This window comes from Equus asinus, chromosome 10 (assembly GCF_041296235.1).
Source record: "Equus asinus isolate D_3611 breed Donkey chromosome 10, EquAss-T2T_v2, whole genome shotgun sequence".
Taxonomy (NCBI): Eukaryota; Metazoa; Chordata; class Mammalia; order Perissodactyla; family Equidae; genus Equus; species Equus asinus.
The window spans coordinates 43,798,415-44,216,327 of NC_091799.1; the positions used below are offsets into that span (position 1 = coordinate 43,798,415).

The window sequence follows — 417,913 nt, forward strand, 5'->3', positions numbered from 1 at the left end:
GCACACAGTAAGTGAATCCTCTTGTCCTTCTGGAGGTTCCATTATTACTACCCGTTTTGCAGAGGAGGAAAGTGAGGCACAGAGAAGTTAAGTAACTTGCCTAAGGATGGTACACCTTGATCTAGACCCAGTCAGTATGGAATTGATCGCTTACGAATCGTAGTCAAGGAGATACCTGCAGGGCAGGGCATCCATCTCCATCCTGGCCTGGTGGAACCCTCATGAGGTCCAAAGTCATGATACCTGGGTTTGAGTGCTGCTGACACCACTGAGGGCTGAGAGGGCAGACCAACTCTTCGCCAAGACTTTGGTTTTCCCATCTATAAAATGAAGGGAATAGCAGATGCGACCTGGCAGGCTGTGGGGAGAAGTAAATGAGGTAACAAGTGCTGGAGTGTGTTGTAAACTGTAAAGTGCCATGCACATGCTAGTTAGTGGCTTTATTCTCCAGGGACCCTGGCACCATGGTGGCAGAGGAAGAAACTCGGAGAACCGGGAAGTTGCAGTAGGTGGAACTTCGGGGTTGCCATGGGAACCGAAGCTCCGAGGCTGATTAAGGCAGGAAATACCATCTGGCTTTAAACACCAAAAAGCCTCCACTCACACCGGACTTATTTCTGTAAACAGCAGAATTAACATCATCCTATAGCAGCGACGTCAGCCCGGAGCGACCTGGAGACTGTCTTTGCCCTGATTTCCCTGGTCAGGGCTGCACAAAGCACCCCAGGAGCTCCTCATCCATCAGCTGTCACTCCCAGAGAAACGTGGACAAGTCACTTAGTAAATCTGAGTTTAGATGGAAAGAAAACAGGGCTTGAGACACCCTCTCAGTCCCACCCAGGCTTTGCAAGCACGGAGGGAAGGCTGGAGGTGGTGTCCAGGGACAGCGGGGACATGCCTAGAAGCCCAGTCAGAGCTGACGCTGGAAGGGTGTTTAGAGAGCATCTTCTTGTCTTCTTTCCTCCAAATTATGGGTGACAAAACAGGCCCAGAATGGGATGGTGCCTGCCCAAGGTCACACAGCAAATTGGTGACAAAAACTGAAATTAACATCTAAGTCTCTCGACTCTAATGCCGCTATTTTCCACTTCACCAGTCACGTCTTCCTTTGATATTTGCTCCAGCATCGTAGTGTTGCTTCCCAGGAAACACAGACTGGGGATTTCTCTGCTTCCCCATGGGCTCTGCAGACGAGAAGCAGAATGTTTCTTGAGTCCTATACCTCGCCGGCATTCAACGCAGGAGGCCATCGTTCCTTTGTTGTTTTCTTGGGAGAAACAAGATTTCTGAAAACCACAGGAGCCCAAATGAATCAAAGTGAAATTTTAAAAACAAGAGGGCTATGCCATTGAGTTTTCAAAATCTAGAGGAATACCCTGTTCCGTTGCAGCCCCCAGATCTGGCAGAGGTCTCGTGTGGATGAGGACTTCTGTCACGGGGGCTGCTAGGAATCGGTGGAGCAGAGAGCACCCTGGGCATTTGGGCCTAGGGTGGCTGCTGCTGTGCTGTGCAGCCTGGCTTGCCCTCTCTGAGCCTATTTTCCCATGTGCAACATAAGGCAGGGTCGATGTGACCTCCCGGCTCTGACGTTCTGTGACTTGATAACCATTTTCTAAGGAAGGAAAGGGGATCCATTGCTCCTAGGCCGCACGGATGCCTTGTTCATCAGCTGACACGAGCCTGAGCTGAGAGGCGTCGGCACTGGTGGGTCCTGGGAGTTTCATGTGAATGGGGCTTGGAGGGAAACCCTCTCTATCCACTCTCAAGGGAAGGGGGCATCTGAGACCACTGTCCCCAGTAACTGCCCCAAGACCCTTAGTCTAAGTTGGCAGGTCACGTCCAAGTGTGGCAATGACGGAGCACATGCCCATGGTTGTGTTTATACCAACTCACCCAGCACACCCGCGGGCACCCAGGCTCTGCCCTCCAGGTCCCCGATAACACGTGCACCCACTGGGCTATGGCAGCTTCTCTCCCCTGAGGGGGTGGGGGACGCTGGGGAGCTGGAAGAATCTCCCGGCCCCACAGAGCTGAAGGGGAGCCTCGTCCTGAGGGATGCCTGGGCCGGTCCTGGTCCTGTTACTGCATCTCCTGTGGCTCTCACTCACCTTCTGCCTCTGGGGGTAGGTGAGATGCTGCTGTCCCTTTTCTACTTGCCTGGAGCCATAGGAACCACTTCATAGCTGTCTCGAGGGAGCCCCCAAGCCTCAGCAGCCGGGTTTGGGCATCCCTAGGGCTTCCAGGGCTGCAAGAGTGCCGCACTGGCAGCGAGGAAAGGCTTGGACGGCGCCATCTGCAGTTTATTTCCAACCTGCTTCCCAAGGCAGGACAGTGCGGACTGTGGCTCTGTCACGCTTCCCAGGCGTTAGTGATTCAGTCGGGAAGAACTTAAGAAAGACCTGTTAGAACAACTAACCCCCCACACCAAATAGCCCCATGTTTCCAGTCCAGCTAAGGGCAGGGGCGTAGCAATCCTAGCTGTGTGAGCCTGGGGAACTGACTGAATCTCTCTGGGCCTCAGAATCTCTCAGTCTTCCCATCTGTAAACTGGGGATAATAAATTTCACTTCCTGTGGTGGTTGTGAGAATTAAATGGGAAAAAGTAACCCCAGTGCCTAGCACAATGTCGGTGCATAAAAAAATCTAGAAAAGTTGCAAAGGACTTGCATTTCCAGTCTCTGATGGAAGCTTCTCAGGAAAGGTCTACCTGGTAAATCTCGTTTTCCAGGTCAGAGTCAAACCGCAGCTCAAAGAAGTGTAGCAACTTGTGAAAAATCACAAAAAAGCACGTTAGACTGGGGTCTGACGTCTGACTCCAAAGCTCCTTCTGTCTCTCCACAGCCATGAAATGCATCACTTTCTGAACCCTTTAAAGAAATTATAGGGATGAAACGAATTGACACGTGTCTATGTCCTTGAGACTCGAGACCCCGGGAAAGCGAGAGCTGAGGCGCCGACTTCCAGCTTTTGAGTTACTTCCTTTCCTTGCTGTTTCCTGAGAAGGGCCCGGGTTGGAGACCGATTTTGTCCCATGCATTTCCCTTCACATTCCACCTTGCTCTTCCCAGCTGTGGTGCGGTTTGTGAAGGCACAGTCTGGTATGTTCTCCGGGAAGTTAACACCAGGAAAACAAAGCCTTTAGTGATGAATGCTCTGCCTGGGGAGGAGCGGAGGCCGTCTCCTTAAGACAGTGGCTGAGATTGGGCCTCGTAGATCTGGAGAAAGGCCACGTTCCTTCCTCTCTCTGCAGTTGTAGGTGACAGGATTGCAGTGCAGGAGAGTGACCCCAAGGCCACAGAGCCGTAAGTGGGGACAGACTTCTTAATTAGATGCAAAAGAGCCCTAAGGCTAATAATAATAAGAATAGATTCGACCACGTGAAAGTTAAAGACTTCTTTTTAAGTGAAGGTCACCAAGTTAACAGATAGGGAGAGGATATTAGCACTATCTAAATCTGACGGATTAATAGCCAGATTATAAAAGAAATCTTTGCAAACTGAGAAGAGGCAGTTTTAGAGAAGCAAACACTTGAATGGTTGACAAGTACATGAAGAGATGCTCAGCGGCAGCAGTAATTGAGAGAAATGCAAATTACAACAGCAAGAGTCCATTTTATACCCATGAATTCAAAAAATCAGAGGGGGCAGCCCTGTGGCCGAGTGATTCAAGTGCCTTGCACTCCACTTCAGCCGTCTGGGTTCGCAGGGTCGGATCCTGGGCACAGACCAACTCCACTTGTCAGCCATGCTGTGGAGGCATCCCACATGCAAAACAGAGGAAGAGTGGCAGCAGATGTTAGCTCAGGGTGAATCTTCCTCACCAAAAAAAAAAAAAAAAAAAAATTGGAAAGTTGGATAATGCTAAGTGTTGGCAAGCATATGGGCGTGTTAAACTGGCACAGCCATCTGGAGAGCAGCCTGGCAGATTTTAGTGACACTGGGGATGTGCTGCTGAGGTGCCAGCCCCAGGCTCATGTTCCCTAAGATCTGTGCTGCTTGTCCTTCTGCTCTGCTCTGTGTCATGGGGTCTGGTCCCTGAGGTTGCGTTTCCCAGGCTCCTCAGTGAGTGGACTTCCACCGAGAGGCACTGACGGGGGTTGGAGGGCAGAGGGAGGGAGAAGCCAGGCACCTCTCTTCCTCTCTCTCTGCCTCAGGTGGCATGTCCAAGCAGCATCTTCACCTCCTCCAGGGAGTCAGCTGTGGCTGGGCAGGTCACTTATGACTCCAGCTCTACCAGGTGACCCCTCCTCTCTTGGGCCCCCGAGCTGGGGAAGGTAGCAGTTCCTGCCTGTTGCTAATTTCAGACTGCCCTCCTGAACACAGCGTCCCCATGTGGCTTCTCCGCCCTTTCATTCCCTGAGTCAGCAGTTCCCTGCCTGTGAGCCCCTTGTTTTAACATGCGAGCAGTTCCTGTTTCGTGGTCAGACCACTTCACACCCTGTGCTCCCGCAGTCGCGGGCCTCGGTGAACTCGAGCGGCTCTCCTGCAGGTGCGCACGGAGAGGAGGACAAACCATCTACAGAGAGTTGTTTGTGAAAGCGGGGCGATGGAGGGAGCGCGGCCCCGCTGCCTCGGGAACAGGTGTTTCACAAGGACAGATAGTATGTGCCTGTGTCAGGCACGTTGCAGGAGTGGCCATGGTGGGGGTAGGGGGACAGGGATTAAAGATGAAGGGAAAAACCAAAACAGGAGAAGGCCTCTCATGGAACGGAGGCTGAGTGTGTCTCAAGCCGAGGAGGCGGGTAACTCACCATCTGCAGGTGAGGTTTAAAACAACGTACATTCTGTCCTGGAAGGATGAGTGGGAAAGAGAAGTGATAGTCCAGCCAGAGAGAACGACATAGGAAAGGGAACAGAGGCCTAAAAACAGGGAGCAGCCGGAAGTGGGCTGTGTCTGGGGCACGGGCCGTGCTCAGTACTGTGCCCGGTGGAGTCACCGACTGTCAGCTACCCCCTGAAAGATCTTAAAGGTCTGCTCACCTTTCATGGGGTAGATGGGGAGCCTGAGGTCCAGAGGGGGGCAGGGACTGGCCCAAGGTCACGCTGTGGCAAAGCTGGTCCAGAGCCCAGGTTTCTGGACCACTGTTGGAGAATTCCCTCGTGTTCCTGCTCCACTAAGTCCTTCGCTCTGTGTCGGGCACTGTGGTGGCTCTGGGGACACAGCCCCTGCCCTCCAGGGGTCCCCTCATGGGAGGGGGACAGACAGATTCACACAGCCCTGATGTGTGCTGTGGTGATCTGTGACACTGTGGCCCTGATCTCTCCTGCTATCCGTGATGTTTTGATCTTGAATCTAGGCTGGGTCTGTAACTTGCTTTCCAATAGAACGTGATGGAGGTGACACTGTGCCAATTTTGGGCACAGATCGTAAGAGGGCCTGGGGCTTCTGCTTTTGCCCTCTCAGAGTCCTGAGCTGCCACATAAAAACTCTGGCTACCCTGCTGGAGAGACCATGTGCAGAGGCCATATGGAAAGGGAGCAGCTGCCGGACGCACTGGAGAAATAGTGAATCTGAAACGGCCCAGCCTCCCCAGCTGAGCCCAACCTCTGGCTGAGCTGTCAACTGAATGCAGCCACATGAGTGACTACCGTCAACACCAGCAGAAGAACTGCCCAGCTGAGCCCAGCCCAGGTGACAGTTATAAGCAAAGTGGCTGCTGGAATAAGCTGCAGAATGTTGGAGCGGTTTGTGATGCCAGCAGTAGATTTCCCAAACATGTGGCGTCAAGTGAAGACAGAGAGAAGCTGAGAACGACAGAGACGTGGAGGCAGGAGTGGGGATGCATCTGACCCAGAGGATTCTGTGAGCTGAGAAACGATAGAAAGTGAAGGAGGTGAGTCTTGGGCATCCTCACTGCGTTTCAACAGATGTCTCTCTGAGGACCTACTACCTGCCAGGCCCTGGCGGCTGCTAAAGAGGAAACAGAGAAGGATGGACGCAGCCTGGTGGAGAGGCCACCCTGAGCGTCAGCAGGGATGGTGCGAGGCTGGCTGTGCCCAGTGCCCTGCAGGAGGTGGAGGCCAAGGGCTGAGTGTTCAGGAGACAGAAGCGTCATCTCCTTGGAGGGACGACCAGGGCTGGCCCCACGGAGAAAGTGGAATTTCCAGGTGGAGGGTTTTGCGTGTACAAAGGCACAAAGTTGGGATGTTTGAGCTAGTAGGGAGCTGGAAGTGGCCAGTACAAAAGTGGATCTGATCATCAGATGGGGGATGCTAGTCCTGCTCTCTGTGTTGGGTCAATCCCCCAAACACACATATGCAGAGAGATTTTAAAATTAAAGCAAGCCCTGGTAACACTCTGGTTAAGTGAGTTAGGGGGGCAATGACCCCTGAATGAGTGAGATTTCTCCCAACGTAGTTCACGTTATCCTCATAGGTTGGGAGACAAATAAATGCCTAGAATAGCCACAGAACATTAATTTCTCACTGATCATACTCTCATTTTCATGAACATTAAAAATATAGACTTTTGGCAAGAAGTAATTTTCATAAAAATAGAGAAAAGCGCTATTTGGAAGAGTGTGGCATCTCTTCTCACATCCCTTTGATCTCCTGCCATCATGGAGGGAGGGAGGCCTATCTGGTGTCACAGTGGGGGATAGGGTAACAGGGCAGAAGGCCCCGGAGGCCTTCAGACCCAGGTGAGAACCCCAGTTTTGCCCCTTTCTCGTTATAAATTGCTAAGAACAGGGTCAGACACATGCTAAGTGCTCGATACGTTTGTTAAAATTGCTCACGGTCATCAGCCATCCCATTTTAAAAAGAGGAAGCTACTGGGGGGCTTTGGGGAAAAGAAGAAGAAGAAGAAGAAAAAAATAAGATTGGTAACAGATGTTAGCTGAGGCGCCAATCAAAAAAAAAGAGGAAGCTGAAGCCAAAGGGCTTCCCAAGGGCCAGCATGTTGGGAACAGGACGCTGTTCCCATGTCTCTGCCCCTCCACCGTGTGCCCCACCTCCCTTCCTGGCCCCTAGAGGTTGTGCTGTCACATGCCGGGGTGCTGGCATGAGGACGATTGAACTGCAGGCCCTATGACTCCCTTCTGGGTTGTTCCTTGAGGACCTCCGAGGTGCCAGTAAGTCAAACGACCCCCTTGGAGACTCATACCCAGCGTAAGAAGAACATCCAGCCACAGGGGACCTCGCCAAAAGAAACGGCAAAGAAGACAGCATGAGGCATTGGGTACCCACTTCTGAGCAAGGGAACCAAAACAATATGAGAAGCTAGAAAATCGACAGTTTGCTAACCGTGAAGCCGTGGTGTGGTGGAAAAGACTGGCCCTGGGTCCAGAATTACAGCCCAAAGCTTGCCACTTTCGCTCTGCTGTCTTGGGCAAATCATTCTAACCTCTCTAAGACCCCGTTTTCTCTTCTGTAAAATGGGCACGAGAAGGCCTCACAGAATTGTTAATGAGATAATCAATGAGCTGATATATGTAAAGGGCATGGCGCACGAGATTGCATTGAACCAGGTGTTTGGGGGCCCCGCCCTAAAGCCGTGTCCGCGCCTTCCTCTGCAGAGGGCATCTGTTGCTCCCCCAGATTCTCTAACGGGTCCCTAACTCTCCCCAAATAAGTTTGTTTTTAGAGACATAAGGGTTATATTTTGTTTCTGTTACAAAATTAAATCTGATATTGAAAAAAATCCGATCATAGATAAAAAGAAAATTGAAACAGCAGAAGCAATAGTAAACGATAGAAACCACAAGTTGTGTGTTTTATTTTTTTTCATCTTTTTGTTGTTTTGTTGTTGGATTTTTTTTAATGAACTGAGTCATCCTCTGGCTAAACTTCCTAAAATCAAAATACAAGAGGGAGAAAAATAGAACCAAAAGCAATAACAAAACAAAGAGCAAAGTGATACAGGAAACTTTTTCTCTCTTTAATAAAAGGAATACATGCGCATGGTAGGAAAAGTTCCCACAGTCCCGAAGGATATAGGGTGAGAAATAAATCTGTTTGCACCCCTCCATTACTCCCACCCCTGGTCCTCTTAGCCAGAGGTCACGGATCTTAGAGCAAGAAACTTTTTATTTGTTGTTTTCACACTGCAAGTGATTCTTTTCATCTTTTGAAAGAGAATGGAATTTAGAAAATTCCCAGAGGCATCTAATTTGCTAAAAGATAATGAACATTGTGTAAAAGAATTAAGTGCTTTCCAAGATCCTGACAAAATAAAGATATCAATCAAAGAAGCTCCCCAAGGAAGTCCAGATGGCCGTGCCATTGAACTTTATCATGCTCATCGGCCTGGCAAGCTCCGCGTCCTTGAAACACCCAAGAAAACCATCCAACAGAAAGCAGCACCCGGTACATATAGTGAGTTCTTTATCAAACAGACCAAAATCTGGACAAGATTCCGTAAAATTGTTACCTTGTTCAGGGTCCCTAATGAACACAGGGGCCACTTCCTTCCACACCAAGTCTTTCAACCTAGACTCAGATCCACCCAAGGTCAGGGGGTCTCCGCCCACTTGTGCTCATATCACTTGGCGCAATATCACGAGAAGACAGTTCCATTAATCATATAAAGTGGGTCATGCCAAAGCCTCTAACAATGTGTGTTGTATTTCTAAATTTAAGAAGCATGTAAAAAGCAATAGAATATCCTGGATCTTACTAAAATCACCTATGAAATTTGAATGGCTGGAATATTAAGAAACGGGCAAAGAATAACATATCGCTGAAGTCAGATGCCAGCCTCTCTAGAGTGTCCTTTGTTGTTTAATAGAATATAGAGCTGGATGGGGGGAGGGGTAGAGGGATAAGAGGGTTGATTAAAAAAAGCAAATGAGAAGACTCGCTGTTCTTATTCAAAGAGGGATGCTTGGGATAAGATTGGGGGCATAGCATGTCCTGTGTCCTTCGTGGTGTGCTCCTGAAAACCAGGCATAAATCAGATCCTTGGAAAGCAAACCATGTTTACCTGATAGGAAGAATGTTGCAATTGAAGCTTGCTTTGCTGATCCAGCATTCGGCATTAAATTAATCCTTTGTACCTTTCTCCCCCCAAGCTATGCCAGCTGCAGGGAAGCGAGACCTCTGGGGCTGACTCCAGCCCTCCCCTACTGTCACCTGCTCTCAGCACCCCTGGAGGAAAGGGTAATCCCCTCCTCCTTGTGAGGAGGCTCCTGAAGAGCCACACTGAGAGGGCTTCCCTGTGCCACCTCCTTGCCCCACTGTAGAACACGTGCAGAAGGTGTCCAGGTAATAATGAATAATACACACCTATTCATTCAACAAACACATATTGTGTGCTCACACATGGAAAGGACTCAGAGGCATAGGGACCTGACCATACAATGCAGTGTGTCACCAAGAGTCTTTCGAGAACATGCTGAGATAAAAAATGAAGTATTTCACTAAATCTAACACAGCTTTATTATTATTATTTTTTTTGGTGAGGAAGATTTGCCGTGAGCTAACATCCATTGCCAATTTTTTGGGGTTTTTTTGGCTTGAGGAAGATTAGCTCTGAGCTAACATCTGCACCAATGTTCCTCTGTTTTGTATGTGGGATGCTTCCACAGTATGTCCGCACCAGGGATCCAAACTCGTAAACCTGGGCAGCTGAAGCAGAGCACACGGAACTTTAACCACTCAGCCATGGGGCCGGCCCCTAAGACAGCATTATTTTATATATCACTGAGAAAGAAAAAAAAATACTACCAAATATAAGATACCATCAATGATAAGGTGCATCCTGACTCCAGAGATGAATACAAATGTGTGTCTTAGCAGGGGTGAACCGTGGTAATTAGCTTTTAAAGAAGTGATAAGTGACATCTCTCAGCATGAGCCAAGCCTTCCTATGGGAGCTGAGAGAAGGTAGCAATTATTTCTGCTGGAGTGACTGGAGGAGACGTCCCAAGGGGAGGTGACATTTGATCTTGGTCTTGAAGGGTTTTGCCAGTGGGAGAAAGAGTAGGAAGAACATCCCAGGTTGAAGGAACGGCATGGGCAAAGGTATGGAGGCAGAAAAGGGCAGGATGTTTATGGACCGGCTAAGATGTTCTCGGTATTTAGAACATAGAAGGGGTGGGAGGGAGAGCTGGTTGCTGAGGCTGGAGACATCGAAGCCAGATTATAAGTAGCCTATATTCCTGGTGTTGGGAGTTTGGACCCCATAGATAACAGGGAGCTATAGAGTGTTTTGAGTGGGGAGAGGCTTGATTAGAGCTAAACCCTGGAAAGGTTAATCTGACAGGGTGGATGAAGGACGGGTCAGAGAAGAGTAAGACCAGAGGCAGGGATACAACCAGCCAGGGTGGAGATGTAGCGAGAAGACCAAGGGGCTGCACACGGCTCCATGTGAGGAAGTCAGATTGTAAAAGGCTGAGGGAACCATCCAGCTATAAGAACAGAAGGTCTGTAGCCACACACAACAATACGGATGCATCTCACAAACATAGTGTTGAGTGAGAGAAGCCAGACACAAAAGGGGACAGACGGTGATTCCATTTATATCGAGACCAAGAAAAGGCAAAACCAATCTACAGTGTGAGCCGTGAGGATGGTGGTTACCTCAATGGAGGGTAGTGACTGGCAGGGACCCAATGGGGGCTTGGAGGGGCCGGTAATGTTCTGGTTCTCGGTGCTGTCTACATGAGGGTGTTCACTTCATGGAAATTCATTGAGCTGTGCATTACGGTTTGTGCAATTTTCTGTATGTATGTTACAGTTCAATATCAGTAGTCCCTTTCCCCTAAAATTAGGGCCATGGAGAGAAACTGGAAATAGGGGTCTAGAATGTAGGGACCTGCCGGAACACGCAGGCACTCTATGCCAGAACGAGTCACGGGCCAGTCCAGAGGCTCCGTAGGCTGCGCTTGGAGCAAGCACGTGTGGGTCATGGAGAAAATGTAGAATTTTCTCACCTCTGGGCCTGTGACAGAGACGCACTAGATGTTCTAGTGGAGAGTGACCAGCAAACAGAAATAGTGAGCATAATTAAGAGGAAAATGAGAGATGGAGAGAATCTCAGAGGGGCCCTAGATGCTTTCGATGCGCCCACGTCTCCAGGTCTGTGAAGCATCTGTGAGGGCAGGGTGGGAAACTGGGTGGGCTCCAGAGAGAGCATCTAAGGATCTCCGGGAGGTGAGTGAAAGGAAGGGCTGGGTGGTGGGGGATGCAGCGGAGTTGTGATATTCTGAGACACTAACAGGGTGACTTCAGCAGAAGGGGATTTAGGTGTTGACCCTCAGCAACACTGGAGAAGAACTGATTATACAAATGATGTCTCATCACACGGAGAAGAGAGGAGTGGTCCCTCGGAGTGGGTGTGGGTTCACCAAGAACCAGCCCAGCCACCGCCGCCTGTATTTGTAGAGTTACTAGTCTGGCAGGTCAGAGAAATGAAGGAGACAGTGTGCATCGGGGTTTCAGCAAGGGCTCAGGCAAGGGTTCTCATGATATTTTGGAGTGCAAGATGGAGAACTGTGGGCTGCAGGATTTGGAAGTTGGAGGAATTTTCAGTGGATTTGGTCACAGGTCCAGAGGGGGAAGCTGACCCCCAGCGTGGGCAGTCACAAAACAGTGTCTTTGGGACTCTCCTATTTAGTATTTTGACCAATGCTTCCAGTTAGGAAAGAAAATCAGATTGTCTAATAACAATGGCACTAACTGAGAGAGACGGTGAATATGAGAGAAAAGAGATCCAAGATGCGGGATGCCCTCAACAGGCTGGAACCTCGGACGTAGCCACGGATGGAATGCTGCAATCCTGTTCATAGGCCCCGAATTAAACTGCTGATAAAGAGGATCAGAGAGATCTGGCTTGCTGTTCTTTTGAAACAGCACAACAACTCCACAGAAATGAAAACTTGGGCTCCGGGAGAACCACAAGCTTCCTATGAGCCAAAGAGGTGATGTGGCTGCTGGCAAAACGCAGGTAACTCTGGACGGCAAGGATAGCGGGACAGAGGCCCGAGCACAGGGGGTGGCCCTGCTGTTCTACGTGCTGCTTGGCCCGTGTGGAGGGTTTGTGGTCCGTTCTGGATATCACCTTTGAAGAGAGCCAGGAGCCGACTCAGGCCTTGAGGCCAGGGAAGGCGGAGGAATCTGAGGACACGTCTCCTGAGGAAGAGAAGGCTTGCTTGGGAGCGGGAGTGAGGGGTTGCTTGGGAGCGGTCGTGGGGAGGGGCTGCTGTGGGCGAGGGGAGTACCAAGCACTCCAGCAGAAGATCGGGATCCAGAGGGAAAGTCAGAGGACGGCTGGCTTCCGTGGAGCCTGAGAGATAAGGTACAAAACCCCCAGCGATCGAATAATGGAGCGGGAGCCTCAGGAAGCACTGATCTTGTCACCTTTGGTGGTATATTTATTATTATTATCATTATTATTATCATTATTGGTTGCATGCCTAATAGGTGCCTAGTACTGTGTTAAGTACTTTATAGACATTATCTTAATAAGGGAGTGAAATACATGAGAAATGCTTGAAACAGTGCCATGAGCACGTGTGAGTGCTCAATACTTATTATCTGTTGTGATGATTATTCAATCACCTTGTGAACGAGAAATCGTTTATTCCCTCTTCACAGAGGAGGAAGCTGAAGCGCAGGAGGGTGAGGATGACCTGAATTTGCACCACTAATAATTGGTAAGCCAGAATTTGAACCCAAGACTCCCTGACTCCAAAACGCAACCACTGTCCCTACGGTTTGGCGAGTGACTGGACCGGAGACTTCCCCATCTAAGGCCCAGTTCCTGAACTGTGTCTCTTGTCCATCTACCATCCCCTTTGTAAAAGGTCTCATGTTTTTGAAACCTCTAAGTGAGAGGGGCTTTGGGCCCCTTTGTCAGTCTGTGTCCTTCTGGAGGCGGTTCAGGTAGGAGCTAGATGTCCCGCCTGTGTCTGCTCAGGACCTGTCCAGCCGACGCGGAGCCAGGTGACTCCCCACCCTTCCACTGTCGTCAGACCATACGAGGAGCATGGACAGACGAGGAGGCTCCGGGCTCTGCTGCCCACGCCGGGCTGGGCATGGACTCCGGAAGGGTCTACTCACAGACGCTTTCCCTGATAACCTAGAAGGAGAGCTAGCTTCATCTAATTCAGCGGGGGACCCTGGCCAAGTCACTTGACCTGTTTCTGGTGTTGACCCTCAGCAGCATTCTTCACCTCTTGCAGACTGTTTCCTCCTCAGTCGTAGAAGGGCATCTCCAAGGAGAAGCGTGTGGAGTCGAGGCACGTGCAGGAGTCGGAGGTCAGCCAGACTGGGCTTGGGCCCCGTGGCTGCCCCTGCTGAGGACCACATGAGGCACGTCATTTAATCCGTCTGGCCCTCAGTCTCATAATTTGCAAAACTGGGACTCTAACATCTATTTTTCAGACAGTCTGAAGACGAAGCTGATGCATACTAAGGTGTCTGGCACAGAGTAAGTAGGTGTTTAATAAATGGTAGCTATTATTATTACTCGAACTGTGTCACCAGACCACATTTGATGCCTGAAACCCAATTTTACGGTTTAAAAAACATGCCTTGTGAAAAGGGAAAGCAACTTAGATTCATTCAGCTAATCTTTTTTGGAACCATCATTCATAACTTTTCCATTAAAAAAACGAAATGAAAACAAACAATGTACTTTAAAAAAACCAGCTGAGCCACTTGGTTGAAAGAAACATTTCAATGTAAACATGAGTAGGAAATACATGGGAGATGTTTGCAAAGAGGGCTTATGGTATTTTTTTTAAAGGAAAAAGTGAAAGACCTTCCTGGTGTTGGGGATTAGAGTGGAGGCAGGCATGGATGACAGGTCAGGCTGGGAAGAGGGGTTGGAAACTGGACCCAGTGCCTGGGAGGAGGCAGCTGGCACCAGTGTGGCGAGGGGTGTCCAGCCCAATATGGAAGGAGGTCAGATGGCGGAGGAGGCCTGGTTAGCCTCCCAGTGTCGGGATCCTGCTCAAAGGGATGGGTGTCCTGCTGGCAGGCAGCCAGATGAACCATGGAGCCCCCAGAATCCCCAGAAAGTGAATGGACGTCATCTTTCCAGGCAGCCCCAACCTCTAAGCTAGGGTTTGGAGACTGGCTTCTGGTTCTTGTGCGTAGGGAGAAGGTGGGGGAGATGGGACCTGCTAAGAAGGCAGGAAGTGGGGAAAAGGTGAGAATTCAAGCCATACAGACCTGGGCTGACATTCGTGTTTTATCGCCTTTTTGGGGTGTGACCCTGAGCACCTTGCTTTCTAAAGTCTCTGCGTCTATGTCTCTTGTAAGGTAGATGAGCCCATGGGAGTCCGTGTTTACCGCAGTCCTGAGCTTGGCATCTGCCAAGGCATTTTATTCCCGTTAATAATAAGAAGAACAATTATTACGCGAGCCACTTCTCACCACCTCCCCTCCTTGCACCCGGGTTCTTGGCACCGTATGTGGCTTATTGTAACACCCTCCTCACCCATCTCCCTGCTCCCACCCTTCCCCCCACCAGTGGTTCGTCATTTGGCAGCCCGAGTGATCCTGTTAAAATAGATCCAATCATGTCATTGCCTCACCCACCACCCTCCAGTGGTCCCCCACTTCGTCACGGGCAAGCCCAAGTCCTCACAATGCCTGAGTCCCATCTGATCCCACCCACCTGTGACCTTGAATCCTACTGCTTTTCCGCCTTCTCACTCCACTCCAGCCACAATGGCTTCCTGACTGTCCCTTGAACATGCCAGACACACTCCTGTCTTGGAGCCTCTGCCCTTGCCGTTCCGCCACCTGGAACACTATTTGCATGTCTTGCTTACTTACCTCCTTAAGCCTTTGCTGAAAACTCATCTCAGTGTGTCCTTCTGTGACCTCCCTATTTCGAATTGCAGCCCCACCCTGTCCATCTCCATCCTCCTTAGCACTTTTCCTAAACTGACATACTAAAATATCTTCTTCTTCTTATTTCTGTTTATTGTCTCTCTTGCTCTGCTAGACTGTCAATTTTATGAGAGCAGGGGTTTTAGTTTGGCTTGTTTATCTCTGCATCCTCAGCTCCTAGGACACTGCCCAGCACACAGTAGATGCTGCAAAACATTGGTTGAAGGAATGAATGATTATTATAACCAAGAGGCTAGACTCCAGCTCTAGAGGAACAGGAACTCAAGGCTGGTGACCGAGGCAGGAACCCAGTCCCAGGAAGCACGCCAGGGATCCGGTTACCCAAACTGGAACACAGGCCAGGGTAGGATATGGGGAGCAGAGGGCTGCCCAGGCGTCAGAAGTGGGGTATGAGATCAGAGACTGGCCTGGAGCCAGGCTGATGGAGAGTGAGGCTCCTGCTCCTCGGGTCAGGGCTGGTCCTAGGCCACGTGTCTCGGGCCAAGTCACCCCATTAGTGGAAACAGAGGGGCTGAAAGGCAGGTTGCCAAGCAGGGCCTTCAACCACTTAGTAAATGTCAAGCAAAGTTATCCCAGCTTTTGACTTATTCCCAGATGTAGGTGTTAGCGGATACTCCATATTGGCAGGGCTTACAAGGAAAACACAAATGACTAAGGGAAAAAAAGAAAAAAAGTGAAAATGTTCATTCAGAAACCTGAGCTGAGAGGTTGAGGAATGGCAGATACCAGAAGTCTGTGACTAGAGGAGGTCTGTGATGTCAAGTGAGACACCAGCTGAGTGAGCGTCTGGGGATTCCATCATCCTCTGGACCAGGTTTTTGGTGGAGATGCTCAGGTGAGCTCGGCCCATGCAAACCCTCTGGCTTCGGGCGAAGGAAATGCTCAGAGGAGCCGGGGATGTAGCTGGTGTCTGCAGAAGCCTAGAAAGAGGAGCTGGGGCAGGGCGAATTTGGCCTGGTTCCCCTGGAGCTGTCCAAGGTACTCTCCAGGAGTCGGGCTCAGCCTCCTCTGTCGGTCCACACGCTTCCTGACAACCTAGCCTGTCATACAGGGCTGCCCCTGCCTCAGCCCAGAAGAGCGAGTCTGTGGACATCATCTGTGAACTCCTTCACCACATGCCCAAGGGAATCGAGGTCCAGAACAATCGAGAGTTAGGGCAGTGCCCCTCCCGCAGGCGAAGCTCTTCCCCATCCAGGCTCCCACTGTACTCTACAGAGCTCCTGCTGGCTCTGGGTTCCAGTCCTCTCTTGGTAGCTCTGTGTACTTCGACAAGCTATGGAACCTCTCTGAGCCTCAGTGTATTCATCTGTAAAGGGAGGATGATAAACACAGTACTTAGTCATACGGCTGTGGTGAGGACTACATTATAAGGCACGTAGGAAGTGTTCAGTGAAGGTTTAACTCCCAACCTTGTTACAAGGTCGTCTATATGGCCCATAACGGTTGGTTCAGGCTCACGGCTATTTTCTGATTTGATGTCCTACTGTGTCCCCCTCAGTAATCATTCCTTGGAATTTTTCCAATTCCTACTCTTCAAGCACCGAGAGGCACACGGGGCCCAGCGGTCTAGGTTGGATCACAGGGCTGCTTTGCGTAAGGTTAGCAGTGCAGCCAGTGCGACCCGGCAGAGGGAGGGCCAAGTCGAGGGGAACACGGATCCGCTGTGGCCTGAGGACCGTGATCAGACCCGCGGGAGAATTCTAGGGCGGAGCCCTTGGGCGTGGGGACGTGGAGAGGTCAAATGCCTGGAGGGGGCGGTAGCACACGCGAGGTGAGGACCCCATGCTCCTCTGGGGTTGGCGAAGGGCGCTGCCCTTTGGGGAAGGGGAGCCGCTCTCAGCCTAGGCCCCAAGGGCTGGACACCCTAGCACCAAGGCGTGTTCCAGCGCAGGCGGCGTCTTGAGCTGCCCCTTTCGACCCGGTCAGGGTCCCCCGGGCCCGGCGCAGTGCAGGAGAGCATAGGCTGCAGGTGCCTCTAGGACGCCTCCGTGGCGCGCTCGCAGCCCAGACCTTCCCAGCCAGACCTCTGAGAAGCAGTCCCAAACCACCGTGCAGGTGCTACAGGAAGCGGTGGGCGAAGCGGCGGCGGCCACTGCGTGTGCCAGCACGCAGTCCTCTGTCCTCGGATCGCTGTCCCCAGGCGCTCAGGTCCCCGACGGTCGGCGGGCAGCGACAACCTGCGCGGCGGAGGGCCGGGGGCGCGTGTGTGCGTGTGCTGGGGAGGCGGCCCTCCCCGCGGCCGCCGCAGCGCCGGCGCCTCCCCCTCCCCCGGCGCGCACGGCCCGTCCCCGTCCCCGGAGGCGGCCCGAGCCGCCGCTGAGCAGCCTCGCCTTCGCCTCCCGCGTTTCCTGCCGCCCGCCCTCCCCCCGGCCAGGCTCTAGGGGCTGTCGCCGAGCAGCTCCGAGCGGGAGAGCGGCTCAGAGCGCGCACGGGGGCGGGCGGAGGCGGCCCGGTTCGAGGCGGCCGCGCCGGGGAGAGGCGCGCGCGGAGACGCCGGCCCCCCTCTCCGCGTTTGCTCGCTCGCTCCCCGCCTCCCGCACTCCGCTCGCTCCCACCCCTTCCCGGCGTGATTGATCCGTCACGGGCGCCGCCGCTGCCGCCGCCGCCGCGGCCGTTCTGAGCCGAGCAGGAGCCGGAGCCCGAGCCGGAGCCGGGGCCGGGGCCGGCGCCATTGCGCGGGCGCCGCGGGGAGAGCTTGGCGCGGGGCGGCGGGCCGGGCCAGGCCATGCGGGCCGAGTGAGCCGGCGCCCGCAGCCCGCGGCGCGGCATGGCTTCCCCGCGGAGCTCCGGGCAGCCCGGGCCGCCGCCGCCGCCGCCACCACCACCTGCGCGCCTGCTGCTGCTCCTGCTGCTGCCGCTGTTCCTGCCGCTGGCGCCCGGGGCCTGGGGCTGGGCGCGGGGCGCCCCCCGGCCGCCGCCCAGCAGCCCGCCGCTCTCCATCATGGGCCTCATGCCGCTCACCAAGGAGGTGGCCAAGGGCAGCATCGGGCGCGGCGTGCTCCCTGCCGTGGAACTGGCCATCGAGCAGATCCGCAACGAGTCGCTCCTGCGCCCCTACTTCCTAGACCTGCGGCTCTACGACACCGAGGTGAGCGTCCGGCTGCCCGCGCCGTCGGGGCTGTGGGGGGCGACGGGCGAGGGAGTGTTGGACAGAGGTAAGCCCTGATTGACCCGTCCGTGCCTGCCGAGGACACCGCGGGCTGGTACTCGGTGCTCACCCCCGGGGTCCCGCCAGGCTTAGCTAGCATAGCTGGTGCCAGGATTTGCTGAGCATCTCCCACCTCTGGGATTGTATGTGTGTAGGGTGTGGGATAGAAGACTAGGGTTTCATTTGATCAGAGGAGTGGAGACAGTGGGGACTGGAACCCCCAAAAGGCCTGCAGTGGTTGCCCCTGCCCAGGTCCCGCTGGTGGGGCTGTGGAGTGCTGAGTGGGAGGAACAGGCGCACTGACTGCAAACTGGGCCACCCGAGGCTACGGAGGCCACGGGCCTGTTCGCAGGCCCCCAGGAAAGCTCCGCCGCGCTTTGAGGTCCGGAGGGCTCTGGGACCCGAGGGGCCGGAGCGCGCAGCAGGGCTGGGCGCATGGTGCGCGCCAGCTGCTCGGAGCCGTACGGCGCGGGCAGGTGTGGGGCCGCCGGCTCTGCAGCGCTGCCGCCTGGATGTGCCCAGCGCTGCCTGTAGCCGGAGCAGCTTTGGGAGGAGACTCCCCCTCGGTTTAGTTGCTCAGAGAAGGACCTCAGCAGGTCTCGCCCCGGCCGCGCGGGGGTGTCCGGCCGCGCGGCTGCCGTGGGCCTTGCGGCTGCAGGCGCAATTTCTCCGGGCGCAGACTTGAAGCTCGGACTTGGAGCGCAGCCGCGGGGCTTGCCCTCCCGGCCTCCTTCTCTCAGGGGAGCCGAAGGGCCAAGAGCTTCCCATCTCAAGCCCCCTCCCCACACCCTCGGCTTGGGTTCGGGTTGAAGCCGCAGCGCGAGCCTCCTCCGCCAGCCCGGGGCTGGGGTGCGCCGAGGGGCCCTGGAGGAGCGAGCGCCGGCCGCGCGGGGTCGGGTTTGCGAGTTTTTCCGGACCGAGGGAGCCCCGACGCTCCGGCCGCAGCGTCTGCGACGCGGCCTGCAGGGGGCAGTGATTTCCTGTGCAGCACCCTCGGTTGGCGCCTCTTCCGAGGCGCTGGGCTTGACCCCGGCTTCCCGGGGCTCCCTGGGAGCTTCTGCTGGAGCCCAGGTGCAGACCCTCTCGGACAGGAGGGTCGCGCCGCCGCACTGATCCTGCAGCACGGCTTCCACTTCCGTCTCCGTCTGACCCTTTTTTCGTCCCCGGAGAGAGAGCAGAAATCTGGATTGCATCTGATTCCCCGCCTCCCCCCTTCCCTGATGAACGAGCCTCCTCTGCGCTGTAAATAAAAGGTGAAGGAACGGGTGGCATTGGTGGCAGTTCGCTCAGGCTGCTGCCAGCGAGAGGCTTCCTCTGCCCCGGGAGGATGCGAGCTGGTGGCTGTGCAGAGCTACCCCGGGTGTGGAACCGTTTCCGAATGACATTCTTATCGCCCTCATCTTTGCCCGAACGTTTCAAGTTCTTGGGGGCACTTGTCCAGCGCACAGGAATGGAGAGGGCAGGGCGGTGAGACATACCGCGGCGTGGCTTCTCGCTCCGTCCCTCTGTTGCTTCCGCACATACATATATTCTTTCCGAAGGGACGCGGAGAGCCGGTCTTTTGGAGACCTAACCGTTTGTAGACAGGGCAGCCCCGCTTGCATCATCACCAGATATTGTCAGCTGCACAATGTTTTCATCACCAGTTTATTCCCTTCAGAAAGCTTCTCTGAAAAAGATTTCACATGGGCTTGTTTGTGGCCGCACAAGGATGGGTGCATGGCTTCAGGGTGCCGGCTGAAGCTTTTACGTTTTATTTTCCAAGTGTGTCTTGATGACTTTCTGAGCGAGAGGGCCGGAAGTCGAGAGGATGAGGCCGGCAGAAGGCCCTTCAGTGGTGGGGATGTGTGGGGAGGGTGGGAAGGAGGCCCGAGCTCGGCCTCTCCAAACAGGGAAGCATCCTGGCCTTTGGAGGGGCTCAGAGCGTGCGCTTTGGGCCGGGTTGGATCGGGTTGGACCAGTTATCTTCTCCCTGGGTGACCTTGATGGAGGTGTGGAATCTCTCTAAGCCTAGATTTCCACGTCTGAAAAAGTGGGACTATTATATGTCCCCTGCAGGCCGGTGATGTGAGCTTAAGGGAGTTAGGCCAGAGTGGAAAATGCCTTGAGCTGGCCGGCTCAGCCACCAGTGCCCGGTCTGGCATGCTGTAAGTGCTTAATAAATGTTTCCTGCCTCCCTCCTTCCTTTTCCTCTGGCGTGGATTCACAAGACATTGTGACTTTGGAGGTGATAAAATGGTCACAAAAAAATATTAAGACTGCTCATTTGTTTTTCTTGCTTTTGAAGTCTCATGAAGAGTCAGTGAAGTTATCACCAGAAAAAAAGGAATTCTGGCTTACAATCCAATAAATGTGTTATCTCCTGCCATGAGATGTCGCGTTTGGGAGAAGGCCCAGGAGATATGATACTTGATTTTTTCAAGTGGCCTGTCTTTAGAGTGGAGGTGCGTTCTCTCTGAGCCGAGGTAAAAGCAAGATCAGTCTGGGTCACTGGAGCAAAATCCACCGTGACATGAGTGGGTCTGAGGCCTGGGCTGTCCTTGTGGGTTGTGTGGACTCCCTAACCACTTCTGGCTGTGTCACTTGTCTGCAGACTTGAAGACACAATGGACGTGGTGAATGGATTTGGGCTGACTTGCTGACGTTTGCTGTCAGTCAGTGGCCAGAAACTGTGACGAGCCAGTCAACACAGACTTGAAGGAGTGGAGATTTCACAAGGAATGGGTTAATCCGATCATTGGGACAGTCTGTCACAATAAGGGGTCTCCTGCATACATTTATCCAGACTGATCCTCTAGTGTAATTGGAATAGCGATAGATTGTTCAAAGGCCCACTGAGTGCCGTGTGTTTGTAAAAATGAAACATGCCAGCAGAGTACCTGCCAGCCAGGACCTCTTTTCTCTGGGGTACCTCAAATCACTTCAGCAAATACTTCTTTATGTATTTCAAGGAAGATTTGAGTATATAAAAATACAGGTACCATGACTGAAAATACAGAGAAAAGGAAGCATCAGAAACCATACAGAAGCGTGGAAGTTACTGTACCAAGAACCTGGGCTAAGGTGGTTCATGCATTTTTGAGTATTAAATTTTAGCTCTGAGCTTCCTGGCAGTCAAGGTAAAAGGGTAAAATTTGGATTACATTTTTTTTTTAAAGATTTTATTTTTTTCCTTTTTCTCCCCAAAGCCTCCCAGTACGTGGTTGTATTATATTCTTTGTTGTGGGTCCTTCTAGTTGTGGCATGTGGGACGCTGCCTCAGCGTGATTTGATGAGCAGTGCCATGTCCGTGCCCAGGATTCAAACCAACAAAACACTGGGCCACCTGCAGCGGAGCGCGCGAACTTAACCGCTCGACCACAGGGCCAGCCCCTGGATTACATTTTTGATTAAACTTACAAGTTTGATTAGAAGAATCTGAGAGACAATGTCTTTTTTACTAAAAAGTTTTGCAGGGGATTCAGAAATGTTCTCCATGTGGTTGTTTTTCATTCCTTGGTAGCCACATTAATAAAATTAAATCATAACCAAGGAATGAGTTTAAAAATAACGTTGGTTTTTCTGATTTGATTAAAGTAACGTTCATTTTCGAAAAATTGGAAACTATGGAGAAGCATGAAAAAAATAATAATTGCCCATCATCCACCTACACCAAGATAATAATTAGCATTGTTCCCTTCCCATTGCTGGTGTTTACTCTTTTATGTATTTGAGACCTTACTTTATGTGCCCTTTTATATTTACATTTGTCCCGTTCCTTTAACGTTGTGTCATGGGTTTTTCCCCACGTCCTCAAATCCTGTCTGCAAAGATGAGTTTTAGCAGCTGTAACTCTATCCCATAGGTGCACCGGACATGCTAAATCTTTCCCCTCTTGTTGGATTTATGTATTTTCTCAGTTGTTACTATTTTGAGTTATCCTGTAATAAACTTAGGAAAAGTTCAGGGAGCCAGTGGACACATTCCAGGTGTGCACCAGTCAGGAAGTCCACCCTGATGAGGGATCCAGCTGAGAAAACATGGGGCTCAGAGAGCACATCCTTCACTTGGGCGGCTTTGCCAAATATCTGTCCTCTCATTCACTGTGCCTTAGAAAGGACCCAGACGACGGCTGGATGGAGGCCGAGCTTTTCGAGGCGGTCTCAGTTCAGCTTAGCAGGCATTAATCGAGCGCCTGCTGCAGCTGCTGTGCTGCAGAAAGGAGGAAAAGCCAGCCCTGGGCTCAGGAGGGGCAGCTGGTGCGAGGGGGAGAACAGGGCAAGCACATGTTGGTCATTGTCAATGCAAGATAGAAAGTGCTTGCGGCGGCCACTTTAGTATATTCACAATCCTGTGATACACTAAAAAGCGTAGAATCGTACACTTTAAAAGAATGAATGTTATGGTCTGTGCATTATGTCTCAACACAGGGGTTCTTAGAACTAAAATGAGCTCTTTCAGGATGAGGTCTCATTTTCTTTGTGGTCATAGCCACACTGCCCAGCATGGTATCTGGCCTTTGGTAGGTGTATTGCTTAGAACTCTTGTTGCAAATGACAGAAACCCAACCTTTACTGGGTCACATGACTGAAAAATCGTGGAGATGGCTATCTTCAGGCATGGCTGAATCCAGGGACTCAAATGATGTCTTAAAAACTCTCTCTCTGTCTCTTGGCTCTCCTTTCCTCTGTGTTTGGCTTCACTCTGGCAGGTTCTCCCCAGGTGGCAGCACAGATGGCCCCTAACAGCTGCAAGTTTGCACACACCCTGTTTAGAAACTCCAGGAAGAAGAGTATTTCTTTCCCAACTGTTTCAGCAAAAATCTCAGTTTAGCTTTCATTGGCTTGAATTGGGTTGTGTGTCCATCCCTGAACCAATCACACGACACCGATGGGCCTGGGACATCCGCCATCCTTTCGGGGAGGGAGGGTTTGGTGAGGTCAGCCCCGCCCAGCCACATGAACACAGAGTGAAGACGGGACTCCTTGAAGGACATCAGAGGTGCTTAAAGGGGTGTGGATGCCAACTGGGTCTGATCACACATGTCCACAAAGGCAGGCTTTCGGGAAATGCTAAACTCAAGAAAGAAACACTAGATGCCAGGGGCATTAAGAGAAAGAGAAGATCATATCTAGGTCAAGAGAGGCCTTCTGGAGGAGGGGACGTCAAGATGGGCCTGGAAGGGTGAATATAGTGTTGATAGAGAGAGGCAGGGGCTCCGGGAGATGGAGGTGGATCCCAGGAAGGGTCCCCAAGATCAAAGGATGGAGGCAACAAAGTCTGAGGTGTGTCTGGGGAGCACTGACTTGTTCTGGTTTTACCTGAGTACTGGATTTGTGGAGGAAAGGGTAACCTGGTGGTGGGTGTGGTAGGCCTCGAATGTCGTGTCACAAAGGTTAGACTTTATTCTGGAGTCGTGAGGAGCCGTGGCAGGTCTTTGAACATGGATGTGACATGATTGGGGCCCGTAGGAATGTAGAGGGTGGATGGTAGACAGATGAGCCTGGAGGCCGAGAAGCCAGGAAGCTATTGTAGTAAGTTGAAGGGAGAGATGCTGAGGCCTGGGTAGAGACGGAGGGGCAGTAGGGGGTGATGTGGAGGAGAATGGGCTGCTCTGAGTCCTGACAGGGTGGGAGGAGCAACGGAGGGGAGCATGGGGGGCGGGGTGTCTGGTACGCAGAACGGTCACTGGGATCAGATGCAATGTAGGGGATGAGCAGAAAGCATCCCTGCAGGGGTGAGGCTGGGCACAGAATGGCGAGCTCCCTCTCCTTCAGCTCCCCGAACTCCTCACACCTCTTGGGTAGCCCCTCAACATGTCGGGAGACGTGGGTTTGTATCCCCGTTGGGTACCACTTACCTGCTTGGTGACCTTAGGCAGGCCACTTTGCCTCCATTTCTTCATCTGTAAAATAGGGTTAACATGCTGACTGCCTTCTAGGGGGACAAATGAGACCATCCAGGTAAAGTAATCCAATCAACGCTTGGTACGTGGTGAGCGCTCCGTAAATACTCGCTGCCATGTTGTCACCGTTGTCATTATTCCTGTTCTGTTTGGGGATAATTATGCTGACCTCACAGGGCTGGTATAAGGAATGACTGTCATGGATGTGGAACCTCAAAACGGTGTAAACGTAAAGCACCGTGATCTGTAATCTTGTTTTCCAACGCTTCGTTCCCGAGAGGGGTGTTGGAGAAGGAGGGTGGGAGCACTGAGATCTTTACTAATGTGCATCTCCCAGCACGTCTTCATTCTGTGTGTGTCCTGGCCATATTGTCTCTTCCCCCCCACTGGGCCGTAGCTTCGGGAGGGCAGGGCCCCTCTGATTCCCCCGTGTCTCACAGGGCCTGACGTGCAGTGGGCATCAGTGGATGTTTGCTGAGCTGGACTGTAAGCGAGTACATTAGAATCCACTTTCTGAATCAGCATCCCATAGAGTGAATGGCTTGTCTAGTTTCTCTTCGTTCTCCCCACTGCTCCATCACCATAGGGCTTAGGTGACCCCACATCTCAGGATTATGTTGACTTCTAAGCTGTAGCCGCCTTCTACGTGGTCCCGCCAGCACTGACCCCTAAGCTTCCCCAATATGAAGGCAATGACCTTGGCCATCCCAGCTCCCCACCAGTTCCTCAGACCTACTCAGGCACCCTTGGGGCGGTGGGTGGAACTAACACACTAGGGCCTATTTAGTGCCGGGTATGGGGCTCAGAGTTTTAGCTTGTTAACTTCATCTTTAAAGAGGTCTTCTTTGTGTGATTGGCCTCCCTTCCTGTGGGCACAGGGTAACATTCATGTTTTTGTGCAGAGAACTGAGCTCTCGGCAGGGAAACTAGCAAGCTGGATGAGTAGGAGAGTGGTGCATCTAGAAGTACTGAACGAAGGTGTATGTAGGGTATATGTCTTTTATTAGTCAGGGTGGACAAAGCTGTGCTGCATTAACAAGCAAATCCCCAAATCTCTGTTACTCAACACAGTAAACTTGATATATTGCTCACCCAAAGCCCAGTGTGTGTCAGAGGTCCTCCTGGGTGGCTCTCCTCCAAGCAAGAACACAGGGATCCAGGCTGCTTTTATGTTGTGACTCCCCTCTCTTGTGGCTTCAAGAGGAGGAGGGTAGGGAGGAGGCCAGGGGAGGGCACACTGGATTTTTAACCATCTTTACTTGGAAGTGACCTATATTATTTCCACTCATATTTCATTGACCAGAAATAGTCATTGGCCAACCTAACTTCAGAGGAGGCTGGGTTATAAAGAGGAGCATGTGGATGTCGTGGACACTTGTCATTTTGGTCCTTCAGGAAGTAAATGCAAGGTGGATGTACCAGTACAAGAACTCTTGGGGTTATACCTGTAGGTAGGGAGGTAGGGAACCCCTCCGACCACGATGCTGTTCAGATGCCTGTGGAAGGAGACGGAGAGGAAGGAGCGTTGGGTAGGAAGAGGCTCAGATTGGGATGCGGCTCTCGGAAAATCTTGGCTGGCCCATGGGGTGCTCCAGAGCAAAGACTGCCCATTACGGGGGCCCTGTATTGGATCGGAAGAGCCAGGCTCTAGAGTCCTTCCCCAACTCAGTCATTGGCTGCGGGCTGCCTGGGGAGGTTGTGTCCTTGGCTTAATTAAATGCTGTGACAGATCTTGAAGCTACAGCTGAGGGCCGTTAGCTGACTGCCCTCCTCCTGTAGTTCCCTCTTCAGAGGAGATCTGAGTGGCCCACCTAGACGGCTGCTACAGACAATGCCTGTTTCTGCTCCAACGCCCCAGTGCTGCATGCTCTGATTGAGAGAACTTTCTGTCAGGCCCTGTTCTGAGCTCTGGGATGTGACACAGAGCCCGCCCTTGAGGAGCTCACTGTCTGAACAGGTGGTGAAGACAGACAGGAACCATTACACGTAGCATGACCCAGCCACGGTGGGGGCAGCAGAGGATGCTGGGAAGGCATCCTCCACTGGAGACAGCTGCTTGGTCATTCTCCATGTGGTGTGGGAATGAAACATAAGTGACTTCTTATGGCTTACTTTTCTGGTTATTTACTTTGGTTCTAGGAAGGTGAGAAAATTAAATGGCATAGTTTACCCAGTGAGCATCTGCATTCGCCTGCTCCTTTATTCTATTCTTATTCGCTTTCCTTATGTAACCGTGTGCTGTGAGCCTGGCGAGAGGCCTTCCTCTCTGTCCTCTTCCAGGAAGCAGCAGGTGTGCCTGGGTGGACTGTGGGCGCAAGCCCCAGATGGGGTTGCCGTCTGTCCTGGAGCGAGGTTGGTTGCCGGGACCTCAGGAGGGCTTTGCTCCTCTCTCTGAAGTGCCGCTGGACTGAGGCTCCGTGCTCCCTTGTGAGCACCATGAGCGCAGGCGCTGGGTGTGTCTGGCTCCTTGGTGCCCCCTCCCCCCGCCCAGGCACTATCTCAGGGTCAGGCACAGAGCGGGAACTCAATAAATATTTACTGAACCAAGAAATAGATCGAAAAGCCTGGAACCCAGCTCTCCGGTTCTAAGAGGATTAATGGGCGTAGTTTTAACAAATTGACCAAGTGCTTTGTACGCCAAGCCATGTGGGGTGAGTTTCCTGCTTGCTCTTTAGAGCTTCTTTGGGGCTTTTGGGGGCCCAATAGTTGTGGAGTGCAAGGGGAAAGGAAACGTGTTGGATGTTCCCATGGAAGATGATGTGCAAAGCTGATGGCAGGCTCCTGTCCCCTGACAAACCTACACAGCATCCTCCGAGGGCCGTCAAAGCCTAGGAAAGAAATCCTGCTCAGTGTCTGAGAAGTATTATAGTTTCAGGAGATCAGTTCATTGGAGCAATACTCTAATCAGCAGTCGGCGGGCATAGGAATCGGGTTCTGATATCCCACTCCCCGCTCCAGGGAGCGTGAGAGCCAAGACAGGCTGGGCTGGGCTCTGGTCCTAGTGGGAACTGTGGGAACGAAGCCAAGTTGTCAGCCTCTGGGAGCCAGGTGATCTAGCGGCAGGTCTGGGTATAGGGAATAAAGAGGTGCCCTGGGCTACCCTGAACAGCAAGGTTTAGTCCAGGCTTCCTGCTCCAGGGCTGGAAGCTTCTGCTCTTTATCCTTCCATGGTCAGGACTGGCTCAGGAGCTGGATAATCTCAGCCTGGAGGTCAACATCGCCCTCCTCTGGTTTTGGTCTGGACCCCAAATCAGATAACCACATATATTAGAATTGTGTGCAAAGGAGGAGTAAATTGGTTATGAGCTGGAGTTTGAGGGTCTGAGAATTCTTGCTTGAGTTAAGGGCATGAATGTCGTGACACCTTTTGGGGCCAATTGGGGCATTCTTTTGCCAATTTTATACTTTTCCAGGCTTTTTGAACGGTCTGCATTGCTGGAAGGATGAAGTGTCATTGTCATCTAGAAAATTAGTGGTAGATCCAAAGTACTGGGTAAATGGATTCATCTGTCTTCATCAGTGCCCAAGTTCCACAGCTGCTGGCTGAGCGGACCCCTTCTCCTGCCATTTGGCAAGGATGTCATCAGTCACCGTTCAGATAAAATCCAGCCAAAGAAGGACTTCGTGGAGTGAGGCGTCACCACTGCTTTTGTGGCACAGGGTCAGGAGGTGGCCCAGAGAAAATGATATTTTCACACTCTGCTCATGATCCACTTGACTTTGTTCACAGGGAACTGATTTTGAACGCAACAGCCATCCTTATAATAATCACTGTATTATCCAAATCACTTTGTTTCTAGAACTGCCCGTTCACTGGAGCTTTTCTGAGAATGCCCAGAATTGTTTCAGGGGTTTAACTGGCAGCCGGGGACCCGGCAGCCCACTCCAGGGCACGTGATCGGAGCCCACGGCAGCACTCCCACCAGCCCAGCTCGCCACGCCTTGCCTTTGAAAGACGGAGAACTGGCTCGCCTGTCACTCCACAGGGTCCTCTGGGGCCTGACAGACCCTCCTCAGCTCCTTGCTGGGCTCTGTGAGTTCCAGAAATGTTGGGAAGCGCTTGAAGAGCTTCTGATCTTGTTGTCATAAAAAAAGGACAAGGGAGTGGAAACACTGAGTTGCAAGTGTGCAGGTGAAGAGAAGAGGATGCAGCACGGTGACAGTAACTCACCTTGTCCCGTGCTGAGCACGTGTCAGTCCCCGTGTCAAGTGCTTTGCCCTCATGCACTCATGTAATTCTCACAACAATCTCAGGCAGCGGGTACTATTATCATCTGCGTTTTACAGATGAGGCTGAGAGAGGTTAAGTGACGTATTTAACACCACAGCCAACCAAGTGGCGAGCAGGGATTTCAACCTGGGTGCTCTGACGTCGATCTCGGCTGCTGAAGCGCTGAGCGATCCCGCATCTTCATCTAGTAACTCACCTTCCTCCCATCAAAGCAAGTGGCAAGTTTTGTCAGTAGCTGATGCTTTTTTCTTTTTTTTGGTGAATTTCACCGAAGTGCTTGCCTCTCCCTCTGGTTCAGCCCCACCCTCCCCCATTTCCCTGTCCACCCACTCAGTCACACAGAGCCAGCGCTGTACTCTCTACTCACTTTAAGGTGTCTGTCTACACACCTGTCTCACACAGATCCGCTCTCTGCTCCCCGTGCACCTGCAGAACTTGTCGCTTCCTGCCGTGTCGACTCGGGCGTCAGTGTCTGTGTCTCTGGTTAGACTTGGATCATCTCGAGGGCAGCGGCAGTGCTTGCTTTATACACGTAGCTCGTGTTTGCTGAGCACCTCCTTGGTGCCAGGCCTGGCGCTGGTTATGGGACGTGAGGAGATGAGCCCGAAACAGCTGTGCTCCCAAAGGCCCAGGGAGGCGACCGGGATCATTGCCATGCAGCACGGGAAGCATGGTGGTGCAGCCTGGGGCGGGGCAGGGGCTGTCCCAAGGGCAGAGGACAGTTGGGAACACTGACGCAGCTGGTCAGGTGGCCTTCATGCTGGATGCCCTGTAGGGACTTACCGTTGTTCTGGGAATGGGAACGAATCTTCTCCCGCTGGCCTTGGAGGCCCTGCAGTCTGTCTGGCCCATTCCCCAGCTTTGTTGCTGAGCAACCCCCACCCCCCTGGGCCCAGACTCATGGTCCTTTCAGTTTCTTGGGTGAGTGTGTTCCCCCCGCACAGGGCCTTTGCACAAACTGTTCCCACTGCCTGGAAGGCTTCCACTAGCTCGCTTCATCTTTTAGATACCAGCTCAAGTGTGTTTCTCTGTCTTCTCTGATTGAGAAAAACCCTCTGTCACGTTTTCTCTAAGAACCATGAACCTTCCCTTTCTAGTGCTTATCACAGTGCCATTTTACATTTGTTGGATAATTTGATCAGTATTGGTCTTCCCCCCTCCTCCCAGGGGACTGTGAACTCTGTGAGACCATGGTGCCCAGCAGTCTCTAGCACATAGGAGGCACTTCATCAATATGTGTGGAATGAATGAATGAATGCTGAAGGGTTCATGAGGCTCATCTGGGTGTTTAGAATGGTTTGCTGTTGTCTAGTGGCCATGCAGTGTGAGGGAGACGGCTGCGCGCTGTGCATCGCGTTTGGACTCAGCCGCGCGTGCTGGCACTGCTCGCCCCCGTCCTCAGGGTCCTCACCTGTGGAATGGGGATGGCGCTTTCCCGGGGGCTTATTTTGAAGGTCGACATAGAACATTCTTGTAAAGCAGTGAGCATCTGGGGTCGCATTGAGTAAGCACCCACTAAACTTGATTGTTATTTTATTTTAAAGCATATGAAAATGTAAAATGCTATGTAGGCATATAAAAACTCGTTCTTATTTAAGTGGGGGACTGTGTGTTTGAGGCCAAGGAGAAGTGTGTGATCCATGTCTGAGCTCTGTTGGATGGATTTTCTAACTTAAGTGTTTTTTTTTTTCATTATTTTTATTTTCTTTTAAATTTTTTTTCTGCTTTATCTCCCCAAATCCCTCCTGGTACATAGTTGTATATCTTAGTTGCGGGTCCTTCTAGTTGTGGCATGTGGGACGCCGCCTCAACGTGGCCTGACAAGTGGTGCCATCTCCGCACCCAGGATCCAAACCAGCGAAACCCTGGGCCGCCGCAGCGGAGCGCACAAACTTAACCACTCGGCCACGGGGCGGGCCCCTAAGTGGTTGTTTCTAAGTCCTATTCATTTCCTAAAGAATCTGAGCTGAGGAATCCTATAAAATGGGAACAATAATAACGCCTGCCCTTCTTCTTCGTGGAGTTATTGTGGAGATCACTGATGAGAGAGAGAGAGAGGGAGAGAAATGAGTTAAAGTGAAAGGGCATTAAGAAGTTGTTAAGAGTCACAGATAGAAGACATGCCTGAAACTAGGCACAAGGAGTAATTAATTCTGGGTTGTTCTCTCAGGACCTTTGGAAGTTTCCAATAGCATCTTTATGAAAGACGCAGAGATGTTGTTCACGTGGGTGATTCATTCAACCTCTAATTAAGGAGGGCATAGTATTAGATTATAACACTGTGGAAGCGGATAGGCAGGGGCCTGAGGTTTTCTGATTCTAGCAGGCTGTCTTACAGAAGCATCTAGAACAAAAGGTAGTTAACATGTCTTCCTCTCAACCGTCAGATGTCTTTGGAAGCCAGCCATCCGTCTTTGGCAGGTGTCAGACCCAAGACCCTCCACAGCCACACTACTGAGTAAGGGTCCCAGGCGGAAGCTTGGGGGCGTGGGAGTCAGTGAGGGCTGTCTGTGGAAAGCAGTGATCCAGGCCAGAAGTGGGCGCCCAGCCCTCAAATCATGGTGGGTTCCTGGGTTTGGGGGCTGGGGCAAAACCTGGCCCACTGGCTTGAAATACGAAGTACCCAGGTGGGGCCGGTCCACAGCAGCCCAGCAGTGGGTGGCTGGGATGCCCGTGTGCTGATAGTGTATCTTTTCTCCAGAAGAGCGTTGGCACTCCCAGAGCAGATGTGCAAGTGTTGGGTTGAGACCTCAGAACTCTGGGCCAGCAGGGTGGGGACGATGAGTTTGGCTTGGGAGGTTTGGGGGTCCCACTTGCCCCCCAGCTACCACCTCCTCAGAAGAGCACCCACTGGGCTCCTGTGGATGCTGGGTTTTAGACCATCCTATTGGCTTTGCCCTGGCTGTTCATGATCCTCTGCAAGCTGTGGCCCTGGCAGGCCCTAATTCCAGCCTTGTGGCTCCACAGTGGAGAGTTAGCAAAGTGACTAGGCCTTTTTGAGGCCCTGCTATGCACTGGGCACTGTGCTGGGGCTTTGGAGCCAGAGAGGCCCAGGTTCAACTCAGCTCTGCTGGGTGACTTTGGGTGCTCACTTCTCTGGGGCCTCCCTTCCATGATGTGTAAACTGGAGGCTTGATAGCAGACAACCAGCCTGGTTTTGAGGACTAAATAAGATAAAAGCGTATGGATGGGGTGCATAGTGGATGTTCAGCAGATGCCACAGAGTGGGATACCCAGTGGGGATACAACACACTTCTCTTCTGGTGTGTGCTGGGACGAGAAAATTGTGGACCTGGCCTCTGAGCATTGCTGTGGGTTCTGGTTTCCGTGGATGAGCACCTCTGTTGTGTTTCAGTTTGAGTTACCTGGATGGCTGTTTCACCACATGCATATAAGTGCTTCCAGTTTGGGGAGGGGGGTATAAGTGGAAGAAGGCCCTGCTCTCCTAGGCTCTGTATTCAGACGACATTCTGGAAGCCCCTCTGTTACTGATAGGAAGCTTCGAGGTTGCTGGGGACCACTGGCCCCAGTGTCTAACGCATGCAGGGCCCTCTGGGAGGGAAAGGAAGGAGACTCCAACCCCCCAGCTCCGGGGTCTGAAATAGTTAGAACGTCTGAGGGGTGACATAGCCCTGAGGGGGCCCGCTGCAGGAAAGGGCAGAAGAGCTCCCAGGGGACCTTGCTTAGGGTGAGGGCCCAGGGCGTGGGGCGTCCAGGCAAGGCTGGTCTGGAGATGGGAGCTGCTCCCCCTGGCGCCGTGGAGAGGGCGGGGGTCCTGGGCTCGGCGGCTGTGTGTGTGAATGCAGACTCAGGGTGCTCCGTGTTGAGAACTATAACTCTCACTTTCTTTCCCTCTTGGCTTTGGCACCAGTTGCCACCTCGGTGGCCGCGTGGCAGCAGGGTGGAGCTGAAGGGAACCGAGACTGGCAGCTGGGCCTGGCTCAGAGGCTAGGCTCAGGGACACCTGGAGGGGTGCAGGTGAGGAAGACCCACCAACCTGTCGGCGTAGACCACCCGCGGGTCCTGGGAGCGCTGGGCCAGGAGTTGCGGGGGGACTGCCTGAACTGCCCTAGCCTCTCATCCTTGAACATTCAAAGAAATGTGGCCTTATTTGTACCCTGGTCTGATAAAGTGTGAAGTGTGGTCAGCTTCTCATTTCGTTCTGATCGTAACCTTGTTTAGTAGATATTCGCCTGACAATTAAACAATGAGAAGCACAGACTTTGTGCAGTGCTGGGGTTCACTATTTCTTCCCAATGCATCACCCAGTAACAACCTGGTAAGAGAGGAATTCCTCCGTCAGCCCCATTTATAGATGGGGGCTGGGACTCAGAGCGCTGAGCCCAGGCTGAGGCAGGAAGCCGAGACTTACGTCTGCGTCTGCCAGACTCTCAGCCCAGTGCCCTTTGCACGACCCACAGCTGCCAGTCACGCTCCGGTCTAGCCAGAGGGGGCCGTGGTTCTGTGCTCCTGTGGGGCTCACAGGGATCCAGCTAGAAGCCGGGCAGTCGTCCGTCATGGCTGTTCTGGAGCACCCTTCAGTCAAGCCCCAAAGAGGATGGGATGGTTACCGATGGTGGAGCTAGTGTATAGACGCCACTGGCTTTGTGGATGATACAGCGCTTCCTATTTCGTCCTCCCAAGCACCTCAGGAGGGATTACCAGAGGTGGCTGTCCACAGGAGGGAGGCCGGTGGCTCTCTGGGCATCCGTACTGCAGGCCACTGTCAGCTGGCCATGCTGGAGAGGTGACCTCATGCTGGACATTGAGGTCCTTTCAGGAACAAACATGGAGCACCTGCCGCACGCCAGGCTGTGGGCATCAAACGTGACCGGGACGTGACAGGACAGTGTGGGCGACGCGCACTCACGCAGGTGACCCTAACGTGGGCATGAGAGTGAGCACCGCTCTGGAGCAGGGCTGCCTTGCCACCACTTACCAGCCGTGTTAGTGTTGTTAAGCCACTTCATGCCCTGTGCCCCAGTGTTCCCATCTGTACAATGGGCGGTTAATAATAGCCCCGACTTCCCAGCATAGATATACAAATTGTTAAAATTTGCTAAAGACTTTGGCCACTGCCTGATAGACAGTAAGTGCCGTAAAAGTGTTTGTCAAATAAAATGAATGATATGAGGCCGATTTGAATATAGCCTTAGGGGAGGCATAGGTAAGGGCTCTAGGGGCATGGAGAGGAGGTGATGAGTTCTCATTGGGTGCAACCTGGGAGGGCTTCGCAGAGCAGGTGACCTTCGAGCTGGCCTTGAAGGACAGAGGTGGGAGATGTGGGAAGAACCCTGTGGGAAGAGGGAGCTGCGCTGGCAAAAGTTGGGACATGGGATCTGAGGGCATAATGCTGAGCCATCCAGATATTGCAGGCACGTAGGGACCGACCCAAGAGACATTGTGGAGAGAGGGCTGAAAGATCTGGAAAAACAGCCATCTTTGGGCGTGCAATGTCTGGAAGCATAGTTTTAATCAATCAGTGCTCAGTGGGGCCTCCTGCACATCCTGGCTTCCGGTACTTGCTGTCAGCGAAGAGGCTTCCTGTTGGCTAAAGCTGGAGGACACCCCCCTGCATCCCTTGGGAGCTGGACAAGGTCACCTCCAGGGACATCACAAAGACTGGGGCACAGGGAACAGAGGGTGCGTCAGGCAGATCTGGAGTTAAACACTGGCATTGTCACCTCCTGGGGTGTGGCCTTGGGCAAGCCCCTAACCCACTGGGCCTGTTTTTCCATCAGCACAATTGAGATGTGGGTACCTGCCTGGCAGGGTGGCCCGCAGGCCGGGGTGAGAGGGAGGACCCCTCAAAAGGTACAGCTGGGCTGCGCGCACCGTGGATGCCCGAGAACGTTGAATGGGAACGGGACCCAGCCTTGTTCACACCACTTGGATTCAGGAGTGAGTCTGCCAGGAGACGGTTCTAATTCTAACAATGGAAAAATGACTCAGGGCCTGAAGAGGGCCCAGGAGTGATGTCAAAGCTTACTCGAACTTGGGTCTGTAGGTGGACGTAATAGATGCAATCCGCTCTACCTTCCTCTTAATGGCTTTCTGGATGGAGGGAAGCAGAGAGGAGCAGCAATCTGGGCTGGAATGACTGTCGTGGAACTCCAGCAGCCAGCAGCTCAGTTGGCAGGCCCAGCCATGCGGCCTGAGGGCAGAAGACTGGTGCTGAAATCCCCAGGCCTGTCTGTTGGGCTGTCGGGCGGCCAGTCTGGCTGCACCCCTTTTGACATGGGTTGAGCTGCATACTGCTAGCCCTGGGGCACCTGTCTCTGAGTGTGGCAGGAAATCTGGCAAGGATTAGGGCCCCCCCCCCCATCTCCCAACAGGACAGGCTCTGGGTTTGGAGATAGAGAAGTTCCTGGGGGCTTTCCTTTTGAGCTCTGCCGGATTCCAGCCCTTTTACAGCCCACACATGGATCCCTCTTCTCTGAGCACTGACTGGCTGTTCCTAAAACCCATTTGAATGGAAGAGATTCTCAACAGAGCAATACAGTGGCTTTCTCACGTCCGCTGATAAAGAGATTGATGTGTAAAGACTCAATTGGATTTTTAACAAAAAGACTCAGTTCTGGGCCTAGAGAAAGAGCGCTGTAATGGCTTAGGGGGACCTGAAGGGAAGGGAAGGGATGTGTTCCGAAAACGGGCGTGATCTCGGAAGGCTTGACCCTGGGGTCTCTCTACGGGAACTGGGCTGTCTGAGCCTTGGTTTCTTTATCTGTAAAATGGGGCGGGCACCTGCTCTGACTACCCTCCCAGGGTGATTTTATGCTTAAGTCAGATAATGGCACTGGAAAGCCCTTGAGAAAAGTCAGGCTGGGAATAGCTGGGATTGTTAAGTGTTTCTGTGAGAGCCCTGCAGTGGCAGTTGTCTGAATACAAGAAGGAGGTCAGCAAAGCTACGGACAGAGCAGTGCTGTGAAATCGTGGGGACGAAAGTGGGTCTCATTTAGGCTTTCGGAAGAGACAGGGCAGTGGGTGTGAAGGTTGAGCTGTCCTTGAGTGTGACTCAGAATTTACTCTTCAAGGCAGAAATGGACAGTTGGACTCTTTCGTCCTGTGTAAGTTAGAAGTCAGAATGTCAGCGGAGATTTAAGGCCCAGAACAAACAAATAAATATATCCTGAAAAAATTTTCTTATGTGGTTTAGATGTGAGTAAGAAGCCGGTTTCAAAGCTTCCAGATCTTTGTATGGGGTAAATAGTCATAATTGGCATAACAGCGTCAGGAAGAGCACCACAGGCCTCAAGCCCGAGCGGCCTGACCCCTTTGGAGAGGAGCCAGGCCGGGGGACGTCTGGAATAGGGAATATTTTCGAGGACGTGCCGGCCACTCTGCTGGCCGCAGCGGTTTGTGTTCTCCAGTCCAGCCCTTCTTGTTCAGAGCTGTCCAAGGTCTCCAGAAACCTGGGAGGTGGGAATCCTGGTTTGCTGTCTGGGTGCCCTGGGAGCGGGCATGGCCTTGCCCAAGTGGAGCCACAGTGCCTCCCACCATCAGCACCACCAGCATCGTCAGAGTGAACGCACCCCGGGGGCTATCCTCTGTTCTGAGCGCTTTACGTAATAAATCATCTGCTTCTCCTCAAGGCCTTGTGAGGCAAGCATTCTTACTGCCCTCATTTTTCAGATGGGAAAACTGAGGCAGAGAGAGGCACAGAGCCTGTCTGAAGTTACATGGCTGGTAATTGACTGGTTTAGCCCAGGCAGTCTGGATCTGGGGCCCACATCCGTAACCACTGTGCACCCACTGTCTTTGTGTCTGGCTTTCGACGAGGCCTCAAAAGATCAAGCGATCTAGTCTCCTGCCTTCCCACAGATAGTCTTATTATTATCCCTATTTTACAGGTGAGAAAGCTGAGGCCCAGTGCTATAGACGGAATGTTTGTGTTCCCCCGTTCATGTGTTAAATCCTGACTCCCATGATGTGATGGTATTTGGAGTGGAGCCTTCGGGAGGTGGTTAGGGCATGCGGGCCAAGCTCTCAAGACTGGGATGAGCGCCCTTACGAAAGAGAACCCAGACAGCCCACTCACCTCGTCCATGGTGTGAGGCTAAAGGGAAAAGACGGCCCTCTAGGGACCAGGAAGCTGACTCCCACTGGACACTGGACCTGCTGGCACCTTGATCTGGGACTTCCCAGCCTCTAGAGCCATGAGACATAAATTTCTATTGTTTATGAGCCAGCTGGTCTATGGTATTCTGTCACAGCAGCTCAAACGGACTAAGACCCAGGAGAAGGAGGGAGCCTTGACTTGCTAAAGCCGCCTGGTGGATCGCAGGAGAGCTGGAACTGGAACCCGGCTCCCTGTCACAACAGTGAGCTCTCCGGAAGGGTTTGCCCTGCCCTTTGTGGGTCTATCCTGTTTCTGAGAGCGCGAGAGCACCATCAATGTCTGGCCTAGACTGGGCTCTTCCTTCTCATCCCCTTGTGCTTTCCTCTCTCCCCTTCTAGAACCAGCAGGTCCTCCTCTTGTGGCTCGGCTGATTCTTGCTGCCAGGACCCCCGCACGGCGTGCCCCTCCCAGCTGTCCACAGAGGGCTGCATGGGTGTTACATGTCGGTTGGCTGTGATTCCAATGTGGGTGCTCTGAGGGTGGGCTGAACAATTAGAAAAGGAAGCGGTGATCGCTGGGGGTCACTTGGAGTCCTCCAGGAACTTGCCCTGCTGGACTGAGCTTGCTGACTTTGTTGAGAAACTTACAAGACTGGCTAGGTCAGGGGAGTTGGGAACTTAGCAAATTGAACTCCATGACGGTGTCTGACAAAAGCTCCTGTAACTTTTCAACCAGGTAGAGAAGATGGTCCATTTGGTTGCATCTGTTAATTGTTTGAATCTCACCCCAAAAGGTATTAATCTGCAAGTAGTCTGTGGTGATTGTCCACAGGACTCTGTTCTTTGCCTGGACCTTTAAATTATCTATCTATCTATCTCTATATGTCTTTAAAAGAAGATATATATTCTTTCTTTAATCAGTGATTTGAATAAGGTCGTAGAAGTCATATTGGTCAAATTTTGCTGATGATGTCAAGCTAGGAGGAATAAGAAATATTTTAGATGACGGAGACAAAAGACAATTTCCTCTTGTTACATTCACCCCGTGGCTCTGGGATTCCAAGATTTCTTTTTAGGATTCACCGCACCATCTGGCCCTTAGGTTCGGAAAACTACCTGCTTCGTGACGGGACAAAGGGCATGAGGCTGAAAGGGAGCAGGTGTGAAAGGAGACGGAGGCCCTAGTTGACCATGACTCGTCATGATCTCTGGAGGGAGGGGGCAGCTGGGGTCTGCTGCTCAGCGTGTGTACTGACAACAATTCAGGCCCCCCTGGGTGGGCTGGAGTCCTTGGGCCCGCTGAGAATGGGCCTCCTTCAGGACACGTGCTGAGAAAGGCGATGCTAGTGAGACTGTAGAAGACGCCCACAGACCAGAGAAAAGCTCCTGTTGGTGACCTTGGCTTCGTCTCAGGTCACCTTCCCCCCATCCCCTCTCCCTTTCTCCTACAGATGCTTAGTAAGTAAGACCGCTGTGTGCCAGGCACGGCAGTGGGCGCTGGTGGGCAGTACCGACATGGTCCCTATCCTCATGGAGCTCCCGAGCCAGCGTCTTTCTGCAATATGTGTGTGGTTGGTGCCAGGGGTCTTTGTGGTGGTGCCACCAGGCTGGCCGTGGGAGAATCTGGTCATCCTGAGGTAGGTGGCCACGTGGTCAGAACCAAATGGAGGAGCCGGGAGTGGCGGCCCCTTCCGAGGAATAGTTCGTTCTGCCCGGGGCCGGGCAGCTGGGGAGGGGTGGCGATGCAGCACTGGGCTCGAGGAAGGCTCAGAATTATCCTTGGAGCAGAGAATTCAGGCAGAGGCCACTGCAGGGAGAAGTTTGAACTGGGCCGGGTTCACCTCTACCACAGACATCGTTTTCACTCAGTGGTTTTGAAAAATGTTCTTATAAAGTATTGCAAAATATATTTGGTTTTGGTCTTTTGAGATAGGTACATTATCTTGGAATCACAAGCCCCCTTTTCCAGAAGGAGGATAAATATCCCGAGGCATGAATGGATGTCATTGAGCACCGTGAACAGCGTCAGTTTGGGGCCTTTAGTGAGAATCAAGCCAATGGAGTCTGTCTCCACTGTTGGACTTTTCCCAGCTGCGAAGGGAAACGCATACTTACAAGATCATTTGCATCTTTTGAAAAACCGTCCTAACGACAAACTTTCATATTTGGAGAGTTTGCATTAAAACAACAAAAAAAGATAACTTGCAGTGTTTTTATCTTATTATAGAATCTATGTTTATTGTAGAAAAATTGGAAATTGCAAATAAAAAGAAGGAAATTAAAGTCACTCTTAACCCCCCTATCTAACTTAATCACTGCTGATGTGATGGGTGTATCATCACACTTTTCAAAAAGCAAAATTCTCAGGATCGGCTGCTTGTTACTTGCTCTTTTTTCCTCAACTCTGTACCATGAAGAGCTTTCTGGGCAATTTGAGAACCTCTACTCCATATTTTTAAGTGGCTTCCCAATCTTCCACTGGGCCATAGTTAATTTGGATGATGTTCTGTTATTGAATGTGTGGGTTGTTGCTAGTGTTTTGTGATTGTAAACGATGCTACAGCACACAGCCTTGACACAAAGTATGTGTGCTTCTCCATGATTAGTCCTGTAGATTCTAGCATTGGCTGAGCCAGAGGGTATGCAGAATTTTAGTATTTTAATATGTGAACACATCTGCCATTTCTGGAGGCAGACGTAGCATTTGGTCGGAGATTAAATAGAGGGAGAACGAGAGCCCGTGGTGTCGTGTTGTCCAGGCTGGCGAAGGCGCAGCTGTGGGGGCCCTGAGGCAGCTGGTCTGGGGAACCCAGGACCAGCGAGGAGGCCCCTGGCGCTGAGCAGCGTGTTGGAGTGCTATGGGGTCAAGCTGGCGAGGGGGAGACGGCTAGGTCCCATAGGGCTTTATGGCCGTGGGACATGCAAGGATTTTGTGCAGAGAAATGATGTGATTTGACTGGTATTTTAGGGCCATTCTCTAAACTCTGTCTTTGGGCATTTTGGGTTCATTTCTCAAATTTTTTTTTGGCAGAGCAGGCATAATTGGCTGAAAATGCAAGAGAGATAAAAAGATAGAAATAGTAGCCAACAGCCACCACAAAAACCAGAAAAAAATTCTGAAAAATTGCCAACAATCCTTGAATACCTATAAGATGTTGTAAGCCTGCCTCAGATGCCCTCAGGTGGTTAATATGGGAGAAGCCAATGAGTAGGACTCTTCGTTTTTGACCAGGTTGTCATCTGGTCAAGCCTTCCCCTGTCCTGAGGCTGGCCAGCGTGGCGTTTCCCAGGCACCTCCTTGGATCAGGAACACGGTCTGGAGGCATACACGGGGCTCAGACCCATCTTCTTAAGCTGAAAATAGCTGCCACAGATGGCAGGACTTGGGCAATCGTAGTCCATTAGGGCTTGAAATGGTGCAGTGGTCCTCTTGGCCACGTGACACGGTCATTTCCTCTTTAGTGCTGCCCCTACCGTCTCATAGGCCGAAGGCAGGAGAATTGGACTGAGGGCGTACGTTGAGTGAATGACCATCCAAGGGCCTGGGCCCCAATCCGGAAGCCTTTCCTTTGCATCCCAGGGGCCTCCTGTGCCCCCAGGCGCCTTGCCCACATCTGTACCATAGCATCTGTCCTGTAACAGTGTAAAGATTTACACTGTGTCTACATCTGTGTTTGTCCAGGTAAATTTGGACTTCTCTTAGGCAGTGTGTTTGGCTTACAGGTAAGCTGCTGTACAAAAGGACCCCCAAATACAGTGGCTTAAATAAATTAAAAATTTGGTTCTCCCTCGACCAACAGTCTGGCTGGGCCAGGCTGGTAGGGTCTCTCTTACCATCCCTGCTCCACAAGGTCATTCAGGGATCCCATTCCTGAACTTCTGTTGTCCCACCTCATTGGGACTTTCCTCATTGACGAGGGCCACTGTCACATCTGTGTTCCCATCCACCAGGACGGGGCAGGGGAAGAGAAGGTACAGAAGTCCAGAGCGAGCAGCTTGTCTTAAGGTTGATGGTCCAGAAGTTGTACACGTCACTTGGTTCAATCCCATCGTTAGAAATTAGTCACATAGCCACCACTAGCTGCGAGGGAGGACAGTTACATTTGCTCTCTAGCTGGATGGCCAAGCGTCCGTTTACACTTAACGATGTGGTGTATTAGCTTCTTCTTGCTGCTGTAACAAATTACCACAAACTCAGTGGCTTAAAACACAGATTTATTCTCTTACGGTTCTGCAGATTAGGAGTACAAAATGGGTCTGGCTAAAGTCAGGCTGTCAGCAGGCTGTTCCTTCTGGAGGCTCTGAGGGGAGAATCTGTTTCCTTGCCTTTTGCAGCTTCTAGAGGCCACCCGCATTCCTTAGCTCGTGGCTCCTCCCCTCGTCACATCACTCAAACTTCTCAATTCCGTGGTCACAGCTCCTCCTACTGACTCTGGTCTCCTGCCTCCCTCTGGTAAGGACCCTTGTGATGACCTCAGCGCACCTGGAGGATCCAGGACAGTCTTCCCATCTGAACATTCTTACTTAATCACCTCTGCAAAGTCCCTTTTCCCAAGTGAAGGAACATATTCACAGGTGTCTGCGATGAGGACCTGGCTATCTTCGGGGTGGGGAGGGGCGGGGAGCATTGTTCTGTCTACCACAGGTGGAAAATGGTTTTATTCCTAAAAGGAGCAAAGAGAGAAAGGCTCTCAGGGGACAGTGTGCTTAGTGCCTGGCACACCCTAGATGCCCAATGACCGTTGAGTGAAGGAGCACTTGGTGGCGTCTTATGTGCCGCTCCTTCCTGCCACCCTGAGGTTCACTGGTTCACCCAGTCTCTCTACAGAAAAGCAAAGGCTGTCCGGTGTCCTGTGCTGACCTTTAAGTGTGTCTACTCTAAGTTTGGGCAAGAGAAATGAGGAGGAAGCCCATGGGGCACATGAGTTGTCCACACCGGTAATTGTTAAGCTCTGGACCCTTCCTGGACTCCATTGCCCACGCCCCCTTCAGAGTGGTGGACATTCACACTGATGTCTCTTCCGCACACACATAGCTCTGCACAGCTAAAACTGAGCCCCTACCTGAGGCCACCAGGGTGGCTCCTTCTCCTGGTTTCCCTGGAATGTCCTCCTGGTCACACAGGCCAAGGGCCTTGGCTTCTTCTCTGACCCCCACTTTCTTGACGCTCCCTCTGTGTGAGCCCCCACAGTTTCAGATCTCCTGGTGTTCACTCCTGGCCTTTCCCAGTAGCCTCGCTGCTCAGGAAACTGGCCCAGGCCCTGTCCCTGTGGGTGGCACCCTCCCACACTTTTAATGGCCTCTCCTCCATCAGGCCTCTCCTGTCCACTGGCTCCTGCTCTGGTCTCACTGACCAGAGAGCCACTGCCCTCCTGCTGTGTTTGCTCAGCAATCCCACCGGGCTCCCAGTTCCTATCAGGTGAACACTCACCAGCTGTTAGTCTTCATGTGTGTGACCGGGGGGGACCAGAGAAGGCCCTGCTCTCAGAGTCGGAGTCCCCGGGGCAGGGTCTCATCTCAGCCATGGTCCCACTGGGAGGCCAGGGGCAGGATGCGGCTCACCTCTGAAGGTCAGTGTCCTCCTTTACAAGATGGGGGAGCCTGGCAGCCCAGCTGTCCTGAGACATGGAGGTCCCCTTCCCACCTAGTGCCCAGGACTCCTGCTGGCCGAAGCCTGGGGAGGTGGAGGAGAAGGGTGTCCGGAGGGAACCAAGGTGGCCTCACCACTGCCCATGCACGGCACCCCCACGGTCGCCTCCCTGGCTGTGAACTCTCCAGCCTAGGGTCTCCCCAGACCCTCTGGGACCTCCAGGAGGCAGGCACTGAGGCTCAGGGCCCCCACCCCCAGGGCCCCATCAGACATGAGGGTTTGGCTCTTCCAGGCCGTGCCGCTGCCTTGTCGCCTCTCTTCTTGCCTGTCTGTGATCGACTCTCCCGTGGAGGCATCTCTCTTCCATCCATCATGAGCGATGAGCCTGTACTCAGAGCGAGTGATGGGCCAGGGGCTGTGTCCTCCCCTAGACTGGATTTCCCTGCTCAGGGCTCTTCTCTTCCTCATCTCTGCTTCTCTCCCGGCCCCCAACCTCATCCCAGTGGCCCGGCGCCAGCCCTCGGGCATAAACCAGTGGGGAGCACTTTACAGCAGAAGCAGAAATGCAGGAGGAAGGATCCTGTGATGCCCCCAACCTTGATGTGGCTTCTGTAGCTTTCATGGTTGGGCTGCTCTTTCCCTTCAGAGGAAGGTCACGGAAATCCCCATGACTTCCGGGCTGTGTGATGGGTTTAACCAGTTTGCGAGCACAGGTGACGTCACTGAATCTGGACAGGGCGTGCTGTGGGGGGCCGGCTCTTCTTCCGTCCAAAGCAAATTACTGGGCTCCTTTCGTGGTCCAGGCACTGTCCTGCGCAGCGGAGGGGAGAACTGCTAAGCAGAGTTTATAAGGCCTCCCTGTTCCCTCCCAGAGGATGACAGAGACCAAAATGATGGGACAGGGAGCTGTGCCAGGCGCAGGCAGGGCTCGCCAGGGTCGTGTCCTCCCGGCCGGGAGCGTCTGACTGTTGAGGGAAGTTTGTAAACCTTTGCCCTTCCCCCGAGGATTGATGTGGGGGTGTGTGGAGGGCATTTGTAGCGACTTGTGGGCCCCAAAGGAGTCTTCCTCCTTACAGAAACCGTGCCCATGCACTCGGCCTCAGCGGGGCTCCGGGGACCTCAGAGACAGCCGCTCAGGAGTTAGCGCTGCACGCGGGGCAGCCCCGGGCTTGTTGGTGGCACCGGGCTTATGGCCCAGCCGGGGATCTGGCGCTTACGCTCTCGTTCCCGGGCTTGGTTGTGCCTGGCTTATCCAGAATCTTCAGGATGGGAATGGCACTTATTTTCCGAGAACCAAGGTTTCCATATTTAAACACCGGGAACTGTTTTCTTGTTAAATCTTGGACATTTTGTCTTTCTTTCTACAATATTGTTATTCCTTGTTTTTATAGCATTAGAATTTTTCTTATGTATGTTTATTGTACAAAAACCAACAAAATACTTAGAGGCAATAAGAACTTTCTCCCCTAACCTGCTCCTCACAGGGATGAGCACTGTCAATAGCCCAGCTTCTAAGATGCGATGCTGTTCATCTAATCCTTTATGGATGGTTGAAGACCTTCATCTCAGTCCTGCTTAGCTGTCTTCTGCTGTGCTCTGGGGAGTTCCCTGGGGCCTGTGGGATTTTTTGCCCCCGCACTATGATGCTTGAGTATAAAAAGTGCGGTATGTGGCTGTTATCTATTTTGCTGTGTTTTTCATCCTCTCGGTGCCCGACAGCACTTTCTGCTGCTGTACGTAAACCCACCTTATCTTCCTTTGCCACTCTCCATGCACCGTATCTTCTTGATTCCAAGGTGCACATCTTCCCTCGGCTTTTTAATGTTTCTGAAACCAGGACGTGTCTTGCCGGCGGGCAAAGGCGCACGTTCTGGGGAAGATTATCATCATCTGTGTGTGGGTGGGGTTTCGTCTATTTTCCACCTCAGTTGCTATGGTCACTTATTCCTTTGGAGACCTTACACTCACTTGAATTTTAACTTACGTTTGGATTCCTAAATTAGTGCTTATGATGTTCTAAAAGATTGCACTATAATGAAGGAGTAAAATTATTGTGAGTGCACAAGATTGCCTGTCACGTGCCAGGCGAGGTGATTAAAGGTGGCAGAGATTGCCCAATCTCTCAGAATAGATCATAGAATTTTCAGAGTTAAGGGAGGTAGATGCGAGCAACTTTTGTGTAATGGAGGAATACCAAGTGCCCCAAATTATTAAAAGCTTAAGACTGGTTTTCAAGAGAAACTGGTTAGTTTTCACCAATAGATAATTTAGTGAAAGAACAATGAAACTGCAAATAACCAAATAGGAAATTCAGATGAAAGCCCCTAATCCTTGGATTGCCTGAGAATTAACCTGGCAATTTGAAAGATGCTAAAGGGGTCAAGGTCATGAAGTTGGGCTCACAAACAGCAGGGTGTCAGCCTAATGCTATGCACGTCTGGCCAAGGCAAGCCCTGACTCAGAAGAATCTTGAGAATCTGAATCTGAAGAAGGCTCAGATAAAAACTTAGAGTTTGATGTTGAAGAAGAAAGCGGTTTGGATAAAGCTGTGCTTTTTGTTGGTCAGTGAAAAATATTTCTGTGTTTTCACTTAAAAAGGAAGGAAACCCACCCATCAGGTGCTACAAGGTGGATGAACCTTGAGGACATTGTGTTCAGTGAAAGAAGTCGGACACAGAAAGACACACCCTGTCCGAGGTGTCTGGAGCAGTCAAATTCGCAGAGACAGAAGTAGAACGCTGGCAGCCGGGGCCAGGGGGGCGCAGATGGGGAGCTGCCGTTTAATGGGCTTAGACTTCAGGTTTGTAAGATGAAAAACGTCTGGATATCACTTGCACAACAATGTGAATATACTTGACACAACTAAACTACACACTTACAAATGGTTATGATGGTATATGTTATGTTATGTGTATTTTATCACAATTATAAAAAGTATTTCTACGTTCTCTTGGTGAGGGCACCACCATCCACGCAGTTCTGTCAACCAGAAACCTTTGCCACCTCCCTTGTGCCCTCATCCAACGATGTCCAGACCTTGTAGATTTTATCTCCTGTTTCTCTAGCTGTCCCCTTCTTGCCATCTCTTCCATCGCAGGCCAACCTACCATCATTTTCCACAGAGCATGGCAATGGCCTCTTGACTGTAATCTCAGGGCCTTCTTTCTGTCCTCAGATCCTTTTTCCAGAGTGAACTGTTCAAAAGCCTGATTGTATCAGGCTCAGTTAAAAGCCTTCAATGATTAGGAAAATGCAAATCAAAACCACAGTGAGATGCCGCTTCACTCCCGGTACGATGGCTAGAATCAAAAAGTCAGCTAATAACAAGTCTCAGTGAGGATGTGGAGAAATTGCCACCCTCATACGCTGCTGATGGGAATGCAAAATGATGCCACCACTGTGGAAAGCAGTCTGGAAGTTCCTTAAATTGTTAAATGTAGGTTGCCGTATGACCCAGCAGTTTTATTCCTAGATATGTACCCAGAGAAATACAAACATATGTGTACACCAAAACACACACGAATGTTTACAGCAGCATTATTCATAATAGCTGATAAGGTGGAAAGAGCCAAAATGTCTATAAACTGAAAAACGGATAAAATAAAACTGTGGTATATCCATAAAATAGAATATTAAAAGGAATATCATTAAAAGGAATGATGAGGTACTAATACATGACATGGGTGAACCTTGAGAATATTGTGATAAGTGAAAGAAGAAGACCACATACCATAGGATTCCATTCACATGAAATATCTAGAACAGGCAAATCTGTAGGCAGACAGTAGATTAGTGGTTGCTTAGAGCTGGGGAAGGAGGGGGTGGTCTCCAGAGGGTATAGAGTTTCTTTTTAAGGTGATGCAGTGTCCTAAACTTGACCTTGGTGATGATTGCACATAGGTGTGAATATACTAAAAAACATTGAATTGTACACCTTGAGTGGGTGAATTGTATGGTATGTGAATTATATCTCAATATAGCTGTTTAAAAAAAGCCTTCAGTGGCCTCCTATTGCTCTTAGGAGAGAGTTCAGAATCCTTCAGTTGGCCCTTGGGGTCTCGCTTGCCTGGCCAGGACCGCCTTCCCTAGCTCCATCTCAGCTGGAGACTACCCACACACACATGCACACGCACACACGCTGCCTCTGCCTGGAGTGTGTCCCCCCACCACAGTCATCTGCTTAGTTCTCCTGGACGAGTGCTCCTAATTCTACCAGTTGGGATACCGGCTCAAAGATCGCCTCTTCAAGAAGGCCTTTCCTGACTCCTTGTACGAGGTTTCCGGGATGTGCACTTCCTGTTTCCTGCGTATCCGTGCTTAATGGGTTGTGTGTGCCAGCCCCCTCCCCCCGGGCCACTCTGTCTGTTCTGTATCGTCAGGTCCTAGCAATGCTCCATAGGTATGTGTGGAACAATGAGCCAATAACATCGTAGGCATGAAGATTTCTGGTATTAATGTTCTGCCTTGCTCCTAAAATGATTCAGAGCAGCTTAAAATGAAGCGAAACAAAATTGCAACTAATAAAATGACTTACAAAGCTCTATTAATTAAAACAGTGTGTTCTCAAACAAAAATGACAGACTTGTCTGTGGAGCAGAATAGAAACTCAGACGCATTCCCAAATAAATACAGTAATTTCGTATATGATAAATTTAGTATGTAAAATAATTGAGGAAAGCTGAGTTATTCAACAAAGAGTGTTGAAGAATGACGGGTTAATCACATTTTAAAAGTTAAAATGTTGAAACCCCTCAATTCAAAAATGGGCAACCACGAAGGAAAAGACTGATAAATTTGGATACAAACTTTAAAATGTCTGCCCATCAGAACTACCACTATGTCAAGTTGGGCTCCCAGGAAGAACACTCTGAGATGGAGAGGTGCCACATGAGGGTCAGCATGGAGGGCGCAGGAGGGCCGAGGCAGGAGCCCCCAGCACTTCAGGTTCAACTGACGCCTCGGCTGTTCCCACGGGGAGCCCTGGAGCTGGGAGGGCCCTTCAGGGCTGTCCCAAATTGAGGCGACAGGCCTGGGCCTTTGTTTCCATGCATCAGCCAGTCCCTGGCTGCGGCTGCCCCCTGGGATGAGGCGGTTCCCTGAGGCTGAGGGCAGGTTCCAGTAAGGGACTCGGTTGTGAGCCATCTACAGCAGATATTCCCAGCAGCCGAGGGACGGGCCTGTGGGCCAGCAAAGGGGAGCTGGGTGGAGCCCCCCAGGATCTGTGACAGCCATAAACAACGGCCAGGGCAAATATTGACAACAGAGATGTCTCAGGTCAGATTCCCCAGGAAACTGAGTCTGAGCAGAGGTCCGCATCACGGGGTTTCCGTTGCAGGGTCTTCTCTGGAACAGCGCCCCGTGAGGCAGTGAGGGGGGTGAGCTGGGGCAGGCGGAGGAGGTGAACTGCCATGTGGTTGCAGCTGATCCCATAGGGCGCTCTGAGGCTGGGACAGCCCTCTGGTGTGCCCTGAATCAAGGCAAGGGGGCCAAGCCTTTATACCCCCGTGTGGAACACTCACTAGATGTGGACTGTCCCTGGGGAAGGGCCGTAAGCTTGGGGAAGGCAGCTCGCTTTGGCCAGAGGCAGTTCCTGGGGAGAGCTGAGCTGCGAGGTCAGCGGCTGGCACTCCCTGCAGCTGGGGGAATGGGCGGCGGGGTCCTGAAGGGCAGGATCTGGGCAGCGCCCACAGCGTCTGCCCACCCAGTGCTTCCGCCACTCGCATTCAATTTCTTTGACTAGTAGGTTCATCCTGCTGGAGCCTCTTCTCCAAAATTCTGTGGTCTCTTTTCCTAGGAAACTTCCAAGAGAAAGTTAGTGGGACAAACTACCGCCGCTACCACTGTAGCCGGTCTTGGGGGACACCTGGTGCTTGTCATCTCTCTCCTTTGCCTTATTCTGGATACCCCAGCATCTCTGCTCATCTAGGGGGCTTCCTAGGTGGGTGAGCCTGAGGGCTCTGGGCCCCTGGCCACCATGTTCTTCTCAGGCCATGAGTGCTGCGCTGTCCCTTTGCTGTGACAATTGGGTGAAGGACCGCCAAGAGGTATCTCAGTGCTCACCCGGGGACATAATCACCGCGTCCTCTGTGGATCTAGTGGACTCATTGTCACTCGGGCCTGGGCCTGAACTCCTTTTATTGGCTCCTCCCCATAGAGTCCCATTCTAACGGGGGGACCATGATGATTCTTTGGGTCCCCAGATTTCAGTATCAACTGAGACCCTATATTTAATAATCCTCAAAATGTCTGAGTCTTTCTCTTTTCCAAGTTTATGATTATTGGGATAAATCCTGTGGGTCCCTCGGGGGAAAGACTGAGGGGATCATTATGACATAGACTTGCTGAGGGGTGACGGGGTCCTTCCTCTCGGGACTCCCTAGCAGCTCCTTCACACACAGGTTTTCAGGTCTGAAAAATGTCTCTGGTCCATACCCTGGGCCAGGGTTATGATTTGTTTAGTGGGACAGCTGCCTTCAGCGTCCCCCTCATCCATTCTTGACTTTTATTTTTTTTGGCGGTATAAAGTAAGCAATACTCTTGTTGGCTGCCCATCCGTCTTTGCCCTAGGAACACTTATTCTGTTGGCCCTCCTCCCAGACTTCTGGAGCAGACCCCTCTGACTGCCACTGTGACCTTGCGGCTGATTATGATAATTGCACCCACCTTGCTACTCACCGGTATGTGCTGCTGTCTGGACTCTCATTATTTGGGGTCCTGTCATCCCCATTGCTGTCAGGGAGTCCAGTCTGTAAGAGCATGTCCTGCCATCAGCTCTGGCCTAAAGGGGAGAGCCACCACGGAGCTCTGGACAATGCTGGTCCTCTCTGCCAGGGTCCGCCCCCAGCCCTGCAGAACATGATCTCCTGGTAGGTTTTCTGGCCTTGGTAGTGTATCCACTCTAGTATGCTCCCTGCTCTAAGCTTTTTGGTCCCTTCTTCCACTATCTTCATGAGAGTTCTGGCATTTCTGCTTCACTCAGTGTGGGCCAGGCTCCTAAGAGCCATTGTAATAGCACCTCTTAGGGTACTTGCCAGAGTCTTATATCCTGTATCATGGGAGGGTCCTTCCATATCGATAAACTTGTCCTTAACCAGCTCTATCCTCCATCCGCCTTTCTCCACCCCCCTCAGAATCCAGGCCCCGCGATAACCTCCTGGTTCCTGTGGTACGTGTTTGCTGGGTCCTGCAGCTCCTTTGGTGTAGGTCACCCGTCGTCCATCCCTTAGCTGGCTCAGGACTTCCCTGTCTGGGCCATGTTGTGATTTGGCTCTGGTGGTCAAGAAAGGAGATGGGGATGAATCCTGAGAGGGGGCATACGGCCATGGCGTCGTCCCCGCATCATCTTTAAGCAAGGGAGCAGCAGTAGCCTACCATAGGGAGCAGCGGGGCCCTACTGCAGGCCCACAGGGTTCAGGAGAATCTGAGGATTCGCATTTCCAGCGCATCGACCTGCCGTCTCCATTCCAAGTCTGATGGCCCCGTTCCCCAGTCAGAGCCCTGATACAGGCAGAGCGGACTGTCAGGGTTTGAGGATTCAGCCTTTTCTGGAGCTTCACCACCTTTCATAGAAGTCCTGGGTCTGGTCCTCAGCTCTCTCTGCCCTTCCCCTACAGGAGATGCAAGTTTCTTGAATGTTCCAAGGAGGGTCTCTGATTTTCACACTTCGCTTAAATTGGTGATTGATCTTTCTAAATCTCTCTTCCTCTTTCTCCAGCATATTGATTATCCAGCAACAGCCATCTGATTCTAGGTCCTCATAATTACTCCCCTTGAACCTCTCAAATGCCGGCGATCCTGCCCTTACCAATATCCCATTCCTTCACCGTGGTGGAAGTTGGACGGTTCACTGCTTCAGCAAGTCATGGGCCAGGAGTGCTCCCCGTGCAGCCAGTGATGGCGTTCTCAGTGCCAGCTCCAAAATCTCACGTTAGCTTCTGCTTCCTAGAACTGCGTCTGAAGCCAGCTCCTTGAGTTGGGTTCCGTGGGAAACTAAGACTTTGAGATTTGTGTACAGGAAGTTTTTTTGGCGAGTACACTCAGGAACAACACTGGAAGAGAGTGAGGGAGGCAATACTGGACAGAAAGAGAAGGTGAACTGCAGTGTAGCTGCACAGAAGCCTCAGTCAGTTCCCCAGGGAGCTCGGGAGCTGTCCCGAGTCAAGGCAAGGGGCCAGGCCTTGGTACTCCCACGTCGGATGCAGGCTGCTCCTGGGGAGGGGGCATCACCTGGGACAGCACAGCTTTCTTCAGCCCAGGGCAGTTTCTGGAGAGAGACTCATTTGTGAGCCCCCAGGAGCCAACCCTCTTAGCAGCTGGGCGAATGAGAGCCTTGGTCCTGAAGGGGTTCTCTGGGCGGTGCACCGTAGCATCTGCTATGACAGCCAACATATCTTAATGGACCAAGGAAAAATAAGAAAGAGATGACCACTCCAAGGAGCAGTGGGCCGAGGACCCACTGTGTAGGCTTAACACTGGCCCTCCCACAGAGGACCACAGCCTTATCGCTGGCACCTGTGAATGCTTCTGTGTACGGCAAAAGGGACTTTGAAATAACGTAATTAGCCAGGAATCTTGAGATGGGGAGAGTGTCCTGCCTCATCCAGGTGGGCCTGATGTGATCACAAACGTCCTTACAAGAAGGAGGCAGGAGACCAGAGTGAGTGGTAGGAGATGTAGCTATGGAATCAAGAAGTTGAGTGATGCTAGGAAGGGGCCACGAACCAAGGAATGTCGGTGGCTTCTCGAAGCTCAAAAAGGCAAGGAAACAGTTTCTCCCCTCAGAGCCTCCAGAAGGAACCAGCCCTGTAAGATTTTGGACTTCTGTCTCCAGAACTATAAGAGAATAAATCTGGGCTGTTTTAAACCACTAGGTTTTTGGTGGTTTGTTACAGCAGCCATAGGAAACGAACTCAGGCTTGAACAGAAAGTTCACCAAAGAATAAATACAATACCAATGCAGTGAAAAGTGTATGCGCTAGTTACAAATATATATCCTAGCTAGCAAAGAAATTCAAATTAAAGCAAAAAGATGCAACTTTTACTTATCACACTGGTAAAGATAAAAATGGTAATTCCCATTGTTGGTGAGGATTAAGGAATTAGGTATTTTCATACTGCTGGTGGGCATGTTGTGTAAGTTGATAGAACTTTTCCAGAGGATTATCTGAGAATATTTATCAAATGACTTAAAAATATGTATCTTCTTTGATCTAGAAATTCCATTTCTAGGACTTTATCCTAAGGTAATGGTTGGAGTAAAATCTGTAATAGTGGAAATAGGGAACTCAAATATTCAAGGAGAGAGGATTGGTTGAATAAATACTGATGTATCTAGACAATACTTTGTCTCCAGTTTTTTTTTGGTTTTTAAAGATTGGCACCTGAGCTAACTACTGTTGCCAATCTTCTTCTTCTTTTTTCTCCCCAAATCCCCCCAGCACATAGTTGTCTATTTTTTTTTTTTTTAGTTGTGGGTCCTCCTAGTTGTGGCATGTGGGATGCTGCCTCAACGTGGCCTGATGAGCGGTGCCATGTCTGCACCCAGGATGCGAACTGGCAAAACCCTGGGCCGTCGAATCAGAGCGCATGAGCTTAACCACTGGGCCACGGGGCCGGCCCTTCTGTCTCCAGTTTTGACATAGAAAATATTGATGACTTATTGTTAAATGAAAAAGGCAGGTCACAAAATAGTATGTATAATATAATTCATATTTCATTAAAATATGCATATAAAATGTCTTAGAGGATATGCACCATAATTTTATTAGTGGTTATTTCTGGTAAGTTATAGTTTAATATAGTTTTTAATCTATATTAGAAGTAACCAACTACAGCACTTTTTTTTAAGGCTGCAAGCTAAGAATGGTTTTTACATTTTTAAAAATGTTGCTAAAAAAAAAGAATATGCGACAGAGACTACATGGTGTGCAAATACTAAAATATTTACTATCTGGGCCTTTCCAGAAAAAGTTTACTGGCTCCTAATCTATATCTTCTAATTTTCTGCAGTAAATAAAACCCTTTTAAAAATGTAAAACAAACAAAAAAAAGATTTCTAAAAATTTCCATAGTGTAGTGGTTTAAAATAAATAGATCAATTGGAGAATTAAAAAAGACACTAAAGGGAGGATCATAAAATGAAGAGAGGAATAAAGTGAGTACAGAGAAATGCATGCAAAAGTTCTTGCACAATTGCTAAAAGTGAATCAGAAATTCAGAATCAGAAAGCCCTGAGCTTCCTAGTGGCCAAAGCAAGAATATATGCATGGTCTATAGTATCTAAAATACCCCAGCTACTTAAGAGAAGTGTAATAGTTTTTCTTGGCTGAGATAATAGCACCTCCGAAGCTTTCTAAAGTGAATTTTTGGTATGATCAGATTTGGAGTGTTTTTCCCAGAGGGAGAATAAATTGTCTCTAGATACATGGAAGAACAATTCTTGTGATGGAAAGTCTTAAATCTCAGGGCGTGACATCCCTTATGCTGCCTGGAGCCTTTGTTTCCTTTCTTTCTGTTTCCTGTTCCTTTCAAATACGGGTCTTCTGGGTGAGTGAGTTGGAGGTTCCACAACTTGTATGTATGTGACTTTTGATCACTATGAGCCACCACTGCTCCCATGTGGCACTTGTGGAGTCCCGTGCTGCCCTCCCTGTCCCCGAGCCGGGGTTTCTGGCTTCTGCTTTACTTGAACCAAGTGCTCTGCACGCATAACCCTGAAGGATCCTCTCACTGGTTCCTGGGAGGAACCATTTTTTAGGATACTACACTGAAGAAAGAACAGCTGCTTGTGCAACAGATGCTGATTCAGGCTTTGGAGGGTTGGCAGAGTGATGGATTGGAACAGGCTTGCAAGTGGAGGGGCTGCCACGGGGAGGCAGGTCCTGGTGACACCACCTAATGGGAGAAGTTAGCCTGTTTTCCTTGTGCTAGCCGGTTCACTCCTGCATTCATTCAACAATGAGGCGTTAACACAGTGGTTCTCCATTGTGTCATAGAGCACGTGGGGAGATTTATAAATAAATAGTGATGCCCAGACTCCACCCAGACTTTCTGAGTCTGAATCTTCTGGAGGTGGGGCCCCAGGTGTATCCATTTCTAAATATCTTCCTTGGTGATTCTGATGTTTGTCTCTAGTGGAAAAACCATTGGTGGTGGGCCTTGGGTATGGAGTATGAATCCTGATTTCTTTGCTTATTAGTCACGTGACTGTGGGTGAATGATTTAACCTCTCTGAGCCTCAGACTTCTCATCTGTAAAATGGGTTAAAAGGAAGACATGCAGAATACCTAGCATGGTGTAAGCAAAGGCTGCTGAGGCTGTCGTGGTCGGAACCATCGTTATAACTGGGTTGGCGAGTTGGCCCTCGCCCTGGATCCTGGTTCTAATAACTAAATGTCGATCTTTTTTGTGGCCAGGTCTTTTTCATATCTCTTTCCCCTAAAACTGGGTCCCTTCCGTAATCTGGGGATCTGCATCCTCAGCGCCTTGAGAGGTTGCAAACTCAAGAGCATGCAGGGGCCAACAGGCAGAGGCAGGTAATATAAATAAATCAGGAGGGCCGTGGTGAGAGAAATTGACACAGACACCTTTGTGAATTGCACCTGTGGGAACAGTTTTTAATTCTCTTAAGAAATATGCTCTATTTTTCTTGGAAACCTACCGTCTTCTTGGTTTATGTTTTGTTTTCCCACTTTCAATAGAGCCGTGTGTACAGAGAAATATTTCTTCACCATAGAAAAACAACATTGCAAGTCAGAGATAAATGTCAGCTGACACTATGGGGTAAAGATGGGGCGTCAGGGGACATGGTGGATGGGAGACCCCTGCCCATCTGAAGGACAGTGGCTGCTCAGCTTCAGCTGACTGTCACCACATGGGAATGTGGCCCAGTCTGGCCATATCTACTGATGTTTCAAGAGCTGCCAGAAATTTGGATTTTTAAAATGTTGGCTGAGTTTTTACCAATAGCACTGTGTGGGGCAAACAAAATATATTTCAAGGTTAAATATGGCCTAAGAGTCACCAGTTGGCAACCTCTGATCCAGAATCACAGGACTGTTTGCTCTTGCCAATACCCACTGCAACCTACTTGTTAACAGACCTCCCAACTGTTGACCGATTCTTGTCCGGCTCTCCTCATCATTCACGTTTCCACAGTCACTTCACAGTGCTCTGCCCTCCTCCCGGGACACCCTCATTCCTAAATGCATTCGGGAAATGTCCTTCCTCTGACAGGTTTTCTTAAGAATGGATGAAACGAGTTAAGGCATAACCAGTAATTGGCTCACCCTTCTTTGGCAATCGGGAAAGTATGCCTTGCCAATAATTTCTCTCAACACTTTTTCAGGCAAAGCAACATACGGGGTAATTATTTTTAGATCAGAAATAATTTGGGTGTTATAATGTCAGTGTACGTAAACCTGGTAAGATTATAGGAAGGTTTTAAAATGAGTTTTGAAACTAGTGACATATAAATTAAATGTTGAAGTACTTGCCCACTTATTACTCAAAATATCAGCCTGACTGTTTTTTTCTTTTCTTCGTAATAAGACGGCGACGCGGGGCTGGGCTTGGCCCAGTGATGGAGCCTGCGGGGTGGCATTGCAGCTCCTTGCCCTCTGCTCCCTGGTCCTCATGTCCTTCAGGCTGCCCCTTCCTCGTATATGGCTGCGCCATGCATCCGTTTCCACAAGCTGGAGCCTAGGGGTCATCCTCCACGCCCCTTCTTCCTCTCCACCCTATCCGTCCTAAATATCTCCTGGAGCCATTTGCTTCTCCTCATCTCTGCCACTACCCAGCTCGAGGCCACCATCATCCTGCTCTTTGGCGACTGCACTGAACTTCTGTCTCCCTGTCTCTACTTTGACCCCCTCTCGGTTCGTTGCCTACACTGCAGCAGATAAGATGTTCAGAAATGAAATCTGACATGTCACCCCCTTGCTTAGAACCCCCAGTGGCTCACATTGCCTTCTGGATAAAGACCAAAACCCTTAACATCACCCGTAAGGTCCTGCAGGGGCCGACCCCCACGTACATACTGCTCTTATCTCCTACTTTGGTCACCTAGCTCTCTGGGCTCCAGCCTCTGCACCTTGTTCCACGTCTTCATACGTGCTGTACGATTCTCTCTTCCTGGGCCACTCCCCACTGCCCATGGCCCCTTGTCTGGTGAACCCCAATACATCCTTCAGAGCATAGCTCTGGCCCAGCTTCCTCAAGGAGTCTTGCTTAACCCTTCGCACTGGGTCTTCCTCTTTTTGTCCTCAGTTCTCGAACACCCTGTGCTTTTTGGTAGCACTTGTCAGCTTGTAATTAGATGTGTGTTCATGGAACTCATAGGCCAGTCTCCATTTTCACCAGTAGTACGTAAGCTCCATGTTAGCACACTATTGAATCCCCCCGTCTGGCATGTAGAAAACACTCAGTAAACGTTTGTTCAGTGAATGAATGACAGTGTAGAGAATGCTACTTCTTCCTCTCCATCGTGGGTCCTCCAAGGAGCTCACCCGTGAGACAGATGCTTAGACAGACAGCTATGCTGGGGTGAGAGGGCGTGATGGAGCTGCGCCCCAGCTGCAGAGGGGCCCAGAGCTGGGGCGCCTGACTGTGTTCAGCTGTGTTTCCACGGTGCCTGGTGAGCAGTGAGCACCTGCAATTCCTTGTGCTATTCACGAGCACCCCTGCCTGCTCCGTAGCCCCGCTGCCTCTGTGGCTGTAGCTCTCTGTCTGTACACATTTTGCGTGGACATGTGAAAGGGATGGCTGTGGCTGCAAGGTGGAAAGACCTCTGAATGTAGAGTCTAAAAACCAGACTCTAAGTCCTGGGACAGTCACTGATAAGCTTTGTGACAAGCCAGTGCCTTGATCTCTCTGAGTCTCAGTTTCCTCGTGGCTGAAATGGGAACAGGGAGCCCATGTAAAGTGCTTAGACAGGACCTGGCACAGCACATGCATTCCAGAACGTTAGAACTCAGTTTCTCCGTGAGCCCAAAGAAGGCGCAGTGTGTGGGTCCCCCTTCCTTCTGATTAGAAAAGAAGATAGTTTTAGCTATTTGTGATGCCAAAGACTAGTTTTTTTCATGACCTCAACCCAGCTATTGAGACAAATAGAGGTTTGAGGGGTGTGTGTATGTGTGTGTGGGTGTGCTTGCACACGCTCCTCTCTGTAAACCTCTGGGAGCCCCTGTGCGCGTGGACGGGAGAGGCTGTGCTCACAGCCACCAGGCACAGAGGGACTTTTAAATTCATATCCAGAAAGAGACGTGAGAAGTTTCTCCTTTTAGAGCTGGGAAGGAGAAAGGCGGAGACGGTTGGAGATGCCTAATTCTACCTAGGAACCTCACAAGTTACATTTCTTTAAATCTTGCTCTAACTTAATTGGTTTTTTCAATCAATATTTACTGTGCACTCTATTCCTTAAAAAAAAGAAAGTCGGTAAAGAAAGCTAACTGGTTAGAGTGAAGGCTCCTGTTGTCTCTGAGGCTGTATCGGAAAGCCTGGCCGCACTCTGGAACAGCTGAGGAGTTTAAAAAGCGTGATGCCTGCGGCGGCCCCAGACCAATTAGGTCAGGATTCTGGAGGGACCCTGGCTCGTGTTTTTCAGACCCAGAGTAGAGAACCTCCACTCCTGGGAACCACGACTGCAAGGTTGGGCTGCTCAGACCTCAGAGCCACCCAGCGGCCACCTGGTACGGTCACCTGCTGCCAGCTCTTCTAACCGGCAGTGCCCAGGAGAGGACCAGCCACCTCAAAATGTAAACCTGGAACGGAGAGTGCAAATCCCCGCCCCCCCCCCCCCCCCCCGCACCCAGGGAAGCACTGGGGAGAGGCTGTGTTTAGCCTAACCGAGGGGGAGTGATAGGAAGCCGTCCTGGGTCACATTGAAGGAGAGCAGGGAAGAGGTGGGTGGGCATAAAGGCAAGCCTTCCTCTTTGGGAGCTGGAGAAGGGAGGCTGGTTGGAGAGGGGGAAAGAGGATGTCTCTGTAAGCGCAGATCCAGGCGTACACCCTGATTCTAGTGCTTGTTGGCATGAGCGAGTCGCTAAACTCTTGGGGACTTGGGTCCTCATCTATAAAACGAGGTTAATTCTGGTGAACAGTCTCTCCAACTGTGAGACTGTTTATTCCTCTAACACCTTAAATGGATGAGCAATAGGAAGAGCTGTGTTGGAGCTGAGAGTGCAGAGGTGAGATGAGAGGGAAGATCGCTGGCTTTCCATACTCCGTGGGTCTTGGGACCAGTTAGCTGGAATTGACCAGACTAAACTGAAAAGTAGCTACTGAACAGCAGTGATGTGCCAGGAACTCCACATGTTCTCAGTTTACCACTGAGAACAAAGATAATGCACATAGTGTAATGGCTCCTTCTCTAATGATAGTGAACTGTTTGACCTTTTTTTCTTTTTTTGTGGAGGAAGCTTTGCCCTGAGCTAACATCTGTGCCAGTCTTCCTCTAGTTTATATGTGGGACGCCACCACAGCATGGCTGCTGATGACTGGTGTGGGTCCACACCTGGGATCTGCACTCAGGCTGCCAAAGCTGAGCATGCCGAGCTTAACCACCAGACCGTGGGCCAGCCCCTGACCTTATTTTATGATGGAAACTTACCAACCTACAGTGCACAGAATAGTATAAGGCACCCCCACGGACCCAGCACCCTGCCTCAACAATTATCACTTCGTGACCAATCTTGTTTTGTGATTATCCCCATCCACTTCTTCCCCTCCCTTATTTTGAAGCGAATCTCACCTATTAAACCATTTCAATTGTAAATATTTTCGTTTGTATCTCTAAAAGATAAGGGCTTTTCAAAACCACTATCATACCTTAAAGAAAATCACCATTAATTCTTTAATATCATAAAATATTCAGTCAGGTTCAGATTTACAATTATGTAATAAATGCCATGAATTTTAAGGTTTATTTTGAATCAAGTCCACACATTGTGATTGGTTGATATATCTCTTAAGCATTAAAAAAATTGTGGTAAAATATACCTAACTTTAAATTTACCATTTTAGCCATTTTTAAGCATACCGTTCAGAGGCATTAAGTTCATTCATATTCATTGTAATACAACCATCACCACCGTCCATCTCTAGAACTTTTTCATCCTCCCAGAATGAAACTTTATACCCACTAAACAGCAGCTCCCCCCCTCCCCACTTCCCCCAGCGCTTGGCAGCCATCCTTCTACTTCCTGTCTATGAATTTGACCACTCCAGGTACTCATCTAAGTGGAGTCGTGTGGTATTTGTCTTTTTCTGTCTGGCTTATTTCACTTAGCATAATGTCCTCACGGTTCATCCATGTTGTAGCGTGTAACAGCATTTCATTTCTTTTTAAGGCTGAATAACGTTCCATTGTGTGTATGTGCCACATCTTGTTTATCCATTCATCCATCGATGGATGCTTGGGTTGCCTACACCTTTTGGCTGTTGTGGATAGTGCTGCTGTGAACACGAGTGTAAATAACTCTTAAGCATCTTTTAATCTATAGCTTCCCCCTTCATCTCCCTCCTTCTGTTCTCTCTTTTTTTCTTCTTGCAATTTATTTGTTGATGAAACTGGGTCATTTGTCCTGTAGTGTTCCCCGCTCTCTGGGACTTTGCTGATGACCTCATTAACTTTTGGGCTGGGGAAAGTATTTTAAAATTTGTCAATTATATTGTACTTATTCTGTGCCAGGCACAATTCTAAGTACTTAACATATATAAACTGAGTAACCCCGTGAGGTAAGCACTATTCTCTTAAGCTCTATTTTGAAGATAGGGAAACAGGTTAAGTAGGGGTTACATGACTCACCCTCGGTCACCCAGTGAGCAAGTGCAGAGCAGGCTTCTGTCCCCGGCGACCTGGTTGGATTATGCTACTCAAGCTAGAGGGTTAGTTAGTTAAAAGGAGATCATAATTTTGATACTTGGGGAGACAGGACCTAAACATGTGAAAAAATTAGAAATAAAAAATAGAGATGGAAATTCAAGTCAACGGAGGGAGTAGTACAGGACCACAGCTGGCTATCATCCAAACGAGTAAGGTGTACTGTGGATGTGAGGGCAGGGTCACGGAAGGAGGGGCCTCTCCCCAGCGATCCCCGAAGTTCGCGGAAAGCCCCAAAGATGACTCACCGCAGGGGGTTTTGTTAACGTGGCTGTGAACGCTTATTGTTGGAGAAAATATCCAAAATACACGGTCATGGTATTTAGCGGAAATAAAGCAAGGTGAGTGGCTACCTCTGTCTTCCTGATAGCCCCCGGATGCCTCTTTCCAAGAGCTTCGTATTTTTTTGTGGTTGTAAAGTTTATACTTATTTTTGAACCAACACCACGCTGTTTTGGAAAACGGAGATGAAAATCGCTAACCCCACCACTCCATCAGGTCTATTTTTCTGTAGGCGTAAATATATACACATTGTTTATGTATATTTTGGTTGCAGTGCTTTAAAAGGAGAGTCTTATTTCTAAGCGACTGAAACCTTCATCTCTGGGCTTGTGAATGGAGAGGAAAGCGTTTTTCTTCCTCGGCCGCCGTCTGCATCCCACTGCTCCAGTTAGTTTGGGGTGAGAGGAAAACCCAGGCGCTGTTGAGGGTTCTTTGGCGGCCGCGGGATTCCCGGGAAGGACTGTGAATCAGGTGGGAGGCCGTGGGGTGTGATGGGAAAGGCCCTGCCCTGGGGGCCGGAGCACTGTCCGCCCCCGGCCCTGCCACAAGCTCTCCGTGGGACCTTGGAAGTTCACCACCTCTTTGGGGCCTTAAGGGGTCAAACTGGGTGACTCCTAGGCCTTTCCAGCTTCAACATTCAAGGAAGCTTGGATGCTCATAAAAATCACAATTTTTTAACAAAGGAGAGAGCTACATTTGTCTCTGAGCTGTAAAGGAGGCTTTAAGGTTATATTTCTGAAAAAAGAGCACCTCTTTTTTAGGAGAAAAATTGGTCAAATTGAGTCCTCCTGACTGGAGAGTTGAATCGAATCCACCCCGCCCTGCCCTGTCGTCACCGGGACATGAATCGGGAGAAATCTACCTTTGAAACTGACCTGGATTCCGAGCCATCCTTCACTTTTTAATGGACCTTTAGGATGTGGACTTTCCTTTGGGCTCTGTGTTTTCTGTGGATGCCTGTGGATGAGGAAAAATGATAGCCAGCACGACCCGTTTAAAAAGAGGCTTATTTAGGAACACGGAAAATAACTCAGATGCCTAGAAATTGGGGAAGGAATAAAATCATTACCGGGTATCAGTTCTGTGGGGTCATCCAAAAGGTGGAATATCCACCTTGGAAGGAACGTGAAGATGGTCCAGTCCAGCTGGTCTGTGGCCGGGTGCTGGCCAGGCTGCATCTGAGTGCCCCGGCGCGGGGTGAGGTGTCTTGCTAAAAATTTGGATTCCCAGGCCCCACGCTCTAGAGGTGGGTCCAGGTGAGGCCTGATTATGATGCTAACTAAGCTGGGTTTGGTAACCCCTGATCTGGTCCAAACCCATCCCTTTGCAGAGGAGGAAACTGAGACCCAGAGGGATGCAAGGGGAGGAGTTACCTGCTGGCAGCACTGGGCCTGGAGGGGTGCTGTCAGGTACCATATCGTACCCCCTTAATGTGGCAAATCTGAAGTGGTGTTCAAACACGGAGATGTGTTTTCAAAATGCTCTTAAATGGTAGCAGTATATTCTGCATGATTATAAAGACATGAATAAGGATACAGTGAGGAAGGGGACCTAGAGAAATAGTCGTCTGTTTGGGTACCATGACTGTTGGCTGTTTCCTTTCCTGTTGCTGTAAACTTGCCTGGAGAAAAAAAGCATTGAAAGATAATTAACCTTTGAATCAACACGGTAAGAATGATCTTCATTCTTACATAAGAGAAGCCACGCCTGGGTAACTGGGATCTCCTTCTCCATGGCTAACCCCCATCCCGTGGCCGGCACCCAAGGTAATGAGGTCAAATATTTTAACATCATTTGGGTAAGAACTTTTACATTTATTTAACTTGTGAGCAAAAGATGGGATTGGAGACCTTATTACCCTCTTGTATTTCTTCTCAATGTAATTAACCTAATTCTCCCTCCTGTTGGTGGAGTGAGGGGGGGAAAGTAGGTGCCCTATTCATGAAACTGGCACATCCAGCACTCTGGGCCTCGAGGGGTGGGGCGCAGCTCGGATGATGCTCCCGCCAGGCAACAGGCACCGGGCCAGGTATGGATTGCGTGCAATCTCTCAGGCTCCTGTTATTCACAGACGAGGCAGCTGAGAGTCAGACGGCCTACAGCACGTGCCAGAATCCCAGAGCTAGCGTGAGGTAGAGCTGAGATCAAACTTGGGGGCCGTTTGTTTCCAAAACCTGCTATATCTTCTCTGCTGGCCGCCTGCACACTTCCTGGGCTGGGCTTTTCTGGAGGAGAACGGTTGAACAGAGAGGAAGACTTGGAGAAAGAATATAGCAGGCTTGAGAGATGTTTGTCTGGCATTATCAGACAAGTAACATAAAATTACCCCGTTCCAGTGTCAGGTGCCAGAAGGCAAGGATTCCCAAGAAGCAGCCACGTAGTCTCTATTTGACATTCCTGGTGATGGGGAGCTCAGTCACTTAAATAAAACCTTCTCCTGGATGTGCGCTCCATAGGACAGGGGCCGTGCCTGACTCTTCTAGCATCCCCAGCACATTACCTATATTTGTTTCATGCATTTGGGAGTATCCCCTATTACAGGAACACAGGAAGGGTGTTAGTCCTTATGTTGCGACAAAATCTTCTCCCTGCCCCTTCTAGTCATTGGCTTGGCAGTGCCTTCTGGGACAGATCATGAGGGATCCTGGAGGGGAAGTCAGGAGACCTAGGTTCTAGTCCTTGAGGAGGTCACACGACCATTCTGAGCCTCAGTTTCCCTGTAAGTAAGACAACTTGCTGGTATTCCTGATGGTGAGGGCCTGTCTCTGATGCTCTGCATGGCTGGGATGGGTGTGGGAGGTCCCTCTTGGAGATGGTCCTCTGAGAACTCTGCCAGCTGTGGGACCCTGTGCCAGCCAGTGCTGGACCACCTGCTTTCAGGCACATTGCAATACCAGGGAGAGAGTCTTACGTAACATATATGTAGGGGCCCCAGAGAAACGTCCCCCAAGACTGACGTTCTTCAGATGACTGGCGTCAGGTCTTTTGAGGATGTGTCAGGTCCCCGAGACCACACCAGCTTCGGTGATTCAGTAGGAGGACCTGCAGGACTCAGCATGGAGTGCTCACAACTATGGTTTATTTCAGTGAAAGGAGAAAAAGAAAAATCAGCAAAAGAAACAGGCTTCTGGGGTGAAGTCCAGAGGACGCAGGGTGCAGCTTCACGAGCTTCTGTGGGTGGCATCACACAGGATGCGCTCGGTTCCCCAGCAGCGAATTGAGATAGCAGATGCGGAATGTCTGCTGGGGAAGCTCCTTTGAGACTCGGGGCCCAGGGTTCTTACTGGCCGGGGGCTGGTCACCTAGGCACCCTCTGCGTAGCACATACTAGAATTCCGAGCCTCTCGGAAGATTGTTAGTGCAGTCAGGCACAGGGCGCCACTCTTATCAGGGACCATGGGAATCCTCCCAAAATCCAGGTTCCCAGAGGCCAGCCTGTGGCCAACCTCAGAAGCGGTCTGCCTGAAGATACAGGCGCAGGCCTGCTCCATCGGCCTTTCCTGCACAGAGGAAGTGTTACGGTGGCCCTCAGGGAGGACCCTGGAGCTGGACCGCCTGGCTTCACATCCTGGCCCGCCATTTGCTGGACAGATGATCTTGGGCAAGCTATGGAACCTTTCTGTGCCTCTGTTTCCTCATGTCCAGCATGATGATAGTCCCACCTCGCAGAGCTGGTGTGAGGACTGAGTGGGTTAGTTAGTCTGTGTGGAGTACTTGGACAGCGGTAGCCCGCGGGCAGCGCTAGGTGACGCTGGCTTAGCTGCTGCTGCTGTTCTGTGGGGTTCCCTGGTGCTAAGTACACGTGCTCGGTTGCAGGAAAGGAGCTTCCCAAAGGAACTGTGCTCACGGTGACTAGACATGTCCTGCCTGCCGTGTGCCTGGTCCTGGGCAGGGCTGGTGATCATGGCTTTTACAGACATAGGGGCACGCCGAGCCTTAGGGTGGGCTGGGGACCCAGTTTCTGCTGGTCTCCCGAGCTCTGGAGAATGTGCACTGGAGGAAATCCTCCTGTGGGGGTTGAGGCTGACGGCGCAGGGTGGCCCCCCAGCAGTCTGACCACATCATGGAATGAACTGGACCTTCTTGTGGCTTCTTCCCTGTGCACTGGGAAGAGCATCAGCCCAGCTTCTGGCTCCAGCCATGTTACCAGCTTGCTTAGTGACCTCGGGCCAGCACCTCCCACTGCTCAGGGCTGGCCACGATGTTCCCGAGTCCCCCAGCTCTGACAGTGCTTCTAGGGGCCTCACTGGAGCCGAATCTGGGTTAATATGCCAGCAAGTTCTGAGGTCCCCGTGTTAGAACCCAGGGCTCCTTTTAGACTGACCCGGGCAACTCAGACACACGTCCGCCTGGCCTCCTCTTCCACAGTCTCGTCCTTCCTGCTCTTTCCTGCCCATGCTCTGTATCTGTCACCATCTGCTGCATCTGTTTGGGAGGTCACAGTTGTGACAGGGCCGATGACCATGTCTGTGTCTGCCAGTGGCCGCGAGCTGCAGTGGCCCGGGAAATGTGCGGGGTGGCATTCCCACTCCTGCTCTCTCTAGATGCCTTTTTCCCTACTGAGTGCCAGCAGTGTCGAGGCGTGGGCGGGCCATGCGCTCCGTCCTCCAGGTGACTGTGCAGGGAGGGACCTAAGGCAGGCTGCCGTGGGTGGGATTCCGGCTTGCAAGTGACAGGATCTCGGTTCAAGCTGACTTTAGGGGGAAGAAGGAATCGATTGGGTGGGAGCAGAATCATTCAGAGGCTGTGAGGAAGGCCAGCTCCAGAGGCTCAGATGACGGCACTAGGACTTGGTCCCCCTTTTCGATTCTGTGTTGGCTCCGTTCTTTTGTAGATTTTCTCCTTTTGGTGGGAAGATGGCAGCCAGCAGCTCTCAGCAACACCAGCAAAAAAGTGGTTCATTTTGCTAACAGAGCAAACAGAAGTCCCCAGACTGAGCCTCAGGGGACCTGTTGGGGCAGTGCCCATCTCTGCCCAGCCACTGTGGCCACGGGGTGCAGCTGGCTCACGTGGACTGAGAGCAGAGGAAGGAAGTTCCCTGAGGAGTATATGGGCTCTGTTTCCAGGAAGGAGGGGGCACGGGTATTGAGCTAATATGGTCCCTCCCCTTGAGGAGCCCACGGTCTTGTTGGAGAAGCAGACACGAAACAGACATAGAAACATCGGGAGGGGCTCCAACTAAAATAAAGGCAGAAAATGGAGTCTCTGCTCATTAAGATCTTCATATCAGTGAATCTCAGAAACAAAGACAGAGGAAGGAATGTCCACTGCGCAAGTGGCACTATGACGCCTCTGTGTGTGTGTGTGTGTGTGTGTGTAGGATGGGCAGAGCATAAGGGCAGATTTCGCATAGGCAATGACTTTTCCCCATTGCTGTCGCTGCCCCTCCCATAGCCTCTGAGCACGCACTGTGCCCCTCCATGCTGCCATGACAGCCCCCATCTGCTGGGGTCTTCAACAGTGACTGACAGGAGTCGGTGGATGACTATCCCGGCTCCCTCGCTGCCAGCGTTCCCAGCGGATCGCTCCCATTTCCCACATCAGGAGCCTTCTCAACAGAGCACCCTCGATCGTTCCACTTCCTTTTCTGCTTCGTTTCTCCTTTCCTTACTGGTGCTTTTTGGGGTCACCTCCCAAATAAACATCCTCGTCTCAGGGTCTGCTTTTGGGAGAAGCCAGTTAAGACAGCTGGAAGAATGTGTAAGATTTAGATGGAGGGAGGTGGCCAGGGTGGGGGGAAGGAGGAAACAGGACAGGAGGAAGGAATCACTGAGGAGAAACGTGGAGATGGAGCTGTGAGACCGGAAGATAGAGAGGAAACCGTGAATTCCGTTTGGCCTGAATAGCACTTTTCAGATCTCTTCGACTGTGATCTATGGTAAGATGTGCATTTTACAGTGTGATACGGTACATTCACACCTACACACACATATCTAAAACAGAATTTTCACGAAATGGAAACTTCCTATGTGAGATGCACTCTGCTATTTCATATTCTGTTCTATTTTATTAAAAATGCCTTGTCGGGACCCGCTAAGTTAATCCAATGTTTCATTAAGATGGGGGGGGCCTGCAGTTCAAAACACCCCGGGCTGGAGGGAAGGGGGTAGGAAACAGAGTGGTGGGTGGAGGGGGAAAGGTAGGTCAGACCAGACGTCAGAGGAGCTTGAACGTCAGGCTGAGATATTTGCACTTGATTCTGGAGCCATGGGGAGCCATTGCCGGCTTTTGAGTAGAGGCGTAACAAGCTCCTAATATTGTGATGACAGTGTGGGGGATGGGCTGGAATAGTCAAGGAGACTGTGAGGAGCTTGTTGCTGTGGTCCAATTGAGAACCTACAGGGTCTGCATTGGGGCTGGGGCAGGGGGATGGAGAGGCGGGAGCAGATGGTGGAGGCAGTGGGCCTTGGTGGCTAATTGGATGTGAAGATGGAGAAAGGAGAGAAAGAGGCATTGGGGCCCCCGGCTGGCTCACTGGGAGGAGGGTGGGGCCCTTGCCTTCCTTGGTTCGTGATGAACTATTTATCAGGGCATGAAACTTTCATTAATATTATTCCGGTCTAAGAGTCTGAAAATGTCATAAAGAACTTGTTGAGTGGTCAAGCAGCTTGTACTTAATGTGCCCAGGAAGCAGAACTGTTCCCAGGGCTGCCGTAAGTGGCAAGTAGCCGTGCTGAAGGAGGCTTGCTTGTTGATGGATTTCATTCTTACGACTCCTCGCTGCGCCCCTCTTCCCCCCTTGGGTGAGGCCATTGGGGTCCCCGCAGCCCATCGACCTACTTACTGCACAATTAACATCAAGCCCGGCTGAGAGACCGCAGCAGGGGGCAAGGGGGTGCCGCGTTCTCAGAAAACACTTACCTGGCCAGGGGCCCCCTGGACACTGAGGATGCTAATTCGGTCCCTCCGCCCAAGGAGCTCATGGCCTTGTTGGTGGAAGTAGATGCAGACACACTGAAACATAAAAATGGCTCCAACTAAAACGAAGGCAGAGGAGTCTCTGTTTTGTTAAAACGAGTGCAATCAATGAATTTCAGGAGCAAAGATAGAGAAAGGCGGGGGATTAACTTTAGGAGCGCCAGCGATGTGTTAAGTGCGTGCTGGTTGCTTTATTTACATTGGAAAATTTAAGTCTTACAATAACTCAACTGGTGTTTTATGGATCCAAGGACCAATCAAAATTACCCCGGGGTGTGAGTGTGTGTGTGTGTGTGTGTCTGTGTGTGTGTATGTGTCTGTGTGTGTGTCTGTGTGTGTGTGTCTGTGTGTCTGTGTCTGTGTCTGTGTGTGTGTCTGTGTCTGTGTGTCTGTGTGTTACAGCACAGATCCCTGGATCCCCTCCCACACCTGAATCCCACTCCCTGTGTGTGTGGGAGTGGAGGGCGAGGGGCAGCCCAGGTGTCTGCGTTTCGGTCAGGCCTCCAGGCAGTTCTTATGAGCGCTAAGGTATGAGAATCACTGAGGAGGTAGACCTTGTTATCCCCATTTTACACATGAGGAAACTGAGGCTCCAAAAGTTTTAAGAACTCAGTCGAGCGCAGTCTGTTAATGTCTTACTCCAAATCCCAAGTGTCAGACCTACTGATCTGCTGGTGGTTCCCTCAGGCACCCTGCCCTCTCTCAGGACCTCTGAGCCTCCGCGCTGTGGTCCCTCCCACCTTGCATAGCCTGTACATCACCCACTCTGCTCATCTGGAACCTCCTCCAGAGAGTCTTCCAGGATGCCTTCCTGTCCTCCCCCTTCTCCAGTGGGTTAGACTTCTCCCTGCTCTGGGCTTCCAAAGCATGGCTCGCTTGAGCCCAGGATGGTCCTTATCTGTTTGTGGCACCTTCCCCCGAAGAGGGCACCTCTCCTACCCCTGGCATGCCCAAGGTCTGGAACGTGGCAGGATGGTTCAGTCTGTGGTCCCTCGGCATTGCTCGCAGAGTGATAGATTCTGATGGGTAGGAAGAGGGGCCGTCTGGGCCGATTCGTGGAGGAGGGAGTATTTGAGCTGAGCCTTGCAGGAGGAGGAGAAAACGGAGGTGACCTGCCCTTTATGCTGTGGGCAGTTAGTGCAGAGTGGATGGCAGGGCAGGCTGCATGGTGTCCTGACTCAGGGTGTTTGTGACGATCCCGAGGCTCGGGTGAGGCTGGGGGATGAAATTCAGATCAGCACGCAGGACTTGAGCACCCACTGGGAGCTGGAGGTGAAGCGGGTCTGACGGCCAATGAGGTCCTGGCTCTCCTCTCAGCAAGGGGACTTGTGGTTGTTTCGAGGAAGTTCCGGTTGAATTGTTTAAATGTTTTGTGTATACTTGTTGTATTTTCAAAGGTTTAAAACTTTAAAAATTATTCAAGTGAGATGGAAGTCTTAAATGTTGAAATTAGTGGAATTTAGCCAAGAATCCCCTTTAAATGCAAATGAAGTGACGTGGAGGAAAAGAGGTAAGAATTGAGGGAGGTGACGAGGAGGGCGTGTCCTGGCTGCCCCGAAGCCCCTCTTTTCTGCTGGGAGGGGGGCTGCAGGGTGGCGGCTCCTGGTCTTCCCCCAGGCGGGGCAGGGCAGGTCCCCATCAGCAGGGCGCCTCCTGAGGCAAGGCTGGTTTGAACGGGACCCCGGGACCCTCAGAGGGAGCAGCTGGCGGGGGAGGTGCTGATGTCACTCCTCTCCCCGGGAACAGGGCCCCTGGTCTCTCCGGGCAGCTGCCGTCTTCATGGGGGTGATGGTGCAGGTCAACCCAAATGTGCAGGGCGGTGACAGGTGTCAGCACACACGGATGATTTGGGTGACTGTGGCCTGTTTCTGTCGTGATTGCTGGGTGTCTGGGAGCGAGAGGCCCTGCCAGGGAAGGACACGGATTTGAGACACCATAGGCACAGGGTTTCCAGCGTCTCCATCGCTGCCCCGGGCAGAGGGACCTGCTTATCTTAGCTGCCCTTCGGCCATCACGGATTCTTCTGGGAGGAGGATAGGAAGAACAGGGCAAGGGGTGTGGAGGAACCAGCACTGGGTGGGAGTGGGCCCTGGGGTCCAGCCTGTCTCCGCTGGCCGCTCTGTCCCTTGGACAAGTCGCTTCCCCTCTTGGGGTCGGTCTCATTCTCCCCAACTTTGACATGGGTGGTTTGAACTAGATTGTGTCCAAGTACACGCTCATCTCGGACGTTTGAGTCTATGATTAGAACTGGACTGTAAGCGTTTCTCATTAATCTAGAACACCCTTTGGGTAACTGTAGAGTTATTATGTATTTTGTTCTGGGTCTTTCTTTCTAGGTCTTTTCATCTCTTTGTTCCCGTTTTGTATTCTTATTTTTAGCTGCTCTTTTTCCTCCCCACCCCTCTTCGTAAAGGGTTTTGGAGACAGACGGATCTGGGTTTGAATCCAAGCTCCACCGCTCTGTCTGTGTGACTCAGGCAGGCTGTGTAGCTGATCCGAGCTTCAGTTTACTCCTGTGTCAAACAGGAGTAACCATGACATCTGTCCCCTCACTGTTAGGTTATTAAATGAGATGCTACATATATACTCTTCAGTCTATTAACTGGCATAAAGTAAGTGTATTAGATTTCTATGGTGTCTGTCATATATTACCATAAATTTAGTGGCTTAAAACAACCCAGATTTTTTACCCTGCAGTTTTGGAGGTCAGAAGTCCACCGTGGGTCTCAGTGGAATAAAATCAAGGAGTCAGCTAAGAGGGCTGCCTTCCTTCTGGAGGCTCGGGGGGGGGGGGGGGGGCTCTGCTTCCTCGCCTGTCGCGACCGCCTGCGTTCCTCGGCTCCTGGCCGCCATTACAGTGAGTCCTTCTCACGCTGCCTCACTCTGACTGACGCTCACCCTCCTGCCTCCCTCTCTCACTTTTAAGGACCTGTGATTACAGTGGATCCACCCAAATAACCCAGGAGAATCTCCTATTTTAACGTCAGCTTATGAGCAACCTCATCCCCTCTTCTCCTGACCTGACATACTCACGGGCTCTGGGCATTCAGATGTGGGCATCCTTGGGGGGGCATTATTTCTGCTGACCACAGTGAGCATTCAATAAATGAGGTATTCACTGATCTCCATGCTGTCTCCTTCCCTTAGGGAGGAGGAGTGAGGGACACCAGAATAGGGGGCTCAGTTCTCGGTGCAGCCAGGCATGCCGCTCCTTGTCCCGCGAGTGTGCGCGGAGTCCGGGTCGTTCCTGTGTGTGTATCTTGCCTCCCCGCAGGCTGCCTGCAGCGGAAGGACTGGATTTGCCCCGAGGCAGTGCGGGGCCAGGAGCGGGGGCACTGGGCGTGGGAGGACGTTTTCAGTTCTGCATCAGACGCCCGTTTTTAATGGTTGCAGCTCCTCCAAGTTGGGCTGTGTCACCCTTGAAGGGAAGGAGCGCCCTGTCCTTGGAGGTGTGTAAGCAGAGGGCAGGTGGGCTAGATCAGGGTTTCCAAATGTCCCTCACCACCGGATTCCCGGGGCCCCACCCTAGTCCCACTGAACCAGAGTCTCCAGCGGAGGGCCTGGGACTCTGCATTTATGGGCAACTCTGAGCTAGTCCTTGACGGAGACATTTTGGCACTGGTTGGCCTGTTGGCCCAAAAGATCTTCTACCCCTGAGATGCTTTGTTCCTGAGATTCCGTTTTTTTGCTGTGGAGGATTCTCCCTGAGCTAACATCTTTGCCAGTCTTCTTCTGCTTTGTATGTGGGTCACCGCCACAGCATGGCTGACGAGTGGTGTAGGTCCCTACCCGGCATCCGCCCCACAAACCCAGGCCGCCAGAGTGGAGCATGCAGAACTCAACCACTATGCCATGGGGCTGGCCCTGAAATTCTTTTTTAATTCCAAAATTCTTTTTAGCTTTTCAAAAACAAAATGCAATGTCTCTTTAAATTCCCATGCCTCCTTCATGAGGGAATGACTTCTCTCCAAGGGCCTGCTTCAATTTCGTGGGAGGTTTTGGGCTGAACCCTCTTCCCCTGAAGGGACCTGAGGGCCTCTTTTTGCAAGGTCCAGGCGGCTCAGGGTGGGGAGAGGGCTGGGCAGACCCAACAGTCATTGCTCTGCCCAGAGGTAATTTCTGAAAAAGTCTTGGCCTTTGGTTTTCGCCAAGGACCTTGATGGAGAATTGAAATTGGTTTTCTTTCCCCAGTGCATCCTTTCATAGGAACCTCAAGTGCCGGTATGTCTGGCCTCACCTGACGTGTTGCCATGCCCCTCGCACCGTTTTTCATAATGAAGAAGGTGGGAAGACAGGCTGCTCCTGGGTGAGGGTACCACCTCCCGCCTCAGAGTCATTGCTGAGCACATTTCCGATGCAGCACTCCAGGCTCCACTCCCGCACATCGAGTCAGAATCAGGGGCATGAGGGGTGCAAGGGGGCTGGGGTGCCAGGGGCACAGTGCAGCAAGGCTGGGGTCTGCCTGGTGGGGACGCTGCACACGTGATCTCTGATGCACACTGAAGTTTAAGAGCCACCGTAAATGCTCAGTTTCATGGGAAAAAACAGCTAAAGAGAGGAAAGCTTGACCCCATCTAAGAAGGCCATCCTTCACCATCATTTTCCACTCTCATCTCCTCTGACAAACACACACCACTCCTCTACTCCAGCCGCACTAGACTTGTCATCATTCCCCAAACATGGCCTGAAGGTTCACACCGTCTTGCCTTTGCTCATTCCTTCTGCCTGGTCTGTCCCTTTTATTTTGGTTGTCACTTCTGACTTAATGCTGCAACCTGCAGACACCTCCTTCTGGAAGCCTGCCCTGATTCCACCTCAGGAGGCCGTCACACTCTTGTCTCTGTGTGTGCCTTCCCCTTTGTCTAAGCTAGAGTGTAAGGTTCGTGGAGATGGGTTGACAGTTCTAGGTAGCATTTCCGGCTCTGTCCCCCACAGTGTTGTTCTGGGGGTAACTTGAGGGCAGTTACTCTCATTCTCCTCCTCTAGTCTCCCTGCCCTCCCCTCAGCCTCCTTGTCCCCCTCACCCCCAGACTCTGGCTCCCAAGGGTCACTCTCTGGACGTGTGAAGGGACCACCCTTCCGGTCCTCACCCCCTAAACTTGGCCTGGCATGCCTGCCCAGCCTCAGTGGCTGTCCCCAAATGCCCTGTGGCTGCTGGAAGCTCAGGGTGCCAGTTCCGTGGCTCCCTGATGAAAATAGACAGAGCAGCATGCTAATCAGGGAAAGATTGTCTGTACAGAGTACAGCTGATAAGCTAATTTGCATATTGTTTCATTGTTGTATTTCGAGTAAGTTACATTTTTCCTTAAAGGAACTGGGGCCCAGTAGCCTGCAGGAAGGAGATTTGGTGGGAGATGCACTGTCGGGAGCAGACCGGTCGCAGAGCACAATGCTAGGCTGGGCGCTGGGGGTCTCCTGGGAGGCAGATATTTTAGGTCGGTGCAGGGAAGGGCTTTGACTGTTGGAGCTGCAGGAAATGAAGAGGCTTCCTCTTGAGGTGGTAAGTTCCCCGTCACTGGAGCTATTCAAGCAGAAGCTGAATGAGCTCTTGCCCAGAGGTTTGGCAGAGGCTGAGAGGCATAGCTCTCACGCGTTCCAATGCCAAGAGTCACTGATTCTCTGCTTGGGCTTTTCTTCTTCCGACTCTGTGATGTCTATACTCTGATGGGCACAGAATTATTAGTTCATTATTACTTTATTTTTACTAATTTACTATTTTATTTTTACTAATAATGGTTTGTTATGAGTTTATTAGTCTCTTAGTTTCCTAGGGCTGCCGTAGCAAGTGACCACAAACTGGGTGGGCTGAAACAGCAGCAATCTTGTTTCACAGTTCTGGGGGCTGGAAGTCCGAAATTAAGGTGTCAGTGGGGCCGTGCTGCAGGCTCCACCGGAGGGTCCTTCCTGCGTCCTCCAGCTTCTGGGGGCTCTGGCTTGCAGCCACCTCGCTCCCATCTCTGCCTCCACCTTCACGTGGCCTTCCTTGAGTGTCTCTGTCTTCTCTTCTTTTTGTTTTTAAAGGCACGCTTTTAGGTGAGGAAGGTGGGCCCTGAGCTAACATCTGTTGCCAATCTCCCTCTTTTTTTTCTCCCCAAAGCCCAAGTACATTGTTGTATATCCTAGTCGTAAGTCCTTCTGCTTCTTTTGTGGGACGCTGCCTCAGCATGGCCTCATGAGCCGTGTGTAGGACTGCGCCTGGGGTCCGAACTGGCGAGCCCGGGGCCATGGAAGCAGTGACGTGAACTTAACCACTCAGCCACGGGGCAGCCCACCCTCAATCCAGGATGATGTCCTCTCAAGATCCTTAACTGATTGCATCTGCAAAGACCCTATTTCCAAGTAAAGTCACATTTTGCGGTTCTAGGTGGACATGAATTTTGGGGGGACACTATTCAACTCACTGAAAATGGGTATAGAACATTGCCCCAGGGCAGCGTGCTCACCTTCTGACTCTGCGCCCCAGGAAGTTCCATATGCTTGTCGATCAGGCCTCCCATGTGTATTGACTGAAGTAGTGTGACTCATGTTTCTATCCAGGGTCCAGAGTGGGGGGCCCAGCTGGGAGGCAAGCTGAGGCATTTCGCCCTGCCCCACGTTCCCTGGGCAGCCCTGAGGCTAGCTGCTATCTTGTGCACGCTGGCGGGTCCCCCTCAAGGCCCGACAGCACCTCTCCCGTCTCTAGGCCACACGCCCGCCATGGCGGCTACGACAACATGCCTCTGCTGTCCCCAGCAGTGGCCACAGCTCCAGCGGCTGCCTCTGAAACCCGTCCCACTTCTTGTGCTGAGGCCGAGCTCCCCGTGGGCTGTGCTCAGCCGGCACAGATGTGAGTGGGGACGGTGGGGGGCTGGGGGGTGCGTCCAGTCCTGGGAGGCACAGGACTCCTCTGATGGATGCCTTGGGCACGAGGGCTCCCTGACGACCTTGCTGAGCACCCCCAGAACTGCACTGCAGTCTGACTCTGCCCCCCGCTTCCCGCTTGCTCTCTGCCCTGCACAAGGGGTCAGACATGCATGGTGCTCTGATGCCCGCCCCCCCCACCATCACTCCCACCCAGTTTCTCTCACAGGGGTTCCCCGCGGTACCCCTGGTGCACCTACTCCTGTCCTGGCGTCTGCTTCTCAGAGGACGCCAGCCAGCATGGCTAGATGCCTTAGCCTGCCTCTCTCGGAGGACACTTCTGAGGAGCATTCCCTCCCGTTCCTCAGCGCCCACAGCGGTGACCAGCTCAACAGCACGCCCTGTGTCCCCTTTTCCTCCTTGCCTCTGCCAGCCTCCCTGCTCCCTCCCCGATCCATCGCCTCTCTGCCCTCAAGCGAGCTCTGCTTTTTGGGAAACACATGCACGGGATGCCCCGTTAGCAGGAAGCCGAGGCTTCCCGCAGGCCACACTGTGTTTAAGATGTGGACCCATAGAGTCTCCTTCCACAGGGGGGACAGCATCCACCCTGGGGGGCCGCTGCACCCCTGACCCTTTTTCCCTTGAGGGGAGGGGTGAGGGTGGGGCTGCGTGGCTCTGGGCTTTCCCATTTTCTTTCATCTTTCAGGATTCTGGATCCCCTCTTGCTTCTTTTCTCCTTCACGGGGCGGCTGCAGAAGGCACCTCTCTTCTCCAAGAACCCTCTTCCTTGTCACCGGGCAGCGCCTTTCAAGGCTGCCCCCCCCCCCCATCCGTCCCTGCAGGAATGACCGCCTCCGCCGCCTCTGTCTCCAGGGTTCTTTCGCCCGCGTGGGGTGGCCTTTCTCTTTTGAGGGTGGTCCCAGACCAGCTCCTCTCTCCTCCACAGTTTTCCCCAAACCACACTTGTTCTGGGCGCTTGTCCCCTGAGGTTCAGAGTCTGCTTTTCTCCTCCCAGGTGGGGGGGGTGTGGGGGCCGGTGGCAGTCTCTGTCTTCTAGCTGTATTGAAGGTGCATGTTTATCTGTCCTTGTTCGTTATCGTGTCTTGGGAGCAATCTCAGGAGTTGTGGCCCTAAGTGGCCGCTGTCCTCTGGCCTGGAAGGCCCTGCCCCGACTCTCCTGTGGCCTTCTCCACGGCTCTTCCCACCGGGCAGAGGTCTCGCGGCCTTGCGTCCGCGGGCAGCTCATGTGGCTGCAAGAGCTGGTGTCTGTTCCAGGGACTTTCCCAGACTGGCCGGCGTCATGCAGGCAGCTTGAGGGCAGCAGTGAAGGAGTATTTGCGGGCCTTCCCCGTCCCCGGGTTTATTGAACACTTACCGGCTCGCCCCACTGTCTTCCTGAGCCCGTGGCCTCCCAGAGCCCCAGTGAGCTCTGAGTGAGTCAGTGATCCCTACGGCTGCTGTCCCAAGCTTGGTGGCGATGCAACCACATTTTATGGGGCCCAGGGGCCCTGAGGCTCAGGAAATCAGGGCTGAGCTTGGCTGAGACCGTGGACCGGAGTACTACACGCAGCCTCTCGCTGTGGCCAGGGTTTGGGAGGGAGCACCCTGAGATCCCAGGAGAGGATCAGGGAACAGCTGCGTGGCCTTTATGACCTGGTCTTAGAGCTCACATCACTCTCACAGACTGTTGATCAGAGCAGTCACACGTTCCTTAGATCCAAGAGGACAGGACATATACCTCACCTCCCGAGGGAAGGTATGTCTAAGAGTTTCCATGCCATGCTTTAAAACTGCCGCGCTGAGTAAGACAAGGAGCTACATTTATTGAGCGCCTACTATGCACCAGATCTCTATTTTTTCACAACTGCCTCCAAGGTATTATTATTTCCATTTTGCAGGTGAAGAAACAGCCCCAGAGAGGTTAAGGAGCCTGTCTAAAGTCACACAGCCGTAAGTCATTGTGACTCTTCCACCAGAACCTACTTCATTCATTTGTGGAGGGGGCTGTGATTTTTGTCAGGCTGGGCAGACAAGGATAAATAAGACCAACTCTTGCTTCGGAGAACACAGAACAAACTCATTCTGGCACACCTGCACGCCTGGGCATCCTAGCATCCAGCCAACTGTGGTTGGGTGTGAGCAGTCATTTCACTGCGCCTAAAAGTCAGTCAAGGCCACGTGCGCTGAAAATGCTGAGTAATTGCTCTTGTCCAGGCTAATTCAGCTTCATAACCTCGAGTCTGAAGTCGGTAGTGTGGAGTACTTTAAATTAGCTGTAAAATTTCAATCCAATTGCTAAACTGCCTAAATTATCAAGTTTGCTCATTGCTCGTTGAATGCATGCATAATTAATTCTTTCTAAAGTCTGGCTAAAAGCTGCTGAAATCAGACCTTTTTCCTGAATTAGATTCAAATATCACCGAGAAGTCTGGTTTGATGATGTAACTCCAAGCAGTGCCCAAGTTGAAAGAATTCTTGGTTGAGATCTATCTTTGGAGGGAGACAAGTTAGGGGGCCCAATTCTTTTAAAATTGAAATTATATTCCTACTAATTGAGAGATGAGTCTCCATTAACGACACACGTGCGTCATAGGCTTGCCGTGACTGTTAGTCTCATTATCAGGATGAGTAGGTGACCTTTGCTGAAACCTTTCAGACTGTAAGCTCCCGCAGGGCAGGGGTAGCCGTCTGTCCCGCCACCTGTGCTGTCCCCAGCGTGCAGAATAAATAGTTGCTGGCACATAGTAGACACTTTATAAATGTCAGCTGAATGAATACGTTGGCTAATGTCATCATACCGGCGTCCCTGTGGGAGAGAACTTTCATTATTCTTATTTAAAAAATGGGGAGACACGGTATACATTAGAAAGGTAACTTGTCTTCTCCAGGGCCACGCAGCCAGGAGGTGGGAGTCAGGGCTGGAGTCCAGATTCTTGGACTCCTTGTCTCGTGCTTCTGTGTGTGTAGACACCACGGAAGTTCATGATGTGTTTGTGCCTGAGAGGCCACGCCTTCTGATTTTGCTGGGTGTGGTCGGTAGTGTTTAGATTAGCATAGCCTTGAATGCTGGTCTTCACCCTACAGCAGCTCTGCGCAGTGGAACTTTCTGTGATGACAGGACTGTTCCGTATCTGCGTTGTCTGAGATGGTAGCTGCGACCACGCGTGGCTAGCAAGTACTTGAAATGGGACTAGTGCAGTTTTTAGTTTAATTTAATTTGAATTAATTTGAGTTTAAATAATAGTCACATGTAACTAGTGGCCACTGTGTTGGACAGCGCGGCTCTGTAGTTTAAAAGTGTTAGTGGCGGCCGGCCCCTTAAAGTGACCTCGCTCAACCTTCCTTTTTCTGAGCAGAGACTTGAGGCCCAGGAGGAGGGAGCCTCCCCAGGGGCTTGCTGTGGGTTAAGCGGAGACGTGGGCCGGGACCCCAGCTTCTGCTTCCTCACTGGCTCTTTCCCTTTACTGTGTGGACCTTGCGGGCTTGAAAATTTAGTTTCCCAACTCCTAGTATTCCCCCAATTTCCCAAACAAATTCCTTTTGCTTCTCTTTTCTCCCTTGGCTGTCTGTGTTTTGATCAGTTCTCTGTTGCTGCTGAGTTAAAGGAATAAAACTCAAAAGGAAGCGTTAATTAAGTCTGTCCTGTGGGCAGGTCGCTGGGCCCCTGCTCAAGCTGCTGCAGGCCCACTGTGCTCACACGGGTAACTGTGGCCCGGGGTCCACAGCCGGCCTCGGTGGGGATGAAAGCAGATTCTTGTGGTGAGCACCACGGTGGCAAGGAGCACTGGCTGCATGCCGGGCACAGCTCTTGTCGAGTGGTCTTGTCTGTTAGGTGATGTTATCCCCATTTTAGAGGTGCAGAAGTTGAGACCCAGAAAGCTTAGTGTTATGGGGATTGACGCCAACGCCTGGTGTCAACTTTGGGCTCATCTGCCTTCTTTGGGTGCTTCTCACCCGGCAGTCTTCACGTCCGTTGTCCCAGGATCTGGATACTCTTGGCTGCCAGTAAGAGAAAAGCCTCTCAGAGTGGCATAAACCCTAGGGAAATCCGTGAGCTCACGCTGAGCAGTCCAGAGTAGGGGGTATTCAGGGTCCGCTCAGTCCTGTAACAGGGCCGCCTTACCCACGAGGCACAGGAGGCCTAGGGCCCACGGTATACATTTTAATTTATTTTAAAATAAGAAGAAAAAGACTTTGACGTTGGAGAAGATGTGTTGATAGGTAATATTAATAATTCATCTTTCTACCAATGCACTCATAAGATGTAATTTTTAACGTGCACACACATTTATTTGTTTGTTTATTTTTGCTAAGAAGGCAAAAATACCAAGGCGCATTAAGTCATAATGGGGTCTTGTCCTCTAACCCCAGGAACCTCTTCTTCAGCGGTCACTGGCCCAGATTTTCCAAGCACGTTCCTGCAGGGAAGTGTGTGTTCTAGTCAGCTTACTCCTGCACCCATCACCTTCAAGGAAAATGGGCGGAACCACGATTGGTGTAGACTGATGGGCCAGGATCCCGCTCAGCATGGCTGCTACGCCGTGGGGGAGGGGTGCCACGTGAAAATGGGGGTCTGTTGGGGAGAGGGGGATGCATGCTCCATAGCAGACCACCGATGTCCACGAGATCCATTTTAAAATAATCGGTGGGCAGAGGATGTTGAAGCTCTTAAGGGTGTGAGGAAACGGGAGCCTCCCCTTTCCAGTTGGGTTCATATTATCTAGTCTCGAGGAAGAGAAATTTGCCTGTAATTCGAGGGAGCTCCTCACGGTACGTGTGCTTGCTCAGCTTGATATGGGCATCAGCTTAGGTGTAAATAAGAGCAAGCGGAAATTTTAGTCGCATCATCTGTTCCTTTCTAGCCTTTTCTGTGAAAATTATGATTCTTCATTAAAATAATAGCCTAAATGTGAGTAATCTCTATTTTCTCTTTGTAAAAAAGGCATACATAATTTTGGAACCCATTTGAAAATATAGAAATATCAACAACAAATGAATTGCCTCGCCCACTGAGCCTCAGCTCAGCCCCTGTGTAGACGAACGCTGGAACGCTGGTGTTTAGAAGCGGGTGTGTGTGGAGTTACCCCTTTCTCTGCCCAGAGTGTTTTCTTAGGATCTCATGCCTTGGGGATCTTGCGCTTGGTTCTGACTTAGACTCAGTTTCAGATGTGGCTACCAGTGTAACAGTGTTCAGAGGGAGGGCTCGGCCTGCCCTTGCACGTGTGTGTGCTCCAGGCTGCACAGCAGGACGCGGGACACCTGCAGGGAAGAGAAGTGCGCTGATGCGGAGCCCGCACCCTGTCGGACAGCAAGCCGTGCCCTTTCCTCTTAGGGAAAAATCCCTCCAGCGGGAGTTGGAGGTGCTGGAGGCAGGGCGGGCGCAGGCAGGGCCCATGTGCAGGCGTGGTTTGGGTCACACAGAGCAGAGGCATGATTGCTCCCAGGAAAAGGCAAGTATGGTGGCGGGGCTGATAGAAAGCTTTGAAATAGCAGTATGTGGACTTTTATATAAAGGGGAAAGAAAGAAAGAAAGGTATGGCCGCCTAAAGCGGGCAGTTTCGCAAGAAGCTCGTGTGTTTGGCGGCCGCGAGGTGCCCTGGAGCTGCTCGGACCCCGCAGACGCACAGAGAGAGCCCGGCTGCGGCATGCCATCCAGGGACAGTCACCCGGCAGGCCGCCGGGATAATTAGCTACCTTTCCCTTTAAAGCCTGTGTATCTCTTTGTAACATGTGGCTTTAGGACACCTGGGTGGTAGCAAAAGTCCTAGATTTGGTCAGCCCCGGCTTCTAGTTCTTTCTTCTCTCAATCTTTCCTGGTCTTCACCCTGCTTGTCTGTAAAATCGGGCTAAAATTGAAACAGTTTATTGTTGGGTCCAAGTGGGATCATTTTAAACACGTCAGTCGTTATTGCTGTAGCTCACATCTTATAACTTTTCAAAGCCTCTGTTCTGGTTGCTGCTGTTACTGGTGCTAAAGGAAAGCTACGTTTTTCTAAAATTCTCTGTTTGCGAAGCATCTTTATCTGATGAAAAGCCTTTTGGCTACAATGCGTGGAAACAAAAAATCTTGAAACAATTTTTTCAGCAGAAAGTCTGGCTGCCAATGTCCCACTTCAGGCCCAATTGAACACGCCAATTGAAGACCCCAGGCTCTCCCCCGAATAGCTGCCTGACCTTGGGCAAGTTAACTTCTCATCTGTGAAATCCGTTTTTTCCCCGGGTAAAATAGAGAGGCCGCACCAGATGGTCTCTGAGGTCCCTTCCAGCTCACTGGTTTGTGATTTTCGTAGTTGACTGAGCTTCAGGCTGGGGGTGCTGCTGAGAGGCTCAGAAGCCAAGGAGGACGGCTGGGGGACCTCGCAGATCATCAGCCGGCGCCTGCATCCTTGATGGGTGCTTGCCTGTCACCTGCCCTTGTGGATGCTTCCGTGTGACAGGGCGGTCGCTACTTCATCAGACAGCTTTTCCCTGTTCAGCTGCTCGAATTGTCGGTCAGGTATTCATAATGAGGCTAACAGACCCGCCGGTGGGCACAGCTTACAAGGTCCTCTGGAATGCAGTATTCCATATGATTGCTTTAGAGGGTTCTTGCATCAGGCAGAACAATGAACAGGACATTGGGGAACGGCTTATCCCCACTCTCTCATTCATGGCGCCTAAACCCTTGCATGGCTGCCTGTTTCTTGGGTGCGTTGTGACGCCTCTTCTGAGTCTCCGTCTCTGGGTCCCAGGGGCTTCGGGCGGTCCAGGCATCCTTCCCAGGGTGGGATGAGGCTGCTGAGGGGGAGGATGCTGACCGGTCCCAGCTGGTCGACTGCTCGGCCTCCAGTCTCAGTGGCTTCCTCAAGGAGGGAGCACAGGAGTCAAGGTGGGCTCAGAAGCGTCCTGTGGAATTGGGGCCGCCCTCCAAATCGGCCTGTCAGGGCCTGAGGCTAACCTGCCTGAAGCCAAGATTCCCACATCTCTTCGGCTCAGCTGCCCCGACTCATTCCAGAAGGGAGATTTCAGACCGAGGCATGTCAGTGTTCCAGGTCCTCCCTCCATGTTCCCAAGGTGAGATGATCTCAGTCGCCTCTTAGAATTCACATGCTCCTAACTTCTCTGCCGGTCCAGCTCTCCAGGGGAACCCAGAAAAGGTCCAGCCAGAGGCAAAATGAATGTTTGTTGACTGACTGAATGCTTGTTTCTCTTCCTCCAAAGAAAAAGCGTTTTAGGTCACTTCATGATGGAGGAACAAAGTAGGCAGCTTCACACAAATAACATGCAAGTTGGACTAAGGGCCTCCTGCTTGGCGTTTCTGCAGATAACAAAATAGCAGCAAGTACAGCCTTGAACTTATCATGAGCCAGGGCTTGTTAAGTACAGGCATTTTCATCATTGAAGTCAAACTTTATCATCCTAAGAGGTAAGTGTTGTTACCCATGTGGTACAGCCAGGGAAACGGAGACACAGAGAGGTTGAGTAACGTGTCCAAGATCACACAGATAGCAAGTAGGAGAGCAGGATACACCCAGGCTCGTAACTGCCTCACTGAGATTTCGCCTTGAGCTAACCCAGAGGTCAGACTCGCTTCTGTATCTTTTTTTAAATAAGAATTTTATTGAGATGCAATTTGCATATCATATGATTCACTCATTCAAAGGATATAATTCAGTGGCTGTTGGTATATTCACAGAGTCGCGTGACCATCACCATAAGCAACTGAAGGACATTTTAATCACCCTAAAAAGAAACCCTGTACCCATTAGTCGCTCCATTTCCCCGCAGTTCCCCTGGCCCTGGGAACCGCTGACCTGCTTTCGGCCCGTCTGAATTTGCCTGTTCGGGACCTTCTCTATAGGTGGAATCGTACGGTGCGTGGTCCTTTGTAACTGGCTCTTCCGCTCAGCCTGACGCCTTCCAGCTTCACTTCCAGAGCTTTGCCCAGGCTGGTCCTGCTGCCTGCGACGCCCCTTCTCTCTGGGCAGGGAATGCGCCCTCCACGCCGGCCCTGAGCTCGGCTTCCCTGGTTGTGGTGCATCCCCTGCTCAGGCCTCGGAGGAAGGTGGACGTGGTGTGAACGCAGATCCTCTGTCGTGTGCCCTTTGGCAAGCCACTTCAACCGCTCTGAGCCTCGGTGTCTTCGTCTGTGAAATGGGCACAAGCCCGTCTCTGCTCCTTGAGGTTGCTCTGAGGGTTAGAGGAGATGGTTGCATAGACGCGTTCCTCCACACTCTGACCGGCCATGGGGCCAGGAGAATATGGATCCGATTGGTCTTGCCTGTCTTAAAACTTCAGAGGCACCTCTGAGCCCACAGCTGGGTGTGAGTTGTCGGAGAGGAGTGACACAGCCATCACCGTCTCCGTGCAGAGCCCCGCAGTGGGCAGGACAGCCACCCTGTCATCTCTCGACTCTCTCAGCAGCCTGGTGACGGGGCCTCGCGGCCACCCCCAGGACAAGCCCACAACCTTCCCCAAGACCGTACTGGGGGACGTGACCGAGGGGGCTCCTTGCCAAGCCTGTGCTCTCTCTGCCGCACGGTCTTCCGGCTCAGGTCCTCAGGGCTGTGGGCTTTCTCCCCTCAGGGGCCCGTGTCACATGGGGTGTGAGGACAGGGAGGTGCTGGCAGGAGGGTCCACAGGAGGCAGTGTGGGCGGTGGGGTCTCCCAGGCGATCTGAAGCCCTGGGCCGGGTGTCTTTACCCGAGTAGGAGAGTGGGGATGAATGTGGGGTGGGCACAGGGACAGGTGGTGGCACCGAGAGAGCAGAAGTGTCCCTTTGGGTGGGTGTGCAGTGTGGCCACTGGCTGTGGGCTAGATTTCAGCCTCTCTATGGGGGCCTCAGCTGGGCCTTTGTGTGGGCCAGCAGTGTGTGCTGGCCTGGGTGCCAGGTCCCCAGCAGCATCCTGGTTGCACGAAGGGCAGCGCTTCGCGGGTGGAGGCAGCCGGCACAGCCTCAGAGACAGGAGGAGGCCTTCCCGGGAGGTGCGCCAGGCCAGGATGAAGGAGAGGTTGGGCGTTGCGGGGAGGGGGGCGGGGGGGGGGACCCCTCAGAGCATCCGGCTGGTCCCTCCTCTCTCTTATCTCCCAATACACATGGGGAAACTGAGGCCCGGAGAGAGAAAGGCCCTTGCTCAAGGTCCCACTGTAAATCGCTGCGGCTGCCCTCCTGCCCGCCCTTGGCTGGGCTCCTTGCCTGGCCTGCCATTCATTCTGCGTGCGTTTGCCCGTGCCCACCCTCCCCCGCTGGGCATTCTGTGCCCCTCCTCCGTCAGTCCGGCAGTCCGAGGCTGCCCCGCGCTCCGCACTGCCTCCTCCTCCCCGCCCTCCTCCCCGGCTCCCGCTCGCTCTGCCTCCCGCCCCAGCTCTCGCTGTCTTTATTGCCACCACTCGCCCACCTTTTGTTTAACGTCTCATTTCTTTCCTTCTAGAAGACAGTATTTGAACAATTAGGATAATTGAAGTTTTTCTTCTCTCACAATTCTGGCCAGAATATATCACCCTTTCACGGAACTGGGGTGGGACACAAGTGTCCGGGTGGGGCCAAGTTCAGGCTCCCTCTGGACCGCGCAGGCTGACAGGGTCCAGGTGTCTTTACTTCCTTTGCTCGGCCTGCATCCTCGTGGTGAGCTCTCGCCTCCTGAGACCTGTCAGCACGGCCTTGCTGCCGCCCGCTCGTCTTCCCCACGCCTGTGATGTCGGAAGGTGAGCCCGGCCCCTCCTGGGCTCCCCTCACCCTCGGGAGAGAGTCCAGCTCCTTCACAGCGCCCAGGGCTTCCGCTGTCTCACCGGCCTGCTCACCCGCTGCAGCTCTCGCTGGTTCCCGTCGTCCTCGCTCCGCAGCCGCGTGGCGTTACTGCAGGTCTGCGCACCTGCCGTGCTGTCCCACAGCATGGGGGAGGGCGAGGCCTCTGCCCTCAGAGGCTCGGCCACTTTCCCCTGAGGCCTGCGAAGTTACAGAACTGCTCCAGGCCTCAGGGTCCCCATCTCAGCGTAAGAGGACGACGGTGGCAGAGCCAGGGCCCCCCAAGATTTCCATGTCCTAATCCCGGAACCTGTGAATATGTTACCTTCCACGGCAAAAGGGACTTGGCAGATGTGATGAAGTTAAGGCTCTGGGGATGGGGAGATTATCCTGGACTATCTGGGCGGGTCCATTGTCAACGCAAGGGTCCTTAGAAGGGAGGTGGGAGAGCCCAGGTAGAGAAGGTGACGTGACAGCAAAAGTAGGGGCAGAGTCAGAGACTTGACGATGCTGCACTGCTGGCTTTGAGGATGGAGGAAGGGGCCATGAGCCAAGGGATGCAGGCGGCCTCGGGAAGCTGGAAAAGGCCAGGAACGGACTCTCGCCTGGAGCCTCAGAGGGAACAGCCCTGCCAGCACCTCAATTTTAGCCCCGTGAGACCCGTGTCAGACTTCTGACCTCCAGAACCATGAGATGATCATACGTTTGTGTTGTTTTAAGCCACTGAGTTTGTGGTGATTTGTCACAGCAGCAACAGGAACCTAACACAAGTCCCTACCTTGTAGGTTGTGGAGATTTGCTTGGTTCAGTCAGGCTTCGCAGACAGCCTGGTGCACAAGTGCTCAGGAAACAGCGTGGTCGTTGTTATTATTGCTGTCGTTGTTGTCACATCTCTTTAGAATGCTGTGCGTCCCACGGGAACACCCCCTCTGCTCTCTGCCTCCCACCTAGCTCCCAGCACTTGACGGGTCCTTTGCCCGTCCTGACATTGCTTGGCTATCACCTCCTCCAGGAAGCCACCTCCTGCCCCTCCTCCCCAGGGTGGAGCCAGACCCCTGCCCTCTCCGTATCTCTGTATCCCCACAGCCGCCCGTGCTGTGCCTCGCAGCTCCTGTCACCTTGTCTTGTACCTTTCTGTGTGGGTGGGTGTGCAGCGTGTCCCCCATGCTGGACCACTTGTTCCTTCAATGGGGTTATTACGTGCTTAGTATACACCAGGCACTGTTCTCAGTGTGGGGGACACATTTCACAAAACGGCCCCAAATCTCTGTCCTCGTGGAGTTTACATTCTACTCTGGGGAGGAGACAGACAAGCAAACCAGTAAATTATACAGTCAGCTAGGAGATGCGTGACGTGGAAGAAAAGAAAGCAGGCAGGTGGGGTGGGGAGCACTGGAGTGGTGGTGGGGTTGCAGTTGTCTGTAATGGAATCAGGAAGGTCTCACTGAGAAGGCTATTAGAGTGAAGACTTGGAGGATGGGGGGTGAACCATGTGGACACCTGGGGAAGAGCCTTCAATACAGAGAGAATGGCAAGTGCAAAGTCCCTGCGGCTTTGGTGTGGGTTGCATTCCTTCCCCCCAAAAGATATGTTGAAGTCCTAACTCCCAGTGTCTTTGAATGTGACCTTATTGGGAAAAGGGTCATTGCAGATGTAATTAGTTAAGATGAAGTCATGCTGGAGTTGGGTGTGCCCTCAATCCAGTATGACTGGTGTCCTCATAAGAAGAGGAGAAGAGACAGAGAGACAGAGACATATGGAGGGAGAGGACGATGCCATGTGATGACAGAGGCAGAGATTGAGGAGATGCATCTGCGAGCCAAGGAGCACCAGGGACTGCCAGCTGTCACCAGACGCTAAGAGAAAGGCATGGAACGGGTTCTCCCTGGAACCTTCTGAGAGAACACAGCCCTGCCAATAGCTTGGTTTCAGACTTCCAGCCTCCAGAACTGGGTGGGAACACGTTTCTCTTGTCTGAAGCCCCTCGGTTGTGGCAGAGTGTTACAGCAGCCCTGGGAGACTGACACAGCGTGTTCGAGGCGCAGTGACGAGGCCAGCGTGGCTGAAGATGAAGGAGGTGACACTAGGGAGCACCTGCCCCGGGGGAAGGTCACGTGGGGCGGGGCCACTGCAAGGACCTTGACGCCAAGGGAGTTGGGGCACCACGGGAAGATTTGTGCCGGAGGAGTGCTGAGGTCTGACGTGAGATTTCACTGTGAGCATCCTCGTTTCTCTAACAACTTGCACAGACCGTGGCATGCAGCCGACACCCAACGACCACTCACTCCCCTCCTGTCACGGCCGGGGGTTCTGGCTTCATGGTTATAAAGTGTGTGTGGTAGATGGGATGAAGGAAGAGAGATTAGATTCTTGGACCATGGAGTACGCTCTGATAGTGATAATATTTGGGTTGATAAAAGAATACACATTTTTACTTGTGATGCCGACAGGCTTTTTTTTCTTGGGTGCAGTTTTTGTCTTAAAAGCATCTAGTCAGTTGTTTTGTATTTTCATTAAAAAAATTGTGCATTTTTAATGCAAGCCCATAAGGTATTGATTTCCAGATTCTCGATGTGGCTGATGGATCCTATAGATAAGCTTCCATTCCTCCTCCACGAGGCTTTCAGCACCGGATGTCGCGGGCACGTCACTACGGAGCATTGATTTTTGCCTGGTACAATCTGCCTTCTCTTTGAGGAAATGAAAATCAAGACCAATGAAAGGCCATTTTTCAAAGTGACTTTGATTCCTGTTGTTTCTGATTCAAAAATGAGGCCTGGGAGAAGGGGCCCTAATAGTCTGTGCTAATTATTTGGTTCTGCACGTAAAGGAAAGCATGTCTACTGGAGGAGCGCTTAGTAGGCCCATAGATCTGATATTCCCTGTGGTCACTCCCATTCTCTGCCGTGCCCTGCGGGTCACAGCATGCTGCTCTGCTTGGCGTTTTAGAGCCCCAGCAGTCTGATGGGTAGAGGGTTCACATTCCACCTCCCGGATGGGGAACAGAGGCCCAGAGAGGCCATGTCTTTCCTGTGGTCACACAGACAGACGCACGGTCTGTCCAGATGTGACCAGACACTCAATGCACTGAAATAAAACAAGCTGTGTGTTCTCAAGGCACAAACGGATGGAGAGCCACATGATGCTGATGCCATGGGAACAGAACAAGAGCTCAGAACAGGAGGGCAGGACGCAGATTGGCCCCTCCGAGTCCTGGTTACCCTTGTGACCAGCTGGGTCACCTCAGCCAACTTGCTCAACTCCTCTGAGCCTCTGGATTCCTTCTCTAAAGTGGGGAAAATTGTCCCCACGCTGCCACCTCCCTAGACTGCATTCCATAGGAGATAATAGAGAAAGTGCTTCATGAATGTGAAGGGCTCTTCATAAGCCAAAGGTAATTGCTGTGCAGATAAGAGCTTTGATTGTAGAGTCAGTAATTTTTGGAGCATTAATAACTATAATAGCTTTTTTTTTTTTTTTTAGTGAGCCATTACTGTGGGCCCACTGTGCCTCGTGCTTCACATGAATTATGATGTTTAATTCTAATTATGAATTATGGCCCTATGAGGTAGGCTTGATGTTAGCACACCCATTTTGCAGACGAGGAAACTGAGGCTCAGAGACATAGGTGATTTGAGGGTGATGCTGAGTAACCCCGAGAGTGAAGGAGAATTCAGACTGGGCTCTGCGTGACTTTGCAAGCTCCTGAGCCTCAGCTCCCTGCGTCAGAGGGCTAACGGGCCCTGAGACGGGCGGGTGCAGATGGTGAGACGTCAGTGGGAAGGGAGCCTCAGGCCCGGGGTCACCTGGAGCCAGGGGCTCAGAGAGGATTCAAACCCAGTTCCAAGGGTTTCTTCTTGCCTCTTCTGTTCCCAAATTATCATCAGTTCTTTTGTCCCTGCTTGCTCTGGGGAATGTCTTTTTCCCATACCATATAAGCATGAGGATTGGCCAGAGAAATCGACAAGCAGATGTAATGTGTGAATTTTTTAAATTTGGAATTAAAATCATAAAAGACAGTTTGGGGACAGTTGGGAAGTTTTAAGGACAGATTTTGTTTTGCAGGTATGATGTGGTGAATGTCGCTTTCCTGGGTGGGTGGCAGGGATGCTGCTGTGTGGGAGAGTGCCTTTACCCTGAGGAGCTGCGTCCCGAAGGGTTGGGGGGGCATGGTCTTGTGTTCTCAACCTCCACCCAGATAATTCAGGGGAGAAACAGAGAAAGAGAGAGAAAAAGCAAATGTGGGAAAATATTAACAATTGGTGAACGAAAGATATGTGGGTGTTACTTGTACTATTCTTTCAACTTCACTGTAGATTTGAAAAGTTTTAAATAAAACGTAGCAGTGAAGGGAAAATAATGCAGGGGGTTGGGAGAGGATCACCACTTGCTGAACCCTTTTGTGTGCTGGGCTCCAGGCCAGACACTGGCATGAGCTGTCTCATTTGTTTCTCGCAGCCTCTCTATAAGAGGTGTTATTATCCCCTTTTGCAAATGACCTGACAAAGCTCAGAGAGGGTCAGTAGTCTGTACAAGTCACACAGCAGGCGAATGAGCTGCAGGTCTACCTGAAGCTTTTGAAGCTTTCCACACATGAACCCCCCCACCTCCCACCTTTGACTGCTCCTCTCCCGGCTTTTTCATGATGGGCATGCACACAGTAGAAATTACTTTTTATATCCCGACAGGAACCCTAGATGCTCAGTAAAAACACCCTACATCGTTAATCAGGACCCTCCATCAGAAGCAAGAAAAACAGGAACTCCAAGTATCAGAAGCTCCTTTTCCAACCGGAGTCCCCCCAGGAAAGAGAGTTCTGGAAAAATAAATGTTGACATTTGACACCATAGGAGCACCAATTTAAAAAGGCACTTTAAACCAAAATTGACTTCACAAAAATCAATATTGAAAAATCAGACTCGGATTCCGATGAAATATCAGTCTCTTGATGTTTATTGACTTGGGTAAATGTTGGCATTTACAGCCCAGAATTAGAATAGCAGAGTTTCAGAGCTAGACAGGGCCTCTCAGATCACCTGTGACCTGCTGATGTCTCTTTCTGGACTCTGCGTGGCTGGCCATTGTTTTTATGTGTTTAATTATCCCATCTTCAACTGTGTTTAATTTTATAAATCTCCCTCAAATCTTGGTCCCATGGACACAAGTTCTAATAAATATTTTCAAAAAGAAGAGCCAGGCTAGGCTTGAACTAAAGCTGTCACTTTATGGAGGAGGAAGCTGGCCTGATAAGGGGAGTGAGTGGCCCGAGGTCGCGGAGCTGGGGGCAGAGCTGGGGTTGGAAGCCTGGTGCTCACCACTGCACCCCACTTCCTCCTCCTTTCTCCTCTGCTGGATTCTGTGAGTCGTGTTGCGAGTAAAGGAGTGAGGAGCGGTCGGCAATGGCTTGTTCCCCAGGACACGGGGGTGAGTGGGAGCCATGTTGATGGGACGACCACTGGGGAGAGGTGAAAGGGATGGGGAGAGAGAGGGCGTCTTTTCCTTTGGATGGAAGCATCTTTCCCGTGGTTTTAGGATAAGATGCAGAACAAGCCATTAGATCAGAGGTACCATTGTTCATCCTCACATGCTTTCATCTGCCTAATTAAATACCGCACACAACCCCCGACTGTTGTGATCACACCGTCCCCACAAAGTCAAGATGACAAAGAGGGCAGGAGACTAGTAATTAGCTGAGTCTGGCTCTTCTTCTGAAGGCCCCTGTTATTAAGCTGCTTAGAGGGCTCTTGGAGAGTAAAGGTGGATGCCCTTCGTGAGGTGTGAACCAGAGAAGGGGTCACAGGATCAGTTTGCCTGACTGCCGTGGGGACACGGGTCTCTGATGTGAGTAAAAGACACATTTCTTAACGACGGCTAGAATAAAAATAACCACGACATTTTGGGAGCACGTTCTGTGTACCAGGCACTTCGCCAAGCTTTTTACGTACCTTTTTTCTCTCAGGCATTATAGACAACTTGACAGGATGGCTATCATCCCCCCACCTGTTTTTTTTGCTGAGGAAGATTAGCCTGAGCTAACATCTGTTGCCAATCTCCCGCTTTTTTTTTTGCTTGAGGAAGATTAGTCTTGAGATGACATCTGTGCCAATCCTCCTCTACTTTATATGTGAGTTGCTGCCACAGCATGGCTGATGAGTGCTATAGGTCTGTGCCTGGGATCTGAACCCGTGAACCTGGGCCACTGAAGCACAGTGCACCAAACTCAACCACTAGGCCGTGGGGCTGACCAAAATATCATCCCATTTATAAGCCTTCCAACTTTAAAACTTACCACAGAATATTTCAAATTTTTTGTTGTTCCTGCCGTGGAGTGGATTCCAACTTCCAGTGACCCTGTGGAGAGCAGAGGGGAGCCCTGCCTGGTCTTTCTGTGCCATCCTCTCACCTTCTGCTATATCAGACAATGCTCCATTGCTATTCTTATGGTTTCATGGTCAGTCTTTTGCATGTAGCTGGACAAGTCCTTCTAGTCTGTCCGAGTCTGGAAGCTCCGCTGAAACCTGACCACCATGGGTGACCCTGCTGGTATTTGAAATCCTGGTGGCATAGCTTTCAGCATCACAATAACACACAGCTGCCACAGTCTGACAACTGGCAGAAGGGTGGTGTGGTTCCCTGACCTGGAAATGAACCTGGGCCACATGGTAAGAACGCCAAATTTTAACCCATGGGCCACCGCACCAGAGTATTTCAAACATGTGGAAAGAAAAAAACAATATAGCTTACATCTACAACTCAGATTTGAAAAATGTGAATATTTTCCCTCTAGATCCCATTTTTCAAAGAGCTAAAGCACTGCACACGCGGCCAGAGCCCCCTGGTCACCGTCCTCATTCCCGCTGCCCTCCTGCTTCCTTCCGCAGAGATAACAACTGTCTGGAAGTTGGTTGCATTTTTCCCATCTCTATTTTTATATTTTACTACAGATGTACATGTCCATAAACAATATATAGTATTTTTTAAGCTTTATATCAACATCATGCTGTATATAACATTCTGCATCCCATTTTGTTATACTCATTTTAGTCTATCTTTTAATAGGTGGTTTTAATTGGCTTATATTTATTGTGATGGCTGACATGTTTCTGCCATCTTATTTTGGGTATTCCTTCTGCTATGCCCCTTTTTCCCTCTGCTGACGTAGTTATCCGCTTATCATTTTAGCACACATTCTAAATCGTACTTCTTTTTTCTCCTAAAATCTAAAGCTACTCAGTATCTTTCTCCTCTACTGAATCTGATAAGAAGTGTTACAATGTCTAATCACCCACTAACCTCCTGCTCTGTATTTCTTGTTGTTGTTTCCTAGAAATTTTGGTTCCACTAATTAAAAAAAGTTTTTAGTTATTATTTTTGTTTTTTGGTCATTCAGTTTGCCAACAAATGTTACCACTGCTTTGCTCACCATTGTTTTTGCATCGCGTTCCTTCTTCTGGGTTCACCCTTCTTCTTGCTGAGTTCAGTCTTAAGAGGTACTCGGTGCGTGTGGTGGGTATCAAGGGCGGTCACCTGTCTTAATACTTGGACGTCTTCAAATGTTTCTGTTTTCTTCTCATTCTTTGAATAATAGTTTAGCAGGGTATAGAATTCTGGGCAAACAGTTATTTACCTCCAGAACTTTGTTTTTTGGATCTCTTGTCTGCTGTCCACCTGTTGACCGAGTCGTAATAGACTTCTTTTTCTGGCAGCTCTTGGGGCCTATGCCTGGAACCAGCCGACTGTCATTTCCATTGTATTTTCTTGGCCAGGTCAAGTCACCAGGCCAGCCCAGATTCGAGAGGTCGAAAGTAGATTCCACCTTTTGATGACAGGAGCTGCAAACTCCTACTGTGAAGCCATGGGTGCAGGCAGGGCTGAATAATTCAGCCTGTCATTCTGTTCTGCTTCCTTATCTTTGGGCCCTGAGTGCGAGCAGCTTCGTGGGGCCTGCTGTGTCAGGCAGTGATGGTGGAGCTCTGTTCCAGCTTTTCTCTTGAGTAACGAGGCTGTTCCCTACCCGCTTTGCTTCCAACAGTGAGCTTGACGCTGGTTCCCCTTTGCACTGTGTGTGGCTCTGCCCTGCCTTTTCTGGGGGTGCTGTGTGTCTCTGTTGTCCCGGAGAATTCTCACTGCCAGTTCCTTTGGCCCTTTGCACCCAGAGCCCATTAAGCCTGCAGCTTCACCTCCACTTACCACATTGTGGAGTTTATTTTCCTTGAGGATTTTACTTTATTTTTGAGTAAAGTTATATCTTTAAATTTCCTATTTTTGTATTTCAGCTTTCATTGCTGTGTGTTTGGTATGGTGGGTAGGAGGGGACCTCCAAATGTGAACTTACTTTGCAACACCACTGTGGCTGGGATTCCTCTTGTGCTTTCGTCATAAAGCTGTGTTTGCCGCATTCTCCAGGAGACAGGTGAGGGTGGGCAAGCACATTAGAATGTACGTAATTGTGAAGTGAGAACAAAAGCGCAGACTCTCAGAGTGAGAAGGGGCCTTCCAGGGCTCTGCTCCCTCCCACACCTGTCCCACAGGTGGGCATCTCATGCCTGGACACCTCCCAGGATGGCTGGCCTGTCTCCTCTTCATGGCATCTCTGAATAGCCCTGGTTTTTACAAAGTTGTTCTTTTTTAGCTGATATCTGCCTCCTTATAGCCCCTTTACCACCCCCCCCCCATCCTAGTTCTGGTTTTTCCTTCTGGACCCAAATAGACTACGTTTGTGCTCCCTGCTTTCAAGAACCTGTCAGAGTGTGGAGGCCACGACTGTGCCACAAGTGAGCTGTTCTCCAGGCTGAACGCTCTAGGTTCTGCAGCCAGAACTCGTGGGGTGTGACGGCCCGTCCTCTCCCCACATGGCTGCCTCCATGACACTGCACATTTTGCCCTCTCTCATAGGCAGGATGGAGCCTCGAAGGTGGGTTTAGATGGATCACCCAGAAACCGAGCAGGTCTGTTCTGCACCTCCTTGATCCTGGGATCCCTTCTCCTATATGTGCATCTGTGAGCTACGCCATAAGGTGGATTCACGTGGCTCCTGGGTCAATCATGCATTCATTCATTCATTCATACCTTGGGTGCACCAGGGCTGCAGTGGTGAACAAGACTGCCATGAAACTTGGGGCCTAGTGTGGGAGACAGATGTATTGTGACCACGGCCGTGAGGACTAGGTACAAACAGTGTGAGTGCGTGAGCGTGTGTAACAGAGGCCCTCACTAGGTTGGGGGAGGTTTCCGTAAGGAAGTGATGTGTGCTCTGAGAGCACTTCCTCATTTTCTTAACATTTCCAAATCCAGATTCTCAAGAGAGGAAATCTCTGCTTTGCCCACTCATCGTTCCTCGACCTGCAAGGTTATAGATCAGCAGCTAGCCTATGGCTCGGGTTTACAAACCTTGTCCAATTAGCTGAGCCTACATCATTCATTCATTCATTCATTCACCCATCATGGATCCATTTCTAGAGTTCACCAGGTATGCCATGAAGGAGTCCATGACAATCTTCATTGCTGGGGAAGCTAAAATAGGAATTACATAGGTCAGGGGTGGAGTGGGAGTGACAGTAGGCATGGCAGCCCTGTGGCTGGAGGGAGCAAGGTGCATAAGAGGGATTGTGACTGGCACCTGGGGCATGAGGGCGAGCACGTGACCAGGTAGGCAGAGGAGGCGGCAGCGGCCAGACTGTGTGGGGCCTTGAGGCCATGGCAGGATTTTGTCTTTATTGTGATCTTCTTCCTAGATTGGGGGGTGGGGGGCGGCGTGAGAAAGATCAGTGTGGCTGCTGGGCGGAGCTGGTTGGGGACGGGATAGCCTAGGAGGCCGAGGGTGGACCGTGTTGGTGTTGGAGGAGATGGAGAGGAATGGCTGGATTTGAGAGAAACTTGAGAAAGAAGTGGAAGGCGCCAGGCAGGATCGCGTCAAGGATGCACCTGTATTGATTTCCAGGGGCTGCTGTACCAAGTACCACAGACCAGGGGCTTGAGACATGGAAATCTCTTCTCTCGGTTTTGGAGGCTGGAAGTCCAAGGTCGAGGTGTCGCCAGGGCCCTGCCCTCTCGGCAGGCTCTGAGGCTCTCTGCCTCTTCTTCTCCTGGAGGCTGTTGGCACTCCTTGACTTGTGGTCGCCTCACTCCCTTCTCTGCCTCTGCGGGCACTGTCTCCTTGCTTTCTGTCTGTCTCATCTTCCTCTGCCTCCCTCATGAGATTGAGGAGCCCCCTGGATATTCCAGGATAAGCATCTCCTCTCAAAATCCTTCACTTAAGCACATATCTTGCCATATAAGGTAATATTCATTCTTTTACCATATAAGTTAACATTCATGGGTTTCAGAAACTAGGACGTGGGCTTTCTTTTTGCGGCCACCGTGCAGCCCACTGTGGTGCTTAAGGACACTGTGTGCAGGCTGGCGCCTGCGTGGAGCTGACCGTGGGCTGGGCGCTGCAGCCTCGCAGCTCCAGGTGTACCGACTCATTTAGACCTTTTGGCAGCCCTTGAAGGAAGGCGCTGTCATCGCCTCTTTATACATGGGGAAACTGAGGCTCAGAGAGGTCAGACTTTCCCACTGTCACGTCCCACGAAGCCTCAGACCGGGGATTTGAACCCTGGCAGTGTGGCTCTCGAGCCCTTGCTCCTAACCCAAAGGCTGCAGTGTTCCCTGCGCTGGATGGATGGGAGGAGGGGGGCTGCGGCTGAGACGAGGCCCGGGGCGGCCAGGACAGGAGCTTGGCGTGGGACATGGGAGCTGCGGCCCCTGATGTCCACATCTCTGTCTCCTCCCTGTTGCTGGGTCTAGCCTCCCTGTCTGGGTTCTGAGCATCAGGACCCTGCCCACAGCTCCCCTGCCCTTTCAGCATGTGGACTAAGCCTCCCAGCCTGGGGGGCCCGCTTTCTTCAGAACCACCACCCCTGCTGTCCAGGCCGCTGGCCCTGAGGACTGGCTCTGGTGCCCTCGATGCCCACGCACACTTAGTGGGCAGCTGGGAGGACATCACAATGGTGGTGAGGACTGCAGAGCCCTGCTCCTGGCACCCGCAGAGCCAGTTCTGCCCCAGGCCAGTCCCAGCAGCCCTGCCCTCCTGAGGGGGTGGAACCGGGAGGCTGCAGCCAGCCTGCCTTCAGCACCATCCCCCCGCCCACTCTCTCCTCACTGCCAAACCCCCACCTTGGAGCCTGTCCATCAGCCCCTGTCTGGCGCCCTGCCTGCTTGGGGCTTAGGGCTCAGCCGTCCGGTTGGGTCATGGCTGGAAGGGGTGTGCGCTCTGCTATGTGAGGAAATCACCCAGTTAAAAGTCGGGAGCGCTGTTCCCACCCCACTTTCACTTGACACATGGGTAGGCTTCAGACTACGTGGTTGGAGGGGAAAGGGCGTTCCAGGTGCAAGACATTGGGGGGTAGGGGGCAGCAACGGCGGAGGTGGGAAGCGATGGTTCTGTTTGGGAAGTGACAGCTGCCAGTGGCTGTTATGGGGGGCCTGCAGCAGGTGGCGGAGGGGCTGGCAGGGCCAAATCCCAGGGTGTCCCGGATGCCAGTCTGGGAGGGACAGAACAATGATTTTGTGAGAAATGATTCTGTTTCAATTGCGTTCTCTGCTGGTGCATGTTGTCTGCACTTTTTTTTTTTCATGGAAAGTAGTAATAAAAGAAAAACAGTGATGGTGAGCACGTGATGCTTACGATGTGCAGGTGTCGTTCCGAGCAGTTTATATGTGTTTACTCATCTGATCCTCGCACCGGCTCCAGGAGGGTAGGGCCCATGGTCCCATTTACAGGTGAAGAAATGGGAGCTGGGAGGTTAAGTGATGTGCCCGGGGCTCATGGCTAGTCAGCTGTCACGTGGTTTGAAGCCCAAGTTAAGGGAGGATTTGAAAGTGGCAGGGCATCCTCGAGACGCCCCTCACCATGGCCGCAGATGGCAGCAGCGGTCTCTAGACCCCTGGAAGATAAATTAAGAAAAGCAGGGGACCTTTGGCTCCGAGGAATCATGGCGATTGCTGACCTTGTGATGACTGGCTTGTCCATGTGGGACTCACATCCATGTGGGCATTCCTCCAGCCCTGTAAGGCAGGTCACCGTAACCCTGGCAGGTGGCAGGGGCCGTAACCCTGAGGTGAGAAGGAAGCTGAGGCGCAGAGCAGTGACCAAGGCGCCACAGATCTGTAGAAAGACCCTGGAGACATGCCGCCTACCCCAGACCCCTCTGCTCCACCCTATGGAAAATGCCCTGTTCACGCTGAGATCCTGGCTTCCCGGGCCTCCTGCGCTCAGGGGCTCGCGGCAGCCGAGGCTGGCAGGCGGTGCAGTGAGATGCCGACCCGGGGACGGCAGTCTGGTGGCTCCCTGGCACTTCACCCCCTGCTCAGGCCCTGCTGCCCTGTCTTGTCTCACGGCAGGCCTGCCCTGTTCTGTCGTTCCTCGTCACCTTGCTGTGTACGTGTTTTGTCTCCTTGTTGACTACTGCTCCTGTGGTTCAGGGTGACAAGGCTGGGAGACCCAGAGGGCAGCGACCGTGAGGTCTCGGCTCTTCCGTCCCCAGCACCAGTGTGACGAATAGCACGAGGTGAGCACTCGATATTTTATCAGATCAGGGAAAGAATGATTGATTCCTGCGAGTCGGGAGGTCTGGACTGAGCACCGACCCTGCACCCAACAAGCCGTGGGTCCTCAGGATAGTCACTTAACCTCTCTGAGCCCGAGCTTCCATTTGTAAAGTGGGTATGATCATGTTTGTCCTGGCGGGTTTACAGGTGACTGTGACATGTCTTCGTAAACTGGAAAGGGCTTTATGTAAAGAATCTCTTCACTAACATTATTATTACAATTGTTATTGTCGGCACTAATTTTCAGTTAGCATTCAATAAATGCATATTTAAGGAACAACCTTCCAGTGAGCAGTTGCAATCCGTGAAGGTTTGCCAAGAGTTGGGCCATCCATAAGCAATTTCTGAGGGCCTGTCCTTTGCCCAGCCTTCTGCACGTTGCAGATGGAAGAGCGAAGCTTGGAAAACACGGTTGTTTGGAACAAAAGGAAATCACAGGAGCCCAAAGGGTGGCTGGCAGCCATTGCAGCGAGGGTAAGGGGGACGTTGGGCTACCCACCAAGACTCTGAGACCTTTGGAGAGGCTGTGCAGTCTTCGGGACCCCACGGAGCCCCACTGATGTCCGGTCCTGCAGAAATAGTTGCTCATAAATAAATGTGTGTTGGGGGTTCGGGGACCTGGGCAGGGTATTGAGTAAATCTCCTTGGCAAAAAAATGAGTTGGCATCTCAACCTTTGGTGCATATCCGGATCATCAAGGATGCTAATTAAAAATGGACCAGCCCTAGAGATTTCTATTTGGGGGTCTGGAATAAAGCTTGGGAAGCGGCACTTTAACGAGCCCCCCCAGGTGGTTCTGACGCAGTTGTCCACCGCCCTGTTCCTGAGTGGGCCTCCATGCCCCAGCTTCCAGTTGTCAAAACTCAGCGAAGCAGAGCTCCTCAAAGATGCACAGAACACAATGGGAGGGCGCCAACCTGAATCCGAGGTGTTATTTTCAAACGGAATGGGATGGTATCTCTGTACGCGTCGGTGAGAAGGTTCTTGGGGTTTCATGAAGGGAGTTGAGTCTGTTGCTCTAATTACGGTCCCTGAAGCTCCTAGTGGGAAGTAAAACTCAGAATATTCTTTCTGAAGATCTTGTGTGCTGCCCTGGAAGGTCTGTTTTGTAAAATTAATCAGCTCTGGGCCAGTTTCTCCTCCTGAGCCGTTTGGGATTTCGGAGCTGCAGTCAGAGGAAGCGTGGGCAGTGGAAGGATTTCTTCTTCTGCCCTTTGTCCCTAGTGCACGGGCTCAGGGCTGGGAGGCAGAATCGCAGACGTGGTCTCTGCCCTTGAGGGAGGACCGAAAAAGCAAACACCCAGCGGAACCGTGAAGAGGAGGAGAAGCAGCGTGGTTGGAAGGTTCAGGAAGGAGCTGGAGAGAATAATGCCAACCGAGGGGAAACCGGATGAGAAATCAATTACGAAATTTCCAGGAGAAAACTACTCCCTAAAAAGTAATTAGAAATATTAAATTCCTCCTCTCTCCAGCAGCGAACGTTGGCTGTTGAGGAAACACGGTGGAAAAGTTGTTCCAGACCAAATCCTTTGCTGGAGAAGGTCCACTCAGATCTGGGTTGCGGCACGCAAGGAGGCAGTTGCAGGAAGAATTATTTACAGCCTTGGGGTAGCTTGTCTATCTCCCTGAAACAGGGAATGGCTTGGCAAATGAAGTGAGATCTGCTGTATGAGACAGGCCAGGGAGAGTGGGCGGCGGACGGGGGGGTGTGTGCTTATTTATATGCACCCCATTTCTTTCTTAGCGCACACTTATTAGCCACAACGATAACAATCATTCTGGCAGAAATCCCTTGCATTTGCTCAGTCCTGGAGTTTCCAGACCCTTCCTGTGTCGTCCAGTGTCTTGGCTGTCCCTCCCTACAGCTCGAGGAGCAGGTAGACAAGGAGTCCCCGCACTTTGTGGGTGAGGATGCTCAGGCCCAGAGAGGCCTCTGGGCTGCACTGAGGGCCGTGCCTGTTCTGACTGTGGGGTCCTGGCCTCGCCACTGCAGATGGTGGCCCCCCACGCTGTGGAATCCAGCGGCTGTTTGGGGGTGTTTCAGGAAGGTGGAATCTGTAGTAGGTACAAAGTGGTTGCTAAGAACCAGAAGCCCAGGCTCTCTGAGACCCTCGGCTCCCTCTCCTCCAGGGCTCTCCTCTCCGCTGACTTAATTAACAATTGCGAATTGTTCCAAGTACTGGGGCCGGTGTGCTTGTGTTTTATTGTTATTGTGAGGAGTGTTTCTGGAGCAATATTGGAAAGAGCAGTTATTCAAGTAAAATCTTTCTAAAACCAACTCAGCAGCCCACCAGGGGCCTTCCCTGTGGCTGGACCTTTTGGTGAGGCCGTGTTACTGGAAATCACATTCCCAGGCAGCCGGGGAGCGGGGAGGCCCTGGGCGGCCGCGCCTGTGCGTCTGTTCATCCGTGAACACGAGGAGTATCTCCCAGCTCAGCCTCACCCTCAGGGGCTCACGGTCCCGCATGGGAGATGTGACAGCCCTGAGATGCTCACAGGGACCAGCCCTTGGCCCATACTGGCCTTGACAGCTTTTACAGACCGTTGTGACACGAGGAAAATAAGGATGAGTTTCTCCTAGAGCTGATGTTGGTACATTAAAGAGCATCCTTTACTCCGAGAGGATGCTCTTCCTTTTCTCCTCCTCTCCTTCCTTTGAAAAATTAAATCGTGGTGATGGAAGATGTTGGGATTTGTGTGTTCATTTCGTTTTATTCCTTAATGTCCTTGCTTGAGAAAATAAAACTTGACAACCTACACTAGGATTCTGGTTTTTTTGGAACTGTGGGTTTATGACAGCCAGGAGTCTGGGCACGGCCCTCACTGGTGATGGCATAGAGGTGTGTGTGAGGCACAGGGAGGATGTGGTCAGTCCTGTTTGCTGGCACCAGGGAGGATTTGGGGCAGAAAGGGATATCTGAGCTAGCCTTGGAAGCTGAGGTGAGAGGGTGCTCCCCAGGGAGTGGGCATTCCAGGAGGAGAGCTGGTGAGCCAAGGTGGGCGGAGCTGCGATGCTCATGAGAACACTGCCTGCCAGCCTGAGGGCAGAGTGCAGGCAGGGAGAGGTGAGGCCAGCCCAGTGTTGGGGGTGCCAATCCAGGAGGCCAGGTGAAGGAGTTTGAACTCAGTGCCTTTGGCGGTGGAGGGCCATGAAAGTCTTTGAGCAGGGTGACATGGTCAGCTTTTCATTTAGGGAGATCAGTCTGGAGGGATGGTGAACAGCAGAGGGCAGCGAGCAGGCCTGGGAGCAGAGAGACCTGCCTGCGGTCCAGGGGAGAGATGCTGAGGCCAGACAGGAGCACATGGCAGTGGGGGCAGGGGGGCTAGCACCGGTCCCCAGGCGCCCAGCAAGTAGAACCTTCAGGACTTGAGGCTGGCTGGGTCGAGGGGTCATGCAAAGCTGGAGTCCAGCTAGGAAGGCCCCCAATTTTCTGGGGGACCTGCAGAGAGGAACGTTAATACTAATACTGATGCAAATACCAACAACAATCATGGTGATGGCTGAGATTCCTGAGCTCTCGCCTGTACTGAGCACCTGCTGTGCGCCATCCCTGCACGGAAGGCTTCCAGACAGAAGGCAGTTTCCTAGGGTCTGAATCCAAAGCCGTCTCTTACCCATCACATCTGCATTCACCTTCTGGGACATGGACCAGGTTTGAGGGGAAGGTGGTGAGTCCAGATTTGGACTTCCCGAGAGGAGATGTGCAGCCTGGAGCTGAGGGCCGGCAGCAAGGATGGAGGTTGGGATCTAGCGTCATCACCTGCAGGGGTGGTTGATGCTGTAGAGGGGGAGAAACCACCCAGAGACACTGCCTGTGCCTTTACCCAGCAGAGCAGTGGGGCTGTCCTGCCTGCAGCCACGACGCCTCCTCTCTGAGCTGGATCTGGGCATCCACTCGTGTATTTCCTGCAGAAGCCCCTGGGATCCTTGAAGTGAAGAAGGGGGCACTTCAGGATCTGCTTGGCTCTTTCTTTCTCTTTTGTTTTTTCTTGAGCTTTCTTATTTTGGATGATTTCAGAAATAGATCGCAGTGGAAAGAGGGGGACAAGCAGCCTCTGTGAAGCCATCACCCAGCTTCAGCAGGTACCAGGCACCTGCCTGTGCCTTTCCCTGTTGACTTCCTAGCGCTCCCCCCACCCCCGGCATCCGGGCACAGTCTCCACCTTGGAGCCCCATCTCTGTCCATCTCTCCTGCTGTCTGCTTCAGCCAGGCCGGGCGCATCCTCGACGTGCTCATGGTCTGGTTGGTGTCCTGGGTTTATATCTGGGCGCATCCCAGTGTAACTGTGTCACCTGCACAGAGCCTGTCAGCACCCACTGTGCGCTGTGTGTTAGGGGTCTGGGGCCCCATGCTCTGTAGGACAGAGGTGGCACCTGTTATGGAATGCCTGGCATTCAAGGCACTCAGTCTGTAGCCTGGCTCTAGACTGAAGGCTTGTGTCCCCCCAAATTCGTATGTTGAAACCTCACTCCTAGTGTGATGGTGTGAGGAAGTGGGGGCTTGTGAGGTGGTTAGGTCATGGGGGAGCCCTCATGATTGAGATTAGTGCCCTTGTAAAAGACGCCCCAGGAGCCGGCCCGGTGGCAGAGTGGTTAAAGATCCATGTGCTCTGCTTTGGTCGCCTAGGTTTGCTGGTTCAGCCATGCTGTGGAGGCATCTCACATACAAAAAATGGAGGAAGACTGGCACAGATGTTAGCTTAGGGCTAATCTTCCTCAAGAAAAAAGAAAGAGGAAGATTGGCAGCAGATGTTAGCTCAGGGTGAATCTTCCTCACCAAAGAACCTACCAAAAGCACCCCAGAGAGCTCCGTCACCCCTTCTGCCATGTGAGGATGCAGCCAGAAGGCAGCCTCTAGGAACCAGGAAGCCGCCTCTCACCAGACACGGAATCCGCCGGTGCCTTGATGGTGGACTTTCCAGCCTCCAGAACTATGAGGAACAAACTGATGTTTAGGCTGCCCGGTCTGTGGTATTTGTTATGGCAGCCTGAATAGATGAGGATGCAGGCCATTCGTCATTCACACCCAGTCAGGTCCAGAGAAAACCCCAGCCCCTCACCCTGCGTTGAAACTCCAAGATTACACTTGTTTCCTGGAGGTTTTGTTGTCTTATTTTGTTCTATCGTCCGTTTGGCCAAACTGCCCGGACCTCTTTTAGGTCAGAGCTTTTCTGCCACAGAGGCCTAGAGCCCCAGTGACAGATGGGTCCCAGGCGGGGAGGACCCGGACTGATGGGGAGGGGCATGGTACCATGGCAGACCACCTCATCTGCCCTCGTCCTGGCTTCCACTCTTGCTGAGCTACAGAAACCTCTGTTCCCACAGAATGTTCTAGATGCCTGATGTGTAAAATCATCGGAAGGGAAGTCTGCTGGTCAAATGGTGGTGGGAACCCAGAGGCTGCCCACTGGGGTCCCACCATGTTTGTGCTTCCAGGGGCCTCCCGAGGAACTGAGTTTGCAATCCCTAAGTCGGAGCCCTCACCCTGAAGACCACCAAAGATGCCACCCAGGAGCGAAGCCTTCACATCGCTCGCCACCCATCCCACCACTGAGGGTTACTAGTTGTTGGGGTTATTACAGGCTGGCTAATAAAAGATGGAGTGATGCCCACGTGGAGGACACAGGGGCGTGCTGTGACCCGACAGAGAAAGGCCGTCTGTCCCACGTGGCCTCTGAGGCTGAGGCGGTATGGTGCTCCTCACAAGTAACTGCATCCGTGGTCCCTGGAGGAGCTGGGAGGCCCATGCCTCCACCAGCCGCGTGGAGAACATTCCTGACTCCTGATGGATGCCGGCTGTGTCCACGCCCCTGGCTGGGCCCTGCCACATCAGCCGAAAATGAGTGTCCCCACCTCCGCCGAGGTTGATCTGTTATACAGATGCTGGCGATGCACAAGTTTGGGGATTTTTTTTTCCTTCTTGCACATGCGAAGTTTTAGTTTTCTAGTAAACAGTAATTAAAACTAACGTACACAAAGAGACAACAATGCCACGTTTTAATTTATTTATTTCAGCCGACTGCTTCAGCCGCCTCCGGGTGAAACTCCGTCATCGTCTCCTCTCGTGCACCCTGCGAACAATCGCTCTCCCGGTGCAATTTGACCTTCCTTCTCTTCCTAGAGAGTGTGGAGGATTCCGTGTGGGGGTGCTGTCGGGGCGGAATACTGTGTGCTCTGTGCCCCTCAAGGAGGTGATGTGTTTCCTAAACTGTGCAAAACGCAGACAGTCTTGCCTTCCTTCCGAAATGAAGGCCGCCTCCTCCGAGAAGCCTCTCCACTCTCCCTAGTCCTGGGCACTGACCCCCCGCCCCTCCACCCCCAAGAAATCCTGAAGCAAGGTGGACGGATGTTGTAATCAAAGGGGCCCGGGCTCTTAGACTATTTATAAATGAGTTCTTTCCCCCTCTCCCTCAGTCATCGCCCTTCCCCCCACCTTGCACAGCTTCACTCTTCCTCACTTCTCTGAGCATATTGCTGGAAGTTTCCTTGTCTGTGCCATCACCCCAGTGACTCAGGGAGGCCACTTCATCCTTGGTCCCCCCCCCCACCCCGCCCAGGCCTCATGAGGTCGTGGGTAGGTCCAAGCCCAGCCCCTCTTCTGCTGTGCGTCCTTGAGTTGGTGATTTAAACTCTCTGAGCTTCTGTTTCCAAATCTGTAAGATGGGGACGCTGTGAACATTCTGTTTCTTGAGGTGATGTTTGTGAAGAGTTTAGGGTCTTGCCTGGCATGTAGCAAGCCTCAGGAGTTGAGAGCTATTATTATTATTTCTGTTGTTGTTATTGTCACCCTGTGGGGCACTGGGTCCATGTGTCTTGTCAGTGGCGTGTTGTTTGTGGTCGCAGAGTTCCCAGTTTAAAAAGAAAATTGTGTGCTCTGTTGTCATGCAGGAGTATCCAGCACATTCTTTCATCTGTTTCAGAGCCCTGTGAATGGAATTTGGTGGGGTGTTGGAATCCTGGGCCAGCAGGGGTGGGGGGCTGTGTGATCTCAGGCAAGCCGTGCCCCTTGGGTTCCCCCGCAGTAGAAACCAACACTCAGCTCAGACGACCTCTGGGAGCCCTTCCTGACCTGACATTTCCTGGAGACGGAGCAGCGCATGGGGTCGATCCTTGTCAGCTCCCGATCGGGGAAGGCGAGTCAGCCCGGGGTTTGGGGTTTCCTGGAAAGCCTCGCGAGGGGGCCACCCCGCCTCCTTCGTGCTTGCTTAAGCCCCGTTTCCGGCTCCGTGTCCATCACGAGCAGGATGCCTGGCTTGATGTCCAGCCTGCGCTGTTTGAGGGGAGGGTCTTGCCGGAACCTGTGGAAACGGCCCTGCAAGCTGGGAGGCGGCAGTGGAGGATGTGTTTGCAGGACGGGAGTGCGAGGGTGGGGACCCAGCGCAGGGTCAGGAAGCCTGGTTGTCATGTTAACAGATTGGCCTGAAATAGTGAGTGGCGGGTGGCCCTATGGTGCCTGTCGTGGCCACGCCCCTGCTCCTCCCGTGGCAGGCCTGGGGCTGGGCCAGGCTGCTAGAGGAGTGAAAGTGGGAGGACTTGTGAGGATGCCCCCACATTGCCCCAGGAGGGTCCAGACGAGGTGGGCACTGCCCTGGGGTCTCCGTTGCTGTTTCCTGCGAAGCCCGAGAGGGAACTCGTGCGCCAGTGGCTGCCCCGAGGACTCCCTTCGTCCCCATTGGGCCCGGCCGCTGGCCACAGAGGGCGCAGGGCTCCCGAGTGGGGAGCCGAAGAGCCAGCGGTGATGAGGCGGCGTGGGGTGCCGGCACTCTTCCTGACTCGTGAACCCTCCCAGCAAGTGTAGGCGTGGACGCTGTTCTTATCCCGGTTTATGGGGGAGGAAACAGAGGCTGAGGAAGTGGTCAAGGTCAATCGGCTGTTAAGCGGGAGGTTTGAACCCCGGCACCCGGCTCCTGGGTGGGACCCTTGACTGTTCTGAGCAGAGGTTCAGGATACAGCCCCGGTCCTTAGAAAGCGACCCTCCAGGGACTGCCCTGGGCCATTCTACCCGAGAGGGCGCTGGGTTAGCCCAGGAAAGCGCATCTCACCCAGTGAAGGCTTCCAGGAGGAAACACGATGCGATGGGCCAGGCTCCGAGGGCGTGGACGTGGCTGTCGTGGCAGAAGCCACATGCAGTCGAAGGAGCGGGAGCCTGTTGCTGGGCGAGGGAGCATGGGGTCTGCCCCCGCTGGCTCAGCCACCTGCTGCGTGCGCCAGCAGCGTTCTCCTCTCCTCTCCACTCTGGTTTCCTCGAGGATGGAGGGTGGAGGGGGCTGGGCACGAACCCGCGTCTGCCCTCCAGACGTGAGGCCATTTTGTGCTGCTGGGTGTTCGTGGTTTAGTTCCTTTTTGATTTCTGTTTAGTTTCTTTGTAAAGTGTCGTTTGAAGAACGCTTTCCTGGCCTGGCAGAGAGCAAAGGCTTGGGTCCTCTCTCCATGCCTGGGCTCAGAGAGTAAGGAGGAATGGGTTTCTCTCCCATTTTACAGATTAGGAAACTGAGGCCCAGGGAGGCCATGCGACCTGTCATGGGGAAGATATTACCTTCCTGCTTGGTTTTTCAAATTGTGGTAAAATATATATAACGTCAAGCTTACCATTTTAGCCATTTTTAGGCGTACAGAGCAATGCCATTAAGTACATTGACATTGTAGGACAACCACCACTATCGTCTCCAGAACTTTTTCATCTCCCCAAACTGAAACGCTGTCCCCACTAGACAGTAATGACTCCCATTCGTCCCTCCCCAGCCCCGGCAGCCACCCCTTGCTCTCTGTGTCCATGGATCTGACTGCCCTAGGCGGCTCGTCGAAGTGAATCACGTAATATTTATCATTTTGTCTCTGTGTTTGCCTTATTTCACTTCCTGTTTGTTTGTTTTTTTAATTTCAAGAAAAGCTGTATTCAAATAATTTTTCAAGGCTCAGGAAGGATCTGTTAAACCTAAAAAGAAGACAAAGTAACAATTTCACAGCAAGGTTGCTACTCAGGGAAAAAAATCATCATAATTTTTTCTGCCTGAAAAATGAATAAATCCTGAAAAAGCCTCCTATTCTGTTGGCAGGATTTATGAAGGTAATTTTTCTTTGCTTTCCCCTGGGAAAGGTCCCAGGAGGCTGTGACAGGTGTTCACGGAGCCGCGTCCTGGGGAGGCGGCCGTGTGGAGGCCCAGGCAATCTGGGCGGGGGTCCCCTCATGGATAGAAATGGGCCCAGTTTTGGGGTGTGGTTCTGGCAGGACCCACTCAGAGGCACCAATTACCGCATATGGGAAACCTCCCAGGGCCTGGGAGCTCGGAGAGCCCAGAGGCTGTCCTGGGACCAGGATCTTGAAGCCCAGAGACAGGAGGAGCCCAGTCCAAGGTCACCAGCAAACAGGGAACAAACGGGAGCCCTGGTCTTCGGTCCCAGGGCGGGCTCTGCCTGGAGTCTGGATAAGAACAGCAACAAGGGCTCCTCCATGTGCGTGTACCTCCAAGGCCACCAGGCGCATTTTGCCATCTAGCCTGATCTGCCCTCTGTCCTGTGAGGGGCAGAGGCTCATTGGATCTGTTTTGCAAGAAGCACAGGAGGTTGTTAGCTGCCCAGCATCACCAGCCCGGAGCTGGCAGAAGAGGATGGGGGTCGGGCCATGACGCCTGGTCCAGGCAGAGGCTCTGCTCTTGGTCCTCCAGGGCCTCGTTCCCCCGGGGCCTCAGTCAGAGACCTTTCCTTCCGTTCAGCGGTTGTCCCACCTGCGTTCCCATCGCCTCGTGTGTGCTGTTCTGCACCTGGCAGGTCTGCGTAGCCTGGGGCGAGGCCGTAGGGGCTCTCCATCCCTCCCATTCTGAGAGTTTCAGTGGGTGTTCCCACTAGCAAGGCTTGGATGCTTCTGGAATTGGGAGCTTTCCCAAATCATCACAGTCCTTAGTTGCTTTGACCTCAGGAACCATAGCAGTGGCTGTGGTTTAATAATAACTGTGACTACTGTTAGTAACTCCCCATGATGCTCTCAGGGTCTGACCCCCATGCCTCCTCCCCCACGGCTGCCCTCCCAGGCTTCCCCTCGCACTCTGGCCGGCCCAGCCTCGCCCGTTCTCTCCATTCCCCGTGCTCTCTCTGGGTGTCACTCATCGCTGAAAGGGAATGCAGAGCGCCTAGTTCCCTCCCTCCCTGGCACCAGTGCACACAGCCCGTCCCCCACATCCTTTTTCCTTTTAACATTCACACCATATAACACATTTTACTATCTGACGTTTCCTGACGTTTTACTTCTCCTACTTATTTGTTCTCTCTTTTCCCCACTGGAATGGAAGCTCCCTGAGGGGGGGGTACTTTGTTCCCTGCGGCGTCCCTGACCCCTGCCACACTGTCTGACACGGAGCAGGTGCTGAATAAATTCTTGTAGAATGAATGAATGAATGCTCTTCTCACTGTGGGCCATCCTCGTCCAGCCTTTGCATATGGCTGGTTTCTCCTTATGTATCAAGACTCAGCCTCACTGCCGCCTCCTGCAGAAAGCCTGCCCTGGTTCCCGGGACTGGCCCCACGCCGTCTGCTGCCCTTTTCTTGGCATACGGTCCTGTCCTGAGCTAGGATGGCTCGTGGGCTCCTCTCCTGTGCCCGCCGCCTATGAGCTCGTTGAGGATGGGCTCTGACTGGCCTCCTTCTGTCTGCCTGGCGCCTGGCGCAGAGCCTGGCTCGCAGGAATGCTGCTGCATCAAATTGGACAGACGACGTCAGCGGCTAACCGAGGGCTCTGGGTGTCGCCCCCCTTGGTCCCGTGAGTGCCCGAGGGTAAGGCCTTCCCAGCATTGCTTCCCTGTTTTACAAAGAAGGGGTCACCGATGTGTGAGCCCCCTGCCGGGGTTGGGGTGGACTGCCCTCTGAGGGTCTGCACCACCCCCTGGCCTTCCAGAGGCTGCGGCTCTTGGAGCTCTGCCGGTCACTGGTCAAGAGCCCCTGCAGAGGGCTTGCTCAGGGTGGATCGTACTCCCAAACGCACTGGTCTCAAACTGTGACCCTGGGCCCCACCCTCAAATGAATTCTCCTCCCGGAGCCTGCCCCAACCCCAACCAGCGCTGCCTCCCTGAGTCCCGCTCCTCAAAAGTATTCGTTCTCCTGGAGCCTGCCCGCTCCCCTCTCAACGCTTGGTGGCATCTGTTTTTGTGGTCTCTTTCTAGCTAGGCTTCAAGCTGAAACCCCTCTGCGTCCTTTTCGAGGCAGGGGCAGCCCCCGGCACAGTCTGGGTGGGCAGTGCCGTGGTGTCTTGGGGACCACTTAGCGGGGTCTCAGCTCTGGGGGCGGGGCAGGCAAGCGTCGGGTTCTGGGATATAGACCTGGGAAGGTGCGTTAGGACTTCAGACTTGGAGGAGCTGGGGTGTGGGGACAGGGTGTTGAGATGGGGACACAGTTGGGCCCAAGGCTGCCTGTGCCACTGGGACCCCTGAAGTCGACTTCCGGGAAGTCAGTACTGTGCCTGTGGCATCAGGCAGCTGTGGGGACGGGAGCTGGGGAGGCAGGCCCAGAGTCTTGGGGTGTTGCGGAAATGGCCTCTGAAGACAGGTGCCTGCAGCAGCTCGCGCTGCTGAGGGGGAGGATTGGTGACAGGACTGAGGAATTGGCAGGCCCCTGGAGTAGAGTCCCCTGGTCACGATGATGAGTGACAACAGCCCAGCCCTCATCCCTCAGCAGGGGAGTGACCAGCGTGTCCCCAGCTGGAGGACAAGAGAGGCACGTAATTAACTCCAGCTGAGCTGCTGCTGACGGAGGGCGGGCGCCTGAGTAATGAGCGTGGCCGTGGCGGTGGGGGCAATGATCCCATCCGAGCCTGCAGTCACCCTCCATCCCCGAGCAGGTGCCCAGGGAGTGTCTGAGCACAGGAATGATCTATGTCAGGCCCCAACCTCTGGGGGAGCCAAGGGGACAGCTCTGGCCCACATCCCAGGAGGGACTGTTGGGGTCAGGGATGTGGCTCCCCAGGAGAAGTGAGTGGAGCAGGCGGCCAGCCAGCGCCTCACCTGTGTCCGGTCCAGTGCTGAACTTGGCCCCATCCCCAGGTCCCCTCCTGGCCTCTCCACCTCAGTTCCTGGTGGCCCAGGACTCATAGGGCCCTGGAGGAAGCTAGGAGTGCCCTCCCCCTCTGAGGCTGCCCTTCCTCTTGTCTCGAATTTGACCCCTCTCTGTGCCCCTCTTGCTGCCCTGCCTTGGCTCCTGCCATCTCCCTCCGGACCCCTCCCCCTGCCCTGCCTCTCTTTCCTCTCATAATGCCCTTCAAGTGGTGGCCAGGGTTGTCCATCTCAACCTGATGGCGTCATCACCCTCTCAGCTCTGGTGATGTCACTGTTGGGTTTAAGCCCTTTTAAGAACTGCCCAGGGTTTCATAGGTGGAGAGCTTTTCTGTTTGGGATGATGAAGTAGTTCTGGAAATAGATAGTGGTGATGGTTACATAACATTTGTGTGCACTTGGTGCCACTGAATTGTACACTTAAAAATGGTTAAAAAAACAACCAAACCAAAAGAAAAGTTCCCCAGGGCCCCTGAAGTAGGGTGCAACCCCTTATTCCGGTGCTCAGCTGCCCCAACCTGCTGTCCGGTCCCACCTCTCATCTCTCCCGCTCACCCACCGCGTCTCCGGCTCAGAGAGCCCTCGCTGTCCCGAGACTTACCCCAGTTTTCCTGTCTCCCGACCTCTCCTGGAATTTCGGGATTAGAATCCATTGCTTTACTCGGTGAAATCCTCCTTTCTGCAGCATCCTCCTGCAGGCTTCTGACCGAACGCCCGCAGGGACAGGCCGCCCACTGCTCCTCAGGGCATCCTACCCGTCTACGGACCGCTCGGACTATGAGAGACAGAGTTGAGGTTTGGAGTGTGATGGGCCGGGTGCGAGTCCTGGCTTCGCGACTTACTAGTCGAGTGACCTTGAGCTTGTCAGTTAAGCTCTCTGAACTTGTGCTTCCCCCTCTGTTGAATGAGGGATAATGATGGCGTCTACCTCATAGGGTCTCAGTGGATATTAAATGAGATACATTATGAATAGTAAAGGAGAGCATGCATGTAAAGACTCTGCTGGCACATAGGTCAGTGCTGAAGGAATGTTGGCTTGATGTGTATAAATGGAGCCAGAATCTGGCCTGGAGCACAAACAAAACACCAACTGTCAGGGTGGGAAGGGGTCTCGGAGAGCAGCTGTGGCTGAGTACGTTCCCTGACACCTAGTTCCCCTCTCCTCTGGCCAAGTTGACCTTGGGTCCCGGTCCTTGGGTGGGGCCGGGTCTGGCCAGTGAGTTCCATTGAATCGCTGGTTGAACCTCTCCTGAGCCTTCTTTGTCCTTCTCCCTCGGCAACTGGTGGCATTCAAGATGGCGATTGTTCCATCTGCTTGGACCCCTGAGTGACTATAATGTGTCAAGATCTCCTTGCTGAGAGAGCAATCGACTTTTTCTGGGGTCTTCCACTGAGATTTGGCAGGTGTTTGTTGCCACAGTGGAGCCTAGCCTTTCCCGACTGATAAACCCGCTTGTGCACCTTCCTGTGTTGTAGGTGGAGCCCAGGTGAGGAGGAGGTTACAGGGCGTGGCAACCCCAGGCCCTGTGCCTGACACAGCTGGCTCTACCCTCTGTTTGTTCTCTTTCCTCATTGGTCTTCCCCATCCCCGAGCTCCGGTTAGGGAGGCTGTTGAGACTGACCCGTTTGACTGGGTCCCGTGGACATCACGCGCTGGTCAAACCCAAGCCTCAGAGCCCCTTAGTTCACGAGCCCCTGAGAGGTGAGCTCCGCTGTGAACACATGTCCTTCCCAGGGGTGCCGGGCCCGGTTGCTCATCAAGCCTCACACCTGGGCCGCTGCCCCCACCTCCCAGCTGGCCTCCTCCTTCCCCATCAGCCTCCCTCCTGTAACCAGCGGCCAGAGCATCTGCGTAAAGATGGCTTCCATCTTGGCCCTCCTCTGATCAAAGTTCTGCAGTGACTCCTGCTGCCTAAAGGAAAGAAACCACACCCTGCCTGGTGTTCAAGGTCCCTAGGGTTCTGGCTTGAGCCCGTCTGACCCCACCCATCCCTTCTCCTGCCACAGCCCTTCTCCACCCTGTGCTCCTGCCACAGAGGCAGACGCTCGTCTCTCCTCCCTGCCCTGCGCTTCCTGCCTCCCAGCCTTTGCTCACACTGGCCTCTCTGCTTGGTGTGCCCTCCTACCACCTCGGTCTCTTCCGCATCTTTCAAGGCTCAGCTCGAACGCCACCTCCTCCAAGGAGTATTGGCAGAATACCTCAGTGTGATTGCATATTCCTTCCTTTTTGCATGACTTGTGTTTCTTCCATAGTTCCCGCTCTTACCCTGCCTTATGTGATGGTTTTTTGTTTCAGTCTTCTCTTCCCCACTGCAGTGAGAGCTCCCTGATGGCCAGGACCGTACGTAACCTTCCCTGTGTCCCCAGCACCTGTGCAGGATCTGGCTCTTAATCCTGCCCTCATGAATGGTGATGGAATGAACATGTGTTTATAACACTGGATCCAAACCTCCATGACACCTCGTACCACATTTTACTCCATTATTTCTACGTCTCTCACCTCCTGTGGATTATAAGCCCCCTGAGGGCAGGGACCACGTGTCACCTGTCTCATACCCCTGTTCCTAGCCCAGCCCCTCGGCAATCGTTGAGCCAGTGCACCCTCTGAAGAGCACAACGTAGAGGCACATGTCAGGGAGAAAGGCATGGAGATGGCTCGGTGGCACGTAGCTGGAGTGCCGTCACTCCTCAGCGGGGGACCCAGGCCCCCGTCTCCAGGGGAAGGGATGACAACCTGCGATATTTGTGCAAGCCTGCAGAAGGGAGCCCCTGCACCCCCTGCCAACAGGCAGCTCGCACACGCTTTGCTTTTGTGACCCTGACTCTTAAAAATGTCACACTTGCATATGTGGGGGGACTCATTGACAGCTAATTAGGAAACGCAGTTTGTATCTACCAGTCTTTGACAAACATTTGATAAATTGGGGAGCTGGCTCTGCCGGTCAGAAGAAGAGAGGTGTGCTGTGGCTCCATCGTCCTCCGGTCACACAGTCTGCAGCTGCCAAGAATTCAGAGGAACAGCTTTGGGGAGAAGACAGAAATGCCAGTTGTCGTCAGTATCTGGGATGGACAGTCTGGCTCCCTGGAGACTTTTAGAAGCAGACGGTCTGTCCATCATGCTGGGGAGGGCGTGTGAAGAGCTCAAGATGGCTGCAGTTGAGCTCTCTGGGACAGAGCTATAGACAGGACTCCTTTTCTTTCCGGTTGTGGCCACCAGCGGGGCCTGCATCCACCATCAGCAGTAATTTCGTCCAGCCAATATGTATTAAACACCTGTCTGGAGCTGGGCCCTTCTCTGGGCACAGAGGGACTGAGGGGACTAAGACGGCTCAGGGCAGCAGATCTGAGCTGTCTCTGGTTATGGCCCTTGAATTCTGGTGTCACGTCAGTGTCTTGAATGATAGGGGGAAATTTTAAATGTATAGCATACTTTCTTTCTACCTTTTCCCATAATCTTTTTTGTCTCTCTTTAAATTCTTTTCGCCTTTCTCTAGTAGGTTCCCCAGGTGTGTTGATTTCTTATGTTTCAAAATTCTTACAGCAGGCGGTAAGAACGTTTGTAAAGTGTAGCCGATGCGGTCTGAGTGCAGGAGCAGACACCCCCATACGCCAGGGCTTAATGTAGGAAGGTGCTTGCTTGCTCATGTCACAGTCGAGTGCAGTTCGGAGGGCTGTGTTGGCCGGGTCCTCCCGGGAAGCAGGTGCCCAGACAGAGGTGCACCCGGACAAGTGCCTGTGAAAGAACGAGGGCAGAGGGAGCGGAGATGGGTGCGTCTTCAGGCTGTGGGCAGGGCTGACTCCTGGGAAGGGCGAGGGTGGAGGAAGAGGGTGGGGAGGAAGACACTCAGGCAGCAGCCCCGCTCTGAGACAGCCGCAGCCCAACCGAAGAGCCCAGGGTCCGCGCATGGCGGAGTCTCGTGCTGGCGAGAAGTGGGGAGCAGCTAGTTCACTGCCATGTGCAGTCAGGGGTCGGGATGCCGGAAGGAGCAAGGCGGATCCCCGGGCCAGGCCCCCGGAGCCTGTCGGCTTGTGAGGCGGCCCTCTTTGTGACGGCTTTTCTTGGTGGCCACAGGGACGTGGGGTTGGGGGAGCCGCATGGCTTCTAGGTCCTTGGAGGAGCACCGAGCGCCCGTGGATGGTTTTATAGTCCAATCCCAGGCATGGTGCACATCACCTTTGCTTGCATTCCATTGCCCAAAACTCAGTGGTCACACCTAATTGCAGGAGAGGCTGGGGGGTGGGAGGGGTATGCCCAGGCAGAAAAACAACCCAGACATCATGGAGCATGGATTCAGAGTCTGAATCCCAACTCTGCCTCTTGCATACTGTGTCAAATGTCGGGCAAATTACTCACTTCTCTGACCCTCAGTTTCTTCATCTATTAAATATGGATAATAATAATTGGATGTACTTCATAGGGCTGTTGTGAGGATTAAGTGGGTTAATAAATATGAAGAAATCAGAACAGCACCTACCACAAATAAATGCTATAGAAGGGCTTGCTGTCTTATTATTATTAGTCTTCTTATTTTCAAATTTAATATGTCAGTAAATGTTTCTTGAGTATCTACTCTGTTCAAGGAATTTTTATATGTCACTTATTTCTCCTGGCACTTAGGAGATGCTCAGAAAATGTCTGAATGGGTTAATTTCAATGGAAAAACAGTATAGTGTGTGTTTAATTCAGCTGGCCATGGTTTTGGGCTAATTTTTAACGTGATTTAGCAATTATACATGTAGAGTCCTGTGCTTTGGCTCAGAAAGTCAACCACAGAAGAACAGAAAGAGGGAGGTTTAAACGGTTGAGGAGGCATCCTGGGTGTGAAAAGGTGACCAGTGTGTCCTTGTGAAAGTCATATGTGCTTTAAAAAATTCAAGGAAACAAATAGGCACAAAGAAGAGAGTAAAAAATCACCCCAAATCTCCCCATTTTTAACGTGAGATGACTCTCATTCCAGACATCTCTGTGTGCATACGTTATAAGGAGAGAGACGGACAGAAATAATTTTATAAAATGAGGTCATTGCATGCTATTTAAATTGACGTTAGATTTCATTTATTTAAATGTAACAGGATAGGGGCTGGCCCCGTGGCCGAGTGGTTAAGTTCGCGCGCTCCGCTGCAGGCGGCCCAGTGTTTCGTTGGTTCGAATCCTGGGCGCGGACATGGCACTGCTCATCAGACCACGCTGAGGCAGCGTCCCATGTGCCACAACTAGAAGAACCCACAACGAAGAATATACAACTATGTACCGGGGGGCTTTGGGGAGAAAAAGGAAATAATAAAAAAAAATCTTTAAATGTAACAGGATAAAATAAGGAAAAGTAAAGCAGAACGAGCTGCTCAACATTAAACAATTTCGCCTTCATTACAGAAAATATTTGTTTCTAAAGTATCTAAGGGAATAAAAGAGTATGAAAAGCAGTGAGGTTAGAGTCCTGGCTTTTCAACGCCAGCTTTCAATTTCAGATGCTATCGATTAAAGTCTTTCTCTGGAAGAAGAGGAAATTAGCAATCTTTCAACTGCCTTTCCTGCTCCCACCTTCTGAGTTCTGTGTTGCATTATCATCTTCCCTTTGCTGGGGGCTCTGTGTGAAGTGGGTCCAGCTCTCACATCGCTCGTAGTATCACGAGCTCTCCATTCCTGAGACTATGTTTTGGTTCATCTTGTGGTTGGCTGCATTTTATCATCACGTAGTTTCTTTTTCTTTTTCTTCCCAGGAAAGCTTCATAGGTGTTCTGTTGTCGAGATTATGTGTGCTGATCTACTAGTTTTTACAAAGAGTAAGCTCTGTGTGGAGTAGGTGCAGGTAGAAAGACTGCATCTGAGGCTGCATTAATAAAGTCACGCCCAGAATGCGGGAGGTGATCTTTTCATTCAGTTTACATTGTGGCTAGATGTGCTCTGAGCACATCAGTAAGGAAAAGACAAACAACCCAGCAGAAAAATGGGCAAAGTTGCCAGTCTAAAAGAGGAAACAGAAACACCTATAAACATCTGAAAGGATGGTGTATCCTATCTAATCATCAGAAACATACAAATCAAAACGGCCCACAAGATGGACAAAAATTAGTCAGTAAGGATGTGGAGTAGTGAGATCTCACAAACACTGCTGGTGGGGGTGTAAGTGGATAAAACCACTTGGAGAAAATGTGGGAAATCCTGTGATTCCATGATTCCATTTCCAAGTTGACACCCAGGAGAAGCTCTGCCTGTGTGTGCCAGGAGGCACATAAAAATGTATAGAAGTGTTCAGCCGTCCTGCTTACAACAGCAACCAAACCAAACACTGGAAACAACCCAAGTGTCCATCAACTGGGGAATTACCAAACCGACCATGACATAGTCACACAATGGAATACTGCACAGCTCTGAAAATGGATGAACTACGGCTATGTTCAGCACAACAATCTCACAAACATAATGATTAGCCATCAAGGCAAGTTTCAGGCAAAACACAGAGCGTGATTCCACTTATATATACACTCAAAAACAAGTAAAATTAAGTGACAAAGTGTTTAGGAAACATATGCAAATAATAAAATAATAAAGAAAAGCAAAGAAGGATAAACACAAAATTCAGACAAGGGTCCCCCCGGGGGAAGGAGGCGTATGTCCAAGGTGGGCACACAGGGCCTTCAACATGAGCTGGGTGTTGGTTATACTGTATGTTCATGTGACTAACTTTCATACTTTATACGTTACACGTATATTCTTTTCTATGAGTGAAATATTTCATAATGACAAATTCTGATGTAAAGTAAAACAGTGCTCTGAAGTGACACTGCCTGGAATTGAATCCTTACCATCCACGTGACCTTGGGCAAGTTATGTAACTTTTATGGACCTCGGTTTCCTTCTCTGGATGGTGGAGCTATAACAGTGCCTACCTTATAATGACGTGAGGCGTGACTAGGGTAATTGACGGGAGGTTCTTGGCGCCGTGCCTACCGCGTCGTGAGCACACAGGCTGTGTTGGCTAGCGCTGCTTTTCTATGAGGGCAGGCGGAGGTACTCGGGGGTGTGTCCTGGAAACATCTATCCTCCAAAGCCTTCCCAGAGGACACTCACAGCTCACAGAGGAGGACAGTCTGAAACTGTGTCCTACACAGACTATTAGAAGAGCAGATTGGGGCCGGCCCAGTGGCTGAGTGGTTAAGTTCATGCTCTCTGCTTTGGGGCCCAGGGTTTCCCGGGTTCGGATCCTGGACATGGACATGGCACTGCTCGTCAGGCCATGTTGAGGCGGCGTCCCACATAGCAGAGCTATAAGGACCTACAACTAGAATATGCACCTATGCACTGGGGGGCTTTGGGGAGAAGGAAAAAAAGAAGATTAGCAACAGATGTTAGCTCAGGGCCAATCTTTAAAAAAAAATGAAGAGCTGAGGGTCGTTTGGCTGAAGGCGTCTTGTAGAGTCAGGCAGGCTGAGTTTAGGTGTCTGAAGGGCTCCCACGGGGAGGATGGTGTGTGTTCTGTGAGGTTCTGGAGCGGGGATGGGCACACTACGGCCCGTGACCCAAGTCTGACTGCCGCCTGTTTTGGTAAATAACATTTTTTTGGGTGCAGCCACGCTCATTCGTTTATGTATTGTCTGTGGCTGCTTTTGCACTGCGAAGGATTGAGAAGTTGCAGCAGAGTCCATATGGCCCACAAAGCCTAAAACATTTACTGCCGGGCCCTTTATGAGAAACATTTGCTGACCTTTGCTCTAGAATGAGAACTTGGAACAGAGACTACAGAAGGAGCATGATTTCAAGACCAAAATAAGCACTTTCCTAAGAAGCAGAGCTGACCAATGCCAAATTTGCTCCCTGGCGAGTAAGTGAGACCCCCAGCACTGGAGGCATTGAAGCAGATGCTGACTGCTCCTTGAGCAGGATGCACGGGGAGGACTTTGTACCGGGGGCAGGATGGACACATTAGCTTTTAAATTCGCCTTCGATTCTGAAATTCTGTACAGAGTAATTTCCGGTTTCAAATTGGTCGTTATTAACTCTGACATTTTCTTGACATTTTTACATTTTAACTCTCAGGAACATTTTCTTTGAAAGTTTTAAGTCAAAAAAGTATTTTAATTCTTTAAAGATGAGATTTAAATGAAAATGGATTTTATCCGAGAGTTCTACTTTTTCATTTAAAAAAATTGATTTTCATGGCTTTTGGATCTGTTCCCATTTATAGGTGCTGAATTTTAAGAGCCCATATGTGCCAATTAGAATTTCTCGGTGACAAGACTGTCCTTACAGGGAAGGAGAGCCATCGGGAGTGAGACAGTGGAGGGGAGTTTGGAGGTAGAGACTACGTTAAACGTGGAGTATTGAAAGGCAAGGAGGAAGAATGCTGGCGAGAAGAAGGGAGGGAGGGAGGTCAGCAGCTGTTGAGGGCCTACTATGTGTCAGAGCCCCATGGCCAAGGGGCGACACGGTGGGTGAGAGGCTGCAGCAGGTCCCTAAGCTTTGAACTACTGCCTGAGAAGGTGAACGGTGATGGGGTTACCTCCCCACCTGCCGTCAGATGTGGCCACCTGTCAAACCCCCTCTAGACATGAGTGAGGGGGAGTTCTTAGTGGGGGAGGTGGAGGGAGAAAGAGAACATGATAAAGCCGGTAGCTTTCTTCCAGGACACCAGAACCCTTACAGGGGCTCTGAGAACAATCCATCAAAAGACAAATTGCTCGAAGAGAACGTGCCATAAATAATTTCTCAGAATGATGGTTTTGCCTGGTGACCAGCTCACTAGAAGCCATCTGACAGACACCTTAAATGGGGGATAGAAAAGCTCCGGCGTTTCCCTGGCTCGTGCAGGGCCGGGCCCGACATCCACACGACAAGGACGGTCATGGGCAGGCGGTAGGGGAACACCGCCTGGCGCAGTGCTCAGGGAGGACTGCAGCGTGAGGTACGGGTGAACCTGACCTTCACCTGAGCCACAAGGACAAATCCTTGTGAGACGGCTGTGTGAAACGTCTGCAAGGAATCCCTCGGGAGACACAAGCTTGGAGGAGTTCCCCGGGATTTGACGCATTGACCACCAGGCAAACTGGGGGGCAGTGGGTTAATTTCAGCCAGTGGCCTGTGGTGTGTGCGCCCGTGACTGGCTCATCCGGCCTCCCCCGGGGACACTCACCTGCCCTTCCCGAGGCCAGAGACCAAAATCATACATGGGAAGGGACCTCCGGGTTATCTCCTTCATGGTCCCCAAACATTTTTTTGCTACTGGCACTGAAATTCTCTTTTCAAATGAAGTATTATGTGGAACCTTGACGCCGTACATAGAACAGAGACAAGGAGAGCTGCGGGGCGAAGTGAAGGCCAGGAGCCCAGAGCCCCTCTCACTGGCCCCAAACACCTCTGCTGGCTCCTAGGTCCTTGAGGGACTGCGTTTAAAAACCTCCAAGCTGGGGCCGGCCCGGTGGCGCAGCAGTTAAGTTCGCACGTTCCGCTTCTCGGCGGCCCGGGGTTCGCTGGTTCGGATCCCGGGTGCGGACATGGCACTGCTTGGCAGCCATGCTGTGGTAGGCGTCCCACGTATAAACTAGAGGAAGATGGGCACAGATGTTAGCTCAGAGCCAGGCTTCCTCAGCAAAAAGAGGAGGACTGGCAGTAGTTAGCTGAGGGCTAATCTTCCTCAAAAAAAAAAAAAAAACGACAAAAAAAAAAAATAAAATAAAAACCTCCAAGCTGGTCCAGCCACAAAGTCGCAGCTGTGGTCAGCTGGAAAGTCCATCTCTTTGGGACACTAATCATGTCTTAGAAATGAAGATGAGGGAATAACATCTAAAAGGGACAGATCCGTCCGTGTGATTTTTATTTTGTTATTCACCGCAAATGTGCTCTCTGGGGCAGCTGGGGCAAAGTGCCTGGTGCCCAGGAGTTGTTTCTCTGCCTCAGGGCAAGAGTGCTGGTCAGGAGGAGGCCTGGGCCTGCGGCGTTTACCCGGGGGGAGTGGTCCTTTCTAGAACGCTGCCAGCTTTAGCCTTCCCTTCGCCCGTTGAGCTGAGTTCTCTAGATTATCAAGAAAACCCTGAATTTGGAGTCCCGAAATCCCTTGCCTAATCCTGAAAGGACAGTGGCCAAGTCCCCTCAGCTCTCGGGTCCGCAGGGTCTGCTTCCGAAAATGAGGACGCGGGGCTGGCTAGAGGAGCGATGCCTACACGTCTGGACTTCACGCACCAGGAGGGGCTGAAGGAACAGAGTCGGGGTGGGCATGGAACAGAAACCTACCTAGGGTGGAAAACCTTTTATTTTGCCACATTAGGACATTAAAAACAAAATCCTTCTACCATCTGTAATTTTATAGCAGAAAAACATTTCAACACCATACAAACCATGAAGGATCTTGTCTATAAATTAAGGATAGTTCTTTAAATGGAATACATTTAACTTTGAGGAAAATCTCACTGTATCGTTTTTCTCATTTTACATCTCTGTATTAGTTTTCTATGGCGACTGTAACAGATTACCACAAATTTAGTGGTTTAAACCACACCCATGTGTGTTCTCACGGTCCATAGGCCCTGCCTGATGGCTGGCCCTCTGCCTGGGGCTTCACATGGCCAAGATCAAGGTGTTGCCTGGGCTGGCTTCTTCTCTGGAGCCTCAGCTCCTTCAGGTCGCTGGCACAATTCAGTTTCTTGTGATTGAAGGACTGAGGTCCCCATTTCCTTGACACGTGGCCCCGTTCATCTTCAAGCCAACGATGGCACCTCAAGTTCATCTCATGCTTTGAATCTCTGATTTCCCCTCTGCCACCAGCCAAGAGGCCTCTGCTTCTCAGGGCTGTGTGGTTACCTGGGCCTCCTGGATAATTCCGAGTCGGCAGATTAGCAACCTTGATCACGTCTGCAAGTCCCTTTTGCCAGGTAACGTAACATGTTTGTGAGAGTGAGACCAAGGGGCAGAGGGCACGGGGCCAACATTCTGCCCTCCACACGCAGTCTGGTGAGGACTGAGTCAGACAAGCACTTGCCAACACTGGGGGATTCTTCCAGCTCCAACACTGGCTGTCAGGTATTCTCAGACTTTTGAGTTGACACAGTCAGAAGTTGCATATTGGTGAGACGCCGGGACGTCATTACTAATGCAGAGTCTTGCATGGACTAGGTACTGGCGAAATGTCTGCTGAGCAAACGAGTATTAATAACTTCATTATTGCTAATATTATTTTAATGCAACTTTGATTATAAATCTTGGGGCACTGTGTTATCACTGTCATTAGCTATGGATTAGAAAACAAGCTAAAATCGTTACAGGAATGTATTAAAATGGGAGTGATTCAGTAAATCATGGTAGAAACAATTGAAACATGAACCCCTCTATTAATCTGCTTGTGCTCGGCTGAGGGTGGGACGAGTCGCTTTCCATCAGGGAACAGACACGAGTAGAGGGCCCAGGAAGCAAGAAGGACCGCCTCTTCCTTCCTCCCTCCCTCTCGTTCTCCTTCCTTCCTTCCCTTCATTCTCTCCTTTTCTCTTTCTCTTTCTTTCTGGGCAAAAAAAAATTAACTTGGCCAATTTAAAAATTCAATTATAATTTAAAATTTGAATTCTTTCCCGATTCTCTGAGGGCTACAGTCCGCCTCCCCAGCCTGGCGTCCAGAGCCCCGGAGCCTGGGCCCAGGCCTCTGCCTCATCCCAGCCCCAGGGCCCTACCCCCCACCACAGCCCAGCTGTGCCTCCCACTAGCACTGAGCTCTGTCCACCCCGTGACATGGCCACCCGTGCCCCAGTGTCACTGCCTCCACCAGAGAGGGAGCGCCAGCAGCCAGGAACGCATCAGACTGATTCTTCTCTCCCCGTCAACCCCACTGTGGGTGTCGGTGCAAGAGATCTGTCAATAAATGAAGAGGGAGCAGCAAATACTAACCCACAGTGAGCCCACATTATGGCCATTTAAGGGGCAGGGAGGGTGGAGCAGAAAGAAAGGGGAGAGCCAGAATGGAGAGGAAGACACAAGTAAAGAGAGACGTGGAAGTAGAAAAAGAGGGGAGAAGCAGATGGGGAAAATGTCCTGCTCCTTCAGGCAGCCGACAGATCCTTCCTGAGCCCTCACGGAGGACTCTGTGTAAACTCGGGGGGGGGGGGACGCAGTGGAAACAGTGACAAAAACCCTCGCCCTCAGGGGGCTCACATTCTGACACACAGGCAAACGAAAATAGAGATGATTTCAGATCATTTTAGGAACTATGTTAGGGCATTAAATAGGGTGGCATGATAGAGTGACTGGGGTGGGGACCATTTTGGGTAGGGGGACGGTGACGACTTCTCTGAGGAGGAGACAGCTATGCTGAGACCTGAACGATGAGGAGGAGTGAGCCAGGCTGAGAACCAAGTGAATATTGTTCTGCCAAAGAAAACAGCAAATGCAAAGGCCCAGAGGCAGGGAGGAAATTGTTTTCCATTTCAAGGAACAAAGAGGAGACCAGTGAGGCTGTCCCCATGAGCCAGGGACAGTGGAGGGAGATGAGGTCAGAGTGGGAGGCTGGGCTGGGTCCTGTGGCTTCTTGTATCCATTGTGATAGGAGCGTTAAGAATATCATATCAAACTTGTAAATAACACACAGAAGTTATTCTCTGACCAGTTAGTGTAACAGAGCATTTTCTTACGGCATTGCCTAAGGGTCGTCTGACTGGAGGAGTTTAAAGCTCTTCCAGTTCTCTAAAACTAAGATGTGCTGGTTCTCATTGATTTGCTTTTCTGTCCCCAAAGGTGATAGATTTAGTGCCATACGGGATATTAACCTGTTTTGTATCTAATTTAGCAATCTTATTTCTCATTTTTCCATTCACTATAAAAGTCCCTGTTTCTCAAGTTTTCTTTCAAATCCACTTTTGTCATCCCGCAGATCCCCTTATTAATGAGTTAAATAAAAGTTTGACAGGTAGCCAGTATCGATTTTCATGAGAATTATGTTTTTAACCTTTTGAGAATTATATTCTGATAGGAGTTTGGTTTTAAGTGCACAGGAAGCAGGAGAGTGAGAAGGACTAATTTATGTTTTGAAAAGGCCCCTCAGACTGCTGGGTGGGGCACAGGCTGAACTGGGCCCCAGGGGGAGCAGGAAGCCCCTTAGGAGCCCGAGCCGCTGTCGCTGTCGGGGGAGAGCCACCTGCCGCTTGATGAGTGAGGTGAGGTGGGGTGGGGGTGGGAAGTGGGCCGTCACTGACTCCCGACACCCGTGGACCTTGGTCCTCTCATTCGCAGAGGGTCGCTGGGTCCCCTCTCATCTGTGGGCTCCTCGGCAGGGCCTGTCCGACGTCTGTGCTTCCCCAGCGTCCGGCTGGGCTGCACGCGGAGCACTGCTTGGCGAGTGTTGCTGAAGGAAGTCTCCCCCTTAGACTCACCTTCTTTTTGTATTGTGATAAAATGGACGTAACATCAACTTTACCATTCCGACCATTTGTAAGTATGCAGTTCAGTGGCATCAAAGATATTCACTGCGTCCTGCCGTCACCACCATCTCCAGAACGTTCCTGTCTTCCCGAACGGAAACTGGCCCCGTTAAACACTAACTCGGGTTCCCCGTCCTTGGCCCCTGGCAGCCACCCTTCACTTCCCCTTCCTGTGAGTCTGACTCCTCCAGGTGCCTCCGCTCAGTGGGCTCAGGCGATATTTGCCCTTTTGCATCTGGTTGTTTCACTGAGCATAATGTCTTCACTGTTGTAGCATATATCAGAGTTTCCTTCCTTTTAAGGCTGAAAAATCTTCCATTTGTATGTATGTGCTACAGTTTGCCGGTCCATTCATCTCTTGATGGATATTTGGTTTGTTTTCACCTTTGGGCTATTGTGAATAGTGCTGCTGTGAACACAGGGGTCCGAGTAGCTCTTTGAGTCCCCCCGCTTTCAGTTCTTTGGGGTGTACACCCAGAGTGGAGAGCTGGGTCGTATAGTAATTCTGTTTAACTTTTTGAGGAACTGCAGTGTATGTTTGTGTTGTGTTTTCTAGGGTGGTTGTACCATTTTACATTCCCACGAGCAGGGCTCAAGAGTTCCAATTTCTCCACATCCTAGTAACACTTGTTATTTTCTGCTTTTTTGACAATAGCCATTCCTGATGGGTGTGGATTCATCTTCTTTTCAAACATAAATGACCTTGGAAAGGGGAGACCCCAGGGGGCGGCCTCCTGGGGCTGGTTTCTCGGTGTGCTCTGAAGGGAGACAGCTGGGGAGCCAGGGGTTCTGGATCTGAGGGCGCTCCGGGTGGCGGGGGGGTAGCCAGGATGGGCTGCTGGGGCCCCGCTTCCCTGAGCTCGCAGCTGGCTTCAGGAGAGGCCCCACGCTGGGAGAGCTGAAACTCAGCAGGTTTCCCCTGAGGAAGGTTCGTTTGCATGAATCCGCTGTCGGGCCCTCGCCCTGGGGAAAGCTGCTTCTAATTTGAGCTTTTCTTTCTGTGTGTTGCTCCCCAGTGTGACAACGCAAAAGGGCTGAAAGCCTTCTACGACGCAATAAAATACGGGCCGAACCACCTGATGGTGTTTGGAGGCGTCTGTCCGTCCGTTACGTCCATCATCGCAGAGTCCCTCCAAGGCTGGAATCTGGTGCAGGTAAGGTCAGGGCCACTTTTGGCTGTGGGACTGTCTTTGGTTGGCCACCCATCTTTTGCCAGAATGGCTCCTTGCCCTGATTCAGCCCCACCCCACCCCGACTCTTTCCTGGATGATGACACAGCTTCCACCTGACCCTCCAGCCTGGCCTGGCACAGCCAACACAGGGGGTCCGTAAAGGGTAGCCCTGACACCGCACTGTGTGTTTGAAGTCTTTCAGTGACTCCCTAGCCCGACTCTCATGGCCACCATCATTGGGCCCATTCGCCTCACTCTGTGCCTCAGCCCTTCCAGATGACCCCCATTCCCCAAATGCACCTGGACCTTCAGGCCTCGGCTCTGCTCTCGCTGTTCCTATAACCAGAGGGTCCTTTTTCTGCTCCCTACCAAACCTCCTCCCCCACTGAAATTCTCTGGTCCACTAACACTGCCTTTCTCCTCAGCCAAGCCTCTGCTGGGGCTCCTGGCCAGTTATTCACTCTTTACACTGGCCAATGTTACACATGGTCGAACGCTCCACCAGCGAGTGTATGGTCTGTTGGCGACACTCGGCAGGGCTGGCTGTTATTTGAGAAAGAAGAGTGTACTAAGATGTGACCACATGGGATGAGTGGTGGCCCGTGCAGAGGCCTTACCTCTTTGCTTCATCCATCTATCCATCCACCCATCATCTGGATCCGTCCATCCATCCGTCACTCCATCACCCGTCCATCCATCCAATAAATATAGCAGGCAACTTACTGTGTGCCTAGAATTTTGATGGACACTGAAGATGTAGTGCCAGACTGGGCAGACATGATCCCTACCTGCCGGAGCTTCATTCCAGGACGGAAACAGGCAGTAAGCAAGCAGACAGCTAGGTGATAATACTGGGAGCTAACACTGGTGTGACACATATGTCAGGCTGATTACAGAATCCTGTTCTGAGCGCTTATACGCATTAACTCATTTAATCCTTGTAACTGCTCTATGCTGTAGGTGCTATTATCATCCCCATTTTATAGATAAGGAAACTCAGGCACAAGCGGCCATTAACTTGCCCAAGGACCCGCAGCTCATTGGTACTAGAGTCAGGATTTAAATTCAAGCAGTGTGGCCCTTGAGATGAGACTGTGGTCAAGAAACTGGGCTGGGATAAAAATACACAGGATGATGGGGTAAATAGTGACTGCCTTGGGGCAATCACGAAAGGCTTCTCAGAGGTGGTGACATTCGAGTTGAGAGGGAGCTGGTTGGGTGAAGAGCATCCATGTCAGGATGGAATAGCAAATCAGACAGCCTGTGATGGGAAAGAACTGTTAAGGGAACAGAAAAGAGGGCAGTGGGGCTGGAGCGTGGTGGGCTTATCACGGTGGTGAGAGTGAGAATGAAGAGCAGGCGGGAGCCAGACCACAGGGGGATCTGGTTTCACCCTGCTGGCCTTGACTGAGGACCTCCGTGAGTCCAGCCCTGCGCGTGTGGGGAGCTGGGGTAGAGCCGAGAGGAGGTGGGAGCCAGCCTTAGCGGAGGTGTGATGAGCGCAGGCTGGGGTCCCAGGGGAGGGCCACCCACTCAGCCCGGGGTCAAGGGAGGCTTCTGAAGGAGGTGATGCAGAGCTGGCTGCGAAGGAGGAGAGGGCGAAAGAGGACGGACAGCTGGCGACGCTGCGGAGGAGGAAGCTGCAGAAGCGGGAGGTGGGGAGCGCTGGCTTGGCGAGGGGAGTCGTCCGCCAGCTGAGCAGGCCGCGCCTAGTGCAAGGAGGCCCGAGAAGCAGCTGGCGGGCCGTGGGGCCGACCTCACCAGTACGGGGGAGCCAGCCTGGCTCACGTGCCCCGGGACCCGGCTCCAGGCCCCGCGGGGCCCACCAACGCCGTGACCTCGGTGGAGTCACCCATGGTCTGCCCGCGCTTCCCTTCCTGACGCTGAGGAGCAGCACCCTGCTCCCGGGCCTCAGTGCTCATCGCAGCGTTGGGGCGGTGCAAGGACTGGTTTCCTAGGGCCGCTGTGCGGATTCAGCGACTAAAAAGTGTTGGGAGCTGTGCAGGCACCTCGTGAGCACTGCATGTCCCCGGTTTTATTGCTGTTGCGGCCCCGTCTGTCTCCTGCTACTCCCCGAGTTGAACACTCCCGCTGCTTAGCATTCTGGGTCTTTCCTGCAACACGGCTCCCACCCATGAAATACCCCGTTCTCCCCGTGTCCGGCGTGGCAAGTCCTACCCGTTCTTAGAGACCAGCTTAAGTGCTGCCTCTTCCAAGAAGCCTTTCCTTACTGCACTATCTAAAGTAGCCCCTCTAGAAATTCTAGAAATTTCTCTCACTTCCTCCTGTTTACTTCTAGCAGAGCTGTACACAGCCCCCGCCCCCCCGTGCCTGTCCCTCTCTCAGAGGACAGGTTTAGCTGGGCTGTGCTCCTTGAGGACCGAAACTGGGCCTGAGTTACTCCTGTTCCTCCTGGTGCCTCACACTTCACAGGCATGTTAGGCGTCTGCTGCATGACCAGCGGGATGGAGGGCGGGAGGAAGGGCTGGAGGGACCGAGGATCTGCAGATGGATGTTTTGCCCAGACATGAGCGGCCAAGCTTCCTGGAAAATCCCCACCCAGAGAGGAATGCAGGGAGCTTCCTGACTGTCTCTCGGCCCCGCTTGGAGCCGTCTGCCCCTCGGAATCCTCTGAGGAGCTGCAGGAGCAGGCACACGGTGGAAACTCCCGGCTTGCCAGCCAGAGCTGCCTGGCCGCAGCGTGAGCGAGAACAGCCTCAGGCTTAGACGACTTGACGAGACAGGGAACTGGGTGATGAGCTGGGGATGGTATCCGTTATTTATTGCTGCGTAATGAATCACCCCAAAATTTAGTGGCTTAAGACAACAATAATCATTTATTAATTCACTGTTTCTGTGGGTCAGGAATTCAGACCCACAGAATGGCTCGTGTCTGCTCCATGATGTTTGGGGTCCAGCTGGGGCCTGCAGACTGGGAGCTGTCATCATCTGAAGGCTTCACTGGGGCTGGAGGATCTCCTCCCAAGGTGGCTCCCCGACATGGCTGGCAAGTTGGTGCCTCTCTGTGTAGGTCTCCCCATAGGGCCACTAGAGTATCCCCCTGACATAGCAGGTAGCTTCCCCCAAAACGAGCCATCTAGGAGACCAAGGCAGAGTGGCAAAGTCTTTTAGGACCTAGCTTCAGAAACTGCACGCCATATTTCTGCTCCATCCTATAAATTATCTCTTTTTAGTGTGGAGGAGGATGACACAAGCAATAGCAGGAGAAGATCACTGGGGACCATCTTGGAGGCTGGCGACCACAGGAAAGAGGAATTCTCCGAGGAAGGCAGGAGTTCAAGTTGCCCAGTAGGGGAGACTTGATGCTGAGTCTTTCTCTGTTTTGCAGAACTCCTGCTCATCCTTCAAAACCCTGGATAGGTAACACTTCCTCTGTGCTGCCTTCCCTGACTCCTTTCCTTCTGTGCCTCCCATCCCCAGCCCCAAAAGTAAGTTAATTGTTCCCTCCTAAACAATGCCTTCTCGTCAGGGGCCATCTCCCCCAAGGGGGTGAAAATTGGTTCTTGTGGGGAGGAGGCAAAAAAAAAATCTCACTCATTTTAAGTACAAAGTACAGATATATGTACAGTACATAAACAGATATATGGTATATCTATGGTATTAGAATTTCGTGGGTGGGTGCCGGCCCAGTGGCATAGTGGTTAAGTTTGCGTGTTCTGCTTCAGCAGCCCGGGGTTCACTGGTTCAGATCCTGGACGCGGACCTGAGCACCGCTCATCAAGCCATGCTGGGGTGGCATCCCACATAGAGGAACTAGAAGGACATACAACTAGGATATACAACTATGTACTGGGGCTTCGGGGAGAAAAAAAAAAGGAAGACTGGCAACAGATGTTAGCTCAGGGCCAATCTTCCTCACCAAAAAAAAAAAAGAAAGAAAAAGAAAGAATTTCATGAGTGGGGTGGGCTTAGGAAAAAAATGCTCTTAGGCTGGCGACAGTGAAAAGAAGGTGGAGCAGTATGCCTGTCATCACTCCCATATTGCATGAGGTATGCTGTTATTAAGTGAATCACATTTTGTGGAAATGGTTTATTCTATATCCCAGTCTTCCCTGCTAGACCATAAGCTTCTCGGGGGCAGGGGCCCCCATTTTCTTCGTCTCCTAGCTCCCAATGCCTAGTGCAGGGCCTGGTGCACAGTAGGTCCTCACTCAGTGCTGCACTGAACTAGGCCCAGGGACACACTGGGGGCCGAAACCCTCCACGGCAGAGTTTCTCACGGCATGTGTGGACTTGCCCACGGGGAGGCTGAGGACTGGGGAGAAAATGCAGATCCTCAGCTTCTGCCTCAACAGAATCCCTCTGCGTTGTTGACAGGCTCCCAGGTGATTCTCGTGCACAGTCCACTGCTGCCCTGGGCATCTGCCCCCAGACACTGGGCCAGGTCAGGGGCTCTGGCCGTGCACGGATGGGGGCGCTGAGCGGCTGGGAACCAGACGGTGCCCCGGAGTTTGGGGAGCTCTGGGCACCTGGGAGGCGGAATTGCAGGATCAGCCCAGGAGGACAGACTTCTCCCAGTCTGTGGAGCCAGGCAAGGGTGACGTGGGAACAAAGATCTGGATGCTGATGGGGGGAGCCCTGGATCTGGATTTCTGCCTCCCCTACTCTCAGGGAACACTGCCCCGTTTGTCAGGGGCCAGCCTGGGGACCTCCCAACCCCGCCCACCTCCGGGAGGCTGCGCTTGCTCTCAGAGATGGCGAGGGCTGGACGAGCTGGTCTGCCCTTGCTCAAGGGACTTGATGAGCCTCTTAACTTATTCAAAGCTGGGCTGGGAAACAGAGTTTTGCAAATGGGAAAATGCATGTAATTTGTATAATTGAAAAGGAGCTCTGCCTGTCCTTTGGGGGACAATGCTGGCTGGACAGAGATGGCCTGGAATGTGTAATCAGTTGTTTCTGGTTCCTGGTGCTACAAAAATAGGGATTCAAGAGACAAAGGGGTAAAAATTCACCCTGGTGCTGAAATCAGTTGAATTTAACTTTTGCCGTTTGCCGGGCCTCTTGATTCATGGTTGCTGCGACGAGGCTAATATTGTTTAAGCCGTGATGTGAGTCACTTAGCCGCGGAGGTCAGCTCCTCCAGGTAGATGCGAAGAGCTTCATAGAGTCCAGGCTGCGACCTGCAGGCTTTGTCCCTGTCCTGTTTGGTCAGACCCCACCCAGGGTGGGGGCTCAGATCGGGGCCTCACACAGGGAGGGACCACCAAGGCATAGCCTGGGAGGCATCTGGGAAGGGCCGGCGTCTGGCCGTTGGAGGTGAGCATGTTTGGACTGGAGAACATGCAGGGCGCTGGGGCCGAGGGAGGAGTCTTGGCCTCGGGAGCGGTGTGGCCCTTTGAGAGGTTTTGCTGGTTCTCTGTGAGGGAGGCAGGAGACACGGGAGCAATGGCTGCAGTTCAAGGGGAGCAGGGCTCTGACCCCTGCAAGCAAGCCCCTGCCATGGGAGGCCTCCAGCGTGGAGCGGGCTGCCTGGCTGTGAAGTGCTGAGTTCCCTGTTGCCCGAGCTTCCCCGAACCATCCAGTCTCCTCCGGTCCTGCCATTGGGCAGATTTAATACACAGAGTAGCCACAGACCAGGTTGCTGGATCTCAGACTGTATCGTAAGAGTCACTCAAGGGGGCTGGGGATGTGCTCGTGTTAATGTGAATTCCTGGGCTCCACTCAGAGCGGGTCTGCGTTGAGGGGTTCATCAAACCCCTCAAGGACAGCTCACCCCACTCCTCACCCCGTACCGTTTCGGCAGCAGCAGCTCAGGGGCCTTTGGTGCTGTTGGTTCCAGGTGCTCTCGAAGGCCCGTTCGTCTCCCGGGCGGCGGGGCTCTAAGGAGTGCTCCTGGTCCGCAGAGCTCCATGGTTCCTGTTGGAAGGAGGACATGGAGGAGAGAGCAGGGGAGGCTGGGGGCACCATCCCAGTGGCACCAGGATGAAGCCCACAGAGCGTCGTGTGGTGGAGAGTGCTCCCCCACCTTCCCTTCCTCCGCCCACCTCCTGTGCCTTCCTGCCGCCAGCCTCACATGGGCTGTTCCCTCTGCCTGCAGTCTCTCCACCTGGCAGGGCTGTGCTCATCCTTTCCCATGCAGTTTGACTGCCCCTTCCTCGGTGCACCTCCTTACCCGCATGCCCCTCCACGGCCTTTGCTGCCCTGTGCCTGGAGCTACGAGATCAGGGCCTGGTCTCATTCACCCTGCCCCCGGGCCTGGCGCAGGCCTGGCTCAGATGCTGAGCGGTACCCAGGGAGTGTGTGCAGACAGAGCACTGGCTGCCTGCCTTCTGGACCTCAGGCTCTTCCCTAATGATGAGGGCAGATCATCAGAGCCTGCGAGACCCAGAGGGACCCAAGGACCCTCCAACTGCAGCCCCTAATATGTTTCCTTTGAAATATTTTCCAGACTCCCTCAGAACCCCATGCTCAGAGATCTGCAGGTGGCTTGCTTCTGACCCTACTTGCATTTGTTTGAGCAGCTCTGCAGACCTCGCCCCAGCCTAGTCTGTCCTTCTGAACCTGTGGGGCCTGGGAAAAAGCAGGAGGATTTGCAACTGGGTGGGGAAGATGGGGGCAGGGTAGCTTGAACCAGAGTGGGAGGCAGAGCCCAGGGAAGGGACAAGAGATGCAACGAGAGGGGGTTGGCATCCTCAGAGCCCAGAGCAAAACTCCTTCCTTCTCGGGAGTGAGATGAGAGCTGCTTCAGCTCGCAGACGGAAATAGTCTGGCTGATGAAAATAAAGTCAGGTTCCTGAAGGGATAAAGGGCTGCTTGCAGGAAAACGCAAACAGCGTCTCGTCAGGAGCCTATCCCGCAGAGCCTGTCCTTTAAAAGGCAGGCGGCAGGTTATTAAATTGTGGAGGCCTTTCTCCTGGCCCAGCCCGGGCCCCCTCGGCCGCCCACCTGCCCCCAGCCTGCCTTGGCGCTCCCTCGCCACCTTCCCGGGCAGGAGTATTTCAGTTTGTGTGGTGGGGCGTCTCATTGGAGAAGCCCGTGCAAGGGGGTGGGGGTGAGGGGGCCACGCAGACGGGAGAATGTTGGCAACTCCATCCCGGCACATTTAGGACTTGATTTCTGAAAAATCTAAATCTTGCTTGGTTTTGACATTTAGAAAACTAAATCAGTGAAAACCCCCAAATCAGGCCCTTGGCTATTTACTGAATTCCAGCATGGCTCTCAGCTGCCGGTCGATGCCATTTGCTTCACAGGAACAGAAATTTTGTCATCTGATTCGATTTTCTCAAGCAATTATCTTATTAAAGCTGTGGGAAGCCTGAGAAATCAAAAGATCATTTCTTCCTTAGCTGTGGGTTGTGGATTTAGAGGTGGATTCATAGAAAGGCAGAGTTGGCGGGATCTTAGCAATCAGTGGGTCCAGCCTCCCCATTACATAGACTGGGAAACAAAGGCCCAAAGGGTAGGACCTTGCCCAAGTTCTCACAGTACAGCAAAGCGGCGTCCCGTGCCTCACTCTCCGGGGCTTTGAATGTATACCATGGTCTTATCTGATCCCTCCCGGCCTCACTTTTCTCTTATGAGAAATGGGAATAGCAAACCAGCCTTACATGTCTTGTGCATTGTGAGAATCCATGAAGGCGTCTCCTTTTTTTAAGTGAAAGGACTTTTATAGACTGTGAAACAGTAGCTGCTGTGACAATGGCAAGGGCTCCTCCGCAAGCAGCAGACCTCTGATTACAGCTCTCAGAGTTTAAAAATCACCTGTTTTGCATCGGCAGCAACTGTTGTTTGCTCCGCCACTGCTGACCCTGAAATGAAGGTGACAGGGGTGGGACGGGGGTTCCTCAGCAAGACACTCAAAGCACAGACAACATCCACTTCCCCGACCCTGTGAGTTAGAATCCCCCACGCCAGAATTCACCTGCAGCCAGCACATGGTGGCCACGCCCTTGCGGTGGGGCGGGTGGTGGGGACCATGCACTCGATGGAGAACCATTTAGGAGCCGCCTGTGATTAGGCACAGCTGGAACCTTCACTGCTGCTGCTAGTGTGGCTGCTCTCTAAGAAAGAGAATGGAGGCCAGTAATCCAGGGCGGGTTGGAGACATTTCTTGGCGCTGGTCTCCAGAGGGGCCATTTAGCACATTAATAATCCATGAGATGCTTCCACCTTCTGGATTCATAAACAAAAGGCAGGGGAAGGAGAGGAAGGGATATTAAGGACATGCACTATGGCCAAGCAGAGGGGGCGGAGAGACCCCAAGGGCCAAAGACTATGAATGGGCCTTCCTGGTCCTGTCATTGGATGCCTGGTGCGGTGGGGCCCGGAGAGCAGGCAGCATGTCATGCAGGACATGAGGGAAGGTTGGTAGCTATTGGTTTGGATACAAACGGGCAGGAGGAAGTGCGAGCCCTCAGAGGGGTTCCGGGCAGGACCCACTGATCTTCTGTGGGGAAAGGGAGGTGTTCCTTTCTCGTTCATCCATTCATTCATTGGCTCATGCTCATGTTTATTTATCCATTCCCTCACTTAGCAAGTACAGTGCCTGCTGTATGCTCTCCAGGCTCTCCCAGACCGCTGCCCAAGGCTACCACCCCAGGACGGTGGTCACAGCAGAGAGGCACTTTGGTGTAGTCGCCAGAAGCTCCGGGCAATTGTTCCTCCTCTGTGTCTCCCTGACAGAATCGGCTTGGGCACATGGCCACCTCCTGCAGCCTCCCTGAACCCATCTGCGCTGGGGGCTCGCTAAATCGGCCCTTCTTCTGGGCTCGGAGAGCGTCAGATGGGGCAGGGAAGCTGGGCGGTTGGAGCACTCTGCAGACCGTACCCTCTAGAGAGGAAGGTTAACATTACCGTTACTGGTGCTTTTGCCATCTGAGATGCCGGCCAGGCCCTGGGCAGGGGACTCCTTGAAGATTTATGTCTCCATTAGTCTCCAAACTTGAAATTGTGTGGATGAAATGAACCATCACAGAGCACAAAGGTGGTTCAGAACAGTGAAATGAACACAGAGCCTGCGGAGAGGCAGAAGCAGCCCGAGGCAGCTATAAGAGGCGCACACGCGCCTTGCTGGCTGAGCTCTCACCCCAGCGGAGGCGAAGGAGGGCGCGATGCTGTCGAGAGCATGGCGGGTCCCCATCACTTCCTGCCGAGGACCCAGCCCACATCTTTCCTGTCCATCTGGCGGAAGATTCAATTCTAGGTTCTGACCCCCATTTTTAATTCAAGACCGTGGTATCTAAAGTAATATCAGCTGCCAGCGTGTAACTCCCACGGCCTCATTGTCTGCGCATCTTTCACCACCAGCCCCCTCAACCTCTTTCTGGAAATACGTAGAGGGTAAATAATTCATTCTAAACAAATAAGCCACTCGCTACTTACGGTAGAGCTGATGCTGCAGTAAGCATCCGACCGCAGGTTGCGTGGAATGGAGTCTGGAAAGAAGTGGAGAGGGAGTTGGAAAAGTAACTCCCTGCAGGAGGACACGTGTGAAATGGGTACAGTGCCGACTCATAGGGTTGTTGTGAGGGTAGAAATGATAAATGTGGAGCAGGAAACGTGGACGGGAGAGTCTCGGGCAAACAGGGACGACTTGGTCGGCCTGACCAGGCCCTGCCCTGCTTGTAGGCGCCTGGGCTCTGAGCGCTCTCTGAATGCTCCAGGTGATTCTGATGCACAGCGCTGGGCCAGAGTCCCTGCCTCAGAGAGGAGCCGCCCTCCGTGGAGGCTGGGCGGCTCGTGGTGGGGATGCTGGGGAGGATGCAGGCACCATATGGGGGTGCTGGACGAGGCAGTGCTTCCCAGATGCGTCTGATGGCGGGACTCGTCGCGTGGCCCAGGTGAGGGCGGGCACTGGTTGCTAGGGAACGGACAGGTTCCGGCCCGCTGACCAGCGTCTCCAGGGAAGAGGCCGGGAAGCTGATTTTCAACAAGTGCCTTGGAGGGTTCTTAGCATCAGGGAAATCTCAAGCCGTGTGGCCCATGGACCAGCAGCAGCAGCTGGAGCCTGTTAGAAATGCAGACTCCCAGGCCCCACCCCAGACTTACTGACTCTGAGTCTGCGTTTTAACATGGTCCTCGGTGAGTCTTGCTCATCTCGGGTGTCTCTCACCCAGCATTGCCTGGGCCTCTGAAGGGAGGCCAGGTGTGTCAGATGAGGGGGAGGGTTTGGAGGGTTCAGACTCGGGAGGGGGCTTGAGGGAAATACCTCCTGACTCAGCCCTGGGGTCTGCATTTGGAATGTCTGAGTGAACGTGCAGGTGCTGACCATGTTCGCCACCTCTGGACATCCCTGCGGACAACTCTGTGGGCCACAAGGACTCTTGTCAAACTGTGTAGTGGATTGCTCAAGCCTTGGTCGGACACGCTGACCTGAGAGTCTCTCAGATGGCAAGATCCTGACCCCTTAGTGGCCAGGAGTCCACAGAGGGGACCTGTGGCCCTAAATAAGGAGCAAAGGGAAGGGCACAGCATGAGGCGACCGGGCTTCCCCTCCTGGCCCTGCCATCCTCCAGCCTGGAGGCCTTACACAGACCTCTTCCCCTCGCTGGAGCCTGAGCATCCTCAGCTGTAACTGCTCCGCTTTCCTCCCGGGACTGTGGTGACGCCGCATGAGGCAGGGCCCTGGCTGCTTGGTGGCTGCTGGGCAGGTGCTCTGGGGCAAAAGCACAGGGTTTGTCACACATGGCACTGACTGCCCTGTGTTCATCCATTTCGTTTAGGTGCCCATGTGTGCAGATGTGGAAATGGAGGCGCAGGGGGCTAATGTGCTTGGTTGACTTGGAATACTGGTGATGCTGGGTGCATTTCTTGGGCTTGGGGTCACATGGGCTGGGATTTGCATCCAGGTTTGCGTTGCCTCTTGTTAGCTGGCGACCTCGGCAGATTCCTCAGCCTCTCCCAGTCCCAGCTGCTCATCTGTGACGTGGCGGTGGTATCGCCCTGACCCTGGGCTGGCTGTGAGACCTGAGATGATGCCTGCAGAGTTCTTCTCTGTGCCAGGCTTTGCACCCCTTCTCCCCCCGGGGGCTCCCAGGCGGTCTCCTGGTCTACCTCCCAGCTAGAGGTGGGGCCCTGGGATCTGGGGTCAGCTCCCTGGGACTAACTATGTGGCCTCTGTGCATCCCTTGCCCTCTCTGGGCCTCCTATTATAAAAGGAGAAGGTTGGGCCAGCTGACAGGTCAGATAAGCTTGATAATGTCATGTCATTATTCCCTGTATTTCCTCTGGCTCAAAGCCTTCAGCACCTGCCTTAAACCTGCTGTCTTCCCACCTGGGCCCTGCAAATGATTCCCTCCCCTAGGGCGTCATGGATCAGGGCCTGGTCCCCTTCACTTTTCCTAGCCACTTACCACTTACACACGCAGTCTCCACCAGAGCTCTCCGGGTGAAGACCTCTCCACTCAACAGGTGAAGGACGTGACCCCAGAGAGGTCAAGGTTGTAAGGTGACACTGCAAGTAGTGGCAGAGCTATGGTGCCAGTATTTCTGTGAGGTGCCCATCTAGTCTGTTCCCCCCGGGCTGAGGACTCAAGCCTGCTCTCCCATGCTGTTCCCACTGCTACATGCCCTCTCTGGTCCCCCGCGTCACCTGGCTGGGTCCTCTGTGTTTTCTGATGTTTAGTTCAAGCGTTCCCTCCTCCTCCCTATCTTCCCCAGCCTGTTCCCCGCTGGAGGAGGTGCCCACCCCCTTCCTTGGTATTTTCTTCGCTCCTTTTCTTTTTGCCCTCTCTTCAATATGTCGCACTTCTCTGGTGAGGATTCGGTGTTACCCAGCACCCTGTGGACTCCTCCAGGGCTGTCCTGTCTGGTCTGAGCCTTGGCTGGACCCCAAGGGCCTCACACAGGACCTGGCACTGAGTAGGTGCTCACAAATCGTGAACAGACACATCTGGATGGCACATCTGTTACAAAATCAACTACTGGCTTCCGCTTCTCCGGTCTTTGCCGTGGGCCACGCAGGGTTGTAAGCACTGTGCATAAATTAGCTCACTTACTCCACACTCCAGCCCTGTTAACTGGGTGCTGTTATTCTCCTCATTTCCCAGATGAGGAAACTGAGGCACAGAGAGGTTGAGTGTCTTGCCAAGGGATTGCCAGGACTAGGTGGCTCCAGAGTCCGTGCTGGCAAGTGCTTGGGGTCCTGCCTCTCACATGATCTCCTTTAATCCTTGGGGCACTACTGTGGGAAGAGCGGAGCCGGCCTCATCCCGGTTGGCCTGTTTCCAGAATGAGGCGAATAAGATGCAAGGTGAGCAGAGACTGCCCTGCTTCCTGCTAGGGGCAGACCTCAGGGTGTAGGCTGGGGTCTCCGGGGCCCTGGATGCCCTTCCATGTCTCTGGGGCCCCTCCCCCACTCTCCTTGGCAGGAGCTGACCGCCCAGTCTGGCCTGAGCCTCTCGTGGCAGGCCCATATTCTCCCTGTGAATCATTCATGACCCGAACACACGCAAGGCACACACTCATGCACACACACCACCTTTAAACTTATCACTCATCCAGTAACTTGTTATGTATAAAAAATAAATGATTCCTTTGAACTCAGAAAATAGATGGACTGGTTTTTGGTGAAAATCAATAACTATGCTAAGTATTTCAAACATCTAGTACTTAGAGTTCTACTCTGGTGGTTTTATAATGAATGGGTTGGATTTTTTTAATAGAGCATAGCCTACGTCAGTTTTGAATTATACAGAAGGCTTTTGCCTTGAATCTGTTTACAAAGAAGATTAAATAATTTATTATTTCCATGATGCAGAGATTGAGTCTTATGAAGTGGGAAGCGCTCAACTTGAGAAAAACAATCCTAGATTAGATGACGATTTAGACATTGTGCCCAAATGCCAATATAAGTAGAGTTTTCTCCAAGTTCCCACACAAGCCGTTAGAGAGCACTGTCCTGGTTACTGCTGAGAGGGCGTGTGGCCTTGGGTGTAGCAGGGAATGGCTCCCTTCTCGTGCTGAATGTCTTCAGACTCCACGCCCATTGCTGGAGGAACGGTGTGCAGACCCTCAGCCCAGCAGAGCAGCTCTGGCCCAACCCAGCGCTTCACACTAGCAAGAAGGGATCTTGACTCAGTTCTCAGTTTCAACACCCATTCTCTGGGAAGCCTTTCCAGCCAGGCCTCTGCGTCGGAGAGACACATCCATAGCACTCGCCTCTCCCTGCCCTGCAGCCTCAGTGCAGGTTCGAGTCCCCGCTCAGAGTCGAGCCTGCCCGATAGTCATCAGCTCCCTCGTAGGGCTGGGACCGCGTCTCCTGTTGGCAGGTGGAGGCCTAGAACCCAGCGGATGTCCTGGAATCTGGGAGGACCTCCCGCGATCTCTGTTTGTGTTTTGTTTTGGGGTTCTTTCTCTCTCAACCTCTCCCTTTTATGCAAATAGCATTATGAATTCATGGATCTTTAAAAATGCATTAGATGGACCATTTTCCAATCAGTTGCAGACATTATTTTTTAATGCAATGTTTTTGCTGCTCTGTTGATGTTTCTATACCTTTCCTCCAAATTTTCTTCCAATTTCTAATTTTCAGAAGTTTCAAATCTGCAAAAAATAGTTAAAAGAAAGCACAATGACCATCACATACCCTTTACCTCAATTCGCTGGTGGTTTACGTTTTGCCCTCTTTGTTTTCCCCTCCGTCTCTCCCCACTGCCCTCCGCCTCGCACACTCATTTTTCGTTGAGGCTCTTGACAATGGTTTGCAGACCTAATGACACTTCACCCCTAAAAATATCGTCATGAATCTCCTAGAACAATTATATCCTTTTACATCACCGTAATGTAGTTATCACACCTAAAAAATTAACAGTAATACAATAATATTACCTCATATACGGTCCATATTCAAATTTCCCCGATTGTCTAAAAAATGTCCTTATTGCCATTTGTTTGGGGTGTGGGGGAGGGGATCAAAGATCCAGTCAGGCAGCAATGGATGTGTTGTCATGTGCTTAGTCTCCTTTAATCTAGAACATTCCTCCTACTTTTTGGGGTTTTTTTTTTTTTGGTTTTCAAGACATGGACCGTTTTTAAAAGCCCAAGCCAGTTGTTCTATAAAATGTCCCATAAATCCCCACTCTGGAGGTGTTTGACTGTTTCTTCACAACTAGGCGCAGGTCAAACGGCTTTGGCAAGAGCGCTGCTTTTTTACTGTGTTCTTGCCAGTGCTGGAGTCGGGAGCCCACGGTGGCACTAGTCTTGATGATGCTAAATCTGATCTCTTGGTTAAGGTGGTGTCTGCTAGATTCATTGTAAAGATACCTTTTCCCCTCAGCAGTTATTAAGTAATCTGTGGGGTGAGACTTTGGGACCCTGTCAATATCCTGCTCCCCCGCAGTCTTTTACCCACTGGTTTCAGCATCGATTGACGGCCCTTGCCTGAGTCGCTGAGGGTTGCAAAATCATCATTTTCTAATTCTAGTTTTCCTTCTACACTTAAGCTGGCATCCTTGTCTACAAGAGAGCATGCCCTTTTTTGACTCTTTCTTTCCTTCCTCCTGCCCCCTCCTGGCCTGAGCTAGAAAATGTAATTTTTAAACAAAAATGTTTAAGCTTTAATCTGACCATGAGGAAATACTCAGACAAAGATAGAACATTCTACATGTCACCTGGCCTGGATTCTTCAAAAAAGTTAATATTGTGGAAAACAATAAAAACAACAACAGAAAGTCAGGAGACTGTTCTAGGTGGAAAGAGACTAGAAAAATATGACAACTAAATACAAGGTATGAATGTTGATTGGATTCTGAATTTTAAAAATTTAAAGGGATGGAAACAACCCGAGTGCCCATCATCCGATGATTGGATAAAGAAGATGTGGTATATATACAATGGAATACTACTCAGCCATAAAAAAGACAAAATCGTCCCATTTGCAACAACATGGATGGACCTGGAGGGAATTATGCTAAGTGAAATAAGCCAGACTGAGAAAGACAGACACCAGATGATTTCACTCATATGGAGAATATGAACAAACACATGGACAAAGAGAACAGTTCAGTGGTTACCAGGGGAAGAGGGTAGGGGGGCGGGGACAGGGGGTGAAGGGAGCACTTATGTGGTCACGATCAAGAAATAATGGACAAGTGAAATCTCACATTGATGTAAACTATTATGAACTCAATTAAAAAAAAGAAAAACAGCATGGAGTTTGCTCAAAAGATTAAAAATAAAACTATTACATGATCTGGCAAGTCTAAAAAAAACTGTAAAGAGAATTTCTGGGAGATTGAAGAAGACTGAAGGTGGCCTATCATGTGGATGATACTAAATTACTGCTCATGCTTGGAAGTGTGATAACGACACTGTAATGAGAGAGGGGAATATCGTTCTTAAGAGATGCAGCCGGCACTGCTCAGGGGCAAAATGTCAAAATGTCTATAAGATAATTTCAAATGCATTAAAAATAAAGTTGTGTGTATGTGTGTGCATGTGTGTGTGTGTGTACATATATATATATATATGTATACAGTCATGGGCCACATAACGACATTTTGGTCAACAATGGACCACATGTACGACGGTGGTCCCGTAAGATTAGCACCATTCAACCTGGGTACGTAGTAGGCCATACCATGGAGGTGTGTGTAAGTCCGCTCTATCACCTTCACACACAGCAAGATTGCCTGATGACACATTTCTCAGAACGCATCCCTGTCATTAAGCGATGCGTGGCTGTGTGTGTATTTATAGAGAGAGGAGAGCGGTGGAAAATGAAAAAGGGTGAAAGGTATATGGTGTTCATTGTACTGTTCTTTCAACTTTTTTGTTGGTTTGAATATTCTCACAGTAAAAAGCTATGAATGTGCGTGTCTGGCGGGGACTACACGCCCGTTAGTTGGACAGCAAAGATGTGTCCAGAAGTCCCTTTGCAGATTGTTCTCCGTTAGCAACTTGATATACTCTTAAGTGCCTTTGTTTTCAGTTTTTAGGGATCGATTTTTTTCATTTTGTTGATTAATTTTATTTTTAAAATATATACAACTTTTATATGATACTATAGTCAAAACTGGACAACAAATAGAGAATTCTTGGATACGATCCAGCTTCCCTCTGTCCGTCTCATGCCACCCCTATAGATAACCATTTGTATTCGTTATCTCCCAGTGTTTCAGAGTGCAAATATGCATAAATGTCTGTGTGTGTGTTTATTCCTCTTCTTTTCTCTTCTGCAAAAGGGCGCATACCATAGATGCTATTCTGAACCGTGCTTTTTTCACTTGATTTTCCCGGAGCTCCCTGTTTTATCACGGCATAAAAACATGTCTTACTCTTTTTACAGCTGCGCTTTATGGCACTTCTTTGTGAGGATGCAGTCAGTCCCCTACGGATGGACACTTGGGTTGTTTCCAATCCTGTCGGAACAACCTTGATCACGTGTCATATTTGTGCCAGCGACAACTGGAGACGAATTCCTAGAAGCGGGATTTCTAGGTCAAGGGGAAAATGCATCTGTAATTTTTCTAGAAAATAAATCTTTATTGATGAATGAGAACGCTAATGAATGAACTTGACTAGGAAGAGTGTGAAAGGCTGATATCCGAATGGAGACATAAAATGACTAGAGTACATCATTCTCTTTGTGAGAGAGGCTGGCTTAAACCCTGCTGGCGATGTTGTCTCTAGTCCAGCATTTTTCATTTTCTCACCCAAAGAAAGAAGAATTTCTCCTTGGTTTGTAAATTGAACATAGAATTCTCAATCGTGAAATTTTAGAGCTGAAATAAAAAGCCACCTAGTGCGGTCTCTTTATTTTAACAATAAGGAAACCTGGGCCCAGAAAGTGGAGGGGCCAACAGAAAGATGAAAAAGAAAACCCAAATTGAGTTCAGTTCCATTTGACTCAATAAACAGTAAGTGAAATATCTGCTTTGGAATAAAGCAGACTTGGTTTTAGTTTCTACCAAGAGTCCAATGTACGGTTGTACCAGCAAGAGCCCCGGAGACGCCACACCACGAGCACGGTGGTTCAGACCCCTGAGTGCCCTCTGCCACAGTGACGTCTCCTTCGACAGAGCTCTCAGTGCACATGGGTTTTGTTTCATGTCTTTGGCGTTTTTCGAGGGCATTCAGATGTGGTCCTGATGATAAACTGACCAGGTGGAGCGTTTGGCTGGGCGCGTGCTGGCAGCAGATGTGGGTGGCCATGCTGGCTGAGAGTGGTCTCTAATTACGTCATCGTGGCCTTGGTAACATTCGGCTCTGATTCCCAGCAGGCAGCATAGAGCAGCAATGAGTTTAGCCCAGCCCAACTGTGCACTTGGGCTGTGAGCCTGGGCAAGTCCCTTGTCTTCCCTGATCCTCCGTGTCTAAAATGAGGAGTTGGACAAGCCCAGGATGGCAGATAAATGAATAACATTGGCCCCATTCTTCCATCTCCTGTGCTCGTTGCAGACATAACTAATTGATCACCACACGCTCTTCACTGATTTAAACCCACCTCTCTCCATAGCCACTGTCAGCCCATTAATGATATCACTTGGCTCAAGCTTATTTACCCTCTCGGCTTGGATAGTTACTTTGGGTCACCAGATACAGGACGCCTAGTTAAATCTGAATTTCAGATAGATAAAGAATAATTTTTTGGTACAAGTATGTCCCAAATATTGCTAAGTAGGGCAACCCTCTTACTTAGACCATTTCTACTTCTCCTATTTCTCTTTTTTTCTATGTAATTAATTTCTTTGATTTGAGAGATTCAACCTCTCTTTCATACTTCTGAGAGTGCCCATTCTCCAGTGCCCAGATAAGAGTCTAGCTCATTCTATGTTGTTTAAATTAAAGTTATGACTTAATTTAATGGAAAGTGATGGAGATTTGAGTCGGTTTATTTCTGAGGCCCTATCTTCTCATAAGGCTCCTGAATGAACCTGCAGTCCTGGGTTTGCCAGACTTCAGCATCTGCATATCACTTTCGTGATTTTGCCAAATCTGAATACCACCTGTATTAACTTATTTAGTAGTTTCCTTTAAATTGACTCATCCTTTTATTTAAATACCATGAATGGAAAATCATTGTTATTTACTAAGAAGATAGTATAAAAGTAAATAAAGACAAAACATACCTATTAAGAAATAAAACATGAATCTGGGGCTCGCCTAAAAGCATGGAGCATGCCACCAGCCGTGTATATAAGACACACACTGACTAAAGCAAACTCCCTGTCGGTTTGGGAATCCCCTCCATGACCCTGTTAGATGATCCTTAAGCATCTCCTTGAATACCTCCCGTGATGTGGAACTCAGTACTTTGCAAGGTTTTCGCTCATTCTCGAATACCTTATTATTGAATATTTCTTCTTCACATTGATCCACAGTGGCCTCCCTGGAACCGTCATCCATTGATCCCAGCTGTCCCTCTGGGGCCCACAGTCAGTCTGCTCCCTTTGCATCCAGTCATGCATTCATTTATTCAGCAAATGTTTGAGTGCTTCTTATATGACAGCTTGAGAGCTTATTATCTCACAGTCCTACTGAGGGAAGGAAGGACGCAATTACCACCCAGTGTGATGAGGTCTGATGGGGTGGGCGGGGCAGGTGCCCTGAGCCTCGGCTGGAGTGGGGGAGCTGTTCAGGAAAGCTCCTCTGAAGGGGAATGAGAGCGAGCCTGGCATGCTCCAGGAGGCAGGAGGCTGGAGCAGTAGGAAAGGTGAGGGGCGAGCAGGCCAGGGGGTGCTGTACCCCTCGTCTCCCATTAGCACAAGGACTGACTTCCTGTAAAACACTGACATCCAAGTTCTCGGCTTTTTTTAAGAGCCTTGGAGAGTTAGGACAGGACTTACTCGTGCCATTTGCCAGGTGAGGAAACACGGCTAATGGATTGCTGGAGGATGTGCAGCTGATCCGCAGAGGAGCTGGGTCTCTGTGTTCCATACCACATATCCGTGCTCATTTCCTTGTGCCCCCAGCCCCAGCCCTACTGGTCCAGGAGGACCTCCTCTGCCTATTGAAGCAAACTTCACATTCTTGGAAAGCACCTTGAATCTTTTATTTTGATTCAACTTCCTTAATTTTCCCAGGACTGACTGTGAAGCAAATCTCGGAGGTCTGGCACCCAGCGCCTGCTGTTCCCTTCTTTGGTTATGGGAGGTGTGGTTCACAGGGGTGAACTGAACCTAAGGCAACCCCTTCCTTTGGAGCCCTGATGTCCCTGAGATCCAGCCTGCCCACAGCAAGGGGAAGAAACAGTACTCAGAGAACTGAGGGACAGCAGGGAGGGCTCCCTGGAGGAGGGGGCTATGAGCAGGCCTGGACGGATGAGTAGGAGCTGGCCCTGAAGTGATGGGAGGATCCAGAGACAGAAGTGCTGAGTCCTCTTCCACTGCAAGCGTCAAGCTGGCCCCGACACACCTTTCCCCCAACGATGTGATTTCAACCTATCGACTAATTAGAGGTGCTAAATTGACATGAGGAGACACGATTTTTGCAGGGTGGTAATTAAAAGGCGGTTGGCTTCACAGCTGTGATCACACGAGAGCACTTCTTACCCCTAAAGATGTCAGCTGAAAGCAAAGTGCAAGGGAGCCGAGGACACCAGAGCTTTTGGGTGTAATTTGTTAATTTCCTGCGTTTGTCACCTGCACGGCTGCGAGGGAAAATGGAACATTGTACCAGAAGTTTAAGAAATAATTGAAGACGTACAGTCTAATTGTACACAATTAGAAAGCAATATAACCATTGTTATTTTTTTAAATTAACAAGCCTTTCTAAAATCGCGAGATTAGCATTTACAAGGCCTGGTTAGAACGATGTGTCTGCCTGGTGGTGGCCACGGCACAGGGAGCAAACCCCTCACTCGCTGAGGCTTCTCGTCTGTGAAATGGGTGCACTCTTCGCCGCTCTGCCATCCTCGGGGTCGAGGCGTCACTGGGGGAAGGGCTTTGTAAGCCAGGAGGCCTTGTGTCGAGGTAAGACATACCATCCAGTTCTCGTGCTTCTGAGTCTGGAGTTGTGATTGAACGTTAGCACGCGTTGAGTGGGCGCCCTGCTGTTCCCGTCCTCGCAGTAGCCCCGAGCCGGGGTGCGTCCCTCCCCCCGCACAGCGAGCATGGGCTGGCACTCGGACCCAGGCGTCCAGGCTGAAACCCCGAATTCTCACCCTCTGGGCCACACCGCTTTCCCAGCGCTGGCTTTGTTTTACTGTTTCTCTATTTGACTCCCGTTTTTTACTTAAAAAAAGAAAAAAGGTTTTGAGGAAGTAATAGTCGTTTTCCAATCTTCTTTCCATAAAATAATGATAGAAATGCTGAAGAGGGAGTGAAGGAAATAAAAATCACAGAATGCCACATAGCAAAAAGCTGTATCTTAAAGAGTAAAAAATTAAATTACTTTAGTTTCATATCTGCAAATAAATGAAAACTATTTCTTAAACCAGGTGATAGGCAGTTGGATATTGATTTTCTTATTACTCCTAAGCTGAACATATATATTTCATACACTTATATATGTAGTTTATATTTCATATAAAAGTTTAAAAAGAGATGTGAAGAATTTTCTCTTAAATAAAAAATCAAATCTACCCCTGCGTTTTGTTTCCTGTAATTGAATTGGACCATCTTAGGGAATCAGAAGCACGATAAGCCACTGAGTCAGCGTTATTGTTTTTCCTTTTAAGTGAGTCTTATTTGTTCTTCTCCCTTCTTCGAACTTGCCCCAGCTCCTTTCCCGTCTTGTGCCCGCTGCCTCCCTAAGCAGCAGCCTTGGGTCCTGGAGCGAGAACTGCTCAAGTCCCACACTCAAGCCCTAGCCTGGCTGCTTGCTAACGTGACTTTGAGCGAGTCCCTTAACCCCTCTGAATCTCAGTTTCCTCGTCTATAAAGTGAGAGTGATAAAGTCTACTCGACCTATATCATGTTTGTGAAGATCAAAGTTACACTAAAGCTGTGAATGTGTTCCGGAAATGAGTTACAGCAAAGCAGCACAGCACTCTGTGGAATGAGCAAAGGCTTGGGAAGTTCCTCTCCCTGCTCGTCCTGTTGCTTGCTGTGTGACCAAGTGTCAGTGACGTAACCTCTCTGAGCGTCAGTCTCCTCATCTGAAAAACGCAGATCACAAGTGTCTGCGTCCCATGGTGGTTTTGCACTAGACGGAAAGGGGATGCTGGGCTCTTTGTGCAATGCTTGCCCCACGGTAGGCGCTCGTTATGCAGCAACTTTGAGGAGTCAGAGCATCAAATCCCCTTCCCTTCTCTCCCACCACCGCCAACTGAGCCGGGCTGAGCCCCGGGCCGTGTCACCCTCAGGCCTGTCACTGTACCTCCCTGAGCCTCAGTTTCTCCCTGAGGAACAAAGACAGTAATGCCTCCTTTTCCTCCCTCACAAATTGTTTTGAGTTCTCATCAGAATGTGCCGCAGCGGAGCTGCTGTGCGCCTCTGCGTGGTGACAACTAAACCCAACGAAAGGAAGGAGAAGCTGTGGTTCCCCGGGTGCTTCCAGCTGGGCTCTCTCTTACTAAAGAGGTGGCAAACCTCAGAGCGAGTCTCTGCCCGCTGCCCAGCAGGCCTTGGTGGGAACGGGGTTTCCAGGACGCCCCCGAGCGCCAGCATTCATTTTCCCTCGTTGAGTAGAGCAGTGCTTTGCAGCTGCCCCCCCATCACACTAAGCTCACGGGCGTCTCTGTTGGGGTGCTTTGTGTCAGTTTCTCTCTGGGCTTGGGCGCAGCGGTGACCTGGCACAGACCTGCCGCGGACCCGAGTTCCCAACGCACACAGCCCCGCGCCTTTGTACACGTCCTGGCACTGGCCACAAACAGGGTTTTGTCAGCAGTTTCCTGAGAAAGTTGTGTTCCATTCATCTCAGCTGAAAGGAACCCTCGATGACAAATGCCTCCCTCATTTAATTACAGAAACAGTCGGCAAACCCGTGGAAAAAGATTAAACTGAGCAGAGAAAAGAGCAAGCCTCGATCGTTTTCTCCCCCCATTGCATCTGGCCCGAGTTTCTCACCTAGGATTTAGCACCTAGGGCCGCTCTTGGTTGTACTTTCCATCTGAAAAATGGTTTATTTCTGCAGAAAAGTTAAACTCAGGGGCCCCAAACCAGGTAAAGAATGAATTGCATTTCGGCAAGAATTCATCAGTGGCTTGGAATTTAATAAAGATCCTCCAGTTGGGAGGTGTATTTACATTTCTCATCTAGGCTTATAGTATCTGCAGAGAGAACTGAGACACAGCGGCAATTATCTGAATAAATCAGATCAAATGAAACACACCCACACAAAACTAACAAACTCCTTAATCATTTTCCTTGATGGTTAGAGAGGGAAGCATAGAATTGCACAGTTACAAGGAACCTTTGGAATCTGTAGTCCAATCCATCATTTTCAGAGATGAGAAAAGCAGACGCCCTGAAGAACTGATTTTCCCTTGTTCTCGCAGTCACAGAGCCAGGGTTAAGCCTGGTTTCCCAGGTCCCCAGGGTGGCCTTGTGGTGGCCTCAGCTCTCCACTTCTCTCGGCATGTGGGCGCTTAATGTTACAGCTAGTCGCGGTTCAGAATGCAGACCCTGAACTCACAAAGGACTCCATGGCAGGCTGGAGCTTCCACAGAGCGGTGCTGATGGCTCTTTTCCCAACCCACTCTGCCGGTTAAGGGTGTGGCCCCCAGAATCTCACAGGCCCGCCATGGGAACTTGCTGTTCGAGAGACTCTGGGAGCCTTCGAATAAGCTGTCTTCTCCTGTGCTGCTGGGTCTCGGAGGAAGGAACCAGCCCTGGACCATTGCCCCGTCTCACCCGGGACGGACAACTCAGAGCTGGCTGAAGAACTGCACACGAGGTGAAAGGCCAGCTCTGTATTTCCATGCCAACCTTGCACAGCTGCGCCACCTTTCTGGGCCATCGTTTCTTCGGCTGTAAAACGGACGGTAATTCTTACTTCAGAGAGCCACGGGGCTCTGAGACTCACTGACCTTCTAGATGTTTGGAAGCGTCATTGATTATAAAGGATATGGAACTGGATTGATAAAATCCTACTAAACTTTGCCTCCTGGCGCTTCAAACCTTGCCTCATAAAATAACAATTGTCCTGAAAAACAATGGGTGGGCTTTCCCTCTCTCCCCATAGACTGAGTTAGAGACCCAGGGCCTTACCAATCAGAAAACTGGACAGCTACACCTCTATTCACAGGTGCTGATCTTTGAAGCAACCAAGATGCTTTTTTCTCTTCATTCTTGTCTATATTTCTAAATTCAGAGCTACAAATTCCTAAAAAGAGCTGGATAGGAAGAGGACAGGAGGACACTAGGAGTGCACTGCATTCTGGGAAGCAGAAACCTTGCAAGTAAAGTTCAATGAGCAAGAAAGACAATCCTTGGCAGCAGTGCATGATGGGAATTTAATGTACTGTGTTGCTCTGGAGTATCAGGTACTAAGGGTAAAGATGTCACCTCGTTAATGTAGAACAGCATAAGGTGAGAGTCTAGTGGACACCAAAAACTGCACTCAAATACTGTTTTCTAGTTTTCTGAGAAAAATGTTCAATTATAATGTACATAGACAGGAAACAGGGCCAAGGGCAATCCACATATTGTGTCTTTTGATAAACCATGTCTGAAAAGACCTGCCTTGCTTTTGAGGATGAATACATTGAAAACACCTAATACTGAGCCTTTGAAAAGTACTGCAAATATAATCAAAGTGCATACCACCCAGAAGAAGCAGAGGAAGAGACCACCTCTGAAAATGATCTACTGTGGAGTAAAGAAGAAAATTTTGGAAGGACGTTGGCCATTCTCAATCATATGCAGAAAAAACATGGTCTCTATGAAATAGCCTGAGATAAGAGGATGGGACGAAAAGGGATGTGATCATAAGAAATTCCTAGGAAACTGAAAATGTCAATAACATAATAAAAACATGTCAGGGACAATAAAGCTTCAAATCGAGGCTGCTGAAAAGCCAATCAGCAAACTCACAGAACAAAGAACATGAATGACTAACTTGTTAATGTGCAGCTACTCAACCTCATTGCAGTCAAGGGCTGCCACCTCATCCCTGAAAGATTAGCAAAAAGGAGAAAGTCAGGTAATACCAAATACTGGCCAGGGTGTGCAGAAATGAGAAGCCTTGTGCCCTGCTGCTGGGACTATGGGTGATCCCGCCACCTTACCAGACATTAGTGAAACTGGATATGCACATGCCCTATAATAAAAGAGACGGAATAGATTGAGATGCTCTTGTGGAATGCAGAGGAGAAGGACCAAGAGATGAAAGCATGGAAGAAAATATGACAGATATGGAATTGGAGAATGAAAAGACAACACACAGAAAATCAAGCATTCGGGAGGGGAGACAAGAATATATATGAATAAAATAAATATAATATTATATATAATACTATATAAATATATAGTGGGAGTGGGTGCCACACCCAGATCTATCTTGGCAAGTTTTTCGAATTCTAAGAATAAAGAAAAAAATTCTTCAGGCATCCAGGCAGAGACAACCAGACACCTAAAAGTGAACAACAATCAAATTAGCCCCAGATTTCTCCTCTGCATCACTTTGTAGTTTCAAAGGGGAAAAGTGTTAGCCCAAGAATTTTATACCCAGCTAAATTCTACCATGTGTCAAGGCAGCAGAGGGTTAGCAAGTTTTTGGCCACTTGCCCTTCAGAATCTAAAGCTACTCCAGCATGTTGAGACAAGAAGCAAGATTAATATATCCAGAATGGAGAAGAGTAGATAATTAGTCTGAGTACCAAAGGCAAGAGAAAGGAAGCATTAAAAAAAGAGTAAGACTGCCAAAAAGACGAGAAATGGAAAACCAAGTATTTATTACAGCAACGAGCACATACATTTTAAAATCCATTCATGTGCTCTTTTCAAGAAATGTACTTAAAGACAATCTTAATAGAAGACAAATAAAAGGAGGATCAGAGCTGTGGCAGGCAATTTCAAGCAAAAATAAAGTACAGGTTTCAATATTAATATCGAGCAAGAAATTAATTCAATATTGCTATCAAGCAAGATATAAAATGAACAGAAATAAAATGACAAAGGGGTTTATTTTACCTTGATAAATGTTTTAATCCTCAATTCACTCAATGATTATCTGTTAAGTGCCCGCTATTTGCACTGGGCAAGGAATACATTGCTGAAATTATATACGCTAGGTATACATTGCTGAAAAAGAAAGATATAATTCTAATGAACATTTATGCTCAAAATAACATAAAACCAAAGCATATAAAGCAAAAACCCTTGAAATACATGGAGAAATTGTCAGAGAGGATAGAGAAAAATTTAACCCCTCAAGCTTTGATAGATCGAGTAAACAGAAATACAAAGCACATGATTATAATGTAATTAGTTTGATTATATCTCTTAGGCATAAGAAGTCTGATAAAGAATTTTCTAGCTTACAACTTGAGACTGCATCTTCTTTTCCAGCCACCATGTGACTTTTTACAAAAATTTATTGTATGATAGGCCACAAGGAAAATCTCAATAAATTCCAAAAGCAGGCACTGTACATGCCAAATTCTCAAACAATGCAATAAAACTGGAAATGATAGCAAAACCATAAAATAAATTTAAACATATTCTTTGAAATAAATTCTTGGTTAGGGATTAAGTTGGAGCCTCAAACACAGTCTGTTTAGAAATGAACTTGGTTGTGCGAAATAAGGCAGGAGAGCCCAGATGGGTTGGGTCTTCCACTTAGGGTACTAATGCTACAGGCCTGGTGTCCCCAGATGCTGAGTGATGGTGCTGGGGAGCAAGGCCTGGCACGCACGTAGGAGGCAGGTGGGCAGTGGTCAAGGGGAGAAAGAGCAGTGGTGTTAGAGCCCTCTGGACCTGATTCGAGGCCTGCCTCTACCTCCTGTTGGCTATGGCGGCTATCTCGATACCTCCCCATTTCTGGGCCTCAGTCTGCTTATTCAGAACTAGGGGTGTTCAACTGTGTTAGTGGTTCTGAACCTCACTGGGCATTATAATCACCTGGAAAGTTTTTAAATAATACTGATGCCTGGGCTCGATGCCCAGAGATCCTGATTCCATTGGTTTGGAGTGGGACCTAGTCAACAATATTTTTAAAAATCTCCCCAAGTGACTCTAGTGTGCAGCCGGGGTGGAGAAGCCCAGAGCGAGATGCTTTCTCAGGTTCCTCCAGTTCAGCAGCGCCACGAGGCCCCTGCAGTCCTTGCCCAGGAAAGAAAGTTTTAGGAGGCTAAAGCCAGAGGAACAGCCAAGCAACGCAATCTAATCAAAGCGTGCATGACCTCAAATGATGCTGAAAAGGCCACTGCCAGTTAATATTTTGTACCCAAGATGATTTAGCCCCAAGGCATATATTGTACTCCAAGCCCGTTGTAAACACAATGGGCCATTTATTCACTGAACAGTGACCACCGTAATTACCTACAGGGCAAACATATGAGGTTGTTCGGGCAGCAGTTAATTGTGGACCTGGGACTAATGGGGCAATAACGGAAAGTATGAACCAGAGTGTGACTCAGAAAGCACATCAGAAGACTAATATTTTCCAAATTGTATTAGATAAGCATTTGGGGGGATGCGATGGCACATGTGCATCCCGAGCCCTGAAATAGTTGCTCCCGACATGTCTAACAGCTCCTTCTTGCACTGGGGACTGGAGGAGGCTTGAAGTGTTGCTTTCATCCTGCAAGAAGGATCACGGACACTAGGTGGAGGGGACTGTCAGGAGCGTCTATTTCTTGCGCTCACTGTGGGGCCTGAATCTCACCTGCAGGCAGGCGTGCCGACCTCGTGTGGCCTGATGGATCTGACGAAGCCATGGATCCTTTTTTGGAAAAATGTACGTCTGTATGCACAGAGACGCCCACACAAGCTTCTTCGTACAGTTTTCGGGGAGTTCACAGTCACCTTGAAGCCACTCTGTGTTCTTGTTAGGTCACGGTCCAGCCTCCATTTGCACACCTCCAGACACAGGGATCTCACTACTTCTGATGCAGGCCTTCCACGGGTGGACAACTCTGAATGTGAGGGTTCCTCACTGTGTCCAGCTGAGATTTTGCTCTCTGTAGGTTCTTCCCTTTGGTCCTTATTCTACCCAGAATTTTGTTTAACAGCCATTCTACCGGTGACCTTTACCAGACTTGGGATGACGTCCCTGTCTCTGTGGGGATCTTAGAAATTGGATCCTATAGGTGCTTTCTAGCTTCAGGTGACAGCTGACGGGCTACTGTGTGTTCAACTATTACAGATGGGACCTGCTGAGGCTGCTGATGGACGCAGGCTGTCTCCCTTATGAGCCAGACCAGGAAAAGGGACAAGACTGCCACTGCCCCGCTCTCCCAAAGTCTTGGGGGGAAAGAAGGAGTGTTTTCTCAGGTGACAGGAGAGGCAGCAGAGCCTCCTTAGCAGGGGCCTGCGGGTACCAGGATGGTACTTCCCTGGATGCTGAAACTGGACTCTGGGATGTGTTAGATCTTTAGTTGCTACAGGGACAGCAAGGGTTTGGGGAAAAAGCTGGTGGCAGCAAAGAGTGAGCTTCCTTCAGCCATGCGCTCTCTGCATCAAAGATTTAAATGAAACAAAAGAAGGAAGGAAAGAAAGAATGAAGGGAGGGAGGGAGAGAGGAACGGAGGGGGGGGGGGCGGGAATGACAGACAGATGAGAAGAAACCACAGAGGGATCCTTTTATAACCTCAGAGTGGGAAAGGCCTTTCTAAATATGACACAAAACCTTGAAGACATAAGAGAAAAAAATTGATAAATTCAACCACATTAAAAAAAATCTTCTCTATGGCAAAATACACTATAAGAAACATCAAAAGAAAAAGTACAAACTAGGGGAAAAATTAGCAATTTATATTACAAAGGGCTAATTTCCTTAATATCAAGACCACTTCTACCAAGTGATAAAAAAGGCTACAAGTCAAATTGGAAAACAGGCAAAGCACGTGAACAGTTTCCAGAGAGAAACTGCAGATGGCTCTTAAACCTAGGAAGAGGTGCTCAAACTCGCTCAGAATAAGGTAAATGCAAATTAGAACTACAGGCTACTGTTTTCCCACCATCACACTGCAAAGATCAAAAAGTGTGCTAACCTCTTTCTGGGGACAAGGCTGAGGGGAAGGGAGAGCAGAGATCAGAGGAAATGTCATGGAAGAGGTGACATTTAAGCTGGGCCTTGTAGGGCAGATAATTCGAATTCAATTTAACAACTCACTGGCACTTAAAAGAAAAAGAGGAAATGATGAAGGGAAAGATGGACAGATTTGACTACTGAGTGTAAATTAAAATACACACACACAAAATATAAGAGCAAACCATCTGGGGTGTTGGCGGCAGCGGTGATGGCCTGCGTTTGAACGCCATCCATGTAGACGTCTTCATTAAACTCAGCAAGAGAAGCATCAGAATCCCACTCAAAAATCAACAAAAGGCATGAGAAAGCAATTTCTAAAACAGGACGGACTGCTGGTTAACAACCGCGTGGAAAGGGTTCCACATCAAACATAACCAATGCAATATGACTCAGGTTTTCAGTGATAAATCATTATGAAATTAGATAGGAAAATGTTTTATTTCCCTCTGTTGACAAAAATGTGGTGAACTTGGCCCTCTAATTATACCTGGCTAGTGGGTGTATAAATTGATACAATCCTTTTTGGAAATAATTCTCAAGTTTTTAAAAGCTCACATCCTTTATCTGGGAAATTTTCTATCACAGACTATCCTACAGAAATAGCCTGAAACAGAGAGAAAAAAAATGCTGTGCACAAGGATGCTTGTGGACGAATATGACAATAATGACAAATTAGAAACAGTCTAAATGCCCCCAAATTAGAGATGATTCAGTAAATTATGATATGTTCATATTCTGGAATATTATGCAGCTATTAAAATGCTTACAAGGAGTTTTTAACAGGATGGTTGAACGCTTGTGGGGGGGCGGAACAGTTCAATTGTGTATGTAGAATGATCTCAAGAACCTTTTTTAAAAAAATTGCTGTGCACAAAGAACCAGAAATAGAATACAACATTAATAGTGGTTCTTTGGGGAGGGGTACATTGTTGGCCCATTTTTTCCCTCTTTCTCCTTGTGCATTTTTTTAAATCCTTCTCTTCAATTATAACATATTACTTTTTACGATGAAAAGCCTTAAAAAAACACCTTGCCCCGTGTGTTTCTGCCCCGAGTCAGAACTGAAGGTCTCTCTTCCGCTCGGAAGGACCCAGGGCTCAGCCGTGCGGCCCGCCAGTGAAAGCGTGTCTCTCTTCTGTTTTCCAGCTCTCGTTTGCTGCGACCACACCTGTCCTGGCTGATAAGAAAAAGTACCCTTATTTCTTTCGGACGGTGCCGTCGGACAACGCGGTGAACCCCGCCATCCTGAAGCTGCTGAAACACTACCGCTGGAAGCGAGTGGGCACGCTGACGCAGGACGTGCAGAGGTTCTCCGAGGTGTGTCCCCGGGGCCGTCCTCACCCGCCTGCTGGCTGCGGGCGTCTCCGGGCACCGGGCTGTCGGGCTTGATCGGGGCTGGGGAATGTCGCGGGGCTCTGAAGCCTGCTTTTATTAGCAGGAGCAAAGCCCTTTTGCCATGGACAAAATAGGGCTAGGGGCGGAGGAATTCGACTGTGCGTGGGGCGGGCGACACCCTCCACCGCGGATGGCTCAGGAGGGAACCCCTCCCTTTCCGCTAAACGGTGTGGCTTGTCCTGTCGCTGCCCTGTAGCTTTGTTGTCGCCGAGGCTGCAGTGAGCGTCTAAAATCGTGATGTGGAGCCCGCAGCGCTTGTGCTGCGAGGAGAGTTCTGGGGGGAGCCGCGCTAGGAACGCAGACTCCAGTGTACCCGTGGATGGGGTGGGGTTTGTTTGTTTGTTTTAATTGCTTACAAACATCATACATGGTGATTTCAGGTTTTTGTTTTTTGTTTTTTTTGTAAAAAAGAATGCCAAAATTTATACAGTAGAGAAGTGAAAGGGAGGCTTTACCCGCATTCTCTCCCATGACCCCTGCTTTCAGCGTAGTGTTCATGTGCCCAGAGCTTTTTCAATTTATTTGTTTAAACCCAAATGACTTCATACTATAGATTTGGCTTTTTTCAATTTACAACAGGTCTTAGAGCTTTTGACTGGCCGCGTTCTCATTAGTGGGCCACAGTGTTCTGTCAGATGGAGAGATGGTAATTTCTTGAACCAGCCCCCCATGGGTGTTCGCAGCCTTTTGATATGACAGCCAACGCCTTCCTGCCTCAGTGTGCATCTTTGTAGTAGATTTCTGGAAGTGGAATGACTGGGTCATTTAAAATAGAGAAACTGACCTCCAGAAAGGCTGTCCTAATTTCTGGTTCCACCAATGGCATTTGAAAAGTCCATTTCCACACATCCCTACTACAATGGATATTACCAAATGTTTAAAGTTTTCCCCACTCGGATGCGTGCAAAATGGTCTCGTCTTTTGCCCTGCTCTCCTTATGGCTCCTACTTTCCTCTCTCCTCCCACGTGTGCGCTTGACACCTGGAGCCTCCCAACAAGGCCAGACATTCCAGGTGTGCGCAGCAGCCCAAGAGGAAACACCTGTGAGCGTGTGGGGAGGCGACGTGGAGGCAGCTGTGGAGCTCAGAGCGAGGAGTCAGAGGACGAGCCCCTCCGGGCAGAGCAGAGCCAGTGGCAAGGAAGGCGGGCCAGAGCAGGGCTGGGAGTCACACCCAGTTCCACTCCAGCTCTGAGCTCACCTTCCTGCCGCTCTGCCCCGGCTCTCCTATGGGGAGGAGAGGCCATTCAATGCGTTGGCTGTGCGACCTTGGAGAAATCGCCTCACTTCTCTGAGCTGTGGTTTCCGCCCCTGTAAAATGGGGACAATAACCCTTCCCATGCCTTTCCCGCAGGGTTCTTGCCAAAATCAAATGAGTCATGGACTTGAAAGAGCTTTGTAAACTGTGAAGTTCACGCAGAGAGGGATGTTTTCAGAGGTGCTTGAAAAGCTGAAGTGTTTGGCCCCACCGTCTGTGGTTATCCAAGCGAGGCGAGCTCTTCCAGGCAGGCCTGGTCCTCATCTTCCCACCCCTCTGTCCCTCAGCCCCCAGGGAGAGGCACAAAGGGCGCTTGACCCCTGGTGGGAGTGACTCATTGCCAAACGCTGAAGAGGCTTTTGCGGGAAGATTGCCCTTTATACAGCAGCAACCAGTGTTCTAAGATGAGTGTCGCACAGGTTGATGGGGCGGGTGGGGAGGGCCAGTCCTGCGGCCCCATTAACAGCGAACTCTGCTGTGGTGTCTTTGCTGTCAGAGCCTGAAGGGCCCTTGAGACCCCTCGTCCAACCTCCACATTGTACAGAAGGGGAATCTGAGACCCAGAGAGGGGAAGGAACAAAGTTAGGGTTTCAGAGTTCCTCGGTCTGAAGTCATAAAAGATTGTTCACAGAAAAGTCAGGACTGACTCCTGGTGTCTGACTCCCAGTCCAGACTTGCCATGGCTCCCTCTTTCCCTCCATCACTTCCTGTGGTCACATGGGAGTTGCCTGCGTGTGGCCTCAGAGGTTTGAAAACCTGAAAGCCTTGGTCTACAGAGGATGAATGACCAGCCCTGACTTGGCTGGGTGCTTATAGGTCCCCACTCTCACAGCCAGTTGCCCTGTAGGGAGGGCCTATGGTTCCCATCTTACAGATGAGGAAACTGAGGCTCGCAGAGTGTGGCTGGCCTCCTGCCAGGGCACTGCCTCTGAGGAGCCCAGCCGACGCTGGAAGCCCGCCCTCTGACTGTTGGCCGGTGTTTTCTCCGCTGCACCATCCTCGCCAGTCAGGTATCGACAGTCGGGTACCACATCTCCCGCACAGCTGCCTCGGGGCCCTGGGCTGCCTTTCAGGGCTTCTCAGTGGGAAACCTCTTTTCTGGGGACAGGATCTTGCTTGGTGGCACTGCTGGCAAGAATGCCTCTTGATTGAAGTCTCTCAGCCCAGCTGACTCCTCTCCGTGCCCAAGGGCTTCAGTGTGCCTCTCGCGATGTCTGGGCTGCGTCGCTGGAGCGCAGGCCCTGGAAGCTCGCCAGGGGCTAACAGCTTTCGGGAGTGCAGAGGAAACTGGATTCCTTTTATGAAACTGGTCGATCAGCAGCGTCAAGCACTTCTGTTCCGCACTGGTGCACTGGAAGGAATGTCAAATGAAAGGAGTCCTGGAGTTGGAGGGGGCTGGGGGAAAACCTTCGTCCCCTGAGCTGCTTACATTAGGACTGAGTGGTGGAGGGCTGAGGGCCAGCCCACCTTGGGACCAGTTGCTCCTTCGAGCCCCCCATGGCTGAGATTCAAGGCTGGTGCCTGGTAACCCAGAAGCTGCTCCAGACTTGGATCAGCTGTGCCATCTCCAGGCCCAGCTGTGCCAGGCAGTGGCTGTGTGACCCCAGCCATCCACTTCACCTCGTTGACTTGCATGTATCAGATCCAGAGCTGCTGCTAGGACAAGCAAGGGTCCACGGGAACACAGGGATGGAAAAGCTGGAGTGGGCTCAGCCCTGCCCTCTCTGGATCAAAGTTGTAAAGGAGACGACAGAAGAAGGACTTGGCACCAGATGGGCTGACCTCTAAGCTCAGCTTGGCCACGCTGTGGCTGTGTGGCCCCAGGCAGTTCACTTCCCCTCAGTGAGGTCCTGGTTTCCCTCGTGTAAATGGGGATATTTACCCCACCTCAAAGGCACTGGGAGGTGAGAAGGCTAGAGGAGAAAACGGAAACGAAGACCTGTGCATGGCAGGTGCTCAGTAAACGAACATTCTCTGCACCGCTGTTCTGGGGACACACCCAGGAGTGCAGCACATACGTTCACTCAAAACGTAATAACATGGCCTGCGACATGCCGAAGGCTGTGGAGGGCGGAGAGGAATAGACATGGCCTCAGGTCAGTAGGTGTCTGGCCTCCTGCATTGGGTTCTCAACTCTGGCTGCTCATTAGAATCACTGGGGAAATATTTTTTTAGTAGAAAATATAATTGAAATACCCTAGGTTGTTTTTTTTTTTTTACTTTTCCTTTTTTCCCCACTTTAACAGCTTTATTGGGATATAATTTATATACCGTACAATTCATTCATTGTTAGTGTACATTTCATTATTGTTAGTAAATTTCTCTGGTTGTGGAGCCATCGCCGCAGTCCAGTGTTAGAACTCCCATCACTCTGAAGGCCTCCTGTGCGCCTTTGTAGCCAGCCCCACCCCCAGCCCCAGGTTCATCTGCTTGCTCTTGTTTTGCCCTTTCTGGAAATTTCTTATCAGTGGAATTATGTCCCATGTCCTTTTTTGTGTCTGGCTTCTTTTTGGCACAGTGTTTTTGCGTTTCGTCCGTGTGGCGTGTATCAGTGCTTTGTTTCTTATACAGCTGAGTAGTAGTCCCCTGTGTGCACAGGGTACATTTTAGAATCCCCTGGAGAGCTTTAAAAATCCTGATGCCCAGGCCACCCCCGAGGACAGTTCATGAGACGACCCGGCAGGGAACTTTGCAGGCCCTCCGGATGATTTGTGTGTGGCCAACGCTGATGTGCTCCGCGACTGGCTCAGCAATCAGGGTAGAAATGACACCTTCTCATAGTGGCAGCCCTCTGCTCAGAGTGGCCCCGGTCCCCATGGAGGCATGACTGCCCTCAGCAGGCCTGGTGACGGTGCAGCAGGCTGGAGGAGCCGGACGATGGCCTTGACCCAGCACCGGGGCTCCACCGGGTGGAAGACAAAGGTGGGGGCAGTGATGAAGATGGAGGGTCCTGCTGAGAGGGGGATCCATGGGGCCTGGGATGGAGAGGGCTGGGCAGGCAGGTGGCCTGTGCGCTTGGAGGAAGTGAAGCTCTGGCAGTCTCTGAGAAGCTTGAGGGTGTGGGGGTGAGGGAGCTGGAAGGAGGGGAGGCTGTAGTCAGAGCTGGAGGACGGATGGAGGGGCCAGGCCCTGGCTGGGTGTGGACAGCTAAAGCAGTTGGAGGTAGAGGTCACTGGAATTAGGGGCAAGAAAGTGAGAGGCTAGAGTGCCGAGTGACATCCACGTGGTCACTCCAGGCACGGAAGGGAGGCAGTGAGTGGGGGCCTGGGTGGACCAGCAGACGGCAACAGGGTACTCGGGCCTCTCCCTGCTGTTCCAGGCCCCATGGTCTACTAAACTGTCATCACCAAGTTATTCTTCTGGTTCCCAACTCGTGATGCAACTAGCCAGCTAAGGACCCTTGGACAAGTTACCCAGTCTCTCTGGGCCTCAGTTTCCCCTTCTGTAAGATAAGGGAGTTGGGCCAGTTGACCTCTAAGAGCCCTCCTCACTCACAGAATTTGTGATGAGGGTTTAGGGAGATTTAGTCACTGACCCCAATTCTGCCATTCCCGGAGGTGTGGCCATGAGTATTACTTAGGCTCTTTGCGCCTCAGTTTCTTCATCCTGAAAATGAGGTTAATAATAGTATTAACTCTTAGGGTAGGGTGAGGGTTAGATGTGTTCAGGAACTTACAGTGCTAAGAGAAGGGCCTGGCTCGTGAGGAGCACCATGCGAGGCGTGGCTGTCATTCTTACTGTCATCTGGAATCTGGTTCCCTAGCCCGTGGCTGGCCGCCATTCAGGAGCCCGGCTGTGAGGCTGGGTTTCATATCCACCACGAGTACGGCTCCCCTCCCTCTAAGCAGGCACAGAGACTCCCTGCCCAGTCGCTGGTCCCCAGTGATCTCGGGGTTCTGAGGCTGACCTTTCCATACCAGAGGCCACCCCCAAGTGGCGGGACCCACCGAGGCCCTTGATGTGTCCGAGACCAAAAGGGCACCATCTGCAGAGCCTCCTGTCAGAGCCCTGCCCTCTCGGCCTCTGCGGCCCTGCCTGCCCTTTGAAGCCTTCCCTGCCTGCCAGGTCGCCATCTGCCCCACCAAAGGGGTCTCTGGTCACCTCCTCCAGAGTAACCACTTATCGTTATGGAAGGCAGCCCGGGGAACACTCCTGCAGGGCGGGGGACCTCGTGCTTGTATCTAATCCAGGAGCCGACCGTATTAGTCATCAGCCCTTCCCTGCTGCTCTGGGCAGGAATGAGCTCCTCGCACGGCTCAAGAGACCCTTCACCGTCCCCTGTGTCCTCCTCCTCTATCTCAACTTCGGTTATTTCCCTCTTTGGTCCAGCCACACCTCCACTCTGGCTTCTCTCTGCGGGATGTCCTCCCCCTCACCTGGCTCGACCTTCCTCCCCTGGAGGAGGCTGGAGCAGGAGTGGTGTCTCTGGGCTCCTTCCCCTCCGGCCTGTCCCTGTACCAGCTCCTTGCACAATGCAGTGTAATACACCATCTGCTTCCTCATCCATCACCACCGCCACTGGACTGGAGAGCCCCTGTGGACCAGAGCCATGCAGACTTCCCGGTCCCCTGACCCTGCCTGCCACCTGGCAAGAGTGTGCAGTAAGGATTTCAGCAAATGCATCTCTGTTCATTAGGCCAGGTTCTTAGGGGCAAGTGCAATGATTTCCCCTCTGTTGCCCTTAGTCTGCCTGCACCTGGGGTGGTGAGGGGGTGTGGGAAGGGTGCAAAGAAATCCCAGCCCCTATCCTGAGTCACAGGGCCATCAGAAGAAGGGAGGAGCTGGCAGAGTCAGCGAGCCACACTCCCACAGGACTCAGTGCAGACCATGCTGGCGTTTCTTAACTGGGTCTTTTTTTGGATGTGACATTGTTTGTTGATGGAGTTTCTTCTAGAAATCTCAGTGGAAAGGTCTGGGCTGGCCTCCGGAACCAGCAGGGACCAGGGCCCTGCCACGTGGCTGCTTCTGTGTGCGTTGTGTTGGGCGTTGGGAATGCACGCAGTGTAGTTTTGCACCTAGGGGTTTTTCTTTGGCTTCGTGATCCTGGGATGTTTGTTCTGAGTTGTCAACACTTCAGAATCCTCTCTTCCCAGGATCAGGTGACCCCGTCCTGTAGAGCAGTATTTCTCAAAGTGTGGTCCTCCATCTGTGTCGTCACCTGGGAACTTGTTAGAAGGAAGATTTGAGGGCTCCGCCCAGACCCCCTGAGTCAGACCCTCTGGGGTGGCCAGCATGCTGGAGTTTGAGAACCCCTGTGGTGGAGGAGTGGGCAGCCTCCAGCTGAGGCCACTGTGCACCTGGGCCCACTTCCTCTGAGAAGGGCAGGGCCCCCGAGGGTCTGTCCTTGGCTTCCCTCCAGGCTGCAGGATCACCTGCGGCCCACAGATCCGCAGATCCTCCATCGTTAAGAGGCAGGAGGGCCTCCTGACAGATCAGATTCCAACCCTAATGGTCCTCCTGCCCCATCCCCAGCCCTAGCTTGTATCTGAAGAACTTGCTAATGCTTTCCAGCGATTGGCTGTCTGCCCTCCTCTCTCCTCCGCGCTCTCGCCTCCAGCTCTGGGAGAGACCGGCCTGTGCACCAGCCGTCAGGGACCACTCCGCGTCCCTCCTGCCCACGCCGTGGCGGCTCTTGGTGGCAGCCTCCTTGGCATTTGGGGGGGGTGTGGGGGGTGTTATGTTTGTGTGATATGATTTTTGCACAATTTTAAAAGTTGTATGTTTATGTTATTATGTACCAGGAGAAAAAAGATTGCTAGTCCATCAAAACTGCACTTCACCGACGTTGCTGTGTAGGATGGAAGCTTCATTTAAAAAGCGAGACTGTTTGAAGGGAAACGCCAAGCTGGCGAGCACATAGGTGGTGGATTTATGAGGTGAAATTGCCTCTGAGGGGTGCCGGAGGGACTGAAGTTTGGGGACCACTGGGGTGGATGCAGCCCACTTGGCTGCCTGTGCATTTAACGGAGCGGGGTGGGGAGGGGTGGCAGTAGCACCGACAATGGGCTTCTCCTTGAAGCCCTGGCCCAGTGCAGATATTCAGTGGGAGAGACTCAAGGTCAAGGTCAAGAATTGCCCCCATGGGCCTTCAGCCTTCTGAGGCTGAGGCTCCAGGGGGCAGACTTTAGGGTTCAAGCAACATTCGTTCCTTCATGTGGGTGCCCCCGGTGGAAAGGACAGCCTGCCAGCAGTTGCTCTGCCCTGCCCGTCCCTGCAGAGTGGGAAGACCCAACCTGGGTGAGAACTGTCCCTGGCCAGGGTCTGCAGTTCCCACAGCTCCTGCCCTCCTGGGGGCAGTGCTGCACATCTGGGAGCACATCCAGGGGTTTTGTGCAGTGGTGGCTGCGGTGGCTAAGCGTTCTGAAGAAAAGGCAGACCTCCAAGCTGATGCCTTGGTCTGGTTTAGAGCTTCCGCCCTCGGGAGAGACGGCCCACCCGCTGCTGCTTCCTCCACTCGGAACAGGGAGGAGAGGGCAGCCCGTGCGTGGTACACAGTGCGCGGGGCGGGAGGAAGACTAGGGGTCTTGCTGGTGGGCGCTTCCTCCCTGATGCTCCATGGCAGGTCCTCAGGGCCCAGCATCCTCCCACCACACACCCCAAACTCTTAAAAGAAAGGCAGGCGCTGCCCTGGGCCCTGCTCAGAGAGGCCGGGGTGCTTGGCTGCGGGGCTGTGGTGCCAGCACCAGGGCTCCTGGAGCGCCTGGGTGAGTGCCACGTGCTCGGCTCTCTAGGGCTGTGAGGCTAGAGGAATACCCCCTCCACCTGGAACACAGATGAGGCAGGCCCGGAGGAGATCCTGGCTGTGTCTGGGGGGCCTGGCCATCCACTTCCCTCACAGCCCCTGTCCCGGTTCCCAGAGCACGACTCCACCCGGTGAAGCAGCTGCTGCACCAGGCCTTTCGGGGTGGGAAATGGAATTACGACATCATCTGCTGCTGTGTCTGGGCGCCTGCTGCGTGCAGGTGATGACACTCAGTCACCTCCGTTTTGTAGAGCTCACTTAGGAAGGATGAAGTCGCTTCGCCAAGGTCTCTCAGCCAGGAGGGGCCAGTGACCCCAGTTTGTGCCTGCCTCCGTGGAGAGGAGGAGGCCGAGGGCCCAGCCGGTATCCCCACCCACCCCGCGCCATCCCCTCACGGAAGCGAGGAGGTGGAGATGGAGAGCCGCCAACCCGCGTCTCGAGGGCAGCTCCTCGCAGTCCCCTGGAATTTTCTCCACGAGATTCTGCATTTAATTTTTATTATCTTCCCAAATCCCGCATCCCAGAGCTCAGCACTGTCTCTCCACACCTCCTCCTACTTTAGTAGGATACAAGCTTTGTGTCAGCCAGGCTTCTTGGCTGACAGGGCAGTGCATCTTCCAGTGTGTAGGTCCCCAGAGCTATTCTGGTACATTCTGGCTGCAGTTCCCCCCGAGGCCCATCTGCCAGGCTTGGTATTACCAGGGCAACGTGAGCAAAAGGAGCTGGAAGGTGTGTGGAACCTTCAGGAAATGGCGCCTGGTCTGCTGGGGCTGGATACCCAGTGTGCAGGGGGGATGTGGGAGGATGGGCTGCGAGGAGAGGGCAGGGTGAAGGCCCTGCAGGCCTCTGCCTGTGGACTTCACCCGTCAGCAGTAGGGAGCCACGGCAGGTTTTTAAATAGGGAGTGAGAGATGGTAGCAATCTTGAGCGCAGATTGGGGCGAGCAGACCAGAGTCCGAAACCAGCCAGGAGGTTGTTGCAGTAATTCACAAGAAAATGAGATTGTCATCACTTCCTTCCATAAAAATTTCAAGTTCTCTTTGTTTTTATTTTTTGCTTCTTTATTTTAACATACCAATTCTTGTTTTCTACCCATAATTTTACATGCACTCAGTGCATAAAACTTGGAAGACACAGAAGAGCAAACAGGAAAATTAAAAGTCGGCTCTAACCTACCCACTGAAAGGTCACTGTTGGCATCTACAGGCATATGTCCTGACAGATTTTTCAAGTATAAACAAACACTTGCTCTTACTATGGAGACAGCGTCTTCAACTTAGCAACCCAGTGGGGATGTTCTCCCAGGCCAGCGGACACTCTCCGCCGCCCCGACTCAGAATGGCCTGTCCACTCGGCCTGGTGACCCTGGGGACGGCCCCACCTCTGCCACAGCCCTCTCTGATGTGTTTTGGGCTGTTTCCCTCCAGTCTTATTTTTCCTTACGTCTGTCCCCTTTCTTCTTACATTCCAATCGTTCTGCAAAGATTCTGTCCATTGATGGTCGTCTTGTTTTCCAGCACTGTTAGAGATATTTTTCTTAAAATAAACCTTCACCATTTTGAGGAATTTGGGTTGGAACAGGAGGTGGATGTATATTCTCTGTCGCTGTTTTTTCCAATAGCTGTTGAAAAAATTCTCCCCTATGGCTATGCCGTAATTACTCAAAGACGCTGCCATCATTGAACGAGAAGAGAGTTGCCGGTTTTTCCAGATTTCAAACAACAATGCAGTAAAGTCATCCTTGTATCTTTGTGTGAACGTCTCTGATTATTTCCTGAAGATAAGTTCCTAGAAATAGCGTATGCACGTTGCAGAACCTTTGAGCATGTTGCCAAATTGTCCTCCAGAAACATCCTGCCGATTTCGAGTTTCAGAGCGAGATAGGAGAGTGCTCACTGCCAACACTGTATATTATTCTCTTTTGATCCTTGGCAATTGCTATTTTAACTTGCATTTCTTTAATTACTACTAAGATTGAATTTCATTTTTATTAAGAATCTTTCTCATTTCTGTTTCTCCTTTGGTAAATCGGCTGTTCATGTCGCTGGCACATTTTCCTGTTAGAGTATTCTTTTTCTTACTGATTTATAAGAGCTCTTTATAATGTAAGGATATCAACCCTTGTCACATTTGTTGAAGAAATCTCTCTGTCTTTCATGTGACATTCGACTTTTTTTTATGTTATTCAATAATATTGAAAAATTTAATATTTTATATAGTCAGACTTATCAAGACCACTCTTCTCACTTTTAATTTTATGCTTGGCAAGCTCTTCCCATCCCAAGAATTTTTGTAAATATTCACCTACATTTTCTTCTGGCCTTTTTTTTCACTTCATTTTTCAGTTTATCTGGCATTTCAGCATATGGCCTGAAATATGAAACTTTTCTTTCTCCTGCCCCCATAATCACTAAATAGTTTTTCCAGCATTTAATTAATACATCTTTTCCCAACTCATTTAAAATGCCTATGCCAAATTTTATCCTCAGAAAATATATACTACTTTTTAAATTTACATTATCCCGGTTCTGTATAACAGAAATATACTGCAAGCCGCATATGTAATTTTAAATTTTCTAGTAGCCACACTTAAAAAACTGAAAAGAGATCTGTAAAACTAATTTCAACAATATATTTTATTTAAGACAGTATATCCAAAATATTATCATTTCGAGATGCGGCGCCGGCATGTCAAGCCCTCAGCACACGAAGCCGCTGCGTTGGGCAGACCAGCTTTAGGCTGTTACTGAGCTTTTAAATGTTGTCCCATTGATCCGTCTGTTCTGCAATTGGCATGCTAGAGTTTTGAATATTATTCCTGTCTAATATAATTTAACATGCAATCCTCCCTTCTTTTTCCACAATTGTCTTCAAATTCACCAATTCAATTTGTGTAAGTTTCCAAAAACGTGTAAGTGTTTTATCTGAATTTCAGTAACTCCAGAATTAATTTGGGGGCAGTTGACATCTCTATAACATTGAGTCTGTCCATTCATGAACAAAGAACATCTCTCCATTCAAAATTTCTTCTTGGGTCCTCAGTAAAGCTTTGTCATTTTCTTTATACAGAGACTTTCCACGTCATGTTAGGTTTATTTCCAAGTATTCTACGTTCATTATTGCTTTCGGAAATGATCTGTTTTCCTTGACGTTTAGAAGTGGCTGTTGCTGGAATATAGGAAAGCTGTTGATGGTGTGTGTACATCCTATGACTAGCCCTATTACCTCTGGTAGCTTCTCCTCTCTTCATTCCCTTGGGTCTTCTAGGTAGACAGCAGTACATTTGGAGCAAGGAGGAATTTCCTTTCTGTTCTCCAGCATTCCAGCATCTCTATCTTCATGAGTTTCCACTGAGGTGGTACTGCCTGGTGGTCAGAACAGAATGATGGCGTGGTTCTAATTCTAGCTCAGCTACTTACCAGCTGGGCGACCCTGGGCAAATTCTCTACCTTTTCTGTGTTCCCAGTAATGGGGACATACTCGTATCACCTCAGGTGTTGTGAGTATTACACTAGTTCATACATATAAAGCCCTCAGGGCTTTGAACAGTGCCCGAGAAGCCCCCTGTACCTATTAGCAGTGACTGGTGTTATCATTATTGGCTCCTTCACTAAACGTCCTGGAGTTCCATTTAAAAATAGTGATCATGGTGGATATTCTCGCCTTGCTCTTGACTTTGATGGGAGTGCTGTTCGTAAGGTATGATGTCTGTTGGAAGAGCAAACATTTCTCATCGTGTTAAGGGGTGTTCTGTTCTTATTTACTCAGTGTTTGTACAGATATGCATGCTGGAAGATCAGATGCCTTTTTAGAATCTGTGTCAATAGCTATGCGTTTTCCCCTATCAGTGTGACAAATGAGTCCTCAGTTTCTTCATGTCCATTCCATCATGTATTCATTCGTGTAACATGTGTTTACTGAGTCCCAGCATGTGTGAGCACTGTTTTAGGCACTGTGGACACATCAGTGAATGAAGCAGAGCTCCCCCAAGGAGCTTACGTTCTAGTGGGGGAGGCAGATGATAAAAAAACATAAGCAAAAGGGGCTGGCCCCGTGGCCAAGTGGTTAAGTTCGCGCGCTCCGCTGCAGGCGGCCCAGTGTTTCGTTAGTTCGAATCCTGGGTGCGGACATGGCACTGCTCGTCAGACCACGCTGAGGCAGCATCCCACATGCCACAACTAGAAGGACCCACAACGAAGGATATACAGCTATGTACCGGGGGGCTTTGGGGAGAAAAAGGAAAAAATAAAATCTTTAAAAAAATAAATAAATAAATAAGCAAAAAATGTGTAAAAAGTCAGATGATGCTAAGTGCTAGGGAGAAAAATGAAGTCGGGTGAGGGGAGTAGGATATGCCGTGTGGGGCAGAGCGAGGTCAAGGAGAGCTTCAAAGATAAGGTGACATTGGAGCAGACAGTTGAAGGCAGTGAGGGGCAAGTCTTAGCCTATCTGGGAGAAGAGGGTTCCAGACAGGGAGAACAGCACGTGCAAATGTCCTGGTGTGGGAGTGATCATGGTGGTGCTGGAGCCACACCAGGGACCATTATGGCCCGGCTGGAGTGGCTGAGGGAGCAGTGGAGCAGTGGTTGGAGGGGCAGGGATCTCTTGCCCTTAGAGGACATTTGTGAGGACTCTGGCTATACTCTGAGTCAGTTGAGGGTATTTTGGTTTTTGTTTTTATTAAGAAAAAAATCACATAACATAAAATCCACCATTTTAACCATTTTAAAGTGTACAATTAAACAACTTTTGGTCTATAATGTGCAACCGTTACCACTAATTCCGGAACATTTTCATCACGCCCAAAAGAAATCCCATATCTATTAACAGTCACTCATTTTCCCCTCCCTCCAGCCCCTGACAACCACGAGTCTCCTTTGTGTACCTATACATTTGCCTATAATAGGCACTTCATATAAATGGAGTCATACGGGTGGGAGGTGGGGGAAATGGGTGAAAAGTGGTCAAAAGGTACAAACTTGCAGTTATAAGACAAATGAGTCTTGGGGCTGTAATGTACAGCATGGTGACTATACTTAATATTGTATTGCGTATCTGAACGTTGCTAAAAAGTAGACGATAGGTCTTAAGAGTTCTCAGCACAAGAAAAAAAACTGTAACCATGTGAGGTGATGGATGTTAACTAAACTTATTGTGGTGATCATTTCCCTATATGGACATGTATCGAATCATTATGTTGTACACCTTAAACTTATACAATGTTATATGTCCATTATATCTCAATAGAACTAGAAAAAAGGAGTCATAAGGTATGTGGCATTTTGTGTCTAGCTTATTTACATATCTTCTTTGGAGAAATGCCCATTCAAATCCTTTATCCAATTTTTAATTGGGTTTTTTCTCTTTTTTGCCATATAATTATGAGAGTTCTTTATATATTCTGGATACTAGACCCTTGTTAGATATGATTTGCAAACATTCTCTCCCATTCTGTGGGTTGTCTTTGCACTTTCTTAATGGTGTCCTTTGCAGAAAAATTTTTAATTTTGATGAAGTCCAATTTATCTGTTCATTTTTTTTCATTTGTTGTTTGTGCTTTCGTGTCGTATTTAAGAAACCATTGTCTAATCCAAAATAGTGAACACCTACACTTGTGTTTCCTTTTAAGAGTTTTATAGCGTCAGCTCTTACATTTAGGTCTTTGGTCCATCTTGAAATAATTTTTGTATATGGTGTGAGGTAAGGGTCAGTCCACTCTTTTGTATGAAACCAGCCCGTTGTCCTAGCACTACTTCATGAAAAGACTATTATTTCTCCATTAAGGGGACCTGCTGCCCTTACTGAAAATCAGTTGATCAGAGTAGTATGGATTTATTTCTGGACTACTGGAGAGTTTTTAAAAAGAAGGATTTGATCTCTTACATTTTAAAGTGATCGCCCTGGCTGCTGAGAGGAAGGTAGTGACTCAGATAGATGATGAAAATCCATCAGATTCTGGATATTTTTTGACAGTAGAGCTGACAAAGTAGATTTCCTGATGGGATGGATGCGTGAAGTGAAAAACTATGAGGCATCAAGGATGGCACCAAAGGTTTTGATCTGAGCAACTGGAAGGAATAAGTTACTATTTGTAAACTTGAGGAAGAATGCAGAAGAGCAAGTTTTAGAGAGTTTTAGAAATCAACAATTACTTTAGATCTGCCTGGTGGATATCCAGATGGAGAGGCTGCCCAGGCAGTTGGATAAATGGATCTGGAATTCACATTTACATTAAAGCACATTAGCATTCCTAAAATAAAACTGTCTTTATTATGCTGCATTATTCTTTTAATCAACTTAATTATCTAGTTTTTTTCTGTGAGTATATGTGATCATAGTTTGTGTTTTACCCTGACTGTGCCATCTTTAATCGGGGTTTGTTGTCAGAGTTATTCTAGTTTTACAACGTGAATCAGAAAGCTTTCCATCTTTTTAAGTGCCCTGGGGTAGTTTATAGAATATACATATTAGCTGCTCCTTGAAAATCAAAAGATGAGTCTATGAAACCATCCAGAATTTTGTGTCCCCCGTCTGCCCTTTTTACATGTTACCTTTGTGGCTTCTTCCATGCTTCTGATCACTTTACGTTTATACTTCTTGTGTGGATTTTAGTAACTTATATTTTCCAGAGAATTGTCCATTTCCTTGAGGTTTTCAAATTTATTAACATATATTTGAGTACACTTTAAAAAAAATTCTATGCTCTTTCTCCTTACAAGTGTGTTTCCCCACTTTTTTCCTTGATTAAACTAGTTAATTTGCTTCTTTATTGATATAACGGGTATTAACATCTTAAATTCAGCATGCAAAAAATGGTCACGTTTCTTATTTTTCCAAATTAAAGTAAATCTGGGCCAGGCACTCCACCTGCCAGATTTACTGGGGTCAGCGTCTCCCTCTCAGTGTCACCCGCCTCCAGAAAGGCCCATAACCCTGGTGGTCTTTCCATCGCCAGGCTGGCAGAGCCTGCGTTCTGCGGCCCTTGCTGCCTGCTGCCACTTGGTGGTGCTGTTGACACTGGTCGGATTGGTTACTGCCCCTGGTCCCGGTCCCTGGACACACTTCCGGGCATCCTCCAGCTCCTCTCTGGGTTCCCAGGTTGCAGCTTTCTGCGAATAGCTTTTTCACCTCCGTATGGAGCCACTCCCAGGACGCAGGAACACGGCCGGGAGTGATCTGGTCATTTTCCTCCATGGATCCAGAACCTCCATTGGCGTTTTCTTCCCAGATATCCACATCCCCAAGGGTCAGAGAGGGTTTCTTTTAGAACCCCACCCCTAGGTGGTCCGATTCCATTTTGTGCAGAGTAGAACTCATCCTCCTTAAAGCAGACTCCTGGGTTGCTTCTGGGAGGTCCACTTGCCTCCCCTTTAAAGAATACTTCCCCTCCCCGCTAGAGATAGACAAGTTTCCAGACATTTCTCTTGCTAAAGAACATATAGCAAAAGACACAAGTTAAATCTTCAGTGAAACACCCCATTATCTTGTTTTTTAACCCAAAGAACCAGCACTCGGATATTTATTGGCTTTGCTTCTATTTATCTACTTTCTAATTTATTTGCTTCTGCTTTTATCTTTATTAATACCTTCCCTCATTTATGTTTGTTTTACCATTCTTTTTCTAACTTCTTGATTTGCATACTTATTTTTTACTCTTTTTCAGTTGTAGCAAATGTATTTAAGCCAATAAATTTGTCTTTGATTGCAGCTTTGGCCAGCTTCTATACTTATAGCTAAATAATATGACGTCCTTATTCTAATAAGACTATTCCATAATTGCATTTTCAGTTTAAAATATTAGGCTTTTACTTCTCGAAATACTAATATAAAAATGCAATATCTGTTGTTAGCTACAGAAATGGGCGCAGTTATTTACTGCCCATCGTTCATCACCTCTAATTTTGTATTGTTATAATCTGAGTTTTTGTTTGAATTTAGTCTTTACATTGTGGATATTATTTTCCAATTGTTATTTGAGATATTGATTTTATTTTAAAACTATGTTATAATAACTATGCTTTTAAGATTCAGATCCATACTTACATGGCTTCAATTTCAATTGACATATCTTTCATGAGTTGTGTCTTTCGATTTCTCTCTCAGTGGCATGAATAAATGTTTGAGTAATATTTTTCAGGAAGGATACGTGGGTTTTCTATCTACCCTGCTTTTACATAGATCACGGTTTCTCTCTGTTGCTTCTCCTATGAAATAGAGATTTCTAAGATCGTAATATTCCTCCTCAAGCCTGTTAGACGTTATATCAACGTTGTAATGAAGTCTGTTGTAATCTGGTTTGGTTCCCTTGTAGATAGGTCTTTTTTTTTTCCCCTGTGCTGGATGCTTGTAGGATGCTTTCTTAATCCTTGGAATTAAAAAGAAAATACAGCACATGTCAGATGTTGTCTATTTTGTCTAAAATATGATTAGTATTTTATTTGAAGAATTGGATGTTCAGATTATAGAAATTTTCTTCTATTGTATCTTGAATTATTACCCTTTTGTTCTGGTACCTCTTTTAGAAATACTGGTAATTCACGTGTGAGTCTCTATTGTTTATTCCCCATATTCTTACTTTCATCTTAATCCTCGTTCTCTGTGTTCTGAGAGAACATCTCAAGGTTGACCTCCACGAGATCCAGCAGTTTTCTGCAGTTAAATTCTGCTCTTTAGCACTTCTCATGCTTCTTAAAATTCTCATTATTTACTTCCTGTTACTATTATCTTCACTGCCAGCTCTCTTTTAGTTTCAGTCTCTTTTACTGCATGTTCCATTTCTTACATCGTAGAGACCAGGTTTTCTTTAATCTTCTTGAGTTACAAACAGACACTACATTTGCTTCTGGTCCCTATGGCCGGTCCTTTCAGAGGCGATGCTCCTCCTCTGCCTGCAGTCCTCGTTTGCTGCCTTCATGTTGCAGAAAGTTTTCCCAGGTTCCGTGTGCGTTTTAAGCCTTCCCTGACCCGTGTCTGCTTAGAGCATGGGTCCGTTGTCCTGGGGTGGCCCGTTGTTTTCTCTAGAGACTGTTAGGCTCCCTGCCTCGGATGTTCACCTGGAGCACTGGATGATGAAAGTTCACGTTACAGCCAGCGACAAGCAGCCCGGGGCTTGGGGGCCATTTTGTGCTGTGGGCGTTTCTGCTCTCCTTTGTTGGCACAGCTGCTCCAGGTGCCTGCTGCTCCTCCTGGCCTCTCGCTTGTTTTCTTGCCCGCTGCGTCTGGGAGATGCCCAGCCTATCATGGCAACACCGGGCATGGCTAGGCTTCGCTTGTTCTTGGATCTAGTGGCCTGGCCACTCCTGAAGGCCACCGGGCTGCACCCTGCGAGGTGGGCTGCAGCGCTGGGCTCTGCTCCCCCTGCGACCCAGCCTCTCCTCCAGCGCTCATCCTCTCGCCCTCCGAGGCTGGAGGCTGCGAGGTCGGCCGGTGAGCGCGCCTCCCTCCCTGCAGGACCACGCGGCCTCCCAGGGCGGGGAGCTCTGAGTCAGCCTTCAGTCTGGCTCCAATGGGACTGTCCCTAGCAGTCGGTGGCATGCCGACGGCGCTCATTCCTATGTTCCAGCGCTGAAGCAGATCCCCCCACCTCATACTCTCCTGGTCCTTTCTGTCGCTTTCAGAAGGAGGCAGCTGAGTGGGAGCTGGACATCTGTGCTCTGCTTTACCATCTTTCCTGAAAGTTTCATGGTTCACGTTGTTGCCCATACTTAGTGCTTTGGTGTATATATATATGGCAATTCCTGAGCACTTCCTTTTCTGTGGCCCTCTTTTACCTCATGTATACTGGCCCTCATCACATCTGGTTTTATACTTTTCCCTGGACACTTTTCCTCTCTCCCTGAAATTTCAGCTTAGCATTCTTTTGATCAGATGGGTAATTCTCCCACCCAACCTGGCATGGTCAGTCTTGGGGCAGTGAGTGCCGGCCCTTGCCAGGGGCTCACCATCTGGCATCGGCAGCCACATCCTGGCCTTCGGCAGTATTGATGGCGTTTCCCCACATCCTCCTTGTCCGCCAAAGTTTTGACCTTCAAGTAGCAACAGAGAAGGAACCCTCCCCCTGCCCCCAGTCCCAACCTCCTTCCCAAGCTTTGCGTCTCACTAGAGAGCCATTTTGGATTCCTCCTGGCACACCCAGGCCCTCCAGCGTGAATCAGCAGGCGTGGGCAGCAGGCGGCGGGGAAGCGGGCTGCTGAGGGCCCCCCATCGCTGCTTGGCTGCCCGCCCCGGGAAGACAGCACGTCACACAATTTGCCATATCAAGTCTGTGAACAGCTGTCTCCCGACCCTCCGTGGGGAGTCACCAAGCTCTGCATCTGTCCTTCCGGACAGTGGAAAGATGTGAATTCCCCTCGGGGTTCCATGGAGTGGGGGTTACCGTTCCCCTGCAGAAAGCCTGTAAGCAGCCCTGTGAGGGCTTGGTTCCAGGGGTGGTACCCGCACTTCCCGCCCATCTCCTACGCTCGGGTCCTGCTTTCTCCACCTCCCCTTCTTGACTTGTGTTGCCTCTGATAATAAAGCCTGCATTTATTGGAGCTCAGCCATGGGCGACACTAGCATATATTAGCTTCTTTTAACCTTCCTGACAACCTGAAGATGAGTTGTGGTTGTGCCCCTTTCACAGGTGAGAGAAATGCTCAGAGTTTCCTTGCTCTCCCGGCATGGCTCAGCTGGGGGGCAGGAGGGCGGCGTAGCCAGCATTCTGGTTTGGGGCCGCCTGACCCCAGTTGGTACTCACTCCTTCCTCTCTCTGACCGCCTCCTGGAGGGGAAGAGAGAACCAGGGGCTCCTGGTTGCGGTTTTAGAGCGGGGGTCTGCACTGGAGGCCCGTGGGCCAACTCCAGCCTCCTGTTTTTGTCAATAAAGTTTTATTGGAACACAGTCACGGCCCTTCACTTGCACATTGTCAGTGACTGCTTTTGCCATATAAAAACTGAGTTGAGTAGTTGTGACAGAGGCTGTACCGCCTGCAAAGCCTAAAATATTTATTATCTGGTGCTTCACAGAACGAGTTTGCCAACCTCTGGTTTACAGCAGGGGCTGTGGAAAGAGACCTCAAGGTAAATCCCTGGCTCACTGCTTCCTTGCTGTGTGACCTTGGGCAACTGACTCAGCATCTCTGAGTCTCGTTTTACTTACCCATAAACTGCTGGTAATGATATCTTTTGAGTTCACACCAGTGGTCCAGAGGAGTGAGATGATGTGTGTGAGGGCTCTGCACGTGAAGGGACTCAGTAAGCCTGAGTGTCATTGTCACCTTTCTCCCTGTAATGGAGGTGCAGCTTTCTCCACTTTTTCTCCATGGCTTCTTTTCTGGAACATTCTGACATTTTGGCTGAAGAATGCTTCATGCTTTCTGACACCTTCTGTTGCAGGTGAAGCACAGACGCCTTCTCAGGCCTCAGAACTCTGGGCAGCAAATGTAAGTGATGCTCGCCTCAGGTAGACGAGCAGGTGTCCTGTTGGTCTCAGTCATTTGTTCAGCCAGCGTTGACTGAGCCAGGTCATCATGCTCGAATCTGAGTGGGCCTCAGACAGGCCTCGGGCCCTCTAGGAGCCCTCCGCCCATGACAATGACTGGAACCAGGTGCCTGTGGCTTCTGGTCCCCTTTGGGAAATTCCCTTGCCCTCTGCAGAGTGAATCCCCATTTCCCGGAGCCCCTGGGAGCTGCCCCTGGGAAGATACGTTATAGAACTGCTTAGCTTAGCACAGCTTCAGCCCCGCTCCCGGGCTGTCGGCCTGCTCAGCACTTTGATGCAGTGTCCACCCCAGGATGTAGTCGGCTCACCTGACCCGCCAGCTCCCTCCCAGGACACAGACTCAGCACCTCTCCGGGCTGGGGCTGGCTCCGCTGGCTCCGGGCCAGGGCAAGGGCAGGCTGTCTTTCCTGACCTTGGAGGAGCTGTTGACAGCTTAGCTCTTCTCATCGGTCCGTGAGGCCCTGACGTCCCTCCCCACTGACATACCTGCAGTGGGGCCAAGGAGCCCTTGTGCTGTGTGCCGTTGTGGGGTGTGGATGACCCGGGGAACTTCAGACCCAGTTCCTCCAGAACAGGGCCAAGAAAGCATGGCGGGGGTGGGGGGTGCCATGGGGAGAATGCAGGTGTTCAGAGGGGCAAGTGCAGCTCATTGGGAAATCCAGAAAGACTACGTGGAGGAGGTGCTGTTTGCGATGGGGCTTAAACAGTGAGCAGGACTTTGACAAAGGAGAGCAGAGGAACTTAAAGTGAGTAGTGTTGTGTGGTTGGTGGTGAAAAGGAGTCATAAATGTATGTGATAAATGTGAGGTGAAAAAGTCAGGGTATAAAATTGTTTATAGTTTGATGACTTCTACCTAAAAGATGTACACCTGTTGTATCAGTTAAGGTCCTGGCAGGAAACAGATGGCATCTGCAGAGAGTTGAAGCGAGGAAAGTTTACTTTAGAGGAAGTACTTTGGGCAGGACCAGCGGAAGCATCCAGGGCTAATGGAGCACCAGAGACCAATGATAGTGGGAGTCGGGACCACCCTTGTGCCCTGGAGGACGAGGGGAGGGAGCAGTGTCACTGGAGCCGGGAGGAGCCGCTGCTTGACAGGCGCTGTGCGCAAGCTAGGGAGCAGGTGGGGAGAAACACCCTGAGCTCTTTCTCCTCCTGCCCCCTGACTCCCATTGGCCTCCGACTCCCGCCAGGCCTCCCATTGGCCCCCTGACTCCCGCTGAGGCCTCCCATGGGCGGAGCCTACTTGGAAGTCAGAGGACAACGGAGCTCAAGCGATGCCATCCATAAAAGTCAAATTCCAGAAAGAGGGTGGCAGAGGGCAGGCTGGAGGGTGTGGGTGAGGGCAAGCAACACAAGAAATTATGCTAGTTGGGTTAGTGTATTGGGAATATGGGTAGTTTCATCACTTGCTTCTTTTTCTCAGACTTTCATTGAGGTTTAGAAACTACTTTAAGTTTAAAGTCCCGGAGTCAAAAGGATGTAAGTGGTCTGTGCTGGTTGAGGGAGCTACTGCAGAAGGACCCCAGAGCAGGCAGCTGCGTTTCCCCCAGCTGTCCATGGCTGTCTGCCCAGGGGGCGCTGCCGTCTTAAGGCGCCAGGGGCAGAGCACTGGTCTGGGCTGAGCCGGCACACACGTGGATGAGTCTGGCCTAGGTCAGCTTCCTCAGGAAGGGGGCTCAGAGACTTGCAGGAGATTTATTGGAGAATGCCCACAGGAGGGAGTGGGATGGATGGAAAAGTTGACACAAAATAAAGTCATAACAGAGGCCTCCGCTGAGCCCCGGGAGCTCTGGAGCGGAGATGGCCTTTCAGACATGTCCCAAATCGAGGCAAGAAGGCTGGGCCAGTCTTTGGGTGTAGGCTGCCCTGGGGAGGGGTGTGACCTTGGACAAGGCTGCCCGTGGGATGTGTCAAGGGCACATCCCAGGGAGACACACAGCTGTGCGCTGTCAGTGGCCAATACTCCAGCAGCTTGGAGAATGGAAGTTTCTGGCAGCGCACCCAAGTATCCATTACAGGCCCTCGGGAAGGAGGGAGTTTAGGCTGAAGGGCAGTCAGACCGGGGCAGCTAAAAGGGCATCGCTCGGCCAGTGGTCCCCAAATCTGGCTGTGTAGCAGAGACCCCGGGGTGCTTTATGTAAACACAGATTCCCCGCCTCCCTCCCCCTCCTCTCCTGCTGAACCAGGATCTCTTGGGTGGGCCAGGAATCTGTATTTCTAGAAGCTCCCAGCAAGATGCGATGCACCTGCAGGCTTGGGAGCCACTGCTCTTAAACCTCTCTGAGCCCGAGGGTGGTTGATGTTGGGGAGACGGTCAGTTTCTGAGGTGTTTGCGGAGCAGCTGCTCTGTGCAGCCCTGTGTGGGGCTGGGGACTGGGCTGGGCGCCGCCCTCGGGCTGCTCCTGTCTTGTCAGGATTTGGGAAGGCTCCTGGAAAGGCCACAGCTGGTGGCTCTTGGCGGGGTTTTGTTCTGTTGCTGCTGCGAAGACATGGCTTTGGGCAGCATCCGTCAGGGAGGCGGGAAACTGGGTTTGAACCCAGCTCTGCCCCTAGACAGCTGTGTGATTTTGGGCAAGTCTCTACCCATCTCGGGACCTGTTTGCCCTGCTGTCCGGTGAGGGCTGGTGGATTGGCATGTAGCAGCTCGGGCCTGATGTTCTGAGCTCGGCCCCTCTCTCCAACGTGTGGGGAGTGGACCTGAGGGTGGCAGCGTCAACTCTGCCCGCTGGACAGAGGGCTCCCTGGGCAGTGACCTCAGGCCAGGAGCTGAAGTGCGTCTCGGGCGTCCCCCACCTCCTTCTTGTCATCACCTTCTGATCTTGATGCCACGCCCCCTGGACGTGCCCAGCTCTGCCCTCTTCTCTCTCCCCACTGTCCTGACCACTTGACTTGTGTCCTGCACGGGCATCTGGAGAGGACCCAACACTCCCAACCGTCTAGGCCTCCCAGTCTTGGGGAGGACACTCAAGTCGACAAGCCCTTCTTGGGTCCTGTTGCTGGAGGAACCCACCTCGAGGGGCAGTGTTGCCCCCAACCCCCTCCTCTCTTCTCCCTCCACCCTCCCTTCCTGGATTTGGGAGGCAGAGAAACACAGTCTGACTCTTGGCCCCCTGGCTCACTAACTAGAAGGGCTTGGGCAGGTCACCTTACCTTTCAGGTCCCTCATCCATAAAATGGGGACAGTAATGGCGTGTGCTTCATGAGGTTGTCGAGAGGATGAATTCACTCCAGAGGGAGGCTGACAAGCCCCTGCAGCCTGCTTGCTCCCGGAGGGCTTGGGGAGAGGGTGGGAGGAGGGGGGCAGGGAGAGGGGGAGCAGGCGAGGCGGGCCCTGGGAGCAGTTTTCACCTATGCCTTCAACCTCCCCTCCCCACCCCGCAAATCTGCAGTCCTGGAGAAGCGGATCCATGCAGGCAAAGAAGGGAGGGCTTCAGGGGCTAGGGCTGTTGGACGTCTGGGCAGGACGCCAGAGTGGGGGACAAAGAACCACTTTGGAATACAGAACCGGAGAGAAAGCTGCACATAGAAGGGGCAGTGGTCTCCGAGGCGTCCTGTAGCTCCACCGTGAAGTGACAGGGTGACAGGGCTCCAACTGCTTCTCCAGCGTATGGAGCTGCCTGAAGCTGCCCTCTTTCTGCAGGGGTGAGGACCGTACGCCCCAGGCTGCCCTCAGCATCTGTGCCCTCATAACTGGGGTGCGGGCTCGAGAATCCGTGACCTCCCTCAGGTTCCAGTGCACTCTTCTGCCCCTCCCTCTGAGGCCTGAATCCCTTCTGTAGCAACGCCACCTGTGCTTGCACACCTGCAGAGGCGGGGAACTCACTCTCACCTGGGAAAGGCCCTTCTGTTCTTGGATCCCTCTCTTTTTGGAAAGTTCTGCCTCTGAGGGAGCCGAAGTTACGTCCTGGTGGCTTCTCGCTCTGGTCCTGGCTGTTCCCCTGATGCCCAGGTGCCACACTGGTCCCCTCGTCTCGGTGACAGCTCCTTGGGATGTGCAGGCAAGGCATCTCTCAGGCCTGGACTTCCTGTCCACGTGGCCCCTCCTGTCCCGGAAGCCACTCCTCAGGTGACAGGGAGCAGCGAGGGGCTCAGAAGACCAGATGCTGATCTGCATTCTGCCTTCTCTCTTGCCCACAGGTGTGATCCCTCTGATGTCCTGCCTCGGTTTTAGTGTCAGAGGCGCACTTTGCATCTCATTGATTTCCTGTAGAGGTTGGGATTCATCATCTTAACTGCAATAATATCCATGGTTTAGTAATATCCAAATATTTCTGTAAATATTGGTCTGGTCCCACGAGTGTGCTGCGATTAAAGCAATCGGCACTTTGTCACAGGAAAGCCACGGGGTTGTGCCGCCTCATGTCGTTACCCCACGGCTCGGTGCCCCCTGGCTTCACTGCCCGCCAGCAGAGTGCCGGCTCCTTGAGAAATGGCAGGTGAAGGGAAGACTGCTGGCTGGGGGCTGGAAGGGGGTTTGCGCATCATCCAGGAAGGGGGCTTGGGCCTGGTGCCATTTCTGTGCTGGGCCCCGGGGGTCCCAGAGGGAGGGTGTGTGGACTCTCAGGAGAGTCTCTGATTAGCGAGGAAGAGTGGCCTTGAGCACAGGAATGTGGCATTTAGAGGAGGGGCCACCGCTAGCTTGGGAAGGAGGGAAGGCTTCCTGTAGGAGGCAGTGTCTAAGGATGTGTGGGATCTCAAGGTCCGAGCTGACTGTGTGAGTTTCCTATTCTGCTGTAACAAATCATCGAAAACTTAGTGGCTTAAAATAGCACAAAAGTATTATCTTATGGCACTAAAGCTCAGAAGTTTAAAATCAGTCTTACCGGGCCAAAATCGAGGTGTTGGGAGGCGTGGCTCCTTTTGGAATCTCTAAAGGGGAATCTGTTCCCTGGCCTTTCCCAGCTTCTAGAGGCTGCCTGCATTCCCTGGCTCGTGGCTGCATCCTCCACCTTCAAAGGCAGCAGCACAGCACCTTCCAACAGATCAGACAATGTCCCCCAGCTCCCTGCTCCTGTTGTCATGTCTCCTTCTTAGACGCTGGCTCTCCTGCCTTTCTTCCCTGTGAAGACCCCTGTGATTGCATTGGGCCCTCCCCGATAATCCAAGACGGTCTCCCCATCCCAAGACCCTTCCCTTCACACCATCTGCAAAGTCCCCTTTGTCCCGGGGTGAGGATGTGGACATCTTTGCGGGGGGGACATTATTCTGTCTATTACACTTAGGATTCTTTGAAATTTCTAAACCTGTGAAGGGCTGGCTGATGGGAAGAGGGATTTGAGAGCCAGCGAGCTCTAGTTCCTTTGACCTGTCTGTCCCCGCCCAGTGCAGGTGGATCCAGGGCATGCTCCTGCCCGACAGGGTGGTGTTCTGGGAGATGGGCCCCTGAGGCGCCGCTGGTGGGCTGGGGGAGGGACTGTGGCCTGCAGGCCACCCCCCTCCCCCCCCCCCGCCCCGCTCTCCCTTTGAAAGACTGCTCTAATGGGCTGATGCTGGTGAGGGCCCGAGGGAGAAGGGAGACGTCCTGGTATGGGTCCTGGGTGTGGGGGCCTGTGGCTCAGGCCAGCTCTGCCAGTTAGGGTCTCCGTTCCTAGTTGCCATGTGGGCTGCCAGACGTCCACAGCAGGTGGGAGCTGTCACAGGGCTTCCAGAGAGCGCTGGGCAGGGCTCAGGTCACAGGTCCCCACAACCCTGTGCCGCGGGAGGAGAGCAGGGACCTGTCCCCTGCAATTCTGCCTGCCCTCAGGCCCATGGGTCCCCTGGGGCTGCCTACAGACCACCACAGCACTGTCCCCAGGGTCAGCCCATTGCGTGCAGCCCAGCCCCGGGGCATGTGCCTCACCCTTGCAAGACCATCTCAAGCCACAGCATGAAGTCTTGCAGGCTCAGAGTATTCCCCCTCTGCATCCAAGCGGGGCAGACGCAGTGCATCCTGTGTGCTTCCCTTCATTCTCTCATTCGTCTCATTGTTTTGAGCACCGTATGTATGCCAGGCATAAAGCTGGATCCTGGAAATAAAACAAGGCCCCTTGCTCGAGGGGCTGCCATGTTAGCTGGGGAAGGGATGTGACAGCCCCGCTGTGCAGTAGGCTCTTTCTAAGCCAGCTCAAAGTCGGTGACCTGGACCCCTGAGCCGTCCACTGAGGCCCATGAGGCTGGCTGCCCCCCACCTGGGCCCCACCTCTCATGACACTGCTGCTTATGGCCCCTCACCTGTTGTCCTGCTCTTGGTAACTCTGGGGAAGTGAGAAAAACCTTGGACAAGTGGCCAGACACGTGAGTAGAGGGAAACCGGGGTTCCCTTCAGGAAACTTAGCCTGTGCTGTGCGTGTGTGGCCAGGACAGGGAGCCCGGGCCTCTCCGTGGGGTTGTGGTCTGGAGCTCGAGCAGCCAGTCTCAGGAGGCCCCACGTGCTTGAGTTTCCTGTGGCCACAACAAGTCTGCACAAACTGAGCGGCTGAAAGCAGCAGGAATTCACTCTCCTATGGTTCTGGGGGCCAGAGGTCTGAAGTCAAGGTGTCGGCAGGGCCGTGTCCCCTCCGAAGGCTCTGGGGAGAGTCCTTCCTGCCTCTTCCAGCTTCTGGGGGCTCCAGGTGTTCCTTGGCTTGTGGCCACATCACTCCCGTGTCTGCCTCCGTCTTCACATGGCCTTCTCCCTCCTGTCTCTGTGTCCCACATCTCCCTCTGCCTTTCTCTTCTAAGGACTCTTATCATTGGGTGTAGAGCCCCCCGAGGTGGTCCAGGACGATCTCGTCTTGAGATCCTTAAATTAATAACCTCTGCAAGGACCCCTTCTCCAGTGAAGGTCACAGCCACACACTCTGAAGGTTAGGACTTGGACATACTTTTTTAGGGGTCACCACTCAACCTGCTGTCTCTGCAGTGTGAACACGCAGGTGACACACACACGTGTGCCGTCTTCACGTGGATGCAGCCCAGGTGTACCCCAGGTGTTCCCACGTGCAAGAATCACACCTGCAATGGATCTAATATGTGTTTACTTAAGTGCTAGCCCTTTAAAAACCTTTTCACGTATTCAACTCCAGTTATAGGTTATTAGGCGCTAACTTATTTGTAGTCCAGTAGCCCCGCGTTATCCGAGGGGACACGTTCCAAGGCCCCCGTGGATGCCTGGAACCGCGGATAGTACCAGACCCCGTGTATACCACGTTCCTTTCACTTGAAGGAAGCACTTCACGGCTTCTCTTTGGCGTATCCGAATTTCCAGCATCACTCCTCTTGCACTTTGGGGCCATTGTTAAGTAAACTAAGGGTGACTGGAACACAAGCACTGCGATCCCGCGACAGTCGATCTGATAACGGAGACGGCTAAGTGACTAACGGGTGGGCAGCATGTACAGCTCGGATCTGCTGGACAAAGGGGTGATTCGCGCCCCGGGAGGGACCCAGCAGGGCGGCGAGAGATTTCCTCATGCTCCTCGGAACGGTGCACAATTCAAAACATGTGAATTGTTTATTCCTGGAATTTTCTATTTAATGTTTTGGACCGCAGTTGATGACGGGTAACTGACCCCGCGGAAGGCGCGGCTCGGCTAAGCGGGGACTGCTGCAATCCGAGAACTGGGGGCTCCGTTTTTCAAAAGGAGCTTTCTTCAGTGAATGTTCATCAGGTTTGGAAAGGTGGAAACACAATCGCACTGATAAGTTTCTACAGGAATTTAAGTCCTTGCCCCGTCTCTGAAAGACTTCAGGGCTGCAGAGGGCCCCTTCAGCACCTATAAATTTCAGAACTGCAGAGAGTAGGGGCAGGTGGGACTTTGAAACCCTTGTTCTCCTAGAACCATAAGTGGTGGTGGTGGAGGAAGAATTCCCTTTCTGGCAGCCTGACCAGGTCCTGCTTGCACACCTCTGATGACAGGAAGCTCACTACCTACCAGAACAGCCTTCTTCATCATTAGAAAGTTCTTTTTTGCTTTGGACCAAAATCTGCTTTCCTGAACCATTTACCTGTTGGCCCCCCCTCTGCCATGGGGGTGCCTGGAACCAGGCAGCCTCTCTTCCATGTGACAGCCCTGCAGTGTTTGAAGTTGACCATCTCTTCCTGACTTGGTCTCCTCTTCTCCAGGCTAATTTTTAATTAGCTTAAATTAATGGTGGTTCCTGGGGAGCTCCAGCCCCAGTAAAAGTGACCTGAATTATTCAAAGATTCGAGTGTTTCAAATGCCTGTTTATCCTAATTAGCATCTTAACTCCAGCGGTACCCTCTGCCTCTGACGAGCAAATTTTAACATGCTCCATATTTTAATGGATTTTACTTGAATGAACTGTTTAATCAAGCGAAGACACATTTCATGAATGAATGCAAGTAAATCCATAATTATACGCTGTAGTCAGGTAAGAGGAGTGACATTTCAGCACAAGCCAGGGCTATATATAGCGAGTGCATTTGAATGACAAAGTAGGTTACCTCGCTTCCATAGGAGAGCTGGGAATTCGCTTCGCTCTCAAGTTCATTTCATAACCTAATTAGAATTTTCAAAGAGTTGTAAAATGCACGTATGGCACGCCTAGCTCTCCCCATCTTTACCTGGTCTCTGCCTTTCTGGATGATTCCTCAGCTGGGCAGAGGTCTTGTTAGGTAGGGGAGGCGTCTGGGAGCTACTTGCCGGGGCCCAGTGTCTGAGCCCCTGATCCTCCCCACGGCCTCCACGGTCATCTCGCCTGCTCCGCCGTCAGCCTTCCCTGCCTGGGACGTGTGTTCGGGACGTGAGAACTTGTGGCCGTAGTAATGCCCGCTTCTCTCTTCTCCTTTCTTCCTGCCTCTCTCTCTCATGCTCTCCTCCTTCCTTTCCTTCTCTCCGTGGTCAGGATCTGCTGGGGCAGGAGTAGAAGGATGTGAGGATCAAAGATGAGACGTGTTGATGGAGCAGGAGAGCGCGGGGGGAGTCCTGGCTCTGAAGGAGGATGGGGCCCTGGACCTGGAGAAAGGGGGGATCGGTGACTTGGGGGGCTTTGCGAGCCCGGCAGCTGTGTTCCTTTAACCCCTACAATGTGTAGTTTCCAACTTCAGCTGCACCTCAGAATCGCCTGGAGAGCTCTAAAAATGCTGATGCCTGGGCCAATCCCAGAGATTGCAGTTGGTTTAGGAGGCAGCCAGGACCTCAGTGGTTTTTTAACCGCCCCCCCCCATCCCAGATGATTCTCATATGCAGCCCAGACGGCTTCAGGGGGCTGCAGCCCCAGCCAGCATCTTGACTACGACCTCATGAAAGATCCTAGGCAGGGACCACCCAGCTGAGTGGCTCCCACGTTCCTGACCCATGGGAACCGTGAGATAATAAGTGTTGCTTGTTTGAAGCCACTAGGTTTGGGGATAATTTGTTACACAGCAATAAATGACTAATACAGGTCATTAGTTGCCCCAAATGTATCCCCAAGCTGGTCACTTCTGCCAGGTTCACCACTTTCTCCTCATCCAGCATCCAGAATCTCCCCCTCGGATGAGTCTGTAGCTGCCTCACTGGCCTTCCTGTCCCCCTCACACCCCTGCCCCCACTGGTCCTGAGGTATCAGTTTAAAATAGTTCTGGTCACGCCGCCCCCTCCCTGAAACCTTGTAATGGCGTCACACTGTTCTTAGGCTCGGGACCAGAATCTTTCACGGGAATTGTGAGGCCCTCCTGGTCTGCCCCTGCCCACCTCTTCTTTCTCATTTCATTCCAACAACCTCCCCCGCCCCATCCCAGGCTCTGCTGTAGCCCCGCCCCATTCTTCTGCTTGTTTCCCCACTAGCTCCCTCCCACCACAGGGCCTTTGCACATGCTGCTTCTCAGCCTGGAGTTCTTCTCCCTGCCCTACCTCCTGGCCTGGGTTGACTTATCCATGGTAGCCTCTCCCAGAAGTCTGCCCCTGGACCTGAGAGCCCTTGTCTTGGTAGGCACCAGAGACGTCATCTGATTAATGTTTCTCCTGCCCCCGAGATAGAGACCCTGGACAGTGAATGGTTTTACTCACCATCAGAGCCCTAGTACTCCCTCACATGGGGCCTGAAGGAGAAGAGATGTCAGTATCGTGAAGGCAGGAAGGAAGGAGAGAGACCAGCAGGAACAAACAGGGCCCAATTTGGAGTAACCAGAGCGCTAGGTAGCTGTCCAGGAGGGACCTCAAGCCCAGAGACCAGGCGGCGACGGGTCCAGGTTGGAATTCCAGCCCCAGGAATGAGGTAGGATCCCAGATTGGGGCCTGAGGTCTAAGAAGGACCCTCACCAGGCTGACAGGGGGCCGTACCCCCTGGGGCTCCTGGCGTTGGGCCCCCTCCATTGCTGTGCTGGAGGGTGGGGGTGTCCAGGCCTTGGGGGCGATCCCTAGGCGCAGGGAGCTAATTGGCCCTCCCTGTGGGCAGCAGAGCATTGCAGAGAGACAGGAGCCTGGCAGAGCATGCAGACGTGGTCCTGGGACCGTGAAGAAGGGACAGTGGGTGGAGAGAACAGACTGACCCACATGGCTGTTATTCAAGGTGGAGGCCAATCATGCAGTTATTTCGTAAAGCCAGGACCGAGAGAGTTCCAGAGAGGGCGGGCCCAGCATCACCTTGGAGCCGCTGTATGTCTAGGCAGAGGGGCAGGCTCCGGAGCAGGAAGAGCCTTGCAGGCGCAGTGGCACTGAGGCCTGCTCGGGGGTTCCCGAGGCACAGGGTGGACTCACATGCCTAACGGGCCACATAGACTCAGGTAGGCTGGGCCAGAAAATGCTCCCGAAGAGTCTGTTCGCCTGCAGCCCTCTCCCAATTGCCTTTGCTTCCCACCTTTTCCTCCTCCAACCTGTCTGCTTCTCCCCCACGCCTCGCAGGATGGACAAAGACGGCCGTGTGTCCCCGATGCCTAGTGTGTGGATGGAAGCTGTCGCTCAGTCACTTGGAGGATCAAAGCCATTGTGACGGCTTCATTGGAGTGACAAGTCCCTGGCACCGCTTCCCCCACGGCCCCGTGACCAGCTGGGAGGGAGGTTGTGTGCAGACCCACTGGGCCCGCGGGCAGACGGCTGATCTGACCTCACGGCGTCTCTCCCTGCTCAGCCTGAGCAGGACTGCCCCCAGGGCCCCAGGCTTGCCCCCGAAGCCACTGATTCTGCCTGGTCTTGACTTCTTTCAAGATGTTGGACTTCCCTGGAGCTTGAAGTCTGAGTTCAAATGTTAAAATCCTTGGATTTGGATCTTTGATTCCCAAGGCCGCACAGGAGCCCCGGTGTCATTGGTGTCACCCCTTGTGACTGTACACACCCCAACTTGCCGTGTCCACGGCCTCCCTAAAGGGTCCTTGGTCCCTGTCCTAGCCACACCTCTCTCTTCTGAGCCTGATCCGCTTTGTCACTCTCCTACTGTCTCTGATAAACGGACCCGGAACCAAGCCCAGCGTTCCACTCTGAGGAGGACAGACCAGGGGGCAGCCGTCTCTCCTCCCGTCTAGACGTGATGTCTTTTTAAACGGAGTTCCCAGTCCTGCTCACCCTTGTGCAGTTGCCTTACTCAGTTGACACCTTCTGGCCTCCTAATCAAGGGGAAAATATCCAAGCTATGGCTGGGCCCAGATTCACTGCCCTGGAAGCAGGGCGAGTTCCCTGAGGTGGTCTCAGCCCTGAGCTGACCCCAAGGCCCTGGCTGTAAGGACCCAACCCCTCCTGATTCCCCTCCTAGCAGCCCTGGGGCCCGCTCATGGCCTTCATCACTCCCCCATCAGCCCTGGCCCTCCCTTCCAGGTGATAGGGCCGCCTTCTCCTCTGTCCCCTCCCTGCTCATCAGCGCCCATCTCTCTGCATCCCTCCCAGGATGGCCAGGGCCTCTCAGCAAATCAGACTCCTGGTGGCTGCCTCCCTAGGCCACATATGCCGATGAGGCCCCATGGGACCCATGCTGTACTTGAGTGTGTGTGTGTGTGTTTTATTGTCTTGGGAATTAAGAGTCACTCCTTCCCCAGAAGAACATATTTCTGCTTTTATCATGGAGGTGAATAAAAAAATAGGATTCCCGTTGCAGAAATGCAGTCTGTAGCGAGCTGCTAAACGACATTGGTTCCGATAAACAAGAGATGCTTGCCCTTCCAGAAGGAAAAAGACATGTTTCTCATATTTCCTTAGTACATCTTTGACCAGTGCACCGAGGGATCCTTCTAGCCACAGTGAGTGTATGGATGTTCTTCCTTGTGAGGAAGATCAGTTACATCATTTCTTTTCTGCGCTCTGGGTATCTTAAAATACCATTTAGGACTGGTTTCCTCCATTTGCTTTCCCTAAAAAAGTCCTTCAGAATGAACACCCAGGCCGAGCGCAGACTTCTCGGTGCTTAAACCGTGGGCAGTGAGCGGCCGATCGCACCAACCATCTGTTCCAGCCTGTTCTGGCTCATCAGGCCTCCGACACCTTCCACATCTGGCAGGATCCAGAAGAGCTAGCCTGGGGGCGTGCGGAGAGCACTGGACTGCGAGTCCCCCCTCACTTTCCTCATTTGGGAAATTAGGGGCAGAATGAGATGACCTCAGGGGTGTTTTGGTTTTGTTAGTTTTGAGTTCTGACCGCCTGTAACATATTTTGTCTGCCGTAATTACATACAACGTTCATGCACACACTTATGCAAAGATGGGTGCTCGCGGCCACTGACGCGCCGGGGCCACGGCGCAGGCCTGGAAATGATCATCGCAGCCTTTGAGAGCATAAAGAACTTTGGTGTTCACAAAGCCGTTCCACAGCCTCGTGTTTCTGCCAGGCTCTGAAACAAGCCTGTGAGTCACACGCCCTATTGCCCCCGTTTTAGAGGAGAGAAGACTGAGCTCCAGAGAGTGTGGCCCCGTCAGGTTGGGTGGTCAGGTGGGTGTGGGTGGAGAGCCGGGACTCAACTGCGTGCCCAGCCGTGTGGGCACTGAGCGCATTGCCTTCCTGCAGGAGCAAGTTTGCACATTTTTCTATGTTTAATAATTGTTCTTGCTCCACAACACTCTCATGACACACAAAACTAATCATGGAACCCCACCTGCATCCAAAAAGGATTTGAGGCAGCAGAAATCTACTCTAACGGCAAAGTCAACTTTTCTTTCTTTCTTTTTTTTTTGCTGAGGAAGATTCGCCCTGAGCTAACATCTGTGCCAATCCTCCTCTATTTTTTGTATGTGGGATGCCTCCACAGCATGGCTGGTGAGTGGAGTAGGTCTGTGCCCAGGATCTGAACCCACGAACCTGAGCCACTGAAGCAGAGCGCATGGAACCACTCGACCACAGGACTGAGCCCAAAGTCAACTTTTTTTCCCAATTAGTTATTTCCTAATCTTCCATCAAAATAGAAGTAGAAACTAAGGATGGACAGGGCTCCCCCTGACTCTGACAGTTTCGTTCTCTTTATAAAACCTTTATCACAAGTATCTCAGGCATTTGGAAAAGCTCAGAATAACAGACAGCTATAGCTTCACCACTCAGAGTTAGTAAATGTTCACATTTTGCTCTATTTGCGTCATATTTCTTTTAAAGAAATAAAATATAGCAGTTCTCACTGAAATCCCTTTGTTCTCCTTCAGTGGTGGCGGCTTCCCAGTGACCATCCTGTGACATTCAGGGTCAAATTATTCAAAGCACTTTGATGTCTACCTTAGAAGGATCCACCAATTGTTGAAACAAGAAGTGCTTTTTTTATTGTGGTAAAATACACATACCATAAAATTTGCCATTTTAACCAATTTTCAGTGTACTGTTCAGAAGCATTAGGCACACATTGTTGTGCAACCAGCACCACCATCCGCCTACAGAGCTTTCTCATCTTCCCAAACAGAACTGTACCCATTAAACAGTAACTCCCCGTTCCGCCCAGCCCCCAACCCCTAGTAGCCATTGTTCTGCTTTCTGTGCCTATGGATTTGATGACTCTAGGAACCTCATATAAGTGGAATCATACAGTATTTGTCCTTTTGCGGCTGGCTTATTTCACTTAGCATGATGTCTTCCAGATTCATCCATGCTGTAGCATGTGACAGTATTTCCTTCCTTTTAAGGCTGAATAGTATTCCATTGTGTGTATAGACCACAATTTGTTTATCTCCTCATCCATCAGAGGACACTTGGGTTTCCTCCAGCTTTTAGCTGTTGTGAATAATGCTGCCCTGAACACGGGTGTACGAATACCTCTCTGAGACCCTACTTTCAGTTCTTTGGGTGTACCTAGAAGTGGACTGCGGGGACATATAGTAATTCCCTGTTTAATGTTTGAGGGATCGCCATGCGGTTTTCCGCAGCAGCTGCACCATTTTACATTCCCACCAACAGTGCGCAAGGGTTCCAACTTCTCTACCTCCTCGCCAAGACTTGCTGTTTCTGTTTTTTGATAATAGGCATCCTAATGGGTTTGAATAAGAAGAGCTTTTAAGGATCATCTTCTCTTAAAGAGGAAGAAACTGAAGACTCGAGAGAGGGAGGGTCACACAGAGGCTGAGGTCATGAGCAAGTCAGTGATGGAGCAGGACCTGGAACCTCGGTCCCCCAATTCCAACCCACTTCTTTCTACCAAAACACACAGTCCAGTTTCCATAGCTTTATGTCAGAGGGTGCACAGCCATGGCCATGGGCCAGATACAGACTTCAGATTTATTTAGTTTGATCCTTACTCTGTTGTTTTACTTCGAAATAGTATCAACATTTTAAAATGTAGGGGGTCTTATATTTTAAAAATCTAGAATTCTGATTTCTCCCCCCAAAATCAGAAGGTCTGGTGACTCTGGACTAACATTCTGGCACGACATGATTGGAGCTGAGCAGCAGCTGCCACCTTACATGGGGCATGTGGTTGCCAATCTGCCACAGTCCCCACCACTCCCTAATATCCTTCCACACAGGCTGTTTCACTCCTGGTTGGTCCTGGTGAACACTGGAGTTTGCAGCCCTCTGCTTTCCAAGCACATACACATTGGTTATTCTGTGTGTCGGCAGATGTGTGGTTATGTTTAACGTCACAGGCTGCTTCCATACTCGCTTACTCTTTCCTCTATTCTGCATTGGCAATCTGAATGTCTTGGGTCTTTCTTCACCCTAGATGCAAAATAATATTGCAAGTAAATAATGCAAAATATAAACAGATGTATTTGAACAGTCTCGCTTGGAGACAGCGTGATGTGGAGGAGAAGTGCCAGCATGAAAACCCAGAGACATGGATGCTCATCTGGACTCTCCTGGGAAATTCCTGGGCAACTTCAGCCCACCCCTTCACCGTCTGGCTTCCTCGTGCCCGTGCACCAAGTGTAGGGTGGGACTGGGGGGTCCTTCAGGTCAAACGGGGTGCTCTAGTTTATAATGAAGAAAAACCCGCTCCTTTCGCCTTGTGGTGGAGAAAATCGCCTTGCCCATTTGAGCCCCTTCCTGGAGCCGACCCCTCTGAACCGCCCCCCTGTGCCCACCAGCACAGCCACCCTCTGTTTTCTCTTTGCTGACAGGTGAGGAACGACCTGACCGGGGTTCTGTACGGTGAGGACATTGAGATTTCAGACACCGAGAGCTTCTCCAATGATCCCTGCACCAGTGTCAAAAAGCTTAAGGTAGGTGCAGCTGGCCACGGCCTGGAGGACAGACGGACACCACACTCCTGGGGCTCCCCAATGCGTGGAGGAGCCTCAGGTTCCCTCCGTTTCGTTTCATCCTGGGCACCTCAGATGGGGGAGAAGCTCCCGGGAGCTGGCTTCCCCCGGCTTTCCTGGCCGAAGGTCTGATTGCCAGGTGCCAGCCATGGAGAGCTTACTCGGCGATTCTGTATTTCTCAGCCGGGCCTGAGAGGCAAGCAGGGCAGCAGTGAAGAGCCTGGGAGGGAGGAACTGTCTTGCCCAGAGCCACAGCAAGGGAGTACTGGTGTTGGGACTGAAAGCCCGCCTCTGACCCGGCCCCCAGTGACACTCACTCCAGGGACAGAAAGAACCAACTAGAAGTTTGCCCAGGTGTAAGTGGTCTCTAACTGCCGTTCATCCGTTCATTCCGCAAACTCTCTCACACACCTGGCTTGTGCCAGATCTTCTCCTGGGCTCACAGACACCGTCAGGCCTGCCCTCGTCCTCAGGCCACCCTCAGCTGGTGAGGAAGCCAGACACCTCTCTGTGGAAACGGGAACAGAGGGGCCTGGGAACAAAGGGAGGAAGTGACTCATCCTGCCCACCCGGGGAGAGGGTTCAGACAAGGCACCAGAGAAGGGACAGCATTTGAGCCCAGCCAGCCATGGAGGAGGAGCAGGACCGACACCTGCAGGAGCCCAGCAGGGAAGGTGGAGTGAAGGCAGAAGGCTGGGGCAGCCACGCTCACTGGCTCTCGGGATTGCAGGAGGTCCACAGGGGCTGGAGTGTTGCAGGTGGGGAAGATGCTGAGGCTGGAAAGAGAGTTTGGAGTCAGTTTCCAGGAGTCTTGAATGCCGAGCCAGGAGATTTGGTCTCTTACCCCGAGGGCAGTGGGGGGCTTCTGGGGGGTTATAAGCAAGTACAGGCAGTGACAGCTGTCACCTCCTCTTTCACTCTCTTCCATTCCGTCACGCCCACATTGGAACTCGTTGGCATGGAGACTCCAGATGCCAACTGCATGTGTCCCTTCTATCTTGGGCGGTCCCCGGCTACACCCGTCAGAGCAGGTGGTAATTCAGAGCTCTAGTCTTCCAAAGCCCTCAGTTCACAGATGGGGAGACTGAGGCCAGAGACACGGAGCAAGGGAAGCTGAGCACCAGTTGTCCATCACCTGCTGGGGAGCAGACACGGCACCTGCAGGTCACAGTTCAGCCCAGGAGCCTCTGCAGATGAGGAAACAGTAGGCAGGGAGGGCGTGCGGGCAGCCAGGTGGCGGCTCTGCCCAAGCTGTGCCCGCAGGCTGGGTGGGGCCGAGAGGACTGGAGGGGTGGCGTGCCCGCACTGCAGGGAGCAGCTGGGGCGGGGCCGGGACTGCAGGAGGCGCCTGGTGCTGCGCTGACGTTCTCCTGCCACACGCAGTGCCTCCCCGGGGTGGGCACTTGAAATAGCTTGCGCACCTCAGCGGCTTTAAAGTTTCATGAGCCTTTGTGTGTGGAGCAGAAGCACTAGCTGAGAGTGGGCAAGAAACGGGTGCTCTGCTCATCGCCCGCCAGCTCCAGGAGAAGCGAGAGTGGTATCAGCGATGAGGAAGGTGGCAGCCGGTCTTTCCAGTGCGTTCACCAAGGGCCAGGCCCCCAGGGAGAGCCCGTGACCTTCCCCTGCTCATTCCATCCTTCCCAAAGCCCTTGGACGGAGGGAGTTTTTGTAACCCCATTTCACGGATGGGGAACTTGAGGCTCGAAGAGGTTCGGGAGCTCACCCCAAGTCACCCAGCTGGAAGGCGGTGGGTGGAATTCAAACCTGGATCTGGGTGACGCCGCCAGGGTCCGCTTCTCCACGCCCCACACAGCTGCGGTGCTGAGAGAGGGTTCCAGCGTCACAGAAGTGCTGGAGAGCAGAGCCAAGGACAGCATGCTCCGTCTATTGGCAAAGGATTCCCTCTGCGTGGGGCACTTTTCCCCCAGAACCCACGGGGCTCCTTCTGGCGCCTTCTAGTCTTTGCTCGGTCCTCCCCTTTCCCCAGAGGGCTTCCCTGAATGCTCTATTTAAAATTTGAATTTAAAACTTAAAACTCCCCCTTTCTGCTGATTTCCTCCACTTCACTGATGGACGTCTGTACTTTTTCCTGGGGCTACCATAGAAAGTACCACACTCTAGGTAGCTTAAAACAACGGAAATTTATTCGCTCATGTTCTGGAGGCTGGAAACTCAAGGTCAGGGAGTGGCAAGGCCATGCTGTCCAGAAGGCTCAGGGCTCCTCTGGGCCTTTCTCTCAGCTTCTGGTGTTGCTGGCAATCCTTGGCGTCCCTTGGCTTACATCTCCGTGACTCCAATCTCTGCCTCAAATGGCAGTTTCTCCCTTTCTCTTCACATCGTCTTCTTATTAGGACACTAGTCACATTGGATTCAGAGCCCACCCTACTCCAGTGTGACCTCATCTTAACTGGTTACATCTGCAACGAGCCCGTTTTCAAATGAGGTCACATTCTGAGGTATTGGGAGTTAGGATTTCAACCTATCTTTAGAGGACAAAATTCAGCTCCTAACAATACCTGACCTGCTATTCACTTTGCCTGGTTGTTTATCATCTGTCTCCTCCCCCTAGGATGAAGCTCTAGGAGGCAGCAGTTTCTGTCTGTCTTGGTCACTGTTTTATTCCCCATCACCTGGAACCAAGCCTAATTTGCTTTACAAATTTGTTGAGTGCTTGTGTGTAAATGAAATACCAAGTCTGGAGAGACAGCCGACAAAGGACACAAGAATAAAATACTCGGGAACAAAGAAAAGTAACTTCTGGAAAGCTCAGAGAAAAAGCAAATCTCTGGTTTGCTGTGGGATGAGATAGAGAAGGAGGTACAGAGGACAAGGAAGAGAACTAAATAGCAGAATTAAAATCTGCAGTGGGGGCAGTAGAGAGCAGAGTGAATGCCAAGGGAAATAAGAATCGATACTATGGAGGAGAAACCTGAGATGCTTCCCCAGAATTCAGAGGAAATGGTCAAAGAGATCAATCTAATGAGAGGAGAGAGAACAGTTACGGAGACTGGAGGAGGGAGATCCTAAGGGAAAACCAGGCCAAGAGGAACACAACCAGAAGCAAAGACAGAATAGGACCCGAGTAGCAACAAGCACACCCGGAACCCGGATCTCGCTTTCCAACACCATTCTCCATGACAAGGAACCACGGCTCCTTGGAGAAATGGCCGACTCTAGGACTGGGACCGGAGATATACAAGATGAGCTTGGAGCCTCGTGTAGTGCCAGAAAGTAAGGAAGGGCTCAAAGCACCGCCACCACGCGCTGATGGGTGTGTCAGAGCGGCAGAGCAGCCAACTGAGAGAGCTCCCAATGGCCAAAGCCGGGACGCTGGAGCAATGAAATAAAGGTAGCATTGGATTATGACCCAAAGTACAAAATAAATATCCATGAGCCCACACTGATGTGAATGATTGACTAGATAAATGGCAGAGGATAGACAAATCTATGCCAAAGAATTCCAACTAATTTATGTAGATATTTCATGCTCAAAGAGGTGGAACAGAACTACCCACTTTGTTAAGTGACTTCCTTCCAAAGGCTACAGTATGAAAAGGGGGAAAAAAGAGGAACCTTACAGTGGAAAAACCTGAGAAAACACGACCTCAGGCAGGTGACCGAGGTCAGCCTCCACAATGATGAGTCGTGTTGATGGGATGCACCCTGCGTGTGATGTGACGACAAGGGCACTTTACTTGGTGGTCTTCCTCCCCAAAGCCCCTAGCCCCAGTCTAACCACGAGGAAAACACGAGGCAAGTTCTAGTTGAAGGCCCTTCCACAGAGCGGCTGACCAGCACTCCTCAGAACCACCCAGGGCTCCAGAAGCAAGGAGCGTCCAGGCCAAAAGGAACCTGCAGACACATGACGGCTAAATGTGCTGTGGTGTCCTAGGTGGGATCCAGGAACAGAAAAGGACATTAGAGAAGAACACTAAGGAAATCTGAACAAAGTATGAGCTTTAGCTAATAACAATGAACCAACACTGATTCATTAATCGTAACAAATGTGCCTACAACATAAGACCTTGATAAGACGGGAAGCTGGGGGAGGGGCATAAAGGAATGCGCTACACTATCTTTGTAATTTTTCTGTAAATCTAAACCTATTCTAAAATAAGAAGTTTATTTTAAAAGAAAAACCAGAGACAAACTTCAGTGGGCTCAAGAGAGACCTACTAAATTGGACCATATGAAATTGCCAATATTCCAGCATTTCAGAACTACAAAATCAACAGTTTCATAAGGAAATGTGCAGACTGGCTGACCTTTCCACATTCTAGCAGAATTGGTGAAAAGAGAGTCATACCCAGACACATTGTGGCAAAGGTTTTGAAATACAAACATAAAGGGGAAAATCTACAAGTATCTAGGCCAGAAAAAAACAAATTCCCCACAAAGGTGCACAAACCAGGCCACCCAACTCCTCTGCAGCCTTCGATCCCAGAGACAATGGAGCCACTGGGAGACGTGAGGTACCAGCCAGGTTCCCTTCTTGAAGTTAATCCTTGAAGTTGTATGTCAGCCAGCCAAGAGCGATGGTGAACTTCATAGCTGAGGTCATGACAGAAACGGCTGAGCAGGGACCACAAGAACCCGTGGAAAGAGAACTAAGTCTAAATAATTGTTAGAAAAGTGTGTATAGAAGCAAAAATTCATTTTGAAAGCAAATGTGCATACAGATATAATGCAAAAACAGACACTGCAATAACAATAATTGAGAGATGAAAATCCAAACTCTATTAACAGACCCAAAGTGGGTGAGTTGAAAAAAGATTGGTGCTAACCTCCTGGTCTAAAGTAGAAGAGGAACCCAGTGGAGACCATGTTGCTCATGAGTTTCATAGTTAGAAAAATACTAGCTCAAGAAGGCTTTAAATATCTTAATGGTAAATAAACCGTAATGCAAACAGGACCTGAAGCTTCTGAAACAGAAGATAAAAGCCTAGAAAATCTAGTCCACGTATCGAAAACCAGAAAGCATAAAATAGAATTGCAGACCAAATACAGCTATGCGCCGCATAGTGACTTACTGGTCAGGGACGGGCTGCATGTACAGCAGTGGCTCCATGAGAGTCGCACCAGACGGCCTAGGTGTGTAGCAGGCTGTGCCATCTAGCTGTGTGTAAGTACACGCCGTGACGTTCACACAACAACATCGCAGAATGACCCATCTCTTAGCATGTATCCCCGTCGTTAAGCGATGCGTGACTACACGTGTAGTCATTCCGACCATAAATTCATACAGGCCGGACTCCCTATTGAAAGGCAAAGATTTCAGGCTATAAGCTGTTTACAGCAGACAACAGAAAGATCAAAGGTCAAAGGTTGGGCAAAGATAGACCAAGCAAACCAAACTGAAGCAAGAATCCCAGGGTTCGTGTTCCACCAAAGAGACTTCAAGATCCAGGCGTTACAGGTTGCAGGGTGAAGGAGAGGCGTTTTCTACAGATAAGGGTACGATGCACCGTGAGAACACCCTCATGGAGCACTGCTGCTCAAATCGCATCTCACCGGAACATGGAAGGGCTGTTAAAATGCAGAGGAGAACTGACAGAAGCACGGTAGCATTGGGAGCCCTGACATCTCTCTCAGTCTTGGACAGACCACCCAGGAGAAAATAAGCAGAACAAGAGGAACTGAATAATAACTAATCAGGCTGATTTAGCAGGTATGTGTCCAAGTTCGTCTAAAGAGAGTCAGGAAATAAAGCCAGCTCTGTGTGAGGAAGACCCCAGGCCTTCAAGCTCATTCCAACAGGGGCATTTAGCCTTAAGTGTCGCCAGGCTGGGCTGAGAGGCCACCCCAGACAGGGGCTGCCCCGGGATGTCCATGGTGCTCGCACCGAAGCACTGGGCCCTGTGGGGAGAGCTCCAGGCTTCACATGTCCGCTCTGGTCCCTGCAGTTGCTCTGTCTGCCTTCCCCAGAGCAGCCCCCGACCCATCATTTGGGATTCAGATTCCAGGAGAATCTCCCCATTTTATAAATCAGCTGATTAGCAACGCTACTTCCCCCTCGCCCTGTCACACAGCAGCTTCGAAGAGTCCGGGCACTGGGACATGGGCACCTTTGGGGCCAGCACTCTGCCTGTCACAGGAAGACCACGAGGATAGGCCCTGAGGTGGACTGTTCCCCTTGCTCCAGGGGAGCGTCCTAGTGGGCACTGCCTGCTGCCCCGGCCTGCCTGGCACTTCGTTGATCTGAGCACCCCGAGGGTCCACAGAGCTGCAGAATATGCATGCTGCGTCTCCCCGGCCGGCCAGCGTTGCTCAGAGACATGAGAAGGAGCAGCATTATTTTTATCTGCAGACAAACATAGATGTGTTATTGGAATGCTATATATACTTGAATTTTCAAGATAAAATAATAAAGTTTAAAGAAATGCAGTGCTTCGCCCATGGGATGCTATGGACTGTTCGTCTTCAGTCCCTTCCTTAAGGGTATGAGTCTCCTGCTTCTCTGCCTCAAGGGACGTTTCTGGTGAGGAAAGAGAAAAAGCCTAAGAAAGACGAATTTGGGCTAAGTAAAAGAGAATACCCATTCTGGGCGTGGAATCGGTCTGTCAGAGGCGGGCCGGACTTTAGGAAACATCTCGGCTGACTCTCTGGGGTTCCCCCAGCTCTCACAGCCAGAGAGGCGGGGCAGGAGCGGGCCCGGGCGGGCCTCCAGCCCCTTCCGCAGGGCCCACTGGCCCAGGTCAGGCCACCTCCCAGTCCACTTCAGGACCAGGTCCCAACAGCTCGGCCGCCTGAGGGCTCGTACCGCCTCTGCCTTTTCTGCAACACTGAACACGGTTTCATTGGATTTTTCAGTGGCTGTGAGGTAGACAGAGAGGGTCTGTGGGGCTGGGCCCCTGAGAAACGGGAAGTGATTGAATGTGGGCCGAGACTGATGCACGGGCGGCAGGAGATGCCGTGTTACCCAGAGGTCAGTGTCAGGGTTGACCTTGACCTTCTAGCAGGACCCACACTCCTGCCACAGGGGAGGCAGGACAGGGTGCCCTTCAGCTTTCCTGCTCCTTGAAATGCACGCCGCCTATTTTAATGCCCAGGATTACATTCTCACTCCAGTCTTTTCACTGCAAAGTCTACACGACTCTTCTCTGTGAGTCGTTGCTGCAAACCGAGGCTGAGACCCAGCAGCTCAGGCCAGTGGGGCTGGCTCTCCCAGCCTGGGAGGTGATCTAGGGGTGAGCGGACCCAGCTGGGGTCGAGGCCAGGGCCGCCACTTCCTACCCTTGTGACCTGGCGTCTTAGGTTGAACTCCATGGAACAGAGCCTGAGATAGTTGTGAAAGTGATGTATTGGGAGTGTGCAGGAGGAGAGGAGGGAAGAAGGAAAAGGCAAGAGGGGAGCTGGCCAGAATGCCATGGGGCTGAGGACCGGTCCGCCTGGCCCCACAGGGGCTCTGCAGCCCACCTGCCCCACAGAGCTGGACTGCCTTCCGGCAAGGGGGCTGGAGCTCTCTACGTGTGTGAGTCAGTCACTGGCCGCTTCGGGTGCAGGACACAGCACGGCCTCCTGGGACCAGGAAGCCCCCTTAGCTGAGGGCAGTTCTCCAGAGAAGGGGTGAGCTGTTGGCAGGCACCCTCACTGCACTGGGATGGGTGCGCCAGCCCCAAGGAGGGGACCAGGGAGGACCGACCGCATCTGCTACACCTGGGAAAGTTTCTTAATTCTCTTGGCCTCAGTTTTCTTATGAAACTTTCCAGAGTGGGCACAACAGCGCCCACCCCCCAGCATGGGCTGACGTCCCGCTTAGCACGACAGCTAGAAAGAGCTCGGGGATTATTTATTTTGACTCTGCTGGGATCTCCTACAAACTGGAGTCATTCACCAGTTCTCTGAATTGGGTCATACTTCGTAAGTGTCACTTTTTGTGTGTGTGATTTTAGCTCCTTTAAAGGAGATAAGTGGGTTCTACACACGGCAGGAGAGGGCTCAGGCAGGAGGAAGGACATTGCCGGGTTCGGGCATCACTGCCTCCTCTCCGCAGATAGTGGTGGTCCTCTGCCTCACGCATCCTGCTTCTGTTGTGTGGGGTCTGGCTTTGGGCTGCACCCCCCTGTCCCGGCTCCCACTCCATGCTCTTTCCTTCCATTTGTGTGCTCCCTGTGGGCGTGGCCTCTTGAAGGTGTGAACACAGGTCTCCACCACGACTACAACCTTAGATCCAGCCGTCTGCGAAGCGCTCATTTGTCCCACCTCTGCTTTCACTCCAGACGGCCCTGCGGAGCTGAGGCCACGGCAGGGCATGGGGTTTCCAAGACCTGCCCTCTGCCATGTGCCAGCTTCTCCCTCTGTCACATCGCAGCTCCACTGTGTCACTCTCACCCTCAGGGACATTCGTGCTCCCCCCTCCCAGTACTCCTTAAACTGCCCCCAGCCCTTCCGACCGCACAGGGAGGTGGGCGCTTGGCCCCAGGGCCACTTGTCAACCCAGAGCTCCTCCTTCCACTCTCTGGACTTTCAGGAAAAGATACAAGTCACGCAACACTGAAAAGTGTGATTCTGGAACTTTTCTGAGAGCGTGCGTATGCTAGAAACTCTTAAGATTCCCTAAATCCAAAACCATCCCCCACCCCCAAATCTTCCAATAATTGCTGCTCCCGAGGGAAAATCAGGTACGTCCATGCTGTTCATGCTCTCAGGATACTCCTCAGGCCCAGGTGCACATACCCCATTTTGACAGGCACCTCAAACTCTTCATACTGCTCTCAAGGCCCCACGGAGGAGACAGGCCCGTCGCCCCCTCCTTGTCCTCTCCCCACCCCGGATTCCAGGCTCCAGCTGCCCTGGGTGGGGCTCGTCCTCCCCCCTCCCAGGCTGTGCAGTGTCTTGGCACCTCTTCCGCACCATCTCGAGTCACAGTGGGTGTGACCAGCTCCCTGCATCCAGCACAACCTTACTCTGGATAAGATCTTCTCTGGGGCCCTCAGAATGTTGGGGGGCACCAAAGTGAGGACGCTGATTCTAGGGTGCTGTGCCGTCTTGGGGAAAGCCTTTTCTCTCTCTGGGAAGGGGTTAACTAGATCAGTGATCCCTTGGGCCCCATCCAATCCTAACAATCTGGGAGCACAGAATCAAGCAGTTCATGCAACTTGGTTGTCATGGCAACGGAGACACTGAATGGTCCAGACGAGGTAGAGCTGGTGATTTATCTGTCAGCAGGTGGTCAGCCATGACGATGCAGGTGTCTCCATCCATTCAAGAAGCGGGCATGGTGAACCCACCCAGTGCCTAGGCCCTAGGCTAGCAGGATATTAGCGCAATGATGGTGCCTGCTGCTGAGTAACCGGTGCGGGCCAGGCTGTGTGCTTGGCGCTTCCCACAGCATTCATTCACTTAATCATGCAGTCAACACCTATTTATCCATATATGTGTCATGTCCTGTCCTCCTGAGCTGGGGACCCAGAGAGGAATCAAGTTACCCTCAGGCCAGTGGGGAAGACAGACGAGTAAGCAGACGTGGACTATGAGAGGGGGAAGCCCAGAGTGCTCTGGGCCCACAGACGAGCAAATGGCCACCAAGCCTGTTGGGGCAGAGATGGCTTCTGGGTGTTGGGGTGCCTGAGCCGAGGCAGGAAAGGGGAGAAGCAGAGCAAGCAGGGTGGGAGGGGAGGGCATTCCGGATGGATGAGCTTGCAGAAAGAAAGAAGGCACAGAGCGAGACACTGAAGGAAGGAGGGAAGGAAGGAAGGAAGGAAAGAAGAAGGGAAGGAGGGAAGTGACAGCAGGCCTATTGTGAAGAGCTGCAGTAGCTCATTCTCGCTGCCGTGGAGGAGTGAGCAATGTGACTAGAGTGGGCAGGAGTCAGCTGGTAAAGAGTCTGGAATGCGCTCAGGAGCTCAGAGTTTGGTCTGTAACGCTCAGGGAGCCATGGAAAGGTTTACACGATCACATCTGAATCTTGGAGTGGTCGCTTGGTCTGCTCTGTGGAGTCTGGGGTGCATGGGGGCCAGAGTGAAGGCAGGGATGCAGCTGCTGCTCACCAAGTAGGGAATGATGGTGGCCAAACCCAGGGCAGTGGGGCTGGAAAGATGGGGACAATTCAGGAGCTAGTGAGCAGACAGCACCAGCAGGTCCCGGTCATGCTTGGAGGAAGAAGAGGATGAATGTCAAGGTGACTCCCGTCTTCCCGCCTGGGTGAGCGGGAGCTCGGCGGCACCATTCTAGAGACAGACAGCACAGCAGGAGAAGGGGCTCGTTGGGAAAGGTGACGGATCCAGCTTGGGACATGCTGAGCTTGAGGAGCCTGGGAGAATCCCAGTGGAGGTGTCCAGTGGGCAGCTGGAGAGGAGTCTGGGCTGGGGAGAGAGATGTGGGAGTCCACAGCACACAGGGAGTTGTGGGGGGGTCATGAATGAGGCTACCTGGAGGCGTGAGGCGGGCACAGAGCTAGGGGCAGAACTCATGGAACCCCAACATTTAGCGATGGGCAGAAAGATGAGAGCTGATCTGGAGTCTGAGCAGAAGTGAGCAGGAGGGAGGAGGGAGCCAGGAGCCAGGAGAGAGCATCTCGGAGGCCAATGGGTCGGTTTCATTATTGCGAATCCTACAACCGCCCAGCAAGGTAGGTGGGATTATCCAAATTACAGAGATGAGGAGGTTGAGGCTGCAGGAGATTAAGACCAGAGTTGTCCTGGGATTTGAATCAAGGCTCCCTGACTGCAAGATCCAATAAGCTGTTTCTACTCTGCCGTGTTTAGTAACATAGGACTTGGCACAAAGTAGGTACTCAATAAACGTTTGATGGCTGGCTGGATGGATGGATATGGATAGATGAATACTGTTCACAACAAGAAATGCTACAAGATCTCAGCAAACAAGCAGAAGGGCCTGGGGTGTCCTGGGAGCGTGTCCACAGAATGGAAGCGGCTTGGGACTTTTGATAGCGTTGCAGACGTGGCGACAAAGGCTTGCCTCCCTTCAGCCGCTCTGTTAGTGACCTCTTACAGTCCTTTCAGAGCAAGTTTTCTTTTTCTTCTTTCCATTCTTGCTTGCAAACGAAGGATGATTTTAGAATCCAAGCCTTTTTTATTTTGCTTAAACACAGATGAGGAAAATGGCCTCCCAGTCAGCACTTTCCAATTTTGAAAGATGCTAAAAACTGATCTTTAAAGACTTGTTTCTCTTCTTTGTGCATCAAAGGGCCTGAGGCTTGTGAGGGAGGAGGGGATGGCCAGCAGGGAGGTGGCACCACCTGCGGGAGGCTGAGCCTCACTCCGAGGACTGGAAGGGCTTGGGGTGGGGGACAGGCACGCAGGCCAGGGCCTGGCTGCTCTCCTGGGCTGCCCGGCACATCCTCCTTCAGCCTGTTCTCTAAGAGGTAGGGCCCAGCCTGGATCCCCATCCCCTAGAAAGCGACCAAGAGCCCCTTACCCTGACCCAGGAGGGAGCCTCAGGCAGACGTTCAGTGTTTGTTGAATGAATAAACGAGTCACGAGAGCTGTTGTACAACATACACCTATTAACCACATTGAGATAATAAGATAGTAAATAACCATTTATTGAGCTTTTGAATATAGATTTTCCTCTGAAATAAAGATGGGCAGGGGAAGGTTATAAAATCTGACTACTCACTAGCACTTCCTGGGCACTTACTATGGGCCAGGAACTGAGTTAAGCACTTTAGGAGGATTATCTCATTTAGCCCTCCCAGCAACCCTGTAAGGTCCATACTACCATTATCTCCATTTTGCAGATGAGAAAATTGAGGCTAAATGGAAAAAGGAGCCGCCTGAGGCCACCCGAGGCTTGTTGGTGGGGCTGAGATTTGAACACAGCTCAGGACTCAAAGAGACTCTGAAGCTTCCTCATTGGGAAGCTGGTGGGCTTCAGGAACGTAGAAAAGTCTAAATACTGGGGGGAGGGGCTTGGCTGCGACACCTCCCCTGGGGACCTTGGAAGCTCCTTTCTCTCCTCTGGCCTCAGTTTCCCTACAGGTAAGGTGAGGAAGAAGATTAGACGCTGTCTTGCGTCTGCAGGGTCTGCCCGCCCTCTTGGAGGGGAGCAGGGAGATGCCAGGGCCCTCGGAGCTGCCAGCTGCAGCCTCGGCCCGGGCACCCTATCCCAGGGCTCGCCCAGGAGATGGGGGCCTGCGGCAGGAGCTGAGGGTGAGCTGGCCCAGAGAGGGCCGGGGAGTCCAGGTGGCCCGGGGCGGGCGGGTTTCTGCCCTACCACCCTGCGCAGGCAGAGCTCTCGTCTGGGGAGCCCAGGGTCCTCGAATGTTCTCTGCCGATGGCCTCGAGCCCTCTGGGGTGTGCCCATCCTCGCTCTCCTTCACACCCATGTCCTTCTGTCCACAGGGCAACGACGTGCGCATCATCCTCGGCCAGTTTGACCAGAACATGGCGGCAAAAGTGTTCTGTTGTGTAAGTATGACTGTGGTCGTGTCACTCATGTCTTGGGGAGGTGCATGCAGTTTTTCTGGACTCCTGCTCCGTGTCTGCTCTGTGATGGGGTAGGATGGCTGGGGGCAGCGGGTCTGGAGTGGAAGTGTTATTCTCACAGTCTGTCCTCCTCCGAGGGGGCACGACCTCAGGCTCAGGACAGTGCAGACATGGGAGGCGCAGGCCCTTGGTTTACCAAGCCCACCGTCCGCCCCGCTGCGTGAGCCCTGGCGGCTGAGTCTCAGTCCCCTCGCTGAGCTGCGCTTCACAGAGGCCTGCTCTGTGCGCCAGAGGGGGACGCCAGACCCCCGGCGAGCCCCTGCCTGTGAGCAGGGCCAGAGTCTCTGGTGTAGAACAAACTTGCAGCTCTTCAGTCTCCACCTCGAGTCCTTCACCATTGTCTGAAGTGTGATAGGCGACAGAGTACTTTTTTATATCTTTTTTTAATGCTTTTTTCGTGAAGAAGATTGGCCCTGAGCTAACTTCTGTTGCCAATCTTCCTCCTTTTTTTTTCTTTCTCCCAAAAAACCCCCAGTACATAGTTGTATATTCTAGCTGTAGATCCTTCTAGCTGTGCCATGTGGGACACCACCTCAGCATGGCCTGATGAGCGGTGCCATGTCCACGCCCAGGATCCGAACCTGTGAACCCCGAGCCGCCGAAGCGGAGCGCGCAAACTTAACCACTCGGCCACGGGGCCAGGCCCTTTACCTCATCTCATTTCATCTTTTCTCTAACCATGTGGAGCAGCTGTCGCTATCCCACTTTACAGACCAAGAGACAGAGGCCCCGAGGGAGTAAGGGGCTTTCCAGGCCCTGGGCGGTTTGTGGTGGAGGCTCTGTTCCCGCTTCCCTGACCCCCACCCCCTCGGGTCTTCTGCACACGGTGCTCTAACCCGGGTGCATGTAAGAGCTCTCCCGCAGGCTCGCAGTCTTTCCGTGCTCACGCCCTGGCCCCCCGTCCTGCCCCCCAGGCCAGGAGAAGGGCGAATGGAATGAGGGTCCAGGTGGGTGAGTCGCTGCCTGCCCACGAGCTCCTCCTCTTAGACTGAGGTCACTCTGGGTGGAGTCTTTAGTGCCAGGCTCCAGGCCTCCGTTCCCTTTGACCTTTCGTCAGTGACTTGGATGAGGTTATAAGAAGCAGGCTGGCAGGTACTTGAGAAGTTGTGAGCTATGTCGGATGACAGAGCCAGGCTGCAAAGAACTTTAGCAGGCTGGGTGTCTAAGTCCAAGAAGATGGAGTCCAATGGTGCTAATGTGAGGTTCTATCAGGACACTCGAGCTGCCCGTGTCCACGGCACTGAGGAGTACTGTGTGTTTAGCCCAAGAAAGACTTCGGGCTTGGGTTACCCTCAAGGTCCCTGTGAGTCACCAGTGTGAGCACAGGCGTCAGGAGCCGAGGTGTCCTGGGGCTGCATGTCCGTGGGAGAGACGCTGCCTGGGGCGCCCTTTCAGGAGGGCTGCAGGAACTGAGCAGGAGAGAGGAGAGAGTGCTGGAAGCCGCTGTCACTCGGGGACAGTTCCTCCTGAAGGCCAGGCGCCAATCGGACCGTCTCTCGATTTGCCAGGAGGAGGGCGAGCTGCGAGGCCGTGCTTCAGGAGCCGGCCGATGAGCTCAGCGCCCAGCACTCAGTCCACTGGGCTTGAGCTGCGTTTGACCTTGTTATTGTCACTTTCTGAGGCTCGGTTTTCTCATCTGTAAAGTGTGGATAGGAGTACCGCCTGACTCAGGACGCTGGTGAAGGCTAGATGAGCAAAGATGCCGCACAGCCTGATGGATGGCGGCCCGAAGGAAACGTCAGCATCCTTTCCTGTCAGTGGATGTCCCGTCTCCCGGGTCTGTGGACGGAACGGACCACGGCTGGGCTGGCGAGTTTACGGACGGATGGACTTTACCAGATGGCGTTAGCCCTCTATGTATCAGTCAAGGGTGACACGGGGTCTTTTCATATGAAACTCTTAGGAGGAACATGAGAGAATGGAGCAAATTGATTTCATACATTTTACTTCAAAACTCATAAAACCTTGCACGTCCAAGTGTCCAGAAGTGTCTAATTTAAAAAAGGAAAATAATGCTCCAAACTGGAGGACGTGACCTTTTTTAGGGAAGAAGCTGGGTTTTACCCCCACACATCCCCAAGGCCTGCGGTCAGCTGGCACAGGGTGGGTCATAACGCCAGGAAAAGTAACTCAATAAAATCAATCCGTGAAGATGCCACCCTGGGCGCTGGCCGTCTCCCATTTTCCAGAAACGCAGACCGACCTTGTGTTCTGATGGGAGCCAAACCCAAGCGAAGGGGCGGCTGTGGCGTCCCTGTGGGCCGCGCCGGGGTGGTTTTCCGAGTGGCGTTTCCAGCCCTGGTTTCTGCTTCAGAGCAGATGGTGGCGTGGCTGTCTGTCTTCTTGACCCGAAGCCCCAGGCTGCCTGCCTTCGGCGCGGCCCGGGCACCATCCGTTCTCCCCGCTGTCCTCTCTCCTCTTGTTGGACGGGGGGCGTTTGCAGATGGGCCTTGGCTCAGAGTCCTCGCCGGCTGGTTTGTTCATGGAGGAGTTTAGGTCAGGAAGGACTTCAGATCTTCGGGCAGGTCTGGAAGGTCCTGAGGACCGTCTGCTCAGTGTCTTCACGGGATCAAGACCCGGCGTGTGACGGCACGAGGCCACTCAGCAGAGGGCCTTTCTGCCCGGGGCAGTCCAAGCAGACGGGACGGAATCCGCCCACCCCTGCGTCCCCGGGCCGCAGTGCCAGCTTCGCAGGGGGCACCGTGTTCTTCAGATTGGAACTGTCGCCCAATGGGAGAGCAGGCTCCAGCAACGTGGGCCTATTTATAGCCCTGTGGCAAAATGTTCCTTTTGGCTCAGCACAGTATGAGCAGGGCTTGTTGCTTTTGTCTTCCCCTCCCTCCTCAGTGGTCTAGTCTAAATCCTCAAGCACTCTGACCTGGGTTCTGATTTTTGCTCCACCAGCTGTGTGACCCCAGGCAGGTCACTTTACATCTCTGGTCCCAGCTGCCTCACCTCTAAAGAGAAAGCAGTGATGCCTGCCTCATCGGCCGCATGGGGTTGTCAAGAGGTTTCAATGAGGCCTCCAAAGGGAGACCAGCTTCCCAGCTGCTAACCGCTTTACTGATTGAAGGGTCGATTACTATTACTGCTGTGAACAGTACTATAAATGGGAAGTGTCCTTCTTGCCTGGGGAGAGGAGGAGGCAACAGAAAACTTAATACAAAAAGGAACTTGGATTTTTTTAAAAATTCATATCATGCTTACCCATCTGCAGCTAGTAAAAAGCAAAGCCCTTCCTGGGACTGAAGAACACGAGCTCGGGACCGCCCACTGCCACTCCGCGGCCCGTTGGTGGCCGCCCTGAGGCCACATTCCTACCAGAGGCAGAGGAAATGAAAGCCAAGGGACCGAGGAAACTGGAAATGCGTTCCTTCAGTCACTCCACAACCTTGCACTGGGTGCCGTCTGTGCCCCAGGCCCTGGGCTGAGCGCTGGGGTCCGGGGACGAGCAGACATGGTTTCCCCCGCCCCGACACCGAGCTCCCCATCTGGCGGAGACGGGCGCGCCCAGCCCTCCGACGGCGGCGTGCTGCAACCTCCCGGGGGATGGGGGCGGCCCTGGCGGGGGCCCGGGCACCTGGCAGCAGTCAGCAGGCCGGGCACCCTGCGCTCCAGCCCAGAGCAGCTCGAGGTGGCGGATCAGAGCGCAGAGAGCGAGGGACGGGGAAGAGGGCAGGCGAGGCCGGGCGCAGAGACGGGACGAGGGCGCGCACGGGGCGGGAACGGGGCCGCGCACCCCTGGGCCTCCGCAGGCCTCGTCTCCGCCGGCGGGCGCGGTCGGGGGCGCGCAGACCCGGCCGGGCAGCCCGAGCGAGCGGGGACAGCAGCACCAGCGGGCCGGCCACCCCCGCCCCTCTCCCCGCGGCCTCCGGGCGTCCAGCGGCTCGGTTCCAGGGGCGGGGCGTGAGTCGTGCCCGGCGCGTCCTCCTGCCGCGCGGGCGGCCCAGGCGCGCATCGCCGGCCCATCTCAGGCGCCCGTTTTAGAATGTGGACGGTTGTCACAGCGCGCAGAGAGCGTCTGCCCCACGCTGCTCTCCGGAACGTGACGTTCCTACAGTGTTGATGGAACAGGGCATGCCTACAAAGGGGGTTTTCTGGGTGCATCTAAGCTGTCAAAAAGCGTGCTCTTCCTGATATAAAATCAGCACGCTAAGAATTAGAGCCAAAGATAGGTGCATTCGAATAGTCTGCTGACTTGTTTTATGCGAGGCAGGCAGTGTGGCTTTACATAAGAGTTGGCAGACCTCACTTCTGGGCTGACTTTTCTCCTTGGCTGTGTGACCTTGGAAAAATGACTTTCCCTCTCTGATTTTCATTTTCCTCATCTCTAAAATGAGAATAATAAACTCTGCCCTGACCACCTCAGAGGGCAAATGTGAATGACAATCAAATAAGATGCATGTAAAGCATATAAATGTACGTGACTTTTTTTAGCATCTGGATTTGTGCACCCCGTGCTTTGGGTAAAGATTCAGAGAGACGGCCCAGTTTGCCAAGTGGCCTCTTATATAAATTCCATGCTTGCATTCAATTTTCTTGGCCCCTTGCAAAATTGCCCCCCCCCCAGGTTGTGTTTTAAGATTATGATCTCAGCTTTCAGTAAAAATCTATACAGAAATAGCCTTATGAAATCTGTTCGTTGTAGGGAGGCTGTGGGTACCGTGCCGGCTAATTGGACAGTGTCCACCATATGAGGCATTTTTTAAAGGATTAAAGCCTAAAAATCATTTTATTTCCCTGAAGAACTGCTATGTTTTCTCCTTATTGAAAATGAGAGCTATGCAAATAATCTTGTTACCCTTTTCTCTTGGGCTGCCAGCAAGTTCAGGGTGAAATATACAGCTTATTATGTTGTGTTGAGACCTTTGGTGGACTTGTGTGTTTTCTTTACCTCCAATAAAGATATAATAATTTATATTTTCCCAGGCTCTTATGTTTTAATTTTTATTCAGGGTTTATTTTATTACACATGTTTCCCATAAACTGCCTTGGATCCCTTGAGAGATAATGAGGAGACCAAGCAAATAAAAGAAAAATTAATAAATCCCCTGGTGAGAGGAGGCCTGAGGCCCCCGCCTCTCTCAAGGGCAGAAGCCTCGAGCAGATGTTTGTCTCTTGGCGCCTTCACGGTCCCCCCGTCTGTTGCAGGCATACGAGGAGAACATGTTCGGAAGCAAGTACCAGTGGATCATCCCGGGCTGGTATGAGCCCTCCTGGTGGGAGCAGGTGCACACTGAAGCCAACTCGTCCCGTTGTTTCCGGAAGAATCTTCTTGCTGCCATGGAGGGCTACATTGGCGTGGACTTTGAACCCCTGAGCTCCAAGCAGATCAAGACCATCTCGGGAAAGGTCAGTGCCTTGGTCTGCCCCTTTCTGCCCCCAGGCCCATCTCCTTTGATCATCTCATCTGATGATGTTGGCACAAAGTGCCTAAATCTTGTTCTGGCCTTTGCTGTGTGACTTTGAGCAAGTCACTTGACCTCTCTGAGCCTCACTTATCTGTTAAATGGAGATAGCCAGCCCTCCACTGCATGCTCCTATAGGGAACTGTGGGACACAAATGAGGTAAGGGTGCTTTGTAAGCACATAACACAGTGGACTTGTAAGGGACAGAGTCATAACTTCATAGCACCAACTACAGGCGGTCCCTTCAGACTCTGCCAGGGTTTCAACCCATGCCCCTCTGACCGTGAATGTGGCTTCTCAGTCTCACCGATGCTCCTGTCAGCCTGGAGGGAGGAAAGACGCCTCAAGGAGACTTTGGGGAACGCGTGCTGTAGACCAGCCAGACTGACTCGGACCCCGGTTTTGCCGCTCACCAGCGGGGTGACCTTGAGCTTGAGGCCTGCCAGCTGCTTGTATAGGAGGGGTAAAAGTGTCCTCCTCTGGGCTAGGAGGAGGACTGACGGCCGACGGGGCCGCGTGGCTAGCATGGCGCCCAGCACCGCGGCGCTGCCATACAGAGCGGGACCTCGGCTGAAGTCCTTGGGCCTCCACGTGTCCCCCTGGGGGTTCGTTACTAAGCCTGCCCTGCCGTCCCTCGGGGCTGTGAGGGAGCGGGGTAAGAGGACACGGGTGGAAGAGTCGCAGGAGCACCCACTGTCTGCCCGCATCACCGGGAGTCAGTGACACGCGCCTGGGGGAGACGGCGGCGCCTGGCGCTCGGCTCTGCCCGCCCAAGCCGGGGACAGCGGGCTGCGGGGTTCCTGTCCTCCCTGAGCTCAGGTGGTTAAGTTCTCCCCCAACCCCGGTTTCACTTAAAGAATAAACCTCATAGTAATTTTTATCCCTTATTTCACCTCAATCAGAGCCAACTCTACGAGAATGACTTATTGATTTGTCAGAAAAATGGGAAATCATTAGGACAGTTTTGTAAACGACTCTGTAGATCCTGCTGGCACTGGAGCGATCCTGGAAAACACGCTGGCTAGAAATTGTTGAAAGAAATATTTTCATGCAAAAATCAATGAGTCTATAAAAAGTTTTTCGAGATGCTGAGTAATGAGCAGAAACAACTCATTTTATCTCAGTGAGTGTTATTTTGTAAAGTGTCAAAGTTTGCAGTTTATTAGAAGATACCTGGTCCAGGGACAGCCCATACTTTATCTAAGTTTAGTATCAAATTTGAGGAAAATACAAAAACTAAGAAAAAAACAGCATGCAAGCAGACAGTATAATAATTACACTGAGAGACTCAAGGAAGACCAAAGATGTAAATGATTGCACACGCGGTCTGTGAAGCTGAGTGGGGGCGAGACGAGGCTGTGAGACGCGGTGAGAAGGGCCTCGAATGTCGTTCCAAGGAGTGGATGTTCCCCAGGGCCGCCGAGCCACGCACGGAGGGCAGGGCACGCGTTTTGGGAAGGTGGTTTTCTGCAGTGTTTTTTTGGAGAGAATGTTCTGACTTTACGACATCTCTCGGGTCTGTCCTTGTTAATTATCTGTTGGGGGCTGGTGAGGAGGTTGAGTTCACCCACAGATCGCTGTTCCTGTGATGGGACAGCGCTGTTCACGTCACCCTGCCGTGAGGGCAACCCTCTCCTGGGCCTCCTGGGGTGGGGCAGTGCCATCGGCGCAGAGCCAGGCCCTGGGCAGCTTCTGAAATCCCGGGAGACCCAGCCCCTCCCCCAGAGTCTGAGGCGGGAGGCGGCATCTCTTATGTGCTCCCCAGGTTACGAGATGGTGGAAGTTCCGCGGGGATGGCTGCAGCCTCTCTGCCTCCGGGCATCAGAGCACCTCAGGCTGTCCTAGAGATCGTCCAGACCAGCCTCCCACCGGATTCTCAGGTCCTCCCAGTGGCAGAAGGGTCCTACCCCTCCCTTAATTCCCAGGGCCCTCTGGGCCCACATAGGTCCTGTTGGCAGTGACCACAACCCCAGAGGCATCCCTTGTCCAAGCTAAACAGCCCGTCCCTCCAGGTTTAACTCACGGTCCAGGGCCGGGGCTAAGGGCAGAAGTTAAGGGAGTACCCGAAACCTCACTAATCAAGATAAAAAGTTTGTTAGTGCAATATCCTCTTAACTAAAAATTAATGCCAAAAAAAATCCATGATGAGCAAAATATCAAAATTTTAAATCAAGAGAAAGGCTTCCTCTTCAATTTTGCCCCTGATGCGAGCGCCTTTCTCGCCTCCCCCAGTCCCATCCCCACACAGGTTGCATTTGCCAAACCCCGTCCCGTGCCAGCCCGGCCTCCACACTCGCTCCTGTTGAATGCTCGCTCCCCAGGGTGTGGGGCCTGGAGTTCCTAAAGCTCAGATTTGTGCTCTGACCACAGGCCGAGTTCCCCAACCTGCCTTCAAAAGTCTATGGCAAAGGAACTTCTAGAGAGTGGAGAATTGTTTCTTGAATTTGAATTTGTGTTATACACAGCTGCTGGGGCCCGTGCTCAGCACGGCACAGGCTGCCGGATCGATGCCTGTATTTGGGCGTCTGCGGGTGTCCACGAAGACAAGCGAACGCTGGCAGAGCCGCGCCATCCTCGCTGTGTACGTAGAGGCAAGCTAAGGGGCAGACGGGGAGGGGACACACCGACATCCCTGTAGTGGATTGAATAGTGGGCCCCAGAAAGATACGGCCCCCTCCCAACCCTGGGAGTCTGTGAGTGTGACGTCATCTGGAAAAAGGGTCTTTGCAGATGTAGCCAATTTAAGGATCTTGCGATGAGATCATCTGGTTTCCTGGGTGGGCCCTAAATCCAGTGACAGGTGTCCTCGTGAGAGGAAGGCAGAGGGAGATTTGCTGCATGGAGAAGGTCGTGTGAAGACCGAGGCAGGTGCGTCTACAAGCCAAGGGATGGCAAGGATTGCTGGCAGGCGCCAGAGGGAACCAATCCTGTGACGTCTTCGTTTCGGACCGCTGGCCTGCAGAACTGTGAGAGGGTACACTTCTGTTGCTTAAGCCACCCAGTTTGTGGAACTCTGTTACGGCTGCCCCAGGAAACTGATGCAGTCACCCCGCACCTCAGGGCCAGATCAGGACTTGAAGCCAGGGCTGCTAAATCCCCACTCAGTGCCCCTTCCCCTCTGCTGTGCTGTCCCTCTAGACAGGTGACACGCTTAGAACAGGACGCATGCAAGTCAGCCCTCTCTGTGACGGCCCAGCCGGCCCTTCCTAGTCAGTGGCGTCACAGGAGTGCACGGTCTGGTAGTCAGGAGATCTGGTGCTGACCCCGGCGTTCCCACCAACGAGTCTGGGACCTCAGCTGGTCACTCTCCCTCCCTGGGCCTCAGTTTCCTCAACTGAAAGGGAGAGATTTGGACCAGCAACTCCTGGAGTCCTTACACAGGCAAGTTCCTGACTCCGTGTAAACACGCTGTCGGGTTATTACAGCAAGCTGTGTGACATGGCAATAACGTCGAGGGCTGGAATCCCCAGGATCAAGGTGACTCCGGATGAAGAGAGTCACAGAATCTGGTGGAACGGTGGCCCCCCCTAATGCCTTCTCCGAGGTCTCCTCTTGCATGTGCCTGTCTCCAGCGCCCAGCCGGCCCCAGCTCGCTCACGGGCGCCCAGGAGACTCCTGGCGGGAGGAATAACAAGGTCGTGGTCTCCCTCCGGCGTGTGTGTTTGTCCGTCGCTACCCACGGGAGTTTCCAGTGGTGGGACAGGTGCGGGCCTTTGTGCTCCCCTGAGCACAGTCAGAGCTCCGTCTTCCGGAACCTCCCCAGGACAGCCTCGGGGCAGCTGCTGTGGCTCGGAAGTCCGGCTCCTCCTCCTGGTTGAGGTCCCCATCACCACTCCTCTCCCCAGACGTTGGTGATTTCCAGGACCAGCTTGCACTTGTCAAGGTTTGTTTCCGCTGGGAGCATCTGCAGTTCTGGCCAGGTTTCCCTGGGCTGGCTCAGCCTCTCCCTAAGGACACTCCTCACCTGCTCCCGTCCCCCCTAAGACAGAGGGGGTCCAGGACGCCAGAGGGAGGTGTCCACAGAACCTGGAACCAGTGGGGCCTCAGAGGGAGCCCCGCTCCTCCATCAAAGGCACAGGCTCGCTCTTTGGGAGAGTTTTGTAATGTTCTCCAGCAGGAAGCTTCCACGACAGAACTGGAGGAAACACAAATGGAGCGAGTCCGCGACTTCCAGCCAATGGCCCGTGGAGAGCTGCACCCATCTCATAGGGTTGTCACTGCCGCAGTGGGAGCTCTGTGACAAAGAAGGTGGAGCTTTGGGGAAGCCCTGGGCCCTTGGCAGGGGGAAGGGAGGGAGCCATGGGAAAGCAGGAGAGCTCCCCGGAGCTGAGCGTCACAGAGCGCTGCCCCTGCCTCCCCAAAGCTCCCTTCCTTCCACTTCCCTCCCCGGGCCACAGGCGCTGTGGCAGAGGGGCGTGGGCTGGGAGGGAAGCGTGTGGAGGCCCAGGGAGCGTCATAAGCAGTAAGGGCGCTGGCTGGATTAGAATCTTGGGCCACCGCTTCCCAACTGGCCGGCTCTGGAAGATGGCTAGTTGTCTTTACCAACATCCATAACCCCCCGTGTCCACCTCAGCAACACAGCTCTGGCTTTTAACTAGCTATGTTGACACCCAGCTGAAAATAGACCTTTCCCAGCCTCCCATGGAGCTGGATGTGGCCAGGATTCTAAGTCTAGCTAAGGAGACACAAGAAGAAGTGTTATATGGGACTTCTGAAAGGCTCCTTTAAGGGGAGAGCTTGCCCTTCTTTTTCCTTCTCCTTTGGGTTGGCTGGAATACGGATGGGATGGCTGGAGTCCTAACAGCCGTCTTGGATCAAGAGGTGACCTTGAGAAGGAAACTTCATTCTAGGAGAGCGGAGCATAAAGATAGGAGCCTGGGTCCCTGATTCCACTGTGGAGCTGCCCCAGAAGCCCTGCCCTGCCTACCCATGGACATCTTTACACGAGAGAGAAGCATAAATTATCTCATTTAGATCACTGATGACCTTTTTTCCATTATAAACAGCTGAATCTAATCAATAGTGGTACAGTGACATGGGGCAAGTCATTTGACCTTTCTGAAATTGTTTCTCGTCTGTAATACTGGGGTAATAATATCCCTTTTACAGGTTTATAAGGATTAGATGAGGTAGTACAGAGGAAAGTATCTTGCAGAGTGCCAAACACACTATAGTCGCTCGACAAATGGTATCTGTCTTCCCTCTCCATCACAGCAGCCTTGGGGGCAGGAGAGAGGAGCAGTGAGCCACACACACACACACACACACACACACACACACACAAATCTGCTCTGGTTCGTTATCGGGACTTTACTGAATCTGTAGATGGATTTAAGAAAAATTGCCCTCTTAGTAATAGTCTTCCAATCCATGAATTTTATATATTCCTGCATTTACTTAGGTCTTTAATTTCTCTCAGAAATGTTCTGTGTGGAATTCTTGCATATATTGTCTTTGATTTATTTCTAGGTATTTGATGTATTTTGGTGAATATATGTGCAAATTACCATTGGGAACATACTTAGGGGTGGAATTTCTGAGTCATAAGGTGTGCATATGTTCGGCTTTAGTGGATACTGCCAAACAGATTTCTAAAGTGGTTGTACCAGCTTACACACCCACCAGCTGTGACTGAGGGTCCCGATTGGTTCACATGCTCACCAACATTTGGTGTTGTCAGCTTTTTAATTTTAGCCAGTCTAGTGGGTGTGTAGTGGTGTCTCATTTCAGTTCTAACCTGCATTTCCCTGATGACTAATGCGGTTGGGCGTCTGTTCGCCTCTTTATTGGTCATTTTGATGTCCTCTTTTGTAAACTGCCTAGTCAAGCCCTTTGTCCATTTTTCCACTTGGCGTCTCTGCCTGTTTCTCCCTGGTTTGCAGACGTTCTTTTTATATTGTGCGTATGAATCCCTGGACGGTTATATGTGTTACTTGTACCTTCTCCCGTTTTGTACCTTCTCTTTTCACTCTTTTAGTGATGTGTTTGATGAATAGAAATCCTTCATTTTAGTGTGGTCCAGTTTATCAATCTTCTTTCTGATTAGCATACTTGTGCCCGTGCCAGTGTCTTTGCTCTCTCAGGTTCATGTGCATATTTTCCTATCTTATCTTTTAGAAGTTTTACTTTCTCATGTAGCTGTAGAATCCACATGGAATTGGTTCTGTGTGTGGTCTGAGGTCAGACCAAGGTTAATTTTTTCCCTATGGATGACCAGTTCATCCAGGACCGTTTGCTGCAAAGTCCACATCCTCTCCACCCCCCGGCCACCAGTGTCACCTTTGTCATAAGCCAAGTGACTCTGTATACTGTGGACCCATTTATGGACTTTGTGTCCTCTTCCATCGGTCTGTCTTCCTGTCCTTTGACCAAGACCACACTGTCCTAGTAACTGAAGCGTTAGGATGAGACCTGATCCCTGTAGGGTTAGCCCTTCCTCTGCGTCCTTCTGTAAGATTCTCTTGGATGTTCTGGGCCCTGATGTGAGTTTTTGTTTAGATCTACTCAAGCATTTACATTTTCCATTGCGTTTCATTCCCCCCCGCACCTCTGTGCTTCCGTTTATGATCATTTTCTTTCTGCCTGAAGAATTTCTCTCAGTCTTTCTTTCACTGTGGGTTTGCTAGAGACAAATTCTCTCAGTTTCTGATTGCCTGAAGTGTTCTTTCTTTTGCCTTTAACTTTGAGTGATACAGTAAGCAGGTGCACTAGATTCTAGATGGACTGCTACCTCCTCTCAGCACTTTAAGACGTCACTCCAGTGTCTTCTGGCTTCTGTTCTTCCTGTGAAGTCAGCTGTCAGACTTATGGTTGCTCTTTTGAAGGTGATGCATGTTTTTTTCCTCTCTAGCTGCCTTGAAGATCTCATCTTTGCCTTGGTCTTCAGCAGCTTTACTGTGCCGTGCTGAAGCAAGGTTTTCTTTGAGTTTGTCTTGATTGAAGTTCTCAGAGCTTTATTGAACTTTATGAATCTGTGGATTGATGTGTGTTTGGGGAAATTCTAGGATAATATCCCTTTAAATATTGCTTCAGCCTGTTCTCTCTTCCTCACATTCTAGGACACCAATTATACATATGCTATACATTTTCACCATATTCCGTATGTCTTATGTTCACTTCTTGTTTTCTCTCCTTTCTTCCTCCCGGTGCTTCAGTCTGAATGTTTACTACTAACCTTTCCTCCAGCTCCCTGACCTACTTCCTGCTCAGCCAGGTGTGCTGCTTCAGCCGTCTGTTGAGTTCTTCATTTCAGTTATTATACTTTTGATTTTTAGAATTTCCACTTTGTTTTCTTTTTTTCTGTCATAGCTTCCAGTTCTCTGGTGATGTTCCTTATCTTTTAATCTATTTTCTTGAACCTATAAACCTTGCCATTTAAAGTCCATGTCTGGTAACTTCAGGCTTTGGATCCCCTGTGGGTCTGTTTCTATTGCCTATTTTTCCTCTTTCCTTCCTTCCTTCCTTCCTTTCTTTCCTTTTCTTGTGTGGTCCTATCTCCTAGTGTACCTGGTAAATTCAATTAAGTGAGTTGGATATGAAAAGCTGTAGAGGCTCCAAGTGGTGTTATCTTTCCCCAGAGAAGGCTTATTTCTCTTCAAGCAGGCAGCTAGAATAGGGCAGGTCACTTTAACCCACCAAGAATGGAGGTGACCCCAGGCTCGGTTCTAGTGCTTTAGGGCCTGGTGTGCTTGGTTGCCTTTACTCCTGGGGCTCGTCTTTCACTGTTCTCAGCTGAGCTCCTGGGGTGTTTACTGGGCTGCGTCCCAACTTCTGTCCTCTTGATGCTGTGAGACTGCAGACACTTCCATCTGTGTCCTTAGCCCCTCAGCCACCATTTTTTTGCTCTGCTTCTCAGCCTCTTGCCTTATGCCACTTAGCTACCACCAAATATTTCAAGTGCAAACGTCAGTCTGAACTCTGGGCTCTGTTTTCTGTGGTTCCTCTTCCTCTGAGACCTTCGCCCAACAAGCCTTGCTCCCTGATAGCCCTGAATACAGTCTTTATCTTCCCCTCCCTGTGGGACTGCTGAAAACTCTGATCCCGCACTTTCTGTTCCTGCAACTAGCCTTCCTACTTACACATAGCAAGTGCCTCCAGGGGAAACAGCAAAGAGGGCTGGACTCACCTCCAGGCATTCCTCTCCTCTCCAGGATCCTGGCTCTTCCAGTCCTAGATGTCCTGGTTGCTTTCTGCTGCCTTTGAATAACTATTTTCATATTTTATTCTGCTTTCCTGAATGTTCTTTGTGAGAGCTGTGGTCTGATATAAGCCATTTCATCGTAGAGTAGAAGTCTGAACTGAGACTGTTTTGCTTGAAGGATGGAGAACAGCATGTTGGGGACAGGGTACGCCTGTCACTCCCTCAGCTCCTTGAAGGACTCTTGTGCAGAAGAGGGAGCAGACGTGTTTCTTGCGGCTCCACAGGAAGACGGAACCTACTGAATCCGAGTCACAGGGAGATGGATGCCACCTCTGCGTCTGGAAGCCTAGTCCGTCTTGTGCCCCTTAGGTGGAAGCTCTGCCTGAAGAGGAGCGAACTTCCCACTGGGGGAGGAGTCTCGGAAGGGCTCAACAGACATCTGGAAGTTGCTATTGAGAAGATCCAATAATCAGACCATAGGGGCAACTTAATCAGTGGTAACCAATTTGTGTATTCTTGAAATCTTAGATTTTAAAAATACAGATGCCTAAATTATCTCACAGTCACCCTGAATCGAAGAGTTGCCCTGGCACCAGCACTTTAACAAGCGCCTCAGATGATGTACAAACAGGAGTGTTGGAACCAATAGACTGAATGTCCCCTGTTGCGCCATCCAAGTGAGACTGTGATTCCAACATCCCACAGGGATGCTAGAGAGAAACTCTGCCACTTTTGCCATCCTGGTGGGTGGCCGTTGGAGATGTGGAAGGGGACGTGTCCTTCTCTTTCGCTCCTCTTCTGTCCGTGAGGCTCCCCTCTCCCAGAAAGCAGGACTCTGCTTGGTTCTGTTAGAATGACAGACTCATAAGGTTTAGTCACTTTGTGGGTTAGCAAGCTTGTGTGGGCTAGCCTGGGAACCTAACCACTATTTATAACATAGTTCTGTGGGAAAATATGTTCCAAGTTCCAACAACTGCCTTTCAAAAATTATGCTGGAGCACAACCTGTCAGTAATCGGGACTAACTGTATAAAGTTATTTTCTCAGAAACTTTAGTATCTCATGATAAGCTTGACCTCAGAGAAAGTAATCAATCAGCTTTTGGTGTCATCTTTACAGTGGAAGAAATTCCTCTGCCCTGAATAATTGGAGGCCGCTTTAAGAACAACTGTTCCTTTTTCTCAGACAACTGGGAGGCTTTCCTTCCTGCTGTCGTTGTTTTCCCCGGGGGGAGATCGGTGCTGGCTCCCCTGGGGAGTGATGAACAGCCTGGGATGTGCTGTGGGGGCAGTGACTTCCACTCAGTGTTTGCAAAGACAGCGAGAATGAGGTCACCTTCCAGGCCTTAGCTACACCTGGTCCCATTCCAGGGACTCTACCCACAGAAACGAAGTAAATGACATTTTTGCAGTGTTCTCCACCCGTCTCCTGCTCCTTGTCCCCTGGATGAACAGGGTTTGAGATAGAAAAGATATAGATTTACAAGGACACATGTGACCAGTATATAGAGAGGCTGTGTTGGCCCCAAAGTCAAATTGAATAAACAATGATCTTGGTCCCCCTACTGTCCACACAAAAATATAACCCAATAAACTATATCAAGGAAATTGAAAAATCGCACCCACTCACCTCCTAGTGAGACCACATGGGGAATGTTCACCTCAGATCTGGACCCCAACTTTGGGAGGATCATAGAAGCCTTGAAGGACGCCCCAGTGATATGTTCTCGGGGGAGTAGTTCTGGAAGCGTCTCCTAATGTGATCATTAGGTTGAATAAACAGGACTCAAACATAAGACACCACAAGCCCTCAGGTGCTCGCGTGATCAGAGAAAGCTCTAGAAACAAAATCTAACGGGGAGGCGGGGGTCAAAGGGGCCTCATTCCTTTTATGCCTAAAGCAATTAGAGACATCCACGTTCAAGTAATTGTTATTACTTTTAAAATAGCCAATAGCTGGATTTAACCATAGACCCAAATTGCTTTCAAAGATCAAAGAAAATATAGCCAAATAGTGAAAAGATGGAAAAGTAACAAGGATGCATTAAAACAAAACATTAAAAGGTGTGGCTGTCACCATAGCAATATAGTATAAAGAGGAAATGCACCTAAGAAATAGAAATTGCCTGTCAGAATTTGAAAAGGGCTCACTCTAATCATTAATCAGAGAAATGCAAATTAAAATTAAAAGGGGATATATTTTTTTCTTAACCTAACAAACTGACAATGATTTTTTAAATTAAAATACCTATTTTTGTCTCAGATGCAGGGAAATGGGTACATTCATTCACAGTGCGATTTTAAGTGTTTATATTTGGGGAGAAAAATTTGGTCCTATATACATGTGAATAGTGTTTAAGTTTTTTATACTCTTTGCCTCAGCAATTATAATTCTGGGAATTTATTCTGAAAAAATAATTATCAGTGTGTGTTCAGAAACTTTAGATACAAGGATGCTTTTTGCAATTTTATAATTGGGAAAAAGTAGCAACAGACTAAATGTCCAATAATTGGAAATTAGGTAAGGAAGTAGGCGAGGACGGGCACGCATGGGAGGATGCTGACCCCTGGCCACAGGCTCAGCGCAGTCTCAGGGTCATCAGGGCGTCCTGGGCCAGCAGCTATGCTGGGTGGCCAGATTGAACGGTCACCTTTCCTAGCAGCAGCTGGCATTTGTGGGGCACCCACCACGTCCTGGACACTGGCCTGGGCACTTTGCATGCTTTACTCACTGAACCCGCACGGCCCCCAGCGAGGGAGGATTCGGAGACCTGGAGAAGATGGGACCCCGCCCCAGGCCACACTTAGCAAACCACAGAGCTGGGGCTGGAGGGGGGTGCTGCCTGCTGCCAAATCCTGTGCCCTCCCCACCATGCCAGGCTCCTGCCTCTATCGCTGGGGGGAACTTCTGGATCCCCTGGTCCAACCTCCTCATTTTTCGGATGGACAAACTGAGGCTTAGAAAGCATCTCTGTAGGTATGGTTTTGGGTTCTGGTGATACCTCAGTGACCAAGACGGATCACATTCCTGACCCCATGGAGCTTAATTCTAGTTGGGGGGATGTGGAACGACAGACAGTAAGCAAGCAAACACATAAGTAGGAAAATTGCAGGACGTGACAAGTGCAATAAAGAAGATACAACCGGTGGCCAGAGAGTGCCTGAGTGAGGGGCTTTAGAAAGGGTGGGTGGGAGCCGTCCTGGGAAGTGACAAGTGCTGACATTCGTGTGCCGAGAATAACTCGCAGAGCTGAGAGGAAGCTTTCCGGCAGAGGAAACAGCTAGTGCCAAAGCCCTGAGGTGCGAACAGACTTGATGTGATTGAAGGACCCAAAAGGTTCAAGGAAGAGAGAGCCTCATAATGGACCATTGCACGCTCCCCCGGGAGGAGAGCAACGGCCAAGGATGATGGGGGAAAGGGCTGCGCCGGGACGCAGGTGGAGGGGTGCGATGACTAGTGAGGAGGGGCTCAGGGAGTGGGGCCCGGCGAGAGACACTGCTGTCTCCTTGAAGAACCCTTGGTCTGAAGTTTCTGCTGTGTGCTTTGAGTGATGCAAGGAATGTGATGGGGAGACATGATGCATTTCTGAGGAAAACTGTAAATAGGACTAAAACCTGAGTCATCCGAAGGAGCTGGAACAAAAAGAAGGAGGCGGATCCGTTGCTGGGACACCAGCGGCGCATTTGGTCGGGGAGGGTCGCGCCTGCGGGGTCCACAGCTGGAGGGACTTGGCTGTCCACAGGCACATGCGTGAGCGACCCCACTCTGGTAACACCTTGAGCCAAGGGCAAGACACTTATTTGGGCTCCAGCCACGGGGGGGGGAACCCAGCTTTCCCTCCCTCTCCCTCCTAAGGCACTAGACCTGCCCCAAACAACTCAGGATGGTTTGCAGACTGCAATTATGCTCTCAAAAGTCAAAAATAAGAGAAGTAGCGGAGATGGAATGGGACCAGTCTAGCTACACACACACACACACACACACACACAAGCTATGTGACCTTGGGCATATCTCTGGACCTCTCTGTGCCTCAGGCTGCGGGTGGAGCGGGCATGTGTGACAGTCTCTAAGGGCCCTTCCCAGTATAAACTGACAATGAGTCAATGTGTGATTTGTCCCCAAGGAGAGTTTTTCTGAAGACGAAGCCCTGGGCTCTGATGACATTTCTGGCAGAGGAGTTCAGAAGTGATTGAGAAAGGCCCGTGGAGGGACTGAGGATAATGGGTTCCCCGGGTGGCGTTCATTTGGATGCGTAAGCCTCAGGGACTGGAGTAAAAAGGCAGTTTCATTACTTTGTGGCCACAATCAGAATGTTAATATCACCAATGAAATTCTTTCATGAAATTCAGTTCAATGGGAGACAAAAATTCTTCCTTTTAACTGCTGAGTTATTCACAGACCCTGCAATATTATGGAAGAGGAGAGAGGAGGGGGCGTGGTGTAGGGTCAGAACAGCCCTTAAACCCGGGCCCCTGGACCTGCCCCAGGCCCCGTGCTCTAAGAGGACCCCTCTCAGGTCCGTGGGGCTCACAATCCACAAGGCCACCAGACATGCCCACCCTGAGCTGGCCCCCTCCCTCCTGGACCACGCCCAGAATTCCCTACCCAAATGGCGGGAGCCACCCTAGGGCCCGGGCAGCCCCTTGCCTGGGCCAGCCCTCCTGAGGGTGAACGCACCTCTGGAGCCATCGAGGGGCTGCTGTCGCTGGTAGGGGAGGAGGTGTGCCCTGAGCGCGGCTGGGCCACAGGGGTGGGCCACAGAGAAGGCCAGCTCCCCTGCTGCTGCGTCCAGCCTGAAGCTCTGAGGAGCCCCAGAATGCTGAATTCAAACTTGGCCCTCCAGGTCGTGAGGAAGGCCTACTTATTATGATGAGGAGATAGAAAATGTTTTTTGAGCAGAACGTTTGCTTGTCTATAACTTACACATTTAGACACGTGGTCTGTGGCCTGCACTGGCACTCCAGCACCAGGCCCTGTGAATACAGGTGGAGGCCTGGTTAGGGTGCATTGCTCCTTCACGCTGGCCTTGCTGGACAGCAGGGTTCAGACCTCAGCTCTGCCGCTCACTAGCTGTGTGGCCCTGGCAAGTCAGCTTGCCTGGATCAGCTTCCGCGTCTGTGAAATGGGGGCTGCAACAGTGTCTGCCGCTTGAGGCTGTTGTGAGGATCCAATGAGAGAAGGTAGAGAACGAGCCTGGCCCGCGCCTGGCCGCAGCGGGTGTTGAGGAGGTGAGCTCTCGGCACCACGTGCCTGATGTCCCTGTGGCTGTAACTTGGTGTCTCCCAACCCCCTGTTTTCCAGACTCCACAGCAGTATGAGAGAGAGTACAACAACAAGCGCTCAGGCGTGGGGCCCAGCAAGTTCCACGGGTACGCCTACGATGGCATCTGGGTCATAGCCAAGACGCTGCAGAGGGCCATGGAGACACTGCATGCCAGCAACCGGCACCAGCGGATCCAGGACTTCAACTACACGGACCACACGCTGGGCAGGATCATCCTCAACGCCATGAACGAGACCAACTTCTTCGGGGTCACGGTCAGTCCCAGGCCGTCGGGTTCTGCTTTCCTTGTTGCCCCTTGGAGACGTACAAGGCAAGAGGGGCCGTGTCACACGCCCTCTGATACTCAGTCCGTTCTCTTGGATCGTTGAAATAACTCCCTGTGGCCAGAGGGTCGTGGGGCCGGTGAAATGGGCAGGGGCAGAGACGGTCTCTGCCACGGTGGGAAGATGCTTCTCTGTGACTCATGGATTAGGAGGGCGGAGCAGGTGGAATTGACCGGGCCGGGAGGGTGGGTGGGCACGGGCCCCAAGAGCTCTGGACTCAAGGTCGGGTTCAAATCCTGGGCCTGCCCTTTCAGGTTACCTCCTCCACACCACAGAGTTTTCATTCCCCGAAATGGGAATAATACCTACCTCGTGAGGTAGTCATAAAGATTAGCCTTTACAGAGTAAAAACTGCTAATGTTTGTTGAGCAAGCTACTTGCTCTGAGCCTCAAGTTTCTCATAGGGCAAACGAGGACAGTAATATGTGTCTTGCATGGAAGCTGGGAAGATTGGCAATGATAATAATGGCTAATATTTCTTAAATACTTATTATGTGCTAGAGACTGTGCTCTGATCTTTATGTGGACTCGACTCGGTGATGTATGCCTGTGCTAGGCCCGTCGCAGGCACGCGGTAAACGCGAGCAACGGTTATTGTTAATAGTGGGCTTGTTGCACCCGTAAGCCACCCGTAGGGAGGAGGTGTGTCATCCTCCCCATTAAAGGTGAGGAGCCTTTAAGTCCTGCAGCTGATCAGAGGTGGAGCTGAGGTCTGAGCCTGGGTCTGGGTCTCAGTTGATGCACTACACGACCTTCTGGTAATGGAGATAAGTGGTAGTTACTTATGTCTCACGATGATGTATTTGTCACACACTCTGCTCCCTGAAGATAAGGAGAGTTTGCCTAACAAATAGGTTGAAATGGCTCAAGTGCTGTCCTGTGTCCTCAGTCAGAGAGTCGTCTGTAGGGTCCATCTCCTTGAGGTCTTAAGAGTTGATTGGTGTGTTTCTTACCCATCCGTGTTCCTTTACGCCTGTGCTTGGGCTTGCACTGTTGGTCTGGTGGGCCAGAGCTCATGCCGGTGCTAAGGGTGTAGACATTGGTATGGAGGCGGAGGTGAGTGAGATGGGCTCCCTATGGCCCGGATGCAGGGGTGACACCTGGACACAAATGACAATAAGAGGTTAAAAGTGCTCAGCGCCATAGGAGAAGCTGTGTGAGCCCAGAGGGATTCTGTGACCCTTGGTGAAGAAGCGAGGGAAAGCTTTTCGGCGGAGGCAGCATTTGAGCTGTGCGTTGGACATGCAGAGAGGGGGCTGGCAGCCTGGCCAGATGGAGCGTGGTGAGCAAGGGAGAAAAGCATATGTGTGGGGGGGGACACACGGGAACGCTGGAAAGGAGGAGGATGCTGTGAAGGTAAGTCGGGCCCAGTTCTGAAGGGGCGAGCGAAGGAGGCAGGCCTTTATCCCACAGTGCACTTGACCGGCAGGACCCATGTCCCTGGGAGCCGGTGAGGAGCACAGTTCTCGAGCCCCCCAAGATCCTCTGAGCCAGTCTCCGGGGTGGGGCCCAGCCGCTGTGGTTTAACAAATCCTCTGGGTGATTCTGGTGCTCGGTAGAGTCTGAGAACTGCCACTCTGGGGGGTGCGGAACCGCTGAGGTTTGCTAGAAGGAAGTGGCTTTCCAAATCCCCGAGCTGAGCCACTCTCGACCTGAAGGCTCTGGCACCTGACCTCTTGTAGTAAAGTCTCACCTGGTGCCTGGTACAGGGCACAGGTGGAAGAGGAGCTCTCTGTCGATGGAGGAGGAGCCTGGAGCCCTGCCTGTATAGCCCCCCATCCTGCCTGTGCAGCCCCGGGGCCCCTCCCTCGGAAGGCTTGGCAGAGCACCACGCACCTCGGAAGTCTTTCTCTTTGTGGCACGAATTCAGACTGAGCCTTTAGAGGGCTGGGGTTCTCCTGGGGTCCCCCGGTGGCATTGTGGCAGAGCTGTCTCAGAATGAGGGTGCACTTATTCTGGTCGTCTTTGGCACGTTGTTTCTCATTTAATAGAATGAATTCGCGGTACCCTAAGCTGAAATGGCTGGATAGAGAGCTACAGAATCTAGGAAGCCTTTGCTGCCTCTCAGGATCCTGGAACCCAGCATTTTGCCCCGATGCCTGATGCAGCTCAGCTGGTGATAATGTATAACTGCTTCTAAGCGCTCTTTCCTCTAAGCCAAATAGTACGTAATCCTTACTTGATGAGCAATTAGATAAGACCGCCTGAAACACTTCACACAGCTGGAAGATGAGCTTCTTTTTAATGGGAAATTCCTTGACACGTGTCTGCATCTGCTCCAGAGAATGTCAGAACTGAAAGCCGTCTCAAAACCCCTTAGCTTCAGCCCCTTGTTGTAAGTGCGCACGCGACCTCGGGCAGGCGGCCTTCAGGGTCACCTGGAGGCAGGATGGTAGCTCAGATCTGCTGGCCCCCACCACACTCAGCGCCGGCTCGCTCATCTTCTAGTTGAGAAAGAGATCCCAATAATGAAGCATTCGGCACTGTTTTCTCCTTCTCCTCATCCCCTTCGTCACGGTTTAATATATGCTTGCCATTGGGTTGTAGACAGTTTTCATTAAAATTGTCTTGTGATCAGAGGAAAAAAGGACATCTTCTGACAAAAGAAAAATTGTCTCTGTGGTCCAAGGAGACCACAGAAGGCCAAGTTCAGCCATTAATAAAGAGTTAGAAGGCAAGGAACAGGAGGCGGAAATAAATGGGAGCGTTGTCTCTGTGCTGAGGGTTTTCATTACACAGCACGCGGTATCCATCTTTCTGCTCTCGGGCAGACGCTTGATTCTGGGTCATCCTTATTCAGCATGTTTACTATACGGAAAATCGTTTAAGCACATTAAATTAATTATATCCGTGACTCAATTTCAATTGATTCTGTGTGCACGCTTCCGGCTGGGAGCTGGGCCCGCGGCTCCTGGTGGGCACGTTGAAGAAGAGATTTCTTCCCCGCATCCCAGGTCTGGAATTTGGCTGAGTGTGGGACCCAGCTCCGTTTTATCTTCTTAGGCTCTCTCCTTGCAGCCACCTCCTCAGGGAACACTGGGAGATGGGATTCTGTGTCCCTACCTGCACGCCAGTGGCCTGGGAGGCCTGCCGCCTCTGGCTGCCTGAGTGCATGGTTCTGATTTTTGGCCCTATTTTTACTTTTCTATGATCTGTAAATCTTAGAATGCTTCCCCACTGGAAACCTGCTTCTGCCAAACGTGTGACCAGAAACTCAGGCTAGAATTGGCTATTTAGGCCTCAAAAGCCCAGAGCATTCTGAGAATCCCGGCTCAGCAGGGTTCACCTAGGGCGATGATTCCTAAACTTGTGAATGTATGAGAATCTCCCAGGGGAGATGTCCCAGCCCCGCCCTGGAGCTTTGCAGTAGAACAAAGGGATTCATGTTATCGACAAGCAGTCTGCTTGTCGAAATAGCAACCTTGAGAACTGCCCGGGCTCTGGTAGATGTGCATGCGTGTGCACAAACACACATGCACGCACGTGAGCGCACACACTTTTTGATTTTAAGCCTGTCAGAGATGTATTTGTTCGTACATTCATTCACTCCTTCAGTAGACCCTGTGCTGGGTGCTGGGAACTGGGGCCATAGCAAGGACTAACATGTGGTCCCTCCGTCTAGAGCTCGGGGCCGAGTGGGGGAGATAGGCAAGTCGGTGGAGAATTGCTGGGCACTACCCTAGGTTGCCCAACGCCCTTGGAGGGAGGACTCCGTTCTGCTTGGGGAGGTGAAGACCAGGGGGCTGTCCTCGATTTTCCTGCAGTTCAGCAAGCAGAGCTCCATGAGTGCATCGTTGCAAGGTGCCGGTCTATAGGTTCTCGGCCGGGGCCGTGCCCTCGGGGCGAGGATGCAGCGCCAGGCTCCCCGTCCCCAGCACTCATGGCAACAGACTGTGGCTCAGTCAACTTCTCCAGTGAGGCTGTTCTACCACAGGTGCACTAAATTCATCAACAAGCTTACACCGCAACCTTCAGAACGTGCTTGGGAAGGTGTGCAAAGTGTCCAGGTAAAACTCAAAGCCTTAAGGTTTTAGGAGGTGATAATTTTTTAATTCTTCCCAGTTTCCAGGCTCTTAAAATAAGGATGATGTCCCAGACCTCAGGGTGGACAAATCCTATGGGAATGTCAGACTGAGTTATGACGGCTTAACCAGCAGTAGACATAGCCCTTTAGGAGATGTTTCTTCGGATCTGTGTGTTAAAATGACACCCTATGTACTTTGTGGTGCCCACGATAGAGGCCGAATAAATTACACACTATGGTGAAAATGCGATACGTGTCATATTGTTCCCGCAAAGTTACTGAGGGTATGTCCCCGGCTTCGGCTGGGGGCTATGTGCCTTCCAAGAGCACTTGGCCATAGAGAGATTGAAAGAAGCCCTGAGGAACGTCTGATGTGAGCAGAGGGCCCGCTCTTGCTAAACAATCTCCTGTGACTGGCTCCCTGCTCCCGTGGGTGCGCCTGACGTGGAAGCGACCACAGGTGCAAGAGGGCGCCGAGTCCCGCCGAACAGTGCTGCATCCTCTGCCCGGCCTCTCCACCAGCTGCGGGTCTGCCCGTCTCAATGTAACATCTGTCGGGAGAGGCCTGTCCCCTCTGACAGCTCTGGTCTCTAACTGGTCTCACTTGGAAGGTGACCGAGGAGCAGCAGCTGGCGATTTGCAGGGTTTGTTGATCACTTTGCTCTTGTTGCTGGTGAACAGGAATCCAGCCTTCGCCAGGGTGCCCCTTAAACGTCAAGTTTTTATGCAAGATTTTTAAAATCGATCTCTACTAAGACTCAAATACTGCTGCTGCCCCCACCCCCCACTGGCCTTTTACCCTCGAGGAGGACATCGCAGAACAGACTCGCTTTGGCTGCAATGGCAGTCACTCCAGGCACTTGGAACCAGGGAGGCAGAGGAAGCTGGGGAGCTCCTGGTCCCGGGAAACCGCGCTGGCGGCTGCAGGCCCCGTTTGTCTCACACCCGCGGTTGCCTTGCCCCACTGGAAGACTTCACGCACACACACACGTCATCCTGTTAGCGTTGCCCCATCTCTCCTGCCTGTCTGATCTTTTGGGATCCTGGTTCTATTCTCCAGTACAGAAGCCAACCCTCAGGCTCCCCACCGGCCCGTCATTTGTACCTCGTATTTGATATCATCAATTAGCCTATAGATTTTTTTTTCAATTGAATCTGAGTGGGACAAGAAACAGAGGCCTAGGAACTCCAGCAGAAGTGGAGAAAGCACCACAGTCCAGGACTTGGCCTCCCTGGGGCTGGTCATTCTGCCAGGCATGAGTCCATCCCCCGGATGGTCATGACTGCACCTGTTTCTCGATTCTGTACTGGAGGCGATCACTAGAGAACTTGTCAGACGCTCTGCAGCCGTCCGAGTGGGGTGTGTCAATGGCGTGTCCTAGAAAGCAGCGCTTCTCCCCATGACCTCGTGCTGGCTCCAACACCGCTCAGGCTGTCCTATTCTGAGGTCCCCTGTCATGAGCCTTTCTTGGCTGTTGCCCAGGATCAACAGCAAATCCTTCCAGAACTTTCTCTGTACCCTACTTGTCCCCACCCCATCCCAGACCCAAAGAGTTCTGGTGGAATTGCCTCATACACAAACCTAATGTAGGAGCTGATTTGAGAAGCTGGCCTCCCTCCCGCTGTTCCCTGGCTAACCAGCGCACCCTCAAACTCAGATGCAGCCCACCCCTGCCCGGGGCCTGCGGTGAGGAACCATAACCGGAAATGCAAATTTGAAAAGTCAGACCAAAGAGGCCACAGTGCACCACTTAGAGCTGTGTGACCTCAGGGAAATTGTTTACCTCTCTGTGCCTCAGCTTCCTCATCTGTAGAGTGGAGGGAAATTAACCTTCTGCATAAGGTTGTTGTGAGAAATAACGATAGTGGTTAGCACCCATTAACTGCTCATCATGATTACTATTATTATTACTGTATACTATTGCTATTACAATGACTTTTCAAAGAGGAGAGTTTATGTGGGTCTAATCAAGCAATATTCACATTCAAGGCTAGCAAGCAATCACTTTATTCCTACTCAGTGCCAGTCTGTTTCAGCTATATCTCATTTAATTCTCTCAACAATAATCAAATCTATTGACTTGTATTAAGGTTATAGTGGTTAATATCCAAAGAGAACGGAGGACACCTGCCTGTCAGCAGGAATACCTTCCGGTTCTCCCCCCGCTGCCCTGGCCTCTGGGGACTTGAGGGCATCCTGCCGGTGGAGGCATCTGCTCGCACACCTCCCTTCTGCTCCTCCCTTTAGTCCGGCTCCAGGCCGCTCATGCTCCAGGGGCCCTGAGGATCACCGCTCAGCACCAGACACAAAACTTACCACAGCAGATGCTGTCGGTGCCAGATCTGCTGGGGTCCCTTTTAGGGGCTGGTTAGGTGTGCCCATCACCCGGCTGTGCTGGCGCCCCTGCTCATGGCTCACCCCTTGGGTGATTGGCGCCTCCTGGCCTGGAGGGGCCTGGGACCTACGCCCCAGCCCGGCGACCTGCAGCGATGACTGGCTGGCCTGGTGGTACCACACCAGGCGATTCACCCTCCAGAGCTCCCCGCGGGATAGGCTGAGGCTGGCGTCCCCTGAAACCTCATCTGAGCTTGGCCTCTTCCCTTTTCCTCTCTCCCTGCTGGCTTCTCCTGAGAACCCGTCCTTAATAAATCGCTTGCACGTGACGCCCTGTCCTAGCCTCTGCTTCTGGGGGACCCAATCTAAGACAGTGATGTGTCCTTATGGGAAAATTGAGCATTTTCAAGTGAGGATTTTCACCATACCCTAATTGTTATCTCTGCATTAAGCTTAGCACCCCCTCTCCCAGCACCACCCCCCCACGGGGTGCAGGCTTCCCGAGTCCTCTCCCTCAGGCTCCGGTGCGTTTTGCTCGCACTTTGGTCTGTGGCAGTCCGCCCGTGAGAGCCATAACTGTCTCCTCCAGGGAGGCAGCAGCTCTCAGAGCTGCAGGGTCCGCAGCTTCCCATCCCCTGGGGTCCTTCCCTTGGTGCTTTACACCCGGTGGAGCTCAACAGACTACCGGTGACTACCTCATAGGATGGATCCACACGTGACTGGGAAGCTCGGTCGCGCTCTCCGACTCTGCTGCCCTCCTGGCTTCTGTAAACTAGAAAGCCTTTTCCAACCCAATAATCAGAGCCGACAACAGAAGTGCTACGAGGTCGGTGGTTCTTCACTCTGCTCACGGCGACTCCAGAATCCTCGCTGGCACAGTGGCGTCGCTCTTCCACCCCAGTTGTGGGAATCTCCCCGGCATGGGTGTGCCTTGGGGTGCACATGGGGGTGGTTCTCACGGCTTCCTCTCCCCTCCTCCCCAGCCTCTCCCATCAGCTTCTCTCGGGGCTCAAGTCCCAGGGCCTCAGGGGGAGGGGGAGTTGCTGAGGGGCCCTCTGTGTCTTCAGACCATCAGGAGCACTTCCTAGAGGTGATTGCTAGTAATAAACAACAACTACAGTAGTAACAATCCTCGATGTGTGACTGCCCTGTGTGCAGAGTGCGTTTATAGCCTCCATCTCCTTCATTTCTCAGTGCAGTTACGTTTATTAATGTAATGCTAATAATAGCTATCAGTCATTGAGCTCCACTGTATCCTAGGCAGCATCCTGAGCACTTTGCACACGTTGTTGAAAGTGATGCTCAAAACAGCTTCCCGGTGGAGGATGTCGGACTCCGAGTGCCTGGATCGCTCCTCCCAGAGCGCTCCATCTCACCCTCTCGCCTGTGTGGCAGCTCCGCCCCCACGGCACCTTCTCGGTGAGGCCTCCCTGACAGCTTATTTAAAATTCCAACTCCGGCCCCCTTCATGCTTCTTCACAATGGTTACTTACCCCCATCTGACGTGCTGCCCATTCTACTTATTCATGTTCTGCTTTGTTTTCTGCTGTATCTCTAAGACTTGGAACCAGGAGCCTGGGACATAGTGGGTGCCTGATAGATATTTGTTTAATGAATGGATGATTTAGATACTTAATGACCACGTCATGGATTAAAAAGAAAACAGGCTTGGGCCAGCCCTGGTTGCCTAGTGGTTAAGTTCAGCATGCTCTGCTTCAGCAGCCTGGGTTCAGTTCTCTGGATGTGGACCTACATGACTCGTCTGTCAGTGGCCATGCTGTGCTGGCGGCTCACATACAAAAAGAGGAAGATTGGTAGTAGATGTTAGCTCAGGGCGAATCTTCCTCAGCAAAAAAAAAAAAAGGCTGAGCAAAGACAAATGATTTACTCAACATCCTACAGATAGCTAGTGACAGAGTTTATTCAAGGCTGCCCAATCTGGCTGACTCAAAAGCCCATGTTCTCAACCATTTAGATATTCTATTAATTCAACCAGCTTTCTTAGCAGCAGACCTGGGCCAGGCAGGAGGAGTAAGATGTAAGGTTTGCCCCCAAGGAACTCAGCATCCAGAAAACCATGTGAGATGCATGGCAGGGAGAGCAGGAACCCCTCTCCCCATGTTAATAGTGGAGAATGGTGTGGTCCCCTCTCCGCACTGGGTAATTTGTGTGTCCATCCACCCCTTCCCACTGGACAGGGAGCCTGAGAGCCCCTTGACTGGGACTGTGGCCCCTAATTCTCTCTGTATTCCTGGTGCCTTGTACACTACTGGCTCTTAGTCTGTGAAACACACGTTTGTTGACTGACTGAATTAGGAAGTTGTAGCTCAGCGAGAGAAGTAGCTGTGCTGGTGTCCCGTGGAGTGTTACTGGTGAGCCTGGTTCAGAACCACATTTTCTGGTTCTCAGTGCAGATGTCTCCAATCGTGTGGTCTTGGGTCCCGCTTGGCTGCCCTCTCAGTTGATTTACACACAATTACAAATGACTGCAGATAATGTACAGCAGAGCAAAGAAACCTACTCCTTCTGCTGTCAGATAAATTTGAAACATCAAAATAATGTGATTTAGCAATTTGAATTGATGCCTAGCCTTCCAAAGCTTGCAAGCTTGACTTCCTCAAGTCAGGGAAGAATTAGCTGTTTCCTTATAAAAAGCAGTGTGGGGGCATGAGTCATCTGCTGGGAGCTCCAACAGAAGCCCTGTGTACAGACTCTGTCCCGGTCCCCTGAGAAGCAGACAGAGGAAGGACCCAGTGACATGGTGGTCATGCAACAATTACGGTAATGACCAATGTCACCATAGGAATGGCTGTAGTTTTGAACGCTGACTCTATGCTGGGTTCTGTGCCAAGCCCTTCAATGCATTATCTCATTTAATCCTCATAATAACCCCTATCATGGGTTGAATTGCATCTCCCTAAAAATCCATATTTGAGCTCGTAACCCAAAGTACCTCAGAATATGACTTCATGTGGAGACCGAGTCATTACAGATGTAATTGGGTGAGATGAGGTCCTACCGGACAAGGGTAATCCAGTGTCACTAGTGTCCTTATGAAAGAAGAGATGTGGAGACTGACACGCCCACAGGGAGAACGCCACGCGGAGATGAAGGCAGCAGTGGGGTGAGGCCCACAAGCCGGGGACACCGACGATGGCCAGCAAACCACCAAAAGCCGGGGGTGGGGGCCTGGTTCTCCCTCCCAGCCCTCAGGAGGAGCCGACCCTGCTGACAGCCTGATCGTGGACTTCGAGCCTCTGAACCGTGAGGCACTCAATTCCGTTGTTTAAGGCGCCCAGCGTGTGGCGTTTTGTGCGGCGGCCGTGGGGAAGTCATACAACCCCACACAGGGGAGACTGTTGTCAGCATTTTGCAGAGGAGAAAACTGAGACGTTGAAGGATTTTCTCAAGGTCACAAAGCTGGTGAGTGAGGAGCTGGGACTGGACAGCGGCAGGCTAACTTTGGACCTCCCTTCTAACCGTCCTTGTCCTGTACACTCGCCCCTCCAGCAGGGGCCAGAGGATCCCAGCCGGAGAATGACCCGGCTGAAAGGCACCGAGAAGACCCTACCTCCCACCACCCCACGTTCCGGGGGCAGCCGTGGCCGCCGTGACCTGCTGAAGGAGCGGTGAGGCTGAAGCCGGACCCCTGCCCCTCACTCAGGTGGGCGACTCTGCTGGACGCCCGCTCCCACAGTCTGGGGACGTCCTGCGCGCTCAGTTTGGCCGACCAGGCCGGGAAGCAGCATCTTCTGTCTCACTCGCTCCTTCTCCCACTGGGTGAAGGGAGAGTATTTTACAGCCATGTCACAGGTTCTCCTCATTCACGAATTTAAAAATAGCACATCCGTTTCTTTCTCTGATTACAAAAATAATACATGTTCACTACAGAAGATGTAAAAAGTAGAGACAAGCACCAAAATGAAGATCAAAGTCACGGGAACTCCGTCCTTCAGACAGGCCCCGGGGCACTGCAAGGCAACACTTCACTCTCAGATCTGATCTTTTTCTTCTGAGTCCTTTACAACTATTTGTTTTGATTCCTCACATGATAAAGCTTTTTGTATGGCCATGATTCTCAATCTTTTTAATCCCATCTTTTTTTTATTGTGATAAAGTATACATAACATAAAATTTACCATTTTAGCCATTTTTAAGTGTCCAGTTCAGGGGCATTAAGTACATTCACATCCTTGTGCAACCATCACCACCGTCCATCTCCAGAACTTTGTCACCTTCCCAAACTGAAACTCTGTCCTCATTAAACAACAACTCCCCATTAGGTGCGATCGTCTTAAAGCTAGTATTTCTTATGGGAAAGCTGATTTTATTCATTTAATAATTATTTTTAAAAGCATGTGTAAAAATATCAGCAGTAGTTTGCTGACTGATTCTAGAGGGAAATTACAGTATTTGCAAGCTACCTCTAACCAAATAGTTATTAGTCCACAAAAGGTTTGGTTGCTTTTTTTCCCCTTTTTTTTTGCTGAGGAAGATTTGCCCTGAGCTAACATCTGTGCCAATCTTCCCCTAATTTGTATGTGGGTCACTGCCACAGCATGGCCACCAACAAGTGGTGTAGGTCCACACCTGGGAACTGAACCCAGGCCGCTGAAGTGGAATGCGCCAAACTTAACCACCAGGCCATGGGGCCAGCCCCAAGTTTGGTCGCCTTTTCTTACAAAACCCTAAGAATGTACATTTAAAAATGTTGAGAATATAAATAGTGAGCAAACATTTCAAAGTAAATAATATAGTTAAACACTAGTGATATCCCCACCATTGAGGAAAACACTTAGATGAAGGTGTACCCAGCTCCTGTATGAAAAGCACATCTGAAGAACTCCTTCAGACACCCCATGTACTTCTCTTTGCCTGAGGCCAGAATAGCCTCAGTGTGTGTCAAGGTGTGTTAGTCTGTGAGCTTGCTGAGTGGGGGGAGTCTACGATCAGGGGAGGGCGGCTGACGTAAATTTCAGCTGACAAGACGGCGGCTTTGAACGTTGCTGGATGCCAGCTCCGCCTGTGGGCTCACACAGGCTTGCACACACTCCGACGCGGCCCTCTGTGCCTGCCTGGCTGGTGGCCAGCCCTGTGAGCCCGTGCAGGAAGCCGGGAAGGTCCAGTTTCTCGTGGAATTGTAGCACCCCCCACCCCCTTTCTTCTTTCTCGCTGGAATTCAAGCTTCCTAGAATTCTTGCTTAAACCAGTCATTGGCAAGCGGAGACCTGGAGTCTGGCCAGGGCATAGTAACTTGTGGAAGGGGGTGGGGTGGGGTGCCCACCTTTGTCTTCCTGCGAGGCATTAGGGTGAAATGCTTAGGGGCGGGGACTCTGGAGACAGCCGTCCTGGGTTCACTCCTCAGCTCCACTTGCAGCCGGTAAACTTGGGCGAGAACTTATCTCTGCACCTCTGTTTCCTTGTCTGTAAAATGGGGGTGATGCCTTGTACTGGGCTCCCCGTAAACAGACTCAGAGACGAGCGCTGTGGGCGGAGGTTCGTGGAGAATGCAGTGAGGGGACATGGTGAGAAAGGGAGGGTGGCAGGAGGGGCGGAGCAAGAAGCTGACCCAAAGCGTGGTTGTAGCCGAGGCCGCAGCTGATCCGAGGGGAGCCCTGGAGACGGGGTGGCCCTCAGAGTTGTCCAGATTGGGGCCCGGGGCCTGGGCCTTCGTGTCTTCCCTTCAGCCAGTCGTAGCCGCGCTGGGCCCTGGGGGGTGATTCTTGGGCAAGGCCGTTCTCATGGTGGAGAGTAACTCCCAGGAAGGGACCTGGCGGGGGTCAGTGGCCAGTACTTCCAGGAGCTGGGGGATGGTGCTTTGGCCATAAGAGGGGACCTGAGCAGAGTCCGCCAGTGGCCCTGCAGATAACAAGGCCTACCATACAGGATTGAGGATGTGAGGATTAAAGAGGTCTGGACATGCAGGGTGCCTGGGCCTTGGTGAGGGCGAGGATGCTAAGGGAGGCTGCACTGGGACACCAGCTGCACACAGTCCTCCAGGAATTAATTTTCCAGGAGATCCTGGGTCCCCGTGTCACTGCTTCACTTGCATTCTTCCGGCTCTTGCTATCTTTGGCATTGCACATTCTCACATTCATATGCACACAGGCAGCACGCTCGCATGCACTCACGCAGACCCCTAGATATGCCATTTATGGGTGTTCGTGATCATCGTGTATAGCTGTCTATCAGTCTATTCCACTGGTTTTCAACTTGTTTTTCAAAAGAGATTTTACGCATAAGCCCAGTATCGTTGTCCCTCATTTAACATGTACATTGACCTTAAAATTTCATTTAACATAGCGTTTTTTTTTTTCAAATTTGTCCCTTGGAAGACTTTGTTAACTCTCCTTTTCTATTTAAAAATTAGCAGGCAAATTTCTGCAGCGACAAGGATGAAGCAAAGCCTTAGTAGGGAACCTGTCGCGAGCCCTCAGGTCAGCTCACCCTGGTCAGACCCCAAAAAGGGCCTGAGGACAGCGATGGCGGTGGCAGCCCGCTGACACAGCCCTGGAGGCAGGAGAGGGGACGATGCGAGCTGGTCCCCAGACTTAAGATTCTTCATGTTAATAGTTGTGTTTCATTTTAATGGATGCTATAGAACTATAACTAGCATTTAAGGTAACGAGATAAGGTTTCTTTTTCAGTTTTTTTTAAAGAGGCAGATATTTAGTAAAGAAAAGCACAGATGGTACGTGGACGCTGCAGAAATCACGAAGGTGGCACACGATGATGGAGCTTGTAGAAACAATGACCTCCTTATGGCTCTATCTTTACTTTATTGTGAAAGGCACTACGTTGTCCTCTTAAAAGGTTGAGAAATGAATCATAAAAGAATGGGAAAGAGAATGAGAGAGAGAGGGATCAACCAACAGCAGAGCGCCGATGTTCTTGGCCAGCTCGTGCAGCTCCCGAAGCAGCAAAGGGCGGTGCGCTTTCACATGTGCGTTCTTTCATGGTGGGGTTAAGAACCTTTTTGTTTAATGCCCTTTCACTGCTTTCTATGTGTGTTTAGTAATAAAAAATGATGTGAGGCCAGGAAGTGGCTGTCCGTGAAACGGGCAAGCCAAACTGCTGCGGGTGAAGCTGCCTGTGGTGACCATAGAAACGTGGCCCTTGGCCCCAAGCAGCGGCCAGGGGAACCCTCGCTTTAGTCCTAGTGCACAGGCATTTGCACTCCAAGTAGCTGGTTAGCTTTACAGCAGAGGCTTCTTGACCCACTCCTTGATAGGGTCTGTCTGAGTTCACCTCTCTGCTCTCAGGTGCTAGCTCACTGTGGGGCCTATATTTGAGTCTCAACTGATGGTAAATGATCAAATGAGTCAGAGATATTTTTATCACCACCCCTGTCTCCAACCTCTTCAACATCTCCTCAGGGCTTTACACATAGCAGGTATACAGGAAAGACTGGCTGGCTGGTTGGATGGGTGGATGGGCAGGGGGGAGATGGTTGAGGAGATAGTTGGATGGCTGAGTAGATGGGTGAATGGATGGATGGATATGTGGGTAGGTAAATGGATAATGGAGACAGAGAGAGAGAGGTGGGTAGATAGATGGGTAGCTAGATAGATCAATGGATGAGTGTGTGGGTGGATGGATCGATTGATAGATGGGTAGATGGTAAGTGGGTGGATAGATGAAGATGAATGAGTGGATGAATTGGTGGGTGGATAGGTGGATGAGAAGGAGTGAGTGAGCTAACAGCAGGCCTGGAAGGAGTAATTGCAATTCCTACGTGTCTGCTTCATTCTAATCAAAGCACAGTTTCTCCGGGAGAGTCTTCAGGGTGAGGGCCCTGATGTCTGACTCTTTCTCCATCCAAGTCCTGACCTCTAGAAAGCCTTTGCCGCGTTTTTGATGAGAGGTCCCATCTTGTCATCTGACTCGTGGAGATGCACGTTTCATCTCCTGCCTTTCTTCTTCAGTCACACTTCACCCTTCCAGCGACTGGGCCTCATTAGAACCTGTCCTCTACCCGGTGACTCTTTGAGGAAGTTCCTTATTAGGGCATTTCTGCTGTGAAATGTATCACACCAAGCCGTGTGCGTGCCAACCTGAATGCTAAAGACTGTTATTAGCAGATTTCGCCTAGAGATGTTTCAGAGTTGTCAGTTCTGATGTTCACAGGATTATATTTTCAAACATCATCTCACATCCTCTATGACAGACTTGATTACTGTGATGAACTAGTTTTCTTCCTTTGAGAGATGTTGCAGTTGCAGAAATGATTCTGAGAGCATTTGAGAAAAATGCCAGGCAAAACTGAAGTGACATTCATTCTGGTGGCTCATTCAGCTTGCTGGGAGAGGCAGCTCGGTGCAGCAGAATGAGCACTGGACGTGGAGTCCACAGACTGGGTTTGCCTGCTGTCCTCTATGTCTTAGTGGTGGTGACCTCGGGAAGTTGCTAATCTTTGCGTTTTCTCTGCCAAGCGAGATCAGTGACCAAGGGCCCCTAGCTGGGTTGCTCTGAAGATGAAATAAGGAAGGTGCTTTACAAACTGTAAAGTTCTCTTGATGAATGAGGGTTCCACGGTGGAAGAAGAAAGAAGTCAGGAGAAATAAGGTATTTACAGTGAAAAAATTAACTGTATGTCCAGGAACCAATAAAAAACCCTTTCTGGGCCATGGATTTTATTGTCAGTGATAGGACCACGGAATAAAAACCTGGCACAGCCACAGAGAAGTGGCTGATTTCTTTGCTCTTTCATTTCTTCCGCAAATATTTACCACCACCTACAGCATGAGTGATGAGGTAGGGGGACGCTCTGGATTCAGTGTTGAGCAAGGCAATGTGGTCCTTGTTCCCAGGAGGAAAAAGACGATAAACAGATAGTCACCTGAATAACTGTTTAAATAGAAATTGTGGCGAGTGCTCTGTAAGAAAGTCACAGGGTGTGTTGAGAACATATAACATGGAGGCCTGACCTAGGCTGGGGATCAGAAAAGACCTCCCTGAGGAGGTGACTTGGAGTTGAGATTGAAGAATGAATAGGAGCTAATGGACAAAAAGGGTGGAAGGAAATTCCTGGAAAAGGGAAGAGCAGTGCAAAGGCCCTGGGGTGAGAGGAATTGTGGCACCTTTGAGAAAGCAAAAGAAAGGTGGCTGGAGCAGAGAGAGTGGGATGCGATGAACCCAGGGAATAGGGGGCCGGATGCTGGTGGAGGCCAGATCATGTCGCATCTGTTACCCTAAGACCAGTGGGACCCCATGGGAAGATGTCTAGCAAGGGAGAAAACCGATTGCTTTTTGTAAAAAGCTTCTCTAGGCTGCCATGGAGAGAACAGGTTAGAAGGAAGCAAGAGCCACTGCAGGGATGCTGGGAGCAGCCATGGCAGTGAGCGGGAGAGAGAAGCAGGTGGATGCAAAGTGCGTTTCAGGAGGAAAGTCCTAGGACTTGGTTTTTGACCAGTCATGAGAGAGAAGAGGATGATCGAGGATGTACTTCTCAGGCAATTGCTTCCCATTTTGAACTGAATGGTTCTCAAGTGACATACACTGTGAACATTACTACAGCAAATTGAAGAAATGCATTTATAGACTCTGTGGTACTCCGCACAATTTAACATCTGGATAATCTGAAAATCTGTGTGTGGCTGAGGGAGATTGGGTGGTGCAGTCAGCTTTCCTAATCCTGCAGAAAAACACTCCATCCGTGAGGAAGTAAGGACTGGCTCCAGAAAGATGCTCAACAAATGCTCGTCAAAGGAGGGCATCCGAATGTGCAGGACATATCTAGGTGCCTCTAGGTGCTCAGTCCGTGGGAAGGCAGCCCTGGTGTCAATGGCTGGAACCCGCTCCAGCCTGTCTGCAAAGGAGGTCACACCAACGCTAAGGAAAGCTTCCTGTTGTGTTGCCTCTGCCTGCCGAACAGCGTGACCTCAAAGCCCATCTCACCTCCCACGACGCCGCCATTCCTCCCTCTGTGTCCCTGGAGGCATCTCAGCATCGCCACAAATGGTCCTCGCTGGCCCAGTGTCACCTTCCTGGTGACGTGCAGTGCCTGAGCCACTTGTAAAGGCCTCTCATTACCCTCTTGCTGGATCTTTGTTCCGAGCTCCCCAATGCGTGGGGCCCCTGCAGGGCTGCACTGGCCTCCACCCTCACTGGGGAAGAGGGCCACCTGCCCCTTACTGTGTCACACTTGCTCAGCTGGACCCAGAGCTGACTTGTGTCAGCCCATTAGAGCCAGCCGTGCGTGTCTCTTCCCAACCCCCTGTTCTGTGATGTCCCGTTAGTCGTTTGAAATGGACCGTGATGGCAGTCTTTACACCACAGTAAACAGGAAACGCTACAAATCACGGCTTCCTCCTGCTCCCATCAGAGAGCTCGTTGTTAACATTTACCAGCACCCCACTGACTGGGCCCAAACCTTGGTGCTGCGTCCTGAGCCCCACGAGGTTCCCTGTGAACACGGTCCCTTTAGCTTCCACCTAGCTCCTCTCTCCACACGATTCAGATGTAGTCCCTGGTGTCAGGCTGGGAGACAGTCAGCATGTTGTCCTCTCAGCCCCTGCCCCCAGCATGAACGCACCCAGGAACCAACACATTAAACACCTCATTGCCTGCCAGCTGTGGCCCCAACAGTCATCAGACGGGGTAGGCACTGAGTCCTGCTTTGGCGCAGCTGGGGCCCGTGTTATTCCACAGCTGTGTTGGATGGGACTGGCTATGCTTTGGAGAGCCAGCCCAGAAGGAACAGCTCAAGGTTCTAGGGCTCACAGCAGGGAGAATCAGCTCCTCCCGGCGACAGGACAGACCATCAGAAGGAGGGGCGTTCGTCCTTCCAGTGATCGACACTCTCGTGCCAGGACCGGTGTCCATAAGACACGGGAAGGAGTAAGATGCATTCTACACCGCCCTGCTCAGTGCCCCATTCAAGGGCACTTGAAATGTGGCTGGTCCATATGTGTAAAATACTCCTCGGATTTCAAAGACTTAGTACCAAAAAAAGGTTAAATATCGCATTAACAATTTTTATACTGATTACAACTGAAATGATATTATTCTGGATATGTTGGGTTAACTAAAATTTATCATTAACATTAATTTCATCTGCTTCTTTTTACTTTTTTAATATGTCACTGGATTATTTAAAATGACATCTGCGGCTCATATTCTGTTGGTTCCCATGGTTTAAACTCTGAAGGATCTCCTTGGCCACGGCACAGACTTCCAGTCTAGACAACTGGGCTGGACCTGAAAGGACAGGCAGGGTTGGGAAGTGAGAGATGGTGGAGCAGGGAGGAGAATGTTTTCTAGAAGCAAGCACTCAGACTCCCCATGCCTTGTAAGGGAAGTAATTACATCCTCTCGGACCTAAAAAACTGTATTTCTAGCAAGTTTCCCTGAGGAAGCAATTGTGATATGGGCAGAGACATGGCCAGTTAGAGTACTCGTGGCAACGTGGTTTGTCCTGGTGGGGGCGGCGGAAACACTGGCAATAACCTACGTATCCAGTGCGTGGGCTTCGCTAAATAAATTTCGATGCATCTATACAGTAGAATTGTTGGCAGCTGTTAACAATAGTTGTTATACCCGGCTGTCCCCGTGGCCTAGTGGTTAAGTTTGCAAGCTCTGCTTCGGGGGCCCAGGGTTCACGGGTTTGGATCCCAGGGGCAGACCTACACACTGCTCATCAAGCCATGCTGTGACCGCATGCCACATACCAAATAGAGGAGGACTGGCACAGATATTAGCTGAGGGGCAATCTTCCTCACCCCCCAAAAAAAGGTTGTTATATAACAATATCTAATGACATAGAAGACTATTTATAATGTATTGTTTTGTGAAAAAAAGGCAGATTACAGAGGTTTGTATGGTAAATTCCCATTTTTGATAAAAATTTTTAAATACATACAGACTGAAAGAATGTACCCCAAAATGTTAACAGTGTTGTCTCTGGATGGAATTCTTTCTCTTTGCTTATTTCTCCTTTCCAAATTTTCTATGGTGAGTATTACATTACTTTATATTTTTTAGGTTTCAGTTTTTTTAAAAAAAAAAGGAAGACTGAAAAAAATACATTAACTTCAAAAGACCTGGACTTCGATCCAGGCTTGGTCCTTAGGCGCCAAAGGACTTCAGCTAGTAAACCGGGGGCCGCAGCTTTGCCAGCTGCACAATAGGGTGCATTAACAGCTGCTGCCTGGGGTTGTCATGAGGATTCGCAGAGCTCTCCATCCGGCAGCTCCTGGCACAGGTGGGCTCTCAGCCGGTATTAACTCTCTCCCCCTTTCTGTCCCATTCTGTCTGAGATGCATCCTGACTCTCATTTAGAAATGAATGGAGCAGGGAAGGGAGAGAAGGTGGAAGATGTCAGAGCGGCCTTGAGCGTGTCCCGCCCTCACTGGGGCTCCATTTTCTGAGGAAAACTGGAGGAACTGATGCTCCAGTCTTCTTTCTCCTTGATGCCCAAACTCTATTGAGCTGGATCCCCGCTGGTTGGAGTCCAGTTAACTGAGGGCACATTATGTACTTTAATCTTGAATATGTCGGAAAAAATACATAGGATGTTGCTTGACATAAGGTGTAGGCCAGCCTGAGAACTCTTGAGCTTGAGGCCGTCGGGTCTGTGCAGGGAATCACTGCTGTCATTGATCAGCTCTGTGTGACTCCAGAAGACTCTGGTGTAAATGTATGAGGAATGCAGGAATTTTGCATGTGCGCGTGTGTGTATGTATATGTATTTGCTGACATGCATGTATGTATGCTCGCATATATACATTTACAGGCCCGCAGTATGTGATGAAACAGTGACCTAGATTCCCTCTGACGCACACTGATCTTTAGTGAGCCATATGTCATGATAGTTAATCCACAGAACCACTGTCAATCCCCCTTCAGTAATTTGCAGAGTCCTTGCAGTGTGGGCTCTGCAGTACTTTCCACAACGTACAAAAAAAGCCCAGTTCATCTTCAGGTCTAGTTGCTTTTCTATCAACCAGCTTGTGGTGAGCCGCCTCAGTAATCCATGTCTAATGATTTTAGCCACTGGACAGCTGTCTCGGGAATTAAAGTCTCTCGTGAATAGAGTATCCTGAGGTTTTAAACTCCAGTGTAACAGAAACGTGTCCTATTTCCCCCACCCGCCCCCGCAGCAGTGGGATTTGAAGCAGATGTCCAGCTTGGCATCTTCTCCTTGGGCTCACACTTCCCACCCCAACTTTTATGAAGAGAAGCAACCAGAACGGGCAGTGGTGTTTATCAGACGTCTCCCCCATTGAACAGTCAGTGGACCTCGCTGGGGCTGAGCTCTGTGTGTCAGTTGGTCTGTAGGATGCGGGGGGGTGGTGGGTCTTGCCTGGCGTGGTCAGAGAAGGGGCTCTCAGATCTCTCAGGCCTCTGTGACTCTGAACTAGTGAAAGAGAAAAGGTTTTCAAGACGCGAACCAACATTGACTAAGTCCCCAAAGTCCTGAATTTCCTGAGAGCAAGCCCTTGCCTGTGAGGGAGATGTGATTAGTCCCATTTATAGAAGAGGAAATCGAAGTTCAAGAGGCTGTGCAGCCAGGTGGGAAGTGTGAACTGTGCCCACATTCACAAGGTGGGAAGTATGAACTGTGCTCAAGTGCATACAGGTGGGAAGTGTAAACTGTGCCCAAGTTCACAAGGTGGGAAGTGTGAACTGCACCCAAGTTTATACGTGTGGGAAGTGTGAACTGTGCCCAAGTTCACAAGGTTGGAAGTGTGAACTCTGTCCAAGTTCACAAAGTGGGAAGTGTGAACTGTGCCCAAGTTCACAAGGTTGGAAGTATGAACTCTGTCCAAGTTCACAAGGTAGGAAGTGTGAACTATACCCAAGTTCATAAGATGGGGAGTGTGAACTGTGCCCAAGTTCACAAGGTCGGAAGTGTGAACTCTGTCCAAGTTCACAAGGTAGGAAGTGTGAGCTGTGTGCAAGTTCACAAGGTAGGAAGTGTGAACTGTGTGCAAGTTCACATGAGTGGGAAGTGTGAACTCTGTCCAAGTTCACAAGGTAGGAAGTGTGAACTGTGTGCCAGTTCACATGAGTGGGAAGTGTGAACTCTGTCCAAGTTCACAAGATGGGAAGTGTCTGGGTCCAGGTTTCAGGCCTGACATTAGCCACCTCTAATGCCTGTGTTCTTTTTACACCTCTGCCAACTTCCCCACCTCCCTCAGTGGAATCCTTTGGAACCTAAGTTTGCACTGTCAGACCAGCCATGTTTCTACAGAGAAATCTGTACAGGTACCATCTCGACTCCTCCCTCCCACCTGCCAAGCCCTGCTGAGTCCATGAAATCTCAAGCACCCTCTCTTCTCCCTCTCCTCTGCCCCTCATTTATGCTGGCTCTCACTTTTAGACTAAACAGATTATTCTTCTGATATAATCTCTGATCATGTTATTCCTTATTAAAACTTTTCCCCGGCTCCCCACTGCCTGCAGAGTACAACCTGGCATCTTAGGAGCTCTACGCCCAAGCCTGTGTTTCCAGCCCCTTCTCCTCCTGGTGCTCTTTACACAGAAGGGATACTAGCTGGTCTCCCACACACCCATCCTGATTTCCAACCTTCGCAGCTGAGCTCATGGGGTTTTTTTTCTATCATCTTTTCAATCATTTATTCATTCAATGAGTAATTTTTGAGAACTTACGAGGGCCAAGTACTGGATTGGGAGCTAGAGAGCAGCAGTGACCAAACAGACACCCCTTCCTTCGGAGAGTCTACAGGCTAGCGCAAGGAGGCAGCCAGTACTCAACATGTGGAATAGGGAAATTACATAGTATGCTAGGAGGTGACGGCTGCTTTTCAAAAAGAAACAAGGAAATGTGCAGGAGGGGACGGAGGATTGGGAATGCCACCAGGGAGGGGCAGCGGGGAGCAGCTTTAAACGGGAGGGCCCCTGGAGGCCTCGCTGGGAAGGTAACATCTGAGAAAAGACTGGAAGGAGGTGAGCCACGCGATGACTAGGTGAGAAGGATGCGGGCGGCTGGGCAGCCCTGCGAGAGCCTAGGGTGAACGTGTCTGAGGGTCTCAGGGTTGGGGAGCTTCTACTTCCGGCAAGATGGAGGACGAACAGGGACCGGATTTACCCTCCTGCCTTAAGCACCAAGAAAAGCAGTCAAAACGTGAAACAAGTTTGCTGACACTGGACTACAGACCACAGAGGAGAGTGACCCCTGAGAGAAGGGACATGATGAACGGGAGCCTTGTGATCGCCCAGCTCCCTGCCTGGAGCATTTCCAGACCACAGCACAGGAAGGGGACCAAAACAGAGGCTGTTGGTGTCACCATGGTGAAGGGACAGAGTCAAAAATTTGAATGTAGAGAGCCCAGGGAGGCTGGCATTCACAGGCGGAGTAGCAGGAGGAGAGAGCTGCCGGGAGAGGGGAGAGCAGCAGAGATCTGCAGAGCGCCCCCTCCAGTCCCCTGCTGTGTACTCTGGGCACCTGCACTTAGGAAACCACCTAAGACTCGGGAAGGAGCCAGCGGAGAGGGACGGGCAGAAGGATCTTCGGAGCTCACGCGGAGCCAGGAAACGTTCATGTCCCCACCAGCCAGGGCAGAAAACCTTCGTCATACGTGGGGAGACAGCCAGAAGAGGACTGCCTCTGTAGTGGGGTAAGATTAACCCTCGACTGAAGGTGGCTCTGGTCCCACCTGACAAAGCTTAAAAGCAAGCCTCAAAAGGGCCAGACTCACTCCAAGTAACTTAATCGTGTCCGGGACTAAGCTTAAGAACATTTAAAGGAATATAAAAAAATCCAGCACCCAATGAGGGGTCTGACATCTAAGCAAACATTATCAGGCAGGCAAAGAAGCTGGAGTGTGTGGGAACAGCAAGGCCAGTGTGGCTGGGACAGTGTCAGTGAGGGGGAGAGAAGTGGGGGACAACGTCCGAGAAATCAGGGGCCAGTCCTAGGAAAACAATGCGTCGGTCCTAGGAAGCCACTGAAAGGACTCTGGCCAGCTCAGGAGTCAGAAGAAGATGTCTTCCTTCTAGCCTGCCCTGCCAGACTGGAAAGTGTCTTTGCTCTGTTCCAAACTCCCTGGGGCCCACCCAGCGAGTGGCCTGTCCCTAGCAGGTTAGCCTTGAGCACACCTGCCTGCTAACAGCCCTTCGAGGGGTGAGGAAGCAGGAAGAAGAGGCGAGTATGGGAGAAGACATCTGAAAGAAGGCCCTTCCCCATTTGGGGTGAGGAAGGACCCGAGGCTGTGCCTCAGTCCCGCCTTCCAGTCTCAGATCCATCCTGCGAGGCGAGTGACCTTGGAAGATCTTCCCAGCCATCAGGACCTTTATTAAAATTACTAATTGAGTGCCACCTACTTCTAAAGAGAGTTTGGGGTAACTTTCACTAACAGGCGTATATATATCAAGGCCACTGAAACGGAAGTCAAGAATCCAAAACCATACATTGTGAGGACAAAATACATACCGAAAGCCCAGGCTAGGATAGTGAACTTAATTCCGAATCTAAATGGACTGGTGGCCAAGTGATAAAGAGAGCTGAACCTCACTTTCCTCATCTGTAAAATGGGATTGATGACGCCGCCTGACCACCCGGGGAGCTGCCACAGGTTCCTCGAGGCTGTGGGTGACATGTTTCATTCAGGACTCTTCCAGGGCAAGTAAGAGAAAACCTGCTGAACCCAAGAGAATGGTGAAGTCCAGCATGAGGCCTCTCCACGTCTCCATCTCAGGGTCTGCTTTCTCCTGTGCCAGCTCTGTTCTCAGCCTCTGCACAGTTGTTTCTGGTTCCCAACATCACACTGCCAGGTCCAGCAAAAGAGAGAGCCGATTTCCCCAAGAGCTCGACAAATCCTGCAAGTGCGTCCGCTTAGCCCTGATGGGCTGGCTTAGGTCATGTGCCCGTCCCTGAACCGATCACTGCAGGTGGAGGCCGGGCTGCTGATTGGCTTAGAGTGAGTCACGTGATCCAGCCCTGCAGAGGGCAGCCTCCCAGCGCCTCAAGGCTGAGGGCAGGGCCCATGGATGTCTCTGTTGGTTTGTCTCTCTTCTCTCCTACATCAGACCCATTCTTTGTGCCCTTGGAGGTTGACCCCATGTTCCACCTCACTGGGATCCCTTGTCTTCAGACTTCTGTTTGGGTTTGGCCCACAAGGAGGCCAGGAGGAGCCGGAGGGGTCAGGGCACAGCCTGCCCTGGTTTGGGGCTGCATCCACTGAAATCGCCACGCCCCTCCCTCCATGGCCACGGCTTCTCCTCCGTGCCTCCCACACTGAGGAAGCTCCAGGAAGCTATTGCTTCCTTTGCCCCTTTGCCCCTTTGCTCTGAGGTCTGTAACCGTTCCTGCCGTTGCGTCACCTTCCTTCTCTGCTCCCTTAGTCTGCCCCCTCTCTGTAAGTAGTCCTTAATAAAGCCTCTTCTTTCCCATCCAGGGTGAATTCTGTTTCCTCCTGTGACCCTGTATTTGTTAGCTATTACTTTGTAACAAATTAACCCAAAGAAAAGTAGCTTTAAAGCAAGGATAAACTTTTATTATCTCACATAGTTTCTGTGGGTCAGGAATTCAGGAGTGACTTAGCTGAAGGTCCTGTTGGGGTCTCTCACATGTAGGCAGGCAGGATGTCAATGGGACTGCAGTCATCCTAAGGCTTACTGGGCTGGAGATTTGCTTCCAGGGTGGCTCCCTCACGTGGCTGCAAGTCGATGCTGCCTGTTGGCTGAAGGACTCAGTTCCTTGCCGCGTGGACTTCTCCATAGGGCTGCTTGCGTGTCCTCATGACATGGTGACCGGCTTCCACCAGCATGAGTGGTCCCAAAGAAAGCAAGGCTGAAGCTGCCCGGTCTTGGTGTGATCTGGTCTTGGAAGTCCTACTGTACTATCTTACCAGTACACAGGCCAGCCCTATTCAGCGTGGGAGGGGACTATACCAGGGTGTGGTTACCAAGAGGCGAGAATCACAGAGGCCATCTTAGAGAGTGGCTATCACAAACCCTGACTGATGTAATCTCTAAATTAAAATCAGGGTACTAATATCATCCCAAGGGGGTTGGGTTGCAGAGCAAGAGAAATAAATGTCCACTCTAAAGTGGACAGCTATAAACCAGATGCAAATCCCATAAATACAAGGAATTGTGACCCTTGAATTCATCAGCAGGACCCATAAGTTGAGTGGGGGTCTTAGAAGAGCCACAGTGGATGGGAGTGAGGACCCCCTCAAGCCCAGACCAGAGAGAGAACCCATCCTACCCAAAGGGCTTCCCAGCTCCAGCTCCCCAGCTTCCACTCGACCCGCTCCAGCCCTGAGAACAGTTGAAGACACCCACTGTGTTAGTTCCTAGTCCACTCCTGCATTTCACAGCCTTGGTGCTGGGTCCTGCTGCTGGAAGGAGCCCCCTGACCCTCGTCGGCCTGAGACAGCCTGTTGGGGCGATCAACACACCAGCCTTTCTCTCCCGTCTGTTTCCTCCTCTGCTAACTCCTGTCTCTTTCCTTCCTGGGAGAATTCATGGAAGATTTTTCAGTTGATGGAAGATTTTTAGGCTTAGCCCCTGACGCCGAGTGAATAGTCCCCAACCCCCATGTGGAGCCATCTGGGTTTCTAGTCAGGGAGCTGAGCCAAGAGGGAGTGTGGGTTCTCAATCAGGCGTGCCAGAGACACCTGCCTGCCAGCCCCGCGCACTGTTTCCAAGGTGGGAGCCGTGACTCACGGGGACTCAGAGCTGAGGGCCGTTAGGGCTGGGAGGAGCCTGGGAGGCTGTCACATCAGTGCTCCTCGCCCTTGCCCTGCCACATACACGTGCATTCGTGTGTGTACACACACACTGGCAGATGCAAACTCACACACAAGCCATCTTACAGATGGAGAAACCGAGACACATTCAAGATTTGGAGAGCCTCCTGCCCAACCCTGGCATCTTATGTGTAACCTGATGTCAGCCAACGGGAGCTGGGAAAGCTCGTCAGCAAGCCCCAGCCCTCAGTCAGGGCTTGCCCACAGCTAACCGCAAGCTTTCTTCACACCGCGGGCCTCGCACCCTCAGGGTCCTGCTTCTGCTGAATTCTTTCAGGATTTGGACCATCCCACGATCCTTCAAGTTTTCCTCAGCTCCGGGCCACACTGATCCAAGCGGGAAATGCAGCCCCTTCTTCGATTACAACAGCCACGGAAAACAAAAACAGACAAACCCAAAGCCCTCCCCTTTGAGGAGGACTTGTGAGGGGTTCCCGTGAAGGTTGGGGATGGGCGGAGGGGTTTGTACTGGCTAACGGCATCTGAATGGCTTCCAGTTGGACATTACTTAGCCCTGATCTGTCATCCTCGGTCACACCTCCCCTTTCGGGGGCCAGTTCTCTGCCCTCCCGAAAGTCTTTCCCTGCCTCCCACTCCTCCAGGGCTTCTCCTTCTCCGAGGGAACAATAACCCCCTGCTGTTTCTCCACCAGGTGACTGCCCCACCGCCCTGCCCAGGTGCACCTGAGGGTCTTACCTTCCGCGCAGGAGGCCAGGCAAGGCATCTTACTGCGCCAGATCATCCGCTCATAAGAGGAATTCTGAGCCTGGCTTTCAGATGGTGTAACCCTGTCTCCTTACACACTAGGAGAGACCACCCCCAAAGTGACTAGGGATCCCAGGCTGGAACCTGGTGGCCCGCCTCCCAGCACGGTGCCTTTTCTGAATCCCTGTCCGTGGGTCTCCAAGTCCTGCCGATTTTCCCTTTAATATTTCTCTGGTCTGTTCCTTTCTCTCTTTCTGCCCGGCCACCTGCTGCCTGAAGCCGCTGGCCTCACATCTGGACTGCTGCTGCCCAGCTGCCTCACTTGAGCCCTGCCCCACCCCCCAGGCCAGCTGCAGCCCAGCCCGGCTTAAAGATTCCAACAGATTGCAAATTGCAAGTCTCAGACTTTCAGGTCGACTGGTCAGCAGTTTGGTTTTCCTGGTGGAGACTAATCTATTTAACAAAAATAGAACATACTGTAAAGCAAAATTAAATATTTCTAATCGTTGGGGATGCTTACCTCGGCAAATGACAAGGAAAGAAGGAGGGCGGGGGCAAAAAGCCTGGAGGAGGCCTCGTGGCTTTCGAGCTACAAAGCTCCCTTGGCTCAGCCACTCACCCAGGAACCTGGGCAAAGACCCCACTCACTGGTCTGCCCGGACCCCCTCTGCCGACCGTCAGGTGAGGAGAGCTGCCGCCATCTGCGCATCTGCACAAACCAGAAAGCCGTTCTTCGCGTCTCCACCTTCCTCAGCCCTCACGTCGGGCCGTCTCTATGCCCTGTCCACTCCGCCTCCTTCCCATCTTTTGAATCGTGGACTCTTCTCCAGCCAGGTGACCCTCCTGTCTCTCTCGGATCAGCTTCTAACTGGCTTCCTTGCCTCCAGTCTTGCCCTCGTGCCCATCCATTTTCCACACGGCAGCCACAGCAGCTTTTTTTAGCTTTATTGAGGTATACTTGACAAATAGGAATTGTATATATTTAAGGGGTAGGCCTTGATGGTTTGATATATGTACACATTGTGAAATGATCACCACAATCCCGTCACCTCACATCGTTACCGTTTTCTTTCTTTTGCGTGGATGTGTGGTGAGAACTCCAAGATCTATCCTCTTAACAAGTTTCGGGTGTACAGTGTTAACTAGAGGCACCGTGCTACACATTCGGTTCCCCAGCACTTACTCATCCTGCCTAACTGGAAGTCTGTACCCTTTGACCGACATCTCCCCACTTCCCCTCCCCCGCCCCTGGCAACCGCCATTCTCCTCTCTGCTTCTATGAGTTTGACGATTGTAGATTCCACATGGAAGTGATATCATGAAGTATTTGTCTTTCTGTGTCTGGCTTTTTTCACTTAGTTAGCATAGTGTCCCCCAGGTCCATCCGTGTTGTCACAAATGTCAGGGTTTCCTTCTTTTTAAAGAGCTCGTTGGACTTGAGATGTCCTGGTTCACAGCGTCCTCCGCGGCCCCCATTTGGAAGGCGTGGTCCGACGCCCCGCCGGCTGTGGCTCCACCAGCCCTCTCCGCCTTGCACACCGCCCACCCGCAGCCTTGCCCTTCCCTCTGGAGAAGCTCCCTCTCGCCTCCAGGTCTTTGCATATGTTGCTCCCTCTGCCTAGAGCATCCCCTCTCCTGACCTCTTTGCCTGGCTAGCTCACCCTCATTCTTCTCTGAGCCTCCAAGCCACCCCCTCACGAGAGAGCTGCCCTTCCTCTGTGTTCCCGCAGCCCTCTGCACCCATCCTAGCAATTATCACACTGCTTTATATATATATTTTTAACCTGTCCCTCCATTAGACTTGGAGTTTCTAGAAGACAAGGACTTTGCCTTAGTCATTGCAACTCCCCAGGGTCAAGCATCAGCACGCCATGTCCCAGAATAATCACTCAGCAAACACAGTATGTGGCAACTGCCCCCTCACTCTATCTGTGAAGAAACTAAGGCCCAGAGAGAGGAAGGACCATAATTATGGGACACGGGGAGTTGATGACGAAACTGGGACTAGAACCTGAACTTCCCACTCTAAGCCCAGAGCCCTTTCTGGTTTAACTGTAAAGAAAGAGTCTCAGCAAACGTCATTCAGCCCAGGAGACGCAGAGTCCTGCTTCCGATATCCCACAGGGGCATCCCCATCTCCCGGCCCATGAGACCCTGTGGGTCTCGGTGATGACCAGCTCCTCTGCCTCGGGCCGCTCTTCATCTCTCAGTCCCTCTCACACCGTGGAGCTAACTGAGCACCTGCTCTTGGCCGCTGTCCTTTCTCCGTCCCTCCCCTCATTCATGGCTCTTCCTGAGGGATCCTGTTCCAGTGCCGCCCAAAACTAGGGAACCCAGTTCATTCAACTCAGCTCAATGCCATTTAACAAGCATTCCTGCTCCTTCCCAGGCTTTCCTGCGCTGGGGTGGGGAGGGGGATGGCATTTGGGGGGTGGGGACTCCATCCCAGCAGGAGGCAATTACAATATGCAGTTCAGGATGTGGAGGAAGGAGCTCCGGGCAGCCCCTGAGGTTGGGGCGCCATCAAGAACATGAGTGGGGAAGGCCATTTTAATGGGGCCTGACACATGGGGCTTGTGCTTGAAGGACCAAGTCCTCATAGGGACCACAGGTAGATGGAGAGGGTGCGGGTCCAGCCAGAAAAACAGGAACCCAAGCAGGCATTTCAAACAGACGGGATTTAATACTGAGAATTGTTTAATAGGTATTGGAAGGAGAAAGTATAAAAGGAATACTGAGGCGGACCAGAAATACCAGCTGCTGCAAGAAGCAGGTGCCACCCCAGGGCTAGGAGAATGAAAGGAAGAGGTGAGACTTCCAGAACCTAGGGGCTTGGAGAAGAAGGCCCACACAGCTAGTATTCAGCTGTCTGAGGGGGGCACTGCCAGCGGCTGCCGGCACCTCCAAGGCCTATAGCAGGACTGACGCTGGCAAGACCGAAAGGAGCCGGAGGCGGGACCCAGCAGGAGCAGAAGGACGGGGACACCCGAGTCCTTCTGCACCTCCCCTGCCTCCCACTCTCCCTCAGAGTCTCCTCCTGGCAGAAGCTAACGGGAAGGGAGCCTGGAGACGCGGCTCTCAGGCCCAGCCCAGCATCCCCGAGCAGAGTGGAGAGGGCAGTTCGGGGGCTGACACAGTAGGGAGGTGATCGCCGCAAGCTCCCTCTCTCGGGCTGTTCCCACTCTGATTTGAAGCCCCCTCCCCCATTTCTGAGAAGAGATTCTCACCCAGCCCCTGTGCAAGTAACAGCCAGGCATGTGCATTTCCCTTCACACTCCTCCCGTGGAAGTCTGGGGGCACTGGCGTCAGGCCTTGTTCATTGCTTCCCCAGTCTTCTCCGTGGAGGGAGAATGTGCTTATGCTTGCACAGATCTCTGGCTCTTATTCAGGAAAATGCAGAGCTGTCAGTAAAAATTAATCTGTTCCCAGAGGGAGTATTATTTTGTTGGTGATGATGTTGCTATTTTTGCCTGTAAAATAAAAAATGTGCCTCCTTATAACATCCTTTCAAAAAAAGTTTTCAATAAAGTTTTCCTGTTATTAAAATAATACATGCTCGTTATAGGACATTGGAAAATGTTGAAAAGTAAGAAGAAGAAAAAGCCATAATCACAACCCGGGACCAACCAGTGTTAACATTTTCACTTGGTGGGAGTGATTTTTACGTAATTGTGAACATACTGTGCATGCAATTTGTATCTTGTCTTTTTTACTTGCGTTATGGGACTAGCCAGGATAAATCACACCAGCTGCCGAAACAAAGATATCTCAGAATCTTAGTGGATTAACACAGTGAAGATTTATTTCTCTTATGCAAAGTCCAAAGGGGATGTTTCTGGTTGCAGGACAGCTTTCCACTCAATGACCTGTGAACCCAGGCTCTGCCGTGTCGGGTCACCACCGTTCCTTGAGACTTGGAGTCCTTTGATGGACCCTGTGAATCTGGTCGGCACGGGGGAAGTAAGGGAGCGTGGAGGGTCTTGTGGGGGTTTTCGTGGGCCAGACCTGGGATATCATATGCAACTGCGACCCACACTCCATTGGCTGGAACTATCTCCTGGCCACACCTACCTATAAGAGAGGCTGGAAAATGCAGTCTAACCATGCGCCAAAGAGGAAAAGGAAACGGATTTGGTGAACAACTAGCCAGTGCCTGGCACGGTCAGAAGATCACTTTTTCTGATCTCTTATAACTTCTGTAATATAATGATCAAGTCTGCATAATCTAGATAAAGTCACCCCCTAATTAAAACCCTTCATTCCCCTCGAGTTGAAAATTAAGCCCAACATCCTTGATACAGCCTCTGAGGTTCTGCATGACCTTGCACCTGTCCACCTTACTAATCACGCTCTGTGCTCATCTCTTCCTCAGTTACCGCTATCAGCTCCACTGGCATTGTTTCAATCCCTCCGATTTCCCAATCTCTTTCCTGCCTCAGGACCTTTGTACTTGCAGTTCCTCTTCCCAGGACACTCTCCCCCTCACTTTTAGCTAATTCCTTCAGGTCTCAGTGCAAATGCCACCTCCCCAGAAAAGCCCTCCTTGACCCCCAGTCTAAATTACAATCTTGTTGTAGTTCTCTCTTGTAGCACCCTGCTCTTTTCCTTCAGAGCACTTATTGGGGTTTGTAATTATATATTTACCAGTGTAGTCGTTGTTTAATGTCTATATCTCCCACCAGACTGCAAGCTGCATGCAACCTAGGGCCATGTTGCCTTTGCTCACTCTTTATTTGGCACCTGCCTGGCATGTGTCCAGCACATGTCGGGGACTCAGCAGTGCTGGCTGATTGCATGTATGTATCATAATATTTCAGCATGTGTCTATCACAGTTTACTTCACTACTGCCCTATTTCTTGGAAATTTCCTTCATTTCCGATTATTTTTCTATTCTAAACAAGCTTGACTCTTGTATTATAACTGGAAAGAAAGAGAGGGAGTTGGTCCAGCCCATCTTGGGCCATCCATCCAGCCGTCTCCTCTTGGTGCCCTCTCCTCTCCACTGCACCCATCCCTCCCTTAGGCCACTGCTTGCTTTGTGGCTGGTCACCACTTGAACCCTTCGGGCCATCTGATCACAGTCCCTTATAAGGATGCCCCTCCATTCACTGCCCATCAGCAGAAGGTGGCAGTGGGGCAGGCCACCCTTCCCACGCTGCTCCTCGTCTCAGTTCCCTGCAGCCTTGCTGCTCAGGACTCAATGGACACATCAAACGTCCCTCAAGGTTGGGCCCATCAAAAGCATGTTCACGTAAGAAAATATTTTAAATGGTATGCAAAATATGACTTGTGCTGCAGCCCAAGGGGACATGCAGAAAAAAAGAGTATTTTCCACCTTTGCAGCCCATGTGGGTGGATATACTCAGTTGTTTGATGTTTCTCTTTTAAGTCCTGCCATCCTGTGGGAAGGAGAGGGCGCCTTCTTCTTCAACCCAACGTGGTGAGGATCTCTGCCCTTTGTGGAAAATCTGACAGCAGTCTAACCCCAGTGTTTTCTCAACGTCCTCGTTATTCATTTGAGACCAGCGTTGTCCTGGGCAGAGGACTGGCAGCAGAAGCGTCCGGGGGGGCTCCAAACACACACACAGATAGCGATGTGCTTCCCGTCCAGCAGCACCAGCCAGGGTCCCACATGGCCCTTCCACCTCCTTCAAGATTCCACTGCCTGCACGACATGTCAGAGTAGATCTCGTTTCCCCCAGCACAAATCGAACACTCAGATGCTCGTGTGTGCCCACACCTCCCAGTGACAAGACTGCCCAGAGGCACGGGCACACTTGGAGTCATATGAAGGACGGAAATCCTCCCTAAATGCACCGAATCCGCAGAGACAGTGTCCCTCAGTGGGCGAGGGGCTCCACCCAATTGTGGCCTCCGGCTCCAGCCCAGCGTCAGATCGTTTTCCAGGGCGGGGCCTCCCTGCCCTCCACTGTGAGCTTGAAAGAGACCAAAATAAGAAGTTCCAGCATAGGGTTTGACCTGTACAATTCCTAAACTGTTGTGGGGATAAATTCTCCTCCTGCTTAGGAGGGACATGTTAAAGATGAACAATGGAAACAATTGATTTTTCTGAGAGGCGGCCGCTGAAGCCTGCCGGCAGCTGGAATCTGTGAAGTACCTTTTACTCCCCGCTCGTTTTTCTGGGGATTCTGGGCCGACATCACGTGGGATTTTGCTCCCTCAGACGCCTGGAGGAGTGATAAGAGTCACCCTTCATGTGAGGCAACCCTGGGTTGCGCCTTTTCATCCTGTCTTCTTTGATTCTCACAAACCATCCTGAAAAGTCACTATTGTTCCTCCCATTTTTCACATAGGAGAATTGGTGCCCAGAGATATTCAGTGACTGTCCAAGGTCACGCTGACGGTAGTATTTACTCTTGTCTGGTGAATGCTGAAACTTAAGCTTTTTCCATGTGTTATCCTGTGCGTTCTGAAGATTTCTCTGAAAAAGAAAACACAGCTTTATTGCTCCCAATTTAACCTGAACTGTTAGCTTGAATTGACTTTCATGAACAGACTGCTTTCTTTGATATTAGCAACATCTCTTTCAGGAAAAAAAAGTCCTTATAAATGATCCTCTTGGGGTTTTGCTTCCATTACTTTATTTGCATTCCAAATCAGCTCCGTGGTCATTCTTGTAAACGCTTCAGAAGTCGGAATCCGTTATCAAGCGGCACACAGTCAGGAAAAGGAAAAGCACTTCGGGCTTCGCAGAGGGAGATTTCATGCAGGGAACTGGTGACAACGTTGTTGGAAGGGATGGAGGAGCAAAACAGGTAGGTGCTGTCACCGGAGATAAGTACTTACAGAAAACTACTAAGCCCCTTGGGCTGGAGGTACAAAAAGGGAAATGGTGTTGTCATGGCCCCTGAAATGCCTGAATTGGTTTCTGTCTTCCTGACTGCATGCTGATTGACAGTGGATTCCAACTTCCGAGGAGTTTTGGGGAGTGACCACAGAGCGGAGTTGGGATGCAAATACAATAATGAGGACCCGAGCACAGGCCTCTGAGGTTCCTGCTGCTGCTGTTTCTGCTGCTGTTGGGGGCCGGCCACTGGCCACTGAGCAGTCAGCCCGGAGCCCCCCACTGCCAGCGCAGGGCTGCCAGGGCCCACGCACACCTGCAGTCAGCCAGAGCTCCTGCTGCTGCAACCAAAGCAGGAAAAAAATAGCTTTTCCCTTATGCATACTCTCTAATCTCCTATGACCGCTTCTCATTAGCAGAACCTAAATGGAAGCCAGCTGGCAGGGGATTCTGGGAAATTTGGTTCCGGGGCTCTGGGCCCCTGCAACTCAGAGGAGGATCTTGAAGAGTGAGTGTGGACCGTGAGCCAACAGACAGATAGCAGCCACCACCCCAGCCAGAGTACCAAACTCCATTGCTTTGGAATTTAACGCACCACGTGGCTTGTTCTCGAGTGGATTTGATGGTCCTCAGTTACAGCCCCAGGATCACGCACAGCAGGAGCTTACGGAGAGTCGCGACATTTGTATGGACATAAAGAATACGTATGTGGGGAAAAGAGCAAAACAAAATCCTTGCTCAAGCTGGGGTTTAAGAAACCAAGGCCAGCCCAGCTTGCCTGGCTGAGGGGCCAGACCACAGTGAGACAGAAGCAGCCTTGTTGCTGCTGCGTGGGCTTCACTCAGAATCCGCTGCCTCTGGTCCCGCCGCCGTGTCACTCAGGCTCCCTAAGGTTGCAAGACAGACAGGGTCCCAGTGACCTTTCATGGCAGGTGGCTTCGGTCAGGTTACCCAGGAAACAGATCCTGAGAGAGAGTCTCACACAGGCAGTTTATCACGGAGCGCTCTCAGGAACAAAATCTGGAAGGGAGAAGTGAGGCGGGACCGGGCAGAGGGACAAGTGGAAATGGGATGCAGCTGCCGCCACAGCCTCAGCCATCCCGCGGCGACCTCTGGATCCCATGGTCCTTCACAGTTGTCCTGAAATGAGGCGAGGGGGCTGGAACTATCCCCTCACATCGACCATCGGACGTAGGCTGCCCCCAGGGAGGGGATGTAGCCTTAACTGACACAGCTCCCTTTGGGTGCAGGGCAGCTCAACGTGGCCCTGGAGCTGGGGGCCGGGGGGCCACACGCCAGCGTCCACCACACAGGACGGTGGAGTAGAATGGAAGGCCGCTGCTGCTCCGGCACCATGGCGATGCTCTCTGAGCTGGCGAGGGAGAATCCAGCCCCACCCTGGCCGAAGCCGCCGTCACCTCACACCTGGGTTACCAGCTGCCAGGACCCCAAAGGGTGTCTCCGCTTCTTCATCCATTGTGCTGCCATGTGTTCTCTGTCCAACAGCCAGAGTGATCTTCTCAAGTCTTAAACCAGATCATAGTGCTGCTCTGCTTAACCCCCGCACCCTGGGCTCTTCGCTGCCCTGAGCATCACCTCCGGGTCAAGTGAGGTCTGCCCCTGCCTCCCCGCTCCCTCTCCCCATCCCTTCTGTTCCTCCCCCAGCTGAGGGCCTTGTCCTGCCTTTCCCTTTGCCTGGAGTGTCTCCCTCTTGCCATCAGCTCTCGGCTCTCAGGTCTTCTCTGCAGGGCGGTCTTTCCTGACCCCACAGTCGAGTGGCTCCCTCGGCAGCCACTCCCTTTTTGCCTTCTCCACGGCCCTCTTCACGAACTGAAGTTCTCTTGTGCCTTTATTGGTGAGCTTGTTTTGTCTGTCCCTCCTAATCAAATAGACAGCTCTCTGGGGGCAGGAATCACCCCCAGAAGCAAGCCAGCCCAGGTAGTAAATATTTGTGGACTGTTGCATGAGTTGCCTACCTTCTAATACGGAGGACACCTAATGGGCAGAATTTTGTGAAAATCATCTGTTTGGCGTGTGGCCTTCCTCGTGTCCAGTCTCATTGAGGTTGGCTGGACGGGACGGTGGACCCCGTCCATCAGGGTGGCAGAGTTGGCTTCCTCGGCCAAACCCGACTGGTGCTGTGGTGACTCCCTCAGGTAGGAATCACGTGACCATCTTCCTCAGAAGGGGGCTTCGCGGTGTCTTCCCCAGTGCAGACCCTCAGCATAGCCAGTCACCCGACTTCGTGTCTCTCGTGACTCGGTTGCCGCAGTCACAGAACCCTCAGCTGTCTCCCGTTGGTAGGACCACAGTGGCTTGTGTGGTCCAGGAACCCAGTCACTTGGGGCTGATGTTTCTGAGAGGCGAGGACACCTTGGCTAAAGGCCAGCTGTTCCCCCACTGCCAGCTGAAGTCACACGACGGGAAGGTCTCTTCCCAAGGGTCAGAAAGCTGCCGGTGCTTAAAATGTTTTTTATGTCCACTCTCTGCTCTTAAATGCATTTGAGTAAAATGACGACTGCCAGTTGTGGAGTGCCTGTTGCAGACCAGGAGCTGTGCCAGGTCCATATCTCAGATGTTCAGGAACTGGCCTGAGGGGCGCTTCACCCAGGTTTGTGATGCTCCGATCCTGGCTTCCTTCCACTGCATTACCTGAGAAATTAAGGAACTGGAAGGAGCAGCTGTTAGTAAAAATAGTTATCGTGAGTAAAATAAACCTAACAGGTCTTAATTCAAAGATGGACTAATTAGTCTTGTCTAAAAAGGGGGGGGAAACCCAAAAAAGTAAACCCCCATCCCGTACTCTACTCCAGTGTCATTCCATCCAAACTTTGAATACCATTCCATCTACTTTTTAATTTAATTAATTAAAGTTAATTTAATTCTGCAGAGTTTGTCCAATTTTATATCTAGAAGTCTCCAGAATTCTGCAAGGCTTGGCAGGAGATGGGTGAATTAGTCAGATCTCTGCATTTGTTAAACAAAGAAGTGTCCTGCTGTGGACACAGCATCCTTCCCACCCATGCAAAGTGGTCCATTTGCATAAAAGTGATGCTCTGGGAAACTGTTCTGTGGTTTTCAATCATGCCTAGAAATAGAATCACAGCTCCCGTCTCACCTTAGCTGAAGTGTTTTCACACTCCAGGGAATTGCTCCCCATCACCTGAATGTAGGATTCGGTGGGCGTTAGTTTCAAACTGATACTACTCGCCGGCGCCGTCTGCAGGATTTCAAAAAGGTGTCAGCGTAGCCTTAGAAGGTGTTTCTCCTTCTGAGAACAGGTTGGGTGCTTCTCTTTGTTCCGAAAGCTGCAGGGCCTCAGGCCTTGGGTTTCCACCAAGGAGGGTACTTTCTGGCTCTCCTCCCCAGAACTGAGTGGGATCCGAAGTAGTAAATGTTACTACCTGGTGATGCAAGAGCGTAACTGTGAGAGTAAAGCGGTGTGTCTTGAAGACAATTTCTCTCCCTAGTTTCACATTAATGGAAAGATAGGAAGGAATTTATTTCTGGATTAGAAGCAACATGCTGTGGTGAAATCACATGGGCATTAAAAGCAAACTCGGATTTGAATTCCAGCAGCTCATTTACAATGACCTTATATAAAGTGCGTAACCTCCCTCGGTCTCAGTTTCTTGATCTGTAAAATCAGGATCATCCTTCTTTCCACTCTGATTGTCATAAACATTCATTGATATAACGTGTGTCAATTTCCTTGCACAGCGGCACAATTTTAGGTGGACCATAAATTGGCAGGAGAGACCGCACCCGTCTTTGTGTTCCGGGTTTATTTAGTCCGGCGTGTGAAAGCCCAGTATCAGCCAGCGAGGTGGATGCAGCAGATGGCACTGTCTTTAGCCCCCAGGGTCCCTAATGAGGGATGCTCAGCTGCCTGTGACACTAGTCAGGTCTCACTGGCTCAAGAAGCTTAATTTTGTGCTGCCCCATAGCCCAGTTATAATTGGGGCTGACGTCACCACTCAGGAAGGACTCACCAAAACCTTCTCTGTCCTTAATAAGAAGTGCTAACGGGCCTACAGCCTCCTTCTGGTCCTCAAGGCAAACAGCCTCGGCAAAGCCCCACGTCTTTATGCGTGGGACACAGGAAGCAGCGTCACGGCCAGGCTCCCTGGGCCTCTTCTCTGCTTCCATCTTCCCAGCACCCTGCAAGACCTTGTCCCAGGATAACACAGGGCACGTGGGTGTTTAAGAAAAGCCTGATGATGATGATGATGCATATCTCGGCTTTAATTCACATGTATTAGCTCCACTATTGATTTTGTGTTCCTCAAATTAACCAGATAAAGTCACAACCAGTTTAAAAACAATTAGTTTAATTTTGCACCTGTGGTCCAGCAGGAGTCTATTCTTTCCCCAGTATTAATAATCGTCTCATACAAGTAATGAATTTCCGTCGAGATCAGTAGTACCTGGGCTAATGTGGCATTTCTCTCTTGTTCTTGTTTGTTTGTTTTCTTTTGTCTTTAGGGTCAAGTTGTGTTCCGGAACGGGGAGAGAATGGGGACCATTAAATTTACTCAATTTCAAGGTAGGCTTTTTGCTGCTTCTTCTTCTAGTCGATGAGTTCTACACTCAAGGATGTGTGTGTGTGCAATAAAATACATCAAAAGAAATGAAAATGTGAGGTTCCAGATAAGAGAAGGCAGACGCCATAGAGAATGCTTTTCTGTGAAACATTAGTTTCAGCTTATTTAGAATATTTCTCTCAACTGCGTCGCATCTCAGGCCTGTTCAGTCTTCCCGGCTGACTCTGAGAGGCGCACGAGAGGATGGGGGCGGGCTCAAGTCGGTCCCAACATTCTGAGAAACTTTGCATTGTTTTAGTTTTTGATTACAGAGATTTTCAAACAGACCTAAAATTGAGAGAATCGCTTAGTGAAACCCATGTCCCATCACTGGCTTCAGCCGTTAACCTTTTGCCGATCTTGCTTTATCTTGACTCACCCATCCTCTCCCCTTTTTTGTTGTAATTTTTAAAGCAGCTCCCAGACATTGTCTCATTTCAATCTATAAATACTGCAGTATGCATGTCTACTAGATAAGGACTTTTTAAAACACAACCACAATACTGTGATTACACCTAAAACGGTTAACAATTCTTAATATCCTTTCATTCCCGGTCTGTGTTGATCGTCTGATTGTCTGGAAAATGTCTTGACAGTTGGTCTGCTGGAGAATTCACACAAGGTCCATTCGCTGCATCTGCTTGGTCTAATCTGTAATCATCCCACATGCACTAGTTACAGGCGATTTATTTTTTAAGAAACCAGGTCATTTGTTGGACTTCTCTGCTGTCAGAGTTGGAAGGGGCCTCCAAGACCATCCAGACCCTGTTCCTCGTGTGTTGAGGAGGAAATGGAGGCCCAGAGAGGGGCAGTGTCTTGTCAAAGCCCACAGGGCGCCTGTGAGGAGCAGGGCTGGTCGTTCCTCCAGGAGGACACCTCAGTTCAGCCCAGAACAGTCATTAGCAGGGTTGTGAGCCAAAACAACTACACGGACCGTTCATCAATGCAGTGTTTTTCAGCATCTGGATGTTTCTGGAAAATCCAGAAACAAAGGCAGTGCCTTCTGTTTCCACTCACTTTGAGCAGATCCCAGAGTCATCCAGGAGAAAGCAAGAAATGAAATCGAGTTATTCAGATTCATTCAGACAAATCCCAACTGGATTCAGATCCGTCGGGAAAGGGGTTATTCGGTACCATCGCTCCCTAACGCAATCTTGTAGATTTGCCCGTCTGCCTTCCTGTGGCAGGTAATTGAAACATATGTCAGCTCTCTGGCATGCACAAAAGATGTCATTTTAGGCAAACATAATTATTTTCCCATCGGTTAAGTCTTACTTCTTCATTGGTTGAACAAAGTAAGCATCTTGGCAAAGATACTTACTTTTTTTTTTTTTGAATGATTGCAACTAAATTCTCTTGTCACATTTCCAGTTCTCAAATTATATCACTCTAGGAGAATATTTTGTAAAATATTGATTGGTCGATCACAGCTTCAAGCGCTTGCCAATTTCATTGCCTTTTTTTTCCCCCGAATGTTAGGATTAGACACCATCTCCAGTGACTGGCTTTAGGCATTGATAAGGAGAGCAGCACGGCAAACAGTAGTTCAGGGTGGGTTTGACCTGCCTGAGCTCAAGTTGCTGTAGGACATCAGGCAAGTGACTCCACCTCTGTGAGCCTCGACGTCCTCGTCTGTAAACTAGGAATGTAATCCTACCTGCCTTCTTGGCGTGTGGGAAGAACTAGATGAGTAACAGAGAAATATGGGCATGTTTTTCTTGCTCAGCAAGTAGTAGCAATTATGATTAGCACTTTGTCAAAAATTATGACACTTTTCTGGGGCAAATCCAGATTTTCTTGTGTGTTGAAACCCCTCAGATGCCTTTTTGCCTGCCCGCCCCATGGCTGCTCCCCACACTTAGCGATGCATAGGAGATGGGGCGGGGCCTTAGGGATGATCTCGTTGCACCACTTCATGGTGTAAGTGGGGAAACTGAGGCCCAGGGGAGGAAGGTGTCCCCACAGGGACTCGCAGGTGGTTTCCCCCGCATGCTAGCATCTGTGGGCTCCCACGCGTGCCTCCGCCGGAGTGTTCTCTCCTCACCACGCTTGTGTCCAGCTCTCAATGAACGTCACAGCCGGGCCTCGCAGAGACTCCTGTTTATACGGTTTTAAAACAGACATTGATTCTGTTGACAAGGGATGCTGGGCTGAGGACACGTTCCCATCAGCAGGACAGTTAGTTTTCCAAATTCGTGGGGTCTCAGAGGTGCCTTGTCTGCCAAGATGGAGGGGCACTGAATGATTGAGTAGCCTGTCCCAGCTGGCAGGGCTCCTGGTTATCATCTCATTTCACGGAGGGGAAACTGAGGCCCAGGCAGGGAAGGGACTTGCTTTGGGGCCCGGACTCACTGTGGGATGGTGAGTTCACTCCTTTCCTTCTCTGGGCTTATGCTTCCCCTCCACGAGGAGCTGGTCCAGAGTCTGTCTTCTGGGACCTTCAGAAACTTACCCAGAGAGTGGGCCTGCCCCCCACCTTGGGGTGACCAGCTCCTAAACTGACTCATGCCATTGACCTTGCCAATGCTTCTAAATGGGGTCCCATGTTGTTTTCTGCCGTGCCCTCCCACCTTCTCTCTCCCTGGTTCTCTCTCCCTCACCTCCAGCCCTCTTCTTTAGAGCGGACAGTGGGGCCGCAGGGCTCACGACAGAGCTGACTCACAGAGAGCCAGCCTCGGAGTGGGGCCTCTCTGCAGGGTCTGCTCCTGGGCTCACCCCAGACTGTCTCCATGCTCACAGATGGGATCTGGGCCGTCGGCCCCCCCACCCTCCCTCCGAAGACCATGCAAGATGCTTTCTTGGCTTCTCATTTACACAAGTTCCTGGCGCCTTCTGAGCCCTCTGTCTACAAAGAGGGGGCATTTTGTAGGAGGCTCTCTTACCTCCTTTGTAAAACTAAAACCCAAATTAGTTAGAAAAGGGAGGCAGCTTTGGGAAGCCTACGGGGGAGCCAGGAACCCACGGTCCTTCTGCAGCTTCTGATTGCAGAGCTGTGGGGCTGCTGTCGCAGTGCCTGGCGCTCAGTAGCCCCCACTACAAGTTTATTAAGTTAATTTGGAGGCAAAAGACACGGCTCCAACACCTTGCTCTGAAGCTTACCTGCAGTGTGACCCTGGGCGAGTCACTTTATCTCCCTAAGCCTCGGTCTCCTCCTCTGGAAAGTGGGATGACACTGCTGTTGGCCCTGCCTGCCTCCAGGGGCCGGTATAAGGGGCCAGGGAGGTTTGGCTCCATAAACGCTCAAGGGCTGGAAGCCAGTCTCATTACCAGCGTGCTCAGTACCAGCGTGCTGCCTGGCTCCTGGCTGGCTTGGTGCTTACTGAATTGGTTAGTGATACAGCCTGTGGAAATTTAAGAACATCTTCATTTACTTGTGGTTTTCAGTGACTTGAGTCCAGGCAGAATGTCTGGCCAACAGCAGTTGGCCTCGACAATAGAAATGTGAACTGAAGCCAGTTTGTAATGGTGGCCATTGTTGTTCCAGGCTGCAGAAAGTACGTTTTCTGCAAATTTAAAAGTGCTAGGTAAACAGAGCTGTTCTAAAATGATGTGCCAGGCTAGCCCCGTGGTCCCTCTTGAGGCCGAGGCATAGTGAATCCAGAGAGGGTTCCAGAGCCCTAAGAATTTTCTTCCTCACTGTCAGCTTCCCTTCATTTCCTTTGTTTCAGGGGTTCCCAGAGCCCTTGCCTCCCACTGGGATAGTCCTAGAGGGTAGATGTGACAGATGCCATAGGCGGCCCCCCAGAGTCCCTGGGTATCCACCATTCCAGAATGAGCACCCTTTTAAGAACACCTGCAACCCTTACCCTGTGCAAGGAGCAGGCCAGGTGTCCAGGACGTTGATACTTCTGGGGGCAGCCCTGAGCTGGTGACGGATGAGAAGAGAAGGAGAAATCCCCCACTGCCCTTTCTCCTTGGGTGGGGCAATTCTGAGGTATGCTCTGTCCCCAGAGGTCCCTAGTGGGGTTGAGCCCCGGTTGACCTCCCAGAAACCTGCTCATTCACACACCTTATACTGGCTCCCTTCCCTTCCCCGTCTCACCTCTCCGCACCCCATCAGTGTGTTCTAGAGTCACCTCTCAAATCAATTGCATGCATCCTTACACTGGTCTCAGGCGCTATTCCGAGTGACCCACTGCAGGTGTTAGCAGGTGTTCACATCCCGTTAGCCACACACCTTGAGTGTAGTGGGGCTCGGCCCAAACCCCTTTCAGCTCCAAGTTCAGAGCACTCCCGCAGGCCATCGCCGACTTCCACTAACCCACACGTAGAGGAGGATGAATACTGGGAAATTGGCTTTTTTTTTTCCTTAAGAGAAAAAAGAATCCATGTTACCGCCGAAGTCTAAACATGGCCCAGCATTTGCAGCAGGAAAGGAAGTGGCGTGAAGCCATGATTGCAGCCTTGTTTATGCTGTGCTCGAGAAGGCTCAGCATCTGCGCTCGCCCTCACCGTCCCTGCCTTCATTAGGCCTGTTTGTGAGAATCTCGGTGAATGATAATCTGCTTGAATTTCACTCTGCTTCTGTGCAGCATAAAGGGCCCAGACTTCAGAGTTTTATATCTCAGCACCTGACTTGAAGGGACGGGGTCTTCCGTCGCTCTAACAGCATAATTGTCAATCAGAAGGTACCTAGTGACATACAGGCTCGTCCTCCCCATTTGCAGACGTGCATTACCGCTTGGTCTGTGGGGTAGCAGATACGGCTCCATTCAGCACGCACTTCCTGAGCATCTGCCAGGCGCATTACCAAGTCCTCTGGGGGAGCACGATGAATGAGATACAGTCCCTGCCCCCCAGGGGCTTCAGCATCTCTGGCCGAGTGCCAGGGCCTATAGAAGCAGGAAGATAATTTCCCCGAACCTACTAGAAAACTTGCAGAGCTAGTTCGCCCCGAGTTTGAGACTCCTGAGGCTGATTTTTAATGTCCTTCTCCTTCCTTCAAGGCAGGGATTGTAGCTGTCCTCGCCAGGCCTGGGTCTGGAAAGGTCGGTTTGTTGGACAGCCACTCGACTTGACATGAGTAAGAGTGGAGTCGTGGTCCACCCACCTGCAGGACACACGGGCAGGGCGGTGGGCCAGCAGGGATGGAAGACACACACGAATGTGGGCTCTTTCAGGGTGAGAATCTGACCCTGATCTTGACACCAGCCCCCATAATCCAGGGCTTACCCTTCAGGGACCCAAAGGAAGGTGGCCTGGAAGACAGAATTATTTAGCAGACATTGTGTTTCATTGAGCTATAGACTCTCCATGTTGAAGGGAGCCGGGACTCTCCTTTATAGCATTACTTCACTTGAATGCCACCAGTGATGGGGAACTCACCCCCTATCATGTGGAAAGTATATGAGCTTTGAAGCAGACTTTTGCCTAATCATTGCTAGCCAGGCAAGGAGGCTTAATCTCTCTGAGCTGTTGTTTCAGCATTTATTTAAAAATGGTAAAATAAAAGGTGATCATTTTCCTTGTTTGAGAGTGATGGTGAGAATTCAATGACATGAGGCTATGAACGTTCCTGGCTTGGTGACCATCACAGAGAAGGGCCATGGCAACTGTTGGGTTCCTTTCCTTTCCTGGGCACTATTGGCAATGACCCCAGATTTACCCGCCTCCAGAATTTCTGGAAAACGTGCAATCTTCCTTCCTTGGGACACACTCCAGTCTCCTCATTTCATGGGTGGTGGTTGTCATGGGCCCATGAAAGCTCCCCCTGTTTGCTTATGCCCTCATTTCCCTCGTCCATTCCATACCCCGCTTCCACCTCCCCACTGAAAGGCAGACATGCTGAGGGTTTAATGCATATACTGTGTTTGCATGTGTCCTTGCAAAACGTGCATTGCTATTTTGTGTGTGTATATGTTGAATTCATGTCAACGCAACTGGATTACCTATCTTTTTCTCTCTTTTTATTTTCACTCAGCAATTTGTGTTTTTTGGGTTTTTTTTTAAGATTTTATTTTTTCTTTTTCTCCCCAAAGCCCCCAGTACATAGTTGTATATTTTTAGCTGTGGGTCCTTCTAGTTGTGGCATGTGGGATGCTGCCTCAGCATGGCTTGATGAGCGGTGCCATGTCCGTGCCCAGGATCCAAACCAGCGAAACCCTGGGCTGCCGAAGCGGCTCACGAACTTAACCACTCGGCCACGGGGCCGGCCCCAGCACTTTGTTTTTAAGGTGCCTCCATGTTCCTGTAGCCTCTAGGCCGTCGCTCTCACTGCTCACTCCAGGGGCACGGCCTCCCTTCACCCATCACCCTCCCCATGGCAGCCACCAGGTCACCTTCAAGTCCCTGCCTCCACAAACAATGAGTGTCCTTGCACATGACCCCTTATGAACCCAAATGGGCATTTCTTTAAAACAAATGCCCAGGAGCAGAATTGTTGAGTCGGCAGGTGTGTAAACACTGAACATGCCTGAAATCTGCCAGGTGGCTCTTGGGAATACCCAAACCCAGCTCCACTCCACCAGCAGGAGGGTTCCTGTGTCCCCACCTCCACAGCAGCTTGGCATCCCCTGCTCTTTCATGATCCGCCCATCTAAGGTATAAAGTAATACATTGTGGCTTTACGTATCATTTCCCTGGTTGCTAATGAATTTGGACACTTCTTCCTGCGCTTGGGAGCCATTGGGGGTTGTTCTGGTCCGTTGCCCGCTCTTGTCTTGAAGGTGCTGCCTTTTCTTGTTGATCTGCGAGAGTTCGTTACGTAATCCAGGCATCCGTCCCTTGCTGGCTTCAGGCTTTGCGAATATCTTCTCCCATTCAGCCACTTGTCTATCAACTTACAGGCCTTGTTGAACAGAACTTCTTAATTTTGGTGTGAATAAATTCTTTTTTGTTTTTGTCCTGTGGGCTTTTGAAGTTTCTCAGCAGTCATTTCCTGGCACCTGCATGCCAGGCCCTGGCTGGGCACAGGCGTGCTGAGAGGGGTAAGATACGGCCCCTGCCCTCAGGGAGCCCCCATCCAGTGGGGAGCAGACACAGGACGCCAGCTGGGTGTGACACGGGATAAGGGCCCTCAGAGGGGGCGCACCCGGCTCCACCTGGCAGAGTCTAGGAGGGCTGCCTGGGAGAGGTGCCATCTGGGAGGAACTCTGAAGGACCAGGGGGAGTTAGTCAAGAAGAGGAGAAAAAGGTGCAGCAAGTGTCAGTCACGGGTTGTGTTAGTAAGTGTCCTGTGTCCCCCAGGTGCTTAGCGTTTGCCCTGGGCCGGTTTGCCTCCGTCGATGGGCAGACCTACCCTTGGCAGGGCTGGTGTACCCCGGGCAGTTGGCCAGTGTCCACCTGGCCTGTTACCAATCTCGAAACAAAGGTCGATGAAGTTAACTTATTACAACTGTGGCTCTGCCATCTTGTTTGTGAAGACAGAGCCGAATGCGTGTGAGGATCGAGGCCAGCGCGGCTCGCGTCCACCCTGCTCGGCGCTGCTGGGAGGTCTGGTCTCTCCCGTGAGAGGAGAGCAACCCTCCAGGGCCTGTCCACAGGCAGTGGCCAGACGGGGGGGCACTTCCCGAGGAGTGGCTGGCCACTGTGGAGAGGGGCAGAATCCAGGCGCAGGAGCACCATGTTCCCATCTCTGAAGAACCACCAGGAACGGGAGGGACGGGATCCGCAGCCCCCGGCAGAGCCAGGACCCATGAGGGGAGCCTCAGGGAGCGGGTTTCAGCTTGGAAGGAGGAAGACGCTTCACAGACATCAAATGAGAGGTGGAGAGGTCTCCTCGTCCAGCCCCCTCACTTGAGCAAGACCCAGGGCAGGGACCGGACTTCCTGGCTCCTCACGGAGGTGATGGCCAAGCCAAGACCAGCGCTGGGGTCCTGTCCCCCAGCCAGACTTCCTGCCCCCGAGTTGAGGAGTTTGTGGGAGGAGGTCCTAGAATGGAGTGATTTTATAGCCTCTTTGGTTTTCGTTGAGCCGAGGTCATCCTTTGGTTCACACCCAGGTTTATCAATGGAGTCCGTGTATGTGTAACGACCTTCAGACTTTGAAGGACACCTTGCACCCCCCAGTACAGATCTAGAGCCAGTTGAGGAAGAATGGACATTTGGGGGTGAGGGGAGCGGAGCCCGTGTAGCAGGGGGTGGGGACCCAGCCTAGGCAGGAGGCGAGGACCCCACAACTAGCTCTCCCGTGGGGGTAGCGGTGCGGGGGGGAGGCAGGGTCCCACCCGGCCCATGGATGCTCTCAGGCCCACAGCCAGAAAATATGGTCCGACTGGACTTTTTTGGCAGCCTAATTTTCACCAATAAGCCCTATTTTCTTCACATATCCTTCAAATCCAAAATTTGGAATGAAGAATGTACTTTTTGAGGAAAACGCTTCTTTTTTCCCCCCACAACAGGGACCCAGTATTACTCTGCAAGAATGTGGGCTCTTTGTTTCTCAGTGTTTTTAGCCTCTGAGAAGAGAGGGTGTCGGCGTCGGCGGGCCCTTGTCTAACTGGGTGGTTCCCGCCCCTCGCTGCACGTCAGGGTCAGCGTAGGGAGCTTGTAAATGCTGCCACCCAAAGCCACCCCTCAGCCCCATGTTCTCCTGTAGTGGGTCCACTTTGAGACCCAGGCACCGGGATCTTCTGGAACTTCCCCAGGTGATTCTCATGCCCGGCCAGAGCTGGAACTACCGGAACCCTCTGGCACAATTTGCAGATGGAGAAACCGAGGCCCAGAGACAGGGATGGTGTGTGCAGGTCACACTGCGAGTCGTGGCCACCTGCATGCAGCAGGGCTCAGGGGGTAGGGGTGCTGCAGGGACAGGCCCAACACTGCAGCCCCTCTCCCTCTGCTCACCCCCCACCCCCCAGGGGATCTTTCTAGTCTGTCCACAGCTTGCAAGGTCCAGTCTGTATCCAAATGAGTGGTTAGTGTTGTTGGCACGATGGCGTTGACAAAGAGCCCAGGGGCTGACAGTTGAAAGCGCTGGGTGCCTATCATGGTCACCACCAGCTGGACCACGGGTGCATGAAGAACATGGGGGACCAGCCTTCCACCTGCGGACCCAGGAGGGCCTGGGCACAGTGCGGGGGACGAGACTCTGTGCTGCCGCGGACGTCAGGAGCAGCCTTCAGGTTCTGCTCAGGAGCCACCCAGCCCACAGGAGTCGTAAGGCCTGGGCACACCTGGGGCAAAGCTCCGAAACGAGGGGCTGTCACGCCGTGTCCTGAGCCCACAGCAGTGGGGTGCTCAGAGAGGAGGAGCAGTGCCCAGGGAAGGCTTCCTGGAAGAGGTGGTAGGGTTTGGGCGTGCTGGTTTGGTAGAGGGAGGAGAAGGCTGCCTTCCAAGCAGAGGGACCATTGTGGGGAACCCTGGCAGTAGGAAAGCATGAGTGTGTGGGGACCTAGCAAATCGCTCCCACTTACTTTTGTCACGGCTCAAATAACTACCGTTACTGAACACCTACTGTGTGTGTTAGGCGCAAGCCGGGAACTGCCTGTGTGTGCCTCCAGTCGTCACAGCCACTCTGACAGTTCCCATTTTACAGTCACGGCCCCCTGTCACAGGGCAGGCTGGAGGGAGGAGTTACCCTCCCTGGCAGGGCTGGCCCAGGCTGCAGTCACGAAACTGCCAGGTCAGAGGTTATGAGTTTCTTTTTAATCTTTGTATTTCCAGCCTCCAGCGCAGAGCCTGGCACATAATAGGCTCCCAAGCAGTGTTTGTTGAATGAATGAATGAAGTGATTAAACTAGTAGGTTTAGCATGAGCATCCTTCAGCACCAGGATGCGCAGGCCTGCCTGGGCCACGGATGGGGAGCTGACCTCGTCTTCCACCACCTGCACTGTTGCTTTGGAGGGATTCTTTGTCAGGAAGTACCTCGGGCGTGCAGTACCTGGCATGCAGTAGGCACTCAATAATTGTGGGCTGAATGACCAGCAGCCCTGCTCAGGACGGGTGGCGAAGTGCTCTGAACTCAGAATTAGGGGAGCAGGTGCAGGTGCGCACTTGGTCGCTGCCCAGAGCCTGGCTCTGAGCCTTCCCTCTACCTGGGGGAGGCTCCTCCCTCATCTAGAGACTGGGGCGAATGATGCCCAATTCATGGTCAGCGGCCGTGGGCCTCCAGACACTTCCCCAGGGAGGGATTATGGTCATTATGGTCGCCGTGGGAAGTTGAGTATTATTTTGGTGACGTGGGACGGGCCGGTGGGGCGTGTGAGTCAGAGGGATGGGCCCTGCGGCTGGGGGCACGTGGGGTGCCAGCCACACCACTTCCCGGCTCCCAATGATTTATTCCCATCAGCCTGCATATTTCATGTGCTGCCTCCCACGCCACATAAATAAATCAGGGCATCCTCTGAGCGGCGGGAGCTGATGAGGCTGAGGACTTCAAAAGGCCAGAGCGAGGATGCTGGAGCTCCCGGCAGAGTCTGCTAATGTGACATTTAGAGGCTGTGACCCAGGCAAGTGACAGCTGCCTGCACAGTGTGACACCCCCCAAACAACGGGGAGACCATTGCGGGAAGAAGGAAGTGACTTTTGCCTCCCTGTTTTCCACCCTGCAGTCAAAGGGATGCAGGCGGCCACAGGGCCTGCGGGATTCCCTGTTCCTCGTCCTGCGTGTTTGTAGGGCCGGCAGCGCACCTGCGTTTCTGTGGAGAAATTCCCCAGGGCCAGCCCCTGCAGCGGCTCCCTGGGTGCAAGCTTGGAGCGCCTGCTGCCCGTCCCTTCGTGACCTCTGGGCGTTCTGATGACCAGAGTCTGGTCTGGGGGCAGGTGGGCTCTGCTCTCTGCAGTTGTTACCTCGGGAGGCACAGGGCCCATGGAGTGGGCATCTCGGCACGGAGCTGTCCCCTCTCTGGGATCCCGTCGAGGCAGCCACATGTCAGGGAAGAGCACGGGCTATGGGGGAAGTCCTGGGTTGGAGTCTGGGCTCTGCTCACAGGATCAGGGGTCCCTGGCAAAGCACAACCTGCCTGAGTCTCAGTTTCCTCCTCTGTTCGGTGAGACAGAAACCACTGACCGCACCCAGCTGAGGCCTGGACCAGAAAGGCACGCACGTAGCGTGCCCCGCACAGATCCAGGCCCACCGGAGGGCTCCGTGAATCCCTCGGCCGCTCCCTGGCCACTCCCAACGCTGCCAAAGCCCTGGGGGCTCCACTCAGTACCCCTTACTCCTTGCCTTCGGCTCTCTGCCTCTCACCCCCACCCTTCCCCACGTCTGCTTCATCTCTGGTCACCAGTGTCTGCCCCGCCCCCCCCAGCCAAATCTGCTGACCCCTGCTCTAGGGGCTTGTCCCAGCCTCTCGGTGGCACGTGACATTGCTGGCCAGCTCCATTGTGAACTTGTCCCTGTCCTTGGCTTCAGTGAGGCCCACTCTCTCCTGGCTTCCTGCTCCCTGCATCCTGGCCACCCCTCCCCAGTCTCCTGGCAGCATCCTTGCTCTGACACCCCGAGGCAGGTGCTCCCAGGATCCTGCCCTTGCTCCTCTCCCCTCCTCCCCCGGGACTGTCCCTGGGGTCTCCTCCCCGCCCCCTGCTCCACCTCTCGGCTTCCATGCCAATGGCCCCAGCTCTCTGTGCCCGGCCCAGACCTCTTCCCAGCTCCAGACCCCAGGACGTCTTCCCTGCTGACCCGTAGGCACCTCGCGCTCGCACATCCAAGCCGAAACTTGTCCTCTCTCCGTTCTCACAGCCCCACTGGGTTCCCTGCTCAGGGAATGGCACCTGACCCCCCCAGGCACTTGCTTCACTCCCCTGTTCCCCATCTCCCCCACCCATTTGATCACCCAGTTGTCCATATTTCACCTAGAAAAAAGAAGCCTTTGTCAGGTCTGATCCCCTCCTCCGTTCCTCCTGCCACCACCCAGGGCCAGATATCATCTTTATTCTAGCAATGACTAAAACAATGACCTAAACCCACCCACAGAATAGTATCAAGGATGAAGGTAAATTTTAAATGTGTCACTTAGGTCTAAAAATACACTGAACAAGTATGTATGGAGGAGACTGTGCTCGGTGTGACACAGCAGAACTGTGTGGCCTCTGAAAGATGCCAATTCCACCTCAGGATGCATTAATAGGAGTATAATTTGCAGGCTGAAGGAGGGGATGGTCCCCTGTTCTTGCTCCTGACCAGATCATGCCTAAGTAGATTGGTCAGTCCTTGAGTCCACACTCTATCTGGCAGACAGTGACATTGTGGGTTGTGGCCCAAGGAGGCACTTGGATTGGGTGTAAATTAAAAATGATGTTCCGCAAGGTGAAGTTGGGGCCTGGTACCAGGGGGATCATCTGTCTTTGTCTTCAAGTCTCTGGGGCTGTGCTGGAGCAGAGGGAGCAGAAGTGATCTGTGTGGTCCTAGATGGCAGAGCCAGGTGACAGGGGAAATTACAGAGAGATCGTTCAGCTCTATGACCAGGAAGAACTTGGTAACAGACAGAGTCCAGTTAGGATGGGAGTGAGCTCCCCATCCACAGGGTGTACAGCAAAGGATGGGGGACCAGTGGACAAGATGGTGTAGAGGGTTTGTTCCAGCCAGAACAGGCTGGAGGTCTCGTGATTCTACCTGGAAGAGGACTGGGGAAAGGAAGAGTCTGCAAGAAGATAGCCAGGGCTGGGGGCGGAGCAAGAGCTGGGACAGGAGCAGCCGGACAGCCCAGGACTCGGGATCTGACCAGCCACTGTCTTTGCTCCCCGCAGACAGAAGGGAGGTGAAGGTGGGAGAGTACAACGCTGTGGCCGACACGCTGGAGATCATCAACGACACCATCAGGTTCCAAGGTAAGGCCAGTGGGCTTCTTGGAGGAGGGGGCCTGCTCAGTTGCTCCCAAGCCTAGATATTGCCTAAGGGTTGGGGACAAGCTCAGAGTCCTTGGCTTCATGGGGAACAGAGAACCTCCTCTCCTCTCAGCACACACGCTCACCCACTGAGCACAGAGTCCCCATCACTCACGCAGGAGCTGGCTTCCGGCTCCTGGATGGGTCACTGGAGTTTGCATGGAGTGCTAGCTCTCACCAAGCCAGCTGCGTTTAAACCAATCGGCGGCCAGGACTAATTATTTTTAAATGTGGTCCAGCTAAATTTAGCTCTGTCTCCTCCTCTGGGAAAGGACTTGGTTGGGTTGGTAATAAGTCTCTCCACCGCTGCTCTTCCTGGAAGAGCATTCCCTCTTTTCTTCTGCTGGAGAACTCCTCTTCAGCTTCTAGAACCAGATCAGATGACACCTCTTCTGTGCAGCCTTCCCTGATTGCCCCCAAGTGAGCTAATGGCTCCCTTCTCTTGGCTTCCACAGTCTTTTGCCTCTGCCTTTCCCCTAGCCAATGTCACTTTGCATTGAGATTCCTAGGTTGGACCATGAGCTCCCTGACTAGGTCCTATTTGACCTTAAATTCCTGGCGCTAGCCAGGATCTGGCACATGTTGGAGGCTGAATGAGATTTGATGAAAAAATGAATACAGGATTGATCAAGTGAGTGGATTTATGGGTGAATAAATGGATCAACAGTTGAGCATATGAGTCAATGAAACAGTGGGTGGGTGGGTGGATGGATGGATAGATGATGGATAGACAGGTGGATGGACAGATGGACGGATGGATGGATAAGCGGATGAATGGATGGATGGTTGAATGGGCAGATGGATAGATGGATGGATGGACAGACAGACAGACGGATGGATGGATAAGTGGATGGATGGATGGATGGATGGGTGGAAGGATGGATGAGTGGGTAGATGGGCTTAACCAGTCTTAACCCCCTCAAGTCCATCCTGCCCTCAACAGCCGAAATGCCCTTGCCATCTTGCCATGCTGAAGATGCCCCACCTCTGCTCAGAGCCCTGCACAGTCCCCATTGCTCACAGCAAGGGACCTCACTCCATGGTGTGGCCCCAAGGCCTCCATGAAGGGACCCTCCCTGCTTCTCTGCCTCCATCCATGCCTTCCCCTCTGCAGGGCTCTCTGCGCAGAGCGCCCTTTTCTCCCTGCCTTCCTGGTAGACAGCCAACTACTCCTCTTCTGCGGTTCAGCTCTTCTTTCTGTAGCCCGTCCTGACTCCATCGGGCGGAACTTCCCTCTGCTCCTGCTTCCTGCTCAGACCTCCCCAGGCCTGAGGTTGTCAGCTGCCTGGTGCTGTCACTGGAGGCAGTTTGTGTAGTGTGTAGAGCACAGGCTTCAGAACTAGGCAGATCTGGGTTCAAATCCTGATGGCTTTGCCACTTACTAGCTTATAAAAGCCACTTAACACCTAGAAAACTGTTGCCCCACACACATACCACTAAATTGGGCATAACCTTCTCTCCCCATGAGCCTGTCGGGTGGATCAAGGAGACAGTCTCAACAAAGTGTTCAGCCTGTGGTAAGCATTCGATAGACATGACTGCCTCTTGCTGCCCTTTCCTGTTTAAATGGCTAGTGTGTGGGTTCCTGGAGGATAGGGACTGTATCTTGCTTATCTTTGAGTCCCTGGTGCCCAGTGCTGGGCCTGAGAGAATGGATTGCGTGAGGAGGAAGAATGGAAACTCAGAGCTGCTACTGTTAGTGACATTTCTGCTACGTCATTGCCGCTTGGTCCCCTAACATCTTATGAAGATGCACTGTGTGGAGCACCAATCTGGGGAGAGGGAAGGTGCCGTAAGGGAGGAGGAGACATTGTCAGTTTTCTGAAGTTGTTTCTACACAACCAGTGGTCGCCATAGTCCACATAGTCGTAGGTTCGTGGTCGCCATAGTCCACATAGTCGTAGGTTCGTGGTCGCCATATAACCTTTGATCCAAACCTCAGCCTCCTTTCTCAGTGGGCAGAGGGGAGCTTGTTCCCCGGCAAGAAGTCACGGGCACCCCCAGGACGGCTCTTGGTTTGGGGATCCAGGAGGCACCTGGTGCAGCCAGGGCTCTGCGTAGGGGGAGAGGGGAGGAAAGTGGAGAGTGGGGAGGAAGTTTTCAGATGCTGAGCCCTCACTTCTGGAGGCAAGAAATGGTGTTACCTCCATCAGCTTGTGTCTGCTGTTGCCCTGACTTGCAGCCCTTAAAGCCACTTCTTAACAGTGTGACTTCACATGGAATTGCTTCAAGCTGTGCATTCCCCATACCGGCAGGTTCCTAGCTGTTTTGGAACCTGGCAGCTTCCCTAGACTGCTTAGATGCTTCAGACGCTCTCTATCCACTGAATGTTTCCAAACGCACTTGAACTTGCCAGCGGAGTTTTTTAAACACAGATGTTGGAGGGCGTTCTCAGCCCCTGCCGCCGCATCTGCCCGTCCTCTGCTTGTCTCTGGGAATGGAGGCATCACAGAGGCCAGGCCCAGGACGCGGCCATGGCGGGTCATGGTGTCCCTGCTGAGTCTCCCCAGGCTCCCAGGTTTGGCCGCTCCCGGGCATCTGGCCGACGGCACACATCCCCACTGGGGGGAACAGCCCCAGGGTCTCACAGTTCCACAGCAGAAATCTGACTGAAATAGCGCCTGAGAAAGAGGGGATTTGCAAGAAGTGGGGCTGGGGGGAGGACTGCCTGCGTCCGTCCTCCCAAGCCAGCCTGGACCTGATAAAACTAAAACCACCATCCACAGAGATGAGCTTCTCTGAGGCCCTCAGGGCTCCCCCAGGTTCCTGGTACCCTTGAAAAATGAGCGGGGACAGCTCTGCAGTAACACAGAGGACTGGAACCCCACAGTTTCTGTCCAGTCCTGGCGCAGCAGGGAGGAGAAGGCAAGCCGGTAGCCTCTGCCTCCCACGGTTGGCGAGTCTTATGAAAATGGAAAACCAGAAAGAGCATTTATAACATAATGACCTTGAGGCAGGAGATGGGCAGCCAGAGCACAGTACATCTCCGTGGAATTGACAGGCAACGTGTCTGCCCTGTTGAGGGATGGTCGTTATGAGGTAGTGCACAGTCCTTGACAGCCAAAGCCAAGGTCCTCACCCTCGGTGGCACCCAGTGGTACCCACTCACGGCACCCAGCCCTGCACCTTCCGAGCAGCTGTTACCTTTGGGGATAAATGGTGATGGTTTTCCAACAGGGTAATTAGACCAAATCAAATTCTAGTGTTCTAATGGCTATTAAATGCACCACAAATCCCTTATTGATTCTATTTAGAGGAAGGAAGAAGTCCTGGCAAAGGCTCCCTGCCCAGCATCCTGGCCCACTGCTGGGGCCTGCTCTCCCGGTACATGTGTCCTGCACAGAGTTTGTGCTCGGGGCCTGGTGGATGTCCAGGACACCCAGGCACAGGTGGTCCTGGGGACTGACTGCGCTGGGCTCAGCTGACATCTTTTCCTTGGCCTTCTAGGATCCGAACCACCGAAAGACAAGACCATCATCCTGGAGCAGCTCCGTAAGATCTCCCTACCTCTCTACAGCATCCTGTCTGCCCTCACCATCCTGGGGATGATCATGGCCAGCGCTTTTCTCTTCTTCAACATCAAGAACCGGAATCAGAAGTAAGCCGCTCACACGCTGCTCCTGCATAAACTCTCTGCATTGACAAACTTCACGGACAAAATGTGGGAGCGTCACAGGACAGACTCTCCAGGGGCACAGGAGAAGTTTTTAGGGCGGTTGTCTAAAGTGTGCCACTCAGCTACTGGGACGTTATTAGATGTTTCGTGTGCGTACATGCACACACACACGAACACACAAACACACAGAGGCAGTGCTGATGGTTGCACAGGAAGGCTGGGCTAAATAAAACCCAAGGGTCCAAGTCCATAGACCTCCTCGGGGCTGTGCCTGTGCTCATGCTCTTTGTGGTGGTCCAGGAGGAGAGAGATAGACGCAGAATTCCCTGACGGTCTTTGCCCCACCCCCAGCGTCTCCAGGAAGCAGGCGCAGCTGGAGAGGATCCCTGAATTCTGTCCCCCACAATTCCCATCAGGTCAGCGCATAACAGCCCAATAAGCTCCTCCTTCGCTCCATCTCAGCTGACCCTCGGATAACTGTCTGGCTTACAGGGGAAAGCGCCAAAGCTCGGTGACGGAGGGCCGCTGCCTGAGGTCGCACTGCTGCGCGTGGCGGAACCCGTGCCCTTGGTTTCTGGTCTTGATTTCTGTTCCCACACACATACCTTTCATTCTCCAGAGGAGAACATCTCCTTTTCTGAGCTATTCTGGCCAGTCGTGGGTAGAGCAGGCCGCCGCCTCAGGCGATGGTGTTTACCACGCGCAGCCAGCTTCTTTGGTTTCCACGGCAAGTCCCTGAACCCAGCTGCCTGCCTTGTGGAGCAGCTGAGCAGGGGCACCAGGCATGGGCTTTCCAGGACACAGCCTCAGTGCCCACCCATAGGTGGCGCAGCTCTGCCATTGTGCCCAGAAGCCAGGCTGCGTGACCTCCCCAGCTGCTGGGAAGAAGCCTGATTCCAAGGAGAACGGGTTTTTTTCTCTCCCTGCTTGGAAAGGAGTTCGGAGGCTCTACATTTTTTGTTGTTTATAGTTTTGATTTCTTTTTTCGGTAGCAACTGCTTAGGTCAAGCCTATTTCCTGAAGAACAAAAAACAGTTTTATTCATCTGTTGTTTTATTTCATTTATCACCAGTAACACGTATATTGCCACAAAAAGATTGAAGCAACTTTCATCTACTCTGTACAAACCTTAAATGATGACCACACGTGGCAGCATTGGGCACAAGGCCTGGGCACGTAGTCAGCTCTCAATCAGTGTTCAATTCCCTTCCTACCAGCCTCAGGAATTTCCACCAGAACAGCGAGCTGTCCCCATCTTAAGACTAGATTCCTTGACCACCCTCTCTTCTGGCAGTAATTGCCATTACTCTCTCTAATAGGCTGGCATCACGGGAATTTTTTGACTGGCCTTGCAGATTTAAAAATAGAGATAGGATATGAACATTACCATGGTTCCAAATCCTCCTCTCTTGGCTCTCCCTAAATGCTATGCAGTAAGGTGCTCTCCTCCTGGAAGCCCAGCTCCGGCCTCTGCCCTCCCCGGCTCCCTGTGGCAGTGAGAACGAAGGTGCCCGAGCAGTCATGGTTCACAAAAGGCCTCCAGGAACCCAGGCTCACCTCAGCTTCACACGTGCCCCAGGCTGTGTGGTCAGTGCTCCCATTTGATGCGGGAGGAAACACCACCAGGCCACAGGACTTGCCAAGGGTGCACCCGGCAGGGAGGCCGGGGCCAGCGCTGAACCAGCATCCCCAACTCGGAAGCCCATGTGTGGTCCACGGGTTACAGCAGGCTTTTTATCTCTCTGCCACTTTGACACATTATATTTTTTAAATGTGGAAGGATTAAGAGAACACAGAACACAAAAGAAAATGTTCAGGGAACAGTTGACCATAATGACAGTCTGCAAAAGAGCACCTGGACCATAGGGTGCCTGGAACCCCAGGATGTTCTGAGCAGATTGTGCTGGGGGAGCCAGGCACCTCGGAGGGTAAACTGCAGCTGGCTGATGGTGTAACCCAGCCCTGGCTCGCTGGGCAGCTGGGAGCCACAGCAGGATTCCTAAAGGAAGAGAGAGAGAAGCTTGTAGAGTTTGGGAGCATAAAGAATGCCCCCAACAGCAGCCCAGTGAAGACAGGAGTAGGGGTGGGGTTGGGGAGTCTGTTGTCTACCTCCATCACCTGGTGACGGGAGAGGTGTTCCTGCCCACACGTGTGGCCCTCTTTGTGCACAGGACGGTGCAAGTGTCAGGCCGCCACAGTGGATGCTCACTCATTACCTGGTGACCACGATTCCTGAGCAGCCCTGAATTCTCACCTCCGAGACCGGGTCCCCTCTGCACGGGGGAGCATGGTTTGGCCATCTTCTCCCTCGCATGGAAGGTTGCTGAACTTAAATGTAGAATCCTCTGGATTTGGCACGTCTTCCAAGCCCTGGCCAAAAAAGCCTGTTGACTTAACGTTTTTCTGTAGACTGAGAATTAATGGTTGAAGAAGCTGCTGCAAGCCGTCCCTAGAGAAGTGATAGGTGAACTTGAGCGAGGAAAAATCAGCAACTAGAAACAGGTGGCTGTCCGGGCTCCTTTGGTGAGGGGGCAACAGCCCCTCGTGTGTGACACGGCCTTGGGAGGGGGTAGTGGAGGGAACCAGGGCTTTCGCTTTTCCCTCCCCCGCTAGTCTTGGCAGCAATCTACACCTATTAGCATTCGGAAAATGCTTGTTGAGGGCGTAACCGCATTAACAGTTCTGTCTGCCATCTCCCCTCCCCCTGGCAGGCTGATAAAGATGTCGAGCCCGTACATGAACAACCTCATCATCCTCGGGGGCATGCTGTCCTATGCGTCCATCTTCCTCTTTGGCCTCGATGGATCCTTTGTCTCTGAAAAGACCTTCGAAACACTTTGCACTGTAAGTCGTTCTCCATGTTCCAATGCTGTATGATAGAAGGTGTTCTTGGTGACCTCAGTCATCAAAACTGCAGGTACCAGACCCAGAAATGCCTGAGAAGATGCAAACAGGCAGAAGACGGCCCGTCAGCTGTTCCTGTGAGTCAAGGGCAGCGTGGTGCTGCTTTCGGACCAGAATGGACGGAAGTGTTGCCTGTAAGGTTCAGATCACAGATTTTACAGGCCGTGGCTAGAAGGCAGCCCACTGAGAAGTGACGGATAAGCTGGAAAGGGAGGGGAAACGGTACCATCCAGAAAAGCCTTGGCACCTGGGGTCGGGGTCAGGCTCTGCCCATCCACCTCCACCTCCCTCATGGAATGTAAGGACAGATGTCCATGTGCGTGACTTCAACTCGTGTAGAAGTTATCGTGACCGTTCTTGCCTATTTAAGCAGTGTCCCTCAACCACTTTTTTCCTATTGCCCCCTAAGGAGCCTTTTTAGACGTTTTTTTCTAATCATCCCCCCATGAAATGTTAATACCAAAGATATACCGGGTGCTGTTTATGGACTGGATATGCGTCTATAGTTGGTACATAAAAGTCACATTTTTTCACGTTCAAGAGCCAGTGCTTGTCCCTTGGGGACTGTATCACCGCCCCCCCCCGGCCCCCCACTGAGGACGCAAGTATTTGAGGAAGCCCGAGACAGTGCAGTTTATTTACTATATTTTAGAAATATTATTCTGAAAATTAATTAACGTTTTAAATTTTTTTTTTTTAAAGATTTTATTTTTTCCTTTTTCTCCCCAAAGCCCCCTGGTACATAGTTGTGTATTCTTCGTTGTGGGTTCCTCTAGTTGTGGCATGTGGGACGCTGCCTCAGCGTGGTCTGACGAGCAGTGCCATGTCCGCGCCCAGGATTCGAACCGACGAAACACTGGGCTGCCTGCAGCGGAGCGCGTGAACTTAACCACTCGGCCACGGGGCCAGCCCCATAACGTTTTAAATTTTTGATGTCTAGTTGTTTTGTACCATTATCAGTTTTTTTTTTAAAGTAGTTTATACACTAGCAATTGTGTAGGACCAGCTCTCAGCTTACTTTCTAAAATGCGAACGACCAGTTGGAATTTGTTTCCGGACTTTGACTGCGGTGATTTCTCAAAACTGGGTTAGCCATTTGGGTCTCTTGATCGTCCCAAGTGCAACAGTATATCCAGTCCCCCACCAGGAGGACCAGAGCCAAAGGGGTGGTGGGAGGATCGGTGTCGGCCAGATTAATCTGAAAGCCCCTCTCTCGTCGTCGCCGTTTCTTGTAAGGCGTTAGGAGCACTGCGGGCGCTTTCCTGCAAGCTGCCTCTCTCATGGCGTTTGGGCTCTGAAGCCTCCGCGTTGGCCGCTACGGGATGGGGGTGGGTGGAAGGTGGCAGCGAGGAGCAAACAAGTAGAGGACCCTATCGTGCCGCAGGCCCCCCACGCCCTGGACTGCCATCGGTCTGCACTCTGTGGGCGGCAGGTGGACGGAGGGAGGCCTGGGATTTTCTGGGGCACGTGCGGGTGCCCCTCTGCTGCCTGCGGACGGCTGGGTTGGACTGACCCTTACAGCTAGTGTTACCAGTAACCTCAGTGTGAATTGTCTCGCAAGCGAGGTGTCCACAGAACGCTTACTTTGTCCAGAAGGTTCCATTTGAGAAATGCAGAGTCAAGTCCCCGGTAACTGGGAGGGGCAGTGAGGTCACCGGGGAACTCAGGCATCCCCCCTGCTCTGGGGTGGACCTGGAGGGCAGGCAGCCCCAGTGCTCCCGGGTTGCTTGGTTCAGGCTTCCTGCTCAGATCTTTTATTCCAAGCCCATTATTGCCCCTGCTTTATTCTGGGGGTTCGGGGGTGAAGTCAGGAGTCACACATCCCTGCGTGCCGGCATCAGGGTGCCTGCTTCTGAGGAGGCTGAGCTGCTCACAGGCCCTGTGGGTGTGTTCCCTCAGGAGTGTGACCCTCTGTGTGGCGCCAGGATGATGGCGCAGCCTGTGGGAGTCTTGCTCATTCTAGGGACGGTGTGAAGCTCATCGAGTCCCCTACCTTCCTGCATCGGCATGACTTCTGTGCCCTGTGGGGCCTCACGATTTCACGAGCGCCGTGCATGTCTGTGGTGGCCCCCGGGCCCCATGAGGCCTGAGCAGGGACAGCTCCTGGGGCCTAAGGAAGCTAAGTGTGGAGGGGGCTTTCCTTCTCCCCTCTGTGCAGGGGGCGCCCTCCCCAGCTTTGAGGAGACCGTGATGACAGCAATAATGAAAGTGGTTCTGGGGGCTCGTTTGGCAACATCTAGTTGACACATAGCTCTTGACGCCCTTAAAGGGGCGTCCCTTTAAGCTGAGGGACCCGCCTTAGACCCCCAGCCAAGAATCAAGGGAGCAGAGCCCTACCCTGTCCCTGCTGGGCCCCTCTGCCCAGCTCCTCATCACTGGCTGCCTGCACCTGGGGACTCAACCACTGGCCCGAGTTCCAGTCTTGGGTGCAGAGAGACTGAGGCCCAGCCCTCCCCCGCAGAAAGAGGCTCCTGACAGCCCGCTCCCCAGCCAACGGCTGCTGAGGCGCAGGTGCATCCACGAGTCTGACCTGAATCCCACACGCGCCAGTGACGCAGGCCGGGGAGTGGGCAAAGGGGCATCCCCCACACCTGGGCTTTCTGCTTTTAATGAAGTCTGACATTCTGCTCCGGGAGGCATGCTCTCTCGTGGGGGAGGCTGTCCTGGGCAGCCTGCAAGGCGGCATGAATAAATCATAACGCTCTTTCAAACCAGCGTTAGCTCAGAGCCGAGGGCGGCTCGCAGCCCCTAAGGGTTCAGGCATTTGCAGCCAGGGCTGCTTGAGAGGCCCTGCGAATGGGGAGGCCCCGTTCCTGACTGTGGGGAAAAGGCCTGAGTGAACCACTCGGGGTGAATCGGGTCAGAGCAGACGTGGCTTGGGTCAGGACTGGGGTCATTTCTTTAATAATTCCCCATATTGCGCAGGAAGGGGCACTGAAAGCTCTTGATTCAGAGCCTAAGTGCCAGTCCCCAAGGGTGCAAGGGATGTGCTCCACCCGCTGCCCCAGGGGATTTGGCTTCTTCATCTCACTGGGTGCCCCTGTTCTGTCTGGGCCTGGCAGGCTGTCCCCAGTGAATCCCCACTGAGTGGGGAGGAGAAGGGGGACGCAGGGCCCGCAGCAGCCAGCACAGACCTGACCCGACCTGGGTTTCACTCCGCCTCCTACGCTTACGGGCTCCTGACTGTGCAAGTGACATCACCGCTCCGGGCCTTGGTTTTATCCCCTGTAAAATGAGCGTAACAAACCCCGATGCAGGGTCTCTGTGTGGGCTACACAGACGGTCAGGACGAGCCACCTGGAGCATGGGGTGGGGCCTACGCATGGTCCTTCCCGTCACGGGATAACTTCTGTACTCTAGGAAATACAAGGGACCGATAGACATGAAGCCAGCTCCATGTGGAGGACGTAAGTCACGGTTCAGCCTGTTCTGCTGCCATATGAACACCACTATTTTTTTTCCTTTTAGTTTTCAGTATGGAAGCTAAACACTGATAAACCGTGAGCACCGGCTCAGGAAGGAACTGTGACTGCCACGAGAGTATTCCTCTGTGGGGGCTGTTCCCCTGCTCGGAAGGGCCAGTATAACCTGGATGGGGGGTGGGTGCATGTGTGAGGGCACACACGCGCGCACACACACACACACACAGCTCCTGCTGGGGAAGCAGTTACACTTAGTTCCCATCCCCCGCCCCCTCTGACCCTTTCCGGAATCTTCCCAGCCTGGTTTCAGCGAACCTTGCAAACAGCTCCAGCTACCCCGTGCTGTCTCCCTGGACACTGTGGGTAGTGGAATCACCATGGCAACGTGGCCCCTGTGGGCACCAGCTGCCTGTGAGGACAGGGCTGGACGTGGGCCAGAGCTCCAGCTTACGTGCTGACCCGGCTCGGGAATCCCAGCCTCTGGCAGCTCGGAGAGGGAGCGGGCAGCTGGAGGAAGAGAAAAGGCTCTGGTCTTCCTTGTGGAGCCTCAGCAGGGACCCGGCATGAGCGTGGAGGGTAAGAGGGATCCCGCAGCAAATATGGGAGGCCCCAGGTGGGCCTTGGATCTCCGGCCAGTCTCAGCTTCGGGGCTCCAGGAGCATCCTGGGGGCGGGTGGTCAGCAGCATCCTGTTAACTCCTCAAGCCTGAGCCCTCATGAAGTGCAGGACGGTCGCTGTGACTTACTGAGGGCCAGCTTTCTGCCAGCCACAGCCGTTCCTTCTGATCCCACAACCACCTGACAAGGCAAACTTCACTGTCCCCTCTTTACAGGAGGAGAAACCGAAACTGCCACACGTGGCTGGGGGCAGGGCTGAAGTCTGGAACCTGCTCTGATGGACTGCAAAGGTGTCGGAGACATTCATTCATCTTTTTTTTAAGAAATATTTTGATTTTTTTTTGTTAGCTGGTTTATACCAAGAGAAACAGATCAACTAAATCCTTAGGGATGTGGTCCAACATTTATCCCAACCAAAATTTTTGTCCATTTCAGTTTTTAAAAATTGAGATATAATTCATATGCCATGAAATTCACCCTTTCAAGGTGTACAATTCAGGGCCCTAGTGTACGTCTTCATTCATTTTTGATGCATCCCCAAAGTATACGAGATGCCTAGCACGTATGAGAGTTGCAGTGGGACCACTTGTGTTCAAGTCCCAAGTGCACTGCTTGACAGCTGTGTGACTTCAGTTAAGTTACTTAACGTCTCTGAACCTTAGTTTGCTCCTCTGTAAAATGGGGATAATAATAGGGTTGTGAGGATTAAATGAGATAGTGCATGTGAAGCACTCAGTGTCTGCCACACAATAAGATCCAGTAAATGTTAGCCTTTATCGTTATGAATGAGTGAATGATGGGACTATGTCTGGATAATTGTGCTCACCCCTGGACACCACCAGGAGAGACACTGATAAAGCAGAGTACACTTGGGATGCAGAAGAGGCGGGAAAACTGGCGTTGGCGCTTGTCGACTGGGCGTAGGCATATCCATTGCCACTTCTGGCCTTGCGTGGCCTGACTCTGCCAGAACTGGGCTGGGGACAGACTCGGGCCTGTAGGAGTCTGAGCCGAGCCACTGAACCTCTGCAGCCTTGAGTGCTGGCAGGGGCCTCGGGGCGGGAGGGCTGTGAGGGAGGTGAGAAGGAAGCAGGTGGGGCCTCCAGGGCGCTCGGACGTGAGTCCCTGGTCGCTGGGCTCTGACGTAAGACCTGGGCGACCAGTTCAGCCCAGGGCTGCTGTGACGGCAGCTCAGAAGAGCGTGGCTCACCTTGGATCTCCCAGCTGCCTCCACCTGCTGACAACCCTGCTCCCTTTGTTTATTTTTCTACTTTTTATTAAAGTGTATACATATATATACACACACATACCCTAAGTGTATAACTCAGTGAACTTTCACAAACTGAGCTCAACTGTGAATCCAGCATCTGGGTCAAGAAATAGACTGGTAGCAGCATCCCGGAAGTCCTTCCCACCGCCTCCCAGGTACTGCCCACCCCTGCTCGAGGGGAAGCACCATCCTGACCTGTACCTGCACCCACAGTGCCGCTCAGTGTGCACGTGGATCCCTGCGGATCTGGGTGAATGCGGATTCTGGCTCAGAGGCCTGGGGTGGGCCTGAGATGCTGCATCTCTGACAAGCCCCCGGGGATGCTGATGCTGCATCCACAGACCACGCTTGGAGCAGCAAGGTCAGGTTAGAACCCACGCTTTATTTTGGGTTTGTCTCTTGGAGACGGGGCGTGTAAGAGAAGTGGAAGCACCAGAAACCCTGTCCCACGAGGACCGGCTTGGGGAGGAAAGGGCTCCTGGGCCTGCCCCTGGCCTCTCAGGAAGCAGGGCAGTCCCGTCAGGGCAGGGGGGTCGGATTCTGGTCCTGAAGCAGCTCGCGGCCGCCCACCCGGCTCAGCAGAGCTGTATGACTGAGCTCAGGACGGGCAGCTGTGGGAGGGATGGGATCGTGGGGCCCCGGCACTGGACTGGGGAGCAGGACGCCCTCTTCCAGCCCTCCCACGTGTGCTAGGATTTTCTAACTAATTCAAAAGGCAAAGGCTACCTAGGAGCAACGATCTGGCCTCCCAGTCAATGCCAGTCCAGTGGGAACTGGTGATGTGCTCAGTTAAAAGGCCATAAGTGTCAGCCATCGCTTTTTGCTTGGGGATTTCTTTTTGAAGTGGTTGAGCAATAACCCGCTGTCATACTGTGGTTTGGGGGCCGTTTCAGCCTGTCATCCGTGCTTTTGTGTCTGGCCATGGTAACATGCTTTGTGATTGCAGAAGGAGGCGCCCACAGGGTTTGACGGTGGCCTTGGCTGGCAGGTTCAGACCGCTGAGGGAGGCGGCCACGGGGCCTGGCGCTGACAAGGCCTGTTCAAGCCAACTAGAGTCCTGGACAGGCTGCAGCTCCCCTCTTGACGGCAGAGGCCTCCCCCTGCCATCCCCTCTGTCCTCAGCCCTCCAGAGCCTTCAGTTGTGAAACGCTCTCCTGGACCCCCTGGTTTCTGGAGGAAGGCACTGAGGAGGGCACCAGGGCTCCTGACTCTGCAGCAGATGATGGGCAGGTGATGCCCTCCCCTCCTGTGCACATCTGAGGGCCACTGCAAGCCTGGCCTTGTCTTACGGTTCCCTCATTCATGGGATAACGCTTCCCAGGCACCTACTGTGTGCCAGGGCCTGCAGGCACAGAGCTGGCCCACATAGATCACTGCCCTCCGGGTGCTGGCAGTGTAGACGGAAGATGTAGGTAAACAAATAACTCCCCTTCAGCATGTTGTACGCCCTGATCAAGACAGGCCTGGGGAGGGAGGCGAGACCAATCAGAAAGACTTAAAATAGGAGACCCCGGCCTTGGGGCCAACCCGGTGGCATAGTGGTTAAGTTCACACGCTCTGCTTCTGTGGCCTAGGGTTTGTAGTTTCAGATCCCAGGCACAGACCTACACACCACTCATCAAGCCATGCTGTGGTGGTGTCCCACATACAAAATAGAGGAAATTTGCCTCAATGTTAGCTCAGGGCCAATCTTCCTCACAAAAAATAAATAAATAAATAAAAACCCTCCCCCCCCGCCCCACCCCCCCCCCAGAATGAGCTGCTATTTCTCGAAGTCCTAAAAGATGCCTCTTCCTTGCCCACAGTTTCATAGCAGCTGTGGCCACCATGGCACATCCACCTCTCCTTCCTCTCTTGCCCCAGCACCGGCTTGTCCACATCTTCAGTCCACAGAGCTGTGTGGAGGCACACATCAGCCTCCTCCCTAACACACACGCACACCTCCTGCTACCACAGCCCATCTTGGGAACACTGCTTCCAGAAAGCTCCCCAACCTCTAGTTGCAGAGGCACCTGCTAGGGTCATGAGGGGAAGGGGAAGAAGGGCCTCTTCTCTGTTCTGCTGCCTAAGCCAAGCCCACCAAGGACAGTTGTGCATTTTGTGCACTGCACAAGGGTGTTGTCCTCAGGACTGGGTGGGAACTGAATTCAGCCTGTGATCTCAAGTTCTTAGGAGGGCCCTAAGGAGGGAGGAGTCCATCAGAAAGAGTTTCAAGGGAGTGCCTCTCAGAAATGCCTCCTCCCACAGGGGTACCTTTCTCTGATTTGCCCCAAGCCTCCTAAGATGCCCCACTGGCCCTGGATTGGGTCCCAGAGTACCCTTACTTGTGCCCAGAATCCCCTGAGGCCCCTTGACCCCTTCCCAGGAAGGCTTTGCTGCCCTCGAAGCCCTAGACGGATTTTCTGTGCAGATCTGTCTTAAAGGGCCCTGGGCAGGGTGGGGTCTCCCAGAGCTGTTTCTGGAGCGTGCTCTGCAGGCCTGATTTCCTTGAGATAAACCAACCTCTCCACCACCCCTGCCCCTGGGAGACGAGGCAGGCCTGGAGACCCCTGGCTCATCCAGCCTTTCAGCTCCAGACTCCAAATGCCTTCCCCGTCTGGTGCATAACGAGGTCTGGGGGTTGCTCATGGACCGTCTGGGTCTTCTTTGTCTGCCTTCTCACTATTGATTTTCTGGGGTGAGCAGTCAGAATGGAACAAAAGGCCCTTTTTAGAAGCTTTTTGGACAACGCAAAAGCGCCTTGCCACCCCAGCATCCAGCCAGCCGCCAGGGCCTCCTCCGCCGTCGGACTCTGCGGCCCGGGGCCCACATGCCTCTGTGGCCCAGGAGGCCCGGAGCACCGCAGCCCCAGTCACCCGTCAGACAGACCTGCAAGAGAGGCTGTGTGTCCAGTCCTGCTGGCTCCTTCCCTCTGCCAGGCAGGCCGTGTCCAAGTAACTGAACAAGTGGCTGAGCGAACTGTCCCGGGCATAGATGTTTCTCTCCATTTGGAGATGTGCTCTAATTTTTTCCTTCTTCCATAGTTGACACTGAGATGGGCGTTGCCTGCCTGCACTTCCTCTCCTGCCGCGGGTGCACGTGTGCAAGGCGGTCTGCAGGGGACTGAGTGTTTTATGGCTGAGGAGAGAAGAGAAGAGATGTTAACGTCAGAAGAGTAAATGTGTTGGGGACTTTGGAGAGAAAGTGAAGCGGCCGTTTGTCTTGTGCTGATGACTCGGTAGAGGCCTGTATTAGAGACAACATACTCGGAGCGGAATCTTTAGATCCCCTCAGAACCTTCTAGTTTATTTGGCATCATAGAGCCGTACAGAAGGGACATACCTGAGACAGCATCAAATAAAACCTCCCTTAGTGCAGGAAGTGCCCCTCTAGCACCCTGATAGGGGGTCCTCCACACTCTGCTTGAATATGTGGGGTGACGGGGAGCTCACTACCTTTCAGACAAGCCTATTTTGTTTGGGTGGAGAAGAGCACCGAGGCCATGAACTTAGCCTCTTTTGCCATCGAAGGCACTGTTCCATCTGTGGTCTTCCTTTCCACGCTTGCTCAGGCTTGACTTGCACATTTTTTATGACAAAGAGCTCATTACCTCCTAAGCTGACCTACCTGGCCTGGTCACCCCCACAGGGCTGGCTGTAGAGCGTTAAAGGTGGACAAAGCAGGCCCTGCCTCCCAGTAGCAGCCTCTCCTGGGAGAGGCAGGGGGAAAACATCTCCAGTGACCAGCATAGCAGAAACAAGCCTGAGGGGAGAAGTCGCAAGGAGGAGGCTGCCATGACATCCCTGCAAGATCTGGGAGCGCTTCTCAGAGGAGGTGGCCCATGAATGTGGATTTTGGAGGACAAATGAGAATCTGTAAAGGAGACAGAGCGAGGAATGGCATTCTGGGTGAGGGCAGAGCTAGTACCAGGCCCGGCAGCGTGAGCCAGTGTGGTGTGTGGGTGTAAAGCACCATATGGCGGGTGGCAGGAGAGGTGTGGGTGTTGGGGGCAGCACTCCGCTGAGAATCTGGAGTTTAACCTGAGGGCTCGGTGGGGTAGTGAAGGTTTTAAAACTGGGGAGACTTGCTTAGACTTGCGTTGGAGAGTGGTTTCTCTGGGGGGCGTAGGATGGGTGAGCAGGAGTGAGAGTAGAGGCGGGGAGACTAGCTAGAGGCTCCTGCCTGGGTCCAGTGAGTCATAAGGAACACGCGAGAAAAATCGGGCATTGATTAAGAAGCCCAGCACTTCACACACCTTCCATTTAATCCTCGAAACCACTCTGTGAAGTCAGAGGCATTACTGTTACCCCCATTTCACAGATAAGGACATCGAGGCTCAAAAGGGGTTACATGACCTACCCGGGTTCACATAGATAGTAGGTGACAAAGCCTGGACTTGAACCCATGTCGGTCTGTGTCCAGAGCCCCTGCTCGTAAGGACTAACCTGCGACACCGTGGGAACAGAGAGGAGGGTGGACCCAAAGAGGCATGGGAGTAAGATGGTCACCAGGCATGGCCCCGGCAGAAAGCAGAGCCCCCCGGGGGTTCCCATGAGGACACTGTGGTGAAGGGACCACCTGCAGAGGGGGTGGGGATAAGGAAGCTAACAGGGCATGGAGGCAGCGGGAGACCAGCGGCCACAGGACGCTCTCACCCTCCTGGAAAGGGGCGTCTCCCTCACCCTCCTGGAGAGGAGTGTCCCCTCACCCTCCTGGAGAGAGGCGTCTCCCTCACCCTCCTGGAGAGGGGCGTCTCCCTCACCCTCCTGGAGAGGGGCGTCTCCCTCACCCTCCTGGAGAGGAGTGTCCCCTCATCCTCCTGGAGAGGAGTGTCTTCTGAGTCCAGAGTGAGCGGAGCCATGCGAGGAGCCAGAGATGCAGGCAGAAGCAGTGGCAACAGGAGCGCATATGCGTCCCCTCTCTCCTGTCACTGTCCTGTCTCCTGATGCTACCTCCCTCCGCAGAAAGCCAGAGGGCAAGGGAGCCCAGGAGGCGGAGGCATGGGCCCCCTCTCAGAGTAAGGGAAGGGCAGAGAACGGTCTGGGATGGTGAGGCAGGAGGCAATGGGCTTGGTGATTGAACAGGAGAATGAGGGTGGGGGAGGGGCCCCGGGGGAATTCCAGGTCCCTGGCTTGGGTGACAGGTGGATAGTGGCGACGCTCCCCTAGTTGGGAGGAATTGGAGCTGCTCAGGGGAAGAGCTGATGGGCTGAGCTAGGCTGTGGAGTGTGGAGGTTTATGGGACACCTAAGAGTCAGCTGGAGCTCCAGTGACAGTGGCATATGCAGGTCTGGAGCTCAGGAGAGAGATGGGACAGAGATCAGGGAATTGTCAGCACAAAGAGAGTGGTTGACGTCTGAGGGTGTGGGTGATAACGGAGAGAGAGCCCTAAAATGGGCAAGGAGGGTCCAGGACTGAACCCCAGGTGCGTTTCCGTCTTAAAGAATTGGCGGAGGTGTGGAGAGAAATAACGCACCTTTTAGCAGAGGCCAGCCCAGCGGGGACCTGAGCAGAGCCAGCCTGAGGGGGCAGCTCTGCCTGCGGCCCCACTGTCCTGCTCTCAGAGTCTCTCCTCCAGCACTGTTCCATGCTTGTCTGAAGAGCTGTCCCCAAATAGGGTGTGAACCTACCGTGCACAAGGTCACCCACTGGGATCCTCTGGTTGGAAGACTCCACTACAACTTTTATTTATTTGGAGGTTTTTTTGGTACAAAAAGTGAAAGAAATTAAGATTTAGTAATATTCAGTACTTGGACTGACCCTGGGGTCCTGGCTTGGTGGGTATTCTGGTGGTCTTATGTGGGAACTCTCCCGAGAGCCGAGCGGTTGTTTGATTGTTACACCAGACAGCGTGGGCATTGTCCTGTCGAGGGCCCTGAGACATCCGCCAGGTCAGCGGTTCACTAGGAGGACTCGGCCAATGTCGCACTCACGGCAAGGATTTGTTACAGAGAAACAATATAAGGCAAAGCAGCAAAGGGGAGAGGCTCACGGGGCGAAGGCCAGGGACACCGGGCACAGCTTCCAGATCCTCTCCTAGTGGAGCCACACAGCATGTGCTTAATTCCCCAGCAACGAATTGTGACAGCACGTGCGAAATGTCCTCTACCAGGGCAGCTTGCTGGAGACTCGAGCTTTTCATTGGTGGCTAGTGCCCTGGGCACCCTCCGCTTCCTGGGAACCAGCATCCCAGGCCCCCGGAAGGATGGCAGGCGTGCGGATAAACCTCGTCATCTGCACAGACAGTTCAGGCACAGAGTCACTCATCATGTGCTGAGTGACTGGCTGAAAGGGGCCTGCCCCAGCCAGACAAACCTGCTGTGTCCGCGTCCCCGGGATGTGGAGGGCCTGATCCCCGTGTTCCCACCCGCTGTCCCCCTCCGTCTCCTGCCACGCAGCCCCGCCCGCCGTGTTCAGCTGAGGCAGGCTGACTTCCCTGGGGGAACTTCACCCAGCAGAGCCTTGAACCAGAGCTCCCAGAGCTCAGGGCTGTTTTGTCCCCATGAGCAGGAGGCCCCAGAACTCTGTGACATGCAGCCCAGGGCTGGGCCAGCATGAGGGACCAGCCGGGAGGTGGGCGAGTCTCCTGGGGAGGGTGTCTGGTCCAGCTGGTGAGGGTGAAATCTGGAAAGGCTGGGCTCTGGCCATGATGGCAGTGCAGGCCGGGAGTGGGCATCCAGGAGGTCCCCAAGGCCTGACAGACGGTGGCCCGCCCATTCCAGCCAGCAGAGGTCCGGGCTGGGTGCTCCTATCAGGGCTGGCCATCCCTGTCAGCCCCCCGCCCAGGGCTGGGGATCAGGGCACATCTTAACCATCTAGGGCCTTAGTTCTCAGCGGGAACCCAAGGCCAAGTGTGGGCTGAACGGCCAGGCTGGGCTGGCACTGAGTGACGGGCCACCTAAGGTCACACGAGCAGTAGGAGCCCAGTGACCTGACCCTGGCAGGAGGGGGCTGAGTGGACCCGGGCGCGTCCACTCCTCTCTTTCCATACAGGCCCAAGGAGAGCCCTGGTGGGGGTGAGAAGATCAGAGCCCTTCCCCTCTGGCCTTCCTGCCTAACCGAGCAGCCCCTCGTGATGGCCGGAGCTGGGCTGGGTGCACTGCCGGTCAGGTGCCCCCGGGCAGCTCTGGCTGAGTCCTGCCTGCTCTATGAGAGTGGCGCGCTGGCCAAGCACTGGAGAGGGGCCGCGGCAGACTCTTCCTCCTGGCCAGTCTCAGCTCCCATGGCTCGGCACCCTCCCTAACCCCGCCCACACCCCGGAGTCACGTGGAAGAGCTTCCTGGGGCCACCTGGTCTCCTGCAGGCTCAGGCGAGGACAGAGGGAAGGCCGTCTCCCCGTGCAGAGGGCTCTCAGGAAGGTGGGGGGGAGGGAAGACCAGAGGGCTGTTCTGTCACCCCCTTAGGGATTCCTCGGAGTCCAGGGACCCTCTGTGCCTCTCCCTATGACCGGCTCCCTTGGGGCTGCGGGCCCTGGAAGGCCAGATTTGCATCTCATGGGCCTCCGTGCCCAGGCCCTGGGTCTGGCAAACAGCTGGTAGAACTAAACACCTATCAGACTGCAATGTGGCTGAAGGACGATTGATGCTGGATTGATGCTGGTGAGACTCTACCATATGTAAAGTGAGCGTCTGTGCCGTCATCCAGAGTCCCCCTCTGGGATGCTCTCCTCAATCACGGGGTCGGCCCCCTAGGAGACGTTAACGCCTCTGCTTCTCCCGGCCTCTAGGTCAGGACCTGGATTCTCACCGTGGGCTACACCACTGCCTTTGGGGCCATGTTTGCGAAGACATGGAGGGTCCACGCCATCTTCAAGAACGTGAAGATGAAGAAGAAGGTAATCACTCCTTCTCTTTCAGGGTGTTTGCAATGTTCACTTAGCATTTATTAGGCACCTGCTGCGTACAATGTGGGCTATTTGCTGGGGATTCCAGATAAACACAAGCCCCACACCATACCCCTTCAGCCTCCTGGGGAATCAGACAGCTAACAAGGGGGTTACAACACGCGGCGATGAGAGCCGGTTGGGGAGAGATGGAGGATACTGGGCTCTGAGGCACTCAGGGAAGGCTTCATGTAGGAAGTGTCAGCTGTGCTGAGACCTGGAGGGTGAGTGGGAGTTGGCCCGGCAGAGTCGTGAGCCCTGTAGAGGGAACTGTGCGCACAGAGGCCCGGGGAGGGGAGCGGTGTACTCACGGAGCTGAGAGAGGCTCAGGGCATGGGGTTTGTGGGGGCAGGTGCAATAGGAGGCTGCAGGGGGAGGCAGGGGCTGCAGCAAGGAGGCTGCACTTAAACCTACGGGCAATGGGGAGCCCTTGAAAAAGGAGAGTGACACAGGGCAGGGACCTGACTCAACGCTTCCCTTGTCAAAGAGGCCCTGAAGGGCGGCAGCGCGCCTGTGGGGGCTGGGCGTGGGGCAGCGGGCTAAGCAGGAGACGGGTTCTACTCCCTGCTTCCCCACTGACCTGCCCTGGGACTCGGCAAGTCGCTTCCTCTTTCAGGGCCTCTGTGCCCTTCTCTAAAATGCGGACATGTGGAATGGTACTGTCTTCTGAGCTGTGATTCTGTGGTCCCTCCCTGCCTGGGGCCCAGGGGCGCCTCTCACTCGTCAGCCCCACCATCCGCCTCTTCACTGCCTCAGCTGCTCTACAGAAGTGGGGGGAGGTGTCCTCCCTTCTCTGCGCCCCGCCCCACACCCGGACCACCTTAGGAAAACTGCGGGCTGCATTTAGAGAGAGGAAAGAGCTGGGCTCAGCCACCCACTGTCTGTGCTCGCCTCGGCACCCCCACCCCGGGCCTCAGTAGCGTTTGTGACACCTCCCTTCTGTATGGTGTAAGCCTGGCCACCGGTCCTCCTCAGCCCTAGCTACGCATTACAGTCAAATGAGAGCTGTTGAAAACTCCAGTGAGCACAGCCCAGGCCAGCTGAACCATCCCCAGGCTGGCACTGAGCACCAGGAGTTTTAGACTTGCCCGGATGATACTAATACACAGTCAGGCTGGAAGATGTCCGCTCTAGATCAGGGCCACTGGGAGCACAGGCGGGACCAGCAGCATCGTCCCCAGGGTGGAGCCCGGGAACGGGTGTTTTCACCAGCCCTCCCAGCAATGATGATGCACGCCAAAGCTTGAGAGGCACCAAGTGGCTCCTGGGGCCTCTCCTGCTCTGCAGCTCTGGTTAAAGAGATACTCTGGGGGCCAGCCCGGTGGCACAGCAGTTAAGTTCACACATTCCACTTCAGTGGCCTGGCATTCGCTGGTTCAGATCCCAGGTGCAGACCTACACACCACTTGTCAAGCCATGCTGTGGCAGGTGTCCCGCATATAAAGTAGAGGAAGATGGGCACAGATGTTAGCTCAGGGCCAGTCTTCCTCCGGAAAAAAAAAGAGAGAGAGATGCTCTCCCATTCGTGACACTTCCATCCTGGCTTTGAAGAGTCCCAGTGTTGATTCCCTTGTGTGCATGAGTGATTCACCCATGTTGTTATGTGTAATACAGAACCGGCCTTTATGTTCCATTACTCATGTGCTCACTGAGCGAGAACACTCCGATTGTCTGGCAACAGTTGACAAGGCGAGTTGGGGAAGACCTCAGGAGGTCAGGTGTCTGATGGCTCCAAGAGAGGAGGGCTTATGCGGACTCACCCTACTGCATGGAGGAGCTGGGGACATCGCTCCACGCCTGGCGTCTGGGCAAACCGAGAGCTCAGGCTGGGGGGCCCGGGCATCCAGGGAAGAGGCTTCTCTGAGAACAAGATTTGGTCACCAGTTTTGTCCGTTGTGAAAACGATGAAGGCCAGGTGAATGCACCGTTCTGAGAGAAGGAGCTCTTTGCTCCAGGCTTCCTGGTTCTTCCAGGCGCAGGTGGCGGTGCTGCAGCCCAGCATCGTTTATCAGCCAGATTCAAGGAGGTTAAAGGTGTAGAAGAGAAATTCGCACCTTACACACGTCAAAAACTCGAGTCCAGAAACCAGATCGTTCTGAAAGAGTTGTGGCATTTGCAGGTCAAAACTGGATTGAATTCTCCATGAGTCCAACCTTTTATATGTCCATATGGCCAAGGTTGGCTTTTATTGTTGTTGTTTTGTTTATTGGGTTTTTTGTTTGTTTAGAATTTTTTCCGGTCAGTCTCTTCATTTTTTTTTACTGACATGTACTAGATTTATGTAAATTTGTAAATGCAGCCATATACTGCTTTTCATACTCTTGGTCCTTTCCTTCTTTCCCTGGCTCCCACCTGCTCCTCCCTCCACCCACGACGGCGTGCATTCCCCAAACACACATGCACAAACTTCACCCCATCTGGGCACATTTTTAAAGACATTAAAGGAAAAGAAGCCTGTTAAAGGCCATATTGACACATGTCACTTAATGCTCTCAAATTCAGTATTTTTATAGCATGTTACTATTTTTTTCTAAGACCAATCATAAAATCTTGAATTGAAAAACCTTATTACAGACTCTATTCTGGCTCTTATTAGGACCAGATTGAAATGTGGAGAAGAGAGCAGTAACTCGGAGATGAGACCTTCTGTTCTGGGGGCAGATGACTTTTTGAGGACGAGGAAAGTTCACTACCAATATGTCTTGGTCTTGGTGGAGACAATGACATGGAGACATCCCCTCAGAACTTCATCCGGGCTCAGCTTCGGGAAAATGCCAAGAGAGGGCTTAGCAGCTTCATCAATGCATGGGTCCTCTGAATGATGGCAGGCAGGCAGGCCTCTGCACTGCCAACTCCAGGGGCACCATTTGCTGTCTCTTCCCCTGGAAGGGTGTTCCCTGGAACGAGACAAGGGGTTGGTCCTAGAGGAGGCCAGTCTGAATCAGTCAAAATATCTGAAGCTTTTTGAAGAAATAATGAAATGCCCTTTTCTGTAAACTGAGTCAGCCAACTTTTTCTGTCAAGAGCCAGAGAGTAAATATGTTAGACTTTGCAGGTCACACAGTCTCTGTCACAACCGCTTAACTCTGCTGTTGTGGAATGAAAAGCAGCCATATACAAAAACCAGTGGGTGTAGCTGTGTTCCAAGAAAACTTTATTTATAAAAGCAAGCAGTGGGCCAAATTCATAGTTTGCGGATCCCTGCTCTAAACAACAATGCGAAGTGGCATTCAATAATAATAGCCAACATCTGTTGAACAGTGATTATAAGCCAGGCTCTGGGAGCTAATGTGGTTTGTGTTTTTATGGTCCCCATTTTGTAGATGAGGGAACTGGCTCAGAGGGATTAGGAAACTTACCCAAGGTCACACAGCTAGTTGTGAGATTTGAACTCACATCTGATTCCAGAACCTGGTGTTTAATCATTCCTTTGCTCCCATCTCTCACTCGGTGAGAATGGAGCACTAGTAACCACCCAGCCTCAGAGAGGGCGCTGGTGTGACGGCCTCAGTGTGCACTGACACAGCAGAGGGAAGTTCTTGCGGCTGTTGAAGAGAAAGCTGAAACAGAAGGAAGGGAGTCAGGGAAGCTGAGGTGAGACTGGGGATGGCCTCGCCTGACGCGAGGATGCTCTGGTGCTGACTGTGTATGATCGGGTCAATGCTGTTTTTTAAATTTAAATTTGAGATCTTTCTTAAAAGATTATTTTCCATCCCCTCTCCTGGACCTTGTACTGTGTGTGCACGTGGGGTATTTATTTAACTATTCACTGCAAGTCTCCCACACTGTCGTGCATGTTCCACGAGGGCAGAGATTTATGTTCTGTCCACTGCTGCATCCCCAGTGCCTAGAACAGGACCCGACTCAGAGTTGGCACTCGATAAATGTCTCCGCAGTTAATAAGTGAAACGTAACCCGTAAGCACTTACCCTAAACCCGTGGAGTCACAAACACTAGTTAAGTGCCAAACAGCTTTGGAAACGGAAAAAGGAAATTAGCCATGTCCCCCCTCCTCTTCTCACGGTCCTCCCCCGGATCCACCTGTGTGGTTAGTCTTGTGTTGGGGAGAGCTGAGCGATATCACACTTGGCCCCTAGATATCGCTGTCGGGCACATTGACTCCAACTCGCTAATTGTCCAAACCCAGGTAATGGGAGCCAAAGAGTTACCATTTGTTGAGCGTCTTCTCTGTACCAGACACCATCCTAGGTGCTTGCCATGCGTCACCTCGTTTTGCTCTTATACCAGCTCCGCAGCTTAGGGCTCAGTGGTCCCAGCTTTAGAGGAGGAGGTGAGCCCAGCGATGTTATCCAGCTTGCCCGAGATCACATTCGACAAGAGCTGGGATTAGAATAAAGTCTTCTAAATCCAGAATCCATGTTCCTCCCCTTGCACTATGCTTAGAGATAATACATGTGTCTCCCTGCCCCCCTCTCCCAGCTCCTTGCCACCGTACAAATGAGATGCAGAATGAGAGAGGAAGTGGTCTCCAGGGTCCCACAGGAAGCAAGAGATGGAGCCAGGACTCCAATCCAGGCCCACATAATCCTGAATCCTGTCTTTCCACTGCCCCGTGCTGCCTCAAACTTCATACTTGAGCCTTAAGCTGGAAGGACTTTTCTTTACCACACTTGGCAGAGGGGAATTCTGGTGCTCGTCTTTGAAGGCCAGCTGTGCCACGTGGATACTGTCCCCGTCCGGGCAACAGTGGGGGACATGCTGCCTCCACTCAGAAGAGAGGTCTCCTCCCGTTGCAGGCGACTCACTGAACATGGCCCATCCTGTGCTTCTCAGCCCTTTCCCATCAGGATGCTGCTTTTTGTCCAGTGGGGACTGTGCAGGCCCAATGCCCCCAAGGCTGTGTGGCTGGAGTGTCAGGTGTTCCATCCTCCTGTACCTCCTGAGCTCTCAGGAGGAGGCTGGGAGAAAGCGGCAGTGTCGAGGAAGCTCAAGGTCACGGCCTCCTGGAAGTTAGACCATGGGAAGAGCAGTAGACTTTTGTCTCACGGGAAAGCCGGGGAGAGAATACAGGATCTGGAGGTGCTGGCACTTACTGGGGGAGATTTTGGGATGGGGAGAAGCCTGTCGGCCTGGTGTGTGTGGCATCGGCATCTTCCCATCCGTCCCGGTAGTCACTGCCCTGGATCGGGCCTCCTCCCTGCTCACCAGGACAACTGTCCCAGGTCCTAACAGGCCTCCTACCACAGGCTCCCGCCTCAGGCCCACCGTCAATGCTGCAGATCACTCCCCATCACACTCATGCTTAAAGATGCTTGAACCTCCAGCAGCCCCACGTGAGGCCCCATGACATGTCACACAGGCTCTCCCCCTCCAGCCACCCCAACCCGCCCCACCCTTATCCAGCCACATGAAGCCTCTCACAGAAAAAAGGAGGGAGTTTCAGGCCACAGAACCAGCACCTACTAAGGCTTGAAGGGTGAAACTCATGACCTGGCCAAAGACTTAGAGCTGGTTAAGCATCAACAAAGTGCACGTGCATGTTTGGGGAGTGGTTGGGCCAAGCCCGGGAAAGGCCTTGAATGCCAAGCAATGGAGCTTGGCAGGATTTATCCCGCGGGTGACGGGGAGTCACAGGAGACACCTGAGCGGGGGTGACGCGATGCGGTAGCTTCCTGACCCGGCCCCTCAGCTCTTCCCGTGCCATGATGGTGCAACACTGCCCCCTCTGCCCAGCATGCCCGCCTCCCAGCCCCTTGCGGCCTCCAGCGACTCCTCTGTGAAGCCACTTCCTCTCCTCCTCGCGCCCTCTTGTAACATCCAGGACAAGTCTGTATTTCCTTCCTGATGCTCAGGGGCCCTGGAGGGCGGCACCAGGGCCTGTCCCTCTCTGTGTCTCCGGTGCCCAGCTCAGAGCCTGGGACAGAGTGAGCGCTCAGGGCGTGTTTTCTTAGGTCGCCATCCGTGAATCAACGCTTCCTAGCTTTTCTGTGCCAGGCCTCGGACGGCGCTGAGAATACAGTGATGAGCAAAACCCAAGCCGCATGGAGCTCACCATCTAGTAGGGATGACAGGCACGAATCAGATCATCACACATGTAGGAGAGAAGTTGCAGCTGTCATGGGGCAGCGAAGGAGATGGACGTGGCCATAACTCCAAGGAAATGTCCTCTGGCCTCAGAGCAGGGACAGGGAGAGGACAGGGTGCCCCGAAGGGCTCAGGAGCTGTCAGGTGGGGAGGGATGGGAACCTGCGGCAGGGGGCCCGTGCGAAGCAGAAGCTGAGCCCTGGGCTGGAGGCAGAGACCTGGGGCTTGCTCAGCAGGGCCACTTCCTCCCGGCCTCCTCCTGAGAGCTGACTCCTTTGTTCCCCTCACCTTACCCAAGAACGTCTGAGGGCCACCCCTGCACGAGGCACCTGGGCACAGAGGGGCTGGCTGGTCCCTGCCTCCCTTCTGACTGGAACACGGTCGCAGTGCGCCCCGCACAGGGCCTGCCTGGATTCACAGAGGAGAAGCTGCTGGGGTTCGATCCAAAGGTGGGGGAGGCTTCCGGGGGTCAGGCACAGCGGGACAAACCAGCCCTGGGCCAGCACCAAGCGGAGGCCCTTCCGCCCTGTCCTCTGAGTCCTTAGCTCCTCCGGCATTTCTTCCTTTTGCCCCAGTTTCTCAAGGCTAGCAGGGGGTTGCCTGCTTCCCCGGGAAGTGAGGGTTAAGCCGGGTTTCTGCAAAGCATCAGTGGTTCACTGGATGCTTCTGGAAAATCTCAAAGAGGGGCTCTGCCAGCGCTGTGCCCCCAGAGAACGCGGTTTTCATGGATTTGATCTCTTTGGCAGTAACTCAGAAACACCTTCTTGTTCTTTTCACAATTCGGCCGCAGAGAGGCCTCTTGAGTTTCTAGTTCTCCTTTAAAAATGGCTTTCATCGTTAAAAGACAGACCTGGTGACGCGTCTACTGAAGCTTCTGCCTCGGTTTTGTTTATTTCCCTACAGTCTTCTCCAGAACTGCTTCAGTTCGTTGGCTTTTATTTGGCGCGTGTGTGGGGTGGGGGACGCATACACGTGCAATGAGAGATAGACAGGTCGGCTGTGGCGCTGGCAGTGTTTGTCCCCAGGCCAGTCCCTGCTAAAGGACGTAAAGCGAGGTGGGGATGCCACAGTGAGGTAAAGACACCCCAGGCTGCAGGGAGGGCTGCAGGTCACAGTTCTTTTTATATTCTTTCATCTCAACTCAGTCCATCACATTTTTAAGTACTACTGCCTGCCAGGCCCTGCTAGGCGCTGAGGGTGTGCAAATCAATCAAACAGCCTGCCCTTCCCGCCGGCTCCCCTGTTTGCCGAGGGGCAGACGCACATAAACTAAATGTAGCGTCTGGCTGGTGCTATAAATGTGTGAGGGCGTGGCCTCGGGGGAGGGGAGGAGCTTGGTTCAAACCTGGGCTTCATCTCTTCGTCCCTGTATTACATCGAGCCAGCTACTCAGCTTCTCAAAAGCCTCAGTTTCTTCATCTATAAAATGGGAATGATAGTAGTATCTGCCTTTAAGAGAGATGATGTTTGTAAACAGTCAACTAGAGGTAGGCACAGAGTAAGTGTGCACTAAGTGTGAGCTCTTCTCAATGTGGTTACTACTCCTGATAATTATGTGAACACAGTGCTATGGGAGTAATTAGTTCTGCTGTGGGAGTTAGAGAGGACTTCACGGAGGAGGTGACGATGGATCTGGGTCTTTAACCATTATTAGGAGTTTGCCTCGCAGGAAGAATGGGGTGTTTTAGACAAAAGTCCCAGCACCTACAAAGGCTTAGGGGGTGAAAATCGCAGGAGGGGCAGAGTCTAGGAGTCGTTAGACTTAAGTGAATACACACGGGTGTTTGGGGGTTGGTCAGGCCAAGCTTGCGAAAGGTCTTGAATGCCAAGCCGTGGAGCTCGGCTGGGTTTATCCCGTGGGTGATGGAGAGTCACAGGAGATGCTCAAACTGGGTGTGACAGGATTCAGTCACTCTTCTGACCCGGCCCCTCAGCTGCCATCTGGGAAGCCCTCTCTCACCGCTCCCTTCTGCTCCTGCCCTCTCTGCAGATCATCAAGGACCAGAAACTGCTGGTGATTGTCGGGGGCATGCTGCTGATTGACCTGTGCATCCTGATTTGCTGGCAGGCTGTGGACCCCCTGAGAAGGACGGTGGAGAGGTACAGCATGGAGGTAAGCTCCGGCATCAGCAGGAGGGAGCCTGCGGATGCTGCTCCCAGACACATGGGGACAGCGAGGCAGCTCGCCCCCCGCCTGCCCAAGGTGCGCTTCTGGAGAAGAAATCCAGGTGGTTCTGGGGAACTCATCATGGCTCCACATGGCTGACCTTCCCATCAGGAATGCCTCATTGTTCCGGTGTCCTTCCATTCGAGACACAGATTATCTCAAGAAAGCCAAATATAAGGTCTTCCCTCCAGGAAAGAAAGTGGTGGCAGAATTTGTCCAGGTATATTACTATGTGCAGAGTTAAGGGTACATGTTGGGCTGTTTAAGAGAATATTCTCCACACGTGGTCGAAGCCCCATTCATAGGATCCGTCCATCCAGGAATTACACTGCATTTTTCATCTCCTTTAAGTAAATTCCCTAAAGAGAGCTGCTGGGGAATAAATGTTCTGATGGCTCCTCCTAGTTACTGTGATTCTCAAAATGGTAAGTGTTGCTAAAATAAAGAAACTTACATAAAAGTACTGTTAACTATACATTTTAATAGTCTTGCATTCAGCCTTGCCCTTATCTCACACCGACCTTCCTGGGGGGCCCCAGCTTGGGGAGGCTGCGTCCCTGTAGAAGGGGTGGTTGGCTGACCTTCTCTTAGAACGACTGTGCATGCCCCTCTGCGAGCGCCAGGCTGAGCAGGGCTGCTGTGCGGTGGCTTTCCCGACGGCGTAGCACGTTCTGTGGAGAACCTGGGGTTTTCTGGGGTTTTCTCACTGCATTATTAGGGAAATCTTTTTGTGGAATTTAGTGTGAATTCTTAAAGTGGAAATGGTCATTTTATGTTTGGGGACAGAGGTTTTTATCCTTCTAGACCCGAGGTCACCTGGCCAGGAAGGTGCCTACCCTCATCTGTCTGGAGACGGACAGGGTTTGCTCAGCCCAGTCAGCAGGGACGCGGCCAGGGCAGGACAGAGACGGCCACGTCCGATGGCGGGGGTTCAGGAGAGGCTGCGAGCTGTGAGCCTTCGTTTCACTGCCTTAAGCGTGCGCCCTGGGAGGAAGAAGGAGGGACCCGACGCTGGCTGTGCCCATGGCCAAGGGGGCAGAAACCCAGCCGAGGTCACGCAGGCAGACAGGCTGTTTCCGGAGGGGAGGTGCCATCTGGTCACCGTTTATCTGCACGGTTGGTGATGGAGCAGTCCTGCCCGCCACTCCATCCCGGGATTCCCCACCCACCACCAGGATCTGGAAATCCAGACGGGATGTCCCCACAAGCAAGAGCTGTCCCTGGCTAACTGGGTCCCCAGGCTAGGGAGGGCCTGTGGTGGTGACAGTCACAAGCAGTACTGACAACAAGAGTAACCAGAGTGGTGGTGATGGTGGCTGGCGTGTTGCCTCCTCGAACCCTCACAGCAGCTCTGTGGCACCGTCCTAGTGATGAAGAAACAGAACCAGGGAGGTTATATGACTTACCCAAGGTTCCCTAGCAGGTTAGTGGCAACACCACCAACTACCCTCACCCACCGCCCTCCCCTGCCTTTCAACGCAGACAGAGCTTTGTGGTTTTTAGGGGCTTTCATAGACTTTTGGTCATTGGCCCCAGATCTGTGAAGTGGGTAGAGCAGAGAAGTGTTATCCTCTTCAGCAGATGACAACTGATATCAGAGTGCCGGACAGTGGAGGGCCCAGGATATCAGGGAGGGGAGGGAGCCGAGTCAGGCAGAGCTGGCGGGAAGACCGAGCTGGGGTAGGTGGACAACGACAGACTCAGCAGGCCGGCGTGAGGCCGAGAGCACAAGGGCAGCGCTGCCACCCCAAGACTGGAGACTCAAGGCTGAGCTGGGGCTGCGCACTCACTGGGGTCCCGCAGGCTCTGGTGGTGGCAGGGAGAGGCACAGGGCGGAGTCAGCCTGCGTCAGCAGACTCCAGAAATGAATTTGGGAAGCCTGTCCTCTTGGACCATTTAAAGGAGAGCAACCTCATGTGGTCCAGTCAGTGTAAGTGACAGTCGGTCGTCACCCATCCTGCCTGCCTTCCTTCCTCTCTGTAATAAGGACAGCTGTCCTCGATGGCTCTGCACCTGGAACCCTAGCCCATTCCAGGCTTTCCAGGGCAATGGTTCTCAAACAGAGGAGCCGTGGGGTGCCACGGAAATGACTCTCTGCATAAATGAGGACACTGAGTCTGGGAAAGAGGGTTCCACGGGGGCATCCAGGCGTTCCAGGGCAGGGCCTGGAGGAGAGCCAGCTGCCTGGCTCGCGGCCCAGACACCCTGTCTATTTTCCTCCAGGTATCTGCTGAGATTCCTCTCAACCTTTTCTGGCCGGCTGCTCTTTTTCTCCGCATATTTGAGGGCTGCCATGTCGTTCCGTTGCCATGGTAGCAGAATCCTTTGATTTGTCCACCAACAGCCTTCTCAGTTTATTGTCGTTTTCCCACCAAACAGCGCCAGGCTGTCAGTTGGTTTCTCTCAGACCCTCCTCTGTCAGACGCAGTGCGATGGTTGAACAGTGTGCCCCAAGGAGAAAGTGTCCTAAATTCTCCTTCAAGGGGCTGTTTCTTCCAGGACTCCCAGCCAGAGAGAGTCCACACATGGGGGACAGATGATCAAAGATCTTTGTGGTCTGTCCCCTCCTCCCCTCGCCCACTCGATGCCTGTGGTTGCTCTGGACACTCTGAACACCTCAGGAGTCGGGTCAGAGGCGTTGCTCTGTGTTACACTTTCAAGCCTTTGACCGTGCTCTCCTCCCTTCTGGAACCTTCTCTGACAAGTAAATGAATTTCAGTACCAGGCCCACCATGTTACCGCTATGGGAACATTCTCTGAGTTTCCTGGCTCCCCCAGATGTAAGTGCTTGCTCTTCCCCGGTCCCGCCGCCCGCATCCTGGTGCTCTTCCGTCAGGTCACTCAGCACACTGCTCTCTGCCAAGTGCATCCCGGCCACCCACCCCGCTGGGACGGGCCACGTCTGAGCCGTCTCCTGCACTGCCCAGCCCAGCACCCTGCACCCACCTTCCCTGGGGAGACAGAGGTGAGCACGGCAGCCAGGGCCCTTGATCTCATGGCACCCACAGGCTAGTGAGGGGGCAGACAGGAAACACACAGACAAATAAGCAGGATTCCTTTAGACAGCATAGATTCTGATGCAGTTAGAAGTAAATAAACAGGATGAAGGATAGCAGGAATGGAATAACAGGAAGGACTCGTGGAGGAGACTCTCCCAGCAAGAGTGTGTGCATGTGTCCAGGGAATGAAAATCTGATTCTGGAGGGCTGTGGAGGAGCCAGCGCAGCTCCACAGCCCTCTGCATTTTTATGCAATAAATATTTATGTAGCACTTGTCATGTGCCAGGTACTGTTCTAAATGTGTGATGTATATCATTTTTTTAAAAATTTTATACATAATTAATACACTTTATTTCTTAGAGCAGTTTTAGGTTTACAGAAGAATTTAACAGAAAGTATAGAGTTCCCGTATACTCCCCACGGTATACCCCACTGTTTCCTCTATTATTAACATCTTGCACTGCGTCGTGTATTGGATGAACCGATGTTGATTCATTGTTATTCACTCAAGTCCATAGTTGACATTAGGGTTCACTCTTTGTGTTGTACATTCTGTAGGTTTTGCCTAACGCATAAAGTTGTGTACCCACATTGCAGTGTCATACAGAGCAGTTTCACTGTCCTAAATATCCTCTATGCTTCATCAATTCCTGGCAACCCTTGATGTTTTTACTGTCCACATAGTTTTGCTTTTTCCAAAATGTCACATGGTTAGAGTCATACAGTACGTAGCCTTTTTAGACTGACTTCTTTCTCTTAGCAATATGCATTTAAGATTCCTCCGTGTCTTTTCATGGCTCAATAACTCATTTCCTTTTATCACTGAAAAATAGTCCATTGTATGGATGTACTACAGTTCTTATCTATTCCTCCATTGAAGGACACCTTGGTTGCTTCCAAGTTTTGGCAATTATGAATAAAGCTACTATAGCATTTTTGTGTAGGTTTTTGTGTGGACATAAGTTTCCAACTTATTTGTGTAAATAACTAGAAGCACAATTGCTGGATTATACGCTAAGACTATGTTTAGCTATGTAAGGAACCGCCAAACTGTCTTCCAAAGTAGCTGCACCATTTCACGTTCCCATCGGCAATGAATGGGAGTTCCTGATGCTCCACATCCTTGTCAACATTTGGTGGTGTCAGTGTTTTGGATTTTAGCCATTCAGATAAGTGTGTAGTGGTATCTCGTTTTAATTTACAATTCCCTAATGACATATGATGTGGAGCATCTTTTCAGAGACTTATTTGCCATCTCTGTATCTTCCTTGGTGATGTATCCGTTCAGATCTTTGCCTACTTCTTAAATACATTGTTTGTCTTCTTATTGTTGAGTTTTAAGAGTCCTTTCTATACTTTGGATGCAAGTCCTTTTTCAGATATGTGTTTTGCAAATCTTTTCTCTCAATCTGTTTCTTGTCTTTCCATTCTCTTAACGTTACGTTGTCTTTTGCAGAGCAGAATTTTTTTATTTTAGTGATGTCCAATGTGTCTATTTTTTCTTTCATGGATCATGCTTTCGGTGTTGTATCTAAAAAATCATTGCCAAACTCAAGGTCACCTAGATTTTTCTCCTGTGGCCTTCTAGAAGTTTTACAGCTTTGCATTTTACATTTAGGTCTGTGATCCATTTTGAGTTAATTACTGTGACAGGTTTAAGGTCGTATCTAGATTCCTTTTTTCGTGTGAATGTCTAGTTGTTCCAGCATCATTTGTTGAAAACACTATCCTTTCCCCATTGTGTTGCTTATATGTCTTTGTCGTAGCTCAGCTGACTACATTGTGTGGGTCTGTTTCTAGACTCTCTATCCTGTTCCGTCTCTTTGTCTGTCCTTTCACTAATATGACACTGTCTTCATTACTTCAGTTTTATAGTAAGTCTTGAAGTCAAATAGGTCAATTCTTTGACTTTGTTTTTCTTCAATATTGTCTGGGCTATTCTAACTCTTTTCCCTCTCCATAGAAACTTTAGAATCAGTTTGTCAATATCCACAAAGTAACTTTCGGGCATTTTGATTGGGATTGCATTGAACCTACGTACCGAGTTGGAAAGAACTGAAATCTTAACAATATTGAGTCTTCCTATCCATGAACATGAAATATCTCCATTTATTTAGATTTTCTTTGATTTCATTTATCAGGGTTTTGTAGATTTCCTCATATAGACCTTGTACATATTTTGTTAGATTTATACCAAAGTATTTTATTTTGTTTTTGGTGCTAATGTAAACGGTGTTGTGTTTTTAATTTCAAATTCCAGCTGCTCATTTCTTGGATATAGGAAAGCAATTGACTTTTGTATATTAACCTAGTATCCTGCAACATTGCTTTAATTGCTTATTAGCTCCCAGAGTTATTTTGTTAATTCTTTGGGACTTTCTACATAGACAATTGTGTCATCTGCAAACGATTTTCTTTCTTCCTTCTCAATCTGTATACCTTTTATTCCCTTTCTCATCTTATTTTTGTATTAGCTGGGACTTCCTGCATGGTGTGGAAGAGGTGTGGCGTGAGGGGACATCTTTGCCTTGTTCCACATCTTAGAGGGAAAGCCTCTAGTTTCCCACCATTAAGCATGATGTCAGTATATCATTTTTTTTCTTAAAGAGCTAAAAAAAAATATGAAGTAGTTTTGCTGGCCAAAGCTGAGAGTGCCTTTGGGGAGGTGATAGGAAGGGTGAATGATGACGCAGATAGAGCCTGTGTTGTTAGGGACCTTGTGTGCTAAGCAGAGGAGTTTAAACTTCAAAATTAAAGATGTTTAATCAGGGGAGTGACCTGAGCAGATTTGCCCTGGCTGCGGGTGAGAACAGATGGAAGGGCGAAGCCAGAGGCCCAGAGACGGCTTCTGCAGTGATCCTCACAGGAGCTCATAGGACCTGAGGCAGGGGAGTTGAAGTGGGAACAGAGGGAAGTGGGTGGATCTGAGAGCTATTAAGGGAGCAGAGATGACAGTACTTGGTGACTGACTGACTTCAAGAGCTGGGGACAGGGAGGCAGCAAGGGCAAAGCCCAGAGTTCTGACTGAGTGGTAGACGGCAGACCTCTTCCCTGAGGCGGGGTGCAGAATGAGAGGCGGGTTTGGGAGGGAATGTGAGAGGCTTGTTTCGGGGCAGAGGGTCTTGGAAGATTGGACGCAGGATCCTGGAGCACAAGAGAGCAGGTTGTCCAGTAGATAGAGGCCATTAGTACATGGAGGATGGGAGCCGTGGGAATGAGTGTAGTCACCTAGAGAGCGGGTACAGTAAGAAGTGAAGATGTCCCAACCGGAGCGTGAGGAGCCACTAAGCATTGATGCGAGCAGGAAGAGAACCGGGGAAGGGGACTTTGAAGTGGTGGTCAGAAAGGTAGAGGGTAGCCAGGAGAGAGAGCCATCTATGGGCGGGGCGTGGGGGAGAGAGCCGTCCGTGGGCGGGATCGTAGGGGAGAGAGCTGTCCATGCACAGGGGGAATTTGAAAAGGAGGGAAAGGTCTCCAGAGACAAATGCCCCAGACCCAGGTGAGGACTGACAGGTGCCCCCTGACTGGGCCCTGTGCCCAGTGCTCCCTCATTGCCTCTCAGCCCTTCCTTCCTCTGCTTTCCAGTGTCTGACGGCAAGACTGGTTGTTTCTGCACTTCAGATATAGCAGGTGTGGGTAAATCTGCTAAGTATATTAAAAAAGATTTTTAAATATGATTTGTATTCTTGGAAAAAAGAGAAAAAGCTCTCGTGTTTTGAATACCTACTCTACTAGTGGTAATGGGGAGTAGATAGGGGTTGGACACAAGGGTCTGAAGTTCAAGGAGAGGTGGAGATGGGAACGTGATGTGGTCAACATATAGATGACAATGAAAGCCTTGGATAGTAAGATGGCAGGAGGCATGTAGATGAAGAAGAGGAAGAAGCCAAGGACAGACCCTCAATCACTCCAATGTCTGCAGATCGAGGAGGTAGGAAGGACACAGCAAAGGAGACTTGGAAGGAGAAGCCAGTGATAGGAAGAAGATGAGATGAGTTTGGTGTCCAGGAAACCCAAATGAAGAAAGTGCTTCAAGGAGGAAGTTTTGATGAAGTGTGTCAAACGCTGCTTTTAGATCAAGGAAGATGAAAACCAAGAATTGACACTGTATGTGTGTGTGTGTGTGCAGACACACGCACCCATATGGGACTTTTTTTTTCTTTTAAGGAAAATAATTTGAGATAATTTCCCCAGAAGTGAAAGCAGTGCATACACGGATGATGTGAAGACAGCCTGTGAATTTAGGTGGAAGGTGGTTTTTTTTTTTTTCCCCAAGCTTTCCTTGTCTACCAGGTCACCATCTGCACCTCCTTGACCATTCTGAAATGGCTTTGAGGCAAAGAGAAAATGGCGGACAGCACGAAAGGTGACTGAACGTTGAACACCCAGGAGAGCCACAGGGCAGCCACCAAGACAGCATCCTGAGGCCGCCGGCACTCCCTGAGGCCATCCCCCGGCTGCCTCCTGGCAGGCTGCAACAAGAGATGGAATCAGGAGCAGTCCAGTCACCCACGCGAGCCATGCGTGTGGCGTTCCCTTACGGAAATGGCGGGAGGCTGCCTCCACGGGCTGCGACGCAGCTACCCCAGGAATTCCCTGCAGTCTGGGGTCCAGGGCTCTCTGGCCATTTGGGCAATAACCAAGTTAAAGGCAGTCTGGGACCGAGGGGTATTCAGACCTCCTCCACGTTCCATGCTTTCACTGTCCGTTTTTTCGGAAGCAAATGGAGGATTTGGAAGTTATGGTCTACACTTGGCTTTGAAAGTGGTGGCTTATTCCAGTTATGTTTCTATGGAAACATATTGGAAGAGGCACATACGTAGAGTTTTAAATAATTTTAACTCTTATCTTCTACCTCCCTCTACAGTTGCTTTGAAAAAAAAAATCCAGTCCTAAAGCAGGCACTTTCCGGAAACATCTGGTATCTTCACAAAGCTTGTCCAAGCCCCACATCACACTATTCATCTTGAAATAAAGAGCTGTCGGGATGGCCGGGGTGAGAGGGGTGCTAAGGATCAGGGTCCATGCTGCTCTGTGGACTACCCCTCGGTGGCCTAGTGGTTCAGAACTTTGACGCTAAGGGTCACATTCCAAGTGATGGGTCATCAGAGCCGAAGCCCGAGCCCTGGGAAGTGGGACAGGTCTTTGTCATCAGTAGTCATGCATGGGGTCCTGGGTGGCTGGGCTGAAGCCCCAGCCCGATGCAGACCACGGCCTGGGAAGGGTGATGGGACTCAGTCAGCACCTATGGCTGAGGGCCACCCCAGTTAGCCCAGCTGACTCCTCCCAGGAGAAGGCTGCACCAGCTAAAGTTCTGACCCTGTCATCCTCCTGTTTAACATCCTCCCCACTGGCAACAGGACAAAGGCCACACTCCTTAGCGTGATTCAGGAGACTCCAGCGATCTGGCCTCTGCCTCCCCAGCCTCGTCTCTCAGCTCCCTTCCTCACTCCTTGTGCTCAGCAACCCTGAGCTATTGGCCCTTCTCCAGAGCATCACTCTCTCTCCCTCCACGCCTTCGTATGTGCTGTCCCCTCTACCTAGAATGCCCTCCTTCCCCCCCCAATATGCCGTCTTCCCATAAAACATTCCTGCTGGACCTTCAGGAGACGGCTCAGCAGCGTCTCCTGCAGGAGCCTATGGACCATCCTGTGGATTCCTCTGCCTGGGCCCCACCACACCCTTTTTACCCCTCATTCTGGTCACAACACTGGTAATTGTCTGTCTGCGCACCTGCCCCCCTAGTCCATGACCTCCTTCGAAGCCAAGGCCATCTGTGTGTCCCCAGCACCCACTGGCAGGGCCTGGCTCAGAGTCAGTGCTCGGTAAATATTTGTTGAATAAATTGTCCCCTCCACCTGGAACTCTCCCCACACCTCCATATGTCCAAATTCAACCCATCTGTCTGGGCCCATTAAGGCGGCTTCTCCAAGAAATGTCTTTGCTGAGTTGCAATTTAATTTAATATTATACCCTCACCTTTTATCAAGGGCCCACTTATGGGGCTAAAGCTGCCAATTGAAGAATGATTCAGCATCTTCTATAAAGGACCCTTGTTCGGTTTGTGACTTAGTGCCCCTGAGATAAAGATCCACAAGATAGCTCCTCACGGAATTCAGCTCCAGGAAATGGGCTGTGCTCTCCCTGTGAACTTGTCTCTGCTTCCTTCCTTCAGTCAGGCAATCGTAACTGAATAAGCCACCCTGTTTTCTTTGTAACCTTGGCTGCCAGAAAGTAGGAGCAAATCCAACGCTGCACAATAATCACCTTATCTCAGGTTCCTGCAGGGTTATCTCACCTTCCGATCACTTGTCCTTATTTTTAACTGTCTGGTGGTGTTTGGGCTTTCATTGTGTGCTGCCCCAGGCCCTTTGGGAGAGGAGGCAAGATGTAAATTCCAGATTAAGTTATGAAAATGAGAACGCCAGGTGAGATTTAACTGGAATGAGATGCCAGAGAGACTGTGTAAGGATGTCCACAGACGTGTGCCTTCTGTCGCTCAGCCCCGGCCACAGTGGGCATGGTGGGCCCGGTGTGTGGACAAGGGGCTCTGCTGGCCACAGCACTTTTCCGGAACATCTCGTGTCAGAAGGCATCTTAGACATGTGAGAGATTGCAGGTTAATTCATCTTCCTTGTTGGCTTTCCTTGTGCCTGCGGGAAGCACGCGGACTCCAGGGGGCCCTCAGGACACAAAGCAAAAGACACAGAGTCAACCCCAGCATGGGGAACAGCCCTGAGGCAGGAACTCCCCCGTCCCCACCTTCCAGCCACTCTCCAGGGGGTGCGCTGTTTACTAGAAACTCAAGTGCCGTGGAGCAGAACGGCTGGAAAACTTGCGTCTTCTGAGCACTATATGTCTTGGTATGGCCTTTCCAGTTCTGGAGCAAAGGTAGTCTTTAAATTTTGATGCTTTTTCCACGCATCCATGTCAGCAGAAACACAAGCTGTGGCACCCGTGGAGAACTTCCCTCTTGTTTGTGGGGGAATTTCAACCAACCCACGTCTTTGTAAATGGCGTGTCATTGGGCACTCCGTCAGCACTTGTGGGGGTTCTGGTGCGTGCTGGGCTCGGGCTCCCTTAAGGCTGCACAGCCTGATGGGCGAGAGTAGACACACACAGAGAAACACACACACAGGGGTTTGTCACCAACGGCATCTTCTCCCTGACGCGTGCCTTCAGACTCTTGGTCTTAAGTCTGGGTCACTGTGCTGAGATCCTGGCCTCACTTTTGTAAAGTATGAGCTAGACTGAGTTTGGATTTCATGTCCCCCAGATGGTGACAATGTGAGAGAGAATCTGTATTAGTCAGAGTGCGGAAGATCTTGCTGTGGTCACAACAATAAAGAAGAACGATTCAGGGGGTTAAAACAATAAAGGTTCCTTGCTCATCATAGCACGTCTCCATCGGGGGTCACGTCGGGTGTGAAGTGGTATCTCACTGTGGTTTTGGTGAGAATTGCTATCAAATCACTCCTGATGTTGAGCATTTTTTCATGTACTTATTGGCCATTCATATGTCTTCTTTGGAAAAATGTCTGTTCCAGTCCCTGCCCCATTTTTAATTGAATTATTTATCTTTCTGTTGTTGAGTTGTAAAAGTTCTTTATATATTCTGGATACTAGACCATTGTCAGATATCTGATTTGCAAATATTTTCTCCCATTCTGTGAGTTGTCTTTTCACTTTCTCCATAGTGTCCTGTGACCGACAAAAAATTTTAATCTTGATGAAGTCCAATTTATCTATTTTTTCTTTGGTTTAGATATCAGAGCTAAGAAACCATTGCCTGACGCAAGGTTATGAAGATTTATTATAGTTGTGTGTTCTTCTGCAAGTTTTATAGCATTAGCTCATATATTTAGATGTTTGATCTATTTTAGTTAATTTTTACATATGGTGTGAGATAGTGGTGCAGATGAATTCTTTTCCATGTGGCTATCTAGTTGTCCCAGCGCCATTTGTGGAAGAGAATATTCTTTCCCCACTGAAAAATCTTCTAACCCCTATTGAAAGTGAATTGACCATTGATATATGGTTTATTTCTGGATTCTCAATTCTGTTCCATCAATCTTTATGGAACACTGTCTATCCTTATGCCAACACCACACTGTCTTGGTTATTGTAGCTTATGGTAAGTTTTGAAATTGGGAATTATGAGTCCTCCAATTTTGTTCTTCTTTTTCAAGACTGTTTTGACCATTCAGGGTCCCTTGAGATTCCATATGAATTAAAGGATCAGTTTTTCTACGTCTGCAAAAAAGGCCGTTGAAATTTTCCCAGGCTTGCATTGAATATGTAGGTCAGATTGCCGTGTTAACCACCACCAAGGCTTACGTGGCCTCCAACAGCCTGTCTCTCCTCGCCTGTCGCTCCATCACATCCTTTATCCCTCACTCCCTCATCTGTCTTCTGACTTCCTCCACTCGAATGCAAGCTCCATGATATAGGGCCCTTGCCCATCTAGCTCAGTGCTGTATCCCCACAGCCTAGCACAGGGCCAAGCAGGCACACAGTAGGTGCTCAATGCATGTTGAGTAAATGGACAAGTGAAAGATAAGCAAAGGAAAGTATGCGTGAACGAACGAACGAATGAATGGATGGATGGATAGACAAGCTTCCCCAGCATGGCTCTTTCCAGCGTTGACGACCACCTCCGACCAGGTGCTGCAGTGGCTCAGCAGCTGGCGTGAATTATTGGGTGAATATTTTGATGCCAAACAGAAAATTCAATAACATTTTAAAGGTGGAGAGGAAAATTTTTAAGTGATTTTAAACATAGGCTAGATTTGTGGTTTTCAATCCTGGCTGCATTACCCAGAAGAGATCTTTCTTAAAATACCTCTGCTCTGGTCGCACTCCCCAGAAATTCTGATTCAGTTGGTTTGGAAAGGGTCCTGGGCATTGGGATTTTTTTTAAAGATGCCATGGATTCCAGTATGCAGGCGGGGTTGAAACTTTCTGGACCAGACCCTCGCCAATCTCCAGGAAGGGCCCAGCACTGCACTCTGGATGCCAGAGTTAGAAACAGACTCAGGACAAGAAACTTAAGGCTCAGAGGTAAGAGAAGAAAAGCCAGAATCCAGGAGACCTGAAGCCCAGAGGGTCCCTACCAACCCCCAGCCGACCCCCACTGGAGAACGTGGTGACGCCAGAGGCAATACAGCCTCAGAGAGAGGGCTGCCCGGGAAGGTCCGCGAGTGTGGACCCCACAGGGCTGAATGAGCCTGTCCAGCCTCATGGTTTTCTGAAAATCCTTAGTCATCATCTGAACAACTGTTTCCCCGGTGCAGAGAGAATAAGGGAGAGGAGAGAAGGAAAAGCTATGAGATTTCTATTTCTGCAGCATTTTCACTGCCGCTGAGAGGCAGAGGGTGAGCCAATTCCAGACCAAAACTTTAGGCAGCTTAAAAAAACACATACCTTGCAGTTGCAGGAGGCCACCAACCAGACACCAACAGGACAGCGAGGGGCAGGGGACCCACGGCGTCCAGCACCTCACACCCACAGGGGCTCTGAAATGGAACCGTCGGCCGCTTGGTGGGCTGTTCATTATCTTCTGCCGTTGTTTGGCTTGGGGTTTCTCCCTAAAGTGACAGTGGATTAAACTTCAAATACTGAGTCCTTTTGACCTTGACATAGGATAGAACACTTAACATGACCCAGAGATGCTCAGTTCAGAGGGCACTGACACAACCTGGGGGCTCCCCCTAAGAGCTCAGGAGACTGCCGCCTCATCTCTGGGCCTGCCCAGTTCTCAGGGCCCTGCCCACCCACTCCCCTGCCCGCCTCTGCACTGGGGCCCTAGCTGCAGGTCTGTCCCACTCAGGTACAGGCACTCAACAGTTGGCAAACACATACTATAAAAACAACAGTGCCTCACATTCTGCAGCACGGCAGAGTTCACAAAGCACCTGACACCCCCATTTCAGAGATGAGGAAACTGAGGCTGGACAGGTGAACTGAGCAGCCTGAGACGACCTCGCTGCACAGTGAACTGTACCCCCTGGGCCGTGTGGTATTAGATGACTCGGGACCTCTTCCGCTGGGATCGGTCTGTTGGTCCGTGGGCCTATTCATATACTTCCTGCTTCTTTTTGCATCAGTCCTGTGTTTGACTTGGTTTTGTTTTAAAGAAACATTTTCTTCATTGACGTGGTCAGAGTTATTAGCATCTATGCGCATAGTGTTCTCTTGTAAGTGTTTAAATCTCTTCCACATCTGTGATTATCTGCTTGATGTTTCCTAAGAGTGAGGCACTGTGTGCAGATGTTCAAACCCAGCACATTCAGATCCGAGGGCGCTGTCTCCCTCTCCAGCCTCATCCTCAGTAGCAGGGCCGTTCAGCCTTCATCCAGGATTCCCAACTGAGCTGTGTTGTCTTGGTAATAACAATAGCAGAAATAACAGAGCACCAGCTTTTGTTGAGTCTGTACTGTATGCTGGGCACTGTTCCAAGTGCTTTATTTTATCAGCTCATTTAATCCCCACAACAGCCTCATGCAGTAGTTACCAATATTATCCCCAGTCTACAGATGAAGAAATTGAGGCACAGAGGGGTTAAGTAACATGCCCATAGTCACACAGCAGGTAAGGATGTAGCACGTAGCCCACAGTGGCTAAGCAAATGGACTCTGGAGTTCAGCTTAACTTCAAATCCCAGCTCAGCCACTGACTGCGTGAAGTTAGGCAAGTGTGGTGGGTGAACTGTGACCCCCAAAAAGATATGTCAACATCCTCACCCCCCAGAACCTGTGGATGTAACCTTATTTAGAGAAAGGGTCTTTACAGATGCAACTAAGTTAACAGTCTTAAAATGAAATCATCCTGGATTACCAGGATTGGCCCTAAATCCAGTGACAAAGGTCCTTATAAGAAACAGAAGAGGAGAAGACACAGACACAGAGGAGAAGGCCATGTGAAGATGGAGGCGGAAGCTGGAGTGATGCAGCCGCCAGCCAGGGAAGGCCTGAGCCACCGGAAGCTGGCAGAGGCACGGAGCCTTCAGAGGAAGCACAGCCCTGCGATGCCTTGACTTCAGACCTCTGGCTTCCAGAACTGTGCGAGAATAAATAGCTATTGCTGTAAGCCACCCATTTGTGGAAATCTGTTCCGGCACCCCCAGGAAACTAACCCAGTGAGCGTCAGTTTCTGAGGGCCACAGTTTCTCCCTCCACAATACGGGTCTAGATATCAGTAACACCCAGCTCACAGGCTCTGGGAGGATTTGCAGGGACAGTGTCTGTAGAGGACTTGCCCTGTACCCAGCACATTGAGTGCGCTCGGTAAAGCTTAGCTATTATATGGGGTGTTCCTTATTATCTGGACCTTGGCCGCCCCATCCCTGAGCCCTCTGAGAGCTAGTCTTCGTCTTGCCATTTTCCCGTTCTGACTCCTTGTCCCTGGGCCGCCTGAGCCCAGCCCAGCATGTTCCTGGCTCAGGAATCTCAGAGGAACAGAATCTGACTCCCAGACGCAGGCCGCAGAGCCCGCTCCTCGGAGCCATTATCACCAAAGCTGCCAGAGCGAGACCATGCACATCCACGCGTGGCGTTTTAATATTTCATCCAAGAAGTCATTTTCTTACATGAGTCAGACAGGGAAGGCTTGGAGAATTAAATCGAGAAAGGTAACTCCGGGCCGGAGTGATTTCTGCCAAAGGGTGTGGAGGATTTTCCTGCGTCCGCTCAGCTCTTTCTTTCTTATCTGCGTCTTACAGCAGACGGGAAGCCAGCTGACAAGAGATTGCATGTTCACACAAATTATGAAAAATATATGGCAGTCTCCTGGAAATGCATTCACATGCCAAGGAAATGGAATGCCTTCACCAACCCAGGCTGCTGCCCTGTGGAGTCTGGGAGAAGATGGGGCAGCTGTAAACACCATGCTCCAAGGTTTTGATCCATACTTTACCACCTCCTAGCTGTGTGACTTTGAGTCACCCTCTCTGAGCCTCAGTACCCATTAGGAGAAATCCATTCCTCCCTCCCAGGTTTACCGTGAGCATTAACTAGCGCCGAGCCTGACACCTAGGAGTTCAATCAGCGTGACTTCCGACTCAGAACTCCTGACTCCAGAAGGAAATTAACATCCCTGGCCTGCCAGCCTCCAGCCCGGCCTTGAGGGACAAGGCGCGGGGTAGATGTACTCCGTCACTGCACGTCCGCCAGCGTCCACGCACGGAATCCTCGCAGTCACCCTGAGCAGACTCCTGCTCCAGTTCTGCAGTGGGCACCTGGCGGTGCACGGAGTCAAGTGATGGGCTCTGGACCACGCGGGTAGCAAGCGGGGCGCAGAGACGTGAGGCCAGGCCCTCTACTCCCCGAGGCCGCGCTGCTGCCGTGCTCCGCCGACTCCCAAATGAGCTAATCGATGGGAAATTGCTTCATAAGTAGCAGGGCTCTGCCCGGCGTGCGGCCTCTTACTGTTATTATCTCGAGCCCCTGTCCATGACCGGGCGTCCTCCCCGCCTTTTCGTCCCATTCATTCTCCTCGCTTCCCCTCCAGGCATAAGCCAGCTGGATCAGCCGCTTCGGCTCATCTCGAGGCAGCCTCTGAACACAGCGCGGGTGGTGGAAGCAGGTCCACGCGTGCACACGCCCCCTCCGCGCCCACGCCCTTTCGGGGTCCACAGCTGCTGCCCCTCGCGCGCTCTCGCGCCGACATCCAGCAGGCCCTAGGCGCAGCCCACGCTCGTCGCGGAGAGGCCCTCGGAAGCAGAGACGTGTGCCGTCCGTTCACTCACCAAACCCGCGTTTGCTGGGCACCCACTGGGCGCCAGGGGCCGAGGCCGCGGTGCGTCGGGCGCATCCTCTGCTCCCAGGACTGTCCCGGCTCAGGGGCAGAGGTGGTCGTTGACAGTGTCAGGGCAGGGGGAAAGTGCTGGAGGAGCGCAGCCCCCAGCCCTGGGAGCTCACAGAGGAGAGGCCAGCCATTCTGCCTCGGGAAATGTTTCACCCAAAAAAAAAAAAGGAGAGTAGGAAGTTTTTTCCCCCAAGTCTTGAAAGAAGAAGTAGGATTTGGATAATAAAAGAAAACAGGAGCTGTGTAAATGGTCTGGCAGTTCCTCGAAAAAGTTAAGTAGTGTTCCCATATGACCCAGCAATTCCACTCCCAGGTGTACACTGAAGAGAACGAACGTATGTCCACAGTTGCTCATGGTAGCATTATTCATAATAGCAAAAACTGGAAACAACCCAAACGTCCATCACCTGATGAAAGGATAGACAAAATGTGGTGTATCCAGATGTGGAGTAGTACTCAGCCATAAAGAGGGATGAAGTTCTAAAACACCCTATGACATGAATGAGCCTTGAAAACATTATGCCCAGTGAAAGAAGCCAGACGCTAAAGGCCACATCTTGTATGATCCCATTTATATGAAATGTCCAGAATATACAGAAATCCATAGAGACAGGAAGTAGATTAAGGGCTGGGGGAGGGGTATGGAGAGTGACTGCTAACAGCTATGGGATTTCATTTTGGAGTGATGAAAATGTTCTGGAATTAGATAGTAGTCATGGTTAGACATTATAAATATAGTAAAAATCACTGATTGTACACTTGAAAATGGTTAAAAAGATTAATTTTATTATCTGATTCTTATCTCAATTTTTTAAAAAAGACAGGAAAAGTTGTACAGGAGACACTCCAGGTGAAGGGCATTCCAAAGCAAGGGTAGGAAGGTGGGGAAAGGCTCTTGGGGAAGAGCAAGGGTCCAGTGTAACTGGAGCATGATGCATGGAGTTTTTTTGCTGTTGCTTCACAGGTTTAGAAGACTAAATGATTGTCAGCCCTAATCCCTACAGTATCCATTAGGATGTTTTTGGTTGCAAGTAACTCAAATTGGAGTATACGGTAGAGGAAACATATTGGCATCCTGAAAAGGTCCACAGGTAATGTGGACTTTAGGCACAGTTTGATCAGGGGTTAGTTCCACTTCTCTATAATTCTTTTATCTCTGCCCTCCTCCATGTATGAAATATGTCATCACACTAGCTTCCCACATGTTATGGAGGTATGAAAAGAAAGATGCGTTTCAACTAGAAAGAACTTGGAAGGTTTCTTGGACAACAGAGAATTTTAGCCAAGCTTTAAATGATGGTCAAAACCTCAAGGAGGCGCTGGCATTCCAGGTAGATGAAAATCCACAGGCAGGAAAGTGTAGGGTACGTCTGGAGAAGACTTCAAGAGTCAGTTGGATCTGGCTGCTTGTAGGTAGAAAGTAGGCGCAGGGCTGGGGGCGGGTTGGACTCTAACCTGGAGGCAATGGGGAGCCGTGAAAGGAATTTCCGCCGTGGAACAGCACGATGAGCTCTTTATAAAATGTCACGCTGGTTATCAGATAATATTATGGAGTTATTGTCACTTTTCTTAGGTGTGATGATATTGTAGTTATGTAGGACAAGACAGTCATTTGTGCTAAAGTGTCGTGGAGTCTGAAATTGACTTTCAAAGGGTTTGAGGGGGAGTGTTTTTGTGTGTGGAGAGAGAGGGAGAGAGAGAGCGAGAGAGAGAGCCGACATGGCAAAACACTAACAACTGTTGGCTCCTGGAGGAGAGGGCACATGTGTTCATTGTACTATTCAGCTTTTCTGTACGTTTGAAAAAAATGTTTTCATAAAAATTTGAGAGCCTTCCTTCAGGCCAGGCACTGGTCTAAGGCTATAGACAGGTCCGTCCATTAACCCTCAATCCTATGAGGCCGGCGCTATGTTTAGGCCCATTTTACAGATGGCAACAATGAGGTTAAATAGCTGCTGCAAGGTCCTACCATGTGTAGGTGGAGAGTTGGGACTAGAGCCCAGCAGTCTGGCCCCAGGGCTAGCATTTAACCACTCTGCCACCAACCATGAAAACCCGGTGAGGGTCTCCCGTCCTAGAGTCACGCACTTCCCGTGATCTCAGTGCCCGCTGGCTCACTGATGATCTGTTTATTCTGCCAGGGAAAGGGCCAACAGCAAATTCTGGCCCCCGCCTCATAAGTATTTTTGCAGTAAGTCAAGGCCTATTTATTACTCATGAAGTATTTTGGGGGTCCATGATAAAAAAAGAAATGCAAAACTTAATTTCGCTTCCCCGCTACACTGCTCGTTCTCTTTTAATAACTGTCTCTTAACAGCCTCCTGGCAGCTTTGGCGTAGCCTGTGCATGTTAATTACTTTATTAATTACGCCGATATCTTTGGTTCTGCCCAGCCTATCTTGGTGCCTTTTGTTTCCAGCATGCACCCATTTTGCCTTGCTCATTGGCATACGCCGGCCCAGTTCCCGTTTCTAAAAGGGATTCTTTGGGCCTCGGTAAACACATGCTTTCAATTAGTCGTGCAATCATCACTCCCATTTTCATCTCAGCCGCGTCACTAATAGAGTGTTTTTAACGTTTTCCCAAATAGAGGCTGTATCATGCTAAGTTTCTGGCATTGTTGCTCAGCCCTTGTTTTCTCTCCAGGTCATGGCTCAGAGACCCCCACAACCTAGCACTGAGGGGTAGGATAAGCAGGAAGAGGTCTGGGGGACGAGGTGGTTTGAACCCTGGGGTAGACGGAGACAGGGATTTGTGGCATGAGACTGGATGGTGACCTGGGACCAGATCCCGGGAGGCCTTGAATGTTAAGCTGAGAAGTTCAGACTTTATCCTAAAAGCCAATATCCTCCCAAAGTATATGGCATAGAATACTTATCCCATTAGGCGTCCGGAATAAAGGGAATGGGGAGATTTCATGGTAGAAATTTTAAGAAATCCTAGAAACTAGTTTTCTGCCTCTTGGAAGTATGCAGTGGGCTTTTTTTAGCATATTGAAGGCTCTGAAAAGTCCTGCAGCATACATTTTTTAACTAAATTTTTTTATTTCTGTTTTTAATAATAAAAACCATTTTAATTGGCATTTCCAAAATGTCTTTGGCTGTGGAAGCCTGTTTTCATAGAACATATATACATTTACATGTTCTGAGGAATATGGTTTAGGAAGTGCTGCTGGAGGGACCGAGGAAGCTTTGCGGGTTTTGAGCAGGAGAGAGCACGTTTTGGAGAGGGCTCTGGCAGTTGGGTCGATCAGGGAGCCTGGGGGCAGAGGGGAAAGGAGGCGGGCCCCAAGCCCTTTGAAGCAAGACGTAATAAGGATCTAAACCAGAGGCTTCACATGCTTCCGTGTTTTCTTTCCGTTTTATTTTAAGCTGCATTGTTGTCTTAAAATTGGAAAATCGGTGTTGCTATAATAAATCACAGCACAAGGATTTTACTCGGGCATAAAATCTGAATGAGAAGAGCGATCTGTGCAGTCTTCCATCTTCAGAGGAAGCGTTTAGCCCGACAGGGTGTGGGGACACAATCTGTTTCTGCCAATCTCCAGAGGCCCTTGAGGCCTCCAGTCGGAGGGACCCGGATCCGGTTCCAGGTCCACACCTGCGCAGCTCCGCAACCCTGGGCAAGCGGCTCCACTTCTCCGTGCCTCCGTTTCCCCATACGGTGAAGAGGAAGAATAGTCCTTCTCTCCCAGGACGGCTTCGGGGATGGCATGAGGGGACACGTGCCTGACACGAGAGAACATAAAAGCACACGCGGCTGCCCTTCTGTGCTGTCAGGACGGGCAGGGCGGCCGAGGTCGGGAGGAACCCCAGCTCTCAGCAACCAAAGGCATCAGGGGCCCTTCTCTCACTTGCACGAAGTCCCCCGTGAACCCGGGCGGCCTCCAGGGCGGCCGTCTTCCAGGAGCGGGCTCGGGGAGTTGGGCTCCAACCCGACGCTCCCCGCAGCTCTTGCAGCAGCTCTGCCTGCTCCAGCCCACAGGGGGGAAACGTCACTTCCGCCCACAGCCCATTGGCCGGAACTAGTCACGTGCCCTTCCCCCCCCCCCCCCCCGCCCCCAAGCCACTGTGGCCAGGCTGAGAATGTGGGTGAGCAGATAGGATGGGGGAGCACCAGCCTCTGCCGCTCCTTCGTCCCAGTCAGTCCACTTAACCTCTCTGAGCCTCAGTTTCCTCATCTGTCAATAAGGGCTAATACGTCTCATCCTACCCTCATGGGGTTGTCAGAAGGGCTCATATGACTATACATGTGAAAAATGGGAAGTAAAGTTAGCGGGATTATAAGCTTGCTTGCTGCTTGCTGTGCCAAAGCCACATCCCATTCTTTGGTTCATAGGAAAAATGTACAGTTTCAACCCTCCTTAAATCCATGTTCCTGCTCTTGTTTCCCCAAGCCCATCGTGCCTCTGGATTGCCTGCTCCCTCCTCTCATTGGAGTCTTTTAAATTATTTTTCAGTGAGAGTATTAAGGCCCTTACCAGTAGCCTTTGGCGGCCTGTTTTGGGGACTGCACACTAGGCGGCACGTGTGACATGGAAAGGGGGACCCTGAAGTGTCAGGAGCGATGACAGGGAGCACGGTCTGGTGCATCTCTCCTAGACAGCAAGAAAACTCTCGGGGTTCTTCATCACAGGATACATGGCTCCTAGATTCCTAGGAACACCAGACGGTGTGTCTGTGTGTGTGTGAGTGTGCGTGTGTGTGTGGCTGTTCCAAGCACCAGTAGTCCCCTAAGCATGGGCATTGACCACATAGACTGCTGAGCTCTGTGGTTGGTTTGGCTGCAAAATAACCAATGCAAGCTCAGGGGACAGCCCCAGGCGAGTGGGGCCCTTGGCGTGGGGAGGGGACGACAGTATCACCCTACTCAGATCCCCTGGGACACTTGTGTTCTCTTCTGTGCCAGACCCCATGGAGATAGGGACAAGATCAAGGGTAGCCAGGATAAATAAGCAACTGTGCCATGTACGAAGGGTTGATGTCAACCCAGATAAGAGAAGGTCCACAAGGACACAATCACTGTCGCTAAGCTTCAGAGGGGCCACCCTGGAGCCAAGGGAGCAGCCATGTCCTGCAGGGCAGAGGGCAGAGCCAGGACCAGTGGGGGGAAGTTCTGGGGACACAGATTCAGCTTAGGATGAGGAACAACATCTGCGTTTTAGTCTGACCTCTCCAAAAGTGAACTGGGAGGTAGTGAGTCTCTCATCACCAGAGGTGTGCAAAGAAAGGTTGGACGAGTCCTTGACAGGGACTATACACTAAGGAAGGGAAGGAAAAGAAGATGCTTGAGTCTCTCCAAGCCCAACAGTTGTGGATTCTACAAACTAGAACAGTGTCACCTCAAAAAACTTTTTTATGTATATTCGTTGCTAATGGGTGTGTGAGATCAGTTGAGACCAGCCTTATAGTTATAATGAATTGGAGCATCATGTCCACGCTGGAAACTTTGTTATGGGTGCAGAGGAGAAGGCACTGTCAGGGCACAAAGAAGCTGGCCCAGAAACTGAGCCAGGCTGCAGGGTGAGGAAGGGGCGTGCGCACCCTCCAGGGGCCTGTTGCTGCCCAGGGATTCCCGGGCACGGCTGATGTTGGCAGCAGCACCAACTGTAACATCCTATGTTGGAACAATCTTTGCAACATTGCACTTTTGTGGCTCCCGATATGCTTGCTTCCCCGAATGACAACAGGCAAAGGAAATGGATGCGTCGTTCCCACACACGTTACGCAGCCTGCAAGCTGGCTTTAGGTCCTTTGTCTGCTCACGCTCTCGCTCGATGCTGGGAACAACGCTCAAAGCAGGCGATCCGGCGTTTCTCAGAGGAGAACCCGGGCTCAGAGGGAACATGACAGACCTGCGGCCAGAACCCTCGTCCAGAGGCAAGGCCAGTGGCTGCCCATTACCCAGAGCACTGGGTGTCCCCCTGCTGCCTTCAAGCCAGGGGCAGACTATAAAACGGGAGATGCAGGAGGGAACGGAGAGGGAGCACTGAGGCTCGTCCCGGCAGCCGCCTCCTTTCTCCTTGGTGAACTGGGGTTCCCAGAACCAGCCAGAGTTCCAGGGAGGAGCAGGAACAGAAAGGGCCCTGGGCTAGGAGTCAGGACACCCCCGGCCCAAGTGCCGGGTCCTCGGATTTCACGCTGTGGGGCCTTGGGTGGGTTACAAGCTACTCCCGGGCTCAGTGTCCTCTGTGCAAAATGGAAACGAGGCTGATGGCCCTACTGATTTCCCAGGGTTGTGAGGCAGATCTAATGACACTGGAAACCGTAAAACTGAGTCACGCGCACAGCAGCGGTACAGAGTAGCAGCTCTGCCCAGGATCCCACATGCTCCAGCTTCCTGGGTACAGAGCATCTTCACACCCTCGTTCTGTCACCTCCCAGCTCACACCAAGCTGGGCTTGGACTGGACAGCAGGGAGTGGCTGTGAACTAGCCAGGTTGTGCCCTGAGTTAGCAGGCGCCCGTGAGAGGCTGATGGGAGATACTGTGTTGGCACGGCACAGCCAGGCCAGGGCTGAGCAGGGCCAGCTCAGTGGCCTTGAGGTCTGGGCAGGAGAGATACCAGCCTGGCCAAGGCCTGGGGCTGAGCAGCTTGGACAGGGCCCTCTGGGAGCTCCACTCACCTTTAGGGCCACAGATCTCGCCCCAGGCCCAGGGGACTTGCCCCCACAAAGAGGCCCTTTGGCCTGAGGGGTGCTGGCCTACAGGCAGGATCGGGGTGGGTGGACCATTCACAGGCCTTCCCAGGCCAGGCTGGGAAGTATAGGGGCAGGCGCTGCCCTTGGCCAGCTCAGGGCCAGGGCCGAGTCTAGCTTCGGGCAGGGCTTCCTGCCCTTTCCACATCGTGGCGCACGTAGAAAACACCACATCTTAGCCTAGCACCAGGGTGACCACAGAGCCCGCTCGTGGCTGGAAGCAGAGGAGTGCACCCTCTTGGGACACTTGTAACCCATTGCTGGCACACCTGTGAACAGGGCACACTTTTGGGTACTTCTGGATCTGTGGTTTAAAGCAAAGGTTTGGGGAGTAGGACATGGGTTGAGTCCCAGCCCGTGACTTGGTGCCTGTGTAACCTTGAGCATATCACTCAGCCTCTCTGGGCCCCACTGAGCGTCCCCTAAAATGGGGGCTGTACTGGAGCTCACTCCTGCGGCGACTGGATGAAACGGGACAACGTGCATGACAGGCCTGGCCCGGAATCAGGCACACAGCCAGCAGTCAGAACGTGTTGGGTGGGGTGGACGGAGGAAGTATAAGTGGTAGAGGGGACCGTGGGGGGGTGATGGAGGAGAGAAAAGCTGAGCACAGGCGTCTCTAACACGAGGCAACAGTTCTCCCCAAAGAGAGGCCTGAGGCGCAGGGGCGTCCGAGGGGCGGATGGGGGGTAGAGGACCCAGGAGGATTTCAGAGATGGAGGAATGGGTGCAATTTACACAGTGGCGTGAAGAAAGGGCATCCCGGGACCAGGAAACAGCACAGTGACAGACCAGGAGGGGAGATTACGGGGCCCAGCGATGGACGAGGTTGGGAGAGGGGAGATGAGGCTGGGTAGATATGTGGGGTCCAACCGCAGGGGGTCACACTGCCGGGATCCAGGGTCTGGGCATCTTTCCTGCAGCCTGGGGAGCCACTGGAGGTTCGGCACTCCACTGCAGAGGTGGCATCAAGGAATGGCTGGGGGGTGGCAGGGGAGCCGAGGGAGGGCCCAGGCCACAGGAGAGGTAACAAGGTCCAGAAAGGAGGCGGGAGGAAGGGGGCCGGAGGAATGAGAAAGGCCACAGGGACGCCCAGGGCTCTGTCTCACCTGGTGGGCCGCGGGGCCTTCTCTGAGCGAGCAAACCCCGGAGGAAGGGCAGGGTTACGGGAGACCGTGATGAGCTCAGACGGGGGGAATGCTGCGTTGGAGGGTCGGGGCGTCAGGGGAGGGTGCCCCGCAGAGGGGTGCCCGTCAGCAGGAGGAGGGGAGAGAGTGAGGGCACCCACGGAGAAGGCAAAGAACCAGAGAGGGCAGGGCCTGGAAGGGACAGAGCCCTTCCACGGTGGCCTCAGGGAGCAGAGGACCAAGAGTCTCCTGCCTTGGGCCACTAGGAGGTCGCCCCAGGAGCATTACAGTGGCTTGTGGGGGAGTGGTGGGAGGTAAAGAATGTAGCTGGAGTACATCCCCTCTTCCAGAAAGCTCTACTGAAGGGCAAAAGAAAGGCGCAAAGAGCTTGAGGAACAAGAAGTGCGGAGGAGGAGCGTGGACGAGGCTGCGGGCTGGGGGTGGGGAGCAATAGGAGGGGAGGTGACATGGAGCACAGACGTGTTGGGGGCTTTGCTTCCCGTCATTCTCCATCCCCGCTAGGTACAACCCAGCAACTGTTTCCTCGTTAAGCCCTTGTTTCATTCATTCTCAGGGTTTAATTTACAACATCTCAGGTTCTTACTGTACTGTGATGGCATCTGAGGGACACAAGTCTCCCTTCTCTTCCCTTTTGTCGCCCTCTGTTCTCCTTTCTCTGTTCTGCTCACCCCTGCCCACAGGGGTCAGGGCCCCCAGAGCCTCACCTGCCCTGCCCTGGGCCCCCCCCCCTTTGCCTGCCCCAGATGCAAAGTTGTTGGGGGTCAGGCTGGTCCCAGGGCTGCAGGAGAAAAGTGGGGTTCTGCTCTCAGGGGGGAGCGGTGCAGCCACAGCCGCTCCCACGTGCACCCTGGGAAACACTGTCCCATGGATTCTGCCCCACCAGGTCAGGGCCTGAGGGGTCTCGGCATCCTGGTCCTGCCGAGGGCCGGTGCACGCCCACTCCAGGCAGCAGAGCCAGGGGACATCCACTTCCTGTCTGGTGCTGCCACCATGGAATCACCAAATGTCGCACTTGAGGGGTCCTTGGAGGGAGAGGGGCTCACTTGTCCAAGTTGACCAGCAAACGTTTCCACTCAATAACGCTGCTTTTACAAAAACCAGGAGACTATGTGAATAGTTAACCAATATTTCTACAGATCTTGGTGTCAGCTGGGGCCTCGTGGGCAGTGGGATCCAGAAAGAATTACTCAGACCCCAAGGGGAGGGCTGTGGACATCCGGGGCATGCTCGAGATTTTGGCCCTTTCCCAGCCTTTCCTGCAGGCTTAGTCCAGTTCCTGGTTCACAGACACCGTCTCTCTCCCACCCTACATCATGCGGGGCACTCTCAGGGCCCGAGCAGCTTCGCCAGCTCCCCTTGCCCGTCGAGCATTTCCTGATTTCAGAACCCGAAGATGTGGTAATCTGTGGGGAAGGAACATGTGGCCAACCAGCTTCCCTCCTTCTCCCTGCCTCCCTCCCCTCTCTCCTCTGATCCTCTCCTCCTCCTCCCCGTCAGGAGCAAGAGCACCCCTCTCCTGGCCCCTCCGTGGTCCTGGCCTCCTCTGAACTTTGGCACTCGCCCTCCCAGAGCTGGCGCTTTCCTCAGAGCTGGTGGCTCGCCCTGCAGGGAGCTCTCCCCGCTGCTAGGACAGCTAGGCACCTTCCTCACTCACATGGAGGGTTTCCACTCACCGCTCAGTCTCTGCCCAGTTCTACCAACTTAAGAAAGAACAGTTGTCACACTCACTTCAAAACTGTCCTTAGACTTAAAAGCTCTTCCAAGCATCCACTTGGCTCTGGGACGAGGCCTGGAGCCGTGCCGGCCCAGCAGCCCGGCTGTGGGACGGTGGCGGATGTGCCCAGCCCACAGTGCTGCCGAGTCTCATTTCCAAAGAAAGCCAGCAACCCAGGCGTGCATGTGAAATCGCCTGAGTTCTAAATACTGACCATCAAGTCTAAAAGGCTTAAACACCATGTAGGTCAAGTAAAACGCATCTGTGAGCCCCACACGGCCTGAGGGCCACATGTTTCTCTCTGCTGTGGGGCCAAGGGAGGACTCCACCCTGGTGACTCCCTCTCTCCAGGATGCGGAGCGACCTCCCTGTCCCCATCGCTGGGGCAGCCTTTCATCTGGGGAAGGGTGTGTGTGGGCACTGGTCTGTCATTCGCCAGCTTAGCCAGGCTCACTGACAAGTGCTTGATGCCACCACCTTCATGCCAGGCAGGAGCCACAAACCAGGAGGCCGACCCAGGAGGCAGGGGTGCCCTCGCCAGTTCACAGTGCCTCTTGAAAGCCCCCTGCCCCCATCAAGCACCTCTGGCAATACCTGTGAGCTCTTCCTGCTCCAGCCTTGTCCCAGAGGCCTCTGGGGCCCAAGGAGCACAGGGGCTCCCCTGAAGGCCCATGTCCACAGGGAGGGGAGCAGAGCCAGGCCACAGGGAATGACAAAAGGAGTTGAGATGCCCCCACCCGCTTTGCAGCAAAGAGGCCTGGCTTGGCTTTGCCTCTGACTTGCTGTGTAAGTCTCTTGTCCTCTCTGAGCCTCGGTTTCCGCACCTGTAACCTGGTATAAAATTCCTGGTTCCTTCACCAGACTGCTCTGAGGTCAAAATCACAGCGAGATCTTGGTGTGAATGCATGTACGGGCTGCAGAGGGCTAAATCATCAGGACCTGGTCCTGCACTTGACCCCCACCCCAGCCATGACCTTTACACAACCACAGAATTTCCTGCTGGTCTCCAAAGTCAAACTCAGGATGCCTCTCTGAACAGCACCAGGTAGGGGTCCTGGTGGCCCACTGGCATCCTACTGCCAAGCCCCGGCTCCGTGCCCTCCTCAGCCAGGTCCCGGCCATCTCCCTGACCTCATCTCTCTTCTGCAAAGCAGGACTCCTCGAGGGGGTGGCCAGCAGGCATCGGGTGAGCAGCTCTGGGCCCTGTGCCTGCTGCTCTGGAAGCTGCCCCGGGTGCACCTGAGCCAGGGTGCCTGGCACCAGCAGATTGGATAAGTGCAGCTCCAGGGGCTGACGGGGCCATGCCCAGCCCCCGGGAACAGTAAATCCTGACAAATGTCAGCTGGAGAGCAGTCCACGAGGCTGGCTCCTCCTGTGCCAACCCCAGCACGGTCCAGCACAGGGCATGGGACCAGCATGTGGGTGTCCCCTCAGTCACCACTTGCTGTAAGTCCTGTCCTGGGCCTCAGTTTCTCTATCTGTGAAAAGAGGAATTGGATGAGCACATAATCCCCTTGATGTTTGGAAATGGGGAGCCAGGGGAGCGAGAGTTGGCTGTCACGTGACTAGACGACACTCCTGGCATTTACTGCGCAGGGGCCAGGAACTGAGTGCCCTGCCCTCAACAGGACAGTCCCTCAACAAAGAATCAACCCCCTCCGAAGAAGAAAGGAAAACCCCGGGGGGTGACCTCATAGGCCCCTTCCAGACCTGGGATTCCGAAAAACTTCACCCAAACTCATAATCAAACATCCTAAAAGGAAATCCTTACCTTAAAACGACAGCTCCTAACTTTGCTGCCTCAGGGATGAGGGAAGCAGCCTGGCCCCGGAGAGATCTGGAAGGTTCCTCCAGCGCCAGCGCTCTGTGACTCTCTGCAGTTGGAGATGATGATGATAGCTGACACACAGGAGCGGGTTTCCAGTCTCTGAACCCTGCTAAACACACCGCTTGCCTCCTTTGGTCGTCTTGCCAACCCTGGGAGGTTGCAGATGAGGATCTCATGGCTCAGAGAGGCTTCGAGATGTCTTCAAAATCACACAGCTGGCAAGTGATGAACTTGGGATTTGAACCTGCACCCTTTCCCCTCCCTGCTCGGGCTTCTTTGATGGGACCCCCGCCCAAAAGAGACCCCCCAAAGAGACAGTGTCAACTCACCTGCCTTTCCAGAAAGAGAGAAGCATCTCGAGACTCCGAACACAGCTGAGAGGTAGGACATCCTTCCCCTCCCCCCACGTACACGCAAACTCACGTTTACACGCACATGGCTACTCACCTCCAGGGGAAAAGCCTACCATTTTACCAGATATTTCAAAAATCAACTTTGAAATTTAAAAACAGAGGCAGGAATGGCCAAGGGAGAAAGTGCCCTTGGGCTAGGCTGTCACTCTACGTCAGAAGTGTGTGAGTGACAATGGGAATCTCCATTCTTAACTGAGGATCTACCAGGCTGAGGACCACATGTCACTCTGTCGTTTAAGATCCTTTAAGGCCCTGCTGCCGAAAGGGCGGTCCCTGGACCAGCAGCAGCCGTCACCTGGGAGCTGCTCAGAGATGCGGCATTGGGGCCCATCCAGACCCCTGGCCTGCTCTGCATTTTAACCAGCTGCTGGGAGGGCCGGGGCGGGGGGGGGGGGGGGGCGGGGGTGGGGGGGGGGTGGGTTCGAGTGCACATTATCAGTGAGGATCGGTGCTGGCCCCTCCCTCACCACACTCCAGCCACACTGGCGTCCTCTGGGGCCCTGAAACATGCCCAGGTCTTTGCCGTTTCGGGTCCTTCCCACTTGCTGTTCCCTCTCCCAGGAAGGCTTCAGCCTAGGTTCTCAGGGTTGGTCTTTCTCATCACTCAGGTCTCAGACTAAATGTCAGCACTTCAGAAAAGCCTTCCCAGACGACCCGATCTGAAGAAGGTCCCCGTTAGCGCCCCGCAGAGGGCCTGTAGTTCTGTTTGGGAACACCAATGGCGGCTCTGTTCATGGTGGTACCAGGTGGTTCGTCCACACGTGGGGCGTGCCCCGCCTAGAAGGCACACTCCTCACAGGCGAGCATGCTGTGGGTCTTCCACACCTGCACCCACACCCAGCACGCTCGGACTGTGAGAATAGCGATTCAGTGATTCTGAATGAGCGAATGCAGGACAAATATGGCCCTGCCTCCATCATTCAGGCTCACATGACTAGACAGGACACTAACCCAGGGGCTCCCTTTGCAAATGGGAAACTGAGGTCTCGAAAGGGCGAGCACTTACTTGCCAAGGTCACTCAGCAAGTCTAGAGCAGGACCAAGACTGTGGCCCCGCAGGCCTCCACGCCTGAGCCCAGGCCCGGACCCCCACCTGTCCGTCTGTGTGGCCTGACAAAGCAGGGCGTTTGCAGGGGCCACTGACCTACATTGTGAGTAATTGCGCTGCGCAGAGGGACTCACAGGCCAGCTGCTCTCCGTTCGCTGCACAGATGGGCGAGGCTTTCCCAGGCAGCGCCTGCCTGCTCCCGCTGGGCAGGAGACGGGTGTGAGCACCGGCCAGCGCGGACCAGTGTGCCCTCTCGGCGGGGTGCCGTCCCCGCCAGGCAGGAAGAGCATCTGATCAGCCTGAGTTCCGCTTGCAGCACCGAAGCTCAGCCTTCACAGAGCTCCAGGGCATCGGGCAGGCCTCTAACGAATGCTTAGCGATTCAGTCGTTCCTCCCACGAGCAGCGCCTCACAGTTTACAGAGCAGGTCTGTCCCCACTGTCTCCTTGGGATTTGACACAACGCTGTGAGAAGGCGGGCAGGCTCAGGAGGGCACAGGGTGAGGAAGGAAAGAACACTGGGTTGGCAGTCAGACAGACCTGGGTTTGAATCTCAGCTCTGACGCTGACGAGCAAGTAAAGAAGAGAAACAAAAAGGAGAAAAAAGCAAGTTGAGAGTTCTTGTAGGCCAGTCATCCAGAGCAAGGGAAACATTCTTAGGCCAGTAGACATGCTGCAGTCCACAACCGTACACAGGAGAAGTGGGCCTGACATCCTGGCTCAGACCCTGATGTGAGATCCCAGGATGGCATCTGCAGGGGCTAGGGCCCTGTGCTCACTGTGACCAGGTCCCCAGCCTGGGCCCTCCAGCCCCTCATTACCCAATATTTTCCCCCCACCCTCCCACCCCCGCTGCCCCCGGAAAGGCGGGGAGGGCGGGTCCTCTACGGTGCCTGGAAATCTGGCCTCGTTTAAGGCCAGTGGGTGCCTTCTGGAGTAGCACGGGATGCTGCTGCCGGCTTCACCACTTGCAGCCCCACTGAACCACAGAATTAGCTCTGTGTCCCCATCGGAGGGTGATTCACGGCCGCCCGGCGGGACCCTCCGCACGGTTCTTTGGTGCCCTCTAGTGGCACTTTGGTGCACGACAACGAGTTCAAGCACGTAAGCACTCAGGTGACGGTCGGGGCTCCCGCCCCTCCCGCTGCAGGGTGGGGCGCATCTCCACCTCGTGTGTGACCGCGCAGAGCGCTCTGAACTCCAGTCCCGGCCCCCATCAGGACGGATCAGACACGAAGAGGCATGGCTCTTACAGTTTGCTTTGAGATTCAGTGCAGGGGTCATTGGCTTTACTCAGACTCCTGGACCCCAGCCTCATGGGTGCACGAACCTCATCACTCGGAAAACCACCCCCGCCCCTCCCACTCTGAGCCGTGGCCCGTGTGCACAGACCTGGGGCTGTGTGAAGGTGATGTTAATGACCAGGGGATTTTGGCAGCTTGTTTATGGATCGGCGCCTGCATGCTGGGGAGCTGGCGTGGAAGCAGCCTTTGGGACCACTGACTGCTCTGAAGTCTCGATTGGCCCTTGGTTTCTCGCTGACCTCGGCCTCTGCCGCCCAGGCTGGGCGTAAGCTCATTCAGATGGCTGGGGGACTGAAAGACGAGATGGAGGAAATAGGATTTCAGGATTCAAAGAGGTCAGAGCAGACCAGCATGGTGGGATGGGGGGCGGGGGGAGGGGGGTACTAAGAAGGTAAAAGGTAACCAGGCTGGAATATCAGCTGCAGAAGGGGAAGACAAGAGCTCACAGCAGTTCTATGAAAACTACCTGATGGGGTCTCAGTCAACCCTAAGGAACATATGAGTCACCAGTGGAAGGCAGGGATGTAGAAAGCCAAGGTCTGGAGCAAGGGCACAGGCAGACTGCTCAGCACCCGCTGCAGCACGGGGCTCCATCCGAGGCCCACAGATCAATGGCAACCGCAAGCAGGTTGAAGGACTGGGTTGACTTGTGGGGGGAACTGATGTGTACCCTCACGGCAGCTCTCCCCCTCCTGAGGAAGATGTGTAGACTCAAGGAGAGAGCTTGGAATTACTCTGGGGAGCCCCAGAGGAAAGACAAGGACCTACGGGTGGCGGTGCAGGAGAATAAGGTTCTGGCTCAATAGAAGAACTGTGCGGCCAGCTCATCAAGAGTGGGAAGGGAGGGGCTCTCTGTCCCTGGGGGCGTACAAGCCAGGCAACCAGTCAGCTTCCCGTGAAGAGAGTGTTCATTACATTGAACAAGGGTGTTTGACAGAATCAGTCCTCTCTACACAGACTCTAAGAGCCCATCATAAATTATTGCCTTTCATTGGAGAACAGCAGACACTATCATCATTAATGGGGTTGCTACTCATGCATGACCGTAATGGGCTCTGCTGCTGCATGCTCATATCTGCCTGGTTGGCAGGCGCTGGAGAAACCCCAGTGCTGCCACTAAGTCACCGCTGACCTTGGGACCAAGACGTTTCTCAGTGTCCTCAGTTAAATAATGAAAGGACATCAGGAAGCCCCCAGCACCCTGAATAGAATCCAGCCCAGCTCCTGGCCGGGTCGCAGTGGAGGGGACTCTCTAGCCCTGGCAGCTCTGCCTGTGGCTCCTGGAGGTCACTTCCCCTGGGGTGCCTCCACTGCAGAGGCCTCGGGGGACCCCGCTCTCCCTCAAGCACTCCAGCCTATGCGGACTCAACAAGCATGGAACTGCAGAGGCCACGCTAAGGCTTTCTGTGTCTTGGGACAACAAAAAGGAAATCAAGCCTGAGAGAGCATGCAGCCGGATGATCTGGTTACATAGTGGCCTGAGCCCACAAGCCCACCTCTCCCAGCTCCTCCTGCTTCCATGTGGGAGCACCATCTTTCCCCAACTCACAGGAGCCCAGGCCACTGCCTGCTTCCAAGGCCGGGCCTGGAGAGCAGGGCCAAAGGAAATAGGATTTCCACCCCCACCTGCCTGAGGCCTGCCTTCCACATGCCCGGATCCCGCCAAAGTGCCCCTTCTTCCTGGTGATTGACCCTGGGGGTGCCCAGCCCTTACCTTTCGGGGGGTGGCTTTACCCTGGGCCTCAACAGGGCAGCTCCATCAGAACACAACATCCTGAACTCACTTCTTTGATGAGATACCCTCAGTGGGATCTGTTCTAAAGGCAAACAGATTCGCAGAGAAATCTTCAATTTTACTCATTACATTTTTTGTTGGCAGTGTATGGATGTGGCAATTCTGAAACTATTTTCTGTCTGTTATAGGACTGAACAAATGAGTGACTATTTTGATATTGTTGGAAACCAGGGATATCACTGTGGGAGAAGAAAGATGCAAATATGGAATAGGAAGAAGCAAGCAAGAACCCTGTGGTGTTGGATTTTATCTATATCTATTTATAGATAGATGGGAGAAAGATAGGGATAGATAGATAGAATGATCGTGGATGGATGGATGGGTAGATGGATGGATGGATGGATGGACAGATACATAAAGGCGACTAGAAGTAATGATACCCTAGGACATAGGAACAGTATGTCTAGTGCCCAAATCTTAGTTTCTAAATACATTATCCACTAAAAGGAACAAGGATTCCTTGGAGAAATGGCTGATTCCAAGGCTGGGGCAAGGAAAGTATGAGGAGAGCCTGGAACATCTTGTACCAAGAAGTAGGAAAATGCTCAAAAAAATTTTGAGAATTTGTTGAGAAAACACAGAAGGCGGCATGAAGGGGCTTTCCACTGGCCAAATCTGGAAAAATCTGAGCATCAAAATGAATAATCATATTAATGGATTATAAGACATTGAATTGAGAAGGAACCCACAAGTCTATACTGATATCCATAAATAAATGGGAGGAAAGGGCAGCTCTTGTCTACAGTAGAATGCCAAGTATTTAACTGAAATGATAGAAAATCATCATTTTGCAGCCACCAAAGTAATGTGACTCAGGTCGGAACCATCAATGGATGCTGAAACCACTGAGTTAATGTTTGTGGGGGAACAGGATACTCACACGGTCTCAGAGTATCTCCCACAGATTATTTATTAATTGCAAGGAGGAAATGGTACCTTTCAAGTGGAACGATCTGGCAGACATCACCTCAACCAAATGATCACAGTTCACATGACCAATAATGGGACAGAGTGCCATCAAGCGCCCCTGCTGTGAACACCCAGGAGACACGAACATCACTTCCGCAGGATGCCTGCCAAGACTGAATAACCTGAATCTAACCGTGAAAACACATTCAGACAAACCCCAATTGAGGGACAGTCTACAGAGTAACTAAACTGAGTTCTTCAGGAACATCAATGAAGGGAAAAACCAAAGTAGGCTGAGGAACTGTTTGAGATTAGAGGAGACTAAAGACATTACAATAAATGCAATACATGGTCGCGGACTGGATCCTGCTTTGGAAAAACCGCACTTGCCTTAGAGGACATTATTAGGCCAACTGGCGAAATTTGAAAATGGATAGTATATTAGATAACATGCGGTATCCGTGTTAAATTTCCTGAATTTGGTTAAGTGTATGTAGTTATGTAAGAGAATCTCCTTGTTCTTAGGAAATACATGCTAGATGTTTAGGGCTGAAGGGTCAAGATGGCTGCAACTTACTCTCAACATGTATAGAGTGTATATTTTTTCATTCCCTGGTGTCTTTTCCTCCTCCTGCCACCATCTGGCTGATTCTCTCCCAGGGTTTCCCAGGTCAAATTCCTGAGCTGGGGTAGGACACTCTCTACTGCCCCTCTTCAGTGGAGCGCTCCGCACTAAGAAATCTTGTAGGTCTCTGAGCAGCCCCTGGATTGGCTGCCTAGGGTCACGTGCCCACCCCTTGTCCAATCAGCTCTGGTGCAGGATGGGTCATGTGGTACATAACATGGCCGCCACCACTGCTCCCTACGTGGAGGTGGTGGGCAAGAGGGTCTCCTGAGGAGGGCTCGGCAGGCCCCTTGTTTGGCCCGTAAATACCTCCGGCTACAGAGTTAATCCCAGAGACATCTAAAGGCATCCTGATGTAACTTTGTGCCTCGTTCTTGCCCTCACTCTTTCAACAAACATTACACATGGCTGCTCTGGGCCAGGTCTTGTGCTAGGTACAAGAAGTGTGGCCAGAAGTGGCCCAGTCCCTACCCTCGGGAGCTCTGACTCAAGTTGGAGAGGCAGGAAGAGCACAGATAACTGGAGTGCAGGGCTGAATGGCGATTCAGAGGGCCGCCCGATAGGGACCCACATACAGGAAGGGTGCCCGGTGCCACCCCTGGGTTTCTGTGTTCTCTTTGCACAGCCGGACCCAGCAGGACGGGACATCTCCATCCGCCCTCTCCTGGAGCACTGTGAGAACACCCACATGACCATCTGGCTCGGCATCGTCTACGCCTACAAAGGGCTCCTCATGGTAGGTGCAGAGCCGGAGGCAAAGTCCGGGATGCTTCTCTGTCTGAGCTCTCTCCCAGCGGCCCCATCAGCGTAAAAATCAACAGGGCCCCGGGACTGAGCACTTACTCTGCCAGGCCGGTGTCTGCCACCTGTTACCCCAGTTCCCCCAACAACCGCAAGAGAGAAGGACAAGTAATGTCCCGTTGCACTCACAAGGACACGGAGGCTCGGTTTGCCTGAGGTCACTCAGCTAGTAAGTGGCAGAATCAAGATCTGAGCCAGGGAGTAACCCCCAAACCTGGGAGGGCGCCTCGCAGCTGCCCCTGTACCGCTCCTGGGCGGCAGTCTGTTGACTGCGCATGTTCACATCTCCCGTTTCCCTGGATTCTCTAAATCTGCGGGAGTGAATGGGATCATCTCCATTTCACAGAGGAGGAAAGTAAGGCCCAGAGAGGTTAAATGATTTGCCCAAGGCCACCTGGTAACCTCCAATCTCCAAACCCTGTACTCTGTCCACTCTACTCATCTGTTAAAATCGGAGATTACATCCCAAGGCCCCTCCCACAGTTGTGGGATTTCCAAGTTAGGAAGGCCTTGTCGGGGCAGCCCCGCCTACCTCATCCCGGGTTGATCCTTGGATCTTCTCTCCACATCCTGTGCAAACCAAACCTCCACGTCAGTGCCCCCAGTGCCGGAGCGCCGACCACTGCACCCTCCCCAGATCTCTCCACGGGAAGGTGCAGCCACCCTCTGCCTCCGTGTGGCCCCAGTTAGAGGCCGAGAATGAAGCCCTCGCTAAAGGTCCAGTAAACTGGGTTTTCCTGTGCCACTCAAATGCGTCCCTCCCTCCTGCTGCTCCCGAGCACTGTTGGTGATTGATCCCATGTCCTTCGAGGGGCCACACCAGAAGAGCAGGTGTTAGGGGACCCTGGACAAAGATTGTCCTGCCCTTCATATTAGCTGAGACCCTCTTGTGGCTTCTACAGAGGTCTTTTGTGGACCGCTGGGCTGCAATCTGGACCCATGAGGTGTAATGACCCTGAAGGTGTCCACAGGAGGTGTCCAGAATGGGAACGGGACCTTGAGGGCTGGGCAAAGGTCCTGGGCTTGGAGGACACACCCAGGGAAGAGGGTCACCAGAGCTGTTCTAACAGGTGGCACAGCCCCGAAGGCAGAACCATCATCAGTGGGCAGAGTTGCCAGAAGGCAGCCCTCGAGTGCATGTAAAGAAGGAATTTCTGTAACAGAGCACTGTCCGCAGACATGATGGAGCCCCCTGGGAAGGAAGGGGCACCCAGTCACAGGAAGCATGTGGCGTCAGTGACTTGCCTTTCCGTGGCCCTTGTTGAATAAAGAGAGTGAAACTAGGCTCTGTCCAGGATCCCTCCAGCCTCCATGTCCTCGATCTTGAGACTCTGTGAAATTAGATTATGGTGAATTAGATTGACTCCTTAAACTGGATTTTTCTGTAATGTTTTGGCCTTTCATTTCTTCCCCACCTACTTCTAAAAGTGGCTGGAGAGGACTGTGTATCTTCCAGTGAAGCTAATACCTTCAGCCAGATCATGTCAATGAAAGCTGGATTTGACAGCAGAAATGCTTACTGTTCCCAGTGTGTGCAAGGAGCTGTCCACAGCCCTCCTGGCCCTTAGGGGTTATGACTAAAATCCTACCTCCTGCCCGCTTCTGCTCTGGAACCACAGAATTTCAAGGCTGAAAAGAGCATATGCAGCCCTGGAAGCTCACTCTGCTGTCAGATGTTTCAGCCCTCCCCCATGCCAGCTCACCCTGAGCATCCCCAGCAAGTGTTCATTCACTCACTGCTTCCACACCTCCAGTGATGGGGAGCTCACCCCCTTCAAAGTGGCCTGTGCCACCCATAGATGGTGTATTAGTTACAAATGCAGTAACAGATTACCACAAACCGGTAGCTTAAAACAATAGGAGTTTATTCTCTTAAAGTTCCGGAGGCCAGAAATCTGACATCAAGGTAGAGTTGTGCCCCCCCTGGCTTCCTTGCCTGTCCCACGTCTGCTGGCTGCAGGCATTCGTCGGCTTGTGGCTGCGTTACTCCAGTCTCTACCTCCATCTTCACATGGCCTTCTCTTCTCTCCAAGTCTCTCCTCAGTGTGTCACTTATAAGGACACTTGTCATTTGATTTAGGGCCCACCTTGATAATCCAGGATGATCTCAAGATCCTTAATTATATGCACAGAGATTTTTCCCAAATAAGGTCATATTCACACTTTCCATGGATTAGGATATAAGCATATCTTTTAGAGCCACCATTCAACCCACTACAGATGAGTTGTTTTTCTAGAAAGTTCTTCCATATCCTCAGCTGAAATCTGCCTCGATGTAACTTGTGCCCAGGAACCCTCATGCTACTCCTTGAAGGCCTAAGAACAAGTTACTGTCTGTTTGTTCCTCACACTCTTCAGAGATTGGCAGCCAGCCGCCAGGTCCCCAGACGGGTCCACGTGTTAGGACTGGTGGAGACTCTCACGACTACTTGGTGGCCCTTCAGCCGTGTGGCAGGGGGAGGGCGCCCCGACCCCCGTCAGAGAGCAGGAGTCCCGGACACCCCTCCAGCCCTGACACTCACTGCCGGGAGCCCCGGGCAGGTCTCTCACCTTGCCCAGCCTCTACTTCTTCCCGGCAAGATGTGGACAGCCGCGCCCAGCTGGGGATTGAGGGGCGGCGCGGGAAGGAGACAGCGCAGAGCAGCTTTCAGCAGCCATTGGTTTCCTCCCCTGGTTCAGCATCTGCTTCCTGGGCTTCTGGTTCCCCATTTTAAAAGGAATCTTTGAAAAGTAAATCAGTCTGCGAGATAACACACTTAGAGAAAAGGAGAGGAAAACAACCATGGATGTATAAAATAATGCCAGTTATTAACTAGCTTTTAACTCACTTTTGTACAGGACATTTCAGTTTACAAAATGCTGTGCCATCCTCAGATAGAAACCTTGTGAGAGAGGTATTATTATTATTCCCATTTCACAAGTACTAAAACTGAGGTCCTGAGAGGTGAAGTGACTTGTTCAAAGTCACACAGCCAGTGGATAGCAGAGCAGATTCCAGATCCTCCGGCTCTGTCTCCAGCCCCACTTCGACTGCATGGCATTGTGCTGCCAAACTAAATCAAACCTGAAAACGTGGGCCCGAGGTGTGGCATTAAATGGCTCATGCAGCTGTCGGATGTCTGGAGCTGCGATGATGAGGGAAGAGGGGCCTTGGGGAACGGCCTCCAAAGGGGCAGGACCAAAGCCCCGCACCAGTCAGCAGTCTTGGTCAGCCCTTCCGCCCACCCACACCACCATTCTGCCCTGTTCCATCTGCTCTTCCTTCTGCAGCCTGCCCTCCCCTTGGACCACCCATGACGGCTGAACCCTCCACACCCTGCGTCAGACCACGTCTGACCTCTACCTTGCCCAGTTCTGTTATGAGTTGTATTGGTTAGGAGCAGAGCTGCAAGTGACAGAAAACCCAAAATAACAGTGGTTAAAGAGAGCATTAATTTCCCTCTCCCGTAAGCAATCTAAGGCTGGTGAAGGGGCTCCCAGGATCTCAGCTCCTTGCATCTTGTGACTCCCCCATCTTCGTCGTACAGCTTCTACATTGTGGTCTGAGATGACTTTGTGATCTAAGATGGCTGCTCAAGTTCCACCCATCACATTCCACTCCATCTATTAGGAAGGAGGAAAAGGAACACCCTTTCTCTTTAAAGACACTTCCCAGAACTTGTACACACCACTTCCAGCCACATAGCATTGTCCAGAACCTAGTCATCTGCAACACCTAGCTTCAAGGACAGCTAGGAAATATAGTCTCCCTTCTGGGTGGCTGTGTGCATTGGGGGGTAATAGAAGTCTCAGACACAGGGGCTCTGTCTGGTTTAATAAAAAAAAAAAGACTGGGGTCAGCCCGTGGCACAGTGGTTAAGTTTGCACGTTCTGCTTTGGCGGCCCAGGGTTTGCCAGTTCGGATCCCATGTGCAGACCTATGCACCGCTTGGCAAGCCATGCTGTGGCAGGTGTCCTACATATAAAGTAGAGGGAGATGGGCACAGATGTTAGCTCAGGGCAAGTCTTCCTCAGCAAAAAGAGGAGGATTGGCAGCAGATGTTAGCTCAGGGCTAACCTTCCTTAAAAAAAAACAAACAAGACTGAACTAAACTTCTAGAGACACAGTCCACTTTTGCCACCATATTGCTGTGTGGCCTTGGGCAAGCCTCTTCCTCCTCTCTGGGCCTCAGTGTTCACTATAGACTGAGGGAGGTGGTCGAGATCATGCCTGAAGTTTCTGCCCACTAGGACCTCCTGTGGGTCTGTGCATGAACCAGTGGTGGGGGTGAAGGAGAATGCGGCAGCTGTTACACTTCCTGTCTGCATTTCCTTAGCAAGACTCAACCCAAGGTCACAAGTGTGGACAGACGGTGGCATCCAGAAGGCCTGGCCACAGCAAAGCCCCAGCCTTCCTCCTGCTGGCTGCCGCTTCCTCAGTTACCTTGAGTTCAGCAGCTTTGCAGAGCAGCGAGCATGTGTGCCACCACTCGACAGTGACCATGTCCCCTTTCTGTTCACCGTTTCAGTTGTTCGGTTGTTTCTTAGCTTGGGAGACGCGCAACGTCAGCATCCCCGCACTCAACGACAGCAAGTACATCGGGATGAGCGTCTACAACGTGGGCATCATGTGCATCATCGGGGCCGCCGTCTCCTTCCTGACACGGGACCAGCCCAACGTGCAGTTCTGCATCGTGGCCCTGGTCATCATCTTCTGCAGCACCATCACCCTCTGCCTGGTGTTTGTGCCAAAGGTACGGGCAGCGGCTGGCCCGCCCTCGCCACCGGCGCCCTCACGGGGGTAGCTGGCTCTCCTCCACTTTCTGAAACTTTACGTGTTCTTTTTTTATGATGAACACAATTCACATCACAGAAAGTTTGGGAAATGCAGAAAAGTAAAAACCAGATGTTTCAGAAATCTCATAGTCCCACCACCCAAAAATAATCAGTTAATGTTTTATTTCAGTTGTTTTACTAAAAACTAATTTTTTTTATTTCCTTCCAGTCTTTTTTTACCGGTTAGGCAGCGATGGTTTTTCAGCCAGAGCTGTAATTATAGCACACACACGTCACCGTCTGCCTTTTCACTTAACTTTTTGCCCTTTGTATGTTCCCACATTCATACCATCGTTGAGGGAGGATGTTCCATAATTTGCTTGTCCACTTGATCCCCTATTGGTGAGCATTACAGTTGTTTCCAGATTTTTTATATTATAAATGAAGTTTTTTCTATATAACATTTTCCTTGTTTCCAATTATTCCCTTAAGATAGAGTCACCGAAGTAGTATTAGTGGGTCAAAAGGAATAACCATTTTTAACAGCCACTTAACGTTTTCCATTTATCCGAAGGGCTGACCTTCAGGACCACCCTGATAGGTATTTTTCTAACATTATCCTACCCAGCAGGGAGCAGGGGAACCAGAGACCTTGACCTCTTAGGAACCCCCTGCAGTAGGCTGGTCTGTGTGGAGGGAAGCCTGACCTCTGGGGGTCTCAGCACTAAAGGAAGAGCAGGAAACAGAGAGAGCTGGGAAGGAGTTACTGGCCCAAGTGGGGAGTGTCTGCCTTGAAGAAGGGGGAGAGGAGAGATCGCTCCGGGCCCATTGTCCCGTAAGCAGGCTGTCCATGGCACCTGCGTCCTCCTGGGCACTCGGTCAGTCCCCAGGCAGTGTCCGCTCTGCCCTGGGATACCTCGGGCATCTTCTCCTTCCTCCTCTAGCTGTCCACACCTGCCCGGGCCCAGGCCAATGCCAGACTCCTCTGCCTGCGCTCTGATGTTCTCCAATCTGTAAAAGATGCCAGCTGACTCTTAAGCCCAGCTCTGATGGTGTCACTGTGCTCTGTCACCTCAGTAGCTCCACACTGCCCTCCTGGCTCCAGGATCAAGTCCCCAACACTGGGCTGGCTTTCAGGACCCTTGGGTCTCCTCCAGTCTCCCCAGAGAGCCCTGTCCACCGTCCATACTGCCCTCCTCCGTAAGCACCCTGAGCCCCAGGCCTCCCTGCGTTTGTCTGTGCCCTTTCTTCCCCCGGCATGCCCCCACCCTCACCGTCCTCCCAGACCCTCCAGAAAGCCTAGCCCATGGCCCCGTCAGGGGTACTCTGGCCTGGTGAGCGTCTGAGTCCTGCCCTCCCTCCGCCCCCACTCTGAACCATGAAGTCCTGGTGGGCAGGGGCCATGGCTCCCGCAGCCCCTGCTCTCCAGTCATGAGCCCAGAGCCTGCCCAGAACCAGAGATGCTTCTTGAACAAATGAGTAAGATCAGGGTCAAGTGACAACATTTTCTTTCATATAAAAATGCCTTTGTCAGTGACAGAGCTGGTCGCCAGTCTGCCCCTAAACTCACCAGTGGTCCTCACAAGAAAAAGCCTTCATCTTTGTCCACCCAATTGTCCTCACAGCTGTCACCTTCAGGGTGTGTCTTCCACTGAGCAAGATCTCAGGCAGAGTGACACTCGCTGGAGCCAGGCATGAGGGGCCCGGGTGGGCCTCGAAGCATGTTGGGGATGTGGGCAGAATCAGGGTCAGGAGACCAGACTGCTACTGACAAAGAAGGAAACTGAGACTCAGCGAGGGGCAGGAGCCCACCCAAGGTCACACAGAAGCGAGTGGCAGAGACAGGCCTGGGCCCAGAGCCCCGCACTCTGGGCCTGAGTCCTTCCTGGGGGCCCAGGTTGCCTCCAGTGCAGGACCTGCTGGGAGGGCCTGGAGGGGGGTTGGGAGGGAGGGCGCCAGGCTTCTCTTTTCAACCCCACCTTTGTCCTTTCAGCTCATCACTCTGAGAACAAACCCAGATGCAGCAACTCAGAACAGGCGATTCCAGTTCACTCAGAATCAGAAGAAAGAAGATTCTAAAACATCCACCTCGGTCACCAGCGTGAACCAAGCAAGCACATCCCGCCTGGAGGGCCTGCAGTCGGAGAACCATCGCCTGCGAATGAAGATCACAGAGGTACCTCCCACAGCACTGGTGGCCAGGGCCCCGTCCTCCCGTCTGAGTCCCTCTGCTGGGTGCAGGGACTCTCAGAGCTGCCCTCCCCCACATCTCCTCCACGTCAGCCCTGCGTCCCGGCCATGCAGGCCCACCTGCCGAGGTTACGGCTGCAGGGACCAGGAACAACGTGAACGAGAGAGGGACGGGTGTCAGAAATGACAGGAGTTACTGCCCACCTGGCCTGGCTCCTGGAGTCCAGCAATGCCCCGATGCAAGACATCCTCAGAACGAAAGGCGATCTTAGGGATGTGTGAGCTCCCAGACTCTGGTAGCTTCCTGAGTGTGGGCCCCTCTTTCCGTTTTTCACTCTCCCAACACAGCCCAGTAACCACCCACATCTATATGATGGAGTGCAAGTGAGGAGGAAGTGAAGAGAGGCTTTTCAGGAGGGGCTGTTTGCTGCAACAGACCTCACCTTCGTCCTGAACATCCGAAACTGGTTCAGGAATATTCCAGAGGCCATAACCAGATTGCTCTGTACCCAAGCCAGACCCTAAATTCTGGACTTTCTATACAAGAGAGGGGAAACCAAATTACCTTGCCCTCTCCAGCCCTCCCTTTGGGCCGGGATGTGGCCGTGCCCCTGGTCTGTGGGCTGTGTCTTTGATAGAGGACTTCTGATTCGGTGAGTGGGACAGCAAAGGAAGAAAGGAAAGTTTGTTGGTTAAGAGACTGGCTAAGTTGCTGTAACAAAGAGGCCCCAAAATAATGTGGCCCAAAGAAAACGTACGTTATTTCTCTTTCACGTAACGGTCCAGAGGAGAGAGGTCCAGGTTGGCGGGCAGTTCTGCTCCCCAAGGTCATCGCTAGATGAGGTTCCCTCCCGCTTGTTGTCTGCCACTCCACAAGGTGTTTCACTCACCAGGACAGTTCAAGCTCGGTGGAAGGCACGTCCCATTCTCAGTCTCAGGAGGGGAAGAGAGAGGAAGTCCACGCAAGGGATTGATTGCCTTTTAAGCAAATGATACAGAATTGCACACATTTTGGTTCTACTCCAGTTACATTGGCAAGAACTTACACAATCCCACTAAGCCACAGGGAGGCTGGGAAATGTGTGTCTCGCTGGACAGTCAGGGAAGGCGTGTGACGTGGGATTGCCTGATTAGATACGGGGCACCCAGTTAAATTTGAATTTCAGACAACCAATCGTATTTTTAGTATGGGTAAGTCTCATTCAATATTTGGGATATATTTATACTGAAACATGATTCGTTGTTATCTGAAATTCAAATGTGCCTAGACGTTCTGTATTTTTATTTGCTTGATCTGGCAGCCTTTTGCGGGCTCACAGTCATCTGCCACGAAGATGCACCGCACAGTTGTCTGTGCCCCTAAAGCCAATGCTGCAGGAAGGCACAGCCCTGCCTTTCCCCTGGAGCAGAGTTTCCGTTCCTCAGAGCCCGTTGCCGATTCTGTCTTAGTATGAGACCTCTCTGTGACGAGAGCTACCACACCCCTGTGCTGTGACATTTGACGTCAGCTTGCACACTCCAGCGATGAAGGGTTCACTTACTTTAGGGAGCTTGAAACCCAAGCCACTGTCAAAACCCCTAAAATGTTGGGCTGTTTTTCCTGGAATTGAGTCACAATCTGGCTTCCTTTGATCCTAGCCATGCTGTTTGAGTCACACGGAAAAGGGTATCTCCTCCTCCACGTGAAAACTTATTAAACAATTTAATGGCTGTGCTCTTGACATCGGAACAGCACTTTACAGTTTGTGAATTCCCCTCCCTTATACTGTAGCAGGATGCCCACTACCCTCCCCAACCACTTCCCATCCCCCAACACACACACATTCCCCAGACTTCTCTGGGGTTGAAGTGCCCCAGGGCTAGCACCTGATTTTTATGTAACCTGGGGGCCCTGGGCTCCATCCTGATTATCCCCTCCAGAGAAGCCCATGCTGGGACCATGTGGGGCTCAGAGCTGGCCTGCAGACCCACCCTCCCTCTAGACCCTCCTGCCAGGTCTCGATAATAATTATGGTAGTGATATTGTGGCAACAGGTTCCCCTTGGGTGTCCGGCACTGGGCTAAACTTTCCCTGTGTTGTCTCATTTAATCTCTACAACCACCCCGTGAGGCAGGGACTGTTGTTACACGGTGCTACAGACGAAGGAGCTGAGACTCAGTTCCCAGCGCGCAGCCAGGAAGGGGCAGCCCTGGGTTTGCCCCAGGCCTGTCCAGCCTCACAGCCTGCGCTCTGACCCTCTCCCACCCTGTCTCTCTGGGCTTGCTGGGCTGCTCCCTCAAGGCTCCAGCCTGCTCTGAACACATCACTGCAAAGCCCCGGGCCCTCTCATCATGGCTTCTCCTGGAACAGGAGCCGCAGGGCCCTCTGTGTCTCTTTCCAACGTGCAGCAGCCCCTCTGGCTCTCGGTGCCCTCCCAAAGCCAGGCTGAGGCCCCGCCCTGTGACCTAGGAGCCGCTGCCCGGCTCTCAGGGCCTGGTGGCCAGGACAGGGGCAGGGGCTGGGCTGGGGGCTGTGACTCAGCTGGAGCCTTTGTCTTCTAGCTGGATAAAGACTTGGAAGAGGTCACCATGCAGCTGCAGGACACACCAGAGAAGACCACCTACATTAAACAGAACCACTACCAAGAGCTCAACGACATCCTCAGCCTAGGGAACTTCACCGAGAGCACAGGTAGGAGGAGGTGGGGCCTGGGACGGGGGACCTGGATACCAGACACCAGCCGTCCATCTTCCATTTTACAGATGAAGAAGCTGGGGCTCAGAGACGGGGCGGGGCTGGTCTGAAGTCACCAAGCAGAACGGGAGCATCTAGAACCCACGTCTCTGACCGCAGTTCAGTGTCCATTTGGTGCCTAGAGCTGGGACTTCTGTTTCTGGGTCCCCTGGGTTCCAGTCGCACTGGTAGACAGTGCGCCAGCATTTCCAGGGTTGTTCTTAGGGTGTGGTTTACCTGTGCTTCTCTCAACAACATTGCACAGTTTCTAATGCACCTCGTCCGTGTACAGGAAAGGAATGGTCAGTAAGATATGACGTGACACTCGGTCTTCCCAGCCCCTGGGAAATGCAGGCCAAAACAACACAAACCATCTTTTGCCTACATTTCAGCAAAATTTTGAAAGACCCAGAGTTGGTAAGACTGTGTAGAAATGGGCATTCTCCTGCGGTGTTTCGGAAGTCGGTCTGGCACTCTCCAAATGGCAGATGTTAAATCCCTTGACCTGGCACTTCCACTCACAGGAACCTGCCCCTGGACATACTCCCACCCGGGCAAAGACGTAGACACACACATGCCCTTCACAACACTACACGTGGGCGAGAAAAACTGGAAGTAACGTAAACGCTCATCATTTGGGATGGTTTCATTAATCATGACACAACCAAACAAGGCAGGCAATACATTACAAAGTGAAGTGGATCTATTTGTGCAGCTATGGCCAGACCTCCAAGTGAGAAAAACAAGATGAAGACCAGCATTATGAGACATATAAATGTGTGTGTGTGTGTGTGTGTGTGTGTGTCTGTGAGTGCATTTTTTTAAACGATTTGGAAGAAGAAACATCAAATTGTTAACAGTCTCCACATGTGTGGAAGGGACCAGTATGTGCAGAGGGTGGTTCTTTTACATTTCGTTTTATGCTTCTCTCAATTGCTTGCATTTTATCATTAGCATATATTCATTAATTTGTTATAAAATTATTTTTAAGTCAATGAAAAATAGTTTCTTTTATTCTTATTATATAAGTAATAAGTATTCTTATTATAAAAGCAATATTATAAACTTAAAGATATTGATTGTAAAAAAATATTTAAATTGAGATAAGTAATAAGGAAATTGAAAGACTAAAAATTATTTCTAGTAATTTTAGTACCTGGTAAAGGTGGGCATTTCAAACTATTGGGGGGAATGAATTATTCAACAAATTTCATTGGGATAAATGGGTAGCCATCTGGAAAAGAATAAAGTTAGATCCTTACCTCACACGTAACACAAAAATAAATTCCAGATGGATAAAAGATTTAAATATAAAAAGTGAAACCATGAAAGTACTAGAAGACAGTGTAGAATTTATTTTATAATCTCAGAGTGGGAGAAGCCTTTTTCAGTTTGATGCAAAACACAGAAACCACAGAAGAAAATACTGATAACTGGAACTACAAAAGAAAAATTTTTAACGAATTATTTAACAGTCCAAAAATCAAACAACAAAGTAAGCCAAAAAATATTGTAACTCAGGTAACAAGCTTATTCCCTTATATATAAGGATGATTATATGTAGTTATATACTAAGTATATATAATGATGTGCAAATTAATAAGAAAAAGACCCACCACCCAAAAGAAAAATGGGCAAAAGAGAGTTCTCATAAAAGGAGATACAAGTGGTTCTCAGGCTTAAGAAAAGATGCTCAGTCTTGCTCCTTCGTGAAGGAATGTAAATTAGATCTGCAGTGAGACGCCATTTTCACCTGTAAGACTGGCAAAGATTGGAGATTAAAAAGTTGCCGAGCGTTTGAGGAAATGGGCGTTCTCAAACACTGCCGGTTGACATAGAAATTGTTCTGACCCAGCGGTCCCACTTTGGGAGTTACTCCTAAGGATGCGCAGTTGACTCTTGTTGTCCGTGGTCGTTTTGCTTTATAAAGGCGCTGTGACCGTGGGCTCGTGCACCCTGACCCATGGCTCCCAGCGCAGAGACAGGGTGAGGTTCCCACTGGCCTCTCGCAGGTCGACATTTTTGTCAGCTGATCAATACATAACTTTGTTTTCTGTGCATTTCTGTTTGAAGACACCTTATTTAATATAGCTTGTTGATTTGTTAATGTCAAGCTCGCTGCCAGCAGCAGTATACCTCATGCCTGAGCAAAGCTCGTCTCACACACGTATTTTCTCCGTCAGGCACATCACAGCGTAGGAACACTGGACAGCGCTTCGGCACGACAGTGGGGCCATTTTAAACAGCAAAATCACCAACACAAGGCCCAAAAATGTGAAAAACATGGCACCTAATAGACCACAAAAAGGATACTTATTTACAGTAGGAGCTGAAACAAGAAGGCAGAGCCTTGTTCTGCCTCAGCTGGGCATGTGCACGTAGTGTGACTCAAATTTTTCAGTGCTCCAGGTGTGTTAGCAAATGACCATGAAAGCATTGCGAGTGTTGATTTTGGGGTTGCAAATAAATTTTAGCAAGCAGGCGAGTTCACAGATACAGAATTCGTGAATAAGGAGAAGTGACTGTAGTCATGTGGGGACAAAATGGCATACCTGTAAGGTCGCCCCATGGAGCAAAAAAAAACAGCAAAAAGACCCCAGTGCTCCTCTCCAAGCCAAAGGAATCCAGCTCCCTCAGGTGGGGCCAGGTTTTCATATTTTGTGTTTCTTTGAACCTCCCAGGTGGGTCTGAAGCGCAGGGAGGGCTGGGGGTGCCTGCATCCTCCGGGCCCGTGGCCGCGAGGGGCTCCCTCGAAGGGTGGCCCCCACATGTGGATCATGGTGTCACTAATCTGTTATTACTGGACAGATTCGAGTTAGTCCAACTTTTTGGAATTGTAAACCACGCTGATTTGAACATTCTGTACATGTCTTCACACACGTCCTTAATTATTTCCTTAGGGTAATTGCCAGAAGTGGAAATTCTCAGTAAAAGATAGGCACTTTCCATAGTGTTCAGTGCTTACTGACAGTGCCCCCCAGAAAGATTATGCCAATTTATACTCCCACCAGCAGTTTACTGTTACTATTCTTTTCAATTCTTGAAATCTTATGGAAAATATATCTTGGAAGATTCTTTTCTTTGTCATTACATCCTTATGCACCAGTGAAAAGGGCCTTCAGATTCGAACCTCTCATTTCAAAGTTCTGTCGCCTGCATTGATTTCCCCTCTTTTTTCTTGGAGGTAACAGGGCATGGCGTGCACACCCCGGCACACCCCTTCCATCCCGGGCCAGGCTTCCCAGCTCCTGGTCTGGGTTCCGGGAGAACACCCAGGGGGCATGGGCTCTTTTGCATTCTCTCTTCTTGAGCAGCATCCTAAAAAAAAGATTACATTGTTGATTTTTAAAAATTAAGTTAACACAATGCTTTGTGATGTTGTTGTTTTGTGTTCAGATGGGGGAAAGGCCATTTTAAAAAATCACCTCGACCAAAATCCCCAGCTACAGTGGAACACGACAGAGCCCTCTCGAACATGCAAAGAGCCTATAGAAGATATAAACTCCCCAGAACAGTAAGTACCTTCTCCTGGAGAGCTGTTCCCCAAGAGGATGTTACTCGTGTACAGCACTTTACAGTTTGCACCGTGTCTTCACGTGCACTGTGTATTTGAACTCCACCGCAATCTCATGATGCAGGTCAGCTTACGATGCTCACCTTACACATGAGAAAACTAGTATTCAGAAGGGCAGGTGACTTGTCAAAGCGTACCTGTTGCTAAGTGCGGGGATGGGATTCGAGCTCGGGTCTGTCCAATATCAGATCCCACGTTCTCCACTGTGGCACGTGCCTTTGTTATGTGTGAAGTTCAGCCTTGCTAAGTGCATTTGTTTAACACTGACTTACAGAGACCTGCTGTGCATCGGACCGCAGCAGTGAAGGAAACAGACAAAAAGCCCTCCCTTCGTGGAGTTTACATTCTGCCTGGTGACATGATAACCTAATTAAAAAGAGCCAAACCTAGCATGTTAAATGCTAGGTGCTTTGGAGGAAAAGGAAGCAGGGAAAGGGGTTAGGGGGTGTGATGTTAAGGACGGAGGTCAGAGAAGACTCCATGGGAAGGCCACATCTAAGCAGAGACCCGGGCACCTCAGCTAGCTTTGTTCCCACTGGTGACTTTTAGTTCTTCCCAGCTTACAGCGGATTGGAAGCAGAGATTAGAAAAGTCAGCTCTGAAACTTGGCCCCCGGGAAGTGACAACAAGCCACGAGGAACCAGCAAAAACAGCCAACTCACCAGGTGCAGGGTCACTGGGGGCCAGTTAGTGCTAGAGCTGATAGCCCCTCCCCCAGGTCTGCTGCAAGGCCCGGCCAGCTCGCCGGCAGACAGCCCAGAGCAGTTTCTGCAGGTGACGTGGCATTCGCCATCAGTCCCCTGCACTAGAGTGTGAGCACTGAGGGTGCAGCCTTCGTAGTCCCCCGGCCTGAACGCAGCTTCCAGCACTGAGCAGGTCCTGGGCGAGTGTCTGCTGAGTGAACGAAGAGGTGAGCTGCGTCCCACTGGAGGGCGGAGTGCCGCGGCTCTGACAGTGGGGACAGAGGCCCACCTGGCCTAGGCACACGGCCCCGTGGGGGCTCAGACAGAGCACCCTTCTCCCAGTCAGAGTTTATCCTTCAGCTCCCCTTTTCCTGGACTCTTTACTGACACCATCTTGCTTTAGGGAATAGATCATAGCTGACATTACACAAGTTCAGTCTTAATTTCAAAGTGAGATCTCCAACACTCTCATCTCATGATTGCCTGTGAAGTGTCTCTCGGGAGAAGCCTTCTGGCCGATAGGTCCTTAGGGAGTGAGGGCAGCCCTGCATCCGTCTCCCTCTAGTGGAGGAAAGACTTTCCTTCTAGGTTCTGTAGCTGGTCTAGCAATTAAATTGACATAAAACAGATTAACAGGAGAAAAACAAACAATTTCATACCCACATGTGTACATCTAGGAACCCCACAAAGATGTGGGACTCAAAGAGGTGACCAGAGCAGGAAGCGTTGTATCTTTTAGACAAAGAAACAGTAAATTCGGGAAGAATTCACGAGACAAAGGGGTTTGGGCTGGGGTTCGTAAAATGGTAAAGAAGTAACCACTTACGGTTTGTTTACACAGCCTTTCTGGCAGGAATTCCCGTCCCTGCTCACGGAGGCCTTCTACCCTCCTGGGAGATTCACCTCCTGCTTTCAGGGGGTCAGGGGAGGGTCAGAGTGTTCTTCCTGCTCCGGCTGTTTCTCAAAAACCTTTAATTCAAAATAATCAATATGCCAAAGTGGCCTTTTCTGGGGTGACATGTTCTGGACCCTACACCATCCATCTCAGAACCCCCTCAATGCGCTGCATACACCCCGGGGCACACCTCTTGGGCTGAGGCAGCCCATGAGAGGTCACTGCCTCCCCGGCTAGCGCTGTGGTTGAACAGAAGCGGGGGGGGGGGCCCACCTGACCCAGTTCTGGTGTTGTTTCCATGAGCAAGTGCCATGAACTCTGTACCTTTCCCTCGTCTGCATGATGGGAATAGCAACACTTCTTTTGCCTCCTGGATTTTTGTGAAGATCTGGGTTTTTCTCCCACCTGAGTGGCCAGGCCCTGGGGACACAGGAGGCCTAAGATACAGGGAATGCAGCTTCCCAGAGGCAGTGGAGAGCTGCACAGATGCAACCAAGCAGAGCAGAGGAGCAGTAGCCTGGGCGCATTCCCCCCCCCCCCCAGCCTTCTCAATGTTAATTAAGGTGACTTACTGACCTGCAGAGGTGAAGATGATGAGAAGGGAGTTGGAAGGCAGCTCCCTGTGCAGTCTGCTCCTCCGTCAGTCCTGCAGACCCACCCCTGGCGTGGCTCTGCCTCTAGATCCTTCTGGCTGGTTTCTGGGAGTTTACCAAGGGCTCTGGGGGCTTGGAGGAGGGGTGTTAGCACGAAGAAGATGACATTTAAACTGGATCTTGAAGGGAAAGCAGTCCCTCGGATGGGGAAGTAGAGAAAGAGTATTCCAGGTGAAGGAAATGGTGTGTGCAAAGGCGTGGAAGGGTGCCCAGAGCAGTGTTTGAGCGGAAACGAGCCTCGGGAGGGGAGGGATGCGGGGAGAGGGGTAGAAGACCTGCCTGGAGAATTTGGTGAGAGTCAGACCTCAGGGAGCCCTGACTGTCCCGTCCCAGTGTTGGAGAGAGAACGCCAGTCACCAGAGAAGCCAGGGGACCAGGAAGGAAGCTACTGGAGTTGGCCCAGCAGGAAGGGCTGAGGTCCTAGGCAAGGAGGGGGCAGAGGAGCCACTGAGGAAGGACAGAGTGGCTGAGAAGCCTTTCAGGGATGGAGCCCAGAGCCGAGTCCATTTAGGGGCTTACAAGGGTAGGAAATGAGGACTGTGTGTTTGCAGCAAAGCCCTGTTAGAAGGACAAAGCTTTGTTCTTAGGAATCACCAGAAGCTCGAGAAGACTGCATCCTCCTTGGTTATTGGTCTCTCCCTGGTTATCCCCAGGGCAGTAGTTGGCTCCTGTAGGCCTGCATTAAATACCTGCGAGATGGGTGAGTGTTTAGACCATAGGATGGACAGATCTTGGATTGAGAGAAAACTCTGCTCCTCCCATCAGCTTCTTAGCCAAAGCGAGTCCAAGGAACTTTCTGGTGAGCGGCCAGATAGCCTTCACTAACACTCGTCTCTCTCTCTCTCCCTGCCACAGCATTCAGCGCCGGCTGTCCCTCCAGCTCCCCATCCTCCACCACGCCTACCTCCCGTCCATTGGAGGCGTGGACGCCAGCTGTGTCAGCCCCTGCGTCAGCCCCACCGCCAGCCCCCGCCACAGACACGTGCCACCCTCCTTCCGAGTTATGGTCTCAGGCCTGTAAGGGTGGGAGGCCTGGGGCTGGGGCCTCCCCCGTGACAGAACCACACGGAGCAGAGGCGTCTGCAACAGGGACACTGTGGGCTCTGGCTGCGGAGAAGCTGGGCGCCACGGCCGGCCCTGCGGGACTGCTCGGATGGCACGCAGGTGGACGGGCCGGGGCACTTGGCACCTGACCTCGCGCCTTATTGTGAAGTTTTTATTCTTTCACAAAGAAGAGGATGCAAATGACTTCTTCTTTAATGTCTGCAAAGAAGGAGGAGCTGGGATATTTGAAACTTTGCAAAAACAAAAAGAATCCTAGACAAGGAGAGGATCACTAGAACTCCAGCTAGAAGTCGTTGAGTGGCCCCGAGCAGCCTTGAGAAGAGGCGAGGGGCTTCTAGAGACACCGCCTCTGCCTCTGCACACCATCACTGGCTGTGGCCCCCCAGGCCAGCCCTTCTCCCCTCTGGGGAAGGAGGTGGGCAGCTGCCAGCCCAGCCAGTCCCGGCCTTTCTGGAACGGGGAGTCAGCAGGAAGGGCAGCCAGGCGCAGCTCTGGGGCCGGCGGCCAGGGCCCAAGGGCTGGGGTCCCAGAGCAGGCTGACTCGAACGCCTCTCAGTGGGAACTCTCTGATAAATGCCACACATTAACACAATAACACCCGTTCCGGGACCGTGGGGATTTAGGGCACGTCACTGCAGACACGCTCTGCAGCATTCACCGGAAGTCGGCCATGCACCCACCACGTTGGCCATGTCCTTGTGTTCGTATCAGGTGTTCCCAGTAATAAGGGGGACCACCCGAGCTCATCGTGGAGTGTCTGTTCCCAGCAAACACGATAAAGAAAGAGTGTGCACTTTAACCTCTCTCATCAGGGCCCAAGGGCTGGCGGGGTGGTTGGTTTTTTTCTCCACTGACTTTGTTTTTGACCAAAGTGAATTGGGGGCATTCTGCTGGAAGAGATCCCTGTAGTGTAGGGGAGAGAGTTGCTAGCTGAGGGCTTCCCTTGGCTTCCAGAAGGCGGTCTTCCATCCAGACACGCTGGTGAGCTCTGCCCTTGGGGGTCACGGGGGTGATCCGTCAGCACAGTGGTTCTCATCCATAAGATCACTCTTCCCTTTTAACTAAACCCCAAAGAGCACCGGCCTGGGAGTCAGACCTGGGTTCAAGGCCTCACTCCGCTGCTGACTCCCTCCGTGACCTTGGGTAAGTCACTAGTGTCTCTCTGAGCCTCAGTTTCCCCTCTCTAACAAATTGGGGTTGAAATAACACCTGTGCTGCCTACCTCACAGGGTCACTCTGAGGATCAGAACTTGATCTCGTCCAGGACAGCTTCACACCAAACAGTGAAGCGGCCCCGACCCGTGAGGTATCAGGATGACCATGACCTTCGGCCCTCCCGACAGCCAGGGGTGTGGCCCAGAGAAGCACCCAGCACAGCCCTCTGCCAGGATCAGCCGGCTGGAGAGAGGCTCCTGATGACTTTTGTGACATTCCTAGACAGGTTCATTCTTCGCTAAAGAAAGGCCTGAATGACAACGTCCGGGACGTCTGCACAACTGAGCAGTCGCTCACTCCCTAAAGAAACCTAACGGCAGCTTCCACAGGCAGGCAATAATCTCTTCCCAGAGCACTGGGGTCAGGAATGTACTGCTGTCACCACCCGGCTTTGACAAAAGGGCCCACGGGAGTCTTACCATCGCCAACATTTCAAACACCCTGTTTCACGTAGCATAGCTTCCCCTCCCCTCCCCCCAGAGAGGTTATGGAGGTACTGTAGCTTTTAGGAAAAAAAAAAAATGTTAACACATCACAGGTCAAGTTGAAGTCATTGTCTGTTTAGGCACTAAAAATCGGTGTTGTCACTCACTGTGTATTACCAGTATTTACTTGCTTTCTTGATTTCACCAAAACCAGATTTAATTTAAAGGACCACATTAATTTTTCAAAGGGAAAGAGATAATTCATTGTACATAATATACACACACACACACACACACACACACAAAATACTTGTAGAAATATTATTCCAGCATAGCAGGAAAAAAAACAAAGCATCGGACAGTCAGCGGTGCGTGTGCGTCCGTAACCCGTTGTGACTCCTGAGCGTGCAGCCCTTCTAGGTTAACCCGCGAAGTACATTCTCTGTCTTAATGATACTGTAGGTTCACCCGTTTTTTTAAATCTCCCCACAAATAACAAGACCCACAGAAGTGACTCTAGCTATTTAACGGTCCTGTTCTTTTATACGCAGCAAACACACCGTACATTTCCGAAGAGGCTTCAGCCTGAAGGCGCTTTCCAGTGATGTTAGTGCACAAACGCTTTAAATTAGACTGGAACTGCCAGAATCGAGTGTAAATGAGGACTTTCTCGTACCCTTCTTGCATGGTATCAATTTTTAATAAACTGTTGCAAATTTGTTTTTATGAATAAAAGGAAAAAAACTGTCTTTAATGGCTGCTTTTCCCAAAATGCAGGTCAGATCAGGCCATACTCCTCTGCTCGGAAACCGAGGGGACAGTCCTAGGGTCACCTGCTCTGCAGGATCCCTTCTGTCAGAAGCTGCCCTCCCCTGCCTTATGCAGACAGTAACAGAGCAGCCCCGTCCCCACGGGACCCCAGCTTCTGGCCGCAGGTGATGGATCCAAGGGTGGGAACCTGACCTGAGCTGGGCCAGGAAGTCCCTTCCCCAGGGTTCCTTCCTGTAGAGAATCACGAAAGTCAGCCACGAAAGAGAGAAATGAAGCCAACACGGAGAGGAACAGGGTCAAGAGATGGGTGCTGATGGTGTGTGAGTTCCTGGTCAGCTGCTCCTGAAGGCCAGCAGCACCCTGGTCCTTCCTGTGCCAGGATGCTCATGCCTCCCTCAGATTCTCAGTTCCCCCAATAAACCACCCTTTTTGCCTATGTTAGCTCAAGCGTGGTTCCCATCAGTCGCAACCAAAAGGTTCCTGAGTAATGTAGAAGCCTGACTGCCTCCCCAGCCCCGGCTCCCCCTCCAGCCATGACAGCCCATGAAGATTTGGCCCCATGCTCCTTTCCAGCCTCCTCACCCGCCTCCCCCTGGACCCCGTAAACTTCCTCCACCACACTGGGCCCTCAGCCTGCAGCTCCATCTCAGATCCTCCCCCTCCAAGGTCCCCCCTCCTGGACCCCAGACATGAAATCCTCTTGTCCTGTTTTCTATGCTGAGGACGCTGTTCCTCTCTCGGGACTGGGTGTGTGCTCAAGCTAGCCCCTCCTCCCCTGCTAGACCATGAGGTGCCTGAGGACGGGAGTCGCACCTGCTTCCTCAAGGTCCCACCCACCATCAGGCCTTCCTGTTGGCTCAGAACAGGCTTCTATGAGGCTTTTGCAGAATTGAACATTTTGGCCAAGGCGTGTCCATGTTGGTTGCTAGGTCTGGAAGACGGAGCAAGGGCAAGAGGGCCAAAACAGGGTGGGGAGGCCTGAGGCCATGTGACTGCGTGTGGAGTCTGAAACGGGGAGGACTGGACCCACAGGCTTCACTGGAAGGCTAGTCCCAGGCTGGAGTTTTAGGGTGCCTGGATCCCCAGTGGTGAGCCTGCTGAGGAGCAGGCCGCCTGAATCCTGGCTCTGAGAGAGCCCTACTCCGTGCCACCCTTCATACAGCCCCCTACAGGACGTAGGATGTTCAAGAATGGGAAACAGGGCCACCGAAAAGGAGGAACTTACCCAAGGTCACCCAGTGAGTCATGGCAGAGGCAGGAACAGTGTTACCAACCCAAATCTGTTTTTGCCTGCCGCCCAGAAAGCCAAACACCGAGACGACGAGATTGCAGCAGAGAGAGGGTTTACTCACAAGGCAGCCATGTGAGGAAGCGAGAGCATGAGCCTCAAATCCACTTCCCCGAAAATAGGGACTCGGGTGTTTATGGAATGCGGTCAAGGTGGTCTGAAATGTGGAGAGAGGTGATGGGAGGTGAGGAGAGGTAAGGTAACTGATGGTCTGCGCAAGCGTAGTCAGACTTCATGCCTCTCCACAGGACCCTAGCTCACAAAATGGCAGTGTTAGTATGATCTGAGGGTGGAGTTTTTAGCCTCTTGACGTCAAAAGGTCACCTATCAGACATCTGCATGGGCCCAGTTATCAGTTGGTTTGTCTCAACCAGCCTGGAGTGGACAAGGAGTTGTAATTCCTGAAGAACAGCTCCCACACCCATGACCATGGTGACCCAGGCTCCAGGGAGATGTTATCTGTAGGAGCCTAGTGGGAGTCAGAGAGCATATGGCCTAAACAGCACAGTTAGCAATGGGTGGGTTAAACAGCTAAAAGCTACCATCAGTAGTTGCAAAAGGGAAAACACTTTAGTTCCTAGCTACTTAATCATCAACGGCTAACTCTCTGCCCGTTTCAACAGGACCAGAGTCCTGACTGGTCTTCCTTCTCCACCTGACCTAGACTCACAGACATTAAGAGCTAAGCAGGACCTTACGGGTCATCTGGTTCAACCCCTCGTTTTACAGGTGGGGAAACTACGGCCCAGTGACAGGAGCCAAGGTCAAGCAGAAAGTCATGAGGGCAGCCAGGGAACCCAGATGTCCTGGTTTGGAGACCCCAGCTCCTTCCTCTCGAGTCCACTTCCTCACACTTGATCCAGAAACACGGGCCGAACAGACACGGCAGGGAGACCCCCACAACATCGAGGCGTTTCTCTGCAGCCTCAGGTTCCTGAGAAATCTCCATACTTCCTCACTACATGTGGAATCAACCGATGAAAACACGTGGTCTTTCCTCTTAGCACGTCTGAAGGGAAAACTGCCCAAGGGGTTGAAGAGAACGCTCACGACCATCATCGTGAGGTCCTTCGTGCCTCGTGTGGCCTTGAGGAGCCGGTGTCTGCTCCCCGAAGTCTACAGGAAAGGCCCGGAGCAGTGCTGCACTGCGTTCCTTCATGCAGGCTTCCCTCTGTCTTCTTTTGGTCATGACTGGCTCGTTTCTGAGGTAAAAATAAAATAAAGACCATTTCCCAGCCTCAAAGAGAGGCATCCTGGAGTTGCAGCCCTTCAAGAAAGCTCTGCCCAGAGGTCTCCCTACCCTGTGCCATGGAGACAACCCCGGGACCCGCTCTGAGGGAGGGTGAGAAGAGGCTTCTGGAAACAGTGAGCCTGGGGCACCAGCCAGAGGCCTCACCTTCCAGGCAGTTCCTCGTGCTCAGCAGTTCCCTCTCCACAAGGGTCCTCCTGGGATCTGGATCTAAAGGCTTAGAAGCCAGGGACAGGGAGAGGAGAGGGGGCTGGGTTTTTAAAAAGCAGACTGGTCGCCACCAGCCTGTCCAGCTCGATGCGCCCCTCCTCTGGCAGCACAGCCCTGCCTGTGGGGGAGGCCTGGACCATGCAGGGAACCTGGAGGGACCAGCCCTGCTCCTGTCCCAGGACACAGGATTGGCTCAAGGATATGCTCATTATCTAAGCCCAGCCAATCAGAGCCCTTCCCAGGGTTTCCTACCACAATTTTCAGAGGGTCTCAAACCTTGCCTGCCATCTGGAGAAACTGAGCTCTGGTGACAGCCTCTGGGCTCAAAGATCAGCAATGCCTAAAAATAGATCGGCCCTTGTGCTCGGTTTTGAGCTAATACATTCCTTTTTCTGCTTACAAAGTCGGGTTTCTGTCACTTAGAACCAAAAGGAATTGGGGGCTCCACATGGGGGCTCACTGCTGCCTGAAACTCTGGAGAATTCAGCCCTCCTCCCTTCCCCTCTCTTTGAGGAGACATTTGCAAAATATTTCCCTGTCCTCATGCACACCGCTGAGCAGGGAGGGTGGGTAAGGAGGCATGGGGATCTCAGAAGCGTCAGGAGGCGAAAGAAGGATCAGTGAGCCCAGCTCGGTGCCCCCAGGAAGGGCCTGTGTCTGTCTGTGTTCTCCGTCCTTGTCCCCTGCCTGTCCACCACCTCCTCTGCTGGTCACACCTTGCTGGGCCCTGAGGGGTAGGGTGTGTGAGCACAGTAAATAATTAACACTCTCTCTTGAAGAAAAAATGAGTCCCTCCCCACCTCCACCCCATGCCAGAAACCCCTGGCAAGCCCCGCAGGCTCATCCAGTCATGCCTGGCCTGACCTCCTGTGGTCTGGGGTGGGTCCTACCTGGAGATGACAGTTCACTTCCTGGTTCCTGCAAGTCCCACTTCTAGGAGCCCCGAGCCCCCAGTGAGGTCCCACTGAGCCCGCCTCTTTGTCAGGACTTGTGCTGGGCACCAGGGGAACAGCAGTGAACAGGACGCAGGTCTCCAGAAGCTCACAGACTAAAGTGGAGACAGGCACATAAAGAAGAAATGACAATAGCATGTCATCAGCACCCCCTCAGAATGGGGAGCCAGAGGATGATTCCTGGGGGCCGGAAGCTCCATACAGGGCTGGCTTCATGGGCGTGTGCCCTGTGTGGTCCCTTACAAGAGTCTCATACTTGGCTTAATGCTCTGCCGTCACTGTTTTGAAATTCTTAATAACTTTTGAACAAGGGGCTGGCCCAGTATTGTCATTTTATACTGGGCCCCACAAATTATGTAGCCAGGCCTGTCGCTGGGCCTGAAGATGAGTAGGAGCTAGCCAGCTGAAGAGGGAAGGAAGGGGAAGGCACAGGGAGGGAGCAGGCCGCCCAGGTCCTGTAGAATGTGTGTGCCCGCGGGGGCTGCTACGGCTACCCCGAGGCCAACTGGGTTGTCACAGGTTATCATTTACACTGGAATCCACGCAGCCTGAGACGCCTGAATGACCAGACAGCCCGCCTCCCGACTGTGTGTGATGACCTGAGTCATGTCTCAGAATCGTCAGGCCTGGGTGCAGATTTCTACTTGTCCACCTCCCTGGCTCTGTGACTTTGCGTGATTCACTCAACCTCTCTGCGCTTCTGGTCCCACATCTGTAAAATGGACGTGGTACCTCACCCAGGGGCTTATGTGGGTGAAAGTGCTTTGTAAGCCTGAGCTAATGCTTGTTCCACTCCCAGACGAGAGAACTGTAAGGTGAACAGCTTCCCTACGTGCCGTGGGGCAGCCAACGGTCATGTAATCTCCTGACAAGACTGTTTCTTAGGAGGGAACTATTGGGGACAATATCTTGAAACACTGTGCAGGTAAAGGTGAGATTCTGAAGACAAGGCTGAAAGGGAGAGAGGGGAACAGTTGTGTTAGGAAGGACGGGACCTTTGGGAGGGGAAGGAGGAAGGAAGGAGGGAGGGGGCGCCATGAGCAGGTGGCACGGCAGGGAGGTCAAAGGACTTGAGAACAGAGATGGCAAACGTGTGGTTTGAGTCATTTGTGCTGCTATGAGGTAAACCGTCTTCTTCCCTTCACCCCCTCCCACAAAATGTCCCTAAACCTTCGCAATGGTTACTATATGAGCAAAAGTCTTGTGGGTTTTGGTGGAAATGAAAGAAAGGGACAAATTCTATGAGTGGAGGTCACAGTGGGAATAAAAGAAGCAGCAACCGCAAGGTGCAGAGGGGAATCTGCTCCCTGCACAAGCAGGAACGAGGAGCCAGAGGCGACCGAGAGCCTCCAGCTCCTGCAAACTCACAGAAGCCTGGGGAAGGCACCCGCCTTCTCCCGGGCCAGGCGTGGGAGGAATGGGAAGTTGGGATCCATCCCCTGTGGATTTTACCAGCGTCATCCCTGCTGACTTCTGAGCTCCATAAGTAACAGGATACATTTTATCCTGTAGAACCACAAATCTCAAAGATCCTGAATGAAAAAGGAGAAACACTAGGAAGCGAGACCAGCAATCCTGTGATCAACTGGATCACAAAAGAAAGTCCACGCTCAGTGCTTTGGAGGGGGTGAGACTGGAGGAGCTGCCAGCCGCAGGCGCTGGAGGTGCTGAGAAGCTGATGGCTCAGCCATCTTGGCTCTGAGGTCACGGCCGCGCTCTCTCTGGTCCACTGTGCCTGGGGAGTCAGGGCTCTGTGCCAAGAGGAAACACGTTTGATTTCCCTCCATCTGAATTCCAATGAGAAAAGCCCAGGGCAGTGTTTCTCGAACTTGAAAACCACAGGGACACCTTTTAAGACACAGTGTCGACTTAAATTGTTTTTATAAGAAAGTTACCTAAATATGTCGAACTGGATATAAACTCATGCCTATATCCTCCATATAAAAGCCAAACAAATTGGTAAGATAAATGCAAACAAAATGACAAAACTAATAAAAACCATGTTAACAACATTGATGTAATGGGGTAGATGCGGTTTTGCTGAAAAATAATTTGCAGCTCCCGACGGGAGCACAGCAGCACCGCTCCCAGGCGCGTTCCTCTGAGTTCCGCCTGCCTGTGTGATGGCTCAGTTCTCACACCGCTTTTCTTTATTTAAACCATGGGGAACGTGCCCGAGACTCAGCACGCCACGGCATCATTTGGCCTCCGGTCGGCTCTGACACATGACTTCTCTATTACACCACCTTTGTTTGTTTCTCATGAGCTGATGACAGTCATGGGCCATCTGGATAATATGCACAAATTGAATAGTGGTTGAGAGCGGATGCTCATTAAGCACAGGTGAAGTGCTTTCCAGGCATAATCTCATTTAGATCTCACAGGGACCCAGAGCAGGAACGATTATTGCCACTCTTTTGCAGCTAAAAGCACCCGGACGCAGAGGGTGAGTGCCGCCCCGGGTCACACGGCGGGATGGAGGGTGGGAACGCGACACGCAGTCCGACACGGGAACGCACCTCGCCACTGCTCCTCAAGCTGCCTCATCAAGAACTGGATTCAGATGGCCCAGAATATGCTTATTTAATTTGCTTTAGATTATCTTGAAATGAAAACAAGATCTTTTTTAATTTCATAGATTTGCACACCTCCACTCATCCATGGCATCGCCTGAGGCTCTGAACCCCGCTCTGAGCGCCTCTGGCCCGGGCAATGTGAGCAGGGAGAGACCCTCCCTGCGCTGAAGCCCCAGCGAGCCAACAACATGGAAGAAGCTACACGGAGACAAAACCCTGCCCCGTTTCCCATTGCTCAGGTCCCCCCACCTCCCACCCTGACCACTGAACCCAGAGCACTCAGGCCTCCAAGATTCCCCCACGGTGGAGAAGCAAGGTAGGAGATGCTCGCCCTTCTGGCAGCCCTGGATGTGACATTCACTGCTTAGAAAGGACCAGACTGGCAAAAACTGCAAAACACCCAAATGCTATCAACAGGAGAACAGGGAAAATCTGATCTAGTATATTCACAGAGTGGAATATTATAAAGCAGTGAGAATGGAAAAAACTACAAGTACATGTGACAATATAAAGGAATCTAAAAAACGTGTAGAGTGAAAGAAGACAGACACAAAAGAGGATGTACTGTAAGATTCCATTGGTACAAAGTTTAAAAACAAGCAAAACTAATCTATTAGGCATCAGAATAGTGGTTACCCTTGGTGGTGATGGGGAGTGGGGAGATGGAATGGGGGGCTTCTGAGTACTGGTAATTTTCTGGTTCTTGGTCTGAGCACTGGTTACAGGCCTGTGTTCATTTCACGAAAATTCACACATGATGTGTGTGTTTACATATATACGTACACATATACACATAATCACACACATCCGTGTACTTATGTATACATACACGTATTTAATCACACCTCATAAGTATATACCTCCATAAAATATGCCTTTTCCTGGGCAGGAAAGAAAATCAGTGTAGAATCTGTGAAGATTCTGCAGCATACAAGCTAAGACTGAATGTACTCCAGGAAAAGATGTCCTGCAGGAAACAGAAGTAAATGTCAAATCTCATCTGCTCTATAGTCTCGAGAAAAACTAATAAAACCTTGTTTCTATGAGACAAGAGATTATAGATAAATTGATGAGGCAATGGGCTGAGAAGAAAATGAGAAAAGATAGGAAGGAAAGGAAGGAGGAGGGAGCGAGGGAAAATTCTGGGATGAACGCAGTGTCAGAAGCCCACGCATCAACTCCTCCCCTCCCCCAATTTCTTGCTGCAATGACCCATCCAAGAGGGAGAAACCCATATGACAGTTCTACCTGGACCGTTTCTGGAAACTGGAGTGAGGGTCTTGTGCACATTCCTAAGAGCTCCAGCAGTCCCCACTGTGTGGGAGGGTGGGGGGCCTCGCTCTTCCCGCTGTGTGGGGAGAAGGCCACTGCGAGTAAATTCTAACTCAGCAGTGGGAAAGCCCAGTGGAATGCTACCAGCACTTCTGGATTTGGTTTTGGGGCCTCCGTTCTGAGTTCAAAGGACCACCTTGAGGCTATTGTCTCAAGGCGGGGCCCACAGGGCGTCATGTGTTTCATGTGACTTCTGCAGAATAGACCATATGCCATCCACCTTCACTCACTAGGCCCCCGACCCTGTACGTACAGCCTGAGGGGGGTTGGGGGGTTGGTTGGTCAAAACCAGAGGAGGCAAGAGAGTGTAGAGTTCATGAGCAGCAGCCATGTCTTTCCCACCCCCTGGGAGCAGGTGGGCATTAAACAAGCTCTCCTCCCACTGCGATTAGGGGTACCCAAAGAATTCCTACATACCCTCTCCCTTTCTCCACGTAAGGGACTGGCAACGCCTTCCATCTGAAAATTTCAGAACCTCTGGACTCCCCAATGCTGCTGCTGGGGTGTGGAGAAAGGGGCCGGGGAAGACGGCCCCGCTGAGGAGAGGACGAGGGCCGGGGGAGGCCAGGAGCATTTCCACAGCATAGCTTGGTGGGACATGTGGGTTTCCAATGAGCTGAGTGGACACTGAGGAAGGTTGTGGGGGTCTCAGGCATCTTAAGAGAGCGGAGGGGGGTCGTCTGTGGGGCAGGCTGAGGAGGAAGAGGAGGCTGAGCTTCCAGAGCAGGCTTCTGTCTCCTTGCTGTTCTCAGAGCATCCTGAGGTCCCAAGTTAAACACAGGTGCAGTGTCTGTGAGGATCCCATGCATCATCTTCAAGGAAACGCCTTCTCCCATCAAACCCTCCCACTTTTCCACACGGCTTTGCAGAAGTGAGATCTCTCCCTCCCCATTCTCTGCTCTCTCCACAATGCATGTCACGGTGGGGAGGGATGACTTGGCAGGAGAGATGTCCCCATTTGCTTAGCCTCTTGGGGGTGATGGTTATGAGGTGTCTGCATGTGTTTGCCCTACCGTCACACCTCCACTTCTGGTCATGAGGTTTCTGAAGGAGCGGCTCTGGAGGAGGGGGAACCAGACAGTGACAAGCCTGGAAACAATGTCATGGGGACACAGTTAGAGGAAGGCTTGGGGGCAGTGGGAGTGCACAGCAGGACAACTATTACCTCCTGGGGGAGGCCGTCCCATGTAAAAGGTGTTGTCCTGTTCCTCATTTCTCCAAAGGGACCAAGGAGGACAAACTGCAGCGAATTCCAAGGGGACAGCTTTGGCTCAGTGAACTTAACACTTTACATAATGAAAGAGAGTGGCTCATCGGGAAGTGGCTTCCCCGTCTCTGGAGGGGTTCAGATAGGGAGGCTGCAGAGAGAATTCTGGCTCTGGGTGAGAGGTTGGAATGGACAATCCCAAGAGCCTTGTTTCAGGGGTTGCAAACTGACAACGTGCATGTCATATGGAGCCGATCGATGTGTTTGCTATTGTTAGTACAGCGTTTGCCTACAAAATGTCTTATCATTATTATTATTATGTAAACAAAACCTGCATTTCTGGTTTCTCTTGAAACACATTGCCGAGCCAAGCAGAGGTGCGCCTTTATATAGGTCATATATTCTTGAGCTGACCGAGCCACCACCACTCCCTATTAACAACCAACATGGAGGCCAAGTGTCAATTGACATTTATCATTCTGCCTGCACTGTGGGGTTTTTCCTTCTACCCAGCCCACTCAACTCATACATATTATTACCCGCCTTCTCTCGGAAGCATTTGAATGGGTGGCTTTTGCGGTGCTCTGCGGCTCTCAAGCTTCATTTGAAAGAGTGGCATAGAGCAGGGTTTGTCTGGGTTCTCCCTCTCCCCCGTGCTCCCTGCAGACTGCAGGGCGTGCGAATAGCACAGGAATTTGCCAAAAGGCCGTCTGCACCCAGCCCCGGAGATAGGTGCCCAAAAACCTGACGGAAAGGAAAAAGGCAGTTCCTGGGATTTGCATGGACTGGTGGATCATGAAACCACACCACCTCTTCAGGACAACAGCCATTTTATATTTTTAAAGGGACATTATTCCTCGTTGAAAGAATATTGCTATCTAGTTGACTCCCATTTAGAAGAGCTCAGAGCCTCCTGTTACTTAATGAAACAAGCAATAAACAGGAAAACTATCTTGTCTGCTAGTCTGGAATAAAAATAGGAGAGTTTGGACATGACCTGTATCAAATGAATGTTGGGAAGTCCCCACTAGCTCAAAGAAGCTGTGATTCCTAGAACTCATACTAATGCTAGCAGCTGACACTTACTAAGTGCTTTCTGTGGGCCAGACACCACGTAAGCACCGTGCATGGTTTATCTCACATAATCACGCAATAACACTATGGGGTAGACAGTATCATGACTATCCTCAGTTATACAGATGAGGAAACTCAGGCACAGAGAGCTTAAGTAACTTATCCAGGGTCACACATCCAGTGATGATGGAGCCAGAATTGAAATCCAGAGAGTCAAACCCCAGAGACGCTAGAGAAGAAGTGATGAAGACACCACCAAGATTTGGTGCCTCATTTCCCACAGGACTTTCCTCTCCCCACCCTTTAAGTGACGTTGCTACATTTCCGGCCAAGCATACCAAGAACGCAAACCATGGGAGTCTAGTTTTTCATTTCTCTGGCTTATAAATTTGTGAAAATTAAACTAAAAATATTCTTCCATATTATTTGATTCTTTAAAATATAAAATAAAAAGCAAGTTTCCCGGGAACTAAAGTTCCTTTTGCAGAATCTGGTTCCTATTCCAAATTTGAAATGAAATATAAAATAGAATAGTGTTCAGTGTCTGGCATCAGATCATTGCTTTCAAGATTCCATAACCAAACGCTGTGAACGTGTGCTTGGCAGCAGAACCGAATTTCCATCGTGCTCAGTCTCGCAGCATCTGGCTGATGCGGGACATTCATTACAGTGATCCTGCCAGGGAGCTGGGGGCCTATTTTGACCTCTGAGGTCATGATATATTATGAAGTATACACGCAAAACGAAGCATACTTTCTGTTGCCTAATTCAATATTTTATAGGAAAACTGCCAGTGAGACTACTATTTGCAAATGACTTCTGGGTTTAAATGAACCTAATTCCCTTAAAAATTATGTATTTGAAAATCAAGTGTCAAATAAGCAGGAATTCTTTGGACTTATCAATTGAAAATGATACTACTCAAAAATAGATGTATTGGAAAGAATATGATGATGTTTTGCTGACCAGAAAGCCTAAAATTTTAAACATATTTTTCACAAGACTGTATTCCTTCCTTAATAAGAGAATGAAATTATCCCATAGTAAGAGATGGAAAAAATTCGACATGGAAGACGGCTCCAAATAACTTAAAGCATGGTGTTCCTCAGTGCATGTAATAAACCCTTGTACTGAACACAAATACATGATTTTGGTGATAGAAAATCTGCTTCTCTTGCCTTCACTAAATAAATGGGTTGAAGGTGTACAGAAAACACACTGGTTTTAAGATGTCATATTACTGACCTGCTGTCTGGGATGTCGTCAAGGGAGGGGGTATTGCTTGGTGCCTCTTTTAAGCCCTTTGACAAAAGAGCCTGGGAACACCCAGTACACCGAAGGGCAGTACATGACAAAGGCCACAAGGTGTCGCTTTCTGACAATTTCTTGCTAACACTGCCCTCCAAGGGGAAAGGAGGGGTGGGTGGGGTGGGATGTTGACTATACTTTGATGTAATAACCAGAAGTGCATCCACAAGGATGGTCACTAATTAATGCATCTAGATCAACAGGAATTTCTCCCTAATGTCCCTAAGCCTAAAACTTAAATGATTTTCCCCTAATCGTTCTCTTTTCTGCTGGAGCAAGCCTGGGCGTCTTGGTATTACTGCAGATTAGGGATACTGACCCAAAAATCTTCCATCCTTACTTCTTTGGTCTTCGCAAACACTCAGTGAGATGTCCTGGGTAGGAATTATGATCGCTATATTACAGATGAGGGAACCGATGCCCAGAAAGGTGGTAATCGGCCAAGGGAAATGCCGGGAGCCAGGTTTCCTGACAGTGGCCACCCCAGCTGCCCACCCCTGCCCTCGCCAGCCCTCAGAGTGCAGGCGGCTGGGGGCAGGGTTTGTTCCGCTTTTGGGAAATTAATGTAAAAGATTTTATATGAAACTGTCTGATGTGAATTCGTATGTATTTATGTCTATAAAACAAGGCTTCAGAGAGTTGTCACGGGTGCTGTAAGCCACTCTGGGCTGTGTCTTGGATGGGTTTCCAAGCCGGCTCACTCTGTTGTGAGGGGTGGACATCAGTTTCCTAGGGCTGTGTTACAAGGTACAGACTGGGCAGCTTAAACAACAGGAATTTATTTTCTCTCACTTCGGTAGGCTAGAAATCCAAGATCGTGGTGTTGGCAGGGCTGGTTTCTTCTAAGGTCTCTCTCTTTGGTTTGTAGCTGGCCGTCGTTTCCTTGTGTCCTCACACGATCTTCCCTCTGTCTGTGTCCTGATCACTTCTTCTCATAAGGACAACGGTCACGTTGGATTAGGGCCCATGCCAACGACCTCATCTTACTTTAGTCGCCTCTTTAAAGGCTGTATCTCCAGATATGGTCACATTCTGAGTTACTGGGCGTTAGGGCTCAGCATACGAGTTTAGAGGGGGCACCGTGCAGTCCGTAATGGGGTGGAAAAGCTGAGAAAGCCAGGTCACCCTTCCAACTTGTCGCCGTGAGAGTGGTAGTGTTCTAGTCTGTGGCCTTGATCCACACCGCCAGAGCTGGAAGCTATGTAGCTCTTTCTCTGAGAAAGCTCCATAACTAATCTGCTTCTTGGATATGACTCTTTTCATCATTTTCTATGGGAGTGGAGCTTGGAGAAAAGGTTTCTGATTCCCATTCTTGAAGTGAGGAATTATATCCAACTTTGGAGCCACTTAGGAACACGTGTGTACTTACACATGCATTTTTAAAAGACGTTAAACTCTATATTATTGCATATCCTTCTGCAAAAAGTATTTAATCAGTTACTTAACCAACTTCAGATTTTTGGACATTTGTATTGCTTCTAGTTTTTCAAAGTAATGCTGTGATAAACATATTTGTAAGAAGGTATGATTTTTTCTTATGACAGATTCTTACAAATGGAACTCCTAAACCATGGGACACGCAAACTTCAAAGGCCTTTGATCTTCATTCTAAGTCATCTTCATGTTCCTTGTTCCGACTTACACTGCTCTCCCCCGAGCTCTGCTCCAGCAAGGACTGAGGTGGCTGTTTCCCCTTTTCAAGGCACAAAGATTATGCTCAAAAAAACCCAAAAAACAAAAATCCACCTGACCAAGATGACAGGTAAAAATTACTAGAGAGGTTAAAAGCTTCTGCTTTCCAAGCATTCAGTCCCTTCTTTTGTGAATGGATTGTTTACGTGTCCATGATTTTCATTGCTTCTTTTTCTTATCGACTTGTGTGTGCTGTTTATAAATATGAACCAACCCTGCAGCATATTTGTTCTAAATGTGTTTTGAATACTTTTCTCACTTTGCACTTGTAGTTTAGGTGGTCCCTGACATTTTTCTTGTACACATGTCTGGAATGTCCTGAGAACTATCTAGCAACCTTGAGCTTTCTGTGCTCCGCCTTTGATGCTGTGCTCATAAAGCCTTCCTTCCCTCAATCCAAGATTATATAAATATTTACCTTTATTTTTTTTGGGTATTTTTCTGGCTTTACTTTCTAAAATCTTTTTTTAAAAATAATTGTGGTAAAACATACATCACGTAAAAATTTACTATTTTAACTATCTTTAACTGCACATTCAGTAACATTAAGTATATTCACAGTGTTCTACGACCATAACCACTATCCATTTCTAGAACTTTTTCATCATGCCTAACAGAAACTCTACCCAAAACAATACCTCCCCGTTCCTCCCTCCCCCTGGCCCTAAAAATCTCTGTTCTACTCTCTGTCTCCATGAATTTGTCTATTCTAGGTACCTCATGTGAGCAGAATCATACAATACTCGTCTTTCGGGGTCTGGTTTATTTCATTTAGCGGAATATTTTCAAGGTTCATCCTTGTTGTAGCATGCATCAGAATTTCATTCCTATTTAAGGCTGAATAATATTCCATTGTCCGTATATTATGGTTTCGCTTTTTATATGTAATTCTCTAATCTGCCTAAACTCTATTTTGATGTATGGGATGAAGTAAATATCTAAAGTAACTTACTAAATAGCTCATCACCTCCCCTACTCATCTGTAATCCTAACTTTACCTTACACTCAATACTGTGCATTCTCTATCGGGATGACAGCGCCCTCGAGGGAGTGAAAATTGGTTCTTGAGGTACAAAAAAAAATCTTACTCTTTTTACGTATAAAGCACAGATATACATACAGGACATAAAGAGATACGTATTATATCCATGGTGTTAAAATTTCATGGGAGGGGGTGAATAGGGAAAAAGTCTAAACATTTTTTAGACTTTAGGGGGTGACAATGAAACAAAGGTTGAGAAAGCCGACCCTGTGCTAAATTCTTCCATGTGTTTGCGAGTTTGTCTGAACTCTTGCTTCGCTCCACCGATGTGCCCGTCCCTGTCCCAGAAACACTGACTTCTGGTGCTCCTATTGCTCTGTTCACATCCTTCCTGGCAACAGTGAGAAGTGGAAGTCACCGTGCTCCTCTACTTGTCTACCTGTCTATGCCCATCTCCTTTAGGGAGAATGAAAGCTCACTGGGTGCTGGGGCCTTGTCCTGGTCACCATTGTGCCCCAGTGTTTTCCATGGTGCCCGGCGGAAGGTGCTCACTAAATACTCGTTGATTAGTCAATCAATTTAAATATGTGGTAGGCCAAATCCTTTCTAATTGCTCTTTTTCTCCAAAATTTTGGCTATTCTCACCTGTTCACTCTTGAAAATGAACTTTAGGATTACTTTAATTGGCTGCAAAAAATCATACCAACCCCTCCAGGAGGTGGAGCTTCTTGTGGTGGGGACTGGAGTCAGTGACTGGATCCCAAAGATTAGAGTGTTGAAAGGGAAAATGGTAACTTCAAAGCTGAGAAATCCGGCAGAAACCACCCTAACCAATGATCGAGGTGAACATCACCATGTGCATATCATGTACCCAGACATCACATGATGGGAGGGGCCCTTCGCCTCTGCCGTGGTCTCTCCCAAAACCCGTGACCCCAGTCTAATCATGAGACTACACCAGAGAAACCCAAAAGAGAGTATTCTACAAAACAGCTGACAAAAGGGCTGAACAGTACTTTTCAAAACCTTCAGGGTCATCAACAACAAGAGAAAACTGAAATGTGTCACATTTGGGAGTAAGGAAACACGATGAGTAAACGTGGAATCCTGGACGGGATCCTGGACCACTAGTGGGAAACCTCTTGAGTTTTTCAGGTATAAGTCATATATTTGAAATTATTATAATTATTCTTTCAAATATCTATCATTATTTATCTAGAAGACCTAGAACAACAAGGTATGCTATTCGTTTTATTGTTTGTGGTTTTTTTTGAGGAAGATTAGCCCTGAGCTAATCTGCCACCAATCCTCCTCTTTTTGCTGAGGAAGACTGGCCCTGAGCTAACATCCCTGCCCATCTTCCTCCACTTTATATGTGGGATGCCTGCCACAGCATGGCTTGACAATCGGTGTGTAGGTCCGCACCCGGGATCCTAACCGGTGAACCCTGGGCCACCGAAGCAGAACATGCGAACTTAACCACTGCACCACCAGGACAGCCCCATTAAGATATTTTTAATGTCCAGAAATGAATACTGAATTTGATCAAATGCCTTTTTAGAAAATATTAAAATGCTCATACTTTTTGTACTACAGATGTAATTTTATTACAATATCCCTGCATCCGTAAAATACCCCCTTCTAGGTGTAAAATGCTGGAATTGATTTGCAAATATTTTACTTAGGATTTTAGCATCATTGTTTAATGGTATAGGAATGACCTATCGCTAGGAGGTAAGGAATACTTACCTGTAGAACGTTTGGGCCCAAGGCCTCTTCTGAGCTGCTCTTTGACAACCCTTTATTTCATGGTTACCACTTCACATGTACAGCTTTTATTATATATACAGGTATTACTTTGAAGACAGTATTGGTAGTTTATATTTTCTGAGCCAAGTGCCCAGTATTTTCAAACTCATCAGCAAACAACTGTAATAGTATTCTCCAGCAGCCTTCGTAATGGCCTTATTCTCATCCTAACGTTACCTTCAGGTGTGCTTTCCACAATTTTATTTCCTGCCTAGATCTGCCAGAGATTCCTTTCACAGGTTTTTCCAAGGTATCTGCTCTTGAAGTTATTTATAAACTATTTGGGTTTCCTGTTATCCAAGTAATTTTTTTCAATTTTTATCTTTATTAATTCCTTCCTCCTGCTTGTCTTCTTCTCCCCTCTCCTGTTAACATTTTGAGTTGAATATTTGCATTTTATTTTTTTGTTAAACAATACAAACATTTAAAGATATTAATTTCCTCTGAGAACAACCTTGGCCACATGCCATACTATCTATTATTTACTGAGTGCAGATACTGATGTAAGTGCTTTACAAGTAATTTTTAATCTTCTCTCCAAGCCTATGAGGTAGGTATTACAATCACCATTTTGCAGGGGAGAAAACTGGAGCTCAGAGAATTTAAATAACTTACCCAAGGTCACACAGTTAATAACCACTGGCACTAGAATTCTAATACCAGAGTCCATAGGACACCTGTGACTGAGCACTCAATGCTGAATTTTGATACGTAGTTTTTATTGCCTTCCAGCCTCCCCCACCAAAGAGTTTATAATGGCAGCTTCTATTTCCCTGTTTACACAATAGTATTTAGGACATTTATTGTTTTTATTTCCAAGAGATTAGATGGTTTGATTGTTAACCTTTTTGGTATTATTTTCAAATTTTTACATATTGTGGCCAAAGTACTTGCTGGAACAAAATTTTTTGGAAACCAAAAACGTCCTTTGACACAGAACATAAGATAAAAAGACTAAATAATACGTACTTAACAACTTTAAAATAAAACTAGCAAAATGAGTTTATTCGGGAATAGCAAAGGAATTGCAACTCGACTCATGCTAACTATGGTGAACCACAGGCAAGTCCAGACAACAGAAGAGGGAAGCTTGTGTTCATAACAAAAAAGGGGGAGTTGGGAGGGGCTCTACTAAATGAAAGATCATTGGAGGAGAGCAAGAGCCCAGGGTGGTGCCAGCTCCTCATTGGCTGAGCTATGGTGTTTCCCATTGGCTGGACTTGTTGCCCCGCGAGCAGAAAATCCTCCTTCCTCGTGCTGGGGTAGTAAGGAAGTAGCCAACTTCCTGTTGGAGACGCCAGGTCTCTTCCTATTTGGGACAATAGGGGACAGCGGTAAGGCGCAAGAGCTCCCTCTACAGGTCATCCTGACTCCAATTTTAATTGACGTTTCCTTTATTTTCACAAACTCAACGTATTATTGTATTCTGATTTCTCTATCTTTTTTGTGTGTGTGGTTATTTTCTAGCAAATCTTACAAAGGCTGAACGTGGTGTGTTAAAATCTCCCCTTGGATTTGTAGTGCTTCTGAGTTTTCAACGGTGTGAATTCTACAAATATAATCTACCATCCTCTTTGTGGCTTACTACCTTTTGCCTCGAGGTCTACTTTATTAAGTTTTAATTACAGCTAACATTTATTGAGCATTTAGTCTGCCCCACACTCTGTGCTTCACACGTATTACTTTAATTACCAAAACAACTCCAGGGGTAGCACTAAATGTGGGTCCAGGTTTTGTGGGGATTAGAATTTATACAGTACTGAAGGCCTTCTTAGAAAAAAAATACAAAATTATGAACACAAAATTAGATACGAAAATGGGTATTTATTTAGAATGAGTGAATAAATCAAAACAAATTGAGAGATCTCTTCTGGCATTTGGGAGAAATGTTCCTGGCAGCAACCTCCCCACCTAGAAAACTACAGATCCCAGCGGCCCCTGAAGGTGAGCTTAAGCTTCCTTAGCTTCAGGTAAATCCACCTCCGGAGGCAGGTGTTACCCTTAGTCCCATGTTTATAGATGAGAAGACTGCGACTTAGATTGAATAAATCGCTCAAGATGGCAGCGTCGGAATCTCGACTGTGCAAACGGACTGCGGAGCCTCGCCTGTACCCACCGCCTCTCATTACTATAACTGAGCGTGCACGAGGACTTTAAGGAGGGAGAGAAGGGGCTAGGAAGGCCAGGGGAGGGGCAAGAAGCCCTGAAGAGGGGGACGGAAATGAGCTGCACAGCCCAAGGCGGGGACGCGCCTTAGACAGCAGGGAGGGGAGAAACCTAAGGGAAGAGGTGGAAGGAGGCAGGAAGGAGAGCGAGTCGGGGCCGAGATACACTGGTCTGTTGACAGAACTTACGGAGCCCGAGCCCGCGCCAGGCGTGCAGTGGGCTCGCGCAGGGCACAGGCCTGGGCGCCCTATACTGTGTAAGGCGACCTGCGCCGCAGCGAGGCGGGCGGGACCGGCACAGGCGCGGGGGAGCGCCGCGGGCACCCCAGAGTCACCGAGCCGCAAGAGCACCGCCGCTGACACAACACGGGCGGCGGAGCCCACAGTCGGCACGCCCCCTGTGCGGCGCCGGAAGTGGCGCCACGAAGCCGGGCGCGCCTCTCAGCCAATGGCCGCGCGATGCGCCGTCCGACAGTGACCGGCGTGGCGCCTGGGGAGAAAAAGCGGGGGACCCACAGGGCGCGAGAAGGGACCGTCCTTCTACGTTTTTACGCGGCTTACCGGGGCGGTGCAGTCAAGGACAGGCGCCTTTTCCCGCTTCTAACCTAGCTCAGTGACACCACGCAGTCAACTTGAGGCGCGCCTCCCGCCCCGGAGCTGCCCTCAGTAAAGATGGCGGACTGGCGCGGGGCGCTGGGGAGAGCCGGAAGTAGGTGTGGAAGGAGGAGCCGGCAGGGGGCGGGGCGGGGCGGGGCCTGGCTGCCCAGAGGCCGGGAGGGGCGTGGCCAGCCGCCCCAACAGGGTTTGGGTCAATGAGGCGCACAAGTGCAGCCGGCGGAGTGGCTCCGCGGCCTCCTGGGGGCGGGTCGCCGCTGGACCGCCCCAGCCCAGCCGGCCCCTTCTTGGAGGTGCCCCGTGAGTCTCCGAGATTTGGCCGGAGTTGGGGTGCGGGCAGGTCCCTCGGCGGTGCGTCGCGGCGATGGAGGGCGCGCAGGGGAGCCCCCCGGTGTCGCGCTCCCCCGCCCCCGGGTCTGACGAGCCCGCCGGCGCGGCCAGGGGCCCCGGGGGGTTGCCTCCCGGGGAGTCGGAGGGCTGCGCCCGGCCCCTCGAGACGGCCCCCAAGAAACTCTGTGGGTATTTGAGTAAGTTTGGCGGCAAGGGGCCCATCCGGGGCTGGAAATCCCGCTGGTTCTTCTACGACGAGAGGAAATGTCACCTGTATTATTCGCGGACCGCGCAGGATGCCAATCCCTTGGACAGCATCGACCTCTCCAGCGCTGTCTTTGACTGCAAGGCGGACGCCGACGAAGGGACTTTCGAAATCAAGACTCCCAGCCGGGTTATTACCCTGAAGGTAAATGCAGTGCTTTTCTCCCTTTCAGCCGGGATGGGTTCCCAGGGCACGGCCGGCCTGGGGAGGTGGTCACCGGGAGCGACGATCACCCCGGTGAACCCTGGGTGCCCAGGGATTTGTGCTTTCCAGAGCGCATTCCCGCCCATTTCCCTTGGGTTCCTATGACAAACGCGGGGATGATGGACCCGTATTACTACGGATCAAGAAACTGAGTCATGGAGAGAGGAAGTGACTGCCGAGGTCCCGCACCTAGAGAGCGGGGTGGCCCACACTTGGAGTCCCGTAGGCTTTCGGCTCTCAGTACTGTATGAAAACTTTTCCTTCTGAGTGTGCGTAACTCTGCAGTTCCATCACGTTCTTACTTGGGGCTGAAGTATAGTCAAGATATGAGCTTTACGGTCCCCTCTCAAGGCCCAGATTTGGAATCGCTTTTCTTGATGTTTTGGCTAAGGAAAGTGCATGCTGAGGAGATGTTGACAGGGATTGGAAGATAAGCTCTTGGGTTTCACTGATCAGCCTAGGTTGTTCACCGAGGCGTGCCTAAGCCTGTTTTCCCCTCAGCAGGTTTTGTTTTGTCTTCACGTTTAACTGAGAAAGCCTGGAACAGTGGAAGGGCCATGTGCTTTGAAATCAGGCAGGCTCGGATTCAAATTCTACATCAGCTACTTACTGGCAGTGTGACCCGGGGCAAGTTACTTAGCTTCTCAGAATCTAGGAGTTTCTAAGATTTAAAACAAGGTGTGTAAGCATCTGGCTCATCATAGGCACCTACAAATTGTTGAATTAATCCCGGCACCCTAGAGTACAGCCTGGCACCTAGTGGCTCAATAAATGTTTGTTGAATGAACACACATGGTTATGGAACCAAGGTCAGAATGTTCATGTAAAGAAGAGGTGCTTCAGAAATTAATTGGAAAGACAGATCTGGGCTCAGAGTTCTGGGCTTTGCACGCATCAGAGTAGAGGGTGCCGGGAGACAGCCCCCCTCCTACCCCATCTTCCCACCCCTCCACCCCCACCTCCAGCCAGCTGGGCATCTAGTGAGCCCCCTGGATGTAGCCCACAGCTTCACTTCCCCTTTACTGGCCGGCCTGGCTGGTGACCAGGCTGCAGGGATCAGCTAAAATAATACAAATCAGGAATTCCAGGCCAGGGAAGGCAGGCATTCTAGAGTTCAAGTGGTTTATGGGTCCTTGGTCTTCTCCCACAGGTTGAATGCTGTCTACAAGGTCTCCAACACAGGTCTTTTACTATTCCATTGATCCGGGTGTGTGCCTGGCTCTGTGCTTGGCACTAGGGTGTGGAGCCAAGTCAGACTGCCCTCTGGTGCTCAAACAGCCTAAGGTCTGGTGAGGGAGACAGGCACGCACAGATAAGTCTGTACCAGAAAAGTGTGGTGACAGGGAGTCAGTTCACTGAGTGGGAGGGGTCATCCAGAAAGGGCGTCACAGGGGAGGGGATGACACCTGAGGCTTGAAAGAGGAGATCGATTTTCTATGAGCAGACAGGAGGGAGAAGGGTATTCCAGGCCAAGAGAGCCCCAGAGCAAAGATAGGAAGACGTGATACAGCCCAGAGTGTTTGGGCGGCTCACAGGAGTGTGGGATACAGAGGGGCCAGAAGGATGGGGCAGGAGAGCAGCAGCCGGAGGGCGGGGCATTTGTGAATTAGGCCAGGGAGCCTGGACTTTGTCCTCTTGGCTGTGGGAGCTTGTCACAGAGCTTTAAGCAAGGAAGTACCATGAGATTCGATTGTTTAGAAAGCTCAGTCTGGCTCTTGGGTGGAGAACAAATGAGGAGAAGGCAAGGCTGGTGATCAGGGAGTCCATCAGGAGGGGACCAGGAGAGGATGATGGCTAAGCCAGAGCTGTGACAGTGGAGAGGGGGCCAGGTGGGGGTGGCTAGGGATGGGAGGGAGGCGTCGAGATGGCTTGTTTAACTTGCTGACTGCCTGGTTGGGCCAGTCACTGACAGGAGAGAACCCAGGGTGAGGACACCGTAGCACATGCAGGTATATGACCCCCCTCTGTAGACTCTTAAGTTCCGAGAGGATAGGGGCCATGTGTGTTGGCTCACCACAGCATCTCCAGTGCCTGCCACAGTCCCTGACACGTAGAGTAGGCACTCAGTATCCACTGGTAGGATGAATCGATAAGATGAATTAATAAGATTTGGGGGTGGGCTGGAGCTTGTCAGCGCAAGATCATGGTGAAGCCCTGGGAGGGGGTGAGGTCTCTCAGGGAAAGTGTATAGAAAGAGAAGACGGGTGGGCATCATTTTATCTTGTTTGATGCCTCCATGTCAGGCCGAGGGCCTCTTTCATGGAGTCCCCAGCCTCATGCACGCCTCACCTGTGGGTGTCTGGAGCAGGGAGTTTGCCCTGGTTGCCTGTGGCCTGCTACTGTTCTCACATGACCTTGACTGTGGGCAGCTCTGTGCCTCACCATCCACTCCTGGCAAGCTGCCCTGCTTCTGCAACCCGGCTGACCCCAGGCCTTCTCTGTGTAAGCAGCCGTTTCCTAGCCGTAAATTACACCAGAGCTCTGGTCTAGACGTGGGAGACCCGGGTTCTGGGACCAGCTCTGTCACCACCTGCCTGGGTGACTTCAGAGCCTGAGTTTCTCCCTCTGTGGAAGGGGCTGGTCACTCCTGCCCACATCCCTCCTGGAGGACCTGGCGACGTAACAGATGTGGGAGTAGCTGTTTGGACCATCGAGTGCTGGGAGACTAGTGCCCAGCACCAGCCATTACCTCATTTGGGGGCCTGGAGGGGGCCACTGTGTTGTGGTAGTATGCATATGGCTTTCCAGTCCCCAATCATATTCATGATTTCGGTGCATCCCCAAAATAGGAGGAATTCTCCTCAGGCCACAAAGTCAGCTAAGACCTTGAGATGTCACAGGGAGATAGTGATGGTACCAGGGCCCCTCCCAGGTCCAAATTTCAAAGCTTTTCCCCTCTCTCTCAGTACCTCCAGATTCCTTTCTCCAGGGAGCACGTTTTGAGCTCCCTGTGTCAGGTCCTGTGCTGGGCACTCCCCTTCCCTTCCCTCAGTGCATCCTCATAACCACGCCGTGAAATGAGTGCTGTCGGCTCCACGGTACAGGTGAGGAAGCGGAGGCGCAGAGTAGGGAGCCTCTGAGTGGGAGACCGAGCCTCACTGTCTTCTGCGGCCAAGAAGCGTGTGCTGTCTCTGAGGTGGCACCCATCCACAGTTACAGTGTCTTTTCCAGGAAGGAGAGAGTTACCAAGCCCCTGTGCCCTTCCCGCGTCCCACACCCAGTGCCACACGCGCACAGGGCCCTGCCAACTAACCCTTGTGCTTCTCAGGCTGCCACCAAGCAAGTGATGCTGTACTGGCTGCAGCAGCTGCAGATGAAGCGCTGGGAGTTTCACAACGGCCTGCCTGCCGCCCCCGACGCCGCCCTGGCCGGGAACGGGCCCGCCCTGCGCCTCGAGCTAGGTACCCAGGGGCTCGCCTCCTGCACCACACCAGGAACTGTTGGTGACAAGCCTTTACCCTCCAGTTGGGAGTGAGTGGGGGGAGCCCTCTGCTGAAGAAGCAGACAGCCAGGGAGGTGACTCAGGATCAGTTAGGGCAACAGGATAGCCTCGAGGGCGAGAATACGGGCTCTGAGGCCAGACTGCCTGGTACCAGTCCTAATCCTGTGCAGTCTTAGGCAAGTTGCTTAACCTTTCTGAGCTTTAGTTTCCTTCCCTATAAAATGAAACCTAATAAATTATACCTGCTTCTTAGGGTTGTTACGAAGAGTAACTGAATCCGTACACCTTAAGGGGTTGGAACAATGCCTGCACATGAGCAGTCTTGATAAATAGCTACTGCTGTGATGACTGTTATGGGGAGGTGTCAAGAAATGAAACTTTCACAGAGTTGCTGTGAGGACGGTTAAAGAGAAGATGCAGTTGTTGTTGTTGCTTCTTACACAAATGCTTTTGTGCTGTGAGTTCCTAGATGAGTGGTTTTCTCCCTGGTGTTCCCGTAAGGCAGAATCCTTTACCCCCATGTGGCCTATAAGTGAAGTTTCTTGACCCCAAATCCTAGAACATCCCAGCATGGGGGGGTCCTGGGGATCATGCCTTCCTGGACCTGTGTCGTGGCCAGGAACGTGACAGGCAGAATTGGACCAGACCACCCACAGCTCCCCTGCAAGAGCGTGGAGAGTGAGGTCCCAGCACCAAGCCGAGCGTGACTAAGATGCATCATCCTCAGTTGACAGGGAAGCCGGATGGGCGAGGGCAGGACTTGTGGACAGGCGCCTCCTAGACCCCCGTACTCAGGTGTTTTAACATGTCCCAAACTGAGCTCCTGCGCTGGCCCCTCTGCTCCCCCAGTTTCCTTCCCTCAGTAAATGCCCCCATTTACCCAGGTCCTCCTATAACCAGGAGCCCCACTCACCCTTCCTTGGCTCTCAGTTCGCGAGCCCAGTCAGTCTCCAGTGCTGGCCGCGTTGGCCCTCTGGGCTGCATGTCAGACCCGGCACCCCTCAGTGCCATTGCTGTGGGTCAGGCCTCAACTCTTAGCTGGAAAGTCACAGCAACATCTTCTCCGGTGTCCCCGTGTCCCCTCCTGCCACCTCCAACCATCCTCACTGCAGCCAGAGTGAGCTTTCTAATGTGAAAGCCTAGCCCCATGCCCTCCACGGCCACCCGCCATGTCCCTGTCCCACTCCCAGTGCTTTGGCCTGGTACTCAGGCCTGGCCTTCCTGTCTCCCCTCTGCCTGCTCGCCCTGTTTTACGCTTCAGCAGCACAGGGGCGGCCCTGCTCTCTCCTCTTTGTGCCAAGTTCCTGCTGCTGCTGTAGGGCCAAGCTTCAGTGTCACCTCCTCCACTTGCCAGCCTCCTCTGAGAAGCCTCTGGACCTTTGCTGGCTGGGCTCTGTATGTACCCGCAACCCTTTTTTCAGATGGTTCTGCGAGGCCTGTCACACTGAGTTCTCATTACCATGTCCTTGTCAGTCTACACACTAGCCCTCGGGGGGCGGGGGCTGGGTCTTTGTCACCTGTGACCCCAGTACCTGGTGCCCTCCCTGGCGTATTGGATATTTGTCGAGTGAATGTGTGAGTGAACATTGAATTTTGAAACTAAAGGAGGAAAGGAATGTGAAGCCCTCAGTGTCATGCCAGGTGCTCAGAAGTCGTCAGCGGCTGGTAGCTGTCCTGACAGTGTTGTTAGTGTGTGTGCACAGGTGCACGAGTACTGTTATCATAATTGCTCCTTTTTATCGTTAATAATAGTCATCAGTAATTTCTTCGGAGAACATTCTGGGCATTTTATGCTTGTTGGGCTTTCTTTGGGGAAGGGTTTGTCTTTGCTTCTGTGCTTCTGCTCCACCTCTCGTCCCCTTTCCCTGTCCGCCAGAGAGCCACACAGCCCTGGCTGTGCAGGAGGCTGTAGCCACAGCTGAGCGGAGATCAGCCTCAGGCTGGAAGTAACCAGAAACCAGTCCTGAACTCAAATTGGGAGAACCAGGTTATCAATTGAATGGCTTTGGGATCGCGCAGGTTCTGCTGCGGTGCAAACCCCTTTCCAGGTTCTTGACCTCGGTGGCCGTGGTTCGGCTCACTCTGGCAGCGCAGGCTCTTCTGCGCCAGCCCCTGCTGTGGCCTGGGGGAGGGGAGTGGTTGCTGCAGTGACCTGGGCACCAGTCTCCTGCTGAGGATGCTGTGGGGATGCAGACGGCTGGGACACGGCAGGGACACAGGCTTCTCCTCTGAAGCCTTTCCGTCCCGCAGCAAGCCTTCACCTTCCTGGGCCCAGGGCCCCTGCGAAACCCTCCCCCAGCCCACCCAGAAGGATGTTTCTAGAGCCTTAAGCAAGCTGGCAGGCCCTGGATTAGCTGTGTGGAGCAGGTTGCCCCACCTCTCCCGTCTCCACCCTTCCTGGGAGGAAGCGGGGGCCTGCTCTCGGGGCAGCGAAAACCCACTGACTCACCGCTGACTTTGCGTCACAGACGCCCGTCTGTAGCAAGAGTCTTATTACTGCCCTTGAGCAATCTGCAAGGTGTGTTCTCTACAGCTTTTCAGCGTTCACACCTTTATTTTACACTTTACCTAAATATTGATCTCCACAAGAGCCAAGGGGAAGTCAAGGGGAAGCCAAGAGACTTAGAATAGTCATAATTTGTTGCTAGGGTAGGACACAATTTACAAAGCACTTTTATGAATGTCTATCATCATAAAAATATGCATAGCACCTCTGACACTTGCCGTGCATCAGCTGTCTAATCGGCGCAGTGATCTTATGAGTTAGTTACTGTTACTCCCATCTTACAGAAAAGGAAACTGAGGCTCACAGAGGTCAGGGGACCTGTCCAACGTCACACAGCAAGAAAATGTCAGCACTGACATTTGAACCCTAGTGTGCAGACTCACACCCTCCTCCTCAAGCTGAGGAGACAACTGACCGTGTGTCCAGGGTCCTCTGGGAAGAAGTGACCTGCTGGCCCTTTTTGTCGTGATGACTTCTTCCTCCTGGTGCTGGGGCAGCCTCTAGGGCTCAGGCAGAAGGAGAATTACGAGTAAATGCTGCTGAAAATTCTTTGTGTGGTTCCCTCACTGAGGGCATTTCTCCAGGCTGGAGAGGGGCCCAGAGGCCCCAGACCTGAGCCTTGGGTCATCAGTTCTATTTCCTACAGAAGGTTCTCCCTCACTGGCATCCCCGTCATGGAGGGGAGCTCACCCCTTCCTGGGCAGCCCCGCCCTTCTCAGAAGCACCTGCTTGTCGGAAAGGCAGCTGTGATAAGCCACAAGTGGCAGTGGAGAACCGAGGCACTGCATGTGAGTTCATGGCTCTGCCGCCAGGTGTGTGACCTTGGCCTCGAAACTGGCCCTTGGAGCCCCTGTCTCCTCACTGGTGAATCCAACCAGTGGTAACATTGACTCCCAAGACTTAGTTGTGTGGCCTCAGAGTAAGTAGACCTGGCCACAGGTGGAAGTTAAAGGAAAGCATGGGCAGTGAGGGAAGTACCTGCTATGACATTAAGGTCTTAGGCAAATTGTAATTTTTTGGTTTGTTCAGAATGAGGCAAAATAAAGATGGTTAAAGTGTTGGTAAACAAGAAAACCTTAATTATTGTGAATCAGCTCAAAATCTGGATTAAAGACTACTTTTGAGAGATGGGAGTCCACATTATGGTTTCCTAAATGTTTTCATGTACTTTGACTTTGAAGAAGACAGCGTGGAGAGTATTCTTCTGTTTTAAAAATAGGGACCCTGAGGAGGGAAGAGGAAGAGTGGTCTCCGGCAGGGTCACAGCCGGGTCACGGCGCCTGCCCAGCAGACACGTGGCTTGGCCTCAGGCCTTCCAGTTCTACAGGTGTAGCTCTTTCTGGTTAGCCGGGCTCCTCCATGCTCCTGCTGAAACCCCTGGGGGGCTCTGCCGTTCCAGCCAGACCAGATCCCCTCTTGGCCGTCCCCTCCCATTTGTCCTTCCAGCCCCGTCTCCTCTGGGTCCCTCCCGGCATCCTCAGCTCTGGGTCTGGATCCACTTGCTGCTGCCTGTACTTACACACACGGCAGGATCCTCCCTCCCCCCTTCTGCAGGTCCACATCATCTCCAGGCCCAGCTCCAGGGCCCCTCCTCCAGGAAGTCTTCCCTGACTGAGTTGGAGGGAATCTGTCTCTACCTCCCGGAACTCCCCCGCACATTGTCTGGCCTGTCCTCCAGCTTCCACCCACTCAGTCTTCTGAAGTGTGCACTTCTCCCCTGCTCCCTATGCGGGAGCTTCCTGCGCCTTTGGTTACCTCCTTTCTCCAGCCCCACATGGAAACCTCAGGGGAGAGGCCCAAAGTGTTCGTGAGGAAGTGAATTGAAGGAAGGAACTCAGAAGAGTGACTCTTGGTATTGTCAGGTACGGGCCAGCCTGCCCAATGTGAAAGAGTCTATCTTTTGTCGTTAGTGCCGCCCAGTCGATTCCGAGCCCCAGCGCCCCTGTGGACAGCAGAGCGGAATCCTGCTCGGTCTTTCTGTGCGATCCTCTCACCTAGCGGTGCCGTATCAGACAATGCTCTGCTGCTATTCACAGGGTTTTCATGGGCAGTCTTTCAGAAGCGGGTGGTCAGGTCCTTCTTCCTCGTCTGTCAGTCTGGAAGCGCCACTGAAACCTGTCCACCATGGGTGACACTGCTGGTATTTGAAATCCCAGTGGCACAGCTTTCAGCATCACAGCAACATACTGCTGCCACAGTAGGACAACCAACAGACGGGAGGTGTGGTTCCCTGACCGGGAAACGAACCCGAGCCACAGCGCTAAGAGCACCGAGTCCTAACCACTGGACCACCAGGGCTGGCTGCAAGAGCCTCTTAGGAGTTAACAAGTGTGTTGTTTGCAGAAAGTTTATCTCTGAGTAGATTGAACAACTACCCCGCCCCCCCATTGTATTTAATATTTTGGTGCCCACAGCCTTTTTGCACATGTAGTGTGAAAATAATTTCCTCTGCCCCTATGTTTTTTACCATCCTCGTAAGAGGGCTCCAAGTGAAAGGTGTCTGCTGCCCTGGAGGCCTCAGGGGCTGCCTGAGCAAGGTCATAGCACCCCAAAAGTGCCGTAAGTGGCCTTAGTTCCCTTCCACTTTTTGTAACACTCAAACCTAACTTCTAAACATTTCACCTCCTCTCTTTTTTACCTCAAATAATGTCTCCTGAGCCTTGAGACCTTCCTTAACAGTAAACCTGTTGAAATATTGACTATGTAAGAGTCGTTGTTTAAGCAGAACTTTTGGAAAATAGAAAAGTAGAAGAAAAAGTGGCATAATCCTATCACCCAGAGACAGCCAGTGTTAAGGTTATGACCTGATGCTGCCTTTTAGGTAAACGTTTGAATCATATAGTGATACAAAACGCCCTACTTTGCTTTTTGGTACTCAGTATTGTGACCCTAAAATTTCCCTGTGTTATAAAATCTCTTTGTAAACATCTACTTTTGATGAATATATAGTATTTTTCTGGTTAGAAAAGTAACCCAGGTTTACTGTAGAAATTTGGGAAACAACAGTAAACTGTAGTGAGAGTCGGCTGCTCACTGCCGTTCCCGTCATGCAGTTCTGACCAGTGTTAAGACTGCAGAGTGTAATTCTACGAGACCGTTTCCGCACAATGGAGATCATACTGTAACACCCATTTTGTACCTGGCTTTTTCCGCCTAATATCGTATCCCGGGCACGGTCCCCGTGATCTGAAGCGTTCCCCGCCAGCACCATTTTAAGTGGCTGAGTGACATTCCATTGTCTGAAGGCATCATGATTCATTTAACTGGTCCCCGATCTTTATCTTATTCCCACTTTGAGGCTAAACAATGCCATGACGAACCTCGGCTCATAAAGCTTTGTCTGCATTTCACGCAACTTCTCCGGGCTGGATTCTTAGATGTAGAAATATCTGCGCTTCTGCATCTTTTTGCGGGTCTCCAGGAATGCTGTCCCAGGGAAATGCAGTGGTTGACTGGCTGCAGAGCCTTTGGGGCGAAGCCTGCCTCTGCGGCCGCTGTCAACCTTTGTAAAGAAGGCTTGCTCCTGCAGCTCGCTGCTCCCAGTTGGAGCTGAGCCCATAGCACCCCTGTCCAGTCTTTCTGAGCACCTTATCTGGTGGATGATTTCCTTGTCTTTGTTCGCAGAGCAAGAGGAGGCAGAGCTGGAGGAGTTCCTGTGCCCCGTGCAAACGCCCCCCGGGCTCGTGGGCGTGGCTGCTGCCCTGCAGCCGGTCCCTGCCCAGTCCTCGGCCCTTCAGAACATTTCCCTCAAGCACCTGGGAACTGAAATACAGTAAGTGCCAGTGGGGCTGAGGGGCTGCCAGGCTGCAAGCAGCCCCTTCTCCGGAGCTCTGGGAGACCGGGCGATGCCCCTGCAGGGAGTGCGCCCGCCGAGGGCTTAGGGGCTTTACCTTGAATTCACTGCGTCCTTACTTGAAAATATTACATTCCTTGTTCTGGTTTTAAAAGTAGTGCTTGTTCTTTGTAGGAAATTAGAAACATCTAGAAAGGAGAAAATTTAAAAGTACCCCTAATGCTGTCACCCAGACAAGCATCCTCAGCATTTGGTGTATGGCTTCCCTCTGCATTCTCTGTAGATGTATATACACATTGAGATCACACTGAATGTAACGTGGCAATGGCCTGGCAGTGGCCTCGCAACGTCCACATGTGCCAGACGCATCAAATGGTTCACTTGTAACATGTGTAATTTATTGTACGTCAGTCGTATCTCATGTGTTTTTTTCATTTAGTAATGTATTTTCTATACAATTTCCCATTGGCAGGCTTTGTTAGAAATAGTTTAATAAGAAGGCAGCAGCCTAGCCTCGGCTTTGGAGCCGAATTGCCTGCATTTGTATCCTGGCTCCACCAGTCATGGGCTGTGCTGCCCTTGGCAGGCTGTTTGATTTCTCTGTACCTCACTTAAATTGTTAGTAAATGTCAATAAACCGTGCTTGCCTTGCAAGATTAGTGTGGGGGTTAATGGGTTAACGCGTGCAGACTGCTTCAGAGCTGTGCTCGCAGCCCGTAAGCACTTAATATCTGCTGCTACTGTTGCTCTAACCGAAGGAATGGAAGCTTTAGGAGTTCAACCCCAATCCTCACCCTGTTTGGGTGCTTATTTTCTGTGTGGAGTTGAGACAAACTGGGACCTCTTAGAAAGCAGAAGAGAGTGTTTGCTGGACTCGGGTTAGAGACCGCTGGCTCTGTGTAACTCAGGCGTAATGTTTCTCTGTCGGCTTCAGTGTTTGCATTTGCCTGGGTGACTAGGAGGGTAGTGACGCTGTTCCCAGGAGAGAAACAGGTTTCAGGGAAAAGGCGATGAGTGTCCTTTAGGGCCTACTGGCTGGAGGTAGAACTACCCGACAGGCATTTGGATGGAGGGGCCTGGAACTGGGGAGCGAGATCTGAGCTGGAGAGAGAGACTTACAGGGGCTGTGGGCATGGTTGAGGCCCCCAGGGTGAGCGCACAAGGAGGATGCCCTGCAGGGGATGTTCCCTCAGGGTTGCTGGAGGAAACTGGTGTATTGGGAGCCTGCCGTTGGGGAGAGGGGCCTGAGAAGTCCAGCCACCCCACCAGTGTACCAGGGCGGCCTCACGACTGTTAAGCCAGGTTCGTGCCTGACAAAGGCCACAGAGAGCAGAAGAGAGAACATGCAGAGACCAAGAACGGGAGGAAGTTTCAGGAACAGTCTGTTACTTCCCTCCTGACACTTGTAACAACCCACAGAAAGTACAAGGCCGCGTTGCAACATGCCCTGGACTGCTGAGAGCCCCGGTAAGACCAGGGTTGCCCTCGTCTCCTGCACCCCCTTGCCCTGGCTGGTCTTGGAGCTTGCTGTTGTGTCTGCCATGAGCCCAGGTCATCCTCGGGGGGAAGGGAGGAGGGGAGCTTCCAGAGAGCACTGTGCTAGGTGCTTCATCGAGTGTCTGGACAAGCCTGTGAAATGGAGTCATAAGAGCTGGGTTCTCAGACCATGGAGTTAGAAGTCCAGGGCTGATGCTCAGCCCCACCACTTACTAGCTCTTCTGCTTAGCTACTTATCTTTTCTGAAAATCTCAGTTCTCCTCTCTGTAGAGTGGGTGATAATACTGCTTACTTCATTGGGCTGTTGTGAGGATTAACTGAGTTAGCTTAGAGCCTGGCTTCTGGAAGGGCCCAGTCGTTGTTTGTTGTGGATGTCGTTCATCCTTCCCGCTGCAGTTGAGGAAACCCAGGCTCAGAGAGGATAAATGGCTTGCCCATGATTATCCTTCCAAAACAAGTCTTTATGACCGCTACCCCCATGCTGGCCAGGCCTTTCAGACCTGGAGCTAAACCTACACAGGAAATGATCTATGAACTCCTCCAGGCTAGTCAGTTAGTTTATGAAATGGAGATGCCTCTTCCAAGCACAGTGGTTTGGTTGGGTGGTGGCCTCTCTCCATCCCCAGAGGAGATGTGCACTAGGGCTTAGAAGGCCCTTTGGTGCCCTGAAGTTGGGGCTTCTGTGCCCTCCTACACCCCCAGGATGACTGCTTGTGAGCCCCTGGACATGTTGGGGAGGCTGCAGTTCCTGGGCATGGGGAAGTATGGGCAGCAGTGTGGTCACCGCACCCGGCCAGGGCCTCCGGCTATAGGGATGTGCCCCTGGGTTGTCTCTGGCTCATGTGCCCTGTGCTTTGAGGGATGCACGTAACAGGGCTCAGCACCAGACCCAGCACAGAGTGATACTCAGTGCATAGTGCCCCTCAGGATCATCGTTACTCTTTTTAATATGACCACCACCCTTTTATTTTTAGATGGAGAAAGGAAGAACTAGAACGAGAAAGTGACCAGCCCAAGGAGTGGGCTCCTCATAAGAGGACCTTAGTAATAACAGAGCAAAAGGAGTGGAAGACCAGATTTCAAGTTTGTGTGTTAGGAGTGCTGAGTTCTAATTTCTTCTCTGCTCTTAATTTAACTAATTAATTTTTCCCTCCATCAGTCAGCTGTACTTTCCAATAAAGTACAGTCTCTTTCTTTCCTATTCAAGACTCAACTATACCAAAAAACTGAATTTTGTTCTAAAAATAAGGTTCAGATCAAATGATGGTTGTTTGCAAAGATCGACAGAATTGACAAACCTTTAGCTAGACAGACCAAGAAAAGACATAAGACTCAAATTACTAAAGTTAGGAACAAAAGAGGAGACATTACTACTGACGTTATAGAAATAAAAAGGATTTTAAAGGAACACTATGAACAATTCTATGTCAACAAATTAGATAACTTAGATGAAATGGACAAATTCCTGGAAAGACACAGATCACTGAAACTGACTCAAGAAGAAATAGAAAATCTGAATAGACCTGTAACAAGTAAAGAGATTGGATTAACTGCCCCCCCCCACACACACACAACAACTAGGACCAGATAACATTACTGGTGAATTCTACCAAACATTTAAAGAAGAGTTAATGCCAGTTCTTCACAGATTCTTCCCAAAAAAAACAAGAGGAAGGGGGCAGCCTGGTGGCACAGGAATTGAGTTTGCACATTCCGCTTTGCTGGCCTGCCATTTGCCAGTTCAGATACCGGGTGCGGACATACACACTGCTTGTCAAGCCATGCTGTGGCAGGCATCCCACATATAAAGTAGAGGAAGATGGGCGATGGGCACAGATGGTAGCTAAGGACCAATCTTCCTCAAAAAAAAAAAAAAGGAAAACGTCCCAATTCATTCTATAAGGCCAATATCATCCTGATACCAAAACCAAACAAAGCCCACACAAGAAAATATTTTTGAACACCCAGAGCCTTGACCTAGAATTTCTTAGTGTTAATTTTGCCAGCAGGCATGGTTTTTTTCTAACCTCTCTGTAGAGGGTATGGACCTCCAGGAGTCCCAGCTTTATGTAAGAATTTCAACTTTAACTCTACACTTTGCATGAGTCGAAAACCTTTTTTTCTTTCCTCCCTGGCAACCAGAGCTCTAAGTTTCTGGTATCAACAGTTAATCAACTTTTTGTTGTGAGCAGATCCCTTGTTCACATGAAAAAAAAAATTGTAACTATGGTGTAGTGATAGATATTAATTAGATTTATTGTAGTGATTATTTTGCAATATATACATATATTGAATCAATAGGTTGTACACCTGAAACTAATATAATGTGTGTCAATTATATCTCAATTAAAAAAAAATAACAGTTCATCCCTGGACGAACTCATGTCCTGGTCAACTTTCACAATACTGCTGCAAGCAAACACTTCAGAATTCAGTGTCATATGATAAGCATTTCTTTCTCACGCCTCTGGTTCAGCTGATAGAGGCTGGGTTCACCTGCTCTTGACTCCAAGCTCTTGTGAGATCTAGGTCTCTCCACGTATTTCTCTCTTCCACGGACCAGCAGCTAGCTGAGGCATGTTCTTCAGGAGGGCAAGCCCTACTGCAAGCGCATTTTAAGCCTTGTTCACATCACATCTACTGACAGCCCTTGGGCCAAAGGGAGTCGTATGGCTGCACCCAAAGTCCAGAGGAAGAGGGGATGTCCTGGAGGTGGGGGGTGAGAGTGAACGTTTGCCGAACAGTGATGCAATCTGCACCTTCGTCTTCCTCTTTACTGCCCACTTGAGTTTCACCTCCTTTTTCCTATTTAGTCTCTAGGGATTTCCCTTCCCTTCTTGGGAATATTTTTAAAATATGTTGTCTTTATCTAGCAGCTCGGAGTTTGTGGAATAAGGGTTTTTCAGAGTAATTTGTCCACCATTTTGCTAGAAGTGTACGTTGCCCGTCACGATGATACAGCAGAGCCGGGACTCCATCACAGGTCTTCAGACTTTCGCATCCTCTTGTTTTTTGACCATGCTATTGCTGCCCTCTAAGTAAATGACCTCCTAGAGTCATGTTTTCAAACTGGTGACCATGACCACAGTAAGAAATACATTTTACTTTATGGCTCCGTGCATATATATTTTTTTTCACAAAATATTTACCCTTTCTAAGTGGGGTGCATTCTGATATTTTCCATTCCTTTTTTTTTTTTGAGGAAGATTGGCCCTGAGCTAACATCTGCTGCCAATCCTCCTCTTTTTGCTGAGGAAGACTGGCCCTGAGCTAACATCCATGCCCATCTTCCTCTACTTTATATGTGGGATGCCTGCCACAGCATGGCTTGACAAGCGGTGCCATGTCTGCACCAGGCATCTGAACCGGTGAACCCTGGGCCGTTGAAGTGGAACATGCGCACTTAACCACTGTGCCACCGGGCCAGCCCCTCCATTCCATTTTTTAAATGCTGGTCGTGATACTAAACTGATTTTACAATCTACCAATGGCTCACAACCTGCAGTTTGAAAAACGCTGACCTAGTGAACTCCTTTAATCATTTTCTCCTTTGTTGTTAAGTTTGGAATATGTCTACTTTTATCTCTTTGCAAAGGGAAAATACTCAATTGAACTGTCTTTTCATCCAACTCATTATGAATTTCTCTGGTCAGTGGTTGCAGGCCAGCCTGTGGGGCTCCCTAGTTCCCTCCTGCAAACCAAACACGTGTTGAGCCTGCACCCTGGGTACGTGCACCCCAGGGCCCGGTGCCCCAGGCATGCAGGTAGGTCAGTGCCCAGTTCTGCAAGAAATGACACCATTATGCAGCCCAGACAAGTACTTGGTCAAAGGGTGGCTCCTTCCTGAAGTGCGGTAAGCTCCTTGGAGGCTGTGAGATGGTCAGTGAAGGCTTCAGCGAGAGCACATCTGAGCAGGGAAAGAAAGAAGACAGGGATGCCAGGAGATGCTTGGACCTTTTCTCAGCAGAAGTAGGGAAGCACTCACAGGTTTTGAGCCAGGTAGTCACGAGACCAGATGAAGGTTTCCGTAAGTTAGTCTGGCAGATCCGCTCAGCATTCATTCAACACGAGTGTAGTAAGTCCCCCTACATTTCAGGCACTGCTCTAGGCCTTCAGAATATCTCGGTAAACAAAGCAGACAAAGCTCCTGCCTCGTGGGGTATATGCTCCAGCTGGGGGGGGTGGGGCGGTGGGCGGTGAGTCAGGCTTATGTTTTTTATGAATCATATCATGTGTGGGAGGTAGTCAGTCCACTGGAAAAATGCAAAGGAGGAGGGGCGGGATCAGGAGTGGCTTGAGTGGGACGCCTCCTTCAGGGGGCCTGGAGTCTGGCAGACTGATCAGGGCCTGACTGGGGGTGGGAACCTGCGGCCCGAGCTCCAGCCCTGGCAGGGGGTGGGCAGAGGGGCAGCATGGCAGGGCTGTCAGCCTCATGCCCCTGCTTTCCTTTCAGAAACACGATGTACAACATCCGAGGCAACAGGCAGGCGCAAGGAGCAGGCCACGGACCTCCAGGGGAGGATTCTCCACCGAGCGGGGAGCCTGCGAGGGAGGAGCAGCCCTTGCCCCCTAACCCCAGTGCCCCAGGTGAGCCTCTGCCCAGGTCTGGGCTGCCTTCAGGGACCGACCGAGTGCCCTCTCTCCTCCCTGAAAACCAGCATTTGAGTGTCAAAGATGAAACTCTCCAGGTCACTCCTCCTGGGTTTCCATTGGTCTAGTGGCAATGATTATTTTTTTTTTTGGTGGTAAAATATAGATAACATAAAATGTACTGTTTTAACCAATTTTAGGTGTGCAGTTTAGTGGCATTCAGTACATTCACATTCTTATGCGACCATCACCACCATCCATCTCCAGAACTCTTCATCTTCCCAAACTGAAACTCTCAGCAATGACTCTTGAAGTAATAAAGGAAAATATGTCTCACTTTTTCTTTCTTATTTTTTTTTTTATTTATAAGGAAAGGATATAAAAATGCCATTCTGGGGTGATGAAAATCAGATCTGCCTGGGGAAGCAGAGCAAATGACCTTTAGGTCCCCACCCCAGCTATGACACAGCCCTTTATTATTTCTTTCACAAAATGTGAGTGACCCACACCATCGGGGGGTTGGCTTTTTTGAAATTGGCCATTGGTGCCCTTAAAATATATTCTGACTTAGAAATAGGTGGGAGAAAACTGGCTAAGGCAGCACTGTGAGGTCTTCTTGTGGCAGAGAGGACCCCTGGGCTGTGGAGAAGTGACACCCCTTTGGAGCCGTGCCTGGTGAGGCCCTGCAGATCACCAGGAAAAGTCCACGAGAAGATCAATGCCGCATCAACTCAGTACTGATAATGAAACTAGCACTTATCTGGAGCAGTTCCTTTGTGCCTAGGCTACCGTAAGCACTTTCTTTTTTGGTAACAGTTCTGTTAAGATATAATTCTCATGCCATACAATTCACCCATTTGAAGTATACAATTCGATGGCTTTCAGTTTATTCACAGAGTTGTGCCACCATCACAATCAACTTTAGGACGTTTTTATTACCCTAAAAAGAAACCCTGCATCCCTCAGCCTTCAGCCCCAATCCCCACCTCCCTCCAGCTCTAGGCAGCCTCTGACTGACCTTCTGTCTCCAGAGATCTGCCTGTTCTGGAGAGCTCACCTGGGTGGAATCTACGTACGTGGCCCTTTCTGACGAGCTTCTTTTCCTTAGCAGAACCTTTTCAAGTTTCATTGTGTGCACGAAACACTTTTTCTGCATTAACCTGTTTAATCCTTGCAACAACCCGCATGGTAGATACTGTCGTTATTCTCATTTAATAAATGGGGTAACTGGGGCATGGGAAAGTGGAGTGACTTGCTCACGGCTGCACACTGAGGGACAAAACTAGGATTCAGGCTGGGCAGTCTGGCCCCATACTGATGCCTGAAGCCTAGTTTTCTTTTTTTTTTTTTAAAGATTTTGCTTTTTCCTTTTTCTCCCCCAAATCCCCCCCGGTACATAGTTGTATATTCTTCGTTGTGGGTCCTTCTAGTTGTGGCATGTGGGATGCTGCCTCAGCGTGGTCTGATGAGCAGTGCCATGTCCGCACCCAGGATTCGAACCAACGAAACACTGGGCCGCCTGCAGCGGAGTGCGCTAACTTAACCACTCGGCCATGGGACCAGCCCCAAGCCTAGTTTTCTAAATCAGTGATCTTTCAAACTATGTCTTTATTGCCATGAAACCTTGACCCTGTGAACAAAATCTATTAGACAAAGCAGGTTAAAGCAGAGTTGAGGCTGAGGCAGGAGTCTGGGCATCCCTCAGCTCCTCGCACCCTCTTCCCCACCCAGTCAGCCCTGAGGCACCCCCTTGAAATCCTAGGGCACTGATTGAAAACCTGCTGTCTTAGGCCTTGTTTTCTCCAACTGTAAAATGGGCACAGTGATCCCTACCCTGCCTGCCCTCAAGGCTGGTGGACAATAGTGTCATCAGAGAGCAGAGGGCCACAGGGCGCCCCCTGCTCTCCTGGACCCGGGGCTGGAAAGAGACAGGCAGTGCATTCCTCTGAGCTCTGCTCTCCGCCTTGTACCCAGGCAACCGGATTTCTTTTAAGTCTGAAACAAGGCCGTTCTGTTCTTGTGCCCTGCAAGGCCAGGGAGTTTCTGGTTCCTGTCACCTACTAGAGTAGTTCTTTAGAACTCTTAAAGACTGTTTGGCCAGCCCTCAGCCTGGTGCCCAGAAGAAAGATGCTGTCTTTCAGCTTGTCCTCCCAGCCCTGCCTGCCCCTCCCTGGGATCCCATACCACATCTCTATTTTTAACACCTTAGTCCCAAGAGGATTGAGGACAGTCTACTAAAATACATATCAGGGGAAAGTAAATGAGTAATTGGGGTTAGGAAATTAGATAAGATCCTACTGAGTAACTAAGGGTGGGCAGCCGATATGGCTCTGAGCTTCTCAGCAGCCAAGGCAAAGAGGGAAATGCTAGTGCTTAGATTATTTCCAGTGTCCAGCCTGAACACATATTTTCTTGGAAGACGCAAAGCTTTTTCTGGCTTTGAGGGCTGAGGGGATTTCTCCTGCTGGGGCCTCTCATAACAGCATGATGTGCATGTGCCATGTAAACGAGATTCTCAAATTCTCCTGACCATATAATCAGGCCATTAAATGTCCCTGGATGCAGACTGGTGGCAGAGCCCTGAAGTACAGGCTGGAGGCAGGGAAAGACAAGGTGGCTTGGATGAGCGACTCTCATGTTGGATTTGATTTAAGAATAAAATTTAGCAATGATCAGCAGATGTTTTCTGCAAGGAGCCAGATAGTAAATATTAGAGGTGTTGTGGGCCATACGGTCTCTGTTGCAAGTACTCAGTTCTGCACTTGTGGAGTAAAAGCAGCACAGACAATGCACACACAAGTGCACATGACTGTGTCCCAATAAAACTTTATTTACAAAAGCGGGTGGCGGGCCGGATGTCACCTGTGGTTGCTGACCCTGACTCTAGAGGAAACAAAAGGACCCTGCAGCCCTGAGGCAGTCAGCTGCTGGAAATGTCTCTGAACTTGGTGTGTAACAAGAATCAAAGAAGAGTTTGAATTACTCTCTGGGGCAAGAGTGCAGAGTAGACATTCCGTGCTCCCATCAACGGACAGATCTGTCTACTCTGAAAATCGCCCAGAGGGTGGAGGTGCGATCCTGACACAAGAAACAGGACGTCCTGCCAGGGCTTGTGCCTGAGGGCATGGCCACCGGCAGACACCAGCAGGGTAGTAGAGATGGCCCACATGGGCCCGACCCGAGAGAGGGGGACAGGCACCAGTCAGAGGATGGGCTGAGGGACTGGCCAGCACAGTGAAAATAACGTTTGTAGCATCCAGTGATTCTCTAAGTTTGATCCCTGGACAGGCTGCATCAGCATCATCTAGGACAGTTTCAGAAATGCAGATTCCGGCCCTGCCCCAGCCCATTGGATGAAAGGCTCTGGGAGTAGGTCCCACCATCTGCATTTTCCTGAGCCCCCCCGGGTGCTTCCGCTGCAGGTTCAAGTCTGAGAACTGCTAAGGCCGCTGGCGTAACCTCTGTTTCTCCTCTCGAGCAGGGGATGATCCAGCAGACTCTGCAAAGCCTGCCCCCAAGTCCTCTCTGACCGCCAATCTCATTCAGAAAGCCAAGCGCCAGAACAACACCTTCCCGCTCTTCGGCGAAGGACTCACACGGAACCGGACCTCCCAGGAGAAAGTGTTGGCCTTGGAGCAGCAGGTTCTGATACTCACCAAGGAGTTAAAGTCTCAGAAGGTGAGCTCTGGCCCCAGAGAGGCCCCAGGCTCCAGTGGACCCCTCTGGGCCTAGAGCCTTTGGACAAGCAAGACGTGACGCGTTAGCCCGCCAGGGCATAGGCCGGTCTGTGGTCCTTCAGGGCCGACTGCAGGGGGCTGGCAGTGCTGTGCTGTTGATTGCTCGGGACATGCTGTCGCTCACACTAGGTGACAGAAGGCCGCCAAGGGCTGGGTCTCTGGAGACCCACTTTAATAATCCTCTCGGACCCCTCCTGGAGGACTGTGTGTGGGCTGACCCCACACTCGAAGAGGGACAGTATTTAGAGGAGGGTGATCTGGACGCAAGGTCCTGGGAGGGGCTGCCAAAGGAACTGCAGGATCTTTGACCAGGCAGCTGGTTCCTAGGTGTAGCTCTCTGAAGGACTGCCACAGGACAGAGCTGGCGGTCTCTGTGGTCCTGGGGCTGAGCCAGGCCAGCAGGGGACAGTGACAGAGAGGAAGATTTATGCTTGATAGAGAAGTTAATCACGGTAGTTAAAAAAGAGAGCTACATGATCATTGCAGAAAACAGATCACACACAGACACAGAGAGATTAAAATCATCCACAAGTCCTACAACCCAGGGAGTAACTCGTGTTCACATCCAGGGGGCACCTTATGAGGTAGTGAGGGTCACTCGGCAGGCAGGCAAGGGGCTGCAGCACTGGGCAGAAGGCTCTCTTTGACACAGTAAAAGTGATTAAATTAGCACAGTTTTTATCAAAAACCCCAAGGGTGGCTCCTCCAGTGGTGGGCCCCACTGAGGCCGCAGGCTCCTTTTCCTCTGTGAGGAAGGCCTGAGCTTTCGTGTTTGAGCTTTGGCTGCCTCGAGTCTCTGCGTTGTTTCCTGGCTCTTGCTCCCGGGGAGGTGGGGGGTGTACTGTATTTACTTTTGAATATTCTCCCCTTTGTACATGTCTTCTTTTCCTTTCTCTTCTGTTTTTGGAGAAGACAGTCCAGAAAAATGCCCTCCTTACCTAATTTTGCCCCTCCTCTGCCTTTCTTGCCCCTAAGCAGGTATGAACCAGCAGATGCTTCGTTCCTGGCAGGTCAGGGGTTCCATTTGATGAGGCAGCTGGTGATTAGAATCCTCAAAGGAGGAAGCTCATGCATTCATACGTTCTCAGTATATTTGTTTGTTCACCAAGTCTTCATTGAGAGCCTGTTATGTGCACACGGTGTTCCAGGTGTGGGGAACAAACAGGGAGAAAGACACAGGCCTGGCCCTCAGGGAGCTTACATTTATGGCAGACAGGCATTGAGCAAATCAACAGCCAGATACATCATTACAGCATGCGAAGTCCCCTCTGATGCCATGTAGCAGCCCAGCTCTCTCTCCTTTCCTCCGTCATCTCTGTGTTCCTGTTGTGAGGCTGCTGGACGCTCGTGAGAGCTGAGAGGGCATTAAGCTGAGCTGTAGCAGCCGTCTGATCCCTGGACCAGTACAGCTTAAGTCCCAAACCCAAACCTGGATAGGAAAAGAAGTCGGGAATGTAAATACCGCCTCTCCTTACACCACACCTTCCCCTTCTTTCTAGGAAATACATGCAGCCTTCCTTGCCTTGGCCTTTCCTTCTAAGGAATTATGAATTGTCAGATGAGGTAGAGAGGCCCCAGGAGACCCAGATTTCATTTAGGTTTACCCCACTGGCTTTGTAGCTCTGGAGGACGCACCATTCGTCAATAAATGAAGGTGAGCTCCAGGAGATCAGTCAGGCTGCGCAGGCTGTTAGCTGCTCCCCCACAGTGAGAGTGAAAATGTCAGGAGGAAGTTGTTTACCCGTTGGAGAATCTGGACTCTCTTACTAGTTTCTTTCCAGCAAACCTCAGCCCTGTCCTGGGACAGAGAGTCGGGAGAACAGGTCTGGTGGTTTGGCCTTGACTTGCCGTGGGAGTGGATTCCGGGCTCTCTGACCCATCTCGCAAATGCACTTCAGTCTAGTGGGTGATTCAGGGCTCAGGCCTTTAAATAAGATGGCACAGGCCCCCATTCTGGCCCTGAGCAAGTTCCTTAACCTCTCTAAGCCTCAGTTTCCTCCTCTGTAAATGGAGTTATAACTGTGTTTACTGAAGAGGCATGTGTACAGATTCATAAAGCCCAGTGCCTTTGTTATTTTGACTGTTAGAGTGACATTCCCTGCCCTCCTCGTTGATTCCTTCCTGCCTTACAAGAGACACCCACCCCGGAGGGGCTCTGGGAAGAAAGATGTGAGCCCACAAGGGCCTCCAGGAAGTATACGTGTGGGGCATAGCAGTGATGGAGGTCAGATCTTCATTCCACATTAGCAAGGGGGAGCCCCAGTGCTTGCAACTCCAGCCCAGATACCAGAACCAAAGAGGGGATGGACAAAGGGAGACGGACTCTTGGCCCAGAGGTGGGAGGGAGGAGGCTGGCACAACCTTGGGATACCCAGCAAGTGCCCTAGGCACTCAGAAATGCTGGTCAGAGAGCAGCTCTCCATCTGAACACCTCTGGGTCCACTTCCTCAGCTGAGGAGACGACCCTGGGCTCCCTTGGGCCCACACCTACAAGATGCCCTCCTGTGCGTCTTCCGTGGGAAGGCACCATCTTTCTGCCCAGGAGCTGGGGTCTCGTCCAGCTCAGACAGCCAGGTGACCACTGCCAGTAGCTTTGGAGATCTTCTGAGAATCTGTGTCTCAAACTCTGTTGGATGCTGTGGAGAGCACAGAGTATGTTCGGGCCAAATCCCTGCCCTTGGGGACGTCAGCGTCCAGTGGGGAAGAGAGAGTGTGAGCGTGAGTAACTGCTGGTATTACGTGTGGGCCCAGCACTGTGCTGGGGCTTTCCGTGCATTTTCTCTAATCCTTACGACAGTTGTCAGCCCCCTTTTCCTGATGAGGAAACTGTGGTTCTGAGAGGTTTTGCATGCCCAGGGGCCGAGCCAGGGGTCAGACTCTGGTTTCTCTGCTTCTAGAGCTTCTGCCCATTTCACCGTGCCATGCTTGAGGGGGCTCAGAGAAGGTGGGTGACTTGCCTAAGGCCACACAGCTGGGAGAGCCGGGACTGGGGCCCTGGTCTCCTCCAGGTCCAGGACTCTCATCACAGCCTGGCTGCCTCCTCGAGGGTCTCACGGTACGGCCCGGTATCGGACACAGCACCGTAACTGCTCTTTGAAAAAAATGAACGCACTCCCTGTGCCTCCCTGGTGTCATATTAAACCACGGGCGACTCTGGTACCCATTAAGCCATTGTCTCTCCTGAGCCCCTGCAGCGCTGCCCCATAAGAGGTTTGGACTCCAGGAGGTAGCTGCGTGGCTGGTGATTGAGGCCCTCAGAGGTGACGGCATTGCGCCCAGCCCGATGTCTCTCTGGAGATGGAAGGCTGCTGTTTGTGGTGATGTTGGCCATCTGTTGGCTGCCAGGAATGACGAGCGCGCCCCAGCCTGCCTTGGGCCCTCTGGGGCCAGCTTAGCTTACTCAGGAGCACTTGCTGAAGGCATGTAGTTTAGGAAACTCGTGGGACAAGTGTGGCCTCCTTCCCTCGACCCTCGGCCGGAGCTTCAGAGCTCACCCCCTGTGCAGAGTACAGGCCAGTCCTGAGGTCAGGGAGGGACAGTCGGGAGGGATCCTGCCACACCTCCTCTCTCATCCTTTCCGCAACTCTCTGTGGGGCGGGCGTCATTATCTCCTCTCTACATGCGAGAAAGCCGCGGTTCAGTTGTCTGGAACACCCTCGTTAGACACCCTCTTGAGGTTCTGGAGTGGGAACCGAGGCTTCTGCGACTCCCAAGCCCCTGCTCCCTCTGCTGCCCCCGGCTGGCCCTCGGGCTCGGCCCAGGTGCTGCACGCCCCGTCCAGTGTCCAGTGCTCTTTCCTCAGCACTGTTGGGCCCCCCACCGTGATTTTAGTGAGTAATGGAAGTATCAACTCTTTAATAAGATAAAGGATTAAGTTTTAAAAGATGCTTTATTGGCTTTTAAAAATTTAAATGAAATGACAACTTATGATGAGTTATCAAAGTCTGAGATGGGCCAAACTATGATTTAAGGAATATTTAAAGTACCGGTTGATCAGCTCTTCTGTTTCTAAGAATTGGTGCTAAGGCATTGCTTGTAATTGTGGGAACTGGAAACAAGCCAGAAGCCCGTCGTGGGGCTGGGGCTGAGGGAATTCATATATGAAACACCTCTGCGTTGCTGCTCCCTGCTCACTGGCCTGGAGAGGCGCCACAGCGGATCACAGGAACAAAAGCAACTTCAAAACAGGCTGTGTTGTGAGCGTCCCTTTTTGTTCATAATATTTCTCTATGGTGTGTATGTGCATTTTTGTGACCGGCTTATTTCATTTAGCATCATGTCCTCAAGCATCATCCATGTTGTAGCATGTGTCAGGATTTCCTTGCTTTTTAAGGCTGAGTAATATTCCATGTGTATATATGCTGTATTTTGTTTATCCACTGTCAGTAGACACTGGGGTTTTTTCTGCCTCTTGGGTATTGTGAATAATGCTGCTGTGAACATGGGTTATTTCCATTGTTAAAGAAATTTAACGAAGCATTTCAGTGCAAAATCCATCAACCACACGTCATGGAGTAGTGAAGGATCCTGGGTTAGGAGTTGGGAGCCCTCCAGTGTGGCATGTTTTCCCACTTGTGGGGATCCCCCAGGTCCCTTTAGTCCTTTCCCTTCTCCTTTCTGGGACTTCAGTCTCCCCCTGTCACAGCAAGGTGACTGGACCAGGTGGTCTCCCTCCCAGCCTCCAGGTTTTCTAAATCTTGATCCATTCCCCTCCTCATCTTCTGTTTCCTCCTCCAGCGCCGTCTCTCTCCCTGGTCCCTTTCTCCCGGTCTCATTCTGCTGCAGGGATTGGGGGTGGGGGGGGAGCCTCCTGGGCTGGTGTCTTGGTGTTGGATGTTGAGAGCCAGATATGGGAAGGGGGAGGCAGCTGGATGTGATGAACTGGGCTTCAGCGTTGACTCCCCCACAGTTGGGGGAAAGATACCCAGCTGGTTCTGAGCCTAGGGCAAGTCTGCACAGTGCTCTCTGGTTATTTCACCAGGCAGTACCGAGGTAATCTCCAGATCTCAGCTGAACCAGAAAATGGTCTAGGAGCCACAGGAATGTTAATCTCTCTCAGCACAGCCCTGGGAAGCTGATTTCTTCATTCCGAACATTCCAGTTAGGTTTGTAAGCACCCTCCCCACTCCACCTTCCGGCCACACCCAAGGACTCCCACAGCTCTGCACTTGCTCTTCCGTTCCTCTGGGCCTTTGCTCAGCTGTTGGCCCAGCCCCGTCTGGAAAGCCCTCCCAGCTCTCATCTCCCACCTGCTGCTGGTCCATCTCTGGCCTCATTCTCCAGGATCAGTTTAAAGCACTCTGCCTTCTACAGAAAGGATGTGCAGAGCGGGATGTACTGGTCTTGCCCCACCTCCACCCAGGCAGAAGCCATTGCCCGCTGCCCTGCGCCCCTACAGACGCCCGTGCTTCCCTCTCTCTCAGTAGATCATTCCCTACACCTTTGCCCCCGCCGCCATTGTGGTCCCTGAAGGTGGGAACTTCGACCACTCCCTCTCTGGGCCCCAGCACCTGGCACAGGGCCTGGCACTGAGTGGGTGCTTGTTAAAGGTTGGCTGGATGGACAGACAGATGGGTGGATGGATGGAAGAGAGAGAACCAGAGAAGGGTTCTAGTACCAAGGTTTCAGAAGATGCATGCTAATTTGGTCTTGTCATTAGCTTCTCAAATAAAGTCATGATTTGGGGCGGTTCTCCTCCAAATGGAGTTGTTCTTAGCAAATAACCCCATCAGCCAGTGCAGTTGATTAAATACTTTGGCGTGCGTGCGGTTAGCTTGTCTCCAGGAACGCATCGTTTTCAGATGAACTGGCACGGAGCGTAGCGCTATAGCCTCAGGGCCCGACCCGCCAGGTCTGAGGTTCACGTGGGCCTGGCTCCTGTGCTGCCTGGCCTCTGATGTTCTGATGCTGGCCCTCAAGGAATTCCCATCCCTGCCTTGGGGTGGGACAGGTCCCTGAGCTGGGGAGGTTGGGAGCTCCAAGGCACAGGGAGCCAAACCATGAGTTTCCGTGTGAATCAAGCACCCCTGCCAAGGAGGAAATCGAGGTCTGTGGTTTCTGAGCCCTGGCACCTCCTAGCACCAGCCCTGCAGGCGTCGCATGGTGGGCTGAGGGCTAGGCGGAGTGGACTGAGGGATGCCCTCTGTGTGTGGCCTGGCATGAGGATTGCCGATGTCTGTCCTCTCTCATGCCATCTCAGCTCAGTTGGTGGTGACTTTTCAGATGCTGTGTTCAGAAGGATTCTGAGGCCTCAACTAGGCTAGGTAGGAAGGAATATTGAGGTTGATTAGTAAAGTCTGCCACAGGAATGAGAGAGAACAGCAAGGCCCATGTGCTCGTCGCTGCCACCCCTGCTTTCCTTACTGACCGGGCACAGGCTTTGGAGTCTGGATGATTTGGGATTAAATTCCACTCTGCTCTGCTGGCCTCAGGTTGCTCATCTCTGAAACGGACATATATTAGTCAGGGCATGGGGTCAGCTGCTGTATCAGGGAAGCCTCACAGTACTGTAGCGTAACTCCATGTGGAAGTTTCTTTCTCTCTCACATTCTCGTAGGCGACTCCGGAGGTAGGTGAGCAGTTCTGAGCTGGGGGGCAGCTCTGCCATCCTCAACCTGCAACTTCTGCTTGTGAGCCCAAGGTGGCTGCTCTTGCTCCAGCCATTTCCCACCCAGTAGGAAGGGGATCTGGACCTGGCGAGCACATGTGTGGTGGCTTTGAAGATATGACCCAGAATCTGCCCACATCATTCTTCATGTCTGTTCAGGCAGAAGAGTCACTGGCTGTACCTGGCTGTAAGCTTGGCTAGGAAATGTAGTCTTTAGCCGGGGAGCCATGTGTCTGGCTACAACTTTCTTGAACAGAAAAAGAGGAAGTGGGTGCTGGGATGAGATGCCCCAGGGGATGGTGCTGGCCGCCTCTCAGAGCTGTTAGAACTGGTGATGGTGTCTGCCTCGCCTCTGGCACCTCACAGCCTTCCCCGAGCTCACCAGGCGCTTCCCTTTCCCCGCCCAGGAGCTGGTGAGGATCCTGCACAAGGCGCTGGAGGCTGCCCAGCAGGAGAAGAGGGCGTCCAGTGCGTACCTGGCGGCGGCCGAGGACAAGGACCGGCTGGAGCTGGTGCGACACAAAGTGCGGCAGATCGCGGAGCTGGGCAGGCGCGTGGAGGCGCTGGAGCAGGAGCGGGAGGGCCTGGTGCAGACGGCGAGCCTGTGCGAGCAACAGGTGCAGGAGCTGCAGCGGCACGTGCAGCTGCTCATGGACAAGAACCAGGCCAAACAGCAGGTCATCTGCCAGCTCTTGGAGAAGGTCACCCAGGACTTCATGCAGCCCCACAACCAGCCGCCCGCTCCCCCAGATGCTGCCGACCGGGACTTCCTGAGCCAGCAGGAGAAGATGGAGCACCTGAAGGTAGGGCCCTCCCTCCTAGGGCCCGGGGCTCTTGGGGAGGATGCTGCTGTCAACACAGGGTTTTCTAGATAGAGTGGGATGACCCTTAATACTGGAATAGTCGTGACTTGAAATATGTGTTGATGGAAGTATGGCTACACTCTTCCTCTTTCTCAACCAGAAGACCCAGCGCAGTTTGACCTTTTCTTGATATCCTAGGATAAACAGTGACGGTATCTCTAGGTTGACAAATCAGAGATGAAAGGGCCCGAGATGGAGTCAGAACTCCGGAGTGTTAGACCAGCTGAGTCTGGGCCTGGCCTCGTCTGCCTCCTTTAGTACCGTGCTGATACCCTTGGGAGCCCCCAGGGTGCCCGGGCTGCCCTCCCCCGGCAGTCCCGCACACAATGCAGGTGACCTGCGGCTGGCTGTGGCTTGCTCGTGGTCATGGCCCTGAGTGCTGCTCCTATTTCTAGAATATTTACTGTTTGGCAGGCACCATCTTCAGTGCTTACCTCGCGTCATTTCCTTGAGTCCTTGCACCAGCCTTATCAGGCAGTCGCATGCGTGCTCCCACTTTGCAGATGAGAGTGCTGAGCCTGAGCACGGTGAAGCCACCTGCCCAGGGTCTGGTGCTGAGGAAGTGGGGGAATGGGAATTGGAGTGCTGCTCGCATCTCTGACCAGTCTGCTCTGCTGCCTTCCAGCTTCGTCGCCTCTTCTAGCTACTGCTGCCTTCGCAGCCACACCCTAGCCAGGCTCGTGGCTGCCACCTGGGAAAGGCTGCCCCATCCCTCAGGGACCCATTGCAGCACAGGGCAGGAACTTTATTTTCTGTGTGATGCTGGCCATGGGCTGTAGCCTTCTCTCTAGAGGATGGTGACCGGAGCCACTGGACCACCTGGAGGCCTGGGGATAGTGCTCCTGGCCCCCACTGTCCCTAAAGGCAGCCAGAAAACCAGCCGTATGACCTGCCCCAAACCCTGGCGGCCACAGATGCTCACATACACATAGCCGTGGAGCTTGGTCTCGTCTGTGACTGAGCGCCCCTGTGTCTGCACGTCCAGGAATTTAATTTTTCGGCGAGCCCAGATACGAGCAACTCTGGCTGTGATGCACATCGGCCGGACTTACATCTGCAGCTGGTCCTCAGAGGGCCCGTGGTTTGTGCTAGCGAGAGTGGTGTGTACTCAAGTTCCTTATTTGTTAGCCCTTAGGTGTCTGATCTAGAAAAAATAGAAACTCCATCAAAAGTCCATCGTCTTTAAGTTTGGGGACAGAGCATGTTCACACTTCCTGCTCCCCTGTGACTGAGGAAATGCCCATTGGTGAAGCTGTCAGTGTGAGAACAGCATCACTGGCCTCCTGACTGTCAGAGCTGGGAGACTCCGAGGCCCAGGTGCCCCCTCATTTTCTGGCAGGGACAGCTGAACGCTGGGGAGGGGAAAGGACTGGTCCAGGGTCGCAGCACTAGTGGCTGGGTTGCAGCGAGTCCTCTGGGTTCCCCACATCTAATCAGCTGCTCCCCCCGGCACAAGGGCCAATCCACGCAGCATTTCCCAAAGAGAATCCGGGCTCCTGATCCCCCAAGGCAGGCAGCGTCCTCTTCCTCCTGTCCCCTTCTCCAGTTGTGTTTTCCTCCTTTGCGTCACTGGTGACTGTCACATGGCTTTTCTCCTCTCTGAGGTCTCTTTTTCCTCCCTACAGTTCTGAGCCAGGAAGATCACTCCAGGTAGGGCGATGAGCTGAATGGGAAGGTGCTGCCCAGATGCCACCCCACCCCACGCCCCTGCTGCTCCGAGAGGTGCTCACCCCTGCCTCGCTGTCTGGGCTGGATGCAGGGTACCTTATGCGACCTGTCCAAAGCCTGGGAAATGCCGTGAGCATCTTCTGGGCCCGGGACAAGGAAGGAGATCATCTTGGCCAGTTGAAAACCCAGCCAGGGTGGGTCAGGATCACCTGTGGGCTGTGTGCAGGTGACCCAGCCCTGATGGTGAGGTGCCACAGGCCAGGTGTGATGTTAATTTCCAGATGGATCAGGGCCCATCCAGAGTCATCTGTGCAATAGTGTCTCTCACCCTCACCTACAGTCCAGGTCATTCCTTGAGTAGGAGAGAAGGGGTTGAGTTTCAGCTAGTAAATGCCCTGGAGTTGCTAGGTATGGCTGTGAGCACATGCTGTGTTCAAATGGCTTCTGCAGCATCCATCCAGCAGAATAAAGACTGAGCCACTGCTGCAGCTGCTGCTTTCTGAGGCCCAAGCTCCTGCTGGCACCTGCCCGGGACTCAGCCAGCTTCTCCTTGCATGTTCCATCAGCAGCGTCTCACTCCATCCGCTGGACAGCTTCAAAGGGGAAACTCTGGGCCCAGAGATGTACATCACAGCTTTATTCACAGTCAAAAACAAACTGAAACACCCCAGGCTCAAATGGAAAAATAACAGGAGAACAATTATAACAAAGTTATGGTAAATTCACCCAATAGAATAGTCATCAGACATTAAAAATGATCATTGGGAAGCTTATGTAGCAAAATGGGAAAATATTTACAAAGCCACTCTAAGTCAAAAAATTTTCCACTGAAAATTATTCGCTATGATTACAAATGTACGACAAATATGTTTAATTTAAAAACAAACACTATTTGATTGTTTGTTATGCTTTGGTCCCTGAACTTAGTGTAATGACACTTGTTTCTTCACTTAGCCTCCCAGCTGTCCAGTGGGGTAGTTGATATTTGCCCCTTTTACTGATGAGGAAACAGGGTCAGAGTAGTTCCATGAGGCCCCCCAGCCAGAACAGCAGAGCTAGGACTCGAGCTCCAGGCCTGATGTTCTCTCCCCCATATCATGCTATGATCAAGATTAGAGAAGGGGGCTAGCCATAATTTTTTTCCTTTCAGACTTCCTTTTCCGTTGCCATTATTGGACATTTCTAAAGAAAGGCAGTGTTGGCAGCTCATTTGAGGGTGAGGACCAGGGAGATGTTTATGGTGCAGCTCATTCAGTGCTTTGCTCCCTCTCCAGGATGACATGGAAGCATACCGGACCCAGAACCGCTTTCTCAACTCCGAGATCCACCAGGTCACAAAGCTCTGGAGAAGGGTGGCTGAGAGGGAGAAGGCCCTCCTGATGAAGGTGAGCGGTGGGGGCCCTGCTCTGACATCCCCATTCCTGGCCACCCTCCAACCCCTCACCGTCCCATCCCTGTGTCTCTCCTCATTACCTGTCAGCTCTCCCTCTGGACCATGCCCTTCATGAGCTGTCTTCAGATATCAGGCATCTGGGCGCCAGTTGCTGATCGCCACTTCTGACTGCCTGGAGCAGGCAGGCCCCACTGTTGCTGCACCTCCCCCTCCTGGCTAAAGTAACTGCCAGGGCATTTACAGGGCTGGCACCTTTTTTTTTCTCCTTCATTTTTCTCTTTTTCCATTTTGGGAGCCAGATATTAAAGACTAGACATTCTAAAACCACTTCATATATGGGGGAAATGAGGAAGGGACCACAGATACCCAGGGAAAGGCTCAGAAAAGACCTTAAATTTACACCTCAGGCTGATCCTTGGCACAGAGACAAACTACAACAGTCAAGAACACAACAACAATTAAAACAGACAAACAAACAGCAAACCCCAAGGAGAAAATGATTGCCAGAGTTACTACATTATTAGGTTCAAATGTCTAGTTTTCAGCAAAAAACTCACAAGGCATTCAAAGAAACAGGAAGGGATGACTCATTCAAAGGAAAAAAATTGGTGAACAGAAAGTGTCCCTGTAAAAGACCTGATGGCAGATCTACTAGACAAAGTTTTTAAAACATTTATCTTAAAGATGCTCAGAGAATTAAAGCAAGATGTGGAGAGTCAAGAAAGCAATGTATAAACAAAATGGAAATATCAATAAAGAGATAGTAAACCTACAAAGAAACCAAAAAGAAATTCTAGAGCTGAAAAGAACTGAAATGAAGAATTCACTAGAGGGATTGAAAGGCGGGGCTGAGCAGGCAGAAAGAATCAGTGAACTTGAAGATAGGACAATGGAAATTATCAAGTCTGAGAAACAGAAAGAAAAAAGATTGAAGAAAAGGGAACAGAACCTAAGTGATCTGTGAGACACCATTAAGTGGACCAATGTACCCATTATATTATGGGAGTCCTAGAAGGAAAAGAGAAAGAGAAAGGGGCAGAGAGAATATTTGAAGAAATAATGGCTGAAAACTTCCCAAGTTTGATGGAAGACATGAATATAAACATCCAGGAAGCTCAACAAACTTTAAGTAAGATAAACTCAGAGACCCACACTGAGATACATTATAATCAAACTTTCAAATCCCAGAGACAGAGAGATCTTGACAGCAGAAAGAGAGAAGCAACTCATCACAGACAAGGATCCTCAGTGCACAGATTTCTCATGAGACTTTGAAGGCCTGAAGGCAATGGGCCATAGTCAAAGTACTAAAAAAACAAAAAACAAAAAAACAAACCTGTCTTGGGGGCCAGCCCAGTGGCATAATGGTTAAGTTCTCGCGCTCTGCTTCAGCAGCCCGGGGTTCACAGGTTCAGATCCTGGGCGTGGACATACACACCACTTGTCAAGCCATGCTGTGGCAGCATCCCACATACAAAGTAGAGGAAGATTGGCACAGATGTGAGCTCAGGGCAAATCTTCCTCACCAAAAACAAACCCTGTCAACCAAGAATCCATTTCTGGCAGAATGTCCCTTCCAGAGAGAGGGAGAAATTAAGACATTTTCAGATAAACAAAGCCGAGAGGGTCCATTACCACTAGCGCAGCTGTGCAGGACATGCTCAGGGGAGTCCTGCAGGGTGAATGAAAGGACACTAGACAGTAACTCAAGCCACGTGAAGAAATAAAGACCTCAAGAAAGGTAAACACATGGGCAATTGTAAAAGCTAGTATTATTGTACCTGTGGTTTGCAGCTCCACATTTTTTTTCTACATAATTTCAGAGACTAGTGCACTTAAAAGAATTATTACTTTGGGCCGGCCCGGTGGCACAGTGGTTAAGTTCGCACGTTCTGCTTCGGCAGCCTGGGGTTCGCCGGTTCAGATCCCGGGTGTGGACATGGCACCGCTTGACAAGCCATGCTGTGGTAGGCATCCCACATATAAAGTAGAGGAAGATGGGCATGCATGTTAGCTCAGGGCCAGTCTTCCTCAGCAAAAAGAGGAGGATTGGCAGCAGATGGTAGCTCAGGGCTAATCTTCCTCACAAAAAAAAAGAATTATTACTTTAATTTTGGAGCACACAGTGTATAAAGATGTAATTTTGTGACATCACCAACCAAAAGGGTAGGGATGGAACCATGTTATTGAAGTTAAGATGATATAAATTCTAATTAGAATGTTATAACTTTAGGATTTTAAATGTAATCCCCATGGTAACCACAAAGAAAATAGCTATATATGACTATACACAAGGAAATTAGAAAGGAATTTAAACATTTCACTACAAGAAAACTAAACACAAAAAAAGACAGTAAGGCAGGAAATGAGGCACAAAAAAGCTATAAGGCATATAGAAAACAAATAGCAAAATGACAGAAATAAGTCTCCTCTTACCAGTAGACTTTAAATGTAAATGGATTAAACTCTTCAATCAAAAGACAGAAATTGGCAGAATGGATAAAACACACAGGATCCAACCATATGCTGTCTACAGGAGTAATGCACCTTATATCCAAAGACAGAAATAGATTGAATGTGAAAGGATGGAAAAGGATACTCCTTGCAAATAGTAACCAAACGCGAGCAGGAGTGGCTGTACTAATATTAGACAAGAGAGACATTAAATTAAAAAAAAGAGACAAAGAAAGACATTCTATATTAATTAAAGGTTCCATACAGCAGAAGATACAATTATAAATGTTTATACACCTATTAACAAACTTGCAAAATAAAATATACGAAGCAAAAACTGACAGAATTGAGGGGAGAAATAGGCGGTTCCACAATAATTGGAGACTTTAATGTCCCAATCTCAGTAATGGGAGAACAACCAGACAGAAGATAAGGAAGGAAGCAGGAGACCTAACTCGGTAAAGCCGCTGGATCTGATGGCCCTGGACAGAATGCTCCGCCCAGCAGCACAGCGCAGCATTCTTCCCAAGGGCACATGGGCCTCTTTCCAGGATAGACCCCATCAGGCTGCAAATCAAATCTCAATAGATTTGGAAAGACAGATATACAAGGTATCTTCCCCAACCACAGAAGGGTGAAGTTAGAGGTCAACAACAGGAGGAGAACTGGAAATTGACAAATTCGTGGGAATTACACAACACACTCTTAAACAGTGAGTCAAGGAAGAAATCACAAGGGAAATTAGAAAATACTTAGAGAAATAGAAAAAAACACAACATACCAAGACTTACGGGAGAGTGAAAGCAGTGGTAAAAGTTATAGCTATAAATGCTTAAAAAACAAGAGTGATGTCCAATCCACAACCTGACTTTACAACTTTGTGTTTGTTTGCTACCTGGTAGCTTTACAACTTAAGGAACCAGAACAAGGAGTAAACCCAAAGCCAGCTGAAGGAGGGAAATGCCAGCGATTAGAGCAGAGGTGAATGACATCGACAACAGGAACACAATGGAGAAAATCAGTGGAACCAAAAGTTGCCTCTGAAAAGATCAACAAGCCTGACAGACCTTTAGCCAGGTGGACTAGAGGAAAAAGAGAGAGAAGACTCAAAATCTGAAATGAACGTGGGGACATTAGTACTGAGTGTATGGAAATGAAAAGGATTGTAAGAGAGCACTGGGAACAATTTACACCAACTAATTGGATAACCTGGATAAAATGGACAAATTTCTAGAAACTGAAAAACCTGCCAAGACTAAATCAGGAAGAAGTAGAAAACCTGAACAGACCTGTAACTAGTAAGGAGATTGAATCAGTAACCGGAAATCTCTCAAGAAAAGCCCTGGCCCCGGGGGCCTCCCTGGTGAATTCCACCACACAGTTAAAAAAGAGCTAACGCAGTCCTTCCCCCACTTCTCAAGGAGGGCGCAGGCTCGGTCGGGAGTTGAACACAATCAAGATGCAGTTTTGGGGCCCAAAGGGAAGAATAAAGTCAGGGGAGACTTCCTGGAGGAGGTGCCTGCTGCACGGAATCCTAAAGGCAAGTTAGTGTGGAGAAAGGCCTTCCAGGAAGAGACGGCGTAGTCCAGACCTGTGGGTTGAGGTGTGGAGGGTGAGCCGTGAGCCTGGAGGGTGAGGAGTTGGAGCGTGCTCTGAGGACATGGGGTTGTTGGCAGGGTTTTGAGTGGGAGGTCCTCAGTCGGCCTGATGTTTTGAGAAAACCACAGTGGCTCTCCAGTGGAGGCTGGGCTCCAGGAGGTGGGCCGGAAACAGGGAGACCGGGCCTTCTGTAGCTGAAATCTGGAGATGGGCATTGGTGAGGGCACTCAGGAAAGGCCCTGGCGGTAGCGGGAAGGGAGCTGGGAGCCAGCTGGAACCGGGGACAGGCTCGCCCGTGGCTGGGAGTCGGTGCTCAGTTTGTGGACGGTGACCTGGCAGGGGTGCATCAGAGGGACCCCCCAGGATGAGACAGGAGCCAGGCTGGCCCAGAGGTCACAGCAGAGTGACAAGGCAGGCTCTTACGTCCCACCTTACAAGTGGGAATTCGGGCCCGGAGGTTCCCTGGTCGCCCAGCCTCACCCGGCTGGAGTAAACAGAAGCCTGGAAGTTCAGGGCAGGGGAGGGGCGGGCAGACCCAGAGTGGTGTGCGTCCCTGAGGCCAGAGAGGTCGTGAGCTGGAGGAACGGAAAGCGCCCATGCGGTGGCAGCAGAGGGCACAAGCGCAGTGTCCAGGGCTGCGGGTCTGTAGGTGGCACTGCTCAGTGACACCACCTACAGAGAGCTCGCTCTGGGCCGAGTGCCCTGGGAAGGGCTTTACGCTCATCAGCTCATCTGACCCTCACCAGAATCCTGGGGCAGACTCTATACTATCCCCCTTGTTCAGATGAAGGAGCTTAGGCACAGAGAGGTCAAATGACTTGCCATAGGTCACCCAGCCTGCAGTGGCTGAACCAGGATGGAACTTCAGGCCATGCAAGACCCTGCGCTGCCCCTCCCACCTCTCTCCTCTTTCTTCTGAATCCTACTGCAGCCCTGGGCCTGGGCCTCCCTCTCCTAGAGCCCTTTCTGCCTTGCTGTAAACCCTTGGGTTCAGGACCCATCTCCTTTCTCTTATATGAAGGGCCAGGGGTTGGGAGGGGATGGGAGATGAGAGCTGGAAGCAGGGCTGTGCTGTGTAAAGCTGTCCAGGCCTCAGGCCTCTGGGGCGGCTCTGACCAGCCCCTCCCCCCGCCCCCCCCCACAGTGTGCCTACCTCCAAGCCAAGAACTGCCAGGTGGAGAGCAAGTACCTGGCGGGGCTGCGGAGGCTGCAGGAGGCCGTGGGGGACGAGGCCAGTGAGTGCTCGGAGCTGCTGAGGCAGCTCACCCAGGAGGCGCTGCAGTGGGAGGCCGGCGAGGCCTCGGCCGACAGCGGCGTGCTCAGCCCCATCAGGTAAGCCAGCGGCCAGCCAGCGGGCTGGGTGTCATGACCCGGGGGGCCCCGGCTGCCCTGCTGCCGGTCCCTGCTGACCGTGTGTGAGCACTGCACAGCCCTCAACTCCTCATGTCTTCAGAGAAGGGAGCATGGGTTGGGATGAGCCCCGTGTTACAGCTGAGGTGGTGCAGGCTCAGAGGAGGCACCCCTTGCCCGCGGCCACACAACACGTCTGTGCACCTGCCGTGGGTCTGCCTCCAGCTCTGTTTTCTCCGCTTCCCTAGCTGCCTCCTGGAGCTGTCTGTCAGAGAGCAGAAGAGGGGAGACCCGCCCTGCCAAGCACAGAGGACATGGGCAGTTAAATATAATGGAAAGGGCTGCAGCTGGGGTCAAAGGCCCCTGGAGGCTGGGTAGCCCAGTGGCAGCAGCCCATGCCTTGGCGCTACACCTGGCTTTCTCACTGTGCGACCTTGGGCTCATCACTTTACCTTCCTGAGCCTCATACTCAGCCTCCATAGGATGTGGGCTGAGACCCCTGCTTGGCAGCATCCGTGGGATTAGATGAGATGGCACTCGCAGAGCACACAGTTGGGACAAATAAATGTTAATAAAGGGAAGGCCATCTGGAATGGGTCCCCAGCTCTCCCGCCAGTGGTGCCTGTTCCCCTCCGTCTGTGAGCTTACGGCTGTGGAGGGCTTCTGTGTTGGCAGGGTGGGACTCCTCGGGCCAGGGCTGCATGGAGTAGTAAGAGGGTCCTTATCCTGGTGCAGAATGGAGGAGGTGATGTCCCTTCGGCACTTCTGTGTCCCAGGCCCTGCCGAGCCCCTAGCAGCTCACGTCAGAGGGTCTCCTGGGTCTACCTGAGGCAGAGCGGGAGTTCCTATACCCATTGTACAGATGAGCAAGCTGAGGTTTGGGGAACTGAAGTGACCTGCCAGAGCCGTGTGTAGCCCACAGTGAAGACAAGGCAGGCACCTTGCCCGGGGTCCATCCTCTCCTGGGGATGGGCCTTACAGGGTGTCACTAACGTGGGCTTTTGCCGGCAGCGAGTATGACGAGTATGGCTTCCTGACCGTGCCCAACTACGAGGTGGAAGACCTGAAGCTGCTGGCCAAGATCCAGGCGCTGGAAGTCTGCTCCCACCACCTGCTGGCCCACGAGGCTGTGGAGAGGCCACGGCGGGAGCGCTGGGCTGCGCTGGGCGAGCTGGCGCCCTCGGCCGAGCTCAAGCAGCTGCTGCGGGCCGGCGTGCCCCGCGAGCACCGGCCTCGGGTCTGGAGGTGGCTGGTCCGCCGCCGCGTCCAGCACCTGCAGGCCCCCGGCCGCTACCAGGAGCTGCTGAGCCGGGGCCAGGCCTGCAGTCAGCCTGCTGCCCGCCAGATCGAGCTGGACCTGAACCGCACCTTCCCCAACAACAAGCATTTCACCTGCCCCTCCTCCAGCTTCCCGGAGAAGCTCCGCCGGGTGCTGCTGGCCTTCTCCTGGCAGAACCCCTCCATCGGCTACTGCCAGGGCCTGAACAGGTGAGCAGGCCCACAGCCATTACCTTCCAGAGCATCCCTCGGGAGCCTCCCCCGAACCCCGAGAGGTGAGCCCGGGAGGCTAGGTCCCTACCACACAGGTGGGCACTAGCAGGTGAGAGGACGTGTTCGAGACAGAGATGGGCCGGAGCTCGGGTCCCCTCGTCCCCTGCCCTCGCCTTCGATTTGTGCTCCGGGAGGCATGCCTCACGTGGAAAGAGCGGGGACGGCCCCAGGAGTTGTGCGTGCGCCACCTGCTCACAGACTGCAGGGCTGTCCGGTCAGGGATCGGCGGCCTCAACGAAACCCGCTCAGAGGAGCCCGAGGAGAAGAGTTTGGAGGTCTCGCAGGGGAAGCTCACACAAGCCCAGAAAGGGAGCAGAGCTAGGCCCCGAGGGTCACGGAAGCCAAGGCAGCTGTTCTGTCCAGCAGGCCCAAAGCGCCGCACAACCCGGGCCGTTCCCCGCGTTTCCTGGGGACGCCATCCCTGAGGTCGTGCGCACCGGCACTGCCTGCAGCCTTCGGGCTCCCTCGCTCTCCATGTCTGCTTCCTTATCTCTGCAGACCAGCCTCGCTGCTGTCCTCCCCAGATGCTTAGGGCCCCAGGGGCTGTCAGCATGGAGACCCCAGCCCCTGTATCTGGAGCCTTTCAGCCAGTCTTCCCACTGTCCGCCCCTCCTGGGCCAGGCCTAAGTTCCCGAAGGAGGGCATCTCCTTGGCCCAGCCTGGATTAACTTCTGCTGGTCCAGCAGCAGGGGGCAAGGGGTCGGGGAGGGCGTGGGGTGACCTGGGGGGGCAGCCCCTCCAGGACTCGGGGGGCACTCAGGAATGCCCCTGGATACCTCAATAGAGGTTGCATGAGCTCAGCTATTTCCCAAAGCAAGATTTGACTCAGTTTAATTTAAACACACACACACTCAAGCGAAATTTACAGAAGCCATTCTGCCCTTTTTTCAGAAGAGGCGGTGTGTGACATTTATTTAACTCAGAATAAGCATTCAGGGTGTCCCTACTCAAATCGGAATGGTTCCTAAGGGTAGATATTTTCCCTACTTTATTTCCAGCCTAAATTGGGTGAAATTGAGCATATTCATGTACAATTCATGTGAATTCCGAGTGACACCCCAACAATAATGCCATTTAGTCCAGGCCGCCTGGGAAGACATGTTTGGATTTCATGCTGCCCTGAACATCTGCTGTGGGGATGTCTGTAGACATTCATTCATTCATTCATTCATTCATTGCTTCATTCATTCATTTGGCACCTGAGCAAAAGCCTGTGCGCTTCTCGTTTGTTTGAACATGTTAAAATCCAGAAGGACAAAACTTGCAAAGCCTCTGTAAGAAGAGCTTTGAAAGGAACTGGAAGCTGGGTGTTAGTATGAGAATAATGATTTTTACATTTCATGCAAAGGCCAGGCAGGAACTGAGACTTACTGAGGGCCTCCTGGCTGCCAGGTGCTGTACCTACCCACGTCGTCTAATCCACATGAAGCCCTGTGGGGTGGGCATTGCTGCCCCAGTGCCCCGGGAGACAGGAGAGGGTCCGAGGAGCTCAGGAACCTGCCCGGCGCCCCAGCACGCGTGAGGAACGTGACCCTGGTCTCCCGCCCCCAACCTGCTCCTCCCCCAACCTGCCCTCACTCGGGGTGGGAACGTGGCAGACAGTGCGCTGGGGGTACCTGAAAACCTTTTTCCCTGATCAGATAGAACCTTTTTTGAGAGCAGGAATGCGGTTAGCCACATACGGCTTCAGAGTCTAATCTGTGCTGAAGGGGCAGGGGAAAATCCTACAGCAGGAGGGGTTCTTGAGATGGGCCTCTTAGAAGGAAAGAAGCTTCTCCCTGTCTGGAAAAGGCAGCAAAGGCTGCCGCAAGGTGTGTAGGAGCAGCTGAGGCTGAGGGGGGAAGACACCAGGCGGAATTTCTTTACTGCTTCCTCCGAATGCTCTTTTATCAATAATTTATATTCAGGTAGATAGTCAGACTATTGCTTAAAACAGAAGTTGTTTGTGATAGAAGCCTGTTCACACGTGCAGAATGCAGGCTGTTCTTCCCGAGGCCCTTCAACCCTGGCCTGCAGCCCGGGTCCCTTGTCTGGGTGCTGTCGTCTCGTGGCGGCCGCCAGAACTGCGCGTGGTGCCTCGAGGATCGAGCCTGCTTCTGAGCAACGCATGCAGCCTGTTCAGAGGGCGACTGGTGTCGTGGTAATGACTGAGTGCAAAGTGAGGCGAACATTTAAAGCCATTGCCCTTTATTTATTTATTTATTTTTTTGAGGAAGATTAGCTCTGAGCTAACTGCTGCCAATCCTCCTCTTTTCGCTGAGGAAGACTGGCCCTGAGCTAACATCCATGCCCATCTTCCTCTACTTTTATATGTAGGACGCCTACCACAGCATGGCGTGCCAAGTGGTGCCATGTCCGCACCCGGGATCTGAACCGGCGAACCCCGGGCTCCCAAAGTAGAACGTGCGCACTTAACCGATGCGCCACTGGGCCGGCCCCAGCCAGTGCTCTTTAAAATACAAGTGGAGTGCTTTACAAGTAGTTTGTTCTGGGACTGGCCCCGTGGCCTTGTGGTTAAGTTTGGTATACTCCACTTCAGCGGCCCAGGTTGGGATCCTGGGCGCAGACCCAGATCCCTCATCAGCCACACTGTGGCAGCGACCCACATACAAAATAAAGGAAGATTGGCACAGATGCTAGCTCAGGGCCACTCTTCCTCAGCAAAGAAAAAGTTTTTTCTTTCCCCCATGCCCACACTCCCTCCTCTGCAGACCCACTTGGGCTCTGAATGCCCTAAGTTGGTGTCTGGCTGCAGCCCTGAGCAGTTGGTAGGCCCTAGAGGGTACCAGCAGCATCTCATCACTGATTTTTTTTTTCTTTTTTGCCCATTTTAAGTGTACAACTCAATGGTCTGTAGTAAATTCACACGTTGCACAGCCATCACCACATTCCAATTGCAGAGCATTTCCATCACCCCTAAAAGAACCCTTGTGCCCGTCTGCAGTCACTCTCCCTTCTGACACCAGCCCTGGGCAGCCACTGCTCTGCTCTATGTCCCTGTGAATGTACTTCGGGTGGACATTTCATACAAATGCAGTCATATGACACGTGGTCTTTTGCATCGAGCTTCTTTCACTTGGCATTATGTTTGAGGTTCCTGTATTTTGTTTCTTTGCTTACTGAGCAGCGTCCGTTGAATGAAGGCACCGTATGTTGATTCATCGGTTGATGGGCCTTTGGTTTGTGTCCACCTGTTGTGAATAACACGGTGAGCGTCCTGGGCGAGGCTTTGTGTGCATGTGTGTTTCTCCTCTCAGGTGCACTCTTTTTAATGGCGGCTCAGCTTTCATTGTCTAGATGCATCATAAAGTGTTTAAGTTTTTTTGATTGTTGTGAGAATGCTGCCACAGATATTGTTGTGTTGGTGCCATTATTTCTGTAGCATCGAACACAAAAGAGTGAACAAGCCCTGAGGAATACACATCTAAAATTTGCACTGGCCCTAACACATTTCCAGACACTGACAGGTAAGGCCCCTGGAGAGGAAGGGAGACCTCCCAGGGAGTCGGGGAGGAGTGGCCGGCACACATCGAGGGCAGGAAACAGAGGCTGGCCGAGGGCAAGACAGCTTCCCAGATCTGTCCCTCAGGAGCTAAGCCCCAAATCAGAGGCACAGGCCAATGCAGCTTCCTGTTGCCGTAAATAAGAGCCTGTGGTCTGGGATCCTCAAGGAGACTAGTCTTTGGGTGGCTGAGAACAGTATGATTTGGAAACAAGGCTCATGGAAGTCCAAACAAGCCTCTTTGGGCTCCTCCACGAGGAGGAGGGGTCCTGAGTGCCCCCACCAAGCATATTAAGAGCATTCCTGGATTCAGAGCTCATGTCGTAGCCTTGTCCCCGGGGGCATTATTGGGACTCAGAACAGTGGTGCCCACTCCCAAAGGTCCCAGGTCTTGCTCGGGGCCTTCCATGGGTGGAATCTTCTCAGCAGGGTTAAACCTCGCTTTTGACACAGAAGCTCTATCCTTCTGGTTGATGATTGAGTCCAAAAATGAGAACAAAAATGAAAAACAGTACAAATCACTGAACATTAGCAACAGGCTCACCCACCAAATCACTGACCTTTTAATGTGTGCAGAAATCTCAGCCGATGCCGACAGCCAGCTCCTGGACGGAGCACCTGCTGGGCTCCAGTGGAATGGGGTTGTGGGAGAGAACACCAAGCTGGGTTCATGGAGTCCTGGGGTATGTTTCCACTCTGCCACCAACTGACTTGGGGAGTTGGAGCAGTCACTTTTGCTTCCCACGCCTGGATTTTCCCATCTCTGCAGTGACCTGGGATGAGGAGCAGGGGGCAGCTAGCTGCCTGGAGCCTTGGAACGGTTTCTGAGGTGGCCTTCAGACCCCGTGGGAAAGAGTGCCATGATCAATTCGTTCTGTCTGCCCTGGGCATAGACAAAGAGGGTGGTGGCCAGTGTGTCACAGTTGCTATCCTAAACTAAGTGGCCTCTGAACGCCCCCCCACCCCCATGTCCAGGAGACCTGTAACTATTCTCTCCCTCTACTCAGCTCAGACTCAGGAGCGTTCGCACAAATCTTTTAGCCAGAATGGAGAGAAATTCCTTCCCAGTCTTCTGGAGAGAAAAGAGATTTATTTTTTCTTTTGAGAATTGACCCTGTTTGTAAAAAAAGCGTGAGTCTCAGAAGAGGTTGGAGGTCATGAGCCCCATCTGGTAGAGCCCAGGGAAGCATAGGTCTCTGGATGATGAAATGTGCTCTTGGAGTCTGTCCAGGGCGTCAGGCTGATCGCGGTGTCCCGCTGAGGGTGGACAGCGCCCTGGCCGGCCCTGGGTCAGAGGGTCACATGGGGTTGTTCATACGCCTTTAAAGGGGCCAGAGGAGAAAGCGTTCTGCAGACATCTGTGAATCAGGAGCTGGTGTTCACCTAGCGTCTTAAGAGACCAGTGCGTTTTGGGGATGTATTCTTGGATTGTTGCTGGACGAGCTCTGCCTGGGAGGATGGGAGAAGTCGAGGGAACAGTGCTTCTTCAAAAGCGCCCCCCCCCCCCCCCCGGCCCGCCCCGTGGCTCCGTGGCTGCCTGGCTGTGACTTCACTCCCGGCCTCCTTCCCTCCCACTCCAGGCTGGCGGCCATCGCTCTGCTGGTCCTGGATGAGGAGGAGAGTGCCTTCTGGTGTCTAGTGGCCATCGTGGAGTCCATCATGCCAGCTGATTACTACAGCAAGACACTGACGTCGTCCCAGGTGAGCCGCACAGGCAGGAGACTGGGGGGCCACGCGGGTCAGTGCCCCTGTGTTGTTCCTACAAGCTGGTGAGTCTCGGGAAAGTCAGGACTCTCCCAGCCTCCATTTCCCCCTCTGTACAATGGCCAGAAATCGGCTCTGGGACGCCTGTGACCCTCTAGTGAGCTGACGGACGGCCCTTAGAACTGTCGAGGCCCTGCCCACAGGGTAGACTTGTTATTCCCCTGCTGACGTGATGTCATTAGAAACAGCCGACTTCCTGGGCAGGGGAGGAGAAGAAAATCTAGTCACTTCCTGTTTGCCGGTCCAGAGTTCCAGACGGGAGGTCAGGTAGGGCGGAAGGTGGGGCTGGGAGGATGGGAGGTGGCGATGGCTCTTCACACCCGCCCGTCTTTCTGCTGGGAAGCACGCTGCCTCCGCACCTCCTGCCTGCCCTCTGACCACAGGCCGGCCCTGGGTCAGGCAGAGCTGGCTTCACAGCCGACCCGCTGGTAGCCAGCTGTGTTGGCCCTGGCAAGTGGCATCACCTCTCTGAACCCCAAACTTGCCCGCTTTGGAATGGGACTAACAGCTCCTTCCTGGGAACCGTTTCACTCCTCAACCCCCAGCGTCCGGCTTCTCCCTCCTCACCCCTTGTCCTGTTCCTGCTACTTCATGGAGAGAGGCCACCCAGAGGGAACTTCTCACTTCCCACCCCAGACCCACCAGGCCATTGCCTGCACCCTCATGCTGCCCTCCTCCTCTCCTACTGTGATCGCCCAGCGCTGATTCCGCCCCCTGGGATGCACACCTGGGTGGGGAGGTCAGGAGACAGTGGGTAGTCAGGTGTGGGGCTGAGGACAGAGGTCAGGGCTGCAGGTTATGACTAGGAGTCATCAGGAAATAGGGGGTGAATCAGGCAAGATGGTGTTTGGCTGCATGGAAGGGAGGCCCAACCTAACAGCGGCTTCAGTGGGGATTTTCCTCAGATACTGAGAAAGCAAAGGCTCCTTCCAGCTCCCTGCTCTGCCATCTCTGGCACGCGGCTTTCCTCCTCCTGCTCATCACCTCGTGGTCACAAGGTGGCTGCACCCTCTCTGGCACTGGGCCCTGGCCCAGGCTAGAAGAATCAGAGGGTGACAGGCAGGAGCTGGCTGCCGTTGAAACGGCCTTCCCCAGCCCCGCGGTCCCCCTCAGGCCTGTGGGTCAGCACTGTATCGCACGGCCCCCAGTCACAGGACAGGCTGGGAACGTTCCGTATCTTATCTTATTTTCATGTTTGAACAGCTCTAAAATTGAGGTGTGTTGTATAAGCAGTGTTGTGGTGGTTTTGTTTCTTTAGTATAAAAAATTTGGGGGCCGCCCCGTGGCCGAGTGGTTAAGTTTGCGCGCTCCGCTTTGGTGGCCCGGGGTTTCTCCAGTTCGGATCCTGGGCGCGGACATGGCACCACTCATCAGGCCACGCTGAGACAGCGTCCCACATGCCACAACTAGAAGGACCTGCAATTAGAATATACAACTGTGTACTGGGGGGCTTTGGGGAGAAGAAGGAAAAATTTTTTAAAAATCTATTCCTTAAAAATTGAAAAAAAATTTGAAATGTACAAAAAAGATAGAGAAAATAGGATAATGGACCTTCACATATCTGTCACCCAGTTTCGATAATTACCGACACAGGGAGACCAGTACTGCTGCATCTGTGCTCCCGCCCCCTCATGCTTTGAAGATTTTGTAGTGAATCTCAGACATCATACCAGCCCATCCGTAAAGCCCTCAGAGGCACAATGGCATCTTAGGCTGGTTGAGTGTCCTAGGGTTGGAGCTGGACACTTGGCCTCCACGGCCGCCTGCGGTTCTGGGAGAGGAAGGAAGTGGGAGGCTGTCGGCCACAGCCGCCGGCTAAAGCCCAGAGGGGACTTAGATAGACGCGGAGGCTGAGAAACCAGCAGAACCGGGAAAGGAAGACAGAAGACGAACACGAACACGTGCTGTCACAGCAGTGGGGGCAGACCACACGGAGCCGAGCTGTGGAGCCAGGGAAGGCGCCTGTGCTGGCAGTAATCAGCCGGTTGGTCGAGCGAAACAGGGACAGAGGCATGACAGTGATCACACCCAGAGGGCATTGGCAGCCATCGCCCAGCAGCATCCCCCTTTAGGGAGGTTCCTTCATGTCCAATGTGGCGGGACAATGCGGCTTCTCCCGACACTGGCCCCCAGGACCTCACCCCAGACAAAACACTGAGGGTCTGTGTGTTGTGCATCAGGTCCAAAGGGGGTGTAGACAAGTGAGCATGGTGTCAGCCGTACAAGCCTGAGCTCCTGCGTGATTTGAGGCCTGGGGGGCAGGGGGCCAAAACTCCACTGGCCGAGGATGTAACAGCCCACGGAGACCTCCGCATCAAGCCTGCGCTCCAGCCCCAGAGCCGCCGAGTGACACGCGCTGTACCTTCCCCCAGCCAGGCTGCGCGCGAGCTCTGCGGGGCGCTCTGTGCCCCACTCCAGGATCATGTGTGGACGGCCAGTGTGAAGCGGTGGGCTAGGAGGGAGGCAGCCCCTCCCCTGGGGCAGCAGCTGACGGCTCTCTTGGCTTCTAGGTAGACCAGCGGGTGCTCCAGGACCTCCTCTCGGAGAAACTACCCAGGCTGATGGCCCACCTGGGGCAGCACCGCGTGGACCTCTCCTTCATCACCTTCAACTGGTTCCTCGTGGTCTTTGCAGACAGTCTCATCAGCAGCATCCTCCTCCAGGTCTGGGACGCCTTCCTGTATGAGGGCACCAAGGTAGGGCGCTGTCGGGGAGCCGGAGGGCGCTGGCTGTGGAGAGGGGAGGGCGGGGCCCTCGAGCACGTCTCCTGGGAGCACGGCCTGGAGACCACAGTGCTTTGCCCTCCTGAGGGAGGCGGGGTCTCTGCCTCCAAAGATGCATGCTGAGGTTGGGGGGACTCCTCTCCCTGGGAGAAGGATGAGCATGACCCAGGGGGCACGTCCCTGTTCCCTCCGTCGCCCCTCAGTCACCTGGCCCCTCCGTTTCTTCCTCCTGTTTGGACTGAGCCCTGCATCACAAGGCTGGCTCTCGGGTCTGCTCCCAGCTCTGCCCCTGGCCTAGCCCCAGGGTGCTGGGACAAGTCAGCATAGAGCCAGGACTCCATGTCAACCCTCAAATTGTAGGCTGTCCTCCCCTTGGGGTTTCCAGCCTGCTCCTCGGCCTCCCCCACACACATTGCCTCCTAGCCTTCCACCTCTGCAGCCTGTCCGGGGACTCCCACTCTGCCGGGCCCATGGGTTCTCTCCCTCTGGGGCTCACCTGCCCTGGCCCCCAGGCCCTAGCTGAGCCCTCGCTGCCCCCCAGGTGGTGTTCCGCTATGCCCTGGCCATTTTCAAGTACAATGAGGAGGAGATCCTGAGGCTGCAGGATGGCCTGGAGATCTACCAGTACCTGCGCTTCTTCACCAAGACCATTTGCGACAGCCGGTGAGAGCGCGCCCCTGCCCCCTCCCCCACCCCACCGCCCACACACGCACCCCAGGACACAGCGGGGGAGGCTGGGGTCACCAAGTGCAGGTTCATTAGTGACACTGATGCTCCAGTACAGCTTACAAGTCTTTAGGGACGTTCCACTGCCTCAGTGGTTTGTCTTCCCCTTAACACGGCGTTTGAGGTCTCCACGCAATTTCATTTCTTGCCCACCTTTTCGTGCCCCCAGCACCCATGCCCTTGATCCTGCCAAACAGAATTATTTGAGTTCCTAGGACAATACCCATCTCTGCGCTTTTGGCCTTGCAGTTTCTTCTACTTAGAATGCCTCCTTCCCACCTCCACCTCCACCATCTTTGCCTGGCCAGCTTCTACTCCTTCAACATTCAGCGCATGCTTTGTCTCCTCCAGGAAGCCTTCCCTGACAGCCTTTCTTTAGCGGTATAGAGCTCCCATACCTCTAAGCTTCCTCCTGCCTCAGTACATATCACTCTGGGTGGAAACCTTCTTCTTCTTCTTCACTGCTTCCTCCCTGGAAGGAGAGCTCCCTGAGGCAGGCCCAGGACCTCAGCCACAGGGGCAGAAGGAATGCAGGTGCCTGGGACTGCCTGGGGTATGGCCCACTGGGGCCCTGGGCTCCGCCCTGACCGTGCTCTCCCCCAGGAAGCTGATGAGCATCGCCTTCAACGACATGAACCCGTTTCCTATGAAGCAGCTGCGGCAGCTGCGGACGGCGCACGGGGAGCGGCTGGAGGCCGAGCTGCAGGAGCTGGAGCAACTCAAGGCCGCCTACTTGGAGACCCAGGCGTCCCGGCTCCCAGCGGTGCCCGAGGCCTGCGCCAGCGAGGACGAGCTGGACGGGGAGGCCTGACCCGGCCCGCCCTCCACAGAGCCCCTTCTCGCCCCTGACTGGCAGGCCCCCAGGAGGACAGCCGTGGAGCCCTGGCACCAGGGGACGCCCGGCAAGCCCCTTCGCGGCTCTGGGCCTCAGTCTCCCCACTGGCACACTATCTGCTCAGGGCGAACCCAGGATGCCCCCCTCTCCCGCGTCCTCCCCGAAGCACACGGACGAGCAGAGTGCTCTCTTTACAGGCTAACCCTGACCCTTCTCCCAGTGTCATCTGTGTAAAACCATGTGAATACTGGAAATAGTTTACAAGCTGTGGAACTTAAACGCTTCTCAGTAACCGGCCGTTCAATGTCCCGCCACTGGGCCCTCCCAGCTGGACGTGCCAGACTGCTGTTACGTGCACGTCCCGCCGGCCCGTCCCCTGCTGCCTCCCCAGGAGCTGGGGCCCTGCGCACTGAGGGCGCTGCCTTTCTGTGCCACAGTGCCTCCTTGATGCTGGCTGGGCACCGAGGCCTATGTCCTGGCCTTGCACCTGTGCTGTCCTTTCTGCTCACAGCGCACTGCGGCAGGGGGAACGGGGGGTCCGCAGGGGAAACCCCTGCCCACCAAGAGAACCCAAAACTTGGTTTCAGTGCTGGCCGCTTCCAGGCCCTTCCTCAGCAGACGAGGCTTCCCCCAGCCCCCTGGACCCAGGGAAGTGAAGGCCGCAGGTGTGGTTTTGGCAGCTGTTTCTCAGCAAGCGACTGCCCTGCTGCTACAGCCTTGAGCTCGGAAGTGTCCAGTGTGAGGGCGCGGGGGTGGGGTTACCACATAGGCATCTCCAGCTCTGATCTGAGGCTCCTGTCCAGGGCTGGGGGAGGAGGCCACGCCCAGCATGGGACCAGGCACAGGCCCTCTGTCACCCACAGGTGCGAACTTGAGGGGTCAGCACCACAGACCCCCAGTCCCCCAATCGCGTACCCTCCACGGCCCCGCGCAGGGTCCTCTCCCCTGCAGTCGCCTGGGCTGCCGGCCCTGGGGAGGGGTCCCTTGACCGCCTTGCTCGTTTGTGCGAAGTTGTCTTCATCGGCTGAGGGCTTCCACCACCAGACAGCACCTGTGAAGGTGGGGGGGCCTGGGGGGCCTGGCTGCAGCTCCCAGGGGAGTTAAAGGGGCTGATGCCGCAGCTGAGCCTGGGCAGAGAGTGGCGTTTTTATGAAGAAAACATCACCGGGGGCCCTGAGGCCTAGGAAAGCCCAAGGCTTCAGGACCCACTGGCTCAGCTGGTCCCTCAGACTCCAGCCTTGAATGCAGATTTCCTCCTCAGCCAAAAATAAAACGGGCCGGCCCCGTGGCCGAGTGGTTAAGTTCGCATGCTCTGCTTCCGCGGCCCAGGGTTTCACTGGTTCAGATCCTGGGCGCGGACATGGCACCGCTCGCCAGGCCATGCTGAGGTGGCGTCCCACGTGCCACAACTAGGAGGACCTACAACAAAAATATACAGCTATGTGCTGGGGGCATTTGAGGGGCAAAGCAGAAAAAAATAAAACAGTCCCAGATCTGATGGGGGCTGCCAGGTAAATGGCACCCTCCTCTGCCCGCTCCCCTCCCTGCCCCTCCCACCTCTTCCTTCTGCTTCCTCCTTCCCTCATCTTCCCTCCCTGCTTTTCTGCCGCTCTCCTCCACCTTCCCCCCATTCCCCCTGCCCCCACAGGCAGAGGGAAGAGAAGCCCTGCCCAGAGCTGGGAGACTATGGCCTGCTGCCCACTCGGAGGGACAGGGCTCTGCCGGTGACCCCGCCCTGTGTAACCTGGTCCCCACCTGGCTGCCCCGCGGGAGCACCTGAAGAGATTTTTAAAAATACTGATGCTGGGCCTGCTTGAGCCTGAGATGGGCTGGGGCTGGAGCCAGCAGTGAAAGCTGCCTGTCCCCACCACCTGCTCACTCCGGGCCAGGCTCAGCCACCAGACCAGGAGAAGGCCCAGGAAGGGTAACAGGGTGGCCCAGTTACGCAATTGCTGAGAGGTGAAGCCACGCTCAAGCCCAGAGGCCCTGCCTGCAAAACCAGGGTGGCCCCTCCCTGAAGGCCCAGCGGAAAGGGCAGGCCGGGCTGCCTTGAGCAAGCAGTGCCGAGCAGTGCCCGGCCCTGGAGAGAGCTCCAGGCAAAGGGAAGTGGGAAGCTGCAGCAGGGACTGGTGGGGGCGGTCACACCTGAGGGGGTCTGTGGCTGCTGCTGCTCCAGGGAGTTTGCCCACCCTCCCCCTGCTCTTCCTGAAGGTGTTGGGGCCCACCCCGGTGTCAGGTTCCTAGCCCCGCAGCACAGCTGTCGCCCCCTTCCCCTGGGGCGGCTGCCTTCCAGGTTGGAGGATCTGATCCCTCGCAGCCCCACCTTCCTACCCCAGGGGATGGGCCGGCTAGCTCGAAGCTCCCCTCTCCAAGCTGAGGTCCACACTGCATTCTGTAGGGGAGGGAAAGGACTTACCCAGGAACCCCCGGGGCAATCTCCCCAGGAATAAAGGGACTCCTCCAAGGAGGAGGAAGGGGCTCCCCCGCCCCAGAGTGGGGGCTGCACGCTTTTACAGAATGCTGTGTGCAGGGCTCCTCTCCCCCGCACTCAGAGCCTCACCCCCGGGGCTGCTGTCCCCTCATTATTTCTCAGCTCAGTGTCCCATGGGCACAGGGCCGTGTGGTACAGAAAGCTCCATGTTGGGCAGATCGATGGAGAATTTGCCATGCACACACACACACACACACACACACACACACACACGGCGGATTAAACAAAGCTGGCTATGTTGACATGGGGAAGGAAGCTGCTGGTTTCCTGGCCCATCCCAATCAACAATAAGACCCAATAGAAGGTGCTGGCAGGTGGGCCCAACTTTGGGGCCAGACCTATTGTGTGGTTTTCTAGCTGGGGGCCCCTGGGCAGGTCATTCCCGCTCTGGCCTCAGTTTCCCCATGTGTGAATTCAGATGGTCAGGGGTAGCCCTCCTCAAATGGACGAGTGTTGGAGGAGGGAAGGGGCAGGAGAATAAGGACCCCCCCACACCCACACACACACAGCATCTCCAGGAGGGTCCCAGGCTGTGTCTATCACAGAGGCCTCCAGTGGCCTCCCCTCTGGCCCTTCGGTCCTTATGCCCACAGCCCCCGGAGAGGTCCCCGTCAAACCAGCCCTTCCCTAAGCACAGTCCCAGCCACCTACCATCATGGCACAGAGGAGAAAATGCAGAGACAGGGCTGGGGGGGCACAGCCACAGGGCAACTGGGAGGCTTCCTGGGGAGGGGAGTGGGTGCTGGGCCTGGAAGGGAGGATGAGTCGGCTAAGATGGGGAGATGATGATGCGGGAGAGAGTTCCTGGTGGAGGGGACGGTGTGAGCAAAGGCCCAGAGGTGTGAGAGCACAAGGGGGTGGGGGATGCACCAGAGATGCTGGCTCAGCCCCCCGTGAATGAAGACAGACAGATGCCCTAGCCTTGGGAAGGTTCGGCTGCCTACCCCCAGGGGTAGTTAAAAATAAAGCCAGTATAGAACCGTGAGGGTGAGGAACTCCCACAGCGCTCTGATTTCTCCATATGCTTTTCTGAAACATCAAATACCAAGCTCTTTCATGCTGGTGCGGGAGCGGC

At 51.9% G+C, this 417,913-nt stretch overlaps 2 protein-coding genes and 1 long non-coding RNA gene across 14 annotated transcripts; 2 read left to right on the forward strand and 1 right to left on the reverse strand.

Moving 5' to 3' along the window:
• Positions 1-17,077: 17,077 nt before the first annotated feature.
• Positions 17,078-348,466, forward strand: GABBR2 (gamma-aminobutyric acid type B receptor subunit 2). Of its 3 annotated transcripts, XR_006533299.2 has the most exons (20): positions 17,078-17,892; positions 121,400-121,537; positions 150,740-150,910; positions 185,884-185,985; positions 198,330-198,395; positions 203,625-203,825; positions 217,323-217,559; positions 254,703-254,763; positions 267,428-267,508; positions 271,013-271,163; positions 273,893-274,025; positions 287,099-287,206; positions 295,290-295,412; positions 329,374-329,484; positions 334,058-334,282; positions 336,298-336,480; positions 339,036-339,165; positions 342,604-342,721; positions 345,868-347,220; positions 347,307-348,466. XR_006533299.2 is itself a non-coding variant. In XM_014859716.3 (19 exons), exons 1-19 carry the CDS (start codon positions 17,572-17,574, stop codon positions 346,031-346,033), a joined length of 2,826 nt encoding a protein of 941 aa, XP_014715202.3. In that variant the 5' UTR covers positions 17,078-17,571; the 3' UTR covers positions 346,034-348,466. The 3 variants fall into 3 exon arrangements, 2 of the variants coding, with proteins under 2 accessions (XP_014715202.3, XP_070375234.1); XM_014859716.3 differs by having other exon boundaries at positions 345,868-348,466; XM_070519133.1 differs by lacking the exon at positions 17,078-17,892 and adding an exon at positions 19,187-19,205 and having other exon boundaries at positions 345,868-348,466.
• LOC123289374 (uncharacterized) lies at positions 339,176-345,860 on the reverse strand. The gene is made up of 5 exons (XR_006533302.2): positions 344,936-345,860; positions 344,684-344,779; positions 343,444-344,433; positions 342,730-342,864; positions 339,176-342,525 (listed from the first exon to the last, which is right to left on the reverse strand). It is a non-coding gene; the product is annotated as an uncharacterized lncRNA (long non-coding RNA).
• An 18,636-nt stretch (positions 348,467-367,102) lies between the features above and the next one.
• TBC1D2 (TBC1 domain family member 2) lies at positions 367,103-415,640 on the forward strand. Of its 10 annotated transcripts, XR_011506329.1 has the most exons (14): positions 367,104-367,687; positions 371,016-371,148; positions 377,320-377,467; positions 383,439-383,572; positions 387,057-387,253; positions 394,327-394,722; positions 397,725-397,835; positions 403,041-403,228; positions 404,258-404,734; positions 408,876-408,982; positions 409,880-410,000; positions 412,574-412,759; positions 413,328-413,449; positions 414,116-415,638. XR_011506329.1 is itself a non-coding variant. In XM_014859727.3 (13 exons), the coding sequence occupies exons 1-13, from the start codon at positions 367,313-367,315 to the stop codon at positions 414,321-414,323; spliced, it is 2,796 nt and encodes a 931-aa protein (XP_014715213.3). In that variant the 5' UTR covers positions 367,113-367,312; the 3' UTR covers positions 414,324-415,640. The 10 variants fall into 10 exon arrangements, 6 of the variants coding, with proteins under 6 accessions (XP_070375235.1, XP_014715213.3, XP_070375236.1 ...); XM_014859727.3 differs by lacking the exon at positions 408,876-408,982 and having other exon boundaries at positions 367,113-367,687; positions 414,116-415,640; XR_011506332.1 differs by lacking the exons at positions 409,880-410,000; positions 412,574-412,759; positions 413,328-413,449; positions 414,116-415,638 and adding exons at positions 406,190-406,937; positions 407,925-408,005 and having other exon boundaries at positions 367,103-367,687; positions 408,180-408,892.
• Positions 415,641-417,913: the final 2,273 nt, after the last annotated feature.

Coding starts and splice junctions, on each gene's coding strand:
- GABBR2 (XM_014859716.3), top strand. CDS start 17,572: ATGGCTTCCCCGCGGAGCTCCGGGCAGCCCGGGCCGCCGCCGCCGCCG. Junction 185,986..198,329: donor CCAGTGTCAAAAAGCTTAAG/GTAGGTGCAGCT, acceptor TTCTGTCCACAG/GGCAACGACGTGCGCATCAT. Junction 203,826..217,322: donor TCAAGACCATCTCGGGAAAG/GTCAGTGCCTTG, acceptor CCTGTTTTCCAG/ACTCCACAGCAGTATGAGAG.
- TBC1D2 (XM_014859727.3), top strand. CDS start 367,313: ATGGAGGGCGCGCAGGGGAGCCCCCCGGTGTCGCGCTCCCCCGCCCCC. Junction 367,688..371,015: donor GCCGGGTTATTACCCTGAAG/GTAAATGCAGTG, acceptor TGTGCTTCTCAG/GCTGCCACCAAGCAAGTGAT. Junction 377,468..383,438: donor CACCTGGGAACTGAAATACA/GTAAGTGCCAGT, acceptor CTTTCCTTTCAG/AAACACGATGTACAACATCC.